Source organism: Sebastes umbrosus, chromosome 1 (assembly GCF_015220745.1).
Source record: "Sebastes umbrosus isolate fSebUmb1 chromosome 1, fSebUmb1.pri, whole genome shotgun sequence".
NCBI classification, from domain to species: Eukaryota; Metazoa; Chordata; class Actinopteri; order Perciformes; family Sebastidae; genus Sebastes; species Sebastes umbrosus.
This window is the reverse complement of record NC_051269.1, coordinates 37,971,369-38,548,084: the sequence shown is the minus strand read 5'-3', so window position 1 is coordinate 38,548,084 and position 576,716 is coordinate 37,971,369. Positions and strand designations below refer to the sequence as shown.

The 576,716-nt window shown below is 40.9% G+C and overlaps 8 protein-coding genes and 1 long non-coding RNA gene across 19 annotated transcripts; 7 read left to right on the top strand and 2 right to left on the bottom strand.

Annotated features, from left to right (window-relative positions):
• Nucleotides 1-59,852: 59,852 nt before the first annotated feature.
• On the top strand, nucleotides 59,853-75,600 carry lrrn1 (leucine rich repeat neuronal 1). The gene is made up of 2 exons (XM_037784192.1): nucleotides 59,853-60,290; nucleotides 72,436-75,600. The coding sequence occupies exon 2, from the start codon at nucleotides 72,597-72,599 to the stop codon at nucleotides 74,748-74,750; it is 2,154 nt and encodes a 717-aa protein (XP_037640120.1). The 5' UTR covers nucleotides 59,853-60,290; nucleotides 72,436-72,596; the 3' UTR covers nucleotides 74,751-75,600.
• Nucleotides 75,601-82,078: 6,478 nt separating this feature from the next.
• Nucleotides 82,079-95,896, top strand: setmar (SET domain and mariner transposase fusion gene). 2 transcript variants are annotated; one of them, XM_037786102.1, is made up of 3 exons: nucleotides 82,079-82,236; nucleotides 91,680-92,791; nucleotides 95,341-95,896. In XM_037786102.1, the coding sequence occupies exons 1-2, from the start codon at nucleotides 82,174-82,176 to the stop codon at nucleotides 92,484-92,486; spliced, it is 870 nt and encodes a 289-aa protein (XP_037642030.1). In that variant the 5' UTR covers nucleotides 82,079-82,173; the 3' UTR covers nucleotides 92,487-92,791; nucleotides 95,341-95,896. The 2 variants fall into 2 exon arrangements, with proteins under 2 accessions (XP_037642030.1, XP_037642020.1); XM_037786092.1 differs by lacking the exon at nucleotides 82,079-82,236 and adding an exon at nucleotides 89,400-89,599.
• A 9,485-nt stretch (nucleotides 95,897-105,381) lies between these two features.
• On the top strand, nucleotides 105,382-228,182 carry itpr1b (inositol 1,4,5-trisphosphate receptor, type 1b). Of its 9 annotated transcripts, XM_037770838.1 has the most exons (64): nucleotides 105,382-105,595; nucleotides 108,382-108,495; nucleotides 112,206-112,276; nucleotides 124,949-125,064; nucleotides 125,260-125,346; nucleotides 127,054-127,212; nucleotides 129,358-129,456; nucleotides 129,601-129,684; nucleotides 130,262-130,408; nucleotides 131,183-131,287; nucleotides 132,117-132,161; nucleotides 132,274-132,303; nucleotides 132,829-132,983; nucleotides 137,800-137,899; nucleotides 137,992-138,152; nucleotides 138,523-138,664; nucleotides 138,756-138,914; nucleotides 139,004-139,176; nucleotides 139,580-139,699; nucleotides 139,786-139,977; nucleotides 141,038-141,289; nucleotides 141,385-141,526; nucleotides 141,619-141,772; nucleotides 143,129-143,322; nucleotides 143,410-143,548; nucleotides 145,025-145,079; nucleotides 145,174-145,339; nucleotides 145,456-145,623; nucleotides 145,759-145,830; nucleotides 145,950-146,087; nucleotides 147,165-147,290; nucleotides 147,444-147,644; nucleotides 147,859-148,110; nucleotides 149,656-149,781; nucleotides 151,789-151,917; nucleotides 152,091-152,108; nucleotides 152,618-152,644; nucleotides 152,975-153,095; nucleotides 153,208-153,392; nucleotides 155,980-156,128; nucleotides 157,312-157,423; nucleotides 160,084-160,119; nucleotides 167,749-167,784; nucleotides 169,241-169,288; nucleotides 170,528-170,657; nucleotides 174,202-174,386; nucleotides 185,631-185,814; nucleotides 187,163-187,425; nucleotides 189,558-189,758; nucleotides 191,654-191,764; nucleotides 194,089-194,184; nucleotides 194,256-194,390; nucleotides 194,855-194,962; nucleotides 196,642-196,873; nucleotides 200,318-200,440; nucleotides 209,161-209,336; nucleotides 209,838-210,002; nucleotides 211,686-211,875; nucleotides 212,134-212,226; nucleotides 214,323-214,471; nucleotides 216,510-216,675; nucleotides 217,695-217,855; nucleotides 225,405-225,566; nucleotides 226,923-228,182. In XM_037770838.1, exons 2-64 carry the CDS (start codon nucleotides 108,404-108,406, stop codon nucleotides 227,007-227,009), a joined length of 8,400 nt encoding a protein of 2,799 aa, XP_037626766.1. In that variant the 5' UTR covers nucleotides 105,382-105,595; nucleotides 108,382-108,403; the 3' UTR covers nucleotides 227,010-228,182. The 9 variants fall into 9 exon arrangements, with proteins under 9 accessions (XP_037626766.1, XP_037626775.1, XP_037626786.1 ...); XM_037770847.1 differs by lacking the exon at nucleotides 167,749-167,784; XM_037770858.1 differs by lacking the exons at nucleotides 152,091-152,108; nucleotides 152,618-152,644.
• Nucleotides 228,183-232,285: 4,103 nt separating this feature from the next.
• On the top strand, nucleotides 232,286-236,072 carry bhlhe40 (basic helix-loop-helix family, member e40). Its single transcript, XM_037776279.1, has 5 exons — nucleotides 232,286-232,756; nucleotides 233,040-233,106; nucleotides 233,249-233,356; nucleotides 233,729-233,852; nucleotides 233,991-236,072. The coding sequence occupies exons 1-5, from the start codon at nucleotides 232,680-232,682 to the stop codon at nucleotides 234,836-234,838; spliced, it is 1,224 nt and encodes a 407-aa protein (XP_037632207.1). The 5' UTR covers nucleotides 232,286-232,679; the 3' UTR covers nucleotides 234,839-236,072.
• An 8,777-nt stretch (nucleotides 236,073-244,849) lies between these two features.
• LOC119496847 (N-acylethanolamine-hydrolyzing acid amidase-like) lies at nucleotides 244,850-252,908 on the top strand. The gene is made up of 12 exons (XM_037784454.1): nucleotides 244,850-244,886; nucleotides 245,763-246,059; nucleotides 247,668-247,832; nucleotides 249,151-249,274; nucleotides 249,382-249,472; nucleotides 249,574-249,659; nucleotides 249,751-249,923; nucleotides 250,017-250,079; nucleotides 250,163-250,229; nucleotides 251,483-251,511; nucleotides 252,490-252,559; nucleotides 252,651-252,908. Exons 2-12 carry the CDS (start codon nucleotides 245,887-245,889, stop codon nucleotides 252,663-252,665), a joined length of 1,056 nt encoding a protein of 351 aa, XP_037640382.1. The 5' UTR covers nucleotides 244,850-244,886; nucleotides 245,763-245,886; the 3' UTR covers nucleotides 252,666-252,908.
• A 1,995-nt stretch (nucleotides 252,909-254,903) lies between these two features.
• sema3fb (sema domain, immunoglobulin domain (Ig), short basic domain, secreted, (semaphorin) 3Fb) lies at nucleotides 254,904-440,818 on the top strand. Its single transcript, XM_037764608.1, has 21 exons — nucleotides 254,904-255,113; nucleotides 358,246-358,304; nucleotides 362,328-362,863; nucleotides 364,670-364,837; nucleotides 410,884-411,044; nucleotides 411,389-411,451; nucleotides 411,922-412,041; nucleotides 413,803-413,892; nucleotides 415,596-415,689; nucleotides 419,649-419,768; nucleotides 419,994-420,133; nucleotides 421,855-421,969; nucleotides 430,094-430,160; nucleotides 430,267-430,414; nucleotides 430,622-430,844; nucleotides 432,825-432,913; nucleotides 433,056-433,097; nucleotides 435,216-435,373; nucleotides 435,755-435,822; nucleotides 436,118-436,251; nucleotides 438,424-440,818. The coding sequence occupies exons 4-21, from the start codon at nucleotides 364,720-364,722 to the stop codon at nucleotides 438,880-438,882; spliced, it is 2,409 nt and encodes an 802-aa protein (XP_037620536.1). The 5' UTR covers nucleotides 254,904-255,113; nucleotides 358,246-358,304; nucleotides 362,328-362,863; nucleotides 364,670-364,719; the 3' UTR covers nucleotides 438,883-440,818.
• On the top strand, nucleotides 257,789-266,372 carry arl8bb (ADP-ribosylation factor-like 8Bb). The gene is made up of 7 exons (XM_037764596.1): nucleotides 257,789-258,031; nucleotides 260,446-260,526; nucleotides 260,738-260,811; nucleotides 262,028-262,121; nucleotides 262,539-262,606; nucleotides 263,584-263,654; nucleotides 263,735-266,372. The coding sequence occupies exons 1-7, from the start codon at nucleotides 257,909-257,911 to the stop codon at nucleotides 263,782-263,784; spliced, it is 561 nt and encodes a 186-aa protein (XP_037620524.1). The 5' UTR covers nucleotides 257,789-257,908; the 3' UTR covers nucleotides 263,785-266,372.
• Nucleotides 440,819-447,006: 6,188 nt separating the features above from the next.
• LOC119491150 (caM kinase-like vesicle-associated protein) lies at nucleotides 447,007-509,168 on the bottom strand. 2 transcript variants are annotated; one of them, XR_005207552.1, is made up of 12 exons: nucleotides 508,962-509,168; nucleotides 469,232-469,339; nucleotides 468,992-469,123; nucleotides 465,531-465,605; nucleotides 464,736-464,874; nucleotides 462,601-462,721; nucleotides 462,422-462,497; nucleotides 460,267-460,403; nucleotides 460,012-460,090; nucleotides 458,480-458,567; nucleotides 453,823-457,114; nucleotides 447,007-447,017 (listed from the first exon to the last, which is right to left on the bottom strand). XR_005207552.1 is itself a non-coding variant. In XM_037774856.1 (11 exons), the coding sequence occupies exons 2-11, from the start codon at nucleotides 469,324-469,326 to the stop codon at nucleotides 456,740-456,742; spliced, it is 1,317 nt and encodes a 438-aa protein (XP_037630784.1). In that variant the 5' UTR covers nucleotides 469,327-469,339; nucleotides 508,962-509,168; the 3' UTR covers nucleotides 453,674-456,739. The 2 variants fall into 2 exon arrangements, 1 of the variants encoding a protein (XP_037630784.1); XM_037774856.1 differs by lacking the exon at nucleotides 447,007-447,017 and having other exon boundaries at nucleotides 453,674-457,114.
• A 5,619-nt stretch (nucleotides 509,169-514,787) lies between these two features.
• On the bottom strand, nucleotides 514,788-574,459 carry LOC119491161. Its single transcript, XR_005207553.1, has 7 exons — nucleotides 574,195-574,459; nucleotides 525,218-525,367; nucleotides 521,241-521,428; nucleotides 519,459-519,505; nucleotides 517,367-517,422; nucleotides 515,253-515,482; nucleotides 514,788-515,149 (listed from the first exon to the last, which is right to left on the bottom strand). It is a non-coding gene; the product is annotated as an uncharacterized LOC119491161 (long non-coding RNA).
• Nucleotides 574,460-576,716: the final 2,257 nt, after the last annotated feature.

The window sequence follows — 576,716 nt, the reverse complement described above, 5'->3', positions numbered from 1 at the left end:
CCTTTACCCAATTACCCATCACTCCCACATGTGTAACCTTGGGCAGGGAATGAGCGGAAGCAACACAGTTTACTACCTTAAAATAATATTTCACCACACTGCTTTCTAAGCAGCTGTTAACACCACTATATTTCTAGGGATGTCATAATTCCAGAAAATTAGTGGTCGATACCAATACCAGTGAAATTTCACGATTATCGATACCCAATTTGATAACACGGTAAAAAACGTGTAAAACTGTGAATTTATTATTAATCCCTGATGGTCTGCCTCAAGTTTCTCGACCAAAACAAAATGTTACATTTGAACACATCATGATAACGTTATAATTTACCTTTGCCCAATACTTTTTATTGAATAGAAGTTGAACGCATCATAATGTAACTCAATGCAACCTCCGTATGTTACCTGTTAGCTTCGTTATTTAGCCAAGCAGGACTGTGATGCCCACCGGCTGCTAACAGCTAACGTTACTAGCTCTCCTCCTGCCAATTTCAACACCGATTTGTTGTTCACAATGTATCAGGGAAATTGTCTATCGTCCCCGTAGCGGTAAGGATGCCGTTAGTCTCGATCCCCGATCCCCGGTACTATAGAAAAACGAGTACTGTCACATTTTCAGAAATTTGGCATCGACTTGATACCAAAGTATCGGTTCTCATGACATCTAATTATTTCAGTAGACGTCAATACATTTTGACCACACAAACTACCGTCCATTGTTTGTCCATTTTTCTGCCCAACTCATTCATTATTCGTCATTCTTTGCCAGGTTTAGAAATGATGTGAATGATTCGTCTTTGACAAGCATCCAATCACAGAAGACTCCTCCTCCTTCTCATGGTGCCTTATTTAAAATGATGTACAAATCATTTCTTGTTGTCACAATCTATCAAAGGCGGGTAGTAAACAGTTTCCCAAGGAGCCTGCTTTTTTTTTTATCTTGCTGAGATCACCGTTTAAAGAGGAATATAGGTTTGATGTGGTGTGTTTGCCTTGAAGCAGCATTTATGGAACGGAGGGGAAAGTACTATAATAAGCCTCACTCGGATTGGAGATGAGATGACACTCAGACTATTACACACACAAAAATAAAAAAAAAGGAATAGAAAGAGCTATGGACACTGCAGCGGGTGCAACAAGTATTATTATTCTCATTCATTCTCAATATATAATGTAACCAGTCCACTCAGCCTCTCTGCTCCCTGGCGATCCACAGTTTTCAAAAGGTTTTGAGCTGAAAGAGACTCTGCAGTCACATCAGGGATTATATCACAAACAACAGAAAGTCCTCACACACCTCATCACAATTTCCTGAAATCAATAGTCATATGATTTGTCTTATTGACGTTGAGAGACATTGTTTTCTTGACACCAGAGTGCAAGCCGCTCCACCTTACCTCTATCGCCTATCGTTGATGAGGCCCGACAGCGTAGTGTCGTCCGCAAACTTGATAACAGGATTGTAGTCATATTTGGCGGAGCGGTCGTGAGTCATTAGTGTGAGAAGCAGCGGGCTGAGCAAACTGGAAAGCACCCTAAGTGACAGTCTCGAGTGTGGAGGTTTTATATTGTGTGCTTGTGTTGTTGTTAGTGCTAATTAGCAAATGTTATCATGAGAACACGCTAAAGGATGATGATGAACATGGTAAACATTATACCTGACGAACATCAGCATGTTAGCATTGTCATTGTGAGCACAGGCGCCTGAGCAAGTGGAGCAGCTGCACCCTCACTATTAGACCTGGGGGAGCACATTTGTGTTTTTGCATCCCCACTTTTTGATCATACAACTTTGCTATTTTTTAAACATTTGAATTAGTTTGGATCAAATAGTTATATCTGGCCGTTTCATATGGAGTAATGTTATACAAGTTAAAAATTACATTTCCCATCCTTACCCATAGACTGTATATGAAGATGGACGACGCGTCTCCACTTCATTCCACTGTACAGAGTTAAGCCAAAATATCCCGGATACTGGAGCTGCCATCTTAAGATTGTGACGTCATTTGGAGCCAGAGTCTGTGCGGTATCGATCGGGCGGTGGAACCGCGGTATCAAGGTCACCCGCCCGAACCAATCGCGAGCTCCAAGCACGGCTGCTGCTTGTCAGCAAGAGAGACTCACAGCTGCCAGTCATGACGTCACACCCCCTTTTCATAGCATCAAATAACCCATTAAAAGCAAACTTATCAGAAGAATGAACACTTGAACATACATCAGCGTCATGAAATCAACCTAAAATGACAGAAACCATCTTTGGGAAAAATGTATTTGATGTGTACTTTGACTGAAATGGCACTTTCAGATGTTCATTAATTTTTTTTAAATCCTGCCATACCTCCCCTTATCCTTCACTAATCTTGTACCCCTAACTTTAACTCCAACTAGGTGCCCATGATTGTGAGCACGTTAGCATGTTGACGTCACATTAGCATTTAACCCAAAGCACCGCTGCCTGTACATAAGGACAGCTCCACAGAGCCACTATAAGCTACTCTTAGTCATGTTTTTTTAATCTTGTTCACACACATTTCACATCCATACTCTTGAATATTGAGTGCAACTTAATATTTTATTTCATTTTGAGCCTCTCCATCTCGTTACTTGTCTCTGGCTGTAGGCCGTGTTTGTGATGTGATTTACCTACTGACATATAGCCCTTAATAATACCTTGGGCACAGTGTTGCTATAGCGATGACAGGAAGCATTATGAGGTATTGACCTTAAGGTTAGCACAAAAACTCAATGTACCAGAATCTAACTAAAACATACAACCTGCACTGATCCCACAGTGGGAGAACACCTGTCTCCTTCAATAAGGACAATCGTTGGTATTTGGTCATGTATAGGGAAAAACAAATCAGTCAGGCAGGCTCACGTGAGTCCCTTACAAAACACATTATGACTAGGGCTGTCAATCAATTCAAATATTTAATCGTGATTAATCGCATGATTGTCCATAGTTAATTACAATTAATTGCAAATCAATCACACTTTCTTTATCTGTCAAAATGTACCTTAAAGGGAGATTTGTCAATATTTAATACTCATATCAACATTTGAGTGGACAAATATGTTTACTTTATGCAAATGTATGTATATATTTATTATTTGAAATCAATTAACAACACAAAACAATGACAAATATTGTCCAGAAACCCTCACAGGTACTGCATTTAGCATAAAAAATATGCTCAAATCATAACATGGCAAACTGCAGCCCAACAGGCAACAACAGCTGTCAGTGTGTCAGTGTGCTGACTTGACTATTACTTGTCCCAAAACTGCATGTGATTATCATAAAGTGGGTATGTCTGTAAAGGGGAGACTCGTGGGTACCCAAAGAACACATTTTTATTTACATATCTTGAGGTCAGAGGTCAAGGGACCCCTTTGAAAATGGCCATGACAGTTTTTCCTCGCCAAAATTTAGCGCAAGTTTGGTGCGTTATTTAATCTCCTTTGCGACAAGCTATTATGACATGGTTGGTACCAATGGATCAGGATTAGGTTTTCTAGTTTTATATGATACCAGTATCTTCACTCTAGCTTTAAAACTGAGCCCACTAGAACCTAAAAATCAACCTAAAAGTTGCGTTAATAAACCCTTAAAAAAGCAAGGCATTTCCCATGTATGACATTAACTTTTGAGCTTTTTAGACAGATAGATAGATAGATAGATAGATAGATAGATAGATACCATAATTAGCAGCAGGACATGAACAAACCACACTGTACAGAGAATAGTGCAAAAAATCAAATGTCAGTTTTACACCATCAGCTATTCCTTTTTCAGCTCCACAACTGTAAATAACCTGAAACATGAATAATTCAACTGGGAGATATGCATAGCCACAGACTCATTTGAAAGGAGTCAGCTTGACTAATGAAGTTGTCATCAAGTTCTGTGTCTGCCTAGTTCAGATGGACCGTTCATGGAAACACGGAAATAGATGGACATCTTTTCAAGCCAGCGCGTTCTGTGCTGGTGACAATTGTCGGAGTACTGCATACCGTCTGAAAGTCATATTCAGACAATGCATTGGTCCGTTTTGCATTTTTATAACCTGAAGAGAGAAAATATCAATCTGTATCACCCAAAAGACGCTGAAGTCAGGCACATGAAAACACTGCACTAGGCTGAAGAAAATAGCCTGCGGTTATATCTAACAATCTTTCTGATAGTTCTGGGAGAACTTTGAGCCAGGTTAAATATTAGTGTCTGCAGACATCGTGCTACAAACCCACACCAACCCACATGCACATGTAAAGTACACTACCTCATCTTAGCCACTCTTTTGTATCTCAAAAGCTCTTTCTGTAAGACTTGAGATATAATCAAAAGTTGAGAATCTCTTACCTTGTTATATAAGACACTTCTACATGCTTCTGTGGTCTTCGGCTGTGCTTGATCAGGCTCCACCGAGAACTACTGCATGTGTCAAGAATTCTTTCCATTTCCTCGAGTTGCAAAGGGAGTATAAGTTTTCTCAAGCGTAATTTACATGTTGAATTCCTGTGTGAAATTAGACCAGAACAATTTTCTGAACGGGCACTTCAGATCTGTTATTTTTTAAACTTTTAAACTTACAAAGCTGCTATTATAATATCAATGCATCACTTTTGATGTAGCGCCATCATCCAGTCAACATTTTCATTTGTTCAATACTTTGGTATAGATATGATTAAACAGTCAACACACACTAAAAACAACAGTAGAAACATGGGTCAGCAACCTGCGGCTCCTTAGCCCCTCTCCAGTGGCTCCCTAGTGGAAATGAATAACTGTTTTGTGTTATCATTTTCATTTTCATTTATCATTCATCATCAAGTCTATGGTACGACGGAGTATTAGGGCAACATTGAGGAAAAAAAATAAATCTGAGATTTTGAGAAAAAAGTCATAATATTATGAGAATAAAGTCATAGGTTTACGAGAAAAAAAGTCATAGTGTTATGAAAATAAAGTCATTATATTATAAAGTAGTAATTTTACATGTTATTTTCTTTCTTTCTCGTAAAGTTACGACTTTATTCCCGTAATACTACAACTTTTTTTCTCGTAATATTAAGACTTTATTCTCATTATATTAGGACTTTTTGTCTCGTAAAGTTATGACTTTATTCTCGTTATATTACTATTTTTTTTTCGTTAAATTATGACTTTATTCTGGAAATCTCAGATTTTTTTTCCCTCCATGTGGCCCTAATACTCCGTCGTACATTTGCTCTTTGGCCCTCATTGCATTACACTTATATACTATATACTTAGACTATAAGCTGTGTTACCTTCATCATAATGCTCAAATGTTTTGCGGCTCCAGACAGATTTTTCTTTTCTTTTTTTTTTGCCTAAAATGGCTCTTTTGATAGTAAAGGTGGCTGACCCCTGGTGGAAAGAATAATGATAACAATAATGATAAGAAAGAACAACAAAAACGAAGCTTCAAAGCCGGCGCTCTTTCTGGGAGTCTTGGGTCGACATCATACCAGCTTAGCATCAGCACATTAGCATTTTGCTCTAATCACCACTGTACCTACTATCAGCCTCACAGAGCTGCTAGTGAGGCTGTGGACACAAAATTGCATTCGTCTACATCCTTTCTTGGCATTGGACCCAACATTACCGTTCCTCACCACACACAGCCAATGGAGTTAGAAGACACGTAGAAGTAATTATGTCAACCAGCAGGTCACGAGCCTCCAGTTTGTTCTGCGATTAATGATCCAAAACAGCCTCGCTATGCTGTGTGTAGACTATGTGATGTACTTCCTGTTGTTAATGTAAAGCGCCAGAGGAACTTAAGTGGGAAGCTGTGTGGCCTCCTGGGTACTAAAGAGGTGGGGATTTCTGAATTAGCATCTATTACTGTAGCTCAGTGGTTGTGAGGCCATGTGAGGTGTATATTGTGTAGATGCATGAATGGGATGCCAATCGCATCGTTCGTTCTTATGTACACCATTTCTTGAACACAAACTTATTGTCCTTGCAAAATTCCATACGTGTTGAAGGAATAGTTTGAATGAACTAGTAAAGTTTATACAAACACAGCAACATAGCAAAGCATTGTGACCTGCACAAAGAGAGAACTGCAGTTCTTTTCCTCTCATTACTGGAGTCTGACCATGAAGATTTTCTTGGGAAAAAGAATAAGGGTGCACCGTTGCTACAAGCAGTAAAAGATTTATGTAGAAACTAGAAAGGTGAACTAAGTAGAGTGCAGATCTCCACCAGGTGTGTCTGCAACGACCACTAATTGATTGAATGAATACAACTCACAATTGGCTAACCCCCCCTGTCTAGACTGCATCAGACGTGTTTCACACAACAGATACGCCGTCGTTGTAATCTACGCAGACGTCTGCACCGGCTAAGTTCAGCACAATGAAGTACATTTTCAAATTCATGGAAGCCCATGAAATATCGATCACTTTGTAAATGTCTTCAAGTTAGCTCGCCTTAGAAAATGGCATTGTTGAATTGCTGTTATGTGCTATGTGTTATTTCAAACGAGCACAGTCAGTCCACCATTGTGCGTCCTCACTCAACACATTCATGAAAGTTTTTTTTTTTTGGAAATCATTTATTATGTCTGTAACTCGCTGCCGTCGTCGCCAAAAACTGGACAAAAGCACGCAGCCTCTTAAAGACGTATGGCCCAGTTTATAGTCTACAGCTGCTTTTATCTTGATCAGTCATGATGTGCATAACTGAATGGCCGTGGTAACTTTTAACGTTTCTTGTAACCAAATAATCACAATTGTGGCCAAACAATTTAGTAATCAGGCATGACATTGACGTCATAAAGGCAGTGCTATTGTTTCCGATAATATACGTTTGGTACGTTTAATAACCTCGTTTATATTTGGAAACTAGACTGTAATTACGGATGTCTTATAGAAATGATCTCTTTTGTATTATGTGTCTGCATTATTTTACCCGCTCTGTGCAAATGATATGCTGTGACTGATGAATACCGTACATGACTGGGGTCAGGCAGAGAACTAATGGGTCGTAGCTGGGAGGCCATCTGTTCCCTGACATTTACAGGTGAAATGCAGGGTATGACGACGTGTACTACAACAACAAATCATTCGCATATAGAGAAAGTCCACTTAACGAAAAACCACTCTACCATGGCCCGAGCTTTGATCAAAAGCTTTACTTTCATCTCAACATAAATGCTTTCAAGGACCATATGATTTGTTTTTGCCCTTTTTGCTCTTTACATTTCCATCTCATCTAACAAGCGTTGACTGTCTATCTTGCATGTTGTATGTTGATGCAAGGGATGCAATCTACAACTCAATCATGTCTAGTGCGTGCAGTAGAGCGATGCATTCTGGTCTATACAAAGAAAGCCTCCCTGAAAACCAGAGCGACAGCAGCTCAGCCGCTTAGATCAAGTTATGGTATAAACATGAGAAATGTTGGCACATATGTCACACATGTTTTGAGTAAATATACATTCTTACGCTTAGTTGATTATAAAGAGCAAATAAGGACGTGGCTTATGCAGTGTGTGACAAAAGACCTGATTCCAACGAAGCCAATATTATCAGGAAGTTAAATGTGAACAAGATAAATGCCAGCCAAGATAAATGCCAGCAATCAAATCAGCCCAAGCTGTACCAGTACATACACAAGTTTTCCTATTATACCAGTGTGGTCATCAATGACATTTGTATTAAAATCAATATCAATACAGACAGCAGACGTTGCCCGCAGGCATGCAGCAGAGCAATAAAACTGGATTAAACTGTGTGCTGTGTAATTGTCCCGATATGGTAGATATGAGATGTTCAGAGGCCTGTTTAAGCTTGGTATTCCACTATTATCATATCTGTATTTAGATACTGTGTAGTACTACAGTGCAGGCTTTTCTTATAAATCTGCTGTGTTACTCTCTGCAGGCAGTCTTCTCGCTGTGTATAAATAAATGAAGCGACAGAGGCAGCTTTAACGGTTTGGAAAACATATTTTAAAATCTGAAACAATACAGCATGTCTGGGAGTCAGACAGTAGTATATAGAATATATAGGTTTATAATCGAAACACGGAAAAACACATATGGTCCTTAAAGGGCAAAATGTAACTCCAATGTGTAAAGTTAGATTTAGATAAGGGTTCAGCTGTACAGCAGCTTGGTGCCCCGTGATCAGCTATTGTATGTTTGTTGAAGTGACTCAACCCTGTATACAGTACAGTATAATTTATTGGTCTGTAAAAAAGAGATATGAGTGCCCTCTAGAGGAAATTGCTTGTCAACACCTCTAAATTTGAACCACTAAATGCTTTTCAAAAGAGCTTCTGTATCAAAGGATGGTTAAAATATTGAATAATTTTCTTGGAATTGAAGCTTTCATCACCCAGTAACTATGACAGGGCCACAGACTTGGAGGAAGTATTCAGATCTTCTGCTTAAATAAAAGTACTAATACTGCACTGTAAAAATTCTCCATTACAAGTGAAAGTCCTGCATTGAAAATGTTACTTAAAGGTCCCATATTGTAAAAAGTGAGATTTTCATGTCTTTATATTATAAAGCAGGTCTAAGTGCTATTTAAATACTGTGAAAGTATCAAAACACTCAATCCATGGAGAAATACACACAGCCCGTATTCAGAATCTGTGCGTTTGAAACAAGCCGTTAGGATTTCTGTCCATTTGTGATGTCACAAATCTACATATTTAGACCATTACACGGTTTTAAACATAAAGATACTAAATGTGTTTCAGTGTATGTGTATGACATCAGCTGACAGGATGTAAACATGGACCCAAGCTGTTTCCTAGCAACGCAATTCCGTTGCCATTCCGTTGAAATGCGCTAAAACGGAGCGTTTCAGACAGAGGGTGAATACAGGTACATTCAGACAGACAGTATGAGAAAAATAATATGTTTTTTGAACATTAAAGCGTGTAAACATGTTCTTGTAGAAACCCAAAATACAAACATGAACCTGAAAATGAACATGATATGTCCCCTTTAAGTTAAAAAAAAAGTATAAATATAATCTTGAAAATGTACTTAAAGTATGAAAAGTATAAGTAAAGTAAAAAAAAAAATGTCCCCTCTGACTTTTAGAGCTACTATTATCATTGGATTCGGAGTGTTATGGAGGAACTTATCCCTTTAGAAACTATAAGCCTCTGGCTCAAGGACAAACCGTTCATATCTGGGACCCCTTTCTGGTCTATATTGGAGATAACGGGGCCCGGGCCCTTACTTAGGAGAGGTCTCTACAGACTATAGCGTGCAGGTTCGCTCTTCATCCAGGAGATGTCAGTGCTGTCATTTAGAACAAGGAAACACAAGCAGCGTACTGCTATGAATTGCATGGATGATCATTTGAATAGGAGCCGTGGATAATTGTCTATAAAATGGATCAGTGAGTAAGATCTCCTCCTGAGCTTTAGTCGAAAATAACAAAGGATACAGGAACAACTGAACAATAATAATATCAATCATCCTCCTCTGTGCTCTGTAATCACACCTTTAATGTTGATTTATTCAATGTCACTGATCATCATCAGTTTGATCACTGTCTGCAAAGTAAAATAAAAATACTTGATCTTGGAGTTATAAGACTCACTAATAATGCAGTGTAACAAGACAGCGACTGTGATATAAGACTTCCATCTGTACTGTGACAGTTTAGTGAGTCTGGGCCTCAGCGGGGATCATCGAGGGGCTCGGTGAGTCCCGGCCAGATCGATCACTCCATCTTTGTTGTGCTTGGCATCTATCTGCCATCAATCAGCCAGCGGTAGACACCTACCAAGGTCAGCGCCCAGGTTGTCAATACTACACATGATTCAGCACTTTGTCAACCGGCAGCACCACCAGTGTCGTCTCTATCAGAAGCATGTTTATCCATCGAGAATACAGAGGCCCAGAATAATCATCAGCTCCTCTGATGGATGCAGATGAGGCTCTGCTGCAGCTGGCTGAGCAGGCGCTGTCACTTAGTTTACATTATTTATCCAGATTATTCACAGGGCTGCTTTCAGCCAACCACAGACACCAGTAAGGAAACGTGTCACTGATCCTTTGCTGACCGAGGCCAAATTCACAATACACGCCGACAAAGCCGGTAAAGAAAAGCTTCTTATCCGGCAGTCATTAAGTGATTCGGTTTGGAGAATGTGTCTTATCGCAAATATGCCACAGATTGTGGTTTTATTTGTTTTGTTTTGTTTGTTTTTTCTCCCCCACATCACTGAAGAATCCAACAACCAATAAAAATGTGGAAAATAATCTGCATTTGATACATCTTTGTGGAGATTTCTACAGACATCAGTGGCCGCAGACAGATGTGATGATTCACAGCTGTTCTTCTAACCTCTGGTGTCCTCCCAATCATCCTGCAGCACAACAAAGAGCCTGATGAAGCTGCTTGTACTGCCACTATAGTCAAGTAATGGCTGTAAAATAAAAATATGATATGTGTGTGCGTGTGTGTTTGGATGTATACTGTGGTTGCCTACTTCCTGGTCTTTATGTTTCCACCCATTGTCTGCATCCTGCAGCATCTGTGCGTGTGTGTCCCCTCCCTCCCTCCCACCCTATGTGCGTTTTTTTAACTCTTTAAACTACGTCACTACACTCCCAACCACTTTTTCGGAGCATTTAGTATTGACATTGTACAGAGGAGGAGGCCTAAGGCATCACCTGTCTTCCACCTACAATGCTGTCCTGGCATCCCTTCCCAGGAGATTAAACAACCATTCACACTGGTCGTCATTCACACTAGGCATCAGCTGACTCTAACGACCCGTAACTACAGTCGTCACACTTAGGAGCACCAATGTGCTGAGTGGTTTCTATTATCCTGCTAACGACCCCACAGAGGTTAAATTCCTGGGTTCCCCTGCCATTTAACCAGAATTGAAGCTTCTTGGATGAGAAGTGAAACGTCTAAACCAAGTCCAGTTGCTGCTGATTTAACCTTTCCTCGGATATTGACATTGTAGTTACTTGAAAGCCCGATGCATCTCATAATAATAATATATTAAACTTATATAGCGCTTTTTAAGGATCTCAAAGACGCTTAAGGCCCAGACACACCAGCCGACATCAAAGAACTAGCGTTGACGAAGGCCGACTGCTGCTTCGCCTCCCGTCGCCTTTGTCTTTGCCAAAAAGTTGTGCCCGAACACACAGCGAAACCTACAGCCAACGGCGAACTACCTTGTATGTTCTGCGTCTGCGTGAGATGAAATAACTCTCCACACCAGCAGGCGGCGGTAGTCGGTATTCATCATTCAAAAAGGGAAACTGGAAGACCGAGGACTGCGGATTTACAAGCTATTGTTATGATACGTACATGAAACAAAGCGGCGTCTGATTACCATCTTCTCACCACTCTCATTCACCACTTAGCTTCATTCCAGATGGCCATGTCATAGTGAAAATATCCGTGTGTTGGAATGATCAGATGAGATGAATGTTTATCCTCTAGACATTCCTTGTTTGCTTGCTTTCCTCACTTCCATTTCTCTTCTGATTCGTTTAAGCTGAACAGCCAATCAGAATGATTTCTCTCGGCGACAATTCAACAGGCTGAATCGTCCAAAAAGCCTTGGACGTTGGTAGACTAAAGCCGACGGTGCGGGACACACCGCAAAAACTAGGGTGACAGACGCTCACCGACAGCCGATCATCGGCTTCATGTGTCAGGGCCTGTACAGACGCTAAAAAGGTGCCTTGTGCGTCGGTATCACACACCAAGGGGCGTGATAAAGCGTTGGCATTAGATGCCCTGCTTGGAACGTGCTGGCATTTTCATCCTCATCCCTCCTGTGACATCATCATCATCATCTGTCAAATTCTGTCACAGTCAATTAACCACCGTCCCAAATGGTGAAACCTCTCTCCATCAACATGCAGGTATACGTCAACGAGAGCGTGTGTTGACGCAGGTTGACATCACATTTTCACAGCAACACTCGTTTCCGGGGCAGGTTTTCTGATAAACTCCCATAAAACCAAGCGTGGGTCCAGAAGCATTAAGTTCTTATCAAGTTAAATGGCTTAATATCAACACATTAGGCTTTCAATACTTTTCCCTAGCCAGCCACAGAAAGCTTGTAAAGCCTGGAAGGCAAATGAGAGCAGGAGGGGAGCGCTGATGCTTCAGCAGCATGGTGCTGTATGCACTGCAGGGACTAAAAACAGGTTGGAAGAACAGGGGAAAAAATGTTTATTGGTTTGAGAACTTAAGAGAAATAAACAGCACACATTTTTGTTGCAAAGCGTTGTAGTTAGAGGTGCTTGTGAAATGTAAATGGGCAATATGGGAAAATGTAATGCTGTTTGCAGCTTCTGAGAATAAATATATGACGAAAAAACAAAATTGTATTCCCAACGTCATTCAAATTAGCCGACAAGACTGCAGTGCAGGAATCACAAACATATGATATGAATTTCAAAACCGCAGATCAGGACACAAATCCAGCATTAGAGTGGAGCGGAGTCGGCTGGATTGAGTTGTGAGCGGAGGAGAAGAGCAAGTAGCAGAGCGAATGAAAATGACAGCTTCATGCCCCCGTCACCCCGGCAGAGGGAAGACTGATGAGCTGCTTTTTCCAGCAACCTCCGTCTCCATCCATCATCTCCTTTTAAACTGATTTGCCGGAGAGAACATGTCTCTGTCATCAATTACAGGGGATTTTACCACAACAAAGCTGATCAGATAAGAAAAAAAAAATGTGGCAGAAGTTTGCTCTCCTCCAGTGAACATGTCAAGCATCCCTCCCTGCTGCGACGCCGCATGAATAAACTGATTTCCAGGATTTTCAAAGTGGTTGTGTAACAATCTGCCGCAGAGCTCCGATTAAGACTTGTTTATTCATAAACTATGATTTCCCTCCCTCCTTTTTCTGTAACACAGACGCACACATTTGTGCCAACATTGGCTACGTGTGGTAGATCAGCTCCGGCAGCGCTATCGTTCTTAATTATTGATGAGCCATTATTACATCCAATTATCTGATGAGCTGATAATCTGATTTGATTCCCGACTCAGAATACGTTTTTTATTGCATTAACATGTTCATTTTTATTTTACAAGGCGATGACAACAATTTCTTGTCAAAACAGTGACCTCATTGTTGGATATTCAACTGAATTACATAAGAGTTCATAATTTAGAGGATCTAAATGGATCTTTGGGAAATTAGTTTGATGAAGCTGTCTGGGCCAAGTTCTCAATGTAACAGTATGTATGGTGGAACTAACCTGAATAATCAATATGTTTGTGTTATCAATGGATTATATGACTGTGTGTAATTTAAAAGGGGGTCGCTCATCATCACCCAGTTCTGCAGTTCCCCTCAGCTCTAAAGAGTATTTTAGTCTCTTTTGCTACCAGCCACAACAGCGTACGTCTGGTATTGTTATCACCTTATGAGGGATCCTGGAGACACCTACTGGAGCGGGAACTACCACAGAAGCGGTTTTAGTACTTTGTCAGGTGTCAGATTTTGCAGAAGATGCAGTCAGGAAACTTTACAGGTGTGTCGTTGAGATCAAAATGAAGGCTGAGTCTGAAGATGGGTGTGGTCCGAGCAAGGGCACTGGAAGTATGACATTAGGAAGTGGGGAAGGGGCCAATGGACCAAGCCTCCAGGAAAAGCACCGGGCTTGTGTGTCTGTCATGTGATGCCATAGGGCACAAAAAAAACATCGGAAAAAGGAGCCCGCCTATGACTCTGTATCCAGTTCTCTTTATCCATGCATTGGCCCCACACTTTTCGCCTGGTCCGATTTGGCATCATCGCTGGTGTGATCCCATCGAAAGATGGTCTCTAGTTTGGGTTTTACATCCTGCAACTTTACTATTTTTTTTCACTCTCAAATCTCTGATAAACCCACTGCATATTATACCAGCTAAGCACCAAGTTTGCAACTAGCTTGTGAATGTCGTGGAGGGTTTAGCAGCTGTATAAGAACCAGACATTTTTTTCAGCAGCTGGTGGAGACCAAAACGGAGCTACAGTAAGATAGAGTAAATATTGCATTTATTCATTGGGAGGTCAGAAACAAGACTTGAAAACTACTGAACTACTGAACTGAATGAAAACTGACGTTGCTCCGTAAATAGGAAACTGTTTGCCAGCACGTTTGACATATCAACTTTACAAGGTGATAATATATCAGATGTTGTGTTTACAGCTTGTTCTGCTGCCCCCAAGGTATAAAACCAAACTTTAATGCAGCTTTAGATAATTGTGTACAGAATGCTCCACATATTCAGTACAAACTAAATAGACAATCATTACATGTTATGCACTTAATAATATCCTGTATGCTGTTACCATGCTGTCTGTTGGAGAAGAGATCTGGAATTGTACAAACCTTTAGACCCACAGATGCCGTCCTTATTGAATCTGTAGTAAGTCCCATTTGCTCAGAGCACAACATATGAGCTCCTTTACATAATCAGATCTGTACCGTAAGACTTTATTGGACTAATTTCCTCTTCTTGTCAGCAAAACCTGATTGATTTAAGCACTTTTTGAGAGAGAAATTGTCATAAGACAAAGACCAACATGTCTGTTCTCTATTGAACATGGTGAAAAATAAGAGCTCTCTTTACGTTTGATTAGTTTCGCTGTCATACATCGTGTGTCAGAGTGAGACTCTCCTTGAGACGTGTGACAGTAGACGTAAGATAAACACCAAGATTACACATTCAGAACCGAGTAACTGTTGAGAGGTGAGCTGACAGGATTGCAGTTTCCCAGCAGCACCCCTGACTTTCAATGGAAGATGAGTAAAATTGGACAAAGATTGAATCTGACAAATTGAGCGTCTGAGGTTGAAAGAACAACATTCGGTCGGGCTCTGCTGATTAGATTTGTAGCTGTTGCAGATGGCTACTAAATGACTTTACAGTGTTCCCAGTAGAGCTGCTGATTGCCATGGGAGAACTGACTCTGGGTCCTCGCATAAGTCAGTCCTCATCCCAGACATCTGGAGGTGAGGTGTTGATGTAGAAATGTACCTGTCGTACAGTATCAGCCTTAAACACACAGGAGGTTTCCCTCATAAACGGACATGATAGTTTTGCACGATTTTCCTTGAAGGAACAGTCTGAAACTAAGAGTTGTTGTGTTTTCGTTAGCTTAGTATGAGCCCTTCATATCTACGTAGGGAGCGAGTCCTCCTCAAGGAGCCTGTCGTGTTGCACCGCCATGTTTCTACAGTAGCCGAGAATGGACAAATATACAAATTAGCTTTCTCCCTAAAATTGTTCATGTACATGAGTATGTGTAATAGTAAATGTGTTTCACTCATACTGAAAAGAACCAGCCCTTTCTCATTCCCAAGGCGTCAAATACCGACACTTTGTCACGGCCATCGTTTGGCACCGCCGCACAAGGCAACCCTTGAGCACTGGTATGAAACGCACCGGGTGTTCCATTAACTACTGTACATTGTAACCCCATCCGTGGCAACAGTAAACTCTCTGAGAAAGTGCAGTTGCAGTTTGTGTAGTGGAGCTTATAGAGCGAAAAGACACACAGGGTGGGCAGGAGGGTAAGTGGATGGGTCCAACAAACACAGGGTTATCATCCAGTAAACCGCTGTTTGTGTCCCGTGCGTTACGTTACCATCAGCTGGTCGTCTGTGTCCCGCGTTCTACATCGTTCAGTGTCATTTTAACGTAGTAGTTTTAAGCCCAACCATGTAGTTCTTTTCTAAACCTAACTACAGTGGTTTTGTTGCCTAATCCTAAAGTGACGCCAAGGGTAACTGTCGTTGTTTTGAGGGCTGAAAATAAAGTGACGCCTGGTGGTGTGACAAAGCAGCTGTTCGGATGAAAACGTGTTGAAATAGCAAAACATTACACGGACATTCTGCGTGTCATGAGGATGCATTTTAGCCTTTTTGCATGTCATTTGTACAGTTAGGATTAGGCAACAAACCACTTACTTAGGTTTAGGCAACAAAACCAGGAAAAACAAAAACACGTGACAAATGTCAATACCGCCTTTTTTGTGCGAACGGGTTGGAAAAGAGACATACATTATATCAACTTTAAAGGTACTATATGTAACTTTCAGAAAATCCTTGTTATTAATGACTCCGGTGGCCGTTAAGTGAACTGCAGTCAGCATCCTGTTGCTCGTACTCCGTAAGCGCGGGTGAATTTCCTGGGCATCGGCCAAAACAGTGACCTGACATTACATTACAATCATATATCACCGTCACTATCTGTAATGTCCAATCTCCATGATACTAACTAACTTGCCATTTGCAAATTACTTCATCAGCTAACGAAGCAAAACCGTCCAGAGTCCTATACATAGAAATCAGTCCACAGGCTTGACCTTCAGTTTTTAAGTTACATTACATTCTGTTCACACATTGGCAATACAAGCAATTAATACATGTAAATTGTTACATATAGTACCTTTAAGTAAAAGAGTTAACTTGCAGTGGATCTACAGGTAGTGCTAGATAGTCGGCACAGCAGTAGTTTAAGGAAAGATGATTTGGTTTTCTGCTACAAATGCTTTAATTGTTCAGCCACGCTGTGATTCCCCTCCCTCCTGCAGCACCGCCTCATGTGTTTCATGCATATTGATGAGCCCAGCAGTTCTTCTCACCTTTTTCTTGCTCTAACCTGCCTCTAGTCCGGAGGAGGGTATAGCACAGCTTCCTGTTTCAAATCACCGCAGAGGGCTCCCTTTGGATGAGTAAAACAGAACACTTTCTGTCTTTTGGTGGAGCCATTGGGGATACAAGTTAAATTACATGTGGGCCGGAGTGAGATCACAGTGAATTATTTATGTGCTTCCTGCCCTGTGCCCTGCTCATCGCGGTATGGCATAGCAGGGGTAGCGGAGTCAGGCCAGGACATGCCTTCAAGCTGTTATTACAACCTAGTGCTCCTCAGGCGGCCATCATAGCAATCAATGCGCTCTGTCCCCTGCAGGGATTCACTGGGTTTACAAAAGGGAGAATTAGATGAGTAAAACAGTGGTTCTTCTACAGAGATGTATCTTCACTTTTGTGTTCTGAGCAGGTGATGAAGTGATCATTTCTCTGCTGTTTGCCATCAGTCAGATGAGCCATTTATAGCGTGTAATTCAATTATTTCCTCCAAGCGATCCATTGCATTTCAAAGATCATTGGACAACAGTTTGCCCCGTCTCTGACATTGACACGGATACATTGTGGAAGTGATTGGATTGTTGGATGTGGGTAAATTGGTTTGGCTGCGAGTGTTGTGGCCTCAGAGCCGAGCTGGAGGACAGGCGCTGAGGGAAGCAGATAAGGGACAATGGCACCTGATGAAGATGATGGCTAAAGGGGAAGTCTCGGGATGGAGCACAACATGTTGTGTTTGTCTTCTCAAGACCACAGCTAATCCGATTACCGTCGCCGTGCACCGTGGGATGTCATTTGGGCTGGGTGCAATAACAGAGCCCCAGAAGTACGTGACTCAGGCTTAGGGCTCTGTTTTGATGTGATTTGCCTGGAGGTGGGGGGAGGGGTTGGCGAACAATTTGTTTTGCTGCAAGGTATGAGAGAAACCCACAGCGTTATTTCATTTTTGAAGGAAAATTGTCAAAATGGATGCTAACAGATTAACAGGCCGTAAACAAGGCAGATTAGATGAAGTTTTCATTACACAGAGAATAGAAAATACACTTTATTGAGCTTGTAAAATTGAGTCCAACATGATTGTAATTCTTTGGATACTGGGCTGACCTATGACATATAAGCACTTTAACCAATGACAGATTTCCTCTTTTCGGATTGTTTCATTTGAATAGATAGTTGAGGCCTGACCCTCACAAAAAAAGAAGTTTATTCAACTATGGTATTAGTATACGTCTTTTAAAAGTTAAAATGAGAGAGTAGGCTTTAAGATTACTTTTTATGTACTTATCAGAAATGAACTTAACAAAATTCAAAATAATAATAAGATTGCATTTCGTGACTATTTCACAAACTGCTGTGAGACTGTTGGTAAATAAGCAACTGTTTGCAAACATGTTCACCATATCATCTTTACGGTGATAAGGTAATAATAATGCATGTGCTTAGTAATACATACCTGCACTTAAAGATGAAAAAAAATACTGCATATTTGTTCAATTAATCCTTTCAGTGTAGACGTGACGTGATGTTTCGATAACACATGAGATAAAGGTGAGAGTGTGAACACACCACTAACTGTCTATATAAAGGTGTGCTCACACTCTCACCTTCTGAGGAAGATCATCTATGGTTGAAACTTTGGCACCGAGAAAAACAAGTTAGTTTCAGGTGCTGTCCAAGTATAGTGTGTGTAGTACAACCACATGGCTTGCTTTGTATCTCCACAGCTTATTATCCAGTTTATTGTTCAGCTCATTTGTTGAGATGTCAGATTCACAACAGAAAAGAAAGCTATAGACAATGATTTCCCTGCGTCTGCACAAACAGCAAAGCTTGAGAAAAGTGGCAAAACAGACAAACTAAAACAACGCTATGACGGATTCATTATTGGGCCGCTGACGTTTTTATTTGTGTGTTCCACTTTCTTTGACTGGCTGTCGGGAAATCGTACCTTTATTTGGCAACAACTAACATTGTGTTGAAAGTAAAATGTTTCTTTTTGATCACTGAGTTGTGCAGAGATGTATCAGACGTCCTGGCGCAGTTAATCAAACATTTCTGACAACAATCGGAAGAAATATGAAAAGCCTTTGTGGATTGATCGGGATTGATGTTAAAGAGCTTTTAATGGTTTCTTATGTTTGCAGTTTAACTGCATGAGTCACAGAAGGTAAGAACAGAGTATAACACCACGTACATATCACTTCTAATTATAGAAAGGTTGGTGATTCATTCTCACACTTGTTTCACATCCTTGAGGAGAAAAACGCAGGTCTCAAAGACTTTATATGTCAAAGATCTGTTCCATCTGACTACAGAGTGTTTGTTGCTCCATGTCAAATCCACATGACTAAAGATTAGGTTTTAAAACTACACAGTCGAATCTCATTACATTTTTTAACAAAATGCTTTCACACTTTTAACGGCTCAGCACCCCGCGAAGATGAAAATTTCCAACATGGATCACATCTGCTGAATTTATAAATCATTTTCATCTGGTTATTAATGTTCCCACTATCCGTCCACTGAGATGAATATGATTAAGGAAATCAGACACGGAACATTAACCGTCTTGGTGAAGAACATCTGCTCGAAACCTCATAATAAAACCTCACATTCAAAATGTAGCCGACATCCTTCAAGTTTTCCATTAGGTCTTTATTACCTCAGTGGACACAGAAACATGCAAAAGTGGAGGTCAGAGAGTGCTCTTTTCTCTTGGAGAAGTGTTTTCTAATCTGACACCACTAAAGATTTGGTTTAGGTAAAGAACAATTTGTTTAGGTTTTGGGAAAGATCGTGGTCACGGTTAAGAGACCCAACATTGACTGTGTTTTCATTCAATTGTCAATTCAATTTAAAGCGAAATTGTGTAATATCGCAAAAAAAGAAATGCAAATTAGGTGCATTTCCATCAACTGGTTTGGAGCGAATAAACTCGCTACAGCGTAGTTTGGTCAGAAGTTGGCGCTATAGGCTACGCATGGCTGTAATCTGCCAGTAAACGGAGTAGAAGAAGAAGTAGAGGAACAAAACAAAATAAGTCAGCTAGTATTAGCCATCGTCTGGAGACTAAGACAAGCATTCACATGTTATGGGAATATCAGAGAAGACATAAACAGCATAAACAGCCGATCAGTCATGTGAGTTAAATGTTCGCTACGTCATTATTTATTCCGCAAAAGCGTTTCCATAACACATTTAGTGCATCACCTCTTTTTCGACAAAAGCAAAAACCAACTCAAGCGAGTGAAAAAACAAAAACAAACACCGGACTTTTACCCAGGAGACCGCTATTCGTGTCCCGTGTTAATTAAAAGTCAATGTTTTTTTTTACTAAACCTAATCAAGTAGTTTGTTGCATTTGGTTTTGTTTCAATTTCGTAGTCATTTTAAGCCAAACCATGATGTTTTTTTTACTAAATCTAACCCAGTAGTTGTGTTGCCTAAATCTAATTAAGTAGTTTTGTTTTTTGTTTTGTTTTGTTTCAATCTACAACGTTAATCACGTGTTTAAAACTGTTTAAAAGTGCGACCGTAATCCGTGAGAAAATACATATCCCTCAAAATGTAATTGAGAACGTAATTTTGTAGGAGAGGGGGTTATATCGTAGCCTTGATCCGTACAAAAAACAAAGTTTCACAACAAAAAATACAGACAAGTGTATCTTTTGGTCATTCGATTATTCCTTTCACAAAAGGATATTAAAATACAAAAAATGTGTGGTTATTTGATTTTCATTTTAAAATACAAAAATTTGAATTGAAATACAAGGCGTTTTTCTTTATCAGGGTCAAAAAGGGATGAACTAAACTTAAAGAACAGGTTGATTTTCATTTTGAAAGGAAAACTAAATGACCAAAAGATACACTGACCTCTTTTACACCATTTTTTAAAAATGAGGATTTGGATGCGTTGCATTTGTAACAAATAATATGGCCCACCTCTGCCACTTTGCAAAAAAGTTGACAAACAAAATGCATGGGGCAGCACTGCAAAAACAGCAAATAACAATCAACAAAAAATGCTCTAATGCTTGTGAACAAAACAGAAAAACAATGACTTGTAACAGCAGAGTGATGAGTGGTTGACAATGTGTAGGCCACTAACTATATAACTCTGCTCAAATGCACATACAGTACAGTACACACACAAAAGCAGCTCTCATACACACATGAAACACACACACACACACACACACCAACAGGTAGAGTAAGAGCCAGCTCTTTTCGTGGAGCCCCAGCTGACAGCTTATCCAATTACTGCTGCAGAAACACTGGTTTCAAGGGAGTCAACTCTGAAATTGCCTGGTGTGATTCAATGTGGCCCATGCGACATGTGTAAAATTGACAGTGTGATTTCTGACTGGGCTCCCAGCAGAGATTACCTCCCACAGGATGCCGCTGTCTCAGAGCGCCGGGCTGTGTGCCAGACGAGCACGGTGGATGTTGTTCAGTGTTGTTGGCTGTTGAAATCTCCAGTGAAAGCCTCTTCGAAGCAGAGTGAGTGATAGTATACTACATAATGGATGTGATAGTGAGTTTTTTGTAACCTGTGACTCCACAAATGAATGTAGTTAGTTAATGATATAGTCCTCAGGGTCTTGGAAGTAATGCTCGGTTGCTACTGTGGGTTGCAGGACATGTTAATGATTGCAGCTTACATTAGAGCAGATAAACACTCAACATTTTTACACTCTGTTTTTGGTTTTGGAAAGGCTAACAAAGACAAAACCAAAAACAAAGCATTTGTATACCAACTATTACTCTCACCACAGATGCATGTGCACTGTTTCTGTGTGGAGAAATCCAAAGCTCGACAGACTCGTTCATCGTTACAGTTGCTGAGCTATGATTGGACAATCACTGTTAGGAGGAGGGGTTTAGCAGACTCCTCTCCTCATCTAACTAATGCCAGGTTCAGACTACATGATATTTGTGTCTGTTACGATGGTCACTGCGTCAGATTAGGCGATTATAGAGTCACTAAATCTTGCCATGACTTGGCTGAGAGCAACCAAGTCGCACTAAATACAAACCATTTTGCATGCAATAAGAACACCGTTCTTGCTTTTGGCAAGTCATTTGTACACCATGTAGTCTGTAGTGATTGGAAAAATGCATTCGTGTAAATATGCGACGCTCAGAACTAGTGACATAGAATTAAAAGTGACAAAGACGGTTTATGGTGAGTTATTTTGAAGTTCCGTTAGTGATGTTTGTGACATGTATATGGTACTTCTGTTACATTGTTTCCATAAATATTTTACTTTTATTGTGTACTTATTTTAAACCCAACCATGACGTTTTTTTCTAAACCTAACTAAGTGGTTTTGTTGCTGCGACTGTTACCCCAGTCTTGTCGCCTGGCGAAAACATGACACGCAAAAAGGCTTTAATGCGTTCTCATGACACGCGGAATGTCCTTGTGTTCTTGTGCTATTTTTCACTTTCTGTAAATGGGACCATAATTTACTAAATGAACATCATGCTGTATTGAAAAAGACTTGAAACTAACTTTCTCTTAGTTAGGCATATCAGATTTGTACGGGCTCGGAGAAAAACGCTGCGTTACTTTCGTACTTTACTTCTCTCCCCTATGTTCACATTGGGCTCGCTCACAGAAATCAAATGCCCGCCCACGGATTTAGTTATTTACACACTTACACGGGGTAAAGCGATCGATTTAGTTGACACCCATTGTCTTTCCCGAGCCGAGCCCACATCCTGTCGGGCTGTAATCAGGCTGATATCATGTTGTCAGGCATTATACAAACATTGTAAGTGTTTCCTTTTTTTTATCTTTGTCTTTGATACACTAAGCTGCTCTAACAGTATATATATGTATTTTTTAATTATCTATCAAGTCTGCATCTACTGCAATTATAATGAAGGTGGGAGAAAGTTAAAAGAACAGACGGTTATGAAATGACATGATTAAACATATAATAACTCAGCAGCATGACTTCTGCAAGCTTCTCTAAAATGTATGAGTTGCCGTTCCAGCGGGCCTAAACTCACGTCTTCTTTGGTAATAAATAGAGAATGTGCTTTGCTGTGAAGTTGACGTGCAGCGGGCGCAACTCACTTGAAAAGGCACTTTTTTTTATGTTGCCTTTGTCAAAGTCGCAGTTGCCGTGCAGAATATTCATCAGTTTGCCTCAAATCTGACGCCCCTTTTGATGTGCCTGAAGCTTACACTGATTTGCTGTGAAGACGCTGCTCTCATTAGAAATTCCTTAAACTCACAGCCTCAAATCGCATTAGCCGAGCATGGCAGGATCCCTGGTGATGCAACCCCACACAGTTACTGTATGAGTTCACCTACTGCGCGCAGGGGAAGAGCTATTTATCACCGCACACCCTTAGGAAACAAAGGAGGAAGTGCTGCTCAGGAAGTTTGTTTTCCTCTCGTCTCGTCTGTTTACCCTCTCAAGGTCAGGAGTGTCAGACATGCATATTGATGATGGAGATGATAGGCCGTCCCGTACGCTGGATCTGCCCCAGAGCAAGTGGTAATCAATGCGGGGAGGAAAACAAATTAGCTTGACAAAATGTGTGGCAATTGAAAGCGATCAAAGCTGGAACACGCACACTCATTCACACACAAACACTCCATCAAACACCTGAGCCAACGTGAGGGTCAGTCAAAGAAATACAAGCTCAATAGCTGCAGGTTTTTTCTTGTTTTCGTCGGACAGACACCGAAAACAAAGTCCCAATAAATGTTCCAGCTTGCACAAGTCAATAATGCATGAAGCTGGGTTAATAATTGATCACATGCTTCATATACTTTCAGTTCTTTCTCTGTGTTGAATAATTAAGGGGGAGAATTGTTATCTTCTGGGGAACCTCAGGGTTCCTGCTTCCCTGGAGCGGCTGGAGGTGTTTTACATTTCCTAGTACCAAAAACAAGGAGGCAAGTGTTTGAGATTACAGGCCACCTACCAGCTAGGCAGAGTTACATCACTGCTGCAGCCACAACAGACATGATCGATAAATGAGAGCGGGTCAAATAAGGTAACGTGACATGGGGTGTTTTAATCATATGGGACATCATTTACCAACCCTGTCTCCTAAAAAAATTACGTTTCCATACAAATAAAATGCTTTTTCAATTACATTTTGAGGGAAACGTATTTTCTCCCGGATTACAGTCGCAGTTTGAAAAAGTTTTAAGTTGAAATAAAACAAAACAAAAAAATGCCACAAAACTATTTGGTTAGGTTAACAAAAGAAAAACAAGCTGAAGTAGGCGAGATTGCAGCAAATATGATTTAAAAAAAAGTTATTTTTATAAAAAACGGTCGTTATATCCTGACAGTAGTGTATGAAACAGGTAATCTGAAAAAATCATGTTCCTCAGTGTCCTCCGGTGCTCCTAACGGCATCTGCAGGATTTCACAGAGCGGAGGAAAACAAGCAGTAAGAGCTGATCTGAGGTCTGCCGTCCAGTTTCCGTCTATGAGAGCCGGCTGTCAATCACTCGCAAACTCCGACCAAATGGCCAAACTAGGCAGCGCTGATCAAATATGGATCAATATTATGTTATGTTAATGCCTATTTCTCTCCACAAATGTTTTCAGAAACATCTTGTAGTGCACGGTTCAGCTGTAAAATGAGAAAGTTTGTGACCTGGCAGCCATGTTGAAATCTCTTGAGGGAATACCAAGCACCAGTCACATGATCGGAGCACAGCCAATAGGAACGCTCTCTCTCAATGAAATGATCTGTGATTGGCCAAAGTCTGCCGTCATGGGCTAGATTTTTTCTAAAGCCTGAAAACAGAGCCATGAGGAGGTGCAGAAGTCTAGTTTTCTCTCAGAACACTTGAATTACAATATGCTGAAAGGTTATTATGGAATTTTTGCACAATGATGTCAAAAAAATTGTTGCCTACCGAAGCTTTAAAATGACTACGCTGACTTTTAGTTTCACACGGGACACTAACAGTAGACCTCTGGGTGAAAGTCCTGTGTTTGTTTGACCCATCCTTCCACCTGCCTGTAGTGGACTTTCTAGCTTATTATTATGCCACGTAACTTTGAAGAACATTATTATTTCATCACCTGCTCTGCATGTCACACGTTGCACTTGCTGCGGCTTTCCGCGCACTATCATTACCAAAGTATTTGTGATACTTCAAAGACAGATGTAATTCAAGACAATTTCCCTCAAAACGTAATTGAGAATGCCGTTTAGTTGTATGGGAACTGAAATTACCCACTGATAATAGTATTTATCACACCATAAATATATATTTTTTATCAATATATGCTTCACATATTGACGGTATTGTTCCATTGCTCAATTGTATAGTTATATTGTGACACGGGATGCAATGTAAATGTACCCATTAAATCACATTAAATCTTTGAATAAAAGAGGATCATTCACAAAAGACTAAAAAGCACAAAAATAAAAGTCCTCGAAAAACCGACAGATTATTAATCTCAGTACAAACCCCGGCTACGACGTGTTTAGCAGACATTTCTCTTCACAACAACATTTCTGTTGTGTATTTCGCTCAGATTTACATGAGACTGGAAAGTTGCATCTTCTTCATGTAGCTCCCAGCTGTGAGGTACGTAATTATACAGATATCATGGTGATACCTGTCCTGCCTCCTTCCCTTTGGTTTTTGCATTTTCACGGAAATTTCCGGGCCTTGCCTTTCGCCACCTGTCACCCACATTTTCTTAACGAGTTTCCCCACTCCTCCTCCTCTTCCTCCTCCTCCTCCTCCTCCTCCTCCTCATCCCACTCCTCTTCCTCCTCCTCCTCCTCCTTTAGGAAACTGGGTAGTGACTTCAGTCTTTTTCAATTCCTTTCATATGCACCTACTGAATTGCAGACAGTTTTGGAGGAATATGTTTTTCTTTAGTGTATGAGAGAGAATTTCCATATTGTAAAATGCTCATCGTGTGTTGAATCCACTGATCAAAGCACTTCATCAGTTGTTGATTTGTCGACCAAATTCCAAATCAGCAGACCTGCAATGCTGCCCTGTTTTCTGCGTGTGTGCTGAATACAGATGATGTGTGTCTTTGTAAGGCCCTCTGTGTTGATAGACAGCAGCATGGACCGGACACGACAAATCAGTGCAGAAGAGTGGCCACGGGGTTAAAGTTGAGGAGGCTTTACGGTGCGCCGGCACAGCTGCTTGTCACAGTTGGTTGTTTGTTTTTGTGCAAGTGCTGTACGAGCATTCCTGAATGAATGAATAAAGTATCACCTGTGTCTACTGAGTGTGTGTCACTGTGTCAGTGTGAGGGTTTCCCAGTGGGAAGGTGTCAGTCATTGCAGCCTGGTCTCCTAAAAAATTACGTTCCCAGACAACAAAACTGCATTGTCAATTGCACTTCAAGGGAAACGTATTTTCTCCCAGATTACAATTGTTTTTGACGCATCACAAATGTGATTTCAATCATAGTCCGTGTAGGAAGGAGGTGGATGGATGTGTCAAACAAACACAAGACTTTCACCCATACGACCTGTTGTTTATGTGTTTATTGTTGCTGTTTATGTGCCGTATGAAACCAAAAGTCAAAGTATTAGTAGGCTTGTTGCCTAAATATAATATAGGTAATTTTGTTGCTTTTTTGTTTTGTTTCAATTAACAATGTTAACCACATGTTTAAAACCGGGATAAAATCCCTCCAAACATAATTGAGAATGCAGTTTAGTTGTAATGTAATTTTGTAGGAGACGGGGTTGGACCAGTGCAGGTTGGTCACATCACAGTTCGTAGCTATACATACGAAAATTAATGCACTGTAATTCATATATATATTCCACAAAATAAACATAATTGTGAACCAGGAAGTTTAAAACGTGATAAACACCATGTAGGGAGGAGGTCAGGCGGATGGGTGGGTCAAAATATACCGGACTTTCACCCAGGAGACTGGTGTTCATGTCCCGTGTGAAACCTAACTAAGTAGTTTTGTTGCATAATCCTAACCAAGTTGATCTTTTTCTAAACCTAACTTAAGTTTTTTTTTTTCTTGCCTACACCTAAGGAAGTCGTTTCCTGTGAAGAGGGAAGTTTATTTTGAAAAGACTGCATGCATGTAACGAGCGGAAATTGACACGCGTTGCTTGACATTGATAGGAAAACGAACGAAAAAGGAGGAATAACTTTTTCGTAAAATATCATACGAAATGTCTGAGAATATGTAGGCAGTGTGTTGCAGCGTTGCGTTTGTAGATTACACAGGAGCTTGAGGGGAAAACTCAAGGTTCAAGGTGAAGACAGGTTCTCACATGTTCACAATCAATCCCTACACTTTCTGAAGTCTTAATTAAATGATGCTTCCCGTGAAGTGTACAGAGGTGTTATAACTGCAGTGCCATCAGCCTTTACAAGTCTGCCTGTTTTCTCTATCAGTCACTAAAACAGCTGTGGCACTGCAGTAAAGTGCTTTATAGAGCCATATTTGTCTATTAAGTGATGCATTTAAATCTGCCTGGCTCTAATCCAAATGTGTGACACTAGGAGCTCTTTATTCTGAGTCACATTCCCATTTAAAGAGATTGTGTGTGTGTGTGTGTGTGTGTGTGTGTGTACGTGCACGCGCGCGTGTGTGTGTGTGTGTGTGTCTGTGTGTGCGTGTGTGTGTGTGTGTGTCTTTGGTGAAATATCATCCTGATGATTCAGCAAGTGACACTCTGTGTATAATTTGTTGGCTCACCAATCACATAGTAACACCTTAAGATTCACAAATGCAACCTTTATTTAATGACACTGGATGTTTGCCAAACATGGAGAGTAATTTGACCTGTTGTTCGATGGTTTATGATAACAATAAAATACTTCTAAAGGGGTGGAATCTATTTTCATGGCTGCCCTTATCAGACAGTTTATGATCACCTGCTGCAGGCCAGTCAGTCCGTGGAGTAGATACAGTACAGCTGAATGCATTTTTCACATACAAAAACATGTGGGTTTCTAAAGAATATTGTCGATTGAATGGGCGTTATCAGCCTCATATATATATGTAGTTAGAAGGGGCCTGCTACACCTACTAGTTCGGCTCAGAAGGCCATTATCTTCTATTCACATGGTTGATCGTCGATACGAATACAAGAAGACGACGCCAAACACAGACCTTCACCCAGCAGATCGCTTTTTGTGTTTCATGTAAAACTAAAAGTCAATGTTCACTTACCGATATTTTAATTTACGTCCGTAACTTAATAACGTAGCAAACATAGTCATTTTTAATCGAATCATGAGATTTGTTTTTACTTAACCTATCCAAGTAGTTTTGTTGCCTAAACCTAACAAAGAGGATTGTTTTTGCATTTTTTTGTTTTGTTTCAATTTACAACATAAACTACAGGGTTGGGAGCAAAGGAGGAAGCCAGGTGACGTAGTATGAAGAGCGATAAAGTCTGCATAGGGTGGTAGTCGGGGGCGATGGATGGGTCAAACAAACACAGGACTTTCACCTGAGAGACTGTTCGTGTCCCGTGTGAAACCCAAAAGTCAACACTAGGTCATTTTACCATACTTTTGTTATGTAACGTACGTACTTCACTAACACCAAGTTACAAAGGTTACGTAACAATCGCACTTATTTGAACCCAAACCACCATCTTTTCCTAAACCTAATCAAGTACAGTTTTGTTGCCTAAAGCTGAAGTTGTTTATGTCAATTCACACCGTTAAGTTTCACTTTCACAATGTGGTAGGTGCAGTTTGGCCCATCCGAAGCAATCAACTTGAAGTCATAACAACTGATAACGGCCATTCAATCGGCTGATAACATTCGAAATGGGTGCTGTCCTTAGCTTGTAAGTTACAGTTCCCAGCGCAAATCTGTTTACTATGTCTTTATGTTGTTGTGATGTTGTGTTGTGTCCTGCCCACTGGCTGTGGATGCCAAAGTACTCGCTAACACCACCAGTGAACCTGCTGGAAACACACTGATGTTTCGTTGTTTTATGAGACCCATCTCCCAATACTCTCTCGGTGCTGTTGCTGTTCTGTGGTCAGCAGTGACAGAGAGTAAACTGGACAGTTGCCAGCTGTAATTGTGTGTATAAATATCCTCCTAATCCGGTCGCATCTGTGTTTTTCTTAGATTCCAGGAAAAAAATGGCTTTCGTTTGTCTTTGTCAGATTTCATTTGTTTCTGTTGTAAGTTGATTATTTATTAAAATGACTATAAAGCAGAGTGGTAGACTTGAAAAGGACATAAATTAAACTTTATATTAGAACACGCATGTTAATACATCATATCTTTACAGAATGTCATTCTTCTTTTAAAAAATTGTGCTAAGATGTGAAACACCCGTCTTTTACTGCATTACAGCTGTTTGTGCTTGTGAAACTGCAAATGCGATCCCTGTTTCAGCTGTGTTCTTCTCTCCAATGAAACCCGCTGGAGGAGCAGATTATCGTATAAACTGTATCAATGAGCGAGTATCCGTGCAGAGCTGAAATCAAACACGCCAAACAAATGGCAATCTTTGTGTACTGTGAGATGTGTGTGGAGGAGGCTGTCAATAATTACCCGTGGCTCTTGAAAAGCGCATATGGATTGCGGAGTGTTTAAAGCCACTGGATTGTTTGGTGGAATCTGTTAGCGCCGAGGATATCATTCAGTTCCCTTTTTCACAGATCGGAGGCTTTATCCTCGCTTTCTCTCGCAGCTCGACTGCTATGAAAAAGGCCTCTTCGGTGTGTGTTGATTGCTCAGTGGGGCTGTATTCTGCAGGAGTCATATGAATAGTGCTTGGTCTAATTGTTAGTCATTTAGGATCCATAAAGCCACAGAGTTTTCTTTCTTTTTGATGTTAATGGCTTCTAAAATTGCCCGAGTGTATTCTAAAAGGGATATTTAAGCTTTTCCAGGAATACGGCGGCGTGGTCCGCTTGACAAACTATGCGCCATTACCTGCCACCACGAGGGAGCTTTTAAGACACATGCTGCCTCCGTCCCTCCGCGCTCATCAACATCTTCCACTTACAGCAACGAGCCGCCGTCATCCCGCTGCAGAGCTCAGACAAAAAACTAAGAGACGGAATTTTTCTTCATTTGCGAATGAAAGTCAAAGCAAAGAGCAGAAGACAGAGTGCACGTGACAGTGACCGTGTCTGTCTGTTATCCATTTACAGTAGATGTCTCCATGTGCAGATGATCGTCTGGATGGTACATTGGTAGCAGAAGAAGTCCCATTACATGTTACAACTCTGCTGATTCCTGATGATGAAGTGAAACCATTAGCAGTTCACTGACTCCACTTGTTTTGCATAATATCTTTATGTTCAAGCTCACCGACTGCCTTTTATTGCCTCTGCTAAATACCATGACAACACGGACATTCTGTGTGTTATGAGTACGCATTTTAGCCTTTCTGCTTGTTTGTTTGTTCACCACACAAATATCCGCTGTTAGGTTTAGGCAAGGAAACCACTTAGTTAGGGTAAGGGAAAACGTCAAGGTTAGGCTTAAAATAAGTAAGTAAAACACGTACGGAAACAACGTAACACAACTACAGAAAACAAGTAACAAACGTCAATAAAAAACATGTGACAAATAAATTTAACTTACAAAACAAAACACTGGTCAACAATAGTCTCGAACACCGGTCTGCAGAGGCCTGTACTACGAAGCAGGATTTGCGGTTAGTGAGGTAACTTCAGGGTTTTCCGTCACACGGAGGTGGTTCACTTCTTACCGGGGTAGATCGCCATGGTAACTTATGCCAAACAGCTAACCTGCTCCGGAGCAGGTAATGTTCCAGATAAGATATCAACTCGTATAAAAGCACCGCCTACTGACCAATCAGAGCTCGGTGCGTGGATTGTATAGTAATATTACACACATATGAAGAAGTTTAAGTCATAATCGAGGCTGAAAACAACACAGTTTAAACTGACAAATGCAGGAAGGACAGCTGGCTGTGTGCTGTGGGTGTTTACCTCTTTGTGTTATGTTTTTATGTTTTGTTTTTTCTTGCTCTCGAGTCCGTTTCACAACGCCAAAGGATGCAGCTGAAAGAAGCGTGAAATAGTCATGCAAGCCACAGCCTCATCAAAAGGCATAAAAAGGTGTAGTCTATTCATCCACTACAATTCTGAAAGATATTTATAATATCACTGCCCCATCTAGACTCTAGGCTATATCTGACTTTTGAGTGTTCCGTTAAATTAATAAATCTGTTAATTTACGCATTCACACTCATCGGCATGTGTGCGTGCGAACGGGCTGGCTATGCATATACAGGTGTCTACATAGACTTTATGATATTGAACAACTTTATCAGGACTTAATGAAAGACAACCAGTTGTAAACCCGACTAAAAATAAATTCTTTATTTACACTCAAACTATGTACAGTAATTATTACTGCTGGGCAGTTCCACTGGTGGACAGGAATAGCAACAAAGCTGCATGTTGTGGTTTGGAAAGCATTCTGTATCATACATCATGTGTCTCACTTTAAAATTAAATCAAATCCAATAGGATTTTCTGATGTCAGAGGTGGTTGTTCAGCTTTGCAGTTTCATTTTTAAAATCTATCGGAGCAGCTTTCAAAATTGAGGAAAAAACTGTAATGTGAATAGAAACCATTTAAGAGACCCTCGAGTCACATTTAATATGAATTATCCAGCGCACACTGAAGCACATAAAGCTTCATTAAATGTGAAGCCACGATGTCATTTGAGCACGGAAGTAAATTTTTGACCTTTTCATAGACACCTGTGTTCGTGTGAAGACTGATGGGAGAATAAAGACCACAGTGTGCAGAAAACCTGCGACATAGACCAATATCTCAACAGCCAACGCTTACGACACATAAAACATCAGCGGTGAGGAGCCTCCTACACAGAGCTGGACATCTTGTTAATGAGGAGGAGGAGGATAGGGAGAGGGAGGTGAAGCATGTCCGATAGATGATGAGAATCTTACTCCAACTTAAGACCAGGACTACTGGCTCAACAGGGACCACCAGACTCATCACAGTGAGACAAAATCATAGTCACTGACCGAGAGCCAGTGGACGGCCATTAAAATCTGACGCCTAGGACCATCCTGAACAGAGACCGGGGTTATACTGGCATTTGTCTTGTAGAAAGTGTTTGTTACTTCCACCCTATCAAAAAAAAAAAAAAAGAACACGTCCACTCAGTGAACCGCACTCTCGTATTTGTGCAGACATTTGCCTGGTCTGTAGTAAGTGGGCGTTGTTTTTGATTGACATTTTGGGCGGAAGTAACAACAATTGTGTGCTGTAAACGATAAATGGCAATTTAGTGTCGTGATTGATGAATGTAAGATGGTGAAAATGATGAAACATGTCTCTGTTTTCATCATATCACGACTGTTTTACTCAAATTGGCTTTAAATTAATCAAATCACTTTAATAATTTATCACTCCATTTTTCATTTCGCAGCGATTTTTACATCTCCAATTTTCAAGTCACATGCATTTCATCGCCTCCATTTTTATCAATTAGTTTTTGTTAATTTCCACCCCTCATAAAAGACTAAAAAAAAAAAAAAAATTGTGTAACTCTGGAAATACCGTGACTTAAACACGCATGTGACGTGACAAATAAATCGACACAGACGCCGGTCTCCTGGGTGAAAGTCTGATGTCTTTTGACCCACCGACCCTCCCCGTCCTCCTCCATATAGGCGGTGTTTTGTCACTCTTTATACTTCCTTGTTCACGATTACGTGGATTACACATTAATTGATTTTGTGGGATATATATGAATCACATTGCATTACTTTTTGTAGGTTTAGCTAGGAATGGTGTACGAGAACAACCTGGATAGCATGCTGACATCAGCGTTGTTAAGCTCGTAGTAGAGCCTCACGGAGACGCTAGCATGGCTGACGCATCTTCTGGTGCACAAGTAGTTCAATAAGGTCACAATTACATATAAAGTGTTTCCAGCGGGTATGTTTCAAGGACATTGTCTAAATAAAATATAAAACAGAATTTTAATTTGTGTAATTCTAGGGGCGTTATGGAATGATATGGAAAAAACACTACAGGGTGACATAGTAATTTCTCCTAACAAATGTGAAATAGGCAGGTGGCGGTACAAAAATAGCCATGTTCCTATACATTTCAAAACCGTAGACACGCTTTAGTCAAGTAGCTTTTTGATTATCTATTTGCGTCTTTTGGGTTTGGCGCTGTCATCTATTTTTGGGACGGAGTTGATTTTGCCTCTCTGTTCTCCTTCAGCTCGTGTCGGTCCCATCTCTGTTGCTCTCCTTTCATGAGAACTTTCAAAGCCGTCAGTGGGACACAAAGTGGAAGACATCATTTGAATTTCAAAGGGCCTGACAGAACACATCGCCTCTATCAGCCCAGTAAAGGTCCTCTTGACAAGAAAGTGCCTTCAGAATTAATCATCCACGCTGAGAGTCCTCCTGGATGCCGCTTCTTCCTCTGCTGGCGAGGCGAACAGCCGAGGAGGAGGTGGTTTGAGGGAGCAGGAAGCCGTAGCCAGACTTGATAAAAGAGCTGAAACCATCACCACCCTGCTCGCTGCCTTTACGACGACTACCAAACATGTGTTTTTATGGGACAAACAGCATGAGGTCATCTTGTTCTCATTTGTGCTCTTCACTCACATCAGTGTATTTCTTAAACTGTCATTTTCAGTGCACCCCGGGGAAATGTAAAATGACCCATGAAAACACAAAGCTGGAGCTTCTCCTGAGCCTCCCGAGGACCCGTTCGGGAGACATACGGCCCCAGCGAGCAGCAGACAGCTTCCAGCCGTCATTGCTATGAGCTAATTAGCCATCACTAATGTGAATCAGCTTCCATTTTTACCCACTTTGATTTACAGGCTGCCGTCCCCATTACATCTCCATGGAGACAATGCGGTCTTTACGGACTGGGCTCCGGCGCACCAAATGATCCCATAAAATAGCGTTTATGGCTGCTAAGTATCACCAGTGGAGGAGAGTCCTGTGTGTAGGCTGTTAGGATCAGATGTCCTCATCACCCGCCAGAACGTCATCTGCGAGTTCGGGCTTTGGTCCAGATGATGAGCTCATGGGTAAACGTTTTGTTTTAGCGCCCACAAACTTTCTGATCATGCCACTAAGCTCTTTCTAGAAGTGTATTTTCTTTCCAGTGTGTTGTCCTATAGTCGCCTCTCTGTTTCCCTTTACCCTGTATGTGTTGAATTAAATATGATATTGGATAGTGCAACGTATCCTCATGCAACGGTTCGTGTATCTTACGAAAAGTTATTCCTAATTTTTCATGCATTTTCCTAAACATTTCCAGCAACACGTGTCGCTATCCCGCTATTCCACCCGTTAAATGCATACATTCTTGTCAAAATAAACTTCCGTCTTCACAGGAAACAATTTGGTTTGGTTTAGGACAAGATCGTAGTTGGGTTAAAATAACTATGGAAGTGGTGTAACTTAAGTATGGAAGTTACTTGATAAATAAATCAACGTTGACTTCTGGTTTCACACGGGGTGCGAACACAGGTCTCCTGGGCAAAAGTCCGTTATTTTTTGACCCACCCATCCACCCCGAGGTAAATAAACACTTGTCATCTTGTGGCAGTCGGAAATATTTCCTACCTAACACGTTCTCATCCCAACTCGTCACATACTGGCGCTTTGTCAGACCCCTCTGCGTCACTTTTTGGTCGTTAACACGTGCTTAATGTTGTGAATTAAACAAAAATATTTGCTTAGGTTTAGGCAACAAAACTACCTAGTTAGGTTTAGGAAAAAAACAACATGGTTTGGCTTAAAATTAATAAGTTTGTACTGTGAAAATATGACTGGACGTTGTGAACACGGGACACAAACGAACAGCTGATTGTAACTTGGAAGTGAAACGTAACGCAGGGGACACAATCGGCATTTGACGCCCTGGGAATGAGAATGGGCTGGCCTGACGTCATAGCCTCCTCCGGCCTGTATCTCATTGTCTACCTGTAATCTCTCTTTTGCGCGTCATAGTCGTCTCTACACAATGAATCATACAAATGAGGATAAGGGTGCACACTTTCAGACTTCAGTCTTTTGAAAGCCTTCATGGTGTTGCAGTTAATTGATGGAATTAGTTGTGTGAAGAATAAGTGCAGTCACATGTCCAATAATGATCTTATTTGTAAAATGTACAATTGTACAATTTCGACTTATTCATAATATGTTAATGTATTACAGCAAACTGAACCTGGATCTGCCAGAAATGATCCAATCACGTGTCTCCTGTGATCTCGAGTGAGAGCCACCGTCACCACTCATAACCTCGTATAAACTCTTTGTTACTGTGTTACACAGCTATCATTTGGTTGAAGTATCAAACGATACAAAGATGCTGTAGCTTTGATGTGTTTACTTACACGCTAGGATGAACAGTGTGTCCCATAGCCTGCAGTACAAGAGTACTCCGCTGATTTAGCTCTGCACAACTGTGACAGTCAGATTCAGCATGGACAGTTTTGGTAAAAACAAGGATACAAATCGATGCAACAGAACCAGAAATTGTCTTTTTTGTTCCACATATTCCTCTTCGTTTCAGTTACAAAAACTGTCTGAGAAAACCCAGCTACACTTTCTACACATTATTTCCTTGTATAATTATCCACTCTATTATAATTAGCTGTTTCTCAGAGTTTAGTTTTGGTGAAATTGTGAATTTGTGACTGCACTTCCATTGCTGCTGTGATGTTCATCACGTTTTAATAACAAGAACATCCAGTGGAACTAAAAGAAGAGCCTAATGAGCAGCACACAGACGGAGCTATTTAGAGTTCAGTTCTCTGCTGCGTACTCTTATAACCAGTGTGTGTGTAACAGCCTCAAAATTAATTTACAACACTGTGTCGTGAAGCGCGCTCACTCCCACCCTCAACCATCATTACCTTTCAAGTATGTTGCACAGAATTCGGCCCTGCGTGCGTCGGCGTTTTTCTAAATGTCAAATGTAGAGCTTCAGAGACTCTTTAGGTACTCACAGCAACAAGTAGAAACCATGCAGCGGTCTGTTAATATTTCATATTCTGACTATTAGTCGGTTCACCTTGTGGACGCCTCTCCAGATTTTAAAGTCTGAACTGACTTTTGTTCTGTCAGTTGAAACCAAAGTTGCTTGAGACACTTACTCTGCATCCCTCTCATCATTCTGTCTTTCTACGTCGGGGGGGGCTCCTGTCCTGTCGGGGGAATCAATCTGCAGGACCAGAGGAGGGGAGGAATGACACAGCAGCCATCGCTCACCCACACTCGGCTCCTGACGGTAAGCCATGCGATGATGAGAGGAGCGCGTGACAAGACGGCGAAGAGGAGTGATGGGGTCTCTCCATCACAGCCAAGGCCCTGTCAGCATGTCTCCAACACTTGTTTTTTTTCTTCCAACTCCAACTTTGTAACCCCCCCCCCCCTTCTTTCTCTCTTTCCCCACCTGCAGACGTCTATGCCTCGATGTTAATGAGGAAGCAGTTATTGGGGTGATCAGTCAGCACTGATAAAACCAGACTGCCTGCTGGGATCTCTTGGTGGGGGGAGGGAGGGAGGAATGAACAGATGCTGATAATTCAGACAACCTGGTATTAAATAGTGCAGGCTGTTCTCACACACCGTTCGTAACTATACCTACGACAAAGTAATGCACTGTAATTCGTATATATCCGATAAATTCAATTAGTATGTAATCCACATAATCGTGAACCAGGAAACATAAAGAGCGACAAACGCCACAGAGAGGAGATCAAAAAACAGCAGGAGACCGGTGTTTGTGTCCCGTGTGAAACCAGATGTCAACGTTGATTTATTTGTCACGAAACTTTCTTACTTAAGTAACGCTACATCCAGGGAATGAAATTAGCACCTGCCACCTGCCAAATAACAGGGTAAATGTTGGCTGAGGCAGGTAAACATTTCAGGTCACCTGCCACCATGGCAGATGGTGAGAGAAAAATATTATTTTTAAGAAGCAATTCCTGAATCAAATGTAGTCATGGATTAAGGTTACATCATATATTCCATAAATCTAAGGTCTGGCACCACTGACTCAGTGTTTACAATTCTAAAGCGTTCTACCTAGATTTCAGAAGTGGCAGACAAAAAAATGTAAAAGCCGGTAGAAATGTTCAGTGACCTGCCACAGTGGCAGGTGAGGAAAAAGCTGAATTTCAGACCCTGGCTACATCCGCAGTTATTTTAACCTAAACAACCATCTTTCACTAAACCTAACTTAGTTTTTGTCATGTAACTTATGCACTTGTGTGTTTTAAAAGGTGCTATTGATAACATTAGAACATTACAACAAATTCAATGGATTAGATAACAAACTAACAAACAAAAAAACATCTTCATGGTAAATTGCAGAATTAAAATAACAAATAATAAAAGTAACCAGCGTCCAGCTTCACTGAGGTACGACCCGCCAACATTTTTAAAATGATTAATTCACAATCGGAATACTTTTTTTGAGGAAAAGCCAAAGTTTTATTCGACAACTGTGGGTGTATTTGTCTACATTAAAATGTTATCAATAAGACCTTTAACCCAAACAGCGATCTTTTCCTAAATATAAGTAGTTTTATTTTGAAAAGATTGGAGCGGAAATTGACACGTGCGTCACATTGCTGGACATTTGTAGGAAAACGCACGAAAAATGAGGAATAACTTTGTATAAGAAATCCTACGAACTGTTGTATGAGGATACGCTGAGCAGTGAGTTCCTCCTCACTGCAGCTGCTCATCCTAAATCTAATTTACTATTTCGTGCCAATGAACTTTTCATTTTCTCAAAGCTGTAACTCACCTAACTCTCCTGCACAGACCTGGGGGAGAGCAGATAATCATTTTAGAAGCGCCACCATTTCATCTCTTAACATCTCCACCCTGGGACGTGAGGGGACTCCCCATCTCACACATAAACCTTGATGTCGGCTTTTAGACACTCCCCACCTGTCAGTACGGGAAGGGACCTTCAACAGTTTCATAATTGTGGATTTAAAAAAATATGATGAATCTTCTATTTAATGTGAAACAACCTGCTGTTGGTTGGTATGCTGCGAGTAATCAGACAGCAGTCTCTGCTTCAGAGTGCTTCTCTGTTTATGGGCAGCGGTCCACGAGCCCCAGCTGAATACTAAACGCTAATCAGAGACGGTGGCAGGCCAGAGGCCAGAAAGCAGCACAAGTAGCAGCTGTGTTGTGCTCTAACAGGCCACAAAGATCCACAGAGACGCTAACTTCGATCCTAAATCCAGCACCATCAGTATAGAGTGTCGCTGTGTGTCCCCTTGTACCGCCATTTCTCTTCGTTATATCCGCCCGCAGACAGCAGGGAGTGGAACTAGCAGCCAAGTACAGTCCGCTGCTGATTGGCCGCCATCATTTATTGGCCCGGACAAAGAGGCACCTCTACAGGAATCACCGGAGCCAACCAAAGCATGCCAAACCTAAAAATAGAGTTGACACACTAATTAAACAGAACTGAGTATGGATACCCAAACTCACATAAAATATCCAGATGACAAACTATGCTGGAAAATATTTTTATATATTCAACATTTTGATGATACGACGTAAAAAAAAACGTAATGAAAAGCATTTAAAAACAAAATTAAAATTATAACGAAATGTAACAATTCTCATCAAAGAATAAAAACGATCTGCATATATCTGAATCACCGGTGGTGGAATAACTACTCAGATCTTTTACTTTAGTAAAAGTAATACTTCTACAGAGTGACAATACGCTGTTACACGTAAAAGGAGCATGGAGTAGCCAATGAATTGACTGTACATCAAAATTAAATGAAAAGCTTAAATGATATAGTAATGATTGCAAATATCCTCATTTTTAAACTCTCATAAATTTAATAAATAAATGTTTTCCGTAAGAGATTTTCTGAATTATTCAATGTAATCTTGTTCAGGATGACCCTGACTGTAATCATGTAAAATCTGTTTTTTATTAACTGTACAGTTTTGGAGAAAATTAAAGGGAAAGTTAGCTCAATTTAACACATTGACAGTTTCCTCATGTTTGAACTAGTTATATTTTATTTTCCCCCAGAGGTTTGCTGAAAGGCCCTGACCATGACCCTGACCATGTAAAAATCTGAAGTCATTTTACGATCCAAACTAAATTGAAAGGTCATGTCAGTTTGCAGCCATGCAACCCAGTATCACGCCAAAGCGGGTAGTAGAAGGTGCAGTACCAGCAGGGGGCAACAAAACCACTCACTTATGTTTAGGCAACAAACACATCATGGTTGGCCTTAAAATAAGTACGTAAACTAAGTAAAATACGTACAGAAACAAAGTAATATCAGTACGGAAAACACGTGACAAACGTCACTAACTTACAAAACAAAACACTGGTCTCAAACACCTTCCTCCGGGTTGAAAGTTCTGTGTTTATTGGACCCATCCACCTCCCGACAAATGACACGCCTAAAGTAAGGACGCCGTTCTTATTACACGCCTTGCACATTATCGTGTCATTCACATTCCTTTTGAATGAGACCAAAATTTCACTGACAAAATATCTGTAGTTTAATCTTTCATAACCATAATCAAAACTAAAATGTGACAAAAACAAATAGATTTTAGTTAAAAGACTCAAATAAATTAAAAGTAGTGTCTAAATGAATTTAATCTATTTGTGTCTTCATGCTGTAAATACAGTCACAATGCAGGATGTGGTTAATATGGAGGGAGGAGGACTTCATTCTTCTTTGATTTCCTATCAGTAGTAGAAACACCATCACTTCATATGCAAATGAGCATCTCTTTGATATTAGTAGTCTTACATGTTATGTGCAGATTTATTAATTTATGCTATTTGGGTTGTGAATAGATAAATAGCGGTGTCCTTTTTAAAGCAGATACCGTAACATCAGCATTTCATTAGTTGCTAGGAGGAAAGAAGCAAATCTCTGGTAGTGAGGTAGATTTAGGTCTCCTGGGAAATATAAGGCCTCAGGTCACAGGCTGATGAAACGAGGCTTTAACAGTGATAGTGTGCCGGTACAGTATGTGTTCGCTATTTCAGCACCAATAAAAGGGAATGTTAGAGCCATCACTGACTTTCTTTTCTTTCTAAAAAAAGCTAAATAGTATAATATGATGTCCTAAATTGAGTCAGATGCAGTTTATATGCTGTCTTCAGCAGAATAAAGACAGACCCGTATGTTCAGCTCTCACTGTTCGTGGTGTATTTTCCATCCAAATAGAGTCGTACTAAAGAAAGTATGGCAGGTGAAGGGCGCCAAGTTGTATCAGTAGTCAGTATTCATTTGGATCGTTCATTCGTTTATGTGTAGGTCTGGTGGGTGATTTCACTCGTTCAACTTCCTTGAAAGAGAAACTCTGAAGGACATCACGCTCAGGTCTGCACCGGGCTAATTAGAGGGTATTTTCGCTCTCATCATTTGTTTCCTTTGGACACGCTGTATCTCTCCGAGGCCACCTGTACTGATGGATGCCATTTGCATTTCTTACGCCCATTATTTGTGCGATTGTGGCGGCATGTGAGCCGGAGGCATTTAACACCTGTGACTGCTCAAACAGTGTGCAGGAAAAGGGAAGGAGGAGAACTGTTTGTCAGTCAGCAGCCTGCTCCTCGCTGAGCATGAAAAATGAAGCGAATTAATAAATAACCTGAAGGAGGAAGGGAGTTAGTACCGTTGTCACAAAACCACGTTAATAATCAACTGTTCTAAATCACACTTCAGTTCAGTTTGCTCATCCAGCCTCCACAACAACAACAGTTCCTCCTCCTCCTCTGACTGAGGGAATTATAAGTGACTTTGGATGTGGAAAGTAGGACAGTCAACAGATGAGCTGCAGTTACAGTACGTCCTTCCCTCAGGTGAGGAGGAGCTGACAGTGATAGTATTGATTATCATTCAGCTTCTCTCTGTGATGGAGTGATTGCTATCCTTGGTGCTTAAGCAGCTCTCCAGTCTGTACGGTGTCCTTGGACACGGCTACTCTTTATGTACTATATATATAATATATACACTATATGATGTGTGTGTGAAATCATGACCCAGATAACATTAAAGCAAACAATTACTGCTCACATAACTGAATGTAAAACAGCAGGTCGTCTTTATGTACTGTAAGTCCACGGTATAGACTTTATGGTCCATGTCTATTGGAATTTAAAGGGTCATTCCCACAAATTTAAAAAAAAACAACACCATAAAAACAAACATATTTTCTTGCTTAACAATAGTGGTGCCTAACCATGCACACAGTTTTAGTTTTGAGAAACCTCCACCACAATACATTGGCGTTGAATGATTTGTGGTGCTTGTGACATTTAAACATTACTTAAAAGCAACACGTTGTAAAACTGAATAAAATGTTGTGTTTTGTACACAAATAAAAACAGCTTCTTTAGATTTAGGCAACAAAAACACTTGGTTAATGAAAGGGGAAAAGATTGTGTTTTGGCTTAAAATAAGTACATTTAAAAAGTGAAACTAAAGGTTGTGAACACAAAGAAAACTACATGTTTGTTTCACACGGGATGCGTAACGCAGACTGACCCACATCTATGCGGCTTAAAACCACTGATAACGTGTATTTAATAACCTGATAACAGTCTAACCGGCTGGGATAACCCACAAGACCTCAATGTTTGCAAAAAAAAATCGAATTTGCTAATTTTCTTATTTCTCTTTGCATTGCTGAAGGGGATACATATTTTAAAAGATGTTTTTTTGAATCTGGAATTCATTATTTTGGTTTACCATCATGGACAGAATCTCCCTTTATTCAGCTAATTTCCTGCCAAATCTACCATTTATATTTACATGACTATATGATACAAAATGTAAATGTACTGCAGAGTGCAGACACACTAGTAGAAACTGACATTTCCTAGGCTTTAGTCGTGTTATCTTAATACTTAATGTTGGCAGCCGTGTTCTCAAGATTACTGTCATGATAGTTTAATTTGATTAGTTATTCAATTTAATTTTTGACAGGCAGCGCCTCTAAATGATTCAAATGAAAGATATCAATACGTCCCTTTTGATTTTCTTATTTACACTATAATATGTGGTGAGAGATGAGTTACACGAGCCAGACTACTGAGGGGGTGTGGTGACGACAGGAGCATGACGAGACTGAGGCACCCCCGACTGAGCTGAGGGAGTCGAACCCACACTCACCGATATTCAGACCTCCCGCTGCACACAGACATTGAAAATCCTATTTGTCACAGAATTGTGTGGGGGCTTTAATTAATAAGGCTTGTGCTGGTAGGAAATTGAATTAGATGATTACAGTAAACAATGTGGTGGTAATTCCTGGAATGAAATGCTATTTGGGATCCCAGTACACATTAATGGCCTGTCGCCTATCGTTAGGATATTCGACAAGACAACCTGTCCAGCTTCCATATTGTGAGTTGAGTGAGCTAATACAGAAGAAGCACTCTACAAGACTGATCCTATCGGGTGTTTAAATGACAGTATAGCTCCTATCCTTTCTTTGCTCTCATGCTCAGTGTCATCTCCCAGCTTGTGCTCGCTGCCTCTTTGTTCTGCTTGCCTCAGCAGCGTGAGTTTTCAAGGAGACACGCTCCAGCTCTCTCTCCACAGAGAACTTCTCCCCCCCCACTCTGGCTGTGAGGCAAACTTCTTGTTTTTTTTTTGCAGCGCATCACAATGGCACCGTGCCCTCGTTTTCTACAGCCAGCTCTTCCTACGCCGAAGGATGCACGTACGCGCACGGTCTGAGCAGAAATACTCCCCTCCGTCCACATGGGAATCCCTTCCGGTGACTAATGTGCTGTTTGGTGTCTGCGCTGGGAATAGTGACAAATATGGTGCAGTCAAAAAAGTGATATACTGCAGCAGTTAAATAAAGTTAACTGTAGGAATCAGAAGGGGAGCTTATATCCCATATGATCCTCTCTGAGGTAAGCTATAGGTCTTCATTAATCACGACACGTCTCTGGAGGTGCTATGTAAAGAATATGTACAATAATGCTCATGGACGTGAGTCTTATGTGTGTTTATCTCACTTTAGCCTAAAGCTGCAGCTCTGGATAGGTCTGAGCTACTTAGAGATTTCACCGGCTCTTCTTAAATTAAAGCTTTACTTACTCTATACATAGGCCCACATAAGTGGAGATTTACCCATCACAAAATTAAAATGGGTTGCACCACTCAAGCTATAGTTCTTACATAGAGATTAGCAGCCTGTTCTCATTTCCAGGGTGTCAAATACTGACGCTTTGAGGCCCTCGGTGTCTGATACCGACGCACAAGGCACCCTTTAGTGTCTGTATGAGACGCACCATGCTTTCAAGTAACTACAATGTAAACTCATCAATATTAAATGCTTAGAGAAAGTGGTCGGGGAGTGTGGTGGTGACGCAGTTTAAAGAGTGAAAAACACACAAAGGGCATGTGGGAGTTGTGGTGGATGGGTCAACAAACACAGGGCTTTCATCCAGGAAACTGCTGTTCACGTGTGAAACCAACAACGTGTTGTTTGTCTTTGTGTTCACAACGTTAAGTAAAACTTTCAGGTTACAAACGTAGTAGTTTTAACCCAAACCGCAGTCTTTTTTCCTTTTGTTGCCTAAACCTAAGCAAGTTTTTGTGTTTGAATTCACAGCGTTTTCCACGTGTTTGCTGCGACTGTATAAAGGAGCGTCATAGTTTGACTGGGCTACCCAGTGCATTAGAAAGCGTCAGTATGTGACGAGTTAGGAGGAGAGCGTGTTGAGATTGGACGCTACTAAATATTTACACCCAGGTGCCAGGTGTAAATGCTGTAGCAAACTACGCTACAGCATTTGTGTAACTTATGTGACCCATTTAGAGTGAATGTTAAAAGAGATAATAAGAAATATGGTTGATGGGCTACATTATATCTGACTCGACACTTGATAAAATACTGTTTAATAATGTAAACTGGGAATATTTTGAATTCACATAAATAACAAAATATACCTCAAATTACAAAAATGTTCTCCATATATGCATAGAAATAAAACAAAGTAATGTCTACATTTACAAAGGTTTGGCAGTTAACTTTTTTTATATAATTTTTCCTCGTAAAATTGTCAAATTTGGAAGGTTTTCTACAGCTTGTGATGCTATAGTGACTTCCTTTTTGGTTGATTGCGCCTCAGATGTTTCCTAGAAACAACCTAGCTAAGATATCTCTTAGTTGTTAGAGAGCTAAGAGAACTAAGTTTTTAATGGTGCAAGCTGATTTAGTAAATCACAAGTTCTATTTCATCCTTACTGACCGCCAGAGGCAGCGCCTCAACACTGAATATCTTATAGCTCAAGCTAATTTAGTGAATCACAAGTTTGAAACCAACTTATAAGAACTTTGGAAGGACTCTATAAACACAAACATAATAATGGACTGATGAATAGCTGGTGAAACCCATTACTGCACAGGAAGCTGTAGCATTTAGTGTTAATTTTGATTTAGTTTTAGTCTTTTAAAGAAATAGTTTTAGTAAATAATCATTCGATTTTTTGTTTGTTTTCAGTCAACAAATACTATAGACATTTAGTCTAGTCTTCCTCATGAAAAAAAGGTTACACTGGTTTCTTTGGATGAATGTTGTCAACATCTATCGTCTGTTTTGATATCATTCATTCCTCCGTCGTGTCGTTACAAAATGGCCTGTCACCGCCCCTCCATCTTTTTTTATGCAAAGGTCACCTCCATTGGCATTCAGAGGCAGGAGGGCCTTTGAAGAGTGCAAATTAAATTCAAATCACTGCGAGAGAGAAATCTGTTTTCCACTGAAGGGACCAAACAAGGCCGAGACAGCCCCCTGAAAAGTTCATTTAAATTATGGATTGCAGTCATTTCTGTTGCATTTTTCACCGTGATTGTTTTCAGTTTCCCTGGAACAGTGTAAAGGTTAATTGAGTAATTAAGTGGCCGTTACTGCCTTTGCTTTTGTCGGCATGTCCGAAGGGAACCTAAATTATGTGAAAGTATTGCACCGATGTTTCATTTCAGATGACGTAGAAAAATACTAACACATTTTGTAAATAGTTTCTGTTGTTACTCTACGGATGAACTTGTGTTTATCAATTATTATTTCTTCTCAACACATCTTTTTTAAGAACAGATCATTCTAGTTATTTCTTCCCTCCCTGGAAGCTTCCCGAGGCATCTGCCTCAGATACAGAAGTGTCTTTGTGACATTTTCTCACGTCTCCTCCCCTCCATCCATCATTTACTAACATGAATTGCATGTGACCAGGCAGGTGTTGGAGAGCAGAGCGGCATTCCTCCACAGTCTCAATCACAGCCCCGAATACTGGAGTCACGAGGCTTGGCCACTTTTCCCAGCCACGGGATAAAGCCTTAACAGCGCAGCTCAGACTGGTTCCTTTCTCCTCCATTGAGCCCAAGGTCACAGTCCCATAGCAAGGGGTCAAGGTGATAGGCTGGCAGCCGCCTGCCTCATGCATATGGATGACAGACGCTCCATCTGTTCTGCTGCAGAATGCAAATACACAAGCCCTCTTTCTCTGCTCTCTCTTTTTCTCTGCCTCAAAGGGCAACCCTGCCAGACCTTACATGGCATCAGTTCCACTTGTTGGTCGCAGAGTGGCGATTTATGCAAAACCAGTATAGAAATGCAAGTCATTGCTGCACAAAGTCCCCAACCCAACCCCCAACACCCAGCTCCTCCACAGCTGACTCTCCTTCTTCCCTGAAAGCAACGCTACATCATTGGTATGCTGTTGTATGTTATTACTGCATTTCTTCTGGATAAAGACTACAGTTTAGTAATGGATTGTTTTCTCATATTGGTGTGCAGTCAAAGTATGACTCAGTTATGGCAGAAAAACTTGTGTTTTTCTATACTTTGACATATTTTATAGTCAAGTAACTTTTAGTAAAGTGCTTGACCTTTATCGTGCCAGACTTGTTTTATTATTTAAAGTCTCGATTAAATAAAAAATGCCTTTTTAACCCTTTTAGATCACATCCCAGTCATATTGTGCACCTATTTAACAATATATGCATTCATTGTTTTACAAAAAAAACGATTTCTTCGTATTTTTATGTCAAAATCCAATTATCTTCTCTTCCTGTGAAACTAAATATGACACATGCTTACATAAGCTAGTACCATCAATTTCAATAATATCATGACATCCATCCATCCCCCCTTTTTAGCGGTCCAATCAAATGCGAAGGACTTGATTTAAATACCTCCTGTAGCTGTACGCCGTTAAGATATTCAGTTTCACTGGGGAATACGTCACAATACAGAAGCTAAAGACACTCTAACTTACATTTCACTGGGACATTATGTAGGGTAGAGTCAAATGCTACAAATGCTCTTTTCTAGGAACACACTGCTCCACACATTCACTCTTGGCAGCTGCCCAGTACAACCTCTAACTTATATGTTTGCCTCTGAGCAGCTACACTGCAGTAGTTGGACGTGAAGTGCCTTGCTCGATGGGACCACTCTGTATGTAGCGGGTGAAAACGATCTCCGCTCTAAAGCACCATCAAGGCAGTTCTTGCTAAAGAAGAGAACATTCCCAGGAGAAATAAATGCAGCCCTTCTGTTCTAATTCGGTGTAAAACATTGTGATCTAATGAGGTGAGCCAGTAACAGCATCATGTTTGATGAAACAATTCCATAACTGTACTTATGAGCTCTGCAGACATTTCTTTGTGTGTATAATGTTTTTTTTACCTATACGGTAATCTGTCAGTCAGCCGGGCAGTCTGTTCCTGACGGAAATATCTCAACAACTATTGGATGGATCGCCATGAAATGTCATGTTAATGCCCCCCGGAGGATGAATCCAAAGTACATTGGTGATCCACTGACTTGTTCTCTATAGCGCCACCAGCAGGTTGACTGGTTTTGAGTGAGATGTGTCAACTATTGGATGGATTATCCATTACATTTTGGTACAAACATTCATGTCCCCCTTAGGATGAATTGTAGTAACTATGGTGATCATCTGACTCTGCAGCATGCTAACACACTTAACTAAGATGCTGAACACGGTAAACGTATCTGTCAAATATCAGCATGTTAGCATTTTCACTGTGAGAATGCTGACTGCCTTTGGGTCTGAGAAGTGAAGCCAATGCTGAAGTGCCTTAAACCTGCATTCTTTCTAACAGCCAGCAGGGGGCGACTCCTCTGGTTGCAAAAAGAAGTCTGATAGTATAGAAGTCTATGAGAAAATGAGCCTACTTCTCACTTGATTTATTACCTCAGTAAACATTGTAAACATGAGTTTATGGTCTCAATTGCTAGTTTCAAGAGGACTTTAACTCTTTCACAGTGTGTTTTCAGTTCATGTAAGTTAATTATAACCTTTTTGGTTGCCTGTAAACGTCTTATTCCGCATTTGGTTGTACTTAGCTCCACCCTCTCGTGTCACTTCTGGTTGTTAAAAAAACAAGATGGTGACGGCCAAAATGCCGAACTCGAGGCTTCAAAATGGCAGTCCAAGAACCAATGAGTGACGTCACGGTGACTACGTCCACTTCTTATACACAGTCTATGATACAGCCTCACAGAGCCGCTAGCATGGCTTTTGACAACTACAAGTTCAGTGAAACATTTATAGTGTTTTCTTTGTTTGTTTCTTTTCAAATCGATTGTTTGACACATTATAAAGAGCCGAGACTCAACATCAAGAGGAGCCATTACAGATTAGGAGAAATAGGGAAAACATGGACGGATTAAGTACAGTTGTATTTTACCTTTTAGCTCTACCACAGAAGTCATTACTAATTTCCCGATTGTTAATTGATGGTTCCTTGGTTATCCAATCACAGAGTTAGAGTGTTAAGATGCCCCTTTAAGGATTTAATTACATCCCATCAACTCTGAGTTTATCATTTAAGCTATATTCTGTGTTATGCACGTGTACCAAAAATACCAATGTTAGCAGATCAACATTAATAAGCTGTACAATAAACATATGGGCAACATGCATAGACAAAAAAAAAAGAGCAGGCAAGAGAGCTGGTGTCATTTTGAGAGCAGTGTGACTTTATTGTTAATGAAGAGCAGTTTAATGGCCTGTTGGGTGCAGGGAGCCAATCTCCTCACCCATGGTGAGATCTCCTGCTGTTAGCCAGGCTGCTACTGGGTCCGTTGACTCTATGTTTGATCCCCATGAGGTCGGCCCTTTAAGCTCCTTCTGTCTGTGCCAGTCATGGGAGGGGGTTGAACATATAAACACAATCCTCTTTTGCAAATGTGTTTAAAAGAGCTGCATTGTGCCCGGCCCACCGAGGACCAGCAGGTGTAATCACCACTTTAGTGTGGCCTTTACAGGCTGCTTAATGGCAGCAGGCGTTTGCTCTTTATCGAATACAATACGCAACCTTAGACTTCTTTGAACAGCTCCCCCGGTACCACCGAGCATGCTTACGTGTTTTCATACTAGATCCGATGGATAGATGACATTTGTTTTTTTCTTTGTTTTGGTAGGTTGTGGCAGGGAGGAGTAAAGACACTCAGTCATAAGGTATGGATTCTTTGGTGGTATTTCAGCCTCAACGATTCTGTCTCGACTTTACCAAAGAACTTTTCATCAGAGCAGCGATTCTGTCTAAATACTAAATGTTCAGCGGAGGAGAAAACGACGATAGAGACGACGTGTTGACTCTCCAGCAGTCGTCTGCAGTCAGGTGATGATAGTAGGCTCAGGACAGTGAGATCAAGGCCCAGAGAAGGACAAAAAAACAAAACCCCCGGAGTGACCGCATAACTTGTACAGACTCACTGAAAGTGCAACTCTGCGTGGCTTTGAGAAAATCTGAATGTCACTTTGACTCTTTGACCTGCTGAGTCAGAGTTGGAGAGTTATTGCATAATATGCAGAGTGTAACACTTTATCTTAGCTACTTCTATTTAGCATTTTTCAACTGTGTATAAATGCTTTCAGTAATAAATTATTGATTATAGCGGCTTTAATGACTTTCAAATAACTCCCTAACGGAGCAGCTGATATAATGCTGATATGAGAAATTAAGAGGTCTATTAATGGCATAAAGTCCACAATATGAAACATTAAAATCAGATTTTTACAGTATGTAATTTTATTGACTTGAGTAGATTCTGTATGACCACCCGGTCGCATGAAAAGGCGTTTGAATAATTCGCAAGGCATTCAGCGTGCAATAAGAATGCCGTTCTTGTGTTTGCCGTTTCATTTGTGCGCCATGTAGTCTGTACTGACTGTAATTATTCTACGCTCAAAGCTAGTGGCAGACGGGAGGGAAGGTGGATGGGTCCAACAAAGACTTTCAACCAGGAGACCGGTGTTTGAGACCGGTAATTTGTTTTGTAAATTACATTTGTGATGTGTTTTATGTGACGATGTTTCCGTACGTATTTTGTTTACACACTTATTTTAAGCCCAACCGTGACGTTTTTCCTAGACCTGACTTAGTACTAACTGCAGACGTTACCATAGTTTTGTTGCCTGGCATACAGATGACACGAGAAAAGGCTAAAATCCGTCTTCATGACACAAACAGAATGTCCATGTCGTGCTATTTCTACGCCTTCCGACAAGATCGGGTTGCAATTGCAAATTCTGTCGCTGCAGATCATTGAGTGTTAATTGAAGTAGATCTGGCTTGAAATCAGCATCCAAAATAGATTTTTCTTTCCTTTGTTGAATCCTGTTTTCAGGTTCAACAACAAAGAGACAATAATGTCAAACAAAGCGATGTTTACAGCTGGACTCTGAGCAGACATCACAGGATCAGATTATTTGGATTAAGCACATACTGTATTTACACGACATTTGGCTGCCAAAGAGGATTTCTACTTAAATACCCATAACTGCATTTCTTTTTTTCTTTTTTTTTTACAAACACAATAATACTAACACACATAAACATACAAGTACAGCTGTGGCTTTGCTTTCTGCAGAAAAAAGTTTTGGTGGAGTAGCTCCAGAATGTGCTAGTGAAAAAAATTCAACAAGAAGTTTGCGATTCAAAGAAAGATCCATGTTATATCTAGCAGAAAGTATACATGAGAATAATAAAAGATATTTTGAGTGGGAACGCTTGCTGGGAAGAGTTCCTTGTGGGAAATTCCCATCTTTTTAAAGCAGCAGCTCTGGCCGACGTGCTGAAATCACCTCCCTGCTCTCGGGCTCCTGGAACGTGATCATGAATGTTTGAAGTGTTTCCCAGGATATGCATCATCCATTCACACATCGGCTTCACTCCCAACTTCACCCTGCAGGTGCTCAGTGATCACTGGAGGATATCCAACACTACTACGATTATAGTATCAGTTAGATCTTGATCTGTCTTTGGGTCTTTATGTGGGAATACATGAATTTCATTGGCGGTGGTTTTCCTACATTCTCCACCTCTTGATTCCTCCTCCATAAAGCCATCCATCTGAGTGAACAGCTGACCTCTCTCTCGTGTCTTTCGCCACTCTGTGGGAAAGCGTCCCACGGAGAGCTCCTGTTTGGTTACTAGGCAGATGTTATTAATATTTAAAGACGGTGTCCTTGTGCATGTTGTGGCGTAAATTCACTCCTTCAGTGGTGCAAAGGCTGCGCGCTCTCTTGGGATGAGGATGGGAGACTCCTCCGGATTCAGGATTTGTTCCTCTGCCGTCGTCACACACAGTTGACAGAGTACAGAGAAACCCTCTTACTGTGTGTTTGCTTATTCATATTCCAAAGCAGATACAGTAAGATGCTCAGCTTTCGGGGGCATGTTAGGCAGTGTTTTTCTTTTACCGTATGCTATTTAGAGGTCTGAATTAGTATTTCCAGGTAGGTTTGGATGGGTGCATATGCATGCCTTATTGCTGGGATGTGTGACTGAAGCCAATGAGGGAAGTGACAGAGTAATGAAACACCTCTCAAATCTGTTACACGGAGAGAGAGAGAGAGAGAGAGAGAGAGAGAGAGAGAGAGAGAGAGAGAGAGAGAGAGAGCTGCTACATGGGAGGGGAAAAAAACAGGATATAAAAAGAACAAGTGAGAAAGTGATCAGGCTGTCGAACCAACGTGAAGCTGCCAAATCTGCCCGGCAACCGCAGTTAGTTTAGCAACCATCAGCTGACTAACTGTGAGCTTATACTGTAGTTCCTCCCTTTGACCTTCTCACCCTTAACCTGTAATGCCACCGTCAGTGTCGCTGGTAAAAGTGGAGTTGATGTATTTGCTCCGGGAGCTAAGAGACTATACAGACTGTACGGAGTGTATTACTTGTGTATATTATACAAGGGGGGAGGAAGAGGAGGATAGGGAGGCTGCTCATTTGCAGAACATGCTCATGCCTGCACATCCTGAGTGTTGATTATTGACTGCAACATAAGCAAATAAATAGAGCACTAAATGACCTCCAGTATGTCAGGGAGCCGTCACATACACACACACACACGCACACACGCACACACACACACACACACACACACACACGCACACCTGATTTAACAGGCTTTTATTAAGAAAAGGTTGGATGTGGACTGTTGGCATCATAGTAACAGGATATTCAAAATCTTACTACTTCCAATTCTTCTGCTACTATATCTTACTAGAGCATATTTTAAGGTGCGATATCTGGGCCCAAAATAATTCCCAGAATGCACTGCAGTTGTCAGAACCAGGGCTGCGTCCAAAATCGCATAATATGCACTACATACTCAATATATGTACTATCGTTCAACATCTTCTACTTAAACTGAAGCGTTATCGACGTTACAGAGCTGTCCGTAAACATCTGTTACGAACTTTGTCGTCACTACTTCATACTAAGGTTTCGGACATACTTAAAAATCTCACATACTGTTTTAGCGTACTAGATAGCATGTTAGTATGGAATTTCGGACGTAACCTGTTGTTGTTCAGGTGGCTTCCTCACAGGAAGTTAGCGCTCTCTGCATGACATGGACTGCCTATGGTTGAATGTTTTTTTAAATATTTCTATTTAGGTGAGTTTCGGAGGGTTTATACAGCATGATTATGTAAATGAAACTTTTTAAATATATTTGTTGTACTCAACCAATTGGCTAAGTCCATTAATGGTAAATTTATTGCTAATTTTTTCTCTTTTTTTATGTTTTTAACTGAAACTGGATATTGCCACAGGCTACCAATTATAAACTGGTGTCAGTATGATAAATCTAATGTTATTCCGTTGTATATGCGCTGGAATTATTATAGCAACGTGAATTGTTACATTTTTTTTAATTATTTAGGCTCATCCGGGTTGATACAGCTAATACACGTAATAATGAGTCTCCAAAGGTGGATTTAAGTGCAGTAAGAGTTGTGGAGTTGTGGACCACTTCATTGTGGTCACTGAACAATGTTCATTCATCATTCATTTTTAATTCATAACTTTTCAGGTTACATGGAATTGTTTTATTTTTCTTGATTTTTATGCGTAGCTCTTGTCCATAAAAAGAGACGTGTGATTAAAAATGTGTTTTATTTCACTTTTTCACGTCCATAGTCCGCCCACACGGGTGTTTTCCCTTATAGTTAAACCTCTTATCAAGACTGTATGAATGTGTACCAACTTCACTTGATTGACATCTTGTCTGTTGTTAATTCCCATCATGGCTCCACCCAGTTTACACCTGATAGAGGCCTTAATCAGACAGAGTGATTGAAAACACATGTGTGGATGTGCAGAGCCTTGCATGGAGAAAAATATATACAGTTTGTGTACTTTTACTTTAAATGGAGGCTAACAAATAAGAAAAATAAAAAACTGAGGTCAGTTGAAAATGTAATACTTGTTTGTTGCTGTTCGTGCTCAAAGGAGCTAATAAACCAAAATAGTTTCCTTTCCTTTTTAATGGATGGGACCATTGAATTGTTCTTCCACCTCTATTACAGCTCGTGACGGATTATTAACAGGAGATGAAAGTAAAACCTGACACTAGCCTGTCTGTGGTTTGCACCATCGCAGCCTCAGGTAACAGATAAAGGACAAATTGGTCCTTTAGCGGCTCTGCGTCTGTCTCACTCCCTCGTCTGTCCTCTGGAAATCAAATCAGGAAAAAAACAAACCTTCAGCAGTCAGTGAGGTGCATTTTAACCTCTGCGTTGGTGCATTATGAAGGAGAAATCCATGCTAAGCAGAAAAGCAGACACTTGGATAAGCCCTGGGAGGATCGCTCGGCTTGCCGGAGGAAACAGCAACGTGAGCTCTGAGACTAACTGGAGATAAACAGAACAGAGAGTGGGAGAGAGGGGAGGAGAGGGATGGGCAGCAGATGAACACATCATCATCTTGAGGTAAATGTTTTATAAAAGAATTCAGCCTCAGGAACGAAAAGGTTTGGTTCTCCCATACAGAGCAAAATGCAAGCACTGAACTCTGGGTTAAAAAATAAATAAATATAAAAGCTATTTCACACCATTTTCACTTTCTCAACTGGGTGCAAATTTGGCCGGCGTGTGCCTTTTCTTCCTCCAGTCCTGTCCCACAATGAGTCACACTAAATGAGAGTTGGGAGGGTGCTTCACCGAGGTTCCGGCCAGCCGACCAGCCGGCGAGCATCTCCATCTGCTGCTGCTGCTGCCTCCTCCCAGCAGCATCACCTGGCTCCTGCTCATCTGACTGTCAGCTCCTCTGACAGCCTGACCTCCCGGAGGCTCGCCAGCCAAATGCCACATTGGTTTCGCCCGGGTCTGGCCCTCAATCATTTTCACACCCACATCTAACACCACCCACACCCCTTTCCACTACCTGAAAAAGAGAACCATTTGTTTGTTTCTCTCTATCTATAGCCCTCTCTGCTTCTGCTTGGTGCTGTAGTGTTGGACAAAATGCTAATATTAAACAATAACATACTGCCATTATTTTTACACACCGCCTCCGCTGGGAGATTATCCATATTTGTTATCCGCCTTGAAACAAGAACTTGCACAGCGTGGCTAAGCATTCCTATCACGCCAAGCTAATTTCATTGATGTTCCTCCTCACTAAGTTGCCATAAAACAAAGCTATCACTTGATTGCACCTGGCAGTCATGAGAGCAAAAAAACGTTTTGTTCAATCCGGCTCCTGAGAGATTAAAGTTTGCTAGAAACCGAGACACAAACACAAGAGAGCACAAACTGTGTCTGTTGCCGGCACTCTGAGGCTCTTTTGAAGCTGGTTATGTTATCTAAAGCTTAGCATGCACAGTGTCTCATCTTTGTGAGGAGATGACAAGACCTGATAAACCTCAGTGTTTACTGCACAAGTTAACAGAGGCAATCAATGGCAGCACTCAATACTCTGAATACAGAAGAGAATAACACCTCCTGGGGGTGATGGGGAGAAGGAGACGTCATAATGTGTCATAATAAACTAACAAGAAAAACAAACAAAGGCTTTTCAAACTAAAAATTAATTTAATCATATCCCATAATCCTGTCTGGCTCTAGATCAAACCACCTGAACATGATGGATGGGTGAGGACACAGACATTGTTAGTCCACACATGCCCCCCTCACACCTGCAGGCCTGATGATGACCAGTGATAGATGATGAGAGATAGTGGGGTGATATACTGTTAACCAACAAACCACACTAGTTACACTCTTTAACAAATCCAGCCCTGAATGGTCCAAACACAACATATAGTTGTAGGATATTCATGCACAGCTGAATCAAAGTTGTTGATTTACTCTCCCAAAAAATATTTTCTTTTCATTGTTGTTGTTGTCTGACTTCAAAAAGGGACTGAGAAGACGCTACATAAAAAAGAGCACAGCAAACTGCCAGGCTGAGAAGACTAATGGAGAGATTTTACATCTTGAATAAATCCAGAGAACGATTGAGCAAATACAAAGCATGAGTTACAAAGTTTATGAGCGATTGAAAGAAGCATAATGTTACATTAACTGTCTGACAGAATGCTGTTTTTAGCTATACATTTGGAGCCGTAGTAAATTCACTATTTGAAGCTCAATGTGGGCGAACACGTGGTGATGCCAGCACGGCGTCTGACCGTGTGTCAGGGCCTTGTAGAAAGTCCCTCCTGCTCAGAGACTAATGCAAAAGTATTCTCTGGCCCTCTTGAGATGTTATGCAGGCTCTTTCCTGGGCATTCAACTCTCAAGAGTAGAAGATCAAACAACTGGAAGAGTCCTGAGCGAGAAGAGAAGAGTAGTACTAGGTAGATCTCCAGTATGCAGGTTATGGAGGCTTTGTTCTATATTCTGTCTGTCGTTGAGCTATCGGCCAAATTCAATTCAATTCAAGGATGTGGTGGAGGAATTTCCGAAGCATTTCCAAATGTAAACATTGTGTTCTACGTATACAAAACAAGAGACATTGTCTTAACAGATTTGCAATGAGGAAACAGGAGAAGGAAACTATGATGCATTTGCAGTGAGTTCAGTTTTCCCTCTCGTTCTCTGCAGCACTACAACAGGTGAGCTGCTGTCCGTGGTGCTGAACTGGCTGCTGAAATGGTCTGAGACAAACACTTTACTCAAACGCAAACATGAGGAGGTCCAGAAATCACAAAACCTAGAGCCGGATCTGTCACTAAAACTAAAGATGACGCTTGAAACGTTCCCTATTTACCAATATGTCACTCTTAAAGGTGCAGTGTGCAGGATTTGGCAACATCTGAGGTTGCCGATTGCCGCCAACTGAAACTTCTCCCGTGTGTCAAGTGTGTAGGAGATGCAAATGGCCCTCTCTAGAGCCAGTGTTTGGTTTGTCCGTTCTGGGCTACAGTAGAAACATGGTGGCCGGCTCAGTGATTGGTTGTGTCTAGAAGTTAACCCATAAATTCAATTCAGCATGTTTCCTTAATCTCTGATGACATATCATGGTCATTTTATGATTTATTACAGTCAATATATTACATATTGGTCCTTTAAGATGAGGATAGGTCATCAGGCAGCAAATCTCATGAGATCTAGACACGACCCCGTGAAGGGAACCCGCTCCATATGTAGAAATAAACATATCTTTCTAAGGTAACGAAAACACAACGATTCTTATTTTCAGGTGATTATACACTAAAGAAAACATACTAATTAATATTATATTCCATTTCTGCCAATAGATCCCCCTAAATGCTACACACTGTTCCTTTAATTATTGTGTTTTCGAGCTAGCTGTAAAAGCATTGGTGGTGATTGGGAGCTGCATCACTTCCTCAATATGCTCGAGGCTCTGCGTCTGTCGGGTCTGAGGTTTCTGTATCCACAGCTTCGTGGCTCTGACGGGACCATAGCGAGCCATCTGTCTTCATCTCTCTGAACCAGAGACGAGGTGTAGCTACAGATAAGAGTTTTACTCCCCATCTGCCTCGCACACCTTCCTCCTCACCTCACCAAGGGTGGCTTTGAAGCCTGCAGTATACACGTCCTGGTAGACAGCTCTGACTGGGAGAAAATCAACCCAACAAAGTACTCCCTACGCTACACTGTTAGATGTTTTCTATACCTGCATGGCATGGCAATAAGCATTTGGCTAATGTGTCATATAAGTTAATAAGAGTGACAGACGCCATGAGCATATAGGGTCATAAATAGAAAAAATGTTTCTCTAATGTCTCAAATCTACAATATGTGTGAAATTAGTGGCTGAAATAAGTGTTTGCAGTTGAGTTTACCTCGCGTCCTGTTCTCAAGATTTCATGTGAAGGGAGCGCATTAAGACGCTGGTGCTTCAAAGTGAAGGACACTCATGAAACAAATTGATTCTAGAGGACAGTGCATGCAGCTTTCCAAAGGGGCTGCACCAAGAAAAAGCAGGCGTTCACTATAAAAAAAAAAGACAAATGTTTAAAAGAAATTTCACCACTTCTGTTCAGGCTACATGCTTTCTTTAAATGGGGTTCAATGGGAGGTGGATTTGAAGTGAGGATTAGCTTTGGATGCTGTGGACTGAGGCGCAATTATTCATTCAGGGCCTCTACTTCAACCCCTTCACATCTCATTTCTGCTTTGCTGCAGTTGCCATGCACTTTGGGACGTGGCAACAGGAGCAGCACATTCAGCTGCTGCACGACGTTCACTGTACGGCAACACCGGGTTCATAATCTCCTTGTCTCGCCGCAGCCGTGAGCAAATGGATTCTTCAAATCGCAGCTAATGCTCTACAGATGTCATCATACATGGTCGCACAAACGCTAATGGAGCCAGGATGCTTTTCAGCCTGAGCTCCAGTTTAATGTGATCCTGATATTCAGCTGAATTCATGTTTAAAGGTCACTGCATGATATTACTTACTCTAATGGCCTGTGCATAATCTTTCATGCGTGTGATTATGCTGCCGTGTCATTATTTCAAGTGTAAAAATGAATGCCTGGTTTGAATATGGCTTTAATTACCTGTAGCTTTTAACAAGGACATGATATCTGCTGATATTTTCCCATTGATTTCCAACACCAACTGGAAAAGACAATGGTGCATTAACTAATACAATACTGAATTATTGATGAGCAATTACTCTTTGATATGCATGACTTCATTCCATCAAATGGAAATATTCCATCATTTTATACTCGTTTCCCTGTCATTCAGACCGACATGTTTATAACCTTTGGGATCTTCACTAGAATGTATTCATTATCACTGTATTATCCTGAAAAAAATATAATTTCCTCAATTTTGAGAACGTCTTATTTTACTCGGATGGATTAGCCCGGTCGTATAAAAAAGCGCATGAATGACACGTAATTCACAAGGCATTTAGCGTGCAATAAGAACGCCGTTCTTGGTTTTGGTGTGTCATTTGTACGCCATGTAGTCTGTACTGACGGCAATGTAAACGCATCCATGTAAATATGCTACGCTCAGAGCTTGTAGAACGTAGAAGAAAAAGTGAAAAAGTGATATTAGTGACGTGTTTTCTCTACTTATGTTACGTTGTTTCCGTCCGTATTTTACTCAGTTTGCATACTTATTTTAAGCACAACTATGATGTTTTTCCTAAACCTTACTAAGTGGTTTTGTTGACTAAACTTAACTGCGGACATTACTGTAGTTTTGTTGCGTGGCGTACAAATGACACACGTGAAAAGCCTAAAAGGCATCATCATGACATGCGGAATGTCCTTGTAATGTCATGTCATTCATAAGCCTTCCCATGAGATGTATGACTGATGTTTAAAATAATTCATAATCTCGCACCCTCTCCTCTTATAGGATGCCTGGCTTATCCTGGTAGTGGCAGTGCCAGTAGCACTAGAGTGTCTACTAGGGGTCTACTGGGTACCACAGTTCAGAAAAAGACGGCCGTTGGTCAATCTGCTTTCTCGGTAGCTTAAAGTGGAATTCCACACCCACAAACATCAGAGACTCAGGAAGCTTTGCAGTGTTTTAAACCAGCCTCAGGCTTTGGCTAAAGTCAGCACAGAAGTGTCACCACCAATGATTGTCTTGTATTTATTGTACTGATTCTATTTATTATCTCACAATGATGGACTTTTATGTATTGTGCAGTTTTATATTTATCGTCATGTGTTTTTTTTGTCTACCTGCCCAGGGACAACACATGCAAATTAGCTTCTCGCAAACTCTGATGCAATTCGTTTTAACTGTGTGCAGTCCCTGAAAAATAATCATCAAACCCTGTAGCAGGACAGAGTGAAGATATTGTTATAATATGAAACTAGAAAACCTAAGGAATCTATTGGTAACAACCATGTCATGTTAGCTTGTTGGGAAGGAGGCTAAATAATGCTCAAAGTTAGGCAACATTTTGATAACGAAAAACTGGCATGGTAATTTTCAAAGGGGTCCCTTGACCTCTGACCTCAAGACAAAAAGACATTTCTACCATAAATTAATGCAGAAAAAGGCAGAAATTGGTTCACAAAATTGCAGGAAATTAAGGGTTTGATGCTCAACATTTCCTGGGGGGATAATCCCCAGACTCCTCGATTAATATGTGTCCTCCCCAATGTTGAAAGGAAACCTTCGCCCTTGACTGTACACATCACATTCTCATTAGGGAGCTGAGCCCCCCTAAAGGTTTTGATCCTAGAATCGCTCCTGAATGTTGGGGTTTTGGGCACACATGTATTAAGTCTCAAATGAGAAAAAAATGACAGTTTGGAAACTGTGAGGCAGAGTTTTCTAAAACTATGTTTGAAAGGACTGTTTGTAACTTTTTACACGTATAAATCTACCGGGTCGGTTTCCCATGCGCGCTCGCGTGTGGCTACGCTGTTCAGACCGCTCCTCTGCTCCGCTGCCTGCCTGCCTACACTCACACAACGCGCGCATTCTTGCTCCACCTGCATGCGCGCACACTACACACTGCAGAGGACTTCCTAGCTCTGAGAATATCTAGTGAATGTACAGTGGACGTTTGTGCAGAAATAACTGCTGCAGCTCCTCCAGACCAGCAGAGGTTTCCCGTGTCTTGTGAAGTGACGGGGCTCCACGGCGAGAAAAGTTATTGTCTCCGACCGGGTGCCGGTGTCTCCCTGTTCACTCCGGCTGCGGTCGGGAGATGATATCGTTACTCGCTGCTTCAGTCCCGCTGCTTCAGCCCCGGAGGCTGAGGCAGCGTGGCTGAAGCAGGAAAAGCCAACACTAGGATCAGCATTGATTCATGGAGAGATCTTCGTCTGGTCAGCTAACATTACTGCCAAGCAGGTGAAATATAGAGTGATATTGTGGTTTTAGCTGACGTGTGTCGCCTCACTGTTTTGAGCGATGCTCGTTCATGTCTATTTAGAGCGAGTAAGCGCTTGCCCAAAGGTGACTTTCGTTGATTTAACGGCCACAGGTGTCGCTGTTAACAAGCATTTCTGAAAGTTACAAATAGTGAGCCTAGATCCTAGAATCACCCCTGAATGTTGGGGTTTTGAGCAAGCATGTATTAAGCCTCAAATGAGAGAAAATGTAAGTCTGAAAACTGTGAGGCAGAGTTTACTAAAACTATGTTTAAAGATGAACAGCAAAAGTGAACTCTATAGATTGTGAGCTCAATTTTACCACCAAAATGAAAGAGAAAAATAATGGAAGTGGAGATCACAGAGGTCTTTGTTTGTGATCTTTTAGTGACACAAAGTATATGATCCTCAAGGTTTCTGGAGCTTATAGAGGAGGAGGCTTTTTTTCAGCAGTAATGCCATGTCCCCCACCTCCCCCTCCATCTCCCCTCCATCTCCCCCCCATCTCCCCTCCTCCCACCCACACATCCCCCCCTTCCCTTATCCCCATACCCCTGTCCTGCCTTTGTTCTCATCACAACAAGCCTGGAGCAGATGGTGCTCTGCTTTGCTTGGCCGACAGTGACAGACAGGCGCTCTCAGCCAATCGCCTGCTGGGGAATCAGCTGACTGGTCTGGACAGAGCCAGGTGTTTTTCATCATTTCCCCTTCTCCATCCGTAGGAGGAGCAGGCAGGAGCAGTCAGCGGAGGACTATCATCTACCGGGGCGACAGACAGACAGACCTGCTCGGTGCTGGTGGTGGTTTGCTTGCAGCAGGTTGTGGAGACTTCACCATGCATCTCTCAGAGGCGCCTTGTGACTGATCGGATACACGAGCGACCCAAAATCTGCTGTAAACAACAACAAGCATCCTCTAGGATACAGGAATATGTGTTCTTATACGCTGTTTGGTAACACCGTTGCACTTGGCACAATAACATTGATCTAATTGTTGTGAATCACCGCGTTTATCTGGATAAAGGAACCTGCATGCGCGCACAGGAACACCAGACTGGAATGCCAACAAGGTGAGAGCTCCTTTAGGAAACCAAAAGCAGGATTTCCACTGCTGTTTCTTTATAAGATGCATTGTTTTGCATGGAAAAAAATATGTGTTTAGTGATGTGGTTTGCAGCCACATCATGCAATGAATCAATTGATAGTAGATTATTGTTGTTTTCATGCGTAAAACAAGAGGGAATGTCTTCACTGCAAGGACGATGAGTTTTGGATATATTTAGGATGCAGACACACTCAAGGGCATGATCAGTTTTTTTTTTTAAATAAATGCAGTCTGGTTTGAGCCTATCACTTCAGGCTTGAAATCTGTTTTGAATCCACATTCAACCTTATACAGCATTTTTGATGAAATGTACCAAACCCTGTTACAATGCGTCAAATGCGTCTAACACAGAAAACAAACTTTGATCTCGTTGCGGTTCTTTGCAGCGCCAGCATGAGGAGAAGCGTGCAGCAGTAAATGTGATTTGCATATTAATGTCAAAGTATGTCGGCAGATGTCTCGATTCCTCCAAAAAAAAAAAAGTCTTGAGACAGACAAGGCCCTCTGTAAAAGATGCTGTGGTGAGAATGGGGTTGCATTGGCAGGGGGTCCATTGTGGTCCACCAACGCTGCAGCTGTTGCGCTTTTGTGATGGAGACTGCTGACTTGCATCACTCAACTTTAGGCAGAAGGGACATATATATACTGTAGAAAGGTTATAGGGTGATGATAAAGGGATTTCTTTGTTTTTAATGTGCTTGTCCTGCTCAGTTTCAGCCCTCAGGACTTTCTATTTATGACCTCTTTTAAACAACAAAGTGCTGAGAGTCCTCTTTTCTCTGTGGGCCTCTCATGGGTCAAATAAAAGACTTTACAGTAATAAACAGGACAGGAAAACAACACAGTCCCTTTGTGTGCAGCTGCTCCGTATAAAGGCTTTCTTGTGGACATGTCACATTGGAACAAAAGCTGTTTAATTCTTGCAGACTTTGTCCTGGTTGGTGCTGCACTGCTGTTGTCTCACAGAGCTTATTTCTAAGCGAGCAGAAGACTAAGTCATTCTTTAAAACTGGAGAGGGCTGTCCTCGACGAAAGACATTCTTAGTCGACTAACACTCATACGATTTGATCAACTAATCGACAGATCTGAAAAGCTGAGTTTCTCCACAAAGAATCACACTAATGCACCACTTTAAATCTTGTGTTTACCAGAGATGTTTCTGAGAAATATGTCATTCAGCATGAAAAAAAAGCATTATAAAGGGCTAATGGACTAAAGAAATCTTAGCCGACAAAGACTAAAAGGACGGATTAGTCAACTATTCGACTAAGAGTGGGCAGCCTGACCTGATTGACTTCTTTTTCTCTTCCCACATGGTCAAAATTCGGGCTGTGTATTGGCAAGAATCTGGTGATACGATACGTATCATGATACAGGGGTTATGATTCAATTTATTGCAATATATTGTTTTTTTTTAGTAGTTTTAGTAAAACTGTTATAGTATATAAATAACACACCACCATTTGCATAAAATCAGAGTTAAAAAAAGTTTACTTTTTTGTGCAATCAGAACATTGGGATCTGCATTTGCATTTATCACAGTACCATCCAACATCATAGAACTACTAGAGGGCACAAACACTGAGATGGCTCATGTCTTTGCAAATGAAATAAAGTATTAATTGAGTTAATCTTTGCATGTAAACTATTAATTAAAAATCGATACATAGTTTTTGAGAATCGATACAGTATCGTAAAATATAATATTGCGATATTCTCGATATTTTCGTACACCCCCTAGACAAAATAGGCCTCCACACACACACACACACACACACACACACACTCAAGATGTCTATTTTCTTTCTAACTTGATCGTGGTGTGACAATAGGGCGTGTGTGTTGCCGGCAGGTGTCTTTGTCGGGGTTGTTCTAGGAGACAGCAGGGCTCATGAGAGGGAGGGGGTTAAGGGCTTCACCCCCCCACCACCAACACCAACATTAAGGTCCCGAGGGTATAAGGCAGGGTGTGGAGGGGGTGGGGGGCTGGGTTATTGAGCTCCACCATTATTCCTATAAGAAGGGCTGAGGCATTAACCCTTTGTGCTCCATGGACTAACAGGTCTCACAGACAGAGATGCAGTTCAGCTCTCTGTGATCTCCTGAGACAATCAATGTGTGTTCTGCAGCCAGTACAGCAGTTATGACATTTGTCATCAGACATACACACTGTGCTGCTGCCTGGCTCTGGGGAACAGGGGAGCGTGTGGTTGGATAACAGGAACCCCTCGTAGTCCTTTACATTCAGTCGGGTGCCGGGCAAGAAAGAGTGGATCAGGCACCAGCTGCGTTCATTATTACAACCCTGAAGGACATTCGCCTCACATACACAACATTAATATGCAATATAAACATTCATGACCGTCACATTTATGATACCGGAAGAGCAGCGGGTGAGTTTACGAGCTGATGCTACAGGTATATGGCTAGTTTGAACCTGAAAGGCTAACAAGGCAGACCGGCAAACCTAGTGAAAACATCGATACACATCATCGTATTTACGATATACCTTTTTTTTTTAATTCCCATGGTACGTCTGTGTCACCATTTCTATCCAAGCGCACCTCCTTCCTACAGAGCCCGGTGATAAAATTGTCAAATCATGTTTTAGTTGGTCTTTATGAGTTGATATAAGTGTAACTGATTGTGTTAAATGGATATATGATATCGTCTCATATTGATCACATCACAGGCCCCTGAATTTAATTGATTCTAAATCGTATCATGACAGACTTGTGATTTACATCCTTAGCTGGTTGTAGATAGTTGTTAGTGGTTCAATCCCCAACTCCTCCTGCCCACAAGTTGAAGTGTCCTTGAGCAAGACACTGAACCCCGAAGTGCTCCCCAAATGCATATTGTTTTAACGTAAATGCACAAAGCTTTATTTATGAATAGCTCACCTACCCTTTTCCTTTTAACCTGGTTCAGTTCAACCTTTTTATGGCTCTCTCCATTCAAACTTCATGGCCTAATCATGAACGTTATGATGAAGAACTTAAATTTTGTTGTTGTGTTATTTGGCGCTTAAAAAGACCTCTGTGTTTTAAGATCTTTTTGGAGTGATAGCTGGTTCCTCTCCTGTGGTTCAAATACATTTATGCTGCAGTTTGCTCTTCTTACCATAATACCTTACTAGTAGTTGTTCCACCAAGAGGTTGTTTTATATAATTCAGACCTTCAAATCAGTCAGCTTGTAGAGAGGCTGAGTGTTTCCACACAAGTGACACTTGCGCTTCCTGGTTGAAGGTGAACTAGTTTGAGAGGAGCAGCAATCAAGCAGCTGTAAAATCAATACGTACTACAAGTGTTCGCTGATGGCGAAGTGGCCCGGTTGTCTCCAACCAGGGGAGACCTAACATGAATCACCTAATGCGAAACCAGCCAGCATGTACATTGTCACGCTCACACTAAAGCCCCTTTCCCACCGGACAAAAAAAACACTAACATCTGGCTTTTGTCTGGTGAGAATGGTTACAATCAGCGATCATTCCCGGGACAAACGACTCTGCAGTAGTTACGGGTATTTATCAGGTGACAAATGTGGACTCGCTAATTTATATAATATATAATATATAAACAATCAACAGGGATTTGGACAATTATTATAATTTATTAATGTGCAAAACAAACAATTAATCTGCTCTCCTCAAAGCCACCAGACTCCATCAGAAAACAGTGATTTTACCTCGCTGGTCGTCGTAAAACCTACTTCATTCAAACTCGACAGAAACAAAATAAAACTCGTTAAAACCGTCTTTGTTAGTCTTTCCACTGCTCCAACAACCACCAATCGTGGTTTGAGCGTTTGAAAGAGAGACTGAATACGTAAAGAGCCTTTCACGCAGAACGCGGTTTGAGCTGTGCTCGCCATAGGTATCAGCACACATCTCATTGCGCTTGAATTTTGGGCACAGCGTTTGCTCGGCGCAGTGAAAAGCCGTTGTTGCGGTCTGAGTGAAAGGCCCATAACAAAAAAGAAGTAACCACGGTGACATTTTCACTGTTTACCAACCCTGCTTCCGGTGCCGGCCGGCGCGTCCGTGACATCAAACGTGACACCAGAAAAAAAAAAAAATAGAACGACATACTCGTCTTCTGACAATGGGAAAGGAGTCTATATCGCCTATTTAGCGGGTTTTCCCGTGTTTAAAAAAACCTGCATATACACACTAATTTTGGTGGGAAAAAGGATATTACTCACATTTACACAAGAAATACAACAGCGCAACTCTCTTCAAATGGTAATGTATTTGTCATAATGTGTGTTACTTAACATATCTGTGTTGTGTATGTCAGGGGAAGCTATCCATACAGTCATACTGTACACACAACTGTGGCATTGTTTCCTCTCTGCTGTGCTCTGGATGAGTGAACACAGTTCTACAAGTATTGTTTAGAAAATATTGGCTCATATTTCAACTTCTGCTTATTTGAGCATCCTGCGAGGAGGCGGAGTGCGTTATATTAAACCCTGAGAGGGAGGCAATGGAGAGAGCACTAGAGGCGGGTGTGAGAACGAGCGAGAGGATCACGACAACCCAGTCCGGATTCCCTCATCATCCTAGGAAAATGATATAATGCTTTACATGACTGTAGTCTCTAAGGGAGGTGTAACTGTTTATGTATCTGCTTGTATACATGTTTCCCAAGAGGCTGTAATATGAGTTTTTCTCTATTAATTCTGTTGTTAAGATGGAGACGGATAAGAAAAGAGAGACAGTTGAGTGTTCACTTCATATATTAGATGTGTTTTCTCTTCATTTAGCCGTCTTGTCATATTACCCCTTGTTGAGTCTCCTTGTCACTCAGGTTCTGTCATCTAATTCAGGAGTGTTTTTATCACCTCTATTTTGTTCACTTTGTGACGAGGTGTGTTTATAGGCTCCCTGGGGTTGTTTATCTCACTTGCTCCACCTGTAATTTATTTCCCCTCGTTTCTGGGTTTTTTTTTAATGTGAGTGCAGATGAGTAAACTAAAGCTTGAAGGCTTATATGGGGGGGTTATATGTGCGTCTCCCAAGAGATTTCTAATGCAAGACTCTTGTTATCATGTTGAAATCACATTTTCATTTTCTCATGTCACTCTCAATTCTTATCGCATTCAAGGACAGATTTCCTCGGCGATGAGCCTGAGTGTCCTCAGACTGACTCGGACTGGAATGTGAAAACTGAGCCTCGGACTCAGTCAGTCAGAGGGAGACTTTATCTAGTAAAAGGCTTTCACATCTTCCGTCACTCACATATTTAAACCTTGATACAAGAAAAATGATTACTTTCCTCTCATTACAGACATGTTTTGTGCAGTTCAGAGGAAAACTGTATATTCAAACCCTCTCTTTCTGGTAAAAATTCATGTTAACTAAGTAAAATATGTACAGAAACAACTTAACATAACTACGGAAAACACGTCACAAACATAACTAATGTAACTTACAAAACAAAACATCAGTCTCCTGGTTGAAAGTCACGTGTTTGTTGGACACCTCCACCTCCGGTCCCGCCCGCTGTAAGCAGTCTTTCTCACTTTGTCTTCTACGTCACTAGCTCTGAGTTTGGCATATTGATATTGATATTGATATTCATTGCAACTTTATAGGTAAAATGGGACAGGTAGTGCTGGCAAGTAATGAGAAAAGATGAAGAAGAGAAGGCCTAAAACAATGCTGTTTCTGTTACTTGTTACTGAAAAAAAAGCTACTATCTCAAATCCAAATTTCTGCAGTATAATCAACTTTAATTCAGGGAAAGCCTGGTCTCCTGACAGCTTTTTGAGTATAGGTTACGTCAGTTTTTCACTTTTCCAGTGTGAGCATATTATACACTAAATCCTGCTTTGAATTAGTATGTATCTGGGACATAATGATGTTGTGAAAGTTGTTTTATATTTCACAAACTGTGGTATAGAGTCATGTTCAGTATACGTGCCCTGTAGTTGGTGGTCACTGTGACAGCTAGACTGGGTTTGACTTTTGTGTATTTGTGTCACCAGCGACATCATCCAGTGTGATGCTGGTAAACTGACCTGAAGATCATATTAGCAACCGGTTTTAGTATAAATATGGACGTTATGGACAACACTGTGGTTGGCATTGTATAAAGACCGAGATGCAGCAGGTGCAGGAGCCCCGTACAAAAGATAAATTAATGAATGCCTAAATTTAAACTTAACAATATAAAATAATATTGGAAGTACAATGGAGATCACAGCATTGCACACAGTAAATAAATAGTGTAAATAGCTTTTGGTCCGTAGGTTTTCATGACATGCAGCTGGTCTGTTACAACCTTGAAAAGTAAAATGCTCATTCACTTACCGTAATTTCCTTTGACAACAAGTATTCCTTTGAGATGAACTTAATGCATTCCATCCAACCACAGGCCAACCAAATCGAACATTAATGGGTTACTGCCAAGATAAGACCAGAAGCAGTAATAAGTTAATCTCTCATTTCAACACATTCTCATCCCGACTCGTCACATACCAACACTTCGTCAGGACCCCTTGTTGTCATTTTCTAATGCACTGGGTAGCCCAGCGTGTCAAACTATGACGCTCCACTACGGTCGCAGTAAATACATGGTTATCAATTCAACCAAAAACACTTCCTTAGGTTTAGGAAGCAAAAGAACTTGGAAAAAACATGGTTTGGCTTAAAATTACTACGTTTGTAAAGTAAAAGTGAAACACGTTGTTTTCACATGGGACACGAACAGCGGCCTCCCGGATGACAACCTTGTGTTTGTCTGCAATCACCATCACAACCCAGCATGGAAAATAATGCATTTGAATGATTTGAAACGTTTAAAAGTATACGTGTATGAATATATTAAGTTATGGGTAGATAGAGGATGTAGGTAGGTTTGATGATACATTTACATATTCAGATTACGGATCCATTTCTGTGGGTTTAGTGTTAAAACACCTGTCCCACTTGTCTTTGATTAATAAAAGCTGCAATACATTAACATCCACGTAACAAAGCAATACGAAGCGATCTTTCATCCTGCAGCGGGTTGTTGAATGGCGCTTTAGACGACAGAGTTTATGTCTGAAGCTGTTGCCGTTTGTTTCAAGTATCCTATTCACAGGTTCAAAGGTGGCCGTTGTTACAACCTCTGGGTTTTTTCCGTTTCCTGCCTTCCTGCCTTTGGTGTCGTGTTGAGTGTTCTTCCACCTGCTGTGTGTTTTGAGCTTTCCTGTGGCTCTGGGACTCTGATCACAATGGACCTGTGAAGCCTGTGTCAGGATGTCCCAGACAGCGTTTAGTCAAGTGTCAACAGGATATCTTTCAGTCTTTTAAGTGCTCATAGTTGCATCAGAACAACATTTTATTGTTTTCAGCTAACCTACTTTTCACTTCGACAAATGTGTCATATTTTTTGTGTGTTCAGTATTAAATGGGATCAGAAACTTCTTAATCTTACATTGCATAAAGGAGAGCACAGACAAAGCTTTTAGCACTTACCGAATTGAGAGAATCTAAGATTAACCTCATTTGTGGTAAATAGATGAGAATTATGTATTTATATATCTGGCTTACAATCTTGACGCATTTTATATTTTTAAAGCCATTTTGTGACAATATGTAGGATGGGTATAGGCTATTGTAAAAAAAAAAAAAAAAAAAAGCCATATAAAGACCATCCGGAGTCCAGTTTTTGATATTTTTCTTTTTGCTCCTCCAAAACTAATATTACGTTAAAGAGATGCAAGATAGTGATCTGGGGCTAACAACGTAAAAATAAGTCGAAGGTGCAAAATTGTATTTATTCGCAGTATATTGATTAAATTGTCAATCTTTAGTCAGCTTAAAAAAAGGACATTTTAAATTAAATAAATGCACAATTGCATTTATTCACAGTTTTAATCCTTTCAATTAAAACAATCTATTTGTCATTTTATAATGATTAAATTCTTTCAATTATTTACTTACTGAATCTGCGTTTTTGTTTTACTTTAATCAGCTAAAAAACAGTAAATTGTCATCATTGAAAATGCAGCAACTTTTTCAGTCCAACCCAAGAAAAGACAACAGAAACAGCGTTCTTTTAAATATAAATTATGCATGGTGTTTTCATATTTGTTCTATTTTTTGTTCTGTTTATTTTTTATTTTATTTTTGAGAGTAAAATGCCAGTATGAGGGTTATTTTAATGAAATGACAATTATGGTGCATGGACAGAAAAAGCTACAAAAATGTTGAAATATATCAGCTTCTGTACTGCACACAACATTTTTGCCAATACTGTAACAAAGTTTATCATTTTATATGATATTATATTGTAATGGGACAGAATATTTAGTCATTGACACAATTACAAACAAGCACTTAGTTAGTAACTAACACTTAGTAAGGAATTATTTTCATAAAGAGATTACCAATGAATTAACGCTCCTTCTCTTTGCTGTATGTGGCTCAGATTGCACTGATATGTTGCTTTTAATTAAAGTGCTAAGTGACCTGTTTGTCTCCTCTGGGTTTGAATCCAGTACACTGCCTCAAGCTAATCTCCACTTCAGTATCTCCATCCACTAATCCTGACTGGCGCAGCAATCGCCACAATATACAGTGCTTTAGCTTAAAGACAAGATACTGTACTATCCCCGTTTCACCCACGCTCCGCCCCGTCCCATCGGGACTCCCCCGGCATAGGAGGAGCGCAGACGTGTTCCTGTCTCCCTGGTGCTGTTGCCAGGCAGTTTGCATCCAGATGAATTAGTCAGCTCTCTTGTTTGAAAGCCTCTTAAGTGCTATCTCCTTAAGCTGGTGGTGTTGACCATAAAGCTGTGTGGTGGAGAGGGCCGTGGTACTTGTGGTGCTGCCGTATGGCTCTGCACTGGGTGGGGTGACTCCTTTAGTAAACAGACCTAATTGAGTATTATGATCTCTGTTGCTGTAGGATGCCGCAAGTCAGCTAGGTTGTTAAAGACGTGCTGGGAACCTAATCCTGTTAATAAACCATGGCATGGCGAGGGATAAAACTGTTACTGTATGTCTACAGTATGAACTGTATTTGTATGTGACAAGAATTATGAAGTGAATGAGACGCATATCTCATGAGATAAAAGAAATATGAAAGCCCTGGTTTACTCTAAATCATCACTAACAAGAGTTTGGGCACAGTGGTGCTTTGAGCTAAATGATAACGTCACCATGCTATAACACAAAGTACAGCTGAGGCTGATGGTAGTTTTATTTTGCAGGTATTTGGTCATAAACCAAAGTGGACATATTAAGATTTTGACTTGATGATGACATTAAATGAAGGATTGCCAAAACTACTACAATTCATCTTGAGGGGAATATGAATGTTTGTAACAAATTCAATGGCAATAATCCATCAAGTGGTTGTTGAGACATTTCACTCAAAACCACAAATGTAGCGCTAGAGGACAAGTCAGGAGGCTTCATCGTCTGGTGACCATGAATGACCGTGAAATATTGATGTAAATAGTAAAAGCTGCACAGTGACTCCAAACCACAAATGTATTTAAATGTTTCAATTCCAGTCAGCTCTTCATCAAATCTTAATTTTTAAAAATGGTCACCACATGCACTATGATGGCAGCAGGTGGCAACCTCTGGGTCTGAAAAGTGAAGCCAATGCGGAAGTGTGTTAAACTTGCATTCTTTCTAACAGCCAGCAGGGGGCGACTCCTCTGGTTGCAAAAAGAAATCTGATTGTATAGAAGTGTATGAGAAAATGAGCCTACTTCTCACTTGATTTATTACCTCAGTAAACATTGTAAACATGAGTTTATGGTCTCAATCGCTAGTTTCAAGTCTTCTTCAATACAGCATGATGTTCATTCATAAATGATGGTCCCATTTAGAGTCAAATAGACCATCAAGCAGGGGATGCTTTAGGGCGTGGCTACCTTGTGAATGACGGGTTGCTACCACGCCGTTGTCCAGTCTGGGAGTTGTCTGTGTTCTTCGTCTTACAACTTTAACCCTTTCACAGTTTGTTTTCAGTTCATGAAAGTTAATTATAATCTTTTTGGTTGCCTGAAAATGTCTTATTCAGTGTTTGGTTGTAAGTAGCTCCACTCTGTCGTGTCCATTCTGGTTTCAAAAAAGCAAGATGGCGACAGCCAAAACGCCGAACTCAAGGCTTCAAAACCATAGTCCATAAACCAATGGGTGTCTTCACGGTGACTACGTCCATTTCTTATGTACAGTCTGTGGATGGCAGGTGTGATTAACTATCCAACCCATCCAAATAACAATTCAATTACTCAATAAAAATAGTTCAGATATTTCAGTCTGGACCAAAGTGGTGGACTGATGGACCTTCTTTGCCGTAGATAGATAATCAAAAATGATATGAACATAATGCCCATGTATCCATGGACAGTGAGAGGTTTAAAATGTAGCACTGGTATTGAGTACAAGCTGTCTATTGTTTGCCAGGATGAATGCTTTATCTTCCCAGTAACTGGAGTAAGTGTTACTGCCATATGGGCAAACAGATGCCCATTGCACCTCTCAGGAGCTTGCATTTGCTGAACCAAGCGACTGAGCTAGATCAGAGTCTCTAGTCCTCTCACAACCCTCTCCTGAAATCCCTATTTGTGAGCATTAGAGTTAAAGAATGCTCCCCAAAGTTCTGACAATTTTCCGTCTGTACCCAATCATCCCAGAAAAAAATCCTAGGCCTGCTGAAAACTTTATTTTTTCATGTTTGCCCTAAATTCAGAATGCTGAAGACGTTGCATTAAAAATGAAGACGTGCATCTTTTTTTTTTGCTTTCTTTGAGGCATGGCACATACAAATATCTCGTGTTTAATGATGTTCGGAGAAGCTAATGATCGAGTCCTCGTGGGCCTGTTGGATAGATGAAAGCCCTCCATGGAATTTGATCCATGTCCAAGTAGTTCAGAGCAGTGTTTTGTGCAGGCATTGTAATGAGCTGAACTTGCATTTTCACAAAACTGTTGATGATGCACATAACTCACAGTCTCTAAGGGATAGTGGAGAAGAAATTGTTGTTCTTAGTCAGTCTGTTGTCTGAAGTAATTGCTTCATTTAAAATAAACATGAAAGATTATGTGATAATCCAGTAATTATTGCATACAAAAAGACTAAGAGTCTACAGTCATGCTAGTTGCTTTATCAGGCTGTACTTAGACACAGTAGTGCTTTGAGCTAAATTTGAACATAAACATGTGAACATGCTCACAATGACTATGTTTACATACACAAAATATTCTGTTTTTTTGCCCTTACTCCAAAAAAGACAATATTCCTACTAAGCTGTTTACATGGGTAATGAAAATGAATATTCAACTAATATGTCTGTTTACATGCACACATTTCCCTCTTTCATTCCTTTAACAACCTCCTTGAAAAGGTCGGTTGCGATATTTGTGCATATCCCAAAACCTCTTTTATAATGTTTAAAATTAGGCGTGTTTCTCCTTCCGACCAGAAATGTGGGCTTTTCTTTTGGGCATGCATCTCTGCAAACTGTTGGCTAGTCAGTTTGTCTACAATGCCCAGAGCTGGCCGCAAACAGGCAAGAGGTCGTAGGGTCTTGTGTCGCAAACTGCCGTTAAAAACCCCAATTGAGATGCATATTCTGAATGCGCTATATACAGTACATGTCCAAAGAATGCTCCTAAAACCTGAATAATATTGGCATATCCCACGTCTATCCCATGTCTTAATCGGAAAATCCTTTTTTTTATTTGTTCATAAACCAATGTACTACACAAATTAACATTTTGACATGATGATGGTGCCAAATTTCATGGCAATACATTCAATAGTTGCTGAGATATATCACTCAAAATCACAAAATGTCAACCTCAAGCTGACACAAGAGAGTAATGTACGGGGATCACCAAAGTCATGAGGATTTATTCTCTCAGAACCACGAATGTCTGTACAGAATTTCATGGCAATATATCCAATAGTTGTTTAGATATTTCAGTCTGGACCAAAGTGGTGGACCAACCAACCGGCATTGCTATCCCTTGAGTCATGCTGCTAGCATGGCTAAAAAAAACATAATTATGCATTATATACCCTCTTCATTATAAACATGGGATAGACACAATTTTCTGTATAATGACATATATGTTTTGTCTTTCTTTTCCAGATCACTCTGGGGCTCCAAGATCTTGATGTAAAATTCTACCCTCTGGCTCAACTCCTTACCATTTCACTGGACTGAAAGACCTAATCAGCAGAAAGTCTGGTTGATGACTGTAAAGCACTCTCTCCTAAAATCATCTGCCCCTCCTCCTGTCCTACCCCAGCATGGCTAGACGGAGGTTAGACTGCTTACTTCTAGGCCAGGCGTTTGCTGGCCTGATCGTGGTATCCATAGGATTATCCTTCGTCCAGAGCAATGAGTGCCCCCAGCTGTGTGTATGCGAGATCCGGCCCTGGTTTACCCCCCAGTCCACCTACAGAGAAGCCATCACTGTGGACTGCAATGACCTTCGCTTAACACGCATCCCTGGAAACCTCTCCAGTGACTGTCAGGTTCTCCTCCTACAGAGCAACTACATTGCCAGGACCAATGATGAGCTGGAGCAGCTCTTCAACTTGACTGAGCTGGACTTGTCCCAGAACAACTTCAGTAGCATTCGAGATGTTGGTCTTAACAATATGTCCATGCTCACCACGCTTCATCTGGAGGAGAACCAGGTCACGGAAATGCCAGATTACTGTCTGCAGGACCTCAGCAACCTGCAGGAGCTCTACATCAACCACAATCAGATCAACACCATCTCTGCCAATGCCTTCTCTGGGCTCCACAACCTGCTCAGGCTCCACCTCAACTCCAATAAGCTCAAGACCATCAACAGCCAGTGGTTTGAATCTACGCCCAACCTAGAGATCCTCATGATTGGGGAGAACCCTGTTGTTGGAATAATAGACTTTAATTTCAAACCACTGGGCAACCTAAGAAGCCTGGTTTTGGCTGGGATGGATTTGACAGACGTCCCTGGAAATGCCTTTGTGGGACTTGACAATCTTGAGAGCCTCTCTTTCTATGACAATAAGCTGGTCCGAGTTCCTCAGAGAGCCCTTCAGAAACTACCAAACCTCAAATTCTTGGATTTGAACAAAAACCCAGTGCACAAGATTCAGGAAGGAGATTTCAAGAACATGCTGAAACTGAAGGAGCTGGGTATAAACAACATGGGAGAGCTGGTTTCTATCGACCGGTACGCTCTGGACAATCTTCCTGAGCTCACAAAGCTGGAGGCTACAAACAACCCCAAGTTCTCCTACATCAACCGTCAGACCTTTCGCGATGTCCCGGCCTTGGAGAGTCTAATGCTAAACAACAATGCCCTAAATGCCCTCTATCAGTCCACGGTGGACTCTCTCCCCAATTTGCGTGAGATCAGCATCCACAGCAATCCTCTTCGCTGTGACTGCGTCATACAGTGGATGAGCTCCAACAAAACCACCGTCCGTTTCATGGAACCAGTGGCCATGTTTTGTGCCATGCCAACAGAAGTGAGGGGTATGCATGTGCGGGAGGTGCTTCAGAATACTTTAGCAAACCAGTGCCTGCCCCTGATTTCCCATGATACTTTCCCAAGCCACCTCAACCTTGACATTGGCATGACCTTGGATTTGGACTGCAGAGCCATGTCCCAGCCTGAGCCTGAGATCTACTGGGTGACACCAATGGGGAACAAAGTAATGAAGGACACCCTCTCTGACAAGTACAGCCTCAACAGTGAAGGGACATTGAGAATTACTCATATCCAAGTAGAAGACTCTGGCAGATACACCTGCGTGGCTCAAAATTCAGAGGGCGCTGACACAAGAGTGACAGCTATTCGGGTGAACGGCACTCTGTTAGACAGCACTCAGCTTATGAAGATCTACGTCAAACAAACCGAATCTCACTCTATCCTGGTCTCCTGGAAAGTAAACTCCAACGTAATGACCTCTAACCTCAAATGGTCATCTGCCACCATGAAAATAGACAACCCGCACATTACTTACACTGCCAGGGTACCCGTTGATGTCCACGAGTACAATCTTACGCATTTGCAACCAGCAACCGAGTACGAGGTGTGCCTCAGCGTCTCCAACATCCACCAGCAGTCACAGAAGTCGTGCGTAAATGTGACGACGAAGCCAGCGGCCTTCGCTGTGGAAATATCTGATCAAGGGACCAACACAGCTCTTGCGGCAGTCATGGGAACGATGTTTGCGATCATCAGCCTGGCCACACTGGGAGTGTACATTGCCAAGAGGTGGAAGAGGAAAAACTATCACCACTCTCTGAAAAAGTACATGCAGAAAACCTCGTCAATACCGCTCAACGAGTTGTACCCTCCTCTTATCAACTTGTGGGAGGCAGACAGTGAGAAGGAGAAAGAGGGCTCGTCCGAGACCAAACCCAGTCAGGTGGACACCACACGCAGCTATTACATGTGGTGAGAGCGACTATCCAGTGGGAGATCTAGAGACATGTTTCTTTCAGGAGCACAAATATACATACTTGCTTCTTTGTGTAATTGAACTCAAGTCATTCTTTTCTCTCATGTTTCCTATTTCGTTTTCTTCGGTTCTCTCTGACTTGCTCTTTAAAGCGAATGACGAACCGAGATTTTGAAATCTTTAGTTTAGCATATTGCCTTTTTACCTCTCGCCCATTTTGACTCACAATATGGCAGCTTTGTTTAGCTTCCTGGACTTAGTAGTCACTGTGCTTTATTTTTAGTTCTTGTTTTAATGAACACAGCATGAGCATTGTCACGGATTTAGTAAGCAAATGAGAGGCTGAAATCCAACCTTGTTTTTGACATGTTTCTACGGCAGAACTGTTAGAGACTGCCATCTTTCTTTCTCTTGTAAAACAGTTTCACTGTTGACTGTTGTGCACTGAAATATATATACTAATTTGTCTATCAACTCAAATATAAGCTGACAAAGTATGTTTAGACTTGATATACTGTCTATTGAATAATGTTAGCAATTCCACTGTAATGTTGTATCAGCTATGACTTGATTTACTTTTTGTATATTAAATCATTATAATAACATAATAAGTATGTTTGATTTAGACTTTAAGTTTGCAGAGCAGCTACTGTAAACCAGCAATAGAAATATGAATGTTATGAACTAGGTCAATAGATGTAAGGCTTTCTAAATTTCTTAAATATTTCTTTTCTTATTTTGCTAGAATATGTCTACAATCACTGGTTTTGTTGTGGTTTACACACACAAACATGTTGTTTATTGAGGAGCAAGTTAAATAAAATCTTTCCTCATATTTTTTAAACCATGATTTCAACACCAAGTGTCATTTTTATAAAAATGTGTACTATATATTTAATAAATGTGCTATGGAGAACATTTCGAGGTTGAAAGTAAAGGTTTAAAAGCTAAACATGTTGTTGCAGGGAAAAAAAATCACCATCTCATATTAATGTGTTACAGTAGGATTTTATTAATTTCAGTGTGATGAGCGTAGCTGTAGGTGTTTGGTTACAACCTCAGTGTTGATAGAGAGAGAATGGGAGATGCAGACTGCAGTGTGTTTGCCTCTCTGCAAAAGCAATTATCAGAGAATAATTTAAATTCTAGTCCCGGTACAATATAATTACTGCACAAAAATGCCTCGGAGTACATACAGTAACTTCAAAAACAAAGAAATTTGTCACTCAAAACCAACACAGTGGATTTGGTGCCTGCATGTTTTGTTCATTGTCTGTTTTATTCTACCAGACATACCTCTGTAGCTGCAAAGCTTTAGAGAGGAAGCAACAACATAGGGAGTATAATTCAGCTGAGACCAGATTGAAGGAGATGGTGATTATGGATAATGGACAGTTACAGCAAGTACACACTGCAGCGTTATTTTGCACCATGCAATCACGGCCACATGTTTCATCATTTTGTATTGTTTGTGGAATTTAATTTACAGGTCTCAGACTTCAAATTATTCATCATTGTGTCATGTTGGATTTTTTATTTGATACAACATTATAGTTAGCTTTTCTTTCAGTAAAATGATATGAAACAACCATCTGCTTTCTCTGCAAAAATCTAGTGAGACAGTAATATGTCGAGTCCACCGCAATGCAAATCCCAAACTGAGTGGCTCGCTGTCTAGAAAAGTGGATCTCTAGTGATGTTGACTGACAGGTCTGGGCTTTGTGGTGCAATCAAACGATCTCCGGTTAGTCTCGCCTGACAACATGCTCGTACTCGTGCACGCTCTCTCCTGTGAAGTATCCATAACCAACACTTTCTCATCCCAACTTGTCACATACTGGCGCTTTTGTCAGACCCCTCAACGTCACTTTTTGTTCACAGTAAAGACGTGCTTAATATTGTGAATTAAACAAAAACACTTGCTTAAGTTCATGCAACAAAACCACTTAGTTAGGTTTAGGAAATTACTAATTAATTAGAATTACTACGTTTGTATGGTGAAAATGAGACTTGACGTTGTGAACACGGGACACGAACAAACAGCTGATTGTAACGTGAAAGTAAAACGTAACACCTGGGGCACAAACAGCGGTCTCCTGGATGAAAGCCTTGTGTTTGTTGAACCCTTCCACCTCCTGCTCGCACTGAGTGTCTCTTGTTCTTTAAACTACGTCACCACAGCACTTTCTCTGAGCTGTTACTGTTGCTGCGAATGGGTTTAAATTATAGTTAATGGAAACCCTGGTGCGTCATACCAACGCAAAAAGGTGCCTTGGGTGGTGGTATCGAACGCCAACGGCCGTGACAAAGCATCGGTGACGCCCTGGGAATGAGAACGGGTATAAATAGTTAATGAATCATTAGCAATATAATATCACAAATATGACACTTGTAATAACATCTTTATTTTTGTATTTATTCAATTAAATACTTCTTTACTCATGATAACTGAACAAACTCCAACTGCTGATGAAGGCCATGAGATGCAGCTGATAGCTCCAGAAGAAATGTTTTGTCACATTTACAAACAACTTTAAATCCAAATTTATAATTTGTTGACAAATTATAAACATTTTGTCTTAATATCTACTTAAAGCTACATGATAGTGTGTTTTAAACAATGTATTAATTGTTCTTATAAATTACTTATAAATGCTAATTAGGCAGATAAAATAAAGTATTACTACACTTTATTTATCCCAGATAAAATCCCTTGACTCTGAATGTCACACTGTTGTCAGTAACTGATTTGGCTTTGTGTGCATCAAGAAATGCTGCTGATGAAATGGGTTAAACACTGTCTGCTGCTTTTTCTCCGAGTATAGAGATGTCAGTAGATGCTGCAAGAATAATGTCAGTGAATGTCATGGGCCCTTTAGGGAGAACTGTGTCCTGCTCTGAGAATGATGGACAGAGGAGGGCGAAGCCGCAGTAGTCTGGCATTTGTTAAACCTGCGCATTGAATCTACTACTTTGAAAAATGCGCTGCTGTCCTTTTATCTGCACAGAGCGGACGAGCCTTTATAAGGTCTCAGTGGGTAGCCTAGTAACAGACCGGAAATCAGCTCATTGGGACGGCTATCAATGAAAGCTTTTCAAAGCGTGTGCTGGAGCCTGCACCGTGTCCCATCCCAGTGGCCTGTTTCCATGACAACCCCTTGCTCCATCCACCTGCGGGTGCTGGCAGCCAAGTCAGAGAAGTCCCCAGAGCCTGAAATACCACTGACAAGGTCAACACCCCGCAGGTGGGAAACCACTAAAACATCATGTACGCTTTCAAAGGTGTGGAGCGAGAAAAAGCTGCATCTTTGCACTGAAGGTGAAGTAGAAGCGCTCCTCAGCTGGGCTTCATGCCTCTTTTTCTCCCGTCATGCTTGAGGTGAACTGTGTGAAACTGCAGCTGAAGACACAGGATGAATACTGTGTGAGAAACTAAATGTCATTGTGCAAATATTTGCACAGTTATCGCAGCCTACTGAGGGACCTTTTCTCTCAATTTTCAGCTGATTCCCAACAGCAGTCGCTGAGAGAAATCAATCAAAATTTAATCTCTGTCCAGTGGGAAGACAGGAGGCAAGGCTGAGCCAGAACCTGAAGCTCTCCGTCCACTTAAAGCCTAGAGGATTGAGCGCCTGCTTTAAGAGCAGAGGATAAACCAAAGAGAGGGGGAAGGAGGAGTTCAACTTTGAGCACAGGAGAATGGATTCAAATAAAATCCATCACAGTTAACCTGCATACACTTCACTTCTTCAGCTCCTGATGTTGTTGCAGTGGGAAGTTTCTAATCTGCCTCACATGGTGCCTTCAAATGAAACTCGTGAGCTTGTGTTTACAACATGGGAAGTCGTGTACAGGATATGCTTGCCGTTCAAATGGTCAAGTTGTGAGAACACCTCTGCTAAGTAACAGCAATATTAATGGTGCCTTCAAATGGGGTCGTGTTTATCGTGTTTTAGAGATGAGTCCATATGAACGCCCCCAAGTTCACGAGTTGTGACATGTTTGTTGATGTTGTCAGAAATGGTGGAGGCCAAGGATGTTAATTAGGTGCATAATAAGTGAATATATTGTAATTTTAGTCGGATACTGTTTTTCTCCATAATTTTATAATAGGTCTGAGGAAAACTCCTTTTCCTCTGTCATTATGCCTTTGCATTTTCTGCATTATGTTACCCACTTGCTAGCTTGCTAAATCGTTAGCCTCTGTGGCTTTTAGACGCCGACAGTGACATTCATATTGCCGTTGCTTAGCAGCAGCGTTCTCACGACTTGAATGCACCTGAACGCCAAGCATCTCATGTACACGACTTCCCATGTTGTAAACACGAGCTCACGAGTTTCATTTGAAAATGCCAAAACGTTACTGCAGCACTTATGCACTTTACAATGATAATTGGGGCAGATTTACCACTCTTTGTTATTTTTAAGGTAGATAAAAGCAGTTTCTTATTTCTAGCTCATTGATTTTGTTGGCTTAAATTTCTTGAGCGAGCGTTTCCTGACAGAAGCCAATCCATAAACAAGACAGACTCTTGTCTGATAGCGGTTTTACCGTTCCAGCCAGCAGATAAACCATGTGGTAACTGCTGCCTGCTGGGACTGTACTTCAAATTGACTGGCAGGCAAGAAAAAAACCTATACGGTACTAATTCCAAAATATGTGATCAATGAATATTATTAGATTCCTAGACATAGACATTTACTTTATTTATTTATATATTTTATACATTCTTTCTTTGCTGTACATTTAAGTCTCATGCTTTGCTTGAAACTGTGCTTTCAGCATTTATCCTCAATCACATGACAAAAGACGAAAAGAGCACACAGTATTCAGGATCAGTGCTGCATAGTTTCAACTTCTTCTTTTTGTTCTTTGTAAACCAACACAGAGTGTAACCATATATGTACTGGAGATGGAAACTATGAAATCTGTCAAGTCTAAAAATCTGTGTAGTCTAAAAATAATAATGTGTATTTTTAGACTTGACCGATTTCATAGTTTCCATTTCCAGTACATATATGGTTACACTCTGTGTTGGTTTACAAAGAAAAAGAAGAAGAAGTTGCATCCATTTCTCTTGGATGCAAGAATGCTTCACTTATTGGTGACTTATGGAAGATACTGTACTGTACGTAGTTCATATCACCACGTACATGTCCTTAAAAGCAGTGGGAGTAAACCATTGGAGAAATGTATTACAGGTTACAGGAGATATGAACAACTGTGATCTATAAAAAGCTGCATGTGTTTGACCGTTGACGACAGTTTCAGCACAAATCGTGCAAACTAAATCCTGACATTTTCCAACAAAAAAAATTGAAGCAATACCAGTTCCACCCACACAAGGTCACTTTTGACAGCAAAGCTGGTGACATGTTCCTCTTCCTAATTGACAGGTGCTTTTTTTCTCTCAGGTGAGGTTACCCTCTGGTGGGGGCGTGGATGTTGGAAGATGAAGTGATGAAGTGACACCACTCTTTCTTTTCTTGGCTTTGGGGAGATTTCAAGGCGTTGTGAAATTTAAAGGGGACCTATTGTGCTCATTTTCAGGTGCATACTTCTATTTTGTGTTTTCTACTAGAACATGTTTACATGCTTTAATGTTCAAAAAACACTTTAGTTTTCTCATTCCGGCTGTGCTGCAGCACCTATTTTCACCCTCTGTCTGAAACACTCTGTTTGACCTCCTTCCCCGACCTCTCGAAAAGCCCAGGCTGCTCTGATTGGTCAGCTGGTCCACTATTGTGATTGATCAACCGAACCAAACTCTTCGGACTCCGCTCCAGCTCTGCTCTAACTAGCTTTGTTTGAGGGCGTGCCAAACTAGCCGTTGTGCAATTGTGTTACTTGGTGACATCACCAAGTTACAGAAGAAAAGGCAGGTAGTTTCTGTGGGGGAGAGTAACTCCCTTTGGTGTGTACTTTGGGCTTTGGGACTTTGACCTTTTACATGCTCAAAACGACTACTTAACACTCTAAAGGAAAGGGGGAAAAGAACAAAAGCATATAGGTCCCCTTTAACCAATTCTTCCTGCTGAGGTTCACAGTTACAAGGAATTTCACTGTGCAGAAATCATTGTTGTATGTATTTCTTCAGCACAGTGCACCCTTGCATGAATAGTTCCACTGTAACATTTGAAATTGTAATCTTATAGAAAAAAGAAATACAAGAGCCTCCTCCAAAAGCTGAGTGCAGTCACAGGCAGCTAAGTACATGAAGCTGAAGTGAGAAAAGCAGAGAGCATTTCACTGCCTTTGGTAATCCACACAGCACTCAGCTGTTGATGGCTCAGAGTGCCGCGGCACCTCGCTACCTGTACTTAGACAGTGTGATGAGCTCTTACAGAAGAGATGATCATCAATGCGTTTTATCAGAAGGTCATCTCACATACTGTAGATTGTCAATCCAAGACAATGAGGAAGAATGCATAACCAAGGTTATCACGGCTCCTGGTTGGGTGCAGCCATCCCGCTGGCTCTGCCTCGGTTATTTTCATTGTTGTGGGGGAGAGTGTGGGTGTGACTTCACACCTCCTCCTGAGAACAACCGGCTGCCCTGCAGAGACGGCACCTGTGAGCCTGTTCTCTTATTATTCCCAAACTGTCACATGTACAAAGATAAATTTAACCACTCGCCAAGTGCTTGTTACCCAGCAAGCATCTGATGGTTGACGCTGCAGAGGGTGGTGAAGTCGAAGCTCTTCTTAGCAACTTTTTATGGTAAAAAAAAAAAGATAGTTTTATGGGGAATTTTTTTGTTTGTTATTTATCAAACTGAGCATTTTTTCTGACTTTGCTGCTTTCAATTTTAGCCGCATTAAGGGTGGCCCTAAAGGGACGGCAATGACGGTCTGTTTGTCACTTTGGTCCAGACAGAAATATCTCAACAGCTACTGGATGTATTATCATGAACTTATATCAGACATTCACTGAGTCCCCAGATGATGTATCCTGAAGATATGGGGATTCCCTGACTTTTTGTTTGGAGTCCACCAGCAGGTCAAAGTTTTCATATATCCAGTAAAATATCTCAAGATAGGATGACACAAAATGATGTCCAGATATTCACAATCCCCAGAAGATATACCTTAAAGACTTTTGTGATCCCTATGAAGATCTTCTTGTCATGATATGCCCTGTCCTTAGATTATGTTTTGTTGTGTCATATCTCTCATTTATGTTTAGTGTTTCCTGTTTTACTTTGTTACTCACCTCTCCTCTCATTTCAGATCTCTTCACTTCCTGCCTTGTGTTTTCCTGCCAGTTCTGAATTGTCTGCCCCGCCCTGATTAGTTTCACCTGCCCCTCGTCAGCCCTGCAGTCACCTGACCTCCTGCTCACCTGTTCCCACTTACCCCATCAGTCTCACTGTTTATTCTAGACCAGTTCCTTTGTTCTTTGTTGGTTTGTCTTTGGTTATATATGGAGTTTTGTTTGCCCGTTATCTGTGAGCTGTTACCTGCATGCATTTTGGACTCTCAGTTTGTAAGTCTTTTGTTTATTATATCATTTTACAGTCTGTTTTTATCTGCGTTTGTGTCCTCCCTGCCTGTTTGGCTCTCTAAACCGTGACACCTGTAGTGCCATCATGAAGTTGTCATTTGTGATTTTGAGTGATATGTCTCTCTAAGTTATTGGCTGGATTGCCAAGAAATGTTGTTAAATTATGTTAATTAGTTATTGATAAATTATGTTTACATGGTTTTTCAGCATTGGTGCAGACCTTTGTGTCAACTCCTGCTGGACATATCTGGGAGGTGTACTTTCCTGGCACAGTCTTGGCTAGGTAAACACCAATCTATAGAAAGATATGTGCAGAGTGTGCCTCCGTCATCTTATATTAGCTTTTCTATCAGAATGCAAATGGCCTATTCCAGGAATGGCCACTGAACAGTGGAAATGATTATGAAAATGGTGGTAGAACAAATGCAGTCGCTGCAGTGTAGGGGCAATGAGGCAATGAGTTCCATCAGTGTAAACAAAACATGATCATGAACGTTCATAGTTTTACATCTCTTCACAGCCTGGAGAATCTGATCCAGAGTCAGAGCTGTTTGGATATGTATTATGATTGTTTATTTTAGCCTTTACTTACAATAAAAAAATCTGTTTGGGTGTAATAAAATAGATCTAGAGGTTAGTTTCACTTGTTGTTATATGTCTCTTTGCTTTACATTGTGATAAGGTTATTGCTTCTATACTATGTGAATAATGGAGGCGTACTGTGGGAAAAATCGCAACACAAGTGCGGAAACATAATGTATTTCGGTAAAGTTAATCATCTGTTAAATGCATAATGAATTGTCGGACGGATTGTTCTGGTGTATTCTCCCAGGGCCCAATTAAACAGCCTCGCTTTCCGCTTGCAGCGTACTGTACAGTATGTGTGAATGTGTGTTTAGACTCACTGCTGACACGGAGGCTTGACGCTCATTTCCATCTTCTGAGACGAAGCTCTATACTGTCACGGTTGTGTCTTTATTCAAACAGGCATCCAGTATGCAGTGCTCTGGAGTAATGAAAGTCACAATCCATGAGAAAAATAGTCTGAATGCAGAAACAGAATACACAAGTGTACAGAGTAAACAGAAGAGCACACACATTCTTGTTTCAGCGAGGAAACAATTTTACAGACAACGCTCCATTTTGACTGTCATGAAGGTGAAACAATTGTGGGACAATACAATCAGAGGTGGCCGCACTCCATTACTCTATTGATTGCCTGGTCATCAAAACAGTACAAAATGTTCTGCTCGTGTGTGTGTGTGTGTGTGTGTGTGTGTGTGTGCAAACAGGAAGTGGCCACACACATTGCATTTGTGTATTAGTGTTATTATAACGAATGAAAGCCAGCAGATTTGAGCCTTGCATAGCAATATTTTCAACATCTTTTGGCCTGACCTTATGCTGCTTCTGACTTTTCCTCCGGCACAATGGTGACATTAGAAAGGAGGTTAGAAAAGGTCAACCATCTGTTGACTTGCAAAGTCCAAAGTCCCTTATTTACATTAGAACATGAGAGACAGCGAGTGACTGCTTTATTTTATTAGGAAGAGAGTGTGCAACATTTATGATATGACAAAGTATCTCTGAAGTGTAAAAGTTCTGAGACAAAAGGCCTTGATTTTACTCATCAGGCATTTCTGAGATTAGAGTTATGAATGGATTGGACATTTTTATTAGCCATTGTAGCAGGTAGGCCCTATGGCGATGTCGATCTGTCATTTGGTCGGTCCATCACTTTGGTCTGAACTGTATCTCAACAACTATGGGATGGATTGAACTTACTTTTGGTACAGCCATTCGTGGTGCCTAGGTGATGAATCCTCATGACTTCGTTGGCCACCAGCTGGTCAAAGTCTTCACTTGCCTGGTAACACGTTTTCATTCCACCCCGTCACATATTGCTGCTTTGTCACGCCCCTTGGCATCACTTTATTTTCGGCAACAAAACCACTATAAGTACCCGTGGTCTCACTTTAGGATTAGGCAACAAAACCATTATTATAAGGTTTTGGAAAAGAAATACATGGTTGGGCTTAAAACTACTATGTTTGTACAGTGAAAATGGCACTGGACATTGTGAACATGGGACACAAATGATTGTAATGTGAAAGTGAAACTTAAAGCACGAACACAATGAAAGCCTTTGTTGGACCCATCCACCTCCCTTTCCACCCTGTGTGTCTTTTCACTCTTTATACTACGTCACCACACTTCCAACACTCTTTCTCAGAGCGTTTACTGTTGCCGCGGATGTCAAGGAGCTCCAAATTCGATGTACAATAGACCACAGATCATGGATGTATGCGAGGGACAAAAACAAGTTGCCTTCCATTTCATAATAAAAAACATTGTTTTCCATTTTCCATGATGATGACACATCATTAAAAGGCGCTCATCGCTGTGTGTTGTAATCATTCTCTACGGTGATTGGCGCATATTGACTTCTTAGAGACAGCCCATTTCGTGCCCGTGTGCGTGCTGAAGGTCGTGACAGCTCGGAGAAATATGGAGCCAGTTTATTTGTATGATGAAGTGCTGAAAATGAGAGCAGTGAGTACACACACCGTTTCCTGTTACCACTGCTGACAGTTACAGATGATGTGAAACCTGTGCCGTACCTCAGTGATCCAGCTGCATCTTGTGCTGTTCATTACCCGTGACTGACAGGTTGTCCTTCTGCAACACTGGACCTGAACTGACCAGCAAGGTTTTAAATAAAAACACTGATTAAATGTAGGTTCCAGCTGAGTTTGACAAGGCACAGTGAACATGTCTATATGTGCAAACAGATTGTCTGAGGTGAGAGAGTCTGTTGTTTCTCCGCAGCACAACGGGGTCCTGCTGAGAACGTGTGATTATTACACCTCATTTCAAACACAGACACTGACCCATAGCCGGCTAAGTGGAAACAGACAAAGGGTATTGATTGGATTGGAAGAACAGAACCTCTTGAGAGATTCAACATCTTTACAGGGAACACGCCTGGCTGACTTAATTTGTGAAAGCTGGGCATTGATTCCTGGAGATTATGCACCGCTGTTATTCCCTTTTACCCTGTAACATTGTAAGACTGCTGTTTCTGTGTGTTATACTGGCGAGAGCAGAAGGAAATTGAATCATGAAATGTGGATGTAACACATGTAAACTGGACCTGAACATTTATAATCTTGTAGGATTCACTTGATTTGATCATGCAGTATATTCTAAATCTCAGCGGTACCTGTTTTATATCTATGGTTAGCACATTCAAATAGTTACTATTCATTTTAAAGAGGAACTACACGCAAATTAAAATCTTTCCACGGTACACATAATCACATTCTTGTTAATACAGTTGTGCCACTACAGAGGAAATGATAGAAGCTCATTTTGAGGACAAAAAGATAAACACACAATGTGTTTTGTTGGAAATAGCACCAGTAAATCATATGCCAACAAGAATCCATGTGATTATAACTGCCCTGTTGTTGGTGTTGAAGCTACAGTTTTTTACGGGTATGTTTTGTCACCTAGGACAGTTTTGGTAGAAAAGCAAAAAGTTTTAATAAAGAAGAAACACCGATCTTGTTTATCCGTGTACAGTCTTGACTAACTTGTCTCTTTGTAAATTTCCATCAAACTTCATTCGTTCTTCAAGCTCGGAGAGAGGAGCTATATATGTTGCTCGCCTCAGGAGGCTTGAGTCCTCGCTTAATTGCTTTGCAAAATCTTGTCATGTGAGTGAATCACACTGTCACTGCAGTTGCCTGGCAGCAGAGGAAGGCATCCAGGAGTCTCATGGGAGGACGGCTGCAGGGGGTGCGAATGCGGGCTGAAGTCATCTCCCTGTGAATCGTGTTTTCACTCAAAAGTTTGAATTTGTTTGTTAGAGCGCCTGAATCTTTCTTGCGTTTTTCACCTTGATTTTTAAAATGCAATCTCTGAGTTTTCCTCTCTGCGACTAATATCTGCATGTCTGCGTCCCTGTTTGTTTCGCTGCCTTTGATGAACTCGGTGGAGTAGTCGGGGGAAAAAAAGCCCCTTTGAAACCTCCGGGGTCATCTCATTATAATCATGCCTACTCAAGCTGACAAAGGCAGATGAGGGAAACCTTTTGAAATTCCCTTTGTTCTCCACTGTCAGACCAGACAAGAGTGCGTCCACCAGGCCGCGGCGCAGCTCTCCTCACAAGCTGGGAGAAGCATCGCAGCCAATTTGAGGCCAAGTCAATCAGCACAGTAGCAGAGGGAGCGCTGGACTGTTGTTGATAATCTCCCCAGAGAACGCGCTCTATCATGCCTTTGGTTCATTAACTCCCCAACCAATTGTAGTCCAGCCTCAAAGTTGAGCTCTTTGTGTGTGTGTGTGTGTGTTGGTGTGTGTGTGTGTGTGTGCGTGTGTGTTCTCATTAAAGCCAAAGGATTCTTGACAACGGGGCCCATTAAAGACCCCCAACAACCTGCCTCGTCTGGAGCAAGGGAAGCTGTTCCACCCTATTGTCAGACGACACAATGCGAACCACGATGTCAAGTCATATTATGGCCCTTTTAAAGACCACAAGAAAAGAAGTGAACATATGTTAAATTATTCAATTAAGGGACACACCCAAAATGAACCTGACATCTTCAAAATGTCTTAAAACTCATAAATGTTTAGATTGAGCAATGGAAAATACGGTATATTACTGCTTTAAGATATGCTGCAGGTGAGGCAGATTATGCAACTCTTTCACCAAATCCTTAAAAATGCAGTCATTCAGTATTAATATTCAGGCCTTAATTAAGGCCCAAATACATTAATGAACTCAAAAGTATGCAGGAGGAATGGTTTCATGCCCCAAGCCTAATTTCAAATAAGTTGTTTTTATATTAAAGGAACAGTGTGTAACATTTCGGGGGGGGGGGTCTATTAGCAGAAATGGGATGTGATATTCATAGTTATGTTTTCATTAGTGTATAATCTGAAATAGATTATAAACTTAACGTTAGCTTATAATGAGCCCTTCATATCTACATAGGGAGCAGGTAAAGAATACAGAAGCAGGGACGAAACTCCAGCGTTTTTTTGACAACAGCTGCTGCTAAACTAAACCAAGGTGGTACAAATGTCTGTCAAGTATTATAAAAGCTATTTCATATTGGAAAATCTGATTGTCAGTTGAGTCATGAAGCCCACATTCTCTTCAGCACCAACCTCTGTTGTTGTCAAATCAAACTGTCAATTAGTCTATTGTCAAATATACTTCTAACATTTCAGCTTGTGATTGAGTATGCAATCTGAGAAACAAACAACTGACAGCACTAATTTGGCTCAAGGACAAAGATGAAGGCTGATCCTCAAAGGAAAGTCCTTGGTCACTTGTGTGCAGCATGGAAATGCCAGCTGACAGTGTGACCTCCCCCCCATCTGCCTCAGATAGCCACCAGAGAATAAACCCCTGCATCTGAATTACATATACATGGTAACACTGTAACACCATAGAAAGGTTAGGCACGGACAGAAAGAAACTCTATAACCTCCAGTGTCTACTGAAATAAAGTGACATTCAAACAAAATGACTATTCATCCTTCGCTCTGGAAACCATTCAGTCATGGAGACAAAAATAATTGTACACCAGTGTGGATTCATCTGACAGAAGACACCAGAGTTCAACCAACACAGCCGGATTGTGTAACTGAACTTCAGCGAGAAAAAAGGCCTTGAATCATGACTCTTCTTCTCTCAGGCCTTAAACACCACTGTAGTCTGTTTGTCTGGGCTGCAATGAACCCATCGGCTTACTCACATGGCCATGTTCTCAATTTAGTTTGCTCATATGGGCAGTCAGAATATGTTCTTTGGCATTTAATGTGCTTTATCTTGAGAAAGAGAGTGAAATCTGTAGAGTGTAAATCATTAAAGAAGAATTAGGTATAGCCTTTTAGGAGAATAACATATTTTAACCACTTTAAATGCAATTTAATTTGTTTGGCATTAATTGATTCCATCTATTGTTCAATCATCCATTTGTCTTCATTTCACATGCTCACTGCAGAAGTTCAGTTGTGGATTCACAAGAGGAGTACCAGCACTTATTGCCTAACTAATCCTGCCATCTGCAGGCCATATCATGTTACTGCAGAGCATTTGTCTGAACATACTGGATATTATAAAACTGCTTGTGCCTATAAATAAAACAGAATTAATAGGTGTGACACTGTGAGACCACTTTTATCGTTCGTATTGCTCACAATTTTCAAATACCAAGTTTCTTTATTTGTCATGTGCAAAACAATTACAGCAAGCAGTCGTTGGCAATGAAAATATTGGGTCTCAGATTGATGGATAGATAGATAGATAGATAGATAGATAGATAGATGTACTCTATTGATTCCAAATTGGGAAATTATTGTGTTACAGCAGCAGGTAATGCACAGGAACAGTAAATAGAGTAAATATACATATCAACACGAGATAATATCTATAGTATACACAATATAAAGAGTATATTAGAATACACTATACACTTTTTTCTATTAACTTATTTGTTTATTTAATTTATTATTATTATTATTACTTTCTTTAATTTGTATTAATATAATTAATCTTTTTTTACATTTTTTCATTATTATTTTATTTATTATTTTATTTCTTCCTTTTTATTTTTAATATTATTATTATTATTTTTTTATTTTTATTTTATTAATTTTATTTCAATTTTGAATGCTGAAGTTGTTTTCTCTAGTGTACTTATTGTGTTCGTCTCTAAGTTCAACTACTAAAAAAAATGGTTTATAAATTATTGTAATTACGAACTGTAAATTGAATGTATGAAAACAACCTCGGAAAAAAGGGGGGAAGTAAAGCATGAAAAAAAAAGAAAAAAATAGTGCAAGTTAAAATATAGGGCTTAAATATTAACATCCATAATTATAAAATTAGTAATGTAAGTATATTTTTTTTGTGGATGAGCTGAATGTAAACAGGATGTAGTATGTATATGCATGATGAGTCTCCAGTTCCATCCTCACAGTAGAAACAATTATGTCACACTGAGCTGTATTTGTCCTTAATGAGCTGCTTTGTCCTCAGAGAGACCAGATGGTCAAAACACACAGCTTATAACTACAGTGATGTAATAATACAGATGAGCCACTAGAGAGAGCTGGTCTGTAATTACACCACCGGAAGTTACAGCCTCTAGTTTCAGTTTCTGCACATCTAGCTGATCTGATCTGATGTGATCTGATCTGCTGCTGTTTCACTGAATAACTTCAGATTATGAGTTTTAACAGACCTGATGTGGATTTGAGCAACAGCCTGGAGAATGTTCCTGTTTTAACTGAGAGGAGTTCAGCTGTTATGACGCTTCCTGAGTTCCAGGTAAAGTTACTCATCTCTCTGTAGTTAAACAGTTAAACAGAACACATGCATGAGTGGGACACATTTAGTCCTCCATATCTTAGTAGCTTTTCTGTTATTGTGCTGGAGGAGTTTTGTAAGAGCAGCTTAGTGACGTTGTCTAAATACAATGTAATGTTATTTTAGCTACATCTAACATTATTTAGCTATATAGACCTTCTCAAACTTGACAACATCATTCTAAATGAGCCCCTTTGTATTTCCGGTTGCAATGTTTGTTAAAGGTCCCATATCATGCTCATTTTCAGGTTCATATTTCTTTTTTGTGTTTCTACTAGAACATGTTTACATACTTAAATGTTAAAAAAAACCCGTTATTTTCCTCGTACTGTCTGCCTGAATATACCTGTATTTACCATCTGTTGGAAACGCTCCGTTTTAGTGCATTTCAACGGAATTGCAACAGAATTGCGTTGCTAGGCAACCGTTTGGGTTCACATTTACCTCCTGTCAGCTGATATAATTTACATACACTGCACCCGGAAATAAACTGGGACACATTTAGAATATTTATGTTTAAAACTGAGTAATGGTCTAAACACTGTAGATTTGTGACATCACAAATGGACAGCTTGTTTCAAAGGCAGCGTTTCTGAATACGGGCTGTGGGTATTTCTTCATGGATTGAGCCTTTTGATACTTTAACAGAATTTATACAGCATTTAAACTTGCTTTATAATATAAAAGACATGAAAATCTCACTTCTTACAATATGGGACCTTTAATACAGTATCTGACAGGAAGTAGCCTAAAAAGCTGTTGCCGTAGCAACAAATAGCAACAAAATGGCAATTAAAAGGTCTATAGTGGAACCAATACCTTGATTAAATACATAAGAAACTGTGTTTGTGTTGGAAGTTTCAAATTACAATTACAATTCAATAGCTTTAGGGATGCCAGAAATACAATGAAATAAAAGACTCAGAAAACATGAGATAATAGAAATAAACACCATCATAATTTGAATGCATTTGACTTATGGTGCCTATGTTGACAGAATGATCTAAAAGTCCTACTGAAGCTTTGTCCAGAAAACATCTGGCTGTGGAAAAAACTAATCAAAACCTGGCAATATTATGCAGGAACATCCTACTACTGAAACCTGGTGGTGATAAACTCTATCAAATGAAATATATTGTTTCACCAGCAGATGGCAGCAAATCTCTACAGGTTACAGACAGAAACATCCTCTGACTACAATACAGGGAAACAAAAAAAACTGCCTCTATAGAACCAAATGAGTTGTCCCATTTAACACTCCTCGCTCACGATGCTCTAGATCTAGTAGACCGTTCTGAATGATTATAATGTTACTAGTTTTTAAAAAACGACATGTAAGTCATCGTTGCTGAATGTTGTGAAACAATTCATTGCAAAACATTCAGACCTGTGCTCTAAAACAAACAACTATTATTTTTATTAATGATTTCTGCAGAATATTTTCTTGACTAATCTTTCAGTCTATAAAATTTCCATAAAGCTCAAGTAGGTGTCTTCAAATGTCTTGTCCAAACAACAGTCCAAAACCCAAATTCTATTCAGTTTTCTATCACATAAGACAAAGACAAACCGCAAAACTGAAATGATTCATCAATTAGCAAAATAGTTGGCGACTAATTTTCTGCCGATCGACAGAAAATCTTTGAATTGTTTCAGCTGTAAATTGTTTTGTGTTTTTGTTATTTACAGTAGAGCTGCAACGATTAATCGATTAATTGTCAACTATTCAATTTATCGCCAACTATTTTGATAATTGATTAATCGCTTTGAGTAATTTTTTAAGAAAAAAACAGTAAAATTTCTCTGATTTCAGCTTCTTAAATGTGAATATCTTCTGGTTTCTTTACTCCTCTATGACAGTAAACTGAATATCTTTGAGTTGTTGACAAAACAAGACAACATTTTTCACCATTTTTTTACATTTTATAGACCAAACGACTAATCAATTAATCGAAAAAATAATCGACAATGAAAATATTCATTATTTGTAGCTCTAATTTACAGTTTTAAACTTTAACTGCTCTTTTTTGTCATTTCTCAGTATTCCCCAGATAATATTCAAGGACCAGGATGCACTGTTGACCCCAGTGAAGTCACCCTTCCTGGATGCTCCTGCCGTTCCCACTCCTGCTTCCCTGAGAACTGCTCCTGCCTGCAGACACACGGCCAGGCGTACGACAGCACCGGCACACTGCTCACCCTCAGCAGAACAAACTCTGGCTACTGCTCGCCTGTGTTCGAGTGTAATGCCCTTTGCACCTGCAGCGACGCCTGCTCTAACCGGGTGGTGCAGAGAGGGTTGAGACTCAGGTTGGTGGTTTACGGCACAGAGAACAGGGGCTGGGGAGTACGGACACTAGAGGCGATCCCCTGTGGGACGTTCGTGTGCGAGTACGCAGGAGAGGTGATCAGTTTCGAGGAGGCCAGACGCAGACAGCTCGCCCAGAGATCCGAGGAAAATAACTACATCATTGCAGTGAGGGAGCATGCAGGCACGGGCTCCATCACTGAGACGTTTGTGGACCCTGCCACGGTGGGAAACGTAGGCCGCTTCCTCAACCACTCCTGCCAGCCCAACCTGTTCATGCAGCCGGTCCGTGTGCACTCTGTGGTTCCCAGGCTGGCGCTGTTCGCCGGACGGGACGTTGATGCACAGGAGGAGCTGACGTTTGACTACTCGGGAGGATACAGTAACCAGCCTCCTGTAGAGCTGCTGTCCACACAGAGTGACGCTGCCATAGAGGCCAGTAGGACAGATGGACTCCAGAGGAAAGAGTGCCACTGTGGTGCCAACAACTGTGTCCAGTTCCTTCCACTGGATTTATCTATTATTAACGGAAATGATTGACATTAAATTTCATATCACGTTTGTTTTTTATCTGAATGTCAAGTTGTTTTTCTAAATGATGGAGAAAAGATTTTCACCCTTTCTCACGATTTCCTTTTAAAAAAATTATCTATTTAGTGACGTCTTGGTCTGTTTTCAGTTTCCCCAACATCTCGGTTAATTCAACCGCTCATTAGAACGAGACAATGCAACTCGTTGATTGCTCTGCAAACACAATCAGCTGGATGAGTCACTTCTGAGCCTGTCATTGTTTCCTGTTTGGTCCCCGGCGGTGTCTCCTGATCTGCCACCGTCTCCCACTCGATGTAAGACGATGCAATGAAAAGTAAAGGCAAGAAAAACAAGCTTTATTTTTCTGAGAAAGTAAACTTGTTGTCATTCCTTTCACTTGTATTTCATTTCATCTATCAGGGGAGGTTTGTTCTGGATAGGACATTTCCCAACAGATTTACAGACTTGCAGCTGTCATGTTGTCCTGGCACACTTAGGTCCCATTTCTCACACGACACATGAATCTGGAAGGAACAGAAGCATCATTTGCACTGACAGAGATGGGAGGCATGATGTTTAATAGGTTTCTTTTAATAGCCACACAGGCTACAGAATTGAGTTGTTTTGCAGTAAGAAGATGGTCAAAAACAAAACACCAAAACACCAGTTAAAGTAATAGCTGTCATACGCTCCCATCAACTTGACATTTCTTTTCTGTCTTCATGCAATGCAGCGTCCCCTTGTAGATATTCTCAGCTTCTCATTGCACTCAAGCCTCAGGAGAGTTGGGACCAATTAAAAAGGGCCGGGGGGTATTTTTAATATAGAAACCGACTTTATTCCCCTGTCAAAGGAGGGGCGAAGGTGTCCCACTTCGGTGTGACCATTCTGAAATCAGGACCTTCTCCTGCTCCATCTGCCCCGGTTCTAGTCTAGACCTGCTTTCATCTTATTAATATCCACATCTGGGTTAATTAGGATGGAGACCGTGTTTCATCCAGAAATGGGACCAGTGCTGGAGCCACACTGGGCCTGAGAGAGACTAAACGGTGGGAGGGGGGGAGATGGGAGCCCTCTGCTGATCGGAGACCTCTGTCAAGCTGATTGGTTTTTGTGTCACCCAGTAGGGAGGGGAATGGCGCAGGATGATGTTGTTTTGACCTATATTTTCTCCTCTGTAAGGGTTACCTGAGATTTTTTTTTTTCAAAATGGGCTGTTCTTTACATTGTACCTGATCTGATCTACACTCAGGAGTTAAAAACTCAGCTTAAAGGAATAGTTGGACATTTTGGGAAATACGTTTATTCACTGTCTTACCAAGAGTTAGATGAGAAGACATGATATTACTCTCGTGTTTGTACAATTTCAGGGGATCTATTAGCAGAAATGGAATATAATATTTTCATTAGTGTATTATCACCTGAAACTAAGAATAATTGTGTTTTCGTTAGCTTAAAATGAGCCCTTCATATCTACATAGGGAGCGGATCCTCTTCACGGAGTTCACCATGTTGCTCCACTATGTTTCTACAGTAGCCCAGAAAGGACAAACCAAACTCTGGCGCTAGAGAGAGACATCCTCATTTTCAGGTTATCTGAAGGCCACCGTAGTTCTCCGACACGCTTGTGAAACTGTGGTAACGTGAGCCACTGAGTGCAAAACCGTGGTACCGCCAGCCGCCATCTTGACTTCCGTTGCTCCTAAAGTAGTGTTATTATGGGAATGATGGCCTCTGAGCGAGACGAACGGCGTTACCACAGTTTTGCACTTTGCGGCTCACGTTACCATAGTCTTGGAAAGGGAGGAGTGAGCGGAGGGGTACTCAGTTGGTTGCAATCTGCAACCACACCGCTAGATGCTGCCAAATCCTACACACTGTACCTTTAAGCTACAACCAGCTGCAGGTTAGCTTAGCACTAAGACTGGGAACGTGGAAACGGCTGGCCTATACCTCTGTCCTAAAAAAAAAATCCACCTACTAATGCTCACTAACTAACACATTATATCTCGTTTGTGTAATCCGTCTAAAAACTGAAGTGTAAAAATGAGGCACTATGACTTCTTGGTGTCTCGTCGTCACTGTGACATTGACAAATATTTCGCCACATTACCCCTCGTGAAACCACGACGTTGTTTTACACTCGTCGGCGTCATCATTTTGTATGTGTTAAACGAACGAGACCCAACATCAGTGAGCTTTAGAGGTGCTGGTATGGATGTTGTTACCGGTAGACAGGCTACATGTTTCCCCTCGTTTCCAGTCTTTATGCTAAGCTAACGAGCTGCTATCTGTAGCTTCATATTGAACATACAGTCATTGAAGTGGTATCGACCTTCTCATCTAACTCTGGGCAATACAGCAGTTACGCATATTTGCCAAAATGTTGAACTACTCCTTTAAACTCATCAAATTGCTGTGGAGTGTGATTGGATACATACAGTAATATAATACAACAAAAAATAATAGATTTGAATAGATTATATTATAAGAAATACTGTACTGTGTGGAGGAACGTGGCTGGATGCAGACTATGTCTTTGGCCTTGGAGAAAACTGGGACAGAGATTATGCATAGAAAAAAAGACCCAGGCATTTCTCAAACCAAGGTATAGAAAGTTCTAGGTCAGGGTTTCTCTCTCCATCATCAGCTAAATCATGTGTGCAGTGGTTTGGTATTTAATCTCTGCTACCAATAGATTCAGCATTACATTTGAAAACAAGAAGCAGCCATTAATCCTTTCAATGTATGGCCCTATTTGTTGTGCCTTTGTGATAAATCGGATTCCACTGTCCTTTTCAACAAATCACAATCACAAACAATCTCTCTTCAGATGCATGACTCATGTCATTTTTTTTTTTAGTCAGATGTCCCTGGAATCCCCATGGCAACCAGCGATGTGTACAGGAGGTGATTTGGACAGCAGCGGTTGGTTCGGAGGTTCACGGCGAAGGCTGCTCTCAAATCCTGACTGTTGAAGAGCTGCAGTGTAAAATGAATGGCTCCTTTCCAGGACGGTCACCTAGCAACCAACAGTTAATCACATGAGGTGAACTTCCCCACCGAACCCGCTCCACACCCCCTCCATACAAACACAAACATGTCAAGGACGCCTTACAATGCGGGAGCACTGTATTTTGAGAGTGACAACAGACCGTTAGTGTGTCTTGCATCTCAGAAAATAATACATGTTTTTAGAAGACTGTCTGAATGGTACTGGAGGTATAATTGGTGGCTGTGCTTTGTGGTGGCTTCAACTTGAACACTCAATATTGCATCATGATGTTTCATACCAAAGTGACCAGAGAGGCATAAGAACAAATGTTATGATTCTGTCCTTAAAATGGAGCTTGTTGAGTTTTGGTCATTTCAAAGAGATATATGACCTAAATATGTATTTCACTTTTAAATAAAAAAAATAAAAAATCACTTAAAGTGAGACTAACTTCATGAACAACCTGGTCTCACAGGAAGGCGCATAAATAGCACGACATTACACAGAGTGTGTGTCATGAGGACGCTTTGTAGCCTTTGATGCGTCATTTGTAAGCTGCTTTTTGCGTGTTATTTGTACGCCACACAACCAAACTCTGGTTACGTCCTCAGGTTAGGTTGAAGCTACAGAACCACTTAGTTATGTTTAGGAAAAAACTTCATGGTTGGGCTTAAAGTAAGTACGTAATACATACAGAAAACACATTACAAACGTCACTAAAAAACATGACAAAACCATAAGTGGTCTTTCTCGCTTTAAATCTACGTCCCTACCTCTGAGCGTGGCCTATTTATGCGGATGCGTTTAAATTGGACTCAGTACAGATTACATGCCGTACAAATGCCACACCAAAAACAAGAAAGGTGTTTGTATTTGTATGCACAATATCGTGGCATTCATACACATGGCTGTCTTGAAAGACAAAATATCCCAATCTTCCTCTAAAATAGTTGAACAAGCTAGCACACACAAATTGACTCCTTATATATTGTTTGTTTAATCCTTACAAAAAAACACTTTGCAGCCCCACTTTGATTTAGACTTCTACCTAAATGTCTAGCCAAGATACACCTTAGGCCTACTTATGAGAGCAATGCATCACATCGATAAAGGAACGAGATGCTATTTCAGGATGAGTGACCAGTGGAGAAATTACAACTGGCAGTCCATTTGTTCAAAAATAGAGCACCTCTCTGATGAGGGAGCAGATGTCCTTGCCTTGAATCCTGCAGCCAAGTCGAGAAAAAAACGGAATTAAAAAACAGGCAGCTGGCAAAGGCATTTCAAAGTCCAAGTTGAAATGTTTCTTTCGACTCTTGACTTTGTCGCTTGAATGTTAGAAATCAGGTGGTTATTTGAACCACATGGTGCTGCACATTTTCAATTATCTGTTCCTGTTGCTGTTGTAGTCGCTAGATATTAACAGATTAAAGGAAAGAGTGCGTAACATTTCAGGGGATGTTTCTGCAGAAATGGAATATAATATTCATAACTATGTTTTCTTTAGTGTATAATCACTTGAATCTAGCTTAGAGCCCTTAATATCTACATAGGGAGTGGGTCGTCTTCACAGAGTCAGCCATGTTGCTCCGACATGTTTCCACATTAGACCATATCGGACAAACCAAACACTGGCTCTAGAGAGAGCCTTTCAAGTTTTTACGTTACCTGAAGGCCACCGTAGTTCTCCAACACGCTTGTGAAACTGCGGTAACGTGAGCCATAGAGTGCAAAACCATGGTACTGCCAGCCGCCATCTGACTTCCGTTGCTCCTTAAGTAGTGTTATTAAGGTAAGGATGGCCTCTGAGCGAGGCGAACGCCTTTACCAGGGTTTTACACTCTGTGGCTCAGGCTACCGCAGTCTTGGAAAAGGAGGAGTGAGCGGATGGGTACTCAGTTGGTTGCAATCTGCAACCACACCACTAAATGTCACCAAATCCTACACACTGTACCTTTAAACGGTGTGTATTGAATTAGTCTTTAAACCTATAGGTCATTAAGTTGCTGTGTAGCCAGAAAATATTCAAACTGCTTCACCATCAAAGTAAACAAAACAAGTGCTCAATATAGCCTTTTTGAAATGTGTGTGACGCTTCACTCCTAACTCACTAATGGTTGTAATTTGCAGCTGCACTTCAGGGTTAGAGGAAGGGAATGTCAATGGGGGTTTTTCAAACTGGTCCCTCCCATCACAGATGTTTAGTTATATTTGGCTCAGGACACCTGCAGCAGGCTCAGCAGGAAGTTCTGGAGGAGCACCCGCCTCCACAGCTGCTCTCACCGCTGATCAGACCTACACATTCTGTACATGCATTTAACTACACCTACGCTATGTTTACGGCACACTAAGCAGTTTGGGAGTGCACATCTGCAGTCTTCAGTATGCTTGACGGTGGCTGAGTGGAAGTTAGATAATGTAAATAAAAGGGAAACACAGGAAAGAATGAATATAAGATATTCTTTTCTTAAGAATCTGGTAATGATGGGTTCCATCATAACATAACCTATCTGTCATTATAGCCCCACTGAAGTCACAATCTCACCTCAGACGATCCCTCTGAGTCTACATGCTTGGTGGAGCATGTTAATGTGCTTGACAATGGTGTTGCAGTTGTGGAAGACACTTACTGTGCGTGTCAGGCCGAGACTAATCATGTGGCTCACACTTCATTTTTAAACCTTGTGCAGCAGCTCGCTGACAAATAGTCCATCACGGAGTGTTTCTGTGTAAACTAAGCTGTGACAATCCCATTACCAGTCCTGTCTCACCTTAGCACAGACTTTGTGTCCATTCTGGAAATATGCACATATGCATGTTATTGTTTAATTGTATCATTTACTGATTAAGTTAGTGTTGTGTGTTTGTTTGTTTTTTTAATTAATTTATTTATTTGTAATATTTTTTTGTATGATTATTATTAATATATATATTTATTTTATTTTATTTTATTCAATTTCTAATGCTGATGTTGTTTTCTCTTGTGTACTTATTTTTTTTGTTTCTAAGCTAATTACTTAAAAATTGGTTTATAAAGTTTTGTAATTACGAACTGTCAATTGCATATATGAAAACAACCTCGAAAAAATAAAGTATTAAAAAAAATAATTTATTGTTATGTGAAGCAGCGACATTTCATTATATTTGATTTAATTATTAAAGGTGCAAAAACAATTATTGTGCATTTATGGATTTCTTTCCATATATTCCATGAACAATTAAATATATATCTTTTTTAGATTTATTTAGATGACCAGTGAAGTATAGTGAAGTGTAGTGAAAGTGAGGCCAGGAGTCCTCCAACCCTACTGACCCTACTGGATTACCTGCAGTCAAAGCAGCTTACACAACATGTTCTGCAGGTTAAATAGGTGACTTCAGACCACCGCCTGCTTGGATATTGCTCTCCTTCGGCGGGATTAGCTCAAACAGGAGAGTGTTTGAGTGAAAACTCGACTTGTATCCCTCTCCACAAATCAAACATCTGGCAGATAATTTCCCCAGCCATTTGTGTATGGTCTGGCATATTGATTATTCCGTAACCAAGGGGATGTGGTGAAGTGATCCTGCTCTCTGTGCACAGTGTTCATGAAGAGGGAGCTAGCTGAATGTATTTGATCAGTACAGCTGCTGTAAGAGCCTGACAGAAAATTAATATCTGAAAACATGCACACAAAATGTTATTAACACTATCATCACCAATACACTTCTTCATGCAGATTGGCATACAATGTCCAACTGAATCCTAGATAAATGTGAAACTTATTTTTCCTACATTGGTAACAAGTCATACCATAAAATCACAAGGCCTACTTAGAATATCTCTGCAGCTGGTCTAATCAGACTATTTCCACTGGGAATATGCAGGCCATTACACCAGCATAATTGTCTTTTATTTTTAGTGAGGTAGATCTCTACCTTATACTAGGGTGCCGTACCAATACCTGTTGTCTTGCAGGGAAGTCAGGAGATGGGACTTCTCTTTCATGAGGGAAAATCAGAATGAATATCAACTCAAAGGCTGCAAGTTTACAAAAGAAATGGTTGCCTGTGGTCTGCAAAAGAAGTGCAAAAGGTTTCATACAGGGTTTCTTAAGTAAACTGAGGTACAGTAAACCTTTGTGAACTTACTCGTCTCTCCGGGGACGTATTGTCATTAACAGTCTTTATACGTCACATGCAGGCTCAAAAAGGCTGGCAGACAGACAGAGAGCAAGAGGATAATAGACTGTTGCTTGTAAGCCTTGACTCATTGATCCAGTTGTCAGAGCTCCTATAATAGAGTTTAAATTGCCAAATGGAACAACCTGTACAGAATGATACAACTGTGGTTGTCAGACAGCTGAAGTTGAAAGAAGTTCTATCAGTATTCTACATTTAGCTTGAAATCACTAATAAGCCATTATCTATGGTTCTTGCCCCCAGCGGCATCGTGTCTTCAGTGGTTCACTGTCCCAGATCCAGAACAGCAGTTAGAGGCTGCCATATTGTTTATAGAGTTAAAGAGCCCTCTTTCTCTCTTTGGAGTTGATATAGGGATAGTTTGGGTGTTTTGAAGTGAGGTTTTATGAGGTACTTATCCATTACCTACAGTAGATGACGGTCGGCATGCCCCCAGTTTGGAGAAACAGACAGGAGTTACCGCACGGAAGCAAAGCAATGTACTGCTGTGGACGGAGTCGGCAGCAAAATGTAATTTAGCCATCTAAATGAAAGGCCCACCTAAAAAAATCTATATCAGTTTAAGTGTACGCTATATTTAGAATATTTTCACCGCTTTATCTTGCCGTCAGACAGCCCTTCCCCATGGGGAACTGAAGCTGTTGTATCCATCTTTGCTCTCGCCAAAGCCACCAGACTCCAATGAAAAAATCTGTAATTTTACCTCGCAGAACACGGGGGTTGCTGATCTACCGCTGTCTCGATTGGTTAGTTTGTGTTATTGTGTGACTTTGGTGAATACAAACTAACCAAACTCACACAATAACAAACAAACTAACCGATCAAGGCAGCGGTAGACCAGCAACCCCCGTGTTCTGCGAGGTAAAATTACTGTTTTTTCAATGGAGTCTGGTTGCTTTGGAGAGAGCATAGAAACGGCTTCAGTTCCCCGTTGGAAACATAGACTGTATAACTGTTCACGGTGAAAATATTCTAAATATAGCGTACACTTAAACTGATATAGATTTTTTAGTAAGCCTTTCTTTTAGGTGGCTAAAATAGGTTTTGCTGCTGACCTCATCCAAAGCAGTACATTACTTTGCTCCTGTGCAGTAACTCCTGTCTGCTTCTCCAAACTGGGGGCGTGCCGATCGCCTTCTACTGTAGGTAATACACTGATTATGTATAAGTACCTCATACAATCCCACATCAAAAATACCCGAACTATCCCTTTAATCTCTGATATGAAATCAAGATTGAATATTCCTTCCAAGAGGAATAAAGAAAACACAAGAGACTCTTTGTTCCTAATATATTTAGCTCCACTCTGACATTTCTGATGAATGCCAGGATTAGATGGCCCACACAGAGGACTATCAGAGCCTCAGACTAGAAAACTACCAACCATTGTGTGCCCACACATTGCTGCTTAGGGAAGGCCTGAATCTGCACACGAGTATACTCAGTCTAACACATGCACGACGATGAATCTCACAATCTGTGCACCCACACAAATGGTCGCTGCATTTTGTCTTCCCTCTGCCTCTGGTGCATTCCAAGCATGCAGATGCTTTATTCATTAATTTGTTAGTCATGCGTTAATTCTGTCCGAAAGACCGGCCCCGTGTCTCTAAAATTCAGCTTCCAGTCTGACCATCAATCGGGATGAATCACTGCTCCCTCCCACCAAACATGTGCTCTTTTTCATGACCCTCGCAGTATTTTTAAAAACAATCTGTTGCAGTCATGCATTGTGTGGGGAAGCCTTCTGGCAGCAGACGAGCTCTTCAGGTTCACTAAAGGGTATAATAATGACCAAAATACCCAGAGAATAACGAAAGCACTGTGTTTATCAAGCTACAAATCCAACCAACAGAAGTGCTGCAATTCACAAACACAGCAGCAGTTGTGTCTAGTTTTATATATAAATATATATATACATATACAAACCATTTTTTTGCTCTGTGGTAGAATGGTAGCCAGTCGTCTGTACACTGTATCCATGACAACTGAGTATGCAGTGATCTGTATTCAACTTCACTTAATGTCAAATTTAACCAAAGCCTAGAAATACTTTCAGTGGAATAAATGTTAATCTCTTGGATCCAGTTCAATTTATTTTTATATATAGCGTCAAATCATAACAGAAGTTATCTCGAGATGCTTTTCATATAGCGCAGGTTTAGACTGTACTATATAATTTAGAGACCCAAGAGATCCCCCAAGAGAATGCATTCCTATGTGACAGTGGCAAGAAAAAAACTCCCCTATAACGGGTAGAAACCTTGGGCAGAACCAGGCTCTGGGTGGGCGAATATGTGCATTGACCGGTAGATATTGTCCTTTCCTTCCTTTTACACTGATTATGATTCAACCAAGGTAACAAGTAATAACACTTTGGTTTTGAGAGTATCTGTGCTTTACTTGAGTTTTTATGCTTCTGTCAACTTTTCACTCCACTACATTTTCTAAATAAAATGTATACTTCTACTCAGATACATTTCCTCAGATCATCTTCCTTACTCGTTACTATTGCAAGCAAGCAGGTTTGGCGAATCAGTGGTCCTAACTTGCAAGTTGCATCATTCACGTGATGGGCAAGTGCAAATAAAGTGCTCTCAAAACCGTAGTTAAGTTTGGATTTCTGCTAAAGTCCAGGCAGGCGACATGTCAGATCATGCAACTTGTAACTACGAGGGAAGGAAAACTTCATTTTCCTCTTTAAATCCTTCAAGTTGTGGAGACCTCATTTTTCTTCAAGTGTAGTGTAGCCTCCATTTTTAAGGTGGTGTACATGTTAAGAAGAATAAACTTCATAAATCTCAAGCTTGCTTTTTTATTAACAGCATTTACTTGTACTTTTATTTTCAGTACTTATGTACATTTAATATCAGAAAATAACTTTTGAAACTTAAGTACAGTAAATACCAGACACTTTATGACTTTTACTCAAGTAATATTCTAATAGGTGGCTTTAACTTCTAGTAAGTAAGTCCTTTTCTAGTTAGATATCTGTACTTTTACCCAAGGGTGGCTTTCAGGTACTTCATCCACTGCTGGATTCAACAAAGAGAGTAGCATAGTCTGTTTTTACATAAGTGGTTTTGAATGTACTTTTGATAGAATTTGGGATATAATTTGCTAAAGATGACTGATTGCATAACCAGTAAGAGTTAAGAGTGTCTGGCAGTACAGAAAGTGGAGGAGTCACATACATAATAAGTGTTTTTTTCCCCCCTACTGCATCATATCGGAGCTGGGTTTTATGTCAACGCCAGGAATGCAGCACATTAAAACATAAATCACAGTGTAGAAGAAGATCTTTTTTTGGCCTCGGAGCACAAAATAGCAATCTATATGCATTAACATCTCAAAGACCTCACTGAACCCGGTGAAAAACAGATGTGGAATGTAGAAAAGGAAGAGACGCACTTTTATGGTAATGGTCACTTGTGTAAGCCCACTTACTCCACTCTTATCGTCCTTCTACATTCTGTAGCTAAGAAACCAAATTAACAGCTCATCAGTGGGTTTGGTTAATGCCACTGAGCCCATTTTAGGGATGAAAGTGCTCCTTTCATCCCTAAAAAAGTGCTCTTCCTGTGCCTCTCTTTCTTTCATTCATGATGCAATTAGGAATAATTAGGAATAATCAAGCTTTTACCATCTACTTCACGCAGGCTTTCGTGGAGAAATTGGAGGTGAGCTTCTTCACTATTTTGGAACTAGGTACACCGTGAGGACGGTCCGCCTACTCTTAATTCATATGGCAAGTTATTTGTGAGTTCAGTGTCGTCAATGCTTCAAAATATTTCAGTACAAGAGTCTGTTCCAGTTCCAGTTGCTGAAAATGTCACAGTGAGATTTTAATGGGTCAACTGCAAATAAACCAGATCACTCAAAGTTGTCAGACTGAGGTTTCCAAAGCTTACATTACAAACTTGGAAACCGGGTGGTCCATGAGCAGACCCACATGATATCTGTACGAGTGTGTTGCATAGACTCTGCAATATTCAACAATATTTGTAAAAGAAAAGAAACAAACAACATGAACTCAACTAAAGAGACAGACGTGTCCACATGATGACAAACCTGGAAATCTTTCTGCCAGTGGTCGAATCAGTGTTTCTGACAGGAGACTGCACACACAACTGATGTCTTTATCTCACGTCCTTTCACACTTCAACACGCACAGCGTGAGCTCCTCTTTGTGAGGCCGTATGTGTGCTTCTGGTTTTGACATTGTATACATGAAATAATGTAGACATTGACAAAAAATCTCCCAGTCACGCGGATTTGATCATTCTGAGACATTTCCACTACAGTCCACAACATGTGACACACCTGAAGGAGTCAGTAGTAGACATGATGTTCTAACAGAGCTGGGAGTTTCTATTCTATTTTCTTCTATTGCAATCATTTGATCGCATCAGCTACTGATTCAAACAAGACCAAGTTCACAAGTGTGGGGAGAACTACGGTGGCCTTCAGGTAATGTAAAAGCGTGAAAGGCTCTCTCCAGAGACAGTATTGGGTTTGTCTGTTAGCAGTGCAAGATGGTGAACGATTCTTAGTTTCTGGTGATTTTAATAAAACATAGTTATGAATATTATATTCCATTTCTGCTATAGATCCCCTGAGTTGGTACACACTGTACCTTTTAATAAAAACACAGTTTTATTTGTTTATTTAATTATTTTTTTTACTATTTTTATGATTATACTAGTTAGCAACTTGCAAAAAACAACAACAAACAAACAAACATAATTTATATTGTATAATTTTGTCCTATGTGTTTCATTGAGATGTGTGCTCTGCTGGAGGTGAATAAAGTAATTTAATTAAACTGAATAAGGCCACCACTTTCCCCTCCTCCAAGATAAAAACCTTAAATCTAAAATGAAATGAAATAAGATCAAATAAAATAAAATAAAATAAAATAGAATAAAATAAAATAAAATAAAATAAAATAAAATAAAATAAAATAAAATAAATATATATATATTTTTTGAAAATTATTTTTATTCCTACAAAACATAACACCGTTGCCATAATACAAAAAAAATGATATCTTACATTTAACATTTAATATGTACATACATATATTCACACATACACATCGCTTCCCACTCCCACACAGAGACAGGTCCAGACTTCTTCACACCCCTAGAGGTAAAGTTACAGAAAAAGAATAACATAAAAATATTTTTTTAAATAATTTAATTAGTTAATTACAATTAAAAGTAATAAGTACTACAGTAATATAATTCATGGTAGTAAGATAGAAAACTTAAATAAATAAATAAAATTAATGTAGAGAAAAAAAGAGAAATTAATATTTAATAATTAAATTAAATATATCTAAAAATGCTTTCTGAATAATAACTAAAATAAAATAAAACAAAATAAAACAAAATAAAATAAAATAAAATAAAATAAAAAAGATATTATAAGATAAATTGAATAAAATGAATTAAAATAAAATAAAAAAGATACCATAAGATAAATTGAATAAAATAAAATAAAATAAAATAAAATTACATAAATTAAATAAAATAAAATTAATTTAAATTAAATCTAATTAAATTAAATAACACGCTTGTTTCTATCAATTCAACAATACCTTTTTAAAAATTGGAGTATCAGATATTTATTATGAGCACACAAACTCCTAAAGAACCACATTACCCAGAAAGCTGCAGCTGCAGTACCGAAAGGGGCGTTTCCTCGGTGACATGTGGAGGAGGTAAGAAGCGGATTGTTGCCGAGGACACATTCAGCTGTCAGAGATAACGCAGCTCAGCTCAGCCTGCTGCTCTTACCTGGAGGAGTTTCACTACCATGGACTTAACCGAGGACAGATCTGTGGAAATTATCCTGTGCTGACCCACTTCTTCTTCTTCTTCTCCTCACGGTTCTCCCCATCCTCTCTGTCTCTGACGTGTCCTCCCGTTCCTACCAGGTAAAGTATCTCATCTAACTGTAGTTGTATTGTTCATTTGTGTGTCACTGAGCTGAAAGCAGCAGCATCCCTCTCTGTAGAGGAAGTAACGATGAGCCCACGCGTTCATGTTCATGTGTTGCTGTTCTGCTGCAGATGAGAGATGAGGCTTTGTTTGTTCAGCTAGCAGACAAATGTTTAATATCCCGTTTTATTATCTAACAAAACAGTTTAAAACGACCACAAGACGCTCACATATCGAGGCAGTGAGCTCTACTGAGAGAAAATAGTAACTTTGTGTCGCAGTTGTAACGTTATGGAGTAAATATGTGACCTTCAACTTCACACCGACCTAATAGAAATAGAAATAAACGTGTATTTAATGAGAAATGTCACAGTTTGTGCTTTTCCTCCCTTTAAAACAGTTATGGTTTGTTGTTACAGTGTTGCAAACTGTGAGTTTATGCCACATTTCAAGCTAAAATGATGCTAAAATTGAGTGTTTATCGAGAACAACATCCTTGTCAACAGATAAATAATAGATCATGTTGACCACTTAATGGTGTTGGGTGTGGAATCAGTTTCAATATGTAGACTACTTACACAGAAATAGAAATAACAGCAGGGACAAGTACAAATAAAGGTACATTTAAAAAAAAAAAAAAAATATTCTAAAAACTTTTTTACTGTTTCAACTTTTTTGGATTATGAAAAACAAAAAACATAATTTATATTGTATAATTGTGTCCTGTGTGTTTCATTGAGATGTGTGCTCTGCTGGGGAATGACTAAAGCAATTGAATTATACTGAATTAAAAAATAAGGCCACCACATTCTCCTCCTCCAAGATTAAAACCTTATATGTAAAAAATATATATTTTCTGAATTATAAAAACAGAATAAGATAAAATGAAATAAAATGACATAACAGTTATAATGACTGTTATGTACCCAAGTTGTGAAAAAGTGTATGCATAAATGTTATATAAATAGCCTATATATAAAAAGCACCAATGACCAACAGTAAAATAAGAAATAGGCTAAAATAAAAAAAATACAAGTCAAGTTTTCTGGAAGTTGTAAACAATACAAATGGAGCAAATAAATAAACACTGAATGGATATACATGGACTGGTATGTACAGCAGGGGTTCTCAAACATTTTGGAGCCAGGGACACCCTAATAATCGTAACACTGATTAATCATCTTGCTTACTACCATTTGCACTCTTAGTTGCTATTGGAACTATTTGTATTCTACAACTTTTCAACCTAAATACTTCAGACCTGTTTCATAGTGATAAACAGCACCACATTTCGATTTGAATCATGTTAATACCACTTACATACCTTTTAAACAGAGGGTGATTTTATTCAAATTACATTTGACAGCATTTATAGGCTACATTTCAAGTAATTAATCTTAAAAATTTCAGAAAATGAACAGTAGCAAGACTGACATAGTCCCTAATAAATCCAGATATTTAAATTTACCTGGTTAAAGCTGACGTTCAGTGAGTGCGGACCCCCTGACAGAGTGCCACGGACCCCACTTTGAGAATCACTGATGTACAGTATGTACCTGTATACATGTCTATATACTGTATGCACAGTGAGTAGGATTTATATTGACAGTGACAGATGATATGTACATATTTAATAATGTTTGTGCATTAAAGACTGTAAGAATTTTGATCTATAACGGCAGTGACAGTGTATTGAGTGTATGACTTCTTTCACACAGGTTTATATTCTCTCAACCTGGACACAGGCTAAAGAATGGTGACCTACATTTAAGATGTACATGTAGGTTATTGGTTTCACACAGCTAACAATAGCACAGTGCACAGAGAGAGTTTTTTTCTTGGCAGGTATTTTTCATTGTTTCATTTCTAATAATTCTTTGCACAAATGTGTCCAACTTGAATAAGCTGTGAACTCTTTCATGATATTTGTCTATTTGTAAATGTATGCTTTAAATTGAAAAGGACAGAACCCATTACAGCTGCAACGATTAATCGATTAGTTGCAAACTCACCAGCTATTTTGATAATCGATTAATCGAATTGAGTAATTATTTTAAGAAAAAAAGGTCATAATTCTCAGATTCCAGCTTCTTAAATGTGAATATTTTCTGGTTTCTTTACTCCGCTATGACAGTAAACTGAATATCTTTGCGTTGTGGACAAAAGGACAGACATTTGAGGACGTCATCTTGGGCTTTTGGAAACACTGATCAACCTTTTTCACAATTTCCTGACATTTTAAAGACCAAACAACTAATCGATTAATCGAGAAAATAATCAGCCGATTAATCGACAGTGAAAATAATCGTTAGTTGCAGCCCTCCAAGATACACAGGTCAAAATTCATAGAAGGGCAAAGATTAACTTAATAGCTCAGTTATGTATGTCTAATTTTTTAATGATATTATTTTAGGTTATTGTCACTCATGATCTTACAGTAGGTGGTGCTCTGAGGATAGGCTAAAACCTTTAGATGGTCTGGACCCAAACAACCACAAACTACAGAAGAAGTCAATGTCATAAAAGTAATGAAGATGATCATAACCATTGCTGTTTACAAATTCTTTTCAACTTAATCAGCTGTTGTTAACCTACAGTATGTGTGCAGGAACATGGAGCTGCAACATAACGTGCAAATGTTTAGTATTTTTGGAATAATGGAATATTAAAATTGTCGTTTATTTTCTGTTGATAACATTGACTAGCTGAGTGAAATAGTTCAAAGCGTGTGATTTGATGTAGTGACTGCTCTCTAAAGACCTTTGGTGTCAATCTTTTGCAGGTGTAGACAACGCTGAGGAACCATGTCGGACAAGATGTCCAGTTTCCTCCATATAGGGGACATTTGTTCCCTATATGCAGAGGGCTCCACCAGTGGATTTATCAGCACTTTAGGGTAAGTGTTCTTGTTGTTTTAGACAATATTGTCCCGCTGTGCAGAATACACAACTATAAAACAGTACAGGCTACAGAATAAACACAGTAACTCATGTGAGGATCTACATGGTTGCTGTTTTTTAGTTGACAGGGAGTATAATGGATGATTGATGTAATTGATGGATTTAATGCCCGTGTTTGGCTGGAGGCAGTTACTGTCAACATAAGTATTTGTTCCTCCACATTTTATGGTGAATAACAAGTGATCTGATTTCAGTGAAAGAAATCAGTTGTGAGAATTTAGTGAAGTTATGCAAAGACGGATATGGACTTGAATTAATAGTTAAACTAGAGAATGAGGACTGCAGAAAGCCTTTCTATCTTTAAACACACTCAAGCTCAAGTATTTATTTTGTCCACAGTAATAAGCCGAGCCCATTTGCTCTGCTGTAATTTTATTTGCATAAATTTAACCACAACGTTCTTATCCCTATGTTGTGTATTTTAAAAGAAAGAAACTCATATTTAACACAGGTGGCAGCTCCATTTACTGTACATATGTTTTGTAAAATAGGGGTGTCTTGTAATCCCATGTGGGATGGGCCTAGGGCTGGGCAATATGACGATATATATACCGTGAAATGGATATAAAAATGTTGATCTTGATTTTTTGCAACCAGAAGTGACACGAGAGGGTGGAGCTAAACACAACCGAACATTCAATAAGACCTTTTTAGGTGACCAAAAAGGTTACAATTAACTGTCATGAACTGAAAACACTGTGAAAGGGTTAAAGTTGTAAGACGAAAACGATATTAATCGAAAACGACCATAATTTATAAATGAACATCATGCTGTATTGAAGAAGACTTGAAACTAGTGATTGAGACCATGAACTCATGTTTACAATGTTTACTGAGGTAATAAATCAAGTGAGAAGTAGGCTCATTTTCTCATAGACTTCTATACAATCAGACTTCTTTCTGCAACCAGAGGAGTCGCCCCCTGCTGGCTGTTACAAAGAATGCAGGTTTAAGTTGCTTCTGCATTGGCTTAATTTTTCAGACCTGGAGGTTTCCCACTGGATGGGCCAGATGTTTGACACAGAAATAGACAATAAACTAACTAAACTACCAGAAGAAGAAACTGAATCTTTTACAGCAGAACCAAATGAATCTTGTTTATTCAACTTTAAAGTTAACGACTCCCACATGTACTGTATGTTGCAGTTGTGGTCTGCTACTCAATGGAAAAACTGACTGTAGTCAATTATCTGTTTTCCCTTAATCTGATGGTTTTTGTCTTATCTGTGAACACAGAGCAGAATACTCAGCCACTCTCGATAACATCGTCTGGCAAATGTAATCGTGTTAAGATGTCATTTGAGAGGGGGTTGATCCCCACTATAGTCATTGCTCTCCTGTTCTTTTCATTGATATTCTCTGCTTAGTTGGTACTCTCGCCTCAAATTACCCCGTCTCTTCCTGCTACATGCTGAGCACCATTTATTTAAGGACTTGACGTCTTTCCTCCTCCCTAATTGTAGGCAACGAGTTAAACATGCATCTCATTACGGTCAAATTGAGCAAATCTTGACGTGCAATTGACAGTCACCGAATTAGCAGAAGGCTAAAAGAAGAAGATGGAAAAGAGAGAGGATGATGTGAATGTCCCTGTCCAGCATATCTGACATGTCAGGCTCTATTTTCCAGACTTCATTTTCTTGCATCAAGACCGTCTCTTTCCTCTTTTTCCTTACTATTTCCTGCTCCAGGGTGTTTTTTTTCTCACAGTGTGAAAATGAGAACAGTATTTGTGTTGTCCTCTTCTTTTTAAGTGTTACAATCATCCTCCTCTTGCCATGTCACTATTCGCCACTCACCACAGGCCGCGCAGAGCTCTCCTCCTCGCCAGCTCTCACAGACCATGCTCTTTCACAGTTTAGTGTTGTGCGTCACCCACCATGGCAACAAATGTGCGCACAGCTTTGAAGACAGCCACCGTGACAGAGCTCGTTTGTCAAATTTCCCGTCTTAGCGGTGATATGCCTAGTAATCATTTTCCCTCCACCGCTGCTGTGAGCTCTCGCTGTTAAAGAGAAGAGCTTAGAGGGCGCATCTATAAATAGCATCGATGTATTAGGTGTTTCTTTTGCTGTCAGCATACTGAATGTGACCCCTGAGAGACGGCCGCGGCCACCTGGAGCACAGCTGGCTCAGAGAGGATGGATGAGGAAGATGAGATACGGCCATGATGCTGTATCCCAGAATGCAAGAGGAGGTTTCTTCTTCACCTTGAATATAGATGACCCTTAAATCTCCTGTTCCTTTTGGACCTTGGCCCATCAGTGCATCAGTGTGATCAAGGCGATGGCTCCTCGTTTCTACAGAGGAGACTCTCACACCATGTGCTTTCTTCCTTCATCATCACAGTGCTCCTGCAGTGCAGAGTAGCCTCTACCGCATGAGCTATAAAAAGATGTAACTGACTGGTCCGACTAGAGCATCCTACTGAATTGTATTATTTATGCTGCTCTACTATCTGATAGTATACCCAGGGGGTTCCCCTATAATTCCTGGGTATAATGAAGCTATTAAAGCTGGGGTTGGTAGTGCTGTTCAAATACGTTTTTTGTTATATTAATTAATTCTCATTACATCCCGACAGCAATCAATAAATCAAATGCTCTGACAAATAAAATAAAAAGTCTGGTATATGTGACTGTCACAGGACTGTAATAATCCTGTTTGGTTGGATCATTTTTAAAATCTAATGTACTCCTGCTAGTTTCTCAAGATTGTGGACTCTGCCTTTTAATTGGAAAGACAAGGTGGAATAATGGTGCTAAAGTGGATTATGATGAGGTAGCGCTGTTGTTGCATTCTTTAAGAAAGAGGCCCTGGTTCCTCTCTAAATAAAAAATAAAAATATATATATATATATACTGTATAAGATATTACAGTTCATAAATCTTTATCTTCATCCTCTCAGTCCTTGGTTGTCCGCTTCTCCCATTACGCATATCTCTTTTCATAATGCTCAATATATTAATTCCTGGGCAGAAATGCAGAGGAAACCTGTTGCTCCGTTACTTTTAAGCTTCAGAAAGCCTTTTTTTCTTGTGGCGGTTTGCACTCTTTCAGTGGGTTGTAGAGATTTAGATAGTTTAGTTTAACAATTTGAACTCTCAATCTCTTAAATATTGAACATGAAAGCTTCCCCGAGTCTCCAACCTGATGTTTATTGTAGATGCAATGAATTATGTCTTAATCCTGCTATTCGTGTGTTATGAACGAGCTGACATTCGTTATTAAAATCAAGCAGTTTCTATGTCCAGTTGGACTTTTTCCACAGCTGACAACTTGACATGGCAGGAAAAATACAGGCGTTAATAGTACTGTAATAGTGACCCTGGAACTGACCCATTTAAATGAAATGCAGCCATTAATGTTATTAAATTGACATGTGATTTTCCTGCTGTAACATGTCAAAATGCTGTGAAAAACGCTCAGCAACCACGGTATATGGTTTTCAGGTACATAGTAATTGTAATGGTGTCAATTTATCTGTAATCTGATATGTTGTTGTGAACAAATTACTTGAGAATTCATGATACAAACTTGATACCTTACCGACAATTTCTTACTTAAAAAAAGTATATGATGTTGAAGTCTAAGTTGCATGTGTCTTTGAGTGATTGACTCATCATAATGATGTCTGTGTCCCCAGGCTTGTGGATGACCGCTGTGTGGTTCAACCAGACACAGGAGACCTCAACAACCCACCCAAGAAATTCAGAGGTAAGGCCTCAAAATCACTTGTTTCTCACTTAATGATATCTTGATGTCTACGGTATAAGTCAAGATTTTCAGCAATTTGAGTTTTATTTTTCATCAGTTTTGGTAAAAAGCTATTGTTTTGTTGTCTTTATCTCATTATATATTTTCCGACGTGGTCTTTGGTGTTCTCTCAGACAGGTCAGCTGTAGTTTACACATTAGAGAAGCAGGTCTGGAGTTTTTGATTCCCTAAAATGAAAGGGAAAATTGAGTGAGGAGAGTAAATCAAGTGTAAAAGTGATGCCAAGAAAAATGCTTCACATTAATAATTCTTCTACAAACGTATCCAACGGTTTCATGGTTGTTTTTAGAAGAGGTCTTCATCAAGTGTCAGCTCTAGGTATTCCCATTAGTTGTGGCCATTGCTGCCTACTGCAACAAAGACGCTTTTTAAAAACATATTTTTAATCTCAATGATGTTCTTCTTGTTAGATAAAGATAAGACAGATATAGTCAAGTGAATGTTATTGTATAGAAAGGATAGGATAGGCACTGGCTTGTGTCTGTCTTTTCAGTATGCAGTTTTATGTCTTGTGCTTTGTTTTGTTTACTTTTTAATTTGGCTGCACATGTTGCAGATGATTGCATTAGTTACGGGTTGTTTTAGATTCTCTGTGAAGGTGTTTGGCCGTTTTTTTTATGTTGCAGGAGTAGGCCTATATAATATGTAAATTAATTCATAATTCTCTCCTAATACCGGTGTTTCTCATGCTGTTAGATCTTTACTAAAGAGTAATAGTAGAATAAGCTGCGTCTAAGATCCCCTTTTTCCTTCAAAACTGCTCAAATTCTTGGAGGCATGTTTTGTTCACAGGGTGTTTTAAAATTCTCTGTAGTGTGCTGTGACCCTCCCCTTCCAGCAAACGCTGCTTCACTGCATTAGGAAGTAAAGCATGTTGAGATGATAATGGTTATATTTGCATATTATCTGTATGTATTTGAAAAAGGGGGGTTGACGGTAGCCATCATTTACTTGGTTAGCAACAATGCCAATGAGCGCTGTTGCCTTCAGATATGCTCACTTGGAAAGAAAGGACCTAAGAAAAACATTTGGTACACATAAGGCAGGATAGATACTTGTGACTTATCATCATTCACTGCAGAAATGGATGATCATCTGACCAGGTGACGACAGGTGTAGCTATTGCAGTAGCCGCTAAGTGTATCAAATTGGCTGCCACTTCCTAGCAAATACATTTCTAGTTTTGGCAGGTTTCCGCAGGAGGTCTTTAGTAAATTAAGAGTGAAATGACACAACTGTCAGTGCCAATGTCATTTCCATTTACTTGGAACAGTGCTCTTTCCAAATGAATTCAATTCAGTTGATTTTTTTTTTTATACATAGGAAGCTTTGCAGGACCTTATTTAAAATGTTACTGTCATTTTCATGATAGGTGCTTTTTGTGAGTGTCTCTTGAGATCCTTTTACCACAACATAGATCCATAGATAAATGGGAACATAGTTTGATATCATGTAACTTTTCTTTACAGGTTATTTGGGCCTGTATAGCTGTTTTTTTAAACACGATAAAGTCAGTGGTGTCATTTTAGTCACAACCTGAAGTAATTCTCTGAATCAGAATTCAGTTATATGAAGCCATTCATGACTAAATATGCAGATAATTAGGGCTGACCTTCTTTAATCCGTCATTTTGGTCTCGGTCGACTAAGATTTCTCAGTCAATTAGTTGTTTTTTTATGCTTTTTTCATGCTGAATGACTTATTTCTAAGACACTTATGAGGACATGTCTGGTAAACACAAGATTTAAAGTGGTGCTTTTGTGCGATTCTTTGTGGAGAAACTCAGTTTCACAGATCTGTCGATTAAATCAACTAATCAATTAGTCTAGACACTAATGAGTGTTAGTCGACTAAGGATTTCTTTGGTCGAGGACAGCCCTACACGTACTACTAAAAGCTAGTGGCTATTTGGCTTAAGAAGGACAAAAATGAGAATGATTTAGAAGAGAAGTCCTCTTTGACAGCATGCTCTCTAACATAGTTGATTTATATCAGTGGGATGTATTTCAGAGCTCCACTCAGACCCCCCTTGAGAAATAGCTGTAACATTTGCATGTATAAATTAAATATAAAATGGGTCCGTCAGAATAAGTCTGCAATAACAAATGAACAGAATTAAATATTATCATTACTACGCGGTTATGCAATGCAATTGTAAAACATTGCCTATGAATGTACTGTGTTGTTTTAGCTGCTTTCGATAAAGATGGACATTTATTTTATGGCCTACGTGAACAGTTTCCAGACCAAAGGGCAGACGTTTTTAGATTGAATTTGTCTCGTCTAGCAAGACTCCAGTCCATTCATAGGTAATAGCCCTGTAGCCACACGTAGTGTTTTTGTTTGTAGTTTCAGGCAGAATGCAGAGTTAAGTATGGGGCTCATGACGGCAACCTGCCATTACATCTTAACATCTAACAACGGGCTCTAACCTGACAGCGTGAACATTTGCACAGATTAGCAAGCAGCTATGTGGCTAAAAATACAACATCTTTTATTTTTTTTGGTGAAGACCAGGGTCAGTTGTATTGTTGATTTGTTTCAGCTTTCCTTACCCTTTTAAGCTTGTACTCCATGATATGCGTGTATTGCATTTCAATGACTTATTCAGCTATTTGACTCTAAAAGGGACCATCATTTACTAAATGAACATCATGCTGTATTGAAGAAGACTTGAAACTAGCGATTGAGACCATAAACTCATGTTTACAATGTTTACTGAGGTAATAAATCAAGTGAGAAGAAGGCTCATTTTCTCATTGACTTCTATACAATGGACCTCATTTTGCAACCAGAGGAGTCGCCCCCTGCTGGCTATTAGAAATAATGCAAGTTTAAGGCACTTCCGCATTGGCTTCACTTTTCAGACCCGGTGGCTATGTCCACTTCTTTTATACAATCTATGGATGTCAGCAGCTTTATGTTTCCCCTAAGGCACTGGTTCTGCACACGACCCACTCACGACTAGGGCTGTCCTCGACCAAAGAAATTCTTAGTCGACAAACACTCATACGATTTTGTTGTCTAATCCATTAGTTGATATAATCGACAGATCTGTAAAACTGGTTTTCTCCACAAAGACGCACCACTTTAAACCTTGTGTTTACCAGAGATGTGCTTATCAGTTTCTTAGAAATAAGTTATTCAGCATGAAAAAATCATAAAAAAAACGACTAATCGACTAAAGAAATCTTAGTCCACTAAGACCAAAACGACCGATGAGTCGACTAAAAGAGCTAAGAGGAGGCAGCCCCGCTCACGACCTCCTTGTAACAAGTTGCATATGTTTCTGAGCTGGGGCCAGTTGTCCAAAGAGTTTCAGAGTCCCAAAGAGGTAAAGCTCTTGTATATCTCAAGAAAGAAAGAAAAGATTTGAGAAAAAATTTACTATTTCTTCAGCGGAAATGTTTTTTCTTCTTCTGTCCCATATTGCGAAACCTTGGGGCGTCCTGCCCCCCAGGTTGGGAACTACTGCCTTCAGTATAGAATAAAATACAACCTTTGTGATAACTGTTGTTGAGACTGGTATGATGGTTGACAGTGTGGTCTAGATTTGCCTTTTGGGGGAGTGCCCAAAATCTTTTAAATTTAGATTTTTTTCAACTTCAAGTTTTTTCAACTACGTTTCTGGCGTAGAACTCTAAAACTATTTAACTTAGGAGCTTCAAATTTGGTATGATGGTTGACAGTGTGGTTTAGTTGTGCCTTTTGGGGGTTAGAAATCCAGGGTGCCCAACATTTTTGATAATAACAAGCTAGATTGTGCTCAATAGACTAATGCCATTAGTTCCAAAAAGGGCAAAACCTTTGGCCCTTCTTTAGTAGGGGTCAAGCAGTGAGCAGGGGTATGTGATCCATGCTCATTTTTGCTTTGTTGTTGAGGCTGTACTTTGTATTGTGTTATGTATTATGTATGTATTATTATGTAGTGTTTTATTGGATAGCAGGCAACACATTTTAAGGTGTTTATAGAAAACACTTTTCAATATTTTGTGGTCCAGTCCAGCACCACCTCAACACATAACCACAGAACTGACTGTACTGCATCACATTACACCTCACAGCTGTTTCTGTCTTTCTGCTTAATGTTAATCTGGAATTGTTGATTTTGTCTGAGGCAGCTGTTGTGTTGATTGGTCTGTTGTGACAGTATGTCAGTGTTCATATGATTCCGTGGTTCCAGTGAGTACGAACTGCTCGTTGGTTCGCAGCAGGTGCAGAGTATGGCTGTTTATCGGAAGTGGAATTATTACACATGGATTTTTCCTAGAACTGAGACAACACTAACATGGCTGTCAGACCAAAAGACAACCCTGGTGTTTGATCAGCAGTGTGGCTCTGCTGGAGCCTGATCAATGCATGACCAGTAGAGGTGTAAACAACATTATTTTTAACAACCTCAGAGTGACTCCAGTTCTGTGAAGTGAGGAGCATTTCTTTGTTCAAATTGATGATCTACCTCACAGAAGTGTCTTTCTGTATAACACGTTCATCATAAAGTAGCCTTTTTTATTTTTACTCCGCCAACAAATTAAATCAAGAGCAAAATGAAGTGCGGGGTAGATTAAATGAACAAAAACAAAATCTCTCAGTAGCTTTTTGAAGTAACTGAGCCACCGCTGCACACTCGACTGCAAAGACGGGTCATATAAGGTTTCATTCAAGAGTGTCATTTTCATATCCACTCAGTGGAAGATATCCACTTGGAGCTGATCTAGTCTCGACGAGTGGATTGTCCTTAATGGGGTACTTTTTGTGTGTTTAATATAAACACACAATAAACATGATGGCCTGGTCTGAACCTTTGAGAGAGAGACATGTCAGCTGTAATACAAATCATTCTTTTTTCTTTTCTTTGATTGATTTAAGTGATGGAGATGAACAAGTGTGCAGATTTGATTTTCTCTGATAAATATTTATTTATGCTGAAATTGAGATGTGGATTCAATACTACGACAAATGAATGACTTAAAGGCAGAGTTGGTGAAGATTTTTAGAAATTTTTAATATAACATTTTAATATAAACTTGTTATATTAGTTGAAATTCTCATTACATCCCGACAGCAATCAATAAATGAAATGCTCTGACAAATAAAAGAAAACCATCCGGTATCTGTGGCTGTCGCAGGACTGAAGGCTACCTGCCTGTCTGCGTGCACTCTGACTGTGCACTCATTGCGCGTCATTGGTGTCTTCCACAAGCTGCTAGCTTGACAGCTGTGAGTACTAACAATAGCCATGTTCATTGTTTACGTTAATTATGATATATTAATGTTCATAATGATAATTGTGGGGGAGTGGCTTTGGAGGGAGGCCTGAAGCAACGGACTGTCGGGGACTTTCTCTCTAGATTAAGGGACTTTTGGAGCTAGTCAGCAGATAATGCTGCTAGATATTTTGAAAGAGGGAAAGAGTTGACAACACTGGGCTCGTCTAATAATTGAGAAAAGTTCATTTAATATATATATATTTTTTTTTTAAAGTTATTTTTTTGGGGGCATTTTCCATTTTTTTTATGACAGGACAGTGGATAGAGTCTTGAAAGGGGGGAGAGAGAGAGTGGATGCGGAAAGGGCCACAGGCCGGATTTGAACCCGGGCCGCCGCGGTCAGGACCAAGCCTTAATACATGGACACCCGCTCTACCAACTGAGCTAACCCAGGCGCCCACATTTAATATATTTTAAGACTTTGACTTTGTTTTCAAGCACAGATGATTTGACGTCATGAACCTCCGGTAGTTTCCTCATAATGCTTTGAAAACAGCTGACTGATTTTACCAGTTCACTGTAGAAACACACAGAATAGCACGGATCAGCAAGATAAGGTACCCAACAATAAAACCCCCCTTTCTGTTAATGACATTTTTCACATCTGGGTTCCAGATGTGTTGTTAATAAATGTCCAGGATGTCCATATCATGCATTCTCTACCACAATTGATGCACTACAGGTCCAAATGCAAGCTATTGCTCTCTGTTATCTGCTGCTAGCTGTACTGGCTATACAGTACATGTGCATCCAGAAGCCTAGTTACTGTATGTGCCAGTTTTCTGTACCAGGAGGAGCTCCATAGATTGGATGAAGAGCTGATAGGTAATACTGCTGTATGGATTTAAACAAGACACTGCCTTTCCGTTTGGGAATACAAAGAAACAACTTCACTTGTCTGTTTCTAACTGAGCTATATTCAAATCATATTCAAAGCTGTGGTTTCACACCATAAAATAGCAGTAACAGCAGACTAACCCGAATAACAGCATGTGCTATTGGCACCTTTAAGTCAACCCATGACCGTGCAAAAGCAAAAGCAAAAGCAAAAGCAGAACTTGTCAGATATGCATCACCAAATATATATATTCATATATATATATATATAAAAAAAATGCATGGTGCCATATGTTGCACTGTTTCTATAATTATTGTTTGATTATTATTATTATTGAAAAACTATTTCATTGAAGACCACAGTTTCCACATTACATATTATGGCTCATTTAGAAATATGCACTTAAATTACAGATCATTTGAGTATTCATATAGGTGATGTGAGGACATGTCTAACCCCACAACAGGTTGCAGTCTTACCTCTCTTATTAAGGCCGGTGTTAAACAGAAGCAAAGTGTACCAGGACTAAATCCTAACATCCTTGTTGACTATTAATAGCACACTAGAAAGTCTGTTTCACTGGGAGCTGTAGCACGGGAGATTACACCTAACTTCTTTCTCTCTGATCTGAGTGGTTGATACATGGACTGAAGAGTGTGTGTGTGTGTGTGTGTGTGTGTGTGTGTGTGTGTGTGTGTACTCAAATATGTAGAAGTTGATTACATGCTGATTGCTTTTGTTTCCCTTTTTTTTGTCTGTACACAAAGCTTTGAGAGATCAAGTGAGACAAGCAGGAGGCCTTTGCACATCTCCGTGTGCTCAAAAGCATCACATTGTGTGCAGTAAAATAACTTTGGCTTTATGTTGTCCCGAATGTTCCATTCATGTTAGCTTGGGATATACATTTTCAGTTGTAATGTGTGATGCATCTTGTCTGTGTTTCAGACTGTGTATTTTGGGACTTTTGCAGGAGTGTAGTCTCCGAGTGTGATGCCAGATTTGTGCGTTAAGAAAATTACAATTACCTACCTCTAGTATGCAGGAGACATAGAGGTGACATCATTAAAAGCTTGTTCACAGAATATATGACATCACAGCCGAGCCACCTGCCATCCACTTTTGTACTAATAGGTATGATTTAAGATTGAACTCCTTCAAATTAATCCCACTAAAGTGATTCTCTGAAAATAGAGATGTCCCACTTCGTGCTGTAAAAGCATGGAACGAGCTTCCAGAGGATGTAGTGCAGGCACCTGCAGTTAACTCTTTTAAAGATGCTGATCAACAGAGGATATTTTGTATAATCATAAAGCTTATTTATGAAATTATTATTTCGTATATTGTTGTATTATTTTGTATGTATTGTGTTGTTTGTTGTAGTTTGAGAGTCTGGTGTGGAGGATTCATATCCTGTACAAGAAAAAAATTCAATACATTTCAATAAAAATACTCATAAAATACAAAATAGGGACTATTTCTTTTGGTAAAAGTAGTTCCAATGAAAACAGTTGAGGCATGTTTTGCGGCCTTTCCTGAGTAACCACATTGTAAAACACATTGTTGGCAGGTTTTTCAATGCTGTATGTTGTACTGGGATGGCAGCAGAAATCTCCCAGACAGACATCTCAAAACCTGGACATATAAAACCAAAACCATCGTCATGGCTAGATACCACTAGAGGCAAGTCATTCTTTGTGACATAAATCACTAAATATGCATGGTTCTTAAACAAAACGCATCTCATTCTTATATGAACAGAAAGGGATGTGTACCTATCAAGTAGCAAACCAAGATGAGCTGCCCTGTTGTCCAGACAACAGACTCAATACTTTGTTTCTGAAGATGAGTCATTTATGAGTTTGTTCTCAGTATTTTCTGGTTGATAACATTTTGGCAGATCAGTTTTGCTAGAGATAACATTCCATGCAAGGAATGCTTAAATTAGCCAACAAAGGTAGATCTATTGTTACATCGGTATGTGAAGAATGAAATTATTGGATGATTCCAGCTTTCTTTAGCTCCATTTACAGGGGCAGTTCATCCACACTACAAAAACACACACAAGAAAAATTCTCATTTACCCAAAGTGGTATCTAGTCATACATGGTCATCATCATCATCATCATCTTCAGTGATGAGGAGATAAACGAGACCCAGACAGACCAATGAATCTGTTTTGTACACATCGCTGCTAATAAATGGCTGCAGTCATTCGCTTCATATAAACAAAACAGATCAGGGCTGATTAGAAGTTTACCGTTGCAGATATAAGGAAGATAAAGTAGATCACGTGGGAAAAACTAGCTACCACGAGGTTAGTGTTTTGTTTTATTAGAGGAAGTGAGATGAATAGTCATTAAACTACAACAGTCAAACGCTAGACTGAGACAGGATAGAGTGGTTGTGATCTGTGGTAGAGCAGGAGGTTGGTGGTCGTACATGTGACTTCTCGCAATCTTGAAAGGGTCATGCATGAGGATTAACATGGAAGCAGTGTATTTGGTCATATTGTTTTTGAACATGTGAATGTTTGGGAATCTACAGAGCATATAGTTATACAGTGGGGGAAATGGATTATGGAGCAGGAATGTTTTGAGAAATATCTAAGGATGTGAAAGCTCTTTTGAAATCCTTTGTAACTGCTGTGAATCTGAGACGACCGCTGTCTCCGTTCACTGTGAAGGAGCAAACTACAAACTGTCTTTCAGCTGTCAGTAGTCAAACTTTAAAGTTCACACTCTACAATCAAGTACCTCTGTTCTGAATGAATATTATATAATAATAGCGGATAATTAGACTTGTCAAACACGGGTATAATTAATACCATTAATGATGGCTGCCAGCCCTGACATTGTGCGTGTGTCGTTGGAATGGGGCCATCATTAATGTTATCAGATCCACCTGTGCTTTTCCTGTTATGACATAAGTCATAATGACACTAGATACAGTTCAGGTGTCGTTATGACATAAGTCATAATGACACTAGATACAGTTCAGGTGTCGTTATGACACAAGTCATAATGACACTAGATACAGTTCAGGTGTCTTCATAATATCAAGCCTTCTGCAGGAGGTTGAGCTTTAGATTTAGAAACCTTGTCAGAAATCACTCCTTTGTGTTCACTCATTCACTACTCCAGATATAATCATCACTGACAGGTGTAGAGTCACATAACTGTCATTTTCGCTTCCATGGAATGTATACTGTGGGTCACATGAGACACTTAAAGCTGCAGTGGGTAGAAATCATGGATTTATTCAGAGAACTGGATACAGCGTTGGAGGCGGGGCCCCGTTCATTCCTATGAAAATTGCTCAGTGGCGCATGATGCCAAAATTGTTCGACTTCTGTCTGGAAAAGTACCCGGATCTTCCGCCGATTTTCCGCATCCATTAGGCTCATTGGACATGCGCAGTAGCGTCCGCTTGGTCACATGACTCCCAGCATCACGCCGTCGTCACAGTCTGGGTCTCATTCACATGAACGGAGGAAGGGAAATAACTCTGGATTCGGCTATTGGTGCGTTTTACTTTTAGGACCTAATTAGGGATGTCCATAATTAACCGTTTAACCGTTAACCGACATTAAGCATTTTAACCGATTTAACTCTTATCGGTTAAAACGGTTAAAAGAAATGTTAATAATTAATTCAAAAGCTGAGCAGCTCAGAGGAGCGGCTCGTCTCTTTAAGGAGAAAAGCGGGTCCACCTTAACAGCCCACCTTAAGAGGCGGAGCCGGAGTTGCAGGATACAGGAAGTTGGCTCCGGTCTCTCCGTGGATGTATTAAAGAACAGCTCCAGCTCGTTTGAGCGGAGGAGTTGTAGTTTCGTAGCATTTATTCACCATCAAATAAACTGTACATACAATGCTACACCAACGTTCACATCTATGACGCCACCAACAACCTCACACTCAGCGCCAACACACACACACACACACGGTCTGTTGGAAACTCTCTAAAGTTACTCAGACTACGTGTGCGGCGGCGGCGATCACGAAGCCTCCAGCAATGCTAGAGCTGCTAACGTAGTACAAATACACACACTGTTTGTTGGACACTCGCTAAAGTAATGCCGGGCAGACAAAGCATCGTTATGCCGGGCAGACAAACAGCTGACAACCTGCTAAACTAAACTAAATGTAATGTGGAGACTTTTACTGGGAAAGTGGCTGCATGTCCGTGACTTTACACGCAGCTCCGTGGCTGCTAAGTTAACGCTCCCGGACGGTGAACTGGGGACTCCCGTCAACCAATATCTGTTGTGCTCCTGCAGCTGGTACACCGCTGCATGAGAGGCACAAATCTTGTCAGTTAACGATTAAGAACATTTTTCAAAATGAGCATCCCTAGACCTAATGATTTAAATAAGGGCTATTAGAGAGTTTGTTCATTATTCTCTCATCACTTATCAGCTTTGTGCTGTAAACGTACCCTCGGCTAAATACCTCCCCGCCCATGAAATTCACATACGTCCCAGTTTCTTTCCTTTTTTTTTCACCATAACCCCAATTGTTCATTCCCGTCAGACAGATGTTCTCCCAGTGCCCCATTTTCTCCGTTGGTCCTTGGCCTCCTTTCTGCCTGTCCTCCACCCCGTGGCCCAGGATGGCTAACCCCGGGAGACTCCTTTGTTGGCTGCATTTCAGATGGAGGCAGCCAGGGTGGCTATTTTTACCTCCGGTTATAGATCATCAGGTCCCCTGTACAAAATGATGAACCATTTTGACATATTTATATCCTGTGTAGTGATTTCTAGTCGCTACTGATCCCTACAGTGTTTCCTTTCAGTTTAAAGAGAGGATGCAGAGCTACACCACAAGGACAAATTAGCATATTTAAATACGGCAGATGCTGTTTGTTTAAAACAGTATATTATTGCTGGGAAGCTGAGCAGGTAAACCAGGAAGACTAAATGTCCTGACTGTGTCTCCATTGTTAAAATGTGCATGTGTGAGATGAGGTGTGGCGTTTTGGCACCGACTACTGTGGTCGGGTGTACTGTGGGTACAGCAGTGCAAATTAGGTGACCCAGTAGCTGTCCCTCTTAAAGTTTTAGTTGGTGTTGTTGAGATGCCGAATTCGATCAAAGATGTTGTCATCTTTAATATTCTATTATCTCTTTGGCCTCCATCGCCAGAAGCTGCAGGGTGGTCCAAATATTTGCCCTTGGGCAATCCAGCTCCATGGCCCCCCCAAAGAGCAGACGCCTGCTCTGCCTGTCTCTCTATCCTTGATGCCCCTTTGATGGCGAAACCACCAGATCGGCACCATTTCATGGCCTATTTCACATCAGAGGGATGATGAGTAGAATGATGCATTTGACAATGTTTTGGCCAGAAGGAAGCACAAGAGGAGAGATCACAGATGCTTTAAAACTAGTAGGGTTTATCCTGTGAGGAGCATGAATGTACTCAGTAAATTTCAATGCAATATCTCCATTAGATTTGGGTATTTCTCGCGTACAAGTGGACATTTTTACCCAGTAGTGAACCTAGAAGAAAACATGGAAACATGGATTTACTCTCTGCATATCCACAGGAAATGTCATGGCAACGTGGCCAGTAGTTGTCAAGACTGGCTCAGTCTAAAGGGACACAATTGTTATAATACCTACCTCTAATATTGATATGGTATTGTAAAGAATAAAACCAATCTTGTAGAACCTCAGGAGAATATGGCCTAGTACCATTTGTGCAGAGTCAAGCGTCAAATATATTTACTATTCTAAAGCAAATCCAGGAGTACATGTGTTGGGACTGATTAAGACGTATCTAGTCTTTTTGTTATCAGAATTTGTGGAGGATTTACTGCTTTCTACGAGGGATGGGACGATATAGATTTTTATTGCGTATCGCGATAGAAAAAAACACTGACAATAAGTTGATCGTAGTGAATTTCCATTATCGGGATAATCGTGAATATCTTCACAAGTGACTTGAAAAAGCTGTCTCGCTTGCTATCATGGTAGAGAAGCGAAAAATAGAGCCTGATTTGAAAAGTACAGGAATGATCATGTAAGAAAGAACAGGCTCACACAATGTTCCTTTTATTTATTTATTTATTTATTTATTTATTTATTTATGCATGGGGACCTTATGAATTATGTTTACCTTATTTAAGATTGTTTGTTTTTCACTAAAATAAATGTCAGGTAAAGTGATTCCAGTATGAAAACTGAATCACATAAACTATAAATGTACACTCAATTTAGCCATGTTGTCACACAAGTTCTCACTTTGTTACAGTGGCCTGCTATTACAGATAGCATAGTGAATGCCAGAGTCATAATGTGGAGTGCTAAAGTACGGTAAAGATACATTTGATAATTTTGATGTCTATTTTCCCGTTACTAATATTACTAGCGGACCAATTTTCCAAAATGTTGCTGATGTCTTTTGAGTTGCTTTAAGATGAAGTCAGTTAGTCTGGTATTTGTAGAGGAAAAACTAACACTACGTGATGATGGCTCTTTACATCTCTCTTCTTGTCTTCTTTCCCCAGACTGCCTTTTCAAACTGTGTCCTATGAACAGATACTCAGCACAGAAACAGTTCTGGAAAGCGGCAAAACCTGGAGGCAACAGCACCACTGACACAGTCCTCCTCACCAAACTCCATGTGAGTTTCCTCTTCACCTTAGTTTGTCTGCTCTATGACTTTTGTCATAGTGAAAATAATGGATTGGTGTTTTAATGACACAAAGCTACAGCTTTGTATTTATCTGAAATGTGTATGTAGCATCGTTCTTTCTAGAAATAGTATTGGATGCCCTCTGTTTCCTTGAGCATCTGTGTTCCCTGCTCTGTGTTTTAGCATGCTGCCGACCTGGAGAAGAAGCAGAATGAGTCTGAAAACCGCAAGCTGCTGGGATCAGTCATCCAGTATGGAAATGTCATTCAGGTGTGTTCAGGAACCTCCGAGATAAGGCGCTTTGGTTAATAGTTCTGCAGCAACATTTAGCACCATATATGACACTGTGTGCTTGACGATATTGACTATAATTCAGTTTTAATCAGAGAGAAGAGTTTTAAATAACTGCTACAGCACAAAGACGTGCTGTAAAGCTGTCGGTTGTAATGTCTTATCTTGCTTTGCTCGTTGGCCAGGAATGGTTTGCACACAGGTATGAGATCACCTGAAACCAAGAATGGTCATGCATTCCTGCTCGGTGGCATACTCGAGGGAGACCGTACATATTGTACAGTGTAGGATGCCCTAGTTGCAATGAATGAACTTTCATTCTAGCAATAGTGACCACCAATTGGTTCCTGGTTTGCCGCAGGAAATGATTAACTATCTAACACAGAGAGGAAAGGCTGCACAATTAATGTTCATCGCGATCACGATTTAGTCTTCCCACGATTAAATGAACATAATCGACTGTGATAATTGTGTTTAAAATGCATGATCTGCTCAGCGAAAAATACGCTGCATATCAAATGAAGCGCTTCCTAAGCTAACAACCAGCCACCAGGGGGCGATGGAGATGTTTCGGCTTCAGTTTTGGGGAGCTGTCATGCCGCTGCACGTGCACCCTGCAGCAGCAGCCTGTAGAAAACGTTCCCGAATGTTGCGTCTGCAGTCCAGAGTAGAAGAGTAATATACTGTATTACTCGTTTTAAAGGGACTATTTGTAACTTTCAGAAATGCTTGTTAACAGCGAAACCTGTGGCCGTGAAATCAACGAAAGTCAGCGTCGAGCTCGTGCTTGCTCGCTCTAAATATACCTGAACGAGCATCGGTCAGTAACAAGACGATAAAGTAACTCTCTGCAGAGCCCCGTCACTTCACAAGACACGGAGAACCTCTGTTGGTCTGGAGGAGCTGCAGCATTTATTTCTGCACCAACGTCCACTGTACATTCACTAGATATTCTCAGAGCTAAACTAACTCTTCTGCGGTGTGGAGTGAGCGCGCGTTCACGACTAGAGGTGGAGCGAGTACGCAAGAACGGGCGCGCTGTCTGAATGAAGGGGAAAGCAGGCAGAGGAGGAGAGTACAGCGGCCACACGCAAGCGTGCATACGCGAGCGTGCATACGCGAGCGTGCATGTGTCCCGACCCGGTACATTTATACGCTTACAAAGTTACAAACAGTCCCTTTAACAGAGAGCAGACGTGCAAAACAAAAACTCAGATCTCAATATTGATATATCATCATTTTGGCCATAATCGTGCAGCCCTATAGAGAGGTGAACTTGGCATTTTGCATCAAAGCCTCATCGGGTCTACTCCGCTGGTTCTAACCCCATAAATCACGTTGTAGGATTAAGTTGGGCATTCAGTTAAGTCGTCTGTGGGCCCCAAAAATATGCGGAGCTTATATGATTCCAGTCTAGCTGGCAATAGATTATTTTTGACAGGGTGGGAACTGTTTAAATGGGTGAAACAACAGAGGTCATGAGAAATATTTAAGGATAAGAGATTTCTATACCGCACCATTCTGGAGATGCATATTTTCCGTGAAGTGTTCCCTCGGCTCCAGTTATATTAGATTGACATATTTCCATCTCTGCTCCAACTTCTAATTGTTTCCACCGTCTGCATAATGTCATTGATGGTTATGTGTCTTGTAACCATGTAACACTGTTTCTTGTTTTGCCAACAGTTGCTGCACTTGAAAAGCAATAAATACCTGACAGTGAACAAGCGCCTACCTGCACTGTTGGAGAAGAACGCCATGAGAGTGACTCTGGACTCGGCGGGAAACGAGGGATCCTGGTTCTACATCCAGCCCTTCTACAAGCTGCGATCCCTGGGAGACAGTGTGGGTAGAGCGGGGTGTGGGTGGGATGCAAGTTAATTATGATCAGTGGGAGAAATTAAGGATGTATTTTTAGACTTTTCACAGGGTGTTCTGAAAACAGAAGTCACATGAACTCACATGTAGCTTGTTTTTATAAGACAGAATGAATTGAAGATGGAATACAGTTAGCCAAATCTATCCGAGCACCAGGTCAGGCTGCTGTGTCCTTTTGTTTATGTGGAATAAATAGAAGATATCTATGGTTCTGATGCAAAGATTTGATATTTAAAGAAAAAATAATCAATTCAAATATTTAATCGCATGATTGTCCATAGTTAATTACGATTTATCGTAAATTAATCATTAATCACATTTGTATCTGTCTAAAATGTACCTTAAAGGGAGATTTGTCAAATATTTAATACTCTTATCAACATGGGAGTGGACAAATATGCTGCTTTGTAAATGTATATATATATTTATTATTGGAAATCATTTAACAACACAGAACAATGATAAATATTGTCCAGAAACCCTCACAGGTACTGCATTTAGCATAAAAAATATGCTCAAATCATAACATGCCAATCTGCAGCCCAACAGGCAACAACAGCTGTCAGTGTGTCAGTGTGCTGACTTGACTATGACTTGCCTCAAACTGCATGTGAATATCATAAAGTGGGCATGTCTGTAAAGGGGAGACTCATGGGTACCCATAGAACCATTTTTTATTCACATATCTGGAGGTCAGAGGTCAAGGGACCCCTTTGAAAATGGCCATGCCAGTTTTTCTTCGCCAAAATTTAGCGTAGGTTTGGAGCGTTATGTAGCCTCCTTTGCGACAAGCTAGTATGACATGGTTGATACCAATGGATTTCTTAGGTTTTTCTAGTTTCATATGACACCAGTATCTTCACTCTAGCTTAAAAACTGAGCCCGCTACAACCTCCGAAAGATTGAATAGTGGCCAGGCCCGACGACGACCTGTCGGATTTTTAAAAGGTTAATTAAAAATTGCAAGTGGCGTTAAAACGAGTTTGTGTATTACCGAGTTAACTTTGACAGCCCTTAAAATAATATACGAGCCTGACAATGCTATAAAAGTGTGATGCTGAATTGGTGGAGTAGTCTTTTAAAGATATAAGATGTGGTACTATAGACATAGCACACACCACATTAACATTACCATTTGCTGATAATGCTTTAGTTTCTGCTCGTGGTTGATTGGAGTTGATGGAGTTACGATGGCTAATTTGCTAATTAATCACACTTTATTAATCCAATTGGGGAAATGCGTCATCTGCATTTCACACATCCAGCTTAATCAACTCCAGTTTTGACGCCAGTGTCTTGTTCAAGGTCAATGGAGAGAGAGGCTACGTGATACAGTATGTAATGATTTTGTGAAAAACAAAAGTTTACATTTGAGGACTGAATGTGCAGTTTTTCCTGAGATAGAAAAATTGCACAGAATAGCCATTGCTTATAACTGATCACTTCACTGGACTGAAACTAGTGTTTAGTTTCACATAGTAGTCTCACATAGTAGTCGTATTTATTTCAGTTGTTTGCCAGCCAACAGTGGAGCCGTTTATAGAGTTTATCTTAAAGCGTGTGCACTCAGTAGTGTGAGCAAACACAAATAAGTTACTGATGATTAGATTCAGAACAAAACTTTTTTTTTTTTTTTTTTTATTGATGCTTGCTGCTGACATTCCTTTGTGGTTATTGAGTGATGCTCCATCTCAAGGCTACACCTTAATGATTATCTGTCTGATCCTGTCCTTTCACACACACAGTATGGTGCAGGACTCCCCCTAGTGCTTAGAACCAGTGTAACCCAGTCTCCCATAGCTGCACCTTATGTTCACCTTGTGAGGAAAGGCAATTGAAGAATGATGGCTAGTATCTTGGGATGTGACATACTTTTGGTTTGGGATTTAAATGGAGTGCTCAATCCCACACAGAGCAGCAGTATTTCATCTTGTTTCAAGATTTTCTATTGCTTCCATTCACTTCCATTCTAGTCCATATTGCACTACAGTATCACGTCTTGTTTCTGAGTTACAGTAACAGATTCCTTTTTGATTTTATTGAATGCATCTAAAACTAAAAACTCCTTTGAATGCAATGTGTTCTGTGTTTTTATTTATTTTGCCCCTGCAGGTGGTGATTGGAGATAAAGTGGTCCTTAACCCTGTGAACGCTGGTCAGCCTCTACATGCCAGCAGCCACCAGCTAGTTGACAACCCAGGATGCAATGAGGTAAATAAGACACTAAATATATTCCACATTTGCTTTATTAAAGTGGAATATTAAAATTAGGTTTAAAAGCCTTTATTTTATGTATAATAAGACATCCATTTCTCTAGTTTGTTCACACACTCCTCTCTCTCTTCTGCCTCTCAGGTTAATTCTGTAAATTGCAACACGAGTTGGAAAGTTACTCTGTTCATGAAATGGAGTGACAACAAGGAAACGATACTCAAAGGGGTAAGTACTCTCACGTTTTTGTATGACATCAACTTCAGAGCAGACGTATTAGGTCACATTTGACACAGTAAAAAACAAAAATATTTAATCCAAATTCTGTTTACAGCAGCGGTGAAATGTATTACACTAAATTGGTTAAAGTATACTGTATGAAATGGAACAAATAACTCACTGAGGCTTCAAAGACCCAAATTCATTAGGAGATGGAGTCCAGCCATTACACTACGAACACAGTAAATTGAGGTTTTCTCTTTATAACTCCACCTAGGGCAGGGTCTTATCTTGTTTTGTTTTTTTCTCTCAATGTTTTATCATTATTATTATCCCCCCCTTTTTCATTTTCTTGTCATCTCTTGTATTATATTGTATTGCATGTACTGTACCAAAAATTTAAATAAAAAAAAGTGAAAAAACATGGTAAAAAAACTAAAACATGGAAATTCAGTATTTGCACCTGCAAAAGAATTAAAAAAAAATACAATAAAATATTGACATACATGTAAAAAATGTTTCTTGTTAATCCGTTACACGCTGTGCATGTATGTGTTTGTGTCTTTTTGTGTGTATGTAATTGCAGGGTGACGTAGTCCGGTTGTTCCATGCAGAGCAGGAGAAGTTCCTCACTTGTGACGACCACAGGAAGAAACAGTATGTTTTCCTTCGAACAACCGGCCGGCAGTCTGCCACTTCTGCCACCAGCAGCAAAGCACTGTGGGAAGTAGAGGTCAGCACAACATGTTCTCTATTTTATTTGTCATTCATTTCTTTGTGACATTCAGGATATTAGGAGCAAAAATGTTTCTCATGTAGAAAGAAAAAATGGTCTTTTTGTCTCATGAAGAATAACTACGGTGTAGAATTTTATGATAAGTATATTTTGGACAAAAGACAAAGATCCCTATGTGCACAGTTACACTCAGGAACATTACCATTAACCCAAGAGACCGGCAGGTTTAATGCCAATCGTGTGAGCTCAGTGAGAATGAGGTTTTATTTTTTGTTTGACAGTCCTGTCTATAGGACATACTGTAAGGGATGTACTTTTCAGTAAAATGACCTCCATTTATGTTGATTTCTTTTGGCTGGATGACAATGAAAAATTGCGTCAGGAAGGGAACCTTTTTTGTAGTGGATTTTATTTGCCAAGCTTGGTAGGGAGGACAGAATATTTTGAGACTGAGCTGTAAAATAACTTGTAATTTTGTAATTGCATGAAATGTTTGACCACTGCAACTGTCTCATAAACCCATGAGTGTTGGGCACTTTACATGCATGACACGAAAATAAAGAATCAATCACCAGCATGTACTCCTGATAAAAAGCTAATTCACTCTTTGGTGTTTGACTGTAATTGTCCTTTTATTAACTAGATAACAGTTTATATTTCTTCAGTGCAAACATAAGAAAACAGAAAATATCACACAAATAATGCAGTCTTGCAGCATTTTGACATTAGGCTTATTTACACCTTGTTTTCCTTTTCTTTTGCCGTCGCCAGGTGGTCCACCATGACCCATGTAGGGGAGGCGCAGGCTACTGGAACAGCCTGTTCAGGTTCAAACACTTGGCCACAGGCTGTTATTTGGCTGCTGAGATGGGTGAGGTGTGTGTCAACTTCTTTATCATTTTATCTCTGTACCCATGCATACTGTTAATTGTCTTTCATACAGTGTGTATCTGACATAGTAGCATAAAGTCCAGTTTTAATCTGCAAAGTACTCTGACATGGTTGGTCTTGACTCTAGACCAGTTTATCTCTGGGCTTCAAAACGCCATCTGGTGGGCCGCAGAGGTACTGCCAGATTGTAAGATTTTAGTAATATAAAAAGCTAGTTATTTTGTATATCTAAATGTGCTCAAGAATTCACATTAATAAAAAACGTCAAATTAAAATACATAATTTCAATGACCAGTTACATTTGAATATCACCACGCCAATCACGACACATCATGTGATGTGATGTCCATATAGACATTTTTTTTCGGCAGAGAGAGCGTATGTGACTGCGAGCAGCAGCCTAGAGAAAAAGCGCTGCACCCAAAGTCTTCGACTTTCTTCACTGGCCGCTCCGAGCGCTTCTAGTTGAGAATCTCTGAACTTTTTAGAAAGGAGCTGGTGTCGTCACTGTGGATGAAGAGCTCCCAGGCGTCCTGCTCAGCCTTATTTTGGTCATTACAGCTGACAGCTGCATAACATATATTTACAGCCCAGTTTATTTTTTCTCCTTTGTTGTCATGTTATGTTTTTTTTTTCAAATTTATTTTGGAAGATTGTCCTTGGAAATTTCAGACATTGGCCTTTAAATTACAAAAGGTTCAGAACTCCAGGCCTAGACTAGAGCCATGTGGTAAATTGGATGGCCAGGTGCAGTGACCACGCTTTAAAATGACTTATGCTGAGGAGGATATTTGACATGTGAGTGTGTTTCCAGGTCAATCCAGACTTTGAGGAGGAGAGTGCTGAGCAGCGGTCCTCGGTAAGACTTGATCTCTTCTCCTCTTGAGTGCTTAGCAACGTCACGCTGGTTGCCCCACTTCTATTGATCTAATCCGTTCAATTCTCTGCTGGATCTTTGCTCTCTGCTCTAGGTGGTGGACTTTACACCCTTTAATTTCCAGGTACTGTCACATCATCTTTTTTTCTTGGCTGCAGCAATCTAGCACAAAAATTATTGTCTTGTCTGCACATGCATATCTCTGTCTCTCTGTCTTTGCTGCTTTGCTGTCAAATTGCTCTTTTCATCTAGGTTGTTTGTGCCTTAGTTTTAGTAGCAGTAGCTCACCACAGGGTGTCACCGTGGCAACATCTCAGCTAATGTATGTTTCACTGAAAATCACCTCTGGGTGGCAGTGTTGTACCAAGCACACTGACCCTAAGAGGGATGTTGTGTGTACCTGTAGTTCTCAATTACGTACCAACAAGGCCCAACAGTCTGTAGTAATGACTGAAGAATATCTCACTGGTTTGCACGACTTCAGTCAAGAGTGAGTGCTAATGTGTTTAAATCAGCTTCAGTGGTGACTAGTAGGTTAAAGTGAAAACATACATAGTCAGCCTCATCGTTATTGAGGGTTGACAGCGCGGCTGCAGTTTGTAGCCAGTGCTTTGCTCTCTATTTCTCACTGCATGTTGTCTCGCTGTAGCTGGATGCAGATAATGAAGCTTTACGAGGTCGTCTGCGAGCTCCGCAGGAGAAGATCATGTACACTTTGGTGCCGGTTCCCGACGGCATGGACATCTCCTCCATCTTTGAGCTGGACCCTACCACCCTGAGAGGCGGGGACTCCATGGTTCCCAGGTATAATATACAGTATATACCTTCTTCTGGGGGGGCATAGATTAATTTTAAATGTACATAACATTCAGATATCACAGAGGCTGCTCAGAGGTTGTCAAAATTATACTGCTACTGCAGGTTTAATTGGATTTTGTTTTTGTTTTTCTCGATAAACCTTTCTTTTAGGTGACTAAAATATGTTTTGCTGCTGCCGCCGTCCACAGCACTGCATTGCTTTGATCCCATACTGGTAACTCCTGTCTGTTTCTCCAAACTGGGGGCGTGTCCACTGTCATCCACTGTACATAAAACACAGACTATAAATAAGTACCTCATACAACCCAGCCTCAGATCACCTGAACTAACTTTTTAAGGGCATCTAAGGATACAAACATGATAATCATTCACTCCTCTGCCTACATCTACAGAATATAAAATTGCTCAAGGCGGTTAAATATAGACACCGGTGTACAAACATGCCCGAGACTATGAAGTGATACTAATTATCAGAGACGGTGTCAGAGAACCTTTTAAGGCGAACCATGTTTTTGCCCTTTTTTAGTGGAAAAAATAACATCAGTGATGTTGGAAAATATGGGGGGGAATGACAAATATCTCAACACCACGAGACCACAGTGATGTCACGACTACAACCAATCAAAGTGTCAGTAGTAGAGACTTGACTCATGTGTAGAGTTGAAGGGGAATTTGGAACATTACTTGGAAGGCAGTTTCTGAGGTGATGAGAATTTGTTTGGTTTTGCAACTACGGACAGGGACACTTTTTGTTATGTACAGTACCGTCTGTTATGCCTGGCTTACCGTCAGCTGTTTGTTCTGGTCACTTATTGACTTGACATTCAAATAAGAGATTGTTGCCCAGTCTCTTCTTTGATTTTGTTGAATCATAGTTAAAGGGAGAAGACACTGTTAGGCCGTGTGTGGTCATACAGTATATCAGGCTGGTCTCATACACCGCTTGTAGCTATACCTACGAAAAGTAATGCATTGTAATTCGTATATATATCCCACAAAATCAATTTGTATGTAATCGACTTAATCATGAACCGGGAAGTATAAAGAGCGACAAACGCCGTGTAGGGAAGAGGTCGAGGTGGGTCAAAACACACCGGACTTTAGTGTGTGAAACCAGAAGACAACCTTGATTTATTTGTCACATAACTTCCGTACTTAAGTAACGCCACTTCTGTAGTTATTCTTACCCAAACCACGATCATTTCCCTAAACTTAACCAAGTAGTTTTGTTGCCTAAACCTAACCAAGTTGTTTCCTTTGAAGACAGGAGTTTATTTTGAAAAGACTGAATGCATGTTGCAAGCGGAAATTGACGTGTTGCTGGATATTCGTAGGAAAACGCATGGAAAATTAGGTATACCTTTTCGTAGAATAATACGAACTTGAGTTGTGTGAGGATACGTTGCATCTATGGGATATTTTATTTATGATTTATTTTAATTTTTTATGTTTTCATTGGGTAGATTTGTGGCTTCTATGCAGACTCTGTGCAGTGTATGGTCCATTCAGTATTGTTTGCATGCCACCAAAGTGGAAAGTCTATATTGTCTTATCACTCACTTATTCATTAAATGCGTGTGTGTGTGTGTGTGTGTGTGTGTGTGTGTGTGTGTGTGTGTGAATGTCAATGTACTGGTCACCTTTGGATGGTGTGATAGTCGCCAGTGAGGGCAAGGAAAGTCCCCAGCATGTCATGAAACAGGAAACCAGTGTAATCAGACTGAGAGTAGGCACCTCTTAGTGGGCACAAGAGGAAAAAAAACGAAATTTCAAAATACCATGTAAGAATATTACTACGTGTCTGAGCTAAAAAAAACAACCCACAAAACCACACGTGGTGCAAACATTGCGTATGTCACACATAAACACATCATCTGGTAGATACATGTTTAGTCAGAAATCTGCTCTTTACTCCCATGTTAGTTTAAAATGAGTCATACTGAATTAGATATATATATTTGATGTAGTAATATTAATAAAACTCACAGTTTTAGTATTAAAATGATGTGATATTTCACATCCTTGTGGATACAAGCGGGTTCTTTGTCCTGATGTGTTGACTGACCTGTGTACCTACATATTTAGGGCGACTGTACATTTTAATGAGCCTCTGTTTTGCTCCTTTATTCTTGTTGACAGTTTGACAATGGTATATTTGTCACCTCACTTGAGATAAAAGCAGAGGCTCTCCCCCCTCGTGTCAAAGCCTCCATTGTGTCGCATAGTCAGGTGCGTGCCAGCATGCTGCAGGCTACTACTGCTTGCTCCACCCATCCCTACCTGAAATAACCCTGTCCATCAAACTTTAGCCAGGGGACTAATTAATTCCTCCGGGAGCCGTCACACAAAGGTAAGCCTGTTAGCTCCAGTAGGCGTTAACGTAATGCTTGCCAAGAATATGGCTACCGTCTGTCCTGAAGGCCTGTCAGGCTACACACACACAGACACACACACACACACAGACACACACACACCTACTCCTACCCACGTGCAGCGGGTATGAAAGACGCAGTTGGCTCAGACTTTACTATGTGTAAAGGTTTAGTGCATAATGGAGGAGAGCTGACACTGTACAGGTCACTTCAGGCTAATCTGTAAAGCCACTGTAAAGACTTGTCTGAGGAAGCCATTGTAAGCAGTCTCTTCCTAACAATAGAAATCTGTTTACATCCGGGCTGTCAGTCGATTACAATAGTTGATAGCGATTATGCGAACGGTTTCCTTATGTAAGAGTGCATCTTTAAATCCTCTTACATTCAGCACGTATACTAAACTTTTTTCAGTACCTTACTTTGAGAAATGAAAACATGGTTTTCTATAAAAACTAGGGCTAATATTTAATCGCGATTAATCGCATGATTGTCCATAGTTAATCGCAAATTAATCGCGCATTTTTGATATGTTCAAAATGTACCTTAAAGGGAGATTTGTCAGGTATTTAATACTGTTATCAACATAGGAGTGTGCAAATATGCTTGCTTTATACAAATGTATGTATTATATTAATTATTGGAAATCAATTAGCAACACAAGACAATGACAAATATTGTCCAGAAAACCTCACAGGTACTGCATTTAACATAAAATAATATGCTCAAATCATAACATGGCAAACTGCAGCCCAACAAGCAACAACAGCTGTCAGTGTGTCAGTGTGCTGACTTGACTATGAGTTGCCCCAAAACTGCATGTGATTATCATAAAGTGGGCATGTCTGTAAAGGGGGCACTCATGGGTACCCATAGAACCCATTTACATTCACATATCTTGAGGTCAGAGGTCAAGGGACCCCTTTGAAAATGGCCATGCCAGTTTTTCCTCACCAAAATGTAACGTAAGTTTGGATTGTTAATTAGCCTGCTTTGCGACAATCTAGTATGACATGGTTGGTACCACTGGATTCATTAGTTCTATCCTATATCTAGTTTTAAAACTGAGCCCGCTACAACCTAAAAATCGCAGGTTGTGTTAATGCGTTACAAATTTGCGTTAACGTGTTATTATCACGTTAACTTTCACAGCCCTAGTTTACATATATTGCTCTTGTGTTACTTCTGAGTAGCAAGAATAGAAACTGATATACCACAAACACTGTATCACCTTACCACTTTATTATGTGCACCTATCTTAAGCAATGTGTAATAAATCCTGTCTTAGTGATCATAATCTCCTGTTTTTATTGGCACCGTTTTCAGAGAGGTGTTGGATTTACGATCATACTGTCCTCATTTATGATGAGACCTTAGGAAATAGTGGTGGAGTGTTGTACTAAAATATTCTGTCTCCGTGGTGATTGTAAATGAGATATCCATCATGTTCTAGTTACTGTACTTGGATAGAAAATACAGTACAGAAAATCAAGTCCGTTACTAGCAACTCTGTGTAAACCACTAGGTGGAGACAAATAAGCATCGTCAACCACCAACAGCTGGCTTAATCGACCTGCTCTCTAAACAATACTATCGTCTCAATGGAGATTTTAACAAAGCAGCACTGTTGACACGTGTTGATTTGAGGAGTTTTTTTTGTTGTTGTTTTGGCTTTATTATGCAGGTCACAGTAGACATACGGACACAAAATGGTGAGGGAGAGAAAGAGGGGTTTCAGTCCTTATCAGTCTCATCAAAACACATACTACAATACTACTATCATCTACTACTACTACTACTATTGATTCTAGTAGAAGTGGTCTTCCTCTCTAACGTCTAGTTCAAGTTTATGCATGTTAATTTATTCGGGGTATGGTGCAAGAGCAAAGCCCATTGGATCAAAACAAAAATCAAAAGGTTTCATTCCCTTGAGAACATGAATGGGCTAATCACATTTCTTGGCGTTCATTTCTTGGCAACTGGCCTGTTAGCATTGTCAGATATCTTGTGGGCTCGGTTTATGTTTTGGCATGAGGGCGGCCCTAGAGGAAAGCTCACGTGTGTGTGTGAGCTAAAATGAAAAGGGTTCATCTGGAACATGAATGTGCTCTGTACAGTAAATGTATCTTATGCACAGTGCCATCAAGAAAATCCAGTATCAACCCCACAATGGAGGTAGTACCCTTCTTAATGAGCCTGTCTGCGCACAAACACCGGTGTAAATGCTGATAAAACAATGCTCTGAGAAGACAAAATAAGAAAACTCTTGGCCATCCTGGTCAAGGCGTGTCTAGTAGTGGAAAGTTGAAAAACAAGGGATCAAACTTGTAACTTCTGGTCAGATATTAGAAGCAATATGACACCTTGTCCTGTGCCCTGCAGCTTCATTTTATTTTTTTAACATCTCAAACAATATCTTCTGTCACTTTTAGGAGCTCCTATGTGAGGCTAAGACACTTGTGCACCAACACGTGGGTTCACAGCACCAACAACCCCATCGACAAAGAGGAGGAGAAGCCTGTTATGTTACGGGTGAGTAGCTGATGCCTGGGTCAAGATGTACAAGATGCACGGCTGAGGTTTCCTGAACAGATATTTACTTAAAACAATTGATTTTTTTCCAGATTGGAACATCGGGAGTAAAGGAGGACAAGGAAGCTTTTGCCATTGTACCGGTGCCACCAGCAGAAGTGCGTGATTTAGACTTTGCCAACGATGCGAGTAAAGTGTTGGCGTCCATCGCTGGCAAGCTTGAAAAGGGCACTATTACACAAAATGAAAGAAGGTCAGTGGTACATTCTAGACACGACACTTAGAGTTTAGCAGTCTGGAGTGTTTTCGTTGACGCATGAGCTCAGATATTTTAAGAATTGTGTGCATAGTTTCATTTTTGCAGCCACCCACTTCAGAATACTGCAGATATCTAAATATTGCAATACTTCCATAAGTTCAATCGCCATTGTGTTACCTCATTCGGCGATAGATAGTGACTTAACAGAACAGAAAATCTTCAAGATTGCCATTTAAATTACTACAATATGATGTGTTACGTATACATATACATCTTTAATGGAAGGACACCCAGATATCACTGAAGTAGCTGCAGAATTTCTCAAAGAAATCCAGTTTTTAAAGTGGTTTGTAATGTTTGACAGGTTTGTGACCAAGCTCCTGGAGGACCTAGTTTTCTTTGTGGTGGACATCCCCAACAGTGGGCAGGATGTTCTGGAGATCATGGTTAACAAACCCAACAGAGAGAGACAGAAACTGATGAGAGAGCAGAATATCCTGAAGCAGGTTGGTCTTAAACCTCTTTTAACTGCACTGATTTTAAAGTTTAGGATTAACTACATTTTTGGTTATTAAAATCATCCGTTTCCAATTTCAGATTTTCAAACTTCTCCAAGCCCCTTTCACAGACAGCGGCGATGGTCCCATGCTGCGACTCGAGGAGCTCGGAGACCAGCGCCACGCTCCGTTTAGACACATTTGCAGGCTTTGCTACAGAGTGTTGCGCCATTCCCAGCAGGATTACAGGAAGAACCAGGTAGCTGGGCACAACAACTCCACTCTGACGCCTCATACTTTGGCCTTTTCTTTGCAGTAATCATCCCCTCTCTCCCCTCGTCTTTACAGGAATACATAGCCAAACAATTCCGCTTCATGCAGAAGCAGATAGGATATGACGTTCTGGCGGAAGACACAATAACGGCTCTGCTCCACAACAACCGCAAGCTGCTGGAGAAACACATCACCGCTGCTGAGATAGACACATTTGTGACTCTAGTGAGGAAGAACCGGGAGCCGAGGTGAGGCTCACAGGAAAGGACGGGCCCTGGCTGCTATCACAAACTGGCATAGAAGAAGTGGCCGAGGCCAGTTTGGGTCAGATTTGTTTGTATAACAGCTCCTGAGGAATGTAAATCTATGTAAATGTATTCAAATGTGTGCAGGGGAGCATGAGTGGAACTGCTTGTGCATGACCTCGGCACTGCAAGTAATTTGCTGACAGTTAGTGTGTGCTTGTGTTGTGTTAAAGTCCTGTCAAGTGCTGTTAATGAGATTTGAATCAGGCTGATCCAGAAGTTTAGACAAAGGACGGCCTCACAGTTTGAAATGTTATAGTACTGAAATAGTATTATTATTCCCCGTACTTCCTGATATACGCCTATAATATGAGAAATGTAATTCATTGTATTTATCTGTTCCCAGGTTCCTGGACTATCTCTCAGATCTCTGCGTGTCCATGCAGAAGTCCATCCCTGTGACACAGGAGCTCATCTGCAACGCTGTACTGGACCCTTCCAACGCTGACATCCTCATCGAAACCAAGTTAGCTTCTCATTTTTCTTCATCGTTAGAATTTTTTGCGAAACTGAAATGAGCATTTAGAAATAACATTTTGTGCCTTTTACCAGATTGGTCCTGTCGAGGTTTGAGATTGAGACAACGACAAATGGAGAGAGTCCGTTGGAGCCGGAGGATGAAGAAGAGGTCTGGCTGTTCTGGAAAGACAATGCTAAGGAGGTCCGGAGTAAGAGTGTCCGAGAGTTGGCTCAGGATGCAAAGGAGGGCCAGAAGGAGGATCACGAGGTGGTCAGCTACTACAGGTGAGTTTCTTTGATTATACACATAATAATAATAAAAAGCAACACAAATTATATATGAAAGCACGACACTGATAATGTTTACATGCACAAGATATTCAGTTTTTTGCTTTTATTCCGAAAAAGACAATATTCCTACTAAGCTGTTTATGTGGCTAATGAAAGTGTATATTCCACTGATATCATCATAACCTTTATTTAACTAGGAAGTCACATAGAGATTAAAATCTCTTTTACAAGTGAGACCTAGCCAAGACAAGGCAAGGGTCAAATAGCAACATGAACACATAACAAAACAACAACATTGAATCACAGCAGCAACAATAGGTACGACAAAATACATTACATCATACAGTGCATGTTGGTCATGTGTTTGTTAGTTAATTGAAGCAACAGCAGCTTGCAGCTTCTGTACTGATTAAACTGAAGCCATTTGTGTGACCTAAGATCATAACAGTTTTGCATAAATACAAACTTCCGGCTTAAGTAAGTAGGACATTTGCCAGAGATGATCTTATAGACTACAATGTACCAATGTTGTAACCTACGTAAAGTGAGGGACGACCAACCTACCATGCTGTATAAGATACAATGATGAGTCCTGAAGCCAGAATTGGTGATATACCTCAGGGCTGAGTGATACAGGAGGTCAAGCTTGGACAAAGTGGACGGTGAGGCAAACCTGTAAATAGTATCACCAAAATCAATGAGTCAGAAAAAGGCCAGCAACTAAGTGTTTTCTTGATGCCATGGAAAAACACCTAGTGTGAATTTCTTTTCAAGATGGTCGATATGCTGTTTACAATTTTGACCTTTGTCCATCATAATTCCCAAGTATATGTAATGGTCAACGGACTGAATAGAGACACCATCAAGAGTATTAATAGAAAGGCTCAAATAGGCAGCCTATAACCTGGAATTTCAAGTGTAATATTTAGATATTGTTCGTGAAACATTTGACAACAACACCACCACAAAGGCACAAAGTAATATTCAAGGACATTGAATATGACAAAACGACACAACGTTAATAATCCCAAACTCTCATAACATTTCCTCACAGGTGCCAGCTGAACCTCTTTGCCCGGATGTGTCTGGACCGTCAGTACCTGGCCATCAACAAGATCTCCGGTCAGCTGGATGTGGATCTGATCCTGCGCTGTATGTCCGATGAGGACCTGCCCTTTGACTTACGGGCGTCTTTCTGCCGCCTGATGCTGCACATGCACGTGGACCGTGACCCCCAGGAGCAGGTCACACCCGTCAAATATGCCCGCCTCTGGTCTGAGATTCCCTCTAAGATTGCTATTGACGAGTGAGTTCATCTCATGAATACTTTTAATTGACTCGTGCTACCGTTCCAAAGACGTCCCAGCATCTCTCACATGTGTTTCTGCTCTAATTATCCAGCTATGACAACGATGGAACCACCAGAGACGAGATCAAAGAGCGCTTCTGCCTCACGATGGATTTTGTGGAGAACTACCTGAGAGAGGTGGTGTCGCAGAACATTCCCTTCTCTGACAGGGAGAAAAACAAGCTTACCTTTGAGGTACTGCCTCTTCGTGGCTGGTGTGAGCCGATTAGAAGTCACGTTGGTTTCATGAAATTATAAATCACGGTTCTGAATTTTCTTGTCCGTAGGTAGTGAACCTGGCGAGGAACCTCATCTACTTTGGTTTCTACAACTTTAGCGACCTCCTTCGTCTGACGAAGATCTTACTGAACATTTTAGACTGCGTCCATGTCAGCACCATTTACCCCATCAACAAGATGGAGAAGGAAGAGGAAAACAAAGGTAAACATCCAGCTCCTTTAGGCTTAACTCGCTGTACTGAACATCAATGTTTCATGTTGTAGTAGTCATTTTAGCCGTCAGTTTCTTTCCCTTAAGCCGAGTTTCCACCAAGAATTTCCTGGTAATTTGAGTCCTGGGACCTACTTTTCAAGGAACTAAAAGGTTCCTTCAGCCCACTGTTTTCTGCGTTTCCACCGTGGTCTAAAGACCTTTGAAGATTAGGCAAATTAATCCGCTGACGTATGAAAAATTAACATGACAAGGGACGGGGGCTGCTGGTGGTCACAGGTGTAAACACACTCTGCAGTCTGCAGTTCAGTGTGGCTGTCTGTTTCATCTGAAAAACCACATTGAAAAAACATTTTCTTTTAGATTTTATCTCACTGCAACGACATTTACTGCTGCATATATTTACCTAAGCACATTGGATGTAATGAATGAAATGCAGCGTAGGTAAATGAATCTGAGTGTTTCAAGGTTATTCATTTGTGATTCATAATGTAACCGCCGTGAAACAATCAAAGAATAACTTTTTTTCTCTCTTATTCACAACACCGCCTCGATGTTTGTCTCTTCTACCGCTCGCCCTCTCAGTTCGTTTGTGTGATCTCTCTCTCCCTGTCTGTTTTTCAAAATAAGTTGGGAAGCTGATAGAAAAAGCCTAACTTTACTTTTTGTAAATGTAATGTCTTGTATAAAACGTTTTTACTTTTAATGTTAATCAAACAAAAAGAAATGCTCTCTCCTCGTCTTAGAATGGTCCTAAATCAATACTAGAGTACTTCCTTGTTTTATGAATGAAGCGGTAGAGTTGAAGCAGCGGTGCTGTGTGTGTTTCAGTGACAGTCATCCCTGCACCTCTTCCCGAATGTTCCTGAACTTTCAGAAAGTACTACGCCCCAATCAGGGCCTTTTTGGCCTTAATTTCAACCCTGGCCCCGGCTGTTGAATGTCGCAATGAGTTCCTCAAAAGGTTCATTGTTCCGGGGGAAAGTTCCTGCAGTCAAAAAGGGGCTTTAGTCTCAAACATTTCCAAGGACCAATTTATTTAATGAAATACTGGTAAACGTCTCATTTGTACAGATACAGTACTCGTAAGTAAGTTAAAGATAAGTCATAAGTGTTAACTATCGGTTAAAGTAAAGTTTTGTAAGTCAGTAATATGTTTTTTTTAATACATTTTAAAAGTGACTTTTTAACCATCCTACAAAGTATTAATCTGTTCAAACACATTTTCATTTTTTGTTGTTAATTCACTGTGTGTCTCATATCCAAACTAAAAACAAGTAAGATCGATCCACACAAATGTCTGTGGATTTGAATGTTATTATCGCTCTGTTTCTTCATGTGCTGCAGCTGGCAGTAACGTGATGAAGTCCATCCATGGAGTCGGGGAGTTGATGACCCAGGTAGTGCTGCGAGGAGGCGGCTTGCTGCCCACCACACCAACTCATCAGCCAGAGGGAGACGTGGTTAAAACACAGATCGAACCAGAGAGAGAAGACATCATGGTCATGGACACGAAGCTCAAGGTCATTGAGATTCTACAGGTGAGACATCAGGAAACAGATTCTTCCTTGACGGCAAAACGCTTTATTTTTTATTTGTATTGTAACTTTTTTTATCTTTTCCTTCAGTTCATTTTGAATGTACGGCTAGACTACAGGATCTCCTGCCTGCTTTGTATTTTCAAACGCGAGTTTGATGAGAACAACGCGCAAGCAGACAACATTGCCAGTCAGAACGGAACCAATAATGTCACAGGTCAGATGCCAGGTAAGATGCCATTTGATTTAATAGACCTTTTTTTTTATAGCATTACAGCAGACATTGTGGTTTGTTATAGCGGGAACAGCACAGGTGTCTCACTCCCGGCTCCTTCACCGTCAAGATGTCGGCAAAGATAACAAAGACGGATATTTATTCATTTTGTATCGTGCCTAACTTTAGTGGATCATAACATATCGGGTATGAAATTAATCTGCAGATCCTGCGGTTCAAAATGAGACCAAACTTTTCTATGGTTGTCAGTTTTTGAGCCACGACAAAGGCTAAAAATGTGGCCTGCAACGGACTAAATAAGGCTTGTTTTTAGCCTAGCCGATTGACGGAAATGTCTTTTGCTCCTGAGGCAGCTGTTGATCATCACTTGTGGTCCGTACCGGACGGTTAAGAGGAATGAGGAGTCAGCTGTCAATGACGGTATATGAAACAGTCAATAAAATATTTTTTTCAAAAACTGTGAATCACCGCAACCACGAGATGTCCTCGAGCATACAGTCATAAATGAGCACGAAAATATCAGGCTGATGGGTCCAGTAGTATGCGAGATTAGCCGTGTGGACAGACAGATGCACGCACACGACCGAACGCATGATCTCCCCACAGGCTTAAGATAAATTAAGATATTCCTTTATTAGTCCCACAGTGGGGACATTTGCAGTGTACAAAGGGGATAGTGCAAAAAACAAAATGCATCAGCTAACACAGTAAAAAAAAAAAAAAAAAATTATGAACAATTTAAATAGAAGGAAATATAAAAACTGGAGCAGTATATACAGTATTGACAATAAATAGACTATTAACAAAATTGAACAAGTGGAAAAATGATATTGCACAGTGACTGGAATGAAATTCCACCTGAAAATATTGCACAGTATGAATTACACCTGAGTAGTATTGATATTGCAGTCAGTGTACAGTATAGTGCAGTTATTGTCAGTTTTGGGTGTATATGTGGTCTACTGGGAGCAGTGCTGGTTTGTGGAGTCTGACAGCTGCAGGAAGGAAGGACCTGCGATAGCGCTCCTTCACACACTTTGGGTGGAGCAGCCTGTCGTTGAAGGATCAACCACAAGCCGCCCACACATGATCAACGGTAAAATCCCTCTGCGGTAGTTGTACCATTGTTTTCCTAAAGTGAGAGCAGTGCCGCCCGACTAGGCGGAAGCGCTACCCTTGGCGTGGCGCACCGCTCCAAATTCCTGCCCTCAAAGTTAAAATGATTTCAACTTTGACCTTGGTTGCCGCTGATCTTTCAAAGCCTAGAAACAGTGAATTCCTTGTGCACTTTTCGATGACATGACATTGTGGCCTTACTGGGAAGCTTAATGGAACAGAGCCATCGTTAATGAAATTTGTTTCACCTTTGCTTTTCCAGCTGTGATAAATCAATTTTACCGTTATTTAACATTTTCTCTCATATAAATGTTATAATGGATCTCTTTGATTGTTTTATTTTAATAACTCCAGGAAATCTTGACTTTGAGAACATTGAAGAGCAGGCAGAGGGGATTTTTGGAGGAAGGTAATCCACAGCTTGCTCATCTTTCCTGAGCTATTTTTGAGATAAGATAAAACATGATGAAGTTTATGTAATTTCTGTTCTTACAACTGTTCAGTGAGGAGAACACTCCACTAGACCTGGATGACCACGGCGGTCGTACGTTCCTGAGGGTCCTGCTGCACCTCACCATGCATGATTATCCTCCTCTGGTGTCTGGAGCGCTTCACCTGCTCTTCAGACACTTCAGCCAGAGACAGGAAGTCCTCATGGCCTTCAAACAAGTAGGCCTTACCACTCTTTAATACTGTATTTTAATATCTGACCATGCACACATCAGGACTAGCACAAGTGGGTTCACAACTGCAAAACTGGATTTGCACTTTTCACCTGAATGTAGGTCCAGCTGCTGGTGACCAGTCAGGATGTGGATAACTACAAGCAGATCAAGTCCGATCTGGATCAGCTGCGCTCTATTGTAGAGAAGTCTGAGTTGTGGGTTTATAAGAGGCAAGGAGAAGATGGGGGGGATGGAGAAGGACCTTCAGAGTCTGAGAGCAAAAGCAAGGTACGGTGTAGGAGAACATGAAAATATAAAACATTTGTAGAAGAAGAGTTCATTAAAGGACTAATATGCCTCAATGTAGTTTATATTATGCTATAAAACGTAATGGACTTCTTCTCCTTACTGCTTGTTTAACAGGGAGACTCGCCTGGTTCAGACAAGAAGAAGTCAGAAAGCACCAGCAGTTACAACTACAGGGTCGTAAAGGAGGTATACTCATTAGTGTATTTATCTTGTCTTTTCATGGTTGTGATTTGTTGCCTGTAATTAAAGTCCTCCCGCTGTGTGTGTGTGTGTGTGTGTGTGTGTGTGTGTGTGTGTGTGTTCAGGTCCTGCTGCGTCTCAGTCGGCTGTGTGTCCAGGAGGGGAGCTCGGGGAAGAAGAGTAGGAAACAGCAACAGAGGCTGCTGAGGAACATGGGAGCTCACAGCGTGGTGCTGGAGCTCCTACAGATCCCCTATGAGAAGGTGCAACCCTGCAGCTGAATATTGAAATCACATGCAGAATAATTAAAGCTCTTTATAGCTTTTACACATTGCATTGCAGTTCCCCATTAAAGGGATGGTTTGGATTATTTTAAGTGGGGTTGTATGAGGTACTTATCCATAGTCAGTGTATTACTTACAGTAGATGGCGTTTAGCATGGCCCCAGTTTGGAGAAACGGACAGGAGTACCAGCACGAAAGCAAAGCCATGTACTGCTGTGGACGGGGCCAGCAGCAACACATATTTTAGCCACTTCAAAAAAATCAATAACACTTTAAGTTTACGCTATATTTAGAAAATCTTCCCCGCTTTACCTCGCCGTCAGACAGCCCTTTCTGACGGGGAACTGAAGCCATTATATCCATCTATGCTCTCTTCAAAGCCACCACACTCTATTGACAAAAACAGTAATTTCATTATCATTTAGTTGTGTTATTGTGTGACTTTGGAGAATCCAAACTAACCCTTTTAGGGCGCTTTCACAAGCCAAGTTGAACGCAGTATTCGTACTCTGGTGTGGATCAAAACAACCTGTCTGAGACCGCCTGTGTGAGGTGGTCTTGGACCGTTTCCAAACAAACCAAAACACAAGCTGCCTGTGTGGGCATTTGTTGAGATGGACACAGGTAAACAACAGATTCACATGAGTGGGAGAGGACTGACCTGGACTTCTGCAGAAGTTTGTCGTTTGCTTGACATCTGTGCCGAAGAGAGCATAGAGAATATGACAAATAAAGTCCACAAAAATAGTGACATTTATAAAGTCATTCCAGATATACTAGAGGAGAAGGGATTTGTGTGCACAGTAGATCAGTGCTGAGTCAAATCTAAAAAACTCCAGAACCGGTAGCTCACTGTGTTCTGTGAGGTAAAATTACTGTTTTTGTCAATGGAGTCTGGTGGCTTTAAAGAGAGCATAGATAACAGCTTCATTGCCCCGTCGTTAAGGGCTGTCTGACGGCGAGGTAAAGCGATGAAAATATTCTAACCCGAACTATCCCTTTAATTTAATGTAATGTGAATAATAAAGAAGTCTTACTGTATGTTCTCTGCGTTAGGGTGAGGATATCCGAATGCAGGAGATCATGAAACTGGCTCACGAGTTCCTGCAGAATTTCTGTGCAGGGAATCAGCAGAATCAGGTTCTTCTCCACAAGCACATCAACTTGTTTCTCAACCCAGGGGTGAGTAGTGCAGGCATCTCAGATTTACTCACAGGGAGTGATTTCTACAGTTGATGCAGTTCAGTTTCCAAAATATTATCTTTTGGAAATGTCACATTACTAATTTTCACAGACTGTCCTCTTTGTCCCCTCTTTTTTTCCCAACTCTCTCAGATTCTAGAGGCGGTCACCATGCAGCACATCTTCATGAATAACTTCCAGCTGTGCAGTGAGATCAACGAACGGGTGGTTCAGCACTTTGTCCACTGTACCGAGAGTCATGGTCGACATGTCCAATATCTCAAGTTCCTGCAGACCATCGTGAAGGCCGAGAACAAGTTCATCAAGAAGTGTCAGGACATCGTCATGGCTGAGGTCGGTTCTACGATCTTTATACCAGACAAAAGAAAATTTGTAACGCCAGTAATACTACAGAGGAGATAGTGATTCAACATGTAGCAGAAAAACTGAGGTGTTGGTAATATCAATGAAAGGAGTGGTGGTACTAATGGTAATATGAGGTTGGTAACTGACAGATGTAGTGTAATCTTTTTGTTATACTCTCTACTGTGACTCACCCCACACTCAGCTGGTGAACTCAGGCGAGGACGTCCTGGTCTTCTACAACGACCGCGCCTCCTTCCAGACCCTAGTCCAGATGATGCGTTCAGAGCGGGACCGCATGGATGAAAACAGCCCTCTGATGTACCACATCCACCTGGTAGAGCTGCTGGCTGTCTGCACTGAGGGCAAAAACGTCTACACTGAGATCAAGTGCAACTCCCTGCTGCCCCTGGATGACATCGTACGGGTCGTCACCCATGAAGACTGTATCCCTGAGGTATGGATTATGAATTTTTTACTAGCTGCGACAGCGTTTGGCTGGTGTTATTTTCACCTTGTGAGTCAGATTTTGTCAACGTGATAGCGTCACAACCATGGAAGATGCGGTCACAAAACTTTATAGGTTAGTTAATTGAGATCAAAATGAAGGATGAGTCTGAAGATGGGTGTGGTCTGAGCAAAGGCGCTGGAAGTAGGGGGATAGGAAGTGGGGATGGCTACTATGGGGACTAACATCATTACACATGAATACAGTTGGACTCATTGGATCCACAAGAGTCTCAGCTCTACACTCAATTTATGTAATTCTAAGACTGTTTAGGGACCCCAGTATGCAGAAATATAAAAATACATCATTTTAGAATGGGCTGAAAACAACACATTTATACTGCATTAAAAAAAACGCATGGTTTTTGCCCCAAACTGCATGTGATTATCATAAAGTGGGCATGTCTATAAAGGGGAGACTCGTGGGTACCCATAGAACTCATCCTCAGTCACATGTCTTGAGGTCAGAGGTCAAGGGACCCCTTTGAAAATAGCCATGCCAGTTTTCCCTTGCCAAAATTTTGCGTAATTTTAGAGCGTTATTTAGCCTCCTTCGTGATATTCAAGTATGACCTGGTTGGTACCAATGGATTCTTTAGATTTTGTAGTTTCAGGTCAGTACGTTCACTTTAGCTTTAAAACTGAACCCAGAGATCATTTAAAATGAAGTTACCCCACGAGCCACGTGTTTAAGAACTACTAAAAACACAATACATAGTGAAAACAACACAATAAATACATAAAGTGCAAGCCTGGAGCATACAGGTTACTCAAACTAAAAATCCAAACAGTTGAGTCTTTAACTGACCTTTTAAAAGAATCCAAAGAGTCAGCGGGCCGTAAGGGTGCATGTAGAGCATTCCACAATGTAGGTGCTACGGCCTCGAAAGCTCGATCACCGCAGGTCTTAAGGCGAGTGCGTGGGACAGACCTAAAGAGCGAGCTGATGAGTAAGGGCGAAGTAGTTCAGCCAAATACTGTATGTAGGAGTCTGACCTTGCAATGCTCTGTAAGCAAGAGTGAGAATTTTAATGTGGCTCCTAATACGCTACAGGCAGCCAGCGAAGAGCTCTGTGTACGGGGTTAATGCGAGGCCGTTTATTTGACCTAGTGAGTAGTCGAGTTGCAGCATTCTGGATCGCCTGCAGACGATTAAAGGCAGACATACTGAGTGAGGAGAAAATCGCTTGTCTTCTGGACCACATTTTGCCATGAAGACTCACAAGGTGAAAACAGTACCAGACACCTGCTGTTGCAGCTGTTCGGTGTTCCACATAGCAATAAATGAAGATACAAATTCTATATACGATGACACGGCATGTGTATTCCTGCAGTTTTGTAGGTCCTGACCCTATTATTAAATTTCATTCACACATGCTGTATGCCAGACATGCATGCTTACAGGAGGTGTTCGAGGGCTAGTTTCAGTCCATGCAACACCGGTCCATCCATCATAAACGTGTCTTAATCAGTTTGTTTGTTTGGATCCTAATAGGTGAAGATTGCCTACATCAACTTCCTGAACCACTGCTACGTCGACACAGAGGTGGAGATGAAGGAGATTTATACCTCCAACCACATGTGGAAGCTGTTTGAGAACTTCCTGGTGGACATCTGTAGGGTAAGCCACAATGTATTTGACATCTCAAAGTGAGACCGACTGTTATCAGAGAACGTTTATTGATAAGAAGTGAAGTCAATTGTTCGTTCCTTTGCAACGGCATCGCCCAGCAGCAGAGCTACGCTTCCGCCATTTTGGACTGAAAGCGACTACTGGACGGCAGTAAAACGTTCACCTATAAAGTGCCGTACAAAAGTAAAACAAAATGATTTCTATTCTGTTGTCATATATTTAATGTCTCTACCAAAACGGCCTGTGTTGAACAATACAAATATTATAAATATGCATACTATTATAACTATTTACTTACTTAATTATTATATTTATTAAACTTTTTTGCCCGGCTGCTTCCCAGAGGAGCATAACGTGAGCGATGGATGTAAACAGAAGTTCGAAAAATTCAGCACACAGATTTTGAGAGCAATCTCAAACTTTTTTTATGTCAAATGTCAAAATAGATGTACAATAGACCACAGATCATGGATGTATAAGAGCTTATGCCCTGTGTTTTTACCCTGCGTGTTAGTAAATAGCATACAACTCCATTAAATTCTGTTGATGTCATGCTACTAGCACTACTAGCTACTGGCCGATAGCCGGTTGTTTGGGAACAGAGACGTTAATACATCCACCACGGTACAGGCTTACAGCATACAGCCCATGGGTGTATTAGAAGATAATAAAAGTGATGAATTACAGACAATATATCCATTATTACAGCTGCATACAGCTAGCAGGAAGTTTGCAGAACCGGATGTGTCATATGAGTGTGCAGGGTTGTGCAGTCTCGTGGGTCTGATGCATGTTCATTATGCCGAGGAAAATAACTCTAGATTCAGCTATTAGTTACTTTTACAACTTTTAGGACATAAAGACTTAAAGGGACTGTTTGTAACTTCTTACACATATAAGTCATTGCGGGTCGGTGTCCCATGCGCGCTCGCGAGTGGCTACGCTGTTCAGACACAAACTACACGGAAGCACCAAAACCGCGGTTCTATCTAGTGAAGCCGGTCTTGCAAAACAGTGTTGGCCGCGGTCGGAGGACGCGGGGGAGATTGTAGCTTTGGTCTCCAGGGCCGGAGTCTCTGCTGTACTCTGCTCCTCTGCTCCTCTGCCTTCCTGCCTTCACTCACACACCGCGCTCATTCTCGCTCGCTCAGCCCGCTCTACTCTCACGTGCATGCGCGCTCACTCCACACTGCAGAGGAGTTAGTTTAGCTCTGAGAATATCTAGTGAATGTACAGTGGACGTTTGTGCAGAAATAAATGCTGCAGCTCCTCCAGACCAACAGAGGTTTCCCGTGTCTTCTGAAGTGACGGGGCTCCACAGCGAGAAACGTTATCGTCTCCGACCAAAACTCCGGTGTCTCCCCCGTTCCCTCCGGCCGCGGTCGGGAGGCTGAGGCAGGAAAAGCCAACACTAGGATCAGCATTGATTCATGGAGAGACCTTCGTCTGGTCAGCTAACATTACTGCCAAGCAGCTGAAATATAGAGTGATATTGTGGTTTCAGCTGACGTGTGTCGACTCACTGTTTTGATCGATGCTCATTCATGTCTATGTAGAGCGAGCAACAGGACGCTGACTTTCGTTGACTTGATGGCCACAGGTGTCGCTGTTAACAAGCAATTTCTGATTCTTACAAACAGTCCCTTTTAAATGAGGATTATTGAAGTGTTCGTACTGTGAAGTAGATTTACCTAAAAAAAAATTAATCTCTGATTTACAGTCGTCTCTTCACACATCCACGACCACAAACTCAGTGGCGTTTTCAGTCCAAAATGGTGGCAGCGCTGCACCAGAGTTTCATCTCTTTGCTTCTAAACTCCTTGCTGTTATCACACAATGTGATCAATTGAGGGAGAGCGCTGCACTGCTTTACATTATGTCATGGGTTTGGGGGATTGTGTCAACACAGCATGCAGTGAACATATGTCGCCCACATGCAGGACATATGATCCAATGGCTGTGCGTCATGCTAATATCTTCTCTGTCCTTGCCTAGGTGTGCAACAACACCAGTGACAGGAAGCATGCGGACACCATGCTGGAGCGTTATGTAACCGAGACAGTCATGAGCATTGTCACATGTTTCTTTAGCTCTCCCTTCTCTGACCAGAGCACGAGCCTGCAGGTAATCTGGATTGTGGACTACAGCATTTGTAATACATATTACAAGTTGTCTTGCGAAGTCTATAAATCATGTATATGCTTGAGTTTAGTAGTTTGACAGAGAGAAACCCTGCTCACATACCTCTATATAAATATATATATATACTATAAAATATGATTCTTCCCTCTGCATAGATGGCTCGCCGTATATATGTAAGTAATGGTAACTCTCCCCCACATCTTATCTCCCAACCCTTGGGTGTTTATCATTGATTTTAAGAAGTATCTTCACTGTGTGGGTTTTCACGTTCTCATAGCTTAGTCAGCAGCACACAGACTTCGTTGTTCCCAGATCTGTGGGTGTGTTGCACAACGTTTTTGCCGGGACATGGTGCTGATGATGCACTCACACAACAACGTGGTCACTCCGTTTCTTAGACCTTGATGTTTTGGTGTCCTGTCGCCCACATCTTTCCCAGTAAACCATGACCCGTTACACTCCTTAGATTGCCAAATCCCTCATACGTTAACGTTGTGGTGTAGTATTACGTGCAGTTTGCCAACTTGACACCCTGTTTTCTTGTTATGTGGAATTGTTTTGTTCCAACTTGGCCCCCGTTGGAAATGGATGATTTACTTTTACGTAACACATTCTGAGAATTCTGTTTGCTGAGGTTTTACCAATTCATGATAACGTCACAACCCTCTTTTTCTCGCAACAGGACGTCATTCTTGGAAAAATAAATGAGGTATTTATTGTACTCTAGGGCTGTGGCCAGCTGATAGATTACACTCTTTCATTATGGTGGTAGAAATCAGTTCTGCTAAACACTGGTCTGGTGTGTTGGGAATGCAAATGATCATAATCAGCTGGCCAACTGGACCCTAAGCTGTAGACCCTCCCACCATAGGTGCTATAGTATCCTCACAGTAACTAGCTCAAACTGGGTTATGAGTTCAACCTAGTCAGGGAACACAATAGTCACTTTGTTGGTTGTTAAATTCACAGTCGTTCTCCTCCTTATATCCCGGGCAGTACGTGCTTTGCTTTTATTCTGTACTCTCTTGTTGTCTTACAGACTCGTCAGCCGGTATTTGTGCAACTTCTCCAGGGAGTGTTCAGGGTGTACCACTGTAACTGGCTTAACCCAGTTCAGAAGGCCTCAGTGGAGGCTTGCATTAAAGTACTCTCAGACGTGGGTAAGATACTGAGCTAACACCAATCACCAATCTTTTATTATTCCCGAAATGGGCATTTTGACACATGATAAATATAATAAATATAAATATCTACATTCTTACCTCTACCCAGCTAAAAGCAGAGCCATAGCCATCCCGGTGGACTTGGACAGTCAGGTGAACAACTTGTTTGTCAAGTCCAATAATGTCGTGCAGAAGAGCATCCTCAGCTGGAGGCTATCTGCGAAGAACACTTCCAGACGAGACTCCGGCCTGACTTCCTCCAAAGACTACAGAAACATCATTGAGAGGCTACAGGTCGGTAGCATAACATACTTTATTGTTTTCTTACAATTTCAGTATATTTATTTAATAACTTTTTTTTCCCATTCATTTTAATGTATTTAATATTTTACCCAGGCGGCAACCTCCGGTTCTGAGAAGTGAAGCCAAAGCAGAAGCGCCTTAAACCTGCATTCTCTCTAACAGCCAGCAGGGGGCGACTCCTCTGGTTGCTAAAAGAAGTCTGATTGTATAGAAGTCTAAGAGAAAATGAGCCTACTTCTCACTTGATTTATTACCTCAGTAAACATTGTAAACATGAGTTTACTCAATCGCTAGTTTCAAGTCTTCTTCAATACAGCATGATGTTCATAAATATAAAATAGACGATAAAGTAGGGGATGCTTTAGGGCGGGGCTACCTTGTGATTGACAGGTCGGTATCACGGCGTTGTCCAGTCTGGGAGGTGTCAGCGTATTCGTCTTACAACTTTAACCCTTTCACAGTGTGTTTTCAGTTCATGAAAGTTAATATTAACATTTTGGTCACCTAAAAATGTCTTATTCAGCATTCAGTTATGCCTAGCTCCACCCTCTGGTGTCACTTCTGGGTGCAAAAAAAGATGTCAACGGCCAAAAAACAAGATGTCGACGGCGAAAATGCCAAACTCAAGGCTTCAAAACCGTAGACCATGAACCAACGGGTGACGTCACGGTGACTACGTCCACTTCTTTTTGACAGTGTATGAATTTAACCAGACATCTCATCTAACAGCGAACTCTCAAGCATGAAGGTGGTGAGATGGCAAAATGAAACAAAGATAATAGAGAAACGGAAACAAGTAAAAACTCTGGTTAAAGAAAACACTGGTAAAATAATTGAGCTGGTTGATAAGCAACTGATTTCTGGATGTTCTTTGATCCCTCCCTGTCAGCTCAGCTGTGTGTATAAAGCAGGCCAGTTTATGGAGGAGAACAGGAAGCAGTAATGGCTTTCATGAAGTGCATTAGCAACACATCTGATGGCAGAGTGGTACGGGACATCATGTTCTCTCAGTCGTGGCAAGATGGTCATTTGTGCCTCAGTCAGTCTGGCAGAGAGGTGCTTGAATTGGAATAAAGAAGGTGCAAGTACTTTAAACCGCCAGCTGCACAGCATGCACATGCAGCTTTTGTTGGTTTTGATTAGATAGATGACATTATGAAAATATAATTATAATATAGCACACTGTATATAGACATGTGTACATGCATATACTGTACATTTCATATTTATTCCAGCCCTATTTGCACCGTTGCATTCTTGTCTGCAATTTACAGAAACACATTGACTTGTACTGTTTATAGACATTGTATGTTTGTTGTTGTTCATTCTTGCTTTTTATATATAATTATATACTTTTCCTTCACTGACTTGTACGCACATGATAGTTAAAGTCTGATTCTGTTAACAAGGATTAGAGTAAGCTCAGGCTTCCGCTACATCTTGACTGTAATTTGTATAGGGATCAAACAGCGTTGTGCGTACGTGTGGCATGTTGTTGTTGGTAATATGCCAAGAGTGCAAACAAAATACTGTAGAAATGATTCCTAATTGCGTCCTGTTTTTAGTCATAAGACGTGATGTTACACCCTATTTTCTTGTAATGCATGCATGACTCAGTATTCACTGGAAGTCTCTGACCTGTCTGGTTAAGTTCAGCTGCTATCTCTACTAACACAGGATGAGTCGTAAGGGTGCGGCTGAATCGTTAGAAAACATTATTTTCTATTAAATAAACAATTCCAATAGTGAGACCAACCCAGGCATAATGTTGTCACAGAGTTTACCAAGTAGTTTGGGGTTTTTTACTAACCCATTCCCAGGCAGACAGTAATGTAGTTCCCCAAAATAGTTTCCTTCCCATTTCTTTCTTGCCTTTATTTAAGGAACAGCATTTCTTAGAAAGTATCCTTAAACGTTGTTCAATGTCTGTTATGTCTGTTATGTCTGTTCTTTCACCTCCTAATATCCCTTTTTTTCTGCCCCTCACTAGACAGCCCACACAGTACTATTAATAATCACCACCAGACCAGCAGTCTTCACGATGCACCTTCACTTATTTGCATATTTTCACACTAATTATCAGCAGATGTGACAGGATGTGCATAGAGAAGTGGGACTTTGGTGGTTAGCTTTGTTTAAGTACAGTATGAAGTGTACTGGATGTGTCATCCTCTTTCTCACAGTTAATTTGAGGTTCGTGGCAGCTGGATTTCTTGGATGAAATATCTGATGTGGATGCACGTACAGAAGATGTTGAGAGATATGAGTCAGGGGCTGAAATGTTGTAATCTTTTGACTGCACAACAGACTACTTAATCTGAATCTCTTAATGATTTATTACACTTTAATATATGTGATAGCATATGTCCTATATTTTACATAAGAAAAATGGGCTTTTGATTTTCTTCATCACTTCCCTTGGATTCAGTCATGACTCCCCTTGTTATACATACTGTAGATATTATGTCATAAAAGCTGCATTATTAAGGCTGTTATGTCAACAGTAAGTGAGGATCATGTGTGGTGGTAAAACTGCAGTTTCTGGTCATGTCTGAGCTCTGTTTCTTTGTCTCTGTAGGACATAGTGTCAGCGCTAGAGGACCGTCTGAGGCCGCTGGTCCAAGCTGAGCTCTCGGTGCTGGTGGATGTGCTGCATCGTCCAGAGCTGCTTTTCCCCGAAAACACAGAGGCTCGCAAGAAATGTGAAAGTGGAGGATTCATATCAAAGTAAGTCTAAAGGTTAAATGGTCAATGGACCTGCACTTTTCTAGTATTCCGACCACTCAAAGCGCTTTACAATACATGTCAGAATTCACCCATTCACACACACATTCATACACTGATGGCAGAGGCTGCTAAGGTGCCAATTTGCCTATCAGGAGCTAATCTAAATACTCATTCACACACTGATGGCTAAGCCTTTGGGAGCAATTTTGGGTTAAGTGTCTTGCTCAAGGACACATCGACATGTGACCGGAGCAGCCGGGTATCGAATCACCGACCTTCTGATTGGTGGACGACCCGCTCTACCCTCGGTTAGGATTTGGCCCGCTGGTGGAGTTTCTCCGCCATGAGTGCACCAGAAAGCCTGCTGACTTTTCAAACCAATAGTAAAGTCATTTTGATTGAAAATTCAAGCAACATATTCACTTTAATGGATACATTAGATTTCCCATCAACCAAAAATTTTAGTTTTTGTACAAAATTAAAGGAACAGTGTCATATTTAGGTTGATCTATTTGCAGGAATTGAATACAATATTAATAAGTGTGTTTTCATTAGTGTATAATCACCTTAAACTAAGAATCATTGTGTTTTCGTGACCTTAGAATGAGTCGTTTATATCTACATACGGAGCGGGTCTTTATTCACGGAGCCCGCTGCCATGTTGTTTCTACAGTAGCCCAGTATGGACAAACCAAACACTGGCTCAAAGATATTCAGTTTACTGTCATAGAGGATTAAAGAAACCAGAGACAATTCACTTTTCAGAAGAAGTTTTTTTCTTAAAAAATGACTCAAACCAATTAATCGATTATCAAAATAGCTGGCGATTAATTTAATAGTTAACAACTAATCAATGAATTATTGTAGCTCTAACCATCACTAGCTATAGGTCTCTGAGAGCTCAAGAACATCTGGCCGGGTGTTGAAAAGTTTTCTAAATGCCCTCTGAATGACCCATTAGTGGTGGTTTTCTTTCTTTCATTTTCACTCCTTTAAGTGTGCTAGCAGGCCCTTATCCTCCACATCTGTTGTTCTGGGTTAGAAAAAGATCACTGTACGATGGGAATCAGCCAAAATAATTGGTGTTGAGGTGTTTCCAGTGGTGGAGTTAGGTGGTTGGAGATCTGCTGCTTTCATCGATCCATTTTTTTGTACTCACTTTTCCTTATCTTTTCCTGACCAGACTGATCAAACACACCAAGCAGTTGCTGGAGGAGAACGAGGAGCGTCTGTGCATCAAAGTACTGCAGACTCTGAGGGAAATGATGACTAAAGACCGGGGCTACGGGGAGAAGGTAGGACAATACCCTCTGTGTTCCTGTTTTTCATCATCTGCTTGTAGTCATGAACCAAGATCCACCCACACATGAGATAAAACACTTTACTGACATCTCAGGATGCAGTGTCCCTACGTCCCACTGCACCAAACGTACTGGAAAACATAAGATCAAAAAAACGGTGAAATAAAAGAAGAGGCTGAGCTCTCCTTGGTTGCTTCTGGAGCCTTTCATAGCACGCTGAGCAGAAAAGATCCATATCTATGTCATTAAGTCACTGCAACCCAGGCAGTTTATGAATACTGGTACATATTTAGTAAAACATAGATTCCCTCATGCTTTCTTCTCAATGTACCTTATCAAACAATAAGTCCAAATGATTTAAGTAACGAATATCAACATTATTAACACTATTAACATCACACATGCTTCAACTCTCCCACCTTTTACACAACATTTCTCGGTTACTAATGACCTCATTGGCTACTAATAATGAAACTCATCTTTAGTGGATTGCTGCAACTCTGTTAGATTACTTCAACAACAGTAGCAGTATGTTCTGGTTCGCTGGTTGAAACTCAGTCAACCACAGTCACAGTTAACCCCAACTAGAATTTAGACTTTGATCCATTTAAATTGAAGACATTTCTTTCATATTTTGATGCAATAGCTGGACAGCAGTGTGTTTTAAAGGTACTCTGGAGTTTCTCACCACTAGTAGTAGTTTTTATGAGCCCCTATAAGTCCCTGTTCTGTTTGCATGTCATGCGTGTGCAGTAGGTTGCACATGTAAGAGGATGCGGGCACTGCAAATAGTTGGTGATGGTGAAAGATAAAAGAGAGGAAAGAAGAAGACTGCTATAGTAAACATGGATGTTATTAGGGTTCATATGATTTAAAAAAAAACGTTCGCACCTTTTGCTTTGCAAATTTTAATGAGGAGGGAAATACATTCAAACGTTTGTTAAGGCTTCAAAAATACACACAATGTGTTTCAGTGAGAAACGCAGAAGGAAATATATTTCACCCTATTTTCCCATGTGTTTGTGTCTAACTGACTAATGGGGACAACAGTTTTTGAAATTGGTCCAGTATTGAGGGGTAAACGCTGTAACCGGCAGCCGTGAAACGACCTGCGAGGCCAGCGTCAGTGTATCGTTACGTCCACTAAAAGTGCTTGTTTTTGCCGTTGACAGGCTCAGATTGTTATTTTAAGTGTCTGACAACATTATGGAAACGACCCTACAGAGAAATGAAAAGTTGTTCTTACCTTTTGTTTGATCCGGCCTGTTTCTTATTGTCCAAGTGCCATCGGGCAGCAACAGGTCCCACTGCAGCTGGTTCACCGTCCTCTTCCTGTTGCCCCTCTCTTTCTCTCTCCTCGTCCGCTCTTCAATTTCTAGGAGATCTCCATCCGTGTACTCTGGCTCAGATAAATCAAAATATATTGCCATCGAATTCAAAGACCTCATCCACATTGTCAAAATCATCTAAATATTCAGCCGTGGCAAATATTTTAGACACTGAGCTACTAGCTTTACTCCAAAACAACAAACTCTGCCCAGCTGGCACTCCCGGCAACACGTCACCATGCAAGATTTCAGAACGAGACTTCTCCTTGAGCGAGACTCTTTCCATAATGTCAGACACTTATAATAACAATCAGAGCCTGTCATGGCAAAAACAAACACTTTTAGTGGACGCTAATGACGGTGCCAGCTTGCCCCGATATGATTACATGGCAGCCCATCGGGTAGCTGTTGTCTACAGCGCTCTCTCAATACTGGACCAATTTCAGAAAATTGTTGTCCCTGCTAGTCACAAAAACATGGGAAAACATGGGAAAATAGGGCCCTGGTTGAAAGATACCAACATTTCCCTTTAAACCATTAAGTCAAATTTAGTCCAAAAAAAGGTTTGCTGTGGGGTTGTTGAGGTTGGAAACAGTTTTGCATTTTCAACTTTATGTAAAGTGCCTATAAAAAGTATTCGCCCCATGAATTAATTCATGTTTTGTTCAACAACATTGAACCACAATGGACGCATTTACGATTAGGATTGTTGGAAAATTACTCTCATATGTCAAAGTGAATAAAGATCTGTACAGATCGTGCAGCCAGTTGATCTTAGAAGTCAAATAACATGTAGATCATCTATGGAACTTCCAAATACAGATGTGTCTAACCTCAATGAGTTGGCACATCCTGATTGCACCAGAGAGAGGCACAAGAAAAAGGCCACAAAGAAAGGATTTACAGGGCTCATCGCTGAGAAATGGAAATGGAGAAAGACACAGATGATCTCGGCTATTGTTGAAGGAATATGTGCTTAGTTTTAACAGACATACCGCCTTATATGCCTCTACTTAATATTGACTTAAAGGTGGTAAATACTTGCCACTATTTCAACATTTAAGTCTTTTTTGTTTCTCTTTAAATCAATGTCAAACAGGCTCAATATCATCTGTGAATTCAATATTTAAAACTATAAAACATGAATATAGGAGATTTTTAAATTATTAACATGCTATCCTTTCATTGACTTCACTAACTGGACATGCTGCGTGTGTGCATGTGTTTGTGACGAGCTTCACATTTTGCACACTAGTGACGGAGCTATAACTCACTAATCGAGCTCTACTAACTCTCTGCCCCCTATACTTTTTTTTTCTCTTGCAGCTGATTGCCTTTGATGATGAAATGGATGTGGCTGAGGTTGATCATTTTACTTACTATTGTGTTGTTTCATTTGATTTGTCTCCCACTAACACCGTAGACGTGCTTGTGCTGCAAGTAGACGTCCAAGTAGCATCACGTCCTCATCTGTGTGACGCCTGTCGGTAGCTCAGTCCATCCCTCTTCCCTGTTTTGTGCCTGTAAGAGTTGCTCCTGATCTCCATGTTAACATGAAGCACACTGCTAGCATGTGTAGCTCACATTATACATGTGTTTGTCTGTTGTGCTTGTATATGGTTGTATACTAACTGACTGTATTGGAGTGCACTCTAGAAGGAAAAAGTTAGTTTTTAGAAGAATACTATTTTACTGAATGCGTTCTGGAGAATGCAGCATTACTGCCTTTTTGCCAACCAATTGTACTACTTTTATTGATCCATTTCTCAGCTTTATGAAGTCTGTTTATAACAGAACAGTTCTACATCTTGCCTATTACAGCACCTATATGCAGCTAAGATTGCTCATCACAAATTGTGTGGGACTTTTGGGCACAGGAATTTCCGTGTAAAGACAGAGGGTGATTTCTTTTTAAACTTTTTTTTTCATCAAAACATTGTCACATACTCACACTGCAACAACCAGTTGGAATTTTTTTTCTCTTCATACTCGTGTCCCATTAAGGAGATGTGTACCTTCTCAGTCACACCATCTAATTTGTCATAATTGACTTGCTCTTAAAGGGACAGTTCACCCCAAAAATCTAAATCTTATGCTGCGTTCACATGGAATCAGGCAGACGGTAAACGGCAAACCAGATATCATGTTAGTGAACGAGGGCAGGACGGTAACGTTTCTTGTCCTTTACAACCGGATGTTACATAGCTCCCTCACACTGGAGAAAGTTGTTTGTGTTTGCAATAGAATATTAAGAGAAAGTTGCATTTAATAGCTACATGCATTACTAGAATAATTACATACAATAGTAGACACAAAATAATTTTATTTAATATATTTTATTCCATCACAATAGCAACATATCGCCATGCATGTTTTGTTTTGCTGTGCTGCCATTCCGACGGGCTGTTTGTTTGTTTTTCCTGTTCTGTCCAGAAGGGGTTGTCCGTCTGCTGTCTACCGTCTGCCCGATTCCATGTGAATGCAGCATTACTTGTAGTGCTGTTTATCAATCTAAATTGTTTTGCTGTGTGTTGCAGAGTGTTGGAGACATCGGCCGTAGAGATGTTTGCCTTCTCTCCAATATAATGAAACTAGATGGTAAATACTATTTGAACTACATGCTCAACAGCAATCTCTCTTTTCAGAAATCATGACCCGGTTACTCCAGATAATCCACAGACCTTTTGTTTTCATGTAGGAACTATTTTCTTTCAACCAATCTACGTAGTAGGCCCTACTCACCAACATCTGTGGCGCTTATAGCGACCGATAACGCCTATTTAATGGCCTGATAACAGTTGAATCGGGTGGCTAGCAGTATCGAGTACAGATGCACGCTTCCTTCTGCGCGGTGATACGGTTGGCGGCGGTAGTTTGGTAGAAAGAAATTAGTTCCTACTGTACATGAAACTGCACACAACAAGGTCTGTGGATTATCTTGAGTAACCGGGTTATGATTTCTGGAAAGAGCCATTGCTGTTGAATTTTGGCGCTTTGAGCACCACAAGCTGAGCGCCATCTAGTTCCATTATATTAGAGAGAAGGCAGACATATCTGTGGCCGATATCTCCAACAGTCGGCAACTCACATTAAAGCAATCTAGATCGATAGGTAGCACAACAAGTAAGAGGAAAAATGTGTATTTCTGATTACGGGGTGAACTGTCTCTTTAATCTTCAGTTGATAATCTTCATTATTGTTGTTTTTATTATTATTAATCAACATCTATGAGATGTTTCTATTTTTCTGGTCACTCTATCTACATGCCTCTCAGTTCACTTATGATGGATGGTGGTGCGAGAGCATATTCTAAGCCCTTTGCCACCATTACAAGAGCAGGTGTGAGTGTATATATAGCTGGGGATACTCCATCTACAGTAACCGTTCATAACACCCCCCGGTGTTGCTGGACTGCGAGCGGAGCGGTGTGCATGTCATGCCGTGTGCATTGCCAAAATATGTGTGTGGTCGTGACCTGTGGCCTTAAGGAAGTGGATGAAACAGGTTTCTCCTTTCTGTTTGTGATAGTGAGCAGATGTCACGGGGATTACGGGTGTGACTACTGAGGAACCGTAGCTCACATGTCACCGGTGACAAGCTATTAGTTTTGTTTTTAGTTTACTCTGTAGGAGTGATATGGGATATCAGGAAAAAAATATTCTCACAACTACCAGTAGATTTTGTATGAGTTTTAGGGAACTGTAATAACCAAAGGACCAAATTGTTTTTAACACCCACAGATCTTGAAAAAAGTGATCTATGCTTCAGTTTCCTCTCATCTGGACTGCTCCAGGTCTCTTTATTGACCAGAAGACAATCGCTTACTCAAGCCACTGGTCTTTTTCCATTTCTAGAACACAAGAGCACATGATCCCTCTCCTTGTATCTCTTCACAGAGTCTTTTGGTTGTTTCAACTACTTGTTTGATTACCAGGAGTGGCCAAGCCTTTTTTTAGCCTGGGCCCGTCAGCTCTGCCTGAGCAACTCAGTTTTACCAAATCACTGTCCATTTTCACATTTACCTGGAGCCCTTTTCATAGTTTGATCAGGTCCTTTTGCCATTTTACTCTTTTTTTAAACTTTGCTTTTATTGCTTTTATGTTGTCATGATTTTCCTATTTTGAGTATTTTATTTTTATTTAATCTTTATTTAACCACAAAGTCCTTGAGATTAAAATCTCTTTTTCATGGGAGATCTGACCACGATAGCACACCATTAAAAGGTTACAAAAATGATAAAATAAAGAGCATAAAAATAGAGCATGTTACAAACATACAAGGAACAACTGATATATAACACAAAGTCCAGTTTAAGAATAGCAATCGCACTCTCCAGTTATGTTGAATTCACACCAGGCAGTGGCAAAGTGAGGCTTGCCGCAATAATGAAATGTTTCTGTGGGAGGCATGTTCATGTGTTTCAAACGTGAAGGGGGCGGCTGTAAATCAGTGGGTGGAGTGGTCGTGGCCTTTAACCACAAGGTTGGTGGTTTGATCCCCGGTTCTTACGGTCTACATGTCAAAGTATCCTTGAACGAGACACTGAACTGAAGTTGCTCCCCGGGCGCTTTACAGCAGCCCACTGCTCCTAAAATACTTAGGATGGATAGGATAGGATAAAGACATAGACATTGCATGACAGCTCGCCGCAGGCCGCTGCTCTGGTTTGAATTTGGTGTTCCACATTTTTTTTTATCAGAGCTTTGAACTCTCCCAGAGAGACAAAATCATCAAGCTGTAGTGTTTTCTGAAAGATATAGTTTTATATTGGGTTTTCCATTGCTCTTTAAACAGTTGTTTTTATTGTAAAGCGCTTACTTAGTTACTTTATTTAGAAATTTGCTATAGAATTTGACGAAACAGGCCTATTTCGCTAATCTGCTATGTTGTTTGCTGGAGCTTTCAACCTTATTACAAAATCTTCATCAGCAGATGGAGCTTTTCAGATGAGAAGTCCCAAAGATGCTATTGGAGACGGCTCCTAACCTCGCATGTCAACAGATTAATCTCCATGATAACTTGGTAGAACTGATGATGATGACTGTGTAATGTGGTTGAAAGCTCCGGTGAAAAGCTACAGTAGTAAGTGAACCTTGTTTTGGGTTTGTTTGGCACAACACATATTAAGTCACACATCCTTCTTCTCTCGAAATCAGTAAATTTATCAAAACTGAAAGCACACATTGTCATTGTGAGAATCTGCGCCAGCAGGAAAACAACACTGAATACAGTCGACCGGCCACTTAATCAAGAGTGCGGTGAGTGCAAGGGAAGTGAACATGTTAGCTGGGGAAATGGAGAAATTGTCGGAAAGGGTCTTTCCAGAGTTGCCAGGAAGCAATATGCTCTCAGTTTCTCTGTTATGTCTCATGTTCCCTCCTTCCCTCCCTCCTTGTACACGCCGCTTGCTGCTGCAGCAGCGATGGAAATCCCCGGCTTCCACAAAAACAGGGCTGTTCTCGCTGAGACCGGCGCTTTATCTCATCATCTCTTCCCATATGCATCTGAAGAATGTACACATACTCCCCCACCCACCCAGCACATGCTGTATGTCACTCATTCATGCACACACACACTTAAATTAACAGCAGCGTACAATGCCCCGACTGACGGCTGGCAGCATGTGTGTGGATATCATTCAGATGGAAGACAGGGAGGCCAAAACCTCAACTTCCTCTTAGCAGGAGAAAGATAAACTGCCGTGATAGCTGTTATGTAAACCCAGCGTTTAGCCTGCTGCTGATCTCTGACCTACCCAAACACACCCAACTCCCACCCAAAGGTCTTTAGGAATGAGCGCAGCTGTCAGTTTCACTACTGTTTGACAGACCCCGTCATATTTCTAGTTGTGGCATGGCTGGATTATGTGTGTGTGTGTGTGTGTGTGTGTGTGTGTGTGTGTGTGTGTGTGTGTGTGTGTATGCAGGGGGAGTGATGATGGAGCCGGATAAAGCAGAGTGACGGTTCACCCATTAGCGGGAGGTTATCTCACTCTTCCAGAAATAGAAACGTGATAAAATGCGAGCCCGAGGAAAAAACAAGACATGACCGGCCTGCCACCCTCATTGTCGGGCCCGATCGTATCGTTCGCTGCATGTTTGTGTTTCCTTCATGTGCACGTGAGCTTCTTTTGTTTGTGAGATTGTGGGGGGTCGACGGGGTCAGACGAAGACGATGTCTTATTCTGGTGATGTAATACGGTTTGCTGAGGATGGTGCAGAGCACGTAACCCATACGTGTAGTTATATAAGGGCCTATTTCTATTCTTGTGTGGTGGTCTGTGTGAATCTCTCCATCTATCTGTGTTTGTATCCTCATTCTTGATCAATTCTTGTTTATCTCCAGAGATTTCTAGGTTATTGTTTCCTCTTATTACCTCATGCATTTTTTTTCTGACCACATCCCTGCCGCTCCTTTGACAAATATTATCCTTTTGTGCATTTCACTTTCACTTATTCAGCGGTGCTTTATTCTTTCTCTCCTGTCTGCCAGTGTTTGCAACCTCTCCAGCTGCCACTCCCATCAATAACTCTGCCAAACTGCCCTCAGATAGACTCCTGCTTGTCCTGGTTTGTCCTCGTGCCTGCTACTGTAGGTGAAGTCAGGAGACTCCGGGCTTGCTGTTTTTTAACTCGGTCAACAGGGGGAGCTGCAGACGTGCCTCAGCGGCACGCGGCTGCTGTCCCAGTTTCCTTAACTTAATGCTGCACGATTCCTGGGCTCCAGCCAGCTCTCAGGAAGCAGTTACATAAGAGCCAACAAATTTTCTTTCCCTCTTTTTTTTCTCCTCCGTTTTCCTGGAATTTTAAACTCTCCACTGATGTGTGACCTTCAGTGGTAATTGGCAATAAAAGTGCTGCAGAGATGTCTTTCAAGAGACAGTAGTGGTGCACCTCGACCTAGGCAGGGTAGGGGAGGGGGTGGCATGGGAAGGTTGGGGATTTTCTTTGGGTGGTGACGGTGCACTTCAGCCAACATCACACCTGTTAATTGTTTGAGGTCATACTGGCCTTTTCACTGGAGACGTGCTGTCTTTGATTATGAACATTTATGACTTCCCAGGTGAGGTGAGATGAGGTAAAGCATTAGTCACTGTTTTTATGATATGGCAAAGGCTCTCTGTTATGTTGTAAACAGAGGGATGGTGTCATTAGTGGCAGCCTCTCGAGGAAAGTGCAACATCCCCAGAGGAATGTACAGATTTTTCTGGCCAGCAACATCAAATGACTTGTAGCTGCCTAAGTTTTTTTTGCAAAATGCCCTGAATGTCATTGTGTTTATGTGTCTGTGGACGTTTTATCACACGTTGTGGGAAGCATAAAAAGGGGAACTAACAATTACGGGGTCAAGCCGTCCAGCTGATGAATATTTTTATCCGCCATAAAAAAAAAAACAGGCGAGCTGTTGACACTAAAGCAAAGGAGGTCAGATTACACATGTGGCGGTTCTCATATTCCGCCGGCAGTTAAAAATTTCGAGCAGAATTAGAAGAAGTTAGCGATGGTGTCAAATATAGCTTCGGTTGCATGCGTGATGCATCACCATTTTTCTGTGGAAATCAATGTGTTGACGTAAATAGGGGGCTTGATATAGGGAAATTCCTGTCCAGTTGCACAATGAATCAGCATAAACCAGCATGACAGTAAGGCACATCATGCATGCCCATGTTAGGTTGCATGTTTGTTGTTTAGTTTCTTACATCCGCCGCAGTGAAAATGTGCAAGTGTGTGTGTGTGTGTGTGTGTGTGTATTAAGTTATATAAACTTTGTCAGTTAAATAAGTCGTTAAGTTTCTTGAACAACTGGAATTTGAATGCCTTAAGGCGATCATCAAATATGATTTATTCTTTTTTTATTTCATTTTAAATTACAGTGTATGAACTTGTGCCAAGTGACTGTTCAGTCCTTTTATTTATGATTCATTATTTTGTTGACAATTTGCATTTTATTACTATTATTTAATCATCCTAATTGTATTTTTCTCAGACTATATAGCTGACATCAGTGAACTGTCATTACTGTAGCTACGGCAACTCACAAATATTGAATGTCAATACTTTTACTTCTGAATGGTTGAACCTGTTTTGTTGGTTCTGGTTTGGCAAATGCACTGGAAATTAATCGTTTTAATAACGCATATCCGTGAACATTTCCTGTGAAAGGATTAGTTGTACTTTTAGATTTTAGGGAAATGGGGACATTTGGTGATGACGTCATTTTATTTTTTATTTTTACCACTGTCGTATCGCTTTGTTTTTTGTTAAGACAATAAGTCATAGTCAAATATGTCAGTATTTAATCTGATCTGTATTCCATCAGGTCAAAATATCTGCTGGATCACAACTAATTCTTATGTGGCTTTTTATAGCAACCACGATGCATGCTAGGGTTTGAATCTACATAATAGCAAACTGATGAGTGTGCATATTCTTTTGCTTCTATCAGCCCCTACCATTCCTGTCATGTAGATAGACAGACGGTATCATTCTGCAACAGGAGGTTAACAGTGAACCACAGAATACTAAACACACCACAGTGCAGCGTTGTAAAGGTCTACTGTGGTGAAGGTCACAACACAGTTTCTGCTTTCTTGCTGCAGTAAGGTTCACGCTGCTTATCATCCACGCCGTCCCATTAGACCAGCTTCATGACAAAAACACATAACACGAGACACGCTGAAATCAAATAATTTCCTACATTACTGTAAGCAATCCATTATCACCAAGGTCTCAGAGAGCAACATGTTTTTGTCCCTTTCTTTTTTTCTCTCTGCCCCTGGCTCTCTAAGTCACGCACATTTATGATGTGTGGTTGTGCATGTGACTGGCAATCTTAGTGAGCAGTAGAAGGCCAGATTCAGATAAAAACATGAATATATATATAGCAGCATTTAGGGATTTTTTTAAGGGAGGGTGCTACTCCTTGGAGGCAGAAGCAACTAATTCAACATCTTCAAACTCTGACTAACATCATCCTTTTATTTCCAATCAGCTGGCACCTCCGCCCGAGCCGGAAGTCCCTGCCGAGGTGTGTTTAAGACCCATATTGGTCCACTGCCTGCTAATATGGGTCCCTGCTGATCAAATATCTGTCATATTGATATTCTAACTTCATCCCATTACAGTTGTGTAGTGAAGTCTTAAACATCTATTTGGCTAAATAGATAAGAGTCACATCCCATCCTTATGTTTTATCGCCCCCTTGGTGCATATCGCTCCCTCTGTGTAACTTCAATTATGCTACATTTTATATCAGCCATTTGTATGTATGTACCGCCTCCCACTTGTCCATCCATCCATCCATCCTTCCCTCTGTCCCTCCTGCCTTTTCGTTCCATCTTTCCTTCCACCTCTTGGTTTTTGAGCAAAGTCCAGTTTCCTGATCTCCTCTCCTCTCCGTGGGGTGGGTTGGGTTTAAAGTCATGGGTGAGGTGTTTTTCCATGCCAGATTGGTGCTTACAGTGTGTGTCAGTAGCTCACGGCTCCATTATGTAACCTGGACAGAGCTTCTTTTTTTTTTCTCCCTTCATTCTCATGGCTTGTGTTTCTCCCCCTCCGGCAGCTTGTCATTCTCTTATGTAAATAATTTTTGCCTCGGTGGCTGTTAAGTAATGAGGGAGGCTCTGCAGGCCGACCAAAGACTACCATGTTTGAAATTTCCCACACTGGACCGTCAAGAGCGCAGTGGTGGAAAGTAACTAAGTACATTTACTCAAGTATGGTATTTAAGTACAATTTTGTGGTACTTTACTGGAATATTTCCATTTTCTGCTACTTTCTACATTTCGGAGGGAACTATTGCACATTTTACTTAAGTTACTAGTTAGTTTTCAGAATAATAGTTGAAATAAAACACATACAATAAGCTTAAAAAATATGTCATTTGGTTTAATAATAAACCAGTGTAAATAAAGTAGTTGTTTAAGTTAAATGCTGCTTACACATTAATGAATCAGTATTAACAATCTATATTGTATAATAATATGCCAGTAAATGCCCTTTTTTCTGCAGAACGAGAACTTTTACTTTTGATACTTTAAGTACAATTCACTATTGATACTTAGATATAGAATAGAGTATTTACAATTACATTGTTGTTTTGGTACTTTTACTTAAGTGCAGGATCTCAATACTTCCTCCGCCACTGCAAGAGCTAGCAAAAATAAGCTATGAAATTCACTTTTTTTTCTGAATAATGAACTCTATTTATCCGATGTTTTAGAATGAGTATCCGTCCTCGCTTGCACGAAGCCTTGCATGACTTTGACTCAACCTCACGTCTTCCCTGACACAACCACTTCCCTCTTAACTGCATGATCTAATTTGCACACAATTTCCTGCATGCTAGTAAAGTAACTAATGTGCACTGTATTAACACCCTATTTTGTTTTCTAATTTCTTTCCCAAATTTCCTTTTCAACCCTTTTTCTTTATTTTTTATTCTTATTTGATTGCTTTCTGCTAATTCACCTCGCCTTTTTAAGGAGCTTGATCCCAACCAGCCACAGAAGCAACTGGAGGATCAGAGGAGGGTAGGTACTGAGTTTGGTTTGGTCCAAGCCTCCATCTTATTGATGGTTGACAACCCACTGGCCGTTGTGATGCCCTCCCAGTCCCACAGCTTCCACAGCATGGCACTCCCTCACTCCCCTGTCAGTTGTACGATATGTAACACGTGTGGCACATCAACGGATGGATTTTACTTTGGGTGTTCATCTCTTCTTTGACGGCGTGTGACATGTTTGGCCCGGAGGGGCCGTGTAGGTGACGCTGCACTGATTTACAGTACATCAAACTAATATGGGGAAACACTGAATGTCGGCATATGGTGAAATGGGAGAGGGCACGGTGTCGCCTTTGAACATCACTAAGGGTCAGAGGACAAAGGTCATATATGAAGATGCTGTGTCTTGACTTCTTCCAAGGGGGATGTCTTATTTGAATTAGCCTTCAATGCTCTGGCACTCTTACGCCTCGTTTCCACATAGCTCTGTGAACATATGCAAATTACCTAGAAGTTCATTCATTCCTATGGGAACCTCCAGGATCTCCGATGTGTTTGTGAAACTCCTCCTACCGTTTTTTTCGGTCCGTAATGTGCATCGACAGATTACAGCAGATTACGGACAGAGTGTATGCACAGTGTGCCTATGGAATTAGAGAGTTAATAAACTGATTTTATGAATGTAATACAGCTCTACTTATATATTTTTTTTTTCTTAATGAAAAGTTTGAAGGCATATTTAGCAGATTTGTGAACTATTTTGTTAAAAGACGTATGAACCACTATGCATGCACTCTGTTACACAGCTAGCATGCCGTAAAGAGATGCATTTCCTCGCGTTGAACACTAGGGGCGCAATCCGTATACTATACGGATTTACGGACACTAAACAACCCTGTGGAAACGAGGCGTTACTCTTACTTTTTGTGTATTTGTTTTGTACTTGTTTTAATTTATTTCTATTTATACAAGTTTTCTTATTTAATTGCGTTGAGTATCTCTAAAAGGAATTCAAAAGTCCTTTTTATAACAGGTTCTTCCAAAGACGTGTCCATGTAACCTTGTAACTTTTCACAGCCTTATAATGCAGGCTTTTTCATGTGGGACTTCAAACTATTAGTGCGATTAATTGTATTCTTGCGTTAAAATGCTTTGGTGTTGGGTTGCTACAGTAGCACAGTAACACTGACTCTGGCTTCCAGCTCCATTTCTGTGACGTGGTCACTTTAATTGGGCTTCACCTCCTAACATCCATTCTCACTGACAGGGCGAAGCTCTGCGGCAGATCTTGGTCAATCGATACTACGGGAACGCCAAACCTGGCCAGAGGAGAGAGAGCCTCACGACCTTCAGCAGCGGTCCACTCTCTGCTGGAGCGCCGGGGAAATCACCTACAGGTGTGTTTAACAGTCCAGTATCTGTCGGTCTGTATGGTTACGCTCATAAAGATAAGAGGAGATGATTCACTTTGGGGTAACCCGGTCAGTGCTGCAACAAGCTCAACACACAGCACAAACAAATCGAATACAAAAATTTAAATAGTTTAGTTTATAGCTACCAGCTGCAATATGTCAGGAACAGATTAGTTTAGTTATAAATAAATAAAAAAAACATGAGACCTTTCAGCTTTAGGCACATCATTCAAACTCTAACTAAACTAAAAGAGAACAGCTAGCCTAAATTGGAAACAATCTTCCCCTCAGTAGGTGTTTTATATGAAGCTTTCTTATCTTTCAGTCACTTGATGTCGAAGATGGAATCTGTTCAAAGAAAGAAGGCATCAGAACATTAGATATAAGGAATGATGATGATCTTCATGATCATCTAGTCAAATTGAAGATTTTACCCATCAGCATAGATGTGGAGTTTTAAAGGTGCTAAATTCGAAATTCAGAGCATATCTATGATTGAGGGATTGCCTCTACAAGGCTCTCAACATGGCGACGGCTGAGCAGCTAATGGTGTTAACAGCACGAACAATGTTAACCTGGGGGGAACCGGAGGGTGGGCGCTACGCTTCCGCAACGACGCCGTGGGTCAAAACCTGTGGGCTACCAATGCTGAAGTGCCTTAAACTTGCATTCTTTCTAACAGCCAGCAGGGGGCGACTCCTCTGGTTACAAAAAGAAGTCTGATTGAAAAGAAGTCTTTGAGAAAATGAGCCTATTTCTCACTTAATTTATTACCTCATGTACAATACTTGTAAACATGAGTTTATGGTCTTAATCGCCAGTTTTTCTTCAATACAGCATGATGTTCATTTAGTAAATTATGGTTCCATTTAGAGTCAGATTGACCATAAAGCAGGGGATGCTTTAGGGCGTGGCTACCTTGTGATTGACAGGTCTCTACCATGGCGTTATCCGGTCTTGGTGTTGTCCGTGTATTCGTCTTATAAATTTTACCCTTTTTAGAGTGCGTTTTCAATTCTTGAAAGTTAATTCACTTCGTATATACAGAGGGAGAGTGACTTCATTCTCTGCTCAGGTAGACATCACTCCCCTATATCTTTACATACCAAATAGTTGTTTGCTGTTATATTAATGCTCTGAATTTCTAATTTAGCACCTTTAACACTACAATACACCGTGCACAAATTCTTACCCATATAAGGCATTCTCTGCTTTTTTACTTTTTGTTACTTATTATTTAGTTTTTATGAAATATAAACTATTTTACAATCAGATGATTACACACACGAGTACAATCTCTGTAATCCAAAATATATATGTATTTCTAGGTGAAAAGGAAAGAAACCTATTTAAAATGGCACTGAGTAATCATTCGGTCAAAAGTTAAACTTTCAGAATCACTTCATATCATTGTATGACTTTCACAGGAAAGTGTTTTCAGGTCATGTGGGAGTTTGGAAATGTTTGTCTGTTAGTTACACAGATTACAAAGAATAGTCCCAGTGACGGGCATCAATTTCCGCTGGGTAAACACAAGATAGCTTTCACGTGGGCGCCCACCTGACCACACCATGTTGATCTACAGCAGTATACATTTTGGGCATATGCTCATTGTGTTCACAACAAGTTTACAGAAGGCTATATATATTCACAGAAGACAGCGGTGTCTCCATCCATACGTCTCTCAATCTTTGCTCAATTAAGACTGACATTCACAAATGTAATAGATTGTTCGTAACTGACATTTATTCATTATGGCGCTTGGCGTCTCTCATCACAGCTATGACTCATCGTTCATGTCTAATGCTTTAGAGCGGAGAGAGAAAAAAAAAAGAAAGCGATCTTATTCACAGCCATGGCCTTGTACTCCTTTAAGCCCTTGGACCTCGGCTCTGCTACCGAGCATACTGGCTCTCTCCTCGGCATAACGTGGGCCGTGTTGTTGCCAGGCGACCAGAGAGCCAAGCTCCGTCTAGAATGGGATGTGTTGTTGATTCAGTGGCTCGCCCAGCCAGAGATGGCTCTGATGGGTGCTGTTATCTCACCACTGCTTCCCCTGGCTGGCTGTGGTAGCCAGCATCAGCAGCAGTAGGAGTTAAAGGGACTCCGTGAAGAACACACACATCTGATGTTATTTGTTCGCTTTGGCTGAACGGATCAGAAAGACACCTGTGGTTTGTTCCATGCAGCAAAACCTTTTTTGTATTAAATAGCATCCTATATAAACCTGATTTAGTCTGTTGAGACTGTCCACTACAGTTGTTTGTGTTTTTGTGACTTTAACCTTTTCACTTGAAAATACTTGATACCTTCCCCCAAACCCAAAAGTATGTTATTTAAAAAGTGTTTCTCAAATCAATTAATTTCCCTTCATTTCCTGAATCAACTTACATAACGCTATTCATTCCCAGCTAGTCAACACTAAATTCCCCAGACCCACTTTGTTTGAACCAATCCGACAGCATCCAATCAAGCTGCAGGAGAGAACCATGAGGAACGAACGTTACGTTACTGACAGGCAGTTGGAAAAATAGATTGCATTAAAAAAAATGCAGTGGTCAACAAAAAATGAATGGCAGTACGCAAAACGTGTGTCAGAAATTACAGAGACGCAAATGGCATTACATTTTGTGCAGAGCGCATTATGACTTTTTTAGGACTCTAAACTGAAAGTTTAGGACTTTGGACTTGTCAGTCTTGACCTGACTAGACTTCTGCACCTCCTCATGGCTCTGTTTTCAGGCTTTAGAAAATCTAGCCTGTGACGGGAGACTTTGACCAATCACAGGTCATTTCATTGAGAGAGCGTTCCTATTGGTTGTGCTCCGGTCATGTGACCAGAACTTGGCGTTCCTTCGCCAGATTGGCGGCGGCGTCACAAACTTTCTCTTTTTACAGCTAAACCGTGCACTACAAGATTATTCTGAAAACATTTGAGGCGAGAAATAGGCATTAACGTAACATTTAACGTTTCATATTTGATCTGCACGGCCTAGTTTGACCGCTTTGTCGGAGTTCGCGAGTGATTGACAGCCGGCTTTCATAGACATCAGTTGGACATCAGATCTCAGATCAGCTCTTACTGCTTGTTTTCCTCCGGTATGTGAAATCTTGCAGATGCCGTTAGGAGCACCGGAGGACACAGAGGCACATGATTTTTTTCAGGTTACCTGTTTCATGTGCTACTGTCACGATAAAGCGACCATATTTGCTCCAATCTCGCCTACTTCAGCTTTAATTGTGACTTGTAAAACAAGGACTTGGTCCCACCTCTGGCTATAACTAACAATAACACAGCCTTTATTGTTCATATTTTGGCAACACAAGTTAAATATGAATGCAGTGACTGAGTCTGCATAAAGCCTGCAGTATGATGGAAACGGTCAAACTCTTACATCGCATTCAGCAGCATTCAGTACTCAAATATGATAATAGAGTGCGACCCATGTTCTATTATGTAACCTGTCTGAAAACCTGAATAGATCAGCATTAATGTAGATGATAATCATTTTCACGTCTGTGCCCATAGTTGTCAGCTCCGGGGTCGGAGGTCGAGGGGACCTGAGTTTGGCGGAGGTCCAGTGCCACCTGGATAAAGAAGGGGCGTCTGATCTGGTCATCGATCTCATTATGAACGCTACCAGTGACCGGATCTTCCAGGAGAGCATACTGCTGGCCATCGCTCTGCTGGAGGGGGGAAACACGGTCATCCAGGTGAGTCCGGGTTACTGGGTTCAAGAGTACAAAGCACAGACGGGGCAGAGGAGGATGGAAGTGAAGTGTTAATGAGGTCCAACACTCACACGTGTGCCCTGCAATTAAATGGGACTACTAAAAGCGTTCTCTCCAGAGAGGCATGAGCAGAATCTCAACGAGGAGATGCTATGTCGAGGGGTTCAAAACCTGTGGTGTGAAGAATTTAAGTTATTAGCCCAGAGGTCCATTGCTGTCAATAGAAAACAAACAAGAAAAGAGAAAAAGGAAAGACCCCCGTTGTCAGTGAAGCGACCTGGACACATTTTAAAAAGCTAGACTTCACAGTCGTGTGCAGAAAGCATCCAAACATGTTTGAACTTATTGACATTTTGAAAAAAAAAAAAAAAAAGGGAAAGTGAGTTTGGGCCATGTAGAGGAGAAAGGGAAGTCAGAGAGGAAAAGGAACAGTAGTCTGCTGGGAGAGGTCAAAGCTGTGCAGCCAAACACGTCATCAGCCTCCCCACAGCCAGCCAGGGGTTGCTAAGGCAACGCTAACTCTTTGCGAACCTCACAGCAAGCAGGTTGAGAGGGGAGAGAGAGCTGCTGTGTTTGCAACTGCATTATTTCAGCTTGTATGCTGTGCATGATGTGTGTGTGTGTGCGTGCGTGTGCATACGTGGTGTAGAATACGTGTATGTTTGTATTTGTGGCCAAGTCAGTGAGTGCTTGTAAGCCGTCTATCAGTGTATTCTGGTTTTGTGGTTGGTGTATGTGTGCTCCTTTGTGTCCTCTTGCATAAACAGGCCTGTTGCATAATAGGCTACTGTTTGCGTTGTGCTGTCACAGGAGGTGGGAATCTTTGGAAATCCTATACGATCGATTCTAGGGGCTGCAACTAACGATTATTTTCATTGTCGATTAATCTGTTGATTATTTTCTGGATTAATCGATTAGTTGTTTGGTTTATAAAATGTCAGAAAAATGTCTATCAGTCTTTCTCAAAGCCCAAGATGACGTCCTCAAATGTCTTATTTTGTCCACAACTCAAAGATATTCAGTTTACCTTCACAGAGGAGTACAGAAACCAGAAAATAATCACATTTAAGAAGCTGGAATCAGAGAATTATTACCTTTTTTGATTATCAAAATAGTTGCCGATTAATTTAATAGTTGACAATTAATCGATTAATCGTTTCACCATTGTCACAATTGAATAAATAGAAAGGGCTGCACTATTTTCAGGCTCTTACTCCACTGAAATGTAATATGAAACATAACTGTCAGTTTAGCTTTATGGTCATGATGAAGGTCCCTTTGTGATTGAACAGGAAAAGGCAAACGTGTAAGCTTTTACCTGCACACGTGAACCGCTTAAATTTGGAAGGAGGTTACAGTCTGTTCTGTTTGTACTGTATGGGAATAATAAAGTGAAAGTGTAACTTACTGAACAACGTCACTGTTTAAATACACACAATGTACACAAAGGCGCTCGCATGACTCCTGTTACATAAGCTGCTTCCTGCCTCTCTGCCCGGGTGAATGACGGCCAGAACCCGGGGCCTCCTAACATTCCTACCGGACCCTTAACTGGGTCATGCTTTGCTGGTGGAAAGATGGCAATAAAAGGCATAAACCCTCAGAGGCCTCCTGAGAGATCTAATAGATTTCACTAACTCTCTGGTCAAGTCAAGTCAAACTTTATTTGTACAGCACATTTAAAAACAATGCAGTTGTCCAAAGTGCTGAACAGTAGGGGTGGAGGGAAAAATCAATACAGCATAGTATCGCAATATTTTGCATGGCAATATTGTATCGATACACAGACATCAAGTATCGATCTTTTATTATATAAACTATTAACCTCTTTACAATCCGACGGCTCGCCGGCGGGCCCAGCCGCTAGTCTGTATTTCATAGGAGTCAATCTTATAGCTAAAGCTAAAGGTACTGGTAGCATATGAACCTAGAAAAAACCTAAGGAATCCATTGGTACCATCCATGTCATGTTAGCTTGTTGAGAAGAACGCTAAATAACGCTCCAAAGTTATGCAAAATGTAGGCGAGGAGAAACTGGCATGGCCATTTTCAAAGGGGTCCCTTGACCTCTGACCTCAAGATATGTGGATGAAAACTCTGAGATGAACAGAGTGAAAACTGCATCTTATTAGATAAAACTAACTAAAGACAAACTGCATAATTTGCAGTTGAAAAAAAAGTTAATAGATCACAATATATCTTATAGCAATACTCAGCATATCGCAAAATGTTTATGTTCATCGTATCGTAGGGCCTCTGGTGATTCCCTCCCCTACTGAACAGCCACAAAATACAAATGATTACAAAGCAAACAACAATAAGAACAAAGGAAAACAATAAACATGATGTGCAAATAATTGTGGTAAAAGAATTGCAGCACAAAAGAAGATAAAGTCAAGATGTCAAGCTTAACTGCTGCAACCTAAATGTTTCTGTAGTCTGAGCAGTTTTAATATGAATCTATAAACTGCTCCAGAGATTAAAGGCGGGAAGTGTCCCTCAGCATTGGATATCGACGCATGGAGGTACCTTTTAGCAACTCTATGCAACGCACCGGGCTTTCAACTAACTCCAATGTAAACCCACCCACGGCGTTATTCGGCGGTCGAAGCAAGTGATGTAGTATTCAGAGCGTGAGAGTCTGCTAAGGGTCGATGGGAGGCGTGTTGGACGGGTCAAACAAACACAAGACTTTCAACCAGGAGACCGCTAAAAGTAGCGTTGACTTATTTTGTCATGGTAGTCACAATATCGTCAGTCCCGTGGGGCACGTGAGCCGCTAGTCATGTGAAGTTAACGTCAAACACGACCGTTTCCTAAACCAAACTAAGTGGTTGTGAAAATGGAAGTTTATTTTGAAAGGACACTATGCATGTTACAAGCGTATATTGACACGTAAGAGGGGTAAGAGGTGCGCTGTAAGAGGGGTACCCCGTGCGTCGGTCTCCGATGCCGAGGGGCACTGACCAAGCGGCGGTATTTGACGAGTTGGGAGAGAGACTGTGTTGGTTTTTGTGTCCAGTTCTGTGGACATCCAGGAGCATCTGATTGGTCGACCTCAGTGCTCTAACTGCAGTATGAAGATGCAATAGTTCCGCCAGATAAGGCGGCGCCAGCCCTTTTACCTGAGCCACTCCCTACAGCCTCCCTTAGGGCAGATCAACTCAACTGACTTATCGACTTGGCCGCAAAGCTCAGTGTCCAGCCTGTAGCATGCATTTTGAGCTGGGCGTGTAACCTTTCTGTTTGTTTTGTGCACCCCAGGCCATTGCAAATGTTTGCACACTTCTTTGTCTCGTTTTAGTGAATGTGTTGCACAGTTATTGCACTATCTAGGGGAAATGGCACCAAGTTATTTGCATAAATTAAAGAGAATCAACAGTGAATGCCTTAATGCTGGTAGATTATACTCTCAAAGTGAACCTGATAAGCAGAGCAGTTTATTGCCTTAAACAAGGAGGAGACGCAATTATAAAGAAGCTTCTTGTTTTCAGATTTTAAGTTAGGCGTCAGGACAAGAGAGCTTTGTTGTAAAATCATGTATGGTCCAGAGTGGATTTACAACATATCAGCAGATGCACCACATTTCCCTGTGTTACATAACGACGGGTTGCCTGCCCCCTTTTTTTTAGGACAGAAGGGTTCTTGTTGTCTAAATGAAAAGCAGGACAAAAACATGCCCACAGATTTCTCCAAGAAGTCTGTTTGTTTGTTTTTCGAGGTAACCCAGGGACGTAGCCTAGCCAACAAAATTACTGGGAAAAAAGCGAGCATAAGAGAGAAAGATGGAGGGCTGTTGGTGAGCTTGAGAATGAATTCATCCAGGGCCCCCAGAGCTCCTGCGATAGCTGCTGGACTTGATATGGCAGCCTCGAGGGGACAGGGTAAGTGTGTTAGTGACTACAAAAAGAAATGGGTCAGGACAGGACACTGAGTCTGTCCTACCAGTCCTTCTCCTGGCTTTCCCCCCCTGCATGATGTGTAAGAGTAACACACTGAACAGGCCACCGCTGCTTCCTTCCCCAGAGATGTTTATCTGCTGGCCAAAATAATTAGACGGAGGAACATCGGGAGGAGAATATTAAAGGCTCACAAACTGGGCTGCAGGATTCAGCCCGTTCTTGTTTATCCTTATCCATTAAATCCTGGTAATTGAATTCGTTGGGGTGTCTGGTGACATCCTTTACAGACACAAACATGTTGCTCAAAGACTTTCATCGGGCTGTGATAGCAGCTTAGGTTTCGCTCACACATTTACTTGTTGTACTAAAACTACCACAAATTGCACAAGTTTGTCCATTTACATGTAAAAGGCCCTTCACTAAGTATCTAAAACAGTTACATCAGCTGTATTCAGCCCAGGTATTACTGTGACTGTGAGTACAAGATAAACTTTCAGCCAGCATGCTGATTATTGAGTCATGAGAGCCTGTGTAGCGCTGCAGGTATATAACTTTCTACAATAAAATTCTGACTCACTGATGCACCACATCAATACACACTGACTCGTGGTTGAACAAGACACGATTTTGATGCAATCTCTATACTTGCTTTAAACTTTTTTGTAACTCCTTATCTTAGCATCTGCCCATAGGCTGAAAACAATTATTTTTTGTTATTTGCTTAACATGTCATAACTCAAATGCAGGCCTGTTTGAAAGGGTACAGCTATCATTCATGAAAACCAACCACTCATACACGCGATTTGCTCATTACTTATATTCAGCAGTCACCTTGTAGTAGAGATGAAAAAATGTTATATCACGATTTATAGTGACCAAAATGATCATGATATTATAAGTATTAAGTTTTGTATTGAAAACAACAAATACATTTAGCAGCACTATGCTCTAGCCAATACCTTATGCAAACATATGAATAAGACCACACTTCAGACACTAATACTATGATCTCTGTGCACACAGGCGTTTTTAGCACGTTTTAGAAATAATCTCCGTCAATACTAACACACCTGAAAACTCATGTCACGTGACCTTTCTTGTACACTGGGCATGCATTGTCGGCTGCGGTTGGTTGTTTAGTTACAGAAAACACAATTGAGTATTATTGTACTTCCTATAATAAAAGGTTTTGTTTGATATTTCACATCTTCCTCTAACTTTCCCACACACGCACTCAAACAGAGACAAAACGTTTTATTATTCAAACACAGTTACAAGGCTGCTACTAGGTTAGCCCATGTGGGTTGCCTACCTCAGGTCTTGCTCGTCAACACGTTTCACTCGTCTCCCCTCGGTTTTCGTTGTTGTCTGTTCTCACACTCGTAGATCTGCCGATGGCTGGAAGTCCCTGTTGTACTGCAGAGCAGCATTTATGCTTTGTTTGTTTACAGTTTCTTTGTGAACTTCACAATAGTTGTGCAGAACACAAGGAAAGTAGTAGCTAATGGTCCCTATTAGAGACAAATAGAGATGCTTTAGGGGATGCTTTAGGGCGTGGCTACCTTGTGATTGACAGGTCGCTACCACGGCGTTGTCCGGTCTGGGAGTTGTCCGATGGAGTTGTCGTCTTACGACTTTAACCCTTTCACAGTGTGTTTTAAGTTCATGAAAGTTAATTGTAACATTTTGGTCGTCTAAAAATGTCTTATTCAGTGTTCGGTTGCGCCACCCGCTCATGTCACTTCTGGTTGCAAAAAACCAAGATGGCGACAGCGACAATGCCGACCTGGAGGCTTCAAAACCATAGCCCACAAACCAATGGGTGACATCAGGGTGACTACATCCACTTCTTATATACTTAAAATACATAAAGTAACAACAAAAACGTAACTGGTGACAGTGTTTTAATGGACGATAATGTAGGCCTACTGACTTATTGGCACATTTTGTCTTTAAAGACATCTTGCAGTACATGAATTATTGAACTACATAACTTTCCATACATAACCTAAGCCTAAATAGATAATTATGGACACGATAACATGTCGTGTGACACGTATGCACACGCCCTCCAGGTAGCTGTTCAGTTATAGACAGCAAATACTGCGACACTAATAGTGAAACTCAAGCAGACATGAAGCACTCAGACTGTATCTTAGCTTAAACTACACTCTTGCATACTCATCTGTGCACCCCATTAGCACATGCACACACATACACACACTGCTGGATATACTTGGAGGCTACAAAGCTTATTCCAAAAACAGCCCTCAGAGAAAGTGTGTGTGTGTGTGTGTTATGTAAGACAAGCAGCGCTGCTCCTCCCAGCCCTCCATCCATCTACTCAACACTGTCTTCGTGACCTCAGATCCTTAACTGTCACAGGACCAAACAGGTGCCACCGCTCTTACTCAATAGGCTTGTTGTGGCACGCCGATACCCTCAGCCCCTTCCAAGCGTGATTTACTTCCCCCCCCCGCCACACACACCCCACCTCCGCACGGTTCATGTTCACTTTACAGCTACCTCTTGGAAAGCTTTAAAAAGCTTCTGCAAAGTGAGTTTCCAGGCATCAGAGTCATCAACATACCAGCTCTCTTCTGGGCAGGGGATTCTCCTCTTAAAACTCAGTTTATAGCAGTTTAATTATTTCAGCCCTGCTCGGTGCAGCTTTTCAGTCAGATCAGATGCTTTTACATTTTTGTTGTTGTTGGATGCATTTTCTACTTTGCTTGGCTTGTTGCCTGCACAGAGAACACGCACCCGTGCATGCATCTCACTTTCATTTCAACCTCCTGTCTGGCGCTCTCGTCGTATAGCTTCAAAGAGCAGATCTCCGTGGTTACCATCTGGGCGGTGGCAGAGTATACGCCACCGGAGCCCCTCCAATGAGCACAGAGATGGCTTTGTCACTCACCAAAGTGTCAGGCTGGAAAGGCGGGAGACGGATAAAAAGAAAGAGAGAGCTGGTGGTATAAACAGACCTTACATAACCGGCCCGTGTTGATGCCAGGAGCCGGGGTGGCAGCTGACGGGGAAAAGGAGAGAGAAAAGCAGGAGCGCAGAATAATCAGAAAGGGAGGCCCCGCTGTGCCACCATGTTGAATCTGGAGAGTGAATTTATGAGTCGACCTGAACCTGCTGAGCTGAACATGACTGACAGCCGCAGGATCAGCAGAGCTCCCAGGAAGCTTAATGGCTCTGTAGTGGGACACGTAGAGGGCTAAGCCGCCTCAGGGGGAAAAGCTGAGGCTGATTGGCTGACTCATTTTCTTTTAAGAATGACTCAGCAGTCAACGAGGGAAGTGGGGGCCAAATTTGGCAGAGATTGTTTAAAATGATCAAAGTTGTTCTCTGAACCAGTTTCCTTATGAAAGAGTTCATCTTTAAATCCTGTCATATTCTATATATACTAAACTTTTTTCAGTACCTTACTTTGAGAAATTAAAACATGGTTTTTCTATAAAAACTGTCAATCAATTAAAATATTTAATCATGATTAATCGCATGATTGTCCATAGTTAATCCCAAATGAATCACACATTTTATTATCTGTTCAAAATGTAACTTAAAGGGAGATTTGTCAAGTGTTTAATACTCTTATCAACATGGGAGTGGGCAAATATGCTTACTTTATGCAAATATATGTATATATTTATTATTATAAATCAATTAACAACACAAAACAATGACAATTATTGTCCAGAAACCCTCACAGGTGCTGCATTTAGTATAAAATAATATGCTCAAATCCTAACTCAAGCCCATCAGGCAACAACAGCTGTCAGTGTGCTGACTTGACTATGACTTACCCCAAACTGCATGTGATTATCATAAAGTGGGCATGTCTATAAAGGGGAGACTCGTAGGTACCCATAGAACCCATTTACATTCACATATCTTGAGGTCAGAGGTCAAGGGACCCCTTTGAAAATGACCTTTGCCAGTTTTTCCACGCCAAGATTTAGTGCAAGTTTGGAGTGTTATTCAGCCTCTTTCACGATAAGCTAGTATGACATGGTTTGTACCAATGGATTCTTCACTCTGGCTTTGAAACGGTGCCCTCTACAACCTAAAAGTCGTAAGTTGCGTTAATGCGTTAAACAAATGAATGGCGTTAAAAGAAAATGAGCGTTAACTTTGCCAGCCCTAATAAAAAAACTTTTTTACCTTAAAGGTCCCATATGATGCTCATCTTCAGGTTTATACTTGTATTTTGGCTTTCTACTAGAACATGTTTATATGCTTTAATGTTCAAACAACACATTATTTTCCTCATACTGTCTGCCTGAATATACCTGTATTCACCCTCTATCAGAAACGCTCCGTTTTAGTGCATTTCAACGGAATTGCGTTGCTAGGAAACAGCTTGGGTCCATGTTTACTTCCTGTCAGCTGATGTTATTTACATACACTGCAACAGGAAATGAACTGGGGACACATTTAGAATGTTTACGTTTAAAACCGTGTAATGGTCTAAATATTGTAGATTTGTGACATCACAAATGGACAGAAATCCTGACGGCTTGTTTCAAACGCACAATTTCTGAATACGGGCTGTGTGTGTTTATCTGTGGATTGAGCGTTTTGGTACTTTCACAGTATTTATAAAGCACTTTAACTTGCTTTATAATATAAAAGTCATGAAACTCTCACTTTTTACAACATGGGACCTTTAAACAAAAGTAGTCAAACTTCTAAAATGTTGCATGTTTTCTCACCACAAGCAGCCTTGCAATAACTCTGAATGAAATACAGTCTGTTTGACTGTGATTTAAACCTGAAACTATGTACAAGGAACACCGAACTGAGCAAGAATTTGATGCCTTTGAACTTTTAGTATTCAACAGTGTTTGTTACCAAAAAGTTTGATACCCAGCCCTAGTTCATCTGACTCTGCTGGCAGAGCACGGGGCAACAGTTGCCGCATGCTGCTGCTGCTTTTGCCCAACAGTATTTATGTCAGACAAGTGTCGACAAAAAATTACTGCCTTCACATCGGGGGAGAAAATGAGTTTTCACGGCCACAGTCATGAGTTCTATTTAATACGGTAATCTTGTAAAGCTGCTATCCCGGAGCTGTTGTCTCTGTCTGGAGGAGTGGACCTGCTTGCGTAAGTCTTCTGCTGACTCTTAATCAGATCACTATCAACGAATGACCCTATGTTGTCAACAACACGATGTGAAAAACAAGCAAGAATAAACTGTTGCATAAAAGAGTATACGAAAACAGCTCTGGTTTGCTTAATGCGTTAAGTGTTCTGTCTCCCGTAGGACTCGGGTCAGGTGATTCTGCAGAGATTTGCACTAAATAGGTTTCTATGCAGGTAAAGTCACTTGTATGTGGTTTCACTGGATGTCTTTCTCCTCTTTCAGAAATCTGAGTTGAGCTAAACCTGGAAAGACTCTTATGTAACATGCTTTCAAAACTGCCCCAGAGTCTATGTATGTGATAACTCCTGCTTGCATCAACCCCCCCCCCACCCCACCCACCACTACCTCTCCTCCCATTTTCGGACCCTCCCTCCTCGCTTTCACACCGCACGCTCACTTCGTGCCGTTCTGGCACTGAAAATAGGGCAGGGTTTTCCTCTCTCCTTTCCCCTCTCTCCCCGTCTCTCCGCTGCTCACCCTCTGTGGGCTGATGTAACAGCGTTAGAGCTGAGGCGCTGTGTGCCCTCACTGTAACCACTCAGCTGATTACAGGTCTTATGTAAGGAGGGATTGAGGGGAGGAAAATGGGACAGAACATATGAGCCTGTTGCAGAAAAACAATAGCTCCATGCATACAAGGCTTTCAGACATGATTGCCCTTTGGGTGGTTCAGCCGAACCTCACCTTGACTTCACAAACCTCTTACTCACGCTGAATCAAACTTTTTACAGGTTCCTGCATAGTTGAAAAGCTCATAAAATCTGACATTTGTGGTTTTGTGCAATCACATAAATGTAGTTTTTATTGATACGCAAGTGAGCCAAATTCTATAAACATGTTTCAACAGAGTGTGTGTTTTACCTGCATGTGTGGCGCTGGCACGCCTTTGTTTGTGTGTTTGCACGTGCACACTGTACAGTAGTGTGTCTTTGTGTGTGCATTGAGTTTGGCTGCATGTAAATATCACCAAAAATCTTGTCTTTATTTTTGCCGTTGCTCGCCTGTTTTGTAAGCATTACCTCCCAGCATATAGTCCTCAGGGTGCCAGACCCGTGTTATGCATCCGGGGGCAGAGAGCAGATGGCGTGAAATCAGGTGAGCACAGAGAGGCCTTGCAGCATGTCTTGCAGTGTGAGAGGAGGCTTATGTAACGGCTTCTAACAGAACCTCTGGCTGTCAGCACTGCATAGAAAGTGTAAGAGAGACAACGATAAGAAGTGGCGGTTACTAAATAAAAAATGTCCTCAGACCTTGACGACCTTGTTCTCCGATCAAAGGAGGATTTTTTTAAAAGAAACATTACATGTTGGTGTTGAAAGTCAACCACCTTGAACGAGCATTTTGGCACAACATTAGGTAAAAAGTGGTGTGTAAACTCCTCCATCTGGAACAGCCGACCAGTAACCATTTTTTTTTTTTTAAAACAGTGGTTCCCAACCTGGGGCCCCACTTAGGGGGGCACCAAAAGATCACAGTGGGTGCACCAGGATTTGTCTGCTCTGAGGTTGTCAAAATTAGATTAACTCATGAAAAAACTAAAATCACAATAACACGCTTAATGGATAACTTATACAAAAGTCTGTATACAAAACAATTTTAAAAAGATATATTTTTTTGTTATTTAGTAAAAATATTCTGCTTCAATCCATATTTGTTGACGTTTAGCCTTTCAATAACAATATTTTCACTGCGGTCAAAAACCTATTTGCTCTCCCGCTTGACACACACAAAGAGAGGACCGCACCTGTATTAACGGGGCGGTCTAGCAGCAATCTGACAACACCATAAATTACATTCATTTAACTAACGCTAAATAATAAATTAAGATCATATTACGTATTTGCTTTTGCTTGGCGAATCCGTCGAGACGTCATCACTTCATTTACTGTATGTTGACAAAACTGACGAGTTCTGTTCATTAAAGAAAAGTTGATTTTAAAACTAAATAACTAATTTAGTACACTGAATCACTTTATTCAAATTGAGGATTTTGCTCGAGGATTTACAATTTTTTTTAGGGGGGCTCAGTTTTTCTTAGATACAAGTAGGGTGAGGGGGGGCTTCAAGGAAAATGGGTTGGGAACCACTGCTTTAAACCACAGAAGTGTAAGACAGAAAAAGTGGAGAACAAATAACATGCATTGCCCTCTTCTTTCTTTTTTTTCTCCAGCGGTCGTTCTACTGTCGTTTAACGGGGGACAACAAGTCCGAAAAATTCTTCAAGGTGTTTTATGAGCGCATGAAGCTGGCCCAGCAGGAGATCAAAGCCACTGTGACGGTGAATACCAGCGATCTGGGCAGCAAGAAGAAGGACGAGGAGCCACCGGATAAAGACACGCCAGCACGCAAGAAAGGTGAAGTTTAGGTCACCAACTGGAAATGTTAGATCATATTCTTAAGGGTCACATGAGATCATCAAACTGGCAAAATAAACCTCTGTCGTCTTCCGTGTACATGACATTTAGTCGGTTTGAATACCCAGTCTCTAAAGGTCATATGTACTGAAACAGAAACTGCCACATCATTTATTTAGTTTATATATTCTACTATTCATTCTTCTTTTTATTCTCCTACATTGTCTGTAAGCATTTATTTTAGGAATTTCATACAGTATCAAGGGGACCTATTATGCTTTTTTCTCTTTCCTTTAGTGTGTTAAGCTTTGTTTATACCCGCCCGAGACACCGTGGCGCGGACCTCCGTATATGGCAAGACGCACTACCAGCATGTACAGATGCGTTTATGCTGAGCGCGTTGTTCGTTGCAATATGCTTCGATACGCCAGGGGGAGTACAAACTAAAAATTCTGTGTGGATAAGCATGAAGTCAACGAGTGGTACCGGAAATGAAAGTAGGCCCCCTGGCAACACTAAACTCCGACGTATGTACCGCCAAACATTGCATGTGTCTGTAATTATTAGTTGCTTACCTCCAAGTCTAAATGACTTTCTGTCTCTCGGTGCTTCCCCTCGGGTCGCCACTTTTTCCATGAGACCTTTTTTTTTAGCTTTTACAAAAAACAATCTTTTATATTCTTTCACAGCTTGCGGCAAAAAGCTTCTTCTTTTTCCAGCGTGTTGCCTATTCCTTTCCAAGAGTTTAATGACATGTGACTGTCCTTGTGGTCTCTCTGTGAACAGTTGCAGAGATGTCTGACAGTCTTCCCTCGAAGGCATCCATGTTGAATTGAAAGGTGGTTACAAAAATTCAGAGTTGCACAACAGAGCACCATGCGTAAGCCATGAGCGCTTAATTTTGTGGCGAGCGCATCTCGCGCCGGCTTGACTACGGCGAGCAAAAACCAAGCTTTATATACAGAAACACTGCTCCTGAACTGCCTGAAAGGCCTTGTTCGAAGTTCTGCCTTTTCTTCTGTAACGTGGTGATGTCACCAAGTAACACATTTGCATGATAGCCGCCCAGTAGAGCAGACTGGGCTGTTTGGAAGGGCGGGGCAGGAGCTCAAACAGAGCAGAGGGTGAAAAGAGGTGCTGCAGCACAGCCGGTACGAGAAGAATAAAGTGTTTTTTGAACATAAAAGCATGCAAACATGTTCTAGTAGAAACCAAAATAAAAGTATCTACCTAACCATAAGCATAATAGGTCTTCTTTAAATTAAGACATGATAATAAAACATGTCCATGCATTTAAAGGGTTATATGAACCAGTGCAGGAATATGTGTTTTACTCTCCTGTGATTAGTCAAAGACGTGCCGGTGGTGGCGGTGGTGACCGAGGAGGTGAAGGAGCAGCTAGTGGAGGCCTCCGTCGTCACCAAGAAGGCCTTCACGACCTACCGCCGCGAGGCCGAAGCCGAAGAGCACCAAGCGGCCGCCGACGGCACCCCCGTCCCGACCGCCGATAAGAGCCAGGAGGAAGGCGAGATGAGCGTCATCATCACCATCATGCAGCCCATATTGCGCCTCATGCAGCTGCTCTGTGAGAACCACAACAGAGATCTGCAGGTCAGCCTTTACACCAGTTTGTTGTTTGTTTTGCCTAAACTCACCCCCCCCCACCTGCCGTCCCCATCCCTTGACTTGCTAACATTTCCTGACCTGTGTTCTGAACTTTCTACCACCACACTCGATTATACAGAAATGAAACCGTGTAAAAAATAGGCACCATTTGCAGAACTTCCTGATGCAGCTGTTTCCGTATCTGGTGTGTCTTTGGTCTGGTTTCACTATGAGGAGTGTGTTGGTGTTTAGTAATGGCTAGCTCCAGCAGCCCAGACAGTAGACTTCCTTCTTGCACTGATTCTGTTTTGCACACCGAACCGGGGGCAGGCCTTCATTAAAAGATACATAGCTGTCTGAGTGCTGAATCGCTCTGTCTCGTCCATCCTGACGCAGCGTGGGTGCAAGATATCGATTTACTGCTAGCCGTGCAGCACAGATGATCGATTCATTGAGAAGACATGTCTGGCTGCTGCAGTGGTGGAAAGTAACATACACTAAATTTACAAATACATTTACTAAATTTTGAGGTACTTCACATGAGTATTTCCATTTTCTGCTACTTTATACTTTTACTCCACTACATCTCAGAGGGAAATATTCTACTTTTTACTCCCCTATATTTATTTTAAAGCTTTAGCTACTTTGGAAATTTACATCATTGATACAAAATATAATTAAACTGATCATTATAATATATTACTGTAGATTAAACTACCCAGCGGCAGTATATAAAGGCATTTAAATGAGCTCCCCCTTGAGCATCATTAAAGTGATGTACACATTAATGCATCAGTAATCATAATACAATAATATAATATATATTATTTTGCATAATGCATAATAACTTTTAGTACTTTAAGTATATTTTGATGATAATACTTTTGTACTTTTCTACTTAAATAAGGTTTTAAATGCAGGACTCTTACTTGAAACAGAGTATTTCTCAACTGTGGTATTAGTACTTTTACTCCAGTAAAAGATCTATGTACTTCTTCCACAACTGGGCTGCTGAATAGGCTTACATGCTTAAAAAGAAGACAACGGTAGAATGAGCCTCATGACTCTTAAATTCATGTATTTATTTCTCACTTAGGAGAAAGACAGAAAATGTTGGAGAAAACATGTTTTAGATTCCCTGAGTAGAAGTTTAAAGTCTTCAGACCATAGCCGGTAATTGTAGTCCTGGAAAGTCTGAAGTCTGGAACTACTCCTCAGGGAACTAAAAGGTTCCTTCAAGGTCACTGTGACCTCACGCTCATCCCATTCTCTTGATATCTCAGAAACGCCTGGAAGGAGTTTCTTTGAATATGGCACAAACATCCACTTGGAATCAAGGATGAACTGATTACATTTTGGTGGTAAAAGGTCAAAGTTTAAGGTCACTGTGACCTTACGTTCGTCCCATTCTCGTGAAAGCGATACCTCAGGAACACCTGGAGGGAATTGTATCACATCTGGCACAAACGTCCACTTGGACTCAAGAATGAAATGATTTGAATTTGGTAGTCAAAATCGAGGTTACTGGGACCTCAAAAAACATGTTTTTGGCCATAACTCAAGCATTCGTATGCTCGTTATGACAATTTTACGCCAATGTCTAACAGGATAAAATGACGACGTGATGACATTTTGGACAGACGTGGATGTAAACTGCAACTTGACTGGTTGGCTGAGGCATACAACTTCGAGGCGGTAAATTTATTTTAAAATGAGTCGGGAAGCCGACAGCAAAGCCTAACTTTATTTTTAATGCTATCAAGCAAAGATAAATGTTCTCTCTCTCCTGAAATGATCCTAAATCGATACTAGAGTACTTCCTTGTTTTATGAATGATGTGTGTGTGTTTCACCAATCAGCTACGGTCATCCCTGCAAACCACTCCCCAAAAGTTCCTTTACTTTTTGGGGGGTATAATGTCCCCGGAACTTAATTTAGACCCTGGTACCTGCGTCGAAACGGGGGCTCATGATGCTCAACATCAAGTCCACAGTTTTGTCTTTCTTTTTGTAGTTTAAAGTGTGACATTGTCTTGATGACAAAGATGCTGTATATCACAAATCAATGGTGATAACATGGGTCCTGAGAGAGACGGATATGCCTAGTTAGTGTATACTTTTATCTCCTTCCTTCTCCAGAACTTTCTGCGCAACCAGAATAACAAGAACAACTATAATCTGGTGTGTGAGACTCTTCAGTTCCTGGACTGCATCTGTGGCAGCACAACGGGCGGGCTGGGGCTGCTGGGACTCTACATCAACGAGAAGAACGTAGGACTCATCAACCAGACTGTGGAGAGCCTGACTGAGTACTGCCAAGGTCCCTGTCATGAGAACCAGGTGATACATGTACACACAGAGCATTGGTAGCATGCAATCGCACACTTAAGATGTACTTTTAACTATTTTTAGTCTGCAGTTTGTAACTATCAGAGCCTTTTTTTCATTTAGATGTTCAAATTGTGACCTTTTTTCGTTTTAGTAATCATACTGGTGGTTTTGTTTGCGTAGGACTGTTATTAGTTTTCAGCGTTTCTCTTTTTATGCCCAGCACTAAGCTGCCACACTAAAGTCACTCGTCTTTCTTCAGCAGTGTAACAGCAGCCGACTCTGGGCAGCGTGCCCGTGTTTGTTCTTTGGTATGGATTAGCATTGCTTGGTCTCTCCTCACATGATGGTGGCATCCTCAGTTCAAGCCGCCGTGGGGTCATTTTATGGCAAGTGTGAAACTGGCATGACTAAACAAGCAACTGGCCAAATGCAGTCGCCCCTTGAACTGATTTCAGTTCCCTCTAACAGTGCTAGAAGGGACGTCTGCCAGACTAAACAAAGCTCTTTGTTCACATCTACTGAGAGAGAAAAAAAGAGAGAGACAAGTGCTGGAACTATTTTTGTTTTGTGTGTTGTTTGCGTGGGATTAAAGGGATAGTTCAGATGTTTTGAAGTGGGGTTGAATGAGGTTCTTGGTTGTCAGCACGCCCCCCGGTTTGGAGAAACAGACATGAGTACAGATACGGGAGCAAAGCAATGTACTGCTTTGGACGGGGGCAAAAAGTATTTTAGCCACCTAAAAGACAGGCCCACATAAAAAAATATATCAGTTAAGCGTACGCTATATTTAGAATATTTTAACCACCTTACCTTACCATCAGACAGCCTTTACTGACGGGGAACTGAAGCTTTCGTATCCATCTATGCTCTCTTCAAAGCTGCCAAACTCCATTGACAAGGTGTTGCTGGTCTACCGCTGCCTCGATTTAATCTAACCCTTTAAAACACTAAAGTCACACAATAACACAAACAAACTAACCGATCGAGGCAGCGGCAGACCAGCAACTCCTGTGATCTGTGAGGTTAAATTACTGTTGTTGTCAAAGTAGTCTGGTGGCTTTGAAGAGAGCATAGATAACACTGAGAACGGCTTCAGTTAACCGTTGGAAAGGGCTGTCTGTCTGCAAGGTAAAGCAGTGAAAATGTTCTTAATATAGCATACACTTAAACTGATATTGTTTTTTTTAGGTGAGCCTTTCTTTTAGGTGGTTAAAATACATTTTGCCGCCGTCCACAGCGTTACATTGCTTTGCTTCCATGTCGGTACTCTTGTCTCTTGTCATCTACTGTAGGTAATACACTGACTATAGATGAAGTACCTCATACAACCCCACTTCACCTGGAACTGTCCCTGTAAGTTTCTTTCTTAAATGGCATCAACATATTTTGCTCCAAACCATTTGGCTTCCACAAACCATTGTTTAGTTTCCGGGTGTGGCACATGTTTGGCAAAATGAACTGCAGGTTTTGAGCACAAAGCAAATACTGATGAAACGTGCCCCATAGTAATGACATGTGACCCATCTCATCAGCACATGACTGTGCCAGGAAAGCTTGAGGGAATAGAAGGGAAAGAAAGGCTGTTTATTAAATATTTAATTGTAATTAAAATCTGGAATGCTGTAAAATTGAAGATCTCTTGATTAATAAATTACAGATACTGTTTGTTATCTGATCAAAATACTCGTCTGCTGTGCTGCTGTGTTTACCGAGGATGTCAACAAAACTCCAGCAGCATCAGAAAACATTAATGTTATATTTAATTGTTGTTGAGTGGCTGTTTGCATAAAAGTTCTGTCAGTCAGAATCCAACTTTTTGATAATAATGTTGCTACTGCTTGAAACCAGTAGCTCTCCTATTCCGATCTACACTTTCATCTACGTTCGTGTCTTTTGTTCCTCAGAACTGCATTGCCACTCATGAATGCAACGGCATCGACATCATCATCGCTCTCATCCTCAATGACATCAACCCACTCGGCAAGAAGAGGATGGATCTGGTGCTGGAACTCAAAGTGAGTGATTATTGATAAAAGGAAGTGTAAAATAAACAGTTCAAAACACTATTAGTGTTACATATACAGGCATGCTAGTCTTTGGTTTGCTGCTTGATGGTATATCTTTCTTATTTTCGGGACATGTGTGTCAATGTGTCTGTGTCTGCGGGACACAGACACATTGAGATGTTTTTCTGTGAAAAAAAAGATTGCTTAAAATGAGTGAAAGTTGCAAAACATAAACGTCAGACGTGACATTCAAAGGAAGAGATGAATCATTTAATTGCAGAGAAGCAGTTACATCACTGACAGAGAAATTATAATGCAATGCAGCCACAAGTGTAATGATTCTGATCACAGTTACAGTCCGGTGTTATGAACTTGTTACTCGGCTAGAAAAAGTTAAGACGTATCATTCTCTAGAGATTATCAAGTCATTACAGGAAATCACTGACTGAAGAACGGTGTTGACTTAAATAAGGTATGCCAAAATATGGAATCAACCCATCATAATAAAGTACTTCATCATGCATTACATTAAAAGGACACATGTCAAAGCACGTTTGTCCATATAGTGTTTTTTTTCTGTCAGATAAGCGCTGGTAGGGAGCCGGGGAGCACGTCATCAAAAGAGTGCTCCCAGTGTTTTTATGCCTCCGTGCCGGTGACAACCGTGGTTGGAGGCAGTATGTTTTCGGGTTTTCCGTCTGTTCGTCCGGTCCATTCTTGTGAGCGCGATATCTCAGGAACACCTGGAGGGAATTTCTTTAAATCTGACTCAAATGTCCACTTGGACTCAAGGATGAACTGATTTTGGAACGGATTTTGGTGCTCAAAGGTCAAGGTCACTTTGACCTTACATCCGTCCCATTCTCGTGATGTCTCGGGAACGCCTTGAGCAAATTTCTTTGCACAAACATCCACTTGGACTCTAGGATAAAAAATATGTTGACAACATATCACCACTATAACTGCTGTTGTGTGGTAGACTAGCATCGCCCCCTTTGCTTTGTATTTATCTATTTGGGCAACTATCTATGTGTTTGACATTGTTTTTTGCATCATGAGCACCAACCGAAGGATGCGTGCCCTTGCTTGCTTGTCACCGCTCAATCTGACAGCCGTAGAGCAAGGAGAGCGATCCGTCAGAGACTACACATATAAAAGCACTCATATAAACACTCACCAGCAACAATCGGTGTCCGCCCGGCCGATCTGCTCCCACAAATTGGCTTTTTGTTCTTTTGTTATGATAGTGTCTGTCTGAAATTGCATACTTTACACGACAAACCCAATATGTGTACTATCGTTCAACATAGTTTTGTGTGAATAAACGGTAGTATGTATCTTTGAAGAGAGGAGGTTAAGGAAGGAACAGGAAGGCCCGTCCAGCGGCAATCTTGTAACAGGAGAGACTTCACAGAGCAGGTCCTAAACACACTGGAGCACACGGATTTAAGGCAGTAAACTTTATTTAAAGACTAACCTTTCGACGCCAACATCATCAGAGTAAAAAACACGCAGTTGGCATATCTGTTATGTATGTACTGTATCTGTTTGGATGCACTCAGCAGTAATTTACGTCGTCACTTCCTGAGAGCTTCCTTGCTGGTTGGAGACGTGTAACCATGGTAACCCGCGCCAACCTCATGTGATGAAAACGACAGTTTGTGAGAATTAAAAATCTGAATCAATTAAACTATGTATTACGCCTAGCTAAGTGAAATCTTATCCTTACAGTTAAATGGAGGCATTAGTGACGTTACAGAGCTGTCCGTCAACGTGTGTTATGAACGTTGTCGTCAGTACCGCATTGTATTGTGGGATATTTATGCCGCCGTAGTATCCAGCGTTGCATACTGTAATATTTCACCGGAAATAGTATGCAATTTGCGTGGTTTCATACTAAGGTTTCGGACATACTAAATAATCTCACATACTGTTTTAGCGTACTAAATAGCATGTTAGTACGGAATTTCAGATGCAACCACGGCCAAAACACGCTTCTCCTCCATTTCCTACAGTAACGTCACCAGCGCTTTTCTGAAAAGTTCAGAGATTTTCAACTAGAAGCACTCGAAACGGCCGCACAAAAGTGGCTGAGCACTCAGGAAAAAGACTGAAGGCCGCGTGTGGCCGCTAACGCTCTCTACTCATCGGGAACAATTGAAAAAAAAAAAGACGCTGAATGGACACTGAGTATTTACTGTTGGTTTCCCTCTTTAATGGTGGGCTTGATTTACTCCCTGTGTGAAGTTTGAAATGCTGAACATAAGTGACTGTTTTCACACAACCTGAGTTGATTCTGTGCTGTAATCTGTACTCTTTCCATCTTTCCGTAGAATAATGCCTCCAAGCTTCTTCTTGCAATTATGGAGAGTCGCCATGACAGCGAGAACGCTGAGAGGATACTATACAACATGAGGCCTAAAGAGCTGGTGCGTGCGACATCATGCTAATCATCTGACAGTATTAAAGGGATGTTATGTGACAGTGTGTATTCTCGCAGGTGGAAGTGATCAAAAAGGCCTACATGCAGGGCGAGATAGAGGTGGAGGAGCCGCAGGAGGGTGAAGACGAAGAGGAGGAGCACTCCGCGTCTCCACGCAACGTCGGCCACAACATCTACATATTGGCTCATCAAGTAAGCCACCGACTGTCCGTAAAATCAGCTGTGCAGGCAGACACACCCATGAGCACGTGCACGGCCGCATGACGTAGCCAGTAGATTCTCAGCGGCCTCACTGTTACTGTACGCCTCTGTCATCGCCTGCGGCCGCTAAAGACATGTGATACCTGCCGTCCTTCACACATGTCCTCTTTTTCAGTCCTCAGGCTCCGCGCCGCTCAATAGCAGAGTGTTCAAAACATGATTTTGTAACGACTACAATTATGGTTGTGCAACACCCACTGTTCAATCCACACCCTGCAGCCTTGTGGTTGAATGGACGGAACATTGTGCATTCAAGAAGATTAAATAGCATGTACTGTACCCAGCTGTTAAGTACCAGCAATGTCAAGCACATGTACACATCAGAGCCGAATGTTTCTTTGTGTCTTTGTCCCGAGTCACTAATCTGTTTGTCACTGATTTGATTGTCATTGCAGTTAGCCCGTCACAACAAGGAACTGCAGGCTATGTTGAAGCCAGGGGGGACGTATGGAGAGGGCGATGAGGCCCTGGAGTTCTACGCCAAACACACAGCTCAGATTGAGGTCAGTGGTTAGGCCCGTGTCCGAGCTAAACCGTGCCATTTTGGATCTACCGTCACTGTTGTCTGCCCACTATCTCACATCTATTACAGTGGTTCTCAACCTTTTAGAGTCTCGACCCCCAGAATAATCCCTCTTTACCCTCTTTATTTCCTTTTCTTTTTTTTTAAGCCCCATTTATATATTATTTTTAGCCACAGTTATTTTTTTCATATTTTTTTTAATTTAATTTAATTTTCTATTTATTTACTTTTTTTAAATTATTTAATTTTATTAGTATTATTTAATTTTTATTTTTTTATTTTTTTATTTTTTTTAAGAACAACATGAGGTGGGGGGAAAGGATGTCACGGACACCTTTGCCTTGTCTGCAAAAAAACAATAAAAAGATTTGGAAGAGAATAATCAGGTTGGTTTTCGCAACCTCCCTCAGTTTTGTTTAGTTTGAAGAACCCTTAGGCGTTGTCCAATGTGCTCCAGGCACTGTGGATTTTTGGGGATTTTTCGTGACTTTTCCTCTCCCTCTGACCCGCCAGAAATCCCCCGTCAGAAACTCATCTGTAGGAACACTTAAAAGATTATTTTTTGGGCTTTTCAATACCTTTATTGATAGATAGAGAGAGAGAGATAGTAATGAAAGGGGGAGAGAGAGAGAGAGGTTGACATGCAGCAAAGGGCCACAGGTCAGATTCAAACCCTCTCACAAAACATTCTCCATTCTAAAACATGTTATATTATTTTTTATTTTTTAATATCTTCTTTTATTGTGACCCCCCCCCCCCCCCCCCCCCCCGCCCCCTCCCGCCACCCCCTCCTGAAATCATCTCGTGACCTCCCAGGTTGAGAACCACTGATCTATAATAAGACGTCCGTGTTAGCTGCAGAGAATTGCAACACATCTTGGCATCTCAATTGACTCGAGGCATGTGACTGTTTTCTTGTCTGGCCCTTGAGTTACACTGTGTACCTTGACAAGGTGGCTGAACACCTGTGGCATGTTTACACATTATCCTCGTGAAGAAGGAATGCTGATTGTTGACAGTGTCATGAGCTCACGTTGTTTGTTCAGTTTATCAGACACGTTCTAAAGGAAGCAAGTTTGTCTTGCAAAGTACAGGTTGTGACAATAACCAGTCAGATGATTTGAATGAATGAATGAATGAATGTTCTGTAAACACCTGGATTTAAAGAACACGGGACAGGGTCGAGACTAGGGCTGACCCGAATGCTTCAAAGCTTTGACCGTTGCCATGGTAATCAACTCAGTATTTAAATGCTTCATTATTTTTTTTTTTTAAATATATAAGTATGTAATAATAATGTATAAATCCCCAAATAGACCACGAAATAAGGAATAATCCAACAACATTATTCATATTCAACACTAATTATTATTAGTTATTCTCAGACGGACATTGCTGTTTGTTGTGTGTAGAGGTGCGTATGTGTCTAGTAGTGCAGCAGCAGCACTGAAATAGGGGAGATGGAGACAGAAGAACATGTCAGCCTGCTGAGCTGTGCCACAAAGCTTCAAATACCTTTTATTATTTCTCACCAAAGCTTCGAAGCCACAAAAATGTTATAAGGGACAGCCCTGGTCAAGACATATTCTTCCGCCACAGTTACAGTCAGAGAGTGTGAGTATGTGATCGGTGAATGCTTCTGTGGTTGTGTGTGTCCAGATCGTGCGGCTGGATCGCACCATGGAGCAGATAGTCTTCCCCGTGCCCAACATCTGCGAGTTCCTCACCAAAGAGTCCAAGCTGCGTGTCTACTACACCACGGAGCGGGACGAGCAGGGCAGTAAGATCAATGACTTCTTCCTGCACTCTGAGGACCTCTTCAATGAGATGAATTGGCAGAAGAAGCTGCGAGGTACTCAAGAGGCCACTGGTGACGCAAACACGGTTCCCTGTACGTCCTTTTTTTCCTCAACTCTTTATCTCCTACTGTAGTTTACATGCTGTCCTTTTGCATCCCTCCAGGTCCCTTAAGCCCCCCCTCCCATCCCGAATGAGACGCAGATATTAAAGCCTCTTTCCACTCCGTAAATGTTATTCAACATGTTGGCATCATGTGTGAGCAGGAACTGGAGACAAGTAATTAGCAAGTAACCTATTAGCTTTTTGTTTTCCACTTCCAATGAAGGTCAGCGCACAGCCGCTCCTTGAGCCTAAGGGCCCTATTTTAACCATTATATGTTATTTTAGCTTTTAATTATTAAATAATGTTGGGGTAATTCCAAAGAAATTTCAAAAAAGTAACTTGCTAATTATCACTTAATTACCATGGAATTTGCGGACCTGTATAAGGAAGTGCAACCCAACTTGTACTCCCCTGTACGTCAACTTCTTTGGCAATTTGTCAGCTGACGATACAGTGAAGACTTCCTCATCTCTTCCTCCACACCTCTCGTTTGATCGAAAGCCAAAAAGGCATCAGAAAATGTTCCCATATACTCAGAACATTCCTCTGGGTGTGCTCAGTGTCATCTAGAACATCTTTCCTGATTCATTGTCTATGGAGCAGCTCCACACTTTATACTTGATGACAACACTTACTTCTCTGGTTTCTAGGCGGCACACGATTCCAACGCCGCCTTTTATGAGAAAGCGAACGTAGTCTGAGGAAGCCCTGGTTTACAGAGCCAGTTGATAATTACCCTCGCAGTACCTGTTATCTCTGACTCAGACTTTAGGTTATGTCGATCCAGCTATGGCAAAGAATTCCTGGCTTTGTCGAACTTATTTTGTGGTACACCCCTGTGGTACTCCAAGTATGACAATAAAACTAAATCATACACGCTTGTTAGATAACGCAGGTCTAATCTGTAATTTTAAGTTTCAGTTGTACCAACCACAAAACTCAGCCCCAGGGTTTAGCTGCAAAATCAACAACAGGTGAGCAGAACATCATTTATAGAGTACGGTCTAGACCTGCTCTATATGAAATGCATCTCGAGATAACTTCTGTTATGATTTGACACAATATAAAAAATAAATTGAATTGAATTGAAAGAGCCAAAACATGACTTTGTCGTCGTAAATTCTATTAATGCCTGACACCTAATCTATCTGAAATGGTCATGCATATCTTTAAACAGGTTATTTTTCTAGACAACTAACTCACTCTGATAATTGAACCCAGCAATGTTGCAGGTTCGGTGTGTGAAAGGGGCTGCTGCGTTAACTCTGAACTCTGGAGGAATGGAAGTGGAGAGAGCATGTAAACCTTATTTAAAGTGCAATAGAGTAACAATATAAGTCTTAAGATGTGATAACAAAATATGTAAAGCTGTAGGTTGATGTTTTCCAGCCAGGAGAGTGTGATGTAATGGATGATATACATGATAGTTGTGGTCTGTACACATGTCCTTTTACAAAATGTCTTAACTTTGGAAGTTGCACATAATTCCTGTATTCTGTTACAGGGAGATTACAGTGTCAGGTTTTTGTCTTCCTGGAAACAAAGAGGCAAAAGAACAAATGTTCTGGCAGGATTTAGTAGTATTAACTTTTACACCGTCCTTCCTTGATAGTCTCGTGCCACTGCGGATAGGGAATTTAGAGCTGAAACTGTGAACGATGGATCAACTGGTGTTTAGGGGCGCTTTCTCAAACCATAGTCCGTTTGGCTCGTCCGAATCACAGTGAAATTGATACTTTTGGTTCGTTTTCTATTTAGTCTGGTTCAGGTTTCACAGTGCACAAATTAAAGCGGACCAGATAAAAAAAAATTAAGTTGCTGAGGGGCGTTTACGAAGGAGCAAATTTATCTTCTTCGTTTGGAGAGCTGCCAGTTCCATGCAGGGAATCGCAGGCTCTGAAATATTGCGGTCAAAGTTTTTTCACTTTGACTCGACACTCACTCATTTACTGTGTGCATGAATCCCTTCTCCTCCAGTTTATAAACGTCACTATTTTTGTGTACTTTACTTAGCATATTCTGTACAATTACTGCGTTCACAACAAACGAACCGCAACCAGAGTTTGATAAGAGTTTGATAAGTTTGATAATAGTTTTGGTAAAAAGCTTTGGATGGAGGGGGAAGCCTGTCTCCACTCTTTGATTTGATCAGTAATATTTTGGTTTTCATGCTTTATTATAAGCAAAATCAGGAAAGTAAACAGGGACAGGAAAGATGGTGGTGAAATAGATACGACGTGATAAAGACCCTTGACTAGATTCACACTCAGTTGTCTAAAAAAGCTAAATGTAAGCAGGATGCTCCGCGCCTGTTGACCTGTTTCATCCAGCTGCCAGTGTGAGGTCATGCTCAGTCACATTCTTTACTTCTGACATGGCACAACCTTACTGAGAAAAAGCTCAAGGCAGGGTAGAGGACACCGGATAGCTCCCAGAACAGCAACCCGAGACAGGATGAGCTGTTCCCAGATGATCCAGAAAAAAAACATTTAAGTCTTCCTCATTTTAAACTAAACATTTGTTTTTCCACAAACCTTAAATACCCGTAGTCACACAGGCCTGAACGCTATGTTGAGTTTCCCTGGGCAGGTCCCGGTTGACCCGCGAGGTGATGTTGTGGCCTGTCTCATGGTCAGGCCTGACGGAGGATGGTTTGTCTATAACGTGACAAAACATGACAATCACCACCTCTCCCCTATCTGAATGAATCATCAGCATGGCTGAAGACCACATTGTTCCGCTGGTGCTGTTAACCACACGAATAGAATTACTTCTGTTGCTAAAAAGTCCCCACCCGCAGTTCTTCTTTTCTGATAAACAGTCGCGCTCAAAATAGCTTTGGCACGATACTGATCTCCTGACCGAGGTCCGAGTAGGCTGAGCGTATGTGTGTGTGTGTCTGTGTGTGTGTGTGAAGGGAAAAGTTCATGTGAAAACTGTGTAGTGTATATGAACATGATATTTGGCTCTGTGTACTTAAATAGATTTTAGGTTTTGCCTGATTTTACCCTTCAAAGTGAATCTTTTGTTTACAGTTTTGGTGCTTATGATGGCCACACACAGTCTCCTTTTGATTCTGTTTGATTGACGTGTTTCACCCCAAATGTATTACATTTCTCAAATCACTGAAATGACTCCAAGCTCAACTTTGGAGTGATTCAAAATCAAGTCTATTTGATAAAAAAAAAAAAAAAAAATGGCAAAAATATTGTGTTTCTGTGGCGAAACATGACAGATTTCACGCCAAGCATGAAAGAAAATTCATCAGCAGGTAATACTGCTGATGAACTTACTTACTTTTACTGTAAACTAAAGTGTTCTGTGAAATTCGTACCTATATTGTGCTTGGTGATTTAATATGGAGATGTCTGCACTGCATGATGTCGCTGCAGCTCAGTGACCTGTGTGATTTTCACTATCGTGTCCTTCCAGCTCAGCCCATCCTGTACTGGTGCTCCAGGAACATGTCGTTCTGGAGCAGCATCTCCTTCAACCTGGCTGTGCTCATGAACCTGCTGGTGGCCTTCTTCTACCCTCTGGAGGGAGCAGGTGGAGGTAAGTCTGCTCAAGTCTTCACCTTTTGAAACATTGTCTTTCCTTTTAGCCCTTTAAAGGGTAACTTCTGTACTTTTCTACTGACTAATAGGGACAACGATATCTGAAACTGGTCCAGTATTGAGGGAAAGCTCTGTAGACAGCTATTTGGGCAAGCTGTCACCATCATTTTCGTCCACTAAAAGTGCTTGTTTTTGCCATGACAGGCTCTGATTGTTGTTATAAGTTTCTGACATCATGGAAAGAGTCTCGCTCAAGGGGAGATCTTGTTCTGGGGACGTGTTGCCTAAAGACAACGGTGGAATAGTGGAGTACATTCATGGTGGAAACGTGAGTGCCAGCCAGGCAGTTTGTTGTGTTGGAGTACAGAAAGTGTAGCTTGAAAAAGATTTTCAATGTCATGGCTGAATATTTAGATGAGGTCTTTGAATTCGGATATTCAGATTTCACAATGAGACTTGGTCACAATAACAAACAGACCGGATCAAGCGAAAGGTAAAAGAAACGTTTTATTTCCCTGTAAGGTTCTTTCCATAATGTTGTCAGACACTTATAATAACAATCTGAGCCTGTCTGTGGCATAAACAAACACTTTTAGTGGACGTCACGTGACATTGACGCTGCTCACTTGCCCTCGCAGCTCGTTTCGCGGCTGCCGGTTACAGCGTTCTCCCTCAATATCGGGCCAATTACAAAAATAGTTGTCCCCATTAATCACTTAGACACAATAACATGGGAAAAAAGGGTTGAAAAATACCAAAGTTACAGACTGGATCAAGTTTGATTTCTCTGTAGGGTCCTTTCCATAAGGTTATCAGACACTTATAACAACAACCTGAGCCTGTCAGTGGCAAAAACAACTTTTAGTGGACATATATTGACAATGAGGAGCTGCCCGATAGGATTATACTACAGCCCGTCTCACTCAATACTGGACCAGTTTAAAAAATCGTTGTTCCCATTAGTCCTTTAGACATAAAAACATGGGAGTGTAGGGTTCAAAAGGCTGGAAAATACCGAAATTACCCTTTAACAGTTGGAGAACAACCGGTTGTTGTGATCTTATGTGTGCGTGTGCGTGTGTGTGAGAACTGCAGTTAGCACAATGACTGTGTTTATTACAACTCCGGATATGGGAGTGAGTGGCACAAGGCAAGGCCGGGGTGTGGCGGGAGGCATATAGTACATATCGTACTTTAACAGAAACCTGTACAACAAACATATAACAAGAACAAAATTTGGGTCATGGCTGTCAAGTGTTCTATTTCAAGGGGCCGGAGAGATACATTATGTTACACCCTTTGCACGTTTACGCCCTTCAGGTGCATCTCTCTGCTGCCAGGTAACTTATTACTGGTTCAGTGTGCATAAGAAGAGGATGTCCTCTACTACCCCAACAGTGACATTAACCCCAATATGAACTCTCAGAGGCTCTGTTTGGATTAGTCTGAAAGCGGAGGAAGGGTTTTGTGTTAGACAACTTTTATAAGTTTTCAAAACCAAATAATTCGCCAGCCACTTTCCACAATAATTACCAGGTATGAAAATGGGCAGAGGGTTGCCACAGCCACTTTTTCCTCTGTCTGGAAATGACACAATGAACTTAAAAAGGTCTTGCACTTTTTTCAGATTTGAGCTTAAAGGGGAACTCCACTTATGTTACAAATCAAAGTCTGTTTACAGGTGTTGGGGAGTACTACTGCATACGTGGGGGGAAAAAAAGTTGTATAAAGCCTTTTGGGGCTCCAGAGGAAGCTGCGTGAAACGTGATAAATGTCCTCAAGTGAAGCGTCAGATTACAAGTTTCAAACGAAACAAATGTGGGGGTGTAGAGTTAGAAAGAAGTGAGGTTTACCAGACCTCTGTAGCCGGCTCCTCATCTCTGTGTGAGGCTAGTGGCTAACAACATTAGCTACTACTAGCATATAACACACCTGAATCTCTGACCGAACTGTGGCTGAGTTGCATTTTGGGTAATGTAGGTGCCAGGTTTTGACAAGGAAAAAAAATTATACCGCTGCTTCTGCTGCACGGATTTTTATCTTTTTTGTAAGGCTATCAATCCATTAAAATGTTTATTCATGATTATTTGCATGATTGTCCATGAATAATTGCGATTAATCACACATTTTTTATCTGTTCAAAATGTACCTTAAAGGGAGATTTGTCAAGTACTTATTACTCTTATCAACATGGGAGTGCGCAAATATGAGCTTTATGCAATTGTATGTATATATTTATTATTATAAATCAATTAACAACACAAAACAATGACAGATATTGTCCAGAAACCTTCACAGGTACTGCATTTAGCATAACAAAATAGCTGTCAGTGTGCTGACTTGACTATGACTTGCCCCAAACTGCATGTGATTATCATAAAGTGGGCATGTCTGTAAAGGGGAGACTCGTGGGTACCCAGAGAACCCATTTTCATTCACATATCTTGAGGTCAGAGGTCAAGGGACCCCTTTGAAAATGGCCGTGCCAGTTCTTCCTCGCCAACATTTTGCGTAAGTTTGGAGCGTTATTTAACCTCCTTCACGACAAGCTAGTATGACATGGTTGGTATCAATGGATTCCTTAGGTTTTGTAGTTTCATATGATGCCAGACGCAAGTTGTTAATGTGTTAAAAACATTTTGTGGCGTTAAAACAAAGTTGCGTTAATGTGTTATTATCACGTTAACAGCCCTAGTTTTTTGTTTACTGTCTATCTTGAGTCAAAGGATGTTACAGGCATGCAATGCTACATCTGTGGAGCACTCATTTTAGGACTCTTTGTTCTGAAAACAACTTCAGATCTGCTTTAAGCCAGCTGCAAAGAACTGAAAATCCCAAATAATCCCAATAAACATTTGCTTCTTTTTTTTTTGCCAGCCACATGGATCCTTGAATACCTCCCAATGTGTCATTTGCAATCGTGCAGTACATGTATTTATAGCAGCTGTTATGTGATTAGATCACATACGTAAGATGCATTATTAGTGTTCGGTATGCACAGGACTTTACAGAACACTCTGTGCTCTCGTGCCTGTGGTTTGGGTGTAGCCTCACACCTCCCAAAGTGAGTATCACCACAAGTGGAGGTGCGATGAGAATGTAATCCTAGCAGAAGGTTTGGATCTTGAACCGGGGCGCCGTCACAAAACACCCAGATGGATTTGTTCTTAGTTAGGCCCTGACCTGTTTATTGACACTGTATCTTCTTTTCTGAGCTTGACACTTGACTTACCATGTTATCAGATTTCTAGTCTCATTCTCACGTTGGTCTCGGTTTGAGTGGTCTGTTTCTCCATATGTGTCACTTCTGGTAATTAAGTGTGTCTGTGTGTGTTGGTGTGTACAGACTTACGTAAATGCTGTGGTCTCCCAATAAGGCCAGAAAGACTCGCAGGAAGCATGATACCATGCTACTGACTGTGGAATATACCACTGAAAGTGACACCTACCTGATAGTGAGTTAGATACGCACACAGCTAATGTCAGGCGTCAATTGATCTGATAATCTGTGTCAAAGCTGCTGTAGATCATGTCACAGATTCAAACTTCATTTTTCTTCATGGATCCAAGTGTTTTATCTGTTGAATTGGTGCAGGAGAAGGGTTGGTCAGTGTCATGATGCAAGCATTTAAAAGTGGCCACCTCTGGCAGACAGCGCCAGACTTCTAATAGACACACAGTCTTATATCCTCAAAGTTTGACACGTCTCTGAGAAAAAAATAGAGAACCAAAACCACACAACAAACATTTATAAAGCCTTTTGTAATAACATTGCAAAACATTACATCACATGTATTTAAACTAGGGCGGTCAATCGATGAAAATATTTAACTGCAGTTAATCGCATGATTGTCCATGATTAATCGTGATTAATTGCAAAGTAATCACACGTTTTTTTATCTGTTCAAAATGTACCTTAAAGGGAGATTTGTCAAGTATTTAATACTCTTATTAACATGGCTGTGGGGAAATATGCTTGCTTAATGCAAATGTATGTATATATGTGTTACTGGAAATCAATTAACAACACAAAACAATGACAAATATTGTCCAGAAACCCTCACAGGTACTGCATTTAGCATAAAAAATATGCTCAAATCATAACATGGCAAACTGCAGCCCAACAGGCAACAACAGCTGTCAGTGTGTCAGTGTGCTGACTTGACTATGACTTGCCCCAAACTGCATGTGATTATCATAAAGTGGGCATGTCTGTAAAGGGGAGACTCGTGGGTACCCAGAGAACCCATTTTCATTCACATATCTTGAGGTCAGAGGTCAAGGGACCCCTTTGAAAATGGCCATGCCAGTTTTTCCTCGCCAACATTTTGCGTAAGTTTGGAGCGTTATTTAACCTCCTTCAAGATAAGCTAGTATGACATGGTTGGTACCAATTGATTCCTTAGGTTTTCTAGTTTAATATGATGCCAGTATATTCTCTCTAGCTTTAACTGAGCTTGCTACATCCTTAAAAATTGTGTTAATGTGGCTTTAAAATAAATTTGCATCCCAAACAAACAATGGAAGCAGCGGTAGACCAGCAGCTTCGATGTTCTGCGAGGTCAAATTGCTGTTTTTGTCAAAGGAGTCTGGTGGCTTCGAAGAGATCATAGATAACAGCTTCAGTTTTCATCAGAATATTACATTTGGATTTCATCACACATTTTCAAACAAAAAACACCTTGAAGCATATTAGATGTCATAGTAATCTCAAATATAGTTTAATGAATATGTCTAAAGAACGTAGAGCTAAACAACTCTCCAACACTGAGTGTCTCTTACAGCCTTCCCTACCCCTAGGCTATAAGAGATGCAAACTCTGTGAACATTTTCTTTAAACGACAATTGAAATGGTATTTACTCAGCATTGCCTTTAACTAGCTGTCGCTCTTCCTTTGTTTTAGACTTATCTTTTACGTTTTATTGTTCTTATGCCATCCTTTGTTTTTTTTGCTGTGTTTTATCGTGTAGCATTTGCACGTTTTAATGTATCTCTTTTTATTTATTCTCTTTTTTCTTCACTTTGTTGCAAAGCACTTTGAACTCCTGTATGAAAGGTGCTATGTAAATAAAGTTGAGTATAGTATTAATAGAAAAAAAACGTAATTCTTTGTTTAAAATAAGCTATTTTACAAGGAATCACAAAAAAAACAAAAAAAAACAGAGGTTATTCAGTTCCTTTGTGGATCTACATATCTGACCTCGACCTTGTTGCCCACACCATAATAACCCCTGATCAGTCAGGCTCTGTCATGTGGCCTAAATGTCCAGATTTAGGTTGGGAAAGTCTGGACTGGTGTTGGGTCACGAGGTGCGACTGATTACTTTGGAGATAAAATATTCATGCAAAAGGATATTTACCAATTCCTGCAGGACAGGAAGTTATTCACAAACCAAAGGGATGAGTGACAGACCGGAGCGTGTTTTACGTGCAGTTTCAGTTTACTGTTTGTTTTGCTGCCTGTTCTTACTTTCCTCTTTTATTCTCAGTTCTCCTTGAGGCCAGTATTTGTGGGGATGTTAAAAGCCGCAGCTATTAAGGCCGCTATTGTTCCAGTGTTGAGTAACAGAGAGAAGACGCACATTGTGACTCGCATAAACTTTCAATTGTTCTGTCTGGGGTCAAACGGCGAGATCCCTTTTGTTTGAACTTCCTCACAGCGGTATAGAAGAGACAAAAAAAGAGGTTGTTAGCGTAGCTCTAGAAACTCCACGGGGTTTTCAGTGTCAAAGGTCTTCTGGGAGCTTAAAAGGGTTCATACCAGGACACGCCAATGTTGGCTACAAACTGAAGCCGGTTATCAAGTGAACAGAAAAAAATCTCAGCCACTTGCTCATGGACACACACACACACACACACACACACACACACACACACACACACACACACTGTGTCCTGGATTTAATACGACCCCAGACAGTCTCCTGTTAATATTCAAACCAACTGCTTGTAAACCTTGAATAAACCAAACTACTCCAGTGAACTTCATTTGGGGACACATTTTTATAACTTTACAGTTATGCTTAATTTGCTGATTGTATAGAGAATTTAAACTCCATCAAACATTATTGTATCAGCTGCACACCTCACTCACATGTCTGTCAGCGGATGTTTCCTAGGGGTGGTTTGTTTGAAGAAAAACTGTGGTTGGGACTTTTTCCCAGTAGTGGCCAGATGTGCTGAATTTACTAGAAAAAAAGCACCTTGAATAACTCCAGACTGGACATCTTCTCTGGGTTAATGCTGCTGGCAGGAATGCCCCTTCAGTTTGGCCTTCTGCCCCTCAAAAAAATGATACGCCCTGCGGCCACAGTGGTCTTCATGCCCCGCCCGCACTGCCCCTCTTGCTTCTTTCCTGTCAATATGTTTTTCAGACAGTGTCTTTTGTTGTCATTATGAATTTGGGCAACATCAAGTAAAACACTGCACACATAACCAGGGTTTGATTTTAAGTCTGGTATGAATCGCTGGAAAACTGTGCTATTTATCATGATACCAGGTGCAGCTGCGCCACGCCCGCCGGAGCTGATCACGGCCACTCCAGACAATACTTATTTCCAAAAAAAATATGCGCCTAGTCTATGTTTGATGGAGCCGCGGCGGTAACGGCAGTGTTTCCTTAGCTGGCTGAGGGGAAGCACCCATCCATCCATCAATTCATTATCTGTAACTGCTTATCCCAATCAGGGTCGCGGGGGGAGCCGATCCTAGCTGACATTGGGTGAAGGCGGGGTGCACCCTGGACAGGTCGCCAGACTATCACAGGGCTGACACATAGAGACAGACAAACATTCACACTCACATTCACACCTACGAGCAATTTAGAGTCAACAATTAACCTGCATGTCTTTGGACTGTGGAAGGAAACCGGAGAACCTGGAGAAAACCCGCGGTAACACGGGGAGAACATGCAAACGCCGCACAAAAGGGCCCCAAGCAGGGTTTGAACCTGCGATTCTCTTGCTGTGAGGCGACAGTGCTAATCACTGCTAATTCTCTTTCTATCCCCCCCTGACCCCTGTAGTCTTTCAATTAGGAGAAGAAAAGTGAATGTTCTCCTCCTGCTACAGTAACAGGCACTGTATGTGAATATAGATACAAAATAATTATGAGGATGAATGTATTTAAAAAAAAGTCTTGTACTTTTAACGGTATTAACTTTGTCTGTAGGCTGCAGCGCAATTAAGTAGGAAATAAGAACAATAAACACAATAAAATAGACAAAAAAGAAACCATTTAACTACTACTAAGTAACGTAGTCTACTTAGGCTGTGGTAGAAGCACAAATATCAAGGAATAATGACCAAATCAACAATTATTTCACCGATGTATTAAAAATAAAATCATCCGTAACCCTCAAGTTAAATTAATTATTTCCGTGGACTTTAAACCATTGTTTTATTTGATGGCCTTGCTGCCCTGGCATTCGGCCTTTGTGCTCTCAGAAAACTGACAACACCTATGGCCAAGTGGCCTTTAAAATGATGAATTTCCAGGTCTGGAGTAACCCTTGAACAAAAGTAGAGCTAGAGCCTCCGCCCTATCACAGGCGCTGCTCCAATGTGACCTTGCAAGTAGACACCGGAGCTTTAGCGCAGACACTTGCCAACAATAAGAGACATATAAAAATCTATTTTTTTCATATGGCAAACATCAGGCTGTGTGTGTCGAATCGACTTTGATGAAGTGTGAGTGGTTTAGTGTAAAGGTCAGTCTCCCTATCTACTTATACCTGCAGAGTAAGCAAGTCCGAGAGATGAATAGACTGTACTGTAGGTGTGTGACGTCCGAGCTGCTGTGTCTGGGTCGGCTGCCAAGTCCAAGAGCCTGGGCAGCATGTTACGATGCAGTGCCCAGGACCATCCCGATGAATTTAGCTGGAGCCAAGTGTATTTTTAGCCAAACCGGGGGGGGGTTATGTAACAAGTACCTGTCATGTGATCTGTACACAGAGCGGCGTGAAGAAGGAGGCCTCAGCGGGGAGGGGATGGAGGGAGACGATCAGAGTGGCGTTCTTGGTGCTTCAGTATAAAGAAAACCTGTCTGACCTTTTCAACCTGATAATGATAATTTATCTGTTAACACAGAGGTGGTAGATTCACTTTGACCCCCTTTACACCTGACATTCAAATGTCTAAAACTAAATATGATTTAAAGGTTCTCTATATGATATCCAGACCATTAATATAGCAGTAAACAACTATTTGCTATGCAAAGATGTCGAGGAGTAATGTCTACCTGAGCAGAGAATGAAGTCACTTGCTTTGTTAGTCACTTTTAGTGCACGTTCGTGCAAGAGGTAGAGTGAAGCACGAGAACTAAAAATAAAGATCTTGTCCCGTCTCTAAAAAAACATTCTTGTCATGGAAAGAAAATATGTAAAGTAAATATGAAAGAAAAGAGCATGCATGCTCAGCATACTTTAACTGCATTCATGTCTGTGTCGAAATTCTTTCTAAATATGCAGAGAAGATTTCAGATTAAAAGCACTTTTTTATGAGTTTTATGTAGGATTTTTTTTATCTCAAATTCTTTAAGCTGTGTGTTGTACATTTGCAGAGAAATTAAATGTCTGAATAAGCCTCCTGTTGACATGGTAAAAAGCGAACAATGCACTCAAAATAGTTAATGATTGAATGGAAACGGTCACACCTCTCTCCCTGATGTGACCTCCTCCATCACACCTCTCTCCCTGATGTGACCTCCTCCGTCCTCAGGTACTCTGGAGCCCCACCTGTCTGCCCTGCTGTGGATGGCCATGCTGGTTTCTCTGGCTATCGTCATCGTCTTGCCTCAGCCTCACGGTATCCGGGCGCTCATTGCTTCCACCATCCTGCGCCTGATCTTCTCCGTGGGCCTGGAGCCCACGTTGCTCCTGCTGGGGGGGTTCAATGTAAGTGTGTGTTTGTGTTCAGAAAGCGACGAAAGAACTCAACATATGCTTTATTGCCCAGTAGATGGTTGACTGGAATTGCCCTTGGCAAACGGCGTGGTCACATGCCACACATTAAACATTAAACCTATTGATACGGTGCGCACGGTGCAGGAACACGGCGACTCCATAGTAGTGTAGCACAACATCGGGCATTCAGCCAGATTTCACGTTCAAGTGGACATGTAGACACACTGGTTTAACAGTTGAGGAAGCCTTACAGCTGCTAATAGAAATGTCACTCATAGCTGTTAGGCGTTGAAGCATGAGCCCGGGAGGTTCCACACCACTCTGACGGTCGACCACATCCACTTTATTTTTAGTGCTCTGACAAATAAGCATCAGAAAATCTTACTCAAAGCTACTAATACTGATGAGTAAACCTTTCCTTCTCAGCCTGAACATAATGCGCACTATCATGGTTTCTACATGTCATCTCTGTGGTGTCTGTTTGCTCTCCAGTTAGGTAATAAGGTGATCTTCCTGACGAGCTTCGTTGGGAACCGTGGGACCTTCACACGTGGCTACATAGCCATGATCATGGATGTAGAGTTCCTGTACCACCTGCTCTACCTGATTATCTGCAGCCTGGGGGTCTTCGTTCATGTCTTCTTTTACAGCCTGCTTGTACGTGAGCACACACAAACAACATATCTTAACCATTTATACACATGGACACCTGAGGTAGTGGTATACTGACAACAATGTCCAATAGAGTGCTGCAGGAACGAGTCCTAAAACACGGAAATGAGTTCGCATTTTAGCACTTCCTGTTCCTTCGTATGGAAGTCAATGTTTTTTTTTTGTTAGATGCCTGAAATAAGGTCTGTGGTTATTACAAGCTGTAGAGATTTTAACATTTTGTTCTAAGATATAATGTCAAAACGTCATCACGCCGACTCGTCCACCTTTTAGCTTAGTGGTGGTGAATTCATGCAACCGTGGTGTAGTTTGTTTATAGCCTAACGTTAGCTTTTTACTTCTGGCGATGGCATTCACGCTTCAAAAGTCATAAAAGGGGTGTTCAGTTGTGGAGATTATCTTGCTGAACAAAACGTGTAAGTATCATAAACGTTTGTGTGCAACAGAGTTTATTTTCTGCAGTAATCCAAAAGCCAATCGAAAAATCCCATTGGCTTTTTGTCGAGGGAACCCATTTGATTTTAACTTCCTGGTTGGCCAACACAAATACGTCATCCCTGCATCACTTTGTCATGCATCATTTGTCCTGAATAGAAATGAAGACAACATAGTGTACATACTTTCATTATTAATTTACACTGTAACACAAAGAAACATGAGATAAAAATGGGATTTAGGTGCCATTTGATTGGTCTTAATGATGAGATGTTACCAAGGAGATTTTAATAAAGGCATTGGGCCTCATGCAAGAACCACTCGTACGAACAGATTCGTTATTAAGTAGATCGTACGAGTGATTTGGGAGAACCTGTCACTTTAATTTGGTATTTAGAATTTTTTTTAAGAACACAATTTACGAGTGGTCCAGAGGAGTATTGTGCAATTAGTCTACATCTACATACCATTAGTCACTAATGGATTGTATATTTCATTACTTTGAAGCAATTTTGAGTTAGAAAATATAAATTACACTTCATAATTATGTTGACATTATCCTTTAATTCTGAATGTGTTCATATAGCCTAACGATATCATAATTACTTTAAACTTGCCATTGATGCTATAGTGTTACACTACAATATCAATATGAACATCTCAAACTGCAAAACGACCTGAATTACATTCTAATTGAAGGTTAATTTGTCTTTTATGTACATTAATAAGGTCAACAGGAAGTGTAACCAGGCGCGTCACGGCTGACTTACTTCTTTTGGATGCACGTCAGGCTCTTGGAAGAGAGCGTGTCTTTAGACAGCGTGCTGATATATTAGCAGAGACAGATGAATGAGGCAGGACGCGTAGTCCTATATGTTATCATTGGGGCTTTAATTATACCAATTCTCATGAACGTGCGCTCATTTACGCATGGGCGGCATTCATCATGTGCTTAAGCTTGAAAAGTGCTGTATAAATGAAATTATATGTGCTAAATAAATAAAATTATTATTACTTTTATTATTATTATCATGTTAACGTTGGTCATTTAGACAGTTATCTGAAGTTAGGAGCATTTGCTGAATCTGACGTGGCACACAAGAAGGTTAAGTCAAGAAGACGAAAATGTTCTTGCAGGAGAGCCCAATGATCCAAACAAACAATGTGTCCTTTGTCCACATTTTCCACACACATACTGCACGCACACATCTCATGAATCCTTCCTCTCTCCAGCTCTTTGATCTGGTTTACCGAGAAGAGACCCTCCTGAACGTAATAAAGAGTGTGACCCGCAATGGCCGCTCCATTGTTCTGACAGCCGTGCTGGCTCTTATCCTCGTCTACCTCTTCTCCATTGTGGGCTACATCTTCTTCAAAGACGACTTCATCTTGGCTGTCGACAGGATACCCAACAAAACACTAGGTACGTTGAAATACAGATTTCTCCTGACTCCCTTACCGGGACAAACATAAATAACTTGTCCTTGTCCCTGACGCAGACAGTCAAGAGACTGAAACATGAAATGTTCTTCTGCAGCACAAACACACAATACATGTAGTCAAAGTGAAGCTCAGGAATACAAAAAGTGGTTGTCCAGTTGTCCAACAATCTGTGCATATAAAGGATGTCACCATCAATATGCTTTGTGAACAACATTGTCTTGTTTTCCCTATTGAATAGAGCATGGAGCCAGTATGGTGGGAGAGTTCTTCTCTGGTGGAGTGTGTCAGAAAGAAAATGGGGAAAACTGTTCGTCAGAGGCCGTGATGGATGGTAGGTTGACAAAAGTGAAAGGAAACTGTGTGTATGTCTATATATATATATATATATATATATATATATATATATATATGTGTGTGTGCATGTATGTGTGTGACTGGATGTCAAGGTCGCAGGGTTCTTTTAAGTGTGAATCCACGTGTTTGTGGACGCATGTCTCTCAAGAGATTCCCAAGTGTGTGACCGTGTGCTTATGTCTGTCTGTATGTGTGAGTGTGTGAAGGTCTTAATGTCCTTGCAGACGACTGACTCGTCCCACTGAGCTGTAAGTCTGGGCAGCCGGGTGGTCATGGGATTAAACCTGGTCGGGCCAACTGGGGGCTTTTAGGGAGCCGGGTGAAACACCAGGGGTTTAGACTGGCCTAAGACCTGATGTTAGGGGCCCGGGTTGAAAGGTTAGGGATTAATTACCATCAGGTAGAAGCAGGTCGATGGGTGCACTCAGTGACGGCGCAGTGAGCTTCTCACAGCAAACAACAAGTTCTTGCAAACCTACTGACCTCGACTGGGAAAAGCCTCCAATCAAACATGAACCACCTTAAAATCGATCAGCCAACCATGTCGAATCCTCACACTGGCTTCCCCAGCCATCACCACCAGGCTGTCTAATTACGACAGTCTGGTGACTTGTTTTTGTGTGGATAGTTGAGAAAATTCCCTTGTTAGGCCTTCAGAACCCATCAGCTATTGGTCAGACGATGGATAAACCACTGGGGGGGCAAGGGGCTATATTTCTGGGGTTCCGTTGTAGCCAGCGCAACTGGAGATGGAGATGAGAAAAGATGCGTACGACTGGATTGTTTCTTCACAAGTAGCCAGTTTACAAGCTAATTTTAAACCAATAAAAAGCTAAATCATCGTCAGACGATAGCCGGTGGGCTCTGAGATGGCATTTCGGCCAATGCATTCTGCCTCTTTTGCTCTCCGCATGGACCGTTTACCTGCATTCAACCAAATCCTGCTCAAATGTGATTGGTCAATTCTACTTGCCTACAGATTCATGCATATGAATGCAGAATCTGTTTATAGAGATTATAATGCCCTTGCAGACCCCCTTGATGGGGCTGATAATAGACTATGAAATGAGGGTTTCTTAGTCCACTAACATGTTTTTGTCAACTGATCGATTAGTTAAAGAGGTAGTAGGCAGTATATTTTTGGCATGATTGGGAGAAAATCCCATAATAATCTTTCAGCATATTGTAAATCAAGTGTTCTGATAGAAAACTAGACTTCTGCACCTCCTCATGGCTCAGTTTTCAGGCTTTAAAAAATCTAGCCCGTGATGGGAGACTTTGACCAATCACAGGTCATTTCAGAGAGAGAACGTTCCTATTGGCTGTGCTCCGGCTGGTGGGCGGTGCTTGGTATTTCCTCAACTGATCTCAACATGGCTGCTGGGTCACAAACTTTCTAATTTTACAGCTAAACAGTACACTACCAGATGTTTCTGAAAACATTTGAGGAGAGAAATAGGCATTACAGTGACAGAATATTGATTCGTATTTGATCAGCGCTGCCTAGTTTGACCGTTTGGTCGGAGTTTGCGAGTGATTGACAGCTGCTCCGAGACGGCAAGGCTCCAGCTCGGTTGTTTTCCTCCAGTGTGTGAAATCTTGCAGATGCCATTAGGAGCACCGGACGACACAGAGGCACATGATTTTTTCAGATTACCTTTTATGAAAATAACTTTTTTTAATCATATTTACTCCAATTCTACCAACTGCTGCTTTAATTTAACCGACAGATCTGTAAAACTGAGTTTCTCCACTAAAGAATCACACAAAAGCACCACTTTAAATCTTGTGTTTACCAGAGATCAGAGCTCATAAGTTTCTTAGAAATAAGGCATTCACAGCATGAAAAAAAAAGCCTAAAAACGACTAATCGACTAAAGAAATCTTAGTTGATTTAGACCAAAGCGACCGACTAAGAGGGGGCAGCCCCAGTTGGTTGTGTATTGGAACTAAAGTCTTCTATTTTTTAGTGTAGTTGTTATCTTAGAGGCCTCTCCTCTTTATGGAGTTAAGTTTCAAGTTGACTGGTAGTAGACAGGATGACTGTCTGACAGTGTCGGTGTGTCTCCATAGCTTCCGTTGCCGTCCAGCCGTCAGCGGTGGTCATCGAGGACAAGGAGCGGTCGTGTGACTCGCTGCTCATGTGCATTGTCACAGTACTGAGTCACGGCCTCAGGAGTGGAGGAGGTGTTGGGGACGTCTTGCGGAAGCCATCCAAAGAGGTACAAAGCACAGGAACACAACAAACAACAAGGAAGAAATCACACCCAAATCACAATCACCCACCCGATGAGTTTAGATTACAAGTTTTAAAAATCATTAATTTTCCAAAATGATTCCACATCCAAAGGATGAGGTGGTTTGTAGGAAGTGCAGCGAAGGCTACAGTATGTCTCTCTGTGAGAGAAACACTTGCTCTGTTGGTAGGTCAAAGAGGTTGCGTAGAGGATTTTCATAACTTAACCAGTGTTGACCAGAAAAAAAGCATTAATGGTACTTATCCAGGATGAAGACAAGCTCGTCCACAACATGTGTCAGATCTGCAGTTGACCCCCAGAATGAGGGCTTGACTCATACATACTTATATAAATCTCAGTTAGCTTAACATTCATGTGAATTCTCTGTACTGTTTTCAGTTGTGTACAGTTGTGTTTGACACACAAGGGATGGCTCATATACGTAGTAGCCTGTATATGCAAAGAGGGCACGATGAGTCACTCCAATCTGTCATCCCAGTGACAGCAGCAACATTTGATCTAAACGGTCTCCATATTTCAACTCAACTTTATTTATTTATTTCATACAAACATACAGAAAAAAAACAATAAACTAAATTTTGCAAGACTAAAACTTGCAATAATGATAATAATAATAATAATAATAAATAATAAATAAATAAATAACAATCAGTAGAATAAAAAAAAGATTAATTCCAGAGATAAAAAGTATGTAAAAAAAAAAGGTCTTTAATTTCCTTTTAAAAATACTGAGAGAGCTTGAGGCAGCAAGTTCCACAGTTTGGGGGCATAAAAACAGAAGACACTCTCACCACCGGTACTTTTACGGGACACATAAGGAAAAAAGAAAAGTGGTGGAGGATCTTATTGATCTGGCTGGAACGTAAAATTAAAGAAAAATGTAAGGAGGAGAATAAAACTTGACATCTGATATATTTTAACTCAAAATCTCACAGCTCAAATGTTAGATTTAGAGCAGTTCCTAAGATTCTGTTCTCAGTTTTCAAAATTACTCAACATATCAGTGTCCATGTACATGAATGACTTGACTTTTTTCATTTTATATATTTGGTCAACATGCAGCCTTGTTGTCATATCTATAAATGAGTTAAATCCGAGACCGTTCAGAAAGGAGACGGTGCACTGAGAGTCAGTTTCCTGTATCATGTGGGTTTCATCACTGCCCCGCCCCTTTAAGGGCCCAGACACACTAACCCGACATCAGAGAACTAGCGACGATGAAGGCCACCGGTTGTGTCGCCACGCGTCGCCTTTGTTTTGGCTGACAAGTTGCACTCGAACACACCGCAAAGACTACAGCCGACGGCAAACTACCACGTGCGTTCTGCGCTTGCGTGAGATGTAATAACTCTCCACACCTACGGGTGGCGGTAGTCTGTATGCGTCATTAAAAAAAGGGAAACTGGAAGACCGAGGACTATGGATATACAAACCGTTGTTATAATACGTACATTAAACATAGCGGCGTTTGCCGACCATTTTCACACCATTCTCACTCACCACTTAGCTTCATTCCAGATGTCCAATTTCGCTGTGAAAATATCTGTGTATTGGAACGATCAGGTGAGATGAAGATGAAAAATGAGAAGAGCCTTCTGTGTTTTCCCTCTTGACTTTACCCGTTGGCTTGCTTTCCTCACCTCCGTTTCTCTTCTCGTGCACTAATTTGTTTAAGCTGAACAGCTAATCAGAGTGATTTCTATCACCGACGAGCTCCGCCACCGATTCACATGCTGAATTGGCCAAAAAAACACACGAATAACTAGATAACTAATTTCCGTAATGGTAAATATGACTGTTATCTGTGTAAATATCTAGCAACTTGTCAACCTACATTTGTAAATATTTGAGTCATAGTTAAATAAGGTGGAGATTCTAGCCCTCTGCGAACTACTGTACACATCATTTCTAAACATATTCCCACAGTGATAATGATATTCTCAGTGTGACACCAGCTGATGTTTCTTGTTCTCACAAGTTTTCTCCTGTTTGGCTTCAACAGGAGCCCCTGTTCGCAGCCAGGGTAATCTACGACCTGCTCTTCTTCTTCATGGTCATCATCATTGTCCTCAACCTCATCTTTGGTGTCATCATCGACACGTTTGCTGACCTGAGGAGTGAGAAGCAGAAAAAGGAGGAAATCCTGAAGACAACATGTTTTATTTGCGGTGAGGAAATAAATGAAGATAATCATTTTGAAAATAGTTCTGAATGGTGATGCAAATCCAATTACTGTAAGACCGGTTAATTGCTGTCTTAGTATTTTGTTTTTACCATTAAAGACATTCTGCTTCGTCAGCACTATGGTTCGTCAACATCAGGAGAATGTGACTCATGACCTTCGACACATATTTTTCCCATCATCACTGTATAGTAGTTGCACTGTCTACTAAGAATACGATAAGGCGGAAACGCCTCGCCGTTCCACTCGAGTCGAAGCGATACTGCTGTGTAGCGTTAGTCGCACCGTACAATCAGCAGGTGTGAATGCCGAGGTTTGCGGATGATGATGAAATCGAGACGAATCAGACGAGTGGTCTGCTCTAATCCTGCTTTCGTATGAGCGTGTGACTGCAGCTTTGCATCAGGCGTCTGTGCAAAATGGGGGCTGTTTTTCTGGGTAGAACAGTATAAACAACCAAACGCCTCCTCTTCCCAGAATGAACGGTTAGTCATGGCAGGTGCTGCTGTGGAGGAGGAGTGTTTCTTCCTGTTGCCGTGTGGGTCTTGACCATGTCAGACTGTACACTCACTCAGACTCTGGCCTCATCCGTCTCTAAACAGTCACACATCTAATCAATCATTGGTCAGCGCTGGTCAGTCTTGCTGCCCTGTGTTGGGCAATACTATTAAAGGCTATTCCTCTTTTGCAAATGCAATGCAAGAATGTAAATAGATTGTAGGGATTTGGTGTGACAAACAACAACATTTTTAGCAGATCTCACCTGACCTGTTTTGTCTGTCCATTCCCTTGTGACTCTGTTTCCTCTTCTTTCTTCTTTTTTTCTTGTTTTAAGTCATCCTCATTGAGGTCACAAGGATGATGATGTCATGTTGCCACACAGCGTGTATTTCTTCACTCTTCCAAAGAAATGAGAGCATCGTGTTTATTTGACGTGTGTGTGGTTGTCTGCATGTGTGTGCGTGTGTGTGCGTGCGTTTGGGGTCGTATCCTTTCATTTTGTAGGTTTGGAGAGAGACAAGTTTGACAATAAGACGGTGACTTTCGAAGAACACATCAAAGTGGAGCACAACATGTGGCACTACTTGTTCTTCATCGTCCTGGTGAAGGTTAAGGACTCCACAGAGTACACCGGCCCGGAGAGCTATGTGGCGGAAATGATCCGGGTAAGGATGTACACGTGCATTTAGCTTTTTAACTGTTTAAGAGTCTTACAAACAATCACAACCTTCAAATCTACACTGCAGGGTCTATTATTATTATTATTATTATTATAGGGTCATGTTGGGAATAAATCAAATATACTTGTAGTGATCAAATCCTCAATTCTTCAAGCTCCTCTCCCTTTAAAATAAAGCTCTGTCCCACCTAGTTTGCTACTGCAGGAACAGTACACGCGCTACAGAGACGACACATTCAGAAGTACCGTGCAACGCTGTAACAGCTGCCGCTGTGGTCTTTACTGAGGTTAACCTTCACTCCTAAACAACACAGAAGGCGCCGTGACACCAGCGATCCGAGTTATATGGGTTTGGACAGAGTTGGTTACCGCAGGCTTTTCTGTTTCTCTGCGCCAGCGATGGGCAGTGTATGTTCTGTTGTTTTTTTTTACCTCATCTGTCCCAGAGTCCCAGGACTGCACTATGTAATCTCTGCCTCCGTGACCTTGAATCCCTCCAAAGTATTATCACATCAGTCAGCTTTGTGAATGGAGAATTAGCATTCAGACAGAGTCCGCCATCGGCATAAAATGTGTTAATCCCCCGAAGCAGCCATGCCATGCTTTAATCATTAAACGGGTCTCAACAGACACAGGTCTCACCCTGCATATAACCTCATGATCAGACCAGGACGCAGCCTCATGGTTTATGTTAAACAGCAGCGTGAGGATATCTCTCTTTTTAAATTAACATTTAAAAATATATATAGTTATTGAACTATCAAAAAAACATTTAGAACTTTTTATTGCCTTATATTTCATATTTTTTTATATTATATTATTTATATCTATATATTGTGATATGTGTATTCTACTCAGAAAGGGTTTATTTGTAGGTAATTTTTTTTCCATGTTGATTTCAAAAACAGAACGTCCAACATTGCAATTTAAACTGATATAAAAAAATTGAAATCATAAACTGGTGCGAGCTTTAGCAGAGGTTATATTACCATAAAAATATTGAAGTTTTTGTGTTTGACGTTACAAGAACGAAACAAGAGCAACGGATACACGCGCGCGCCCAATTTGACGAACTCTGTGGAAAATTTTTGAAAAATAAAAACCAAGAAAGACAATGGATTCTTCGATTGTTGCAGCATAGTCATAGCCTAAGAGCAATTAGAAAGCGTTTTTAACTGCCAAAGGAAAGCCCCTTCTTCCCCCTTCTTCTGAAGTGGTTGCTTCCTTGACGCACTTGTGCTGCTGTTGGTTTCTGACACAGTTTCTCATTAGATACCATTCAGCATACTTGGGTGCCTTCGTGCCCTGATCTGCTGCGCTCAGTCTTGTGAGGAACCACCTGATTTTGGGATTAACCCCCATCCTCTCGCCAGTTAACCTTACACCCCACTGAGCCTAAATGAGTTTGTTAAGGTTAGCGTTCTGACCAGCAGGTTTAAGGGGGCAAGCTGGGCGGAGAAAGACCCCGATGACCCGTCAGCTGACCCAGTCATCCTTCACATTAACTCTCAGCTTCACAAGCAAGTGTTTGATGCCTCCAGGGTCTTGTTGTCTGAGAAGTCTACAATGTCTGTTTGTTTCTAAGATTATTCTTTTTTGGTTTTATTTGATAGTGATAGCAGAGATACAGGCAGGACATGTATCGAAAGAGAGAGGGATGACATGCGACAGTTATTTATTTAATTTTGTAAATATTGAAAAACACAAAATGCATGCAAAAATACAACATACAATGTCTAAATAATTTAATTTAAAATTCATTAGGTGAGCAGACTTAGCAAAAATGCTCCCACTTTTCTTTGTACCATGGAGTAGTAGTAGTAGTAGTAGTAGTAGTAGTAGTAGTAGTAGTAGTAGTAGTAGTAGTAGTAGTAGTAGTAGTAGTATTGGAATAGGCAAAAAAAACATCACAATCATATATTGTGTCTTTATGTATTTTGCCCTTCTTAATGAAAACGCTATCATGCTTTCTATCAAGACACATTTTTCTAATCTAATTAAGCAGTAACATTTGTGACTAACTTAATCCAGAGTTTGTGTTAGTAGGTCATACACTTTCTCTATTATTTCTCACATTTAAAGTTTACATACTGTGTTAAATTCTGTGGTTACATAGGTTGTATAGTTTTTGTTGTATTATACTTATTGAACTTGTATATATTTACACGCCATTTGTCCCACTCTATTTGTAGCATGGCGTTGAGTAATGATTATAAAACCACGCAAAGGTTCACACAGCATAATAAATGTAGAAATCAAACCAACTGCAAAACACTATAAAAATAATTTTGGGAGAATGATTTAAAGGAAGGGTTGGTAATGTTGCTCAAATACATTTTTTGACAAGTTAGTCTGACATAGTACCAATGGATTCTTTAGGTTTTCTAGTTTCATATGATACCAGTATCGTCTCTTTAGCTTTAAAACTGAGCCCGCTACAACCTAAAAATCGCAACTTGTGCATTAATGCATTAAAGAAATGAATGCCGTTAAAATGAATTGGCTTTAACGCGTTATTATCACGTTAACTTTGACAGCCCTAATTTTTTGTCATATCATTATCTTCCACAAGTCTCTACAAAAGCCATGTTCGTTGTTAACATTCATAAATGTTAATTTTGGGGGGTGGCTTTGGAGGGAAGCCTAAAGGGACGGCTGTCAGTTTTGCCAACTTTCTCGCTAGATTTAAGGACTTTAGCAGCTAGTGCTGTTAGATACTTTCATTGGAAAAGAGTTGGCAACAGTGGAATGGGTTCATCGGTTTCATAATTTTTAAAATCTCGTGTACTCTTGCTAGTTTCTCAAGATTACCAACCCTACCTTTAATATTTGTATTGTGTCCAACTGAATTATCGGTTAAATGCCCCTATCATTGTTAGATCTTTATGCAGTCTGCTACAGATTTTTCCCACACTATTTATAGAACATGATTTGTATAGGCCCGATTCCTTCGATCTGAACTGCGTCTTGCGTGTTTCGATTCATTTGATGCTGCAGTAATGTGGAAGAAGCGACAGGACAGAAGGGGGTGTATAGAAGCCAGATCACTCTGACAATGACTGGGACTGACGTCAATGGTGGAGGGCTCTGAGAGAAGTGTCACATCTAAGGTGTAAAAAAGATGATGCTTGGCTCACACTCGTTGCCCTCATTCTTAATGCGTTCAACACTGCAGGATGCCCCGGCTCCGCGAGCTGATTTGAAACATCCGCAGCCACAAACATTCAAAACAGCAAAATATGCTGAAACCATATCTGTCTGTGTCTGTTTGGATCGGATGTGCGATATTTTTTCTGGCATTTATTTGCATATTTGTTGACTGAGTGGGCTGTCAGCTCGTCAGGTGGCTTGTGGCATGACTGTGACGTTTTCTGTTGCTGTTTTAACCACACAGCATCCTGTTTCTCTCTCTCATGGCCGTGCGGTTTTAATAATGAAAAATGTACTTCCGTCATTTCCATTGAACCAGCGTGATGTCGAGTTTTAAGTCGTGGCTACGCTTCTCGGTTTACTGGAAGTGCTTTCATTTGTAAACACTGGGGATGGAAAGAGGGGCCGGGCTGCTGGAGGCGATGTCGTCAAACAAACACACGTGTGCCTTTTGGCCGGCAGGCAGGATCCAAAATGGGGAAATTACCACTGTCATGATGAGTTCGTACTTTTTTTTTTAGCATCATATGAGCAGAACTGAGTGTGGGAAAAAAATGCATGAGATCTGTAATTATTTATTCTCAAACAGACGGACTTGTTAGATGAATTAAAGCGCTGTAATGATAGAACACTACATCTTCTTACTTCATTTCAGATATAATACATATTGCAAGAAATATAAATATGCATTTATTAGAATAAGTAAGTTTATTGAGAAAAGCCAGAGCTGTGTGCAGATATAAGAAGTGTACGTGTGTTGGGGGGAGGGGAAGGCGGGGGGGCAGGTGAACTAGGTAAACACTGTCGCGTTCAGGAAGTGGAACTTGCTCACAGCAGTCCTTTCCTCCTCTCAGAATGACTGTGTGCTGCTCATTATCTTACTGTTGTGTGATTCCCCTCCTGCTGCTGTCTGACCCAGGATTGGTTTGTGGTTCTGTCGGCCACCTCACTCGCCCCCCTACGCCTCCAAATCAACCAGTGAAACCTACGGGACTTTTTCCAAACCAGTTCTTCTGCACCGCTCTGTTTCTAGACGGTGACCTCAGAGGCTACGCAGCATCCTTTACCGTTTTCATTCATGCTGCATTAGGACTAATGGTTGTGCTGATTTAAGGGACACACAATAGCGACGTGGCATGGGAACATGAAACATAAATTCATGCGTTCCCATGACCGTGGCTTATTGGGGAAGCAGGTTCAGACAGCACACAATAACGTTGGCATGTGGTGGTTGAGTGCCGGAGGAGAGGGAAGCGTGAAAGAATGCGGCCGAGTGGCCCTCAGTTTGAACTCAGCAACCCCTGAGGAGGTAGCTGCTGGGTTGCCTCTGTCAGTTTTGCATGCTCTCATACGGCGGTTACAGCTGATAACGCCGTCACGACCAGCGGTGCCGTTGCGGAAGCGTAGCGCCCACACTCCCGTTTTCCCCCCAGGTTAACACTCTTACCTCTGTGGGTTTGCACCGTTAGCTGCAAGCCACCCGCTCAGTCGTCGCCATGTTAAGAGCCTTGCAAAGGCAATAGAAATGCTCCCAACCTCGCATTTAGCATCTTTAAAAAAAAAAATAAACATTTTAATCCTTAAGATTTCAGTCCTGGTTGATTTGGAGACACTCGTGATTACCGCAAGTGCGGGTAACACTACAGTTCCCAGAATTCTGGGGGCAGTAAACAGTCGTTGAGACGCTTTTTTGATAAACGACAACACCAACCTTCTGTGACAAATCCGTTGTGTTTCCTGTGACTGAGTCACAATAAAATCCACCCTTAGTTTCATCCATTGAATGCAGTGAGAAATGTTGGGTTTGCATTAGCAGTGACTTCATACAGCTCTGATACAGTAGTTAACAGTGAGGCACATATCAATGATTACATGTAAACATCGCTTCTTTTGAATCCCTCGTACATGTGAAGGAAATTTGAACCCAGTGCAGGAATGGCGGACTATACTATGTAGACTATAAAGAGACACAATTACTGAATGTAAATACATTAAATGGCTATTGCTGAAAAAAATGTCAACCATATACAGTCAAAGTTAAAGTGTTTATTGTCATGTTCACAGTTAAAAACAAGTTTCCCCGTACAATGAAATTTTTCCTTTGCCTTCCGCTCTGAGTATAAGAAATAAATACAAGAAAATACACAAAGAAAGAAAGAACAATATGCAATAAAATAGATAGAGAAGAAAGCTATATTTACAATGTACAATAGAAAAATAGAGCAGTATCTGTGCTAAATGTGCATATACAGTCTCAAAAACAGGCTATGATTTTATGGAAATCTTAAGGATTATAACTTTAACAGACTTTTTTCGTTGTTTTTGTATAAAACACATTAAAATTCCCACCAGTAATGAAATCTTTTTAAATAATCCCACACCTCTGACTATGTAAAATTGCCTTTTTGTTCTCAAAACAAACCATCAGGCCATATTGAAATGATTTGTGCTCATAGTATGCCAAACGTCAACACCTTCAGTTAGGATTCGCTGGTAGTTAATCGCTCCTTCAGTTCTGACTTTGCAACAGTTACTTCAGAGTTCTGAAAGAACTGATAAAATCTACGTATTTAACCTGAATACTTCTCGGTTGCTGCTGACACCAGCATGCCGGTAGTACTTATCAGAGGTGTCAGTCATGCCAGGAGATATTGTACAGTAACAACTTTATTACAGTTCTCGTCTGTGGCTCTCAGGAGCATTCAGGAGCTGCACGTTTATTTCAGCGCTGCATGTGAGGCGATGCGTGTATTATAAAATGAGGAAGTTTCTTTCTCCATCTTAGTTTACAGCTTTTTGTAAGTTTTGTTGTGTGTACGGCAAGACTGGAGATGGAAACATCTCACCGATAAGTGAACTGCCTGTTCCGAGTAGTTTCAAGAATGCCCTCATATCCCATGTGATTGTAATATGGAAAGTCCCTCAAGATTAGTTTGAGTCCGCTTTTAGAGCAGGCTTCAAATCACTGCATGCAGCCAAAGAGACAAAGCAGAGGGCCTGCAGTGAAAAACATTAATCAAATAAGGCTTGACATTTGTTCACACTTTTTTCCCATTTATGTTGTAATGTTTGAGGCATTTTCAACTACATTGAAAGATAAAAATTACATCAAGATAAGATAAGATGAACCTTTATTAATCCCCGGAGGGAAATTCGGGTGTCAAAGCAGCAACATCAGCAAACAGAGTGAAACACAGGAGAGGTTCAGGTACACTAAAATAATAAAAACAATAAATAGAGATATAAAAGATACAGAGTGAATGGGTTAACATAGTGTGTACAGTCCGTCATTAAATAAATGTAGTATGTACAATAAATACATATAATATTTACATATGTAATGTCTATAAAGTGGTATATAGGATGTAAAGTGTAAGTATATAGTAAAGTAAGTGTAAAGTAAAGTGAAGATAGTGCATGTTTAAAGTTCTTAAAGTCCTCATAGTTCTCATATCGGTTTATTTGCAGAATTCAAATTTAAATTACATGAACTAAATTTATTTATAAATTAAATTTAGAAAGAACAATAATCACTTCTTAGAAAATTGCAAAACGTACAGCAAATTTAAGAAAGCATTATAAAGACTGCGATTCGGGCTGTTCAAAGTTAACAGGATAACAACGCGTTAATGCAAATTCTTTTTAATGCCACTAATTTCTTTAACGCAATTTGCAAAAAACATTAGGTTGTAGCGGGCTCAGTTTTAATAGAGTAAAGATACTGGCGTCATATAAAACTAGGAAAAACCTAAGGAATCCATTGGTATCAAACATGTCATACTAGCTTGTTGCGAAGGAGAATAAATAACGCTCCAAATATGCGCTAAATTTTGGCAAAGAAAAGCTGGCTTTGGCCATTTTCTAATGGGTCCCTTGACCTCTGACCTCAAGATATGTGAATGAAAATGGGTTCTATGGGTACCCACGAGTCTCCCCTTTACAGACATGCCCACTTTATGATAATCACATGCAGTTTGGGGCAAGTCATAGTCAAGTCAGCACACTGACACACTGACAGCTGTTGTTGCCTTTTGGGCTGCAGTTTGCCATGTTATGATTTGAGCATATTTCTTTATATTAAATGCAGTACCTGTGAGGGTTTCTGGACAATATTTGTCATTGTTTTGTGTTGTTAATTGATTTCCAATAATAAATATATACATACATTTGCATAAAGCAGCTTGTTTGTCCACTCCCATGTTAATAAGAGTATTAAATACTTGACAAATCTCCCTTTAGGTACATTTTGAACAGATAAAAAATGTGTGATTAATGTGTGATTAATTGTGATTAAATATTTTTAATTGATTGACAGCCCTAATTGTGAAGTTCCATTGTGTTGCTGTACTGGCCATAACCATCTGTGACGATTTGTGTTTACCCAGGACCACAACTTGGACTGGTTCCCCCGGATGCGGGCCATGTCGCTGGTCAGCAGCGATGCAGACGGGGAGCAGAATGAGATCAGAAGCCTGCAGGAGAAACTGGAGTCCACCATGAAACTGGTGTCCAACCTGTCGGGCCAGCTGACGGAGCTCAAAGAGCAGGTCGGTTTAACTAAAGTCACAAAGACTGTGGTGTCTCTCGACTTCATCGTGGGGAAAAACATGATGAGTGAGTGACGAGCGACAGCAGACGTTGCTCGAGGTTTGTTTGTTTGCCGCTCTTTGCCCTTTAGATGCAGAGCTTACTAAATGCAAAAGGTGGTGAGTCATAATTCACTCACAGCTCGGGAGGTTCTCAACCTGATTTTATCTGATTCATTTTTATTGGTTGTCTTTTTATCCATTGATTGATTAACTGGATAAAACCTTTCTCAATGTTTAGAAGAGCACAGAATTAAGAAAGTGATTTCCTTCAAAAAAGAATTGCTTTTCATTAGACTGGTTAGAGAATATGGGAATAACTTTAAAAGACAATTTTTTGCAATAAATAAACACTTAGAGACTCAAGTGCTTCCAGGTTTTAAATTGCACAATTGCTGCAATCCCCCGCTTCCGAGTAAACAGAATAGTAAAAATGTCTCTTACCCTTGAAATGAGAACTATCTGTGAGGAAGTGAATGTTACCGAGACATTTTGACCCAGACAGGGGGAAATGATTATTGTGTTGCTGCAAGCTGTGAAGGGCACAGCAGCATCGGTCACATTTCAGTCCAAGCTGAACATGTGTTAGGCCTGTTTTGACTTATTTTATTTACAAACAATTCAAACAGTATGATTGTGCAGATGTGTAAAAGGCTTTTTTTCATTCAGAGCCCTGAGCACAAACAGGAAAATTATGCTGCAAGCATTCTCAGTAAAATTGGCTTAATTAGAAAATGATAGTGTTAAAAAAAAAAAAAAAAGGCCAGCATTCTACTGCTAACTGAGTTTAAACTGTGCAATTGATGTGTTTTAGTGATATTTTCCTCTCAACACGTCCTCCTCTACGCAGAATTATTTCTCTTGGAACACTCATTGCAAGACCACTTTGTCTTCTCACTCTTAATATTGTTGCGTTTCAGTGTCGAGGTGCAAATCGCTCCCTTATGTTAAATAAAGTCAATTCTTAGCAGAAAGGCTGTTCTTGTTCCCCGCTGGTATAAAGGTTAGCACCTGTGTTATGACTCATGTGTTTTGCTTGATCTTTGAAATTTCTTTTGACTGGGTTTCAGTATTAGTTGTTTGTATTGTGCTGCTTTCGTCAGAGGACGCGGCGATGTGCATGACGAGGCCGGCAGGATTTCAAAAGAATCCGTTTCACATCAGCAGTGTGCAGAGTTTGTGCAGCATTCGTTAGTTTCTGTAAAGTGATCGATGAAGATGAAGGATGCCAGCGTATATTCCATAGACGAAGGACGCGCGTGCCAACAAAAGGTACAGAATTATTTTTTTATTATCTGTCTTTTCTGTGCTCTTCAGATGACAGAACAGAGGAAGCAGAAGCAGCGGATCGGCCTGCTGGGACACCCTCAGCACATGAACGCCAACCCCCAGCAGCCTGCATAAGAAGGTCAAGTGACACAGCCCTGAGATTGCACATCATGTCTAACTGCACTGAGTGTAATTTATAACAGTAGGGAACCACTGTAACATAGGTAGTCATAAGGCGATGTGTAGCTCTACCCCCACGCACGTGTTGCTCCGGTAACACTCACCCGCCTCGCTCTGTTCAGTCCAGTTGGAATTGGTGCCAAATGTTTTCTATGTAGAAATAAATTGGATTTCTCAACACATGGCCTTTACTGGTTGAACTTGAAATATAGATGACTGGACAGGAGGAATTAGTCCCATTTGTTTTTTTTGTTTTTTTATTTTAATGTTTTCTATTTATATTTCTGGCATAACAAGCAGTATTAAATGTCTTATTTTTGTATGTCGTGCAATATATTAACTTAAATATGCAACCTCATTGGTGCGTGGATTTAAGTTCCATCAGACATGTCTTATTTAATTTAAAAGCGTGGGCCAATTTTTTTTTTGTTTGTACTTTTCTTGTCTCTGGATAAAATAGGGAGTAGTTGTCTTTACTTACGCAAATATAGAGATGATATTTAATAAGCTCCTCAATTATTTTTTCTTTTATTTCTTGAAAATGTGCGTACTTCTTGAGTGCCAACTGCGCTCAATAGAGATAGTATATTGTGTGAGAGCAATATATATATAGTTTTCTTTCACCTAAATGTCATATCTCACTGCTAACTTATTTTATGATAAATTTGCTTTCTTATTTAATTTGTTTCTAAAGGACATTTAGAAGGTTTGACTTGTCAGTCGGATATACTGTGTAATTTATTCGGTATCACTCATGCTATTACAATTTGCTCAGGAGTCTTTTACTGTAATTAACGTCATTAGCGTAATTTCCTGTTTTTGCAGCAAACATGTTCCATTTGTGCCTGTTTTCGTCTTTGTTTTAAAGTCCGACACATGTTTGCTGCTCGTGCAGAGTCACTAACTTTTATGTTAATTTTCACTAAAAAATGTTATAGTTGGTTTTCATGCTTTTAGGATGATCTCTTTTTTGGACTACTATGTGTACATAAAGTTTGTTGCTTTGCTTTTGTATAGAAAAATTGTAATTCATGAATGTTAGGATTAACTAAAAAATCTTAAGCACTGTCAATTTGTATATTAAAGTAGAATTATTTATTAAAATTGATGTAATTATCCTTTCCTTCATATTGCATTTGTTTATTGTTGAGGTGATTTTATAGTATTATTATTATTATAAATTATCCATATAAAGTAAGCCATTTATTTTGTAATAATGTTCAACAATCTGGTTGCCTGGAAGTGTATTTATACACACTCATACATTATCACCCAAATCAAATTGAAGGGTCCAATATGCACACTGTACTGTAAGTGACGTTTTTGTCATTATAAATGCCACCTATTGACAATATACAATACACGAGTCAAATACAGGAATTTCAGCCAGTGTTTTCCAGTTCAGAAATTAAACTAGGCCACGTCCTGAATTAATCTGTTTGCTTTCAGAGAAACTACGCTCTGTCAGCTGGAAAACATGCGTCTCTGAAACCAGCAAGTGTCGGCAGTACGAGTGGAATGTGTGTAATCGGGTGGATTTAATATTGCATATATCCTCATTAATCAGGGGCTTTCTTGAAAAGATTCTCTGCGTGCCAAGTATTTATCGAGCTCTACAAACAAGTCTTCAGATGAGCTTTCAATCTCATACCACGTGTCCAGCAAAACAAATGATGCCTTGTAAATGTCCTCATTTATCGTCAAGACACCGGTTTGTGTTGAGTCAAACTAAACTGAGGTAATAGTACTCCTATGCTGCTAAGTGTGTCACCAAAGATCAGGGGCCAGTTGCATAACGAATAGAGCTAATTTACCTGTTGCATAAAGGTAAATTGTACCTTAATGTACAAAGGTAATGTAAGACTGACTTACATCATAGCCTGTCCCACAATACATGATGGGTGAAATAAGACACTCTATACCAAAATGGTGGATACAACAGCAGCAACAACACACCAGGTATTGTATGGGAGAAAATAGCAGAATAAAGGTCAGCAGCATAAATCCAACAGTTGTTAGAGCCGCTAAAGATGTTCAGAAACATTTCAAGAATACGGTACACAAATTTGAATTTAAAGTTATTAAACGGTTGAAATAGTGAGCTAAAATGTAGCTGGCTGAAAGTAGCATGTAAACAGTTGAAATATTTAGTTAAAGGCCTAAAGTTCAAGGTAACTCCAGGTAAATCAAGCTAACCCATACTTCTGTCTAACCTTTAAATAACTGATTCAACAGTTATTTATTACTTTTAGCTGTTTTTTTAGCTAAATATTTTAAGTGATTATTGATTACTTTTAATTAACCTTTAGCTAACTATTTTTACTATTTACTCATTACTTGTAGCTATTTTTTAGTTAACTGTTTAAACTGTTTATCCATTGCTTTTAATTAACCTTTAGCTAACTATTTTAACTGTTTATTGTTTATTTTTTAGCTAAACTGATTCAACAGTTTATCTATTTTATGATCTTTTTATCTATGTAAAGTGTCTTTGAGTTTTTAGAAAAGCGCTATATAAATAAAATGTATTATTATTATTACTTTTAGCTAACTGTTTCAACTGTTTACCCATTACATTTAGCTATTTTTAGCTAAATATTTTAAGTATTTATTAGCAAACCTTTAGGTCACTATTTCAACTGTTTATCCATTAATTTTAGCTATATATATGTATATATACATATACATATATAAATAGACCTATGGGTAAAACCTATGGGTAAAATTACAAGTTTTTATACATATATTTATATAAATATATATTTGTTTATATATAAATATATATTTATATTTATATATATATATAAATATATACTTATATTCATAAAGACATGGGAACAGCAATATACCCCTTATTGACATAATTGGTTTTTTTTTTCCACATAACAACAAAAGCAGAAAGATTTGTCACAGCTGTTTCATTTTCTTCAGGGTCTTATCAGGATTTAGAGTTAACAGAGGCCCCCCTGTATCTCTCCCTCGTTTCCGGACTAACTCGCTTTGTTTTGGCACGGTTGCTATCTCTATCTCTGTTTCTGTCTCTGGCTGCTGGCTGCTTCCTTCGGGACGGTCGGCGGAAGGAGCCGAGCGACCACTCGGGCATTCTCGGGTACGTGACGTCACCGGGCAGGGATGTGCCGGCCATGAGGAGCTCAACGTGACAGCCGCGCTGGTGCGTACAGGCGGGTTTAATACTATCATTACCGCAGCCAGCCAGCCTGCAGCCAGCCAGCCTGCCGGTCCCGAAAAAAAGAAAACAAACCAACGACAGTGTCATCATGCTGCAGGTGCACGTGCCACATAGCGAGCGGGTACAGTATGAAATTACAGGGCGTCAAGTCAGTACACATGACACATGACACATGCCAGGATACAAAATGTGCAAAACAGAAGTGATGGTTGGCCTCAATGAAACTCTGAAATGTATTAGAGGACACCATAAAGATAGGCGGGCTTATTATTGTTTATATAAATAAATAAATAAAAACAATAATAAATAATATACAAACAATAATAATATTAATTAAAATATAATAATCATCTATATAATTTAAAAAAGTGTCAAAGCTATTTTAAGTCCTCAGTGTTTATAACATATTGGATAGTTGTTCTGTATACTATCATAATAAAAACAACTTATATATTAGTCTACTATAGGAACAAAGTCTGTCACATAGGATTGACTTTATTGTGACCTTATCACACTTTTTCAAATATATATACATATACATTCAAATATACATGTGTGTATATATATATATAATTTATTTGTATTTTATTTATCTATTATTATTATTATTACTATTATTGTCTATATGTCACTCCAGAGACTACAGTGTTTTCAGTAATATATATATATATACTGTATATATACAACTTATATCAACTATATATAATATATATAAAAAAATATAAATTATTTTATTTTATTTATTTTTATTTTATTTATCTTTTATTATTATTATTATTATTATTATTATTATTATTATTATTATTATTATTATTATTACTATTATTGTCTATATGTCACTCCAGAGACTACAGTGTTTTCAGTAATATATATATATATACTGTATATATACAACTTATATCAACTATATATAATATATATAAAAAAATATAAATTATTTTATTTTATTTATTTTTATTTTATTTATCTTTTATTATTATTATTATTATTATTATTATTATTATTATTATTATTACTATTATTGTCTATATGTCACTCCAGAGACTACAGTGTTTTCAGTAATATATATATATATACTGTATATATACAACTTATATCAACTATATATAATATATATAAAAAAAAATATAAATTATTTTATTTTATTTATTTTTATTTTATTTATCTTTTATTATTATTATTATTATTATTATTATTATTATTATTATTATTACTATTATTGTCTATATGTCACTCCAGAGACTACAGTGTTTTCAGTAATATATATATATATACTGTATATATACAACTTATATCAACTATAATATATATAAAAAAATATAAATTATTTTATTTTATTTATTTTTATTTTATTTATCTTTTATTATTATTATTATTATTATTATTATTATTATTATTATTACTATTATTGTCGTAGGCTATACGTCACTTCAGGGACTACAGTGTTTTCAGTAATTAGTGTTACTATATATATATATACATATATATATATACACTGTATATATACAACTTATATCAACTATGCATAATATATATAAAAAAATATAAATTATTTTATTGTATTTATTTCTATTTTATTTATCTATTATTATTATTATTATTACTATTATTGTCGTAGGCTCACGTCATTCCAGACACTACAATGTTTTCAGTAATTAGTTTTACTATATATATTTACATGTGTATATATACAACTTATATCAACTATATATAATATATAAATATAAATTTATAAAAATTGTATTTATTTTTATTTGTATTTTATTCAGTAATTATTGTTACAAGATAATATAATAAAAGCTTCCATATTTTCAGTCTAAGAACTCATATTTCTGTTCCAGTCGTCGAGGGAACTGTTGCTCTACTTTGTGTCTTTGTAAACACGCTCAGCCCTCTGAACACGGTTTACCCCGAGCAGCAGGAGCATGGTGGTACACGAGACCGAGCCCAGTGGAGGAGTACTACAGAAGAGGGTTGTACTCCAGCAGCAGCAGCAGCAGCAGCAGCAGCAGCAGCAGCAGCAGGAGGAGGAGGAGGAGGAGGAGGTGCGTGTGGTGGAGTTGAAAGCACCGTCCAACACGTGAGGCTCATGTGACGGTGTCGAGTCTGTGTCTCCAGCCGAGAGAGAGACGTGCCTGCAGTCACAGGGTTTATTTAACACGTAGTCAAAACCCACCCAGCTCTCTCACACATCGAGCCAGGCGTGGAAACCTCCTCAGACAGACATACTACCGAGTCCGGACCTCAGGGTGACAACACAACACAGAGCAGCGCACCACAACTGCAGCTCTCACACACTGGAGAACAGGACATATACTTTTTTTTCTTCCTTTATTTCTCATAGGATTTATTTTTTCTCATTTTTGAAAGTGCGACTTTTGAAGAGATTTGGATCGATTTGAAGGCTTTTTTTAAAAAGTAATTTCTCAAGCAATATGGAGAGGATTACCAGCGCGCAACCACCTCCCTGTGTGCCAAAACACCCATCAATGGATATAGCTGACATGCAAGGGTAAGAGGAACATTTTATATTTTATTTTATTGTATTCTGTTCTATCCTGTTATATGAAAACACTTATTACTTACCAAACTAAACTAATTTGCAAGGGTATAAGGAACATTTTATATTTTATTTTATTGTATTCTGTTCTATCCTACTATGTGAAACACTTAAGTTTTTTACTTACCAAACTAAACTGATTTTATTTTATTTTATTCTGTTCTATCCTACTATGTGAAACACTTAAGTTTGTTACTTACCAAAACTAAACAAATTTTCTTTTTTTTCTCCATAGAATGGATTTTGTACCCATGTATGTGTACAAACCCAGAAGAGGCATGAAGCGTGGAGATGAGAGCAAGGTAAATATAAGTTTAGAAATGCATAATATTCCTGCCTTTTATTCAATTCAATTCAATTCAATTTATTTTTATATAGCGTCAAATCATAACTGAAGTTTTAAAGTGAGTTGCCTGGATTTAACTCATTTCGACCCCTCTCCAGGAGACATACAAGTTGCCCCACCGACTGATCGAGAAGAAAAGACGCGACAGAATCAACGAATGCATTGCCCAGCTGAAGGATTTGTTGCCAGAACATCTTAAGCTGACAGTGAGTGTTATCTTCTACATATGGCATGTCTGCTAACAGCCAGGGAATCTGACACGCCACATGCTTCTGCTGAGCGGCTTGTTTGCTACAGCCTTTTGGATTCAGTTTTTTGGAGTCTAAAAAAAACCAAATCAAAGTTTTGCATTTTTTTAAGAGAAGAATAGAGATGATCAAACATTATTTTTTTTTTCTTTACAATTTTGTAATTTTTTAGATTTTATTGTCTAAATTCTAACAAGATTTTTAATTTGTTGTTGAGAATTTTTTGTGTGTGGATTTGCACGACTTCCCGCATGTTTGATGCTTGTCCTCTGTTCGGCTGCTGTTACGTAAGAAAGATCAACATGCTTATCGAAGGTCTTCCTGTTTTAGACGCTGGGTCACTTGGAGAAAGCCGTGGTGCTGGAACTCACTCTCAAGCATGTGAAAGCCCTGAGCGGCATCCTGGAGCAGCAACAGCAGAAAATTATCGCGCTCCAGAACGACCTGCAAATCGGTGAGTTTGATGCCCTGATGTTGTTGTTGTGTACGTAGAATACAACAGATGTTATTCAGCAACAGTGTGTTGCATCTATCAGAACTACTTCAGGGAAAAAAAGGATTATTTTTAACCTTGCGGTTTCTAATCAACCAGGTGATCATGGAGGCGACAGTGCAGAGAGCAGTGAGGAGATGTTCCGCTCCGGCTTCCACTTGTGTGCAAAAGAGGTCCTCCACTATCTGGCCAGCCAAGAAAGCAGCAGGGACTTGACTCCTTCACACGTCATCAGCCATATCCAAAAGGTAGCAGCTGAAGTCCTGCATCACGAGAGCAGCCTGCACCCAGACGAGTCCGTCCCCAGAGCTTCAGAGAAACAGAAGAAACCCGCCGGAGAGCCCCAGAGGGCGTCCGAGGGCTCGGCCAAGAACTGCGTCCCCGTCATTCAAAGGACTTACCCCCATGTGACAGGGGAGCAGAGCGGCAGCGACACAGACACTGACAGCGGATACGGGGGAGAGCATGAAAAGCGTGACCCCAAAGCCCAGTGGTCAGAGAGCTATGCAAAGGAGGAGGAGCGCAGGCAAGCCGCGTCCGAGACGGCGGTCGGTGCCATCAAGCAGGAGGGCGACGAGCCTCGGGCCAAGAAGGCGAGGTCCGAGTCCCCAGAGGACGAGATGATGTCCGGTCACCCGGCAGGAGGCCCCGGCGGCTACATGGGCTTCTCCCCAAACCAGCCGTTCTGTCTCCCCTTCTACCTCGTCCCGCCTGCAACAGCGGCAGCAGCAGCCTATCTGCCCATGCTGGAGAAATGCTGGTACCCCGGGGGCATGCCGGTCATGTACCCGGGCATGAGCGGCTCTGCCCCAGCCACGCCTCCCACGTCTCTGGTGATGTCCCCAAGGGCAGGGTCTCCAGCATCCTACCAGAACCACATGGACTCCTCCGTTCTCCACAAAGCTTTAAAGCAGGTCTCCCCGTTGAACTTGGAAACCAAAGACTGAACTCAACGTGTTTCTGTTGGAATCTCGCCCTCTGAATGTTGACGGGGTTGAAAAGAGGGTAAACACAAACGCACTGGTATCCCTTCAAAGCGCAGACGTTGTTTGGCCCATTTGACCCCCAGCAAAGACCTCAAAAGGTCACCGTCGTCCATCGCCAGCTCCTCACACACTGAAACAGGACTTTTAGGGGCAACCTGGAGCGCCCACGTGAAGGCTCATAGATCACCTGTTGCATGGAAACACTGTGAAGATGATAAAGACAATGCAAGAGATTGCAAGTTTTCTTTTCTAGTTTGTCTTCTCTGCACTCAGTGTTGAATGTCAGAGGTTAACACAGAATGTAAGGCCCCCTGAAAAAAACCTATTTGGACCTACTTTTTGCACACAAACACCACTCTTTAATGAATGTAAAGTTTGAACAAAAGCCCCTTGTAGATGCTGCTTGAACCTCCTGCTGTAGATCTGTGAATGGAAGATCTACCTACAGTGTTTGTCGCTCCTGTAACTGCAACAAACCACTGTTTAGACTAGTTACCAAAAAAACAAATTGTGACAAGAGGCGTCACAAAAGACATTTGCTCCTTTGATCCTTCAATTACCTTGCAGCTAAATGAACAGTGTTCACGGCGTTCAAAGAATTCAGGGTGTTGTCACTGTACAAGGTGTGTCACTCACACATGTCTGTTTGAAAGTGGTCATACGTGCTTTTACGTTTTTTTGATTTGTGACTCATGACTATTTGTGCATCTAGATGGAGTCCCTGTGAAGTGATGTCTCGTAATTCATTTTGTTTATACTACTCGTACATCTCTATTTTTGATACGTGACCCGCTGAGTGTATTCGCATCGCTACCGGAAGACGGATGAGGTAGTCATTCGCTGTACGCCAAGAGGACGTGTACAGTATATAGCATTGTGCTCAACCAGATTTGCATCTTGCCCACAAATTCCCAGTCAAGTTAAGGCCTGATCTTAGCTCATGCTGTTGCCTTTTTACTCGTGTAACGCAGACACAACGACGGCAGGTGTTTCAATGTATTTCGCTTTAAATGTTGTGTCTGTGGCAAAGAGAGTGAATGTAAAGTTCAAGACAAAAATAATAGTTTTGTATAGAAAGAGGTACTTGGGATTTTTATTTTGAAATGTAACAAAAAGGTTGTTTGTTGTACATATTTTGTATATAAAGTATTATTGATATATATTAAAATATTAATAAAAGCTTTTTTTTCCCTCCCGTGGAATTTTGTGTTTCACTGCCTGACGGCTTAAACGTGTTGCAGCCAGACAAGCCGACAGCTCCTCATAACAACACATACTTACATAACACTTACATAACCCATAATGCAGCACAGCCTCTGTAAATCAATAGCATGTCTTAGATTACAGGCTGTAAACATTTCAAAGCATTTCCCAGAAGTTATCTGAAGGCTGTTGATTTTATTTTACATATAAATCTATTTTGCACTTTAACAGTGCAACTTTTAGCTCATCACAATTTGGATGCTCATGGACAAGATTTTTCTTATTATATACTGTCATGAATATTATACACTAATACAAACTTATAATGCAATCTCAAACATTAGTTTTGAAACTAGAGATAACTTTTTGGTTTTCTGTAAAAATGTAGACATAAACTACAAATTCACTGAATTATCTGAGTATTACTTTTGTGATGTAGTATTTTTCTCTCCCATACTGTTCATATAGACTACCGTTTGGCACCGTAACAATACTGAAAGTGTGCTGAGTAGGAGCAGAAAATGCATCTGGCAAATTGACACCCCTGTGGATGGAAACAGTTCTTGAGGTCGTGGGAGAAAAGACTTTATGTTTTTTTAATTTACTTTCATATTTAATAATATGGAATAGTAGTCTCCAGCAGCCGTGTTTGGGTGCTGTTTCCTGGGTGGTAACTCTGCTGTAGTTTTTGTAGTAATAGTGAAAATGAAAAATGCTCACCACCCACCATGCCTCCCTGAGAAATGTGGAAATGCCTGTTTTCCTTTCTCTTGTAATCAAAACAATATTTTGTAATTTGGCAGATCAGTGAAATAATTTCAACTAAGTATTTTGAGATACAAAAATGCAGTACTGGCGCCACCTTGTGGAATTAGTGCTCCATACTGCACTAGCTGCCATTTTCACAACCAAGTTATTAATCTTTGTTAGACCCCCAAACTGATATGATGCTGCCTTTAGGAACCCAACTGAGAGTATGTCAATGACAGTTAGTAGAAGTATACAGTTTAACTGTGAAATCCCTCATTCAAATAACATGCTCGTCATTTTGTCCTGTGTTTTAGAAACTGTAGAGTTTGGGGAGCGTGCAGACTCCAGAGTCTAACAATTCCAATAAGGTCGTAGTACACCTCGTAATGCAACCCCTGGAAAACAGATAACGAACTCGCTGACAGGCTGCTATTAGAATGCTCCTTTAGTTCAGTGTCTTTGGTGTTTGGTGAGTGACGACACCATACCTAAGTACAGTCAGTGTCTCTGTAATCACATGCAGTGACAACCAAAGTCACGTAGGACTAAACTGTATGTAGAATGTACATAATGCTCCATTAAACTAATCAAGAGGTAAGATAACTGATGAAACTGACCCAGATGTTGCACCGTTTCTCAAACTTTAATTAAAATGAAGAGAATTCCAGTAACATTTAGAGTTAAACCAGCTGTCTACACATACATTTTTTTCAACACATCATGTGATTATATTTACAACAAATTCCATAATTTATTATTGTTGTATATGTGGCAATAAAGGTTATGATATACAGTATTTGGGGGGCTGATTTCATCCCCTCAGCTGGGACATGATCAACAAACCCCGACCAAATGATATGCATCAATCTTTAAAGTTGTTTTGTGCACTGAGTCGACATTCATGGCTGAAAATGACATGTCTACTGGTTGCAAATACCAGCGTTAAGAATGAGGAGAAGAAGAGAAACCTGGCCGACCCTCAGTACAAACCTAAATTTTCATTTTTCGGCGATTGGATGGCGACCATTTCTGTCGTGTAAACTGCTCAGAAACCCCCTTATTGTCAATCTACCTAGGAAACCCATCCATCCTCTGAATGCTCTAGGTCTCTAGTTTGTGGCTGTAAAGTTTCATGAGGCTGTGATTATCCTAGAGGTCACCACAGATCATTTTATACACTAAGGTCAAATATCAAAAAAGTGGTCTCACTACATTGAAATGTCTCCTATGGGGACTAACATCATCACACATGAATACAGCTGAGCTCATTGGATCCACAAGAGTCTCAGCTTTACAGTGATACACAATTATATAATAAATTATAATATGTAATTCCAAGACTGTTTAGGGACCCCAGTATGCAGAAATATTCAAATACATAATTTTTAGAATAGGCGAAAATAACACTTTTATACTGCATGCATAAAACTGTATGTGATTATCATAAAGTGGGCATGTCTGTAAAGGAGAGACTCGTGGGTACCCATACAACCCATTTTCATTCACATATCTTGAGGTCAGAGGTCAAGGGATGACCATGCCAGTTTTTCCTCCCTAAAATTTAGCCCAACTTTGGAGTTTTTCTAGTTTCACATGATATCTATGGGGTGGCTGTGGCTCAGAGGGAAGAGCAGGTTGTCCACTAATCGGAAGGTCAGTGGTTCGATTCCCGGGTCACATGTTAATGTGTCCTTGAGCAAGGAGCAAGACACTTGACCCCAAATTGCCCAAAGGCATAACCATCAGTGTGTGAATGAGTATTTAGATTACCGGTAGATCTTGATGGAAAAAGTTGGCACCTTAGCATGGCAGCCTCTGCCATCAGTGTATGAATGTGTGTGTGAATGCTGACATGTAGTGTAAAGCGCTTTGAGTGGTCGGAAGATTAGAAAAGCGCTATATAAATGCTAGTCCATTTACCACCTAAAACTGAACCTGCTAGAGCCTCTGAAAGACAGTAAAGTCAGTTGGGATCGCCCAAGGGTTTCTTAGGGTTAAATCACGCTTTTGTACAGTTATAGTTACAGACTCTCTCTACACCGCCACACTCGTATTTTGATTAATTAATTCGCCATAAACAAAGTTAAAGATGAATTTGACTAATAGCAATATTTTTCGTTATTTTTTTCAAATTTTTCTATTGCTATATATCATGACAATATCCTTATAGGGAATTCTTTTGGCCACGATAATCATGTGGTGAAAATGTGATAGCGTGACAGCCATACTATCAACTTTACAGTGCAGGCTATATGGTAAAATCATGACAAACTGTGCGTTCCAATACCCATACTGCCATAGTATAAAAGAAAAAGATTTAGCATGTCCCAATACATAGTATGTCAATAAAGTATGCCAAAAATACCATGTTGTCCTACTACATGTGGGCGTATTTCCTGACCCACAATCCTTTGCGCAGAAGCTAGATGAGCAAGAGGGTCAAAGTTTAAGGTGCAATGTTATGACAAAGTAGTATGTCTCAATTATGTAATAGCATGTTTTAGATTACAGGCTGTAAATATTTCAAAGCATTTCTAGAAAAAAAATAATCTGTAGGATGTTAATTTTATTTTACATTTATAAATCTATTTTACTGTCTTTAACAGTGCGACTTTGCTTTAATACTTTAATACTGCATGCAACAGTAAGCACTTTGTAAGGGCAGCTGCAGTATGTAGTAAAAGTTAAAAGAAAAAGTATGTAATTTGGACCGTAGCCAATATTAACTTTACAGCTTGTCTCTGCTGCCTCCAAGTGGCCAAAGAAATTGGTTAATGTGGGTTTAGACCAGGGGTCAGCAACCTGCAGCTCCGGAGCCACATGTGGCTCTTTAACTCCTCTCCAGTGGCTCCCTGTGGATTTATAAAAAAAATTCGTGGAAATTAATAACTGTTTTTTGTTTACATTTTCATTTTTTATTTATCATTAATGTAGGTCTATGGTACGACGGTACGACGGAGTATTAGGGCCACATTGAGGAAAAAAAATAAATCTGAGATTTCGAAAATAAAGTCATAATATTACGAGAATAAAGTCATAGGTTTAAGAGAAAAAAAGTCGTAGTATTATGAGAATAAAGTCTTAATATATATATATATATATATATTTTTATATATATATATATATATATATATATATATATATAGTAATTTTACATGTTATTTAATTTTTTTCTCATAATGTTATGACTTTATTCTGGAAATCTCTGATTTTTTTCCCCCCTCAATCTGACCCTAATAATCCGTCGTACATTTACTCTTGGGCCCTCACTGTATTAGAATTATATACTATATACTTAGACTATAGGCTGTGTTACCTTCATCACAATGCTCAAATGTTTTGCGGTTCCAGACAGATTCTTTTTTTGCCTAAAATGTCTCTTTTGATAGTAAAGGTTGCTGACCCTAGTTTAGACCTACTGAACTGTAATTGATTGCATATCATTGAACTCAGAGCTCTGTATTGTCTTATTTGTAATTCATGTTGATTTTGGTGAAGCCAAAGACAATGACATGAAACCAGTCGAGGCCACTGTGGTAACTCTTGGTATAACCAACATATAACATTTGACTGTGCAGTTCTCACCATGGCGGTGAGGCACCTATATTTTGAATGAATCTCCTTTATTCATATTGTTTGTTTTCTGTCAGTTAGTTCCCATCTGAATGCAGTCTGCCTGTCTTCTACTGACTGGAAGGGAGCCGAGGCAAAATGAGGCCTCTCTGGAGCCTCTCTGAGGGCTGCTGCAGAAAACAACCCCGACACCAGTGTAAAAAAAAAAAAAGAGGCCGCGAAAAACATCATCATGAGATAAAAAATTGGCTTCCAAGAACCACAGAAATGAATGACCTTGTTATTGAGATGCTGGCTGATAAATATCTAACTTTGAATCTTGGTGTCACAAAGGACATAATGGCTGGCATGAGTGTGGAGCTGAAGTGCGAGGATATGGCCTCCATGGTTATTGATGCTGAGAACAGAGTGAGCACTGTGAATGAGGCGGCGCGGAGAATTGGCATGACTGAGAGGCTCGTTTCTCATCAGGCTCAAAAACACTTAGTGAGCGCTCATCAAAGAACAGGATGACCTTAGAGAGGAAGTGGAAAAGCCTCCATTCATCCAGCTGCATGGAGGACTGGCTGAGGTCAAGGAGCTTTCAGGAGAACCTGATGGAGAAGCTCCACAACTACATCTAATCATACAGTACAGAGACAATATGTTAACGCCACTGGTGACAGCTAACTTAAATTAAAATCCTCTTCACATAGTGCTGTTTTCCCTCAGGGGTCTGAGCCCTTTTTTTCCTATTACTGAGCCCTTGACTCTCTTAATATAATAACGTGTTTAAATTCAGTACTATAAGGCACAAGCAAGTAATTTTCTTTCAGCCCAACATTGAGTACTTATATGCATCCTGCAGTGATATCACATTATATCATAAAAAGTTATAAGAAGTCAAAAGAAAAAGTAAAATTTTAATGTTTCAACAATTCATAAATTTTCTAAAACAAACAATTATGTGCAAAAGTTGAATATCTTCACATTTGTAGCCCAGGGTCTTAGGTGAAAAAAAAATCCCAAAAATAAAGATTACACAGACAAACAGTACTATTTATATTTTTATCCCCAAAGAACCAACATTATTTCGCGTTCTCCGCCTTTTTGCTGACTTCCGCCAATGTCATTTTTTCCCTTTTTATAAACTTTATTAATATGTTTAATACAGTTGTAACACAGAGTATACATGTCCCATTTTTTTTCATTATAAAAATTGTAGTAAATATATTTCACAGTATAAAAAGATAAAAATTAAATAAGTTAATAACAAATAATAAAACATAGGGAAAGGAAAATAATAATAATAATAATAATAATAATAATAATAATAATAATAATAATAATAATAATAATGATAATAATAATGATAATAATAAATAAAAAATAAAAATAAAAAAACAATGTCAATGCCAATGTCTTTATGTAACTCAATATACAGCAGATAATTACCTTGATATATCTTGATATATCTATCATTATAAAAATTGTTGTAAATATATTTCACAGTATGAAAATATAAAAATAAAATACATTTTACAACAAATACCAAAATATAGGGAAAGGAAAATAATAATAATAATAATAATAATAATAACAATAATAATCACAATCATAATCATAATCATAATAACAATAATAATACATTAATAAATTAATAAATTATTAAATAGAAACAATGTCAGCGTCAATGTCTTTATGTAGCTCAATATACTTCCGATAATTACTTTTATATATCTATCTGCTCTTTGAAGGTTGTAAATCTGAGATGCAGCATTTTGCAGCATTCATTGTGCTTTATGTTTCACCACCTAATCACAGGAATCACACACAGCTGGTGATGATTGGAGAGGAGAGAGTCAACATGTCTGTCAGAAATCTCATTCACCAAAACAGTAACTTTAAAGAGTTGTTTGTATCGTCAGCATTAGATAAATAAGTACATAAAACATAGAAGTATGGCTTTTTTATGTTCCAAAAGTGTCCAGAAATAACAGTGTTTTTTGATGGATTACCAACCAAACCCCTAGATGGATCATAAGAACAAGTGACGGCTGAACGGGGGCTGCAGGTCGGTTTATAAAGTAAGTCACTACATACATCCTTTGCAGAGATATTATTAATTAAAAGTATGAAGTGAGTGCTTGAGGGTTTTAAGCATATGACTGATCAACTGCTTCTTAAAAATAATCAATTTGCACTTCACTCAATTGCAGATTTAGTTTTACTGAATACTTTTTAATGTTATCCAAAGACATGACACCAGAAGGCCGCATGCTTGTCAGGTCTAGTTAATGAATTATACGGCACAGTGCCTTGAAGGCATTTCTGTTAAAGGTTTACAGGTTGTGTCACAAGTTCATTCATCGAGTAAAACAGCAGTTTGTTCTACCAACAGCTTTTCTTCCTTAATTTATTCATTTGAAAAAGAGAGAAATGGTTGTTTACAGTATTAAATTAATAATCTTAAATAGCCGCAAATAGTTAATTACAACAACAAATACATTTGAACGTTGTATTGCACGTGCAAAATTAGTTTTTCAAGTTCATGCATTACAGTACATATGCATGTGTTTGTGTTATCTAAGCATGCAAGCCATCTGAATGTTGAGGTACTTATGGAAAACTATATTATTAAAGGTGCAGTATGTAGGATTTGGTGGCATCTAGTGGTGTGGTTGCAGATTGCAACCAACTGAGTACCCCTCCGATCAATCCTCCCTTTCCAAGACTGCGGTAACGTGAGCCACTGAGTGCAAAAATGTGTTCACGCCGTGCACCTCACTCAGAGGCCATCCTCACCATAATAACACTACTTTAGGAGCAGCAGAGGTCAGACAGCGGCCAGCGGAGTTTCCCAAGTGTGTCGGGGAACTACGGCCTAAATGTTACACACTGTTCCTTTAAATACTGTACATGTTGTTTCCATTTTGGTATTCAAACCAGCTCTCAACAGCCTGTGGAACTTTTACAGAAATAAATGTCTATATAACAGGCTCAACTGCATTTTATTCAAGTTGCTGGTGGTTTCCACAGTTCCTCAGTGGGTGGGGTGGGGCAGGTTTTACTGTAGGCAATATCTACCAAGAAGGGAACGATGGTCACATGTCCATGTTTATACCAGCCGCATGTTGTCATAATGTAAAATGTTTCCCTTTCTTACTTAAGTTATACCTTTGTGTGCTATTGCTACTAGAAGCTGAAACATACTGTACTGTATACACTCACCATTACAGGGGGCATAGACCTGAGCATACGTAATTCATCTATACCCTCCACACACCAATCATTAAGAAAGATTTACTAACAAAAAGCTTAGACCATGTATGTATTTCTGGGTTGCATTGAAATAAGAATAAATAGGAATATTTATAGCAAAATGTTTATATTTTTTAAAGTGTAAAATATCACTGTTTTGAATCTTGACTGAGTGAGCATTTAAGACCCCTTTCAAACTTTAGCCTATATCATTTCACACAGGAGCAATGAAGGTTAATTGGGTTTAAAACTAAGTGGTTATAAAGCCAAATTATAAAGCCTATAGAGAATCAGGTTGTAAAACAACAATTAGATTGCAGCCCTAAACGACACGGCAAAATACCCTTACCAAAAATATTTTTTTTCAAGTGTGCTATTAGTATACTTCTTTTAAACTTAAAATAAGACAGTATACTTCCAGTTCATGTACTTATCAGTGATATACTTAACAAAAGTATACATAAGTAAACTTGGCTCATACTGACAAGCATACAGAAAAGTCTAAGTATACTTGGCTTATTCTGACAAGGATACAGAAAAGTCTAAGTATACTCGGCTTATCGGCCTACTTGTACTTAATCTTTTGATCAAGATATACTTAAGAAAAGTAAAGTTAATTGTTCTTGCCTTATAAGCCTACAGAAAAGAATACTTGGCTTGTAGTTGTGCTTACTTTATGATAGAGTAGCCTATTAAAGTGTAATAGTCTGTAATGTTATTCGTCAAACTATATAGGCCTATAGGCTATTGATAGTGAAGTGCCATAACATTAAAAATATATATTTAAATTAAATAATTTTATCTTTTAATTAGCTGAAATTGTGAGGAATAGTTTGTTCAAAGGTTTACAGAGCTCACTCAGCAGAGACAACATTTCTGTTTGGCAGGATTATTGTTGAGCAGCATTACCACATACCTCTAACAGGAACAATGACACATCCGGTCTGAAAGTCTTCAAAATAAAAGTGCACTTTAGCCAAATTACAGGTCCCAATCATCTGTAATTACTATAAAGTGCACAATGTATTGTTCCTCTGTCCTGCTTCCATAATTCAATCTATTAAATTGCATGCCCTCAATTGTACAGTTGTGACACTTTAAGAAACAAGTGCTCAATATTTGCCTTTTAATTGCTGCTTCATAAATTAGGCCATGTTTAAAAATAGTGCCTACTAATAAAGAGACCTCATCTTTGCAGGAACATCATGGCCGGGCCTCAACAACTGTGACATGCAGAATATCAGTAAGTGATTCCTTTAATTGATCTCATGTATAATTTCCTGTATGAAATTACTAATTTAGTTCCACAAGTGAAGCAAGAAAGTACAAACTTGATAATATTGTAATTATTATAGTAGTAGCCTAGTTGTTATTTAGTGGTGGGAAATGAGTAAGTACATTTACTCAATGTTAAGAAGCCTACAGTTTTAAGGTACTTGTACTTGAGTCTTTCCGTCTTATTCTACTTCTACTCCAATACATTTTAGAGTGAAATATTGTCCTTATGCTGCCATATTCTGCATAATGAGTAGGCCTTACCTGGGTAGAAGAAGTACACAGATATATTACTTAAGTAAACATAGTAGCACCACAGTGTAAAAATACTCTGTTACAAGTAAAAGTCCTGAAGTAAAAGTACAAAAGTATTAGCATTGAAATATACTTGAGGTACTAAAAATAAAAGTATTAATTATGCAGAATGACCCATTTCAGAATAATAAATATCATATTTCCAGATTATAATTACTGATGCATTAATGTATTCATTACTTTAATGTTGCAGCTGGTAAAGGAGGAGCTAATCTGAATTGCTTTGTATACTGCTGGGTTGCTTAACCTTTAATTAAAATGTGTATTAATAATCTAAATCTGCAAAGTAACTAAAGGTGTGGAGTAAAAAGTACACTATTCACCTCTGAGATGTAAAGGAGTACAAGTATAAAGTAGCATAAAATGGAAACACAAGTACTGCAAAATTATACTTAAGAACAGTACTTGAGTAAATGTATTGAGTTACATTCCACCACTGCCTTCTTATGATACTTTGGGTACAATGTGTTGCTTTTTTGCTGTTTTCCATAAGTAACTATTTAGTGTTTATTATTTGTGTTGTATGCAGCTTTTATTCTGAAAACCTCGGATGGGAGTTTCATTCTCTCTCTCAGGCTCGTGCATGTCTCCGGTCTCTCCGGTGTGTCAGCAGCAGTCAGCTGTCTGTCTGTCTCTCTCTCTCTGGACCGGTCATGATGATGGTTCTGCTGCTGCTGCTCGGTGGTCTGGTGGTCTGTAGCCGGTCTGAGGTCGCTCCTCCGACCGTCAACATCAGTCTGGATGAGCACCCTGAGGTGCGCTGGGCTCCTCTCACCAAAGTCTTTGACGTGGACTACCTGCAGAAAGCTGCAGCAGAGGTCATTGAGTAAGTTTCACACTGACTGCAAAGCTGTTTTAATAAGAGTGATTCGTAAATAGACTATAATAGAAAACCAGGATTGCAATATAAACATTGTTAGGTAACTAACAGTCCACAGATTGCCTAGTTTCACTTTCCATTACATTATCAGTGGTGGTTAAACAGACTAGAGGAGAAGCAACTGTAATCATCAGGGGACAAAACCACAAATAGATAAACAAATAACTCTGTTAGCTAACATTAGGATTAGGGCTGTCGATCAAATGTTTAATCATGATTAATCTCATGATTGTCCGTATAAATATCTGTTCAAAATGTACCTTAAAGGGAGATTTGTCACGTATTTAACACTCTAAACAACATAAAAGTGGGCAAATCTGCTGCTTTATGCAAATGCATGTATATATTTATAATTGGAAATCAATTAGCAACACAAAACAATGACAAATATTGTCCAGAAACCCTCACAGGTACTGCATTTAGCATAAAGAAATATGCTCAAATCATAACATGGCAAACTGCAGCCCAACAGGCAACAACAGCTGTCAGTGTGTCAGTGTGCTGACTTGACTATGACTTGCCCCAAACTGCATGTGATTATCATAAAGTGGGCATGTCTGTAAAGGGGAGACTCGTGGGTACCCATAGAACCCATTTACATTCACATATCTTGATGTCAGAGGTCAAGGGACCCCTTTGAAAATGGACATGACGGTTTTTCCTCGCTAACAATTTAGTAAAATCTGGAGCATCATTTAAACTCCTTCCTAACAAGCAAGTATTGTATCAAAGGATTCTTAAGTTTTTTTTCTAGTTTTATATGATGCCATTTTCACTCTAGCTTTAAAACTGAGAAAAAAAAAAAGTTAATGCGTTAATTTTGTCAGCCTTAATACTAATATATATTAACTTAATATTAACACATTATGTCAGCAGTGGTGGAATGTAGCTAACTACATTTACTCAAGTATTGTACTTATGTACAAATTCATGGTACCTGTACTTTACTTGAATTTTTTACATTTTCTGTTACTGTATACTTCTACTTCTAGGTGGATATTGCACTTTTTATTCCACTATTTATTTTCAGATTAGTTTTTCATCCCTTTCATTCCTTTGTGTGTTTGTGTGTATGTGTTTTTCTGACACCATGAAAAGTTGACTTTTTAGAAATACTTGGTTTTCACTGGACAGCAACGCTACAAACATATGATGATCTTATAGAATATGATGCATTTCTGTAGATTACACTACCCAGAACAGGATATAAAGGAGGCAAAAACATCTACAGCAGTAACACATACATTAATGCAGCAGTAATATTAATCCAGAAACATAATACATTTTAACATTTTACTGCACAATCAATACTTCTACTTTACTTTAACTACATTTTGCTGATAATACTTACAGACTTTTACTAAAGTAAGGTTTCAAATGCAGGACTTTTACTTGTAACAGAGTATTTTCACAGTGTGGTATTAGTACTTTTATTGCAGTAAAGTAAAATGTCAGCCTTGAATCAGCAGTTGTGTTATTGTGTGTATCTTCCAGTAGTAGTAGCGCTGACACAGACATGTTTTTCTTCTTCTTTTTTTTTGCTGTTGTCTGCAGCACTACAGTTCCAAAATGGGTTCATCATGCCATTAAACCTATTGTGAAGTCCTTGGAAAAGTACCTTCCTCAGCCGTACGCCGGGGAGATCCGTGGCCTGGCCTCGTACCTTGGAGGAAACATTTCAGACGTCATCATTCTCAACTTTGCCTATGAAATATCTGCGTATGTATGATTTTAAATCACAGTTATAACAGGAACTTGTGCACAAAGCAGAACGAGACACACAATGTCTAACAAGTATGCAGGATTAAAGGTCCTGACACAGCAAGCCGACCGTCGGCCTTTGGACAGTTTGGGATCGTCGGTTAGCCACTGTCAGCCTAGTTTTTGCAGTGTGTCCCGCGCCTTCGGCTCTAGTCTGCCCGTGTCAGAGGCTGATTCAGCATGTTGAATCTGCGGTGGAGCTCATTGGTGAAAGATATCACTCTGATTGGCTGTTCAGCTTAAGCGAATCAGTGCACGAAAAGAGAAACGGAAGTGAGGAAAGCAAGCCAACGAGTAAAGTCAAGAGGAAAAACACAGAAGGCTCTTGTCATTTTTCATCTTCATCTCATCTGATCATTCCAACACACCGATATTTTCGCAATAACAAACGCGGCTTTGTTTCATGTACGTATCATAACGGCTTGTATAGAGTGCTCCAGGGATGACATATCTTTGTAGCCATCAACCTGGTTCCCTCGACAAAAAGCAAATGAGATTTTTCTAATAAACTCTGTGGCAAACAAACGTTTATGATATTTACAAGTTTTGTTCAGCAACATAATCTCCACAAATTAAACACCACTTTAGGATTTTTGAAGTGTAAACGCAATCGCCAGAAGTAAAAAGCTAACGTTAGGCTATAAACAAACTACACCGCGGTCGCATGAACCTAAGGATACACAACGAGGCTGTAAAGGCGGAAGAGTCGGCGTGATGACGTTTAGTAGTCTCATTTAGCTACTTGTTAGCAACCACATTTTTTAAAGACACATAAAGGCTTCAAAATTCACGAGTGGGATATTTATTGATGTATTTTATATTGTAGAACAAACTGTTAAAATCTCTTCAGCTTGTGTTAACCGCAGACCTTATTTCAGGCGTCTAACTAAAAACCCATTGACATCCAGACGAGAGAACCAGAAGTGCTAAAATGCGAACTCATTTCTGGGTTTTAGGACTCATTCCTGTAGCACTCTATATTCGCAATCCTCTGTCTTCCGGTTTCCCTTTCTGAATGACGAATACAGACTATTGCTACCTGCTGATGTGGAGATTTATTTCATCTCACGGAGGTGCAGAACATACATGCTAACTGACCGTCGGCTGTAGTCTTTGCAGTGTGTTCGAGTGCAACTTGTCGGCCAAGACAGAGACGACATGAGGCGACGCAACAGTCGGCCTTCATCGCCGCTAGTTCTTTGATGTCCGTTTGGTGTGTCTGGGCCTTAAAGTGAACGGCCTCTCATGCATGCAAACAAACTTTATGCTTTCTTAGATTCTGCACCAGCATCGTAGCTCAGGACAAAAATGGGAACGTGTTCCACGGCAGGAACCTTGATTATCCACATCCTATTCTGAGGAATATGACTATGAATGTAATTTTCTACAAGAACGGAAAGGTACAGTATGTATTCATATCATTTAAAAACTAAACAACTGTCCTTGCATAACGATGAGGTGGCAAAGGATACAATTCTGTCGCTGTCTATTTGATGCACGCATTCAGGAGGCATACCGTGGAACTTCATTTGCTGGCTACGTTGGCCTGTGGACGGGACAGAGTCCGAACAAGTTTACCGTGTCTGGCGACCAGCGAGGTAACACCACACTTATCAGCTGTCACGTTTGTCAACAAATGTTGCAATATTCAGATTCCATTGTTCCTTTTTGTTTTCATTCCTGTGTGTGTGATCATCAGGAAGTGAACACTGGTACAACTGGTGGAAGAATGTGGTGTCTGCTGTCATCTTTCACAGATCCCCAGTCAGCTGGCTGGTGAGGGAGGTGAGTGAATAAGTTACATAAGTTTAGTATGAGGAAGTTTACCGTATGAGGAAGTGAAATTTAGACTTCAAATGGTGTGCAACCCACGCAGACTCTGGAGGAAGCAGAGAACTTTCAGGATGCAGTGATGCGTCTCGCCAAGATCCCCATCATCACTGGGGTGTATTACATCGTGGGCGGGGTGCGAGCAGGGGAGGGCGCCGTCATCACCAGAGATCGAACGGGCCCCGCTGATATCTGGCCCCTGGAACCCGTGAATGGAGGGTAGGCGAAATAAACGATCTGAGGAGAATCTGGTAAGGTGTGTGTTGAGTGTGACTGCAAATAACAACATAACATTGTGTGTTCCTGTTTTAGCTGGTTCAGAGTGGAGACGAACTTTGACCACTGGCTTCCGCCTCCAGCTCACGACCATCGAAGGTGAGTCATCTCAGGCGATGAATACTTCCACAATATCGTTGCTGTTCCTGTTATTATGCTGTTGTTATGTGTTCATTTTGTAGAGACGCAGCCAACAAAGCACTAAATGCTACCGGCCAAGATAACATCAACATGGAAACACTTTATCAGGCAAGTCTGGACCAAAACATCAATATTTCAGGGGGACCAAAGTAAATGTGATACTGAGGAGATTGTATACTGGAATAAGATAAGATATTTAGTCCCACAGTGGGGAAATTTGCAATAAACAAACAAATAGCTTACGCACTAATTTATCGCACAGTTACGTTTCAAGCAGAACTGCTCTTCATCCAACTCAAGTTGCAACGTTTTGTTGTAACTGTGCAATAAATTACTTGTTAATGTAAACATGTTCTAGTAGAAACATAAAAACAAGTATATATCTGAAAATGAGCACGATATGGGACCTTTTTAAGATATGAAAAATATTGAATCATGTTACTATTCTCACTCATTTTAGCCCGAAATAGATTACAAAAAGGCCCCCGAAGCACTTAAAAATATGAAACTCAACTGTATAGGCCCACTATTTACTGTAGTTCTACTTCAGAGGAAAACATTGTAGTTATGGACTGTTTTCCTGCAGTGTGTTTTACTCCCGACCGCACCCGCAAACATTCTGTAAATAAATCTGGCAATAACAAGTATGTCAGTATCACATAGTGATATTTGTGTTTTGGTAAAATAGCGCCCTCCCCGCCGGTGCATTAGTATCAGTTCAGGTGGAAAGTGGTACTGCAGCGCGGGAGACAGCGAAAGCCTTCCAAAACAAAAACCCACAAAATGATAATAAATTCAGATTCTGTGAGAAGATGACGAGGGGGAAGGGCTGCTAAAATCAGGAAGACACCACAGTAACTGTAGAAAGCCCAAACAAGTTAACAATACTTAAACACGTGCTCTTTGCTGGATTATGTTCTTTGCCGAATTACAGACGGATCCTGCAAAGAAGGTGAATCTAATTGTATCGGTACATTTGGTCGGTAATTAGAGCCGCGTTGTCATTTCTTTGAACGCTCTGCTGATACAGACAGTTTAAACTTTATTAATATTGAATGTGTCGCATGTCCAAATTGCACCAAATTTAGACAAAGCACTCCATGGGGTGCCCAGAAATACACCTGCCAAGTGTGAAGTCGATCGGATGAATGGTTCTTGAGAGATGCAAAGAACATACAAAAAGACAGAAGGACAGACGGACAGAGATTCCTTGCAGTTTGCAAGCTATTTATTTGTTTATTCTATGATCTGCTAACTTTAAACTCATCACGTGCCCTTTTTTTTGGACATGTGCCTCTGAGAGATTGTGTACTGAAAGTCAGCGATGACGTATGGATCTCTAATCTAGTCTCGCCCTACAGGTCCTGTCGCTGTTTCCAGTGTGTAACGGGTAAGGAGAACGCTGTCTGTTCATTGTGCTCTCTTTTTTTGTTTCAAGGAATCACATGACTGTGCAGCCGTGTTCATACCACTTACTATCTGTTCCCTTTGCCCCACTTCTGCAATAACGTCAGTAGGCTTTTGTTTGACCCCATCAGCCTTCAGCACATAGCAAGGACCATATAGAACAGCTATAGCTGAGCTCAGTGAAAACACTGAAGGGTTAACACACAGAAATAGAATATAGGAGTAGAACAGATATTCCCATTCAAATCAACGTAGCAGGATGGTCAGAGCGGCGGCCATTATTATGTGTACCGTTGCCGTAACGACCTTTGTAGCGAGCTGACTTCCGTATTGCACCAAATGACTTTTCAAGTGATTTCATTGTCGCAGATAATATTTCCAATTTTGGAATAAAATCACAATCGTTTAGCTAGAGTTTAATAAGTTTAATATTATCGGAAGTTCAATGACGCGAAAATTGTCAACAACCAATCGGTGCGCTCTCTCTAGCATCAAACAGGAAGCAGCAAATGGGGTAGAAAGTAAACATGGAGAAACTGGTGGAGTTGTGGAATGAACAAGAGTGCCTCTTTGACGTGTCCTCCCATTTGTACCACAAAAGAAAGTGGACAGAAATTGCTGCAGCTCTCGAAATTCCCAGTGAGTGTGCTATATGCTACAGCTGTCCATTTCTTTCTAAGCATCTGCTCTCTTCCCGGCGAACTACGACAACATTTTACGGCCCCACTGACGCGTGTTCTGTTGTCACCATAACAACTAACAGCCGCTATTTTCTTTTTCCCTCGGCAAACAGTTCAATGACCCTTCTACTCCTATTCTATTTCTATGGTTTAACATTTTAGGTGCACAAATTATTATTGATATGCTTATTAATTATATTTGTAAGGAAGCTTTACGTGATTTAATAGTTTATGCATTGCATTGTGTTTGATCTATTGTCTACTGTGTTGATGATCCACAGAGGTACTGTTTACACAACAGTAATGAGTGCAGCAACCCCTGAGAAGTACAATTCACTCGTCAGGCCGCAGGTAATTACATCTTTCACAACTACATCTTAAATGCATGTCACTGAAAATGAGACTCTCTCACACTCATCTCTCTCTCTCGATCTCTTTCCAGGGCTGCCTACCGTGATGGGCCGTGAGCCGTCAACAACGCAATGATTTTTTTGCTTGAGTGTCTGAACTACATAACGTGGCTACATGCAGATTCATGATCATGTGGAGATTAATATAATCAACGACGTTAGAAGGGAATTGGACTGAACCATTATTAGGGTGCTTTTCTGCCTCTAATAAAAATGTTATGATCAGTTTTGTCACCTTATGTGCCTGCAATTTATATGTCAAGCTTAATAAAATGTTGCTTTTACTTTAATGATTGCGATCATCTGGAGTCATCTGAAGAAGGGTTGATTGGTTGATTGGTTTTGGAAGTCAGCATAGTAGTCTCACAGACAGGCTGGTTCATTCTGACACCGTCTCCTGGCCGTCTAATCAATCTACAGGCTGTGGCCACTCTGCACAATGTTCTAACTCGTCAGACACCAAGTATTTTACACCTCCACATACTGGTGAAAAATACACCATAAAATCCTTCATAAACTGCAGCAGCACATGTGTTGTCTACATGCTGAAATGTCCATGTAGTCTTGTTTGTGTTGGACGACACTGCAATCTGACACTGCAATCTGTTAACAAAACAGGGATATTGCTCATCTCTATGTTAAAATGCTAAATATGGCTCTGCAGCGTCATTAAAGTTCTGGGGAATAGAAACAATGTCGCCCTCTCCTGGAGGTGGGGATATTATCAACTCACTGCTCTGCAGAGAAACATATTGGATTCGTACTCTAACACAGTTGAGCAGGGGTGGGAGGAAAATTCAATACAGCACAGTATTGCGATATTTTGCGTGGCAATATTGTATCGATACACAGATGTCAAGTATACATCTTTCATTATATAAACTGTTAACCTCTTAACAATGCGACGGACACTATTCTGTCTTTCAGAGGTTGTAGCAGGCTCAGTCTTAAAGCAAGTAAAGGTAAGGAATCGATTTGTACCAACCATGTCATGTTAGCTTGTCGGGTAGAATGCTAAATAACCCTCGTAACTTGCGCTAAATTTTGGTGAGGAAAAACTGGCATGGCCATTTTCAAAGAGGTCCCTTGACCTCTGACCTCAAGATATGTGAATGAAAACTCTAAGATGAACAGAGATAAAACAGATGTAGATAAACTGCATAATTTGCAGTTTGAAAAAGGTAATAAATCACAATATATCTTATTGCAATACTCAACATATCGCAAAATATTAAAATTGCAATAAGATCGTATGGTGACTTAAGTATCGTGATAATCTCGACTCGTTGGGCCTCTGGTGATTCTCCCCCCCACAGTTCAGCCCTTTGCCCTAAATGAAGAACTGGATTTTTCATGGTTTAATTTATATACACCTGATGGATGTAATACTTGTACTTTTTGTACTTCTATCTTAAGAGATATCCATGTTCTTTTGAGTCTGATGATTATTTTTGAGTCAGTGATTATAGTGCATGGGATGCAGTGGTGGAATAACTAAAAGTCAAAATTTTAGGTACTTGAATTTATTTCCTTTTTTTTAAAGTTATTTTTTTGGGGGCATTTTCCATTTTTATTGAGGACAGTGGATAGAGTCTTGAAAGGGGGGAGAGAGAGAGAGTGGATGCGGAAAGGGCCACAGGCCGGATTCGAACCCGGGCCGCCGCAATCAGGACCAAGCCTTAATACATGGACGCCCGCTCTACCAACTGAGCTAACCCAGGCGCCCTTATTTACTTTTTTAATAATTTTGTACTTTTGTTTGGACAAAACAAGCATTGTAATGTCACCTTGGGCTGTGAGAACTTGTGATGGCATTTCTCACTATTTTTTTATTTTTTTGCAAACCGAACAATTAAACACACACATTTAAAAATAAATATAAAATAAATAAAAAAGAATGCAAAAATAAATTAAAAAATAAATGCAAATATAAATAAATGCAAAAATAATTAAATAATTTTTAAAAAGAAAAAAAAAATACATACGTAAATAAATAAAAGGGAAAATTAAACACAAGTAAATACATAATGGAATTAATACAAAGATAAATAAAGAAGCAAATTAAAACAGAAACATCCATTTGGGTCATATTTTATCAATTAATTAATGGCTACATTTATTTTTAATATTATTTTATTATTTATTCATTTATTTTTTATTTTGGCAACTTCCATCCTCCATAATAGTAGGCCGACTTCCTCCACCACTGATGGGGTGTGGCACTATGGCTACTCCCACCTTTGGAGCCATTATCCAATAGATCTGCAATCCAGTTCAACCAATTACCCAATAGGGTAAGAAATGCACTCCTGGTGGGTTGATTATTTATGTGTTTGTCTTTGACCACTTTTGACTCTAATGAAGACACTAATCTTGAAACGTTAGTGTTTTTCCACAATTAAAGGCTGCAAAGTCCCTTTTTTCTCTGGGAAGTTTGCTGTCCAGACACTTGATTCAGCTTCATGCTGCTGGAAGATGCGAGGAGAAGCCTGCAGGTTAGTAACCATCTAAAAACACTAACTTGTCCTCAAAAAAGTTGAATGTAATTTAATAAGATAAGATGAACCTTTATTAATCCCCAGAGGGAAATTCAGGTGTCAAAGCAGCAACATCAGCAAACAGAGTGAAACACAGGAGAGGTAAAGGTATACAAAAATTATAAAAACAATAATAGATATAAAAGATACAGAGTGAATGGATGAAAATAGTGTGTACAGTTCGTCAATAAATAAATGTAGTATGTGCAATAAATAAATGGAATATGTACATATGTGCAGTCTATAAAGTGGTATATAGGATGTATAGTGTAAAGTAAGTGTATATAGGATATATAGTGTAAAGTAAGTGTACTGTATATAGGAGGTATAGTGTAAAGTAAGTGGTATATAGGAGGTATAGTATAAAGTAAGTGTACTGTATATAGGATGTATAGTGTAAAGTAAGTGGTATATAGGATGTATATTGTAAAGTAAGTGTATATAGGATGTATAGTGTAAAGTAAGTGTATATAGGATGTATAGTGTAAAGTAAGTGGTATATAGGATGTATATTGTAAAGTAAGTGTATATAGGATGTATATTGTAAAGTAAGTGTATATAGGATGTATAGTGTAAAGTAAGTGGTATATAGGATGTATATTGTAAAGTAAGTGTATATAGGATGTATATTGTAAAGTAAGTGTATATAGGATGTATAGTGTAAAGTAAGTGTATATAGGATGTATAGTGTAAAGTAAGTGTATATAGGATGTATAGTGTAAAGTAAGTGTATATATGATGTATAGTGTAAAGTAAGTGGTATATAGGATATATAGTGTAAAGTAAGTGTACTGTATATAGGATGTATAGTGTAAAGTAAGTGGTGTATAGGATGTATATTGTAAAGTAAGTGCATATAGGATGTATAGTGTAAAGTAAGTGTATATAGGATGTATATTGTAAAGTAAGTGTATATAGGATGTATAGTGTAAAGTAAGTGTATATAGGATGTATAGTGTAAAGTAAGTGTACTGTATATAGGATGTATAGTGTAAAGTAAGTGGTGTATAGGATGTATATTGTAAAGTAAGTGTATATAGGATGTATAGTGTAAAGTAAGTGTATATAGGATGTATAGTGTAAAGTAAGTGGTATATAGGATGTATATTGTAAAGTAAGTGTATATAGGATGTATAGTGTAAAGTAAGTGTATATAGGATGTGTAGTGTAAAGTAAGTGTATATAGGATGTGTAGTGTAAAGTAAGTGTATATAGGATGTATAGTGTAAAGTAAGTGTATATAGGATGTGTAGTGTAAAGTAAGTGGTATATAGGATGTATAGTGTAAAGTAAGTGGTGTATAGGATGTATATTGTAAAGTAAGTGTATATAGGATGTATAGTGTAAAGTAAGTGTATATAGGATGTATAGTGTAAAGTAAGTGTATATAGGATGTATAGTGTAAAGTAAGTGGTATATAGGATGTATATTGTAAAGTAAGTGTATATAGGATGTATAGTGTAAAGTAAGTGTATATAGGATGTGTAGTGTAAAGTAAGTGTATATAGGATGTGTAGTGTAAAGTAAGTGTATATAGGATGTATAGTGTAAAGTAAGTGTATATAGGATGTGTAGTGTAAAGTAAGTGGTATATAGGATGTATAGTGTAAAGTAAGTGGTGTATAGGATGTATATTGTAAAGTAAGTGTATATAGGATGTATAGTGTAAAGTAAGTGTATATAGGATGTGTAGTGTAAAGTAAGTGTATATAGGATGTGTAGTGTAAAGTAAGTGGTATATAGGATGTATAGTGTAAAGTAAGTGGTGTATAGGATGTATATTGTAAAGTAAGTGTATATAGGATGTATATTGTAAAGTAAGTGTATATAGGATGTATAGTGTAAAGTAAGTGGTGTATAGGATGTATATTGTAAAGTAAGTGTATATAGGATGTATAGTGTAAAGTAAGTGTATATAGGATGTATAGTGTAAAGTAAGTGTATATAGGATGTATAGTGTAAAGTAAGTGTATATAGGATGTATAGTGTAAAGTAAGTGTATATAGGATGTGTAGTGTAAAGTAAGTGTATATAGGATGTGTAGTGTAAAGTAAGTGGTATATAGGATGTATAGTGTAAAGTAAGTGGTGTATAGGATGTATATTGTAAAGTAAGTGTATATAGGATGTATATTGTAAAGTAAGTGGTGTATAGGATGTATATTGTAAAGTAAGTGTATATAGGATGTATAGTGTAAAGTAAGTGTATATAGGATGTATAGTGTAAAGTAAGTGTATATAGGATGTATAGTGTAAAGTAAGTGTATATAGGATGTATAGTGTAAAGTAAGTGTATATAGGATGTGTAGTGTAAAGTAAGTGTATATAGGATGTGTAGTGTAAAGTAAGTGGTATATAGGATGTATAGTGTAAAGTAAGTGGTGTATAGGATGTATATTGTAAAGTAAGTGTATATAGGATGTGTAGTGTAAAGTAAATGGTATATATGATGTGTAGTGTAAAGTAAGTGTGAAGTGCGCCAGTGGTTACAGCCCACGATGGTTGCAGATAGTGCATGTTTAAAGTTGAATATCAGCTCCTCATGTTCCGCGTTCACTGCGTGCGCGCTCCCGCCGTGAGGTTCATGCACTTCTCAGCCAGCGGGCACGCGCTCCCAGCAGCAACAGTCCTGATCAGCCGGATGATCACATGATGAGATGACGCAGCAGAGCAGCAGTTAGCCTCTTCCTGCTGTAGCAGACTCTCACATCCAGACAGACAGACTACAGAGAGACTAACCGCCGAGTCATCAACATGCTGGCCCTCATCAACAGACTGCTGGACTGGTTCAGGACTCTCTTCTGGAAGGAGGAGATGGAGCTGACTCTGGTGGGACTCCAGTACTCCGGAAAGACAACCTTCGTTAACGTGATAGCAGTAAGTGAGCTAAGCTAAGCTAACTGTTAGCACTGTCAGTTTGGGCCCAGGCTACTACCTGGAGAGAAAGGAAGGTTTCTTTGAATATTTAATTAAATTAAACACAGCAACATTTATATTATTGTTCTAAATATGCATGGGTATGTCTGGATAGTGTTGGTGCTTTAAAAATATCACATATTAGTGTTTAATAGCAACACTAGTAGTGATGTGACTCAGTTGTTGTTTTGCTAGCTGGTTAGTATGACTTGTGAAACCGGTCATGTGATCAGCTGCTGGTGTGGCAACATCACTGATATGAGGACATCAAGCTCACTTTGTAAACAGTCTGTCATCTAGCTCTGAGACATAGACATCTGGAGACATAATAAACCACAGCCTGCCAGCTATCTAGATTATTATTGTAGATTATAAATGTAACTTAAGTATACTTAAGATATATGTATTAATATATATATATATATATACATAGCTAGATTTGCTTGGAATCAGAATCGTGTTTATTTCCAGGTGTAAGAGGTATACACTAGGAATTTGCTTTGGTTTTGTTGGTGCAAATAAGCTGTATAATAACAAAAGAATGGATAAAAACGTTAGAATGAAATAAGAATTAAAAAAAAAGCAAAAAAATTTAAATTCTACCAATGTACAATACAAGCTATAAACAATACAAGCTATAAACATGATATAACAGATATACTGTTGCATGCCAAGCCTACATAACTGAATTTATTACTGTCATCGGCTCCTGTTTAGACTTCCTCCCTTGTCAGGTCTAGATTTTATGATTATTTCTAGGGCTGGGCCATATATCTATTATATTAATAGATATGAGACTACATATTGTCTTAGATTTTGGATATCCTAATATGGCATAAGTGTAGTCCTAAATTGACTTAATTTGCTGAACTTATCAGACTGTTTTAGATGTTTTATTATTTGCCTTTACCCACTTAGTCATTTTATCCATATTACTGATGATTAAAACAAATCTCATTTTGTAAATATTCTGTAAAAGCACCAATAGTCAACTCTACAATATCGTTGCAAATTACCGATATTGTTGTATTTGGTCAAAAAAATATTGTGATTTGATTTTCTCCATATCGCCCAGCCCTAATAATTTCCCTCTTTGTTTGACCAGTTTGTTTTAATGTCGAGCTTGTTTAGTAACCTCGGGTGGGTGACAAACACAGACATAAACAACGTTATGGACTACAGAATATAACCCTTCAGATATAAATAACAGTATGGATTACAGAATATAACCCTTCAGATATAAACAGCAGAATGGATTACAGAATATAACCCTTCAGATATAAACAACAGTATGGACTACAGAATATAACCCTTAGTACCGTACTAAGGGTTATATTCTGTAGTCCATACTGTTGTTTATGTCTGTGTTTCTAGGTGATAGACCACACACACTCTAGTCTTAAGAAGTCTACTCGTAGGCCACAGTACTGTCGGCTCCACCTTTCCTGGCTTCATCTCAAGAATACACATTTTTTTCTGAGTCTGTTGTGGTCATGTCAGGTGATCTGTGATTAGGTTTGAACAAAGCTGCCTTCTCCTTCACTTTGACTGTTGGACTTGGCCCGGGCTGTATATATGAGCCACTCAACCAAGGCTATTATCTAGCATATTTGAAGTTCTTTCAGACATGTCCTATCTAAGCAGGTTATGTCGGCTTTAGAGTTGGGTGTAGGGCTGCACAATTAATTGCATTATGGCTTTCTGCAATTTTCAAATTGCAGGATTAGGAGGAAATCTGTATATTGGTTAAAGGTAAAAATGTGTGTCAAAATACCATTTTAAATTAAATATTGTGGTGCTGCTTAAGAAAACATCTGTTTGGTACACATCCCCACAAAAATCACACCAGAATCATTTAAATATGTTTTTCAATGAAAATGAGAATAATGATCATACCTTATAATATCGTATCGCATTGCAGTATCAGCCAAAATAATCGCAGCTAGATATTGTTTCAAAATCGTGCAGGCCTAGTTGGGTGAGCCCACTTTTAGGATAAAAGCCTTTTTATGGCACATTAAGCTTATTTAGTTCTAAAGCTCTGGTTGGTTGCAGAAACCTTGATTGGAAGCTAATGTATGATGATGCATAGATGCCGTCATCTCTTAATATGATTCATGGAGTAAAAGAGCAAGTGTTCAAATTGAGCTAGAGGTTTGATGAAACCATACTGAATTAATTACATGTTGACAAGTTTTAATGCCGATGCAGAGACACAGGCGTTGTACAGAATGTTATTACAGAAATGTTAGAAATGAGCTAGCACCAAATGGAAACAAATACTAATTAGATGCATGTGGATGTTTGTAATACCATTTCAACACTTAATATTTCAGTTGCTAGCTCACTAACCACTTCCCTCTTGTCTTGTGCAGTCGGGCCAGTTCAGTGAAGACATGATTCCCACAGTCGGTTTCAACATGCGGAAGGTCACTAAAGGCAACGTGACTATAAAGGTAGGTTAACGAGCAAAAATATGGCCAGCTGGATGCTTTCACTGTTGAACTGAATTGTATTTTTACCTGGACTGGTGCCAGCATAGAGCTGTGTAGTCTGCACCCTAGGGCACTAATGGTGCAATGATTGGTTTATAAAGAGAACAAAATGGAGCAAAGGCTTTTGTGTGGTTTATGACTGTATTTTTGATTCTGTGCTTTCTCACTTCAGATTTGGGACATAGGAGGACAGCCTCGCTTCAGAAGCATGTGGGAGCGCTACTGTAGAGGAGTCAACGCTATTGTGTAAGTTTTTCGGACACGTCAAAGTACAGCAGGTGGCCTTTGTGACCATACATTTAATATTTGGCTTCCTAAGGTCGCTGGAATCCTGGAAAACTGAACAGAAATTACACATACGTACTAATGCAATACGATGCTTATTCAATATGTTCACTAGGGGTGATCTATCTTCTAAGATTCTGAATCGATTCACAACTTCCAAAAATTGATTTTTAACTACTTTTTTTTTTACTACCGCAGCTGTCTGCCTCAAGTGCACTGAATGCATCACGATCATTCATTAACTGAAAATGAAATGTAACGTTAGGTCAAGCTGAACGGGTAATAATTCAACAATCGTAAGGAGGGCAGAGAATTCGACCGCAAAGAGAGAGACACCGTGTCCTAACAGCAAGCATTACATTATGTCATGTAAACAAACCACCCACCTTTCAGCTGTGCGCTCCAGATCAGACTGGAGACGTAACCACTTTAAAGACGGGTGAGTCGTAGCTACTTGCCATCTTCCGACATTTGTAGACAGAAAACACGTTTATTGGGATAGGCGTATTTACTGGAAATGACTTACAATATAGCCAACAGGAAGTAGGAAACTTTCAGGCGATCTCCCTCCAGTCAGCTGTCACCCTATTTAGGAGGTTGAGGTATTGTACAGATAACTCATTTCAACTTCATGAATCAGCTGTTGAACCTCATCTGTTGCAGCTCTTTCAAAGTGAGCGACAGGAATAAATAGAAACAGGGTGTCCGACAAAAGTTCAGCTCAACGTGCTGTGCAGTGCTGCTCTGCTCGCAGCCAGTTAAGACACGGTGTCATGGACATAGTGCGTGTGATAAAAATCACACAAAATGCCAGTTTTACAGTGTTATTTTGTCTACAATTTCTGTTTTTTTAAATTGGCAAGTTTCTCATAAATAAAAATGGAGCAACCAATTTTGTTTATGAAACGAGCAATTTTTATATTTTGAATAACTTTTTTTGTTTTAATCGAGAATCGATTTTGAATCGAATCGTGACCCCCAAGAATCAAAATCGACTCGTAAGATACTGAAAGATTCACACCCCTAATGTTCACATGGCTTGGTATCTCTCCCTATAATTGTGTCATTACAAAATTCACGTCATAATAAGAGTTCAAATATTTGTTTTTTGATTTAATGAAATGGTTATTTTAATGTTTCCAAACTCAAAGTACTTTTTTTTTTCTCCCCCTTGCAGTTACATGGTGGATGCAGCAGACCGAGAGAAGATAGAAGCTTCCAGAAATGAACTGCACAACCTTTTAGAGAAACCACAGCTACAAGGAATTCCCGTAAGAGAACACTCCTCTTGTGTTTTTGTTGGCCCAAAAAGCTCATGATGTTACAGCCTCACCTTAGTTCATCACATTGATTCCTGACCCTGATCACAAACACGGATTAAACCCATAATTAGTACTCACTGTAAACCTCAGGCTTGATGAAACACTAAGTGGTCATTTGAGCCCAGGCCAGGATTTCTTAATGAGTTTTCAATATCTAAGCTGACGTGCTAAAGCTGCGTGTTTCCGGCTGCTGTGACTTGACACCACAGTCAGTCTTATTTGTTCCCAGCAGTAAGGATTCTCTGATGGATAAAGCACATGGTTGAGAGAAATCCTTTAAGTTGTCTGATCACACTGTGAGATAATGCTGATACATCGCTGTGCTTGATATTGATCAGCCCTTTCTCTTTATTCCTCACGTTTCAGATTCTAGTACTGGGCAACAAACGGGACCTGCCCAACGCACTCGATGAGAAGCAGCTCATTGAAAAAATGTGAGTACATTATTTTTGTTGATAATCCTGCTCAAACGTCAGGACTTCCTTCAGATGTAAAGTATCCAACAGTCATAACTAGTGCATGGTGAATCAGTGTCGGGAGTATTATGTGAGTCTTTCCCAGCGTTTAGACTCACATTAAATGATAACCAGTTAATATTTAAGAAAAGAATAAACACAAAATGACGTGAAATACAGGAGGCGCTTTCCTTTTACTCCGGCGCTGTATTGAGCGAGTCGTTCCATTGAATGAGTTTTGGCGCCGCATTTCGAAGCGCTTTAAACATCCAATATTAATGTTTTGTGTTGTAAATATATTTTATTTTATTTTATTTTATTTTATTTTATTTTATTTTGGCTCTGCAGAAGTTCATTGCGTTATTTTGAACAGGTCACGGGTTACGCATCTCTTTACGAATGTATAGAAACACCACTGCAGATAGGGGGAGGGGAGAAGTTACTACATGGATTTAAAACATTGTTTCTATATCTATGAGTTACTGTCTCTTTTTCGCCGTCCAGTCTAGACGAGTCACATTTCTAAGTGAAAAATTCGACGGCATATTTAGCTAACATTGATAGCATGCTAGCTGTGTAACATGGAGTGTATTCATAGTGGTTCATATGTCTTTTCACAAAATAGTTTTCATATGCCATCAGACTTTTAACTTAGAAAAAAACATATAGATAAAGCTGTATTACATTCATAAATCCGTTTAATTCTCTAATTCCAGCATGTTAACTTCCTGTGAAGGATGCTAGCATGCTAACTTCCTATGGCACACAATACTCAAAGCAAATTACGGACTGAAAAAAGCGGAAGGAGTTTTGCAAACGTATCAGAGATCAGAGAGGTTCCCATAGGAATGAATGAACATCCGGTTGACTTGCATACACACACAGCGCTATGTGGAAATGAGGCATAAGGCTAATTTCCCCTTGAAGGTTTCACATTTCCTACTTTCCTTTTTCAGGAATCTATCTGCCATTCAGGACCGAGAGATCTGCTGCTACTCTGTCTCCTGCAAAGAGAAAGACAATATAGGTAAAGAGCGGATCAGTTTAAATACTTCTACATCTGTGGTCACAGAAATGTCTTAATATCCCCCATCCCTCTTCTTGCAGATATCACGCTGCAGTGGCTCATTCAGCATTCAAAGTCACGGAGAAGCTGAAACTGAAGCCCCCCCGTCCTTCTCCCCGAGTCGCAGCTCTGGCCTCAGCCCCCTAATGGTCACGGGACCTCGACAGCCATCCTTTTCCACTGCCTCTGTGAAGTAATCCAGCTATCTGCTCACTACCGTCGCCACCTGCACCACCCAGTACACTACCATAGCCGTGTAGCCCCCTGTACAGCACTACCGCTACCCCGACTATCTGGAGTCTTGAGAAGTTGTTTCAGTAGAGGGTGGATTGTCCGTACCCATCATGCCTTATCGCCGGTCATTACGGCCACGCTTTGTGTCTCCGTTTTCTTTTAAGCTTCTGTTCCCTTTCGACACGAGAATCTAATGACGTTAACGGTGTGCTGTTCCTCCAGCTACACTACGATGGACCTCCTCTAATCCCACATTTAAACTTCCGTTCTGTTGCTCGTCAACATTTTGGTGTTTACGTGACAAAGTTGTGATTGTAGTTTTTAACAGTTATTTGCCAAATGACGATGGTAGCTTGTGCTAATACCTTCAATTCATGATAAAAAATCTTGGCAATGTAGCCTGCATTTTATTTGCTGGCGTATAAGTATCTATTTTATTAAGTGACTTAAGTCAAAGTTTACACGTAAAGATGAGTAGAAGGTGAGACTGAGTGGTTGTTGTGTCTGAGGCGAAATCCTAAGATAGGTCAGCGGAGTTTTTAAGTGCCTTCGGCTCCAATCAGACAGTTAATTGCCCAACGCAGCTCCCAACCCGCTATTATAAATAAACACTTGGTACAGACGCAGCATAAATCCCTTGATTACACTTAACGCCACCCCTCGACAATCTCATTTTATGTTCTGTAATCTCATAAATTATGATGTCTGGGAGAAGACAGTACTGTACTAGCAATGAAAAACGAGGAATGAAGTAATGATGAAGCGAGGTAAAATGAAAAAATGTTACATGTAGTTTGGTTGGTGGGTAATTTTGAATGCTGTTTCACCTTGTAGCCTGTGACACTTTGATGTAGCTTGAAATGTGGGCTTTTTTTCTTGCAGTTCTCAGGTTGTTAAAGGATATTTAAAAAACAAAAATAATGTCTGAACACAGTTTGGGTGTGCCCAAGTATCTGTTTCATAATCCCTATTTTGTTCGGGTTGGATAACAGAAAGCCAGTATTAGTCATGATGACGGAGAACAGTTCATTAATTCAAAGCGTTGGATGCTTGATGTCATCCATGCCTTGCCACACCCGGGTTTGAATCCCATAGGGATGCACCGATCCGACTGTTTCAGTCTCGATACCGATAGCGATACCTGGGCTTTGGGTATCGGCCGATACCGAGTACCGATCAAATACCAGTGTTTATTACACGGTGTTGTTGAATACTCAATTCTGATTGGTCAATCAGGGCGTTCTGCGGTCTGCTATGTATAACAGACTGTTGCTATGTATAACAGACTGTTGCTATGTATAACAGACTGTTGCTATGGGCGCAGTTCTGATGTCGGACTCTGGCGGACCGTTTTTTGTGTCAAGTTATTGATTTATTAAGTAAGTAGCCGTGTATTAAGAGGGATAATGTAAAGCTAGCTCACTGTACATTATTACTTATTTAATAAGCTGTATGCCTCACTGTGTGGAAGAGACTGGGATCATTCTTTTATGTGTAAGGCAACAGCAGGCTTGACTTAAACATTGCTTTCCTAGCTTTGTAAAACCAAATGTAACAAATGAACACAGATAACATAACATAAAGTTAGTGAATTATTATTTATTATTTAAATAATGAATCCTACACCAACAACTTGGCAGAAAAAAACGTTTAAATAAAGAGGAATTACAGCATCAAATTGGTTCAAACTTAATCAGGAATCAAAATTCTGCTATATAATGTTTATAGTATATAAACATAAATTGAATTTAATAGATCGGCCCCATTGTCACCGATACCCAATCCAGCTATTTGAGTCAGTATCGGCCCGATATCCGATCCGTTATCGGTGCATCCCTAGATTCCTTTTTTTTAGAAGCCTTAGCAGCCCGAGGACGACGCGGTCTCCTCTAACAGCGACGTATTGATTGACATGTTTCCTTTCAGCGACAAGACAATGATTTCTCGCAGGTTTGATCACTGTATATTAATCTGTCCTTTGCTTGGCCAGTGCATCTTGATTAATTAAGTTTTTTTCTCTGTGTGTTGCCGGATCGGGATGAGTTATCCCCTTCTGCTTCAATGCCGTATGTAAGCCCACATGGCTTGTAATGTTTTCTACAGATCCATCACACACACTCTGTTGTCTCCCACATTGTTCTGAGTCTGTGGGTGATCGTCGTAAATCCTAAATGTCGATTGTTGGGACCACAGCAGCAGTGAGGGGCTGTAACATTTGGGTGACTGTGTGGGTAATTTGGGGAAAAGCTTTGTTACCTGTGTAAGAATAATAATAATAATAATATAGCCTATTTGCAATTTGTATGTGCATGTGCTGAATTTATTCACATCCAATTGCAGACTTTGTAAATAAGATTTAGCATTTTTATTCCAACAAATGCTCCTGTAGATGTCATGCATTCTTTCCCTGTGATTGCCTATAAATCTGTTTTTATTTTTAAGGATTTCAGGTGTGGTTTGCAAATTCTTTGGAGAGTGGTCAGTTTAGTTTGCCACCACTAGGTGGGAGCAGAGGACTGTGGGAGGATGATAGTAAAAGATGGGTGCTTTAAAGTCTCTATGGAGTGTAAAAAGTTCTCTTTTGGTGTTCATAAACCTGCTTTCCTTTTTTTAAAACTGATTTTATTTGGTGTCATACAAATAAATTGATCAATTTCAAACATGCTTGACAACAAACTCATCAAACATTTTCAATTCAGTTCTTACGAAGGAAAAAACAGGAAAATAGTACAAGCAAGAATATACTGAAGATACTGGATTACAGGTGTTTATTTCTGTACAAAAATATCCTTTTTCATTTGTAGTTGTGCAGTCACGTCTTCCATTATGTTCACCTGTCTCAATCTACTTTTCTCCTTTTATTATACAGTGATTATTATATGGCAGTGTTTCGGTGCAGGCCTGGCCGATGTCAATCTTAAAGAGTTAGAAGTGTATATGAGTGGTGTGACTGATTCCAGCTCAGTTTTCAGCTTTTGTTACACTAATTCTTACTTGAAACTTCACAGCACCTTCATCCACAAAACATTTCTTAAAGAGGTGCTCATCAGGCAGCGTAAATGCACCCACAATTCCCTTGATAATTTCCATATGCAGGCTTAAAGTATTGATTATTATTATAGGTATTATATTATAGATCCCAAGTTTATGTTTGGTTTATTTCTGTGGAATATGTCTGACGTTTGGTTCCCATTTCTAACAAGGCATGTGCAAACTTGCTGACCCTCACGATTTTCCGGTTTTTCATTGCCCTCTCCCGGTTTCCTCCCGGTGTCACAATTCTCCCGTATTTCTCCCGATTAATGACAAATTTTGACACTTTTTTTTCTTTTTTCGTTATCTCAGCCTGTTTCTGGCACTGTGCAGCATGTGTACTTTACTTTGACTTTATTATCCACCTTAGTGGAAATTATAGCCCTACTGTTTCCTCCCAGACAACAATACGGCTATACCTAATGTTTACTGGCAGAAGAGAGCTGCTTGCGAGTCGTGACACAACTCGGTTTGAGCTGCGCTTGTCGCACATCACAACGCACAGCGCCAGAAGTCAGGCTTTGCTTGACGCAGCGAAAGACTGGCGTGGCGCAAGCCATAAGAAATAATGTGCAGTGGTGTCGTTGTCGGGTTGTGTCTGAAAGTGCCTACAGTGAGTGAGAGACGGAGAGTACAAAGAGAAAGAAATACTCAAGCAGGGGCAAAAAAAATTCTGAATGAACGAATAAAAACTGATGAATATTAGTTTATGCCAGAGGGGTGAATTATTCTGTATTCATTCCTGAGAATTAAAGGGACTCTATGTAAGAATCAGAAATTACTTGTTAACAGCGACACCTGTGGCTGTTAAGTCAGCGTCCTGTTGCTCGCGCTCGCTCTAAATAGACATGAACGAGCATCGCTCAAAACAGTGAGGCGACACACGTCAGCTAAAACCACAATATCACTCTATATTTCAGCTGCTTGGCAGTAATGTTAGCTGACCAGATGAAGGTCTCTCCATGAATCAATGCTGATACTGCGTTTCCTGCTTCAGACTCCCGTCTTCTGCAGAATATAGTGTGCGCGCGCATGCACGTGAGAGGTGGAGCGAGTGAGAACGAGCGCGGTGTGAAGAAGAAGAAGAAGAAGACGAAGAAGAAGAAGAAGAAATAATAATAATGCACTGTATTGTGAGTGAAGGCAGGCAGGCAGAGTACAGCGTCGACTCCGGTCCTGAATACCAAAGCTACGGTCTCCCCGGTGTCTTCTGACCACGGTCGGGGGGCTGGAGCAGGAAGAGTTGACACTGTTTTGCTAGACGGGCTTTGCTAGATATAACTTTGCGGTTTTGGTGCTTCCGTGTAGTTTGTGTTGGAATAGCGTAGCCACGCGCGAGCGCGCATAGGAAACACCGACACGATTTATACATGTAAAAAGTTACAAACAGTACCTTAAGATTAAAAAGGCGGTTGCAGTTTACTTATTATTTTGTTATTTTTATTCTTTAAAAGTCACCAGAATACAGGAAACAAAGTCTCTTATACTAAAATGTTTCTGGCGTAGGACCCGCAGCACAGACCCCCTGGTTTAATTTTAAAATCCTCCCTATTTTTTAGGTCTCAAAGTTGTCAAGTATGGGCTTGTGGACCAATAGGGTCTCTGGGTTGTCAGTTAGTTTGGAAAAAATGGATAAATGGCTGAGATTGGCAGTCAGTGCCTGGCAACGACTTGTTGTGAAGTGAATGCAATGGAACGGTGGAGGGAGAATGTGACATCTAGTGGCTGAATGTTATCAATAGCATCTTTAAAGATTTAGAATTGCACTGCATGTAAATGAGTGGGATGACTGATTCCAGCTCAGTTTTTAGCTTTTATCACTATTTCTTACTTGCAACTTCATTCACAAAACATTTCATATGGAGGTGCTCATCAGGCAGCATAAATGCACCCACAATTCCCTTTAATTTCCACATGCAGGCTTAACTTTGCGCTCCCTTTTGTGGACAGATATCTGTATTTCCCATTAAGCAGCTATTGTTACTTACAGATCCCACAATGGATGATTAACACCTCCTTCAGTGTTTCTTGGCAGAGAAATGACTATTATGCATAGAAATGTAACACTGTGCTGTGCAGAATGTTAAGACAAGCGCAGGGAGTGTGTCACAAACCAGGGGGCAATAAAGCCAGCCGTGTTCTCGCAGCTGGAGCCGTCGGAGAGAGAGAGAGAGGAGGCCTGCATGCGCTGTTAAAGCAAGAACACCTTAATTAATCTCATTTCTTAAACGCAGCTTTTAATGAACAGCTGCTGCCATTTATTGTATACCAGGGCAGTAGTTGGAACGTGTGGACAGATCTAGGTGTTATCCGATGAATGCCATGGGTCAGCGTAGACTGTGGTGTGTGTGTGTGTGTGCGTCCGCATGGGAACTTCTTATTTGCATGTGTGTGGTTTACATTTGCAGCGACCGCCAGGGATTAAGAGGTGGTTACAAACCCACTGCAGGGATTTATGTGAGGAGGTCACGGAGAAGACCCAAAGGCGTGACACACTATTAATGTAGTTACACTCCATCACCAACGAGCTCATTACGTAATACAACATGTTCTGCACCTACCACCTGTCACAACTCTGCTATTTGCATTTCTTAAATGTGTTGGTCAGTCAGTCAGACCTATGAATGAGCATTCATCATCCAACATTACAAGGGCTGCTATAAATTGAATTATGGAATATTCCTCCAGACATGATTCACTCCCTCGTAGCTTTCACTCCGCTTAATTGCTACAACCCTCCGTTTAATAAATCCTCTCTAAAACCTTGATGGATGTTGTAGATTATGAGAATGTAACTCAACTTCCGACAGGGCTGCTCATAATGATTATAATCAGGAACACATCTACAGAGCACTATGGGGAGTCCGCTGTATTACATAATCCATTGTGGTCCAAATAATGTCCAAATTTGAGCTTATACTGAATTAAAGGGGACATAGTATGCTTATTTTCAGGTGCATACTTGTATTTTGGGTTTCTACTAGGGCTGCCAATTTATTAAAATATTTAATCACGATTAATCGCACATTTTTTATCTGTTCAAAATGTACCTTTAAAGGGAGATTTGTCAAGTATTTAATACTCTTATCAACATGGGAGTGGACAAATATGCTTGGTTTTATGCAAATGTATGTTTATATTTATTATTGGAAATCAATTAACAACACAAACCGATGACAAATATTGTCCAGAAACCCTCACAGGTACTGCATTTAGCATAAAAGAATATGCTCAAATCATAACATGTCAAACTGCAGCCCAACAGGCAACAACAGCTGTCAGTGTGTCAGTGTGCTGACTTGACTATGACTTGCCCCAAACTGCATGTGATTATCATAAAGTGGGCATTTCTGTAAAGGTGAGACCCGTGGGTACCTATATAACCCATTTACATTCACATATCTTGAGGTCAGAGGTCAAGGGACCCCTTTGAAAATGGCCATGCCAGTTTTTCCTCGCCAAATTTTAGCGCAAGTTTGGAGCGTTATTTAATCTCCTTTGCAATATGATACCAGTATCTTCACTGAAAAAAAAAAAAGTGAGCCCACTACAACCTAAAAACAGAAGTTTGCGTTACTGCGTTAAAGACATTAGGGGCGTTAAAACGAATTTTCGTTAACACCTTATCGGATGAACTTTGACGGCCCTAGTTTCTACTAGAAAATGGTTAAATGATTTAATGTTCAAATAAACGCTGTTGTGATTGGTCAACCGAACCAGACTCTTTGATCTGCTCCAGCTCTGCTCTAACTAGCTTTGTTTGCAGGTGTGCCAAACTTGCTGTTATGCAAATTGTGTTACTTGGTGACATCACCACGTTACAGAAGAAATAGCAGGACTTCAAGCGAGGCGTTACAGGCAGTTTGCGTTTCTGTGGGGGAGAGTAACTCCCTTTGGCCTGGACTTTGTAACTTTGCTGACCTTTTACGTGCACAAAAAAACTATATAACACACTAAAGGAAAGGGAAAAAGCACGATAGGTCCTCTTTAATATTTAACCTTTGCAACATGAAACAACTGTTTGACATCGCAGGCATCCTATTCAGCCGCCTGTCTATAGAACGCCTGCCTGTCTAATGCTCCTAAACGGTTCATGATTAAAGCTGCTGTCTCTTTTACATAAACAGGTTCACTCCTGTCTTTTCCAGCAAACAGCCCTGGACTGTCTCACTCAGTCGGTGTAGGAAGCCTGCGCTTTACTATTGCTCAATCGTCTTGACAGCGCTCTGCAAACACTTTCCACCTAGTTTATGCTGCCTCATAATCAGAGAGGTCACATTGTAATCTGTGTAAGTCACCAGGACATTTTTTACAGTGAGAAAATGTTTATTGTCGTTCCAATCAAAGATTCTTGGATGGCGTATGGTTAAATGTTGCATGCTTGTGTGTGCATTTGGGTTTATTTAGCATGCATTAGTAGCTTCTGTACTATCTCTGTCAAGGCTGAAGCATCCCCATTTCCTTCCTCCTCTCTGTAGTTCCCTCTGTTATTATAAACAGTTTTTATATCTTCCAGACAGGCCTGCAATAGCATTTAGTCCAATCCAGCATTTAGACTTTTAAGATCATAATGTTTATGATATACAGCATTTACAGGGCACCCACAGAGCATCTCACTAAATCCCCCAAGCTGCGAACATGTGCTTCTCAAGGTGAAGGTTGTTTCATGTCTGATTTACTGCACCAGTATCCGCACGAGTTTTAAACGGCAAGATATTAAATCTAAAAATCAGCAGAGAATTACAAAGCGGATGCGGCCTGACTTGTTGTAATCTGAAATGAAGCCTGGTTGGTGGAGGTCTACAGTGTGCTTTGCTCAGTGTTTCAGCACATTACGTGCAGCCTGAAACCAGTCATGATTTCACATTGGCCCAGGCAATCAGTTGTTTATTTATTGTTTGCCAGTAAGTCCTCTTTGTTCGTGTGACAGCGATGACATCAGAGATAACTGTGGGGTAATTTGTCCCAGGATCTTAAAGCCTCTGTTTTATGAGACGTAAATAAGCTGTTCCAGAGTTGTTAAACTATAGTTTGGGGATTAGAGGGTTGAAGCCCCGGCATCGACAGGCATCGGCAAACACTTCATTCAGGTCCTCGTGTGGACCGTAATTTGGCACTAATCACTATGTGTGGAATGTCACATGATTCATATCCAGAGCTGCATGGCTCACATCAGCATCCCTCACTGCTCTACACCCTGTAAAAGACAGATGGTGACATGAACACACACCCTGTAACAACCCAGCTTAATAAGATTCTATACACAACATACATTCTTTAACTTAGCTGGTTAACCCCGGACATCTAGTGTGTTTGTTTGACCCAGTGTGATTATCAATTCAGCTGTTTTTAAACAATCTAATTTGATTGTGTTTTTTTTCCATTACATTTTGATGTTTTTTTTCCTTTACATGCATGGATTTCTTTTTAAGACAAGCAATAACAATTTGAAATTTTGCTTAGAGCAGCAGCAGATAAGATCTGTCAGTGGCGTGGAATTATGGATGGCAATGAAGGTCCGTTGGTTGGTCCACCACTCTGATCCAGACTGAGGCTGTATAGTGGATGTAGTCACCGTGACGTCACCCATTGGTTTGTGGACTGCCATTTTGAAGCCTCGAGTTTGGCATTTTTGCTACCAGAAGTGACACAAGAGGGTGGAGCTAAGCACAATAGAACACTGAACAAGACATTTTTAGGTGACCAAAACGTTACAATTAACTTTCATGAACTGAAAACACACTGTGAAAGGGTTAAAGTTGTAAGACGAAAACTAGAAGAAGAAGACTTGAAACTAGCGATTGAGATCATAAGCTCATGTTAACAATGTTTACTGAGGTAATAAATCAAGTGAGAAGTAGGCTCATTTTCTCATAGACTTCTATACAATCAGACTTCTTTTTGCAACCAGAGGAGTCGCCCCCTGCTGGCTGTTAGAAAGAATGCAAGTTTAAAACACTTCAGCATTGGCTTCACTTTTCAGCCGGATCTCATCAACTATTGGATGGATTGCCATGAAATTTGATCCACACATGGGAATTACTTTAGTGATTCCCTGACTTTTCATCTAGAGCCATCATCTGACCAATGTCCAATACTTTGGTTAACTGTATGACCAAATACCTGCACGCTAATTAGCAAATGTCAACATGCTAACACGCTAAACTAAGATATGAACATGGTAAATATACTAGAGCTGCAACGATTGATTGATTAGTTGCCAACTATTAAATTGTTCGCCAACTATTTTGATAATCGATTTGATAATCAACATTTTCTGATTCCAGCTTCTTAATGTGAATATTTTCTGGTATCTTTACTCCTCTATGACAATAAACTGAATATCTTTGAGTTGTGGACAAAACAAGATATTTAAGGACGTCATCTTGGGTTTTGAGAAACAGTTGATCAACATTTGTCATCCTTTTCTGACATTGTATAGACCAAACAACTAACTGATTAATTGAGAAAAATAATCAACAGATTAATTAACAATAAAAATAATCGTTAGTTCCCTAAAATATACCTGTTAAACATCAGCATGTTAGCATTACCATTGTGAGCATATTAGCCTTTGTAGGCTACAGCTTGAATGGTTGTACTGTAGACTTTTGTTAGATAATAAAAACACAAGCATGCTGTTTCATAGAAATGATCATATGTTTAGATATACAGTAGGTGTTTCTGATTAATCAACTAAATATCCTAAATAGAAAACTGCTCAAACTTAGCCATCTTTCATGTTTTATACTTGTAACACTGAGGTTTTCAGCAGGTGTTGCTTTAGTTTGAGTGGCTGTGAGCTTTAACAGAAAATCACTGTTTGAGTGTCGAACGAGAAAGTTATTTTTTATTTGACGTAAACCATGACTTTCTCTTCTTTTTTTTTGCGATTGTGGGAGTGCAGAAAAGCTGCTGAGACCTCCAAATGCAATAAATCCATTTCCACTCAGTGCGAGTAATCTTTCAGGTCCATTCTGTTATCCGGCGTCCTCTCAGATAGCCAGCTCTCCTGTGAACGCTTTCACACTCTCACCTCCCTGCCTCGCCGCTGACACTCTCCCCTCCTCAGATTCCATTAAAAATCCTAACTTCAGCTCCTGGGGCTCTGATCAAATAGGGCGGCTAATGCATTTTTCCTGCGTTTTGATTTTTTTTTTTTTTCCTATGTACCTCATATTTACATATAGATTGAGTATTTATCATTCTGCATTTTTAAGGCAGATTCACTGTAGTCCACTTTATTAAACCATGTTGGATTTATGTATATTTAATGAAAAGTTGATGTAGGAAGTGTAATTCTTTGAACAAGGGAGTATACTTGGTATGTGGGGTGAATAGTAATGCGGGGGCGGTGAACAACTGAACTTGTAAGTCTTCAGATGTTGGTGTGGTTTGGTCAGTTTTTTTATGGTATAGTGTCGTTTCCACATCTGCTTCAGTAGCATTGTTCAAGTAACATTATGTGATTAAGCATTTAAATATCAATCCTCAGTTTCTTTATCCTGCTGGAAAAGCAGACGGAGGTGACATAGGTCATTAGACACAACACACAAGTCATAAAAGCAGGTTGAATATGATATATGATCTCTCTTCCACTGGGACACCAACCACGTAGACGCACTTGTCAACCTTGAGACCTCAAAAATAAGGAGGATTTCAAAATCAATGTGGGGGGTTCTTTCACCAGAAATATTTGAGTTTCAGAGACTTTGTTTCCTGCTTTCTGGTGACTTTTAAAGAATGAAAATAACAAAATAATAAGTACACAATGCAGTGCAACAGCATTTTGTTTGTAAAATAGGCCTACTTTTAATTTTACTTTTAATTCTCAGGAAAGAAAACTGAATAATTCGTCCCTCTGGCGTGAACGTGAATCTCTGGTATAAACTAATATTCATCAGTCTTTATTCATTCATACATTTTTTGCCGCTGCTTGAGTATTTCTTTTTCTTAGTAGTCTCCATTTCTCTCTCTGTCTCTCACTCACTGAAGTTCCTTTCGGACAAAAACCTATTATATCCAATAGCTTACGTCGTGCCATGACGGCTTTTCGCTGCGTTGAGAAAAGCCCGACTTTGGGCGCTGCCCGCTGTGATGTGCGGTGAGCGCAGCTTAAACCACGTTGTGTGACATGCATCTCTTCCACTGGGAAACAACATTTGGTGTAGCTCTATTGGTGGAAACAGTAAGGCTTATACTTCAGTACCAGAAACAGGTTGAGATAAAGAAAAGGAGAAAAAAGCTATGAAGATTTGTCATAAATCGGGAGAAATACGGGATAGTTGTGACCCCGGGAGGAAACAGGAAGAGGGCAGAGAAAAATGGGAGTCTCACGCGGAAATTGTGAGGGTTGGCAAGTATACGCATAGAGTCTAGAGAAATAGTTATAGCACAGTTGAAGGAAGAGTTTGATATTTAGGGAAATGCGCTTATGTCCTTTCTAGATGAGAGCATCAATACCACTCTAGTATCTGTCTGCTAGTTATGAAACTACACACGGAGGTGGTTAGCTTAGCTTAGCATAAAGACTGGGGATATGTTGAAACAACTATTCTGGAACACGACAGTATTGTTCATAAAGGACAATTCGTTCACATTGATCTGATTGTGTATTAATTCCTTCACTTTTTTGTCTCCTTATTTTGCATAAAGTGACTTCATTTTGTGGCTCTATCACCGTTCTATAAAACTGAGCCTCAATGTAATTAGACTGGATTATTCATTAACATACTGGACCCTAGGAGGTCTTTAAACTACACAAGACAATTGTAAAATGAGGGGGCAAAAAAACAACATGTCACTAAAATGTGTCTTTTCTGATAAATGTTGTCCAAATCCTCACAAAGGATGTCCTCGCGGTGCGCTCGCAGCCCTCCTGGCTGGAGGCCGGAGGAGTCTGCGGCTCTTTGTTTGCGTGCAGCATCAGGTATGAGTGTGTTAAGAGGACTTTACGGGGGTCTTTATCCTTCAGTCACTGTGGCTTCAGGTTGACAATGGCTGAAAACCCTGTAGGTTGTGAATAGAGATGCTGCCAGGACAAACGGTGCACCGCAGGCAGGAATGTTGGAAAAAAATGATAAACAATAGGAGTGAAATAATGTCGCGCAAACAGTGTGGCAACCTAAAGACTCAATTTTGGATGCTATTTTCAGTGTGTGAGGTTTTTGTATTTTCATACCCAAATCCATAGGTGTAGGTTTCGTTTTGCACAGAGAATATTTTACTTCCATGAGCTTTGACTGCCAGATAGAGTTAAAGGGATAGTTTGGGTGTTTTGAAGTGGGGTTGTATGAGGTACTTATCCATAGTAGGTGTATTACTTACAGTAGATGACGGTCGGCACGCCCCCAGTTTAAAGAAACAGACAGGAGTACCAACACCGGAGCAAAGCAAAACTGCAGAGAAATGTATTTTAGCCACTTAAAAGAAAGGCTCACCTAAAACAATCAATATCAGTTTAAGTGTACGCTATATTTAGAATATTTTCACCACTTTATCTTGCCGTCAGTCAGCCCTTTCCTTCTCCTTTCCAACGGGGAACTGAACTGAAAGTGAAACTTTTCTATGATTTATTTGTCACCTAACTTCCGTACTTAAGTTACGGCACTTCCGGTGTTATTTAAACCCAAACCGCAAGCTTTTCCTAAACCTAAATAAGTAGTTTTGATTTGAAAAGACTGGAGCGGATATTGACACGAGCATCACGTGTTGCTGGACATTCGTAGGAAAATACACAAAAAATACGTTGTTGAAAGTCGTGCTGAGCGTGACTATTTCACAAACTGCCGTGAGACTGTGTTACTTCAGAACACCTGAACTATCCCTTTAAGCACCACCTGTACTCCTCTCAATAAGGCCTTAATGAGACTTTGGATTCAGTTCAATGAGAGGGACAGATGTTCCCTCGGGCCAGATGAACTGAAAACTCGGTGACAGCTGGATTCAGACCAGCTTCACCTGCCTTTGATATCAGCAGAAGCCTTTGCTCTGCAGGTAGCTGGCCTTGGCAGACAACGAGAAGCCAATCAGATGGAAGAACAGCCTTTACCTTTTTGTCTGATCCCCTGCCAGGACACCTTTCTGCATCTTTCCCAGGGTCAGAGCAGACGCAGGATGATCATACATCCATCCTCGAGGAGTTAGCATAGCTCCAGATGAAAAGTGATATGTGAGGAGGCCTCCAGTATGTGATGTCATTTCGTGAGACATGCCGTGATCTGCTGCTCATCTTCTGGCTCCCCTTGACTACATTTGTCTGAATTTTTTTCCCATTCATTTTTTTATTACATGAGGGAAATATCCGAAATATCCCTTGAGCTACATGATTTACTCTTGCTCATACAGTAGAAGCAACAGTCTTCCCTGTGGGGTTGCGCTCCGTTATAAACCGAGAAGTTTTGCTGATGAGAAACAGCTGTTGCTTAAGCTAACTCAGTCACAGGAATAGGAAAAATATCACTTTGGCATCTTCCAACCACCTGCCTGAACATACGCTCTTTCAGCTACAAGAAGCCTGCAGAGAGAAACACAGAAAAGAGCGTAAAGTCTTACTAATACATGCTAGAGTCCACTATGACGTCCTTTTTCCTTAAAACACGTTCATGTTTTCCACACGGTACTCCGCGTGTGTGAGTTTAATGGACTGTCCATTTTCATTTCACTGACTTGCCTGCGATGGTTTCCAAGTGGCAGTTTTGCTTTAGCATGTTGTCGTTGAGACGCTTCCAAAGCAAACTTTCCAGTCATTAATTCCGCTGCCATGTTTTGTGTGAGGGATTGCCAATCCAACCACCTCTATGTGTTATGTCGTAATTAAAGAAGTGTTTGAACACGATCTGATGAAGAAAAGTGTTTGGGTACACACAGGAAAGAAGACGAGGCATGGCAGCCGAAGAAAGAATTGCATTCTTTGACGTAGCGTGTCCTTCACACTTCGCTCTGCTGCCAAGTTGAAAGCATTTCTGAGAGCGTGATTAAAGGGTGCTTATAGAACAACATTGGATCTCAGCATATGCACGTCTTTGAGCGGAGAGTCCTGATGATGATGAAGCAAGACTGGAATGCTATTGTTTTAGAGGAGAGCTGTTTCCTTGCTGTTGGCATCTGACTGCGAAATGGGGACAAGTTGCTATTTCTGGTTGAGTGTGACTCCAAGTCATTGTGCCAGGCTGCAATGAGCACAATCCTCTCTGAAGGTGATACATCATAGAGGTTGGTGGTAAACTATAACCTGATGTCCCCGGGGATATTGGTCAGTTGAAATACGCTAACCCTGAAATCTTAAATAAAGATATTATAATAACGTATCAAAATATGCTCCCCATATTCTTACACTACACTCACCCCTGTTTTCAAATCAAAATCGATATACTCTGCTATCGATTTGTGCTACGGTAGGAAGGCAGCATGAATCATCAAAACACGGTGGCGTTGCCCAGCCCGGTTGGATGGATGGATGGTAAATGGACTTGCATTTACATCGCGCTTTTCTGGTCTTCTTCCGGTTGCACGAAAAGTTTTATGAATGACACGATAATGCACAAGACAAAAGCATGAAATAAGAACGCCGTTCTTCCTTTTGGAATGTCATTTGTACGCCATGTAGTCTGTACTGACTGAATTGTGAACACATCCGCGTAAATATGTTACGCTCAGAGGTAGCGACGTAGAATAAAAAGTGAGAGCCCATTTATGGCAGCCAGGTGGGGAGGTGGATGTGTCCAACAAACCAGCAGGTTCTCATTCCAACTCGTTACATACCGCCCCTTGGCGTCACACCCCTTGGCGTCACGCCCACTTGGCATCGCGCCACGCCCCTTGGCGTGACTTTATTTTCGGTATCAAAACCACTATAGTTAGGTTTGGGTTTAAAACTATCATGTTTGTACAGTGAAATGACACTGAACGTTGTGAACACGGGACATGAACGAACAGCTGATAGTAACGCGATGCACGGGACATGAACGGCGCTCTCTTGGATGAAAGCCTTGTGTTTGTTGTTGCTCAGCGTAAGCTCCGGGTGTCGTTCATCTCCATGTACTGCCCACACTGCAGTGACACAGAGCCGGTTGAAAATCTGCAGTTTCCCTTCAAACACTTATTCAACGTAATTACTAAGGTAGCAGGCAGACGACTTTATGGCTTTAAGAGTGTATTTAGCAGCTACAAGGACAAAAGATAAAAAAAACAAAAAAACATGTCGGTTTAAAATAAAGATAGCGACGCATTTTCAGGGAAAATGAACGTTCCCTAAACATTTTCCAACAATTTTCACCAATAGGTTAATGGTTAAATTTCTCTCTCACATCAGAGCAAAATGACAAAATAAGTGGGGGGGGGGGGGGGGAGCACTAGTAGTAGGGCTGCCACTAACGACTAATTTTCTATTGATTAATCTATCGACTATTTTCCTCCAATAAATGCAATTGACAATTTGATTTAGATCCAGCCATATCCTTAGATTACGTTACATGAATCTTGAAACACCACCGCACAAAGTAACCTAAATCTATAGCTAATGCATAGCTGCATGTTGTAGTTATGACTTCATCACTATACCAGGAAATATTCATCACTTGACATGACTGTCTGTCTCCACTCGACCATTAAATATGCAGGTTGTGCAACAAACTGGCAACCCATTGTTGTGAAGTGAATGCATTGGAACGGAGGAGGGAGAGTGCGACATCTGAATAATGCTGAATATTAGCAATGTTATCAATAGCACATACGTTAAACATATTCCCAATGTCAAACTATTCCCTTTACATGTTAAAAATGATACAGAGAAAGTGTAATATAATTTTTCAATAACAGTCCCAGTGACATACACCAGATACCAGTGACGGGCCATTTAAACAGCCACACACTTCCACTTTCATAAGTTATTAGAAACATTAACCAGCCACTTTAAACACTGAGGCGAAACAATGAGCTCATTTATTGGAGGGGTTCAAAAAACACATATAATTGATTTCTTATGCATGCAAATTGATTTAAGAATCAAACCATATTTAGCTCGGTCCTGAACCAACGCAGACCCCCTTCGCTCCACTCCTGTTAACTCCGAGAGGCTAATTCTGAGTAAACAGGGGAGGGAAATTATTGTTTGTTCCCGTGAAATTGGTTATATTTTCTTTGGAGCGACACACAGACAAGTTCCTGGCTTGAGACCACGATACAAAGCTGCGTGAGTGTAGACAGAGCAGACAGCAAGAGAGGTTGTCCATACAGAGGAGGCAGTGAAGAGGCTTTTCCAGGTGAAGATGTTTGCACTGAATAATTAAATTTACAGTACTGTGTATTCACAAGATTCTTGGCAATTTTAAATTGTTTTTTTTTATGCATCTGATCCTGTGGCTTTTATCTGAAATCTCTGTAACATGTTGTATCCACACATCCTTTTTAGGAAGGACTTGGAGATGGTATTTTCTTTCATTTTCTCGTGCTTTGTCTGCCTCTGCGCAGGCTTGACGAGTGGAATGTATTGTGTGACATTTGCAGTTTTCCATGGCTTATTGCTTTCTCATTACGGTATGAAGCTGTTGGTCTGCAGCCGCGGTGGTCCTCTTAGCTGGAGACGCGCCGTGTCCTCGCCATTGTCAAAAACCATCTCCACCCTTTTGACCCAGATACGTGGCACCTCCACCACTTAATAGGCTACGCGTCACACACTCGCTCTAATCTCTATGCATGATTCCTCCGGAGAGGGTTCACAGCCATCTTTGTTCCTCCCTCTCGAGAGCAAGAGGCTCCGCGCATTCCAGCGGCGGCTGGTCATTGAGTCGTTTCCATTGAGCTCGGGAGAGCATGGGTCCAGCTCTGTGTCTCCGGACTGATGGATGGCCTGTCTGACTTTATCTGAGCAGGACGGACGCTGCGTTGGCTGGGGCCCAGAGATTGTCACTCCTGACTGCTTTATCAGGGCCTGACTTATAGAGCTGTCATCCTCTTAGAGCGAGGTTCCCAGGCACCTCGTCCAGCCTTTCACCCCCCCTCTTGTCTGTCATGCTGCCATCCAGGGACCTTGGCCTGCCTGCTTGACTGGCCAGACGCCGGCCTCCCACCCACCCAGGGACAGATTAATTAACAAACTAGTCTTGATTCATCTGCTCCACCTTTGGGTGTTTAGGTCTCTGTGTTGAGCCTTTCTTTTGCCAACTGGTATTAGCTCCAGATGAGGCGTGGATGTTCTTATTTTAGATATAGATAGGCCTTGAGTGTGAATAAACAGCCGATTAGACTGTTGTCATGATATTAAATAGCCGTTATCAGTCGCTATAAACCCCATAGATGTGGGTCAATAGGGGCCTACTACGCCCACTAGTATGTTTTATTATCTATTGACATGGTAGATCACCGAAAGAAGGTATAAAAGAAGACGACAGCGACCTCTAGTGACCGTAGTAATTATGACAGGAGCAGAAGCGGAAGTCAGGCGCTGTAGTAGAGACAGCATGAAACTCCATAAAGGGTGGAGGTCGGGGACAATGGATGGGACACAAAACACAGGAGACCGGAGTTTGCATCCCATGTGAAACCAACAACGTGTAGTTATCTTTGTGTTTTTCCCTAAACTTGACTGTTTGTGTTGCCTAAACCTAAAGACGTTGTAGTTTTATTGCCTAAACCTAACTATTTTTTATCATCTATACCTAAAGAAGTTGTAGTTGTATTGCCTAAACTTTTCTGTTTTTGTTTGCCCTAAAGAAGTTGTAGTTTTGTTGCCTAAACCTAACTGTTTTTTTTTGCCTAAACCTAAAGTAGTTGTAACTTTGTTTCCTAAACCTAAAGAAGTTGTAGTTTTGCTGCCTAAACCTAAAGAAGTTGTATTTTTATTGCCTAAACCTAAAAGAAATGTTTAGTTTTATTGCCTAAAACTAAAAAAGTGTAGTTTTGCTGCCTAAACCTAAAGAAGTTGTAGTTTTATTGCCTAAACCTAACTGTTTTTTTGCATAAACCTAAAGAAGTTGTAGTTTTGTTGCCTAAACCTAAACAAGTTGTAGTTGATTCCTTAAACCTAAAGAAGTTGTAGTTTTACTGTCTAAACCTAAAGAAGTTGTAGTTTTATTGTCTAAACCTAAAGAAGTTGTAGTTTTGTTGTCTAAACCTAAAGAAGTTGTAGTTTTGTTTCCTAAACCTAAAGAAGTTGTAGTTTTGTTGCCTAAACCTAAAGAAGTTGTAGTTTTTTGCCTAAACCTAAACAAGTTGTAGTTGATTCCTTAAACCTAAAGAAGTTGTAGTTTTTCTGTCTAAACCTAAAGAAGTTGTAGTTTTGTTGTCTAAACCTAAAGAAGTTGTAGTTTTGTTTCCTAAACCTAAAGAAGTTGTAGTTTTGTTGCCTAAACCTAAAGAAGTTGTAGTTTTTTGCCTAAACCTAAACAAGTTGTAGTTGATTCCTTAAACCTAAAGAAGTTTTAGTTTTTTTGCCTAAACCTAAAGAAGTTTTAGTTTTATTGCCTAAACCTAACTGTTTTTTTGCCTAAACCTAAAGAAGTTATAGTTTTTTGCCTAAACCTAAAGAAGTTGTAGTTGTATTCTTTAAACCTAATTAAGTTGTAGTTTTGTTGCCTTGACCTTAAGAAGCCTTTTTGTTCATGTTCAAAACGTGACATGTCATTTGGTTTAATGTGTTAGAACGTGTTACTTTTAAGTTTCACTTTCACTTTTACAATGTAGTAGGCATAGTAGGCCCCTAATGACCAACATGTATGGTGCTTATAGCGTCTGATAACGGCTATTTAATGGTCTGATAACAGTCGAATCGGGTGCGATAAATGAAGCTTCTTATGCAAGACATCCACTCGTGTCGTATCTTCCTCGTCTTGCACATACTCAGAAGACAAGATTTTCAAACACGTTTAAATAACACTGCTGATATGTTTCTTCATCTGGTGTTCACACTACAAACCCTGGATGAAAAAAAAGAAAAAGACAATTTTTCAAACATGGTCTCAAAGGCTGAGCCCATGTTTGAGCTTGCCATGAAACCACGGCGGAGTTCCTTCCTTATTCTCACTTTGATGAGCCATTGGAGAGCTTTGGGGGGAAGCCAAGTGAAGTCTGGGGCCTCTCGCACATTCTGATGTTTTGTTTCAAACAGAGCAGCTTTTGTTCAGCTGTCAGAAAAGGAGCGCTTCTCAGTGTGTCTGAGTGTGTTTAGTAACCACAAACACACGGCGTGTGTTCATTTATTTAATCTAAGTTTTATAGAGGTTATATAGACACAGTTAGACGTTTGTTTCATACTGTTGCCATGGGTACCATCAATCAAGAAATTATAGGATTTTGAGTGTCTGTCTGTATCTAATAAGTATCATTAAGTTGAAAGGGTTAACCTCGGGATGGCTTTTAGGACGTGCCAGAGGTTGAAAGATCATATAGAGATTATCATCTCCAGATCTCACCTCTGACTCCTCTCTCAGACAATAAAAACACCCCGGGGGGGTCACACTTTAAAGATGGATCCATGAATATCTATTAAATAAATCAGTATTGTTTGTCTCCTAGAGCTAGACCAGGCGGTTAAATGTAGCTAAACTGCATGCTTTTCATCATGTTTGCAGCGTGGTCCAATACTTCGGTTTATGACCACAAACCTGCAAAACTAATAACATTCCCATCAGCCTGACCTGTGCATGGTAAAAATTAAACATTATATATATTCGCTTTGTCATTATGACAAAGCGAATATATATAATGTTGAGGGTTGTTGAATTATATAAGGAGTTGTGAATGAGTGAACGTAAACAAACAGCTGTGTCTTTAGTGTTGTCCTGGGGGACAGCAGCTGAGCGATCATTGGTACTTTGCATTAATGCTGATTGTGATCATCAAAACCGAGACAACAGGGACTCGTTAAGACCTCTCAGCATTTTTCATCCAGATATCAGCTCATAAGAGAGCGTTCACAATCATTTCCCCAAGAGGTGTTCATGTTGAGAGTACAAATGACTGCAGGTTGTACGAGGGTGGTTGAATTTCAAATATTTTTCTGCTACAGATTGTGGCGAGCGCGTCCCCCCCCAGTTTATGAAAAATAGATATTTGTCCTCCCCAATATTTGTAATGAATACCTCCAAAAGCTAATTTTCTCCCCTCAGTATTCTGTGTAAAACTGACTCCAAAATGCACTGAACTCGTCCTGCTTCATGTTGGTTTACATGTCAATTAGCAACAGTGAACACAACAGCTGTGCGGCGCAGCTTGTGAACGCGTGCCAAAGTTTTTGATCGTTCTCTATCCTCCGCACGACGTGCACAGTTGATCTTTTTTTTCCCCTTGGGGGTGGGGGTTCCACAAAATCCCCCAACCTGGTTGCGTCACCCCCAATATTCATTCAACTTTTAACTCGAGAGATCATTGAGGGGCAACCCCTCATTTACGATGATATCGAGTCAATTACAAAACAAAGAAAAGGAAAGGAAAGGTTTTGATTATGAAAAATAATTTGGGATTTTTAAGATGTAAAATAAATTACAGTTTATAAAAAAAGCCCTAGAATATTGTAATTATGATAGATAATTTGACTGATTAACATGCAAAATAAACCACATGTTAAACAAGTAGAAGTTGGGAGATTTAAGATCAAACTGCTAAAACGTCCAAAAGATGTAAATGAATTGATTTGAATGAGTTGATTTTTTTAGTTGCTGTATTTTGCATATCTTGCAAAAGATATCTATATTTTGCAATATCTTGCATTGTGTTTATTCCAGCTATCTGTCCATCCATCCTTTCCCTGTTTTAATCTGACAATGTGTTGCAGCTTTGCAGCTTTATCAACTGGCACAATGACGCATCATATATCTAACTTGATGTGTGGATATGTGAGAGCACAAATACAAAAACAAAGTTCCTTATGTCTACGTGACTATGTGGGTAGATACACCGTGACCCGTCCCTTAAATTTGATCTACAACACTAGATTGGATTTTGACCATCAGCAATCAAATATACCGGCAGGACTCCGGTAATAAAGCGAGAATGGGGCCAGTGTGTCAGCCAGAGTCATTCCAGGCGAGCTGGAGTCTTTCCTGTAGCCCCCCCTCCGCAGCTCTGCTTTCCATCCGACCTGGATCATGTGCCTTTAATAGTGTGTAATCTCTTAAAGGGTGAGATTTATGTCCTCCCCCTGTAGAGTTGGGGCCAGGGATATTTAGGAAGAGTGAGCAAAGGCTCCCGCGGGAAGAAATGATCAACCTTCTGTGTGAGAAACGCTCCAAACAAGGCTCTCCTGCATGACCTCTATACGAAATGTTTAGGAAAGGCTCTAAAGTGAACCAATTTTCCATCGTTTCCTTTACTATTTTTTTATCCTACCCAACCTTCAGATTATAAATATCACTGTGCAGGTAAAAAAAACAACAAGGTAACAGATGTGGACAGCTTGGCCGTGAGCCTGCAGCTTATATAACCAGTCTCAATAGCTGTATTGTACCAGTTTGTTCCCTGTAATTGTTGCCGTGAAGGTCCTGTGAAACTTGGTATTGTGTTAGATGATGGAATTTATTTGGAGACAATACACATTTGTTGAACTTATGAAAGAGAAATACACCCGGTTGATGTATGATATCTCGTCTCGACGGGTTGATATTGCTCATAATTTTGACGGACTGGCTAGTTTCTCAATAAGCTGCTGTGTCACTGCCGCCCCGGGGCGCACAGCACATATTAGCTCTGGGAAATCAAGACCAAATGTGAGCCACGTGAAGAGTAAAAAAAAATCCTTTAATATCGTATTTATTGATATGAGACATGTGGAATTAATTTACCTTCAAAAGACTGCACTTAAAGGGGAACACCAAATTAAGAATTCAATATATTTTCTCCACGGCCTAGTAAAGTTCAGTCAATATGTGTGAACATGAGCTCCTCTCTCTCAAAGCCAGAAACAAGAGAAAAAAGGCTCAAACTTGTGATGTCATAGGGTATAAAGTCTGGAGCTGCTCCATAGACAATGAATGGGAGACTGATTTTGTGGACCCACCAGCTCGCACTGATACACCGATGCTTTGTCACGGCTGTCGGCGTTGGATACGGACGCACCAGGCTTTCCATTAACTACGATGTAAACCGTATAAAAATATTAAATGCTCAGGGAAAGTGCGCTCGGAGTTTGTTGACGTTGCTTTGAAGGCCCTGACACATCAAGCCGACAGTTGGCCATCAGACTGGTTTTGGGCCGTCTGTGAGCGTCAGGCAGTCTAGTTTTTGCGGTGTGTCCCGCACCGTCAGCTCTCGTCAGCCCATGTTGGAGGTTTTTGGCCGATTCAGCATGTTGAACCAGCGACAGGGCTCATCGGTGAGATAAATCACTCTGATTTGCTCTTCAGCTTAAACGAATCAGTGCACGAGAAGAGAAACAGAAGTGAGGAAAGCAAGCCAACGTGTAAAGTCAAGAGGAAAAACACAGAAGGCTCTTCTCAATTTTTCATCTTCATCTCATCTGATCATTCCAATACACGGATATTTTCACAACAACGTGTCCATCTGGAATGAAGCTAAGCAGTGAGTGAGAGTGGTGTGAAAATGGTCAGCAAACAGCGCTTTGTTTCATGAACGTATCATAACAGCGGCTTGTATATCCACAGTCCTTGGTCTTCCGGTTTCCCTTTTTTAATGATGAATACAGACTACCGCCACCTGCTGTTAGGGAGAGTTATTTCATCTCAGACAGGTGCCGAGCGTACGTGTTAACTGTCCGTCGGCTGTAGTCTTTCCGGTGTGTTTGAGTGCAACTTGTCGGCCAAGACAAAGACAACGTGAGGCAATGCAACTGGTGGCCTTCGTCGCCGCTAGTTCTTTGCTGTTGTGTTGGTGTGTCTGGACCTTAAGAGCTAAAAGAGAGTTGGGAGGGAGAAGAGGTGGATGGGTCCAACAAACACATGGCTTTCATCCAGGAGACCGCTGTTCGTGTCCCATGCATTAAGTTTCACTTTGACGTTACGATCAGATGTTTGTTCATATCCCATGTTCACAATGTTCAGTGTCATTTTCACTGTACAAACGTAATAGTTTTAAGCCCAACCATGATGTTTTTTCCTAAACCTAACTATAGTGGTTTTGTTGCCTAATCCTAAGCAAGTGTTTTAGTGTACTTCACAACATTAAGCACGTGTTTAATGCGACCGAAAAGAGTGACGCCAAGGGGTCTGACAAAGCATCAGTATGACGAGTTAGAATGAGAACATGTTGGACCCATTGAATTTTCTTTTCTTTTTTTATACCCAAAAGAGCTTTATTCTATTGTAGTGTTATCAGTTGTGAAACAGAAAATGCTCCCATATACTCACAACATTCCCCTGTCGGTGTCATCTATAACATTTTTCCCCATTCATTGTCTATGGAGCAGTTCCACACTTTATACCCTGTGACATCACAAATCTGAGTTTTAGTTTTTGGATTTTGGAGAGAATTTTTCATGTTTACTAATATTTTTTTGGGCTGTCTTAGACCATAGGAACATAGGAATAATATGTATGAATTTTGAAAATGGGTGTAGTTCCCCTTTTATATTTCAGCTATAGTCAAACAAATTTTTCTAAGATTTAACTCACATTAGAAGAAGACTAAAAGTCAACAGCCTTGCTTGCGGTTCTGTGAGTATCTCTGCAGTATCTTTCTTTGATCAAGCTATCGGCTCAGCTTTCTCGGTAGAACAAATGAAGCACTTCACGTACTAATCCAAGCCATGCAGCCTGTTGAGCCAGGACAATGTTCCATGTAATGTCAGCCGGCAGACACATACATCACTGCAGGAACATTTCTGGAACCTGCAACATTAACTGACACTCTAAGCATCAACTTGTCCTGTGAAACCCTCTCTTTATTACAGCTGATTCATAAATCAAAGATTGCAGTATCTTGAGAAAGTCCTGATGAGCTAAAAGGTTATTGGATTAATGGTATAGACAACAGTATTTATAAGGCTGAGATGCCTTTGATGTCTCACCTAATGGAAGCCTCGTGATGAGGGACAAACATCTATCACCTTGAGGTGATGAGTTTATTTGGCTGAGATATTGGAGCCACACAATGAAAGTAGTTTTTAAGTTGCTGCAGGTGTTGTAAGATAAAGGGAAGAAGCTACGTGATAATTTTTCACACTGGAGAGGAAATCACAGTATTGTGTTGTCACTGGTACTCGATAAAACAATAACTTACAGAATTAATTCACTTTTACCACCGACACACTTTAAACAGAACCAAATCCAACTGGGTTTAATTATTGGTGAGTGTCTGTGCCCCAAATAAAGTACACAGTAATGTGTCTGTCAGTGTATTCCTCAGTTGTTTGACTCTCAATAATGACTTAAAAATTAAGTTTTTTTTTTTACTTAAATGGTGGAATATTTGTGTTTTTTGATTCAACCCATTACATTAAGTTGCAGTAGTTGTTAAATACTCATCCCACCTCAGCTGCAGCCACGTTCTACCCTGTTACAACTCTTAAAAGTCAGCGATATGTAAACTCCTACGCAAGTTTGAAAAATATGATTTCACAAAGCTGTGGGTAATTTCAGAGATACTATGTCCGATTTTCTATTTATTTATTTTATTTTGGGGCTTTTTGTAAACTGAACAAGGAGCCAACCTCCCAACATTTTTATTCAAAATTAATAATATCTAAGGAAGTCTGTATAATGATAATACAGTCCTTAGCGTAAAGCGTAACTAGACACACGCCACCTGTTTGTGTGCAGCATCTTGATGCTGTGGCTGCGTGTCTGTCCTCAGATCTGACCCGTGTGACCTGGCGGAGCGCCCAGGCAGACAGTGCCACCTTCTGCCAAGGTGACCTGTCACCACAGGCTTTTACGCGGTCCTGCCACGGAGCTTACGTTGCCCAGGGGAGCTGTAAAAGTGTTAACACCATGCTCACCCTGCGCTCTGGTATTAGGGAAAGGCCTGGTTACAGGAATAGCCACCTGTTCCCTTCTGGTCTGGGAAGACTGCCCCGACTGTCCCCAAGGACCCCCAATCCTTCCACAACCACCCAGTTACACACTGGGAGGAATGGCAAAGCACAACAAACACACCGCCGTGGTCAACACTACACCTCAATTTGTAGACTGTCACTCTAAATAAGTATTTCAGTGCAGTCAGTCAGTCAGGATTCCAACAGAAAACCATTTGCATAATGTACACAAAAGAGACCTATTCTCTAAATCAATATTGATAAATCCTAATATTTAAATTATAACCTAAAGCATTTAAAGTTGACTTAACCATTTAATGTCCTCACTAAGAAAAAAAGCAATGGAAAATGTTTCTCTTTATATTTTTTATGTCCTTGGGCAAAAATAAAGTTTTTTTTTTTTTTAAACAGACCCCACAGTTTTTTTCTACAAAACGTAAAATACCAACCAGTACTACTATTATTTCATTGTATTTATTCTAGATATTTACCATATTTCCAGTAGGCTACTTTGAAATTTTCTCAGAAATTATGAAAAATCATACTGATATATATTTTTTCATCAAATATATAATGGAATAATATTAAATATATATTACCAACAGTGAATGTTCATAATTATTTTTGTTTCATAGAAATGGTAAAATTATTATCTTAGCATTTCTACTTTTACCACTAAATGACAATTCAACCGAAGAAACAGAATACCAGTATGAAAAGGGTAACAAAATGAGACTTAAAAATATATAATAATATAATAAATATAAAATATATTTAAAAAATAAACAAGCAAATCAAAAATAATTCGTCACCTAGAGAACTAAGAAAGTATGTACATGGCAGCTGTAATATCCCATCATATTATCAGCATATATCTATATATATGTTAACAACAATGAATGATCCGATTTTATTTTTATTTAGTAGCAAATAGTACATTTTAATTACATTACTGGCTTTAGTACTTTTATCAAAAAAGGACAATTGTTCAGTTTGGTAGAGCTTATTAAACTACATAATACTGTTCAGTCAGACATCAAAAAATTATGATATGTTGAAAAACATATGCCCACTTTTGAAAATTAGACCAAACAAAGGTTGCGTCTGAAATTCCATACTAATATGCTAATTAGTATGCTAAAACAGTATGTGAGATATTGGCATAAATATCCCATCCCTGAAGCAGATAACGATTTGGCCTTATACGCATTAAGAGAAACCGTCTGTTGTGTTATGTGTGGCTGTAAAATACCTGAATGGCCTTTGTCACCACCCTCCTCTTCCTCCTCCTCCTCCTCCTCTTCCTCCTCCACACTCACATAAACACACACTCATCATGTTTCATGCGGACAGCTGCGACAACACACAGATGTTGGCTGAACCTCTGGCCAATCGAAGCTCCGAGTTAATTGTTTCCATTTACTTTTTCAAAATAAAGATGTTGAACTGTGTTTATTTTATGCATGGTGGCTGATTATAGTGAGTAATGTATATTTAGATGACTGACTGGAGACTAAAGCAGGATTTCCTGAGCGTTCTGGTTATTTATTATCCCAGTCTCTTAAGTGTGTCATTACGCCGTTTGTCTAATTCGATTATGGGAATATTATTACTGGCTAATTGTTCTGGCAGTTCAAAGGCATTTTGCAAGACTAATAAATAATGAATCTGTATTTTCATTTTTATGTCATCGCTGCTGTTTTCTACGGGTCTTTCTGGAAAGTATTATTAAGGAGGAAATGAAAACAAATGATCCGAAACCACCACACCTTTCCTTCTTTTTAGGTTGTCAGCTTTTAACATTGCACCTTTAGATACTACGCCCACTAGGCTAGATCTAAACTACACCTAAAAGACTGACGACAACTGATATATATATATTAAAATCCTTCAAAGACAATCCAACCTTTTTAAACACTGACAGGCTGCCGGCTTCAGAGTGGCGCCTTTTCATTCTGTTCCTGTTTCTGTGTAAATAAAATGGATTTCAGGGCGTGAGGGGAAAGGGTGCAGTTCATTTTAGATCCCAGGGTCCGGGGCCAATGTCATCCTCACTGCAGCTGTTGGTGGAGGCCTTCCTTTATAGCCTATTACCTCACCATAACCGGGTTATGAAAATATCATCAGTCTTTGTGCATGTGCGTAAGGACAGAGGGTGGCGCTTGACTCGGTGCTAAAATAAGAGTAGTGATGGATCCTCGGCTCAATATGTCACTTCTCCGAGTTAGAAAGCTTACAGAGAAACAGTGATTATGTCTTTTGTGTATTTGAATTTGTTTTCCTTATTTCATATTAACCCTCTGAGACCCACAATTGACCTGTTTTTGCCTTTTTTAGAGGGTTATGGGGGGTGTTTAGGGGGAGATAGCAGGTCAACAGTAGATGTCACATAGAAGTGGTGTACATCATCTGAAAGCTGGGAACCTGAAGATTAATTTGAGATGCAGCTCAACACTGTGTGTCAAGTAGTTAAAATCAATTTTGAAAGTGTATAAGGGCTTAGAACATGATGATAGAAGTATATGATGGACATTCCCATGCTCTATTATGTCTCATAAGTTGTTGCAGTAATTTTGGGGTTGATACCATTTGTTACACAGATTTGGTGCTAAATTTAATTCCAAAAATACCGCATTAAGACACTAAGACCTTGAGGAACACCATAGAAAAAGTCGTGCTGTGATTTGTAATCAAAAGCCTTTGGCATTTGGAGATTTCTGCATGAATTGCTGTTTTTGGGGGAATGGATGGCGAGCACTTCTGTTGTGTGAACTGCTCAGAAACCCCTTTATTGTCTGTCTAGCTAAGAAAGCCATCCATCCTCTGAATGCCCTAGGTCTCTAGTTTGTGGCTTTAAAGTTTCATGAGGCTGTGATTATCCTAGAGGTCACCACAGGTCATTTTATACAGTGAGGTCAAGTTTAAAAAAATTACCTCACTACAATGAAATAGCTACTATGGGGACTAACATCATCACACATGAATACGGTTGAGCTCATTGGATCCACAAGAATCTCAGCTTTACAGTGATACCCAATTCATGTAATTCAAGACTGTTTAGGGACCCCAGTATGCAAAAATATTCAAACACATCATTTTAGAAAAGGCGAAAATAACAGATTTGTACTGCATGGCTTTTTCCCAAAAGTGCAGGCATGTCTGTAATGGGGAGACTCGTGGGTACACATAGAACCCATTTTCATTCAGATATCTTGAGGTCAGAGTCAGGGGACCCCTGTGAAAATGACCTTGCCAGATTTTCTTTGCCAAAATCTAGCGTAACTGAGCCAATGCATTCCTTAGGTTTTGTAGTTTTATATGATATCTGTACCTTCACTCTAGCCCTAAAACTGAACCTGCTACAGCCTTTGAAAGACAGTGAAGTCAGGTCTCAGTGGGTTTAAAAGTCAAAGTAAACAGTCCAAACATTGTGTTTATTTCTTATTAATTCTGCATTCCCATCATGCATGAAAAAAATCACAGGCTAATTTCCATTTCACAGGACATCCATTGCTCTTCCGTTAAGTTTCTCTCCTCCACTTTGACATCACTTGTTGAAAAGTTGATGTCACTTTCTTTTCACACTCTCATTTTCCTTCCTCATTGTTGCAACTCGGTGCCAAAATCCTCCCCACAGCACTTTGAGAAACAGCTTGTTTACTCGTGCAGAAAGTGTAGAAAGTGAGCCTCAAAGGGGGTCAGAGTTATTCTCTGTACAGAGGTAATTATGTCAAAACAGAGGATTTTTTCCCCCCCTAAAATTATCTTCCAAGTTTTCCAGCAGCTGTCGAGGGCAATTATGGCTCTTGAGAAGACAGAATGAGACAGAAAAGGAGAGAAAGTAAAGGGCCCAGGAGTTAGATTTAAAACAGAGACGTGTATGACAGTTATGATATGTGCCTCATGAAGAACTATCCATTACTTATAGTGCAGCGTGAGGGTGCCTCGCTGCTTTTCTCCAAACCTGTTCTCCCCACTTCTCCCTGAAACGAGCCTTAGAAATCTTTTAAAATGCTCCAGCTCCTCGCCTACCTCACTAATAAATGTCGGTAACGTCGCCTAAATTTGTCTCTCTGTGCAATACACGACTGTCCTGAACCCCAAAATGATAGACTCAGCCTTCACTTTCTGTCCTGGAAGACATTCAAAACATTTCTTAAAGAATTATTTGGTTTGCACCACGCAGGACCTCAGAGTTCAGTAAACCTAAGAGTTCAGTGTCAAACCTCTAATGCCCCGTTGGCAGCTTCCACATAAACAACACGAGCAGGCACGTGGCCTCGCAGCACAGTCGAGCATAAATTAGACAGAGGTTGTGATCTGGGGCCCTGACGCCTGTCAGTGGGAGTGAATGTGTGCTGGTGGAGAGGTGAGCAGTAGATTGTCCAGAGGTGGAGAGAGAGGGGGGAGTAGATGTTGTGGCTGCATGAACTCAGGACTTGTGTGTGTGTGTGAGTGTATGGTTACCAATCAGTCAGCTGGGTCATGAGAGGTCAGTCATTTCTCATTTCAGGAGCACAGAGGTCTGTAACTCCAGTATTCCCTGTTTATTATAATGTCTAACATGCAGTAGATGATACTGTAAATTAACTTATACAGTTGTGCAGAGATTTTCAGTTTGAAAAAATTCACAGGATGGATATATCATCATCAGATTTTATTGGAAGAAAATAATACAACATTGTTGACTTAAAGTGGCAGTAGGCAGTATATTTTTGGCGTAAGATGACGTAATTAGGAGAGTGCCAGTCAAACCTCAAACATAGCTAACATGGGTCGTGGCTAGAAGGTAACACACAAATTATTAAACTGGGGAACTGCGGGATGGTTATGGTTAGGCATTGACCTTGAGGATAGGTCGTTGGGCAGCAAGTCTTCTCCATCTCTCCACACAGATCTCATGTTTTCATCTGCCACTATTTGTAGTCCCTTCAGTGGAAGTTTGAGTGACAAATAAGTCACCTTTCATGTACAGTACCTATGATCTATTCGCCTAATCTGTGTCCATTGCACTTTATTGCATTTTGTTTTAATGAATGCGTAACTTCAGCCAAGATATTCAAACTTTTTTTCAAATTTCTGGTGTTTCCACATCGTTTTTTTATGCGCAAATTTAAAATGTGAATAAAAACAGGCGAAGGGAAATGAACTTATTGAAATCTTTTGAGACAAAATTGCAAACCTCATGTTATCTGGAGACTGTATATAGTTACTGTTGAAGTTTTATTGCAACTTCAGTGCTATTTTCATATTTCTATCAATTATAGTCACCAAGGAAAAGTATTTAAAGTACTGTATCTAATTCACTTTATTTGGAGGTAACATTAACACGTCTTCATGGATCACCTGCATTTAACCAGACTGTAACCAAGCCTCATACCTTTGAACTGTACGATGCTAATATGAGTATATGTTATTGAGCTGATGAAATCTTTTGCTGCATATTTCTATGAAATATGAGCTGATAATTATAAGAGGTTCCAGCTATGTGAGCTGTGTATGTTGGTGGGTGATCTGACCCCGGGGCACTAATCCTCCCCTCTTACTGGCATGTGACTGCTTACTGTACATCCATCACCTGCCATGGGATCATTGTTATTACTCCAGAGTTGCATTACATGCTGGAGGTGCCTTGTTCTCTGTGACTGGCTTCATGTGGGGCCTTTTGTGCCACTGGGCCTTCTTAACTACCACATACAAGCAGTAACTGTAGCATTCCTGCTACCGTTGGCCTTAAGCAGACAAAAGGACACTGTTCAACATGGCATTAAGATGATCTGTTTCAAGACCACCCACTCAATAGACTCTATAAGAGGAGCGTTTGAACTATGAAGCAGTATGTCTGTGTGTCTCTGTAATCAGATTGTGGTTCAAGTTGATTTCTATGTCCCTCCATAATGTGACATAGTAGGCACATTATGTCACTGACCACATGGAAGCCAACCACGACAACGTAATGTCATCATGATGGCATCTTCTAACTGCATTATGTGAACACAAGTATGCTAACTACAAAGTATTTTTGACTTCATGCCTAAATTACCTCTGTATAGTGTAATATGTGATCTATCCCGGCCCCTTGTTGCCGTCGTCGTGCCATTGTGAGATACAAACTTCAAGTAAATTGGATCCAGCGTCTCTCCCAGAGCCATCCATCCGATCTGTTTGTCCGACGCATTCACTCAAAATGTTTATTTTCATCACGATAAGACAAAACAAAAGATGTGTATCTTTTTCTCGTGATCTCATCGCAGTCCAAACTGATTAACCCTCTCTGCTTTGTTCAATTTCACCCCGGAGACAGAAAGGTTTCATATTTTAAAATCTGAGTGTGCATCTTGATTGCAAAGAGGGAGAATCCACTCTTTCATCTTTTTTTGAATGATATGAAGCAGACACTGATGTCTGCTCAATCAGCAGTGTCTCTGTCCCGGTATGATTGAGTGTGTTTGTGTTTGTCTGTTTATCTAAACCTTTATCTGTCTCTCTTCTGGTATCATTTCAGTTGAGTGTGTTACATGGCAACGTCTGGACCTCTGGATCAGAGACCCTCACAAACAGCTGATTGGATATGTCACCACTTTAGAGTAGATGCAGATAGAAGTCACAACGGGTAAATAAAAAAGGACTATGAAGTGTGCAATGTCTGAATAGACGTACGTCAGCTACACACACAGAGGCTCATTTGAGAAGATTTCATCCAGGCGGCTGTAAGCTACTGTCCAAACACGGTTAAAAGTAGAGAGTGTAATAGCAATCTCAAGTTATAATTCTGGCAAATTAGGTAATACAAATATAGTAAACCCAAGAAAAATATTGAACAAATGAACAAGATTGAACCATGCTAGCTGTTCTGTGAGACTGTATTTAGGCACGGTGGTGAGCTAAATGCTGACAACAGCCTGCTAAGATGCTCACAATAACAATGCTAACTTGTTAAAGTTAAGCACATGTAACGTTCGCCATGTTTACCCTTTTAGGGTGCGTTCACAACTGTAGTTTGGTTCATTTGGTCCAGACCAAGGGGACAAAATTGATACATGGTTGCATTTTAGTTTTTGTCTGGTTCCTGTTCACGCTGACGTTTTACAAACGAACCAAGAAATGGAAAATACACGCGCTGATGTGCATACGTGTTAACACCTCTTCCTAACTGGACACAGTGCGAACAAGCAGACATCAGATTGTTTCAGTTTTTCCAAATGAAGATGTCCTAAACTGCTCCATGCTTCAGCGAACAGGCTGAGCGACGTGTCGCTTGTTTGAAAAAAACGCTCGCCCATGCAATATTTATGAAAAGTTTCGCGCACCTGCTTCATCTCCAACCTATTTTGGTTGGTCAAAATCGACGCTGACAGTAACTGAGTTAAATCAATATCACTGCATGCCATGTCATTAGCTTTACAGGAATTTGGTCATAAATCAAAGTAGGCCTCTTTAAGACAAATTGAAATTTTGACCTGAATGTGACACCTGAGTAAAAGTTAAGTGATAACCAAAGTTATTATTCATGCTGAGAGGAACATGAATGTCTTTACCAAATTTCATGGCCATCAATCAAATAATTGATGAGACATTTCACTAAAAAACATGTCAGCCTCCTGGTGGAGCTAGAGGAAAAGTCAGGGGATCATCAGAGTCATTATGATTCATTGACTGGGAACCATGAATGCCTGTAAAAAAAAATGCCATGGCAATCAATCTTATAGTTTTGACATATTTCAATCTGGACTTAAGTGGTGGACCGACCGACATAGGCTATCGACGTTGCCATCCATAAAGCTCTGCCACTATTATGACTTAATAAATAATAATAATCTGTCTCTCAATGTCCTCCATTTGTCTCATTTTGAGAGTCGAGTAGATCACGTCAACATCTCTAACATTTACTGTAGTTTTACAGACTTGTTGTGTAATGAGAGTTATAAACTTGTGTCTAAAGAAAACATATTTCAGTGCACACACCATGAAGTGAGTCTGAGTGAGAAGTGCCACACACAGCAAGAAAAAATCTCCAAGTTGTGCCTAGTGGTGTATGAAATGTCATTTTGTTTGTACCCTGTAACCTGTGATTACACACTCCAGAGTGAGGCACTGAACAGGAAAGACTTTTCTTAGAGGGGCACGGCAATTTTTCCTTTATTAAGCCTTAAAGTTGGAGAAGAAGGAGAAGAAAGATTGTGTTTCCCTCATATTTGGGGACCAGTGCCAGGCATGAGTAACTCTGGGTCATTTAAAGAGTTTGCTCAGTGTGTGTGTTTGCACAGTATGCACAAACATACAAGCATGCACAAACTTGCACATGTGAAAGTTGCATGCGTAAACACAATTATTTTCTTCCTCCCACACTTTGCAAAGCAGTTTTGTTCTCTTTGAAAACCTAATGAGGGCTGTCCACAAACCGCAGTCACTCTAAGTTTAAAGAAAAAAAAGTCACGTTGACCTTTTCAAACTGACAAGCTGTTTCAACCACACCCTTTACTTGAAAGGATGCCAGCGTTTCCCTGCCCTCTTTCTGGAACAAATCTGACATGCTCCAATTTATATGACATTATAGCTGATATAAAAGGACACAAAGAGCTCCTGCCATTGAGAGAGAATGGATTTAAATTTAACCCTTGGATTTGATCCTTTAATAGATTTTTTTTTCTATCTCAAAGCTGCTTAAAGAATGTTTGGGAGGAAAGGAATTTTAATTTCCAGAAATTCAAACCAACACAAGAAATGAGACGCTTCCTACTCCTCCCAGCCCCCCGCTGGCGAGCTAATAGGCTACGAGTGATTGACAGGATCGACTCACGCCTTCTTCCTCTCTGACTTCTCCTTGTTAGGATGCCTGGGTTTCTGCACATTTCAGTTTTAAAGGTCCCATATTGTACTCATTTTCAGGTTTATACTTGTATTTTATGTTTCTACTAGAACATGTTTACATGCTGTAATGTTAAAAAAACAACTTTATTTTCCTCATACTTTCTGCATGAATATGCCTGTGTTTCCCCTCTGTCTGAAACGCTCCGTTTTAGCTCATTTCAACGGAATTGCATTACTAGGCAACAGCTTGGGTCCATGCTTACTTCCTGTCAGCATGTCATTCACCTAGGCTCCAAAATCACATACTATGCACTACATACTCAACAAGCGTTTTATCTTTCAACACACTTTTGTGTGAGTAAACAGTAGTATGCATCTGTTCGGACACACTGAGCAGTAATTTACATCATCAATTCCTGAGAGCCACCTTGCCGGTTGGAGACGTGTAACCATGGTAACCCGCACCAACCTCATGTGACCAAAATGACGGTTTGTGAGAATCAAAATCTGCATTAATTTAAAATATATATCACGCCTAGCAAGAAATCTTATACTTACAGTTAAATTGATGCGTTATTGATGTTACAGAGCTGTCCGCCATTGTCTGTTATGAATGTTGTCGTCACTACCACATTGCGTCTTGGGATATTTATGTCATCGTAGTGTCCAGCGTTGCAAACTGTAATATTTTACCGGAAATAGTATGCCATTCACCTACTATTGGTTTCATACTAAGGTTTAGGACATACTAAAATATCTCACATACTTTTCTAGCGTAGTAAATAACATGTTAGTGTGGGTTTTTGGATGCAACCAGAAATAAACTGGGACACGGAATGTTTACGTTTAAATTTGTAAACATTTATGTAATGGTCAATGTATTGTATATTTGTAACTTCACAAAATTACAGAAATCCTGACAGCTTTTTTAAAGGCACAGTTTCTGAATACAGGTATTTCTCCATGGATTGTGTTGTTGTCTATGATGTTTCAATCAAAGATATAAAACACACTCTGTTTTATAACTATGGTTTTGATACTTTCACCGTATTTATATAGCACTTAAACCTGCTTTATAATAAAAAAGACATAAAAATCTCACTTTTTACAATATGGAACCATTAAATTACAGTATAGAGGAATTTAGTGAGCAGTTTGTCTGAGATTCTGACATATTTTCATCTTTGGCTACCGAACTTTGGCCAATACATATTAATCCATAAATTATATGTACTGCAGCTTTCACAATAAATCTAGGTTTTAGCCAGGGAATAACCATGAAAAGATAATCTACAAATACTCCAAAGTGTTAAACGCCAGCTGTCTTCATAGCCTTTTACCGCTGTCTGATCCTTCAACTCTTCCTGTTTAGCACCTCAGCTGTATATGTCCCTCTTCTTTTTCCATCCCACACCTCCTCCTGTTTCCCGGCCTACTGTTGTCCTGCCTGCAGATGTGAGTCCCAGGAGCTTTAGGGGCTCCACACTCTGTTACCTGCTGACACTAATCTACACTGAAAGTCTCCAGCCGCTACAAGACCCAGCAGCTAGCTGCAAAAAGCTTTTCAGGTCCCTCTGTACGTCCACTTCTTTCCATCTGAGTGGGCATACACAGGAGGGCTGTTATATCCTTCTGTAATGTAGCTTACACGTCGGAGAACTCTTGGAAATTCTCACTATGTGCATGAGTGCATTGGCAACTATTGGATGTTTTTCCTACATTATTTGGGTTTTAAGGCACCAATAAGTCATTATAATGGTTTTAGTTAGACCTTTGAGCAAAGTAAATTCAAATTGGAATTTATATGTAGGCCTACATATTTATCAATGAAGCAGTAAAGTTTGAGGTTATTAGTCGTTGTATGCATGCAATAAAAATGGTATGTGCAATGCAGCCAATAAACAACCTAAATTTGGTTGTTATTATCTAATTACAGTCAATATCAGCTTCCCGTATGACACAAACTCCTTTAAACGTTGTTGCGTAACTGCTGAGCAAAATCCAACCAGGGTCAAAGAGCAAAAACATGATTTGTGTTCCCACTTGGGACGGATGACAGAGATTCCTCCTCGTCCCAAAAAAGTCTTCAACTTCCAAAAACACTTAAAAAAAACCTTCTACAACAGTTGTAAATATGTCAGCGCACACAAGTGGCGCTCACAAGCATCAGGGGAAGAGTCGACGCTGATCAAAGAGCTGAGAACATTGTTGTGAAACGGGACAGCTTGTTCATCAAACTGATGTTACATGTCATCGCTGGTTGGAAGGATTTCTCTGTTTACAAACTGTGTCATACAACCCGCGTCCATTAATCCGTAGTTTAGAAAAGTTGGCTTGAAAAAGTCATTTTTGTCATCACTGAGATCAACATCAAGTCAACATGGGAACAAAAATGATGACGATCCAGACATTGTGAATTAATCAGGGAAGAGTCGCAGCGTGTCCAAAAGTTCAGTTTTTATTTGTTGCTATGTGGGAATGAGGCTGATGTGATGACAGTCAGACGGTCGCCAGAAGATCATAACTCACCATTGGCTATCATCAGCCAATTAATAGAAGCAAACAGACATACTTCCTAGAAGTGCAGTGAAACCAATTGAGACGAATGGAGAATGGCTCCTTTCACCTGCTGTATCACATATAATAGTTTTGTGCAACCTTTATTTATATGGAATATGTAGATAAGAGCCCTTCAAATGTGTGTACTGAAAATAATAAAACCCCCTTCATTTGTACTGCTTATTCTCAGGGCCGGCTTAAGGCACAGGCCATAAAAGCTGTCACTTAAGGCGCCACCTTCTGGGGGGCGCTGGTCACCCTCTAAGAAAAATAAATAAATATATATATACATATATATATTTCTAAAAAATGCCAGTGGGCACCCGTCCTCATTTTCTGCATTGAGGTAACTAATTAACAAATAAAGAAATAAAGAAAGAAATACACTTTTTACCACTGTAACTCTCGTTGTAGTGAATCTGACTCAACACCTTTAAGCCAACAATATCAGGGACCATTTTTTTATTTATATTATAACAAATACAGTTATTTATGAAAATAAAAATCTTTTTTTTGTCTTAAAACCATTGTGATGTCTGATGTGTGTTGCGGTTTACGGGACTAGGGTTAGGGTTCAAATCCGAATTTTGCCTATAAGGCACCAAAAGGGCTAGCACCTGCCCTGCTTATTCTAGATCATTTTCTATAATTAAAAAACAGTAGTCCCATGTGCCCAAAGACTAAATATAGTATGATAAGAAAATCTAACTTTTCAGCCATACCGTTTGACACTCATTGTTTGGATGAGAATCTTTGATATTGCCACTTTAGGCGAGATGTTGCCCTGTGTGTCTCAATGTTGTGTTTAGTTACATTATTTTGTTGTCTTTTTGATTTGAATTTAAATTTTGATTTGTTTATTGTTTGTTGTGTTGCAGACTTCGTACTATCATCTATCATTTAATGGTTATGTGTTGTTCGTCGGTGTGTTTGGTTCTGAAAAAGTAAAATAAAATATTCAGAAAAATAAAAAGTGGAGCTTCTCCCCAACACATAAATGCACCATAAGTCACACAAACATAAAACATGAAAGATTTACTTTAAGGCTTTATAGCTCAAGCAAGTTTAAAGCTTCTGAAAGTTGATTTGTGTAGTGCGCTGAAATAAAAGGGAAACCAACGGCTGTTTTGAAGAGCCAAAAACATGGTCAGCAAAAACAATATGTTATGCTTTGGAAAATGACTAGTGGGGATGTAAAGAGTCTGTGATATATGACTAAAACATGCAAGAAATCATCCACTTTTCCTCTGCCCCAATACAAATTGTACTAGCTTAAAAAAATGAAAGTTTGAATTAAATGTGTTGGTGGGAGAATCTCTTAAATTACAGCAATGATAACACAAAGGTCACAACAAAGCAGTGAATGTGTTGGGTGTTCAAAACTGTCGTCTAATTGGAGCCTAATTTGTGAAAGTAGAGCTCAATCAAGTCGGGTCAGAGGTGATGTGTGTACTGTATGAACCCCCTGCTACTAACTAAATGCTCCACGTCTCCGTTCAGTCAGAGTGTGGCGAATTTGCTCACATCAATAAGCAGTCCTGGTAATTAAAAATGATTGACAAGCAGCCGGGTTAATCCAGCAATCCCAGCGTTGCATAAAATGTCCCCCGAGCTGTTTTTGGGTCCTGGCTCCGGTCCACCCGGGTCCCCAGCACATGTGGCCTCCAGATGTGGCTCGGGGGACGGATGCGGTCGGGCACGTGGATGACTCTGTGTGGAGAAGCACTCAGCACAGATACAGTGGTTTAAAACACTGACACAGTCACATCCCTCATGTGTGTCCCTTAAGGGATCGTCCTGCTGGCAAGACCCTGTATAGGAAATGTGGACAGCAGAGAAACGACTGTTGGTCTACATTACATCAACCTCTTGACAGCTGCCGACTGAAGAACTACAAATCCACTGATAAAATGTCATGTAAACATACAGATGACATTTTAACCTGGCTATAACATCTTTAAAGTAATTATGAGTGATTTGTGCTATATATGCTTGTGCTCTTATGTATTGGACAAATGCCCAAAATGTTAAATCCTCCGGCTATAAGCTCATTAGTGGTGTAATGACATCAAAGGCTTTAGCGTCTGTGGCCATAGCTCCTCACTAAAACATACTTTTTAAATGTAATGTAATCTCAGTGGTGGAAAGTAACTAAATACATTAACTCAAGCACTGCACTTGAGTGAATTTTTGAAGTATTTATACTTTATTTGAGTATTTCCATTTTATACCTCTTTCTACTTCTACTCCACGACATCTCAGAGGTAAATATTACACTTTTTACTCCATCATTTATCTAAATACTTTAGTTACTTTGCAGATTCAGATTAATGATAAGAAATATAATCATTATACTATTAAATTACAATCTATCTCATTATAGGTTAAGATAAGATGAGACTTATTTATTGATACCTGGAGTAAATTCACCAGCTACCCAGCAGTATATGAAGTAATTATATTTGCTCCACCTTTACCAGCTGCAACAAACACATTAATGCATTTATACTTATAATCCAATAATATAATATACATTATTCTGAAATGGGCTATTCTGCATAATGAGTACTTTTACTTTTGGTACAATAAGTATATTCTGATGCTAATGCTTTTGTACTTAAGTAACATTTGAATGCAGGACTTTTACTTGTAAAGGGGTATTTCTACGATGTGGTATTACTACTTATATTTAAGTAGAACATCTGAGTACTTCTTCCATCACTGTGTACTCTACACAAATGTTGCGCAAATAATGATCCAGTGTAAAGAATGACCAATCTTTTTGCTGTGACAGCAGGAAATGGACCTATGACACAACATTAACCTACTGTGAAGTAAAGAATTAAGCTACATTTACTGTCATTACTTTAACAACTTAAGTGTAGGCCTACTACTTTATTTTTTAAAATCTGTAATCTTACCTTAGTACCTTAATTTTAATAGTAGCCTATTTTTTTTTGTTATCACATATTGCACTTAGCTTCATTTCAAATCACATCCGTTAAAGAGATAAAAACATGCAGTAAAGTCATAAGTAATTTTTTTCTGGTTATATCTGTGTTCTCCCTACTTGTGTTTTTATTATGAGTCTTAGGCTATATATTGTATTGCTCTTTTGCCACTGTACAGCATTTTGGTCGACTTCTGTTGTTTTTAAATGTGCTCTACAAATAAACTAAACTTGAAACTTGACTTGAAACATGAAAAAGTCTTGATAAACTGTGCGATGGATGGATGGAACAAAAGAAAAGGTGATCAATCAGCTGCTGGTGTGTCTGAGGCTGCAGGAGGGCAGAGCACAGACCAGCTGGGTCATGTCTAGAAGGTAACCCTTAAAGTGCTAAATCTGATCTGAAATCTGCACAAACTCTCGCGAGATTTTCTCGCGGACGACCTCTCCTAACTTAACCATCTCGCGAGAGTTTCCTCCTTACCTTCTAGATACAACCAATCAGCTAAGCAGAGCCAGCAGTTAGTGAACAGTTAAATACTTTACAACGCAATTAAACATCCTCATGGGGTATGTATGGTTACTGTTAGCATTAATGTACCTCGGCTTAGTTAAAAAAAACGGTTGCATCTCTGTACCACCCGGCCAGCAGGCTAATCTGAAGCTAATAACTCAAATCAAACACCTGCGATATTGCGTCATCTATAGGTGACTAGCTAACTAATAAAATGAACCTGGAGCAGATGGAGGACGTCTTCGCGGTGATAACACCTGATAAGAAAAACGTACGCCAACAACCACTGTGTTGCCCACTGCGTTGCCTAGCAACGTAGTTGTGCGTAATGTGCAGTCCATTTTTTTAATTGTCTGAGTTTTCTTATGGTTGATTCTAGTTGGCTAAGCCAGGCTTTACAGAGGAAGGTGATTGTATATGAATACGTTTTATGCACAGACTGCAAAGTGTCGTCTATAGAAATGGGATTTATTGTTGGTTTGGACATCAGAGACCTGTACTACGAGGCAGCTGGATTTGGCGTTAGTGAGGTAACTTCAGGGTTAACTCTGGGTTTTCCGTCCTACGAAGCTGGTTCACTTCTTACCGGGGTAGATCGTCATGGTAACTGATGCTGAACAGCTAACCTGCACCGGAGCAGGTTATGTTCCAGATAAGAGATCAACTCGTATAAAAGCACCGCCTACTGACCGATCAGAGCTCAGTGCTGGGGATCGTATGATAATATTACACACATACGAAGAAGTCATAATCCAGGCTGACAAAATGAAAACTGACAAATGCAGGAAGGACAGCTGACTGTATGCTGTTGGTGTTTACCTCTTTGAATTATATTTTCATTCTTATTTTTGTTGAAATAGTCATACACGCCACATTATTATTACTTGGCATGATTAGGTGTAATCCAGTTATCCATTATACATTTAAAAGCTATTTATATCTAGACGAGAATATCTGACTTTTGAGTGTTCCCTTTTAATTAATAAGTCTGTTAATTTACGCATTCACACATCGGGAGTTTTTTCTTTTACCAGCTGTCCTTCCTGCTTTTGGCAGCTTCAACTGTTCAACGGTTTTATATAAAAGTTAACATAAAAAATTTGATTCAAAATTAGAATTTGCATTGCAGAGCTAACGTCCTTCTAGGTCCACTTAAAAAAAGAATCTTTCAAATGATGCACATGACATCTCTTATCTTGGGTTTGAAGATTTCCCTCTGTGTAATGATTTGTGGATACATCATATCTATTGTTTATGTTGATATATACAGTTTGTTGTAGTCAGATCCACAGGAGAAAAAAAATCTGGCGTTTTGTTCAAGTCCCTCTCTTTTCTATTCAGTACCAAGACCTCACTAAAATAGAAGGCAGACCATAATTTGTAAGTGTGTGTGTTATATTCTGGCACTGCCTGTGATCCTGTGGTCAAGGTTTAGTTTTAATGGGAGGTTAGTGGGACCGAGCGTCGTCAGCATCGAAACTCTTCACCGTTTTACAGGGAAACATCCACAATATGTTGATGAATCTGGAGCCAAAACCTCTGAATTGGAAAAGTATGGGCTGCCCCTCAGGATATTTACCTGTGGTCTGCCGCAAGGAACGCTCTGCCACCATGAGAGCTTGTGGGTTGAGGGCGACAGGCTATACTTGTGGTTAAATCTTACCAGACTGAGTGGTTAAAAAGAGAAATGGGAGTGCAGAGAGTAGAGGGAAAGGGGCAGTAAAGAAAAGAATTTAGAAAGAGAAACAATTGAGTTTTTTTTGAGAGGCTACTTGAGTATGATGTCTTGCTGAGCACCTTTAAAGCAGTCTTCAGTGTTTTATGCCTTTTGGACCAAGATGAAGGATGCTGCAGAAAACTTAGCTGTCATTCATTCCTGGGATGAGAGCATAAAAAGCCAAAGTTCTTTCCTCTCATTCAGACTTTGTAGTTTTGGACAACTGGACAGCACTCTCAAGTCAGAGTTTGCGGCTCTGTTTGATCATTTGATGCAGTTTTTTGCCAACCCTGGAAAGACTCAGAGACATCCTCGCCACGTGGGTGCATCCGTGTTTGAGAGAAAAGAGCGCACACATCTCTGATCTCGACGGCAGTCCCCAGAGACCAGGTTTTCATCTCTATTCCTGATAAATCTCTGAACAAAAACAAGAGATTCTGATATTCTTCAAAGGAGGCTGAGAAAAATCTATAACCCGTCTGGGTGGAGCCTTTCATCAATATCACATGAGGATCTCACAGTGTTCTCATGTGAAGCCGGCAACGGGGTTTTGTTTTTCTACTGCAGCTCCGACTTTGTGTGCGGAGCTGTGGGAATGTGGCGGTAGGAGACGTAGTGTGGACGCTGAAAACAAAAGTAGGTCTTGACAGGTTGAAGGTCCAGCACAATGAAGGGATTGTAAGGGTTTGTCCACAGTTGCAGTTGTTTTAATTGGCTGGAGCTGGATGGCAGCAGTAGTAGCGGTAACTTCTCCTTCAAAGAAACAGATCAAAGGTTTTAACATTACCTGTCTGTTTATGGTCTAAATATTAGATGGATGGATGGACCTAAAATTTGATGAGTCTCCTCCTCTGGATCTATCAGAGCCATATTGTGCTCTACCCTTGTCTGGGTTTATATCATGTGGATTCACATCGGTTTTTACCGATGTTGAGTGTTTTACTTTACTGAATTAAAGTGAACTTAGTTTTTTATAACTAATAATATATTTTGTGCTCTTTTTAAGGCATTACATCAGACACTTCTATCTGCATGAAAATTATACAACCATATACATTACTGTAAAAGTTTGTCACCAGTGTATTGAATTGAAATGCTTTTGTCCCCAAAAGAAGAAGAATTAAATGATTAAATCTTCCATTTAGTGGATGTCCCCACAGTGTTGCACTACAGGGCCGAATAATGTTTTTTTCCCCAAAATACCCTTACATTTTGAATTTGTTTTCCAGTCCAGAAAAGTGTAAGTGACCCTCGATCATTATTGAACCACAATGGTCCAACTGGGCTCTAAATATTTTGGGAAGCCGTTTTTCTTTGAGCCCTCTGCAGACTCGTTAGTTAGGTTGAATAGGTTTGAACTGTGTAGTATGTTCAGCTGATATTCTGTGATCCAGCTCCAACAGTGCTAACCCTAGACTAACCTTCTATTTACATTTTTTTAATTTGACAAAGAGCTTTGCAAAAGCAACATGTAGGGCTGTGCAATTAATCAAATTTGAATTTTGGCTTCCAACGATTATGAAAATTAAATTGTTTACAAGAGCACAAAGTTCTTCATAGATCTGGCCTCTTAATTTTCCTCTCAAAGTGCACCAGATTGATTTAACTTTAAAATATAGGATACATAATTTTTTCTGAATTTTCTTTCTAAATTCATGATGATTCCAAAGTCAATGAGTAATTATGTTAAATAATTCTGAACTCAATATGTATCCGCATATAAATATATGAAATATCTTTCACATCAGTTTGATTCAAACTCGTCCATACATCACAAGTGTGCCTGTTCTCTCTTCCTCCTACCCGTCAGCCCTCCAGAGGTCAAGTATTATCTCTCTGTTCAGACTTGGCAGCACCGCTCATCAAGTACAGCCACACCTGTGTGTCTGTCAGTGTTGTGACCTCCCTGCAGCCCCTCAGGTATACACAAAGACATGCACTGTATGACCCGGCACACACGGAACAAACAACTTTATTCATCTCCACTCGCCCTCCACCTTTTTGTTCTCCTTCTGCTCCGTCGCCCACCTCACGGGAGAAGGACACCGAAAGAAGGTCATTATCTGGTGGAGTGCTAAATGAGCCATTGCTGACAATGATGGAAATCACAACAAATCTCTCATTACCGGAAGCAACAGTCCGGTGGACAAGTTTGGGTCCCACAGGCAGGACTTCGTGGTTGGTTGACCTGCTGGAACTGACACTGTTCAGGGGACGGCGAGGATGGAAATCCTTGAGCCTCACAGAAACAAAGTGAGGGAGAGTAAAGACCTCTTATGTCGGATTTGTGCTGTGACGGTGAACATTTATGTTCTTTAAGTCTTCCTGCTTCAGAACACTTCCTGGCATAATCTTTATGCTCCGGTACGCTCATTGTCATCTCACAGATTAAGCATGGAAAGAATAACAGCACCTGACCACACGTTTTTATACTGTATCACTTTCTTGGTACAGTCTATTGTTTCCTCAGTGTTGTGCCCCGTGAGAGGGGACAGAGTGCATTGGTCCTGTTATGGACAAACACAGCTTGGTATGTGCAGAATTTGTACAGAGGTTTCTATGTCTGAGCTGTGGTTTGACCTCTCTCTGGGTCTCATCAGGCGTCTCTTGGCCTGAGACGAGGAGGCAGGAGGGGACCGGCGCTTCACCCTGGAGGAAATGAGAGAGGGCGAAGGTACCAAGTCCCCGTTGACCTCTATCCCTTTACATTGTCACTCAGAGTGACCTAAGAGAACCTGCCCACTACTTCTATGTCTGTCAAAGGGGCCCCCTCTGCATGTTTTAAATATTTAACAGTCGCTCATTTTAAAAAAAGGCATACAGCACACTGTGGTGCTTTCAGATGAACTGGAAAGGAGGAACGAGTCTGCTGTCTATCAAAATGAACATTTCCTCTCTCAGTTTGACACATGACAAAGTAACACCTGTGTGATACAAAACAGACCCCACAGCCTTTTCAAACCAGCAACTATTGAAGCTGTTTGGATTTAACAGTCAAACAAACACACCTTCACTGGCAACACGTTCTCACTCCCAACTCCTCAAATACTGCAACGTATCATACAACGGTTTGTATGATATCTTACGAAAAGTTATTCCTCATTCCAACAAATGTCCATCAACACGTTTAAATTTCCGCTCGTTACATGCATACAGTCCTTTCAAAATAAACTTCCGTCTTCACCAGTGGGGCAACTCAAGGGTCTGAGAAGTGAAGCCAATGTGGAAGTGCCTTCAACTTGCATTCTTTCTAACAGCCAGCAGGGGGCGACTCCTCTGGTTTCAAAAAGAAGTCTGATTGTATAGAAGTTTATGAGAAAATGACCCTACTTCTCACTTGATTTATTACCTCAGTAAGTAAGTAGGTTTGTTACGTTAAAATAACTACGCTTGTTACGCAACTGCCGTTAGTAAAGTCTGGAAGTTACGTAATAAAACTACGGTAAGTTAAGTCAACGTTGACTTGGTTTCACACGGGACACAAACAGCAGCCTCCTGGATGACAGTCCTGTATATGCTTGACCTGTCCATCCTCCCCTCCCACCCGCCCTACTCTGACTCTCTTACTATTTAAAATACATCAGTTGCTCTAACCGTTTAATAATGATGTGGATGAGTTTATATTGGAGTTAGTTGAAAGCCTGGTGCGTCCCATACAGACGCTAAAGGGTACTTTGGTGCGTCGGTATCAGACGTTAAGGGGTACTGCAAGCTGCGGTACTTGATGCGTTGGGAATGAGACCGTGTTGTCACTGGCACATGTGCACTAAGCCCCCAGGATCGGAGCTGGGCTGCAAACCGATTTTGATGTAGTGTTTTAGTGTTGCAACTTCTGCATTCATCACGTGACTTCCAGTACGCTGGCCCTAAAAGTATTTTTTTCTCATACACAAAAAAGTCAGTTACCGTTTAAAGGCACAATGGTGAGCAAAGACCCTTAAACTTTATCTTGGGTCTTCTTGGCAGTGATGAAGCAGCAGTTATAAGCTTTCTGTATGAGTAGCATAGTGAGTCAGGTTAAATAAATATGCTGTAAATGGTTCCCGTTCGGTGCCATAGGGTTAGGGTGGTGCGAAGAGGGTACGAATTGAGCCAATGGTCTTGCTGTGTGTGTCCCTGAGTAAACATAGAGTCATTAGCCACTTCCTCCTATGTCTCGTCTGCACAGCCATGGCCACTTGACCCTCATAAAAGTGATGAACAGTGTGTCTCGAGATGCTTACTTTTGTTAACACTCGTTCGGTTAGACTTTCACCTTATGAAGCACTTTTTTACTGTTGACTCACCTGAGATTGACAAAGACATACAATAAGTTCTCAAATGCACATGACCTGTCTCTCAGTGCCTCCTCGAATCAGCATTTAAAAGCTCTCCCGCTGTCTTAGACTCACGAACGGGTTTTAAGACGTCTCGGGGCAGAACGGCCCGTCGCTCAGTAAACATATGACATTGGTTAATGCACAGCCAGGATACTTTCATGGGGTTCACTGTAATGCTACACCACAAGTTGGAGGGCATTAACTCTGCTTGTGTGACTTTAATGGAGACGAGGGAGAGAGGAGCCTCCACCTTCGAGCCTTCAGCTCTCCGGTGTGTTGGCTAACAAGTCTGTTCAAACATTTTCCTTCCTTCCTCACAAAACACATACATTTCCCCTCGGTGTCCGTTAACAATGACTTTTATAGATTATAGTTGTCAGGCCGGTCATTGGTTTGGTTATATATTGGGTAGCCTCAGTTGTCTTGCTTTAAAGCCTGGCATGTAGTATGGAGGGAAATGGTTAATGTATACCACATAAGCAAGGATGGATATATCAGCAATACTGTATGGCTATACTTGTGTACTAAAAAGAGTTTAATTGTCGCTGGTAGATTCTTTCAGCTATAGCTAGCTAGCTAACTGACATTAGCTCCGAGCGTTGGTTTAAAACTTTGTCTCCAGCTGACTCGTAGTGTAGAAGGTGAATGACCATAAGCCCGTAAAAGATGGTGCCTTCAAATGGGGTCGTGTTCACCGCGGTCACGAGATGAGTCCATATAAACGCCCCCCTCACGTCGTATTCACGACCACGCAAGTGGAAAGTTTCTGAAAGCTCTGAGTTCACGAGTTGTGACGTGTCTGTTGACGTTGTCAGAAATGTCGCAGGCCAGGGATATAAATTTTTCGGTGCATAATAAGTGAATATATTGTAATTTTAGTCTAATATTGTTTTTCTTCATAATTTTATAATAGGTCTGAGGAAAATGTTGATATTCCCAACGTTCTCATCTTTTCCGCCTGTTATTATGTCTTTGCATTTACTGCATTATGTTACCCACTTGCTAGCTTGAGTCTAATTTGAAGGCGTCTCTTAAGGCCCTGACACGCAAAGCCGACGATCGGCCGTCGGACAGTTTGGGTCCGTCAGTGAGCGTTTGTTGTCCTAGTTTTTTTCGGTGTGTCCTGCATCGTTGGCTCTCGTCTGCCTGTGTCTGAGTTTTTTTTGGCCGATTCAACATGTTGAATTGCCGGCAGTGCCCATCACTCTGACTGGCTGTTCAGCGTAAACGAATCTGTGCACGAGAAGACAAACGGAAGTGAGGAAAGCAAGCAAACGGGCTCTTCTCATTTTTCATCTTCATCTCATCTAATCATTCCAATACACGAATATATTTTCACAACGACATGGCCATCTGGAATGAAGCTAAGTGGTGAGTGAGAGTGGTGTGAAAATGGTCGGCTTTGTTTCATGTACGTATCATAACAACGGCTTGTATATCCGCCGTCCGGTTTCCCTTTTTGAATTATGAATACAGACTACTGCCACCTGCTGGTGTGGAGAGTTATTTCCTCAGTGAAAAAAACTTCAACAGCAATATTTCAATGTCAATAGAGACAGTTAAATAAAAAATGTCATTGCAATTCTTATAGATTTTATATTGGAGTTATATTAACATTATTATACTTATTTGTTCTAATATGAGTCGGCATTCTCATCAGTTGATAATCGATGTCGTTAGAGGACATGGAAATAAAGGAGCAGCATTGGTACGAGAGGCGACAGCTATCCCAAAATTAGAAACAACCCATCTCAATTGTCATCTCAGTTTTCAGTTTTTCCTCTTCTCTGATCTATTCATCTATTCAGCATAACTGGAGGATTGGTAATCTGCTCTTCACATCAAACGCCCGACATTGAGCAATGCCATTATTTTGCAGCGGCACTCGCCCGGGGGGCCGCTGCACGAGCCGTAGCAGCACACAATGACCTGATTTTCTGCCACGAAAGTTCAACAGAATTGAACTCTGACCTCCACGACGTGTGTCCAAAGACTTTCCAGCAGTGACGGAAATTCATAGTTGTTATGGTGCTGGATTTCACACGTGGCAGAAAATATAAGGTCAGAAAAACCTTTTAACTATGCGGGCTTGCACATTTGGTGAAAAAGGCAGGAAAACAATCATTAACAATCCGGCCTTCTACATCGGAATCATTTTCATTCCCTCATTTGAATTTATCGTTGGTGAGCAGACCAGCATGGTGGCAGACAGCCTGCACCATCCACACCTTAATTGCCATCTATCACTTTAATGATGGGGTAACTTAACACTATACAGCATACCCAATAAAGACAAAGTATCCCCACCCTTACCTGATCCAGTAAGCAAGCAGTGGTAGGGGGGCTCATTACGGCTCACATGGGGCACAGTGTCATACTACAAATCGTAAAAAACATGGCCACAGCAGCTGTGGGGGCGACGCAGCTCACTTACACAGGCATTATTTATGCCGGGGGTGTGTATGGGAGGTGGTAGGAGCAGTTTGGTGCCCTGTCTGTCACGCTGCTCGAGGGGTTCAACCTGGGCTCCGTTTTATAAGCCTTCGGTGCCAGGGGGGCCCCAGCTCACACCAGCGTGGGAAATGAGGCTAACCATCAGGTTATGTGGACGTTTTTTATGGTGTATTGTCCAAAGTGAGAGCCCCAGAGACCATGACCTTTGTGACTTCCATGTAAAATAGCCACAGCCACATATTGCTCACAACCCTAAAGCTCAAATGTTCTTACTCCTGTTTTAATTGTAACTTAAGCAAAGACAGCAATTTATGTGCTCGTTGGAGTTCTTGATCGTAAGCTCTTGTTGCTCATCTCTTTCCCGTATTGGATGTATTCAACCAGGATGTATGTATATGTGTATTTGTAGTATGAGCAACGCATCAGTGGGCTTGACGAACCCACAATTTAGAGCCTCACTTAATTTGTTCCAGTTCACTGCTGAATCATCCCTCTCTTAGTGAATGATTCAGCAGTGACCAAATCTAGGCATGTCAACCTCATATCCGCATTTTCACTACGACTACTGAAGAGTCATTTAGTACCATAAGCAACAGGTTCTGGTCTGGTTGTTGCTCTTTTGTACACAGAGTGGGATAAAAATGTAAATGTGTTTGTACCGATTAGAATTGCATTAAAATCAAAACTTCTTCTCTCTCCACTGCTGGAGAAATTGGAGTAATCCTTCAAGCAGCGCAATAATGATTAGAAAGTTGAATTAGTTGTGGAACTGTTTTGCAGTTATGTGACATTTTGGATTACGTACAACCTTCTTTTTAACCTATCTTTCAAAACCCTGTGCACACCTTGTCTGTGATGGTGTGAGGGCTAATTTGACTCTTTAATCAACATTTTCATAAATACATCTCTATGTTTGGAAGTCCCTGTGACACATAAAGTGAAAGTGTAAGACCTGCAAATGTCCAAAATATTGTTCAGAAGCTGCCACAATGGTTTAGTCAAATGCATATTTGGTTACTGCACACTATACGTATTGGTGGTGAATGCTGTATGTGTGTTCAACTCGGTATTACGCCAAAGCACGAATGTTTAGGCGTGAATATTACACGCGTGTATGAAGGTGCAGTACCAGCAGGGGGCAACAAAATCACTCCCTTAGGTTTAGGAAAAAGGTCATGGTTGCCCTTAAAATAAGTACGTAAAGTAAGTAAAATCCGTATGGAAACAACGTAACTGAAGTACGGAAATCACACCATAAATGTCACTAAAAACATGTCACAAACGTAACTTCCAAACAAAGCACCGGTCTCCTGGTTGAAAGTCCTGTATTTGTTGTACCTGTCCACCTTCCCTCCCGTCCGCTATAAGCAATTTTTCTCACTTTTTATTCTACGTCACTAGCTCTGAGCGTAGCATATTTATGCAGATGCATTTACATTGCAGTCAATACAGACTACATTGCGTACAAATGTCACGGCAAAAGCACAAACAGCGTTTTTATTGCATGCTTTTGCCTTGCGCATTATCTGGTCATTCATACGCCTTTTCGTACAAATAGGCTGTGTTAATGTGTCGAAAAGAGAAGAAGAATTCAAAAGGGGGAGATTTGGGCAATGTTGTATTTTACGAGTCCATTACTTCCCAATAATATTCCGTAAAGGTCTGTTTAATTTGTTACTGAAAGAATAAGGAAATAGATTAATAAATTAATTAACTAATTAGTTAAATGTGTTGCATTTATAAGCAGTTTTTTATTTCAAGAAGAAATTCCTCGAAATAACTTTTAATACCAAAGAAATATCATTATATTTGGAAACTTTATTCTCCTAATTTGTATACTTGCCTGTAAACAAACTGAATAAATTAATTGGAAGTGTACCAATTGAACCGTCTCTCTTTACCTATAATTATTGCCAAATTACATAGTTCTTTCCAGAAAGCTTCCTTGGAAGTTAGTAATGTACAAACCTGTAATATAAAGTGTTACAGAGATTTGTAATGTTTATCAATAACATCTGGGATGTTTGTAGAGCTGCGTTCTTCCCACATCCACCCCCCCCAAAAAAGGGGCAGATGAATCTCTCCTTCCTCTCTCCTTTCATACACTCTCAACACTGATTCAATCATGATTCATGAAATGAATGAGGTGCACTGAGTGAAGGTTCAATTTCAATATTTAATTTTTTGCATAATCGTTCACCGTATTTCCTGTAGAAATGAGGAGATGAATTAATAGGAAGCTGAAACAGGGAATAATGTATGTGGATAGACTTTTATAACATCCAATTTGTATCTGACAAAAGGTTAATTTTGGTTGATTGATATCATTTAAATCATCAGTGTCTAAATAAAAAAACACCACCTCATCTTTACCCATGAATATACATACCACTTAAAAGTTGTACACTCTTTTTAAGGAGTGATTTATGTGAGGAAAAAGTACATTTTATTGGTATGGCTACAAAGGACACAGAGTGGCTTGTATCCTAGCAGGTGTCTCTTCTTCAAGAAGTCCCATATGTTCACTCCATCAAAGCTTAGCATTTGACTGGGCTTCCCTGTGTTCATGGAAGTGCACAGATACAGTTCGGTTCCCAGGGTAGAGCATGAAAAAGCCTTTAGCAGGGTGTGTTCGTGCACCTGTCGGGGGCACACTGGAGCATTTGTGTTCTGCTGAATGCACAGGTTCAAGACCGGTTAAAGACGGATGTTGTAACACATTTGTTTCAAGATTTAGATGTTTTTGCACCTGCTTTTAGCACCATGGTACTATAACTGTCTTGTTTTTATAGTAGAACACAGGACATCCTGCATGGACATAAAATAGATAATGGATTCAGAGATTTATAACATTCAACATTTTTTATTGAAAATTACTTAACCCATTTGTGCCTATAGACTATATTTTGTATGATAAAAATTCCACAACATTTGCTGTGATTTGTCAAAAGTCTTGAAATTTGGTACAGACATACTTTGGGCAAGTATCAAACAGTGCAACTTTGACATTTTTAGATCACAAAAAAAATCACACTATTATTATTAGTCAAAATCAGGATTAAAAAAGAAATTGGAAAAATGCTAACATTGTGTTCATTAAATGTTTTCCATGTGAAATTAGGTCAAAGTTAACATGATGATAACGCGTTAAGGCAAATTTGTTTGAACACCACTAATTTCTTAAACGCATTAACGTAACTTGCGATTTTTAGGTTATAACGGGCTCAGTCTTAAGACAAACTTATGCTAAATTTTGGCAAGATAAAACTGGCATGGCCATTTTCAAAGGGGTCCCTTGACCTCTGACCTCAAGATATGTGAATGAAAATGGGTTCTCTGGGTACCCATGTGTCTCCCCTTTACAGAAATGCCCACTTTATGATAATCACATGCAGTTTTAAGGCAAGTCATAGTCAAGTCAGCACACTGACACGCTGACAGCTGTTGTTGCCTGTTGGGCTGCAGTTTGCCATGTTATGATTTTGAGCATATTTTTTATGCTAAATGCAGTACCTGTGAGGGTTTCTGGACAAAATGTTTTTATTGTTTTGTGTTGTTAACTGATTTCCATTAATAAATATATACATACATTTGCATAAAGAAAGCATATTAAATAGTTGACAAATCTCCCTTTAAGGTACATTTTGAACAGAAAATAAATGTACGATAAAATTAAATTAAATATTTGAATTGATTGACAGCCCTAGCCACAACATTTGCTCTGATTGGTCAAAAGTCTTGAAATTTGGTACAGACATACTTTGGGCAAGTATCCAACAGAACAAGTTTAACATTTTTTTAGATCAATTTTAGATCACAAGAAAAAAACACACTTTTATTAATAGTCAAAATCAGGATTTTTCAAAAATTAGGAAAAATGCTAACAGTGTTTAATAAATGTTTTCCATATGATATGTTTTTTACACTGCATATGTGTGCATATCTTTGATATTCAACTTCCTATGAATTCATAGATACCAAATACTTGATTTTGCTCCTTGTAGTTTCTGAGATACAGACATTTTCTTCTAGTCTTTGGGCACATGGGACAACTGTTTTTTCTAGACTAGATTAAATATAGTATAATAAGAAAAACTTTTTTCTTTTCAGCCAAACGGTTTGACCCATTTTGAAAATGTCTACACATTTGTGCTTAGGCAATTCCAGTGAACACTTCCACCTAAGGAAATTCAACATTTCAGTTGCGGGCACAAATGGGTTGAATTAAATTAGTAAAATATTTATTGTCAGTTTTAGTCGTTGTAAGAAAATTTAATGTGTGGCATATTCTATTCATTTAGCCAACCAGTTTTATGTTTTGGAAAAGAAAAGTTCAGTTGCTCTTATTATATTATTCTATTAAGTTGCCACACACATGCTTCATTTGTTCGAGTGTAGGAAAATACTTGTTTCCCCAGATGTTTTACATGAATCCCATCTGCTCATCTATATTACACTACGCCAATCTTGCCAACTGCCACTTATCTGTTCCTTACCCTAAACAATCAAAGATATCCCCTGAGCTTTTAATTCATCTGTGTTGCATCACGGCATACATCTGGGACCAGTTGTTTGTGGCATTTGAAGCCTGCCGATGAGCGGATGGAACCTGAGACCGTGTACGTTCCCATGAGTTCATGATGTGCTTCATCTCCCCTGCTCCACCACGCTGCTGAGCCCAAACCGCAGCAGATGTTATTGAGTGCACATTTGTAAATATTTACCCTGGTGAGGAGCCTGCGAAACTGAGGGAGGTGCACAGTGGATGGCGACGCTGACAGAGCGGCAGATATTGGCCTCTGAATTAGCCCGTGTTTTCGATCTCGGAGGTCGTGTTGAAAAGGCGCTGCGGCAGCAATACAGCACATTTCACAGAAAACGCTTGGAGGAAGTTTAAAGGTTTGGTTGTAGAACTGGCAGTAATATGCTCTGAGCCCATAGGCGGAGAGACTAAAGTGGAGCAATAAGCTTCAGATAAGTACTTTCATATAGTGCCCCTTGCTGAGCTTTGAGTGGTTGAGATATACTGATATACACTTTATCATATTAATCTTACAGCTGATTAGGCTGATTTGAGCAGCTAATGTTGGTTTACTTTACGACCGTTCTTTCAAATGAATGAAAGGAAAACCCTCGTAGAACCTTTATTTAACCTCTCCCAGGAGAGCATGTAAGAAGCGCGTGCCTTAAGAACAAGGAGAGGAAGGAGGGAAAAAAAAGGAATTACTTTTCTTCTGATATGAAGCCTGACCTGCTGCCAAGTGCTGTATCCCAGGAGAGAGGGGTCAAAATGTGCCTCGCTGCTCGCAGCCCCCGTCTTTCTAATGAAGATAAAACAGGCACGCTGCACAGCATTTTGCCTGGATGCAAGCCATTACCACAGCTAATTGGTAATTACTAGATTAATCAGCAGTGGAGGTACCTCTCAAGGAGTTACTCAAAGGCAGCTTTTTCAATTTGTGGAAGTTTAGCATTAAATGCTTGCTGTGTCTGGACTGCGTTGTTTGCAAACCAGCCCTGTCTCCTAAAAATTACATTCCCATACAACTAAAATGCATTCTCAATTACGTTTGGAAGGAAACGTATTGTATTGCAGATTACGTTTGTCTTTGATGTATCACAAATACGTTTGTAAGTCCGCGGACGGCGCAGCAAGTGACATTGTTTAATGAGCGACACACAGAGCAGGTGATGTAATATATCGAGCAACTGTTACATGGTATATGATGATAATGATGATGATGATGAAATTCATTAAAGCAATTATGGTGTGATTTTTGTGTTGATCTGTACCAAACAAAGATGTTTTCTTAAGTCTGTAGCATATGATGTGTAGGCCAGGACAACTCTGCAGTACCACAATATTTAATTTAAAATGGTATTTTGACACACATTTTGCCTTTAACAAATATTGTGATTTCCTCTTCATCCTGCGATTTTAAAATTGCAGTAGGCCATATTGCGAAGTTTTTATTAATTGTGCAGCCCCTAACGTGGTATAATAAAGATTATAACAAGTGAGAAAGTCCACTACGGTGGTGGGAGGGTCAAACAAACACAGGCCTTTCCCCATCGACACCGCAGTTTGTGTCCCGTGTGAAAGTAATGTTAAGACAAATCACAATGCTTTTTTAACTAAACCTAACAATCAATTTCGTATTCATTTCAAGCCAATCCATGATGTTTTTTTTATTAAACCTAACCCAGTAGTTTTGTTGCCTGAACCTAACTAAGTAGTATTGTTGCGCTTCTTTGTTTTGTTTCAATTTACAACGTTAACCACGTGTTCAAAACTGTTTAAAACTGCGACCGTAATCTGGGAGAAAATACGTTTCCCTCAAAACTTAATTGAGAATGCAGTTTAGTTGTATGGCAACGTCATTTTGTGGGAGACTGGGTTGTTGCAAACACATTCGAACACTGTTCTTGCTTGATGCCCTTAAAAAAAAGTCTTATGTCTGCACAATATCAAAAATAAAATTAATAGTCAAGCAAATATTCTATTTTATCACTTGAAAAATATGTCTTGTAAGTATTTTTACTCACATGAATGTTGTTTCTGAGAAGAGCGTTGTACATGCCTCAGGAATGTTCAGAGCATTTCTGAAGTGCCTACATGGTGTCAGGCATGATCTTGCATGTTGCGTCCATGTAGCTGGCAAAAATTCCTTCGCTTGCCAACATGAAGCTCCGGGAGGGAATACAAGCATCAATTATGCATTATTTGAATGATTATACAAGCATACGAGATTAGGAAGTGCAGTGATCTTCCATGTTGCAATAACAGCTCGTCTATGTTGGTACAGCACGCCTCATTAGCACCATTCCCACAGCTGGATGTGGGCTAACAAGATAGCCGACATTCACTCTCTAATTAGCTCCTCTGGTACCCCGCATTCCCCCTCTCGGAGCTCGGCACCGGGCTTCGCTATCAGGGCCTTGCTTTGCTTTTGCCATGCAGGGGGTGGGAGATATTGATTGTGCTTCTTCTAATGATAAATTCCCTTTGTGCTACAGGAAGCCAGTTAGTGAGGTCTGTAGCACTGGGCAGACCTGTTCTCTGTGAAATGGTTTTCGGGGTATATCCTTGGAGTTCTGAATCAGGAGAATCTGAAGCGCCTCTCTGTGTGTTGTCTGGGATTGGCCTTGAGTCTTGAAGCAAAGCAGCACTATAGGGACGAGGGTCAATAGTTTGCTTGTGCACAGCAGGCAGATCATTTGCATTAAATTCTCTAAAAAGTGTGGATTTTAATGTTTGATCACCAAGACTGAGATACCAGCACATATACATGACCTTTCTGTTGCTAAACGACATCCTTGTTAGTGACAGGCGACCATGCCCTACCAGTTAGGAAGCATTTTTGTCAGGTTAGACATGGCGGGCAGCAATGGGCAAGAGAGGGATGATAGGTCGCAAAGAGAAATAGGGATGAAAGGGTTAAGAGGGCGCACAGAGGGTCAGAAAGTGGGTGCTGTGAACAACTCGGGGTGAGCAACCCTTTCAGCCAGGGTGTCGGGTGTCTCCACACAACATGCCAGCGTTTATTTAGCACCAGGCAACAAGTTGTTGGGAAACCCAATCTCCTTGCCGGCAGCCGGCCGCTCCTCCTTCAGACAGGGCCGCCCTGATCTTCATGGCGTCTCCCGCGCTATCTTGTCTGTCTTTCTCCGCATGAAGTCCCCCCGTTGGGTGACGTGGGACGCCACTTATAGCTCGCCACTCCAGCTTTTCTACCACGGTCAAGTCGCCACCTCTCGTGTTACACGGCATGGTGGGTACTCTTGTCAATGATGGCCCAAGGGCAGATGCAAGGCGCTGCGTGAAGTTGTAAGGTGGGGGTCATCGGTTACCCTCCAAGTATGGCAGTTTGAAAGTACTCCAAAGAAAGGGGAGCCTTCCTGTTCGTTGTGCTTTCTGGACCCGATTCAGCATATGCAACCAGATCGTGAACATGTGACCGCAGAATCAGATTAACACACTGATCATAAAAAATGTGGTGCAGTTTCCAAATGATCTGTGTCCTATTTTAGAGGTAGTTGATCTCTCAACTGTATATTCAATATCAAAACTGCTCACATTGCCACCATTGATGTAGAATGACATCATTGATTTAAAAAAAGTAAAACACCTCATGTTGTTTTAAGGAACAAAGTTAAACCTCCTAAATACTGTTTTCCATCACACAACATGGATTATAAAGTGGAAACAGAGGCTGTGTCAGCCAGCCGTCACACAGATCTTGGACAGGAATGACCTTTTGGCTCACTCATATCTCATTAGCATGCTAACATTGATTAGAAATTATCTGTGTTGTATTTGAAGGCTCAACTGTAGCACGGTGTTGTTTGGGGCGGCATGTCAGACACACGCAGAGTCGTGCCTGGCCCGGTTGATTAATGATGGGAAAGGTCAGCCAAACAAGCACCCTGGCTCTCCATTTCCAGACAACAACCAGAGGTGTAGGGTTCACTGTTTTCAATCAGCGGTGGAATTATCAGGACTGTGTTATCACTGCTGCATGTTGCAAGTCTCAGGAACAATGATGAGGCTGTAAGAGGTACCCGTAAATGGACTTTTAAAATGAAATCGGATGACCAGAATGAAACTTGGGTAACCTGATATATTATTTTAAGACTATCAGGTCTAAATAATTTTTTAATATATTACACAGCGTTTTGAAAGGAAAACACACTGTTAAAATGACAATTATGTAAATAATAACTTTGCAATTGTAATGTCAGGCATGGTAATGACTGTGAAAGACGCAGCCATTAAAGTCAGGTGAGAAAATTAGATTTGAGGATGGCAGTGTCTGTTGGTTCACAACTTTGGTCAAGCTGGAAATATCTCAACAATTATTGGATGAATTGATATTGGATTTTATGGAGTTCATGTTCCCCATGAGCACCACCATGAGGTTGATATTTTTACTTATTAGTGAATTATCTCAGCAAATGTTTAATGGATTGCTATTTCGTACAGACGTTCGTGGTCCCCAGAGGATGGATCATAATGACTTTGATGATTCATGGATATTTCCTCTAGCGCCACCATGAAGTTAAGATTTGTTTTTACTCAACGACTGTTGGATGGTTCAGAAATTGCCGGATGCAGCATCTGAAATTTACGCAAACGACAATCCGACATTCACCCCCACTTCACTCTGTGATTGGCCAGTTAGGAGGAGGTGAGAGAGGAGATGGGATTTGAACTAGCTCTCTTGTTTTCACTCTTGAAACAACTTGGTCCGTCACTTTTCATGTGAATAACCGAGTGTAACACGAGGAATGTATTCCTGGACTGACAGTCAGAAAATGTGCGCAGTTATCCCCATATTTAAATGATATTGCATCTCCCCACTCTCCATACGACGGCCAGCTTTTCACTCCGTCTTCAAGGGTGGCCGTTTGGAACAACTATAAACGCATTTTATTTCTGACGAGGTCGGACAGCACTTTGTACGAACGTCCTCTTTTCAAGCATAACCCAACCCTTAAGGCCTCTTTACACTGTCTGGGAGAGTTAACAATTGTGAGAAAAAAATCTTTGATAGTCAATCTATGATGGTGGTCTTAGATTGCACTTTGAGACACGTCCACCGACGGCGGATTTAGAGCTTTGGCGATCAAAATGCAGTCAATCAGAATACAGTATAAAATGACGCAGAATACTTTGTAATGTCACTTTTAAATAACGTTTAGGGGAAAACAGCATACAGAAAAACCAAAGCGACAGAGGCAAAATGACAAAGAAGTTTGTGTGAATAAGAACCTTTATTGTTTTAAAACTTCAAAACATTAGAGCAGCACATTTGCATTGACATCGTAGCGGCAAGGCAGCTTCAGTCTTTTTTGTTATGGATACACTTTCATTAATTATGAGGCATTTATCAATAAGTTTTGAATTGAAATAGAAAACATATATTGAAAAAGTTTTAACCATTTAAATTATATGCAACACCATAAACCAAAGCTTGTAGTAAATATGAAATATAATAAAGAATATAGTACATACTGTAGGTAGTGCCACATTGTGAATTCGGGGATCACTGTATCATGTTTCTCCCGTTTTAAAAATTTCCCAAGCCTACAGTGATGGCTGCATAGCAATAAGCCTATGCACACATGTATGTTCATGTATTAAAAGCAAATAAGAAACAGACATCCAACATCCTCCCAACTTCCAGTACAACATTTCAGGAGTACCAAGTTAATGTTTTTTTTCTTGCTTAGAAGCAACTCCTCATCAGCGGTTCCTTATGAACCACACATTTTCAATCACTACCTCCATATGAGTTCTATTTTCACCTGATAATCTCTTAAGCGACAAACCGTTTGCGGATTCTGAACGGAGACCTGATACTACGAAGGTCTGTGAAAAATCACGCACAAACAGTTGTCTGATGAAAAGCAGATGTACAGAAAGAAAAAATGAAAAAGTAAGCTGTAAAGATGATGTACTATGTGGCAAAACCCTTGTGGTCATATGACCCATGCGGCTGACATACAGTCATAGCTCGTGAGGCAGATAACTGAGAGGCTGCGAGGTTATGGGAGGCCTGAAGCCTGTGCGTGAGCGGTTTGGTCAGACAGGCTCCATGTGCGAGTGATAAAAGTGTAAAACCATCCAAACAAAAGGCATGAGAGATGAAATCTCTATCTGTGACATTCTCACAATAATGATAAGGCCGGGTCTCATGTGTGCCTGCATCAGTGTCTGACAGACTGGGGTCAACTCCACTACATTAGGCTCAGTCAGTCACAACAGAATACACAAGTGAACCACAAGCAGTAACACAACAACCATTCTGGAAATACAGGATAGGTTGAAAGAGTTATAAATACATCTTTGATGATTTTCTACATAATAAAGATTCATTTCAATGTAACCATTCGGAGAATAGATATCACCACGCTGGAATATCATTTTCTTTCTGGAGTTATGGTGAAGAGAAATTATTAATGCTTGTGCTGAAAGCGATGGTGGTTCATGCATTCGCCTGCAGAAAACTATTGAGAGCTGCAGCAAATGGTGTGTAGCCTCAGCCCACAAGCAATCATGGAGATCTAAGTCAAATACCCCTATTCCCCATCATGGCACAACAAAGGTTTTCCCAGCAGCCACTTGGTATTCCGTGCGGAGAACTTGCGTGAAGATGCCTCGACCCACAGCGGGGTGAAGCCTCCCCCTCTTTTATATCAGGCATTGTTTTACATATGTCTGTCTTTTGTTTTGAAGTCCAGAGATTAAACCGCACCAGGAACGAGGCAGGTAATCCTCAAAGCAATACAGGCAATTAAGGCGATTAAAAGATAAGATCAATTTATGACATATGGTTGTATTATGCCAGCTATCGCTGGGGATATAAGTGAAGGCTCCGGAGACATGCGGGTAATTAACAGGGCATGATGGGTGTAAACACCGAGCGGTCACACGGGAGATGCGCTTGGATGGAGCCGTGTTTTGTTCATTTACTCACACAAGCTGAGATCACAGCGTCTTGACATGGTGCAGACCTAAGAGGCACAGTAGATTGCTTATTTGCTTTAACCAGATGTTGTACAAACATTAGCATTTGGTGACAGTGGGTATGCTCAACTGCCAGGCGAGATTGTTCTTGGTAAAGCCTGCGTTCAGTAGACTGTGTGATGAAGCAGTGGCAGTAGGTGCCAGAAGTTGGATTCCCTGCTGCTGGTGTAGCCAAGAAAGCCTGGCATGCTTTGTGTGGTGGTCTGTGCAGAAAGAAACATAATACAGCTAGTGTGCCACATACACGCCCAGTACCCCCAAGAATTATGGACATACTGGACAAATTCACACCTCGCGATCTACATCTAATGGCAGCATTCATTTACACCCAATCAGTGGGCAACCTCCGAGGTCTGAAAAGTGAAGCCAATGTTGAAGTGCCTTAAACTTGCCTTCTTTCTAATCGCCAGCAGGGGGCGACTCCTCTGGTTGCAAAAATAATTCAGTGTTTTCGTCGTAGAAATTTAACCCTTTCACAGTGTATTTTCACTTCATGAAAGTTAATTATAACCTTTTTGGTCGCCTAAAAATGTCTTATTCATTCAGCGTTCGGTTGTGCTTAGCTCCACCCTCTCGTGTCACTTGGCGATGGCCAAATACCAAGATGACGACAGCCAAAATGACAAACTTGAGGCTTCAAAACAGCAGTCCACGAACCAATGAGTGACGTCACGGTGACTACGTCCACTTCTTATATACAGTCTATGCACCCAATGCTGGGAGTAGTGTGCCCTTTGTGTAGCAAGGTGGAGAGTAAGGGTGTGGAGGTTGGTTCAGTGGACTTCCACAGTCTAGTCATGACTATTCATGTCACCATGACTAGTCCAGATGTCATATCCGAGACGCTATCAGAGTGTAGGGTAAACTTTGTCCCGCTCTTTATTGGATTTGGGAAAGTTTACACTCCAGCAGCACCAGTCAGCGTTTCCCGGTTAGTCTTCATCCTAAAAGCCTTTTTTCTCGTAATGTTAAGAAAAGTGAAAACATATGGTTTGAAAATGACAAAGCTAAGCTAAGCAGCCAATGAGGTGGATGTATAGAATAATAAGTCTAGGACTAACTAGCTTTACACTGCACAATGCTTCTTTATTTTACGTTTGTAATAATAGTCCACGGAAGTCCACATAGGGAGGAGGTCTGGGTGATGGATAAGTCAAACAAACAGACTTTCGCCCAGGAGACCCCTGTTCGTTTCCCGTAAGAAATTAAAAGTCAATTTTCACTTATTTAAATCATGATGTGTTTTTTACTTAAAACCATTAAATAGTTTTGTTGCCTAAACCTAACGAAGTAGTTTTGTGCATTTTTTGTTTTATTTCAATTTACAACGTGTTTACAACGGTTTTAAGATGTGACTGTAATCTGGGAGAAAATACGTTTCCCTTGAAATGTAATTGAGAATGCAGTTCAGTTTATTCACTCACCCATGACTAGTCCTGAGGTCATTCCCTAGTGTAGGGTAAACTTTGTCCTGCTCTTTATTGGATTTGGGGAAGTTTACACTCCAGCAGCACCAATCAGCGTTTCCCGGTTAGTCCTCATCCTAAAAGCCTTCATTCTCATAATGTTAAAAAAAATGTAAACATATAGTTTGAAAATGAACAAGCTATGTCAGCTAAGCTAAGCAGCCAAAGAGGTTGATGTATAGAATAATAAGTCTGATCTTACATTGTTCCTTATCAAATACCAAGACTAACTAGCTCTACACTGCACAGTGCTTCTTAATTTTAATTTCCTCTACCTGGATCATCTACTGATGTGATGATTTACAGCTTTAGCCTCAGTCTTTTAGCACAATATAATGTATGTAGCCATGATGTGCATATTTTAGACCCTTTTACGAGGTTCTTGTTTTAAAACAAATCAGCTGATAGATTTTGAAAGATTTCATTTCAGCTGGCAAAATCAATGATCGGCAACTAGAAACGAGAAGCCTGCTTTTGTAGGACCCATTGTTTCAAAAAGGGCGTGGCTACCTTGTCAAAAAATGTTTTATTCAGTGATGGGTTGTACTTAGCTCCACCCTCTTGTGTCAGTTCTGGTTGCAAAAAAACAAGATTGCGACGGCCAAAATGCCGAACTCCAGGCTTCAAAACCAGAGTCCACAAACCAATGGGTGATGTCATGGTGTCTATGGAAGCAACATTAGTTCTTGTTTATTTATTAACTGTAACCCTGATTTTTTTTTTTTTCTTCGTAGCCTTAATCTAGTGTTTTAGTTGCCTAACCCTAACCCTACTTTTAATCTCATTTTATTTGCCAAGAACTTTCCCTAACCTTAACCATATTGCAGTTGCAAATATGCAGATATAAGCATGAATTTAAAATTTAAAATTTGTCATGGAAAGTTATCTATGGTTTTTCAGAATCGTACTCTGTTGAAGTTCTTGTCTGGCAACAGTGTCGCACATACACACTGATGATCCTAACTCACACTGGACCTCTCGGTGGAGCTGATAGCTGAGAGATGGATATGGTTAGAGTTCACCTAATCTAAATTTAAGCTAAACTTTACACCCCGATTCTGTTGTGTTCCCAGTACCTCCAGTAATGAAACCCATGGGGTCTGCTGGCCTGTTTTAAAACCGTCTTGAAAGCAGAAATCAATATTCTAGGTCATTGGCTTATTAGGAATCCCTGCATCACAAGAGCACCAACTGGTTTTAATAAAGTTCAGGATGAGGCCAAATTCATTCAGTGTGGGCTGAAAAAGTTCAAGAGACTCAAATATTGGAGACTGGATTCCCTCACTGTTTATGATTAACATTTCTAAAGTGAAGCTTAGGGAGGCAAGTTTATTCATTTTACACAATCTCTGGTGTCTTCTGATTGAAATAGGCAAATCTTAAAAGAGACAATACAACACTGCATCTGTAACCATGCATTGTTTTTGCATAACAGATGTATTGTGCTGCAATGCAGAGGTTGAAGGTATTTGAACGCATGCTAAAATGCTGACACTTTTTGGTGAGACAGCCAATCGGCCTTCCACCCTTTATCTGTTTCATTTTAGGGGTGAAAGAACTTTTTATTTCCCTAGTGGCCACACACACTGACAGCCATAAAGAAATCACAAGCAATAAAGACCCACATTTAATATAGCCAATGCTAGCCTTGAACACATGATGGAATGACTCCAAACTTGAAGAACTTGCTCTTCTGGTCATCCAGTTTCTAACAGCTTTATCTTATTTGTCAGAGCGAACTGATATTTCTGTAATAAAACATGATACATTTTTGAAAAACTTCCAAGCCAGAAGCACAGGCAGCACAAACTGCCTTATACAGTATAAACGTGAAGCGGTGGAGTTGAGCGAACTTTGCATGCAAAGCATCATAACTATACTAGCGTGCCTTGGCTTCAGTCTTGAGTTGTTTTGCCTTTCAGGGCACGCCTGACTGATAAGAAGGGGAGATGATAGGTGAGATAACAAGTCCTGTACTCCCAATTTAGAGTTCAACAACTGAGCTGTAGAGACTGATCTGGGCAGACTGGGAGCATTTACTGACTCCTCACTGTCAGCCACTATGTCTACAAGTAAGACTCACTCAAGTGATGGCAGGGAGAACCATACAAGCTGAGAATGACGCTTAGGGTTATGTACTTGTGACATACTATTTCATTTCACATTTAAAGGAAAACTTCAACTTGAGTCTTATTCCAAAGTTTGGCCCATCATTTCTATGATAACACTGGACTCTCCCTACTCCCCCCACTACAATTAAGTTTTACAGGGCAGTGGTCAGACAATCATACAGGTTGTAAACAAGGCAGCTGTTGAGCAAGATTATTGTAGCTGCTTTAATTCAAGATAAATCCAAAGTAAATGATGGTCAAAACCACAGAAATAAGATCCAAATTTCCCTTTAAAGCAGTCTTTCCCAAAGACTGGGTTACAACAACGTTCTTGTTGAACGTTGTTCTAACGTTATAACGTTGCTCATAAAGTTATTTTTAGTATGATTGTTTTGAACACAGTTCAGAGCGCTGGGCTAACCCACGAGGAAATTCGCCACAGAACATTAGCTAAGGCTGTAGTAACATTAGCTGTATGGGCAGTCGACTCATCTAATGGTAAGTTAGCAAATTTGATAGGAATGAAATGACATAACGTGAATAAATGTGAATAAACGTGATTCAACGTGACTAAACATAACGCGAGAAAAACGTTTATACATTTCCTCGTCCGTGAACATGATTTCTGCCTGAGTCATGTCAGATACATTTTCATCAGCAATAGTGAAGACGCCAACTCCCATGATCCCACGCTACTTCACGACGTCATCAAACTACTCCTTTTGTTATTGTTTTGATTGAGATTGAGATTGATTACATATTGTGTATTTAACATGTGTAGATGTTTTCAATAACCCATGTATATAATGAAGTTGTGAATTAATCAAGCGTCTCTTCGAAATGGCTGGTTTTACCTATTCAAGATAATATGAGGTGATGCGGAAAGGGCAGTAAAAATGGTCAGGAATGTTCATTTATGCACAAATTCAATCTTCTCACAATTTATAAATGATTTATAAATGGTTTGTTATTTTTAAAAAGTGGGTCCCCAGAAAAAAAAGTTAGGAGTTTGAGAAAGGAGCGGAGCCCATGGGGCATCACAAATTCTAGACAAACTTAGACAACCTCGGTTCCAGTTTGTTCTGGGAATGTCATTAACTTATCCATGATTGAAATATGCATTATTTAGTAGAACACCTTACATGTAAGCCTTTGCAAATATTTCCAAGGTGGTATAGGAGGCGATTTGTTTAGCTTGACGAAGATGGTGAATGATTTAGTTTCCTCAGAGAGAAAGTGAAAAGGTCTTTGTGTGCCTGTGTGTTTTCTGTGTGTGTGTGTGTCTGTATATGTTTGAGTGGATGGGAGTGCATTAACCAGACCCTTGGGCTTGACAAGTCTCCTTTGGAGGCTGTCTGTAGAAGCAGAGGGGCGGCAGAACAGGGACCAAGGCCTGTCACAATGCATTCAGCTGCCACCAGCTTACATTAAAATCAGCCAAGCTCTGCTCCACATCGGCTGAGTTTAACACTGCAGACTGCAACCAAAGGTCAAAGTCTGAAAGGCAGATATCCGCTACACTGCAATATGATGAACCAAAGAGAACGCGGCCACGTTTTCTGTAAATGTGAAACACACAAAGCTGCTCTGGCTCGTCTTTCCAGTCACACGGTGTGGAATTCATGCTTGTTCCCTGATGGAAGTAGGATGTGGAGGCTAACTCATCTAAATGCTAGGTCAGGCCTTCACCATCAGGGCTGTTTTTCCACCCCCCCCTCAACGTGACCTGGCACTTTCTCAGAGTTCACTTCTTTTATAAAGCTCCATTGAGCCTCTGCTGGCGTGAAGCGTTTGGACCGCTGCTCCAGATCACACAATGTGGCCCGTCCTGAGAAGTGTCCATTTATAGGTTTTGGGGCCCCGTATGTTGTCATTCATCCTCTTTTCCTAATCATGCTGCGTTGTTTTGCCAGCGGTAGTGTTTCCCTACATCTGTTTCTGATTCCTAGGGAGGAAGCGGGGAAATAAATGCATCTCTATCAGTAAAGATTTAGAGGGAAAGGGTAATTGAGAAATGGGGATTTTGGGATCAGATTACTCCTGTAAAAGCCTTTTATTTCAAGAAAGAGTAATGGCTCGCTTCAACTCATTTTCTCTTAATTTTGATCTATGTATGGTGTTTGTAAATTATTTGGGTTCTCTCTCTCTCTACGATCAGAGTTATACCCCGTTATTCCTCTCTCTGGCTTTAAAGGACTTTGTTGATGTTGTGGGGTTTTTGTCACACTAGTCATTGTAACATGATTATGTCTTAAAGGTGCAAACAACTATTTGCTATGTAAAGATATAGAGGAGTAATGTCTGCCTGAGCAGAGAATGAAGTTGCTCTGTGTATGTTGTAGTCACAGCTTCTCCGTGCTTTGTTGACATCGCCGGGCCGGCCACGCATGCTTTTAGTGCATGTTCATTCGTGCATGTGAGCGCTCACAGCCGCTGCTCTGCACTGTTCTCATACCGTAGTTGGCTGATAACGCCGTCGTTGCAGAAGCATAGCATCCACCCTCCGGTTCCCCCCCAGGTTAACACTGTTAGCTCTGTCAGCACTGTTGCTTTTGTTTTCACTGATAGCGCTGTTAGCACCGTTAGCTGCTAGCCTCCAGCTCAGCCGTCTCCATGTTAAGAGCTGTGCGGAGGCAATAGAAATGCTCCCAACCTGGCATTTAACACCTTTAAGAAATTAATAATGTACAGATAAAACAATATAATTATGAGTATATTAATCATCATAGATTATCATAGTTACATGTTCAGTAATTTACAGAATAAGATTAGCAATATTTTATATATATTTTTTTGTCAAATCCCATGATAATACCAAAACTACTAATGTGTTTTTCAGTACTTTCCAATGTCCCTTCCCTGCCTGTTGCTCTCAGCCCCAAGCCCACTGGTTCCTACTGAATATGTACATTTTTTAAAATGGGCCATATACACTTACATTAAAAAAAAAAGGCTAAATAATTTCCTAAAACAGCCACACTTTAAGCAAATATTACCCAAACTGGAGTAAATGGTGTATTTGTTGGGGACTATTTTCAGTCCCAGTTGTATCGTACTACAGTGGAGGGACAACGTATGTGGGACTGAAGCAAAATAAACTACCTAGAGTGCCTGTGCTCATTGTAATGAAGGAACGCATCACCCAGTGCAACATTGTGGCTCATTGTTGTGTTTTAATAGTTTTTGGAGCTCTATGGCACAGAGGAATTAGATGTAAAAGCCTTTGGCTACACAGACAATACTTGTCAGTAGGATAAAATAATTGTTGGTTTTGCTCTTTTTATGGGATTTGTTGGAAGTAACAACACATTATTGCTAAAGCATGCTCAGAGATGATTACAGTAACTTATTACATGGCATATGGTAACCAGTGGGTCGAACTCTCCGATCAATGGTGTAATCCTTGACATTAGCTGAATTTTTCTGCTCTTTCTGTTTAGATTATACAATATATACATTGCCACTCCCAGATGGAGACCTTTGCCACCAGTGAGTGAGTAAGTAAGTGCTCTTATCTTGTCCTTTAACTTCTCTCTTTAAACGACTCTCTAACTTGAGTGGGCAGGAATGATGGAGGTCAAGGGTGCTGCAACAATCAGCACGAGGGACACCGGGAATGAAATGAGGTCTTTCTGCTGCAGACCCTGGTGTGCATCCGCCAAAGTGATGGTGAAATGTTGTCACATACAGCACTGAAAACAAGGCGCCTCCGTTCACAACTGTTGTTTGATCCGACTCGACTCTTCCTCAGTCACTGACCTTTAACTTGACACTGAACAACCATGACCTTATTTTTCTTTATTTAAGCTTGGGTTGAGGTGATTGAATCCTTTGGTTTCGAGTGTACGCCGGTGAATTATAAACGACCGAACCACCCTGTAACCTTCACATGTTTTTTTGTGTGAATTCTCTGCAACACAATATCAGGCCTTGCTACTGAGTCACACTGCTAACACTGTTGCTCATAATTTTACTCAACAGTTGTTGCCCCACCGCCGCATGCACATCTGTATTTGATGATGCTTTCAAGCTGAGTTCAAGGTAAGGTCACTACAAATTACAAGAAAGATCACTACATTTTATTACAGAATGACAACTGGTATTTTAACTGAGGACAGTGAATTACAGCCTTGCCTCCCATAGAGGAGAGTGGCATTCCTCTGCTGAGATATTATCTTTTATTGGCCGTTCAATATTTTACTCTGAGACCAAACAGTAATTTAACCAACCACTGCTCTGTCTGCATTATTTCAGCTGCAAGAAGTCTTGCAGTACATTAGGGACTCTAGCCAGTCACCACAGCATCCTGTGTGACTTCCCTTGTGGAACAAGTGTTGCTTCTAATTGCACCCAGGAATATGGGTGAATGAGGGGATTCAATAGAGCAGTGTTAGTTGGTGCCGTCCGCCAAACAAGTAAGTTTAGATGACATCAGCGTGTTGATTTTAATTATCCTCTAATCCTCTCTGCTTTGAGCAAGGCTCACGCTAAGCCTGGCGGTAATGGGCTGTCATAAAAGAGAGTAGACAAGATTTAGGCTTGTTCACATAATCAACCAGCTGATGAAGAATGGAAAAATCTGTGTGGAAGAAGCGGGCAGTTGCTTTTCCTTTTCAACTCCCATGAGGCCTGCCGATTCAGTAATTCAGAGTTTGTTTTCTCAGTGAGGGAGGGCAACAAAGGCATTGAATCTAGCCAAGTGTTTATGTCAGAAGGCTATATAAAACAGAGCGACGGAGATCATGGGCAGAAGGATCAATTTAGAAACATGGTAATTTTGATGAGAAACAAGTGAATGATTTCTCTTTAGTGGTATTTTTTTCATTTTTTTGGGGTCTAACACAAGACTAATATGACTTGTTAAATGGATGTTAAAGTTACAATCCTAATTATTTCAGTTCTGGTAGGGCTGTGCAATTAATCAAATTTCAATTTCATCAAACGATTATGAAAACAAGATAATCAACATTAAACAATTATTGTGCTGCATTCCGTTTCATAATGACACATAATGTTTTGTCTTGTGTTATAAATCCACAGCAGCTCTTTTCTTGACAGCGTTGCACTTTTGCCCCGCTCAGGAGGGTCAGGGACAGCCACTAGCTGTTGGCTGTCCCTCGCCGGCTGTATTTCCTTCACGGTGGTGTGCCGCAACCGGCTCTAGGTCGGCTTGGAAAGGCCCGGGGTGAAGGTGACGCTTTACAGAACCCCTCGCCCTGGACCTCGCCGCTTAGTGCTCTCTGTGCCCTTTCTCACTGCAGGGAGGGACGGAGCTCCCTGTTCCTGGCGTGACTGTCAACAGTGTAGCGATGTCAGTAACCCACCTGACCCGTCTTGAAACACGGACCCCGTCTCTTTTACCATGCTTTGCTGTGTCCTCGCAATTCATATCTATTCAACCGATTGTTTATGATTAAATTGTTTACTAGAGCACAAACTTATAGATCATAGATCAAGCCTCTCAATTTTTCTCTCAAAGTGCACCAGATTGATGCATTTGACTTTAAATCATAGGCTACAAAATGTTCTTTCTAAATGCATGATGTTTCCATAGTCAACGAGTAATGGTGTTAAATAATCAGGATTATGGTTTTTGCAGCCCTAACCTGCGGTTACTTATGGTAAAGCTATGAAAGTCTTAAAAAGTTCCAGAGTTCCACTTGGTTTATCCATCACTGGGCAGGAAGTGCGCTTTGAGCAGCTCCTCAGAAATACAATAGAAGAAGTACAACTTACATCGCTGTAATGACTGCTGAATTAAGAAAACAGTCAACAAGACTAAAGAACACGCACCTGTGCATAAAATACGTGCAATGTTCCAGCTCTTGTCTTTTGTATTCCGTCCAGCACTTGCATGCATTAATCCCTTGTTCATGTGCACACCATCTGAATTCAGTGAGGGAATGGTGGTCTCCGCCAATGAAAACACAAACTACTATATAGAGTGATAAGTATTAAATACATTTAATGACTATAGCAAAATAATTAACAGCTGTAGCTAGTGTCGAGAATTGGATTTGTCAAAGTTTTGACAACATCACAATCTTCTGCGTCGCTGTTGCGTGCGAGCACTGTGAGAAAGTGTGTTGTAGAGCTGCAGGGGAACTGTTGAGAGGTGGATTCTTATTCAGATTGTATTCAGATTGTATGTAAATGATCTATTATTTTCAAAGCTTATACGGGGGTGTAATAGGTTTAATTGCAGAGCCTTGCTCGGTTCTGTTGTGCAATAGGATAAATGGGCATGGTATACTGCCTTGCTTTGCCAATGAGGTAATACATGTAAAATACATTTACAAGAGTTGTACTCTTGTGTTTTTAGACAGATTTACCTATTGTTGCGTTGGTACAAAGCCATGTAGCTGTGCATACAGAAAATAAAACTGGAAATGGCAGGAGGTAGGCCAAGCGAGTGCCTGCTGCTACACACTGCTTACAGTGTGGTACCTTTGATAGATAATGGAGGCTTTGACGTTAATACAGCACTTTGTAAATGAATGCCATGCTGACTCTACTGTATGACTGGTGGAGTAGAGGAGTTGTGGTTTTACAAGGCACGACATGCACTGTGTACAGTGGCTACTGTGGTTTAAAATGTCAACCTAGTCTCCTGCAAACCACCGGATACATTTGATGTCGACATTTCTGAACCAAAGATAGGTTTCATATCAGCTTTGTATCACGCTTGCAGAAACCCACAATGCCACGTGGTTAACGTTGTGAAACAATCGGTTAGGTTTAGGCAACAAAACTACTACAAAAACATAACGTAACAACGTAACAACATTACAACGTAACAACATTACAACGTAACAACGTAACAATGTAACAATGTAACAACGTAACAATGTTACAACGTAACAATGTAACGTAAATAGTGTAAATAAATAAGAACCGCCCCTAGTGGACTTTCTTACGTAATGTTACAAGCGTAACAATGTTACATAACAAGCGTAAAGTCAATGTTTACTTTTGGTTTCATATGGGACACGAACAACAGTTTCCTGGGTGAAAGTCCTCCCGCCTGTAGTGGACTTTGTCGCTTGTTATATTCATTATTGTACCACCTAACTTTCAATAACGGTCGCTTGTTGTACTATGTCACTCGTACTCACCGAATGCAAAAACGTCTACATTCAACGTATCCGTGGTTTGCAGAAACGTACAATACCAACATCTTTTCCTGGCGACTGGGTTGAAAAATTGCTCTCATGAATAGGCTGTAGTTTAATAACCCCTAAATACAACATACATTTTAATATTTTCAATTTTAGTGTCGGCGAAATTCAGTTGTGTTTGGTAAATCTCTACTTGTGGTACCAGACTGAGCGTTCAGATCTCCAAACGGTTTGTGTGTTCAGATGCATTTTCAACATACAGTGAAGCATTCAGTACATGTTCTAGCTGACCTCCTGTGCACACTGTCCCTTTAACCTCTTACAGGGTTGAAAAATGACAAACATTTTGTGTTGGCTGAAGAGCCCGAAAAAACACACAGAGTCCAGTGAAAAAGGAGGAATTTGACCTCTTGGAGGTGTTCACCTCACGATGATATCGTAACAGCTGTATTCATCTTCAGAGTGAATGTGCGAGGGATGCTCTCTTTTGAAGTGCGGAGGAGAGAGCCAGTCAGTCTTTGCAGGTCAAAGTAATTACAGAGCGGCTTGAAGAGAGAGGCCAGAGAGGTCAGAGAGAAGTGCCTGTTCTGGCCTCAGATTACTACCTGCTACCGCCTGACTGCGCTCCAGAGGTTACTGTTAATACTGTAAACATATTTGTGTGTTGACAAAGACCTGATTTTACCATGATATGTCTTACTTTGACAACATATAGAAGAAGCTATTTTTGATTCACACATAAAATGTTAGAATCAAATATCTGGGACTAAAGGTGTTAAAACAGTATAACATTGTAAACTACAGAGAAAGCAGCCCTCAAACATGTAATCTAAAATCAACATTTTCTAATGTCGTGATCTGTCCTGTGACCTTATTTAGCTGATTAAAATTAGAGTTGTTCCACACCAGTGCAATCTATCCCAGAGTGCATCTGGAGAATTGTGTCTGTTGATTGACTTGGACAGAGCCCTAATACTCGCTGGTGTTAGAAAATAATGACTCACATTTTAATGTTGGACTTGATGGTTTAGTTCCTCTGGGTGCCACTTTGAAGTGAGATCTCACAGCAGAGTCAAGGATCAGAAACATGAGACAGATTGATTAGTCCAGTCGTTCTTATTCAGGATCTCCAAATACAGGGCTCACAGTCTCGGCTAATGTCCAATCTCCAACACCATGACAGCTAGAAACCAGTTAGTCATTTATCACGAAAATGACTAACTATATATATATAACTATATATCACGATATCATTTTGCGTAACTTTGGAACATTATTTAGCATTCTTCTAGCATATCTTCACTGTACAACCTCTGAAAGACAGAATAGTGGATTTTTAAGAGGTTAATAGTTTATATTATAAAAGATCGATACTTGACGTCCATGTATTGATACAATATCGACATGTAAAATATCGCGATACTATGCTGTAACAATTTTTTCCCCCACCCCAATAGACAAATCAAACACGTTAGATGCGGTAACTTGTGGTGGCCCCTTGTCATCATCGTTAGATTATTCAAAAATCTATTGTTTGATTTCTTTATTTAATAAATTATTAATTAATTATAGCTGATAGTTGCAGATGTATTTGTATAGTTAAATTATTATTCAAAAAATATTGGTGATACATACTGTAATCAGAGTCTCTGAATATCCGTGCTGTAAGTATTTGATAGACTGTTAATTAAAATGTTTTCAAATGCATATGTGGATCAAAAAAATACATGCAAGTGCAGATGCTGAAACAACGGTGACTCTCTAGAGGTATAACTTAATATATAAATAAAAGATTAAAGGCAAAGTCACACATGTGTGAAATTTGCTTCCCGTTCACTTCCATTCTATGAGAGCGAAGGGGCGAAAAAACCATTCGCTTCTGGTTACGAAGCAAATTCGCATCTTTTCATATTCGCATGGAGTTCAACTTTGGTGAACTTTCAGACGAGATGGTCGCTCGCCTGCATTCGTGCATGTGTGACCACGCCTTAAACCAGAAATTTATGTCCGCTTTATGTTTTGTATGGAGTTTCTCGTCAGTCTTCCATGTTAGTGTCCTGCTGTGTGACAGAGTCGCTGCTGGTCCACAGCTGTCTCCTGGCTTAAAGACACTGTGATAAAACACTGTAACATGTGTGCCAACCACGAGGTCAGTGTGTGGGAAAGCATGTCAGTCTGTGTGTGTGAATGTGTGTGATAGGTCATAACCCTGGACTGACCCAGATACCGCGAATAGTCCAATGACGAGCAGCGTTTAAGCACGTTCATAAATCATTGTTAGATCAATACAATACAGTTTGTCTGGGTTCAGACATCATTAAATGTTTTCTGAAGCATGTAGCATGTATGTAGTACTCTAGAGTGTATCTGCTTCAGCCAAAGTGCAAATATAAAACACCTTGTCCATACCTCATGTGCTCTACCAAGCAATGAATACATAAAAAGTCACTTCTTGATGGTGAGCTCACTCTTGGGCAGCCAGACGACATGTGTGTCACCATTACAGCTGACATATTATATAGTCCTCCTCTATTTTTCTGCAGCTCTCATTATGTGAGCCTGAGACCCCATAAAAGAAAGAGCGGGTCTGGGCCTGAGATGAAAGGGGATGTCAGTCAGCATCCGCGACAAGGCTGCCCACCTGCTTGCTCCAAATACCACACAACCCGATAGCTAATGAGATACCTGGCTGGATTAGCAGAGGGATGCTGAAATACAGTATTTCATTAAGGGTCACTGCTGGTTTCCAGTGCAGCTCTGGTATTGAGCGGTGGCAGGACATGGATGCAGGACAATGAGGTGATTATCTGTCACTCGATAACGCTGCCAAATACCAGCAATGCCATGTTGATTGAGCTGCTATCAAATGCCAGGATCTGTGGCTCTATAGGGAACAGGTGGTAAATGCTTATCGGAGCCTCAAAAGACCCCTCCCAGGTCCCTCCCAGTCTGTCGATGTTTATCTTATTAATATGTAACTACTGTGTTTTATTATTTGTGGACTTTTACTTCATTGGCTGCGTTTACGTACAGAGCTGACATCATAATTATGTCACAGTGTTAGCTGGAGGCAGACAAAAATCACTTCAGAGTAGTAGGCTGAAGTTACACATCGTTAACTTTGTTGGGTGCCAGAATCTAAGGAGTATTTACCTTGTACGGGGGCTGGATTCTCGCGATGTCACGAGATCACTTCTCACATTAAAATAAATCTTCAGGCTTCAACTAATGCATTTATGTCCGGCATGCCAGTGACCAGACCTATCAGGGTCCTGTGAGGAGCATATGGCAGCTACTGGACGTGGCTTACTTAAATCAATGGCAGCTCCTGAAGAGGTTAGTGTAGCTGCAATAGCATCAGTAATATCAGAACTGGAGAGCATTTCTTCATTGAAAGAAGAGCAAAGAATGGCACTGATAGGGTTTTCTCAATGGAAAAGATGTTTTCGCTCTTCTCCCGACTGGCAAGAGTTTGATTGACAGATGGTTCATCCAATCACCTGCCAAGTATTTTTTTTGAAAGTGCCGCCCCATTTCCAAACAGTTTCCAATGACTGCCTCTCAGATGGTTCTGTGTAACAAACCATCTGGCGGGTCAAGTTAGCATTTACATGCACAGAGTAACCTTGCTATTGGCCATAATGTGGTCTGCTCAATTCTCAGGTAATTAATGAGTAGCTGACCATGTTTAAAGATAATACTTCCTTAAATTATTCCAAACTTCAATCCAGCACTTGTGCAGAAGCTTTACTTGCCATAGGCGTTTTCAGACCGGAGGAACTGTTTCATAGTTCTAAGAACCCTTGTTTTTATTGTTTCCGCACCGTAAAAACTAGGAAAGATCATAGGCGTTAGAACGCCGTTTTTAGGGATTTTTTTAGCTCCCAGCACAAGACGAACCGTGAGTGATGTGAGTGACGTGAGTAACGTGAGTGATTGGTCGAATATGCCTGTATTTACCCTCTGTCTGAAACGCACTGTTTTAGCGCATTTTTACGGAATTGCAACAAAATTGCGTTGCTAGGCAACAGCATGGGTACATGTGTACTTCCTGTCAGCTGATGACATTCACATTACACTGCAACAGGAAAGAAACTGGGACACATTTAGAATGTTTACGTTTAAAACTGTGTCAAGGGTCTAAATATAGTATATTCGTGACAGTTTTTTTCAAATGCAGCGTTTCTGAATACCGGCTGTGTGTATTTCCCTGTGGATTGAGTGTTTCGATACTTTCACAGTATTTATATAGGACTTAAGCCTTGTTTATAATAAAAAAAACACTCTCGCTTTTTTATAATATGGTACCTTTAATGGTACAGTATGTAGTTCTCGGGGGAGCTCCCCAGTGGGCAATTCCTCTCAAAGAGTCCCCAGAACGGTTTGGTCCGAAAACGCCTCGTGCCACGTATGCCATTGGAAGGTAGCCTATAATTCCAGCACTAAGAAGCCAAGTAGGAGACAACACAGTGCTGACACATTGTGATGGCTTTACTTTGCACGAGATGAGCAGCGAAGTCTGCAGACATGAACAGGTGCTCCATCACACATCCAGCTCAGACTTGGGCTTTGGACCTCTCTCTGTTTCCTCAAACCCTCAGGGAGTCGTTACTTAGGAGCTTTTTTCATGTGTTAAAGAGCAGTTGTGCTCTTGGAAACACAACAGTTAAGTATATTTGGACTGAAACCACAACATTAAGCAACTGTAACCACCACAGACTATGTTTTATTATTTGAGCCTTTGGCTACACTGGCAAGCTCTATGAACCGATGCTACCCCTGGATGAAAGCATGAATATATCTGCATATATTCATAATTCTCTACTGCTGTCTGCCTGAATGTAGAGGTGTTGCAACTTGTGTTATGACGCTTCAATGTCTTAGAAAAACACTAAGACTGTCTTTATCTTCCCTATATCCAATAACTGAATATCATATTTAAGTACCTTTCATTGTGGCTTCACATCTATTGGTATCTCTCACTCACATTTTGACATCCTAATCACGCACGTCAGCGCTGCTCTTGGACATGTCTGCTCATGGTCAGGCTGAATGTTTGAGATGACAGGGTGGTGAATAATAGCAAGTTAATGAGAGGGGAAAAATCAGCTCTACAATACACAAGCTGTAAATCATTGTTATTATCATTATTAGAAGGACTGTATCATGTTCATGTCAGGACAGACTGTGGATTTGTAATGAAGTGATTTCACGTTGATTACACGTAAAGAACGCTAGGTTTACACTGTAATCTACAGAGCTGGTTGTTGGTGTGTGTCAAATCAGGCATGTGCAAAGAGGAGATTTAGAAATATGAGATATATTAAAATATTTTATCATGATTAAGTGCACATTTTTTTATCTGCTCAAAATGTACCTTTAAGGGAGATTTGTCAAGTGTTTAATGCTCTTATCAACATGGGAGTGGGTAATTATGCTTCTTTATGCAAATGTATGTATATATTTATTATTGGAAATCAATTAACAACACCAAACAATGACTAATATTTCCCAACAGGCAGTCAGTTTGTGTCAGCAAACTGACAGCTGTTGTTGCCTGTGTGTCGGTGTGTCAGTTTGCTGACTTGACTATGACTTGCCCAACTGCAACTGCCAACTGCATGTGATAATCACACAGTGGGCATGTCTGTAAAGTGGAGACTCGTGGGTACCCATAGAACCCATTTTCATGGACCCCTTTGAAAATTGCCATGACAGTTTTTCCTCGCAAAAATTTAGCGTAAGTTTTGAACGTGATTTAGCTATGATTGGTACCAATGGATTCCTTCGTTTTTTCTCTACAACCATCGAAAGATTGAATAGCGGCCGGGCCCGACGGCGGCCTGTCGTATTTTTAAGAGGTTAATTAAAAATCGCAAGATGCGTTAAAGAAATTAGTGGTGTTAAAACTAATTTGACTTGTATATAGACATTTTGTTTTTATTATTATAATCTTTTATTCTGTTATTTCTATTCTGTGTAAGTACATTGAGAGAGCTGCATAACGCAATATAATCATGTTATTATTGCATTATTATAGCGTTAACGTTGACAACCCTAATAATATCTCTTTATGTTTAGAGAGAGGCACCAGCTATTTATGGGAGCTGTTTCTTCTCGCTAATTAAGTTTTTAACTGTGTTCCCTGGATTAACATGTTTCAATCTGTCATTGATAACTCATATTTAATTTACTGCTATCCTATAATAGTTGCACTTGCAGCAGCTAATTATTTAGCTGTAGAATTTTTAAATTGCTGTAGGCTTACATGTACAACACTGCTTCAATCAGTGGTGAGTGAAGTAGCTGCTCAAAATTATTTATTATTAAAAAAGAAATCTCATTGATGCTTCTCATACACAAACATTAGTATTCCAAAATAGCAGAATAGGTTTCTTACGAGGTTAATATAATGTTGTTTCAGTGCAAGTCAGCAATGATACAATTTTTTTTTTTTAAATCATTCAATTTCTAAATTTGGTGTCTTAAAATCACAATAAAAAAGGCAGCAGGTTTAGTGACCTGCTGATTCTGGCATTGCTCTTCCAAACAAATAAAAAGCCAACAGCGTTATTCACAATCACCGGTTGCTATGGGTACGGGACAATTAAAGAGAGGCTGAGCTGAGTGCTGCTAATACTGCTGGAAGTAACATTAGCATGGCTCTGATCTAGCACATGAAAGCAAGATGCGCCAGACTTGCTTCACCCAACTGGAGACGCTCGCATGGTCTAGACACACAATGCTGGCAGAGAATCCCTCCCTTTAACTATGGGGTGGTCGCCATGGATACCACATACTCATCACCAATTTCTATTACTCTCCACATGGCACTGTGCGAAGGCCACACCACCTCAGAAATCCAACTCAAAGCCTCAGAAATGAAAGCTTTGACTCTTCATGCCTGGTGAACTATCAGAGGATGGAGGTTATGATCAAACTGACTGTTATTAACTTCATCTTGTCATGCATGAGCCACGAGCGTGGCTTTTGAATATGGTGAAAAATTGGGGGTATAACTGGATTATGAGGGATTTGAATTCGACTAGATCAGATTCATTGTTAACTCCGCGGCACACCTTCGGTATCAGAATCCATATGTTACTACAATCCTGCATATATACGCTTTCATTCATGAGGTCTCTCACATGAAACTGCTGCATAAACACAATCCTATGCACATACAACCCCAAAATGCCTCAATAATTCACAGCCCAAAGTTTCTTTGCCTGTTTCTCCTCTCTGTTTTTATCAGATATTCCTTTTGCTTGGTTGCTCTCCTGGGAGCAACAGTGCACGGCTGGAGAATTTCAATCTGGTTTATTCATTTTTCCCCCTTCCATCTCCATCTCCATGTCAGTCTGAATCAAACAGTGGCATTTCATCAGCTCCAACTCACCTAGCTTGCCATGGCCAAAGTTGTTTTTTAAAGACCTGGCTTGGTAGTTTTAGGGTGCTTTCGCACCTGTAGTTCGGCTTGGTTCAAAATAAAATTTCTTCAAATACAAATTTGTTCTATACAGAAATCCGGAGAAATACCGAAAGCAAACAAGTCGCCATTACTGCGGTGGCGTCTCCCTACAGTATGCATACGTGTGAATGCAAGTTTTCCTAAGAAGTGTACAATTTTCTACTTTTACTTACTTTTACCTTTTACTTTCTATGTAACGGGGGCTGAGACATTGTCTAGGGGCTGCAGTGGTCCCACTGATTAAATTAATCCATTTAAATACATACTCATCTGTGTTTATTATCTACGCCGAACACTTACGTAAATTACTACGAGCAACCACGGTGGCATTCGACTGAAAGCCACCAGTCAACACGGTTAGCAGACACTACGATTTGCCACCACAGTAATGCCGGCGCCGCTAGATCGCGGAACACACAAAGCGGTCGCCAGATTTGTCTATATATCTAAATTGTTCCTCAACTTAGTTTGGTATTTGGTTCTGCCAGTTTGATTCTGAACAAAGTGTGATGAAGTCTGCACCCTGGGCAGAATCACCCTATTTGAATATTACCAGCTGATTGAATGGCCGTTATCAGTTGTTATCACTGCCATTCTAATGCTTTAGACGGGCCAAACTACACCTGCCACGTTGTGAAAGTGAAACTTAACCTTGTGAATAGAAACAAAACAACTTATGCTTTCGGCAACAGAATCTGAAAGTCTGCAGTAAGAATTGTGGATTTAGGTCGCTTTTGCAGCTCTAGTCCAAATCAGAGTGAAATTATTTTGGTTCGGTTTCTATTTAGTCTGGTTCGGTTTCACAGTGCATAAATTAAAGCGGACCACTTCTATGCAGGGAATTGCAGACTTTGAAATATTACTGTCAAAGTTTTTTCACTGTATTCTGTATGTTCTTTTCAGCCCCAAACACACAGTCTTCATGAACAGATGCAAGGTCTGCAAATCTGAAAGTGCAGGGAGTTATGGACATTTAGATTCAGCCCGTGTTTCATGGCCACTGAAACTGACCACTTCATGTTACGCAGTTGGGTTTTCAAGCCAAAGGTTATTGTTGATGGCCAATAAGAAGAACATCCTTTTCCTGAGCTTAACTTCAATGTCCCTTCAAATGAAATTCACCTTGCTGCAGCAATAAAAAATACAAGAGACATGACACATAATTGCATATTATGTAAAAGCCAGCAATCAAGCTGAGCACTTAGAGGCAGGAGACCAGGCGACAACAACTGTGCAAGTAAAATGTGTTGTTCCTGGAAAGACACTTTAACTCATCTGTGTGTTGCTATTAATTATACAGTGCTTCCTTGTGACGGGCACATTTCCCCATCAATGGACCACCACTGTCCTGCAGCTGCTTGTGATGTAAATAGGCTACCCACAGCAGGAAAGCCTAGGGGTGAGGTATAGGTAGTGGTCAAATGAGTGTGTGTATGCATGTTTGTGTGTGTTTATGCAAGGGTAGGGGGTTCTGTGTGAGGTTGTGAGTGTGTGTGTGTTTGCATGAATGTGCATTAGAAAGAGGGAGAAAGGAACAAAGAGGGAGAGAAGAAATGGGTTAAAGAGACAGAGCAGAACATCAGCTGTGTGAGTGACATCAGGCCAGGTCAGAGGTCACTGAGCAGTATGCTCACTACAGCTTCTGGTGATGTTTGAAAGTGTTTGTTTGCTCAGGCTGATAAATGATGGATGGGTTTGTTTCTGTAAACTGAGAGGAATTCTTCTTCAGTGACTTACGGGGGTGAATGTTTTATGTAACAGCCCTCAAGTAAATAACTGGGGCATGTTTGAAGTAGTGTGGTATTCAGTTTGATCAGCAGGTCAGCTCAGAATTTATAGAATCCAAATGTATGGTTAAAATACCTACATCTAATATATCTAATATAAATATCTGCTGCCAATATTTTGAATTCTGCTTAAATCAAAAACATTTATGATGACATGATTTTAGCTATACTAACAGCAGGGTTCTATAGGATAATGTCAGTCCACAACTTTGGTCCAGATAACTGTAAAATAACTTTATTAGATGGGTTGCCATGACATTTTGTATTCATTGGTCCCCAGAGGATGACATTTTTGATGATCCCTTGTGTTTTCCTCAGTCCGGTTGCACAAAAAGGCATACGAATGACACGATAATGCGTAAGGCAAAAGTGTGCATTAAGAACGCTGTTCTTGCCTTTGGCGTGTCAGTTACACGCCATGTAGTCTGTACTGACTGCAACGTGAATACATCCACGTAAATATGCTACGCTTTGAGATAGTGACATAGAATAAAATGTGAGAAAGACTGCTTATGGAGGGCGGGTGGGGAGATGATTGAGTCCAACAAACACAGCACTTTCAACCACGAGACCGGTGTTTTGTTTTGTAAGTTACGTTTGTGACGTTTGTCACGTTTTTTAGTGATGTTTGTGATGTGTTTTCCGTACGTTCCATTGTTTCCGTACGGATTTTACTACGTACTTATTTTAAGCCCAACCATGACCTAAGTGCGGACGTTACCATAGTTTTGTTGTGTGGTATACAAATGACACACAAAAAGGCTAAAATGCATCCTCATGACACGCGGAATGCCCCTGTAATGTTGTGCTATCTATATGCCTTCCCATGAGATCGGGTTGGTCTTCCTCTAGTGCCACCACAAGGTGGACATTGTTGGCAAGTCTCAACTATTGGATAGACTGCAGTGAAATTTGGTAAACTGTAAAACATCATACAGCAATATAGTGGAATCAATCAAGTAATCATTTATCCTTAACTTAGTGTATATAAGAGCAAATTTATATGAAAAGTAGATCTGACTGTGATGAGTATCAGACTAACTAAACAGTTGTTGATTCAATTTAATATCTGATATTTACTGAGCTTGCTACTATTCAACCAGTTTCATATTTTCACCTCATGAGCCGACTTTAAACTAAATAATCAAGTTTAGTTCAGCAGGGAAATGTTTTTTAAAGTTGAACCAGTTTAAAATGTTTTATAGTGTTCAGATATTCATGCTCCCCACAGGAACATTTTAATAATTGGTTATCCCCTGACTTTTCATCTAGCGTCATCATCAGGTCAAAATAATAAGCAAATGTTATCATGCTTGCACGCTAAACTAAGATGGTGAACATGGTAAACATCACATCATCATTATTCAGCATATTAACATGCTAACATTAACGTTTCGAAGCACCTCAGTGCTTAAATCCACCATCACAGAGCTGCTATGTAGCATGGCTGTACTCTTAGTTTTGTATTATGCATTAACATTACTCAAGGCAATAAATTATTATACCTGGTTTATTGAAATATATATATAATATTTTAAAATATAAAAATTCCTGGTTGCTCGTCTCAGATGTGTTTCAGAACACCAAATAATATTCTGGTAATTTTATTCTGGCTTTTTTTAATGTTTAAACCAGCAAGTTTTGAACATGCTGAATGACATGGTAATCACACAGCGATACCAACCATGCCTACATTTCTCTTTTGTCGTGAGACATTATGTTTAATCTCCTCGTCGTCTATCTCTCCTCTCTCATCGCTGAGCTGTGTGTCACTATCCAGACCTCCATCAGAGAGGTGCTTGCTAATGCTCGAGTGTGCTGCTGGGCTGCATGCTGGGATAGGGGGATTATCTGATCACCTGTTCCACGCTACATTCCCTCACTCTCTATCTGGGAGAGCTGCAGGTTTAAGTTGCAGGTGTTGTTTTCCCCTTCAGCCTTCCCTCCGTTATATATTCCCTCATTTACCTTTCCTCACCTGCTAAGTAGGGACAGTCCTCCAATTACTCACCATTTGCATGCATCCCTGAAGGTATTTCTCACAAGAAATCTTGCACGGTAAGGTAAGGAGTCCTTCCATGGCCAGAATTGTTACCTCAGAGCCCAACAAAAGATCCTTTCATCCTTTCTTATTCGAGAGGGAAATGGTCTGTGTGCCCTGGAGACATTTGCTAACACGTTCCTGCAGTGGGTCATTTCCTACTTTAGTACTTCCAATAAAGACAAGCCAGTGGTATTAACATTTAGGCCAGATGGCAAGCTATTACACTGACTGGAGCAATAACAATAGCACTGTCCTCTACTTCTGAGTCAAATATCTCAAAGTGATGATGCAGTCCGAGCTGGGACAGATCTTGAGACCCACAATAGACCCATTTTTGTCTTTTTTAGGGGGTCTTTAGGGGGAGATAGCAGGTCAACAGTAGATGTCACATAGCAGTGGTGTACATCATCTGAAAGCTGGGAACCTGAAGATTAATTTGAGATGTGGCTCAGCACTGTGTAACAAGTTGTACTAGTCATAAATCAGAAATAAATAAATAATGAATTGTGTATAAGGGCTTAGAACAAGATGATAGAAGTATATGATGGTCATCCCCATGCTCTATTATGTCTCATAAGTTGTTGCAGCAATTTTAAGGATGACACCATTTGTTACACAGATTTGGTGCTAAATATAACTATTTTTTACCACTCGAGAATTGATAAAATGATCAATAATCCCTCCAAAATTCCACATTAAGACACCAACACCTTCAGGAACACCATAGAAAAAGCCATGCTGTGATTTGGTATCGAAAATGTTTGACATTTAGAGATTTATGCAAGAATAGCATTTTTCGTCGATTGGATGGTGAGCACCTCTGTTCTGGAAACTGCTCAGAAACCCCTTTATTGTCATCATCACACATAAATACAATTGGGCTCATTGGATCCACAAGAGCCTCAGCTTTACAGTGATACCTAAGTTATGTAATTCCAAGACGAAAATAACACTTTTATACTGCATGCAAAAACTGCTTGGTTTTTGCCCCAAACTGCATGTGATTATCATAAAGTGGGCATGTCTGTAAAGGGGAGACTCCTGGGTACCCATAGAAGCCATTTTCATTCACCTATCTTGAGGTCAGAGGTCAAGGGACCCCTTTGAAAATCCACACGCCAGTTTTTCCTCGCCAAAGTTTTGCCTAAATTTAGGCAAGGAGCGTTATTTAGCCTCCTTCCTGACAAGCTAGCATGGCATGGTTGGTACCAATAGATTCCTTAGGTTTTCTAGTTTCATATGTTATCTGAATGGCTTCAAAACTGAACATTGCACCCCAAGACATGCAAACAATGACTCCCCCTTCAATGACAAGCAGGCCAACATGCCTAGCCGTTGGCTCCACTCTATGCTGTCTGAGCTGCTCATCAATCACGTAACAACATAAACGATCTCTCTTCACGGCTGATTAGTTTTTTCCCTTTTGTTTTACTTTTTATGAAGCGTCTATGAAAAGTACTTTCCCTGTCATCGATATCGCCTGCAGAGAGCGAACAGCAACAGATCCACCCTTGGAAATAAGTAGTGTTTTTGAGCGTGTTCCATCTGTGGCCTGTTTTAATGACCTGGAACCCGTCTGACTGGGTGACATGCTTACATTGTCCTCAAACTCCCCTCACACTGTATCCCATAATTAGACATAAACTCCTGAGGCAGTTACACAAAATATGTTTTCCTTATGCAAACCCAAAGAGACCACTTTGAAGCTAAGTATTTTCTAGCTGTGGGTGAAAGGGTGTTTCTCGAGCATGAGTCATGCTTAAAGTCTTTGTGTTTTTTGTGTATCGGGCTAATGTTTCGATGCCAGCGAGCAGATCCGTGCTGGAAAACCCTCTCGAAGGTGACACTGCCAATAGGTCGTATAAGGAGAGCACAAAGGGTTTCAGGCAAGGACAGAAATCCAGCCAAGCCTAGAAACCAAAACAGTGTGTGGTTCCAAAGGTTCATGCAGAGTACTGTTTGATGAAGTCTCCTGCTTTTATTTTGAAAGGAATGAAAGCAAGTGTCATTTCCAACAGCGCGTTACTGACAGGATTGCTGTGTTATTGCTAAATAGAAAACTATTAAAGGACATGACAGATGGTGTTTAGGAGAGTACGGGGGGGCCTTTTTAGCACAGGCCTTCACGTAGCTTGCTCGTATATCATCTTAGTAGGGGATGATCCACTGTGGCACTCAACGCTCTCAATAATTAGAAGGGGCATAAAACCTAATGACTTTGTCACCTGGAGCACCGGGTAAAACATCTGTAGCATATGAGCTTGGGATGACATCCGATCATGATGTCTTTTCCAGCTGGGTCTGCCGGGTCGTCCACTCACGTCTGAACTAACCTTCAGTGACTCTTTATTATTGTTGCTAATGGAAAGGAATAGCAATTTAAACAAAAAATCATATTTTCCAACTGTAGTGGTATCTATGCATGCAGATGGTTTTATTTGAGCAGGTTTTGAGATTTCTGTTGCCACACCAACACAATAGAGGTGAATAGAATTTTTTCTGTGGGGCAAAAAGATTCAACACCAATTTTCACGAAAGCTGCTTACAGTGAGGTTTGGGGGTTGTCTTGAGCACAGTGGCGTGTCATGTCAGGTAATGAATTACCTGTGAAGTACCTGTCACCCACACCCACATGTTAGAATAGCATTAATTTCCCATTTCATAATTACATAGTCACCACTACTCATATTACTACACATGCTCATAACCAACAACCGGCCTGGTCACACAAAAAGGCATACAAATGAAACAATAATGCGCAAGGCAAAAGCGTGTAATAACAATGCTGTTCTTTCTTTTGGCGTGGCATTCGTACGCTATGTTATCTGAACTGATTGCAGTGTAAATGCATCAGAGTTAGTGATGTAGAATAAAAAGCGAGAAAGACTGCTTGTGGTTGGTTCGAGGGGAGGTGGACGGGTCTAACAAACACAGGACTTTCAACCAGGAGACAGGTGTTCAGTTTTGTTTTGTAAGCTACGTTAGTGAGGTTTGTGACGTGTTTTTCGTACTTAAGTTCCATTGTTTCCGTACGTATTGTACATAGTTTACATACTTATTTTAAGTCCAACCATGACGTTTTCCCTTAACCTAACTATTTGGTTTTGTTGCCTAAACCCCTGCTGGTACTGCATCTTCATACACGCGTGTAATATTCACGTCTTGACGAGGTGACACTGACACGCTATCCTCTGTACAGTGGATCCCAACCTATTTTCCTGGAAGCCCCCCCCTACTTGTGACTTTGAGTAAAGTGATTCACTGTACTAAATTAGTCTTTTTTGTTAATAAATCAACCATTTCTTTAATGAATATAACTTGTCAGTGCCTCCCTCTGTGTGCGGCGGGTGGAACAGTTTCTGACCGCTGTGAAAATGTTGTTTTTGAAAGGCTAAACGCCAACAAACATGAATTGAAGCAGAATATTTTGTTAGATTAAAAACCTGTTGTGAATTTTGGAAATTAAGTTATTGGAAATGTTTGGATCACACGAGTCTGAAACAATCCTTTGTAGCCACTACTGGAATCTAATTCTACGAATAAGACAATACTAATAATATTAGTGGAGCCTGATCTGCAACTTTGCAGACATAATGTGTTTAAACACAATGTGGCCTACTAAGTAGCAAAATAACTTTTGTAGAAATTATCCAGTAAGTGTGTTATTCAGTTTTAGTTATACAAATTGAATTTTGACAACTTCAGAGCAGACAAATCCTGGCGCACCCCCTGTGATCTTTGGCGCCCCCGGACCTTAGGTAGGGAACCACTGCTCTGGTGAACAGGCACATCTATTATTATTATTATTATTAAATCGGATTGCACTAACACAGCTACTTGCATTTTTTTTTTTTAAACATTGCTGTTTTTGGTCTGAATCCCTGATCATTTCTTGGCACCTTTCACATGACTATATGTTCTTAAAAACCTGTGGAAGGATTATTGAGGACATCCAGGGGCACACAATGTTCCGCCCAGCAGCCACTCCCATGACTTCATTCAATCCCAGTGGGTTTAGTTCACACCCAAACACAATTAAGGATTAATGTATTAAAAAGGATTGATCGTGTTTGTGTAAAGTCCGCAACAGTGTATTGTAGTGATTAAGGATGAATCCAAACTCGAAACTGTTAAAGTATGTGTATCGTTTAGTGATGTTGACAGTTCCCAAAGAAACTAATTCGATCCAGGCTTTGGCCTTTAGCGCTGCTGGCGCTGTGTAGTCTACAAACTGAGAAGCAGAGCGGCCCAGACATGCAGGGCCCACAGCCCCTCCAGCACTATAGCAGACAACACAAGTTCCTCACATAGAGAGTTTTCACCGCACTTAAAACACGACGTTACTAAGTCTCATGTCACCTTGAGAACTGTCTATGCTGTCCCAAGCAATGTGGGGTTATTGTACTGAAGCTGAAGGACATCCAAGTCTGCATGCACCATGCAAACACTACAGTCAGACATGGTTTTAAGAATCCTTCCTGCTGCCAGTCTTTATTAGAATCTCGCTGAGACATTTATAGGTGATACTGAAGTGCCAGTATGCGTGTTTTTGTGTTATTTCCTCAGGCTCACACCTACTGTATCTCAGCCACAGTAGCACAGCAACAGAGAGATAACATGAGTCAGCATACTTGGATTTGGCACAGGAGAGAATAATTGTTTCTAGGATGCCATGGTGAAACAGCTAATCCCCTTTGTAATAAGTAAGTTTCCATATTGGGTGGTGTACATGCAAGTCACCCACTAGTGTGTGTGTGTAAGGCACACCCTTGAATATTAGAGCTGTAACCATGGCACTGGTATCCTGTGAGCTGGTAAAGAGGAAAAGAGCCAACGTCAGCAGGGAAGGGTGGGTACTTACCATATGCATCCTTCCTTTACAGTATGGCTTTACTGAGTGATATCATTATTAATAGTTAATAAGAAACATTTCTATTCAAAGACTCTCTGTCTCCAAGCAGATGCAGCCCATCCATAATGTGTGATCTGATAGCAAAAGTGTTAGCCTATGACATGGAAAATGCACTTCATAGTAAAGTTGAACTGAAATTACCCCTTACAAATGTGCTTCAGCTACCACCAACTCTCTAAATATGATAATAATTTTACTGTAACTGTGTGTGGCTATTAGCGTACACAGTTTCTTTTTGTCTTATTTGTGCATGTTTAGTGGCCGTGAAATCCTTATATGATTTTTTTTGTGTACAGGAGCTGCCGTCTCACCGGGTGCTGATATGACGTGGAAGTAAAAGTCTAGTGGGAATCAGTGCTTAAGTTAGCAAGCTAAGCTAACTAGCTTCTACTTTCTGAGCAGTGGTCAACTCCAGGGTCTGAAACGTGAAGCCAGTGCTGAAGTGCCTTAAATTTGTATTCTTTCTAACAGCCAGCAGGGGGCGACTCCTCTGGTTGCAAAAAGAAGTCTGATTGTATAGAAGTCTATGAGAAAATGAGCCTACTTCTCTCTTGATTTATTACCTCAGTAAACATTGTAAACATGAGTTTATGGTCTCAATCACTAGTTTCAAGTCTTCTTCAATACAACATGATGTTCATTTAGTAAATTATGGTCCCATTTAGAGTCAAATGGACCATAAAGCAGGTAATGGTTTAGGGCGTGGCTACCTTGTGATTGACATGTCGCTATCACAGTGTTGTCCGGTCTGGGAGTTGTCCGTGTTTTCGTCTAACAACCTAGGAATGCCTTATTCAGCATTTGGTTGTACTTAGCTCCACCCTCTGTGTTACTTCTGGTTGCAAAAAAAACAAGATGGCAATGGCCAAAAACCAAGATGGCGACGGCAAAAATGCCGAACTCGAGGCTTCAAAACCGTAGTCCACAAACCAACAGATGACGTCACGGTGACTACAGTGACAGTCTATGTTTCCCAGTGTAATACAAACTTAATAGCATCTGTGTGAGCTTGTTGTAAAAGGGAAAGACATCCTATGTAACACTTGTAGGCTATAAGCTACAGGGCTTGATGTGCTTTGGTCAGTAGCGCACCATGGAAGTTGAGAGCACTGGCCCTCAAATGTCGGTCAGCCGCTGCCATGAGAAACAACCTAAAACTTCTGCTGCTGCTTCCACAAATACATTGAACAAAGTTTGTATCCTCTTTTGGAAAATGGAAAAAAAACTTGCACAATAGCGCCTGTCACACAAAAAATACATTAAATTTTGACTTTTATGTTTAACCACACTAACATACTCAGAGATGTTAAAAAAGATCCACCTTGCTGTCATCTGTTATACTACATGCCATCAATCTGAAATGTGAATGAGTGATGAAATATTTTTGGTGCTCCCACTTCACCTTAAACTGTTTTGTTTACCTCTACCTTTGTTAGACGTTTCCTCAAGCCTTGCACCGGACATACCTGACCTTTTTACCAGCTGGAATGATGCCTCTTCATTGAGGTGCAGACAATAATATTTAGAGCAAGAGATTTGTCTGATGAGAAAAGTCGCTTTTATTTGAGGAATTGCTCAAATCAAGTCAATTTAATTAGTGGAGATTCGGGGGGTGTTTGTGACTTCATTGGGTGAGGGTGTGGGAGAGGAAGGGAGTATCCTGTCTCTGCAGAAACAATAGTAGTACATGCCAGTATTGAGAGTTTGCAGGATTAGTTCCCATAGTGAGTTTAAGATAACCTTTCAGCTCAGGCTGTGACAACTCCCAACACTTCAACCAGACTTTACATGGTTGGCATGGAAATAGAGAAAACAAAAGTGGCACCACACTTGTGGTTTTGCTAAGTGGGTTGATTCCACTGTTTTACCTTTACTTCACTTCCTTTGGGAGAACGTCAGTGGACGTATAAGGAGTAGTAAATTGGAAAAGGATTCAAAGTGAAACATTACCTTGATATATTTTTGATGTACTCCCGATAGAACTGGAGTTGACAGGGACAACTTTGTTGAAATATGTTGAAATATTTGCAACATTCAGGTTCAGACCTTCACTCTCCTTTCAGACCCTGTAACTCTGCATACTTCATCAGGGATATTAACATTTAACATTCAAGTGATTAACTGTCTGACTGTGTTTCGATACTTCGGTGTTGAAGTCGTTTCTCACCAGTGCGATGCGAAAATGCGGTGCGGGAATACGGAAAATCTGCGTGCAAATTTTCCGCATGACAACTATGCACACCGGTTACGATGTGAATTATCCGCATTGCTGTGTTCCATTTTCATAAATGAGGCCAAACGAGTTTCCTCCTAAAAATTCCCGTGTTCAATCCACAGAACAAAAATCTATCCTAAGTGGCTAGCATTAACTACATACATAAATAAACTAATCAGACCCCAAATTTGCTGAAATCAAGGCCCCTCCAAATGTTTTCCCCTGCATGGATGTTCCACAGGGGTGTGCAAGCATTCATAAGACTCCACAAATTCAGTTTTTATAAATTTCCGTGCAGATTTTTTGGACAAAAATCTGTGCAAAACGGCTTTTAACAAACAAAGTTGACTTTCGTTTGAACTCACCTGTCTTTGCTAATAATATCTACAATCAAATCATGACATGCAGCAAAGGTGTAACTGGCTAAGCAGGTTTGAACAGTTATCACAGCATTTAGCCTCAACACAAACACGACAGGGGCTCAGTCAGATTAGTAGAACCTGAATATGGGTTTGCGTGATGGGGTCATGACCTCAGCGTCCTATCGAAAGGCAGGAAGTGAACGAGAGCCCACTAAGAGTCCCATGACATCCTCAGGAAGCATCCATTGAGCAGAGCAGTGCCAAGTCAACAGCACAATAGATAACAAGCCAATGGGAGAGAGTGCACAGATTGTTCTTCATTTCCCTGGTCTCCACCTCTGTGAGGCTGCATTCACACTCCACTTTCTTTTTCAAACCCGCTGGAAAGCCACAGTGCTTGTAGAGGAGAGTTTATGACATGGACTCACTGAGAGGACGCTCAAAAAATACATGGGCTGCTGACAGAGGCAGAAAGACGGGTAGTTATTAGTTATTAGTGTGGTGGTTGTGTAATGGGTTTCTGGTAAGTGTTTGAGAGTTGTAGTAGCAGCTACTGCAGCTGTGGGAACAAAGTGGGTATCATGTGGCCAGCTTTTTAATATGAACACAAGATGAGGGAGCACTTCATCTCAGAAACATGGAGTAAACTGACCATGCCCTGAATCTGGCAACCTAACTAGAACATGAAAGATGTGCATAAAAGGTACAAATACAAAACAATCAATTTATTTTATTTATCTATTTACGTCTGTACATTTATTATGAAGCTGGAATGAGCAGCCAGTTATCTTAGCTTAACATAAAGACTGGAAACAGAGGGAATCAACTAGCCTGTCTTGTTCCAAAGGGAACTAAATCAGCCAACCAGCACCTCTAAAGCTCACTATAATAAACATGTTATATCTTGTTTGTTTACTCTGTACAAAGTGTAAAAAATGTTGTGGCTTTATGGGAATTATGTGTGGGACTATTTCTGGGATGGGAGTATTGCCAAGTGACCAGCGGAGACTCAGTTAGAGAGGAAGTTAGTGCTAGAAATAGTCTGGTCCTTACCGCCCCGTAAAACAGCAAATTGACGTTTTTACATTTTTGGTTCTTGTAGGGATTAAACAAACGTGTCACATTATGTTAATTAATTGTTTTTTGCGGTGCTGTTAGCTAGACTGGCTCTGTCACAAAGTAACCTAATCCGCCTGTTTCCCCTTCTTTCCAGTTTTCCTGCTAAGCTAACCGGCTGCTGGCTCCAGCTACATATTTATTGTACAGACATTGGAGTGGTATCAATCTTCTCATCTAACTCTTGTCAGGAATGTGAATAAATGTAGAATCCCAACGTGTCAAACTATTTATTTAACCGTTTACAAATGTACCTCCCGCAGGCGGCCGCAGGAGATCGTTGTTTGCATGATCCTGTTTAAATCGGTCTAAAATAAAAAACATTAAAAGCCAGAGCATTCATTCATTTTGCAGCAGAAAGCGATGGCTTCTGTCTTTGGCGTCATCATGTTGTACGCTCATGATGATGTCATTACGTTTCATTACGTGCGGTACAAATCATTGTGAAATGCGTGGTGGCGCCAGAGTATTGCCTTGTAATGGCCGCAGGAAATCGCTGTTTTCATGATCCTGTTTAAATCAATGTAAGATAAAAACCATAACAGCTACAGCATTCATTGTTTTTGCAGGAGAAAGCTAAGGCTTCTGTCTTTTGCATCATCATGTTGTACGCTCATGATGACGCCATTATGTTATATTACATGCGGAATGTAACAAAACTATGAAAAAACACCTTTGCACTTGATCTGCTCATAAAAATGAGCATATGTCAAAAACTAAAAATGGGCATAGTTCAAATAACTTATGAAATCTTAAGACATATTTTGTTCATGTTTCTACATTTAGAAATCTTTTAGATCAATGTTTTGTGTGTATAGTTAGTAACATTTTATGAAAAAACATGTCCGATTTTTGTGTTTTTTTTATTTATGAAACAATTTCAATACTTTTGTCAATTATTATGGTTTATTGACTGACCTTGTAACTAAGGTTGTACAGATTTTAGGGATATTGAAGCATTTGAAGATACTCCATGTAATGAGATCACAATAAGAAAAAATACCAATGTAGGCAATGGTGGACCATTTCTATTGTAAAGTTCAAAGGGTTAAACAAACTAATTTGATAGTTGAATAATTGATTTATTGTCAACGACTTGATCTTGGGCCACATTCAAAAGTGAAATTCTTGACACAAGACGTGTAAAGAATAGAGAAACTCAGTGGGCAGAAACAGTCCTGCAGCTGTTGGTGAAATACACCAGTCAAAGTATATATATTAGGCCATATATATAGCACCTAATCTGTTTAGGAGAACTGCCTTTGTCCGAGCCTTTCCCATTTTTCTGTGCATTTTATGGTCATATTGTCGTGGGATGGTAGCCGGACCTCCCAGATAACTAGTTTTACAGATTCTAATACATAATCATGGTATGTGTGAAAATGATTTCTCCTATACTCGCGTATCTAAACACTTCGGTGGCTCGGTGACGTAATCCAGTTTTTACCTCTCCCATGAGTCCGAGCAGTACAACATAAACTCTGTCCTAGTTCGGTACCTCCCAGAAGGTTGGTGTGAAGAGGAAGTATGACGCATACTAAGTATGAATCATATATGACCCACCTAGAGGACTTTCTTTTTTTTAAATCAGACCCAGTCCTCTGCTGAATGAAATCACCATTCAAACTCAGCTACATGGATTATTTGTTCAAATTTTGCCACTCAACTTTACAGTGACGGCCAAAAAAAAGACCCCAGACAGGCAGCCTCGGAGAACAGAGGCGTATTGAGAATCTCAAAGTGGGTTGGCTATTTCTCCCCGGGCCGATGTCTCGGTTTGTGATTTTATTCAATTACACAGTATTTACCTTTCACATAATGTCAACACTGATGTAGAGCAGCGGCGGGCAGAAATTAACTCACCTGTTCCTCAACACACACATTATATTGTGTCCACCGTGCGCACAATTTAAATACATATGCGCTCGCACACACTGCGGCGTGAGTTTGTTTACCCAGCGCAGTCAAGACCAGCGTACGGTCCTCGTCCCCGTCCCCATTTGATGTGTGAAAAGTGGAAGGAACTCAAAGCCATTTCCTTCATTCAGGCCGCTGTGGGTTGTGGTTCCCTGGGGCTGGAGGGGCCAGACTGGCAGTAAAGTATCGTTGAGCCTGCAGAGTCTGGGAAGTGTATGGAGCGCCACATGTTGCCAAAAACAACAGAGGAAACTGTTGCTCAAAGGCACCAACCGCAGGTAGGGGAAAAGAAAGGTGGTTCAAGCACCGAGTTGTAATCTCGGCTCCGAGGAGTTGCACACTTTCATTCGGCGTGATTAGAAATCCTCGTCTTCCCTCCACTTGTTCATTTGCTTGTTTAACCGAGTCACTCACATTCAGTCACTCACCTCAGGAGATGAGAAAAGTTTGTCCTAAACACTCCTGAACAAGTTTTACATTGTCGAGAGTTTCCCCGTGATATCTAGATACGATGCTTTTCTTTTCTCATTTAAATGCTAATAACTTTGAGGACATCATCACAGAGAGTGCTGGGAGCAAAGCTTTTCTCCTATCTGGTCGCAGCACAAGGTGAGCACCTGCCTGCTGAATTTGAAATGTTACTAAGTCTTGTTGGCAGTTTTTCGCTTTGTTTGAAGGCTTTGTGCGTGCGTACATGCGCACAAATATGTGTGTTTGTACGTGAGAGAGAGCGTGTTCGCCGCAGACGTAATACTTTCAGGAATCAGAATTATGTTCAGATGCCTGGCAATGAGTCGATGTGAAACAAAGAGCACATTGTGATTTAAATGCACTTCGTTTGAAAGAGGGCCAAGGTCCGTGCTTGAAACAGAACCTCAGGTTGGGATCAGAAAAGCTTTACTTAGTAGACTAATGCGGCAAAATGTTATTGCAGGTAGGGATTACAATTAGAAATTCAGTGTAATTACATTACTAATCCAATCAATGATTACTTTGACAATTCAGGGCTTGATTTGTTTGCTGTCTTACCAGGAGTTTGATGCACGGTTGATATTAATTATTTTCTGTGCGTTTATAGAACAGACTGCTGACAGACATGTTAGCGTGGTGCAGGCTGTTGGAGCATGGATGTATAAAGAGAACTGGATCCCGTTCAGAGTTGCTCAGTGACGCATGACCCTGAGTGATAAAAGCACCCGGATCTTCCGTCGATCTTCCGCATCCATTGAGCCCATAGAGCAAGCACAGTAGCGTTAGTAGACGTCTCTTCCCCAATGTACGTCTATGGGAAAAAGTCTTTTTGGGCCCAATGGCATCATGTGACGGACACGGAAGTTGTAATTCCATCGTTTGGCCACTACGAAAAATTGGCTTCTAAGCACGGCGCTCTTCCCGGGGGCTTTGGTTGGAGGTGTAGGGAGGTAGTTAGCCAAAAAGTAACCAAGTGCCTCCTGGTGACACAAAACTTCTTATTTACATGCTGTGTTTTCTTAGCTGCCAGCTAGCCACCGGTAGCTTTGCCTACATTCGGTTAGGTAGACTTCTCGCTGGGGCTAAGCTAACGTTAGCGGTTGATGGTCAGTGAAAACCTCCTAACTGTCGGCTGGCTGCTTGTTAAACCACAGCATCTGTTTTCTGCAGTGGTGGAGAGTATACTTACTCATGTACTGTACTTAAGTACAAATTTGAGATATCTTTTCTGAGTACTTTTAGCCTTCTTCACTACATTTGGCCGACAGCTGTAGTTTCTAGTTAAATTTTTCATCCAAAACACACAGCCTAATGACCTTATAAAATATGATGCATTGTTATATATTAAAGTTTGGTAGCATTTTTCTGCAAAAGGTAAAAAACGTCAAAGTACTTGAATGCAGGACTTTTACTTGTAATGGAGTATTTTTACAATATTGTATTACTACTTTTACTTAAGTAAAGGACCTGAATATTTATTCCACCACTGTTTTTTTATTTCTGTGTGTGTTACTTGCAGGAGATGTCCGACGTGTGGAGGTTTTGGAATTGTTTAAAGGCACTTTTGACGGAGTTCGGGTGAGTAACAAAAGGAAAGTAACAAGTATATCGTAGCTAATCCCTTTTTCAGTGAGTAATATGTAATGAGTAATGGATTGAACTTTCCAAGTAACTTGCCCAACACTGGTTATGACACACATTTCAGTTTCAACGGAAGTAAGAAGGAAGCACGATCAGGAAGTTGTGAAATAGAAAAAATCTCGTCACTGCATTTTCACCTCCCCAGCCCAAGATAGAAGCTGAAACCTCAACACGGTTCAACACAAAGCAGCCTCTACGCAGCATGCAACAGGGTGTCACATCTCTCCACACACGCATTGAAACTGGGATTGCGATACGGATGATCTTTTGAACCGTGTAAGAATCACAAACGCTGATATAACACCTGGCATCTGTTCATGCCCCGCAGGCAAAGCCCCACAGAAAGCACCGTTCACACCTCGGCTGGAATGCAGGCTCCTCTGCAGAACATTAAAACAACTTCATACACCACTTAGATAGATGTCAACAGCAGCTTGGAATCATGCACTGGCAAGATTTCTATCACAAATATTACAGTTAAGGCCCACTTAGGAGCAAGAAGTCCTTCTGGGTAATGTACACAACTCACCTTGGGTTCCCATCAAGCAGAAAAGATCCACTACAGGCAATCAGGGCTGACTTTTTTTGTGTTCGGTTTCTGTCAGAAAACTGGACCGGGTGAGGAATGTGTAGCTTTTGGAGAAAATCTGCCATGTCCTCACTGAATAGATAACTTGTCTTGAAGAGGAAGAAGTCCAATCGGACTCATCAAACTGATCCTTTTTTCTATTTGACCTCTGCCAAGTCACTTTAAAAAAGAACCGCTATGCCGAGTGAAAGCAAACAGTGCCAACGTCAAGGCTTCATATGGAAGAAAAGTTGAGCAGGACAGCTTCTTTTGACCCCATTGAGACGAACACCTCACAAAGTTTCTCTCCAACTCCCAGACGGGCTCCATGGTGAGTCGAGTACATGCAATTTAAAGCTCCAGATTGAATGAGGGGCAGATAATGCAGGTGTGAAAGGACACTGAATGGAATATGATTAAAAACGGGAAAATGTTTAATTTTCTCAATGAGCTTTAGAAAATCTTCACAGGCGGTAACTCGGTGGCTTTGAAGCGCCCAATCAGTGTTTGAATAGAGGAGCAAATTAAGCATTTTAATCGACTTTTCCGTGTACCATCAAATGAATTACATTGCTCACCCTTTTTTTTCAAATCAATGGGTACATAACCAAGATAAGACTTTTAATTTCTGATAAGTTGGACCCGGCAATCATCACATTGTCTGTGCTCTAAGTGGCTAAAATGGACTCGGGAGGTCAAATATTCAGTGAATGTAACGCTGTCATAAATTAAACTTTTTTACCAAGGGAATAGTAAAGTTAATATAAGTTGTTTTATCTTTATAATACACACTTTATAAAAGTATAACTCAGGTAAGTAAAAGTGAACTTGTGAAGGGTGTAAAAAGGATTTATTTTAAAGCCACTCACTTGTTGAATGAGGGAAAAAAAGAACACATGTAGGCATCTCTTTAAGCCAAATCCTGTTGAACATTTTCCCTCCACACCTCATGTGTGGGTGGCAGATGGTAGCTTGCTGGTTGTCACAGCGATAGAAGATGGAAACACAGGCGACTGATTCAAAGCAAGCAAACAGCCCCCTTTGTGAAAGACACTGTGCCTTACTGTAGCAGCTGTGGAAGGAAAGGAGATCTACCTATACATTCACACAGGGGCGGATTTTTTTTTTCTCTTATCACCTTGAGTCAAAGCATAATGTCCTGATAATTAATATACACATAAAAACTGTTAATTCTCATTACTAGCCCATATAGACTATGTTTTCCTGGCAACTGCTGTTGATACTGCCACTAAATACTTCTGTCATCATCTCTCAGTCATATGAGCTGTATTTTTTTTAGCTATCAACAGATCCAAAATGCTGGATTTATATTAATAATGTTTCTCTTCCTCTTCCTCTAAACAGTTTATGACTGGTGTTTTTATGTGACATATGGATTGTGATAATGTATTCATGTTCCTCTCAATGTTTCTGTCGCTTGTAACTACTGTTATATAATAATATATTTACTGTATCAGCCATTAAAGCTGCTAAAATCAATATTCTTTATATCACAATTGATCAAATGATGAAATGTGAACGGTGTTGCTCGTAGTGACAAACCCGCAGAGAACTATCACCATCTCTGCAGTTGCCCTCAGGAATGTTTCAGCGTCTTTCGGCTCATTGTCTTGGTTTTCAGGCCCGCAACCGTAGACTGTATGTAAGAAGTGGACGTAGTCACAGTGACGTCAACCATTGGTTTGTGGACTGCGGTTTTGAAGCCTTGAGTTCTTCATTTGGGCCGACACCATCTTGATTTTTTGCAACCAGAAATTATACGAGAAGGTGGAGCTAAGTATAACTGAACAGTAAATAAGACATTTTCAGGTGACTAAAATGTTACAATTAACTGTCATGAACTGAAAACACACTGTGAAAGGGTTAAAGCCGTAAGTCGAAAACACGGACAACACCCAGACCGGACAACGCCGTGGTAGTGACCTATCAATCACAAGGTAGCCTAAAACCTACCCTATTTTATGGTCTATTTGACTCTAAATGGGACCATCATTTACTAAATGAACATCATGCTGTGTTGAAGAAGACTTGAAACTAGCGATTGAGACCATAAACTCATGTTTACAATGTTTACTGAGGTAATAAATCAAGTGAGAAGTAGGCTCATTTTCTCATAGACATCTATACAATCAAACTTCTTTTTGCAACCAGAGGAGTCGCCCCCTGCTGGCTGTTAGAAAGAATGCAAGTTTAAGGCACTTCAGCATTGGCTTCACTTCTCAGAACCGGAGGTTGCCGCCTTCCCGCAACCAGTTTTATCAGATTTGACGGACATCGAGGAGTCCGATCAGTGCCTGATACCAATCATCATGAAAGTAGGCCAATTGTGTTTATGTCTAGTTAGGAAAGGGATTATGTAAGGTACACTGCTTGTTTTCTGTTTTATTAGCATAAATTAGGTGAACCCAAACCACCGTTAAATAATGAAAAATGATCTTCACCATGTGTTTTGGATAACATCAGATAACATTATTGCCAGAGAGACTCCAAATGATTTGACAGCTTGTTTCCGTAACTCAAAAATCAGCTAATGCAGGTTTAAATGTCATGTTAACAGCTCAGTAAACCCCTTATAGCCTACACCTGCATCTAATCATAGGATTTAAAAACGTGCTCATATGGGTAATATTTTGGTAGGTTTGACATACATTTGAGTTTTAATTACCACTCTCTAATAATGGTTATTAGATAATGTATTAATGCATTACATATCAGTTACGAGACAACAACTTTTGGGTTGCCAGGTTGTGAAAACTCCCTTTGATTGGTTAGATCATTTGGGCACTTATTTCAAGCAAAAGGGCTGCAGACAATCTGGACCAAAATCTTACAACTGCAGATTTGATGGTTAAAATCCTTATATTAATTAGCTATTCAATCTATAACTGCAGGCTCGGTGTCTGTGCAGGCTTGCTATGTGAGAAACCCATGGGCATAACAGATTACAAACATTTCTAATTGCATTAATACCAGTTAAAAAGCAGAAACAAATGGGGGTTTTATACAACCTGGCAACCTAAACTTTGTACTTCAAGTTTCACCTGTGTTTATTTGTCATATGCAAAACAATTACAGCAAGCAAGTTGTTGGCAATGCAAATCTTTATACCCTTCCACTATGCTCATTAAAAATGTATATATATATATATAAAAAAAAGGAAAATCACAAAAGTAAAAGCATTTCTTATAACTCATATATGAAAAAAATGAATAATAAACCATTGATTAGTTGCCTTATTAGAAAGTGGTAACACCATTTTGCAACTTTTTGCACTTTGTGTCATAATAAAGATAATTTATAAATAAACTATAATAATACATCTTCAGCACTGAAGGAGTATCTCTCTCTCTCTCTGCTCTCCTCTCTGACAGCATGCAGCAGTATAACAGAGCAGTAAATCAGTGTCTGTGTGATGGTTGATGGGCGGCTCTGCTCGTCTCGCTGCCCGCCCTGTGGGTGTGTTTAAGATGGGCCTCTGCATCCACCTGCTCGCTGCGCTGCCTCCTCTACAGTCAGGAGCGTCTAACTTTCCTGAAGGAGAAACACGCTGCGTGTCTGGACCTCTCTAACAAACACCACGGAGGGACTTTGCTTTCTTTTTCTTCACACGAGATGTTCATTGTGCTCGTGCGACGACAGTAGCTCCTCGCCTCGCGGATCTCGAGCAAGATTGAACTAGAGAAACATTTTATTTTTATTTTCTTATTGAGGAACTCCGGGGCCAAAATACGCACACCGTGCGCACAGGTAGAGGACTGTCCAGCTCCACCAGCACCACCACCGGGATTTTCTATTGTTATTATTGATTTCAACTTGGAGACGAAAGTGATCGATCTGTTGGAATTGGTTTGTTCAATGACTTGCAAGGTTGGATCTGAACTTCTATTCGGAAAGCTGTAACAATAAGGTAAGCCTTATTCTGCTTTATTTTCTATTTATCCTGCTTTATTGATGGTAAAAACTGCGCGCTTTTTTATTATCTCTAATTATAATATTTGCAGCACTGTGTTGTTTTCCTTTTATACACATTTGAACAGAAATATCTAATCATAATTTTAATTTCTGATGGATCACAACCTTAATTCCATACATGAATCAGTGTTACTATTTATTGAATGTCTCTTCAGTTTTCACCGTGCGCTCTAATGCCACACCAGACTGTTTACAGTTCTGTCGCCCATGTGTAGCCAAGGCTGCCAGTCTGTCACACACACATTTCAGTCTATATCATTCACCAAACACTGAACCTTTTCATGCATACATGTTGTCCTTCATTGTGAAGAACATAGTGATGGAAATATATTAAGTTTGTCACATTTTCAGCATTCATACTGCAGAAAGAGGCTTCTTATTTGCCTCAGTTGTTGTTTCTGTAGCCACTGAATAATAAAGCAGCAGGATTCAGGAGGAGGGTTATGTTGCCACTGACCTCACATGTGCTTATTAGCTTTTGTTTTAATAGTTGTCCAGTTAATAACTTGCAGACACAAACAATGAAGAAGCTGAGAGCATCAGTGGATCTGAGATCTTCTGTGTGATGGATTTAAATGGTTAAATGTTTCCATAAAGGGTCTTTTTTTTTTGCAAACTTGAACTCATGGAGGTACATTTATCTTCATAGCATAATGTGAGTGTCTTTCAGTCTCCTCCTCAGTGTCATTTTATGAGCAGTGCCTGCTGCCTTGTTTGATTTCATGTGCTTGTGTGAAGGACTTGGCCTCTGTCTCCGAATAAACAGCTGGATGGTTAACAAATTGTCAGTAAACAGCCCAAGGTTTAAACAGCTGGGTTATACTCATAAATCCACCGCAGCCAACCGGTCTGAGGACTCTCTGGCTCCGCTGAAGGTGTGTGTTTGAGATGGAGACCTGTTTCCAAATGTTCGGTGTTTTGTAGTCGGAAGAGTTTTGTGTCCAGCCGGTGAGGTCAGGTTGCTGTTTTAGGGGGAAAAAAGTGTGGTGAAAGAAAGTTTTATCCATCCTTATGTAAATGCAGACAAGTGGCAACATGGTAGAGGTGATTAAATGGACCAAGAGTGGATTTGATAGAGGATGGCCTGTTAGAGGAGTCTTTCTGATGATCTGTGACAGATGTGTGTTGCTCCCTGCTGCCTATCATTCATTAACTGGACACTTTATTGATGACCACCGCTGCATTGTCTGGAAGACTTGTTAAACCATCCCAGTTAGCGTTTGAGCCCGTCATCATTCGTCACCCCTTTAGATAGAAGTTAATATTTTATTTGCACCAATCACAACTTTTTTTGTGTCTCTTTCTCTAGCAAGCGTGAGGACGGGGTACAACCCGGTATTAGGTGTAATTACAGAGCAGCACACACACATGTATGGTGTCATGACGTAGGAATGTGTTTTGGGTGCTTCTCTCACCAGAGTCAGCGAGATCTTTCCATCAGTTTGTCACACAGGCACACACACACTCTGAAAAAAACAAACATAATTCTTCCCAAATGGAAGTGTGTACACATCTCTAAAAGCTTGGCTCGCCTCCATCACGACTAGTTTAGTGAAGCTCCCAGAGATCTGGGTGTAATCTCCACACCTACAGTGCTGCAGTGCCAAAACACTCTTGCAGGGATGGGGCCCCTGGGAGCCGTTGATTTGACGTGTCACATAAATTAATAAATGACTTATTGTGGCAGATGTGTGGAGTTGAGAAAGCATCTTCTCTTTTCTGTTTGTTTTTGTCCCTGCAGAGATTTTTTTTAATAAACGCTCTTCGTGTGCCGCTGGAGGTTGGTCCACCATGCAGCTGGACGGTCTGTGGACGGTCCACGCCCTCCTGGCACTGTCCGGCATCGTTCTCGGGAACCCGCTGATCATCGACCCGTTGGCCGCGCCCCGCGTCTTCATCTCCTTCAAAGGTAGGAACCCTGAACCTCATCCTCTACTCTGTTTTTTTTTTCATCCCCACCTGCCTCTCATTTCTGGTTTGCAACTGGTGTTGCGACTCTTCTGATTCTGCGCCGGTTTATTAAACTCTGCCATATGTTTGCTTGCTGTGTGACTGATGACTTGACAGCTGCGTAATCGGAGCGATTGTGGCTTTTGATAAGTGCAGAAGAGGAACTTACAGCATCACCAGACTCTCCCGTTACGCCGCAAAGCAGACCACAAACAAATCATGCTATTCTGATTTTCTGCCCCTTCCTCAGACCTCCAGGCGGTGTAATAACCACCAGATGCTTCCACGGGATTATATTGTACAAACAATTAAAAAACACAAACAACAGACGCACATATTGAAGATACTCCTTTTGAAACAATATACACCATTATTGTTTTAGTTAATCAAAAGCGGCGTCTTTATCTTCAATCATCTTTATTGTGGAATCCCTAAATTGGAGCCACAAAGAGAGACGGGATAATAAGGAGCATGTAATAACTGCATGGCCATTATGTGATTATTCCCCGGTGAGGCAGACGTGTACTTTAGGGGGGGCTGTGTTTGTGCGTTCCGGCGGTCATGCAGATTAGGTGAGATGGGTTGCCGGGTTCCGAGGGGGTGCGGATTGAGAGAGAGGGTATTATCAAGAGCAAATTGCCAGGATCAGCCAAGCAGAGCGACGTCCCCGAGGCCTGTCCTGCTCCGAGATCAAGCCTTTGATTAGCATCCAGAGAAAAAGCCGAGGGGCGAGCGAGCAGCAGCAGCAGCGCCCCTGTTTGCTTTGCTTTCCATTTCCCAGCGCTCCCTCGTACAAGTTGACTTAATTAAGTGGACTGGCACAGTTCATTGTCGAAGGCGTTTTTCCTGCTTTAATCAAGTAGGATTTACCACATCAGTGAACGCACATCCAGAGCTCAGCAGTTTTTCCAAAATATCAGTTTGGTCTTCGCACAAAAACGCTGTGTTGTTTTCAGAGAGCTGCGTTAATTGTGTTTCACTCTATAGGATTTTACTGTGAGCAGACTTTGTGTATATAGGTGCATCTGTGGATGGCTGAACTCACTGGGAATATATATGTGAAAGCAGCGGACTACACGCCGCTGTTCTTTGGCTGACAAGCAAAGTGGAAAAAGCTTCGGCTCCCCTGCTTACCTGCGTGTGTTTGCCTCTCCAGTCAATATGAATTTCACAGTCTACTGCTGCTGCCTCTCTCGGAGGAATGCATCCCCCCCCCCTCCTCTCCATTCAATATTATGACTCTCTCTCCCTTAATTGCTTTCTGAGAGGCCCGTGTAGTCCTTACCTTGGCAAGCTGGCTGCACTTCCCCTGATGCATCATGATGTGTTAAGTTTTTTTGCTTGAGCTGTTTGCAGTTTGCCTCCGAGCAGCAACTTTAATGGAACGCAGTGTGACGACAAGTGTGGACAGAATATATAAGTTAACGTGATAAAAACCCGATAATGCAAATTTGTTTTAACGCCATTACTTTTTCTTTAACGCATAGAGTGAAGATACTGGCATCATATGAAACTAAAAAACCTAAGGAATCCATCGGTACCAACCATGTCATACTAACTTGTCGTGAAGGAGGTTAAATAACGTTCCAAACTTGCGCTAAATTTTGGCGAGGAAAAACTGCCATGGCCATTTTCAAAGGGGTCCGTTGACCTCTGACCTCAAGATATGTGAATGTAAATGGGTTCTATGGGTACCCACGAGTCTCCCCTTTACAGACATGCCCACTTTATGATAATCACATGCAGTTTAGGGCAAGTCATAGTCAAGTCAGCACACTGACACACTGACAGCTGTTGTTGCCTGTTGGGCTGCAGTTTGCCATGTTATATTTTGAGCATATTTCTTATGCTAAATGCAGTACCTGTGAGGGTTTCTGGACAATATTTGTCATTATTTTGTGTTGTTTATTGATTTACAATAATAAATATGTACATACATTTGCATAAAGCAGCATATTTGCCCACTCCCATGTTGATAAGAGTATTAAATACTTGACTAATCTCCCTTTAAGGTACATTTTGAACAGATAAAGATTGTGCGATTAACTATTATAATCGATTGACAGCTCTAGTTTTTTATGAGACTGAGGAAAAGAATGCGTTAATTATTAGTCCCTTGTTTATTATTATTGATCATTACGGCGGCGTATCACACCGTGAAGGAAAAACTTAAATTGCCGCTATAAAGCTGAATGTTTCTCTCAGCGTTGAACTCAACACATGTTCCAAACTGATTAACTCAGTAGCTGAGGAGCGAGGTTCACAACCATGACCTCCATCTGGGAGGCCCTCACTTCCCTATTAAAGCAGGTAGAGTAAATCACGGGACCTAATTGCTTTGGCTTCACGTGGCGTGCACAGCTTTTATGACAGGGAGAACACCTTCTGTGATATTCAGTCTCAAAATATTCAGGAGATATAAGGTGGAAAAAATTTACTTATACACATTTCTGTAAGATTAGAGTTTGTAGAGTCTGAGGGATAAACCGTGGAAGTAGACTTTGTTCAGGCTTATCACGTTTTCTGTGCTCGTAAGCTGAGTCAGCAAAAAGAAAGTATACTCTGCCTCAGTTCAGACAGCAAATGCATGTAATCAATGTCAGATGAGAAGTCAGTGTTTCGTAGAACGAGGAGAGCGAGCGAAGCGAAACCACCGTAGATAATCAGTTGACATTTTAAGGTTAGTTGAGACTAAGACTGCTGTCGCCAGAAACCCCCAAGAGAGGAATCATCTCAAATAGTGGAGCTGGAAGTGCTGGGAATCTGCTAGTTTGAGTTAACACACACACAAAGTGACTCGTTGCATGACATGTAAGAACATTGTTGGCTAGTGGTAAAGTGAAGAAGAGTGAAGTCAAGACATTTGATTGTGTAGTTCATTGTTTGGGGACACGCTCATCTTTTTTCATGAATATATTTCATGTAGGGCTGCAATTAACGATTCATTTCATTATTGATTAATGCCGATTATTCTCTCGACTAATGGATTCATTGTTATTCCTGTGAAACGTCACAAAATATTGAAAAATGTCTGATATAATGTCCCACAGCTCAAGGCGATGTATTCAGACTGCTTGTTTTATTCAACCATCAGTCCAAAACCCAAATCTATTCAGTTTATTGTGGGACTGTCCCCTCTTAGTCGATTAGTCGACTAATCGGTCGTTTTGGTCTTAGTTGACTAAGATTTCTTTAGTCGATTAGTCATATTTTATGCCTTTTTCATGCTGAATGACTTATTTCTAAGTGTGAGCACATCTCTGGTAGACACAAGATTTAAAGTGGTGCTTTTGTGTGATTCTTTGTGGAGAAACTCAGTTTTAGTCAAAACAAAATCGAGTGTTATTCAAAAAATTACTAAAACGGTTTATCGATTATCAAAATACTTTTCAGTCGTTGACTAATCAATTAATCGACTAGTTGTTGCAGTACCATTTTTTTTTTTGCAAAGTGGCAAACCATTCATGTTGTCAAACTGTTCTCATACACCGTGGGTAGCTACAGTATACTATACCTACGAAAAGTAATGTACTGTAATTCGTTTATATCCCACAAAATCAATTTGTATGTAATCCACCTAATCGTGAACCAGGAAGTAAAAAGAGCGACAAACGCCGTGTAGGGAGGAGGTCTCGGTGGATGGATGGTCAAGTAACACAGAACTTTTGCCCAGGAGACAGGTGTTGATTTATTTGTCACATAACTTCCGTACTTAAGTTACGCAACTTCTGGGGTTATTTTAACCTAAACCACGGTCTGTTCCTAAACCGAACTAAGTTGTTTCCTGTGGAGACGGAAGTTTATTTTGAAAAGACTGCAGCGGAAATAGACACATGCGTCACGAAATCGCACGAAAAATTTGGAATAACTTTTCGTAAGATATGATAGGATGATAGGATGTACGGGGATATGTTGATTTTGTCAATGAAATTGTAAACTTTAATCAGTTCATTAAGTTCTCTGGAGCCATGCAGGTGTTTAAATCAGTGACCTTGATTATTCTTTGCGTACAGGAGTGGACTTGTCGTATAGTAAAGTAAGTAGTGCCGCCAAATCAGCCCATTTTCTTTTTTTTAAAGCTGTCCATCACCGTGAAAGTGAAATAGTGAATTAACATGTGAAAGGATCGTGTGAGAGCATCGCCTCTCCGTGAGACTCACATAAGTCATGCAAGTGCCTTTGTAGCGTAAATCCATTAAGAGGTCGACTGATTTATATGTGCAGTTTTTTTTTTAGATTCTTGCTTTAGCCTCACGCTGCGAGGTACAGACGTTTTCTGAATGGACAAAGCACTCCTGAGGGAAGTTTTTGCAAAGAGTGTAACATTACTGCTGTTGGCCCACATTCCCTCTATGACATATTCCAGTTCATACATTAAGAAGATCCCAATCTAAATCCATGCTTATGTCTCTGCTGTTTCAGGACGTATACCACACACAAACCTCCGCCTCATCTGGGCTGTTGGGACTTCATTCACTCACAAAACATAATTTTACTGCAAAATTGAAGCAAGGCGCTGTCCAAGCTTTAGATGCTGTTGTTTATGTGGAAGGAGTAACTGGTAACTAAAAGCCTTTAATGGCATTTTAGAGGCTGCTTAGATAAACAGACAGCGGGTAAACACTGATTCAGAATAAACAGAGAGGCACGGGGTCAAGAATCCCCGCGATTGTAAATCTTCACTTTGAAAAGCCACGCAGACGTCATCTACGGCCACGCCTTGTGCTGCAAAGACCATGTGAGAATTATACACAGCGCACCTCTCACCCTTTCTCACTGGGTGTTAATGAAATTTGAAGCGGCTGCTTTGACAGCTACAGCGACGGAATTATGGTCTGTCAGTACAAAAGGAAAAGTCCTTTAAATACCATAACATCATAAGGATTACAGCACACTCCCCCCCTCTCCTCCCCACTGAGTACATACAAGGCCAAATCCACACCAGAATATGGGTCAACTTTGCCACAATAACACACACATGAGCTCACCGCTGCCGAGGCAGGTGGCAGTAAAAGGATGCAGCTCTGGCTCGTCATCATTATTCCAGATATTTCTCATCTGCACGCCCTCCTGTGAAGGGCTAACAGCAGGCTCCTATTTTTACTCCTCAGCAAAGTCTTTAGTCTATATCGGGTGTGTGGGTGGGTGGCAGCGTAGAGGGTTAGAAACTCCCCTTTGAGGTTAAATACCAGCCATTCTGATACGTGTTGCCCCTTGTTATGCAGGAGTTTAGTATTTATTTGTCTTTTAGTGCCCCGGAATAAAAACAGACGAGGATTAAATCTGAAAATGCGAGCTAAAAAGCAGCTTAGAAGTGAGGTAGTTGTTTTGATAAGTCAACAGTTTACTATCAGTTCATCTCTGGGCTTGCCCCCATTACTGCTGTCCTGTCACTTCTACTAGTAAATGTTTAAACTCTTATTACTGTTGTTCACACAACACATTCCAGTGGTCACTTTCTTCTCTGCGCTGCACATAAGTGATCAGAGTTATCAAACGCTGTTATCAGTACTGACCTGATTGGTTATGACAGCATGCATTTTTTGAGGTTGGAGCTGAGTGTTTACTCAATATTGGCTGTTTGACTGAACAAATATGATGTGGTTTCTTTGGCAAATTTGCCCCTTTTGCTGCTCTGTGAAGCAAATGCGATGTGACTTGTATATTTTCTCAAGGTGATCATCATTACTAATAACTTCCTGTTTAGTTGCCGTCTAATTTGCAGGATACCTCGAGCATATTGGCACACCTTCGCCACTAAATGTAATATTGCAGTATTGTCGAACCACACTTAGAAGCCGCGAAACCGCTGCCCCAGTAGTCTGGCACCGCTGCTGATGTTCGGCTGTGATCTCTAATTACTGTTTGTGAGGGTTGAGTCCATATATCCCCACGGCAGCAGAGTAATGACTGACAAAGCATTGAAAACCACTATTACTCTGGCCACGGCCCAGACCTCAGCTTCTCTGCACAGCAGCTAAGCCAGGTTATATTTAGTGTAAAACTCTCTTCTCCCTCAGCAGGCACACAGCAGTCATTTGTAGCGCCGTGGTTAACCATTGAACATAGTCGGCAGGGTGGTGACGGTGGTTTAAGTGCAAACGCAGCTTGGTCCGGCACAACTTGCACTGCGCTGTGATCCAGCTGTCGAGAGTGTCACTGCGCTGTTAGGTCCCGGTTGGCTGGAAGCCATCCTTAACTGAGTAAAACATTTGAAATGGGATTGAGTGGGTGTAGAGAAGACGGTGCGTGTTGAAGCAAAAAGGCGGCTGTGGTGTGAGGTCTAGTCTGAGATCTAGAAGCAGTGTTAATCCTTCACTGTAATGCACACGACTTAAGAATAGTGATCCCTTTTACCTAATGTGTGTGTTTTGTATCTGGGAGAACACCAGCTCCACAAACTTAAAGGATAACTTTGATATTTTTTAACTTGGTCCCTATTTTCTGATGTTTTTGTGTGATTAATGGGGACACAATTTATGAATTTGGTCCAGTATTGAGGGATAATGCCGCAGCCGCTAAACAGGTTATAATGTAATCGATTGGGGCAACCTGGCACCATTAGTTTACGTCCACTAAAAGTGTTTGTTTTTGCCACTGACAGGCTCAGATTGTAATTATAAGTGTCTAATGCCATTAAGGAAAGGAGCCTACAGAGAAATAAATATTTTTTTTTATCGTTCGCTTGATCCACTCTGTTTGTTATGGTGTGTCTCGCTCAGTAAAGCCTCGCTCTGAAACCTTGCGTCGCATCCACATTGTCGAAATCATCTAAATATTCGGCCATGACAATAAAAATCTTTTAGATAACACCGACCTACGCTTTCTGTACCCCAACATAACAAACTCTGACAACACCGGTGTCTCGTGGCATTCCTCCCTCCACTCTCACTCACGTTTCCACCGTCGTCTCTTCCGGCAACAAGTCACATTACACAGGAAGCAAATTTTAAGAAGAACATATCATTTCTCTGTAGGGTCCTTTCCATAATGTTGTCAGACACTTATAATAATAATCTGGGCCTGTCAGTGGCAAAAACAAGCACTTTAGTGGACATACATTGACGGTGCCAGGTTGCCCCAAAGGATTACATTACAGCTCGTTTAGCGGCTGGCAGCTGCAGCGTTCTCCCTCAATACTGGACCAATTTCAGAAACTGTTATCTCCATTAGTCACTTCGATACAAAAACATGGGAAAATAGATCCAGGTTGAAAAATACAGAAGTTATCCTTTAATAGAGTGGAATTTGTACCACATTTAAATCTATACATCACATGGAAACAATATAAAATTCATGTGTGACACACATTCCTTTACTTGTTTAGTAGTTTATTAGTCTTGTTGCAGGGATTAAATGCTGAAATTCATGTCAGAAATGAATGTAGCCCACCTTGAGATGCATTTATCTCTTTGACGAATATAAATTCTGAGCACATAGCTGTAATGGCATGGCACTCTTCATTGCGTTTCAATCAAAATCATGCAACAATCGTGCTAAAATGACATGTGATCGCTGACCGGCCGCAGTCCTTGTCCAAACTCGGGGCATGGATGATTATCTAGTCAGAGGTAATCGTTAAACGCTTATATGTCCAATAGTCTTGGGTTGACAGGTCAGGTATCAGGGATCGATTAGCTATCTGCCTGCGAGCCACTGTTCCATAGACCATATTGCCTATTTGGTGGATGACTGATGGGACCGTGATTGCATTTTATTTCCGGACCAACTGGTACATTGTTTGCACTTGATTGCATTTGAATGTGTTTTCTCCATAAAGCTTTGCAGTTAATCCAAACTGTTAAATCTATCAGCTGAGTGCATCGGTATTATAGAAGGCAGCTCAGCTCCTATTCTCACCCCTCTACTTGTCAGGTGTATGTGTGGGACAGACGTGTGATATTCCTCAAAAAAAGATGAGTATGTTGGCACCTTTCAGCACGTTGCCCCCTGAATCCAGCAGTAATCTCGTGTCTGTCTCGGATGCTGCCAGCTTCCCTCTCGCAAATGAAATCGCGGTCACAGTGTCATCTCATAGCTGTGTCGGCCAACCGTCAGCGATGTCTGCGCCTCCCTCCCACCCAGCGCCGGAGGAATATCTGTTTTATTCTCTCCCTCCCATGGTTGTTAAACGCACACAACCCCTTTCTTTATGATGGCCGATGAATCGAGTCATTGTGCTTGAGTGTTACAGAATATAGCCACTTGGCACCTTGCGTTACATGATTCTCAGGCCATATGGCCCCGAGGTTGTAAAGTGTATCGCCGGCAGTCTGGGTGGTCCTAATGTTTGATAAAAGAGGAAATAGTATCAGTGCTTCTCTAACATCTGGCCAACTGGTGCTGGATTATTGCATGTGCGCAGGTGCAGAAGTGTTAGCAGGTAACAAGGCTCTTACACACCTCCAGAGGATTATTGTGGGCAGGGGAAAGTGAAGGTGACAGAGTGGCGTCTAAATATAGTCCAACTCATCTTTGGATGCTCGGTTTCCTGCCGCAGTTCTGTCTGTCTTCCCTCTCCTACTCATTTCTCTTCCCCTGGCATGGGAACGGCAGTAAATGCACGGGGCTCGGGGTGTTTGGGATTCCTGGCATGGAAGCCCTGCTCTCTTTTAGCATCTGCAGAAAGAGGGATATGTTGTGTTGAGAGCGTGGTGCTCCCTGTTCGGTCAGGGTTTCACCTGCGGAGCAGCCTCCTGAGTCGGGTTACGGGTCTCTGTCGGTGCCTCGCCTCCAGTGAAACCAAGACCGTCTCTCGAAAAGACTGAGGACCCAGTGTTGTCTGCCCGTCTTGTCTTTCACAGGCATGTTGTTGCATCTGTTGCCTTCCCCCCCTCTCTCCTCACTAGACTGGAAAATACCAGCCAAATTGTCCAGATACTGTGAATCACTTTCTCCCCAGCGATGGGTGCAGCATCTCCTTCCATGTGTTTTTTATTTATGGAATTACAATTGCATTTTTGTCCCAGCTTTACATGAAACTACAGAATTAGAGCAACGATTACAAACAGAGCGGAGCTGACGCAATTATGTCTTTTATGTCTATGCAGAAATATAGGCAGACATGTTGGAGCTGTAACTGATTCCACATGGTCAAACCAAGGAATAAGACAGTACTTGGTTATTTCCTGTAATCACAAAAACTTTACTCTGACTATAGTCGAGGTATTCTCAAGCAAGTTATTCCTCCTTTTTCGTTCGTTTTCCTATAAATGTCCAGCAACACGTGTCAGTTTCCGCTCGGTACATGCAGACAGTCTTTTCAAAATAAACTTACGTCTTCACAGGAAACGACTTCCTTAGTTTTAGGCAACAAAACGACTTTGTTAGGTTTAGGAAAAGATCGTGATTTGGCTTAAATTAACTCTGGGAGTGGCGTTACTTAAGTACTTAAATTACGTGACAAAAAAAATCAACGTTGACTTCTGTTTTCACACGGGACATGGACACCGGTCTCTTCGGTGAAAGTCCAGTATTTTTTAAAACTCCCATCTAGGGCTGTCATGGAATTTCCCGTGCGGTGATAATGATCGGCTCAACAGCGCGATATGCGGTATTATTGCAACTTTGTTTTTTTGCAAATTACTTTATTTATACTGACTTTAGTGCTGCATGAAATGAGCTTCATTGTTAGGCTATTATTAGGTATATCATTGCCTTTTAAATGACAAAGATGACAGTTTTAAAACTGATTAAATATTTGTCTTTTGTTAAATGCAAAACACAGAAGGGCAATGAAGCGCAGCATTTTTTTCAGCTGCGCTTTGGTTGCTATGATACCGAATATAAAAATGTCGGCACAAGGTAGAGTACTTGCTCTGGATGAAGAGAAAGCTGAAGTACGTAGGGAAAGAGGATGGAACCCTCCAGTCTGTGTATTCATTTCTCCTCCATTGTTGTTGTTGCTGTTAGCACTTGTAGCTACATGTAGGATGTGATGGTTGGTCTGTGTGGAGTTTTACCCAAAGTTGAACATTTTTCAACTCTCGGCGACCAGAAAAAAACACAAAACATGCAGCGCTCAGCGCAGAATACATGCTCAGCGTCTTGTCACGCTGCTGCCGTTTGTAGCAAAGTGTAAATACGCAGCGCTCCCATTGCAAAGAATTCATAAAAGAAAAAAACGTCAATATAGCGGTTGTGGCGGTTGGCTTGTCAATATTACGGTTATTGCGACAGCCCTACTCCCATCCACCCCGACCTCCTCCCTACGCAGCGTTTGCCACTCTTTATATTTCCTGGTTAACGATCACGATCATGTCATATTCACAAATTACAGTGCATTACTTTCGTAGGTGTAGCTACGGACAGTGTATGAGATCAGCCTGCTATGGTAGCTGGAGACCATGTCAGTCACGTCATGGGAGCCCTGTCAGGTGTGATTAAACTTTATAAGTCTTTTCAGTGATGTGGAAGAACACTGTCACTCACCATCTTTTGTTATTATACTGCCGCTTTGTTCAGGAAACTGTTAACAGACAATGATGCAGCGTTCTCAGGCTCGACACATTGCTCAATCTGAGCCTGCGACTCGGTATCTAGCACACAACCTGCCGAGCTTCAAGGTTGGTCCTTTTTCTAGGTGGCATAATTAAGACTTCCTGTGGGATTTCGTGTCTTTTCTCACCTGTGAAAACAGGGCATTAGTGGGGACTGGATAAACAGGTTGAAGACTCAGACTGGCTTTGTCTCTGCACCGCCGCTGGGGCTGCACGCTGTATATTCTTAGCGCTAGTGTTTCTCTTGTGGCAGATTAAGGTGTCAGGTAGAATAATAGTCCAGGCGGATTAGACGCGTTTGTGGATCCAGCTCAAACCTGTGCCCAAGTTTCATAAAAGCTTTAGAATTTGATCCACTGTGATATCATTTCTAACAGTGTTACAGTGCTTCTTTGTCTTGTCATCTGGACACAGGGGTGATTTCACCCCCATTGTCCGGTATTTAGCTACTCCACACTATCCATCCTTCCATCCATTGATTATCTGTAGCCGATCCCAGCTGACATTGGGCGAATGTGGGGTACACCCTGGACAGGTCGCAAGACTATCACAGGGCTGACACATAGAGACAGACAACTATTCACGCTCACATTCACACCTACGGGCAATTTAGAGTCAACAATTAACCTGCATGTATTTGGACTGTGGGAGGAAGCCGGAGAACCCGGAGAAAACCCCACGCTAACACGGGGAGAACATGCAAACTCTTTGTTGTGTTGTCTAAGATCAGCAGACAAGGACATGTACTTAATATTTGGTGCATGAAAATGTGGATTCACGTTTTAGTCATCTTCTTCTGTCTGGGTTTCAGCAGTTCCCACCCTGTTAAAGTATTCCCTTCAGCCTCTGTACAACTCATCCAGAACAGGGCAAACTGCCTTGTCTTCCACCTCTGCAGATTCTCCCAGTATCACCTCCCTCCTTCCCTCCCTCCCTCCCTCCCTCACTCCCTCCACTCCTTCTACTGGCCGTCCGTAGCTTGCTCGTATCATATTCAAAGCCCAGTGCTGGCATGCCAGTCTTTGAAGGGATCTGCACCCCCGTACTTCCAGGCCTGTGGCTGCAGCCCGGCACAACACGCCGCCCCCTCTCCCTGCTCTGCGTTAAGGTCCCAAGAAGACGCTTGGCTCCCTCTTTGCTATGAAAAAAAGCCAAGTCATCACTTGTTCACTCTCGTTCGTTCCTTCAGGCTTCCAAATGGTTACAGCGCTCCGATCTGAACAGCACAGTCACTCCCTTCCTGCAGTTGTAGGCTTTGAAGTAATCTTCTCAAGTATACCTCATATCAACCTCGTATGAATCACATCGGCTCTTTTACTCACACTAGTTGCTCTGGAAAGACTCTCTTACAGTGTCTGATTTTATTCTTTTATTGTCATGCATCACACGTTTTCCTTACATGGACATTCTGTGCTCGTACAGGAAATATCCGATCCTTGCTCTCCTTACTACTGGTTGGCTGCAATTTAGTTAATCTTGGAATAAAAGTTATTGCACTGTTGCACATATTGTGTGTCCCTCTGGATAAGCGTGTTGGCCTTTTATGTAAATACAGATCATCTAAAGTCTGCAGCTTGGATTTCACTTTGAAGTTTATGGCTGAGTCATTAGAGGCCTATTTTATATGGATGCTGTACTTCCTGGTCAATAGGAGTGCAAATAAAGCCCGTCTCCATGTGTATATCCCTGAAGACGTTAAGTATATGGGAGTTTTTCAGAAAGGTCAAGTGGGGGGGGCGTGACCCTGACTGAAGAGGTCAAGGCCACTGCCCCCCCACCCTCCTCCCTCTGATCTACAACCTCAACATAATTTCTCACCCTCTGTCAGAGGGGGATTGAGTTTCAGATGTGTCTCGCTGCCTCAGAGACTCTGGCCCGCTAATGTGACCTCTCCTCTTTGAGGTCTACAGTAAATATGCCGTGACTGAGACGGTGCTCTGTACCGTAACCTCAGAATGAGAAAAAATAATTGTGTGCCATTCACAGATATCACACACACACACGCGCACGCACACACACACACACACGCACACACACACACACACACACACACGCACACACACACACACACACACACACACACACACACACACACACTCACACACACATGATAGGCATTGTGTTTTGCAAATACAGCTGAATGTTTGTGCAGGACAATCAGTTTGTTCTGCACTTGAGGCAAAAAATATTGCACATATTCATGGGCTGTGCATTAAGCCCTGCAAAAATGGAGTAGTCACAGTGTTTCCCACAGGATTTTGTGAGACTGTGGTTAGTGGACCTCAGACCCTCTAGGGGGGATCCGGGGGCATTTTTCCCCTGAAGAAAATTTTGTACATTTTAAAGATAAATGCATCAATGTGGTGCACTTTGAGAGCAAAATTAAGAGGTTAGATTTATGAAGAACTTTGTGCTCTTGTAAAGAATGTTAACCGGCATTTAATATTTTTTTCATGATCTTGAAAAGGGTTGCAAAAATACTGATTACAAAAGTAAACACTATGGCATGCCAGTGATGGTGAAGTCATTTGCTGACATTTGGATGAAGCAAGTATTTAAAACAGCTGAGTATGTTCAGCTATAAATGTGTAGTATGCAAGAATAGAAGCCGTCTGCAGCATGTTCTGCATGTATGATGATGTGTGTGTTTAATCAGCAGTTAATCGGTTCAGTTTGCTGCATTGATAGATTGGGTTACGGGACTGATCAGAGCCAGACCTGGACTAGTTAGGCTTTATATTACAAGTTCAGAAAATTTGAACAGAACTGTGAAGGACAGAGGGTGTCGTATCCTGTACAGATCGTAAAGCCCCCTGAGGCAGATTTCTGATTTGTGATATTGGACTATACAAATAAAATTGACTTGACTTAACCTACCTGATGAAACACAAACCCAGTGCAGCATTTTGACCCTTTCTACTCAGTATTTTAGTACTCAACATCAGGCCATACTCATGTGTTTATTCTGCAGAGCAGAAGTAGTTTTCCGTTTAAGTTTAGAACACAGAAACTGGATGCTATACGATCATTGTTTTAGAGTTCACCGAAGCACGTTAAGAGTAAATTGCAGTCAGCATTTCACCCAACCCTCCAAGCTTCCCACCTCCTCATCTGGTCAATGATGAGGTCATATACTATTCCACTATTGAAAGGGGGAAATGAGGCTGTTTGGAAGACACACTGAAGAGTTTAGCCCATAAGAGCACTCAGCCATATTACAAAGCATGCACTTTGATGCCTTTGTAGTGGCGCGGTTTTGAAATGCTGATTTTGGAGATCTCCCCATTGCTGTCGGTGGAGTAGGTGTTAATTGCAATGTGTGGAGATGGACTCTCATTTACATCCATTGAGGCCGGGGCCGGCGGTGACCCCCCGACAGGCTATTTTTTTGTCAACGACCCATCCTTTCAGGCCCCCTCCTGCGGCGGCGCCTCCTCTTGATTGGTGGAGGAGTGAAAAAGAGGAACCCTGGCATGCAGCTCCCCTTGTTGTTGTTGTTGTTTGGCGTCGCCCACACACTCTTCCCCCTGTGAAGGTCCTATAGCTGCAGGGGAGTTTGTGTAGGTTTGCCTCTTATTCACAGAAGTTCATTCGCATTCTGTGAGACCCGGGGGTGGGCGTCAAACTGGCATCAGGCCTTTTTTGTCAATGAATGCGGCCGCGCAGCATCCCGCAGGCCTTTCTCTGTGCTGCCTATAGATTTACTCGGCCCGGGACCGAGGAGCACCGCTGCGGCGCTGCAAAGGGAGGACAGCGGTGTAGAATGGAGGTGAAAAATGAGGTCCTCGGATGGAGGGAAAATGAAAGTCAAGAGGGAATTGTTTACATCCTCCACTCCAGCCTGGCATGCTGCCAAACCAGTAGTGGGCGATGTGTTGCGATATGAAAGCACAAGGATTATGAGCATTAGGGGGTTTTGAAACTATTACCTAACGTTGCTCACTTTGTTCAATCACTCTTTGATTCTCTGATCTCCCTGCTTGTCTGAGCGGGACGAACATGCTCCTCTCATTGTTTTGTAAATCTTGAGATGAGAGGGGGTGGCGTTGCTGTGTGCGCTAAGTCCTTGTTTGACTTATTAACTCAGTTGTTTTCCTGCTTAGGCCCTCAATGGAGGGTTAATGAATACTTTATTGCCACTTTACTGTGTGGATCTTAGTGGAGGTATTTAATTCCCCCCGGGGACGTCCCGTGGCGTTTCCCAGAGTTTCGGAGCAACCTACTTTGCATTTCCTTTCAGTGAGAAGACAAACGGGCCTAGACTGCAAGATGGACCGCTCTGGCAGAGAGGGAGGGTGAGACGGAGAACAGGGAGACAGAGGCAGGCTTGGATTTCACTCCTTCTTCGTCTTCTTTCCCTCCAAACTCTGAATCAGTCCAAAATCTCTCCCAGCGTGGATCAGGTTTTACCCCCTACTTGTCCTCTCCCACCTTTCCAGTTTTGACATGCTTATGTTTTATCTTCCAGGTTGGAAATAGAAGACACGCAGCTAGGGTGTTGAGGAAAAGTGTAGAAGAAGTTAGTTTCCAGGGTAGAAAGTCTTGTCGGTAACTGTGCACCGCTGGACGCGCCCGTATTCTGTCACTTTACTGGAGTTCAGCTCCACTGGTGTGTAATCAGGCAGCCGTCCATACGTTTGTCACCTTTGCGGTTGTATTCCTGCCGTCTTCGCTGCTAGAACAAACTTCCCCAACTCCACTTCAGGTAATATCATCGCCCACCTTTGCAGTGTTTCCCCTCTTCTGCTCATAACTCTGTCAGACGGAGCTCAGCAGTGCAGCTCAACTGTGACGAATGTTTACTATTTTAAAGCCCGTAATTAAGCCGGTTAACCTCCTTTTTTTCCGTCATAGTGCGCGACCATAGAGGGGTCCCAGCACCCACCTCTGTCACATGTTGGACCCCGTAGTGAGCGATGGCTTTTTAATGGAGGCCTCCCCTGCAGAAAAAAAAGGGCCCTCGCTAGTGAAACCAACCCGAGGGAATATTTAAAAGACCCGCAAAAGAGAGCAGTAATGAATAAGCAGCTCTTCCTGTTTTCTTAAACGTGGAAGCAGCATTGAGTAAAGGTAATTGATCGGAACTAATTATAGCGGTGGAGAGATAAATGACGGTTAGGTGAGATGCGGCGCTTTTAATGACGCGCTGTGGGGATGGAACTCACTGCGGAGTTAACTCTTCAGTGAGTCTGTGGAGGCTGCGAGCCCGCGCGGAAGCTCAGTCGTGTGTTTGTGTTTGTGGGTTAATCTCTAAGGCACCTTTAGGACTCGTTGGCTGCGCCGGAGCGGGTGGAAATAAATCAAGTGACACTGACTTTGGAGCTGTTTTGGAGCTGCGATTAGTTTCTGACAGAAAGTATTGCATTGGAAATAAGAACTGTTGGAGTGTGTGTTTTGCTTGCAGGGACACGGCAGGTGCTTTCAGTTTAAATTCAGACACTTGTTGCATGTGACAGTGTCTTATCCTGCTGGTTGTGGTCATCAGCGTTCACACAGGAACAATGCAACTGTGGTGCAAGTCACAATGAACAATCCATTAGATTTTGGTGGCGATCCGGTTCAGGAATATTTTTAAGGATTCCGATCAGCCTGAGCATTAAGACCACAGGGTATAACACATGCGCAGTGTAACTGATGACGCGTTGATGACACGTGACCCCGCCTTCCTCCTTCCTCCTTCTGTGGATGTGTGTGCGGGAGCTGCTGGCCGTCTGCGGTGAGAAAGAAAAAAGCTGTAGATGACCGGATGACAGATAACGTAGTGTAACGTTATACAGACATAACAAGGCTGCTGAATGAGAGAGGCATCCGCCGATACGTTACACGGAAACACACCGTGTTAATAATAAGCCGACCACCTCCCGGAACCGCCAGCTGTGAACTGTGATCTGTTTTTAAAGTCACGCCTTGGCGGAGGTCTGCGCTCTCCGAGTGCTATTCTAGTTCCTTATTTCATGGGCTATTTGGGGATTTATACATTATTATTACATACTTGTATAAAAAAACAACAACAACAACAACAAAGCATTCCAATACTGATTTGGAGGTCGATTACCATGGCAGTGCAAGTCTTTACGTGTCCTTTCACCAGAAAGACGTTTTCTTTCAAGATGGGGATGAACACTGCATCAAAAAACTATCATAACCCAGTAATTTTATGACAACTCCATTTATCATGATTTGCATGGTTGCAAGGAAAAGCAGGATTGTCTTCTGGCTGGAGCAACAGCACATGAAAGCCCACTGAGATTAAATCCACAAGGGAGCATGAACCACGTCGTTTGGAGTTGCATAATATCAGCTCGCTATTTTCACCTTGTCAAAACATGGAAGAAAAACCTCTTTCAACATCCAAGTCGTGTCAAGTTCTAAAACAACTGGCAGACGCCTAGAATCGCTGATAGACGCAGCGATGACTCTCCTCGCGGCTGGGGGCCGACCCCTGCCTGTTGTTCATCTTTCTTAACATGTACCCCCGGTTCTCTGTCTTCACAACATGCTTCCGCTGCTTGGCGATGTTTGTCTCTTGAGATGTCAAGAAAATTCACTTTCATGCGTTAACCAGAGGGGAAGCTCTCTGAAAAGAGCTGTCATGACGCGGGACGATCGCTGACACACCTGATAGTTTACCTGTCAGAGAGTTTCCTCTCCTTTTTAATTCTCCTTTATAATTTGTTAGAATGAATGCTTTCATGTGATATTAAATGCTTGTTGATAAGCCTGTGGCCTTTTATCGTTCTTTTGTCAGCGGTTTGTATGTCTCACGTAAGGTCTGCTGTGAGTCATCTCTTACAAAGCAATCCCATTTGATTAAATGCTATTTCCACAGGAGATGACAGATACAACAGTGTACCATTATAGGTCTGTATTCTCTCTAATGTGGCACACATTTGATTTAATCAGACATTAGGAGATGAATGTTATGAAGGGAACTGTTAAATGCTCCACTTCAGTGGGACTTGAAGCCTCGGTTCAGACTTCATCCTTCACATGTTTGTTAGGGAATAAAAAGGCCTCGAGGTCGATTGTGATAAATATCTGAAGAAACGAGTCCTTGCCGGCGATACATCATTGTTAACCTCGGTGGGCTGTGGAGTGAGCGGATGTTTACGACTTATCTCTCCTTCATGTCAGGAAAACTACTTGGAAAATGTGCGTCTATAAAAGCTATATGTATTATATTATCATGTAGAGTAAAGTGAATATATAATAACGTAGAAATTGTCTGCATCATAATACAACAGTGATTGCTCCCAGATCTTTTCTGTCTGTCAGCTCACCCACATTATATTGCTGCCAAACTGAGTGCGGTGTATATAAATGGTGAAACAGATAATATACTGCATGTCTTTAAAGGATCATTCCATTATTGCATGTCTTACTCACTTTACTACAAATTGCATGCACTTTACTGCTGACCATAGGCCAAATGATGCAGTTTTTTTAATACGTTTGTCACGCTGTATCTGTCAGACATCCACCAACATCAGTGTGGGGTGAACATGAACTTGTTTGAGATCATGCAAGCTGCAATTTTAGTCAAAATGATTGTTGCATGTGAACTTAGTTGAGAGTTATGAAGTCAACGTATCCTCATACAATGGTTTGTATGATATCTTATAAAAAGTTATTTTTCGACCGTTTTCCTACGAATGTCCAGCAACACGTGACGCATGTGTCAATTTCCACTCCAGTCTTTTCAAAATAAACCTCCATCTTCACAGAAATCAACTTAGTTTAGGTAACAAAACTACTGAGTTAGGTTTAGGAAAAGATCGTGGTTTGGGTTAAATAATTCCGCATGTGGCGTAACTTAAGTGCTAAAGTTATGTGACAAATAAGTCAGTCAAAAAGTATTTATTTCTTTTTCACTATTTTTATTGTTAACACTTTAAGAACACTTGACTTGCACATGTTGTTTTTATTCTATTCTTATTTTATTGTTGATCATTGGTGCTTTATTTATATATATATATATATATACCTTATATATATATATATATATATATATATATATACCTTTTTTTCCACTTCTTGTTCACATGACAGTCCTGTCCTGTATAACAGCAGGGACAAGGTTAACAAAGCTGGAAAAATAAAGGTGAAGAATACTGATTCTGATTCTGACGTGACTAAAATAAATCAACATTGACTTTTGGTTTCACGCGGGATACAAATGCCAGTTTCCAGGGCAAAAGTCTGTTATTTTGTGACCCACCCACCTATTCACCCCGACCTCCTCCGTATGCGTCGTTTGTCACTCTTTATACGTCCTGGTTCACAATTAAGTGGATTACACACAAATTGATTTTTTGGGATATATACAAATTACAGTGCATTACTTTTCGTAGGTGTAGCTACGCACGGCGTATGAGAACAGCCTGATGAATTAACTTCTGAATAGCAACCTTTTTACCACAAGAAGGTGTCAGATTCACATCTCAAAATCTGTGTTTGCATATATTTGGTCCAGAAGTTGGAGGTTTTATAAAAATCAAGATGAGCATTATCTTTACTGTAATTGTTGAAGTAAGTTCCAAGCTTGTGCAATTATATTTTCATACAGAAATTAATGTAAGTAGACAAAATCTAATAACCTGTTGTGTGTTTTTTTTTGGGGGGGGAAAGGTTGGCTGTTATCTAACACATACATGATTAGTAGTAGTAGACCCTTCAATGATGATGCACATCAATTAATCTCCCCCTGCTCCCAGTGGTGATATACTGCAGTTAATCACACATTATTCTCAAATATTTTCTTTGCAGTGAACTCTCTCTGGCTGAGATACAAGCCATACATCTCCGACTAACAGTCGACATTCTCAAGATAAACTTGCCCGGGGAAGCGGATTACTCTCTCCTCTCACAGAGGTTCCACAAGAGCTCTGTTTTGACTTGTCTCCCTTAATTGCTGTGTCAATTAAAATGTTTTTCAGAAACATCATGTGGGCAGGGCAGGGGCCGGGAGGACCGCGAGAGGCTCCGTCTTGTTCACAGCTGTGGATTGCCTGCAGCGTTGATGTGAGAGAGTGAGAGAAAGTGAGGTTTGGTTGCTGCTGGGGAGCTCAAGTGGTGAGCAGCCAAACACACACATTAGGTGTGTTTTCCTGTCCGAGTCAGATTAACTCATTATTCCGACATAGCGGTAACTGAGAGGCATCTTTATCGAGATGTAAATGCAGAGTGAGATAAAGTTCAACTGGAAGTAAGATGGACTTTTTTGGGAAAATGTCAGAGATGAAGCCATTTTTAGCATGTAATGGAATGAATGGATGAAGTCACTTGAACTCAGTCACCTTTGCAATCTAACTTTAAGCCTGCTTATTGAAAATGATGGGAAGTTATGTGAAAGTTATCGCCATGACTTTGTGTATCTACTGTGCATCAACGTGGCCAATGATAACATGCCATATTAACTGCTCACACATTGGAGCTGAGTTTTGTTCTGTTTGGCAAAGTGTAAAAAATCTATCAGTGTTGTCTTTTGGGACAAGAAGGACTCGACCCATGATGGGTTTCATACCAAATTGACGGTTAATTGCAGAGTACTGCGGGGCCACGAAAGAGTGTGAGAACGAGACAGTTCCCTCCACAGTGGAGTTTACTGGATCTTTGGTACTTAAAAGGATAGTTTGGATGTTTGAAGTGGGGTTGTATGAGGTACTTATCTATAGTCAGTGTATTACCTACAGTAGATGACTGATGAGGTCGGCACACCCAGTTTGGAGAAACAGACAGGAGTTACCGCACGGGGGCAAAGCAAAGCACTGCTGTGGACGTGGCCGACAGCAAAGCGTTTTTTAGCCACCTAAAAGAAAGGCTCACCTAAAAAAATCAATATCAGTTTAAGTGTACGTTTTATTTAGAATATTTTCACCGGTTTACCTTACCATGAGACAGCTACACAGTCTATGTTTCCGATGGGGAACTGAAGCCGTTATCTATGCTCTCGTCAAAGCAACCAACAACTCCAGTGTTCTGCGAGGTAAAATTACAGTTAGTGTCTGGTGGCTTTGGGAAAAGCATAGAAGGATAGAACGGCTTCAGTTCCCCGTCGGAAAGGGCAGTCAAAGAAAAATCATGGCAGGGAAAAATTTTGAAAATATTCTTAATATAGCGTACACTTAAACTGATATCGATTTTTGTATACGTTTTGCTGGATAAGTACCTCACTTAACTTCCAACCCCACTTCAAATCACCCGAACTTTCCCTTTAATAAAGCTGATATGTTTGTAAGGGGTTACGGCGTAGCTACGGCCACAGCGATCTGTGGCGGCTCCGTACAGCCTATGACTACACGTCAAGTCTTCGACTGTAGTTGTCGACATTGTTGAGAACGAAGAAAACATGAAGCAAGTTTTTAAAAAGTCACCATTAAGCAGCACACATCTAGCAAAGCCATCTTCTCTGGACGTCTTCTGCGATCATCATTTTCTGTCACAATGCATGAAACAGCATAACTGTGCGGAATATTCTCACGTTCAGTAATGAAGCGAGGCAGACCCTCCCACCATCGCTGGTATCAAAAAGTGAATGAAAGAAAACACAGTTTGAGGAATATAATGAAAGTGTGACACAGGAGAGGTCCCAGCAAAAGAATGCAGGGTCGTTCACCAAGAAAGTTGGACCCACATCATGCACCGTCCTCCAGCTATGCACTGTGTTGGTGTGTTAAATATGTACGAGCACACATTCCTGGCATATTCTCCCATTAACCTCATTGTAGTTAAGAAGGAGGATAATATGTGCCACCTTGGCGGATAACTTTCCACAGTTATACGATTGTTCTTGGATTATAAACCACTATGGAGTGTTTTGGCGACTAATAAGCCTTCAAACTCACGGATCTATCACTCAAAATCAACTTCCTAGATCATGTTTAATTCACACCTGTAGCAACACGCCCTCACCAACACAGACCCTTGGTTTTTTTTTTTTAACGCCATACTATTTTTGGTGTGAACACCCACTAAGGTCTTAGCTCCAAAGAGGAGCCCTCAAGGTCCATGAAAGCAGAGCGTTGCCTCAAACTGGGATAAAGTAGAGATAACTGCAATTATCTCAGTTACACTTTTCTCTCACTGAAAAAACTTTTGGGCCGGTGATGCCTCCTCCTCTTCCCCGCTGGTTTCTTGTCTTTCCCATCTAGGAATTCACTCTGAACAAAAGCTGCGTTTTAGCCACTTTGCAATCCATACTTCCGCCCTCTCCCGTAGCTCATTACCCGCTGCCAGAGCTGCTCAAGAGGAGGGCTGCAGGGTCACAGAGTAGGATATCCTGCCTGTCAATCAAACGTCACGGCTGTCAGGTGTACTGCAGATTTGAACCCAAGTAGGGGGGGGAAAGACGGACTAGTCATTAAAATCTCGAAGGGAGGCCGAGTTTTGATTTTTGCCAAAGCTCAGTATATTTCCACAGCTGTCAAGCTGTCTTTATGTCTGCTGCCATGTGTGGATGTCACCTCAGGCACGACTGAGTCGAGAGAGACGGGTTTCCTCTGGGTTAATGAGGAAGAGGGATGAAGATGGGGGGGGAACAGAGGTGAGGAGTTGTGGGGGAGATGTGATCGGATCTTCTTTTCTAAAAGTGTTTCTTTATGTAGACCCCGGAGCTGACCCCGGGTAATATGGGATTAATATTGTGACCAGTGGATGGCTGCAGAGGAATTTGATTAAATTGAGTTTCTGCACACGCAGAATTTAGAGTGTTTTTAAGGAAATGCATGCTGGGACGACACCACTCTTCCTCTCAATCCAGTGACCCTGAAGGAATGTCGATTGAAAATGGAAGAATGAAGTAAATGGACAGTGATTTGGGTTCATTTGGTATTGATTTTGGCGGTCCCTGTGGAGAAAAGCAGTAGTGTTTCCATGCACCAAACTCCCTTTAGAAAACCTCTCATTTTACTGCTAGTTTTGTTACGCAACTTACGCACCTATTTTACGTAACAAATGTAGTTATTTTAACCAAAACCGTAATCTTTTCCTAAACCTAACGAAGAACGATTGTCAACTAAACCTAACCAAGTAAACCTAAAAACTAAGTAACCCTACGTTGGAAGTTTATTAAGAAAAGACACTTTGTATGTAACAAGCGGAAACAAGTCCTAAACTGACGCTAGAGGGGTACCTAGAGCGTCATAGTTTGAAGTGTAGGGCCACTGACCAAGCGTCGGTATTTGACGAGTTGGAGTGAAAATGTGTTTACATTGACAACATAGGCTACACTGTAGTCGAGTTTACACTTTAGACAGTTTGACTTTAGTTTACTACGAGTTACTTTTATTTTGTGTGGATTTTGGCAGTCCCTATGGACAAAAGTCGTAGTTTTTCCAAGCACCAGAGTCCCTTCAGAAAACCTCTCATTTTACTGCAGTAGGGTCTGTCAGTCTTCCCTGCGCAGTCCTGGTTGTGGTTCTCCTGTGCCTACATTCACTCCAGGGGGCCCAGCAATACGGCCTGGGCCTCCAGCAGCGTGGCGTCGGTGTTGGCTCCCAGCGGGGACCGGCGGAGCAGCGAGGTGAAACTTTGCTGCTTGCCGGAAGAGGAGCTGCTGCTGCCGGGCGCGGAGCTCTCTGCCTCCCGCCGGAGCTCCAACTGCAGGGCGAAGGTGGCAGCGAAGCCAGATCTGGGTCTGTCCGCGGTGGGCTGGAACCTGCATGATTTCTTCTGAACCGATGGCACCAATCACAATAACTATAAAGAAATAGCCAATCTTCTTTTTTACTTCTGTAGGTCATATAGAGGCATCAGTATTAATTATATTGAGACTGTTTCATAACCAGTTAAAAGTTCCTTGTTGTAACTTTAACAGGTTGAAAACACACCCATCATTTAGTCTACAGTGCTTGTAGTTACGGTTCTCTTTCTGCCTGTAATCTCAGTTGCACCGGCCACTAGTGAAAGCAGGCCGGGACATGTATTGTAGTACAGTGAACTTTTCATTTACTCTCCTACAGTCCTCCCTCCCCTCTCCTTTCACTTGCTGCATTCTGCTGTCATGCCAGCCTCAGAAGTTATAAATGACTGTGGATTTGTGAGCCTTTTCATGGGTTTTGTGTAGGGGAGTCCCTTTGTAAGCTTCAAATGTTTGGGGTCAAAGCAAGGCTATCATACACCCAGAAGAATTATGGATGTGTGAAGTGCGAGTTTGTTATTGAAATGATAAAAGGAAGTCCTTGAGGGATACTATATCTCACCACTCCAAAGAAAAACAACAGAAAGGTTGTTAGAGGGAGTGTGGATCTGTCAAATAAGGAGGGCAAGTGTTAGGAGAGATACATAAAGTTTTTTTTTTCCCCACCTGGTTGTAGTGCAACACTACTGGAAAGCAGCGGCGTTGACCTCTAAGTGCACTCAGTTTCTCGGAGAGATTGCAGTCTGTGACAGACCACGATGCCGCCCCATTAGCTGAGATAAGGCAGGCAGGGATTGAGAAGCTCAGATCAATGAGTCATTACGGGGAGTGCAGAGCTCTGGACGCTAACGCTGCCAGAGCGGGATGCTTATAGTCGTGGCTTAGCGGCAACGCAGCCTGGCAATCCCTCAGCCACTTCCCACCGACCTGCAGAGAGGCCGGCCTGGAAGAAAACCCAGCAGGATTTTCTCCGGATTAACGGTTGATTCCATGTCAAATATGCTATCCAGGAATGATGAGACGGGGCATCAACCTTTTCACCTGACACATTTCAGATTGCCAGAGAGCAGCTAGTCGGTTTCTCACCTTCACATGGTTTATTTTAAGTCCCATTTGTGGATTCTGCTTTCCTGTGGAATGCACTACACGTAAGGCTTGGCTAGCTCTTCTTTGCCCCGTGGTGTCAGGTGTTCTTTCGTGTGAAAAGATGATTCAGGGTCTATTGAAAAGGAAACTGGCTGATAAAAGAAAGATACTTATCACTGTTGAAAGATAAAACTGAAGGAGAGCACGCCAAGAACATTTGGTAACAATCTCTCATTGCTCACTGCGAATGTGCTTAGGTCAAAGCTGAACCAGAAAGTTGGTCTGTAAACTACAATGGATGTTTACAACAGTTTGGGTATTCATTTTCCCCTGTGCTTCCAAAGACGTTTGGCTAACCAAGGGGTTGGTTTACAACCTGTCTGATCGTCTGACTGCTTGTGTTTGTTGCCCATTTTGTGCTTCTTTTTAGCTGCACTTCCAGATTATAGCAATAATTTAGTCAAAACTACAGAAATAAAGAGAGATTCATTATTTTTAATAAATTCATTATTCTTTAATGGAGCAGTTTGTAACATTTCGGGGGATCTATTAGCAGAAATGGAATATAATATTCATAACTATGTTTTCATTAGTGTATAATCACCTGAAACTAAGATCATGTTGTCGTTAGCTTAGAATGAGCCCTTCATATCTACATAGGAAGCAGGTCCTCTTCACGGAGTCCGCTATGTTTCTACAGTAGCCCAGAACAGACAAACCAAACACTGGTTCTGGAGAGACTTTCACATTTTTACGTTACCTGAAGGCCACCGTAGTTCTCCGACACGCTTGTGAAACTGTGGTAACGTGAGCCGCAGAGTACAAAACCGTGATACCGCCAGCCGCAGTCTGACTTTCGTTAATCCTAGTAGTAGTGTTATTATGGTAATGATGGCTTCTGAGCGAGGCGAACAGCGTTTTTGCACTCGGCGGCTCACGTTGTTGCAGTCTTGGAAAAGGAAGAGTGAGCGGAGAGGTACTCGGTTGGTTGCAATCTGCAACCACACTGCTAGATACTGTACCACCAAATCCTACACACTGCACCTTTAATCTGTATACAGTTTCTTTATCAGGCTCTGCATCTGGCACAATTTGTGGTGGTGACAAGCAGGTAGGTCACTGTTGACCTCTGTTGTTTCATGCCCAGAATGAATAGAACATTTAGGATGCGCTCTTAACAGCGACGTCAACAAGAGAGCCGACAATTAGCCACTTATTTGTGGTCATCTTGCGTGACCGACATCATCCTTACACGCTGGTCTGTTGTGTCCCTGCATCGGGAGACAACAGCAAGATAGATGCAGGAAGCAGAAGTAGCTTTATAAAATGCAGAATTTAACTGCACAACAGCTGCTAGCATAGACAACGAGGTCAGCAACGCACGATAGGAGCGTGCCGAATTAGGGAAGTACACGTCGTGACTGATATCAAGAAGTGAATGTGGGTGTCTGCATCATCGTTTTCAAAGGTCTCCGTTTCTGTCTGTCCAGAGTAAAACGCAACCCCCGAGTTTTCAAACTAAAACGGCGTCAGCAGCGTTTTCAAACGTCTCCGTTTTAGGGGCTCGAAAACACCGGAGTAGTGCGGACGCTAGGCATAAACGTAGCAAAAGTTATGCATTTTAAAACATATTAGTGTGGATGTAGCCTTAGATCGAGTGTGTTGCCTTTATTCATTGTTTTTTGTTCGTATTCACAGTTTCATGGGTTGTGGTACTCAGACCTCCCTCGTCCCTTCCTCCTGCATCGGCTGCCCATTTAAAATCCTCCCTGAGGCTCAGCGCTCCCTTAATAGCCACTCCTCTGTGTTACTTCCCGACTACATTTTGGCTGATATTGATCAAACTTGAAAGGGGAGCCCTTAAGTGAATGTGTAAAAAGTCCTGGTAATCAATGATTGACAGTTGGTATTTCGCTCATCAAGGTCACTTTGCCAATTTCAGCGCGGTGAAGAGCTGCAGGGGCAATGAAGTGATGGGCGAGGGAGAGGGTTTGTTTTCTTCTGGCTTCCTCTTCAGATTTTTGCTACCAGAGGGAGGTCGAACTGAGAGAACGACTTTCAGTCACAGTAGTACTTCAGCTCCAAGAAGAGCAGGACAGAGAGAGGAGAAACAGGGAAAATCGATCTTTGTGCCACAAGCATGTCTACACCCAGCTAGACTCAATGCTGTTTCAGCCCGCCATCACAGCTCCAGTTAATCGAACTAGGACGCAACCACAGCGCTGTTTTTTTGTGCATTTCAGAATGAGTAAACCACATTTGGGAGTGTGTTATTCCAAGCCATTTGATCCCTGTAATATATACACATTGTTGAAAAGAAGATGTATGAACCTGTAGTCAGAGCTCAGCCAAGACAACCTGTGGAGTGGCATTTCACCCCAAAACGTTGCTGCACATTACTGTTTTAACCTGGTCACACCTGAAGTCACTAAATACATTTTGACAAGCACATTTCCTCTAAATGTGTTGCAATAAAAGCCAGTGACTAAATGAGGCCCTGCTGGGCTGCCAGAGAAAAGTCAGAGGCCGCGTTGCTCCGGGTGCAGACAAGGCAGCGGAGTTTCGTCCGTAAAGGTCCCACCTCTTTGGATTAATTTCGTTTGGCGGGGAATGTGAGAAAACAGGAGAAGCCTCCCCTGATTTAGAAAGCACATTGCCCGAGTTGGGGAAAGAAATGAAGTGTTTATGGCGGAGGGTTTTAAAGAGGCCGTATTGAGGGGGTTTGAAGGAAGAGAAAGAGGATGCTTTGGCCGCGTGTCTCTCTTTTTCTCTCCGAGGGCTGAGGTTTGGGTCGACACTGCCAAAGCAAACACCTCCGTGTTCCACCTCAGTGGAACCAATATGAACCTTTCACACACTTCTGGCTTTCTGTACCTTCCATCTGGATTTACCTCATCTATTCTTAGTTTGCTTGCTGGTTTTTGCATGTGTAGAGAAACTGGACAATTTTCATCCATACAACAGCGTTGCATCTCGTGATTACATTGTGTTTAAATTAGGGCAGTGAAAGTTAACGCAATAATAACGTGTAACAGTGAAGATACTGGAATCATATGGAACTAGAAAACCTAAGGAATCCATCGGTACCAACCATGTCATGTTAGCTTGTCGGGAAGGAGGTTAAATAACGCTCCAAACTTACGCTAAATTTTGGCGAGGAAAAACTGGCATGGCCATTTTCAAAGGGGTCCCTTGACCTCTGACCTCCAGATATGTGAATGAAAATGGGTTCTATGGGTACCCACGAGTCTCCCCTTTACAGACATGCCCACTTTATGATAATCACATGCAGTTTTGGGGCAAGTCATAGTCAAGTCAGCACACTGACACACTGACAGCTGTTGAGTTTGAGTTTGCCATGTTATGATTTGAGCATATTTCTTTATGTTAAGTGCAGTACCTCTGAGGGTTTCTGGACAACATTTATCATTGTTTTGTGTTGTTAATTGATTTCCAATAATAAATATATACATACGTTTGCATAAAGCAGCATATTTGCCCACTCCCATGTTGATAAGAGTATTAAATACTTGACATATCTCCCTTTAAGGTACATTTTGAACAGAAAATAAAGCGTGATTAATCGCGATTAACTATGGACAACCATGCGATTAATCCCAATTAAATATTTTAATCGATTGACAGACCTAGTTTAAATTTCTCCAGCATGTCTAAACCATCACTAGTCACACTTGTTGTGTGCGAGGTGCTTAACTTGCATGCGTACATGTGCATGCTATGCATATTATCTGTACATGTTTGTGTGAGAGAGACAGAGGGATGAGGTCCACACACACACACACACACATCTCTCTCTCTCACCCACTCTGTCTGCTTCCCTCTCTGTCCATCTCCTGCAGCTATCGGGCTGATTGTATCACCCTGTTAGCTGCGGGGAGATTACCAGTGACAAACTGGGAAAGCTAAATCGGCTTGGTAAACTCGCTGAACCTGCAAACCCCCCCTCTGCCCCCCCTACTATCTCCTTAACACCACCTTACATGGACATCGAGCGCTGTCTGCCCCAAAATAACAGTCTTAACTCAGATGACGCTCGGAGGAACTATCGAGGTGAAGGCAGAATTTAAATGATGAATGCACCAAAAATTTGACCGATGTAATGCACTCTTATCGTGCAGATTTCTTTGTTGCAAAGAGGAAATGAAATAGACTTGGTCGATAACAATTTCCATTTCCAAATAGGACTGCAACTAATGATTATTTTCATTGTCAATTAATCTGTTGATTAGTTTCTCGATTAATTTTTTGATTGATCAGTGTTTCCCGAAGCCCAAGATGACGTCCTCAAATGTCTTGTTTTGTCCACAACTCAGAGATATTCAGTTTACTGTCATAGAGGAGGATTTTGACCTTGACTCAAAGCGATTAATCGATTATCAAAATAGTTGGCGATTACCAGCAAAACCCGCAGGTATTAATATGTAAATGTTCAAAAAACTCTGTGCTAAATACTTTTAAGCAAACAACATCAACCAATAGAGGCATTAAAAAGAAACCAGAAACATAACTTGGTCAGTCGGGGACAACCTCTCCCAGCAGATTGATTCCTCGCGTCTTAAGGGAACCTATTATCTCGTTCTGACTCTGAAAGAGGATCAGAGAGCAGAGCCTCAGAAGGCCCTTTAAAACGACCGCGGTTTACCAACAGCAGCAGGCTTACAACAGAGAGAGAGCAATGGAATCACTGACTTTTGCTCTTTGGTAGGTCTGTCCTTGACCGAAGAAGTTCTTAGTTGACTAACACTCGTACGATTTTGTCGACTAATCGATTAGTTGATTTAATTAGATTTGTGAAGTGTGTGAGTTTCTCCATAAAGAATCACACAAAAGCACATCTTTTAATCTTGTGTTTACCAGAGATGTGCTCTTAAAGGGATAGTTCGGGTGTTTTGAAGTGGGGTTGAATGAATTACTTATCCATAGTCAGTGTATTACCTACAGTAGATGACGGTCGGCACGCCCCCAGTTTGGAGAAGCAGACATGAGTACCGACACCGGAGCAAAGCAACACAGTGCTGTGGACAGGGACGGCAGTAAAACGTATTTCAGCCACCTAAAAGAAAAGCTTGCCTAAAAAAATCTATATCCGTTTAAGCGTACGCTATATTTAGAATATTTTCCGAAGGCGAAATGAACTGTAAGAGCAATCTATACTGTTTTTGTCATTTGAGCCTGCTGGCTTTGAAGAGAGCATATATACGTTTAACTTTCAGTTCAGTTCCCGGTCGGAAAGGAGAAGGAAAGGGCCGTCTGACGGCGAAGATAAAGCAATTAAAATATTCTAAATATAGCGTACACTTAAACGGATATTGAGTTTTTTTAAGGTGAGCCATTCTTTTAGGTGGCTAAAATACATTTTTCAGACATACCTGTCCACAGCACTGTATTGCTTTGCTCCGGTGTCGGTTCTCTTGTCTGTTTCTCCAAGTTCGGGGTATGCATGTCATCTACTGTGAATAATACATCTACTATGAATAGGTACCTCATACAACCCCACTTCAAAACGCCTAAACTATCCCTTTAAGCTTCTTGGACATGAGCATTCAGCATGAAAAATACATAAAAAAATGACTAATTGACTAAAGAAATCTTAGTAGACTAAGACCAAAACGACCAATTAGTCGAGTAATCGACTAAGATGGGGCAGCCCTGCCTTTCACTGTGTTGTAACCTCTGAACGGGCCTCCTTTGGCGGCTGTAGAACTGTGCTGGTTCAGAAGGGGGTTAGATTACGCCTGAACAGAGCTAGTTTGTACGACGTGTCGGAAAGTCACACGTGTTTATAGCTATTCCAGCCGGCCACACTGGTGGGTGGAGACCTTCCCTCCTGGAAGTAGTGTTGTGTTAGAGACGCAGACCGTTCCGGGGTTTCCCCTGGCTGACGGACCCAGCGAGGCAGCCGAGAACACAAAGCTGTTTGGAAAAGGCTAATCGCCTTAATTTCAGATGAGCGCCCTTTGAATAGAGAAAGTAATTGACGAGGCAAAATGTGACGATGCTGCTGACATACGCGTGGAAAAACGGGATTTGTCATCTAATCCCACTTCCTGTCCCCCGAGGCCTGGGAATCAGCGGCGCATCGGAACTCAACTCATCGTTCAAAGAAGGGATGAACGAGAGGGATGTCCCTTTATCCTCCTGCTTCCGTCAACATCATCTGCCTCTGGTCAACTATGACTGAGAGAAAGTTGGACATGGCAAATAAAATGGTAAAAGCTTCCACACCCACAACTTCTCCTTCACCCTACACCCCCCAAAGGAGCAGGAAGATAAGCGCTGAGGTGGCACCACATGCACTTACACCGGACTGAAGGAGCAGCGGGATCCTGGTCGGAGGAAGAGACCTGGAGCAGAGCCACAATGGCTGCTGTCACAATCTGTCCTGCCTTCCTGTCATTCTCAGGAAGGGGCTAGAACAACTGGCCTCCCACGCTGTGACCCCACACTGCTCCAACAAATAAGGCATTCATAACCACAGGGCACGATAGTGGGCCACTGGTGTCACATACATTAGGTCGCTGTATCCTGTGTCTGTTCAATTGTAAATCTCCCACCGGCCTGTCAGGATGCACCTGAGAGAGACAAGAAATGTATTGTCGCATTGAGACAGCTTTCACTGCCTGACATAGTTTTCTCTCTGCTGCCAGGAAAGCCTTTTTAAATCCACTGTTTTCAAGGAGAATATGTTGCTCCATTGTTACAAATAAAACCTTATTTGGATGGAAACTACTTGGACAGCAGAGGATGCAGACTTACTTCACCGGAGCGGAGCGTGGAAAACAGTCAACGTGAAGTTAATAAGAAAAAAGAGAATTGAAAACCTCTGCGTGAAGTCAGCCCGTGGCAGCTTAAAACTGCCTTTTTGATGCCTTTTGATGCAATTTGTTGTGTCTGGCAGTTGACATTAACAGAAGATATTCCAGAAATATCACAAAGATCAACTTTTAATAATATTTATTAAAGACAGAGAGAGAATGTGTCACTCATGATGAAAAGTAAATATTTTTCCATGGAAACCCCTGAGCAGATTCTTACAGAAAATGACAGATCCACTGTAGAGTCAGCTATTAAAAAATCACTTTGTTGCTGAGGTTTGACAGCTCCTTTAAGTTTGGATACAACTGAACTTAGAGGCTTAAAAGGATAGTTCTGTTGTTTGGAGGGGGGATTGTATGAGGTATTTATCAATGGTCAGTGTATTACCTACAGTAGATGATGGCCCCAGCTTGAATAAGCAGATAGGAAAACATATTTTAGCCACCTAAAAGACAGGCCCTCCTAAAATAATCAGTTTAAGTGTACGCTTTATTTAGAATATGTTTGCTGGTTTACCTTGCCGTGAGATATCTATACAGTCTATGTTTCCAACAGGGAACTGAAGCCGTTATCTATCCTCTCGCTAAAGCAGACTCCATAGGAAAAAACTGTAATTTTACCTCGTATAACACAGGAATTGCTGGTCTACTGCTGGCTGCATCAGATTGTTTGTGTTATTGGGTGACTTTGGTTAGTCCGGATTCACCAAAGTCACACAATAGTACAAACAAAGTAACTGATCGAGGCAGCGGTAGACCAGCAGCTCCTGTGTTCTGCGAGGTAAAATTGCAGTTTTTTTCAATGGAGTCTGGTGGCTTTGGCGAGAGCATAGATGAATACAACGGCTTCGGTTACCCGTCGGAGAAGGCTGTCTGACGGCAAGGTAAAGCGGTGAAAATGTTGTAAATATAGCATCCCCTTAAACTGATATTGATTTTCTTTAGGTGGCAAAAATACATTTCGCTGCTGGCCCCGTCCACAGCTGTACATTGCTTTGCTTCCGTGCGGTAACAGGTGTGCTGACGGTCAACTACTGTAGGTAATACACTGACTATGGATAAGTACCTCATACAACCCCACTTTAAAACACCCAAACTATCCCTTTACTCTGTGGTATTAAGAGCTGTGAGACAGTGGATTCACTGAACCTTAAACAATCTTTCAGTCTGTCTCCTCTATCTAGTTCTGTTTTATGGTACAACATAGCAGGGTGTTTCTTCCAACATTCCCAAAGAGTTTTCACTAGCTTTAATGTTTTACAGAGAGAGGAAGACAGAGAGATCCATCTTCATTACAACAAGGCTGTTCTGGACTCGTAGTTTCTCCCAGCTGCACACATCCTCTAGGAACCAGACAGCAGAACCAGGGACGCTTTAGAGTGTGTCCTCTGGCCCCTGAGAGTGTCCACTATGTGGGGATTATAGTCTGACATGAAGCTGAGACATGCCAGGTAAAGATAAGGGAGGCTAAAGGTAACAGAGCTCTTTCAGCCGGGGCTTTATGTTTAGTCTTTGTGGCTGCTCCCTCAGAGTTCAACTGCTAATTCTGCAGTGCTGTTTCTTTTGTTCTTCTGATACAAACACTCGAGTGCATGCTATACTTCCTTCGGCTTCTGTACTAAATCAGCATTAAAATGGATTTACCATGCTAATTCTACTCAGGAAACAAGGAGGTATGCACATACTGTAACTGTGGCTGGACAGAGACCATATACCAGTGATTGATTGGTTCACGGGGTGTAGTAATTCACATGTGGATCTCCACTGAGCTGGAACTCGGGGCTGGGAAGTGTTCGAGCGATGGCAGAGAGGTTGCAACCCTGAGCCCAGTGAGTCATGCTCTCTCTCTCTCACTCTCTCTCTCTCTCTCTTTCTTCCCTCTACCCCTGTCGAGCACAGGCTCATTGCGATTCTGGACAGGCCATCCAGTAATGCCACTTTACCCCAGGCAATCCCTGTTTCCTGATTCCACAGAGGCTGAGGGGAGATAACCTCGAGCTAATCCCAGATTAAACCAGAACATAAAGCGCTGCCACTGCTGCCCGGCGACCTCTGACCTCCTCACGTCTCCTGGCCCAGGCTGCAGAAGCTCTGCTGACCAGCGCTTGGGGGAAAAAAGCAGGTTTTATCCGAGCGCAGGTCATGGCATTTGTACCATTTACTAGAGCCGTCAAATCATAACAGAAGTTATCTCAAGACGCTTTTCATATAGAGCATGTCTAGACCGTACTCTATAATTTAGAGACCCAACAAGAGATCCTCCATGAGCATACATTCTTATGCGACAATAGCAAGGAAAATCTCCCCTTTAACGCGTAGAAACCTTGGGCAGAACCGGTTTATCTGTTCAAAATGTATCTTAAATTGAGATTTGTCAAGTATTTAATACTCTTATCAACATGGGAGTGGCCAAATATACTGCTTTATACAAATGTATGTATATATGTATTATTAGAAATCAATTAACAACACAAAACAATGACAAATATTGCCCAGAAACCCGCACAGGTCCTGCATTTAGCATTTAGCAAATCATAACATAGCAAACTGCAGCCCAACAGGCAACAACAGCTGTCAGTGTGTCAGTGTGCTGACTTGACTATGACTTGCCCCAAACTGCATGTGATTATCATAAAGTGGGCATGTCTGTAAAGGGGAGACTCGTGGGTACCCATAGAACCCATTTACATTCACACATCTTGAGGTCAGAGGTCAAGGGACCCCTTTGAAAATGGCCATGCCAGTTTTTCCTTGCCAAAATTTAGCGTAAATTTGGAGGGTTATTTAGCCTCCTTCGCGACAAGTTAGTATGACATAGTTGACAATGGATTCCTTAGGTTTTGTAGTTTCATATGATGCCAGTATCTTCACTGTAGCTTTAAAACTGAGCCCGCTACAACCTAAAAATGGTAAGTTGCATTAATGCGTAGCAATCAAACTAATTTGCATTTTCGTGTTATTATCACGTTAACTTTGACAGCCCTAAAAATAATCTTTAGAAGGAGGCCAGTAACATTACAGTAGAGTCTCCTGTGACTGAAAAATGCAACTAATTCACAACAACAGTCGGTATGCAGAGGTTGCAGGAGGATTGAAGGAGTTGACATGTGGGATGGGAACGGGGCGAGATGTGTCACTGCTGAGCTGGAGACTGTTAATAAAAACACATGTCAGTTAAAACAGAGCCATGTTTGTGCAGATGTGTGCGATTAGATCGAGACTCTCGCGGGAGGATCTCCTTCCCTACCAGTTCTCCACATTTCACTTCCTCCTCAGCTGGATCTCCACCTTTGCTAGATTGAGGGAGAAAGGTGTTCATTTGTTTTGGAGAGAGCTCCAACAGCGCGCGTTATTGGATTTATAAGATTTAAAAGTAGAAACAGCGATGGTTCCTCATTTCCTCTTGTTCAACTGATTGTGTACCAAGGCACATCTGTCTGCTGTTAAAATAGTTTATATGGAGGCAAATGTGTACCTCCTCCCGGCCCCCGCTCCCCCTCACCCTCTCCGCCTGTCCATCAGCGCGCTGGGCTCGGCAGGCAGGAGGAGAGGGGCTTAGGTGATGGGAGCCAGAGGCCCTGTGATAAGGCCTTTTCTCCGCATGAGAGCTCATCAGAGCTGACAGTGAATACAAATTGGTGCCATTAGTGAGTGGGGGGGTTGGGACAGAGGAGGGGCGGGGCACTACAGTGACTCCTAATTATAGAGTGGGTGAGCCCCCCAGGTCGGCAGGGGAGTGGCGGGGCGCGGTGGTAACGAGGTGGTGACAGTGGTGAACAGTAAGGTGTCACGTCTCAAAGAGCATCGTGGTGTAACGTGTGGATGATGTGAGGTCAGGAGTGGTGGTTAATGATGTGTGATACGGGAGCGCTTTTAGTGCGCGTCCATTATGACGGATCACATTCAACATGTGCCGAGACAAGAGAGGGTCACACCTTTTCCCCTAGCGAGGTCGCTCATAGCAACAGAATACAAACAACGTGCCATGAAGAGCCAAGTAGCTGCACTTTATTGTGGTTTAACAGCTGGTGAAGCCCAGCAGGGAGTCAGATCTCACTGATCGTGTTTTATCATGATTCTGTTTTGGGGATTTATCTCGCACTGTCAAACTATGCAGGGTTTGGAAACCCTCTATTTTGATAACTTTCCAAAACTGTAAACTTTTCGTACGTACAATTACAATACTAGTAGTACAAACTATGAATACTTATGAGTAAAGTGTCACTCACAATCCAGCTCAAGGCTGGACAAAAGTCCTGTCCCGCCTTCGCGTCGGTATCAGACGCCGAGGGCCATGACAAAACTTTGGTATTTGACACCATGAGAAATGAGACCGGCTGTAGCTGCACAGAATATGAAAAATGATGACGTCATTGACAAAAGTTGCACTTAAAATGTGAAAAAATATGTTTTTCATTCAAATTATTCAATAAAATAATTTAATAGTCCTTAAAAAGTCTGAACTCTGACACCCCCAGGGGGTCTAGAGGACAGGATTACTGGATTTTCTGTGGAAAATAGGGATGATAATTTTGAAGAAAAAAAAATGAACCTTTGCTTGATGCTCCCCGTAGCCACACACATAAGCTCTGTCAGCGCGGCGTAACTTTAGTGAGTGTCCGACAGACCGTGTGTGTGGCGGCGGTGACTGTGGGTTTGTCGGTGGCGTTATAGCTGTGAACGTAAATGTAGCAGACATTGTGTGTACAGTTTATTTGTCGGTGAATAAATGCTTCGAGGCTACTACTCGCTCCGCTCTGTGCTCCGCTCAAGACGGGAGCCAACTTCCTGTATCTGTAACTCCGGCTCAGACTCTCTTAAGGTGGACCAGCTTTTCTCCTTAAAGTGACGAGCCGCTCCTCTGAGTTTTTCTCAGCTTTTTGATTAATTATTAATATTTCTTTTAACTGTTTACCCGATAGTGTTAATCGGTTAAAATTCTTAATGTAGGTTAACGATTAAACGGTTAATTCTTAACATCCCTAGTGGAGAAAGAAAAATAACACTATAAAAAATCACCAGGATTGATAGATAGTGTGAAAAGATCAATTTTAACAAAAAAAAAGTGGATTTAGTGTTAAATTACTCTTTAAACTGAGACAGATAATCACAAGTAGCATAATAATGAGGATCACAGTGAAATAAAGAGTGTTTTCAGTTTTAATAATAACTGTGTAGAGTAGTGTTGTAATACTGTTCTAGGTGTCATGTCTTGTTAATTTCACCAAGATGACAGCGAGCAGAGGTGCTTGTGTTGTTGCTTTGTATGTATGGGGCAGGTGTTTGTACAGGCATGCTGTTGTGTCTGTGTTTTCTATGCTTTCAAGCTGCAGAGCCTGTCTCTCCACCAAGATGCATTCACACACACACACACACACACAGAGGATTCAGTGAAGCTTGACCACGTCGCTGAGAGCACATCACAAAACATTACCATTCCTTTGTGTTCGGGGCTCTTTGACATTACCAGTGGGGTCAGATCATATCTCCGGATCCTGCGCCGTTGCATATTTGCTATCTGCTGAATGACGTGTCCTATCTGATGTGACACAGTGGCCGAGCTTTCTGACCACAATTATTATCCTCCTCCGTCCCACGGAGTGACTAAGCCGAGGCGAGCAGCTGCTGCGTTCGCATGCTGTTATCGTTCCTTTTCATTTAGCAGCACAGCTAACCTCATACCCACTCTCCAGTAATCACACAGGCATTCTTTAACAACTGTGTCACCTTTCTACTGGCTTTCAAGCGTGCAGCTTACTCAAACCCAAATAACTCATGTAAATGTTTGACACGAGGACAAGTCGTGTTGAAAGGAGCTGTTGAAGGAGAGTGAAGGAAGGCACTGTGGGCCCAGAGAGCCACTGATTAGAAGTGACTCTGCTAACAAGATAGCGGCGCAGGTGGCAGTTCAGCGGCCACACACTCGTCTATATGCAGGAGAGGGCCCTTTAATCTCCATCTTCATGTTTGTGTGCCCCTATATTAGGAGCTTCCTTATCCTGCAGATACAGGAAATCACTGTGAGAAAGTTTTGTTAGATTAAGATTAGAGAAAGAACCACAGCCGCTCTCAGATGCAGGCGTCTGGATATACGCCAACTCCACCCTTACTGTGTAAATTCTGTTAAAATCACAGACTTTTTTTTGAATAAACAAACTTTACTCAAAGAACTCATCTGAAATCGCAATATACACACAGAACAAGAAGATGCTTGTGCTTTTTACGGTTTTGTCAGGACACTTTGTAAGAAGATGCAAATTAATTTACACCCAACAGTAAAATACCACACAAAGTCAACATTTAGACATTCAAGTTGAAAGTTACTACGAAGAGCTTTCATTTTGTGTTGATTTTGGCGGTCCCTGTGGACAGCGCTCGTGTTTTTGTACACCAGAGTCCCTTTAGAAAACTTCTAATTTTACTGCAGCAGGGTCTGACAGTCTGCCCCGCTCAATCCTGGTTCTGGTTCTCCCATGCCTCCCTTCCCTGCAGCGGGCCCAGCAATACGGCCTGGGCCTCCAGCGGCGTGGTGTCGATGTTGGCTCCCAGTGGGGACCAACGGAGCAGTGAAGCGGAGCTCTGCTCTCCACCTCCCGCTGGAGCTCCGACTGCAGGTCAAAGGCGGCAGCGAAGCCGGACCTGGGTCTGTCCGCGGTGGGCTGGTCGCTGCTGGAGGCCCCGCTGGAGTCTGAGCTGAAGGAGTTTCTGGTGAACCTGCATGATTTTGTCTGATTTTGCTGGAATTGGACCCGGTGGCACCAGCGACAAACATTAAAAATAACTATATAGAAATAGCCAATCTTCTCATTGATGGTCAAGTTTACTTATATAGGTCATATAGAAGCATCAGCATTAAATTGAGACTGTTTCATCAGGTAAAAGTTCCTCACAGTAACTTTAAAGAGCCGATTGCTCAAATCAAATTTCATTTACTTTATCTAAGTAGTAATTTCCACAACTGATTCAAATCAGACCAAAGCACCACCCACAGAATATTCTCCGACTGCGAACGACTGGCATGTTTGCAATAGATACTGTAAGTAAACAGAAATCTGCTGAAGCAACATTAGAAGGTAATGTTACAGTAGGATGAAGACAGATTGAACCAATCCTCCCTGATCACACAGCAGATAGCAGCCACCCATGCGCTCAATCTCACCCTGATTCTCTACTTTCTTTGGCAAACAACCATCAACCTAAACTGTGCTCAAGAGAACAAATGCACCTTCATACAGGTACATGGGCTGAAGTCACTTCCTAAATATTTCACTGACTAAGACTCCTACAAATTAATGAGAAATTCTGAGCCTTCTATGAGGTAATGCGTGTCCAGCAAGTCTCTTAAACCTGTGGCGCTGTCACCTGTGGCGTCTCAACTCATTACTGCTCCTTGTTAAAAGTTGACCCAACTGCCAACAAGGCAATATTGCAATTTTTCCAAAAAAGCAATGCGTCTTTTGTGCAGAGCTCCGTCGTTGCTGTCGAAAAGCAGCGTGCCTTCTGAGGAGTAATGAGACCGTCTTAACTGCAGTTTTCCTCCTCTGCATTGACAGCATTCAAAATATTTGGCCAGGATTCCTGACAAGTGCTGCCTTTGATGTGTGAGAGCACGCCACCTCTCCCGCCCCCTCTTAAACACCCTAATTATCACTCCTGTCACCCCCGGTGCGTGTGAACGAACACACCTCTTTCTGACGGGTTGGAAAACTGCCTCAGGACGCCGCTCAGGTAGCGCTGCTTGTGTATGACGCGCCGGGGGGCTAAAGCGGTATTTCTGTCGCTTACAAAAGACGGAATCAAAAACCTGTTAAACACATTAATTTAGTGTTATTTCAGCAGAATAGATCATAGCTTATGTGCTCCAGCTTTAGTGCTTTACTGTGATGTTGCTGTGATCCGTGGACTGGAGGACTCCTGGTGCAGTGGCCGCAGTTTCTAATTATCGACCGCACGTTCCACAGGGGAAAACCACAGACCCGTGAATCCAGCGTGTGATTGCTACACACTTCGCTCCACATTGCTCATCGCTCTCCTTCCTGTTCAGTGTCGAAGCAGCAGACCGCAAACTTTTGTCTCTTCCCGTCACCATCCCCCCATCCTCTCTTTACCTTCGCTAGATCTCTGCAGGCTTCAAGCAGCAACATGCTCTGCACTGTCATTGGCAGCGGCCTGCGCTTTTTAATTTACCCAATTTGAAACTAGAGAAAAATGCAGTGGGGTGGAACACCCATATCAGTGTCATGTAGTGAGTGTGCGCCGCGCTGTCAAGTGCCAGGATGTGTATTTACCCCCTCTCTCTCTTTTCTATGTTTTGTTTAAACACACACTCCAGAGTTTTCCATGATCCAATCACTTACCCGATCTTGTGAATTTGCCAGGAAACTTATGAGTGGGGTGGGCTGTGTACTGTTAAGTCACGCTGGATGCAGTAATCGCTCCTTAATGAGAGGAAGTTCTGATGTTACCGGCGGAGTAGGATGCATTAACAGCTGAATACGATACATAAAATCCAGTCTCTTGTGTGTGACAGCGTGGTGGGAAATCATGTCATATAAGACGTGCATTAACCAGCGTGCTTTTCTTACTTCTGGAGATGTGATCTTGAGAGCGCGCCGCACTGCCAGTGAACTTTTCCTGTCCAAACATATTTTCCAAAGTAAACTCGGCCCGTTGGCTATTAATTTGAGGTGGAGAGATATGCTATAACATGCAGGGCTGCAGCCCCGGAGATCACCGTCAGCAGCCAAGTATTCTCTCCGGAGGAGGAGGGCCGGCTCAGGCTGACAGTGAGGCATGTCTCTCCTCTGTGTTTCTATACCTCATTTAACCATGCAAGCTGACAAAAATACTAGTCTTATTTATAATGGTCTGAGGAAAGGATGGTGGGACACATCCAAGGAATTCCCAGTACAACCACTGTATTGTACTACAGGCTGTTGCTGACCAGCTCCACTGCTGCAGTCGAGGGTTTAGCAAGAAACACGCTCGCACAAGTCTACAAACGCAGGAAGGCATTAAGCAAACAAGAATTTATAGTGAATGAAGAGCAGGTACTCACAGCAACCCATTTTCAATCTCTGATAATAAATCTAATGAATGCAATACAATATACATTGGCCAATAAATGAAATAAACCATCTGTGTTCTTTTTGCTATTTGGCTTCATGTTTCAGTGCTACTGGATAGACTTCCCTTCTCAATAAATCAGCATTCGCTTTTCATGCAAAGGCAATATTTTAGCGGTTGAGGTGGTGCAGGTAGTGATGGTGTGTGTGAGACGTTTTAGGCATGGTGTGTGTAAGGATACACAGAATAGAGAAGCGTGTAGAGAGTCTCATGTGTATCCCCATGAAGCATCTGCACATGTATGTACATGTTGCCAAAGGCCATAAAAAGACCCTAAAGTTGGTGCAGAGAATCAATGTTTCTAGTCATAAACATTAGACAATGAGTGAGTTGTGGGCCGGTGAATTTGTCTTTGACATTGAATCCGCTGGGATTGGCCCCTAACCTGACCCGCCAGATGGTTTGTCACACAGAACCATCTGAGAAGCCGTCATTGGAAACTGTTTGGAAAAGGGCTTTCAAAAGAATACTTGGCAGGTGATTGGATGAACCATCTGTCAATCGAACTCTTTGCCGAAGCCTCTCTGTGTCGTCTCACACCCCTAAACCACGCCCGTAGCTGCCGGTAGCTCCTCACAGGATGCTGATTGGTCCGTGATCTAGCTTGCTGGACACAAACGCATAACTTGAAGCCTGAAAAGATGGATTTTAGTGTGATGTATGACCCAGCGATTATCATGTGATCTCGGGAAGGATACAGCATCATTAATGGCCAAAACTCAATAACCATCACTTTTTTTGAAAAACAAAAGCTTATCAATAATACTAATGTACTTATAATGGACTTATATCCTCATGTTGTTGCTTTTTTTTTATTTCAGTTGTGTTGTTGATAAATGATCAATCAGCAGATTTGATTTGGGTGTTTTAACTTCTACAGGGTAGGTCATGCTGCATATTGTCAAATAAACACAAAAGTAGTGGAGTAGAAAGTACAATATTTCCTTCTGAAATGTTGTGATGTAGTGGAGTAGTATTAGAGCTGCAACGATTAATCGATTAGTATTAGTACTATTTTGATAATCGATTAATCAAGTAATTTTTCAAGAATAGAAACTCAAAATTCTGATTCCAGTTTCTTAAATGTGAATATGTTCTGGTTTCTTTACTCCTCTATGACAGTAAACTGAATATTTTTGAGTTGTGGACAAAACAAGACATTTGAGGACGTCATCTTGAGCTTTGGGAAACACTGATCGATTTTTCATAGACCAAACAAATAATCGATTAATAGATAAAATAATCAGAACGGTACTTTGCTGCACTCAAGTACAGTACTTGAGTAAATGTGCTTAGTGACTTCCCAACACTGATTATTGTATAAGCACATGAGAAGATCACCTACCTCACCAGAAGCTTCGTGTCTCGGTCTGTCTCTCACAACGTGTATGATCTGCAGCTCTGCACTTCAGGTGGCATTAAACTAGAATGTGTTCAGGACTCGTCTTACTCAGCTCCCTGTTCCCAAACCTTTCTCTCTGCCAGAGGAGAGTGTTGCATTGTGGGAACCGGCAGTGGGCTGTGTCAGCCAGCAGCACCTTGAGATGCTGGGAGAGAGGAGAGGATTGTCTGTGTTCAGCAGACTGAAGACCGGATTGCCTCTCATGGGTGGAAAGAGAGCTCTCTCCTGTGTAATCACTTAACTCTCCGTGTACTACCATGCATGCACTACTCCGTGTACATGAAAGATTGAAAATGAGAGAGGTCTCATAAACTGACTTCTCATTTGAGTGCATGCGAACTAGCATAGAGAAGGGAGTGAATGAGTAAAGGGAGAGACACTGAGTGCTGGGATCAGGTTCCCTCACCGGCTTACTTTCACCTCTAATAGAGCCATTGCCATTCCTCGGGGGGGAAGCGGTGCGTTCCCGAAACAAAGCCTTCGCTGTGTGTGTGTACGGACCCCCCAGAGTGAACCTAAACCGAACACGCAGTAATGGGCTGCTTTAAGAGTTTATCTGGCTCTAATAGACACACTTGCACACACTGCTCCCAGCCTCTAAATCTCCGGGATAAGTCTGTGTGTACGGAAAATGCTGTCATGCCCTAATGTGGCTGACAAAGAGCACAGTAGTTCGGCCACTCTGAGCCTTTCCTGTTTCAAATCTGCTACTGAGAGTATGTAGTTGTGTGTTGAAGCGGGGACAGCGGATCGGGTGTGCTGTCTGTCCAGTGGTTGAATAGATCATCCCTGATCTATTTTGCAAATTTACTTTACTTTTTGGTCATTTGAATATAAGCTCATTTGTTATTAATGTAGCAGAAATATGCTTCTACTACCCTCTGGGAGTTATACCACACAAAACCTTACAAATTCCTCTTTATCTTTTCAGTGCAGGCATCCCCCAGCATCACTCTTCATGTCTCTCTCTCTCTGCGTGGTTGTGACTGGGTGTTTGCCCGGCACCAGTCTCAGTCCAGAGACCTGCTGGTCTTGTTTTCACAGGCGGCCTGACCCTCAGGGCAGCGTAGCAGCCGAGCTCAGTCCGCTGCCATTATACATCCTCCATCAACATTTCATAGGAGCACAATGCCATGTGCCCCCGCCTGAGGCGAAGGTTGACTTTGGGTCTGAGCTGAGAGAAGCTGACAGAATAGGAAACGATGTCTAATAGCTAGAATGACTTCACACTTTTTGTACCAGATTCCAGACTTCTTACTTATTTTCTTCCTTTTTTAGGGTGCTTTCCCGTCTTACCTGTTTGATTAGGTTAAAACAAACTCAGGTCGGTTTGCCCGGTTAGTACTGATCATTTGGGCTGGTGTGAAAGCTGTCAATCAAACCCCGATGCAGACCAAACAACCGCTTTCGTTTGTGGTCTGAAAGCAAACAAATCAACCACAGGATTTTATGATAGCAGATGTGAGTTTTTAGCATGATTTCAAAAGCTAAACGACTAACAAATCCATCTGCTGATCATGAAATCTGTTCAGGAAGTGATGTTATAATTGATCTGCATAAGGACATGTATATATAATTTGGTAACCATGGTGCATGCATGTGAAAAACTGCTGTGCTTGTAGCCGACTGTGTTCTTTGTCAGTTCATTAACTCCATTAAAAAGTGTGCGACAGCGATCCCACAGCAATAACCCCCGAATCATTACTGTACAAGACGCCTCATTTTTGTCCTCTCTCTACTTATTAGACATTATTCATAACATGCGGCCGATTCGCAGTCTAATAATACCAATAATGCTCATAATCAGTTATCACCAAAACCGTCCAATCAATGAGTCGCACGGACATGAGCTGATGTGGAATCATGACGAGGAAACATTTGGATATTTTTGTACTCTGCGGGTTTTTAACCTACATTCTCAAAGCTCCTCAAAATTCTTCATTTTCTCCACCCATAGGTGTCCGCATAGTAAAAAGAAAATTGGATGTGCGGGTGAAAACCTGCCGCACAGAACCCCAGCAAAGGGCCGTGTCTGATGGTGTGACGTCATTTTGGCCGTGTGGACACTCGCGACATAAATCACGCTTTAAACTCATGACGAGAAGTTTCAACAGTTTCATTCTTTTGGTATCAGAGGGCCCAGTGGTATTTAGGCTTTAGCATGAGCTCACGAACCAAGGTTTTCAGCAGGGTTTGATTTCTCCAACAACACCATCATCTAATAGGCGTAGCTGTCCATGATGTAATCTACATTACAATTAGATATGGAGGATAAGGTGTGAGGAAAGATACCTCATTACAGTGTTGACTTTTTGCGGGGAGGTAGAACTCGGACATGCTCAGTACTCAGAGCAGACTATCTGTGTGTTATCATATGATTATGAGATTAGATTACATATGTGTTTGTGTCTTAACGTGTGGCTCTCTATAGGGTGTGTTGTTGCTCTGCACTGTTCACATTCAGCTGACAGACGGTCCCAAGCAGCTCCTCTCTGACAACAAACACACACCGAGGAGTCGCTGACAACCTGCTTCAGGAAGGGCTTCGGAGTGTGTGTGTGTGTGTGTGTGTGTGTGTGTGTGTGTACAATGCATACTTATCCGGTGTGTTTCACTCTATCCGCACACACACATAAACACAGCAAGAGTGTACGGGGACTCATCATTCAACTTAAGCCTCCAACACAAATAATCTCAGGGTCCGACCACATGTTGCATTTCCTCAGCCGCGGGCTCTGACAGCTGTCACTCACTCTGCTGACCTGTAAACATTCCTTCTGGTGGGCACAGTTATTAGATCAAACTGTACAAATATAGCAAATCGAATGCTATTAATCTTTGCTTATTGACGTAACCCGCCGTTAAATTTAGATCTGGCAGGGAAAGACTGGTAATATCAGATTCCATAGGGAGTCTTGTTTAAAAAGGTCTCGAGATGGTGTTTATTTTAAGGCCCGATGGTGGACATGTCGATGGCGTTGCATGTGTCCAGACCTCTTCCGCAGAACCACCCAACAACCTCACGGGAATGTTTCTCAGTGACTTCAAACATGACTGCACATACAGAGCTTGCAAAAAAAAGCACGTGGTTATTCATCAACTACTTCTATCTTGAGATTATTCTTATTTTTATAAGTCTTGGGTGTTGCTTTTATAGTTCCGACACCCCACGTTGACTACATTTCCTTCCTTTTACAACACACTGGCACACCTCTGCTCTGATATATCATTTGTAAACAGTGAAACAAAGCTAACTGTATTTGACAGTTTACCCTCTGGTTTCCCTTCAACACATTTTTGGCTGCTAAATCAACAGAAAAGAACTGGGGTTAACCTCGAAGTGCGGTTCCCTGTTTCAGCTCTCTGTGGTCTGCTGGTTGTAGAATAAAGCCAAACAGTGAAACGGGACTTTCCTGCTGTTAGAGTGAAACCTCCGTGTTTGTCCAACAATATGTGCGGGCCACCCTTTAATGCCTCTCCCCTATAGATTGCGGAGGAGTGTGTTTGTCTATGGTGTGGCATGGGGCCTTTGCTGTCTTAGCAGTGGCCTCTCTGCCCTGCCTGGACGTGGTTGCTGAACCAAGAAGAACGTATCAAACAAACACTCCCAACACAGAGCTATAGGAAGATTGGGTTACTCTGGACATGAGAGGACTAGTCCACTGCATTGTGTTACCAAAGTCACACACTCCTATGAGCTTCAGAAAGCGGCGTCCAAAAAGCGATGCAGTTGCAGCTTAAACCAGCAGTAGGCAGAATATTTTTGCCATCAAAATCCATAATAACTTTTCAGCATATTGTAATTCAAATATTCTGAGTGCATTGCTTAGCTTCTGGTAGTCCTGTCTGCTTCTCCAAACTGGGAGCGCGCCGACGGCATCTAAGCTACTGTAGGAACGTTACTACACTGACTATAAGGCTGTATATATACTGCACATGTAGCAGCATCATCATACAGAAACTTACATCAGGTCACGTGGGAAAAAGGTTTTAGAAGGGCTTGGGAAAATAGCATTTTGACACTAAAACATACATATTTTGACCAAAATTTGAATGTTCAGATTTTAATACATAAGGAACACTACTCTGATGATATAAAAAACTAAAAAACTCTTAACACATCACATAAACATCATATCTATCTGTCAAACTACCGTGTCTGGTAGTCACAGACTGCCATTGATGACTTTCTAGATCCTCTGATCCACTCAGGCGGTATTAAGCCATCAACACAGTGTCACAGACACTCAGTAGCACTTGTCTCTAATGCGCGGTGTTAAGTTACAACAGTGTTGGTGGAAAACCATCAGATAACTCCACACGGCTATGCAGGAGTGGCATGAGGAATGTGTCAGTTGTGCATGCATGTATGTATGTGAACCAGCTGTCATTAATGGATGTATTTCTGTCTCCATGCAGAGCTGAGATCCACCGGTACGGCTCATCACTTCGCCTACCTCCTCAACACGTCCGACTACCGGATCCTGCGTATGGACGAGGACCATGACCGCATGTACGTCGGCAGCAAGGACCACATCCTGTCCCTGGACCTCCATGACATCAACAAGGACCCACATATCGTAAGACCATTCCCCTGTAACCTCTAATGGACTGTTACACTGCGATTAAGCAAGTGCCTTTACCTCAGCGCTACAACAGCCGCTCCCAGGGCAAAATGTTCTCTTCTATCGCCCCAGCAGCGGCCATGTTGGTTAGCTCACATCTAGTTTTTGTTGGACTGCACTTTTTCTGGTGTCGGGTCATTAAAACGCTGTAATTGGGTTATGACAATCCCAACAGGACTAATATCAGCCTGGGTGGACATCCCCTTTTTGCCGTCTTAGCCCAAAAAATCTCATAAAAGCCAGTGATATATAACGGGTTGGGTTGTAACTATAAAATGTCCTCTGTTCCCCCGTCGCAGATCCACTGGCCAGTGTCCGAACGGAGAAGGATGGAGTGCCTTGTGAGCGGGAAGGACGCCAATGTAAGTACACGTGTTGACAGCACTCATAAGCTCAGCAGAGTCGTTCAAGCTGAGGTGAATTCCTTCAAGTTGATAGGCCAAAAAAAAGAAAAATGTGCCGTTTTGTCAAATCCATAGTCTGAAAAGCATACAGCTCTCTCCGTTGTGCACAAGAGGAACCTGTAAAAATCACCTGTGAGGTTCAGAATTGGCCCAGTAAAAGCGCTGGTTCCCTTGTGTCTCGCCAAGGAGACGGGAATGGATTGGAGCAGAGAAGCCCAGTCAATCTCACCATCCTCTCTGCCAGGCCGGGGTGGGGAGAACAACACTGGCAGATAGTTTGATATATTGTATATAGAGAAGCACGGTATTACTGGTTTATTTTTAGCCACTTAGACTTAAGCGTTCGGTAAATCTGCAGGAGGTGCACCAGTAAAATATGAATGGCCTTTCATTTACACAACAGTTAAATTGACTCTTTGTGTCTCCAGGAGGAGTGTGCGAACTTCATCCGTCTGGTGGAGCCGTGGAACCGGACTCAGCTGTACATCTGCGGGACCGGAGCTTACAATCCAGTCTGCACCTTCGTCAACCGCGGACGCAAACCTCAGGTTAGGATTAAAGACTTGAGGAATGTACAAGCCAAGAAGGTGATCTCTCGGTACTCGGCAAACATAAACAGCTTTCTTCATCTGCATCCTGAATGGCATAGCTTGGCCTCTCCTTTTTTTTTTTCCTCTTACCCAAGTTCTCCATCCACCTTACGCTAGGTCCCCCATTTACGATTTTCCTCCATCATTAAGCCTGCTCGAGGTACCATGTCTCCGCGTCTGGCAGCGCGGCTTCACCGGCACACACAGCTGTCATCCCCAGTGAGCCGTTAAAGCTACTCTGTTTAGTCTCAGCCTTTTAATGGGACCTCTTGAATTTCCTAAACCAAGCCAGGCATCGCCACCTCGCGTTACTCCCCTTTAACACCTCGCTCTTCCTTAAATATCACACTTGTTCCCCTAATGATGACCAAGGGACTTTTTAAAAGGGGGGATAAATAAAAAAGTAAATTTCCCATTGGACTCTCCCTCGAGGTATGTGGCGCGGCGCAGAGAAGTTGCAACCGCAAGCGCAGCTTGCACGAGTCCCTCGTTGCACGCGGTTCCTACGTGACCCCTTACTAACGAAGGGCTTCCATCCATTCACTCACCTATCCATCCACCCCTTCATGCATCCAGGCCACCCGCCAGCCTCTGCCATGTGAGACGTCGGGTAATTGGAAGTGGGAGCTCCCATTATGGGGTGCCAGTGGAATGTTCCAGTTCTAGTCCATTAATGAGAGGGCTGTTTTTTTTTCAGACAGGTCCGAGTACCCCCCCACCCTGTGACCACCTTTTCTCAGCTGGGCTGGGGAGTTAACTATGATTGCAAAAACATGAAATGATACACTCTATACAGATATAAGGAAACTTTTTTTGTCTTTATTAATTCAACATCCAGACAGATTGTTGTCATTCGATTACACCACCGCAGGGTATGTTGTTAAGTTCTCCAGGGCTTAAAGCAGGAGCCTTGTAGCTTTTTGTAAACGGTCTCAGCTAAATGTTTTGCTTTGGCAGCAGCTTTGAGGAGAACGTATGTAGCATACTGTGAGAGCTTTTATTGACTCAACCACAGGATAGGGAACCATCTGGTCAAATAAAGCTACTCACATGCCTTGCACAATCTTGCACACACACACACAAACATATATATATGCTCCAAGCTTTGGCGAGGAAAAAATTGTCATGGCCAATTTCAAAGGGGTCCCTTGACCTCTGACCTCAAGATATGTGGATGAAAATGGGTTCTATGGGTACCCACGAGTCTCCCCTTTACAGACATGCCCACTTTATGAGAATCACATGCAGTTTTGGGGCAAGTCATAGTCAAGTCAGCACACTGACACACTGACAGCTGTTGTTGCCTGTTGGGCTGCAGTTTGCCATGTTATGATTTGAGCATATTTGTTATGCTAAATGCAGTACCTGTGAGGGTTTCTGGACAATATGTGTCATCGTTTTGTGTTGTTAATTGATCTCTAATGATAAATATATACATACATTTGCATAAAGCAGCATATTTGTCCACACCCATGTTGATAAGAGTATTAAATACTTGACAAATCTCCCTTTAAGGTACATTTTGAACAGATAAAAAATGTGCGATTAATCACGATTAAATATTTTACTTGCATTCTATTGATTTCAGTAGTATTGCTTTGGGGAGTTTCTCACCGTGTCTTGAAGTCAGGACAGATTCAAGTGGAAGGTCAGGGAGGTCCTTGATACTTCCTCCTCAGTGGCGTAACATCCAGACTGTGTTGCTGTCTCCTGTTTTAGACGTCCATGTATCTGCAGATGGCCCAGGCCAGAGGAAGGGCTAGCCGCGCAGCTGAACCCAGCGCGGTGCACGAGACACTTGGACTAAAGGTGCGATGTGGGCCCTGTCTGCACCGCAGCCCTGCGTTCCGCACCGGGCTCGCGGTCACCAGCAGCATGCTCCCTCTCTTTGTGTCTTTGAGCGCATTTTGTCATCACCATCTTTTAACGTGGCCATCACTCGTTTATCTCCGTTAACATTTGGCATGCATCTTGTCCAGTCCGTGCACAATCTTGTGTGATGTGGAGTTGCATTTAATGTCACCTCATTTTTGTTTCACTCATATTTTCTTTGTGTAAGCCTCATTGTCTGAGCACCCTTTCTTATCCGTTATTGTCCATTTGTGCTTTGCATTTGTGCTAAATGTCATATTTTGCATGAGAGCTGGGTTTTCAAGTGGAAATGGCTGTTAAAACATTCTGTTGACCTTTGCTCGGCTCAAATTTAATTAAACAGGCTTTCACTGCTGTTCAATGCATGGCATATTCATCTTTATTTAGCATATATTCAGCGGTGCCCCATGAACAACAGATAACCGAGTCATTCATCCTGCTTATCTGAGACAATGCAGGATGTCCCACCCATCAGTCCCTCACCGCGCCGAGCCCTCCGCCTTCTGTAGGAATGTGGTGCAGTCTCTCCCACAGAGGCGGGAAGGACCAGTCAGCATCTGACCCGCTCCCACAGCAGGCTCTGTTAGCCCAGAGCAAACAACCAGCCATCTGTAGCCAACTAGCTGCGAAGCAAAGGATATAAAAAAGAGCCACATACTTGAACATGTCTCCGCTGTTTGAGCTCTCCAAGCACTTTGAGAGGGACTCTTGTAGGACATAAAGGCTTTAGGTGAAGTGGGACGCTTTGAAAAAAGTCAGATTTTATTTTAAATATGTTGCAACTTTTGTGAAGGGGTCATATTTTACAGCCTGGGTTGTAAAAACATGTTCAGGGCACTGTTTCCCTCTGGCACACATAAATGTTTGTGACCTTTTTTTGTTACACGTCAACATCTGGCATGGCTGGGAGTGAGCTGCCAGCACCTCCTTATTAGCACGAGTGGTGATTTTAATCAAAGATGAGTAGGGAATTGCACAACTGTGCGTGTATGATCCAATGAAGTGAGTTTGGCACGGTGCCGTAATCTCTCCCCTTGCTTTAGTGCTGATGGACAGTGACAGAGATGTCTCCATCTCTGCACCCGTTGGGAGAGAAAAACGTGGATTGGACATGCTCTGGTCTGTGAGGCGGGGCTACGGGACATGTCATCGCATGCCACTGATTCATTTTCCCCCACTCTCATACGCAAATTCCTGCCAATCACCTCTCAGTGCGTGCGTGCAGCGATGCCACGAGCAGTGAGCATCCGTCATCCAGCCTCCATCCCGGCTTTGTTTTCACTAGCGCTGGATTACAGGTGTCAGCAGTCGGCCTTGCACAGCCACCGGCACCGAGAAGCTGAGAGACATTTGGCATGCAGCTTATTATGCCGAGAGAATCAGCCCCCACGACACATTGTTTTCCACGGTAGAGTGGCATAGAGGTGGATTAGAAATTCCCTGCTTTCCCCGCATGTATTTTTCTGTATGAACGCACGCTCATTATTCTAATACTTCATCTCCCATCAGGCCGTGCAGGTCCCACAGGAGTCAGAGGGAGCACATTCACTGCCTCATTTCCCCCCTCACAAGGGAATCACAGTGACAAGATGAAGAGCGCTGAAATTTATTGCCGTCTCCGTCTGATTTTTCCATTTCAGGAAGAAATCTTCCATTTGGAGCCGGGCAAAGTGGAATCTGGGAAGGGAAAGTGCTCCTACGACCCGAATCTCAACAGCGTGTCAGCTTTGATCAGTGAGTATCATTTGGGTTTGGTCACATGAGGGCGTACAGTAACGCCCAGCGGCCCTCATAGCAACGGCAGTGGCATCCCCATATGGATTCCTCATCTTTTATCTCCTGTTTCTTTATATGGCCTTCTCTCTGCTCACGATTTATGTTTTTGGCAAACCATGTGAACAGAAGATATTTATTATCTGCCATTGAAGAAGAAGTCAAGAAGGTCAGACCAATGTCTCCCTTTCCATTCTGTGCCTATTTCCCACAGTGAGCTGCTAAATCTAATCATCCTAATCATTATATCCAAAGGAATATTTCCTTGTTAGGGTGGAGATGGGCACAATACTATGTGCCCATTTAATACGTGAAGCCCTCACTGGGGAATTAGTGGCTTCAAATGAAAATACTTGGGACATGTTGGGAATGCTTCATCACCGTTTGGAGTAAAATGATCTTTATTCCTATATTTACCAGGGCTCATACAGCTCTATTTCCCACGGATCCTGAAGTATTTGCACATGTTTTAGTGTTCTTACATACCATTATATTTTCAGACGGGTGACAAATGAAAGGGAAAAACTGAACAATGAATGCGGACTCTTCCATTAAGGGAACGAGGGGACACTGAATGGTTTGATGAGGATGAAAATAATGTGGAAAAATCGTTCAATGAGGGAATATTTTCTTGGAGGACCGATGTTCATCCATCCAGGTGGAGAATGGATGGAGAATGATGGCCCGACACCTTACAAAGACACTTCTGTTAGAGTCACAATGTGGGTTTAATGTTGGAGGAAAGTCATTAGACCAAATATCGAAAAGAAAATGTCATCTACTTGACTTTAGTGATAGTTTCACTGTCTATCCATCCTGTAAATCTACATGTAACAAAGCTTAGTGGTAACACTTTATAATGAACATCATTTATGAATGGTAAATTGATAGTTAATTAAACTCAGTTAATAGTTATTTTACTGTTAACAAACAATTAAATTATAATTATTAATTTTTACTAGTATTAGTAATGCTATAATTTGTTATTTTAACTGATTAAGATATCATTAGTAAACCTTAAAGAAATCATTTGTAAAACATCTATAAACATTACATAGATAGATATTTGTAATATTTTGTTAATGGTTAATAATTGGTTTGTAAACGTCTATAAACATTGTTTGGTTGGCTATTATAGAGTTACAACTGATGATTTTAATACCTTGTTAAATGATAAATACATTGTAAAACATCTATAAACATTAATTAGATAGTTAATATTTGTCAATGGTTAATAATTCATTTCTGGTCCATCTGTCTATGTAATGTTTATAGATATTTTACAAACTTTTTCTTAAATGTTTATAAATCATTTGGTAATTATTAACAACTACTTAATAAAGTATATAACATGTTATAATGTTTGCAACAATAAACTCTTAATACACTTTTTACTAATGTCATCAGAATGTAATTGATATCGTGTCTTATCAGCTATGATACAATATATAATTTATAATATTAATAATAATGAATTTATAAGTAATTATTTCATAATACATAAACTAATGATAAAATAACATAAATTATAGCATTATTAATAATTAGTAGACATTATTAATTATCATTTTGTTGTTTGTTAACAGTAAAATAACTATTAACTAAGTTCAATTAACTATAAATTTACCGTTTATAAATGATGGTTATTATAAAGTGTTCCCGGCTCAGTTTAGCTTGTCCTGTGTTGTAGTGTTCATGAAGACAGTGTCCTCTGTCCCGTTACCCAAGGTCACTTCCAGACCACACAGTTGCCACCAGTGAAAGGCGATCTTGTCTCTGTGGGGCGAGACAGCGGGTGTAAATCACTGGCACTGCTTTCCCACATTAGCGCAGTGCCAGCTGACCAGTATGGAACCAGTACTGTCATCCAAGATGGATTTATCCCCCACTTCCACCAGTTAGCGTCATACAAGGGGACAGTGTAGTCGGTGTTGATAAGGATTAAGAACCCTGTACCACAACAATAGATTCAGCACTGACTGCTCAGCTCTCCACCACATTAGACATCCCATCATCCGTGGACGTTTTAATGATATACCATCAATCTTCATGGGGCGCTGATGAGGACCATGACATTGGATATAATGGTGGTAGGACGGTGTTTTGTTGTTTGCTCTGCTCTACCTCCTGCGGTCTGCTTACTCCATCTCTGACAGTCACACCTGCTCTCCGTGGGGCCTCCTCCTCCTTACAGCAGCTGGAGGACCAACACCTTGCCTTCCTGTGGCTTAACAAGGCTGTTGTATACATTTGTCAGTCTGCACACATGGATGTGCTCATATTTTATGTTTTTATGGTGTGCGTGTGAAGGCTGTTTCAGGAGGATTGAGCACTGTTTTCTGTTACGCTTTATTTTACGTGTCCCTTAAATTCTTAGTGGTTTCCTCGGAAGTTTCCTGGAAAGAACAATATAAGTTACTAATACAAGAAAATATAGTAAATACCCATACATTTATTTTAGCTTTTAATAAGAGAACTAGAACATATTATAGTGGTTTAATATTTGGTAGGGGTTTACAAGTGGTTGTTGATTTCAACAGGAAGTTCCTTGAAAGAAATGCTTAAATCTTAATGCTAGGAGTAACTAACATTTTAAGGGAATTAAATGTCAGCTGTAGCGTCTTCAGTCTTTTAGCATTAGCTCTATATTATATACAGCATGTAGCCATCTTGCGCATATTTAGGACTTTTTTTTTTACTGGCTTCTCGTTTAAAACCAATTAGATGGAAACTTAAAAAAAAAATTAAAAATTTGATACAGGCAAAATACATCTAACAAACACGACAATATGATGACATGACAATATAACCTTACAAAAAGAGAAATAAATGAAGAAAATACTTGAGAATATAAAGAAGATTAAAAAGAAATTAAATAAATAAATCACAAATTAATAGGATCCCTTCAGTAATTTTGACAATTGTGACAGGTAGAGCGTATTCATATTTTAAAGTCCCACTCTTCACGAGAGCAAATGTTTTTCTGTTAATGTTGTGTTGTGTAACATTTTGGTGGTTTGGAGCATAGTTCTTTTTTTCCAAAAGAAATTGGCTTCGCAATGTATTTTTTTAGGAAACATTGATTGAGATTAGTTCTTGATTGAGCTTTGAATATAAATATTTACCCAATAGAATAACTTTAAAAAGTCTCTGAAGATGGACCTTTCAACCAACTTCTGGACTTTTAGCATTTGCATTAGCTTACTAGCTAACTACAGGTAATAAAATCTGCTGGTGAGTCACAGTCGTCATTTCAGCTGACAAAATCCACAATAGTCTGATTTGTTAACTTCTGTGTGAAATCAAAGAGAAAATTGTTTCCAAAATTACTGCAAATATCTAGTGGTAAATCTGGGCTGTGGCAAGAAGGTAGCACGCAAAGTGCAAAACTCTCGCGAGATGGTTAAGGTTAGGCATTGGCCTTCAATAATTATTTGTGGGTTACCTTCTAGACACACCCGTAAATCTGCCCCGTTTTCATTGTCAACATCATGAGCCATGTTAGAATGTAAAGTTTGACAGGCATAGCAACAGTAACTAAGGGGGACGGGGCTTGGCAAATAGTCAATTGAAGGCTGTTTCCATTTTCCCTGTAATTGATGACAAATTACGTTCAGTCCTTTCCAGAAACCCTCCTCACAAATTACAGTTGCATCAGTTCCTTTCTAGGAAATATTATTGGATTGACCATTTGCTTCTTGATTGACAGTATCGTTCATCCTCACCACTGTACCTAAATGAGATAAATGTGTAGATGATGACTTTGTTACGCTGAGCTTCTTTATTGTGGAATAAAACAGTCCTGAGATGTTGGGTTACACATTTTGAAAGAAAGGCCTTGGTGTTTTGTGCCAAGGGTGGTGCTGGAATGTCCGAGTGAAGGAATTTCACTGAACTGAACTGTTTCCTCTCTTTCTCAGATGGTGAGCTGTACGCCGGGGTGTATGTTGACTTTATGGGAACGGACTCGGCCATTTTCCGTACTTTGGGGACGAAGACTGCCATGCGAACAGATCAGTACAACTCCAGATGGTTAAATGGTAAAACATCTTATTTAGCCTCTAAATGATACTCATCCAGCTTTGTGAAGCAGGATTTTTCAATACAATCCAAATGTAAAGCTCAAATGAAACGATTCTGGTGTTTGCATATGTTTCCCTCAACAAGTGATAAACAGGAAATGCTGACAGTTTATAAAAGATTCCAGCCAGATGTTTTCCCAAAGTCATCCTCCGCCTAAACATCAGCACCTCTTCTCCCCGCAGACCCGACTTTCATCCACATACACCTCATCCCCGACAGCGCGGAGAGAAATGACGACAAGCTGTATTTCTTCTTCCGGGAGAAGTCCTCCGAGATGGGCCAGAGTCCTGTGACCCAGTCCCGTATCGGACGCATCTGCCTGGTGTGTACACAGTTGAGAAGCGTGTTTGTTTTGGGGTGTAAACATAATGAAAAGAAGACCTGCGTCGATATGAAAAACAGGCCGGAGAGGCTCCCGAGGCAAACTAGTGTTTGGCCAACGCTGACGTGCTGGAATCCACATGTCTTTAACCTTCCTGTCTACAATGCATCCCTCTGTCTGGGAGATTGACCCCTGACCTCTGACCCTGTGATCTTCTGACCTCTTCTCCCTGGTAGTCCTGAAACACTTCAAGCTTTTAGTGTACATGATGGTGAATAAGTTACTGCCTTTAAAACAAACTCTCTCTTAGAGTCCTCCTCAGTTAAACTAGAGCGAAAGCGAGTTGAGCAACAAAAACAAATAACAGCAAACGTCTCTGGAGAAGTCACGGGGCAGCTTGTGGTGTTTATACGGTGCGAGTGTGAGTGTATGCTTTCCCATATGGACTTGCGTGCATATGCGAGCGCTACAGTGGGCGTATGAGCACGATTATAAGTGAGAAAATGTGGCGTACGTGTGTCCGTCAGCCTCAGCTGTTCCACCGTTGTAATTATTTGAGGGGGTCAGGTGGTGACCCGGCACACAAACACTCATCCCCCTCTCAGTGGGCTCCGCCGCGGCCTCCGGAGAGCCGGTCTTGTCATTCTTACTTGGCCACACATCTGGATACTCTTACTGCCACTTTCCACACCACCAGGAATACACTCTTAGCAGTATCCTACTGTAATTACACTGGAAATTATGAAAATATTTCAACTCCCAAAATGGGATTCATAGGCCGAAAACCGCTCTTTTAAAATTAAATATTAAAATTAGGGCTGTCAAAGTTAACGCGATAATAACGGCTGTGGCGGGCTTTTAAAGCTAGAGTGAAGATACTGGTATCATATGAAACTAGAAAAAACCTAAAGAATCCATTGGTACCAACCATGTCATACTAGCTTACCGTGAAGGAGGCTAAATAACGTTCCAAACTTACGCTACATTTTGGCGAGGAAAAATTGTCATGGCCATTTCTGACCTCCAGATGTGTGAATGAAAATAGGTTCTATGAGTACCCACGAGTCTCCCCTTTACAGACATGCCCACTTTATGATAATCACATGCAGTTTGGGGCAAGTCATAGAGCATTTTTCATGTTAAATGAAACCTGTGAGGGTTTCTGGACAATATTTGTCATTGTTTTGTGTTGTTAATTGATTTCCAGTAATATATATATACATACATTTGCATAGAGCAAGCATATTTACCAACTCCCATGTTGATAAGAGTATTAAATACTTGACAAATCTCCCTTTAAGGTACATTTTGAACAGATAAAAAATGTGCGGTTAACAATCATGCGATTAATCGCGATTAAATATTTGAATCGATTGACAGCCCTAATTAAAATATTCATGCTTTCTCTAAAGATGCTGATTATGGAGGAGTGCACTAAAGCACATACTGGTCTCAGCTCTTTCTTACTGGGATATATTCTGGCCTCGCTCCACCACAGATGGAAGAGTCTAAATAGGAGGAGACGGTGTTTACCATCTCACTCCCCAAACCCCCCTCGCCTTCCTTTTAGCTTCCTGGCTTTGCAAACCAACATGTACTGTATAGTGTGTGTGGGTGGCTCCACCTGGGTTTGTTTTCAGTAGGAAGACAGAGGAGGATGTGAGTTTGAGAGCGAGTGATGGAGGAAACTGTTGTCTGTGTCTCCACCCTCTCAAATACAGAACGATGACGGAGGCCACTGCTGTCTGGTGAACAAGTGGAGCACCTTCCTGAAGGCCCGGCTCATCTGCTCGGTGCCGGGGGCCGACGGTATGGAGACGCACTTCGACGAGCTCCGTGAGTACAAAGACCTCCACGCCTGCAAACTGAGATTATGCTGTGGTGGTTCCTTGCCTTCACTATTACCAGTTGATGTGGTGATCTGTAGGTTACTTGGTGTGGGTGGGGGTGTTGTATAGACTCTGTTGTCAATCAAACATGTTGTGATGTCTTTTCCTCCTGCTTCTTTTGCCAGATTACATCCTACACATCTAGCCCTGCAACTAACCATTATTGTTATTGTATTATTTGCTCTATTAATTGAGTAATAATTTGGTCTATAAAATATCAGATTGCTTGCTTTATCTGACCAAAGCCCAAAGATATTTAGGAAGGCATGGTGTAGGGGTCTCCAACCTTTTTTCCTCGGAGAGCTAATTTGATAAAATGAAAGTGGCCGGGAGCTGCTCATAGCACCAAGTCGTACAACGCCAGTAGCTTTCTGCCTTACTTTTATGGTCCTTTAATAACGTTTCAGCCACCGCAGTCATCGCCTCTATTACAATCCCACCATAGGTGAAGGGCCTTTTGTGTTTTGTTAGGATGTGCGCCACTTTAAATGAAGCCTCTGTTGCTGCGTTGGCTTTCTTCGTCGGTTTGGTAAACAGAGACTTTTGTCTTTCAAGCGTTGTTTTCAGATCCTTTACCCTCTCTGTTCGTAGACCGCTACCAGCCGGAAAGTCCTGTGAAAAGCTGCTGTGGACTTTGGTGAAGTGGCGCTTGACGTTACATCTTTTAACGACGAGACGCACATTTGTCATTCACATTTGTGAAAAAAAACTGTCAACCATTCCTCATGAAAATAGTCTATTTTTTGCACTTCCCACTATAACCTCCGAAAGATCGATTGCGTTAATGTGTTTAAGAAATTAGTGGCGTTAAAATTAATTTGCGTTAACACATTATTATCGCGTTAACTTTGACAGCCCTAATTATCAAATTTATGTACACCTTTAGCGAGCCACTCAGAAGCGAGCTAGACCCGTGATATAGATATTTCTTTTTATTAGTCAAGAACTTTTGTTACACCCTGTTTTTTTTTAAAGAAACTAAATATCTTCTTTGTGCCGTTAATCATTTTGACAGTACGTATCGAGTGGCGAAGAAAAAAAGACAAAAATGACATGACGGGATTTATTTCAGACATATTCATTTTCAGGTTCCTGTCATGTATGATCACATCTGAAATATTAAGTAGAGAATAGCCGACTGCGGGATCCGTTTCTACCGCAGCACCTGCCAACAGTGTGCTTGTGCAAACACACACACACACCAGAGCTCAGTCCTCGGCCCATATGGCAGCCCAATCCCATCACACGGCCCATACAGCGTACTGTAATGAGAATGACACACATACTGTACTCCCACACTGTCTTTTTCTTTCAAGATGTCTTAAACAAAAGTGTCTGTTTTTTGTGCGTGTGAAGTGGGGGGGTCGGCCTGATGGCGGGCAGATCAGATCACTGAGCAGGAATGTCTGTGAGTGTGAGACTATTAGCCTCTCCAGGGGAAGCTCTTTCCCTTTCTGTCTCGCTGGTTTAAAATAGAGCCAAATAGTGATAGGGGACTGATGCGTGAGACAACTGTTGCTCTTGAACTAATCTCAAGAATGAAAAGTGCCATGCCTGTTGAATCTGATGATAGTCTTTTGTCTCTTTATCCCCCCGACACATTCCTCGCTTTTATCTCAACCCGCCAGCAGCTCTAAAAGCAACTTGTTTTCACAGGTGACATTTATTTTATCCCTCATTGAACAAAATGAAAAAGTGACACTTGAAAAACTCTGTGGCCTTTTCGTGCGTGCAGCCACTTCACCTAAATGGTGTGAGAGCGGTTCTGAGTGTGAATGGACTCACTTTGCCTTTTACAAATGAGGGTTTTGTCTTTGCTGGTCAGGTCAGTGTTGACACGGGCGTGCTGCGCTGAGTGGTTCTGTGACAGAGTCGGAGAGAGCGGTCAGCGTTTTGGCGCCCGGTGATGGTTTTACGGATGTTGCTTGTATAAGGCTGTGAATGTGTAGTGGAGCAGGCTGGTGGACGACCAAGGACGGACGGGCGTGACAGGGTAGACATGCCCATAGAGAAGACTGCACGTCAGTTTGCAGAGCAGCCGTCCCTGCCAAGGACTCCTAGAGGGGACAGTAAATTGGATATGATTGAGTTTCACGCTAATGGCTTCACATGTCTCGCTGGAGAGTTTGTGTTTACAGAGCAGATTTCAGGCTTTATCAAGGGTAAATTGGTCTTTAACTATTGCACATTGAATACACATTGAATTAGGGCTGCTCGATTATGGCAAAAATAATAATCACGATTATTTGGTCAATGGTGAGATCACAGTTATTTAAGACAATTACTCATTGACTTTGGATACATCATGTATTTAGACTAGAGAGAACATTTTGTAGGCTACATCTTAAAGTTAAACACATCAATCCGCTTTGAGAGAAGGGAGCTCCATCCTTCCCCGTAGGGAGGGGGGGCACCTCGAGAACTAAGCAAAGAGGTCTGGGCGAGGGAAGCTGTAAAGCGCCATCTTTACCCCCCGGGCCTTTCCAGCAGGTCGCGGCGCATCGCCACGGAGGAAATTCGCCCGGGGAGAGTTCCCACGAGGGGATCCTCCTTCATCGAGCGGCGTTCATGACCCGCCGAGCGGGGCGAAAGCACACCTCTGTCAAGGAAAGGGGATTGCTGGATTTATAACACAAGACTAAACGAGAGCGTCATTGCAAAATGATCGTTTTATGTCGATTATCTTGTTTTCATCATCGTTGGAGAAGCCAAAATCGTAATTGAAATTGAAATGTGATTAATTGCACAGCGCCGATTGAGACCATAAACTCATGTTTACAATGTTTGAATCAAGTGAGAAGTAGGCTCATTTTCTCATTGATGTCTATACAATCAGACTTGTTTTTGCAACCAGAGAAGTCGCCCCCTGCTGGCTGTTAGAAAAAATGCAAGTATAAGACACTTTTGTATTGGCTTCACTTTCACTGCTTTGAACAGAGCTAGGCCAGAAAGCTTATAAGCATATTTCCCAAAATGTCAACCTACTTCTTTAAGAGTCTACATACATATGGCGTGTAGTAAGGAGGCACTGTAGACGTAATACACTGCACAGCTGAAGATCGTTTCAAGCCAGGACAAGTTCAGAAAGATCAGTTAGCCATGCTTGAGTGAGTCGATTCTTAAATTCCCTCCCTCTTTCTTTAAGAGATTTAATAAAAACACTCTACAAGTCATTAGAGAAGTTTGTTGAAATATCCAGGCCAGCTGTGTTTCTGGTGATGTGGTCTTGAGCAGAACGGCATTATGGCAAAGCACGCCTGAGACCTGGGGAGTTTATACAGTTGGAATATGTAGCACTTATTGGCTCCACCTGACAGCGTGTACCTAAATCACCCACAGTGATTTAAAACACAGTGTTAAAATGATTTTTTTTTTAACATACAGAAATAGGAAGAAGCTCCTGCATTTGAGATGTGGAACGCTTTAAAACAAGTGAGAGATGAAAAGACAGAGAAAAGCAAATAGAGAAAGGAGAGACACTTAGAGGTAAAAAGAAACAACCCAAAGGCTGATCAAGTAGAAAATGAAATCTGTTTTGAGGAGATGGGATGTATGGCGGCTCAGATTTTATTGCCATACAAACATGAAAAAAGGCGGTGGAATATGGATCTTATCTAGCTGTTATTAACACACGAGATCCCCTGGAGCTAAGTCATCACTGCCCTGTCAGGATAGCTTTTATTGCAAATCACATAGCTCCTTTTTTCCATGTTTCCTGAAGGCTTGACCTGTTTTTAGCGACTGTATACCGTCCACGATGATAGCTCTATCTCGGCGTCAGCGCTATCTTGTCTACATACGCGTACACTTACGTGTTCTTGCGTGCAAATCGCTCATTTCTGCAGTACAACAGCTGTATGTCATGACAAGGATCATCTGTTGTGTGACACCCGTGGCAGCCCGTCGTGCTGCGTCCACGCTAACCCATGACCGTTCCACTGCTCCGGCTGTGGCAGCTGTGGGAGATGGCATGGTGGTGGTGGTGTGTGTGTGTGTGTGTGTGTGTGTATGGGTGTGACTTTGGGGAATTTGGTAGCGAAATAAGGACGACGTGCGTGCTATCTCTCAGCTTTATCCTCTTCTCCAGGAATGAGCTTCAGGCTGTAGACAGTCCCCAGAGGAAGGCTTGACTGTACAGACTCACTAATGTGGACAGGACCAGAACCCAACAGTTCACATTCAAAGACAATGCTCACCCCCTTCCATGTATCATTCTATCTGCATAGCAGCATGACAGCTAATTCCTCATGCTGGTCTATATGGGACTACGAGTGCATAAATCTGAATCGGTATACTATTTCCTTTTTGCGTCGATCAGTTCTACTGTTTCCACACTTCACACGAGCTCTAATAGTCGTATTTTTAGCTTCATCCCTCCGTCTCTCGCTTGTTGACTCACATCTTTACTCTGCGGTCATTTCCCTGCGCAACTAGGTTGGGAGCACATTCTCCGTTTCGTTGCCGAAGGCCCTTGTCCTATTGCTGGCAGTGAACATGCCTCCTGGGACTTGTATTTAGGTCAGGTACCAAACAGGAGAAAGACTTATCACCCATCATATGTTTAGCTCCTCTTTATTTGTTGCTGTGGACCAGTGGGATACCCCCTGGGTCTGAGAAATGAAGTCAATGCAGACGTGGCTTAAACTTGCATTATTTCTAATAGCCAGCAGGGGGCGACTCCTCTGGTTGCAAAAAGAGATTGTATAGAAGTCTATGAGAAAATGAGCCTACTTCTCACTTGATTTATTACCTCAGTCAACATTGTAAACATGAGTTTATGGTCTCACTCGCTAGTTTCAAGTCTTCTTCAATACAGCATGATGTTCATTTAGTAAATTATGGTCCCATTTAGAGTCAAATAGACCATAAAGCAGGGGATGCTTTAGGACGTGGCTACCTTGTGATTGACAGGTTGCTACCACGGCGTTGTCCAGTCTGGGTGTTGTCCGTGTTTTCATCTTACAACTTTAACCCTTTCACAGTGTGTTTTCAGTTCATGAAAGCTAATTATAACATTTTTGGTCGCCCAAAAATGTCTGATTCAGCGTTCGGTTGTATTCATGGTGCCTTCAAATGTTGTTGTGTTTACCGTGTTCACAGGAAGAGTCCATATGAACTGTGGTATTCACGACCTCGTAAGTGGAAAGTTTCTGAAAGCTCAGAGTTTATGAGTTGCGGCGTGTTTGTTGACGTTGTCAGAAATGGCAGAGGCTATGGAAGTTCATTTTTCGGTACTTAATAAGTGAATTTATTGTAATTTTAGTTTTCTATTGTTTTTCTTCGTAATTTTGTAATAGGTCTGAGGAAAATGTTGATATTCCCAACAACTTCATGTTTTTCCTCTGTTATTATGCCTTTGCATTCACTACATTATGTTACTCACTTGCTAGCTTGTTAAATTGTTATCCTCTATGGCTTCTAGACCCCGACAATAACGTTAATATTGTCACTGCTTAGCAGCTGTGTTCTCACAACTTAACCACTTGAAAGCCAAGCATATTTTGTACAAGACTTCCAATGTTGTAAACACAAGCTCACGAGTTTCATTTGAAGGCACCATTAGCTCCACCCTCTCATGTGACTTCTGGTTTAAAAAAAACAAGATGGCGATGGCCAAAATGCCGAACTCGAGGCTTCAAAACGGCAGTCTATAAACCAATGTTGACATCACGGTGACTACCTCCACCTCATATATAGAGTGTATACTGTGGACCTTTCCTCAGTATCAACAAAAGGATCATCTAAATCAGGAAGTGTCCCATGTGAGAGCTCTGTAGGACAGAGGATGTGAGCGTTCGTGATTTAAAGGCCTCCAGAATTGGCTCAGGAGTATACAGTATGATGCAGTTCTCTTTTGGGAGTGAAGAGATATTTCCTTTCCTTCGAAGTGGAAGACATGAAATATGGACGCAGGAAGAGGAGAAACCTGCACATGGTGTTAGAATTGTCTGTCTCTCACGTTGTTCCAGTCTAGACTGTAAAGAACTAGACTGTTTCATTTCACTGCTCTGCTGCTCTGCTGGTAAATAGCCTTGCTCTGACTCAAACGCTCGGATTGGATTGCTTTGTTGAGGTTAGGTGATAACGCCTCTCAAGATTCAGTTTTGATGTGTTATCTTGTCAATAAAACCTTCACCTTCGCCTCCTTCCTGAGGTCATTGCTCAGTTTCCTATTGGACAAAGAAGATTGCTGCCTGTGGTTTTACACCGACTGTTTCCCTCGGCAGGATATGAGAATGATAGGAGGGCTGTCTGGATGGAAGAGACTTGTTATTTCTATTAGACTCTTAGCTTATGTTTCTAATCATTTTAGCTTATTCAACTCTAGGGATGGCAGTGTCGGTCTGTGGGTTGGTCAATTGTTTTTTAGTGAAATGTGTTGATACTCAATGGATGAAATTTGGTACACACCTCCAGGCCCCCCTCAGGAGGATTTGTAAATATTAGAAATTTTAGTTTGTCCAATACTTGTGACCAAATACCTGCAAAATTTGTGAAATTCCCATCAGCCTCAGCTGTAGTTAGTGCTAATTAGTGTTGTCATGATACTGGAATTTCTAACTTTGACATAATATCTTGAAAAATATTGATATTCGATAACATTTTCATTACCATGGGGGAAAATGGTCACAACATTGAGGGAATCAAATTTTAGGCTTTTATGAAAAGATAAATAGCGGTGTGTGTGTCTCAACTTGCTGTCGGAGAGAAGAGCAACTGTATCAATACGGTGGAAAACGAGCATTAAAACCATTTCAAATAATCAGTATAGACATGTATCAATACTTTGATATTTTTGACAACACTAGTGCTATTTGGCACCTAATAGCATGCTAACACACTAAATTAAGTTATTTAAAGGGAAAATTTATGTGGGTGTCTAATCAGTGCTGATGGTAAATGTAGTCCACTGAAGATATAAACTCCCCAGTGCGTGCTACGTCGACCAAGAAAGCTGATCTCCTGCTGCGGAGCTGTGCCAGTTGTGCCTACATATCCCAGGATGCAATGTGCGCGAGCGGCGAGTTCACTACGTCTGATAAAGAAACAAAATAAACTCACAAAACGTCAGTAAAGGAAATATTCTTACACTTTAAAAGAAAAATACAACTGGACACCTTCTGAATTCATGTTTCTCTCTTACACCGAACTAAGACAGGCTTTATTACCTTGTTAACTCATCGTAAAACAAACATCATTCAAACTGGACTGAAACAAAATAAAACACACCAAAACCATTAGTCCGTTAGTCTTCATTAACAACTCTGGTTTGGTCGAAAGAAATCCTTAATTCAGCGAATAAGATGTGAAAATATGCCGGCTCTACATGCTGTTTTTCCCCCGCTGTCTCAGAATACCATTCAGTACCAGAATCCAATGGCAAGAATCGGCCCAAAATCGCCGTGCTGGTTGGTTGTCTTCTCCAGTTTATCCTCAGGATCCTGGAGAAGGTCTCCGGCACACCTCTGTTGCAGTGAGGAGTATAACTTTCATGCATAACGCACACTCGGCTCGCTCTCCCTGGGTTGTAGTCGTCGACGCCATCCAACAAAAACTGCCCACGCTGACATTCATTACAGCAGAATGATTCCTTTCTGTTGGCATCGGAGGGCAATTTGAGCAAAAAGGCACCACCAGTCTGTGTTTGCTCTGGGCAGCTCGGGGCTCTGGACAGAGCCGTTAGCAAGCATGGCGGTAGTCATGTTATGAACTATTGTGGCCAAGCTGAAGGCAATTAGTCACACACATTCACATTTAAAGAGCAACCCCTCTGACCTTTACTCTTTTGATGCAATTATGGATTTCAGGGACTCTCACAGAAGAAGACACAATGCTTTGCTCATTATCTAAAGGCAGCCGTGGGTTCCATGTGTTTTCAACAAAGATGAAGTTTCAGCCTCTTTGTTAGTGCATCACTCCTTTCTGGGAAGGTGTAACCTAAAGGTCTCTGAGGCTGAGGGAGGTTGGATTGACTGGAAGCTGTGTAAATATTAGTAAAGAAGAGAGCTTGTGCTGTGGACCGTGATGTTGTCTGTTTGCACTGACGTGATTTATCTCTATTCTCTTACAGGAGATGTTTACATACAGCCAACACAGGACACCAAAAATCCTGTCATATATGGCGTCTTCTCTGTCTCTAGGGTTAGTGTACTACAACACAAACTGTGAATGCACTATACCTGTAAAAGACTCTTTTTTTATTATTTTGCAAGATACATTTTCCTGACTTTTACTTTCTGTCCACAGCTCCGTCTTCAAAGGCTCAGCAGTGTGCGTCTACTCCATGGCTGACATCCGCATGGTCTTCAACGGACCCTTCGCCCACAAGGAGGGTCCCAATTACCAGTGGGTGGCCTACACTGGGAAGATCCCCTACCCTCGACCCGGCACGGTGAGCTTCAAATCCACACATGAAATCCCACAGAAAGCTGGCATAACAGCAGCTTCTCTCTGACTCAGACCTCAAATAGAAACCATCTGAACAAGATGCAGGCATCAGCATAACCAAAATATACTTTTTATTATGTGATTATGTGAATTATTTTTCATGGGTTTTGACCCCGAGCTCAGAATGTTAACGCTCCTGTTTGTCTTTCAGTGCCCTGGAGGTACGTTCACCCCCAACATGAAGTCCACGAAGGACTATCCAGATGAAGTCATTAACTTCATGAGGAATCACCCTGCCATGTACAACGCCGTGTACCCAGTACACAAGCGCCCCCTGGTGGTTCGGACCAACGTGGACTATGAGTTCACCACCATCACTGTGGACCAGGTTACAGCTGCAGACGGCAACTATGAAGTGCTCTTCTTAGGAACTGGTGAGTGTTTCGTAATACATTTGATTTTTTTTTAAAGAAATGAGGGGAAAGTAAATCATTGCTTTTTGTGTGTTTATGAAAAATATACCATGTATAAGGCATGAAGCATCTTTTCATTGATAATAATATAGATTTTGTCAGAATGTTAAGTGAACTTATCTCGTGTATGTGTTTGGATAGCACATAATGAGGGAAAGGCTCATACAATGGCGTATTAATTATGTAAACAAAGACAGTTTGAATTTGATGAGGGCTTTAATTAAAAAAATAGTGATAGTTATATTGATTATAAGTTTTATGCTCTAATAAAAACAGTTCAATGAAATTAATGCTGTTTTCATGTATAAGTATATATATAACTGTCAATCGTTTTAAATATTTAATCACATGATTGTCCTAAGTTAATCGCAAATTAATCATTTTTTTATCTGTTCAAATTGTACCTTAAAGGGAGATTTATTACTCTTATCAACATGGGAGTGGGCAAATATGTTTGCTTTATGCAAATGCATGTATATATTTATTATTGGAAATCAATTAACAACACTAAACAATGACAGATATTGTCCAGAAACCCTCACAGGTACTGCATTTAGCATAAACAAATATACTCAAATCATAACATGGCAAACTGCAGCCCAACAGGCAACAACAGCTGTCAGTGTGTCAGTGTGCTGACTTGACTATGACTTGCCCCAAACTGCATGTGATTATCATAAAGTGGGCATGTCTGTAAAGGGGAGACTCGTGGGTACCCAGAGAACCCATTTTCATTCACATATCTGGAGGTCAGAGGTCAAGGGACCCCTTTGAAAATGGCCATGACAGTTATTCTAGTTTGATATGATGTCAGTATCTTCACTCTAGCTTAAAAACTGAGCCCGCTACAATCTTCGAAAGATCGGTTGCATTAATGCGTTAAAAAAAATTAGTGGCGTTAAAACAAGTTTGTGTTAACGCGTTATTATCGCCTTAACTTTGAAAGCCCTAGTTTTTTTACATGAAGTCAGTCTTTGATCAGAGTCAGAGGGGTGAACGACGATGATGAGTGTCACTGAGAGGCTGAATAATGGAGGTAAAAATCCCCTCATAGAAATAAATCCCATGTAAGTGGAGGGCTTGTCTCCCCTGTAATCATTTATCATTAAAAGAAAAGGCATTCTTTCCTTTTGTGCTCGAGTGGAAATTTAACCAATCAAAGGGTTTGTACCTCGCTCTATTCACATGAAGTAAACAACAGGAGATTTGTACCTGGAGGGTGGATCAACAGCGGGAGGGAGAGAAAAGAAACAGGGGGTAAGAAGAAGAGAAGGAGGGGGGGTATAGTTAGTACATCCATCACCTTAATCTCGCCCACTGGTGTTAGAGAGATTATCAGTCTGTCTGCACACCTCGAACCTTTAATAAGGCCCCGGGTATGACAGCAGCAGCCACAACACAGGATGCAGCCCTATACATATGATGCCTCTTTTACTGGCTTCTTTGTTCGCCTGTGCATTACGGGGTGGAGACTAATGGGTTTGTGTGCGACGGCGGGCCACTGTGGAGGAATGCGTGTCCTTTCAGCTGCTGTCAGAGGCAGCCATTCAAGGCTCAATGCAGAAGTCATAATAAATCTCAGGTATCCCGCTCACAGGAATGCCTAACAGAAATCAAACATGCCAGGGAGGGCCACAGAGATGTCTATATGGCATCCAGATGAATAGGTCAAGGCAAGAAGGGGGAGCTGAGGATGACAGAAGGGGTTTGTCACGGTGGCGGCGGTAAGTGGAACGGAGCCTCACGTCATTGAGGGAAGGTTAAAGCGAAGAGAGCCAACGTAACGGAGGTGGAGAGAGTACAGTGGAGCCTGTTGATATGAGGATTATCCCTTGTTGGAGGCTGCTGAGAGAATAAAATGGGAATCCAAGGGGCTGTTGACAGGCGGAGGGGTGTGAGGTTGCAGGTATGTGGCTGACAGGTGTGTGTTGTGGTCCACAGACAAGGGAACAGTTCAGAAAGTCATCGTTCTGCCCAGAGATGACCTGCAGACCGAGGAGCTGGTCCTTGAGGAGGTAGAGGTTTTCAAGGTGAGCTTTCATCTGATACTCTCTCTTCTTACCTTGTTTGCACTTACATCTTTGTCATAAGTTCCTTGTCCTTTCTGGTCTTCTTTGTTTAAATTTTTGCATAACACAGTGTACTCACAATGTATTCTTTTTCTCCATCAAGGTCCCTACTCCGATTACAACAATGAAGATCTCATCCAAAAGAGTAAGCATGACTGTGCAACTGATTTTCTGAACTTTTGCTCACATAAAGAGAAAAGAAACCATCTTCCAAAGAAAGGGAAATGAATGCAATTTGGAAAGGTCACTAGCCACATGCTGTTGCTTCTAGGTCTGTCCTTGACCAAAGAAATTCTTAGTCGACTAACACTCGTATGATTTTATCGACTAATCCATTAGTTGATTTAATCGACAGATCTGTAAAACATGTTTCTTCTTGGACTGGGCGATATGGAGAAAATTAAATATCACTATATTTTTGACCAGATACCTCGATATTGCGACAACATTGTTGGGTTGATTGTCGGTGCTTTCACAACATATTTACACAATAAGATTTTTGATAAATAATCATCAGTAATATGGATTTAAGTGTTAAATAATAGAACAGCTAGAGCAGTCTGTTAAGTTCAGAAAATGACATCACTTTACTGTAATGCAGCCTTTAAAACCAGGAAAAGACAACATTTATATCATATTACGATATCCAAACTCCAAGACGATATCCAGTCTAATATCACAATATCGATACATTGCCTAGCCTCTAGATTCCAGGACCAATTTAAATCTTGTGTTTACCAGAGATGTGCTCATACGTTTCTTGGAAAGAAGTCATTCGGCATGAAAAAGCATAAAAAAACAACTAATCGACTGAAGAGAAGGGGCAGCCCTAGATGCTTCCCCTCATAATTCATAAAGAGAAGCTGTCAGTCTGAGGGAGACGATGAGGAGAGAAATATGGAAAAGTTGTCTTTCAGTGTGATTAAAATGCTTGGCCTCTTCTATGACATCATTCCACAGACAGAGTTTGTGTTACACGCAGCCTGCCAGACCGACGAACAGCTGATCATAAAATCATGATGGCAACCTGATAGATATGAGCTCAATATTCTCCCAGATGATCCAGAGTCTGTTGCTGTTTCAGCACAGTGCAGGATTAGATTTATCTCATACATCCATCTGGGTCTGTGAAGTCTTTGTTTGGAAGCAAATAATGGCCAAAACTATTTGAATCTTATGAGCCAGTGGTTCTCAAACTTTTTTGTTTCAAAGACCACTAAATTAATACACGTTAGGTCACAGACCCGTATTTGATAAGATTTTGCTTCATGGACCTCCATCTAAAAATATTCTGGTTGTTAGATGTTATTAAGACCAGAATTATATAATTTTCAACTACAGTTGAGGAAGTGAAACCTATAATCACATTGGGCTCACTTCTATAGTGAATTAAATAGTAAAAGTAAACTATTCTCCATTTTTCTGGGGACCCCCTGGAACTCCCTCAAGGACCCCTGGTTGAGAAACCACTGTTATAAGCCACTGAAAACTAAATATATTTTTTAGGATTTACAAATTCAGATAGAAAATTGATGTACCCAGGCTTTATTGCTCACTCCATGTTCAGGTCTGAATCTCATACATTGAATATTAGTGTCTGAATTTGATCAAGCCAGTTTCAGCAACCTGATTTTTTTTACTTGACTTTCATTTCGAGATCCGAATTGAGCTTTTTATGCCTCTGTGCCGGCGGCAGTCCGTATGTTCGTCTGTACTTCCGGTCCATTCTCATGAACGTGATATCTCAGGAACCCCTGGAGGGAATTTCTTCGAAGTTGGCATAAACATCTACTTGGACTCAAGGATGACCTGATTCAATTTTGGTGTTTAAAATCAAGGTCACTGTGACCTCCCGAAACACTCTAACACACTAACTCATGAATTCTAATGCCAATTATGCCAATTTCACACAAATGTCTAATGAGATAAAATGATGAACTGATGATATTTTGGACAGACGTGGATGTAGACTGCAAGTTGACTGGTTGGCGGAGGCACACAACCACAAGAAGATAATTCTAGTTCACTACTACTACTTGAATTTTCTAAAATATACTGCATATGTATACTGGAAATAAAATTTTTCAACTTGAAATTGAGTATTGTAGGTTTATATAACGGCCATTATTTGCCTCCATTTGGCTCTGATCACTGCAGCTGTCCTAAAAAAATCAGGATGTTTTATATTCCCCTTATTTAAGTTTCCAACGCATCCTCTAGTGTCGTGTATAACACCGTTTTCCATCCTCTTCTCCCTCAACAGCAACAGCTGTACGTGTCGTCTGCGATAGGGCTGACCCAGCTGGCTCTTCACCGGTGCGATGTGTACGGCGAGGCCTGCGCCGACTGCTGCCTGGCCAGAGACCCTTACTGCGCCTGGGATGGCAAGTCCTGCTCCCGTTACTCCGCCTCGCAGAAGAGGTGAGCACCAGCAGCAGTGTCAGCATGAGCTACACTAACGTCATCACTAACTGACTGACTCAGTCGGCGTGTTGAATGATGCTCGAATTAGACTGCCTGGATGGCTGATTGGCTGTTTTAATGGTATATTCATCATAGTCTTTTGGGTAAACTGTGGTTTACGCTCCACTAATAAATCATAGACTTGAGGTATTGTGAGTGTAACCGTTAAATGATGTATACATGCCTGTAATAACGTAATGGAGTGGTGGTTTGTGGTTGGATCCATTTAAAGTTGATACTTTAATGGCTTCTTGTATTGTTGAATGGCTTTGAATGGCTTGCGGTTGCTTTATGTTTTTTTTCTCTCCTTATTCGGCAATACTGGTCTGACCCATTTAGACGTAGCCGGCGGCAGGACGTCAAGTACGGGAACCCCATCCGCCAATGCCGAGGCTTCAACTCCAACAGTAAGACGCCCGTTCTTCAACCTCCTGAGTTTCCTTTCTGTTGCTTCTATTTGTTTATTAATGACCTAAGAAGGTTGAAAATAATGACACATCTCATTACCGCCGCTCCGAACGGTTCCAGGTTTTCATTGTTATGGGCTGTAATGACTGTAACCTGGCAGCTTTATGGTAATCTGTGACAGCCGTATCGCTAAAAGCACTTTGATTTGCCACAACTGAGATTTTGGTCGTAAGGAGTTCATGGTAATGAGTGTTTTGGTTGTCATGGAAATCCCCCTCTCTCTCTGCCCCGCAGCCAATAAGAACACTCTGGAGATGGTGCAGTACGGCGTGGAGGGGAGCAGCACCTTCCTGGAGTGTCAGGCCCGCTCTCCACACGCTCTCATCAAATGGCATCTGCAGAGAGATAACAGCGACCGCAGGAAAGAGGTGAGCAAAAGCATGTTGGGTGTTCCTCAAAGATTCTGGTTATAGAAGCAAATTGTGTTTGTTGGTACTGCAATTCATATATATCCAATATAACGCACACAAAAATAAACTAATCGAATTGGCATGAACTTGGGGCGGCTGTAGCCCAGTTGGTAGAGCGGGTTGTCCTTTAACCGCAAGGTTGGCGGTTTGATCCCCGGGTTCCTACTGTCTGCACGTCAAAGTGTACTGTGAGCGAAGACACTGAACTCCAAGTTGTTCCACGGGCGCTTTACAGCAGCCCGTGGAGGATGGGTTAAATGCAGAGGTCAAATTTCATGGATGTACCAGTACGCATTAACGAATGTAATAAAGTCTAACTTTACTGACATGGGTCAACGCATCCTAATACAACGGTTCGTATGATATCTTACGAAAAGTCTTCATTTTTCATGTGTTTTCCTACGATTGCCCAGTAACATGTGACACACGTGTCAATTTCCGTTCCAGCCTTTTCAAAATAAACTTCCGTCTTCACAGGAAATAACTTGGTTAAGTTTAGGAAACAAAACTACATAGTTAGGTTTAGGAAAAGATCGTGGTTTGGGTTAAAATAACTCTGGAAGTGGTGTAACTTAAGTGCGGAAGTTTTAAAATAAATCAACGTTGACTTCTGGTTCCACACGGGATGCGAACACCTGTCTCCTGGGCGAAAGTACAGTGTTTTTTGACCCACTCGTCCACCCCGACCTCCTCCCGAAGAGGCGTTTGTCGCTCTTTATACTTCATGGTTCACAATTACGTAGGGTACGTTCCAAATCACATACTTTTTCTTTTTACTTTTAGTACATACTGCAGCTGCCCTTACATACGTACACACATACTCACATACTTTTTCTTTTTACTTTTAGTACATACTGCAGCTGCCCTTACATACGTACACACATACTGTTGCCAGCAGTATGTATACAATTGGGACATACTACTTTGTCATAACATTGCACCTTGAACTTTGGCCCTCTTGCTCATATATCTGCTGTGCAGAGGATTGTGGGTCAGAATAGACAGAAAAGCATGCTGGCCTGCATACTGCAAAATACGACCGGATGTAGTAGGACACACTGGTATTTTTAGCATACTGCATTTGACATACTATGTATTGGGACATAATAAATCTTTTTCTGGTATACTGAATAGTATGGTAGTATGGGAATTGGAACGCACAGGTGAATTACATGTGAATTGACTTTGTGGAATAATACGATTTACAGTATTTGTAGGTATAGCTACGAACGGTGTATTAGAACAGCCTGCATGTGTTAGTGGTGGATGAACATTTCCACAGATGAACAAGAAAAATGTATTTTGGACAAATCCATATGGAGTTTGGGGCCAGTATTCATTTCAGTTTGTTTTCTTTGTTGTCATGGAGAGGTGAGGATTTCTATGCAGCATGACACATTTGAAAAATGACTCCGGTGTTATTCTTTTCCGATTATCTGTTAACACGATTAAGTGATTCAGGGTCTGATTGACTGAGGCCTGATGTCTCACACAGACCTCCGACTGTCCTCAGGCCCAGGGGAAGGAGACACATAAAGGGGAGCTGTGAAAAAGCACCCTCTGCTGAGATATATAACCCTGAGGCACTAGTAAAAGTTTTATTGTGAAGCGATGTAGTGCTGCTGCCTCTATGTTATTGACTATTCTGTTGGATGCTCTCTACTCCGGCAGGCAGAGCAGACTTTGCTGCTGCTGCCTCGCACTTCTGATTCTGAGCTAAAAAGCTGTCATCACCTAATCAAATTCCTGGGTGTGGATGTACAGATAGACCTAGAGTTACTGTTTGATCACATATGAATTTGTGGATTTTTTTAAGGGTATTAATCCACCGTACAGTCCAAGACAGTAGGGATGTTAACGAATCAGGGTTGGCAAAGTTAATGCGATAATAACGTGTTAACACAAATTCATTTTAACGCCACTAATTTCTTTAACGCAACTTGTGATTTTTCGGTTGTAGCGGGCTCATATACTGGTATCATATGAAACTACAAAACATAAGGAATCCATTGGTACCAACCATGTCATACTAGCAGGTCGGGAAGGAGGCTAAATTACGCTCCAAACTTATGCTAAATTTTGGCGAGGAAAAACTGGCATGGTGTTGACATGAGCTGTTTCTCTCTGCAGATGCGTTCTGACGGTCGGATTATGAAGACGGAGCAAGGTCTCCTCCTGCGGTCCCTGCAGCCCTCCGACTCCGGCATGTACCAGTGCACGGCCACGGAGAAGAACTTCAAACACACGCTGGTCAAGCTGCAGTTGGTGGTGCTGTCGAGCCGCGCCGTCAACAACGTGCTGGTGGAGGGCGGAGGGGGGCTGGTGCCGTCCTCTCTCCACTCCAGCAGCACCCAGTGGACCCCCAGCGCAGGCCAGTACAAGGACCTGCTGACCATCCTGAGCCAGCCAGAGATGAGCCTGATCAATCAGTACTGCCAGGACTACTGGCAGTTCGGAGACCCACTGCTGGGCGCCCTCAAGGCCAAAGACCTGAAGGAGCTCAAGGAGCAGAAGAAGCCCCGCAACCGCCGGCATCACGGTGAGGGGGAGGAGGAAGAGGAGGAGGAGGAGGAGGAGGTAGAGACATGAGGAGCCCAGCTTTGTGTCTGAAACACCCTCAACCACCTTCCCCCGCCCCCCCACCCTGTGAAAACTGGGAGAGACTCATTGAGAGTAGCAAACGTGAAAAAAAATCCACAAACCGAAAAAAGAGCAAACTGAGAAAAAAGAGGCTTCCAAACAAAAACCCCACATACATCCTCTCAAGCAGTAAGATATATGATACACAGTATTTATTGTAGGTTGTATATAGTATCATTCTGTGGATTTCTTTGTACTTATAGAAAAAAAAACATGCTCTTTGTGTATAGGTACCTTTGGGGCAAATATTATTGTTATTATTGATGTTGTTAATTTTATTGTTGCTGTTACTGTCATTACAAAACTCATCTGTCAGCATCATATGACCTTGGCGACTGTTTGGAATGTGTTATCAGGCGTGTAAGCTGTTGGGAGCGAGCTATGAGAAGCTCTAACGGGGGAAATGAGTTGTTGATAAGAGGTGACGGGATCTCTGTTGTTTTCTTGCTTGCTTTGACTCGATGCCAGGGCTCTTTTATTTCGGGACACTCCAGGAACGCCTGTGACGCAACCCCCCTCGTGGCTGCATGCGGACAGAGACTTAATATTGCGAAAGGGACCATCGACACATGGTCCCAGTTATTGTGGGGAAACAGTCCTTTCTCCATGGGAACCCAGACGGACAGATGAAATATTCTCACTGGTGTAATTGAGCCTTTTAATAGGACATTTAATAGGAAACTGATGCTTGTCGCCCCGCTTCTATTTCCTTCCTGATCGGAGGATTGATTGTAAAAATGATGCAGCGTCTTCGCTGCTTTTCAGCCCAGATACTAATCCTGACAATTGGAATCTCAACTGTACTCTACTCTGAGTAACCGTCAGCTTCTACTGACCATGAATTCAAGTTTAAACAAAACTCGGCCAAAACATAGTATATGGCTGGACTCAGTGGTCAAGTCTATAATGTTAAATCCAGCGTTCCACTAGGTCCGGCGAGGACACTACAGGACATGCTGCTCCACTCAACTGGACGCTCAAATGGTGACATACCCGATTGTTGAATGCACCTGGTTTTCTGCTTGCTGTTTCAAACAGGAAACAACATGGCGGTCTGCTCATAAACTTTCTGTTATTCCGTCTAAACAATTCGCCAAAATCTACTTCTGAAAACATTTTAAGTGAGAAACAGGCAATACCACTGCTGAATCTGGTTTCATTTTAGAACTAGATTGCCTAGATTGACAGCTTGGTCCAAGTTTAGTGATACGGACACGTCGTGCTGGACAAGCTCATTTGCATAAAGGACTGTTCCCACCTTTTCATTTTGACAGAGCAAGAGCACAGTCGGCTGACCAATCGTTTAACTTCACTCAGTGACTTTTGCGTTTGTAGGGCTGGCCCTCTGCAGTCCGGCCAAAAAAGGATACATAAATGAAAGAAGCAAGCATCAGATCAGTTTTTATTAAATCTATTAGGATATATGGGTTCTTTTCAAATGCAAACATCCTTTGAACTGAGATCGAGGTGCAATAAAGGGTCAAGGTTTTTGCACAAAGGGCATTATTCTTTTACTTTCAGGGGACATTGGCTGGGGCCAAATGCAACAAGCACACAAGTTATAGTTGACAATTGAAGATGAAAGCGGTGCCCAGATCAGGCAGCAGCTCTGAGCACTCGAGACATCTTTTGTTCCTTCTTCCTCTGACATTCATATGTGGAAAAAAAATATATAATTGCCCATATACACAACAGAGCATTGTAACAATGTTGTGACACTAACCAAAATATTGGGAAGCTGGCTTTCATTGTGTGCATGAACCTGTATTTGTACTGTAATTCTGATAAGATACTGTGTGGTTGTTTTTTTTTTTTCTTTCTGTTTTTCATCTCTAGGGGTGTACAGTATGGTCTCTGAGGGACAAATGCTTTAAAGATGCCCTCATTTCAAATATACCCTTTATGAAGCGCGATGCATCTTTTCATTGACATTAATATAGATTTTGTCGGAGTATTCGGTGAAATTATCTTGTGTTTGGATGGCACATAATGAGGGAAAGGCTCATACAATGGCACATTAATTATGTAAACAAAGGCAGTTTGAATTTGATGAGAGGGCTGTTATTAAAAGATGAGTGATAGTTCTATTGATTAGAATTTTTATGCTCTATTAAAAACAGTTCAATGAAATTCATGCTGTTGTCATGCATAAGAATTAGGGCTGTCAACCGATTAAAATATGTTATCGCACATTTTTTATCTGTTCAAAATGTACCTTAAAGGGAGATTTGTCAAGTATTTAATACTCTTATCAACATGGGAGTGGCCAAATGTGCTTTTTTTTGCAAATATATGTATATATTTATTATTGGAAATCAATTAACACAAAACAATGACAAATATTGTCCAGAAACCCTCACAGGTACTGCATTTAGCATACAAAATATGCTCAAATCATAACATGGCAAACTGCAGCCCAACAGGCAACAACAGCTGTCAGTGTGTCAGTGTGCTGACTTGACTATGACTTGCCCCAAACTGCATGTGATTATCATAAAGTGGGCATGTCTGTAAAGGGGAGACTCGTGGGTACCCATAGAACCCATTTTCATTCATATGTCTTGAGGTCAGAGGTCAAGGGACCCCTTTGAAAATGACATGACAGTTTTTCCCTGACAAAATTTAGCATAAGTTTGAAGCGTTATTTAACCTCCTTTATGACAAGCTAGTATGATACATGGTTGGTAACAATGGATTCATTGAGTTTTCTAGATTCATTTTATAACACTATCATCGATCTAGCTTTAAAACTGAGCCTGCTACAACTACTACTACCACTCCGAAAGATCAATTGTGTTAAATTAGAAATAGAAATTAGTGGCGTTAAAACAAATTTGTGTTAACGCGTTGCTATCGTGTTAACTTTGACAGCCCTAATAAGAATATATGACGGAGAAAAAAAAATAACATCTGGTACAAGGTGCAAATTAATTTCCATATCACTCTGACATGTCAAGGCTTTTAATACACCGTGTCTAGGTTGTATTCAGGCTGTGTTGAATGCCTCTGGGAAGATGCATCCATAATTCATACAGCGGTATCTGTATCTGCTCCTCCAGTTGGGATGTCTGTCTGCATTCCCACAATCAATCACAGCTCCTGATCGTCTCCTCCAAATGAGACCAGGAGTTATACAGCGAAAAAAAAAGCAAAAAAAAAAAAGCAAAGAAAGGTTGTACAATTTGTTGGTATTTTTAAAAAAAAACGTGTCTGTAGTTTTTGAGTGTTTTTTTTGTTTGTTTTGTATTTTTGCATCATCAGACTTTATGGAGAAAAAAAAGCAAAAAACTAAATGCACAAAGGTGATGTTCTTGTAATGACTTGTGTAAATTACTCTATCTTCCCTTTCCATTGTTGTTGCTGACTAATAAATTAAAGCTCTATATTTTATAAGAATGGAATGCTCCCCCCCTTCATTGTGATTGGCTTGATACTGGATGTTCTCCATGTTCTGCCCAGAACCCTCTGGATCCTTGGAATAAAGTTGTACCTGTTAAAGAGATATGTATGCACATTTGTATAAAATGTACACGTTGCATTTGTGTTTGTAATGGAACTATTGGAGGGTAAAAAACACCTCGGTTTCTATCAGAGTGTCTTTACCTCTGGGTCTAATAGGTATTGATTATGCAAGTCCCCTAATACCCATCAGTTAATATGTTCAGATGCAGTTTGATCAGTTCTTAGAGGTTCATTAACTCAGATTATAAGTGTTCAATAGTGCTAGATAGGGTCGTAAATCAATACTCATTTATCAACATGTTGATATTCAGCCTTTGAAAAATCACTATAAACACACCATCTCACCTTTTCAACTGTACAGTGTTAAAAATATTTATTACTCGGCTTTGTTGAATACTTGATTCTGATTGGTCAATCACAGCGTCCTACGGTCTGTTATTTCTTTATAGCAGACCGTTGCTATGTATAACAGACCGTTGCTATGTATAACAAACCATTGCTATGGGCACAGGTCTGATGTCGGACTCCAGCAGACCTCTTTTGTGTGAAATTATTGATTTCTTAAGTAAGTAGCCGTGTAATAAGCGGGATAATGTACAGCTAGCGGGTCATTGTTGTGAAATAAACCCATTCAGGGCGATGTCAGGGTTTATTTCATAACAATGACCAGCTCGCTGTACATTATCCTTGACATATATAGTGCAAGAAGCCGTTGTCTAAACAGAGTTATTGTGCGTCATGATGTATTCTGTCTTCATTAGACGTAATTAACTACTTACTATTTTCATTGTCATTTATTTTTGTCCTTTACAGGCTACCATAAACTGAGCCAGTCAATAGGTCGTTTTCATGGAGGACACCTTGACATGTCTCAGTAGGAAATGCACAATTAAATGATGGCTGAATTTAATTTAGCTTCTTCAGTGGCTCACTATCACACTGTCATGGTTTAACTAGTAACATGTCCTTCTATGACAAGTACAGATATTATTGTTGTGTATCAGGTGTTATAGAAATACTATAATAAATCACAACTAGCTGGTTGACAACAAGAGATGTTTAATGCCTGTTAGAGAGACTCACATTCATGTCAGTCCAGGACTATAAAACCAAATCAAACTGATTCCAACATAATATATCTTCAGGAATAAAACTAAAGAAATAAGGTCAAAAGTATTGTAGCTGTGTCTCACCATATCTGCACATGTGAACACATTTAGTATGAATACATTCAAATGTTTCAATGTGTAAAAAATATCTGAACAAATAGATTTATTTGTTGAATCCGAAAGGAGATCTGTAGTTGTGCATAACATTTGTGAGCAAATGAAGAAGATTTGCACAAAGGTTTTTAGGAATATAGGACTTAATTTGGATGGAAAAAAAATCATAGGTGCTGAGGGAAATATACATATACTGTATGTCTAAGTAGTGTGGAAACTGTGGTGTTAAAGAAAATGCTAAACATGTTTTATAGCACTGAGACATGTATGAAGCAGAAAGATACATTTATAGCAGGATAAAGTCAGAGAGGCTGGATGGGAATGGGATCTGATAGGGATACTGGGAACACAAGGAGAAGGAGTTTTCTCCTTTTTAAACAAGCACATGGCTGGTGGGAAGGAAATAAGAAATAGGGTGAAATGATGTTAAATAACCTGTACAGTAGGTGGCGATAATTCACCTTTAACCTGTTTGCGATGCGCCATTAAAACCAAAAGAAGAAGAAGAGAAAGGAAGAACCGAGAGAACAACACACCTGAACACACCTGACTCTCTTTAGGATAATGAGAACATCCAACCAGGAGCAAACAAACACTATCGGTGTCAATCACACCAGTTTCCAACATATTTCTCTATTTACCAGGATAAATATCGATGATGAACACAGAATTATCGACGTACTTTCACCTGAATCCACCAGAAAACCGGAGAAAAGTTCAAGTCAAGTTAAGACCACACCTGACCTGAAGGTGAGTAATTAAACTAGTAACGTTAGCATAACTGTTCATAACTGAACTTTTCTTGGTTTGTTGGCGGCTGCAGGTGAAAGTACATCGATAGTTCTGTGTACATCATTGATATTTATCCGTGGTAAATCTTACAAGCATCGTGAAAAATAGAGAAATGTGTCTTTGATTAAGCATACAGTAATAAACTGTTAACTGGTGTGATGACCGAACCGACCGAACCCGAAGAATGGACCGAGCCAGAGAACTTATACTGCTTCTATTGCTTCTTCTTGGTGTTTTTTGGCGGATTGCAACACCAGCTACCAGTTAGATGCATACCGCCCCCTACCGGACCGGAGCAGGTAGAACGGGTTCTAGTTTACCTTAGTCTGTAAAATAATAAAACACAATAAATAAAATACAATACAACACATTTAAATTAAATTAAATTAAATAAAATATTAAATCTATAAATAAATAAACTAAACCAGCTTTTAAGTGCATACCGTCACCTGTACTAGTCTGTAAAAAAATAAAATAAAATAAAATAATAAATTAATTAATAAACTAAACCAGATTTTAGGTGCATACCGCCACCTGTACTAGTCTGTAAAAAAATTAAATTAAATTAAATAATTAATTAAATTAAATTAAATTAAATTAAATTAAATAATAAGTACATAAATAAACTAAACCAGATTTTAGGTGCATACCGCCACCTGTACTAGTCTGTAAAAAAATTTAATTAAATTAAAAATTAAATTAAATTAAATTAAATTAAATTAAATTAAATTAAATTAAATAATAAGTACATAAATAAACTAAACCAGATTTTAGGTGCATACTGCCACCTGTACTAGTCTGTAAAAAAATTAAATTAAATTAAAAATAAAATAAAGTAAAATAAAATAATAAATAAATAAACTAAACCAGATTTTAGGTGTATACTGCCATCTGTACTAGTCTGTAAAAAAATAATAAAATAATAAATAAACTAAACCAGATTTTAGGTGCATACCTCTCTGGACACCTGTACTAGTCTGTAAAAAAATAATAAAATAAAATAAAATAAATTTAATTAAATTAAATTAAACTATATTCTACTTATCCTGTGTTTATTAAGAAATGTAGTACTCCTCTCTAGGAGTAGGCTATTCCTGATTGGATAGTTAAGTAATTTGAGCATCCCCATTGGCTATTCAGGAGGAACTGTCAAAATTGGGTAAATAATACTTGTACTCATAGACTGTATGTACATGTGATATGTATGTACATATGATTGTACTTGTAGATTTGATTCGTAGCTGTTAACTTGAGATTCACACATACAATTGAGTTCTGTGGGAACATTTTCAAACATATAGATGTGTGACTGCAAACCTTTTTTGTGACTGAAAATGTATGCTACTGCATTAATGCTACTTCCTGAGTGGAGAAACTCAAACCACAGCCAATGGCCTACATTGTTATTTTATGTTCATCTATTAACCAATAGTTCATGAATTTCAGGAAAATTTGAGACTATCAAGAGTTCATGGGTTCTCAACATTTTGTGACTCAAGGCCCTCTAATGATCGTTAAAAAATGAATTTGATTTTATTTAACAGTTCATTCTGGGATGGAGACAACACAGCTGACTAATATACGGCTGAGTCAGCAGTGGTGTTTCCATCCTGAAATGAATCACAAGGAATGTGTGTTTGGAGTACACGTGAAGGCCGGCTTGGCTCACAGCACCCGAGGGAAACAGGCTGTTGTCAGGTCAGAGTATAGTGTGCTTCAGTCAATCCCATCAGGGTTTCTACACCTCATAAAAGCCTCGATGGCAGAGTTGACCCCTGAACGGCCCAAGAGTGACTCACAATCTCCCACAATAATCTGGGTCAGGAGCAAAGTGGCAGAGAGGAAGAGAGAAAGAGAAGGGAAAAAGGCCAATAGGGAAGAGCACAGCACTGTTAAAGGGTGGTTCCCCAACTAGTGGTTGGTCATCAGGAATGTCAAGGCCAGGGTGTTTAAATGGTCACACTCAAAGTCTTGCCATCACAAAGATGGCGAGATGCAATGAACCGAACCAATCGGGATGTGGCGAACACTTTTGATCAGTGTTGCATTAAGGCAGTGGTTCCCAACCTGGGAGAAGCGGGACCTCTAGGCTGAGGCTAAATATTAACGATGCATGGTTCTGCACTGGCCTGGGAGGGGGGCTTGAAAATATTTTTTTATCTACAAAAGGGGGGCCCTGCAGAAAAGGTTTCGGGACTCGCAGCGTTGCCAAGGGATGCCAAGAGATGTAAAAGGGAAATGAAGACACAAGGGTATGAACCATAGACTATATATAAAGATGGATGTCTCCACTACTGGTCTACAGTAATGTAATATAATGCATTGATGCTGAAATGCTACACATGGCACCTTCGTGCATAAATATTTGGCCAGTATAAGATGCAACAACACACTGAGATATGAATAAGTAACAAGGAATACTTGTTTGCTGAACTCTCAGACCAACTCTTCATAATTCATGTTAAGTTAAAACATAATGAGCAAACCAAGAAGAAGCAGTGATGCAAAACATGTTGCATTCTTGTTTTCTGCTCACATTAATTATGAATAAAAACAGATCAGAGTGCAGATGTTCCTTGTTTGGATGTTTTCTTCTTTTGTATTTGACTGTGACCTCGCGAATAAGTGCTCTACGTGGACAACATGTAGATCCTCGTTTGGGGATCTGAGTTTGCGCTTCATGTAATGTTTACGTCACAAAGGTTATCCCTCTTATCTGCTCAGTTTAGCCCCAATGTTGTAAAGAGCTGAGATGAGAACACGTCTAGCATTGGTTTGTTTCAGGACGAGGCAGACAAAGGTCAGGTGGTTTGGAAAACCATCACAAGGCATTCCCGGCATCAGACGACATCTGAGCTCTGTTGTCCCCTTTCTCATTCCTCCCCATAGACGGAGCTCTGTTCCCTTCGCTTATCTGATCCCTGACAAGGAGCAGCAGAGCAGACGAGGGGAGTCAGGGTGGGACAGTCCTGAATAGAAGACATCATTTTAACAATCACTGCGGGGGGGGAGAGGCTGACTCTGGATAATGATATCTGCATCACCACCACATCACTTCAAATCGAGCCGCCTCTGAATCAGAAACTGGCTGAAAACCAAGAGGCTGATCCACATTTTGGAAATTCAAAACTACCCACAACAAAGTTTGACCCAACCGAATCTGATCGGACATTTCTGTGCACCATTCTGTGGGTCATTATCTCCACAGTGGCATATATCACATGACATAAAGCGATGGCATCAATAACATCATTCAATTCACTTTTCAGACTGCTCCGTCTTATCGTCTTGTCCAATCTGCCACTCGGTGGCTTGGAGGCAGTCGTGACATTCTGCGGTTATCTGCTTCGTCTCTCTCACAGTCAGGGCTCTCGGACACTTACTGCATTGTTGGAGCGGAGAAGTTAAGAGGCAGAAGTTTGGCGTGCCATGAAACTGGTTCACAGGCACCCCTCTACAGACTTGGCATCTGTTAAATGCTAAACTCACTGCACTGAGCACATGATGAGCTGACATTAATTTAATGCCTCAACCTGGGACTTGTCACAAACAGGGTTACAGAGTTTAAAGTGACGGGCTGTTTTATTGAGGAACTCCCAGTTCTCATATTTGTCAGACTCTCTCATGCACTAAGTAACCATATGCAGATGAGAGTCTGGGGAAAGTGTGGAATAGCCATTGTCACCTCCGACAGTAAAGCAGAGCAAAGAGGGAGCAACACTGCTCTCTGTTGCTTCTACGCAGTCACAACAGGAGTCGGCCGCTCATAGCTGCATCAGACGCTGTCAACCAGCAGATGGCAGGATGCAACAGTACAGTACTGTTCATATACAATTCAATTAAACTTTATTTCAGACAATATCCAATAAAATAATATTAATAATAAATTCAATACAATACAATACAAGGACAAGAACATTGCAGGTCCACAGTGATTAAAAGACATAGAGACATTTGTTCCAATGCTTCCAAAAACAAGAGGAATACCTCGTGTCACACCATCTGGGAGATTGAGTAAGATGTTGACTGCTTCATTAAATGCCACCTGACGCATTTTCAATTTTGATTTGCTATAACTGCACCACAAGTGGGCTCTAAAGAGGGCTGTTTTGACATCATCTGTACACATATGAAATTGACGTGGCATCATGTGCATACAGCTTGCATAATTAGTTAATTAGTTAATTAATTAATTAATTAAAATAAATTGTGAAAGTGTATCAGGGCTTAAAACACTATGATGGAAGTATATGATGGCCATTCCCATGCTCACTTACTGTATGTCTCATATGTTTTTGTAGCAGTTTTGGGGTTGATAACATTTCTTACACAGATTTGATGATAAATTTAACCATTATTTACCACTCGAGAATTGATAAAAATGGGCTGTGGGATTATCCTAGAGGTCACCACAGGTCATTTTATACGGTTTTCTCAAGTTTAAAAAAAATGGTCTCCCTACAATGAAATGGCTACTATGGGGACTAACATCATCACACAAGAGTCTCAGCTTTACATTGATACCCAGTTTATGCAATTCCAAGACTGTTTAGGGACCCTAGTATGCAGAAATATTCAAACATATCATTTTAGGATAGGCGAAAATAACACATTTATACTGCATGCATAAAACTGCATGTTTTTTGTCCCAAACTGCATGTGATTATCATAAAATGGGCATGTCTGTAAAGGGGAGACTCGTGGGTACCCAGAGAACCCATTTTCATTCACATATCTTGAGGTCAGAGGTCAAGGGACCCCTTTTAAAAATGGCTATGCCAGTTTTTCCTCAACAAAATTTAGCCTAACTTTGGAGCCTCCTTCACGACAAGGTAGCATGACATGGTTGGCATCAATGGATTCCTTAGGTTTTCTAGTTTCATATGATTAATACCTTCAGTCTACCTTTAAAACTAAACCTGCTACAGCCGCTGAAAGACAGTAAAGTTGGTCGGGATCGCGGGTCTGAGATGGTTAAAGTAGAAGTACTCTTGTGACTGATTAGATTAGTGATTAATTGGATTAATACTGATGCAACCATGTGTTAGTATCATTTTACTGTTGTAGCTGGTTGAGGTGGAGCTAGTTTTAGCTACTTTTAACTAGTCCAGCGGTTCCCAACGATGGGTCACAAGATAGATTTATGGGTCATGAAGATGTAATCTTATAATAATAATAATTATGATAACAATTTTACCTCTTTGGGCCTCAGACAGTTATATAAGAGAAACCATCTGAGAAGTTTAGGGGGGAAATGTCTCATTGGTGGAGCTGCTAATGACTCTGAGACAGAGAGACTCTGAACTCTGAAATACAACAAGTGGCCTCAACCTTTTTTTGTAAAGGGCCACAAGCCAAAAAGGCTGACACTGATTTCATCACGATGCTTCGTTTTTTATATTATATGTTTCTTTTTTAAAGTAATATCTTAATCTAAAAAGTAATCTGTATTAACTATTAAAAAGTACAGTATTTCCCTCTGAACTGTAGTGGAGTAGAAGTATAAAATTGCATAAAATGGATATGCTCAAGTACATCAACGTACCTCAAAAGTGTACTTAACATTACCGTACTTGAGTAATTGTAATTGGTTACTTAACTAGTGGTTTTACATTAGAGCATTTCCACTCATATAAAGTCAGCTATCAAATACTAATAATATGTTCTGTTGTTTTTTGCTTTGATATTGTGCAGGTAATTGTTTTGGGGAAACGTATCATTACCACAGTTTACACTATAATTACCACACTATATATGTAACATCTGTTTTCCAGCATCCTGACAGCATATTGAAGCATATTGTGTCTTCTGTCACTGACCTTATAAAAACCTCATCTAACCAATCTGTCTCATAATACAAAACTTAATTACTGTTGGTTGATTTTTGCTATTGAAGCTTTTGGATATTTTTTCTGACATGTTTCAATATCGGTGAAGCTCTGCTCCACACGGACGCTGACGTCGACATTGATTACAGTTAATTACTGAAGAAACTGCAACATTATCGGCATCAGTGCGTTTTCTGCAGGACGTCAGCGAGCGGCGTGCAGAAAGCTGAGGCAGTAAACTGATGAGGTGAGTTGTTGTGATTGATTGTTTTTTAACCTCTTTATGTCAATAAATCAATGCTACACACCACATCCATCCATCACTATCAGAATACCTCTCCTAGAATATTGTCATCAGCTTGCATCAGATGCCTTAAAGATGGAAACATCAATAGAAATGTGTGGAAACACTTATTACAAGCAGAGCTGCGTTAAAGCCAGTGAGTTGTGTAAGTGGATTAATCTTGTTTGCTGTTACTCGAGTATTTCTGTATTGATTGCACTAAATAACTCAGTCCACAATGTGCAGTAATGATCTAACTACTTTAGTTCAGTTATGGAAGAAGTATTCCGAACTTTTACTTAAGTAAAACTAATAATACAACAGTGTAAAAATACTCTGTTAAACTCTGTTAAGTAAAAGTCCTGCATTCAAAATATTACTTGAGTAAAAGTACAGTGTTAGAATCAAAATATACTCAAAGTATCAAAAGTAAAAGTAGTCATTATGCATAATGGCCCATTTCAGAATAATATATATCATGTTATTGGTAGGGCTGTCAATCGATTAAAATATTTAATCACGATTAATCGTATGATTGTCCATAATTAATCACGATTAATTGCAAATGAATCACACATTTTTTCTCTCTTCAAAATATACGTCATTAAAGGGAGATTTATCAAGTATTTAATACTCTTATCAACATGGGAGTTGGCCAATGTGCTTGCTATGTGCAAATGTATGTATATATTTATTATTGGACATCAATTAATAACACAAAACAATGACACATATTGTCCAGAAACCCTCACAGGTACTGCATTTAGCATAAAAAAATATGCTCAAATCATAACATGGCAAACTGCAGCCCAACAGGCAACAACAGCTGTCAGTGTGTCAGTGTGCTGACTTGACTATGACTTGCCCCAAACTGCATGTGATTATCATAAAGTGTGCATGTCTGTAAAGGGGAGACTCGTGGGTACCCATAGAACCCATTTACATTCACATATCTGGAGGTCAGAGGTCAAGGGACCCCTTTGAAAATGGACATGCCAGTTTTTCCTCGCCAAAATTTAGCGTACGCTTGGAGCATTATTTAGCGTCCTTCGCGACAAGCTAGTATGACATGGTTGGTACCAATTGATTCATTAGGTTTTTTAGTTTCATATGATACCAGTATCTTCACTCTAACTTTAAAAATGAACCTTAAATATCGCAAGTTGCTCTAATGTGTTAACGAAATTAAAACAAATTCTTCGTCGTCTTTGACAGCCCTAATTATTGCATTATAATTATTGATGCATTACTGTATCACATTAATATTGCAGTAGGTTATGATGTGACAGATTTTAAATACTTAACGGCTGGGCAGCTCAATCTACAATAATATATCAGTGTATTAGTTGATTCAGATTATTAATCCAAAACATAAATCTATAAAGTAACTAAAACTGTCAGAGGCAAATATTGTACTTTTTACTCCACTACATTTATCTGAGATGCAGTGGAGTAGAAGTATAAAGTTACATATAATGGAAATACTCAAGTAAAGCACAGTACCTCAAAAAAGTACAATACTTTCCTTAGTGACATCGCTGGTTTAGTTAGTATGTATAAGGTTGGTTTTGCCGGGAGGATGTGATATTTTGTAAAAATCACTTCTCCTCCCAGCAAGGACAGACTCTGATCAGTAGCCTTTCATCTCTGGTTGAGAGAAACAGGAAACACTGACACTTCTCCCACCCTCCCGTTCTTAATGAAGTCATCCACCGACACACACAGAGACGGAGTCAGGATCCCCCTGAGCCCCGGTGAGCGTATGGATGGCTGCGTACCGTCGTACAATGGGCATGAAAAAGAGAAACTCTCCCAAGAGAAAGCCTATTGAAACCCCCTCCCCGCCCCAGAGGGACTAGAGAGTGCGCTCTCTGCATTATAATTCCAACGAGATGCAATTCAAGTATCTCGGAGAGTGTCACCAAATGGCACTGCTGGGATCCTTTTCGAGTTCACACCCCACCAGGACGGCTGCTAAGCTCGCGCTAATTGAGAGTGTGTAACACAGATGCTCTCCTCCGGGTTAAGGGGGGAAAAGCAGAGTGCGATGACGCAGGCTGTTTCCCACATTTTCTCAAAATAATCCTGCAGATTTTTACATCATTTTTTGAAAGATGCTATCCACCCGCTGTCCACTGGCTAAGAAAGAGAAATGATTAAAGATGAATAAACAGATGAATTAGAATTTTATTACCATCAAAGTCATCAACTCAGTCAAAGGAGTACGGTACAGAGCTCACAAATGCAAGACAGGACCTACAGGTGACCACTGGTCCTGGCGAACATCACATCTACAAATACACCTGTAAGTGGCGTGGCGAAAATGAACAGACATGGAATACTAAATACAGTGAGGGATGATATTGGAAAAAAGCATTGCTTTAAACTGTGTAACAGTGTTCAAACAGTATTTATTTGCCATCTAAACAAAGAGAACGGACTACATGAAATACTCTATTCACATAAAAATCTCTGATATTCTTCTGTTTAAGCCTCTCGTTAAAATCTAAAATATTCATCTTAAACTAGGTAAGAAATGATATAGTGGTCTAATCTGAATGATTGGCGTGTCTACCAATCTACCATAGCACAAATTAAAAAGAGATACATGTAAATAAATAAGACTCTGCGACAACAAAGTCAAACTTCTACGGATTATAAATGCGATCAGTTTTCTCCAAAGCTCCTAAATGCACATTTTTCATATAAATCCACAGGTGTTCACAGTTGACAACAGGTTGGGTGGAGTCAGACAAAGTGTTCGTGCACGAGCCAGAACATATTTTACTTTAATCATATCATCTAGTTATCGTATTGACAATGTGGCTGCTGTCTTTATGTGACCAGGGAATGAAAACCTCCCCATGGTTCAGTGAGTGTTAGCGCAGAAAATCCAACACGTTCTCACTCCCAAATCGTCAAATAGGTACCCCTATAGCGTCGGTTTTGGACGCGTCAGGGACAGCGTGTCAGTTTCCGCTCGTGCATACGGTGTCTTTTCAAAATAAACTTCCAATGTAGGTTTACTTGGTAGGTTTAGACAACAAAAGTACTTGGTTAGGTTAGAAAAGATCATGGTTTGGGTTAAAATAAGTACGTAAAATAAGCATGCTCTTTACATAACTTACTTACTTAGTTAAAGGTACAGTGCGTAACATCTGGCGGCATCTAATGGTGAGGTTGCAGATTGCTACCTCTCCCGTGTGCCAAGCCTTTAGGAGAACTACGGTGACCGACAAGAAAACACGAATGGCCCGATCTAGAGCTGGTGTAAGAGTATAGCGTAGGTCATTTGGAGTACGTGGGAAGTGAGTGGTGAAGCAAGAGAGAGAGAGAGCAGCAGCAAATGTGGGTGAGCGAACAAGTGTACTAGCGGTGCAGAAGTTAGTTTAGCTTTGAGAATGTCAAGTGAATTTAAAGTGGAAGTTGCAGTTTCAGCTCCTCAAGACCAACAGAGGTTTCCTGTGTCTTGTATACCAGCGGCTGAGCGGGGTGATAGGGGTTAACTCCAGAGCAAGCAACGTTATCAGCTCACAGCACGTAAGTTACGTAGCAAAAGTAGGGTAAAATTAATCAACGGTGACTTGGTGTCACACGGGACACAAACAGCGGTCTCCTGGGTGAAAGTCGGTGTTTGTTGGACCCAACCGTCCACCCCGATCTCCTCCCTAAGAGCGGACTTTGTCTCTATTTATACTACGTTAATCTCACCGTCTAATAATGACACAGTTGGGTTTAGTTGGTTGGGTTAGTTGAAAGCCCGGCGCGTCTCATACAGAAGCTTAAGGTGTGCCTCGTGTGTCGGTATCAGACGCACCAAGCGGTATTTTTGATGAGTTGGGAGTGAGAACAAATATTGTCTTATTCACCCCCCCACACACACACATATCTGACAGCAGCCACGCGTTAGTTCAGTGACAGCTGGCGAGGACTATAGACTTCTACTTACAGGTACATGGACTGTATCGAAAGGACACCAGGAATCACAGTTTCTGCAGCCATTCGAATATTGCTCAATTTCCCTCCAGAGTGATTACAGAGAACTCCTTCTGTAGCTCATTATTAATGCTCGAGGGGACCAGAGACAAGTAAAAGGAAAGGTTGTTATTACTGTTCATCAAGTATAAGGAGAATAATCTATGAAAATAAACAACAACAAAAAGAGATATGGCAATAAAAAATATAAATAAATAAATTCAGAAACATATGCTTCATACATTATTTTCAGTACAATACAGGTCAGCAAAGCTGAGTTGGGTGAAGATGACCCTATAGTTACCACAAAGTCTAAATGATGTCTTCCCTTGAAAAGCCGCATGTGGTCAGTTAATGCACATTTTGTTTTACAATTACAACCAAATATTAAGACATATGTGGCATTTTGAGTCGGACATGATTAAACCAAAGTAGATACAAGTCAACTAAATCTAGCGAAAAGGTGATGAATAAAGATGTTTCATGAAGTTTCTAAAAAAGAAAAGCTACAAATGAATTTGAATGCATAGAAACTGCTATGTAATGAAGACAGTTATTTATTCATATAACTTACACTGACAGCAGGGGTGCTAAATGAACAGTGGCGATAGACGGCGTAATGTATAGTGTGCTTTTGAAAAGAACATTAGCCTCGGCATGGCTTGTGGCGGGAGGCGATGGTTCTCTGGCCTGCGATAAGACGGGAGTTTGGCGGCAGCGCGTCTTTCTTCCACCAAATGTGAAATTAACAGCAGAAAGTGAGAATGCATGCTGTTCTGGCTACTTCTACAAAGGTCTCTATATACAGAATCTTTACAGCTATGAGGTTCTTTCCTGAGCAGGAAGTTAGCAAAGGAACGTAGTGTTTGTGTTTTTGTGTGCGTGTCTGTGTGTGTCTGTGTGCGTGTCTGTGTGTGTGTGTGTGTGTGTGTGTGAGAGTGTGCTCATGTGTGAAGCTGCCTGGTTCAAACTACACAACTGGGCATGATAACTCCCAGTCACCAATCTCAGCATTGTTTAACGCAGTGATTATCAAAGTGGGGTTTGGGGACCCTGAGGGGTCGGTGGCACTCTCTCAGGGCAAAGGCAACGTGAGGCGACACAACAGGTGGCCTTCATCGCCGCTAGTTCTCTGATGTCGGGTTGGTGTGTCCGTATCTTTAGACTTGTAAGTTTAAATATCTGCATTTGTTAGAGCTATCTCAGTCTCGCTACTGTTCATTTTCAGAAAGCTTTTAAGATCAGTTACTTGAAATGTAGCCTATAAATCCTGTCAAATGCAATTTGAATGACATCATCCTCTGTTTAAAAGGTATATAAGAGGTAATAACTATCAATATTATTACAAATTTCCCCGCTGTGGGACATTTAAAAGATTATCTCATCTTATCTCCACATGATTCAAATTGAAATGTGTTTCTCTTGATCACTGTGAAACAGCTCTGATGTATTTAGGGTGAAAAGTTTTACAATATAAATAGTCTAGCATCTAAGAGTACAAATGGTAGTATGCTTTATCGGTGTTACAGTTAAGAGGGGGTCCTTGGAAAAATGTTCTCCCCTGTAAGAGGTCCCTGGCCCCCCAAAAGTTTGAGAACCCCTGATTTAAAGTACAATAGCTGGTTAGTGTAGACGAGAACAGATACGAGAGAGAACCATAATTTCCCCTGTGGTGGGAACATGTGATCTTCTCCATGTGTGAGGAGGACCAGCACTTACTGAGTATCACGGTTACAAGGTCAAAATTTCAGAAGCAAAACTTTTCTACCGTTTCTAAGAACAAATATTTTAATTGCAAGACTGGCAGAAAGAAGTTTCCCAAGTCGGCTCATTAAAAAGGAATCAAAGCCGTTTTCAGCACAATTATGTCTTCCTGTATTCTCGCTGAGAGGAGATAAGAAAGAAGACTTTAGCTGTAAGCCACAGCTTGACGGCAAATCTGTTTCTGCCCCTAAAACTCAAGTGTGCGGAGATAGACGTGGTCTGTGTAATCACATAAAACACTGAAGGGGTCAGTGAAAAAAGGACACAATACATGTGGAAAGAAAGCCGATGCAACGCAGCACTCAGGAAAGGTAGCACACAGCCTCCATGAGATGATGCTAATGCTGCGAGTGAGAGAGAAGCAGAGTCAGTGTCACCATGCTAGCAGCTAATGTACAGTGTGCAGGAGTTGGTGGGGACTGCAGAGGTCACATGGGGAGGGGTGGTGGTGGTGGTGGTGGTGGTGGTGTTGAGGGGGTCTATCCCTGCTCATCCCCGGCCTCTGCGGCTGCATGGAGAACAACCGAAGCGTCTCCGTTACAACGCGATGTGGGCTCGGCCTCCTGCGGCGCCGGGCTCGGTTGCTGCGGCTCCCCGGCTGAGGCTGCCACCACGGCTCCGGCTCCGGCCTCTGGCGCCGGTTGGCTTGTCTCCGCTCCAGCAGGGAGCTCTGTGACGGCGGCGGGCACTCCCTCGGACGTCGCGGCGGACGACGTTGCAGAGGGGTCGGCGGCGGCCAGGGGAGCTGCGGCGCCTGCTTCTGCTGGGGCGCCGGCCGCGGGGCTGGCTGCCCTCGAGTCACTATTCTCAGGTGCTCGCAGTCTCTTCATGATGGTGGTGACACGCACGGCTTTCTGTAGGAGGAGGGAGAAGAAACTGAACTCAAAATAGCTTCTTTAACCTGAAAACATCGACTCTCATCGGCCTGCCTTAACTGTTAGACGGGAACAGAGTAACCAGAAGAAGTTGAAACATGTCTCCAAACTTTTACTTTAAACAAACCGGTAATAGTAATAACGCTACGCTGAAGAGTTGCTGTGTAGTTGGGTGCAACAACAATAAATCCAAAAACGCTGATCTCCGATTTGTTCCCCTTCCATGTCCTAAGTAAGGGATAATGTACAGCGAGCCGGTCATTGTTGTGAACACCAACAGGGCGATGCCGTGGACCCCGGCGAAACGGTCTTGCATCGCCCTGAAGGGGTTTATTTCACAACAATGAGCCGCAAGCTGTACAAGATCCCGCTTATTACACGGCTACTTACTTAAGAAATCAATCATTTGACACAAAAACGGTCCGTTATACATAGCAACGGTCTGCTATAAAGCAATAACAAACCGTAGAACGCTATGATTGACCAACTAGAATCAAGTATTCAACAAAGCCGTGTAATAAAAAAGACATGATAGAGGAACTTTATGGCTCCAACTATAGACCAGACCAGCGTCTCATCATCACCGAGGCTGAGCTACCGTTTTGGGGAAAGAAACTTGCAGTCACTGGACATAAAATTATGAAAAGATTGTTGTGTAGCGGGTTAACCAAGGCTTTCACACTGAGATTTGAGGCATATACGATACGTGAATATTCACTGTCAGTGTGGAAAATGGTTAAGTAATGCTGGTGACAGTGACTAGCATGGCAAGCTAATGTTAGCTTGAGTGGGAGGCTGCTGCAGTAATACAGTCATACGTTAACGTTATAGCAGCATCACACTGTCGTCTCCAACTAAATCTCAGCCTATAGATCAAACGGTTGGCTAATAACAGGTTGGTTATTTACAGACAACACTTAGCCTAACGTGATTCAATCAAATATGTACAGACGCCTAGATAATAAATATCCGGCCACTGTGTTGGACGGGGGAAGACTGAAGGGGCATGGCGGTGATCAACCTTCATTTATTAAGATATCGTGAACGCTCAGGTTCAGGCAAGATTCCCAAATAACTATTAGACATGTGTATAAAACAAATGTTCGTTTAACAAGAGATGAATTCATACAAACTTGTCAAAATTACAATCCAAACATACATCAAATTACATTGAAATCTATGGGAACTTTGTTTTTCTATCCCCCAAAAGGGGGCGTGGCCTCGACTTTTTATGTGCCGGTCTGATGTAAACTGGACTACTACACCTCCCTGTTCAAGGATCGTACAAACACGGTTTAACGTTGTGAAGAAGACCTTCCAGGCAGAGAGAATAAAAGGGCTCACCTTCCATTTAGCTCTGGCAAAGTTCTTCTCTATCTGTGCGCACACATTTTCCTTGATGTTCTTATCTGAAGCTGCACCGCCGGAGATCCTGTTGAAGGAAACGGGAGAAAAACACAACTTCACACTACAGAGCTTTATGCTTCCCCTCTTTCCATCTTTGGGCTGCTGCACACTGTATTACTCAATCTGTTGTTCATTTTATTGACTGGCAAACTTTTGTAAGAACTGTTTAATTCTGATTATTTTTCAGCTTGGGACTTTTTCTCTCAGTTTTTGTCCCTGAGACAATCGATTTGTGTTCATATTGTATACTCAGCTGGAGGTGTCTCTGTAAGATACATCTAAGTGATTGAAGAAATCATTAATACATGACTGTTTAACACAAAGATCCTCAGTTAAATATCTTCAAACAGTTGCAATTGAACGACCGCTAAAGCATACAAGAGATAATACACAATGAGGTGTCCCTATATAAGAAAAATGTTTAACAAAGGGGTTTTCCTCTGCCAAATAAGATATTTTCAATGTAAGGGATAATGTACAGCGTAGGCTACCGGTCATTGTTGAGAAAGAAACCCAGACAGCGGAGGGGTCTCTCATCGCCCTGAAGGGGTTTATTTCACAACAATGACCCGCTAGCTGTACATTATCCCGCTTATTACACGGCTACTTACTGAAGAAATCAATATTTTGACACAAAAACGGTCCGCCAGAGACTGACATCAGAACTGCGCCCATAGCAACGGTCTGTTATACATAGCAACAGTCTGTTATACATAGCAACGGTCTGCTATACATAGCAACGGTCTGTTATTAAGAAATTACAGAACCAAGAACGCTGTGATTGACCAATCACAAGTGAGTATTCAACACAGCCGTGTAATAAAATGATATATCAAATGACAATGTGAAAACACTTTTTTTGGGGATAAAAAAAAAACAAACACTTTTTTTTGTCATAAATCTAACTATTGGACAAAGTGAAATTTTGACCTGATTATTACGTTGGATTAAAAAGTCAAGGGATAATTTTTCATGATCATTTCAGTTATTACAAATGACCCTGTGGTCATGAATGTCTGCACCAAATCTAATGGCAATCCATCCAATATTTGTCAGGACATTCCTATAGTAAACAGAAAATATCAAGCTGCTGGTGACAGCGGAGTAAAAGTGATTTAATCACCAAAGTCAGTCGAATACATTGTTATTGTTGCTGAATTTTGTGCCAATCCATCCGATAACATTTTCTGATATTCTATATATTTCCATCTCTAGATCCACACTGCTAATTTACTGTTGAGTAAAACATCAATATGGTTGCCGTGGTAACTTACAGCCTAATAAATGCTGATCACTCATTAAGCGATGCAGCGATTAGCCTTTTAAAGTGAACAATGAAGTTTCTCAATGTGATTTTAAGCGACACATCAAAGAAGAAAGAAAGTCTGCTCTCTTGCAGTTCTCTACAGTCTGATCACACTGCTCTGGTTTAAAGGGTCTGCACAATATATCAAAGCTCTGCCGCCTACCATTCATGGTTTATAGCCTCCTGGGCTGTCAGTCTCTGGTCTTGATCCACCTCCATCAGACGGGCAACCAGACTCTTAGCTGTCAGAGACAAATCACACAGAAGAAACTCAACGAAAAAAAGGGTTTGTTCTCCTGACGGACATAAATATGACATGTGTGTTTGGCCACTCTGCGGGTAAGAAAGGAGAAAGTCTTTTGAATCTGAAATGTTTACTCAGCAGGCTGTCAGAGTGTTAGCTTTATCCCAAAAGTACCTGAATCTGAGATCTCATCCCAGTACGGAGAGTCAAACTCATAATCGCCTGCCAGGATCTTTCGGAATAGGTTCTTGTCGTGGTTTTCATAATCGTCGTCGTCGGTTTCATCGTAGAAAGGAGGGTTGCCTGACAACCTGAGGTGGCAAAGAAAAAAAAGAGCATCAGGAGCATAGACTGTATATAAGAAGTGGACGTATCACCGTGACGTCACCCATTGGTTTGTGGACTATAGTTTTGAAGCCTCGAGTTCGGCATTTTTGCCGTTGCATTCTTGTTTTTTTTTGCAACCAGAAGTGGCACGAGAGGGGGGAGCTAAGTGTAACCGAACGATAAGGTTATAATTAACTTTGATGAACTGAAAACACACTTTGAAAGGGTTAGAGTTGTAATACGAAAACTCTCAGACCGGACAACGCCGTGGTAGCGACCTCTCAATCACAAGGTAGCCACGCCCTAAAGCATCCCCTGCTTTATGGTCTATTTGACCCTAAATGGGACCATCATTCACTAAATGAAGGTTCAAGGTTGTGTATTTTTCATTTGTCAAATCTAGCAAAGCAGTCTTTGGCAATGAAAATCTTTGGTCTCAGGTTCCTTCAACAACGCTCATAAAATATATATATATAAAAGAGGAAATCATGCAAGTAAATGTAAAAGCAAAATGAAATAGTGCAGTTGAAATAAATATAAACATAAGTAAACATAAAATATTAATGTAAATATAAATTTGTAATTTTGTTGATGACAGTATTTCAGATGGGAAAACTGAATGTAAACAGGATGTAGTATGCATATGCATGATGAGAGGTAATATATGTACACAGAGGTGTCAACAGGAATGTAGTGTGTATAGAGAAGTTATAAATATGTATATATATACACAGAGGTGTAAAAGTTTGTAAAACAGTATGTTAAGGTAAATAAAGTTAAAGTGACAATGGTAGCGTGAAAATGAACATCATGCTGTAAAATTTGTAAGACGAAAACACGGACTACTTCCAGACCGCACAACGCCGTGTTAGCGACCTGTCAATCACAAGGTAGCCCCGCCCTAAAGCATCCCCTGCTTTATGGTCTATTTGACTCTAAATGGGACCATAATTTACTGAATGAACTTCATGCTGTATTGAAGAAGACTTGAAACTAGTGATTGAGACGATAGTCATGTTTACAATGTTTACTGAGGTAATAAATCAAATGAGAAGTAGGCTCATCTTCTCATAAACATCTATACAATCAGACTTCTTTTAGCAACCAGAGGAGTCGCCCCCTGCTGGCTGTTAGAAAGAATGCAAGTTTAAGGCACTTCAGCATTGGCTTCACTTTTCAGACCCCGGAGGTTGCCCACTGGTCCAAAATGACTAAAACTGTGTCTGAAATCACTTCCTCATTCATACAAGACTCACGAGGTTACTTAGTGACTGAAAAATTTAGATTTGGGACATTTATGCATCATCATTTTGCAGAATTCGCAGATTCGTCTTGCAAAATGTAATTTTCTTGTCTGTTACATTAGGAGTCAATTAAAAGCATTGCATTATGGGATGTTTAGCAAAAAGTAGTGCACATCCTTTGAACAAAACTCTGAAATAAAATGGCAGTAAATGAACAAACTCCAGGAGGTAGCAAATGGGGAGAGATTTTGGACATACAGTAGCTTGGCTGACCACAGCTACATGTGGACAATAATACTTTGTTTCTCTACAACCAATCTGGGATTATTCTCTGCAACCACCTGTTGTAATTACATAAAAATGAGAGGAGTAGAGTCATTTTGACGAGTGTGAGTGTACTGCATGCATCGGCCAACAGTTCGGATAAACTCTTTTTTCTTTCTTCCTTCCTGTTAACTTAAGTATTGCCAGTATAAAAAAACTTGCACACTAACAAAGACCTCCTCCAGACATATTTTAAGACATATAAATATATTATAAAGAATGAGTCGCCCCCTGCTGGCTGTTAGAAAGAATGCAAGTTTAAGGCATTTGAGCATTGCCTGATCGGGAGTCAAAAACCTCTATATACCGTATTCAAACAAAGCCTATTATGTGATATCACATGATGTACAATCTTTACCAATAACCACGTCTGAAGCCGCCCAGTGATTTTAAATGAGCTGTAGAGCTTCTTGATGTTTCATGTCACAACTTACAGTATGTACATGATGACACCTGTTGCCCAGCAGTCCACAGGCTGGCCGTATCGCTGTCTGCCAACCACCTCCGGAGCTGCACGAGAGCACGGAAACATCATCAAAATCTCACACAACAGGCTGCCACATCTCATTCTCCACAATATCTCATTTGCTACTTGGTGAATTTATATTCTCACCCAGGTACTCTGGCGTCCCACAGGGGTCTTTGATTAGTCCGTTCTCCAGCTTGGCAAGATGGAAGTCGCTGATGACGATTTTAGAGTGCTTCAGACGATTGAAGTAAACCAAGTTCTCCAACTAAAGAATAAAATATATTACAATGACAACATTAAAATGTGATTATGATTAAGGTCTTTCGTGGGTTGAATTTCAGCTGTGAGATCATTTTCTAACGGAAATATAATGAGACGACTGAGAACATCGAAAAGTTTAATTATCCAGTGCAGATTAGAAGAAATCAAATGAGAGACATTCAGTTTAATTTTGTGATTGTATTATGATTGGACTAAAACTAAATGTCTCAATCAAGTTTGACATATTTCCACTTAAGAAACGCACTGATTTTCATTTGGGCTGACGGTCCCATACAGGGAGATTTAAGAGGTTACGAGGAAGAGAAGCTAATTCAGCTTTTGCCATGAATAATAATCACCTTTTCTTCTATTACTCATTTGTCGTCTTGAATATATATTATCATATATTATAGGTAGGCGTGTTAGAGGTTGTGACAATCATGGCCAACCACATTCAATACTTTCATCCCCTTTAAAAACAAGGGTCTCTCCCTGTCATGACGCACCACAACGTATCCTCATACAACGGTTGGTATGATATCTTATGAAAAGTTATTCCTCATTTTTTGTGCGTTTTCCTACGAATGTCCAGCAACACGTGATGCACGTGTCAATTTCTGCTTGTTACATGCAAACAGTCTTTTCAAAATAGAGTTCCGTTTTCACAGGAAACAACTTGGTTAGGTTTAGGCAACATAACTACTTTGTTAGGTTTAAGAAAAGATTGTGGTTTGGCTTAGAATAACTTTAGATGTGACGTTACTTAAGTACGTAAGTTACGTGACAAATAATTCAACGCTGACATCTGGTCCCACCCATCTACCCCCGACCTCCTGGTTTATACGTCCTGGTTCACGATTATGTGGAATACATACAAACTGATTTTGTGGGATATATATATGAATTAAAGTGCATTACTTTTCATAAATAGCAAAGAACTTTGCGAAATGACTGTTTGGGAATCTTGTGGAGAGTTTTCCTCAGAGGAAACTTACTGTTGTCTGTTATGTGCAGAGTTTCAAATAAAAACACATCAGCTGCCTGATGTCTCTTTTTAAATTCACTTTTTTGGACCTGTTGAAAATCATATGCTCATCATGTTTTCCACGGGGAATACACAATACACAAATAAATTATGATTTTTGACTAACACTATTTTGTTCGTTTTTGGTGCTTGAAAAAAATGTCAAGAATTCACCAAAGTCAGTAGGATTCATCCTGTGGGGTATATGAATTTATGTATAAATGTATAATTCTGGATGAAAGTGGTGGACTGACCGACAAACTGACATTGCCAACGCTAAAAAATGGAAATGAACTCAGATAGATTAACTTACGTAACGCTTCTGTCCGAACGTTACTAAAAGTGCTGAGTGATCCATGGTCGGCTTATGATCTTAAATTATCAAACCAGCAGTCCATCATTTAATGCATTACAATCAGATGAAGAACATAAAAATGTGAAGCACATATAATTGAAAAAGTAAATTTTTGGTCCAGTTGAAGAAATCTGCGAGCCGACAACAACAGCAGTCTGCCGGCAGCCGTCACAGCGTGACACCAGCATAGCTCTGCTGATCTCGACCATCAGCCATATGTGCTATAGACAAATGCAGCAAAAATATTAAAAATAATTTTAAAAAAATGTGATATAAATTGATATTTCTGTTTTAATTCCTTTATTTTTTTACTCTTCTGTAAAAATGTTCCTTGTTTTTTTTTTTTAATTAAATTTTAAATGTATTTATTTCTGCAATTACTTTTTATTTATTTATTTTTGCGATTATTTTTTATTTATTTTTAAATGTCTGTATGTATTTATTTATGCATGTATTTGTTTATTTCTGCATGATTCTCCTTTTGCATTTCACCCCTTATTTATTTCTCAAAACTTACTTATTTCTGTATTATTTCTCTTCACACATTTCTTTTAGATATCATAAGAATCGTTGTATGAGGATACGTTGCTTGTTTAGGCTACTTCTGCCTCTAAGTCCTGCACTACCGTAGCGTGTTACCTTGAGGTTTCTGTGGACGATGTGCAGGGAGTGGAGGTAGGCGACAGCCTCCAACACCTGGCGCACCACGTTGCTGGTGTCTCGCTCTGAGTAGTAGCCTTGGTCCAGGATCCAGTCAAATACCTCTCTGCCTGTTGCACTGTGGGAAAAGGAAGGCATGTTTGTTGTTGATAGTTAAAAGACATAAATGTGATTTTCTCTCAGCATTGGAAGATTGTGTAACGGCAATCTGGGAACCTTTTTGTCAATCTCTCATGTTTCCATCTGCTCTCTAGAGTCAACTATTCAGGCAAAGGCAAAAAAATGGCAATATAGAACCCTCTAATTGAAATTTTACATTTTATATTTATATTGAAATGTTAACTATTCCAAGTATTAGGTTTTTTGACAAGATTACACAACACATCTGCACCTATTAAAGGGAAATTGTTTTAATCATTTCCCCACAGATGCTTCCTTTGTGTTTGATCGTTTTCTTTCTAACCAGAATTCCTAAACCCACAAATCAGGTGTCCTCGAAGGACGAGACGAGCATTGCGCATTTAGTATATCCATGGAAATGCATCTAATTCCCCCATGAACCCATGCTGATGAGAATGGAGCAGCTAGCAAGCAATCATATCTGAATACCAAATGAGTGAAGTTCAGAGCCGTTCTCATATCTACAGGGCCTCGGGCTACAACGGCTCGTTCCCCACGAGTGTATAATCAACACATACAATTCAGCGGGCCCGGGCTACCGCAGAGACAAGCACAGGGCCTTTCCCCACCGGCTCATCAAACATCTGAACTCACAGTTCAAGGAAGAGGAAGTACTCCTTTTTGGTCTCGAAGACGTCCACCAGCTGGAGAATATTGGGATGCTTCACCCTGAGGAGATGTGTCACGAAGCACAAGACAGAGAGAGAGAGAGAAAGAGAGATGTCAGGAGTCATTTAGGAGATGACGTCTGCATCATTCATTCAGTTGGAGGAATAACGTAAAGTTTTAATGCTCATGGATAACACACTTCAGATTGTCACGGTGACAGAGAAAGGGAGCATGATCAGTTAACTTTACTTCACAACACTTAGATCTGCATGTTCAACATCCATAGATAACCAACCAGACATATGTAATCTGATGCGTCCATGTGGGCATAAAGACAACCATGCAGCAGCTGACTACAGTATGACACCCACAGCACCAGCTGGGAAACTTAATAGTGAATTTTCGCCCCAAAAGGTTCAATATTTTAGTGTTTTTCCTGCCTGCCAATACCCAAGGAAGTTAAGATTGTTCTTACCATTTCTTAAATTGTACTGAATGTAAAAGAGGGTCCAAAACACAGACTGTATATTAGAAGTGGACGTAGTCACCGTGACGTCACCCATTAGTTTTTGGACTGCCGTTTTGAAGCCTTTAGTTCGGCATTTTGGCAGAAGTGACACGAGAGGGAGGAGCTAATTACAACCGAAAGCTGAATAAGACATTTTCAGGCGACCAAAATGTTACAATTAACTTTCATGAGCTGAAAACACACTGTGAAAGGGTTAAAGTTGTAAGACGAAAATACGGACAATTCCCAGACCGGACAACGCCGTGGAAGCAAGCTGTCAGTCACAAGGTAGCCACGCCCTAAAGCATCCCCTGCTTTATGGTCTATTTGACTCTAAATGGGACCATAATTTACTAAATGAACATCATGCTGTATTTAAAGAAGACTTGAAACTAGCGATTGAGACCATAAACTCATGTTTACAATGTTTACTGAGGTAATAAATCAAGTGAGAAGTAGGCTCCTTTTCTCATAGACTTCTTTTTGCAACCAGAGGAGTCGTCCCCTGCTGGCTATTAGAAAGAATGCATGTTTAAGGCACTTCACCGTTGGCTTCACATTTCAGACCCTGGAGGTTGCTTACTGGTCAAAAATGACTAAAGCTGTGTCTGAAATCACTTCATCATTCATACAAGGATACTTAGTGACTGAAAAATTGAGATTTGGTACATTTATGCGTCATCATCATTTTGTAGAATTCACAGATTTGTCTTGCAAACTGTAAATTTACTTGTCTGTTACATCAAGAGTCAATTAAAAGCATTGCATGGTGGGATTTTTAGAAAAAAGTAGTGCACATCCTTTGAAGAAAACACTGAAATAAAATGGCAGAAAATGAATAAAGTCCAGGAGGTAGCAAATGGGGACAGATTTTGGACATACAGTAACTTGGCTGACCACAGCTACATGTGGACAATAATACTTTGTTTTTCTACAACCAATCTGGGATTATTCTCTGCAACCACCTGTTGTAATTACATAAAGATGAGAGGAGTAGAGTCATTTTGATGAGTGTGAGTGTACTGCATGCATTGGCCAACAGTTCGGATAAACTCTTTTTTCTTTCCTTCCATAGGATTGGTCTGTTAACTTAAGAACTGCCAGTATAAAAAAAATCTCGCACATTAATAAAGACCTCCTCCAGACATACTTTCAGACATATAAATATACAGAATGTGTCTCATGTTTTCCACAAAAAAAGTTCAATTACCTCATTAAAAATTCTTAAACTGACTGTACATCTACTCCTTCTCTGTCATTAAGACAAATCTATGAATATCTATGAATTAAATTCAGATTTAAGTAGAGCTCAGAGAAGCGTTCCCTTTCAGCAGATGAATGTGAAAACAGCCTTCTAGTGTCAAACTCTGCACATACACGACATCGAGGTGAACGATAAGCAAAACACATTTTTGAGCGGCGGGGGACTTTAAATTAATGGTATTAATTAACTTTGGATGTAAGAAAACACTGATACACATGAGTATCACGATATTATGTTTTGCGATACTGAATCGATTCTCCAAAATGCTGCATTGATTTTTAATTAACCTCTTAACAATCCGACGGCCCGCCGGAGGACTCGGACGCTATTCTGTCTTTCAGAGGTTGTATCGGACTCAGTTTTAAAGCTAGAGTGAAGATACTGGTATCATATGAAACTAGGAAACCTAAAGAATCCATTGGTACCATACTTGCGTGTCGAGAAGGATAAATAACGCTACAAACTTATGCTAGATTTTGGCGAGGGGTCCCTTGACCTCTGACCTCAAGATATGTGAATGTAAATGGGTTCTATGGGTACCCACGAGTCTCCCCTTTACAGAGATGCCCACTTTATGCTAATCACATGCGGTTTTGGGCAGAAACAATTCAAATCTGTTATTTTGACCTATTCTAAAATGATGTATAAATTGGGTATTACTGGAAAGCTGAGACTCTTGTGGATCCAATGAGTCCAATTGTGTTCAATTGGTGTAATGATGTTAGTCCCCATAGTAGCCATTCACATAGTGACTTTTTCATTCAAATCTCATACATATGGTGTGTTCTTTATGCTATGACAGTTTTCCTAAAATTAGATTTGAAAAAAATCTAAATATATCACCTTGCTTACAGTATCGCAATATATTGAATCGTTACCCCTGTATCATGATACGTATCGTATCGCCAGATGTTTGCCAATACACAGCCCTACAGTAGTATTAACATTAGTATAAAAAAAACTCTTCAAAAAACTTGTCAGTATAAATGACTGACAGCGTGCGGGGATGTTTAGGTTCATTCTAAGTAAAAACAAACAATGTATGAAGATTAATACTTCAATAAGCACCTCTTTTCTTTTCTTTTTCTACATTCAAGCGTTTTATATTCAAGACTGCTTTTGATGTTTTGCCAGCAATTATTCCCAGCCTTTGACAATGTCATCATATTTGATTATTCACTCAAACCCCCCCCGCTGATGATTAGACTATAAAAACCAGGCGCTGTTATTGAGGTGTCTGAAGGGTAATTTTCAGCGGAATATGAGTTCACGTTTTGAAAAGGCTTCTTATAAAGAAATCACACTTTCATATTCATCCTGCTCCGCTGCTTCGGCTGCTGTCAGCGACAAATTGTTTGATAAGGCCCAGGTTATGCTAATGCGGGTTTTTACCTGAGAGTTAGATAATTACAGAGAAGTTGAGATAAACAAGCTTCTTAGAAATAGCGGCTGTGTGTGCGATCATTCAGCAAAATGAGGTTTGCTCCACTTTTCTTATTAAAGCGAGCACCAACATTTGTTTACTCTTTTGTTTTGCTTTTCGAAAATTTGATGTGGTCTGTGAAATTAATATTTAAGAAGATGAAATAGGGGAAACAAAAAGCAAAGAACTCATCATGAAACTAATCACGCGCCAGAGACTCCAGAGAACATTAACCACAATGAACAACTCACATCTTTAAGATGACGATCTCATTTTTCGCAGCCTTGCGGACTTTCCTTCCGTCCTTCTTCAGGAACTTTTTACATGTGTACATTTTCATCGTGGTTTTGTCCTTGGCCCTGAATATCTCACAGAACTCCTCCCTGAAAAGAAGCATTTTATGGTTTATTTATAGGGATATAAACACAGATCATAATGGTTTAATGAGATAATGCATCATTCAAAAGTCGAGAAGCTGTTGAGATACTCACGATTTAACAATCTGACCCATGTCATATTTATCTGTCACGTCCGAAGGATTGTTATAATCCTTCTTTTCCCCGATCGTTAAACAGCCAAATGGCATGGCCACTCCTGACCTGTGGTGAGGGAAACAGGAAGAGAGACAGAAGAGGGAGAAAATGAAATGAATGATTCATCAATCTGTCCAACACGTTCTCGTCATTCTCGACTTGTCACATAGTGGCGCTTTGTCAGACAACCTCGGCGTCACTTTGCAGTCGCATTAAACACGTGCTTAATGTTGTGAATTCAAACAAAAACACTTGTTTAGGTTTAGGCAATAAATCCACTTTGTCAGGTTTTGGGCTGAAACTTAAGTAACTCGAGTAACTTGATAAGTAAAAATCATCTTCGCTTAAACCATTTATTTAAAAGTACCTTTTTTAAAGTAATTTGAAATTATAATTTTTTTATTTATTGGTCTGCATTTCAGAAAATGTTTTATTTAAAACCCAGAATGTAGTATGGCACTAAAATGGGTTTAGTTTTGACAGATGATATTACTGTATGCAATTTAAGCAATAAAAATTAGTTGTTCATTTTAAAGGCCCTGACACACCAAGCCGACGGTCGGCCGTCGGACAGTTTGGGGCCGTCGGTGAGCATCTATCGGTCTAGTTTTTTTCGGTGTGTCCCGCGACGTCGTCTCTAGTCTGCCCGTGGCGGAGCTTTTTTGGCCGATTCAGCTTAAACGAATCGGTGCACGAGAAGAGAAACGGACGTGAGGAAAGAAAGCAAACAAGTAAAGTCAAGAGGCTCTTCTCATTTTTCCTCTTCATCTCATCTGATCATTCCAACACACGGATATTTTCACAACAACATCGCTGTCTGGAAGCTAAGTGGTGAGTGAGAGTGGTGTGAAAATGGTCCTCAAACACCGCTTTGTTTCATGTACGTATCATAACAACGGCTTGTATATCCGCAGTCCTCGGTCTTCCTGTTTTAATTTTTTAATGATGAATACAGACTACCGCCACCTGCTGGTGTGGAGAGTTATTTCCTCTCACGCAGGCGCAGAACGTACGTGGTAGTTGGCCGTCGACTGTAGTCTTTGCGGTGTGTTCGAGTGCAACGTTTTTGGCCAAGACAAAGGCGATGTGAGGCGACTCAACGGGTGGTCTTCGTCACCGCTAGTTCTTTGATATTGGGTTGGTGTGTCTGGGACAGAGACACGTCATATTTTCTCTTCTGTCTATGTGCTGTTGCTCCTTAATAAAGTGAAAGTATTTTTTATCCGACCTGATTAATCGATGGAATAATCGGTAGAATACTCGATCACTAAAATAAGCGATAGCTGCAGCCCTAGTTAGGTTTAGGAAAAAACATCATGGTTGGGCTTAAAAACGTTCGTAAAGTGAAAGTGAAACTCCCTTTGTCTGAGCGTTTAATAATAATGACACGGATGGGTTTACATAGCAGTTAATTGAAAGCCCGGTGCGTCTCATACAGGCGCTATAAGGTGCGTTGGTATCACCTGACGAAGGGCGTGACCAAACGTCAGTACTTTGTGCTCTTTGAATGAGAACAGGCCGATCTATCAGGGTGTTATGTCCTGGCGTCCCACCTAGCTGACGATTTCTCCTCAATTTGGCGTCACACTGTGTAATAATATTGCACTGGATGATGACTTGGCAAAAAAAACAACAACCGCGGCCCTCCCTCAGACATAAAGAATTACTCCAGTAATGCTGAGAAAGCCTTTCAAAAGTGAGAGCTAAAGAGGCACCAGAGGCGGTGTCAATGCAGAGGATTGTTTCACTTACTGTAACAGAGCCGTTCATGATCCTGCATTAATAAAGGGCAGAGCCGTAGAGGGATCTGCAGGTATGCTAATACCTGACTTATATAAGTCATACAACAGCGAGGGGAATGTTGGGCTTTTTTTTTGCAGTGAGGACTGAATGTGTTTCTCTGTGGGGGTGAAAGTTGGCACCGTAGTGGTCAGGGAGCAGAAGGAGCAGCGGCCGATATGGTCCGAGAGCCCGGCGAGGCAACCGCAGCAACAAGTGAAGCATTTCCAATCAAGAATGTGAGCCAGCAATTACAGGCAGCACCCCAGGACTCCGAGAGGATTTAATGTACTTTATTAGCTCTGCAGCAACAACTTGGACATCTAATTGCGGTGCAGCCTCTCTCAAATAGCATGGAGGGAAATTTGAGACCAGCCTTTGCAACTTTACTGCAGTTTTTTTTTTGTTTTTTTTACTGAGAATTAAAGGTTTGGTAGTCAGCAGAGTTGGAGTTATTTTTGAGTTTCAAGGGGAGAGGAGGGTTTCTTTTTTAGTATTCCTGTCCCTGCACTGTCGAGTCAGGAACAGAGATACCAAAACAAGAGTGCAAAAATAAAACATTCATGGTCACATGCAGTTAAGACTCTGTGTGTGTGTGTGTGTGTGTGTGTGTGTGTGTGTGGCTAAAACCTAGAGACTTGTCTATATACTATAACTCAACGAGCCGCGCGTGCACACCTCACGCGAGCAGTTGGCAGCTCGCAGCTCGAACCTGTTAACACAGACGTCAAAATAAAAAAACAACAGGTAATGCAGCCGCCACGCGCTCCTGACGTTCCCTGTGTATCCCGGGCTTTAATAACGCTGCTCGGGGGCCGACAGTACAACACTTCAGCCGTACTGACTAGTTCTGAACTGGTGACGCTGCTTGATGTTAAAGCAGAGCAGTGCTGAAAAACGATTGCACTGCAAAATTTCTCCAAATGAGTAAAGGGTAAAAAAAACTATATTTATTTCTTATCCACACAACATCCATCTGCACCAACAGTGGGTGATGGATGTCCACATGTAAATGAGAGCAGCCAGCACAAGACGTATAGCGTTATGTGTAAGAAGAGCAATCTGTTCACTGTAGCTCCACCAGCCGACGTGTAATCCAATCTAAATGAACGAAGCTCAGCGCCGAGACGCCTCATACTGCAGAGGAAAGACTGCGCTCTCTTTGAACTCCTTTTTCTCATCCCAGTCTGTATCATGTGGTGGGGCTGACCTTTCCTGGCTGCCTCTGTCTCTCTCTCTCTACTGTACATGTCTCTCTGTGGTAAACGCTCTGGCTCGGTGAAGTTCTGCCGCAAACAAGAAAGGGAAGTTCTGCAGGGCCAGTAGCTTAAATGAAGGTAATCCTGAGTAAGTCTGGCAGAAGCAAGGCATTAGGAGGCATGTCAGGAAGAAATCTACATTACAATAGAAAACATTTATATTCTGCGAGTAGCGATAACAGTCCACAAGAGAGTCGTTGCATTGCGAAGAGGGAAAAAACAGACTGGAGGAAAAGAGAGTGAAATAGCAATTCTGATGATGATGAAATCTAAAAAATCTAATGAAGAAATCCAGCTGATAAACAGCCTTTGTGGTTTTTTGGAAAAGCTTTCTGAGCCCACTCAGTTGAGACCTGTATTTCACAGGTTCATGATGAACCTGTGAAATAGGAGGCAGACTATGGAGACGAGAACATTCACAGCCAGTCTCACGCCGATGCGTATAAATACCACGACATTACCCGGACATTCTGCGTGCCAAAAGTACGCATTTTTATACCTTTTCGTGTGTAATTTTTTCACCACGCAAATGTCCGCAGTTAGGTTTAGGCAACAAAACCACTTAGTTAGTTTTAAGAAAAAGGTCACAGTTGGGCTTGAATTAAGTACGTAAACTAAGTAAAATACGTACGGAAACAACGTAACACAACTACGGAAAACACGTGACAAACCTCACACACTTACAAAGCAAACACTGGTCTCCTGGTTGAAAGTCCGGTGTTTGTTGGACCACTTACTCCCCCCATCCACTACAAGTGGTCTTTCTCGCTTTTTATACTATATCACTAACTCTTAATGTGGCATTTATGTACAGATGCGTCTACATTGTCAAAGTTAACGCGATTTGTTTTAACACCACTAATTTCTTTAACGCATTAACGCAACTTATGATTTTTAGTTGTAGCGGGCTCAGTTTTAAAGCTAGTGTGAAGATACTGGTATAATATAAAACTAGAAAAAAAATGAATCCATTGGTACCAACCATGTCATACTAAATAATGCTCCAATCTTACGCTAAATTTTGGCGAGGAAAAACTGGCGTGGCCATCTTCAAAGGGGTCCCTTGACCTCTGACCTCAAGATATGTGAATGTAAATGGATTCTATGGGTACCCACAAGTCTCCTCTTTACAGACATGCCCACTTTATGATAATCACATGCAGTTTGGGGCAAGTCATAGTCAAGTCAGCACACTGACACACTGACAGCTGTTGTTGCCTGTTGGGCTGCAGTTTGCCATGTTATGATTTGAGTATATTTGTTTATGCTAAATGCAGTACCTGTGAGGGTTTCTGGACAATATTTGTCATTGTTTTGTGTTGTTAATTGATTTACAATAATAAATATATACATAGATTTGCATAAAGCAAACATATTTGTCCACTCCCATGTTGATAAGAGTATTAAATACTTGACAAATCTCCCTTTAAGGTATTCGAATGACACACGGAAGTCAAGAGTACACAAAAATCTACACAGTATCTCTGTCAGTCGCTCCCATTTAAAAAAAAAAAAAAGAAGCGTGACTTACGGTAATGGATGAAGAATTTGTGAAGCATTTCAAGTGGAAAGAGCAGGATGCTGACAGTATCGTATAACAGAGGCTGTATAATGGGCCCATTTGGACTGACCACCATCAGCAACATTCAGGCATTATCACCCCACATTGTGACTGTTATCTGCCCTTCGAGAGCACCGATCGATGGCTCGCGATGTTTTATGGCCCAGCGTGCGACCTGGGTCTGCTATATCCTGCTATATCACCACTGACTTTCTGCACATGCAGTGAAGATTTACAGGACGGAAGATGGATAGTGATAAAGATCTCGGGCTTATTAGGCGAGAGCAGCTCAGCGAGCCGGCGAGCAAATTAGGTTTTTCCTTGTGCCTTTTGAAATCGATGAGAAACTCTTGTAGTGCTCATGTCTGGGGTGAAGTTTAAGATGCAGCGCTTGCTGTGCACTGTGTCAAGGATTTTTAACGCAGCAGTAAGGGGGGATTATTTTACCTGCTGCTATGGTATAATGTTGGGCTACGCCTCGGGGGAAATGGCCATTATCTGTTTGGTTTGTAAGCCTCTACGTGAGGAGCCATTTGCACTAATCCCACCATGACATTCCTCAGAGACGGAGAGAAGTAGTTCCCTGTTTTTGGAAATCATTTACTGTTTAGTTTTCGACTCTTTGTCCTTTTTTCACCACCCCCTCATTCCCCCATGCCCTCCCCCCTCTGGCTCAGCAGCCACTAAATGAGGATGCACAGTAAAGATCAGACCCCATGCATCACACTTGTGCTGACTGTAGGCCATTACAGATTTACTGGAGTGAGCCTAAGCAGTGCTGAGCCTCGACAGTAGTGTACAAACTATATTTTACATAGACAACATTCACCGCCGCCGCGGTGGAAGATAAAGAAAAATATGATCAAATAAAACATGCCGTGTCAAGAGTACATCATTTTGATGGATGATCTGTTTTCACTACATGTTCCTTCTCCTAAGGCACCATTAACTGAAAACACATCGAACTATAAACTACTTATTTGCTTTGCCAAATTAGTTTTTTTTTAGAGGAAACATAATAGTCGCTGGGTTATGTTCAGTGGCAACATGTTTTACAAACCAGAAAGTATGACTTCTTACTCTGCACAAACGTTTAAAGGTGCAATGTTTAAGGTCTGGCTAGAATTTTAGTTGAAAACATTAAAAAAATGAACTTTCAACAGAATGTAAAGAGGTTGTAGCGCGAGCGTTGATGTTATGTCAGAGACATCTATGTATTGCGTTGCAGAGATATCTACGGAAATGCTAACCAACCCAGCTAGCCCCAGCCCGTCCTGTCTTGTAAATACCACTTGTTCCTCGAGAGCTGACAGTCAGTTACTGTAGCGTCCAGTCTGCCCTCAGTCCAACATGAGCGGACGAAGACATAGAGCTGCCCCGAGGGCTTGTTAACAATACATCCATGGTCCGTGTGCATTTTTTGGTTTGTTGGTTTGTTTATTGGATTAAATCCAAAGTGCCAGAAACGAGAAAAGGTCTCGCACCCTCGGCTTGTTATCCCCGCTGCCGGGAGGCGGCAGCTCCAGGTGACGTACACCAGTTAGCAGTTAGCTCGAAGGGGACTGCCCCGACTATCCTTCAGATCAGCAAACTCTCTGTTGCTGCTGTTACAGGTTAGACCCAGCGATCCACCAGCTCGCTGTGACTCCTGGTGCTCAGGTTTGTGCTGGTTGGATTTGAGATTCTGCGGCCTCTGACTAGGCGTCCATCTCTTGGAGCTGCCAAGTGCCAACTGCTCTCCTCCAGGCAGGCGGGGTGGTCTCCTCGACGCGGAGAGGACGAGATGAAGGTGCGGATCGTTTTCTGGTTTCTGTACCTTGGTTTTAATCCAATAAACAAACGATCAAAGCGGACCGTAAAGCCCCAGTTAGTCGCACAAACACACAGATGGCTGACGTAAACTATAGGCCGACGCCACATGTGGAGATTATATGACAGCAGTGTTATTTTGACTGGCTCTCAGAGTTTCAGCAGTTTTGTTGAATTTTGCGTATTCTTGACCTGCTGTTAGTTCTTTTTTTTACAACTGATGATTGTACATTTAGAGTGTTTGGACCCAGAAGTAGAGGTGATATGCTGACCCCTATTTGTTTGGAGCATGTGGCTACATTTTACACTTTGCACCTTCAATGGAGGATGCCACAGGTGGATAGTTTGGCATATAAAGCAATAAACCTCCCTCATACTGTTGTGTTAAGGCTACTAAAACACTTTGTTAAGGTTGGTTGAAAGAGTTTTGGGTAAATTAAACTTCACTGACAGAAAAGTGTCCCACTTTAAACTCTTCCTCAGTATGTTTGAATAGAACATAATCTGAGCTGCACTACGTTTCCTATATTAAATTAGCTGTATATGAATGTCATTCTCAGGAGTTGTGTTGTAGACTTGCTAGTGTGAAAACTCAGATCATTCAATTTAAAACTGCACTGATCAATATTTTTATATTAACAATGGATCAAATTACAATGTGTAGTGCAAAATATGTCGCTTGTAGTGACAAATCTCCCAACTCTGGAGTTTCCGTTTAGCTCTAATGTTGCGCTTTAGCGTCTTTCAGCTCACTGTTTACTGTACTGTTCTGGTTCAGGCAGCTGTTTCCAGGAAAAAGCTCTGATAATTGGTAAAAAAAACTTTCAGCATTAACTTTGAAGTGAGCATTTTGTCAGAGTACTGTTGAGTGTGTCTTGAGTGTTTTGAACACACTAGTAATTTTGTTTTGACAAGGCTAAGCTCGGCCATCTAAAATGCCATCTCTCCCTCTCTCTCTCTCTTGTCGCTCGGTTGTTCCCTCTGTTCCTGGGGACTGGATGGAGCCTCAGACCCTGAAGGACCGAGACTCGCCAGCTATTAGGGAATAAACACCCCTGACATTCATTTCCTCTCATCCCTGCTGATCTCCTGGGATTGCCCAAGAGACTGTGATTGCACTTTGCCTTCAGCTGAAAAGAGGAGATAAGGTCAACACAGATGGGCATGGCGACATTTGTGCAAGTCTTCACAGAGATCAGTGCGAGAAAGATGCTCAAATGGTTGCCTCCCGCTATCTCTTCCTGTGAGAGAAAGTTGCAAGAAAAACTGTGCTTATTAAAGTGGAAGCAAACAGAAGGACTGGAGGATGGTAGAAAACAAATTCTTGTTGGGCTTCTGCACATCAGCTCCTCTGTCTCGACTTGAAAGCTTTTAACTTTTAACGCTGAAAGGAAACTAGCGTCAAGCAATAGAGCTTTTAAATAATACATGCGCTACAGTTACACTTTAAGTTTCAGTAAGGTTTCAATCGCAGCAGGATGTTTAATGTAACGGGTTCAACCAGGATCTGCAATCTGATTTAGATTCAGACTGTGATCGGAGAGCTGACACTATGTTCAGACAGCTTCAAACTGTGTTTTAATATCTGATTTTCTAAGATTCATTTTAAATTCTAGCCTCACGGAGGACTGTTAATTACATTTTCTGGTCGTCCATAACGTATTTGTCGTACAAGATTTCAGCTTATTTGGGAGGAATAAAATCTCATCATTAGGGCTGTTTAAAAAATTACGACCAGTACGACCATACAAGTACCCTTAAAGCTGAAGTAGGCTCCTAACGGCATCTGCAAGATTTCACAGACCGGAGGAAAACAAGTAGTCAGAGCTGATCTGAGGTCTGCTGTCCAGCTGCCGTCTATGAGAGCCGGCTGTCAATCACTCGCGAACTCCGACCAAATGGTCAAACTAGGCCGCACTGATCAAATATGAATCTATATTTTGTTACGTTAATGCCTATTTCTCTACTCAAATGTTTTCAGAATCGTCTTGTAGTGCACGGTTTTGCTGCAAAATTAGAAAGTTTGTGACGCCACCGCCATTGTGAAATCTGGTGAAGGAACGCCAAGTTCTGGTCACATGACCGGAGCACAGCCAATAGGAACGCTCTCTCAATGAAATGACTTGTGATTGGTCAAAGTCTCCCGTCACAGGCTAGATTTTCTAAAGTCTGAAAACAGAGCCATGAGGAGGAGCAGAAGTCTAGTTAACTCTCAGTACACTTGAATTACAATATGCTGAAAGGTTATTATGAAATGTTTGCCCAATGATGCCAAAAATATACTGCCTATACTCCCTTAAAGTGTTAGTTCTGTCAGCACTTGTTGCCGTTGTAGGCGTTGTAAGCACCGTTAACTGCTAGCCATCGGCTCAGACATCTCCGTGTTCACAGCCGTGTGCGGGCTGGCAATCCCAGCTGTATGGGTTGTAGCTGCTGCGGTAGTGAGCCTATCACAAGTCGCAATACATAGAAGAACGCTCAGAGTGATTGGCTGCGAGCAAAACAGTCATATTTTTCTAGATATGGGCACAAAAAGGATCGATTGCAGGTATCATTTGACTGGAGATGTTTCAATACTACATGGTACTGGTATATTTCGGTAGATACCTTAAAGGTATCGCGTACCGATACCAAGCCCTACTCATTATTCACCCTGTCTTTAGTATTTGCTTATAGCATCTCCTCCATGTTTTTTTTAATGATGTCATGTGTGGAGTAAGAGGTGAACAACTTCACCCTGATCTGAGAGGTCAGACTGAGCTGCACTGTCAGAGGTGCAATCTGAATAACAATTCAGACACGGGATGGTGTAAATCTCATCTGACATGACTTGACATATCAGATGTGCAACAAAAAAAAAAAAGACTTTAGCTGCAGTTCTGAACTTCACATTTTGAAGGTGGGATTTTAAAGACAACCCTAATTTAAAAAAAAGAAGAAAATGCACATCAAGTATTAACACATCAAAGAAGTGCCAGGTGTGTACTGCAGCCACAGTCCAAATTTAAATAACATGGAGGCAGCCCAGCAGTGATGCTCAAACAACCATCTAATTAATTTAGATGTATATAAAATGTAATTGTGCACTTGTTTATGCTCCAAAAGGTGCAACAACAAGCAAATATGAATGTGCTAATGATTGTTATTGCTTATCTATACAGTAACAGTAAAATCCCATTAACGTCAAAGCTGTCCGACTCTGGGTGAACTTTTATGGATGAAGGGCTGAACCGCGGGCCGGGAGAATCCATTAGTGCTGACTGAGATTTACTCTACAAACGGTACACTCAAGGTGGAATATTGATGTTATGTAATAAATCTAAATCTGTCGGTGCATGACCCTGGCAGCGCCTCCGACAACGCCGCACTGTTCCCTGAATATTTCTATATAATCAGAAGAAATCAAAGCACACTATATGTATATTATTTCACAGTTTTACAGCATAAAGTGCATTAATTCAGCGGCGATTCAATGTATTCATGGAAGCACTTCTCAGAAACTCGCTGGGGAAGAAGAAACCACATTCTGCAACATCACCACGCTGCCTCATTACTGCAACTTACAAGAATTATGTATTTTTGCATTTGACTTTAAGGGGAAAAGGCTTCTTGGAAACGTTGACGTAAAAGTTTGCATGCACTGTCTTTTTTTTTTTTTTTTTACGGCACTAATTAAAGTTGCATTGCGGCATATTAGGTTCGCTGTTTCAACCTTTGCAGGGCCGGCAGAGGAGCTGAGAGGTCGATAACGAGGGGATGCGAGCAGGAAGACGACGGCAGAAAGGAAGTAAAAAGATGCAAAGTTGCATCAATCAGCAGCACGCAGAGTATGAATGGTGGCAAAGGTTTTTTGAAAGTGGGCTCATACACAATTGAATTAATTATTCATGGTTGACAGTCTCCTTTTCCACAGCGTGTCTCGCTGGGCCTGCGGTTCGTGTCTTTCTTGTGTCGAGGAATCGCTGTGTCCCGCGGCGCTTGCTTAACAGCGTGCTAGGAGCAGAAGCATGGCAGCTTCTGGCAGAGCTGAAACAAATACCAGCCTCCTCTCCTCAGCCCTCCTCTAATCCCAGTTCAGTGCGCCGCGCTGCTTGTCCGCGTCAAGCCTCGCACACACGGCGAACCTCTCAAGAATCCATTACATCTCTCATTTGTTTGCCAGGCATCACGGAGGATTGGAGGCTTTTTTGCAATCTACCTTACATTTCTTTTTTTGAGGACTTATTCAAGGCCAGGGACCCTAATCATTCAGTTGCACACAATCTCACTCCATGTGCTGTCATTCATTCAAAACAAGACTCTGATATTTGCTGCATTCTTCACTGAATGAGAAAAACACTGCAGCAGCTTCTTCAGCAGCAGAGTGAGCTCGAGAAAACCCTCACTCGTCTCCACTTATTCGCTTCCTTCCCTCTTCCTTCTGTCTTCCTGTGCCATCGCTCTCTCTCAGTCACACTTACTAGAGCCCCTCTTATGGCGAATCACTTGCAGCAACAAAACCACAGGCTCAACCTTGGTCTTAACAAGAATCACAAGGAAAATGACAGCCCCTTCTCTTACAGCAGCTTCTAAAGGCTGCAGGATCTTGTCTGTACAGTCTCAGCTCCGCTAGTTGATGTATCGCCCGTCCTCCAAGGACTGGCAGACTGGCCTTTCTCACACCTGCTGCCCACCATGCCAATATTTTTCTGCTCCAGAGCGCTGAGCGGGGACACAAAAAGCACGGCCTTAATTAGGCAGGGCAGTACACAGGAATGTTTGTTATCAGCTATACTCATGTGATTACAAAACCAGTGAACAGCTGCTCAGAGCCTGTGTGCATTACAACCTGAGGAAGCATCGTCTCAGAGCAGGACGGCAACATGCAGCGGCTGCTCTTTGTGTCTTTTGGCTCACTGTACTCAGCGGACTCGAAGTGACTTCAAACTTTGGAACACAATTGTCCGCTATGTCAACCCGATCTCATGGGAAGGCGTATAAATAGCACAGCATTATAAGGACATTCCTCCATAGACTGTATATTAAGATGGACGACGCATCTTCACTTTGTCCCACTGTACAGAAGTGAAGACAAAATATCCCAAACACGTGAGCTGACATCTAGAGATTTTTACGTCATTTTGAGCCAGAGTCTGTGCAGTAGTGATCACGCGGTGGAGTCGCAGTATCGAGCTCACCCACCCGAACTAAATGTGAGCCGAACATGGCCGCGGCTTGTCAGCGAGAGAGAATCACAGCTGTCAATCATGACGTCTCACCCCCTCTCTATAGCATCAAATAACTAATTAAAACCAAACTTATCAGAAAAAAGAACACTTAAACATACATCAGCGTGATAAGAACTACCTAAAATGACAGAAACCATCTTTGGGAAAAATGTATTTGATGTGTACTTTGACTTTTTAGTTTGGCCCACGTCCCATCCGCTAACATGGAGGAGGCGGGCTTTATGACCTATACTGCAGCCAGCCACCAGGGGGCGATCCAGATGTTTTGGCTTCACGTTTAGGGAGCGGTCATGTCGTCCATCTGAATATACAGTCTATGCATTAGGTTTAGGTAACAAAACCATTTAGCTAGGTTTAGGAAAGACGTCATGGTTGGGTTTAAAGTAAATATGCAAACTAAGTAAAATATGTACGGAAACAACGTACAGCTAGTCAGCACAGACTAAATGACAAGCAAGAACGGCATTTTTATTGTAAGCTAAATACCTTGCGAATTATTGTGTCATTCATACGCCTTTTTGTACGACCGGGCTGACAATGTACCTACGACTGTACCTGTCCTAGTAGGGGTGTCACGATTCTCCAAATCCACGATTCGATTTGACTTTCAATTTGACTTTTGATTTTAAGCTCACGATTCAATTTTTGATTTGAAATATGCCATTCTAGACTACGGAGTCTTGATTCATAAAGATCATTGGTTTTATGCCCCGACGACTCCAAAGTACACTTTCAACAAAAAGAAGATCTACTAGAGTTTCTCAGAGTTTACGAGGCACACCTGAATGCACCATGACGTCCCTGTCGGCGCCGACATGCTTTACACTACGGCAAGTGTAAACCCCGCTTTACCGTACAAAGCGATGTAGTCAAACAATCGATTTTAAGTGGAGATAGCGCGACCGCTGCTGAAATCGCCAAACAGTTTGATGAGTGCTGTTTTCTTTGGTTGCTGCAGTCTCTAAATCTTCTGCAGCCTACAAACTGTAGTTTTTCTGTCAATGACACGCTTGTTGTTTACATAACTCACGGGGATGGCAAAATGTTGCCACACCGGTGACTTCAGGGAATCACCTACCTGCGTCAACTTTGAATATTGTTGTTTTTTTCCTTCGGACCGAAGCAAGTAGGCGGGGATGGAGAGACAAAAAGAGAGTGAGATTCGCTCATCCTGCTTTTGATTTCGATGGTCAAAATCAGAAGCTAATTCCGATTGATTTCAGATTTAGAATAAAAATCGTGACACTCCTAGTCTTTAGTGTCTTCTTTAATCCTGTCACCACCAACAGCATTCATCTATTACCATGTTTGTTCCACACAGTAAACGGTTGTTTACCACCGATAACCAAAGATCTACAGAGCAGTTTGCCAACAGGAGAACTGTTTGCTCCATTTTGTCTGTTAAACTTCCAAGTCATGAAGACATTGTGAATATGAGATGCTGTGGTTTTGTAACATCAATTATTAAACTGATTCAAGCTAGTGATAAGCTGACGCTGCTATAACGGGTTGAATGGTAATTGTGGGCTTGACTTGGCTCACCGGGGGGGAGGTTTCATTTCCTGCATTTAAAATGTGCTGTATGGAGATCTTGAGACATCAGATTTAAATTATTTTGTTCGTGACTCACTTACAAATATGTTTTAAAAATAAGTAAGCCTACATAAATCAATAAATTAATGAACAAGGCTGGAAGTGAAAAGCCCAATAAATGTTTGATGAGAATAACTGTCCTCTTAAATTGCTCTAATAAATATGCAGCTTGCTTGTGTTATTACCAGCGTTAGGCAAGTTCCTTGAAAACTGTATTTAATTACATTACTAATTAAACAAGTAAACACATTCCTTTATTAATCTCATTAGTACTCATTACTTTACTTTGTTACTCCATCAAAGGTTCCTTTAAACAACTCTGAATCATCTTATAGATGGAATAGAAAAGGAGACATTGTGGTTTACCATGCAGGCGGACTACAGTTTGGACCTTTCCCGACCTCAGCTGCACAGTGACACCTTCCGACTCTAAACAAAACCATGAGATTCCTGAATGTACACGCTGGCCAACATTAGCAAGCCAACTACGAACACACAACGTGAATAAGAGAGCCGCAGGAATGAGTCCTAAAACCCGGATATGAGTTAGCATTTTAGCACTTCCGGTTCTCTCGTCTGGAAGTCAGTGGGTTTTTTGACAGATGCCTGAAATAAGGTCTGTGGTCAACACAAGCTGAAGAGATTTTAACGTTCTACGATATAAAATACGTCAGTAAATATCCCACTTGTGAATTTTGACGCTTTTATGTTTCTTAAAAAAGGTGGTTGCTAAAAAGTGGCTAAATTAAACTACAAAACGTCATCACGCCGACACGTCCAGCCTCGCCGTGTATACATCAGACCGGCGTTATCCAGAATAGGCTCGCATGACCATGCCCCCTTTTAGGGGAAAACAATCCTGTGTCCCTCATAGACGGTAACAGCTTAAACAGAAGAAGTTGAAGCAGGTCTCCAAACTTTTACTTTAAACAAACCGATAATAGTACTAACGCTATGCTGAAGAGCTGCTGTGTCGTTGGTTGTAACAACAATAAATCCAAAAACGCTGTTCTCCGATTTGTTCCCCTGCCGTGTCCTAAAAAAGACATAATAGAGGAGCTTTATGGCTCCAAGCTAAATTACAATCCAAACATACGTCAAATTGCATTCACATCTATGGGATCTTCGGTTTTCTATCCCCCAAAAAGGGGTCGCAGCCTTGACTTTTTGCTAAGTACCCGTATGGGCCAGTGTGATGTATACTCATGCTACCATGTTATAGTCCGTTTGTAGCCTAACGTTAGCTTTTTACTTCTGCCGATTACATTCACACTTCAAAAATCATAAAAGTGGTGTAAGTATCATAAACGTTTATCTGCCAGAAAACTTATTTTCTGCAATAATCCAAAACCCAATGGAGAAATCCCGTTGGCTTTTCGTCGAGGGAACCAGGGCGATGCTAACTTCCTGGTTGGCCTACAAAAATACGTCATCCCTGCAGCACTCTAAAGAGGCTAACTGCCTCGCCTCGCCTCAAGCCGCTGCGCCGAGCTAGCACGTCCTGGACCAGTCTATCAACTGAACGCAGAGACACCAAACTGATATTAACCCTTCATCTAACTCCTGGAGTTAAAATGTCAAAGTAACAAAGAGTTGCTGGATTGATAACTGCAATGCGGACAGCGATTAAAAAAAACCCATTAAAACGTTGAATACGTTTTCTGTTTCGTTGTTGTCCCAGGCTTAATTTCTGTATGAATTGAAGTGTATTGATAGTATAGTTTTTGCACATAGGCGCATTCATGTATGCACGTGTATGTGTACAGTGCATTAACTTTGTAGCAAACTACTGTAGCAAACACTACAGTAACTTTCTCCTATAATCTAATGCAAGTAATTATGTTTACAACGAGACAGTGACACTTACATTGATGGCAACAGTTCCAGTAAACCGAGCAAGTAGCTAACAAGCAATGAAATTGATTAAATACCTACGTATTCAGTTACTCAGCAGAAGCAGCACAAATAAAAATCACTGTGACAAGTGAATCCTGCTGAGCCGCCAAATTGTCTGCAGTCCACCCCCACGGCTGCATGGCCGCTGTTGACCTCCTATATGGCGGCCTGAGGGTGCTTCAGTGTGACCTGGACAGCCTGTATATACAGTGTATTACTATTCAGGTAAATTGGCTCAAGTGCTTTCCCCTATGGAGCGAGTATGTGAGTACGCCTGCCAGCTTGTTTTGATAAAACAGCTACAGACAATCCATCCTGAGGGAGGACAGTGTGTGTGTGTGTGTGTGAGTGACTGCATGCCTGAATGCACACATGCATGTGGGCATTACAGTGTGAATCCATATACTGCACTGTACTAGGAACATTTGTGTCCTTTCCTATTTGCAACAGATACAGCCACTGTTTCTAATTATAGCCCAAGAGATGTCTCTGCTGTCAAAACTCCTGTACCTTTATGTCATTTTTAGTCCCGTGCAGGAGAGCGTTGGCGTGAGGGTTGTAAATCGTTACATAAGGTGGTGGGAGCAACGTTTTGAATGCCCTAATTACAGATACAGTTCAAAGATTGTGTGATGAAGGAGGCGGGTTGAGGGAGGATTGGAGGCTGACTGGGTTAATACAAGAGTCTAACCAACCTGAAAAGCAAAGCTATGTCTGCCTAACAATAGTACACGCATGACTGCAAATGTGCACACATCCACACAAACACAGATAGTTTGCTCCACAAAGTTATACTCATATCATTTACTATGCACGGTGCCTCCATTACTATACTGTAAACAATACGGAAGATTCTCAGATGTCGTACAGAAGTATCTGTGAAAAAGGTTTCAACTGACTACAAAGGTAGAACAACAAGTTATCACTTCTGGTGTTAATATATCCCACTTTTCCCTGCGCTTCCTGAAGTGTTTTTTATTTTATAGGAGAGTTCATGTGGTTTCATGTAAAATTCATACTGTTTCCAATAAAAGGGGATTTAACTAGCTTTACTTGCTCTTTTCATTATGGACTATTCCCTGGGAAAGGGGTCCATCCCAGGGAATAACAAGTAAAGGTTTCTTCATTCTGTTTACTGCTATCTGAAAGGGGTAAAATACTATAAGCACCTCTTGGTTTGAGCCCTGTTATTTGGCAATTTACTTTAGAGTGTGTAGAGTTTGAAAATGTCAGACTTTGGCGCCACCCAGTGGCAGACTGCTTCCATTTTGACTGTGATTGTCTCATTTTCTACAAACAAAAACATACACCATTAGAATGATTTAAAAGATGCTATAATCATATAAAAGTTTGTTCAAATAGTGGCTGTGATGGCGCATTTTTCCAAATTTAAAGATGTTGTTGTAATGTTTGAAAACATATAAAGGTACGGTTAGTAGGATTTGGCAGCATCTAGTGGTGTGGTTGCAGATTGCAACCACCTGATACCCCTCCGCTCAGTCCTCCCTTTCCAAGACTGTGGTAACGTGAGCCACCGTGTGCAAAACCGTGGTAACTGGCGGTACCACGGTTTTGCACCCCGCGGCTCACGTTACCGCAGTTTCACAAGCGTGTCGGAGAACTACGGTGGCCTTCAGGTAACGTAAAAACACGAAAGGCTCTCTCTAGAGCCAGTGTTTGGTTTGTATGTTCTGGGCTCACTATGTGGATATGAAGGGTTCATTCTAAGCTAACGAAAACACAACAATTTTTAGTTTCAGGTGATTATACACTAATGAAAACATAGTTATGAATATTATATTAAATTTCTGCTAATAGATCCCCCGTAATGTTACACACTGTTCCTTTAAATTTAACATCTATATTTGATCTTATGACTGGCAGTTATAAACCAACATGATTTTTTGCATTAGCCACGTTATCAACTAAGTCTCACTTTGAACACAACCATAATGTAAAGAGAGCACAATGTCCTCTTGACTTCAAAGCCCAGGTCTCTGCTGTTTACACGAGGAGAGCCGGTGGCTCAGCTTCTCCTCTACAACACAGAGGCCGTTGCACTGCCAGTCTTATTCGCTTCCAGTTCCTCCCTTGCTGCTTCAGCGGACAGAAACTTTAATTGCCACGCATAAAATCGACATTACATGAAATATTATCTTCTAAAGGCAGGGATAAATAAAGCGGGCTCGGGTTTTAATGTCGAGCTCACACTGATTGAAAGTCCCCTCAGAGTGCTGACTGTGAAATTGATAGCGCAAAAGCGACGCAAATTATATGCAGTCAATTCAAGAAAGGCCATTAAATGGAACTGACAGGAGGAGACTGTAAATTAATAACATTGAAAGCAAACAATACTACGCCACGGTGAATGCCTCCCCATTGATGAGCTCTTTCCTTTGGTGAACTTGAAGGAAATTGTGTTGCACTGCAGAAGGCGATCTTAGCCTACAGTAGACTAGTCCAACGCCCGCCACATCATCCAACATGTACGCACCAGCTCACATTAATGTCTCTATCACATCTGGTATTACATAATTGTCTTGTTAGACACAGCATTAGCCTCACTGTACAATAAAGTCTCCCACATTTTAATGGCATCTGCCCTGTTTAATAGGGTGTGGAGGGTTTTAAGAGTGCAGATACATCTTGTATGTTATTAAGCTATAGATGACAGTTACATTACCCTGTCCCTGCTGCCTGCCTCCATGCAAGAGAAAGAGCACATGTAAGAGATCCACCTGTTTACTGCCTGCGATATTATCATTTCTTTTCTTGATTGATATCTTTTGATGCTGGAAAGATGCAAAACCACGTTAGCTGAATGGAGAAACTCCAACACCAGACGTACTGTAAGTCTTTGTCTCATTCTCTCGGGTTTCACCGAGTCCTCACCTGAAGCGACAGCCACCTCTGACTCTAATCTTATCTGCTTTCACCTGTCTCTCAGCTGTGATAGCGCAGGAAGGAGAAAAGCGCAAACCTAGAAAAAGATGTCAGTATTGTATCCAGCAGCTGCACCTGTGAAAATGTTTCATCCGGGGCGAAACATTTGCACTTCTGGCATTGGTTTTATGAATCTGCTTGATACACTAGACAAGTGAAAAAAGGAGAGGGGAAATAAAAGAAATAATTTGAAGTTCTGAGATCAGTCAATGTCTAAGCTCACGGTTAACGTATGTACAGTTGGTATGTTGGTTTCTTCGTTGTGAATAAACAGAGATTGCACAAATGGTCTCTTTCCCAATGAAAGTAGCAGCACTAGCTCCAAAAGTCACTTAATCTAGAGAGGAAGTTGCAAAGTCGGTGTGACTGTGAGACTGCAGTTATGCTGCTTTCACACTACGAGCAACAACAGCAACAGGCTACATGTAATTTTCAATGGAAGCCTTTGACATTTATCTACAAACTGACGCCCAACACTTGGTGCTGCATGACGGGCGCGACGTGCTACAAATCAAAGTTGAGCCGGTCTCAACTTTTTCCAGTGCTCCAATGATGCTGTGAAGAGTCAACCAATCGTAAGTTTTTGTTTCACTCGGTTACATTCCTTCTAAAAAGATACTGTTAGCCATTTCCCATTGCGAAATAACATAACATAACATAACATAACAGCTAATTCAATGAGCGCTTGAGCAATACTTCAACGGCAACTCGGCGACAATATAGCTGGTCATGCAAGGCCGTTTTGTTGCTTTTGACACTAAATGCCAATGTTTGCAGCATGTTCACAATGGCAATGTTAGCATGCTGATATTTAGTAATGTTTACCATGTTCACCATCTTAGCAAATGGTGAATGGAAATGCCATTAATTTAAACCACAGTATTGGCCAAATTAAAAAATATATTTAAACTAGAATGGCACTCGGAGAGCGCAGACCTCCGTCAAGGTGCCTGACTTTAAAAACAGATCACAGCTCACAGCTGGCGGAACTGTGAGGTGGTCGGCTTGTTATTAACACGGTGTGTTTCCGTGTGATGTATCGGCAGCTGCCTCTCTCATTCAGCAGCCTTGTTATGTCTGTATAACGTTACGCTAGGTCCTTTGGCCTTGGCGGAGGTAATTATTTTGACCTGATGGTGGCGCTAGATGAAAAGTCAGAGGATCACCAAAGTTCTTAGGAATCATCCTCTAGGAGTCATGAATGACTGCACAAAATGTCATGCAAGTCCACTAACGAGAGGCTGGAATATTTCACTGGATAAGAGAAAAATTTGAGTAGAGGAGAAGTCAGGAAACGTTTCACTTTAAAACAAAAAGTCAACCTAATAGTGGCACTAAAAGAACATTCAGGGGATCATCAAAGTCAGTAGGATTCAAGTAGATAAGACATGACAATGTTGAGACATTTCAGTGGAGAAGTTCAAATTTGGACCTGGTGGTGGTGCTAGATTAAAGGTCAGGGGATCACCAAAGTCAGTAGGATTCATCCTCTGGGAACTTTTAATATTTGTACAATATTTGCTGCTAATGCATGAAGTAGATGTTGAGACATTTCAGTGGAGAAGTTAAAATTTGGACCTGGTGGTGGCGCTAGATTAAAGGTCAGGTGATCACTAAAGTCGGCAGGATTCATCTTCTTAGAACCATGAATGTTTAAAATGTCATGGCAGTCAATCGAATAGTTGTTGATATATTTCAGTTTGGACTAAAGTGGCGGACCGAAAGATTCACTGACAGACTGACAAACCAACATCGCCAACCATGAAAATGCAACAAGGTCTCATCACAGACAGCCTTAAATAAATCTGCACAAGGCTGACATCATCCTTCTGGCAAAGACACCAAGGTCTTTTTTCTGCAGGCACAAAAATAGCCCACATTTTTCCTTAACTCTAATATGACAACAAATTCTTCGCAGCACCGTCCTCCTCCTCCCTGTGTTGTGTTTTCCCTCCCGTGTGTAAAGTAAATAGATTGTGTCTAATGCTCTCATTAGTTCCCGCTGTATCTCGCCGTAGCATTGCGTGCTGGCTCCATCTTTTATTCTCTCTTCTCATTCAGTTTTAACAGCTCTATTCTCCGCTGGAGAGAGGAGGCTTCTTATATCATCGTTTCACTGAACTGAAAATAGGAAGTTGAGAGCATGAAAATGCCTTTGACAGAGGGAGGGGGGGGGAGCTAAGGCTGCCGCTGCTGCACCCGGAGCCTGATGTTTAAAACAAGGCAGATCTGGAGGGTTTTGTCTGAAGTCCAGCACAACTGAAACCGAACGCGCTATGATGAATACGTTGCTCAAAGGGCGATGCATGCATGATGGGTATCTGCGTGGTTTTAGATTCATTCTATGTGATGTCTTTTTGCTAATGAAATAGCCTCAATCTACAGGGAGTGCAAAGGCTGCACTTTTTTAGCAAAATACTTCAAAACGTGTTATGTACAAGATCAAATGATGCTGAAACTTATATAAAATATGTATAAGAAAAAGCAAAGCTCACAATGATATATATAATTGTGGAATTTCAAATTCAAGTCAGGTCAATAATGTCATGGCATGAAGCGCAGTGTTTTAATACTGTTCTCGGTCCTGCGACTAACTGCCATAACTGGAGCTCTGGTGGAGTAGATTTTGATATTCAGCTAAACCTGTGAGTCAGCAAAAGCAGGAATACTGCAGTGGAAGGTTTAACGTCGTAGTGCAAAGGCAGGGCAAATGAAATCAACCTGGCCCACTTTCTTTTTTTTAGCTGGAAACCAACATCAAATCAGCACAATGCGGTGCAGCAGATGACACCAGTTTGAAGTACGGCTGTCAAATGATTAAAATATTTAATAGCGGTTAATCACAAATTTATCACACATTTATTTTTATCTGTTAAAAATGTAACTTAAAGGGAGATTTGTCAAGTATTTAATACGCTTATCAACGTGGGAGAGCGCAAATATGCTGCTTTGTATATATTTATTATTGGAAATCAATTAATAACACAAAACAATAACAAAATATTGTTCAGAAACCCTCACAGGTACTTCATTTAGCATAAACAATATGCTCAAATCATAACATGGCAAACTCAAACCCAACAGGCAACAACAGCTGTCAGTGTGTTAGTGTGCTGACTTGACTATGACTTGCCCCAAACTGCATGTGATTATCATAAAGTGGGCATGTCCGTAAAGGGGAGACTCGTGGGTACCCATAGAACCCATTTACATTCACTGATCTGGAGGTCAGAGGTCAAGGAACCACTTTGAAAATGGCCATGCCAGTTTTTCCTCGCCAACAATTTAGTGCAAGTTTGGAGCGTTATTTAACCTCCTTTGCAACAAGCTAGTATGACATGGTTGGTACCGATGGATCTCCTTAGGTTTTCTAGTTTCTTATGACACCACTATCTTCACTTGATATAGCCGCTGAAAGATTGATTGCATTAATGCATTAAAGAAACACAATTTCGGTAATATATTGCGTTATTATCACGTTGACTTTGACAGCCCTAGTTCGGAGGTAATGATCCAGTCTTGTACACCGGCCTCCTTATTGTTCACAAGTTAACCAGTTTTAGATTCGTTAGCTCTCCGTCCAAGTCCAGTCGTGAATGCCATCCGCATTTTCATTTAAATTCTCTTTTTATTCCAAGAGAGCAAATAAAACTCGACAGCATGAAGAGGCTTCACGGCCAGGGCGCCATGCCGCTGCTTGTTAGAAGTGTGTTATGAGGTTCTTGGAGGGGATAGAAACTGATGGGTTGGACTGCTGCAGAGCTGTTGTTGTCTAAGGGCTTGGTGTGAAATCAAAGAGAAGTTTCTCTCTAATGCTCGCTGCTTTGGAGAGAAGCCTGGAAAATGGAACAATGATATTGTCTCAGTTCCTGTTAGTTAATGTGATGCTTGTCTCGACTCGTTCTGCTGTTTTATTTTGTGCTGCAGCACAGATAAGGATGGAAATCTACAGCACAGTTGTTGTTGTTGTTGTTGGAAAGAGATATTACAATAGTACGTACCTGAAGGACAGACAGATCATTAATCCTACTTTAAAATGTTACCCCTAATTTAACACTTCCAATTAAAACGCTGTGAACTTTATGTACATTTTGTAATTGTCTGAGCTGTGCAAGTGCATGCATATGAAATGTGTACGTATGCACATACATGTGTATTCCAGCTAGGGATGTTAACGATTAATCAACGATAGATTAATTGGTCGTTAAGAATTTGATCGAGCACGAGAAATTTAATCGATCTACTATCAAAGTAAAGATGTGAAATATAAACGACGTGTAGTTATATTCCACGTGTCATGAGTACGCATTGTAGCGTTTTCGCGTGTCATTTGTACGCCACGCAAACATCGACAGTTAGGTTCAGGCAAGAAAACCACTTAGTTAGGTTGAGGGAAAACATCATGGTTGGGCTTAAAAAAAGTAAACTAAGTAAAACACGTACGGAAACAACTACAGAAAACACCTGACAAACGTCAACACAAAACACGTCACAAACGTCACGTGACAAGCATCACTAATGTAACTTACAAAACAAAACAACGGTCTTGAACACCGGTCTCCTGGTTGAAAGTCCTGTGTTTGTTGGACTAACTAACAGAAACATTGCGTGCAGTCCACCTTCTGTCTCTCTTTCTCTCGGCACAGCGACGGTGCTCATTCTCTAATTGTCTCAATCCTCAGTTCTAAAAGTCTAAATTTATTGAAAAAAGATAGATGTAATCAATTCTAAAACTCATGTTTTTATTAGGGCTATCAAAGACACTGGCATCATATGAAACTAAAAAAACCTAAGGAATCCATTGGTACCAGCCATGTCATACTAGCTTGTCGAGAAGGAGGTTAAATAACGCTCCAAACTTGTGCTAAATTTTGGCGAGGAAAAACTGGCATGGTCATTTTCAAAGGGGTCCCTTGACCTCTGACCTCAAGATATGTGAATGAAAATGGGTTCTATGGGTACCCACGAGTCTCCCCTTTACAGACTTGCCCACTTTATGATAATTACATGCAGTTTGGGGGCAAGTCATAGTCAAGTCAGCACACTGACACACTGACAGCTGTTGTTGCCTGTTGGGCTGCAGTTTGCCATGTTATGATCTGAGCATATTTTCTTCTGGACAAAATGTGTCATTGTTTTGTGTTAATTGATTTCCAATAATAAATATATACATACAGTTGCATAAAACAAGCATATTTTCCCACTCCCATGTTGATAAGAGTATTAAACACTTGACAAATCTCCCTTTAAGGTTTACATTCTGAACTGATAAAAAATGTGAGATTAATTTGCGATTAATCACGATTAAATATTTAATTGATTGACAGCCCTAGTTTTTATCTAATGAAATATTCTGCTTCAAGCCATATTTGTAGGTGTTTAATATTTCAAGAACAACAATTAGAGGCAGAAATTGGGATACTGTGAGTCTGAGATATTTGTTATGTTCTATTCTCTTGTTCAATTTTGTTGTTTTTGATCGTCTTTCTTATAAAACTAGGCGGAGATGTTAGGGGGGAGATCATTTTTATGAGCGTGCTCGGCATGTAATCTGATATTCAATTATATTCCATGTGTTTAATGTATCTAGGCCTCTATCTTTATATGTTTCATAGGCTATGCAATGTTGTCAGAGAATATGTAATATGTTGCTGTGGAAATAAGGCTTTGATTGAGGAAAAAAAACGCATTTGGTATTGTCTGATATATGCACAATTTGCATGTTTTTTAATTACGATTAATCAATTGATTGATTGATCATTAGTGTTACAAATGACCGATTAAGGGAAGTGCTTAAAATTTGCATCCCTAATTCCAGCCTACTCTGTTGAGATTATATTGCCTTTGGCTGCACTTGTTGTCGGGTTTTTTTTGTCCACATCCAGGGAATTATCTTTGCCCATTTAAAGGAATAATCAGTCATGTTTTGATGCCATGTTGCACCAACTGCCAATTCATTGTGTATCGGGGGGTTTGAGAGCATTGTCGATCAATATAAATCATTCTTTTGCTGCTCAAAGGTTGCAGAGAGGGTTCACATCTTTTTTAGAAAAATCTTTCCAGTACATTTGTTTTGGTAGAAATGCTTCACAGCCCCCACATTTCAACACAGCAAGTCATTTATTTTTTATGTTTGTATGGGTCGGACTGGATTGACACTATAAAACCTTGGAGTAAACATTTTTTCTACTCCATAATATATGAATGAGAGCATGACTACTGTTGTCTAGAAGAATGAATGCAGAAATAGCTCAGTACTACTGCTGCTACTAGATGAGAGATTAATTAGCTAAAGAAAATGAGTGGGCGTGCTTAAAGCAACAATGGTCTGTGTGCGAGTGTGTAAAGCTCACTCTGCATTTTTAATAGTGTGTAACAAAACAAAAACTAAACTGCAATGAGGTTCAAAAATACACTAGAAAGTAATCTTTAAAAGTCAGGGAAAATAACTAAAAGAGGACCTACTAGGCTTTTTGCTTTTTCTCTTTCCTTAAACAGAGCGTTTCAGACAGAGGAGGAAAAGAGGTGCTGCAGCACAGTCAATATAAGAAAAGTAAAGTGTTTTTTGAACATTAGAGCATGTAAACATGTTAACCAAAATACAAGTATGCACCTGAACATGAGCATAATAGGTCCTCTTTAAAAATAGAAATGGCTAAAGGTCTGAAAACTAAAATAACCTTGACCCCTCTAAACTTTTAGTACATTGGTGTGTACTCGAAGAAATAAAATTATATGTTTCCTGGAAAATACAGTATGAAACATATAGCATTGCTCAGTCATGTAGCTTATAACTTAGGTATCTGAATTGTTAAAGGTGCAGTGTGTATCTGGCAGCATCTAGCGGTGAGGTCGCAGATTGCAACCAACTGAAGCTTCTCCCGTGTGCCAAGTGTGTAGGAGAACTATGGTGTCCGACGTGAAAACGTGAATCTAGAGCCAGTGTTTGGTTTGTCCGTTCTGGGCTACTGTAGAAACATGGTGGTCAGCCATCCTTATGTCGATATGAACTAGGGCTGCAATTAAGGATTATTTTCATTGTTGATTAATCTGTTGATTATTTTCTCGATTAATCAATTAGTTGTTTGGTCTATAAAATGTAAAAAATCTGTTTCCTAAAGTCCAAGATGATGTCCTCGTCATCCTCTATTCATATTTAAGAAACTGGAATCAGTCAAAATAATTGGGGATTGATTTAATAGTTAACAACTAATTGATTAATCGTTGCAGCTCTAATATAAACGGCTCATTCTAAGGCAACGAAAACAATGATTGTTATCATCAGGTGATTATACACTAAAGAAAATATTTATATTATATTCCATTATATTCCATTTCTGCCAATAGATCCCCCTGGTCATTTTTAAAATGAATGATTCATTTAATGTCCCTTTGTCTAAGGATTTTATTAAAGTAGTTCTACCGTTTAGTACTGTGTATCCTGGAGGCTGATCAGTATGCATGTGTTGCCGACAGGATTTGTAATAAGTGTCTAAAGTACAGTACCTTGATCTGACAGCCACACTCTCCCCTGAGACGACTGTGAGCGGAGTAAAGGAACGCCTTACATTTTCAAATAAGTGGTTTCTCTGTATGTGTGGGGGGTGGGGCTGCTATCGTAGATGTACAGTAGATTTCCAGGGTGGAGCTTGAGAGAATAATCATCTTCACTACTCAAACTAAATACTGGGTATGATTTAACTGAATGAATAAAACAACAAATTGAGCTGTTAGCTACCTCAACAGTCGTCCCAAAATATGACCTGTGGCTGTGGGCTGGAGTAGCCATGTGCAAACGAGCCATCGGTAAATTGCTGCAAAGTCATTAATTAGATCGGACACAACTTGACAGACGCCCCGCAGGAAGAAAGCTGAAAGCGTAAATATCCAGGATGTTTGCAGAGGTCTTTAAAACACTGACACAGCCTGATGATTTCAGACATGTGCAGTGAGAGCAGGTTAATTCACTGGTTGCAGAGCTTCGGCTGCAAAAGGACAGCTCCTGTGGGATTAATAACCACACCAGCGCGGTCCTTCATATTGGGGTATTATAATGATTTTTGTCAAGAAAATATATAAAGGTTACTGAGCTCTAGTTTCCACCTATGTAAGTCAGTTCTGTAATATTCTCCGCAGCCTCTTCATATGTACAAGCTATTCTCTCTGGGGGGAGAAAACCCAGCAGGATGAGGGATGCGTAATCTCTCTTGACAGAATGTTCATGAAAATTAGGTTTGTGTCACTGCTGTGTGCTTTTGGATACTTAGCAAGAGAAGCAAGCTCGCACTCACATTTCTAGCTGCTTTACAAATCACAGCCGAGCGGAGCAGCTGTATTCCTCACCATTTGCAGGTAAACAGATGTTGGCGACACTGCTGAGTAGCTTGTAGAATATCCAAGTCATAACAGCAGGCTGAACAACACTGCAGTGGCATAAATGAGTGTAAATGCGAGATAACAGCCCAGTCTCCATGGTTACGCACTGGTCACACACGGGTGAAACGGCACACTGGCTGTAAGAGGTGACATATTCTCGGGGTAGAAAGAACTTTGCCTGCTGGGAGGACGCGCTCTCGCTCCTCAGACCCGGGGTGCGTACGCGTGGCGCGGCCCGCTGTAAAAACAGTGAGGGGTGGTGAGCTGTCCCTGCATATGGCCTCGATGGTCTCGGTGGAATCACAGCAACGCCTGCCCACCAGTCCGTCCCACCAGTCTGGCCCACCTGCTCCTCAGCGGAGCCAAGCAAACCCGTTCCCCGTGCTGGCTACATTTCCTGTTGTACACGCAAACATCGATCCGTCCTAAAAACATCATCTAGTTTGCATTTCAGCCAATGCTATAATTGGTCCGGGCATTCATGCAAGTTTCACACCCTCAGTGTGATCACATTTGTCCTTCTCAAAGGGGAAAGAGAGCACGGTCCAAAACCTTTACCGGTCCACTCCAACTCAGTTCTACTTACTTTCTGCACTGTATGATAATGTAGCAAAGGGTGTTATGGAATAAATCCATGCAGTAAATTTCCTTTTTACTTTCATGAAGTGTCATCAAGTTAGAGCCAAAAGAACTTACTTTTAAGACTTATAATTTGGGGGGGAGACATGCTTAAAACCAGCAAAGCAAAAGAAAGAGAGAGAAAAAGAACTAATGACTTCCCTCCCAACTATTTTATATCCACTCAGCAAAAAGTTCAGGCAGGACGTGTAAATCATGCACACTCCTTCACCAAACTATCATCTGATCCCAGAACACACCAGTGATGTTTACTTTCATCAAACACGGCTGACAACAACTCAATTATTTCTGCAGTTTCTTGCCTCCATATAGAAAAAACAGTCAGTTGTGCTGAATGGCTTAAAATGCAGAACTTTATGCGATGTATCTGAATATCCTCTATTTGTTTTGTGTTGCATGATCATGCCCATATTCATACAGATTTCATATCATATTAGAACGTATCCTCATGCAACGGTGTGTATGAGATCTTACGAAAGGTTATTCCTCATTTGTCGTGCGTTTTCCTATGAATGTCCAGCAATACTTGTCCATTTCTGCTCGTTACAAGCATACAGTCTTTTGAAAATAAACCTCTGTCTTCGCAGTAGGCTTGAGCGGTAGTCGGTGTTACCGGTGTTACGTGGTGGTCGGGCATACACCGATTACATTACTTGCCCACCGTCCCCAACGTCATTTTGCTTTTTTTTCATAGAAATAAAACCCATTTTGTTCATTTTGGTGTTATCAACACATAGTCGGATGACAGACACTACAAACTGAAAGTGAAAGTGTCTGCTCTGTACGGAGTCTCAGCTCAGAGTAGCAGGAGTCAGATTTCACACACGGGAGGAGAGAGAGAGCTGACAGACAAGACAATGGGGGAGGATTTGGTGGAAAAGCAAAAGCGCCTATTTGGCAATATTTCTAACTAAACCTAATGCTATAAAGGAACCATGATGTTAAAGCTGAAGTCGAGATTGCAGCAAATAAGATTAAAAAAAGTTATTTTTATAAAATGGTTGCTATATCGTGACTAGGGATGCACCGATACCACTTTTTTCAGACAGAGTACTGTACTGTCCTTAGTGCGCCCCAACCACGTCGTACCCCCAGGGCAGGACTCGGCCCACATAAAAGGCGCCAGCGGTCTGCGGCGATGTCTGCAACCCACCCGAGTCGTCTTGAAACACGGACCAAGGAGTCTAACACACGTGCGAGTCGGAGGGTGCAAGCAAAACCCTGTGGCGCAATGAAACCAAGGGCCGGCGCGCGCCGGCTGAGGTGGGATCCCGGCCCCGCGGTTTCGGGCGCACCACCGGCCCGTCTCGCGCGCACTGTCGGGGAGGTGAGCGTGCGATAGGACCCGAAAGATGGTGACGAGAGGATAACGCCACACTGACGTAAAGTGGTATTGGTGCCGTTGTATCAGAGCCATTTTGCGAGTACGAGTACGAGTATGAGTACATGAGCACAGTATCCCTATTCCTCACGGTGACATTTGTTACAGGAAACAGCTTGATAGCTTTAGGAAAAGATGGAAGTTGCGTAACTTAAGTACGGTATGTAACTTACATGACAAATGAATCAACATTGACTGGTTTCACACGTGATACGAACACCGGTCTCCTGACGAAAGTCTGACCTCCTCCCTACGTGGCGTTTGTCACTCTTCATATTTCCTGGTTCAAGATTACGTGGATTACATACAAATTGATTTTGTGGGATATATATGGTATATGGGATAGATATGGTGCCACCATCGGGTTGATATTTTTGGTTTTGAGTGGAATGTCTCGACGACCATTGAATGGATTTCGATGTAATTTAGTGCAGACTTTCACGGTGCAGACAGGATGAATATTGAGCCCCGCATTCATTTGAATGGAGCCAGGCTGTCAGCTGTTTTGTCATATGTGACATGTGGCTCTGTTCTAGTTTTATCTTCATGACGCCAATGTCCCTGGCAGAAATAACATGCAACTGTGAAGGCGCAATAAAGCCAGTCTGAACTGATTTATTTAAATCCATGTCCAAGGCACAAATGTGCGCTGGAGAAAATTGGGAGTCATAAAACCGAAAGCCCGTGGGATTGGTCCTCTGATGCGTGCTCGGCCTTTTTTGTACGAGTTAATGTGGCTGGAAGAGCAGGCTCACTGCTCTACAAAAACCTACTATCCACCACATAGCTGGACTCGTGCTTCTTTTCGTCCCACGTGAATGAAAAAAGCCCATCTCTGAGGCCCTTCTCCAGTCAATAGTAGCAGTCTGTACCTAAATATACTTCCCTCTGTTTTCTTGCTTCGTCTAGGCAGCGACACAGTTAATCTGCTCTTGGTGTGTTGGTGTAAGGCAAGAGAAAGAGAGAGAGAGGCTCACATACCACGCTGAGAGAACGAGCGGGGAGGAGTGGCGAGGCGCCAGGTGACTCAGAACGGGGGGTCAGTGCGGTGGGAGGTGGTGAGATGAATGACTGAGGTGTGAATCCTTGTCGCTAATGGAGGCATCCACCTCCACCGAGCTCTTTTTCCTGAAGTATATGATTAGCTCATCTCCAGCCCTGTGTTCAGCTCCGTGCCTTCAGCCTTTGAGCCCGGTGTTTAAATATCCCTCTGTGAATTTGTACTTGGCATAAAGTCCCACCACGAACCCCACAGAGGCTGTTACAAGTAATATCTATCGAGGTGACACGGTGTATTTCAGCTTTTAATGCGCTGTCTTGATGTAAGGCAGCTTTTTTTTGCTTTATGTAAAATCTGAAATGCTTCCTCTTCACACTTCAGCGGCTAATCTGACCATTCTCTGCGCCCGTTGTTAGTTGCCGTGGTTACAAAGTCCTTCAGTGTGGCATCATAGTACAGTACCGTTCCTGCTCAATGCAGAGAAAAGCATCATTTGCTTTGGAGGAGGGCGTACGTTGTAAGCCGCATACTGCTAAATTTAGACGATTGCCCCCCCCCAGTTTGTCTTTTGGAGGTCCAAGAGGTTTGTTTATGTCTTCAAAACAGCGAGTAGAGATAAAACATTCACGTGTATTACCGCATCGGTGTTACTATTGTGTCTTTCATGCAAGAGGAGTAGGATCAGTTGTTTTGAATGACTTTCATTGGATGAGCTCATTAATGTCTACCACCTGTTCCCTCAGCCCAGTTTCCCTCCTCCTTATCTGTTCACAAAGATTTTAGCAAAGTGGATCTCATTCAATGTGAAATTGCTGCATCTCATTAAAGCAAATGTTGGGCTAATTAGTGAATCACCTTCAGGGGAGAAACATAATTCTTATAAACAATATCTTCCCTCTGTCACAACACACACACACACACAAGGGCAGACGTAGTGAGAATGTGCCCACGGCTTTAGCACAGTTTACTGTACTACTGTACACTGTTATTCTTGGGATCTTTCCAGAGGACTCGGGCTGGGACAGAGTGGCAACGAAAGGTTACGACTTGCTGACAAAAAATTTAAAAAACGCAGTTTCAGGGTAAGTCATAAAGATGCCGTTCCAATAACCGTAAAGGTGCTAAATACGGGATTGGGAGCATTTCTATTGCCTCTCAACGGCTCTCAACATGGCGACGACGAGCCAGCCGTTTGCAGCTAACGGTGCTGACAGCGCTAACAGAGCAAACAACGGCGAAAGTGCTGACAGAGATAACCATGGGGCGCACCACCGGCTCGTCTCGCCCGCACCGTCGGGGAGGTGGAGCGTGAGCGCGTGCGATAGGACCCGGAAGATGGTGACGAGAGGTTAATGTCACGCTGCCGTAAAGTGTTATTGGTGCCGTTGTATCGGACCCGATACTGGTATCGGTATTGGTGCATCCCTACCTGAGGGGGAAGCGGAGGGTGGGTGCAAGGGTGGGTGCGATGTCAACAAAGTAAGGAGAAGCTCAGATTACAGCTCACACAGAGGGAGAGTGACTTCATTCTCTGCTCAGGTAGACATTACGCCACTATATCTTTACATAGCAAATAGTTGTTTTGATGCTATATTAATGCTCTGCATATCATATAGAGCACCTTTAAAGTGGCTATAATTAATATTTATATAATAACAATGTATGAAATTAATGCAGATCCCCTCAGATTCACAGAGCTGTATAGCAAATTTCAGCTCATTTTTTAGCTGTCCGGCCCACCGCTTTACTGTTTTGGTTCACACTCATAGTGCCAATTTCAGAGAAAAAGCTCTATAAACCCACCGTGCACTAACTGCTCAGCACCAAACAGCAGACAGACACAAGCTGATGAACAAGTTGGAGTATTTAGCAGCTAAAGAGTCAGATATTTCCCTCAGGAGTTGGTAGAGACCAGAGCTACAAGAGTGTGAATACTGGACATTCATTCATCAGGTGACAGAAACACGACTCCAAAAGAAGGATAATGTAGCTCTGTAACTGCTGGATGTGTAAACAAGTAACTGTTCAACAACTTCACCATATCAACTTAAGGTTGATGATATGTCAATGTTGTGTTCACAACTTGTTTCCGCTGACCCCAAGTGGCCAAAAAACACATTTATTGCAGCTTTAATGCACTGTTCTATTGAGGCAATAAAGATAGTGGCAGATGCCCATAAATGTTCCTTGTTGTGCACTTAATAAAAAGTAATTCAATAGTTAAATCATTTGTTTTTACTGCATATCACTAATTTGTAATATACAACGTACTGTGAGCGATCAGGCCTGCTGAGCTCATATGATATGTGTTGTTTAGAAAGAACAAATGACTCTGTTTTGCTCCCTCTGGTGACGCAGACCTTTACGATTTAATTGCATACTGTCTGTACAGTAGTTGCCTGCTCTATTACCAAGCCCCTTCTCCTCGTCCTCCTCCTCCTCCTCCTCCCGATTGTTCTGCCAGAAGCCAAACCTGCACTGTTGTACCTTACAACATTGCAAACTGACAAAGCTGAGCTCGTCATCGTCCTTAAAATCCAGCTCAAAAACAGAAAAAAAACACAGATCATAAAGCCTGTTCAACCTCCAATGTGCCTCTTTAATATAAAAGTATCTAAAAAAAGCGTCTATTATAGCACGCCGAAGCCAGAGCGTCATTGAGTCGTGATTCAAGGGTCGACTCGAAGCACATCTACCTGTGTCCCCACGGTGACAAACAGCCAACAGCGTGAGGGATAGGCATCGATTGTAGTCATGCAACTGCCGGCTGTCTTCAAGGTCTGTCATGCAACTTTAATGAAAATAGATTTCCCCTGTCCTTCACCTGTGCAACATGAAGACCAGTACAACATGTAGAGGAAGCCATATTAAACAGGGCCGAGAATTCAATAAAAGCACTGACACGCGGAACATGACAAACAGAAGCTGGAAGCTTTCATTTCTATTTTTCCATCAGAAAATAATCTAATTTCCAGCATTACATCTACAGTGGAGTGTTTTTTTGCACTGATTTTGGTTAGTAACAGGAGATGTCACTGGAAATTTCAAGACATTTCATCAGTTTCTTGTTGCGTAGAGCAGAACCATGCTGCAGAGTCGATGCATTAAAATGTCACCTGAGGAATCACCTTGCTGCGCACTCAAATATCACGTAAAATGCCATCTTATTTCTTCAGGACGCAGTCAGCAAACAGCACGAATCAATAATAACACCTTCCGTCCATCAGCAGCCTTTATGGTGTCAACCCCTCTACTACTGTTGTGAATGAGAAAATGACAGAGCAGGCATCTGGGGTGAAAAACTAAGTGGTGATGACAGCAACGCTCCACATAGGAGGCCCATTACTCCTCTAATGCACAGCGGAGAGGAGAGGATGTGCCACATCAGGACCGCGGCAACGTCACCGCATGCCTTTGCATAAGCGACTGGCTCGCAGATGAAAATGTCTACAGTGGCAGCATGAATCAATGTTGAGGTGAAATATTAATCCACTTCCATTTAAAATTCCCCTTCAAATTCTCTATTTGTGGATGCCAGGCAGGGTGGCTCTTTGAAGCTGCATGGTGCCAACTAACCCTTTCACTAAAGACGAGGTTTGAGGGCAGAAAACACTCCTTCTGTTTGATTTTTGTTTTGTTTATATTGGACGCTTCCACCATCTTAACCATGATTGATGACATTGATTTTTTTTTTTAAATTGACACTAATTGTTGCTTCCTCTTAAACAGTGCAGGCAGTGCCATGTGTCATTAAAACATAAGTGCCGTTGTACCACCCATAATGACTGAGGACACAGTCAGTGTCAGCACTTGTTCCCAGATGCGTGTGACAAGAAGAAACCAGCCAGAACAGAATAACACAGACTGAATCCACCGCCGGCCCTCCAATAGAGGAGATTCACTGATGTCACTTTTTCATGAAGTTACCTCCCTCAACAACGCCGAATGGCAAAACAAACTTGGCAAGTTTGCAATGAACCAGTAGAGATGCAATACCAAGAGGGAAACAAAAAAATATGTAGCAGATAGATAGTGGTCTGTGGAAAGTTGAAATGTGGCCAGTTTACTGATGCATACTGTATGTATGCAGGTATATATAGCTACGATATGTGGCTCTACAATGGGGAAGTACTGTAACATAACCCTAAACCAGGGGTCAAAAACCTGCAGCTCCGGAGCCACATGCATCTCTTGAGCCCCTCTCCAGAGGCTCCCTGTGGATTTAAAAAAAAAAAAACTGTGGAAATGAATAACTGTTTTTTTTGTTTACATTTTCATTTTTATTTATCATTGTTGTAGGTCTATTGTACGACGGTATGACTGAGTATTAGGGCCACATTGAGGAAAAAAGATAAATCTGAGATAACGAGAATAAAGTCATAATATTATAAAGTAGTAATTTTACGTGTTATTTTCTTTTTTCTCGGAAAGTTATGACTTTATTTTGTAATATTCTAACTTTTTTCTGGAAATCTCAGATTTTTTTTCCCTCAATGTGGCCCTAATACTCCGTAGTACATTTGCACTTGGCCCTCACTGCATTAGACTTATATACTATATACTTAGACTATAAGCTGTGATACCTTCATCACAATGCTCAAATGCTTTGCAGCTCCAGACAGATTTTTTTTTTTTTGCCTAAAATGGCTCTTTTGATAGTAAAGGTTGCTGACCCCTGCCCTAAACAAAGCCTCAAGACTGTACAGGAACCTGCTTTGAAGCTGACGTTACAACCGCATAAAAGGCTCGTTTACTGTTGGCCGCCGCCATATTGAGTTCCAGGTTCAAGCCATGGATGTGTTAAGAGAACTGGATACAGCGTTGGAGGCGGGGCCCTGTTCATTCTTATGAAAGTTGCTCAGTGGCGCATGCAGACAAAATGGCTCGACTTCCGACTTCCCGGATCTTTCGCATCCATTGGGCCAATGGAACAGGCACAGTAGCGTCCGTTCGTTCACATGGCTCAGTCACGGGGTCACAACCGTCACGGTGTCGTCACGGCTTGCTAACTCCGCCTCCCAGCCCTCGCTCCAGCCTCGGTCTGGTTCTCATTCACATGAACGGAGGAAGAGAAATAACTCCGGATTCAGCTATTAGTGCGTTTTACAACTTCTAGGGCCTAATGACTTAAATAAGGGGTATTAGTGCGTTCGTACTGGGGAGTTGATTCACCTTCAAAAAAATTATCCGCTGAGTTACAGACGTCTCTTTCCCAATGTAAGTCTATAGGAAAAAGTATTTTTGGGCCCAATGGCATCATGTGACGGACATGTAAGTTGCAGTACCGCCGTTTGGCCACTACGGAAGTTGGGATCAATGACCGGCGCTCTTCCTGGGGGCTTGGTTCAAGCCCACTCTCAAACTTGAATATTGTAAAGGTTAGACATTGATTGACTGAACGTGAGCGTTCATGATTAATCAATTAAGATTGATCGCCTTCATGTCCCTTCAGTCTTTCCCCGTCCAACACAGTGGCCAGATATTGCTTATCCAGGCATCTCTACATTAGGCCTAAGTGTTGTCTGTAAATAACCAACCTGTTAATAGCCAACTGTTTTATCTATAGGCTGAGGATTGTGGGTCAGAATAGCCAGAAAAGCATGCTGGCTTGCATACTGCAAAAAGAGACCGGATGTAGAACATCCTGGTATTTTTGGTATACTGCATTTGACATACTATGTACTGGGACATACTAGATCTTTTTTTTCTGGCATACTAAATAGTATGGTGGTATGCGTACACAGGATGTCTCTGGTTCTGTTACATCTTCTGTGGTGTGCCAAGGCCCCATCTCCTTTTGACCATCCACCAATGGGAACAAATCTTAATAATATTCATAATAACCTGCTGTGTGAGGTGTGTTAACAGATAGAAGATGATCTGAGTGATGGCTTGTGTTGAAGCAGTGACATTTACTGACACATAATGATTCATAAGAGTGTGCTCTTATGACGAGGACAATCAACCTGTAATATATGCATACGCTGTTTGTTCACCTTCAAATGCATCCATCATCATCATCTCTGTCACAAACGGGAGCATTTTCTCTTTCATATTGAGATTAGCAGCTTAATGTCAGCTGTTGCACGACTGCTACAGGTATCACTGCAGGACTTATTCGCCGTAGTATCTCCCTCATTTCACTCTCACTCACTTCTCACAGCGTGATATCGATCCACTGTGAATGGAGAGAGCACACTCGAGTTACAAAAAAATAACCCACGTGTTGCTGCAGTTAGTCTCTGACTTCACGGCGTCACTTATTTCTGCACGGCTGCTTCAGTCATGTGAGGACAGCGTTGGGTTTGATAGGTGGACAACAGTGGAACCCATTAACAAAAATAACCCCCACTGAATCAAGGGTGCTGAACGTCTACGTGATTTATTCTTGTTAGTTTACGGGACGCGGTGTGCTCAGCAAGAACTGATATCTGAGGCATTATATTCATATTTGCATGACATCACAATTATGAAACAGGCTGCAGGCTGTTTGGAAATGAGCGAGCGTGTATCACGTTATTTCATTTCCTCTGTGCTGCAATGTTTGGCTGATGTAAAAAAAAAAAAGAAAAGACATAAAAAATATACAGTTTCTATATAAAAATCTGTATTTATGATGGTTATGTTAAGTCAATACAACAGCCAGCCTCTGCAGTGGCTGAGTATCCACACACGCTTTTGATTCTCCTCTTCAAAGCGAGAGGCTGCACTCACAGTCCACACACTAGAGTTCTCATAAAAAGAGCCAGTCCTATCTTATTACTTTAGATCTAACCCCTTCCACACTTGAGGGATGTTGTCTCTGACTTAAGTCATTAAACTCCCTTCTCTTGTATAATACAGGTCCCTCACTCATACTCAAAGGCCGGCTATTCTTATTTCCTCACAACTCTGCGAGACAATATAATGAAACACCACATTGAGAGCATCTCCAATAATGTCAGCGGCAGCAGCAGCAGCGGTGCCTCCTCCTCCTCCTCCTCCTCCCGGTGACAATTCCTGTGCTTTCGTGTCAAAATGTGCACTTCACTCTCCATATAGAGAAAATGACCCTGCCCACTCACGCTGACACATAAAAGTTGGGCAAACAAATAGCAGCGCTGCATCCACAGTCTCCGCTGAGTGTTTTTGATAAATGAAAAGTAGAAGATCTCAGATATTAGATCATCTCTCTAACCCTCCAAATGATATCGGTGCTGCAGTATATATACACCAATTTATGCCCCAATATCGCTGCTCAGTGTGATCTAGTACAAGTACTCAGCATAGTACACCTCTTGACTTTGTGCAGTAAGAGCACACATGACGTTTGTCGTGAGGCTCAGGAGCATTAGCGGCTGAGGACTCTCAAAAGTGCCATAAAAATTTTAATGAGCACAAATAAAACCACACGCGAGGAAGAGAAATATATGTGTAATATCTTAGACATAAAGGATACTTGTGCAGTACAATATGTGCTGTATACAGCAGGGCCGGCTTAAGGCATAGGCCATATAGGCGGTCACCTATACGGCGCCACCTTCTGGGGGGCGCTGGTCGCCCTCTAAAAAAAATAAAATAAAAAAAAAAAACGCCGGTGGGCGCCCTTCCTCATTGTCTGCATTGAGGTAACAAATGAACAGATAAATAAATAAATAAATACACTTTTCACCCCTGTAACTCTTTCTCACACTTTTTCATCTACGCGGCTACACTTATTTGTTAATAAAAGTATAAATTGTTGTGAAACTGACTAAACACTTTTAAGCCAACAATATCAGGGACCAATTGTTAATTTATATTATAATAAATACAGTTATTTATGAAAATAAAACCCTTAATTTTTGTCTTAAAACCATTGAGATATCTGATGTGTGTTGCGGTGACCCCAGAGTGGCGACGCCAGCAGCGGTGGTGGGGGAATACTAACAAATTTCATCTCAGCCCTGCGTTTGGTTTCCTACGAATGTCCAGCAACACGTGTCAATTTACGATCGTTACATGCATACAATCTTTTCAAAATAAACTTCCGTCTTCACAGGAAACAACTTGCTTAGGTTTAGGCAATAAAACAACTTAGTTAGAAATAGGAAAAGATCGTGGTTTGGCTTAAAATAACTCTGGAAGTGGTGTTAGTTATGTGACAAATAAATCAACGTTGACTTCGCCGGTCCCCTGGACAAAAGTCTGGTATTTTTTGACCCACCCTGACCTCCTCCCTACATGGCGTTCGTCGCTCTTTATATTTCTTGGTTCACAATTACATGGATTACACACGGATAGATTTTGTGCGATGTACACAAATTACAGAGCATTACTTTCCGTAGGTATAGCTACGAACAGTGTATGAGATCTGAATACAAATTGCGCCTAGGGCACCAAAAGGACTCGAGCCGGCCCTGATACACAGAGAACCACAAGGCAGAAAGTCATACAACCATTGATTGGTGCAGTACTTCTATAGAGAAAGCATAGATCTGAATGAGCAGACTTCCAGAAATTGATCCCACAGCTACAGGAGAACCTACTCCACTGTCCTGCGAGTCATTTCCATTCATTCACAACGTCACGGTTACCCTCATTATTTGCACATTTGTACATCTGCAGTCGCATTTTTCAAAGCAACCCTCACATCTCCACATTCCTCTATCGTGCCGGCAGCTCGCACAGAATCAAGAGCAGATGCAACACAAAAGTTTCGAAGCGGCTCTATCCCCGGAGATCTCATTGTGTGCAAATTGCAGAGGCTCTGTGGTAATCTGCTGCGCTTTCCTGTCGCTGCACGCTGCCACGGGGCCACCTGGGGTCCACCGCAGGTCTGGACCTCCTCTGGAACTGAACAAATCATTACATACAGCTCAGTGGTAACCCGGTGTGCGTGCCTCGGCTTAAAGGGCCTTGAGGATGTGACATATGGATGACTGGCATCAACCTATATGGTAGAAATGCACCCGTGGTGGGGTTGTTTTCCACCCCCAGTGTGTGGCTCAGCTGCCTGCCAAAGGTATAGATAGACCTGAACCTATATCTAAATAGCGGATTAATAATAATGAATGTCAAAAGGCAGATTGAGACTTGATTAAGTTATTCTAAGTCTGATTAAATCCTAGAAGTAAATGTCAGAGTGGCTGCTCTCTAATGTTCTACTGAGGAGATTAGTGTCAGAGTCTCGCAGGCTGTTACAGTTAAACCGTATCTGCTCGCTGCATGCTGATGGAGTTATGAACCGGAGCCTTTGCAGAATGCAAAACAATAATTATGGCACGTTTCCAAAAAGCTAATTAACAAAAGGTCATCAGTGTGTTTTGTACACAAACAATATTTTTTTGCGTGTGGTATTTGATCTTTTGACCGTTAACCTCAATGAAAATCACACTTTTAAGGCGGAGTGAGAGGCGTATTAAATTTCCATAAAAGGTCATAATTCATATTTAAAGGTCTTGTATGAGGTCGCTCTGTTTTAAAGCCCCGTCTTTAACCCTGACCACTTCCTCATAAGAGATGAAAAACCACCAGACGATGTCAGAGAGCATTACTGACCTTTGACATGGTAATGTCTGCCCGGGTTTTTCACATTAAAAGCTTGCCCCTGCGGGAGGCTCAACACAAATCAGTAAAAATGATCCTGATATGTTTGAATGTTGCTCTCACAAAGTGTTGCAGCAGCATCCCCAACAGAGTTGCAGCATCAGCACTTCTACATAGATGTGTGCCAGTGAGGAAGTCTTAGTGCTGTAGGCTATAAACTCCTGGAATATATAAGAACTAAAAAAAACTCTTATTGCTGTGAGGGTTCAGGATGATGAGGAGGTCTGATGTTTCTATGTTGCAACTATAAAGTTTGCAAAGTACCATTAAAAAAAAACAAAAAAACATTTAATTGGTGCCAATTAGTCTCAATTACAACACATTATTTTGTACATATCTTCAGATTAGTTTTGGAAACATTTTGTTGCAATAGAGTGCACATTTGTAATGAAACTTTATTTAAAACGACCCAAATTGTACATTTAAATGTTTTTTTTTAAGGCATTAGATGTAATGGTGGGTTAATTGACGCCAGTGCATCAATGCATTGTTCTTTATTCTCTCAAATATGATGTAACGAACTTTAACGTTTAGGGTTACTGTTATAAATAGACTTAAATGCATCCATAATGAAGATTTTTTTTTTTAAGTTATCGCATTTTGTGCTTTTTCATTCCGTAAATCTGATCCATCTATTGAGAAAACATCCCAACTTACCTTGACACCAAATTCCGCCTCTGAACGTTTATAGGATCCCAGTGACCGTCAGAGTCGAGTTTGTCCTCGGAGAACCCCCCTGTACTCCTGTAACACTACACGTCCCTGGGAAGTTTTAGAGAAATAAAAGTACTTGGTACTACGTCAGATTGTTGCGCTCCTGCAGCCTGGAGTCTGTAGTAATACTGGACCATCTGTTGTGCTGCGCGCGTCGAGCTCTGCGCGCTGAGGAGGAGGAGGAGGAGGAGGAGAGGAGATGAGGAGGAGGAGGAGGAGGAGGAGGGAGGTTAGTGTCCAGAGCGCAAAGCGGATAGGAGGAGAGGAGGAGAAGAGGTCAGATCAGATCTCAGCCTCCTGAACACACCACCTTTATGTTAGAGTTGACAGAAATCAGTGCGATGTGCAGCCTGATAGACCAGCACAGAGTGGAGTAGAGGATGCACCTGCACTCACTGTCACTCTACCACCAATCTAACCTGTGCAGCAGTGGGTTAAAATAGTTAATCGTGTTTAATCTCACATTTTTTTTATCTGTTCAAAATGTACCTTAAAGGGAGATTTCTCAAGTATTTAATACTCTTATCAACATGGGAGTGGGCAAATATGCTGCTTTGTGCAAATATATGTTTATATTTATTATTGGAAATCAATTAACAACACAAAATAATGACAAATATTGTCCAGAAACCCTCACAGGTACTACATTTAGCATAAAAGGAAAAGCTCAAATCATAACATAGCAAACTGCAGCCCAACAGGCAACAACAGCTGTCAGTGTGTCAGTGTGCTGACTTGACTATGACTTGCCCCAAACTGCATGTGATTATCATAAAGTGGGCATGTCTGTAAAGGGGAGACTCGTGGGTACCCATAGAACCCATTTTCATTCACATATCTTGAAGTGAGGGGTCAAAGGACCCCTTTGACCCCTTCCTCGCCAAAATTTTGCGTACGTTTGGAGCGTTAGTTAACCTTCACGACAAGCTAGTATGACATGGTTGGTACCACTGGATTATGTTTTCTAGTTTCATATGATACCAGTATATTCACTCTAGTTTTAAAACTGAACCCGCTACAACCAAAAAATTGCAAGTTGTGTTAAAGCGTTAAAGAAATCAGTGGCGTTAAAATTAATTTCCGTTAACGCGTTGTTATCATGTTAACTTTGACAGCTCTAATCTTAACATTTCACTTCACAGTAAATGAAATGAAGGAAGTTGTGAGAATCACATAAACAGAATTACTAACATAATATTGTCTATAGTTTATACCTGGACATTATTACTGTAGCCTGCCTGCTGTTATATAGACTCTCTCCACTGTAGTCAAGTGATGGACTGAGATATAAAAGCAGCCCTGGAGGTTGACCAAGAGCAGCTCTACACAGGGCTGGCAGAGTTGTTATAGTGCCCTATTTTTTCTCTCACAATATGCAGTAGCACTTAATCATAACAAAAAATGAAGGGAGTGCGATAACAGGTTCTTTAGAAAAGGCATATCAGGTATGAGCTTGTATTCAATATGGAGAGGTAAAGGGAAAGACAGGAGAATTAGGCTAGTTGATATTATTCAGACTACAGCTGCAACGAATAATCGATTAGTTGTCAACTATTAAAGCTGCAGTAAGCAGAATATTTTTTGCATCATTGTGCAAAAAATCCATAATAACCTTTCAGCATATTGTAAATCAAGTGTTCTGAGAGAAAACTAGACTTCTGCTCTTCCTCAAGGCTCTGTTTTCAGGCTTTAAAACATCTAGCCTGTAACATTTGAGGAGAGAAATAGACATTACAGTAACAGAATATTGATTCATATTTGATCAGCGCTGCCTAGTTTGACCGTTTGATCGGAGTTTGTGAGTGATTGACAGCTGCTCAGAGACGGCATCAGCTCCGATTGGTTGTTTTCTTCCAGTTTGTGAAATCTTGCAGATGCCTTTAGGAGCACTGGAGGACACAGAGGCACATGATTTTTTTTTTCAAGTTACCTGTCTCATGCTCTACTGTCAGGATATAGTGACCGTTTTATAAAATTATTTTAAATCATATTTGCTCCAATTCTATGCACTGCTGCTTTAATTGGTTTGAGTACTTTTCAAAAGTCAAAATTCTCTGATTTCAGCTTCTTAAATGTGAATATTTTCTGGTTTCTTTACTCCTCTATGACAGTAAACTGAATATCTTTGAGCTGTGGACAAAACAAGACATTTGAGGACGTCATCTTGGGCTTTGGGAAACACTGATTGACATTTTTTCACAATTTTCTGACATTTTCTAGACCAAACAACTAATCGATTAATTGAGAAAATAATCGACAGATTAATCGACAATGAAAATAATTGTTAGTTGCAGCCCTAATTCAGACTGTGGTTATAGCCAATGTGTTTGCAGCACCAGACTTCTGCCAAAAAGTAGCTGGCCATCAGATGCTGCTGCTCTGTACTTGACAAATTAATTTATCTAATTGGAAATCATTTTTGTACGCTTGTTTACTCCAGTTAATTTGTTTATGAGTTTTAAATAAATGCAGAAATGTGTTTGTAGGAGTGTTTCTAGTAAGACTGATGTGTCCGATCACTTGCTTGGACTGTTGGTTCATCTGAACTTTAAAAAAATAAGTGTTGTTTCATTGTATCATAAGATAAGATAAAATAAGATACACTTAATTGTCCCGAAGGTAATGTGTCTTGGACACATACAATATCTGCTGTAAAGAAATACAAATAACATAGTGTGCATAAACACAGTACATACACAGGCTGTCGTCAGTCCACATGCACACATACACAATACCTGCAGTACTTGCATAGACTGCCAACAACCAACAAATTGCACAGTGCCTGTCATAAGACAAACCAGTAGTGTACAGTAAAAGTAAAGCAGCCTAGTCAACATAGAATATCCTCATACAACGGTTCGTATGATATCTTATGAAAAGTTATTCCTCATTTTTCGTGCATTTTCCTACAAATGTCCAGCAACACGTGTCAATTTCCACTCATTACATGCATACAGTCTTTTCTAAATAAACTTCTGTCTTCATAGGAAACAACTTGGTTAGGTTTAGGCTACAAAAGTACTTAGTTAGGTTTAGGAAAAGATTGTGGTTTGGATTAAAATAAATTCCGGAAGTGTTGTAACTTTTGGACGGAGTACGGAAGTTTTGAAAAAAATAAATCACTGTTGACTTCTGGTCTCACACAGAATACAAACAGCTGTCTCCTGCATCCACCCCGACCTCCTCCCTACATGGTGTTTCCTGGTTCACCATTAGATGGATTACAAACAAACTGACTTCTTGGGATTTATACGAATTATAGTGCATTATTTTTCATAGGTATATCTACAAACGGTGTATGAGACCAGCCTGTCTCATTTAACACTGTATCTAGCAAAGATAGGTGATGTACCAGGTGGTGCTCGCAGCTTTGGAACATTTTTATTTTAAAAATCAACAGAAACATCTCTTTTCAGAAAAAGTGTGAATGTTTCCCTGGATAATACATAGAAGAGGCTATCAACTGTCTTTATAGATACTATTTCGTAGGTGTTCAATTATAGCCTGTGCTGGGGTGGCGGAAGAAATCTCTGTGATTGATATCTCAAAACCTGGGCAATAAAACCATAATCAGCAAGTCCAAGCGGTATATGAGAATATACGTTTTTATGTAATTTGGATGTTTAAAGCGTCAAATCAAATCATCTGCAGCTGGCCTCTGATAGTTCTTGGAAATGAAATCACGCTCTAACATCCTTAGATTTATCAAACCCTCAAGGGGTCCACATGTCCACACACATCGTAAATGAAGCATGAGGGGAAACATATACATAAAACTAGGAAGTGAACACAGTGGAGGCTCATGGCTTGAGACACCGGATACTCGGAGAGCAGATGGTTTTCCCTCAATGTGACAGAAACTGTACGATGCTCCACATATGTTCACAACGATGAAATCAAAGGTCAAAAGAATCCAGTTGCTACGAGAGAAATTACACACTAAAGTTTTATAATAAACAAACTGAATGCATGTTGGGTGGCTAATTCTTTATTTTCAAATTGTGTCCCTGCCAAACATGAAACAGCTTAAAAGTAAAAACCATCTGTGTTCCAAACAGAAGTGCATCCCTCCTCCGAGCACATCTGCCTCCTCACCCACATGTGCTGAAATCTGCTGAGGCAGGTGAAGATAGAGTCTCCCACCCGGGACGAGTATTTTTGGCGTGGCAGAGACAGAACGTTGACCCCGGTGTCGCTGGGTGCCATCTGCAACCGCCGAGAGAAGCCGAGCTGCCATACTGGCCATTTACAGCTCCTGCCAACTGGGATCATGCTTCTTCAGCTGCTCACGATGTGCTCGCCAGGCTTGGTCACCCCTCGGGACGGAGTGGTAGAAGAGCGCCGTAGCGCAGCGGGGTCGCTCATTTCTAACGGGCACTGAATTATGTTCAGGAAGCTTCTAATCCAACTTCAGGGAACCAATTTATGAAAAGTGGTGCAGGTCTTCGCTTTTTCTTTCACCTGAGGAGCTTAAAGGAGTCGTTGGACTTCTGCTTTCTTGCTGAAAGTTAGAATAGTAGATTGATACCACTCTTCACTCCGAGAGTGGTGTCCACTTTGCATGAACGTGCACGTTTTTGGTGAACTGAACGTATCCGATTGCAACTAATGAATGTGACCGTTAACGACGCTCGTGCACTGTGTTTTACGGCACCCAAGGATTTACAGCACCTGGCGTGCCGGCATGGCTAGTGCAATCAAAGGAACAGAGACATCAGTCACTGTCTATTCAGCCCAGTTGCACGGAAAGGCGTGTGATTGACACAGTATTGTGCAAGGCAACAGCGTGTAATTAGAACGCTCTCCTTGCTTTAGGCGTGTCGTTTTCACGCCATGTATTCTGTATTGACTGCAATGTAATGATGAAGAATAAAAGGGGAGAGGAAGGCGGGTGGATGGGTCCAACAAACACCGGACTTTCAACCAGGAGACCGCTGTTTGAGACCGGTGTCCCGTTAGTAACGTTTGTGATGTGTTTTCTGTTCTTATGTTACGTTGTTTCCGTATGTATTTTACTTAGTTTACGTGCTTATTTTAAGGCTAACTATGACGTTTTTCCAAAACCTAACTAAGTGGTTTTGTTGCCACCTGCCTGTACTGCACCTTCATACATATATGTAATATTCACACCGCGGAAAGGACAAATGTGCCACTGACACGCTATCTTGTGGTGGACCGGCGGGTCTATTACGCGCTTTGTTGTGATATCGGGTTGGTCTGTTCCATCTCCGCCTCCAAAGTCTCAAAATCAACTTGAAGAGCGAGTGAGTGTTGAGCATTTGCGAGGGCGTAGGGAGGAGCTTGCGTTTGTCACTGCATTTGTGCACGTGGTGCTCCCTCCCGCTCACAGATACTGTTCTGTGCGCTCGTATCAGGTGCACACACCTGTTTTTTATGTGGTTTTGAGAATAATTGAATGCCATAGCATCCAAACAGTTAAAAAAAAAATGGAAGAAATGTAAAGTCATTAATTTTTTGGGACTGTGAACTATGAACGTGAACTTGTTTGTTTAATCTGCGTGAACTGAACTTTGAGCTAGCTCTTGTAAGTGTGTGTGAACTTGCACAACACTGGCGTCAATCTTTTCATGTTTCAGCAAGAAATCGTAGAAGCTTTTGTTGAACTATTTCTTTTAATACTGATGATGGAGTCTGAATTTAGGAACAGTCTTTGTTAAAAGTTGCTACTGAACTCACCTGTTTAAAGATTATTTTTGTTTACCAGCGAACCGCCCCATGAACAACTCTTTTGGTTCTGTATATTTTAATAAGAAACGATAAGAAAAACACACACATCCAGAGACCGATAGGATGGCTGCTGGATCAAAGCAATATCTAGCAGAGCTGGAACATTACAGCAACAAAAACCCTTCTAACAGGAGCTGTTTGGTGTGCGGATCGATCTGTTTTTATTCTGTATCTTCTAATACCACATCCCCACTTAAATTGCCTACTGGCTTTAGTCAAACTTTGGTTTGTTTACATAGATAAGAAGATCCTTTATTCAGGAAGCAAAAGGAGTATTTTTGATGTCATTTATATGGGGGTTTATGATAATACACTGCAAGCAGAGCAGTAAATGCACCTCTCAATGCTGCCTGTAAGCTTGAATATACAGCAGACTGGCAGAACTGTAACAAGTGTGAAACAAGACCAGATTAGCGATGCCTAAGTGCTTAATGGGAACAGTTGAAGAGTGTTCACAGAGCGATGTCTGATGTGTTCAACACTTACAGTCAGTCGCTTTGTCTCCTGTCACGACCACATCAGTGATGTAATGAAGCAGGCAGTAGTTATTGCACAACGTCGACTCAGCTGTCATCTCTCAGCACTGGGACCGGAGAGACAGCTGGGGGATCTGTCACCAGGATGTCGTGTTCTTTAGGGCCTCGTCGTGTCTCAGATGGACAACCTGTGATCACTTCTTCCTCTGTTGATGGAGAGCACTCTCTGTGGCACACGGTCTGAGAGATGGTCATACAGTAGAGGATAGAGTTACTTATCAATTAATTGGCAACAAGCTCCAGAAAGGTTGGCTGTAATGTGTGTTTCATCTCCTCTCAGTCGAGCCACAGAGTGTCTACGTACAGCTCTGTGTCTTTATTCACAAGAGATTCAGGTCTGATTACATTCTGCAGTCCCTCGTCGTTGTGGTTTATAATATGCTGTTTAGTTTCTACCTGAAAAGTTTGTCTCTCTCTTTGTTGTTTTTGTGTCCCCAAACAATCTTCCCAATGGCTTCTTTTTGTTTTTTTAACAGCGTTCCCAGTACTTTTGGTCACAGACAGACTGTGCTGTTTCACTGCGTGCACCTGATATCACAACGACATCCATGGCCTTGAAGCATCGCAGCGCTCAAGCTGGAGTTGCTATAGCAACGGGTGATCAGAGGGGTTATTTTTCTGTGTTTGTGAACATATTGAGGAGATGATGGGGGGAAAGATGATTTCATAATCAGTCACCAGCTAGAGAGCATTTGGTACTCACCAGCAGTGGTGGAATGTAACCAAGTACATTTACACATGTAATGTACTAAAGTACAATTTTGAGGTACTTGTACTTTGATTATTTCTATTTTACTCTACTTAAAGAAGTATTTCACCTCTGGAAAGATGATATTTTCCTAAAACTGGGCTGTGTATGCAGTAGAAAGGTGAAATGATTTTGAAAAGGCAGTAATATTCCAACACGTTCTCATCCCAACTCGTCACATACTGACGCTTCGTCAGACCTTTCAGCGTCACTTTTTGGTCGCAGTAAACATGTGCTTAACGTTGTGAATTAAACAAAAACACTTACTTAGATTTAGGCAACAAACCACTTAGTTATGTTTAGGAAAAAAACACATGGTACCCTTTAAAGGCCCAGTGTGTAACATTTAGGGGGATCTATTGGGAGAAATGGAATATAACATTAATAAGTATGTTTTCTTTAGTGTAAAATCACCTGATAATAAGAATCGTTGCGTTTTCTTTACCTTAGAATGAGTCGTTTATATCTATATAAAATACAATTTTGAAATTTGTCCTGCTTCAGCCGGAGTCGATAACATTACTCTCGTCGCCGCCGCTCTCTCTCTCTCACTTCAACACTCACTTTCCTCTGTGCACACACACTCTACACACTGGCTCTGCTCCAAATGGCTGTAGAGAGGGCCATTCACGTTTTGGCGTCGACCACCGTAGCTCTCCAACACGCTTGGCTCACGTGATAGGCTTCAGTTGTTTGCAATCTCCCCACCTCACCTATAGATTACACCAGATTGAACACACTGCACATTTAAAACTACTACATTTGTATAGTGAAAATCCGACTTGAAATTGTGAACACGGGACACGGGCGAACAGCTGATTGTAAAGTCAAAGTGAAACGTAACACACAAGACATGAACAGCAGTTTTCCTGGATGAAAGCCCTGTGTTACTGGACCCATCCACCTCCCCTCCAACTCACCCGGTGTGTCTCCTTCACTATTTAAACTACGTCACCACACTCCCGGCGCACTTTCTCAGTGCGTTTACTGTTACCGTGGATGGGTTTACATTGTAGTTAATGGAAATCCCAGTGCGTCTCATGATCTGATATCGACCCTTCAGAGGGAGTGAGCCGACACTTGACTGCCACTTTTAAAAAGGTCAGAGCTGGAGGCATCAGCAGCAATATGAGGATTCAATTAAAGCATGTCGTAGGTGTCGCAGATGGTTCACTTTATGCAAAACGTGTTTTTAAAATGGTTTATTTAAGAAAGTTTTTAAATGTAGGTGTGTGTGTCTCTCTTGTTTTCACACACACACTATCACTGTGTCTCTCAGCTTTCAGTTTTGACATGTTTTGAGGCTTCATACTCACCAACAGCTGTTTTGTCTTCCTTCTCTGTCAGCTCACAGACTCTTGTATCATTATTCCTGGGAGAAAAAGGCCATTCGATGAATTCAGATGATTCCATGACATAGACTTTGCTATTGCGAGTCACATCTATCCAAAGGAAGGATGAATGTGTCCCCATTACAGCCCATCACAGCACTCAGAGGCCTCTTTAAAGCCGGCACATCCATCCACTTCCCCCTTAGCGGGACTTTTTTAGCATCCTGCATCATAGAGCCAATGGTGAAATTGAAATTAAATTTGGAACAACGGAGAGGCTACAGATAGCAGGACCTGATTTTACTCTGTTATAAAATGCATCAGAAGAGAGTGCTTTTGAACTATTTCGGTGGCAAAAATGTCAACAGCAAAGGAACAATATAAGTCCCCTGAAAAGGCATATGAATGACACAATAATGCGGTGGCATTTAGCGTGAAATAAGAACGCCTTTCTTGCATTTGGCGTGTCATTTGTACGCCATGTAGTCTGTACTGACTGCAATGTAAACACAACCGCGAAGCCAATGACAGCATCACCCCAGGTTCACTTAAAGCTTCAGTAGGCAGTATATTTTTGGCATCATTGGGCAAAAAATCCCATATTGTAATTCAAGTGTACTGAGAGTTAACTAGACTTCTGCTCCTCCTCATGGCTCTGTTTTCAGGCTTTAAAAGAATCTACCCCGTGACGGGAGACTTTGACCAATCACAGGTAATTTCATTGAGAGAGCGTTCCTATTGGCCGTGCTCCGGTCATGTGACCAGAACTTGGCGTTCCTTCACCAGATTTTGCGTCACAAACTTTCTCATTTTACAGCTAAACAGTGCACTATAAGATGATTCTGAAAACATTTGAGGAGAGAAATAGGCATTACAGTAACATAATATTGATTCATATTTGATCAGTGCTGCCTAGTTTGACCATTTGGTCTGAGTTCGCGAGTGATTGACAGCCGGCTCTTATGGACGGCAGCTGGACAGCAGACCTCAGATCAGCTCTTACTGCTTGTTTTCCTCCGGTAAGTGAAATCTTGCAGATGCCGTTAGGAGCACCGGAGGACACAGAGGCACATGATTTTTTTCAGGTTACCTGTTTCATACACTACTGTCACGATATAGCGACCGTTTTATAAACTTTTTTTAAATCATATTTTCTCCAATCTCGCCTACTTCAGCTTAACATCAAAAGAGTTTGAAAATTCTACTGTTTTGCATGTTACATTAGTGACATGTTTTCCGTACTGATGGTACATAGTTTCCATGCATATTTTACTTAGTTACTTATTTTAAGCCCAAACCTCAGTGAGTGGATTTGTTGCCTAAACCTAACTGTGGATGTTATCGTAGTTTTGTTGCATGGAGTACAAATGACACGCGAAAAGCCTAAAATGCGTCCTCATGACATGCGGAATGTCCTTGTGATGTTGTGCTATTTATACGCCTTCCTGTGAGACCGGGTTGATAAGAGAGTGGTTACTGTAGGTAGAACTGGTTGACCTCATGACGAATATTAATTTACCTGCTATGAATTAACAGTGAATACGATGTAAGACAGAGGTTAGTTGTGTTTACTGCAACTGGTGTTAAAATGTTAAAATAGAAATGTAGGGCTCATGTTATATTTTTTTAATCCTTCAAATGAATTAGGCATGCCAACTCTTAAATGTCTCTGAACACTGAACAAATCCCAGAGTGTCCCAGTATTTCTAATATTTCCTTTGCAGCAAAGAGATTCTTACTTTGGATGAATGTGTAGAAATGTGATATTAGATGGTAACAAAACAGAGTTTTGTTATGCTGAAATGAAAAGCTGATCAAAGAGAGTATTACTAACCATTCCTCTCTTATAAAGCTGATTACCCTCCAGCAGGTGAATGTGTTTGTATTGAACAGTTTTTCAATGCGGGCGTACGGCCAAGTGGAAGAGCTGTTGTCTTCATGTCTGTTTATTTATGGCAGGTATCGGTACTCGCCAAGATTCCCAGTGCTATTTCTGGCTCTCCTGAAATAACACAGTAAGCTCATTTTTGTCAAAGGCTTTAAGGGCTTAGTTTAGATTATATGAATGAATACCCACCATGGTCACTGTGCTGATAAAGCTCCACAGATTTACTTCTGCAACTTCTGTAACAAAGAGAAAGGCTGTGAGCGAGGTGAAAACTATTAAGCTATGCTTATAACATCACAAATCAACTAGGAATACTCTCATGTCTGTGGGGTTAATATGAGGCTACAGCCAGGAGATAGTCATCTTAGCTTAGCATAAAGACTGGAAACAGCTAGCCTTCAAAGGAAACTAAAAAATCCGTCTACCAGCATCTCTAAAGCTCGCTAATTAGCACAGTCTTGTCGTCTTGTCATCACTGTGAAGTTGCCAGGCAACCAGCAGAGACTCCAGGAAGTGACTATACACGGCCAAGACAATGTAAACAGCGAGTCTACATTGATGCCGACTTAACCAGCCGACCTTACTGACCACGAGCAACGCCGATTTGTGTTCGTTATGGAAGACGCTCCATACAAATAAGTTCCATGCGACTACCCGTACAAACATTTACTAACATACTTGTAAACTGCTCAAACTAAGAAAGACATTTAGTGTTGTCATACAGAGGTTAACGACTTAAAGGTTACAACGTGCTGGGATCAAATATACCCTTGAAAACAGTAGACGTGTTGATGTGATTGTAAAGTTTTATATATTTACAGGGACTGTTGCAAAAAACATGTAAACATTAGAGTTAGAAACGAGAAGATGTTATAAAATAGCAGCTTGGGAGTTTTATTTTTCTTGCTTAAGTGCTGCGTCTCTCATGCAGTGGCGTCCACACTGGCTGCGTTTCTGCTGCTGCTGCTGCCAGCCATTTCTTTCGACATAGAGTTTGCCTTTCATAATGGCTATTTCATTTAATTATAAATGTCATTTATATTTATTTTAGACAGAAACAGGTTAAGGTGCTCATTTATAAATAATAGTAATAATCCACAATTAAAACCCTGTACTTTATTCATTCATGGAGCCCTGCAAGTCACTGCATTTTCCACAACACTGTCCTGTAAATATTTCAGAATAAAAGCCTTTTATTAATAAATGAAGGAATTCTGTCCACAGAAAACACTAAATGGCTTTTATTTTGAAACAAAAGCAGGAAGTGTTGAGTTAAAAATGAATCTTTCTCTTGTCTGTGACATTCTACAGATACAGACATTGAAAGTGTAGTAATGTAGCTGGTATGATGTCAATATACAGTCAAAAGATCACCTTCACTGTCTGTTGTTGCTGTGAATGGCACGCGGCACAAGGAAAAAATAGGCGAGACCTCGAATCTATAGAAGAAACGCAGCTGACACGCAGATGAGACGCGCTCCGCTGCTCATGTGGGCTGTATGGCTTCTCTAACCTGTTAACATGGTTGCCGATAAAAAATTAAAAAAATTAAAAATAAAAAAAAGCCCCACGCGCTGCTGACGTTCCCAGTGTGGCCAGGGCCTTAGGTTGCCGCTTCTGAAAGATGCTGATATAAAACCATGGTTCCGAAAAGTTACAGTAGTTCCTATTTTCCGCCGGAGAGAGTGATGTTCGTCAGCTTGCCGAAGGGTGCTTCGTTGAGCTGTGAGTGTGACTACAAACGGAGTTCACTCCGAGGGTGAAGGGGCTGGATTGGAACAGGGCCAAAACCGAAATGTGTCTTTTTTACACGTACAGATTAAACAAAGAGATGCTAAAATGTCAGCATTTTTGCATGCAGGTAGATTTTGTTTCCAGCCTTTGTGCTAAGCTTAGACAAGAAAGCGCAACTGAACTTTTCATCTAACTCTCAGCAAGAAAGTAAACATTTGTATTTTCCAAAATTCTTACTTCAGTCCTCATACATATGTATATACTGAGGTCCACTTTCGCAAGCTGACAGACAGGCTGACTGGCATGACGTGTGATGAAGCAATTCCTCCAGCTGTGGCCAGGTGGGTATAGGCAAGGACCCTGCAACATTGTGTTGTTTGGCATTCACCTGTAAACAGACCTCAGGCCCAGGCTCCCGGTGGAGGCTGAGAGAGAGAGAGAGAGAGAGATAGAGAGAGAGAGAGAGAGAGAGAGAGAGAGAGAGAGAGAGAGAGAGAGAGAGAGAGAGAGAGAGAGAGAGAGAGAGAGAGAGAGAATCTGAGGGTCACTTCAGTTTACATTAAATATGACAGGGATTACATTTCAGAGCAGTTTTCCTTTATTGTTTGTAACTACCTGCCGGTGGCTCTGGTCAAAATTCATTAATAAAACGATTTTTTATGGGGAATAAGTATTATTCTATCTAACAAAAAGACTGTTCAGATGTATTTATTGTAGTTTTAAAGTTAAACAAATGTATTTGTAAATTTGAAAGTGAATACAACAAGCAGAAGTTCAAGTTGTCCCCTCTCATCACATTGTAGTACAGAGCCCCTCTATCACCAGGACCACCGCCATGTCCTGGTGTCTGCAGCCCATAACTGCTCCGTGTCAATCATCACCCTGTCTACTGTCTTATTGCTCTTTTTGAGAGGAAAAGAACACTCGATGAGTCATGTCTGGATTTTGAACTCTCCCCCTGCGATTCTGCAGAGCTGCTGTAAAAGTCATCGGCAGCGTCTCGTGCCAGGCTCCTCGGGTCCATCTGCCAGACTGAGATCATACCATGAGATTGGTGGGATGCCAACATTGTTGTAAGCCTGTCGTGTGCAAGGAAATAAAATGACAAAGACACTTGCTTGTGTTACATATTACACTGCATTGATTTCCACTCACTGACCTAATGAAGACTTTTTATCATCAACTCCGGTGTCCTCTGTTGAGGGCTTTACATCTCAAGCCTCTATTAATACAATATTACAATATTAATGAAAATCCAAAGGTCTATTTACAGTACATGACTGTTTTAATGACCAAACTAGGGGTGTAAATCGATTAAAATATTTAATCGGGATTAATTGCATTTTTTTATCTGTTCAAAATGTACCTTAAAGGGAGATTTGTCAAGTATTTAATAGTCTTAACATGTTAGTGGGCAAATATGCTGCTTTATGCAAATGTATGTATTTATTATTGGAAATCAATTAACAACACAAAACAATGACAAATATTGTACAGAAACCCTCACAGGTACTGCCTTTAGCATTAAAAAAAAATGCTCAAATCATAACATGGCAAACTGCAGCCCAAAAGGCAACAACAGCTGTCAGTGTGTCAGTGTGCTGACTTGACTATGACTTGCCCCAAACTGCATGTGATTATCATAAAGTGGGCATGTCTGTAAAGGGGAGACTCGTATGACATGGTTGGTACCACTGGATTATGTTTTCTAGTTTCATATGATACCAGTATCTTCACTCTAGTTTTAAAACTGAACCTGCTACAACCAAAAAATCGCAAGTTGTGTTAATGCGTTAAAGAAATTAGTGGCGTTAAAACCAATTTGCGTTATTAACTTTACATCCCTAAAACAAACGCTTCCAAAATCAGAGCTGAACATCATGAATGCCCACAGCGAACAGCCTGGATCCACACAGTCCGTACTACTCATCATCTGTTGTTTTGATCATGTAACCAGGCCCCGGTCCGCCGACTTTCTCAATCCTCTATGATGTGTTCAATGTTTTGAGCAGATCTGCAGGGATATGTACAAACTCTTCCAGTCTCCTCATCCTCTTACTCCAACATGAATTTGCAGAGTTGTGCAACCCGATCTCATGGGAGTCTAAACAAGCACTACATTACGAGGACATTCTGCGTGTCATGAGAATGCATTTTTGCCCTTTTGCGTGTCATTTTTACGCCACGCATTAAAACTATGATAACGTCCGCAGTTAGGTTCAGGCAACGAAACCACTTAGTTAGGTTTAGGAAAAACGTTATGGTTGGGCTTAAAATAAGTACGTAAACTAAGTAAAATACATACAGGAACAAGGTAACATCAGTACGGAAAACACATCACAAACGTCACTAAAAAAACACGTCACAAACAAAATAACATTTAGGGACACGACGGCCGGTCTCCTGGTTGAACGTCCTGTCTTTGTTGGAGCCATTCACCTCCCCTCTCATCCACCATAAACGATCTTTTTCACTTTTTATTCTACGTCACTAACTCTGAGCGTAGCATATTCACGCGGATGCATTTACATTGCAGTCGGTACAGGCTACATAGTGTACAACTGACACGCCTAAAGCAAGAGAGGCGTTTTGCTGGCAATATGACTTGTGATTATCCTACCGTGCCATTCATATGCCATTTAGTGCAACTGGGTTGGATGTGTGATAGTGCCACATGGCCTGGAACCATAAGTAGAGACTTCCTTTGGAAGCGTTGGTCTGTGAGGAGGAAGTGGCGCTTATTGCTGGGAGGCAACCATCTGCAGGGCCTACGGCGAAGAACAGGTCAGCCATGTGGTAATGGTTGCTTCTCACTGCTCAAGGCAGAGGAACATGTGCTGTCACTTCCTGTCTTCACAGCTTCATCCATCCATCCATCAATAGGAGACATCTAGAGATCAGGGGCATCTGGGTCGCACAGAAGCAAAACACCCATCTATCAAGTTTGATTCTTGGCAACAACATAACCCTCAGCTCGGTTTTGTGCTCCGAAGAACACAATTGGCAGTGTTGTTTGGTAGGGAAGCCAAGAAGGGATCACCTCCTTCTCACTGCATGAGCAGGTATTCAGACCAAAATCCGCCCTGCGTTAGTGGGGGTGGGCTGATTCAGGTACCGGTGAGACATGAAATACAATCCATAAAATCCAGTTTGAGTAACAGATCCATAAGTTTGAAGTGTTTTCCAGATGCCAAAACATTACGGTCAACAATACTATGAGACAGGATTTATCTTCACAACTCACTTTTTATTATTCTATCTTTAGTCATGATGATCGCGAGGTAGACAGTAGATATGTAGTGTTGACGTTACAAAATAATCAACCAGGACCTGCAAGTATGTGGTTCAACTTTTTAGCTTTTTTGGAGCCCTCCGCGTTCACACCACCTTAAACTTGCATTCTCTCTAACAGCCAGCAGGGGGCGACTCCTCTGGTTGAAAAAAGAAGTCTGATTGTATAGAAGTCTATGAGAAAATGAGCCTACTTCTTACTTGATTTATTACCTCAGTAAACATTGTAAACATGAGTTTATGGTCTCAATCGCTAGTTTCAAGTCTTCTTCAATACAGCATGATGTTCATTTAGTAAATTATGGTCCCATTTAGAGTCAAATAGACCACAAAGCAGGGTGTGCTTTAGGGCGTGGCTACAATGTGATTGACAGGTCGCTACCACGGCGTTGTCTGGTCAGGGAGTTGTCCGTGTTTTCATCCTACAACTTTAACCCTTTCACAGTGTGATTTCAGTTCAGGAAAGTTAATTGTAAAATTTTTGGTCGCCTGAAAATGTCTGGCATTTGGTTGTACTTAGCTCCACCCTCTCGTGGCTTCAAAACGGCAGTCCACAAACCAATGGGTGATGTCACGGTGACTAGGTCCACCAAACTAAGCTTATTCACATGAATGAAGGGTCTGCGTTTGTTCACGCAGGGCTAAAGTTGGTCTGAACTCGGCCTCAGTGACTCCTGTTGGTTGGTCTCAGTGCTCCACACCCTCTCCAGGACAACAAAAATCCAAAGTTTAAGAGATGACACATTTCATTTAATTAAGCAAAGCCTGCAAGCTAGTTTAGGCAGCCAACTCGAGCCCACCACTATTCTGACATGGCATACTGCTCTCACTGCAACATATATCCAACATCGCACCCTTTGGATCACGGCGGTGTACTTAAGTTGTCAGCGCTCTGCTCACCCTTTTGCTGACACACTGCTCACCTCAAATCTCTGCTGCCACTTTGCTGCCACTGCCGTTGTTCATGTAGCGTTTCATAAGCCCCACCGTCACCGCAGCATCCAGCTGTGAGTCTTGGGAGGGAAGTCATTATCGTCACTCCTCACTCCCCGCTGCGCTGAGCTTGATGCGTCCTTGGGGGAGTGATGAAATCGGAGCCAAATATCACATATTTTGTAGTCACATAATAATACATTCCACATAACATGGCTATGGCAATATAGTTCAATTGTAGTTCGCCGATCTAAGGACGAAGGTATGTTTTCTTCCAGTTATGATAAATTCAGGTCATAAGAGTGGGGTTGTGTCACTCTGTCAACCACCAAACGTGTTCATTATTAAAGCAGAATAATGCTGGGTACACACTACATGAGAATCAAGCTTATGAGCAAAGCCCAGATTTTTTGATGGCTCTAAAGATTAGGTGTGAGGTATGTTAAGAGTGTTTTTTACATCCACCGATCTCAAATCGTAAGTATTAATCATGTTCAATATTTACAATCGGATATCCAGTTGTGTGTGGGGAACCCCAGGAACAGCCAATGACGCGGTCACGTGGGAAAGAACGATTACCAATTGGGAACCAAGCTGACTGAAGAAAGAAGTACAACAACCACCATCATGGTGTCCGCGGCTAATGCATGAGCTAATGCAAAACGCGAAACATAAAGTAACAGTAAGACGGACCTCAGAAATTGAGGACCAATTTGCTGATTTGTGGCAACAACACAAGTGTTCATTTAATGTGTCTCATTGATTTCATCCATATTTTTTCTTTTTTCTTCTTGAATTTTAAGAACAAAGAAGAACAAAAACTAAAATTACTATTGTCCGCCATGTTTTTTTACACTAAAGTCATGTTTTGATCGCGATTTTGCGAGATTTCCGTTTTATTGTTAGTCGGGACTCTTGTTGGGTCGTGTCTAGAAGGGAACCAGCAAATTGTTGAAACTCGCACCAGATGGTTAAGGTTAGGCATTGACCTTGAATAGTTAAGGTTAGGCATTGACCTTGAATAGTTAACGTCAGGTATTGACCTTGAATAGTTAAGGTTAGGCATTGACCTCGAATAGTTAAGGTTAGGTATTGACCTTGAATAGTTAAGGTTAGGCATTGACCTTGAATAGTTACGGTTAGGTATTGACCTTGAATAGTTAAGGTTAGGCATTGACCTTGAATAGTTAAGGTTAGGTATTGACCTCGAATAGTTAAGGTTAGGTATTGACCTCGAATAGTTAAGGTTAGGCATTGACCTTGAATAGTTACGGTTAGGCATTGACCTTGAATAGTTAAGGTTAGGTATTGACCTTGAATAGTTAAGGTTAGGCATTGACCTCGAATAGTTAAGGTTAGGCATTGACCTTGAATAGTTAAGGTTAGGCATTGACCTTGAATAGTTAAGGTTAGGTATTGACCTCGAATAGTTAAGGTTAGGCATTGACCTCGAATAGTTAAGGTTAGGTATTGACCTTGAATAGTTAAGGTTAGGCATTGACCTCGAATAGTTACGGTTAGGCATTGACCTTGAATAGTCAAGGTTAGGCATTGACCTCGAATAGTTAAGGTTAGGCATTGACCTTGAATAGTTAAGGTTAGGCATTGACCTCGAATAGTTAAGGTTAGGCATTGACCTTGAATAGTCAAGGTTAGGTATTGACCTTGAATAGTTAAGGTTAGGCATTGACCTCGAATAGTTAAGGTTAGGCATTGACCTTGAATAGTTAAGGTTAGGCATTGACCTTGAATAGTTAAGGTTAGGTATTGACCTCGAATAGTTAAGGTTAGGCATTGACCTCGAATAGTTAAGGTTAGGTATTGACCTTGAATAGTTAAGGTTAGGCATTGACCTCGAATAGTTACGGTTAGGCATTGACCTTGAATAGTTAAGGTTAGGCATTGACCTCATATAGTAAAGGTTAGGCATTGACCTCGAATAGTTAAGGTTAGGCATTGACCTTAAATAGTTACGGTTAGGTATTGACCTTGAATAGTTAAGGTTAGGCATTGACCTTGAATAGTTAAGGTTAGGTATTGACCTTGAATAGTTAAGGTTAGGCATTGACCTTGAATAGTTAAGGTTAGGCATTGACCTTGAATAGTTAAGGTTAGGCATTGACCTCATATAGTAAAGGTTAGGCATTGACCTCGAATAGTTACGGTTAGGCATTGACCTTGAATAGTTAAGGTTAGGCATTGACCTTGAATAGTTAAGGTTAGGCATTGACCTTGAATAGTTAAGGTTAGGTATTGACCTCGAATGGTTATGGTTAGGATAGGTCGTCGGGCAGCAAGTCTCGCAAGTGTTTTTGCAGATCTCAGATCAGATTTTGCAATTTGCGGGTTACCTTCAAGAAACGACCCTCTCATTGTTCATGAATGGAATCTGTTAGTGTGTGGTGTATCTATATATATATATATATATATATACCTGAGGTCATGTGTGAATTTATAGTTAGACGATCTGAGCCGCCCTACTGCAAACTACTTTTGAATCGCAGCTGCATCACCAACAGAGGTGGTTCACAGACAGATGGTTTCTATGACAACGTTATTTGATAAGCTCTCTCAACGCAATCAAAAGTGAGGAATAAAAAGCCACCTACTCAATAAGTCATAGACTGCTGAGAGCAACTCTATCACTGCTTTGTGCAATTTTGGACGTCAGTTTTAGCACAATGACGGAGGCTTCTTCAGGTGGAGGGCGATTATGTCTTTGTGAATCAAAGTCTAATTGCATCCGGTGTGCTCGGCGTTCATACCGAGGTGCTGCCAGAAAGTGTCGAAACAGATGAGGAAGAATGAGAGTGAATGACAGTTATGTGAGATGAATGATGATAGATGAGTTCAGTTTAGCTTGCTACATGGAAAAAGGTAAGTCCAAAAAGTAAATTCTTTAAAACTTATTTTCTTTTTGAGGTAGATTAGTTATCAGAGGAAAATTCAAACAAAAAAGTACAGATCAAGATTACGTTTACGTGCACAAAATATTCTGGTTTTTGCCCACACTCCGAAAAAGACAATGGTTGCGTCCGAAATTCCATACTAATATGCTATTTAGTACGCTAAAACAGTATGTGACATTATTTAGTATGTCCGAAACCTTAGTATGAAACTAATAGTACGTGAATAGCATACTATTTCCGGTGAAATATTACAGTATACCAACGCTTGTCACTACGGCAAGCCCCCAGGAAGAGCGTCGGCCGTTGATGCCAATTTCTTTATTGGCCAAACGGCGGTACTACAACTTCCGTGTCCATCATGTGATGCCATTTGGCCCAAAAATACTTTTTCCCATAGACTTACATTGGGAAAGAGACGTCTGTAACTCGGAGGGTTATGCCCATGGGCCCAATGGAAGCAGAAGATCGCCGGAAGTTCCGGGTACTTTTCCACTCGGAAGTCGAGCCATTTTGGGGATCATGCGCCCCTGAGCAACTTTCATAGGAATGAACGTGGCCCCGCCTCCAACGCTGTATCCAGTTCTCTTAATACATCCATGCACTACTGTGGCATAAATATCCCACAATGCAATGCGGTAGTGATGACAACATTCATAACGGACGTTGACAGACAGCTCTGTAACATCAAAAACACTTCAATTTAAGTGTAAGTATAAGATTTCACTTTGCTAGGCGTAATATATATTTTAAATTAATTCAGACTTTGATTCTCAAAAACCATCCTTTTGGTCACATGAGGTTCCCACTGGTTACCATGGTTACACAAATCCAACCAGCTGTTTACAGGGCTAAATCAAACACGGTTAACTTTTCCTGCTTGGGCCAGAGTTGTTATCGTTACTCGCGCCCGTCGCCGCCGCTCTCTCTCTTGCTTCACCACTCACTTCCCACCTACACACACACATGCGCTACGCACTGGCTCTGCTCCAAATGACCTACGCTACTGTTACAACTGGCTCTAGGGAGGACCATTTGCATTTTTGCGAATACACTGGGCTACACACTGGACCTTCAATAGTCGAATATTAGTGAGCATGTAAAAGTAGTCAATTTTGTAAAGATCTAATATTGTATTGAGTGTTATTTATGACATTTCACAATAAAAGGCCTGTTCAGGAAGCTCCTCTTCTCTGACTGTTTACTGACCCAACAAATAACTTTCCACTACATCATTGAAAGCGTAACACACAAGTCTTGTGACGCAGTTCATATGGGGAAAAACAAATTAACGTTTATATGCCAGCGTTAGATTTGATTCATTAGCGTCAACAACGACAGTAAATGATCACAGATTGGATGACACAACTTTACTGTTGCAACCATGGCAACCTGGAGAATAGGATCCAGCATCTTGATAGGCTGTCGCCGCTGCGACTAGGCAGCCTGGTTGCATAATGCTCTCAACCTTGGCTTTGATGCGTTCCTCTTTATATCTTTGTACCTGCAGTGAATGTTCATGTAATGTGTTTTAGGCAGATAAGAAAACGATTGCATTTAATGGTGAGAGTGATACGGGAGAGCCTAAAGGAAGAGGGGTCAAAGAGCAACTGCTGTTTCCACTTCCTAGAGGCGTTAAGTCTGCATAGAAAATCTACATTCCCTTGGTATGTTAATGCTGTTATCCATTGCTCAACACAGTACAGTGGACACAGCAAGATGGAAATTAGCATTAACGGTCTGTTTCCGTCTGCACGTGTGTGTGTGTGTGTGTGTGTGTGTGTGTGTGTGTATGCGCAGGGTGGATCAGCCTGAAAACTTTGCAAACTACTTCCAGCAGATTTGAGCAGCAGAGAGTTTAGCTTCTTGTCAAAGCCATCTGCTGCTGATTTAATAAAACGTGTTTGAACTGTGTCACATTTTTTTTTCCAACTGGTCTCTCCGTTTACGCAATGCCGCACGCCGTATAGAGGAGGGAACACAGCAAGCAGCGGCATGCAGAGAACAGGAAGAGGAAAAGTAATGTGTGTGTGTGAGAGAGAGAGCTGTTGGCGGTGGGTGGGTGGGTGTTGGGGGATGGGGTTGCAGAGAATGAAAGCATGAATGTCACTTTAACATGCAGCGTCTTCCCTCTAACACATGACCGTCAGTTCACCCATTTCAAATCTGATAACCATTTCGTTCCTTGTTGGAGACACTGCATGGAGTTCATAATAAAGCGTGTTATGAATCACGACGGAGGACGGCCACATTTGCATATTTTCAAGGGGTCTATTAAAAAGTTAGAGACTAATGGTGACAAATTACACATTTTCTGAGATGCAAAGGTTTTACAGTGATTCTTTTTTTTTTTTCTTCCGTGGATTTATTGAGTCAATATACAGAGCAAGCTATGGGAGATGCAGTTATTAAGAAGCCAGTCTTCCTGTGTGTGTTGGAGTAGAGAGCAGAGGAGCTGACCTCAGAAGAGGACACTTTCACTGCTCTTAATTACCAGCGATTCCTGAGAGAGAAAAAGATCAGTTAGTTCATCCGCGCCGCAAGCATTGTGGCTGCTTTTCTTGCTCCACTCTCACACAGCATCACTGAAACAAACGCACCCTCAGCCCTTTGTCACGTCCTCATTTAATGATGCTCCTGTGGAAAAAAAAACTGGATTTTTCACCTTCAACGTCCAGGATTACTCATGAATATTTCAGTGGTGTGTGAGGTATGTGCCGTGGTCCATACTGTAGCTGGTGGGGAAGGCTGACTGAATCAGCATCATAGAAATAGGAACATAGGAGTAGAACGGACATATCAACGTAGCAGCAGGATTTGGTGCTGCACTGGTTACAGAAATTGAGCCAAACATTGGGCCGGTTGGCCAGCGGCATCACCGGGTCCCTCCGCCTGGGGACAAGCTACCTAGCTAACTAGTCAGCCAGCTGTCTCCAGGAGCTGCGTCCGCTCTCGCTTCCCGGCGAGCTGCGACCACCTACGGACCCACTGACGTCGGTTCTTTTGTCATCATAACAACAAACAATTACCATTGTTTTTGTGCTAGTCAAATTACCACAGCAAACAGTTCAATGACTCTTCTACTCCTACTTTATGTTTCTATGATCAGCACTTTATCCCCATAATCTTCCAGTGATGTTGCAGTAGCTGGATAACTAACCCCCTCCCCCCAGCCCAGACTGGTCTGTAGCTGTCAACCATCTCAGTGATGGGGGAACATTGGATGCATGTGGTGGAGAGTGATTGGTGATTTTATTCACAGTGAGAGGAGGTCAAAAATGATTCCCACACGTAGAGTTGGATTATCACCACTTACTGCTACTTCTTATCTTTAGCATCCTGCGGCGCCTAATGAGTCTCATTAGAAAGCAGTTACAGATAGTAAAACATAAATATGTGTGCGTAGATTGTTTTTGGAATGCATTTCAGCTTCCACTGGAAGCACTGACCTTGTCGCGCGACGCATATTTCACACTTAAACAAATTCAATATGGCCCTAAGTGGAATCAGTGTGCGGACAAATTGCACTGAAGATAATGTATCAAATAACAGGCTAAATCCAATTTCACAAACACATCCCCTTGAGGTAAGATTCAGATAGCTTGACTGCCGATGCTCACTTGCTCACACACACACGTTGAGAGTGAGAGAAGAAAGAGGAAGCGATCCCTTATTGTATTCCTATAGATCAGGGAAATTGAATTTTTAAGGGAGCGAGCATCCTTCATTTGGCACACAATCCGTCTAACAATCCCTGCTCACAATGGATTTTCAATCTATAAATGAACATCTTCCGATAGCAGCCAGGCATGCTGAGGTGAAGTGCCTTTATTCCTTCAGTAAACCTTTATTGGCTTGTTAATCCCAAACACATTGAGTTTGGATTTAGGTATGAAGAAAGGAGATTACATCCCACGGGTGTCCCAGGTCAAATGGCCACACACACTCTTTGCAGTTCATAAAATCAGATTGGTTTCATACACCGTTCATAGCTATACCAACGAAACATAATGCACTGTGATTCATTTATATACCATGAAATCAATTCGTATGTAATCCACGTATTAGTGAACCACGAAGTATAAAGAGCGAGAGGTCAAAAACACTGAACCTTCACGCAGGAGACCGGTGTTCGTACCCCGTGTGAAACCAGAAATCAACGTTGATTTATTTGTCACAGAACTTCCGTACTTAAGTTACGACACTTCAAACCATGATTGTTTTCCTAAACTCAACTACGTAGTTTTGTTACCTAAACCTAACCAAGTTGTGCATGCATCTAACAAACAGAAATTGAAACATGTTGCTAGACATTTGTAGAAAAATGCACGAAAAATGAGGAATAACTTTTCATACGATATCATATGAACCGTTGATGATATACACTCTTCTAGTCTCATAAGAAGCACACAGTTCACGTGAATGGCAGAGAATATAAACTGGATGTTTTTGCAGTTGACATAGATTGAGGCCGTGTCCACACCCATACAGATATTTTTAAAAATGGATATTTTCCTTTACGTTTTGGCCTCTCGTCCACACGCAGTTTTGTGTCACAAAAACGGATATTTTTGAAAACTCCTTCTAAAATGCAGATTTTAAAAAACTCTGGTTACTTTGCATCTGTGTGGACGTGTAAGACAGAGCGTTTGGTAAACCATGACGTCCTCTCGTCATCTCGCGTTGTTGCTTTGTGTAATGAACCTGCGCCAGAAACAATAACAAAGATGGTTGACTACTGACTTTTTTACATTTTGATAGCGCTGCTCGGACTAATTACTACTTTACATTTGAAAAACGTTCCAATCACAGGAGGCCAAAGCAGGAAACATATTAAACATGTCGAGGCCGAATGGTGATGGAATGAGCTTTTGGGTGATTGAAGGCGAGGTTTTGGCGCACTCAGACGGGCTACGGACATAAACCTCAATGACCTCCCTTTCGTCATTTATGCATGTAAAGAGACAGTTGATGACAGCAGAGTGATGACAGTCATGACAGTTTGACCAAGAATCCCACCAACAATAACTGTTATCCAACTGACTGTAATGACGCCAAAGGGAAAGGTAGTGAGAAGGGTGGTAAATAAAAAACCCTTGACCCTTAACTTGTGATCTTACTTGTGGTTACGTAAATATTACGGCGAGTGTTTGGAGTCGTTTTTTGCGTTTTAGTGTGGACGGAGATATTTTGCAAAACAAAGGTCGTGTGAACAGTTTTTTTTTTTTTAAACGGGGTAAAATATCTGTTTTTAAAAATATCTGTATACATGTAGACGGGTTTGAGACCTCTGATATTCTCCATGACAAATGGAAAAAGGAAATATACATACCCAGGGGGCAGATATATACTTTAGCTTTCCTATATCTAGTCTGGTGGATACATTGAAGCCCGTTCTCATTACACATCTGCTAGCAATCCACAAGACTTAAGAGGAAACCTGTCTTAACCGTCTTTACCCGTCAGCAAACCGTAGAGTAAAACTCAAAACTCCCTCCAGCCAAATGTCTCAGTGAGAGATAGTGCAGCTCTGTGCTTCTCCAGAATACAGAAACCCTTCAGGGCAGGAGCTGGCAACGGGGCGGAAATATGGAGAGTTAAAAACTCACCAAGAAAGATGGATGAATGGATGAAGTGTTCGGCAACAGTATCTCCTATGGATTATGTTTGTGATCTGCAAAATGTTTATTGCCAATTGTTTTCAAACGTTTGACCCCCTACAATACTGTATGTGTGTATTTTGTAAAGGTTAGGAAAAGACGTCATAGAAAAAATAAGTAAAAAGTGTCAATGTGACTGCGAGTCTAACAAAGGGACGATTGGAGAGATCAATATATGAACGTTGGGGAACGTAGAGAAGGGCAGGTAAACACCATTTACCCACCTTTACTCATGTAAAATTTACAAGTATTTACACATACTTTACACCTGTTAGTGCACTCAAACTGGGTTCCAAGTTGTTCCCAGATGTTTTCTTAATTTGCTTGAGTTGAGCTCTTAAGGCCACCGTTATATTGTCCCCGTAATCTAACAAAAAAAGTGAAAGAACATCAGTCAGTGACTACGAATCTTTGAACTGAACAAAACAATTCGACTCATTAAAGTGACTCATAATTTACACCTCTATGACGGACTCTTTCAGCTACCACTGTAATGTTGAATCATAGTAGGTCAAGTATAGCGTACAACCAGAGGCTACTGTTTATTGCTGGTCGGTCACACATATTGCAATCCTTCACATAAAATAGCTTTTTTTATTGTTTAAAAAACATAAAACAGGATACCTTTGCCCTGCAGTGACTACTTGACATGACGTAATTATGTATGATTGCCTTTAATCGACTGTAATAGCATTTCTATTTGCCTCCTGAGCGTACAATCATAAGGTCATCACATTTACTGCCTTCGTGCTGAAAATAATTATTGATGTCTTGAACCTGGCGGCTCGCACGCTGTTCCTTCATGTGCTAAGTGACGCTCGTATCTCCTGTCGGTAGAACGATAAATCAGTGAGAGCAGAGGCTGTAGCCCGAGGGAGCGGAGAGCACAATGGCTTAGTTAGCAAAAGCCCCGAGGTGAGCAGTGTCAGTCACTAACTCCCTGCAGAGACCCACTGGACCTCAGAGCGCTCCCCACTGGGAACATTAGAGAAACAGGCCTTGTGGCTGGATACACATACACACACTCATACACACACACACACACACACACACCTCCACTCATGGAAGAGAAAGAAAATGATTGTTGGCAAGTAGGGATGCACCGATTGTGAAATTCTGGGCCGATATTGATGTTTTTGTTTATTTTGTTTTGTTCCCCTTTAGTTCCAACAAAGACCTTCATTATAAAAAATAACTGAGCTGTTTTAAAGTCATTCAGACTTTCATTACACGGTCTTTGAATGAGCACAAATTCAATCATACAACTTTATGAAAAAACCTTCTTTCACAAGATTATTTTTTGTTTTCTGCTTCAAAAGACTTTTCAGCTGCTAAACAACAACCTACTCAATGAGATGAATGTTTCAGTTCTTACACAGCCCAACTAAAATATTTCTTTTGTGAAACATAAATTAAATGTAAAAGCGATTAGAAAGATAAGCAGCGTTTCGCCACTCATGTAGACTTATATACTCGGGCGGGCCGCCCATATATTAATGGCCACCTAAGTATATCCATCCAAAAGAACAATGCCATCTGTAATCGATTACCTAGAGGTCTAGTAGCGGCAGGACGCCGTCGGGGAGCGGATGGAGAGCTCCGCTCTGCTGGTGCGGCCTCGCTGCTTCAGCTGGCCGGGCTGGACGGACCCGATGCAGCGGTCCAATGTGCTGCTCAACCACGACGGGATTCCGGTATCGAGGACAAACTGCTGCTCAGGCTGTAACGTACTGGGTGGGGTAATTTTTCTTGAACATAACTAATACATCCGTAATACTCCCACATGACCGACTTTTTCTTTCACTTTTATTTGTAAACAAACCACACATGCACACGGCGTACCATGCCACAGTTGTGGCCAGCCAGTGGCTTCTTCTCTGAATCAGCAGCTGGTTAATGTTGTCAGATAACAAATAACCAACACAACATTTAGCCGAAGCAAAATCGATGCAACACAACAGATAAACATCGGCCACTGCCATCAGCGAATGTCATCTTATTTGCCGATATTCCAATGGCAGTCAACAAAGCAAATATTGGCCGATACTGATGTTCAGCTAATAAATCGGTGCATCCTTATTGACAAGGTTTTCAAAAAAGAAATCAAAGGTTGTAGCTGCAAACCTGTCTCCTACAAAATAACATTCTCATACAACTAAACAGCATTCTCAATTATGTTTGGAGGGAAAGTATTTTCTCCCGGATTACGGTCGCACTTTTAAACACGTGGTTAACGTTGTAAATTGAAACAAAACAAAACAAAAAATACAACAACACCATTTGGTTAGGTTTAGTAAAAAAAAAAAAAACATTAAAGGTTTGGCTTAAAATTACTGCGAAATTGAAACAAAACAAAAACACGACAAAAATACTTGGTTACGTACATTTGTGTGTTAAGCTGTGGAGATAAATTAAATCAAAGCTGAAGTAGGCGAGATTGGAGCAAATATGATTTTAAAAAGTTATTTTTATAGAACGGTCGCTATATCCTGACAGTAGTGTATGAAACAGGTAACCTGAAAAAAATCATGTGCCTCTGTGTCCTCCGGTGCTCCTAATGGCATCTGCAAGATTTCACAGACCGGAGGAAAACAAGCCGTAAGAGCTGATCTTAGGTCTGCTGTCCATCTGCTGTCTATGAGAGCCGGCTGTCAATCACTCTGAACTCTGACCAAACGGTGAAACTAGGCAGCGCTGATCAAATATGAATCAATATTATGTTACGTTAATGCCTATTTCTCTCCTCAAATGTTTTCAGAATCATCTTGTAGTGCACGGTTCAGCTGTAAAATTAGAAAGTTTGTGATGCCGTCGCCATTGTGAAATCTGGTGAAGGAATGCCAAGTCCCGGTAACATGACCGGAGCACAGCCAATAGGAACGCTCTCTCAATGAAATGACCTGTGATTAGTCAAAGATTTTTTAAAGCCTGAAAACAGAGCCATGATGAAGGCGCAGAAGTCTAGTTATCTCTCAGAACACTTGAATTACAATATGCTGAAATGTTATTATGGGATTTTTGCCCAATGATGCCAAAAATATACTGCCTACTGCAGCTTTAAGTGAACGTTGACTTTCGGTTTCGCACGGGACACGAACAGCGGCCTCCTGGGTGAAAGTCCTGTGTTTGTTTGACACATCCACCACCCTGACCGGAGACAGGGCCGTGTCTCTCCGTGTTTTCGGTCCTTCTGAGATTACTTCAGGATATCCTAATGAACAAGCTAGACTGAACACAGCCATTCATAATGCAGGTTGTGCGATGTTATCACACATTCTTCAGGGAAACATCATCCATTATAAAGCGTCTCTCTCTCTTTATTGCTCGGCTCATTTCTTCATCTATTTTTTGCCACGAGCCATGCACGCAACACCAACATACAACATCACCTCACTTGTCTTTCTGACTCCTGGCTCCCTGGTAGAGAATCTATATTAAGCCTCACAACAAATACAGATTCACTACAGTTCTGCTGATATTATGACCCAGTTGACGTGTGTTTTTTCTTCTGCTTTTCGTCCTCTGGCCAATAATGCTGTTTATCCCTCAGGCTGTCCAGCTGCTCAATGACTGGTGGTGGTGGAGGAGGGAGAAGAGCTCAGCTACTCTCTTCAAACATATTTTTGCTTACAGCACAAGTCAGATTCTGCATGTTTATTCTGTTGAATCACCACTTGTCTAGTATTGCTCAACATTGGGCAGATCATGACAACACACTGGACACATATTGGTGTAAACATTTAGCAACGAATGAACACAAACATTGCCAATATTTCACGGCGTGGACCATCAGGAATGCAACACCATACTAAAGCCAGCAATAGAAACCCCCCACTACAGATGCTGACCATGAAATTGTAATGCCGGCGCTCACGTGCAATTTCCGTTATTGTTTAACCACAGACGCAAAAAGGGAAAAGCTGATGAAAAAGATTAAGGTTGTAGAGTGGGATGTTGTTTTTGTGTAATCATCACATTTTTGATAAGTGTTAATGGAATAATATTCTCTTCAAAGCATGTTGTACTAGTGCAAAAACATAATCAATTGAGTCGGAGACACATAGTGCAGAACACCAAACCATAAAGGAGCATCTTAACTCCTTTATCCTTTATCCAACTCTCTGAAATAATAAGCTTAAAGCTGTTAAAATGTAAACCGCAAGCATTTATAATGAGGTAAACACAATTGGCTCCGGATCAGAAGTAGAGGAGGGAAAAAAAAAAAACATCCTGCCTTTTTAATACCTAAGACTAATGGGCAAATTGTTTTCATGCGACAGTGCCAGACTGGTGGGCAGAAGATAAAGATTGGAGCATTTTGTTGCACTGTTGCAGCAAAAAAAATTCCAGCTCAAAAGAAACAGATTTGTTGGAAAAGAAATAGTAAAATATTTAACATGAAATGAATATTGATGATGCAGGTGGAGGCTGAGTAAAACAACAACAATGATTATATCTGAGTCACACAGCACCGAACTAACCTGCATCGCTGCATATGCCACCCACTCTGCTTTGACCTTTCAGTATAATGTATAATTTCAGTACGACATATTTTATGTCTCTTCCAGTTGCAAGTAAATTACCTAAACTCCAAATCTGTTGTACGTACAGGTGTTGACTTCAGTGCTGTCACTTTCGACCCTGCAGGTGAAATGGCAGCGACCTATCAAGATGAACAAACACACAAATGGCAACCACAGGGGGGGCTGTCTTCAGGTATGAATCTGGGTCCTATGACGAGCCTCCCTGTGTGGATCCTCTGAGGATGTTTTGCGGTATAACCTGGGGGAACAACAGACAAACTCCACCAGGAGCTTCTCTTTTTGACAAGTGGACCCCCTGCCACCTGTGAGAACTCTGATGTGCATCAGTGGCTGAATGTTACCAGACCCTCTAAGCGTGCGGATAAATGAGACAATGTTAAAGGCCCCCCACCCCTCCTACACAGGAGCAAGACAAACAACGCATTGCAGGTGTTGCGGGCATCTTTTTTGTGTCTACTTTTAGACATTTTGCTTCTCTTTGTGTTCGTTTTGCATCCTTTTATGAGTCTCATTATAGAGTTATACTTTTTGTGTTTATTTGTGGCTCTCTTTACAGTTGTTTTGAGTCCTTTTGAAGTCATTTTGCATCTCTGTGGTTGTTTTGCGTCTCTGCGGTTGTTTTGAGTCTCTTTGCGGTAATTTAGCATCTTTTTTGCAGTTGTTTGGTGTCTCTCTGCATTTGTTTTGAGTCTCTTTGAAGTCATTTTGTGTCTCTTTGTGGTCGTTTTACTTCGCTTTGTGGTCATTTTGTGTCTCTTTGTGGTCGTTTTACTTCTCTTTGTGGTCGTTTTACTTCTTTTTGTGGTAATTTTGTGTCTCTTGGTGGTCGTTTTACTTCTCTTTGTGGTCGTTTTACTTCTCTTTGTGGTCGTTTTACTTCTCTTTGTGGTTGTTTTGCATTTCTGCGGTTGTTTTGAGTCTCATTGTGGTAAATTAGCATCTTTTTTGCAGTTGTTTGGTGTCTCTGCCGTTGTTTTGAGTCTCTTTGAAGTCATTTTGCATCTCTTTGTGGTTGTTTTACTTCTCTTTGTGGTCGTTTTGTGTCTCTTTGTGGTCGTTTTACTTCTCTTTGTGGTTGTTTTACTTCTCTTTGTGGTCGTTTTGTGTCTCTGTGGTCGTTTTACTTCTCTTTGTGGTCGTTTTGTGTCTCTTTGTGGTCGTTTTACTTCTCTTTGTGGTCGTTTTGCATCTGTTTGCGGTTGTGTTGAGTCTCTGCAGTGGTTTTGCGTCTCTCTGCAGTTGTTTTGCATCTCTTAAGTAATTTTGTGTCTCTTTGTGGTTGGTTTGCATCACTTTGAGGTCATTTATCTCTTTGTTGTTGTCTTGTGTCTCTGAAATAATGTTGTGCCTTTTTGTGGTTGTTTTGCATCTCTAGAGTAATTTTGTGTGTCTTTATGGTCATTTTACTTCTCTTTGTGGTTGTCTTGCATCTCTTTGTGGTTGTCTTGCATCTCTGGATTAATTTTGTGTTTCTTTGTGGTCATTTTACTTCTCTTTGTGGTTGTCTTGCATCTCTTTGTAGTTGTTTTGTGTCTTCGTGGTTGTGTCACATACCCCTGTGGTTGTTCTACATCTCTTTGTGGTTGTTGTTTGTGGTCTTTTCAGAAGTCTCATACAGAGAGGCCTTGGGTTCAGGGGCCCCCTGCATGGTCATGTACCTGGTGAGCTCGTTCAAGATGCATCTACTAGAAACATTCAGCATATCCACTATCACTGAAAAAACAACTGAAGTCCTGCAACAACTCAGCGGGTGATGGGGGATGCTCACATGAAATGAGAGGCAAGAAAAATCGACATTGTAGGGAGAAGAGATACATATTGTAATAGTGAGCAGAAACCGAGCTGAGTTGTGAATTAAGCCTCACGAGCCTAGCCTGCTGCTCGCTGCACCCCACACACACAGTGTCTGCATTACAAGCAGCTGGTAGGTGGTGAGATGTGGTTGACGTCTGCTTGTGGGCAGATTGTCTGTAAGGTTTTTTTTTTTTTTCAAGGATATGAGAGGCTCTCCATTGACTGGGAAGATGGACTGCCTTCATACAGCCAAAAGTCACAAGTGAACATCTGCTGTAAGAGAATATTAGAAAAAAACAGTTTCCCTCCTTCCCTCCTTACAATAGACCCAGACTCTCCTCAAGACTTGGTTGCCATAGTTATGGGAGGCAGTGGAAAAACACAGCTGAATGATGGAATTATTAATAAATGAACAAAACAAGTCTCCTGCGTTGAGCTCGCTTGCGCACATGCACAGCAGAGTATGCTAATAACATCCTGCCTAAAAAAAGACAATAGACGGTGGATGCAAAAATTACATGGCTGCGTGAATGCATCACTTGAGTAGTTGTTTTGGACGCAGCCCATTTAGTATTTCATTAATAGAGTAGTGTATTTTTGGCCACATGGATGGTGCATTTGCTGAAAACAGGAACTCTGAATGCCCTGCCTCCTCTGAAACATTTTGGCGACATTTTTAACTGTGATCCTTAATCCAAGATTCAAAGTGGCATGATTCATCAAACAGTGCCCAGCGCCTCTTTTTTTATTTCAGGTCTATGTTTAAAACTGATCACCGTGCCTCATTGAGAACCGATTGTTCTGTCTATGTGAAATGAAATAACAATAGACTAATCTGCAACCCAATCCTCTTGACACAGATACAACATTGTTTGATAAGGCTGATCTGCAAAGCTGGGGGTGGTCAACATGAATACACTTTTCCTCAGTTTTTCTATTTGGATGATGTGTTTAGTAAATTACTATTCTCTGCAAATCTGGGATTATTGGTGCATTTGAGGCAAAAGAAAAACAGAAATGAGTGCATTCACTTTCTTCAGACAGTTAAATGAGAAGATAAATACCACTCTGATGTCTGTGCATGATGCTGGAGCCAAGAGACACTTAGTTTAACTTTGCATAAAACAAAAGAAATCAGCTCGTCTGGCTCACTCTGAAATTCAAAAATATGCCTACAGACACCTCTAATGTATTCACATTATAGCGGAAAAAACAATGCTCTTATGCTGTGCACTCCGTGTTGCTCCATCATTAATACTTAACTTTAGTTGCTACTAAAAAGTTCCACTACATCCACTTTGTGAGATTCAAAACAAAACAATATACCTTCCTAACTCGAGAGATCTGGGAAAGTAAAGGTTAACTTTGTTGAAAGTTTATGACAGTAAATGTGTCAGGTCAGCGGTGTTCATTTGTTGTTGCAATTACAAACAAACATCTTGATATACAGCAGCTAGTAATCTCATTAACAGTCACTGATGCGTTTTATGCGTAGGTGGACATCTTGTTCTGGAAAGATCATTTATTTTGGACGACTCTTCCAGCTCCTCTAACACACACTGGACCGACTGGGGACTTCGCGACCCTTCTCAATGACCTCTGCTGTGCCGGTGGAGAGGATGTCCGTCATCAAGGGCTCTAAAGCTTCTCCCAAGCATCAATTTTCAGTGATGATTTTCTCAGTTCACAAGAGGCTCTCAGATCAGCCCATATAATAAAGTGGCCACTCAGAAACAACAGCAGATGAGTGTCATCTTAAGCCCACATATAGAATAAGAGGATGATAATGAGGATGAGGATGAAGGTGATGAGGATCAATTGATTCTCCAACAAGAGGTTTCGGGTTGCACAGAATTTATTTCACGCTGCCATGGCAACAGCTGACGACAGCGGGGTCAAAAATGCACGGAGGTGTGGGGTGGGTGGGCCGGTGGGTGGGTAGTGGATCCGATGGTAGGCAGACCTGTGGAGCGGAGGTGGTGATTGTGGTGCTAATGGTTTTTCAGGAGGGGGAAGGGTTGGTGTGAGGGCCCTTCATTGCACTTGTGTCGGTTTAATGACTCCACAGCATGATTACTCAGGTTAGTCCGCACAGTTACATAAACCAACACTCAGGTTTGTGTGCTAAATGTGGCGGTCCTGTTGCTGTGAAGTCCAGCTGGTGACATGAATTAGATCATAATAGTATACTGAAGTTAGCTATAGCAATACTGCAAATATGTATGGTAATCGGTTACCTGAAATGATCTTTTCTTGAATGTCAAAAGCAAGTGCATTTCAATTATTTCAGCAAAATATGAATATTTTTTATTTATCATCTGGAATCTAGATAGGGCTTGGTGAAGTAATAGGACTATGGTAATGTGATAAACAAAAGCAACATAAAACATTCATCTTATTTCACAATATTCTGCATAAAATCTATCTCGACCTGAGACCAGCGGGATTGAACAGGGACTTACATGCTCCCTTCACTTCCCAATAATTATTTCCTGCTACGACAGTCCTATCGTCTTTTTATATTTTATTCAGCGCCCTCCAACACAGCTTCCACTAATTAGCGAAGCAGCACAATCTTGTGATGCCATGTTGCAGTAATAATGTTAGATAAATGCCTGCCTCTGCAACTCTTACCCCTCTTTAGTTACATCCTGCAACCACTGATACCGGTTCAGCTGCGTGCGGTGATAATGGATGGTATATTGGTTTGCCATTACCAGATGGGGATTTTTTTTCACAGCAAAAAATTGCCATTTCATTTTTTCTCACTTCGACTGGTGGCTAATTTATGAGCTGTGATTTGTGCTGTTAATGGCTTTTTAAAAGATGTAACCTGGTTTAGCCTCAAGATATTCACTGAATGATGCCTCATCCTGTCAATCAGTACTGAGTTTTGTTTTTTTAAAGCTTTGTCTCCCACACTCATTACTCAACCCTGTCTCCTACTAAATTACCATCCCATACAACTAAACTGCATTCTCAATTACATTTCGAGGGAAACATATTTTCTCCTAGATTACGGGTGCAGTTTTAAACAAGTGGTTAAGGTTGTAAATTGAAAAGAAAATGAAAACAAAACTACTTAGGGTTTAGTTAAAAAAAAAACAGCATGTTTTTGCTTAAAATGACTATGACACTAAACCAAAACAAAACTGCTTCGTTAGGTTTAGGCAAAAAAAATAAGTAAACACTGACTTTTAGTTTCTCATGGGACACAAACAGCAGTCTCTTGGGGGAAAGTCCTGTATTTGTTTGACCCATCCACCAGCAACTCCACCAACCCATAGTGGGCTTTCTCGCTTGTTATACTGGTTATTATTCCATGTAACTTTCATTAACACTCTGCGTGTCACTTGTTATGCTATCTCATATCCTAAAGTCTTCCTGCGGACTATAACAAATATATTTGTGATAAGTCAAAGACAAACATGATCCGCAACAAAATACATTTCCCTTCAAACATAATTGGGAATGCAGTTTAGTTTTATGGGAACGGAGAATTTTTAGGAGACGGAGCCACATTACTCGATACATTTCTAGGAATATAGAGATGCAAGATTTCAAGTTCCTCTGCTAGTACCATTGAATATTTCGTCAAAAAAATCATTGGGAGTACATCCGGTGCCGAGGGTAAATTGTAAAGTGCATTTACCTCATAAATGATGACACATAGCTCTTTCCTCAACATGATAGTACATGTTTAATAATAGATAGTATTTTGAATCGATATTGGTGATTCTGGCTCTGGTATTACTCGGTATCAAATCAGAACCACATTTTGTGGTATCATCAATCCCTACAATGAAGGCTGGACTGCGTGCCAGAACTCTACATTTCAATAGGAAACTACATCATGGCTTTAATTGGTACAGATTCTGTTCTTTGTAAAAGCTTTATTAACCAACCCCGTATCACGCCAAAGCGTGTAATAGACCCGCCTGTCCACCAGAGGACAGCATGTCAGTGCCACCTTGCTTGGCCGACGTGTAAATATGCAGAAGGTGCAGCGTACCAGCAGGGGGCAACAAAGCCACTGACTTAGGTTTAGGAAAAAAAGGTCATGGTTGGCCTTAAAATAAGTACGTATTATGTACGGAAACGTTACATAAGTAAAGAAAACACATCACAAATATCACAAAAAAGCCACCGGTCACTTGGTTGAAAGTCCTGTGTTTGTTGGACCCATCCACCAAACACTCCCGCCCGCCATAAGCAGTCTTTCTCACTTTTTAATTCTAAAGCGCAGCATATTTACGTGGATGCGTTTACATTGCAGTCAGTACAGACTACATGGAGTACAACTGACACGCCAAAAGCAAGAACGGCGTTCTTATTGCATGTTTTGCCCTGCGCATTATCGTGTCAATCATACACCTTTTTGTGCGACCGGGCTGTATCAACTATAGGTCTTTTTCAATCAATCACATTTATAAGGATATAATGTACTTTTTCTCTGTTATGATTGTTTTAATAAATAAAAATATTCATATAATTTGTTTAATATAAATACGGAAGAAGACAGATCTATTTTACCTTACTAAAGCAAGCCTTGAAAAGATCATTAGGGAATCAAGGGAGGAAAAGATTATGGTGGATACGACCTTAAAGGATTTTCCTTTCGCCAACTGAAGGCACATGTCACATAATAATACTTGGTGTGAGTGGATTCAAACCACTAAGCTGACTCAGTTAATCTGCCTTAATGTAGTCAAGGGGAGTATCCCTGCATGTAATTTTAACAGGGTTGTGAGAGAGTATAGGCCAAAGGGGGGCCACTTTGCTTGTCGCTCTCCAAAGGGTCGACAAGCTGAGCGCCAAGGAAGCTCCAGCACACTCCCCTCACTTTAATTAAAGACTTCTACTGGACAAGAGTTAGCAATTAGAGTGTCTCCTCAACTACTGTATGTCCCCAGGGAGGTGCCGAGAGGAACTCCCACTCACCCATTAATGTTTAAACTGGCCTGATTGAGCTGAATTATTCAGTGAATCACTCGTCCTCTGTGGGTAAGTACCTCCTTGTTGGTTTGGTCCTGAGGCCTGAGTCTATGTGATTATATGGGCTGCTGCAGTAGCTGTGGTTTAGTCAGTGATTGGTGGTGTCGCCGGGGGACTGTAAACATTGAGGGATACTGTGATTTGGGAAACTGTTAAAGCAGAAAAATTGAAGAGTGAAGAGAAGTGTCAAAAGTATCAAGGGGGGCAGAATCATTGAAAGGCAAGTTGTCTTTTAGTCCACTAAAGGCCCTGACACACCAAGCCGACGGTCGGCAGTTTGGGGCTGTCGGCGAGTGTCCATCGACCTAGTTTTTTTGGTGTGTCCTGAACCGTCGGCTCTAGTCTGCCTGTGTCTGAGTTTTTTCGGCCGATTCAACATATTGAATCAGCGGCGCTGCTTGTCGGTCAGAGAAATCACTCTACATGGTATATCTGGTTTTCTGTTTGAGTAGAAGAACGTTTCCTCTATAAAGGTTATAGCCTATTTACCAACAGGTAATAGTAAAAGTTTTACGTATAAAAGCTGAATGAAAGTTAAAGGGAGTCTGAGATTACAGTGGGCAATGTACTACAGCTATCTTATTCTAGCTTGTAGCAAACTTCCTGTTTCTAGCAGGACAATACACAGGAGAACACACTACACAGTTTTACCATTATGAAATATAACAAGAGCCAATCTGTGGCTTTTACCTGCCAACTATTACTGTTTTCTAGAGAGTCAACCCGATCTTATGGGAAGGCGTATAAATAGCACGACATTACAAGGTCATGAGGTCATGAGGACGCATTTTAGCCTTTTCGCGTGTCATTTGTACACCACACAACAAAACTACAGTAACGTTCTCAGTTAGGTTTAGGCAACAAAACCACTTCGTTAGGATTAGGAACAACGTCATAGCTGGGCTTAACTGAAAAAAACATAGTAACATAAGTACGGAAAACACGTCACAAACGTCACTAAAAAAACATGTGACAAACATCACTAACGTAACTTACAAAACAAAACACCAGTCTCGACCACCGGTCTCCTGGTTAAAAGTCCTGCGTTTGTTGGACCCATCCACCTCACCGCCCGCCACCATAAGCAGTCTTTCTCTCTTTTTAATTCTATGTCACTAGCTCTGAGCGTAGCATATTTACGCGGATGTGTTTACATTGCAGTGAGTACAGACTACGTAGTGGCGTACAAATGACACACGAAAAGTAAGAACGCCGTTCTTATTGCACGCCAAGTGCCTTACGAATTATCATGTCATTCATACACCTTTTCGTGCAACCAGGCTGAGAGAGTACATAGGAGGTCACTGCCCTGTTGCTGTTTGTCAAGACAGAGTTGCAGCTTGTAACTCCACAACTTGTCAACTTTATATAGATTAAACAAACTAGATATGTGTTAAAGGGGACATATTGTGCTCATTTTCAGGTTCATACTTGTATTTTGTGTTTCTAATAGAACATGTTTTCATGCTGTTATGTTCAAAAAACACTTTATTTTCCTCATACTGTCTGCCTGAATATAGCTGTTCAGACTACCCCTCTAACTGAAACGCTCCGTTTTAGAGCATTTCAACGGAATTGCAATGGAATTGCGTTGCTAGACAACAGTTTGGGTCCATGTTTACTTCCTGTCAGCTGATGTTATTTACATAAACTGCAACAGGAAACAAACTGGGACACATTTAGAATGTTTACGTTTATAACCGTGTAATGGTCTAAATATTGTATATTTGTGACATCACAAATGGACCGAAATCCTAACGGCTTGTTTGAAACGCACATTTTCGGTGTATTTCTCCATATATTGAGTGTTTTGATAGTTTAACAGTATTTATATAGCACTTAAACCTGCTAACAGACATGAAAATTTCACTTTTTATAATATGGGACCTTTAATTAGTTAACTTTTGAGGGGCTGATAGGCTTATTTTGGAAGTCTGGAGAGAGCCAGGTTAGCGGTTTCCCCTGCATATCACGCTCCTGGCTACCCCTGTTCCAGTCTATATGCTACGCTCCTGGCTATAACTCTGTATTTAACGAGCAAACTTGAGAGTGGTATTGATCTTCCCATCTAACTTTTGGGGAGAAGGTGAATAAGCGTATTTACTAAAATGTCAAACTGGTCCTTTGGCCATGGCTATAGACGTGTACCTACTGTGGAAATAATGAGCAAAAATGTCATTTTCTTTAGCAGTAAATCTGTAAAACGATAAGTAAATGGTTTAAATCCATACCATCGTATGGCTTCTGGGCTGTACTTTAATAAGTTCCTTCAATCACTGAAACAAGTGTTGTTTTCCTCAGTCCTCATAATTTATGAACACTTAGAGGCAACAAAGACATCGTTACATGTCAACTTTTTGGACTTGCATGTAATTTTCCAATTTATTCCACACTCGTTGGGGGAAAAATGCATTTCATGACCCAATGGAGCTTACATAACATCAGCATTTCAGAAGAGGTGCAATTTTGCCTGCGGTTCAGATTGTCCAAGCACACACAATATACTGATCCTAATTCATTATTCACAACATTCCTCCCTCTCGCAGACGCAGTCAGAACAGATCTGTTTTGAGAAGAAACTCTTTCACAAGTCAACTGACTTGTCTGCATGAGCTTACTATAACTGGAGCCATTTGTAGTTCATAACCATTTTTTTTTTTTTTTTTTTACAAATCTGTTGCAATGTGCAAGTAAAGCCTGGGTTATCTATATTGAACCAAATTCTGGCATTGCTTCTGGCATCCTACACATTCCCATTGTGAAAACAGCAGTTACCTTGGTAACAAGCACACCACAATAAGGGCATCTTAGGAGACAAACATATCGTGCTGCGCCGTGGAGGCTGGGGCCGTGCGATAGATTTACATAATCAAGGACATTTACTGTACAGCCACTCTTAGTGTGATCTTGAACATCTCCACAGCAACACCTATGCAGGTTGTTCTGTTAAATGGACACCTCTCTGTCTTTTCTAACACCTATAGCTCACGGAGATGTAATTCTCACCAACCGTGGGAGCTTTAATTCACTGGAGCCTTTCCAGAGTTTAGCAAATAAAAGAATAAATGAATAGCATTGCCTATAACACATGCAGTGACAAAGTTTCCTCGACAATGTAACTGCACATCGGTTTCCCCATGCTTATATGCCTGGGGCAATGTTTACGGGGGTAATTGGACGAGTTTGTTCTCTTAAGCCAACAGATGTTTCTCTGCAAGCACAGCTGTTAGCTTTATTTGGTAACTGCAGACTTTAGAGAAGCTGTTATCCCAATAGAAAAGAAAAACAGATTTGAACGTCTTGCTTTGCTTCAGTGGGCTGTGAAGAAGTGTATTTGTGGTTTGCATTTGTCAGAGCCTGCCCTGCTTTTATTTTTGCTGACATTTGTTACATACAACTAGCCAGGAAGCTGTTCTGATTTCTACTCAAACCGTCAAACTCCAGCTCCAGGACTACTGGAACATGTGCTGTATACTGGGCTTCATTAGACGGTCATCACATAATGTGGACTGTGTGTGTGTCCCCAATAACAAGGGAGCCATGACAGTGGCCTCACACCACAGGAACAGCCTCGGACAAATGTTGACGACCTACATTCTGTATGCCTGAAGGAACAGAGCCCCTCCAAAATCTAATTACCACCAACCTTGTTCCTCTGTGCAGCAAACAGGATTTGGTCTGTGGGCACTCCATCACTGAGAAAGTTCATCTTTGGCCCATTATCATCTCCACTGCCACCAGGAGGATTGTTTTGAGTTAAACTGCATTTACATGGAATCAGGAAGACAGCAAGCCAGATATCATTTTAGTGGAGAAGAGCAGGACGGTAACATTAGGTGAAGCTGGCAGAGAATACTGGCAACGGTAATGGTAGACAGCATTACCGTCCAAAGTTAAAATATTGAAACTTTTTGCCGTCCTATGCGAATTTACAACCGGATGTTACGTAGCTGCTTTTAAGTTTGCAATAGAGTATTAAAGGGACAGTGTGTATGATTTGGTGACATCTAGTGGTGTGGTTGCAGATTGCAACCAACTGAATACACCTCTAGTCACTCCTCCCTTTCCAAGACTGCGATAACGTGAGCCACAGAGTGGTAACAGCATTCACCTCGCTCAGAGGCCATCCTTACCATAATAACACTACTTTAGGCGCAACGGAAGTCAGACGGCGGCTGGCGGTACCACGGTTTTGCACTCTGCCGCTCACGTTACCACATTTTCACAAGCATGTTGGAGAACTACGGTGGCCTTCAGATAACGTAAAAACGTGAAAGGTTCTCTCTAGAGCCAGTGTTTGGTTTGTCCGTTCTGGGCTACTGTAGAAACATGGTGGACTCCGTGAAGAGGACCCGCTCATATGTAGATATGAAGGACTCATTTTAAGCTAACAAAAACACAACGATTATTAGTTTCTGGTGATTATACACTAATGAAAACATAGTTATGAATATTATATTCCATTTCTGCTATTAGATTCCCCAAAGCTACATGCATAACTAGCATAATTACATACAATACTAGACAAATAATTGTATTTAATATCGCCATAGCAACATATCGTCATGTGTGTTTTCGCCATCCTGCCATTCTATCGGACTTTGTGTCTTTCCCGTGCCGTCCAGAAGGTGTTGTCCGTCGTGCCTGATTCCATGTGGATGCAGCGTTAGCGGTTATTTCTAATACATTAGCTTTGTTATCATATTATGTTGATATCTTATGTTTCCCAAGAGGGGATAAACAGGCACATTATAGTTTCAATACAGGCTTTTGCTCGCAATACAAATATCAAGTAGAAAAGCTGCATTTGGATCTCTGTTTCTTTCCATGTGCCGAACAAATGACACCATTTAAAAGAGGCCACTGAGCCACAGATTTTTACACATCAAGATCAGTTTACTCTTCACAGGGAGTACTACTCAGCCTGTGAAAACAGGTGTTTAATGCCTTCTGTGGTTCTGGAGTGAGCTTCCCTAAGTCTGGAAAAAATAACCCTGAAGATGTCGTCAGGGTTATTTTTAAATTTCATAAGGCTGGGAGACTTTGAATTCTTAACAGAAAGCTGGTGTTACAAGGCAGGATTTTGTAAAATGCAGGCCAGGAGAATCTAACAAATTATACTATTGAGCAGCATTGTGGGAATTGTTGTATCCAGATTATGGATCTTGACCCATAAAACTCTCTCTCCCTATATATATATATATATATATATATATATATATGTATATATATATATAGACTCTCTATAGATATCTTGGCCTCTGCTGCACAGATTTATGCCATCCTTTTTTTTAATACAATTCTTGTGAGTCCCCCAACGTGCAGTTAAGTATCCATTTAACTGTGCTGTTTGGTTGTTTGGTGGTTTGGATTAAACACACCTTTTGGTTTGTGGCCGGCCCGGCGATGTCAACAAAGAAGAACGGAGAAGCTCTGATAACAACACACACAGAGGGAGAGCGACTTAATTCTCTGCTCAGGTAGACATTACTCCTCTATATCTTTACATAGCAAATAGTTATTTGATGCTATATTAATGCTCTGGATATCGTATAAAGCACCTTTACAGTATAAGTATACGTTTAACTGTGGTGTTTGGTGGTTTGGATTAAAAACGCCCTTTAGTTTGTGCCAAGAATACTTCGCAAATGAAGAACCAGTGTTATTAAATACGTATTTATTAGTCATTAATCATCCAGTCTCTGAAACACACCAATAAAAGTCCATAAATTAAGTAAGAAAAGAAATTATATGGTCAAAAACATAGCTATGGAAATAAAATATCAACAAAAATGTGGTCTTAAATTGGTGCGGATTTGTTTCTGATACCGGCCGTCACACTTGAATGCATCTCACAATCCCAAGCTGTATCTCAGTAATCAGAAGCTTCCAGTCTGAGGAAGTGAAATGATTTGCAGTCTAAGCCTCAGCCCATGAAGAAATGACTAAATTGGTTTCATGACAACATGTAGAATTACTCTGTGCTAAAGCTGTCACCTAATACAATCATGTTGTGGTGCTACATACAGTAAGTGTATTGTGCCCTGGCCATGCCTCTATGTATATTGTACACAATGTTTTTCTGTCTTGTTTGAACAGTTTAGTTTGATGTGTTGGAAGCACGCTGGTAGGACAGCCAGACATATTTAGCACAGTTATACTTTCAGAAAAAAAACTAACCGCCTGCTAAACGACATGCAGCGCTACGTAAAGAGGAGGCTCCACAATGATGCCCAGAATATGCAAGCAAGCAGGAATGCAGCAGAAATACACTAACCACTGATGTGGGTCTAGACGCAAGAGAGATTATGGCCATAAGTGTCAAGTATTTAATACTCTTATCAACGTGGGAATGGGCAAATATGCTTGCTTATTGCAAACGTATGTATATATTTATTGGAAATCAATTAACAACACAAAACATTGACAAATATTGTCCAGAAACCCTCACAGGTACTGCATTTAGCATAAAAAATATGCTCAAATCATAACAAACTGCAGCCCAACAGGCAACAACAGCTGTCAGTGTGTCAGTGTGCTGACTTGACTATGACTTGCCCCAATCTGAAGATTGAGACAATTACCGAGAATGAGCACCTCGTCACTGTGCCGAGATAAAGAGAGAGAGAAGGTGGACTGCACGCAATGTTTCAGTTAGTTATTAATAATAATAATAATAATAATAATAATAATAATTTGAATGTCAATGTTATGAATGAAGCTTTGAACTGTACAACCCTGGAAAACATCTGCTACTAATGGATTCTTTAGGTTTTTCTAGTTTCATATGATACCAGTATCTTCACTCTAGCTTTAAAACTGAGCCCGCTAAAACCTAAAAATCACAAGTTGCGTTAATGTGTTAAAGAAATTAGTGGTGTTAAAACAAATTTGCGTAAACGTGTTATCGCGTTAACTTCGACAGCGCTAGTCTATGACATTTATATTGCCATACTTGATGAACAACGCCCCACTGTGATAATTACAACATACCACAGCCTGTCGCGAGCTATTGCTCAAATATAATGCAACCAAACCATACAGCATGTTTGTGAGGTGGAAACACAACATTAGCAAGCGAGCCAACTTTATCTGAAAGCAGAACAGTGCGGAGATAATATAACTGAAAAAAAAGAATAATGCTGAGATTAAAGGTCAATGTTTGAAGATAAACGTTGAGAGATAATCCCTCTGTGTTGCTGCTGAGTCTATAAGAATACAAATCTGCTTTGTATTTGCTGCCCTGTTTATTATTCTTTTATCCATTCTTGCTCTTTCCAATAAGTGTCCTTGTGAATCAAACTCAACACAGCATCTTTAAAGTCACATTTGAAGTTTTGAATATATGAGAATATGAGAGAATGTATCTACTCAAACTGTAAATGTAATAGGACGTCCATGAGCTGTTGCCGTGTGAGTAAACATGGCAGCTGGTGGAAGGGTTGACTGGCTGGGATAAAGGCAGCGTTTTAATTGGCTCATGTGGAGAACAACAACATTTTGTGAAAACACAGTGAGCAGGTTGAGTTGGACTATACAAATGAGACAGAGCAGTTCTTATTTTCTGTTTCGTTCATTACCATCTCATACAGTCCAGAGATGTGGAGCTGTCCGTGGTGCTGAACCTGCTGGTGCTCAGTATGAACATGAAACACAGTATGTTTCCTGTGGATGTGAAAGAAAAATCATCACTGGGAAAAAGGGGTTCACTGGACAAACAGCATTCATGAATGTTAATTTGTTCTTTCAGTGAGAAAAAAAATTATATTTTCTTTATCAATATTGTGCCAGCTGCTGGCTTTTTCTGTAATTCATTCATTAGTCCCACAACAGGCTGTTTATGTGGGCTCTGTTCGTGCTGAAAGCGCTGCACCAACTCTAAACAGACAACATGATCACCTGAGCAGCTACAAGTTACAGTAAAAGGGAGCATTTACACGGCACATTTGCACAATATGAAGGCTTCTTTTGGGCACATACAGTATGGCTCACCGAAGCAGTGAGCACCAGGGACCATGAGGGTTTTATTAAGAAAATATTTATAGTAAACAATCAATTCAGAAAAATGTCTAGAACTCCTTCGAATGAAAAACACAGGCAGATGCCAAATTGCACTGAAAGTAACAGATGGGGTCTGGAAATAGGATGGTAAGCCTTGGCCAGCATGTCTTTGCAACAGAGTTTTGTATATTATTAACTATATGAGTGATATATACTATATGACAACTAACTGTTGAAGTTAATGTGGGGACACAAGCAAAACCTTCTCTCCATCACCCTCCTCTAAACCCCAAAGAGATGAACTCTTTTGATATTTTCTACATTACCGAGAGATTAAAAATAACAGAAAGATAAGACAGAGAATAATAAAATAGCATGAAAATATAATGGATAACAGATCCAACTAAAAAAGATTTTAAAAAGGGCTACTAAAAAATGTCACTTAGAAGTGATAAGTGCGAGATTAGGAGCATTTCTACTGCATCTGCACGGTTCTCAACATGACGACAGCTGAGCCGGCGGCTTGCAGCTAACGGTGCTAACAGCGCGAAACAACAACGGCCACACTGCCGACAGAGCTAACAGGGTGTTTCGCTTCCTCAATTGTGCCGTCGGTCAGGACGGCGTTATCAGCTGTATGAGAGCAGCGCAGAGGGCCGTGTGCTAGCCAGTGGGGCACGCTAACTAGGGATGTGACGGTGAGGACATTTTCCCACAGGTTAATGAACTTGTGACGATACCGGTGTTACCGATTACACCGGACATTTCACAAGAAAAGATGACGGTCAATATGTGTAGCGCGCTTACTTTGATCTTTACCGTCGGGTGGCTGTGTGTCTGGCCTCTCCGGTCCAGCTTTCGCTGCGGGGCCGCAGGGGTCTACCTGGCGCTGCTGTGCCACGCATACCGGCTGTGAGTGCTCCGTCCTCCTCGCGGCAATTACCTCATTAACGTTATGCCTTGGGTTTGAATCTGAAATATTGACAAATAGGCGTGTTTGCTTTTCGCTTCGACACCAAATCCTACACCATTGTCTTGTCTGTTAACTCTCTCTCGTCCCGTGTAGCATCCGTTGTCCGACTATCTATTAATAACACGATGAATGAACTAAATGGGTTTTATTTCTGTAAAAAAAGCAAAACTACTGCGTTGGCGGTGTGTACGTAATGTAATCGGTGTGTGCCCGACCACCGTGTAACACCGGTAACACCGACTACCTCGACAAGCCTAACGCTCACATGCCTTAAAAGCATGCACTAAAATCATGCACGCATGGCCAGCCCGGCTATGTCAGAAGCTCTGATTACAACACACACAGAGGGAGAGGGACTTCATTCTCTGCTCAGGTAGACATTACTCTTTACATAGCCAATAGTTGTGTGATGCTATATTAATGCTCTGGATATCATATAGAACAACTTTAAATCATAACACTGTCCAAAAGTTGACAATTTCAAGTAGGAAATGTTTTTACTGTCCCCCTTCCAAGTCTGTACATATTACTGAACTTAGAGTCTACGGCCACGCTAGCAGCTCTATGAGGCTGTACTTCATCAGCATGTTAACATGATCACAATGACAATGGTAACACACTGATGGGTACAATGTTTACCATGTTCACATTGTAGTTTAGTGTCGGCACACTAACATTTAGTGTTCGTACAAAATGATGGTTAAAATCTGAGCATTGATTTAATCTCAGCGTTCCCACTGTGTCATTCTAAACAGGCAGCAGATCATCAAAGATCAGGAAAGACAGATAGATGGAAACCAATAAAGTCAGAAATCAATGAAGGGGTTATAAAGAATACGTTGAGATGACATTTCACATTTGCAGACGGTTTCCTGGGAGCAGAGCCCTGTGGGCACCGAGATGCCCGAATGTCCAAAGCTATTCAGGAGATCTGGTCCACAGATCCGTCCTGTGGCGACAGGAGACAAGGACCACATCGCCTCCCGTGATCTCATCTGCCAGTCCGTCCTACAATCTTTCGATGACGAACCCCAGGACTGATTCCCGTGGGTTTTACGCACAGAGCTTTTGAATTGGATTTATCAGTTTCTCATAGAAATGTCATTTCACGGTGGAACTCATTTGCTTTTTGTCTGTCGAGCAGCGTCAGGAAATAAAGTCTCATTTTCACTTGTGGTTAATGAACCAGATTTTCTAACATTAGTCTGCGCTAAGCATCCACATTTACAGTAATCATTACTGAATATAGGGCACACACTTCAATATTGTGTGATGGCATGCTAGATGAGCTGTAACCACATAATGTTATACAAAGCAAAAATGTGTTTCACAATGACACATCAGCACCAGACTGGCACTGAAAATATTAACAATTTAGCTTATTCTTATGTATTTACAGTCGGTTGCCACACCTCAATATACAGTGTGTAATATGAAACCTTTTAACATGCATAATGCACCACTCATAGTTCCCAATCATATTAACTTTTTGACATAATTTATAGTAATACTGTCTGCAAATACTTAATGAAGCTCAGCTTTCTCCAGTTTACCACATGACTTATTACTGAAAGACCAGTTTTTCAGTAAGAATATCTGAGAGATGAGCAGTGTATCTTTAAGATTAAACATGCATGGTATGAGTTAAAATAATAATTAAGAGATTGCTTTCTTTTTTCGTCTGGCAACGTCTCTGTTTTTTCAGTGTTTGTCACTTAATATTGTCTTTTGGTTTAGTAACTTGACAGGCTGCTTAATGCATCACTATCTTTACTAGATAGTTGCTATTTTTGCCAGTTCTTCAGTGCTCTGTCAGGTAGTGTACAGTGGGATTATTAGAGCTTTTTGATGAAACAGGTCTCTGCTGCAGCTGAAAACGAGGCTGAAGACAGAGGTAAGACTGAATAAAAACAGTTAAGTTGTGGCCCATAAAAACAAAGTTCAAAGAGGAACTGCAGAGTCAGGTGAATAATTTGACTCATTGTCACAGTAAAAGGCCTTTACACACCAGAGGTTGTTTTTTTTCGTGTGGTTAATACACACGTCAATATATTTTTTCAAGCTGTTGTTTTGTACTTTCACACAGAATGCAAATATTACGCAACAAAACGGAGGCTCCTTAGTCCGAACCAAGCCAGCAAACTTTATTTCTCTTTTCAACCTTGACGAAGGCAGCGAAGAACAGATCCACTCCTTCTGTTCTTACCTTTCACAATAAAAGCCCTAGACATATACACTGCGTAACTGTTTAACGGAGAAAAATTCAATCCGAGCATTTCACTAAAAGGTAATTAAGAAACTTACAATAGTTTAGGCGAAATGATTTACCTCAGACAGACTGCCAGACGCTGCTCTGGGTTTTGGCCTCTGCCTGCGCGAATCTATGCAAACCTTTATTGATTATTTATTATTGCAACTGTCGCAAATTCACATTGCTGCCGGTCTGAATAGTTTTGATGCGAAATATTTCAAGGCGAGTATTTCGCATTTTCAAGTTGTTTGTTCGTGATGCCCCCGCTGTGTAAAGGCCTTAAGAATATTGACTAGCGCATCTTTAACACCTACTAAATCGTTAATAAAGACAGCCCATGGTTGGAAAGATGCAGAGAAAAATACAGTGAATAATAACCAAGTGTTCATATTCAACATCTACAGTGTGATACCTTTTGAAGGCAAACTCTCTCAGAACTGTTTTTCCTCCCTTGAAAAATGTATGTTTCCCAGCTCTTTGATTTTCAGTTCCTGGAAGCAGAATCCCGAGGCCCCACCGCCCCTGTGAAACCAAATCTCTCCTCTCAGGAAGAAGAAGCAGCGGCCGACTATACTGCAGCAGCACAATGACAAACACACATCGTTTGAAATGTACTTCAGATAAACTTGTGTCCAGCAGACCTCATTCATCTTCTGACACGTAAACAATACCAGTCACTAAAACTTTATGACTCCAAACAGCAGCACAGAAAACAATGCGGTGCCTTTCTTCTGCTTCAATGACTCTTTCTAGGAAACGTTACCTCATGAATTATATGTCTGTCTTACAGCAGAACTCTTCTGATGCTATCCTTCCCCAGAACTGAAAAGCCTTTGTGGAAGTGAGGCTATATTACGTGCCTCTCCTTCACACCAAGCAATCTGAAGTGTAGTGATACTGAGACACTTCTGTGAGAGCTCCAAAAAGGCAAAATGAATCAAGTTGGTGAGGACCAGCAAGCTTGTGAAGTCTGTCTTTTTATCACTGGTAGTTTTCTTTTGGCTTGGCTGTTACAAGCTGGAGGTAGAGAGCTGAATAGCATTATTGCTACACTTTCTGTTTTCTTATTAAAAATCTTTGTTGGCTTATGCAAGAGAGAAGCAGGCAGGCAGATGAACACAAACTCCCAGCGCTCTGTAAGTAACATATCAGCAGCCAGATTTACAAATTGCTAGAGGCATCTTTGAATTAACAAGAGGGAACAGGCTGGACTGCCAACAGTAGATGCCTGTTGCCTCGTCTAGACTCAGTGAAATCATTGTTTACTGTCTCACACCTCAGTCTAAGTTTAGACTGCAGACAACGTGGCAGGACCGCTTTCAAACAGTTGAGTAAAGTTTGCAAGTGAGTCGGACAGGGACTGACCTCAAGGTAGATTATGACCCTCACGACGGTAGGATTTATTGCAGGGCTGTTGTGTTTTTAGCCAGGTTCACCTAATAAACTAGCAACTGAATGCTCATCTCTCCATTATTCATTTCTTGGAATATTTGTGCTGGCGAGTAGGAAACAGTAATGTTTAATTAATGGAAAAAGTAGCTGCTGCAGCAGGGAATATTACCGGGCTATTTCATCATTTTTACGTACTGTAGCTATTCAGAAAGCATGACCTGCACTGAACTCCCTGTTGATATTGTTAAAGCCCCTTGTGTCTGAATCTCATTATCTAATTTAAACTGGAGTGTTTTCAAGTCGAGTCTTGAGGAATTCCTTTGAGAAACGAAGGCTAATCTGTAAAGAGTCGGGCCAGCAGTGTGAGCAACATGCACTGTATACAGCTTTTAAAAACACATCCATCTAGGAAGAATTGATTAATAAAACCATTGTTTCAAGCAGCGTCATTATTTTTTTAATTTTGTATTTATTTATTTATTAATTCATTGGCACCTGGAGGCAGAGGAACAAGCTATATTAGCATGAATGAAAGCTAAAAATAGCCAAACAGCTGATTGCTGGGAAATGAGGTTGATGAGAGCTGTGAAACTGAACCAAAACTTTAAAATTGTGGACACCACAACCAAAACTATGAGCTGAAAAAGGCTCCTTATAGCTCCATATGAGTAAGGTGATGATTCTCTGTGGATTTGTCACTATATACATACAAGTAGTCATTGATCCATTGTTAATAATAATAATAGATACAGTAGTAACAATGATCAGTGCAGCTTTAAAAGGAGCAGTAGAGGTGTTTCAATACCAGTATCGGAAATGTGTCCGATGCTGCACAAAATTTGGGATTGGGTATCAGTGAGTACGCCATCCTATGCACCTATCCAATACCATAATTTAACTTGTTTAACCGGAGATATAATAATTATCTGTCTCTCTCTCGACCACATACCGACACTCGCTAACGTTAATCACACACTTACGCACTGAGTTATTCCTTAAAAGGTACTGTTAGTAACTTCTTACACGTATAAATCATTGTGGGTCGGTGTCCCATGCGTGCTCGCAGGTGGCTACGCTGTTCAGACTCAGACTCTGACACAAACTACACGGAAGCACCAAAACCGCAAAGTTATATCTAGTGAAGCCCATCCTGCAAAACAGCGTTAACTCTTCCTGCTTCAGCCTCCCGACCGTGGTCAGAAGACACAGGGGAGACCGTAGCTGTGGTCTCCAGGGCCAGAGTCTCTGCTGTACTCTGCTCCTCTGCCTGCCTGCCTTCACTCACACACCGCGCTCGTTCTCAGCTCGCTCCACCTCTCACGTGCATGCGCGCACACTACACGCTGCAGAAGAGTTAGTTTAGCTCTGAGAATATCTAGTGAATGTACAGTGGACGTTTGTGCAGAAATAAATGCTGCAGCTCCTCCAGACCAACAGAGGTTTCCCGTTTCTTGTGAAGTGACGGGGCTCTGCAGCGAGAAACGTTATCATCTCCGACCAAAACTCTGGTGTCTCCCCTGTTCCCTCCGGCCGCGGTCAGGAGGCTGAAGCAGAAAAAAGCCAACACTAGGATCAGCATTGATTCATGGAGAGACCTCCGTCTGGTCAGCTAACATTACTGCCAAGCAGGTGAAATATAGAGTGATATTGTGGTTTTAGCTGACGTGTGTCGCCTCACTGTTTTGAGCGATGTTCGTTCATGTCTATGTAAAGCGAGCACAAGCGCGAGCAACAGGACGCTGACTTTCGTTGACTTAACGGCCACAGGTGTTGCTGTTAACAAGCAAGTCCCTTTAAAGGAGTCATCTCATCTCAGGCCCGCCGGCTCGCAAAATACTGGCAGAATCCCTGTATTCAACATAATTGAATATCGTTCCGTTATCGTCGACACGTGAGGACCATTGGCGTGGCCAATCAATATCGTGTCTAACGATAATCTCGTTATATCGCCCAAGCCTACTCTATATACAACCCCACTTCAAGACCTAAACTATCCCTTTAAAGCAAATACAGTACAAGTCGTAACTTGAGCCCCACACGGTCGTCATCAGTTATCACCGAGGCGATCCCTAATTACTTTGGTAAGTAGAACAAAGTGAGTCATTGCATCTCGGAGTCATTAAGGTTGAATGGCGAATAATTGTGTGTGTGTGTGCATGTGTGTGTTCCTACAACATAAAAGGTCAGCACTTGGAGTGATCTCTTCAACTCACAATGTCTGTTGCCAACTGTTAAACATGGCGGTGGATCTGTAATGATACGAGGAGCCATTTAGCGAGTCACTTTGTCTGATAATTACACTGCTTAGTTGTATATCAGCCACTGAATATGAGGCCATTTTACACAATCAGTAGCACCCTAGGGTGCAAACACTATTCCCTCATGATGGCCCCATCTTTCAGAGGATAATGCTGTCATACAAACTGCAAAAGTGGTTTCGGGAGCACCGCAGCGACGGCCCTGGAGGGTTTTCTTCTTGATGAAAAGGTCCAGTATCCACTACTCACAGTTCAGGATGTTGTGTGACAGCTGCACCAGTCAGACTGAAGCCTTTCTGAAGGAAAATTGTATCCCTACTTCTTATTTGTTATATTTATAATTTCATCGTCGCCAAATGAAAAATGATCACAAGTTAAAATAGTTAATAATTCTAAATTATTACATATTTCTTTAGTAGAAAAACAAGACCACCACAGAAGGGCTGGGCGATATGGCCAAAATCGTTTATCCCTTTTATAGGTTATTTCATAAATCAATAATGATATATATCACGATAAAGCATGTTTTTTGGTAATTCAATAAATAAATAAATAGTGTATATGAAATAACCACATGGTAAAGCCTATTTTTGTATACTACACTCACTTTGTGTGAATTAAATACTTGACAAATTAAATTTGTATTTGAGTATTTTGTCATTTTAAGAACTTGATTGCAAAGTGAATGTAACAGTTTTAAGTGAAATTATAGACAATAAATAAATAAATATTGGCCTAGCCTATATTGCTATAGAAACGTTATAGAAAAATTAAGGCTATCAAAGTTTACACGATAATAACACGTTAACGCAAATTTGTTTTAGCGTCACTAATTTCTTTAACGCATTAACGCAACTTGCGATTTTTAGGTTTTAGCGGGCTCAGTTTTAAAGCTAGAGTGAAGATACTGGTATCATATGAAACTAGAAAACCTAAAGATCCATTGGTACCAATAATAACATGTCAGGAAGAGCACTAAATAACGCTCTAAACATTGACATTCAAATTATTATTGTTATTAATAACTAACAGAAACATTGCGTGCAGTCCCGCTTCTCTCTCTCTTTCTCTCGGCACAGCGATGCGGTGCTCATTCTCTGTAATTGTCTTAATCTTCAGTCCAAAAGTCAAAATGTATTGAAAAAAGATAGATGTAATCAATTCTAAAACTCACAACATGTTTTTATTAGGGCTGTCAAAGATACTGGCATCATATGAAACTAGAAAAACCTGAGGAATCCATCGGTACCAACCATGTCATACTAGCATGTTGTGAAGGAGGTTAAATAACGCTCCGAACTTACGCTAAATGTTTGCGAGGAAAGACTGGCACAACCATTTTCAAAGGGGTTCCTTGACCTCTGACCTCAAGATATGTGAATGAAAATGGGTTTTATGGGTACCCACGAGTCTCCCCTTAACAGACATGCCCACTTTATGATAATCACATGCAGTTTTGAGGCAAGTCATAGTCAAGTCAGCACACTGACACACTGACAGCTGCTGTTGCCTGTTGGGCTGCAGTTTGCCATGTTATGATTTGAGCATATTTTGTTATGCTGCATGCAGTACCTGTGAGGGTTTCTGGACAATATTTGTCATTGTTGTGTGTTGTTAATTGATTTCCAATAATATATATATATACATACATTTGCATAAAGCAGCATAGTTGCAAACTCCCATGTTGATAAGAGTATTAAACACTGCATACATTAATGGGATGGCTATAGGAAACTTAAAACAAATTAATTGAATTATGCACATAATCAATGTACCATATAAATCAACAGATACTTAGACACATTTAAATTATTTAGCCTGGAACTGGTTCCCTCAGACAGTTTTTCCAACGAGTCCACAAAACAGAGAGTGTAATTAAAAATAATGTCTTTCAAGCATTGGGTGCCAACAGCCAATGCAGCAGGAGCAAGAGACGGCGGTGGGAGTCATGGAAACACTGATGGATGGCGACAGACAGCATGAACGAGAAGATAAAGACAATGACCTGTCAAAGGGCCCTGGTGTGTTTGTGCTTCCTCTGCGTCTCTGGCTTCATGTCAACCTGGACAACAGCAACAATCATGTGCAGCCAATGGCCAAACACTGACATCTTTTTAAAAATTCATTATGTTCCTTCACAATGAAGCTGCTCTGACCTTTGACCTCCCAACAACAGCCAGCTGCATCATCAAAGCTTCAAAAAAGTACCATGTACATATTATAGATGCTCTTTCTGCTCCTTGGAAGCAACAGTGCCTGCCCACGTCTGTGTAAAAAAAGGCATTTGTGATCCATCTATTCACAAAATTAGACATACGATGCTTCCACCCCTTAAAAAAAATTAGCACTCATCTCCAAAACTAATGAAAACCTGAAGCTCCTCAATCCCTGCAATGGCAATTTGCATAATAATTACAACATAGCAAAGACAGTGGGGGAGGACAGCAAAACAAACCCCTGCCATCTGAATAAGTATAATTCAGCGTACAGTAAAAATAGCTGTGTCTTCTTCCTAATAGAGTCTGGCCTTCGTATTTTGTCTCGCTACTTGATACTACAGCCGTCCACGAGTGTCTGAAGGGATGTCTAAGTCTCTATGGAGTTTACTCCAGAGTATTGAATGTTATTATTGAACTTATATAAAGTTGGGGATTCGAGGGACAGATTTAAAAAGAATGGTCAATATCAATTCACCATGACTTTTAGTCTCTAGTATGGCTCCAAAACGCTGGATCCTACACACTTCCCGCATGCAAATTAATCATTATTAGATCCTCTATATATGGTAAATACCCGCGTATTCAAAACTCCATACTTCCAGTTTGTAACACAAGCTTTCTGCTCAACCCGGTATCACGGCAAAGCGTGTAATAGACCTGCCTGTCCACCAGAGTATAGCGTGTCAGTGTCACGTTTTGCCTCACAGAGGCATGAATATATCACGTGTGCATGAAGGTGCAGTACCAGCAGGGGGCAATAGAAACCACTTAGTTAGGTTTAGGAAAATGTGTCATGTTTGACCTTAAAATAAGCGTAAACCAAGTACAGTACGTACGAAAACAACGTAACATAGTACGGAAAACATGGAAAAAACGTCACTGACACATCTTACAAAACAAAACTCTGGTCTCCTGGTTGAAAGTCCTGTGTTTGTTGGACACATCCACCTCTCATCCCCTCTGCCATAAGCGGTCTTTCCCACTGTTTATTCTACCTCACTAGCTCTGAGCGTAGCATGTTTACTTGGATGCGTTTACAATGCAGTCAGTACAGACTACATGGTGTACAAATGATACGTCTAAAGCAATGATGGCGTTCTTATTACACGCTTTTGTGTTGCACATTATAATGTCATTCACATGCCTTTTCATGCGACCGGGCTGTTCTGCTATCAACCAAGTCCAAGCTGAAAGATGACCCTGGTGACATCATCATTATCTTGGGTTTCTACTAGAACATGTTTACATGATTTAATGTTCAAAAAACACTATATTTTCCTCATACTGGCTGTACTGCAGCACCTCTTTTTACCCTCTGTCACGAAAATCCCAGTCTGCTCTGATTGGTCAGCTGGCCCACTCTGTTGTGATTGGTCAACCAGTCCAAACTCTTCGGACTCCGCTCCAGCTCCGCTCTAACTATCTTTGTTTGAAGGCATGCCAAACTAGTCGTTATGCAATTGTATTAATTGGTGACATCACCATGTTACGGAAGAAAAGGCAGAACTTCAAGTGAGGCGTTTTTGGAGCAGTGTTTCTGTGGGGGAGAGGAATTTTCTAACTTTGCAGACCTTTTACGTGCACAAAAAAACTATATAACACACTAAAAGAAAGGGAAAAAGCACAAAAGCATAATAAGTCCCCTTTAAAAAACAATTAAAAGATGGATTAAGAATGGGGGCGTCATCTTCCTACATAGCTATCTAGCTACATTCAAGTCGATTTAAAGAAATGACAACACATACATTTACATATTTCTCTAATCAATACTTCAAGAAAGACGCTTTGATCAACTGCTTCTAACAACCGCTACAGCAGCTTCAGCGTCAACTGAAAACTACATCGACAGGATGGATACATCACTTGCTCTTGAACATACAGAACATAAACACAATGTCAGGCTGGACAAATGACGTAAAACAAAATGTACATTTTTGCTTGGTGGTGTATTTTTTACTATACCATATATCTGGCCAAATGTAGATGACATGCTGTCAGGTCCACATATTCCCAGCTGAGGTACGATAAAATCTGACAACAGAAAAAAAAAAGCTACCTTAGACATCAACAGTAAATGTCAGATGTTGTCAGCCGTAGAGAATCAGAGAGTGATGGCTTCTTTCTAGGCTTACTATCGGCGGTGTGGACACATCATTGTTGTAGAGGCAGAGGTAACAACTCACCCACCAGAGACTCAGGATTTTATCTTTTAGTTACAACCAGATAAAGCTCATTTCACTGTCACTATACCGCCTTTCCACCCTCAAATATAATCAAACAAATATAATACAACAAGCTCATGTCTGGTGGTTGTTGAAAGGTATTCTGGGTAAAAATCATGAACAGAAGCCAAACTAGAGGATAGGGATGTAAGAAAATATATTTACACGAGTATTATGATATTATGTTTTGCGATACTGTATTGATTCTCTAAAAATGCTGTATCGATTTTTAAGTAACCTCTTAAAAATCTCTTAAATACGCTAAATTTTGGCAAGGAAAAACTGCCAACATTTTCAAAGGGGTCCCTTGACCTCTGACCTCAAGATCTGTGATGAAAATGGGTTCAATATGGGTACCAACGAGTCTCCCCTTTACAGTCATGCCCAATTTATGCTAATTCCATGCAGTTTGGGGCGAGACCCCTGCAGTTTTTTGCATGCAGTACAAATGTGTTTGAATATTTCTGCATACTGGGGATCCTAAAAAGTCTTTGAATTCATAAATTGGGTATAACTGGAAAGCTGAGACTCTTGTGGATCCAATGAGTCCAATTGTATTCATGTGTAATGATGTTAGTCCAAATAGTAGTCATTTCACATCGTGACTGTTATTTACTCAGATTTAGTACATATGGTGTGTCTTTATACTATGACAGTTTTCCTAAAATTAGATTTGAAAACAATCGCAATATATTGAATCGCTACCCCTGTATTATGATACGTATTGTATCGCCAGATTCTTGCCAATACACAGCCCTACTAGAGGAGGCAGGATGAGGGAAAGTGGATTGTCAAAAACATAAATCTCACAATATCAAAGGAAGGGGTCAGCAGGATACATGTCATGTTACTCGTAGGTACAGTTCTATAACAAAATGCAGTTCAAAACTTTGTCACTGACCACAAGAACCAAACCTTTCTTACAGTCAACCGGCATTAACTTAAAGCTACAGATGACACCAGATGGTTTCACATTAATTGGTGATGATCATCACCTATTTAACTGCACAGCAGGACAGACAGACACTCCAGCTGCATTTTCCTGTGGGTGCTGCGTTGGCAGCGCCGCCTCTGTCGTCTCTGTTGGACTTAACGCTCCAGCTCCGCTGACACCTTGCTTCACACTGTCTCACCTCTTATCTCCCACTGAAAACCCTCCTGTCAATCATCACAAAAGGATGAGTCGCTGGGCGCTCGGCATCCGCAGCCAAATAAAAATCCCCCATCATTCCTCCTAATCTAGGTTTCAGACGCGGTCTCTTTTGTACCACATTTAAGCAAAGAAGACAACAGTTGTTAGTTATTCAGTGGGTTTACTCATGGTTATTCTTATGGTAATAGCTGCGGATTTGTCTAAATGTGTCTGTTTGATCCATGACTCATCTGGTCTTATTCTTAGGGGAACATGTATATATAGCTCTGGCTTTTTAAAAAGTAATTCCTAACATTCCGCGCGCCCCCAGTTTGGAGAAACAGACACGAGTACCGGCACAGAAGCAAAGCAATGTACTGTTGTGGCAATAGTCAATATTTTCATATTAACAATGGATCACATGACTACTTGTACATTACAGTGGTCGCTTGCAGAGCACCAAACGGCAAACAGACAAAGTTAGCAACTAGCTGGTGAACATAGTGGAGCATTTAGCAGCTATAAAGTCAGATATTTCCCTCAGGAGTTGGTAGAGACCAAAAACAGAGTTAAAAGGAAAGAATGTTGAACTTATTTTCTTACTTACTACATAGGGGTGGGAGAAAAAAAATCGATACAGCATAGTATCGCAAAATTTTGGTTGGCAATTTTGTATTAATATACGGACGTTTTATTTTAACATTCAGACGGCCCGATGGCGGGCCCAGACGCTATTCTGTCCTGAAAGCTAGAGTGAAGATTCTGGTATCATATGAAACGAGAAAACCTAAGAAATCAATTGGTATTGGTACTGTTCTCACTTGATTTGTTACCTCAGTAAACATTGTAAACATTGTAAATATGAGTTTATGGTCTCAATCGCTAGTTTCAAGTCTTCTTCAATACAGCATGATGTTCATTTAGTAAATTACGGTCCCATTTAGACTCAAATAGACCATAAAGCAGGGGATGCTTAGGGCTACCTTGTGATTGACAGGTCGCTACCACGGCGTTGTCCAGTCTAGGATTTGTTTGTTTTTGTCTTACAACTTAAACCCTTTCACAGTGTGTTTTCAGTTTATGAAAGTTAATTGTAACATTTTGATCACGTAAAAATGTCTTATTCAGCATTCAGTTGTACTTAGCTCCACCCTCTCGTGTCACATCTGGTTGCAAAAAAACAAGATGGCAACGGCCAAAATGCCGAACTCGAGGCTTCAAAACGACAGTTCACAAACCAATGGGTGACATCTTATGTACAGTCTATGATCTTAATGCTAGTTTAGCAATTGATTTAAATGCAATTACTGTGATATTTCATATTTGCTGTGAAGGAATTGCAGAAACATAAAAAATAAAGTAAAAATACCTTGCTGCTGTACGACAGAGAAAGCATCTGAACCTACTGTATGAAAAATCTGCCACAGCTAAGACACCAACCAAAAAGAAAGCAGTTTGAGCCGGAAGACACTGAATAACAAAACACAGTTACAGTCATTTCAGAGACAGAAATTCAAATTATTTGAAGGACTCGTTAGCATAACGTGGGAAAGAAAGGGCCTGTTGTGAATGCCTTATGTAACAGTCACCCAGCACTGCCACTCCACAGATGGACCTGGAGAGGTAGGCAGTTGTACCAGCACATCTATTTCCACATAGCAGCAGTAAGAGCTCTCATCCCTCTCTGCAAATCCAAGCTCTGACAGGAGGCTGATGCACTTGATGAGCAGCAGCGAGGCCAGATACCATGATTAAAAATGGATGCTGATGCGAGAGAAAATGTCAGCATGATGCTGCCATAACACTCACATAAAAAAAAAGCAGTCAGATTTCTGTCACTGGATGCAGCGCTCATTGGTGGGTTATTGATTATGGCGAGTGAGCAGAGTGTGCTAAGAGACAGGCTGGTCCCCGGAGAGGATTTGCATGATTGATACTTTCTTTACGAGGCTCGTATCCTGTGCTTGTCAACTAGTCAGCTCAGCGGAAAAAAAGACACACACTGTACCTGATGATAAATGGGAACTTGTTGAGATGTGTAAAATATTGAATGCCGGTAGACCTACATAAAGTATATGACAGCATGAATAGGAAACAGTTCCTCCACCTCATTATGAAATTTTTCCATGTGTGAGATTTGAGGAGAGGACAGCTTCCATGCATGAGAAATACAGCCGGCGCCAGCTGTTTGTGTATGCAGATCTCACATAAAGTTCTTCTGATTAGAGGGAAACATCAGAAAATATGGTGCAATGCTGACTCAGACGAACATTATACGGATTTCTAGAGATATTTCATATTTGCAGCACTTGCCTCAAGCGCAAAAAATGACTGTGCCACAAAGAAAAACACATACGCATCCAGTGGTGAGGACTTATTTAGATCCCTGCTTTAAGTTAAAGTAGCAACAGACAGTATAGAATAGAGTTGGGTCAATTTCCTGTTTTGCCGGTCTGGTCCGGTCCGGTCCGGTCCGGTGTACGAGCTTACACCAGTTTGATTTTATGTAAACTTTTAGGACATGTTCTGCCAAATTAAAAAGTAGCCGACATCAGCAACCTGTGCCAGCGCCGTCACAACGTTAACGGCGTGTCCACACAGGGAACGTCAGGAGCGTGTGGCGGCTGCGGAACCTGTTGTTGTTTTTTATTTCGGTGTCTGTGTTAACAGGTTGGAGCAGCCACACAGCCCGATTAGGGCGCATGTGGGGACGCATTCTAATGCCAGGTGTGAACAAACGTACTTATAGCTAGCCCGTGATAGGAGACTTTGACCAATCACAGGTCATTTTATAGAGAGAGCGTTCCTATTGGCGTTCTTTCAACAGATTTCACAATGGCGGCGGCGTCACAAACTTTCTCATTTTACAGCTAAACTGTGCACTACAAGATGATTCTGAAAACATTTGAGGGGAGAAACAGGCATTACAGTAACAGAATATTGATTCATATTTGATCAGCGCTGCCTAGTTTGACCGTTTGGTCGGAGTTCGCAAGTGATCGACAGACCTCAGATCAGCTCTTACTGCTTTTTTTCCTCCGGTCTGTGAAATCTTGCAGATGCCGTTAGGAGCACCTGTTTCATGTACTACTGTCAGGATATAGCGACCGTTTTTTAAAATCTCGCCTACTTCAACTTTAAGGTGGACCAGCTATTCTCATTTTAGTTTTGGTGGAACGGCTGCTGAGTCAAGTGCGACACCTAGTGGTGAAATTCAGTATAACAGTCCGGTTCGTTGTTTTGCTTAAATATCAAACTGGTTTAAACATTTTTGCACCGGCCTAACCCGAGAGTAAAATGACTCCATTACAAGTAAAAAGCCTACATTCGAATATTAATTCAGGAAAGTAAAATTGAGTAAAGTCGAGGGGAGCTGCAGATTCAGGCGATGATCCTCTGTAGGTTCATCACTACCAGTGGCAACTTTTACTGTGGAATCAGCTCCCAGGAACAATTAGTGCCTCAGACTCACTTGCTGTTTTTAAATCTAATCTTAAAAACTCACCTGTTCCTTTTAGCTTTCGCCTAGGGTTTTATAATTACCATGATTTTATTGTACTTTTTTTTGCTTTTAACTTATGTCAGGAAATAGTTTGTCTATAATTTTATTCGTCCTATTTTGACGCTTTTTATCGCATGTTTTTTGTGTAAATTGTCTCAACATTGTATTGTGATTGTTTAATCCTTTGTGTGAAGCACCTTGAGATTTCACTGTATTTTAAAGTGTGCTATATAAATAAAATATATTATTATTATTATTACATCATCACATTGTTTTCATATTGTCACTTGATACATTGTTATTAGAAAAATATCAGTTATAGACACTTTAAGCACAGTAGTTGAGTAAATATACTTTTCACTACTGAATCCTCCTCAAAAAAAACATGCAATCCACTCCACTGGCTACATGTTGATACAATGTGCTTTACTATTTTCAGACAATTTTATTCAGTGTATGTTGGTGTGCATATTTGATCGTCAAATAACCATATCGCAGCCCCATCACAGCAGTTTAAATAAGCCATTTCCAAGAGGCTGAATCTCATCCAATAAACCTAAACCAGCCTAATAGCTTTACACATGCACCCTGCTGCCACTGATTAACTGTTATGATAATATGATTACTGGGGAAAATTGAGCTCTCTATCACGCCATCAGTTCCCCTATAAGATAAAGGACGTGGAGTGAAAAGAAAATTCCATCAAAGTAAGCAAAGAGGTACAATAGCGGAGAACTTCCATTATACCGAGTGTGACAATTACACAGATGAGCCAAATATGTGCTCTCTCTCGCCTCCCATTGTGTTCCCGTGTTATCACCCTGTGCACCCCTAGGCACAAATTAGTGACACGGATGTATAAAAAAAGATGGGTTTATCATTCATTTTGCTACGTAAGAAGAAGAAATACAATACCAGACTCAGGGAATAGGACTCACACAAAGCCCGCTATAATTGAGCTCTGCCTCCGGATGCTGGTAGCAGACTATTGTCCCACTGGAGGCTATTCTTGGTGACTCATACCTATTATTGATGGTCAAACAAAGCACATCGTTGCAGTTTAGGTTAGCAAAAAAAAACTGGTGAGGTGTTGAATGGCTAAAAGTTTAACATGGTGGATATTTCTGGATGCTGTTAGGCTTGATACTCAACTCTTATACACAGCTGAGCTTTGTGTTTATAAGGACACAGGAGGAATATTGGGCCTCATTTACAAACCGTTCTTAATAAAGAAATCTCTTCTTAAAACCCTCTTATGCAGTTTTAACAAAGATTGTGTTATTCATCATTTTTTTCTTATGTGGGATTTGTTCTTAAATCAGAACAGAATCTAAGCGCACTCAAGAGCACACTTACGCACATTTGAGTGCTGAAATATTCGTCATACTTGCCAACCTTGAGACCTAAAAAATAGGGAGGATTTCTAAGCCAAAGGGGGGTCTGGAAAAGTGAGAGAAAGAGTTTCAGAGACTTTGTTTCCTGCATTCAGACAGACCACACCCAACACACAGACCATACCCATTTTAAATGACTGTTATTTAGAGGAATTTTTAAGATATGTTGTTCTTATTTATTGTTTTTATTTATTGGCTTTTATCGTTATACTCCTATGTATTTATATGGTTCTTATTGTAACTTGTCCCTCCCACTGCCCCATGCCTTTAATATGTTTCCTTTGACTAAACTATTGGTCGTCTGTTGTGCTGTATGTATGGATGTATGGACTGGGAATGCTACAAATGAATTGCTCCCTTGGGGATTTTTTATTTTGTTTTATTTAACCTTTATTTAACCAGGAGTAAAAAACTCATTGAGATTAAAAATCTCTTTTCCAAGAGTGTCCTGGCCAAGATAGGCAGCACCACAGTTACACGGTTGCAGACATAAAACAAACATAACAATTGAAAACGAAGACAAAGAGCAAATTACATAATCATAAGGTATCAAAAAACATTCATCAACATTCAAAACATCTACAGCCAGATGTGCCTGTTTCCAAATCAAATAAAGTTGTCTGAATCTGAATTCTGGTGACTTTTAAAGAATGAAAATAAAGTACACTGCAACAGCAGTTTTATATTAAATACTATGATAATTTGACTTTTAATTCTTAGGAGTGAATACAGAGTTATCGGCTTCTCTGGTGTGATTGTGTGAATCTCTGGCATCATCAGTTTCCATTCATCTGCTCATTCATTCACTTTCTGCCCCTGCTTGAGTAAGCCTATTTCCCTCTCCGTCTCTCACTGACTGAAGGCCCTTTCAGACGCAACGTGACAACGGCACCACTGAGCTCTGAAACCCATTATTTCCAGTGGCTTGCACTTTGCCACGACGGCATTTTGACGGCTAAATTCATACTGGCTCTCTCTAATTTCTAACAATCTCTGAATACAGTCAGGAAGCAGATTATTTTGTGCTTTGTACAATAAATTCATTTTCATACACTTTCTATTTTAACATCATTTGCTTCACCCTCTTTAGACTTTCCTTTGGCCATTCGTGACTTAATTCTCTCTTTTTAATCTCTGTGTGTGCACACAGCCCTGCAGTCTCATGCTGTTTTATGGGGATTGGCAGAGCATTTACCTATGCTAATTAGGATCAACTGGCACACGCCTTCAATTTAAGAGGAAATAGGATTCATCATTATAAGAACACGGGTACGAACAATTCTGCGGTTTAAGAACACGCTGTGAATCTGACATAGTCTTTTCTTAGGACCTTTCTTAAGAACAAAATTAAGAAAAGACTTGGGAAGATTTTGGTGAATGAGGCCCACTGAGAGGAATATTGATGGCAGTGCATTTTGAAGAACATTATATGTGCAGTTGGAGCCAAAGGGTATAACAGTTCAATGGCTTAACTACTAATGAAGAGAATAAGCTTTAGCATGAGGGGAAAGGTTGAACTTTCCTTGACCCTGAAGATGGATGTAATGAGGTAAACACTGGCAGGCAGAGACTGGGGAGACGTAGAGGTTTAAATTCTCTTAAGATGACCAATTCATTATCCTGCAGCCTTGGTATTTCTTTACTGAGCACTTTGCTCACAATGATAAGTTGTCTACCATTGATGACCTGAGCTTTATTTGACATTCTCTTCCTTAATAATAATAAGCAGGATCTCTGCCTCCAGGATAAGACAACCAAACGAGATGAAAAGATGAGCGTGTCAAACCGAAGTGGTCCAAGTACTGTTGAGAACAGAACTCTCTAATCATCCTCTGCTTTGGGCAAGGTATCATTAATTCAATATGTTGCAAAGGCTGTGATGTATTATGCGAACACTTTTCTCACTATTTATTTGCTTAGGCAAGATTTACTGTAGATGATGTTTTTTTTTCAGCATCCTTTTGCACTGCACTCCTTCAGCCTCCACATATACAGGACGACACTGCTCAGGTCAGCAACTGATGTTATCCTTCCAAAAGACTCCAACGAGGACATATGCTAATATTCATCCCGCAGGAAATTCACCTTTGACCACAGCTCAGGATTCTCCCACTGCAGTGAACTCCACTTTATTAGGTAAGTCTGTTCCCCCGTCGAATATGTTGTGTTTCCCTCCTGTTAAAATAATAGCTCCCCCCCGGTAGTTAGGGTTAGGGATAAGGGTTGGTTCTGGTTTAGGTAGGGGAAACCACACATAACGACGAGAAAAAGTACTCGACACAACAACGGTGCATGCACTTCTGCTGCTCCAGGCAAAAAACAATTATGACCCTCTATTTGCAACGTACCAAACCAGAAATAACACACAAAATGCCAATATTCCATACATATAGCGCAAATAGCAATGCTAGTATGCTCACAGTGTCAACAATGTTAAAGTATGCTGGCATTTCGCTGATCCATATACAAATAATGCACCAAACAGGTCAGCATAATAACTCCAATAACCTGGTTCCAAATTCTTTACACCAAATAATACATTTCAGCTCCTCATATGAGCTGTGGAAAGATGTTAAAGCCAAAGTAGGTGAGATTGGAGCAAATATGAATAATAAAAGTTATTTTTATTAAACGGTCGCTATATCGTGACAGCAGTACATGAAACAGGTAACCTGAAAAAATTCATGTGCCTCTGTGTCCTCCGGTGCTCCTAACAGCATCTGCAAGATTTCACATACAAGCAGTAAGCACAAGGAAAACAAGCAGTAAGAGTTGATCTGAGGTCTGCTGTCCAGCTGCTGTCTATGAGAGCCGGCTGTCAATCACTCGCGAACTCCAACCAAACGGTCAAACTAGGCAGCGCTGATCAAATATGGATCAATATTATGTTACGTTAATGCCTATTTCTCTCCTCAAATGTTTTCAGAATCATCTTGTAGTGTACAGTTTAGCTGTAAAATGAGAAATTTTGTGACGCCACCGCCATTGTGAAATCCGGTGAAGGAACGCAAAGTTCAGGTCACATGACCGGAGCACAGCCAATAGGAACGCTCTCTCAATGAAATGACCTGTGATTGGTCAAAGTCTCCCATCACTGGCTAGATTTTTTAAAGCGTGAAAACAGAGACATGAGGAGGTGCAGAAGTCTAGTTTTCTCTCAGAACACTTGAATTACAATATGCTGAAAGGTTAATATTGGAATTGTTGCCCAGTGATGCAAAAATATACTGCCTACTGCCACTTTAAGTAATAGTTTTATACTTGACAACATTTTCTTAGATTTTGCATTTTACTATAGAAATATTTTATTTGGTTGCTATGATCACAGTGACAGACAATAATCCATTTTTCCTTATTAATCTAATTTTAATTCTTGCCCATTTCCACATTCGTAAATGTAAATTAACTTATTGTCATACTGTTTTTCTTTTCTTGCTATTTTAAGTTTGATTTGTTTCATCTCTGCTGTTTGTTTATGTTTTCCCTATTTCCCTTTGTATAAGCCTGTGGCTTCTTGACCTCTCCTGACACAGTTCTTGTTTGTTTTTTTCATTGACTGGATTTTGTGCAGTTTTATACATGTGCAAATAAATAAATAAAAATAAATAAAATAGCTCTTCAAACGAAATAATACCAATAATACCATTGTAAATCTTTCCTATGCACAACTTTCTCATGTGCATCAAACACACATGAAATAAAAAGCAAATAAATATTAGCTTACCTTTTCACATGTGACGTCAGAGCGCACCTGCTGCCTCTTCTCTCTCTTGGTTCTTTGGTACCAGACAGACTTGAAGTCATCCTTGCTAACACTCCCTGGATCAATACCTCTTAACAACGAATCCCTCTGTTTCTGGAGTACTTGCTCATTCAATAAGTCTCCTCTTTTCGATGACAATTCAGGTAACTTCGGTCGTTTAGACTTGCTGCTGTGGCGTATTTCCTTATTCTCACATTGCATTGGTTTTGTTTTTTATCGAAGACAGGTGAACGTGCTGTCAGGGCGGCCTACCATTGGCTCATAAGAGCTGGGGGGGCGGGACTTAGCTGCAGGTGCAGCGTGATTGACACATTCCTCAGCAAATCATGTGCTTAGAACGAACGCGTAACCTAGCAACCCTGCAGTTACTGCTATTGGTTACTCCATGATGTTGTTCATGAATAGTTGACCCAAAACTTGACAATATAAACATGTAAATGGGCCCCTTTGTATTTCCTGTTGCAATGTTTTTTTTAATGCAGTATTATTAGTTGTTTAATTGATCATATTTTAAGTTTTATTATTCAAGATTCAAGATTCAAGATGTTTATTGTCGCACCGGTTATACAAGTACAATCGTGTGAAATACTTTTTGCTGGGAAGCTCCATTAAGAAAACAGTAAGTTAAGTAGCAAAAAATAATATGATAAAAATAAAAATAATAGTGTACTTACAAATAATATACAGTATAATAATAAAGGAAGTACTTGGTATATGGTAACTATAGAGGCAATATATACAGTATATATATATATATATATGGGAGCAGTAGAGGTTGCGTACTATAAAAATATATTGCACAGGCATTTTTTTTTTATATTGCACATATTGCATGGATTGAAGTATTGTACTTGTTTATTGCACTTTTTGTGAGGGAGAGAGTGTTGTATGATTTATATATTTAAGAGTCTGATGGCCTGGGGGGGAAAAACTGTTTCTCAGTCTGCTGGTGAGAGTCCTGGGGGTCCTGTATCTTCTACCAGAGGGCAGGAGGCAGAACAGGCTGTTGTTGGGGTGTGCTGTCCTTAATGACCCTCAGGGACTTCCTGAGGTACCGCTGGGTGTACAGCTCCTGCAGGCTGGGCAGCTCGCACCCGGTGATGTGTTGGGCCGAGCGCAACTTTATATTACAATATAGTATACAGAAAAACATTGAAAAAAGATTTTACTATCTTGTATTTATACATGAAACAACATACACCAAACATAACAAGAAAATAAAACACTATTGTTCATGCAGTAGCTGACAGGAAGTCATCTTGGACCAAAGCTGTTGCCCTGGCAACAGAATGGCAATGAGCAGGTCTATATGGACACTCCCTGTATCCGTAGCTTATACAGTCACATAATCACAATCTTTCTCTTTTCAATAGCCTATTCCTCAAGGTGATTTCTTCCTTGAAGTACAGCTGTAATGCCTCTTTGAATATCACACTGAGCTCCTAATGGAGAGGAGGAGACTCTAATCAAGATTAGATTCAATAAATGTTTTTGCTTGGAGCAATGAATTATTTAAATAACATGCAATTTCACTAAATCTCATGAGGACTTTGTCATGTTTATTACTTGCCGTACATTTTTATAGAGTTTTGTGTGGTGAATATGGACGCAGGTTTTTCACCTTCTTGTACAAGAAGCCATTTTTAGATACGATATCACAGCTTGGTTTTGAACTCTAGTCCATACAACTAAAATCCAAGATGCTATAAGTCCAGACAGCTCTGCAGGTAGTGTGAGTCAGGCTGTACTCACCTTATCATTCCATTTTTGAGAACATGGTGATCAGACTGGCTCAGAAAAAGCACCTTAAAACCATTTCAAGTTCAAGATGTGAGCTGTTCTGCAACAGGAAAGCATGTCAGGTCACCAAATAAAAGTCGTACCACAAGTCAATACCTCACATTAAATGTTGAGGTAATATTTACAATCTTATCTTCTCTTGTAAATCCTAGGGTCACTAGCTCAGTCTTTTCTGAATTATGGCATCCTCATGTTAGCACAGACCATCCATTTATTTGAAACATAATTCATCAATAATAAATTAGTTGAATGATAAAAAAGGTAGCTATCAGCCCGAGGGCACAGCTGGAGTTTTCCTCCATGTTGTTAGATCAGCTTGTTGTGCAATTTTAAACAAGTAGCAGCAGCTGTCTCTTTGGTCCTTTTGGCAACTGACAACGAGTTGCTGCCCATAGGTGGCGTAATGTTGCATCTACTGTTTTATATCTATCTTTTCAACTTCATAGTCATTGGTTCATTTCAACTCATTATTCCCTTCTCTATCCAAGTGTACTGTAGGATGTTGTCACACTGCTTTGCATGATATACACACTATATAAGGAGTTATTTTCTATTGTTGGTGCAACCAAAATGGTCAGAGTTATCTGTCATTTCTGTATTCCAGGAGGACCCCCTGACCACTTTAATGCACAGTTCACACTTCAGTGATTTAATACACTCCGCACCCGCGCATAGAGGTATGA

Coding starts and splice junctions, on each gene's coding strand:
- setmar (XM_037786092.1), top strand. CDS start 89,498: ATGAGTTTTAACAGACCTGATGTGGATTTGAGCAACAGCCTGGAGAAT. Junction 89,600..91,679: donor TGACGCTTCCTGAGTTCCAG/GTAAAGTTACTC, acceptor GTCATTTCTCAG/TATTCCCCAGATAATATTCA.
- LOC119496847 (XM_037784454.1), top strand. CDS start 245,887: ATGATGATGGTTCTGCTGCTGCTGCTCGGTGGTCTGGTGGTCTGTAGC. Junction 246,060..247,667: donor GCTGCAGCAGAGGTCATTGA/GTAAGTTTCACA, acceptor TGTTGTCTGCAG/CACTACAGTTCCAAAATGGG. Junction 250,230..251,482: donor ACATGGAAACACTTTATCAG/GCAAGTCTGGAC, acceptor CTCGCCCTACAG/GTCCTGTCGCTGTTTCCAGT.
- arl8bb (XM_037764596.1), top strand. CDS start 257,909: ATGCTGGCCCTCATCAACAGACTGCTGGACTGGTTCAGGACTCTCTTC. Junction 262,122..262,538: donor CACAGCTACAAGGAATTCCC/GTAAGAGAACAC, acceptor CTCACGTTTCAG/ATTCTAGTACTGGGCAACAA. Junction 263,655..263,734: donor CAAAGAGAAAGACAATATAG/GTAAAGAGCGGA, acceptor CTCTTCTTGCAG/ATATCACGCTGCAGTGGCTC.
- lrrn1 (XM_037784192.1), top strand. CDS start 72,597: ATGGCTAGACGGAGGTTAGACTGCTTACTTCTAGGCCAGGCGTTTGCT.
- bhlhe40 (XM_037776279.1), top strand. CDS start 232,680: ATGGAGAGGATTACCAGCGCGCAACCACCTCCCTGTGTGCCAAAACAC. Junction 233,107..233,248: donor AGCGTGGAGATGAGAGCAAG/GTAAATATAAGT, acceptor ACCCCTCTCCAG/GAGACATACAAGTTGCCCCA. Junction 233,357..233,728: donor CAGAACATCTTAAGCTGACA/GTGAGTGTTATC, acceptor TTCCTGTTTTAG/ACGCTGGGTCACTTGGAGAA.
- itpr1b (XM_037770838.1), top strand. CDS start 108,404: ATGTCGGACAAGATGTCCAGTTTCCTCCATATAGGGGACATTTGTTCC. Junction 145,831..145,949: donor ACTACAGGGTCGTAAAGGAG/GTATACTCATTA, acceptor GTGTGTGTTCAG/GTCCTGCTGCGTCTCAGTCG. Junction 148,111..149,655: donor ATGAAGACTGTATCCCTGAG/GTATGGATTATG, acceptor GGATCCTAATAG/GTGAAGATTGCCTACATCAA.
- sema3fb (XM_037764608.1), top strand. CDS start 364,720: ATGCAGCTGGACGGTCTGTGGACGGTCCACGCCCTCCTGGCACTGTCC. Junction 433,098..435,215: donor TGAAGATCTCATCCAAAAGA/GTAAGCATGACT, acceptor CTCCCTCAACAG/CAACAGCTGTACGTGTCGTC. Junction 436,252..438,423: donor ACAGCGACCGCAGGAAAGAG/GTGAGCAAAAGC, acceptor TTCTCTCTGCAG/ATGCGTTCTGACGGTCGGAT.
- LOC119491150 (XM_037774856.1), bottom strand. CDS start 469,326: ATGCCATTTGGCTGTTTAACGATCGGGGAAAAGAAGGATTATAACAAT. Junction 462,498..462,600: donor TGGGACGCCAGAGTACCTGG/GTGAGAATATAA, acceptor GCTCTCGTGCAG/CTCCGGAGGTGGTTGGCAGA. Junction 460,404..462,421: donor GGTGTCATCATGTACATACT/GTAAGTTGTGAC, acceptor TTGCCACCTCAG/GTTGTCAGGCAACCCTCCTT.